This window comes from Ursus americanus, chromosome 10 (genome assembly GCF_024610735.1).
Source record: "Ursus americanus isolate L20-20 chromosome 10, mUrsAme1.1.p, whole genome shotgun sequence".
Classification (NCBI taxonomy): Eukaryota; Metazoa; Chordata; class Mammalia; order Carnivora; family Ursidae; genus Ursus; species Ursus americanus.
In genome coordinates, this window is record NC_142136.1 from 32,798,588 (window position 1) to 33,375,303 (window position 576,716).

At 37.9% G+C, this 576,716-nt stretch overlaps 5 protein-coding genes and 1 non-coding gene across 14 annotated transcripts; 3 read left to right on the plus strand and 3 right to left on the minus strand.

Moving 5' to 3' along the window:
- The first annotated feature begins 6,155 nt into the window (after nucleotides 1–6,155).
- On the plus strand, nucleotides 6,156–6,449 carry LOC148109346 (signal recognition particle RNA). The gene has a single exon (XR_015725997.1).
- Nucleotides 6,450–52,260: 45,811 nt separating this feature from the next.
- Nucleotides 52,261–70,111, minus strand: KLF5 (KLF transcription factor 5). Its single transcript, XM_045811021.2, has 4 exons — nucleotides 69,528–70,111; nucleotides 66,341–67,217; nucleotides 65,252–65,311; nucleotides 52,261–54,048 (listed from the first exon to the last, which is right to left on the minus strand). The coding sequence occupies exons 1-4, from the start codon at nucleotides 69,786–69,788 to the stop codon at nucleotides 53,870–53,872; spliced, it is 1,377 nt and encodes a 458-aa protein (XP_045666977.1). The 5' UTR covers nucleotides 69,789–70,111; the 3' UTR covers nucleotides 52,261–53,869.
- Nucleotides 70,112–102,837: 32,726 nt separating this feature from the next.
- On the minus strand, nucleotides 102,838–300,696 carry PIBF1 (progesterone immunomodulatory binding factor 1). Of its 5 annotated transcripts, none has more exons than XM_045810903.2 (18): nucleotides 300,482–300,695; nucleotides 299,159–299,449; nucleotides 290,934–291,034; nucleotides 288,246–288,444; nucleotides 285,795–285,914; nucleotides 261,075–261,208; nucleotides 255,582–255,690; nucleotides 255,136–255,317; nucleotides 253,892–254,017; nucleotides 239,064–239,162; nucleotides 188,806–188,971; nucleotides 182,528–182,678; nucleotides 175,926–176,016; nucleotides 164,753–164,855; nucleotides 137,170–137,300; nucleotides 129,804–129,888; nucleotides 112,150–112,323; nucleotides 102,838–103,087 (listed from the first exon to the last, which is right to left on the minus strand). In XM_045810903.2, exons 2-18 carry the CDS (start codon nucleotides 299,408–299,410, stop codon nucleotides 103,037–103,039), a joined length of 2,274 nt encoding a protein of 757 aa, XP_045666859.1. In that variant the 5' UTR covers nucleotides 299,411–299,449; nucleotides 300,482–300,695; the 3' UTR covers nucleotides 102,838–103,036. The 5 variants fall into 5 exon arrangements, 3 of the variants coding, with proteins under 3 accessions (XP_045666859.1, XP_087721224.1, XP_045666860.1); XM_087865098.1 differs by lacking the exon at nucleotides 102,838–103,087 and adding an exon at nucleotides 104,927–108,800 and having other exon boundaries at nucleotides 300,482–300,696; XR_015725925.1 differs by lacking the exons at nucleotides 102,838–103,087; nucleotides 129,804–129,888 and adding an exon at nucleotides 156,950–157,035 and having other exon boundaries at nucleotides 112,227–112,323; nucleotides 300,482–300,696.
- Nucleotides 300,697–300,917: 221 nt separating this feature from the next.
- DIS3 (DIS3 exosome endoribonuclease and 3'-5' exoribonuclease) lies at nucleotides 300,918–330,755 on the plus strand. 4 transcript variants are annotated; one of them, XM_087865101.1, is made up of 21 exons: nucleotides 300,918–301,239; nucleotides 301,501–301,568; nucleotides 303,737–303,930; nucleotides 304,465–304,538; nucleotides 311,110–311,277; nucleotides 312,053–312,217; nucleotides 313,353–313,466; nucleotides 313,597–313,734; nucleotides 314,277–314,423; nucleotides 314,954–315,070; nucleotides 315,328–315,429; nucleotides 316,595–316,659; nucleotides 316,747–316,831; nucleotides 318,886–319,013; nucleotides 321,658–321,744; nucleotides 323,549–323,705; nucleotides 325,009–325,223; nucleotides 325,336–325,504; nucleotides 325,637–325,795; nucleotides 326,478–326,600; nucleotides 327,373–330,755. In XM_087865101.1, exons 1-21 carry the CDS (start codon nucleotides 301,012–301,014, stop codon nucleotides 327,454–327,456), a joined length of 2,787 nt encoding a protein of 928 aa, XP_087721227.1. In that variant the 5' UTR covers nucleotides 300,918–301,011; the 3' UTR covers nucleotides 327,457–330,755. The 4 variants fall into 4 exon arrangements, with proteins under 4 accessions (XP_087721227.1, XP_045666862.1, XP_087721225.1 ...); XM_045810906.2 differs by lacking the exon at nucleotides 301,501–301,568 and adding an exon at nucleotides 301,843–302,000 and having other exon boundaries at nucleotides 300,919–301,239; XM_087865100.1 differs by lacking the exon at nucleotides 300,918–301,239 and adding an exon at nucleotides 301,843–302,000 and having other exon boundaries at nucleotides 301,505–301,568.
- Nucleotides 330,386–356,315, minus strand: BORA (BORA aurora kinase A activator). 2 transcript variants are annotated; one of them, XM_087865102.1, is made up of 13 exons: nucleotides 356,190–356,315; nucleotides 355,113–355,280; nucleotides 353,311–353,417; nucleotides 350,327–350,372; nucleotides 347,386–347,467; nucleotides 342,844–342,909; nucleotides 341,887–341,943; nucleotides 341,234–341,460; nucleotides 340,548–340,680; nucleotides 338,347–338,570; nucleotides 337,960–337,997; nucleotides 331,817–331,933; nucleotides 330,386–330,732 (listed from the first exon to the last, which is right to left on the minus strand). In XM_087865102.1, exons 2-13 carry the CDS (start codon nucleotides 355,263–355,265, stop codon nucleotides 330,720–330,722), a joined length of 1,263 nt encoding a protein of 420 aa, XP_087721228.1. In that variant the 5' UTR covers nucleotides 355,266–355,280; nucleotides 356,190–356,315; the 3' UTR covers nucleotides 330,386–330,719. The 2 variants fall into 2 exon arrangements, with proteins under 2 accessions (XP_087721228.1, XP_045666865.2); XM_045810909.2 differs by having other exon boundaries at nucleotides 337,960–338,570.
- Nucleotides 356,316–356,522: 207 nt separating this feature from the next.
- On the plus strand, nucleotides 356,523–384,822 carry MZT1 (mitotic spindle organizing protein 1). The gene is made up of 3 exons (XM_045810911.2): nucleotides 356,523–356,679; nucleotides 366,511–366,656; nucleotides 380,431–384,822. Exons 1-3 carry the CDS (start codon nucleotides 356,604–356,606, stop codon nucleotides 380,452–380,454), a joined length of 246 nt encoding a protein of 81 aa, XP_045666867.1. The 5' UTR covers nucleotides 356,523–356,603; the 3' UTR covers nucleotides 380,455–384,822.
- The last annotated feature ends 191,894 nt before the right edge of the window (nucleotides 384,823–576,716 follow it).

Here is a 576,716-nt window from a genome sequence, read left to right on the forward strand (position 1 = left end):
AGGTGGTACTTGAGATAATATGGGGGGAAGAAAACCCCTCAACATAACTTAGGTTCAGTCTATGTAGAAAAAGTAAATATAGAAGCAGAGCTGATGAATTGGAACAATGTAGGGAACCGGACTGGATCATTCGAACTCCTAAAGCTGCTTTTTTTTTTTTTTTTCCCTCAACAGTGGTCGGTTTTATTTTGTTTTGTTTTGTTTTTGCTTGGATTATCTGGACAATTACCTCAACTCTCCCTTTCGCTCTGGTTCTACAGCCATAGCACTCTAAGTGTTCTATTTTTATCACGTTCGAATAAGGACTGAACACAATGGAGCTCATTGAAATGAGCCTCACTGAAGGATTAAGCCAGTTGAAAGGATATGTTTCCTGCACATCCTATGTTTTCCATGATGCAGAAAAATGAGCAGCTCCCTGCCCTTGGTCTGCCCTCTCCATTAACAAGACTTTCCTCCTCAGAGGCAAGGGTAAAGCAGAGAGCCACATTTGGGAAAATATTTATGTTGATAAGGGCGAAATGTCTGGAAAGTGCACCTAATTGACCTAAGTCATACACGAGTCCTTAACTCTGGAAGTTCCCTGGAAGGCTGAACAGGGTTTCCCCTGCGTCGTGGACTTGCCTAAGCAAAGCTGAAATCCAGTGACTCCCTGTCATTCTCGGGGTCAGCTCCAAGACTGCAGCCAGGAGCTCTGAGTTGAAATCACTTGCGCCATAACCTCTGATACCAATGGGATTCGGTAGCTGGGAACAGCTGGATGCTTTGGAAGGCAGTTTTCTTTCTTAGCTCTCTTCAGGTCTGGTGACCTTGGCCTTAGGTTTTCCTCTCCATTTAAAAACCACTCTTCCTTTTCAGTGAGCTGGAGACAAACACCATAGGCGCTTCTTGAAATATTACTTTGCAGAAAGGCAGCATTTTTCTATTTACAGAAAGAGAAGGGGGGCAAAAAAAGGACCGAACAGCTTCCAGCTGCTGTTGAGGAAGAGGGCAAGATGCAGAATGGGGACATCCCTTCTCCAGGCCCTCCTCCCTGGGCCTGGACCCCTCCTCAGCCAGCTCCGTGGAGCTCAGAAATTCCACTTGAAGAGCACGCTCCATACCCTTCTCACTCCCATGGTAGGAATGGGGACTGAGGTGAGGTCCACACAAATCCTTTTAGGACCTTGGAATCCCTATTACCAGAGAGGTGAAGACACGGAGGCAATTTAGACTGACTGGCCTCCCCGCTTAAGGACTTTGCAGCACTGCTTATGTATCCAGTGGCCACTCCAGAATGGCTTCAGGCTGGCAGTGTGGTTGGGAGGGCTGGCACAGGACTTGTCTTAAAGCTGAGTTTTTATAGTAATCATCCTGTTTTTATTTAGGTTGAATTTTAAAATCAATGAAACTAGCAAAGAGTTCTAAAGATGCTTTTATTTAAAATTCAAGTAGAGTTGAGGCTACATCGATAGTCCATAGTGTTGGAGGCACCTGGGTGGCTCAGTCCATTAAGCATCTGTCTTCAGCTCAAGTCATGGTCCCAGGGCCCTGGGATGGAGCCCACACCTGGCTCCCTGCCCAGCAGGGAGTTTGCTTCTCCCTCTCCCTCTGCCCTTCCCCCACCTCACTTGTGCTCTCTCTCTCTCTCTCTCTCAAATAAATAAATAAAATCTTAAAAAAAAAAAAAGTCCATAATGCTAACTAAGGTCCAGGTTAAAACCTCCCAAGCTACAGGTTTTATCTCAAAAGAGAACTTCAAGAAAAATCCTTATGAAACGGTGCCCAGAATCCATTTAAAGATGTATAAACCTCAGGGAAACAAATGGTCTGGGAAGGAATCAGCTTACTTATGACAGCGACAGACTTTACAATAGCTTTCAGAAGGGGCTGACAAGGCAAGCAAAGAAAGAAGTTTCTTAAGTAAATATCAAATCAATTAAAGGAACAGATCCATGGAAATAAATCATTTACAGAAACAGGTCCTACCTGCGGTTTCCAACACAAAATATACTAAATGCTACACCTCCAGTAACTAAATAAAAATGGATTCCGAAGTGATTCAGTCTCCACACGCTGAGTAAGAGGTAACCTGCTAAAGCAAAGCCTGCAAAACAAAGGTTTTCAAGATATAAAAATTCATAAACCTTTCTTATCAGAAAAGAGGGGAATGAATATTGTGGCATTCTTATAGCATGTTTGCTTTAGCATTTGTCCTGTGGTTACTCTGTGCAGAGGTAAGGTCTGGTATGCAGTGGAATTATTCTCCCCCCTCCTTCTGTCACAAGGTCTCCTTAAAGGGCAATTTCTTTCTTTAGTTCTTTAAATGCTTCCAAAAAGATATCTTAAGGTCAAGAAACTCCAACAATGTGCAAATATCTTTCAGGAGTAGTCGGTTTCCCCCTAGTATGCATTACGGGAAATTTTATTGTAGTCAGTCTAAAGCACATTAGTGGGGGGTCATGTTTCTACTTACTTTGGGACGGTAGGAGTCACCGGAAACAGAAGGAAGCAAGGCCTCATGGCACTGGAGCTCTGCACTCCGGTCAGGCCACCATCTTCTAGTCTGGATTCCACATGATGTAGAAATGACGTTTCCCATAATTCATCAGATATATATATATATATATATATATATATATATATATATATATATATATATACACACACACACACACACACACACACACACACATACATGTATATGGGGTCTATCGAAGCCTCCCCTCAAGACTTAAAACTTTTTCAAATTGGCAAAGTCTTAATTATAAGATTTGGAGTAATATAACATTTCTGTGAGATCTTGGTAGCCATGGATTTTTTATGTTCTTTGCCAATTAGTCATTATGAGATGGAGTTTGATAACATTTTTCTCCTCAAACATCCTCTTAGGTAACTGAAATCTGATAAACAGAGTAATACATCTTTATCCAAACAAATTAGGTAAATTCCCCCCAGTAATATCTAGCCAGTTCTGGTACACTCAACAAATATTTATTGGATGTCATCATGTACCCAACACGTCGCAGGGCATTGGCAGGACAACAGTGAATAAAACAGACTCATCCTTCCACAGGGAGAGCGGGAGAGAGTGTCTTTGTAGTCATAGGACAGCTCTGTATCCTGATTGTGGTAGGGTACATGAATTTATACATGGGATAAAATTTCATAGAATTACACACATGTGCACATGCACACACACGTACACATGAGTGTCTGTAACTGGGTGAAACCCCCATGAGGTCTGTAAGTCAACACAATAGTATTGTAGCGATGTCAGCTTCCTGGTGCTGATAACGTACTATAGTTATATAAGATCATATTCTTTGGGGAAGCTGGATGAAGAGCACATAGAACTCTGTATTATCTTTCCAACTTCTTATGATTCTTTTTTTTTTTTTTAAAGATTTTATTTATTTATTTGACACAGAGACAGCCAGTAAGAGAGAGACAAGCAGGGGGAGCGGGAGAGGAAGAAGCAGGCTCCCAGCAGAGGAGCCTGATGTGGGGCTCGATCCCAGGACTCCGGAATCACGCCCTGAGCCGAAGGCAGACGCTTAACGACTGAGCCACCCAGGCGCCCCGCAACTTCTTATGATTGTAAAATTACTTCAAAATAAAATACTTAACTGAAAAAAAAAGACTAGACTTTACATGGAGCTTGCACTCTAGTGGCACAGAGAAGTCACAAGTGGATTAATTAATAATCACAGATTTTTAATGTTTATTTTTTATTGAAATATAATTAACATATAGGGTTATATTAGTTTCAGGTGTACAAATTAATGATTCAAGAATTCCATACATCGCTCAGTGATCATCACAGTAAGTGTACTCTTAACCCCCTTTATCTATTTCACCCATCCCCCCACCCACTTCCCCTCTGGTGACCTCCAGTTTGTTCTCTGTATTTAAGATTCTGGGGGGATTTTGTCTTTTTTCTTTGCTTGTTCATTTGTTTTGTTTTATTTCCACATATGAGTGAAATCATATGGTATTTGTCTTTCTCTGATTTGTTTCACTTAGCACTATACCTGGTCCATTCATGTTGTTGCAAACGGCAAGGTCTCATTCTTTTTTATGGCTGAGTAATATTCCAGTGTGTGCATATGTGTGTGTGTATGTTTACCACATCTTTCTTATCCATTCATCTATTGATGGACACTTGGGTTGCTTCCATATCTTAGCTATTGTCGATAATTCTGCAGTAAACACAAGGATGCATATATCTTTCTGAATTAGTGTTTCACTTTCTTTGGGTAAACACCCAGCAGTGAAATTACTGGATCATAGGGTAATTATATTTTTAATTTTTTGAGGAACCTCTATACTGTTTTCCACAGTGGCTGTACCAATTTACATTCCCACCAACAATGCATGAGTGTTCCTTTTTCTCTACATCCTCACCAACACATTTTATTTCTTATCGTTTTGATTCTAGCCATTTCAATAGATGCGAGGTGATACATTTCCCTAATGATTAGTGATGTTGAGTATTTTTTCATGTATCTGTTGGCCATTTGTATGTCTGTTTTGGAAAAATGTCTATTCAGGTCCTCTGCCAATTTTTAATCAAATTATTTGCTAATTGGGGTTGAGTTGTATAAATTATTTATATATTTTGGATAGTAACCCTTTATCAGATATATCATTTGCAAATATCCTCTCCCATTCAGTAGGTTGCCTTTTCATTTTGTTGATGATTTTCCTTGCTGTACAAAAGCATTTCATTTTGGTGTCAGCCCAATAGTTTGTTTTTGCTTTTGTTTACCTTGCCTTAGGAGACATATCTAGAAAAATGTTTCCATGGTTGATGTCAAAGAAATGACTGCTGATATTTTCTTCTAGGAGTTTTATGGTTTCAGGTGTCACATTTAGGCCTTTAATCCATTTGAGTTGATTTTTGTGTATAATATAAGAAAGTCATCCACTTTCATTCTTTTGCATGTAGCTGTCCAGGTTTCCCAGCTCCATTTGAAGAGACTGTCTTTTCCCCCATTGCACCTTCTTGCCTCCTTTGTTGTTGATTAATTGACTGTATAAGCATGGCTTTATTTCTGGGCTCTCTAATCTGCGTTGATCTCTGTGTCTATTTTTGTATCAGTACCATACTGTTTTGATGACTACAGTTTTGTAGTATAGCTTGAAATCCGGGATTGTGATACCTCCAGCTTTGTTCTTCTTCCTCAAGATTTTTTTATGTGGTGTGAAGAACATTTTTGAATAAGTGCTGGTATATGAAATAATAAAGGAGCCCTCTCTTGGAAAGGGCAATCTGAGAAAAACTCTGAGGGGGTTACATTCAAACTTAGACCATAAAAATGAGAATGAGCCAGCCAGGCTTAGAGAGATGATTAGCAAATACAGTGAAAAGATCCTGGCTAGTGTAAGTCAGGATAACCTTCAACACTGTGACTTTACTACGGCAAAGCCTTGAAGGACAGCCAGATTTCAGTGGGATGACCTTATATTATGGGGGTGTTGTGGTCCTAACAGACAGGAAGGATATAAAAAAGAATGCAAAAAATTCGTAAGTACAATAGTCATTAGATCCAGTAGATGGCAAGTCATTTAAATATCTTAAGAGTCAAAGAAATGCAAAATTCAGTCAAGTGATGAAAGCAGGCGCGGCCCAGCCAGGATTGGAGAAGTGAATGAATAGATGGAATTATTAGGAAAGACATCTCTTGAACCCAGCATTTAGGAACCTGAAACCATCCCAACTACAAATGAATGCAGGGAGGTCCCAGAGTCTCCAAGAATGTAACTGCATTGAAAGGAAAAAAAAAAAAAAAAACCTGAGATATAATCATGTCCACATAGAGTAAGCATCTCCCAGCCTTGGAATCGTTTCCGATTAAGTAAAGAAATGGTTAAGAAAATCAAACCCCAGGGTGCCTGGGTGGCTCAGTCGTTAAGCGTCTGCCTTCAGCTCAGGGCATGATCCCAGAGTCCTAGGATCGAGCCCCACATCGGGCTCCTCCACTGGGAGCCTGCTTCTTCCTCTCCCACTCCCCCTGCCTACGTTCCCTCTCTCACTGGCTGTCTCTCTCTCTGTCAAATAAATAAATAAAAATCTTTAAAAAAAAGAAAAGAAAGAAAGAAAAGAAAAAAAAGAAAAGAAAAGAAAAGAAAATCAAACCCCAGTGAATACTATTCCTACATTTAAAAATCTAGCCGGACATGGCATGTACCTGTAGTCCCAGCTGCCTGGGAGGCTGAGGCAGAAGGATCACTTAAGCCCAGGAGTTCTGGGCAGTGGTACGCTATGCCCTTCAGGCATCCGCACTAAGGTTGCATCAAATAATGACCTACCCAGAGCAGGAACCAACAGATTGCCTAAGGAAGGGTGAACCGGCCCAGGTGGGAAACAGAGCGGGTCAAAACAATCGTGCTGATCAGTGGTGGGACTGTGTCTGTGAACAGCCATTGTACTCCAGCCTGAGCAACATAGCGGGACCCTGTCTCTTTTGGACCTACCTGATTTAGAGAATTCTCTGTCTCCTAAATAAGTAAGCAGCAGAGGTTAAAAAAAAAAAAAATCTGAACATGCTTGGTTATTTTACGTATTCGTGATGTGAAAGAAAATTTGACCTATGAGAATAAACAGTCAACCTTATAAATTTAAAATGTATATAACTGTATGGCAGATTTAGACTTGTTGAGATCTAACTTTATACATAACATTAGAATATTTAAGGTTATCCACATTTGTGTTCAATTAGATTTAGAAGAGTTACTTTAAAACTTAAGAATTTTTTTTATTAAATCATGCAACTGTAGCAGTTACTAGGAAAATCACATATATTAAATTTATAAATGCAATTTCAAATGTTTAAGGGTTTTTATTTTACAAACATTATTTAAATTCCTATAAAGTGATGTTAAAATTTGCTAGACTTTTAAGTAGAATAAGATTTATAAGCTAGGGGCACCTGGGTGGCACAGTGGTTAAGCGCCTGCCTTCGGCTCAGGGCGTGATCCCGGCGTTATGGGATCGAGCCCCACGTTGGGCTCCTCCGCTGTGAGCCTGCTTCTTCCTCTCCCACTCCCCCTGCTTGTGTTCCCTCTCTCGCTGGCTGTCTCTATCTCTGTCAAATAAATAAATAAAATCTTTTAAAAAAAAAAGATTTATAAGCTAAACTTAAAAAGTAGTTTAAAGGTATAGTTGATAAATGTAATATATTGAATATTGATTTTTATATATCTAAAGTAAGTTCTGAATCTTTTCTCTGCATAAAAACCATCCTCAAAAAAACCCAGAAAACCAAAAACTTGTATTTATAGCTTGAGTACCAAGCTACCGAAAAGATTTCCATGGAATGGCAGTCCCTACAAGCCCTGGAAAAAAATTATGACATATAGATAAAGTAGAACAAATGCACTTTTGCCTACGTATTAAAGGAGGTGATTTATCCTGGGGAAATTTATGGAGTTAAATGCTAAATTTGGCATTTAAAGGTGTTATCTTAAAAAAAAAAAATCAAATCAATTAACAAAGAAAAGATCCCCTCAAGATCATCACAATTTCTAAGCACACGCATTAGCTCCTTCCTCTAGATTCCTTAATACTGCATACATATTTTTTACTATATTACTTCTTACATTAAAGTGTAAGTTTTGTTACACATCCATTTTCCCACTTAACCATAAGTTCCTACTAGGTTAGGAATCATTTCCTGTTTATCATTGTATCCCAATGACTATGACCCTGAGCATCTTAAGGTAGTCATGAAGCTGCCATAGATGTCTCTCATGAACCTGGGATTAATTCTAAGACTTTCTTCCCATCAGCCTCTTCAAAAACTCAGACACCAACCCAATTGGATTCATGCCGCAGCTTCCTAGATTCATCCAGCCCTTTTTGGATCTGTGACCTAGTTTCAAATTGTTTGCAATGGCCCTGACCTGGCACTCACTGCCTTAGGACACAGCTTCTGGCATTTTCCCACTGACTCCACCCACCCCAAACACAGAGCAGGACCAAGTCTGTCAATGAAGAGCATCAGACATTCAGAGCTTTGGGAGAGTATCTGAAAATAACAGTGGCCTAATAACTGTTTAAAGACTAAACTCATGTAATAATCATCTAACATTTCCCAAACACCTACAGTGTTCAAGATGCTCTGCTGAGAACAGGGATATTAAAAACTAAGAAGGTGTGGTGCCCACAGTCAAGAAGTTAGTCAACAACATTAGTGCTCTTATAGTTATATTTGAAGTGCATAAGATCAGAAGACAAGAACACAACCCACAATGGAAAGAAAGGGTAATATAGCCTGTGGCCCTATTCAATTTTGGTGGCTAGATCAATAAGGCTTTGTGACTGCTTCAATGTCAGGAAGTAAAAGGGGTCTACCATGACTTAGGGAATAGTGTTTGATGAGGCTCTTGACTGAGACTGGGAATACAGAAGGATGTGCTGGTCGTGGGCTATGGTGATTAACTCACTTTGGGACATGCTGAATTTGAAATGCATAAGGGATAATCAAGTGGAGATGTACAATACACAACTGGATAAGAGAGTCTACCGTTTATAGGAACCCCATGGTCTGGAGCTGTAGATTTGGAAGTCATCAGCAAACACAGCCTTGAAAGTGAATGAATTGTCCCAGGGATGACATGAACAGTAAGAAGAAAAGAAAGCACGAGAGATACTATGGGGACCATCATATTAAAGGGCTGGGCAGAAGAGGAAATCATTAGGGAACCAAGAAGAGAAACCTGAGATTAAAAACAAAACAAGAAAACTAAAACAAAAACCAGGGAACAGAAGTTGTGGTAGACATTGTTGGTTTCCTAACAAGTATCAATTTCCTGCTCTCCTTCACATAATCCACCCCCCCCTCCGCTGGAAGTGCATGGGCCTCTAAGAAGACTAAAGGTCTCAGTTCCAAGCATTGAGCTAACTAGTCTAAAGATAATCTTACCTACCCCCTTCAGTGGGGACTATGAGGAACAAGTAACCCGATGAGATTCAAAAAATTCTGATGAAATCGGTGAAGTTGGTCAAAAGATATGAGCTTCCAGTTATAAGATAAGTAGGTACAGGGGACGTAATGTAGATGGTGATTGTAGTTAACCATACTGTACTGTATATTTGAAAGCTGCTAAGAAAGTAGATGTTAAAAGTTCTCAATGACTCTTAACCCTGAAGAACACACTGATGGTTACCAGAAGGGAAGTGGGTGGGAGGATGGGTGAAACAGGTGATGTTAAGGAGTCCACTTGTGATGGGCACTGGGTGATGTATGGAAGTCTTGAATCACTAAATTGTACACCTGAAACTAATACTACATAGTATGTTAACTAACTGGAATTTAAATAAAAACTTATAAATAAATAAATAAATAAATAAATAAATAAATGTTCTCATCACAAGAAAAAATTATAACTGAGTGAGGGACATTAACTAAACTTACTGTGTTAATCGTCTCGACACATCTACATATATCAAGTCATGTTGTACACAAACTTATACAATATCATAACGTCAATTATTTTAATAAAATTGGAAAAATATTTTTTAAAAAAGAAAGTTTAATGGTACTCCAGAGAAATTCTTCATTATTCTCTTAGGAGAACTTCAAGAAGCAAGGCTTTCCCTTCCTCCAGATGGCATCCTCAGTCACTATGAACCCAGACTTGAGGCAGCCCTCGCTCCCCACCAGTCTGAGAAGAAAACCAACGGAAAGAAGAGAACCCAGCCAGAAGAACAGCAGAGATCTGGAGCTGGAGCCGACCCTGATACCTGCTCTACCTCTAGACTTCCGTTTATGTGAACTTCCTGTGAATTTCTTTATTGCTTAAACCAATTTGGGTTGAGTTTTCCGCTACTTTCTTCTGAAGCAGCCCTAACAGACAGATATAGAAACCAAAGGAAGGCAGGACCTTCAGGAGGAAGTGATCGAGAGTCTTGAGGGTCCCTGGAAGCCAGGTGAAGTAGGGCCCGAAATGCCTGCAAGAGCCTGGTAACCAGAAGGCCCTGAAGGGAGCAGTGTCCGTGGGGGCAACGGAGCCGGCGCAGAGCCCAGACTGCAGAGGGTGGAGAGCAGAATGGGAAGTGGGCACTTAGAGCGACAAAGCAAAGATTCCTCCGCAGTGAAGTTTGTGATGTGAAGAGAAAGTTGCAATGAGAAGCCACTACTATAGTGTTAAGGAAGGTTTTGAGTTGTTTATTTCGAAGATAAGAGCTAATTAGTGAATGAATCAACAGGTGGATCTCCAGGTTTCCTGCCATTACCACGTTCTCCCCTCCCCAGAGTTCACAGGGAATCTCAGCGGAAAGAGGAATTCAATAGCTCAGTAACTCTAATAGCTTCTCATTCTGCACGCAGCCGCAAACCTTCAGAAAAGGCAAAAGTAGTACCTCGGGTTTCACATTCCAGCTTTCTCATTCAATAGACAAGACCAAAAATATAGAGTGAATCTACTAAAGCAATTCATTAGAAGTAACAAAAAAAGGAAGCACTTGAGAAAATGTGCACAAGAAAGTTCACCGCAACTTTTTTTGTAACTGAAATACTGGGGGGAGAACATGAATGATTTATTACTAGAGAGATGGTAAAACCCCAAAAAGGTGCACTGGGGGGTATTCTATTGACTATTGACTCTGCAGCATTAAAAAGCAATGAGCTGGATCTCTACGTACTGATATGAAAAAATGCAGGTGAAAGCACTAAATTACGGAACAACATATGTGATACAATTCGACATATAAAATTCAAAACAGATAGAATTGTTTATACTTATGCAGAGAATAAAGGTCAAGGAGAATATACAACAAAATCTTATCAGTGGTTACTTCGGGGAAGGAAGTGAGATATGGTGTTCAGGGTAGGGAGGGGCACTTTAGGAAAGGGGAATTTCATATATATTGTATACTTTTACGTAAGTTGAATTTTTACAAGGGTAATTTTTTTTCTTGCATGATAAATGATAAAATAAGTACTTGGAGAAGAGTGTGGCATTTGAAAGGCAGGAACTAAATCTGTACCAACGAGCATATCACATTTCTCCCTTAAACAGGGAAAAGGAAAGACCACAACATTGATCATTTTTAATGTCTTTATCTCACATTATTAATGCCAAATGGATAAGGTTTTGGATGCTTTTGGGGGGAAAGCATTTTTAAATTAATTAGTTGTTGGATGTATGTAAAACCATTGGCATCAAGTTAAGTTTATCCGTAAGTAACTCCATACTTACCATCTGGTTAAATCTGGCATTGCTCATCGTCAAATTGTAAGATTGCTCAAATAAAACTGGCTGCTGTTTCAGGAAGACTCCTGTGTGAGTACATTTGCAAGTGTAAAATGTACACGGGGAGGCTGACGGGAGAGGCTGACTGGGGAGGCTGACGGGAGAGGCCAAAAGGCTCACCTCCGTCCTGAAACAAATCTCATCAGTAGGCCAAGCAGCTCAGCTCAATTCTCTGACTTGGTTCCTCGCCCAGGAAGTAAGAGAAGGGTAAGCCGCACGAATGGGAGTACCACTCTCTGTGATTTCTTATTCAAAAGTCGTCTGAAGAGATGGTTTCAATAAGCAAAAAACCATCAAACATCTAGAGAAGTGAGACCCTGAGAAGCCGATGCTTAGATAAAGAATTTGCATATGCTCTAAATAAACACACAACCATTTTATAAATATATTGTCGAAAACTTCCTATTTCTTTGTAACTATAGCTACTACTTCAAATCATATTAATGTAATTAAATATATATGTAATTAAATATATATGTAATTAAATTAATCAACAATGCCCTTTACTCAAGCTCTCAGTGGTTTACCAACCAACCAACCCTTGTTCATTGATTAGTTATCAGTTTCTAATCACAACAGCCACATATTCTTTCCACATAGTTACTTTAACAAGATGTCAGACGTCACTTCCTCAGCCTCACAGAAAGAAAACTCCCCCAGTGCTTGAGACAGATAATTCAAGAAATGCCCAAATGTGAATATATGTCTAAATCCCTTTGAGTCTGGAACAGAGCAACAAATTTGGAAACATTTTTTAATCACTGAGAAAAAGAAAAAAAAAATGGCCAAAAGAGTAAAAAAAAAAAAACTAGGCAAGACTACTTCACCTATGGTCAAGTCAGTCCTGTGAATGATAGCTTAGTCAAAATACGACATAAAGCCTGGGTGCCTGGGTGGCTCAGCCGGTTAAGCATCTGTCTTTGCCTCAAGTCATGATCCCGGGGTCCTGGAATGGAGCCCTGCATTCAGCTCTCTGCTCAGTGGGGAACCTGTTTCTCCCTCTCCCTGTGCCCCCCACCTCATGTTCTCTTGCACTCTCTCTCAAATAAATAAATAAAATCTTAAAAAAAAAATAAGGCATAAAGTCCAGAATATATGAATCAAATAATTTTAGTATATAATAATCTACATTGTACAAAAGAATATAAAGGAAGATTTTCAGTGGAAACATATATACCTAGTCAACAATTAAACATGTATTAAGCGTGGGGCGCCTGGGTGGCTCAGTCGGTTAAGTGGCTGCCTTTGGCTCAGGTCATGATCTCAGGGTTCTGGGATCAAGCCCCACGTGGGGCTCCCTGCTCAGCAGGGGAGTCTGCTTCTCCCTCTCCTCCCTGCTTGTGCTCTCACTATCTCTCTCTCTCTCTCAAATAAATAAATAAAATATTTTTAAAAACCCAAAAACATGTATTAAGCATATACCACATCTAAAACTGGTCATACAGCAATAAGCAAAACAGATAAGACCTCTGTCCTGCAGGAGCTTCCAAATTTCGAAATTGACAAATATTATCCAAGAGAATTAAGTCTCCTGTCTTAATACCAAACAGCTTTTATTTTCTATTTTTAGAGTTACTTCTACAAAGAAATAAGTCAAATTTTTGTTTTATTTTTATTAGAAACTAAATGGAAGAGTATATGTTGGTTTCATTTGAAACAGTTCCCCTAAATAAATTCCTTATATACATTTCCAAAGTTCTGTAAGATGTAAGCGAACAGTTCTGACAGCACTACAGTGTCGATTTAAAGGAAAATATAGAATACGCTTATTCCATAAGAACAGACAGAACCAAACTTATTTATTTATTTATTATTTACTTACTTATTTATTTTAAGTACACTCTACACCCAATGTGGGGCTTGAATTCACAACCCTGAGATCAGGAGTAGCCCCCAAAATCAATTTTTTAAATACAAAATTCACATGATAATCCTGTTTAATCTATAAAAGTTCTTTATAAAATGTTTCTGTGATTTTTGCACTGTTGCTATTACAAACTGGATGGCATTTATATCAATTTCTTTATTACTTTGGAAGTATATTTCTTATATTTATTCACTTACCATTGAAATTTAAATTCTTCTCAATTTTTAATACTAGAGAATTCTTTCTTCTTACAGCAGTTACTGCAGTACAAAATGCCATCACTGATTATCAACACTTTAAATTTTAGCTCCATAAAACCAAATTTTGTGAAAGGACTATAGGGAGAAAGGCAATGCCATAGTCTCTCCGCAAACCATGTATCTGGTGGATTTTGCTTTAAAATATTCTAATAATGCTGAATATTAACTATAGGTTGTAATTTGATATTCACAAGTTTGTAACAATTGGCATAACAGTCAGAAACTGTCTCCAAAGAAACCAACCAATGGTCCAAGAACAGGAACAAAAAAACATGGGCTGAAATTAATGCTAAGATACTTTCTTTGAAATACTTCCAAAGATTAGCATGAAAAGGTGACCCAAGAAAAGGCAGATGGACAGGGAATCTACTCCTTACTTAAGGGATGAAAAATCTGATGGCTAGAGGGGCAAAGGAGTCTCCTGACCAGGGACACGTAATTTGTTGGGTACATGATGGGACAAGAGCTCAGTTCTCTGTATTTCTAGCACCTGCCACACCAGGATGTGGGGAAAAGGTAAAAAATAGAGAGGAGCTCAATCCCCCCCGCCACACACACACTCTACTTCCTTCTCTATCTCTCCCTCCAAATCTTCCATGATTCTTCCTCATTATCCAGAATGCATGCTTTTCCCACTACGTGTACCTGAAGTGACTATTTTTCATTTATTCGCTTTCCAATATCAATGAGTTTAGCCAGGACGTATTTACCTAAATCTCTGTTTGATGTTCTTTCTTAAATGATGAACCTAAGAACTGCTTCTTAATGTAGAGGTACAAAGTAACATTAATTCTTAAATGTACCCTAGTGATTTAGGTTGAGCTGATTAAATTCCATATAAGTTCTAAGCTTTAAAAAAAAAAAAAGCTACAGCTAAGCAGTGTTGTTAAAACAATAAAATGACTTTAGATAAAGCAGGGACCATAGTAATGATTTCTAAACATTTTCTGAGCATTTTCCAGTACAATATTTAACTAATTTCTTCTCAGCATTTTTTTCCATTTGTTAAAATTCAGGCATGGGTTGGGTCCTAAAAAAAAACAGAAAAGGAAAAATGGGCCTTATAAAATAGAATCACAATTTCAATTTGGAACACTGAAACAAATGTTCTGTGAGTGTGACTTTGCCCCTTCAACGCAGGGCTCCTTTTGATGTCATGGGAGAGTTCAGTAGGGAGGGATGGAGAAGTGAGGAAGAAAAGCAGAAAAGATGGACAGTGACTAGAAAGGGGCATCAAATTTCAAAACTGGGATGCTGAATTGTTCTTACAGCCCTCAAATTAAATTCTGAAATGTAAGAGCCTGCTGATTCCAAGCACACTTGAAAGGAAAGAGGCTAGGTCCCCAGACCCCTGAAGGCTTTCATTGATAATCAGGAGAAAGGTTTTAAGGCGACCAAACCAAGAAATCTTGAAATGTTGAATCATGTGATTTAAAAAAAAAAAAAAAAGTAAGAAGCTACTTTCTACATAAACAACACTCCAGGAAAACAATAAAAATTAGGAAGACCAAACACTGTGATGGTCCAATTTTGGAAAAAGTGAAAAGTGGCTTTTTTCATAATAAATTTTTGGACTTCAAAGCAGTTTTATTTTCAGCTGTGACTGTATATAATACTAAATACTAGCGTTTCCTCCTCTGTCAATAAAAAATAGAAACTTATGTTCTTGGCTTTCTTCTTCTAATTGCTAAGCTTTTAGGAACTCATACAATCCATTGCAGGTTGATCCAAAAACTAATGTCATGGGGCAAATGTGACATAGGAGTTCCAAGACCAAAGACAGGCCCAGACTCAGACCTACCGGTCTTTCTTTCCTGGTTCCTCTTGGCGCCACAAGACAGCCTAGCGGGGTAGAGGGGAATTTTGCTTTCAAACCGTGCCTTCCAGGCAGAACCATGGCCTGTTGTAAGGGTTGCCTTATCTTCATTGCACCTCTTACCCTTCCCAGATGGCTGAATCTGCTGGAGCTAAAGGTTCATAAAACCCGAAGACTCATAGTAGAAACATCATTTGCAAGCTGGGAGTCAGGCTAGACACTGAGGGAACACTAACTATAGGAAATGTGTAAAAAGGATTCAGGTGGTGCATTCAATCCACAGGCAACTAGACCCAATGCCAAGAGTTTCCAAAGCAATAAGAATTCAAAAGCATTAACTGGCGTTCCATATTGATAAGAAGCCATGATAATGACTGCATAGTAAGTGGTTGAGGGAGAAAGAGAATGAGTGATTAAATCACACTAAACCATTTGAGGCTGTCTTAAATGACAGGATAAGTAACAGGACAAGTATTTCTAGGTCCTAGCTGTACAGCCTAGTCCTATAGGAAAGTTACAGCAAACCAGGCCAGCAGAGTATTTCCATCTTGTCTAATTTAGCTAGTATAGCCTTCCATCTTGTCTCCACATAGAAAGAAAGAAAGAAAGAAAGAAAGAAAGAAAGAAAGAAAGAAAGAAGAGAAAAGAAAGGAAAAGAAAGAAAGGAAAAGGAAAAAGAAAAGAAAAGAAAAGAATAGAAAAGAAAAGAAAAGAAAAAGAGGGGTTACAAGCAAAAACAAAGTAATGCATATACCAATCACTTTTCTATCTTGAAGAAGAAGGAAAAAGCCAGCTTGTATACATAGATCCATTCCAGCACCTGTTCAATGCTTTCTCATGTAATATGTCATAAAAATAAACACATCAAACAATAATTCGAATATCCAAAGGTGACCTGAGGAGCTACAGTTTAACCCTACACCCTTCAGAATTGATCTGGCACTCTGCACTGATCTTTTATTTAAAAAACAAAACAAAACAAAATACCTAATTCTACGTCTTTATCTAAATGGGTTTCATAGAGTCAAAGTAGCTAGACTTTTTTTTTAACTTTTTTTTTTTTTTTTTTAAGAATCAGGGGATTCTGGATCTTTTGGGAGATTTTTAGAAGTCTGTATTATAAATTAACTTTTTAAGGGCTGCCAAATATATCATTACAGGCATGACTCAAAGGTGTTCTGTTGTCTAATAGAAATAGAAAATACTCGAACTCTTGAAATTGCAAATGATGTTAGAGTCTCTATTTTGAAAGAGAGGAAAAGGCACTGGTAATACCCCAGAACAACCACAAACAGTAAGTGCATCTTCAGGGCCAGTCACTGTCCTACGTGCTTTACATACCTTATCACATTTGATCTTTACAATAACCTGTAGGGCAGGCATCTACTCTTCAGGTGAGGAAACAGGAGCTTATGAAGATTAAGTATCTTGTGCAAGTCATTCCCATTAGTAAGTGGACTGAACTTAAGTCTATGTGACTCCAAAGGCTAGACGTATATTCTTAGCCACTATTCTCTACTTCCTCATACCATCAGGTGCAACAGCAACAACAACAACAACAAAAAACCTCACATTCACTTGGGGGTACACCTTCAGAAATTCATGTTCTCATAGAATCATGGAAACTCACAGTGGTCACCCCCCCACACACACCATATTTTAAGTCCCTCAACATCCCCAAAATTATTTGTGTTAACTATCTAGGCTCAGATCCCTGTTGGGTTCTTTAGTAGAAGAGGAAAAGAAAAAGGAGAAAAGAGTTTTGGATTATCATGGAATATCTCTCTGATATTCCCTTCATCTGCATACTTATTTGGAAAGCGGGGGAGGGGAACAAGCATAACTAAGTCAGAGTCCCAGGTAGTAATGTAAAACTAGCTCTCTCTTTAGCTATAAATAAATCAGCTCTAAGACAAATAGGAGCCTCATATTAATTGAATTATGCCCTTATAGTTGTTCCCAGACACAGAGAAAGAATAATGGTGCTTATGAGCCTCAGACTAGAGGAAATATTGGAAATTGGTCAATAAAATAGTGATGTTTATCTCATTTGCATACAGAGACTTTGAGATTATACATCAAAATTTATGAGCCCAGATTACTCAACCTTGGGAAGGCAAGCAAGTCAACCTCAAGTGGGAAATAAAATCCCATAAATTGTGTATCGTGAACTATATTTTTCAAGGACTCTAGGGACAACAGTCAGAAGCTTAAAGGAAAAAACAAATTAGGGAGGGTTTGTAGTTAAAGATGGTGGACTAAACAGACACGTTTATCTACTCTCTCTCCTGAAACTCCCTAAAACTACAGTAAAGAGACTTTCATTAAAAGCACCATTCCCAGGGGCAATGGGAGAAGGGACACGAGGGCAAAACACTTCTTAAAATTTAAAATAGAGGGTTGGAAAGTAGAAGGACAAATGCTGCTAAAATAAAGTAAGGAGTCCAAGAAAGCCGAATCCTAAAATCAGCAGCTGAGGGAGTCTAACAGCAACCCAATTTGCTTCCCATAGTTTCTTCCAATCCTTAAAAATTGGCAGAACCAAGTACCTCTGGAAGCAGGGGCAAAAATATGAGCAAAACAGGATGGGAGAAAAGCCTGTTTCAAAGAAATCAGACCCCCACCCCTACTCCTCTCCTGGCTCACCCTCTGACTAAGGAATCGCTTCTCTTTGCCCTCCCCCTTCCCAGCAGAACCAGTGGAAGTCTCTCCTCTGGAGAGGGGGGAGCACAGGCTCTGTGGATGGGGCATCACACGCCGTTGAGAGCAAGGGCATCATAGTAAAAGCAAAGTGATTAAGTGATCTCCATGCCAAGGAGGAAAACATCACATACTGAATGTTGAGACCTCACAGTCCTTTTTTCCAACAGGACTCCCAGAACCAGCAGCCAGGATTATAGTCCCTCTTCCCTGTTACTTAAGATACAGTCTGTGGATTGTTGCAACAGTTAAGAAATGCGGAATCTCAGTCCCACCCCAGTACTACTGAATCAGAATCTGCATTTCAACCAGAACTCAGGTGACTAGCATATACACTGAAGTTTGAGCAGCATGGCTCTCACGGGAGATTGGTCTTTTCACTGCAAAAACCCTCAAGGAAAAACTAGAAGATTCAGACCCCAAAATGACCCAGCCAGACCACCCTATCATGAAGCCTTCGGTCAAAAAGCCTACCTATATACTCAGCATTTCCAATCAGCTTTTTAGTGCCCAATGTTAAATATGATCACCAAGGATGTGAGGAAAATCTCTACTGTGAGACAGAAGAAACAAATAATCAAGCAACTTGGAAAAAACAGAGACCCTACTAAAAAAAAGTTAAAAAAAAAAAAAAAAAGCTGTTCTCAGTATCCTCAGAGAGACAGGAAAATATACCATAACCATAAAACAAGAATAGGACAACTTTTTTAAAAAAAGCAGACAAAGAACAAAAAGGAAGTTTAGAGAAATCAAGAATATAACAGCAAAAGAGAAAAACTCAAGTAGAGTTAGAAAATAAAGTTGAAAAAAAAAAAATCTCCCAGGAAGTAGGGCAAAAGACAAAGAGATGAAAAATGGAAAATGTTTTAAAATTAGACAAGTAGAACATCAATACAGATTGTACCACATCCAAATAATAAGCATTCCAGAAAGAGAGAAAAAAACAAATGGAGAGGAAGAAATCAAACAGTATTTCAATAACATTCCCAAAGAAATGAGTTTCCAGATGGGAAAGTCCAATTGAGTGCCTAACACAATAGATAAAAATAGAGCTATACCAAGATATGTCCTCATAAAATTTAAGGAAACTGGTATAAAGAGAAGATTCTAAAAGCTTCGAGAGAAAAAATATATACAGTGAGTGAGTCAAGAAACAAAACACTTCCAGATTTGTCAACCTCCAAGATTAGAATTAGAAAACAATTGAACAATGCCTTCAAAGTCTGAGGGAAATTATTTCCAACTTGGAATTATTCACTTAGCCAAAATATAAACTGTGCGGGCACTTAAAGACATGCTTATAAAGTTTACCTCCTATGCCCTCTTACTAGGAAGCTATTGGAAGAGCTGCTTTACAATAACAAAGGAGAAAACCAAGGAAGAAGAAGACATGAGATCCAAAAATTAGTGGAACCAATTCAAGACAGAGGTAAAGAGGGTCCCAGAATGATAGTGAAAGAGAAGCTCAAGATGGCCAGTGTGTACCTGGGATAAAAGGCTCAGTTAAGATTAGAGGTCAAGAAGCTTTTAAGAGGGGTGTGTCCAAGATGAAACTGATAGAACACCTGAGGGGCTTGGATATATGCAGAGGGGAATTTAGAAATGATTAAAGGCAAGGGGGGGGGAACACTAAAGAACAGGACAATTATGTACTTCATTGAAATTTTCAAAATGGTTCAAGAACAGAAGAACAATCATAGAATACTGCATAGCTCACGTGTAAGTAATAAGCACATAAATATAATGTCATAATCTTGCAAATAGTTATAAATCTTCTAAATGCTGAAGATTAATCTAAACAAAATTATGACATATCTCTATAGGGCAGATGCAGGGGATGGTGTGTACATTTGAGAATGGGGGGTAAACAAGAGCTAAATTCTCACCTTCCACAGCAGGAAGTAAATAGACAATACCTTAACTGAAAAATCAAGATATAACACTATACGCAGTTCCTTAGAGATATAGTTACAAACGTCAAGGGTAACCTTTGTTAAGGATGCTTCTAGAGAGCTGGAAAATGGAGGATGGAGGGCAGTGGCAGGCGGACAACAGTTGATTCTCATAAACAAGCCTTACAGGACTACTTAAGTCTTTAAACTATGTGTTTTAATAACTGATAAAAATAAAAATTAAATTTTAAACATTAGACAATATTAGGGTGGATTCTCATCTTCAATACAAGGAAAAGTAAACGAAAGCCTTATGGCCTAAGAAGGGGGGAAAAAATCTCAGAAAGTGTCAGAAAGTTAGCAAATAAAGGGAAGAAAAAATTAACTTGAAGAATGCGATCTTCAAAGATGGTGGAGTAATCCTCTCCTCAGATATCATCCAAAACCAACAAAAAGGACAAGAGGCAATAAAAACTTCCCCATCAGTGAAACTAGGACATATCTGTAGCCCCCAAACAGTAAAACGTGAAGACAAAGTAGAGAGAGAGGCAGGAACTAGTTTGGCCCTGTGGGGGAAGGTCAGACTTAATGTGCAGAGGGGATAGGACCAGAAGGCAGATACTTTGGCCCTCCGGCTCCTGTGTTGGAAGCATCAGTCACTAAGGATGGTGAGAGGGGGGAGGTGTTGAGAATAGAGGACTTGCCCGAAAGTCTGCACAAAGAGCATTTGGACCCCAGATCCCTACCCTACCCTCTGAGCTCTATCCTTCCCCAGGCTCAAAAGAAGCAAGAACTTCATTTCCTGGAGCCACTGAACCAGGCTAGGGATGTGTGATCTTTAGGTAGTAGGTGTGGTATAGGGGAGGGATGAGGGGTTGAATGGAAAATTGGGGCATTAAGAAAAACGTCATACAGAGGTCTGTGATCTCAGCCCAGCTCCCAGGAAATCTGCAAACCCCCCATGAAAACCTCTGTTTTCATGGAAGAGGAACACCCAGGAACAGTAGGCACCGTGAGCACCCTTTGTATGGACTCCAGGAGCTCAAATGACAAACATCCCAGTGGCAACCATGATGCCCCCAAGACCAGAGACCCATGCCCCAATTTTTATACTGTATACACTAGCTACTGGTGTCCCCACCCCCAAAAATGACACACTGTACCTCCTGACAAGTAGGTGGGACTCCTGAATCAGATTTCATTTTATTTAGAAAAAATAAAAAGATGTATTATTTCTTGCATCTAAGCATCACGGTAGTCACACTTGTCTTTTTCAAGCTATTTCTTCTGCCACAAATGCCCTCCAGCCTTGCCTTCCTGGTGAAATCCTCATTCCAAGAGCAGCCAGAAGGTCACCCTCTTTCTCTAGTTTTCCCTTATTCTTTTTCACATGGCAGAATTCACATGGCACTCTTGCATTTTCATTCCCATAGCTCTTTACACTTACTTCCAAGACATTACTTTGTTCCCTTGTCATTGCCTTAGATGTATAGATCTTGTCTAGATTTTAAACTCTCTCATGGGAAACTCAATGTCTTATTTGTCCTTGAGACACCAATATCTCCAATCTTTTGAATCTAGTCTATGATAAGAATCAGCTATTCCCATCAAAGGACTACTCACCGTCACCTTCCAGGAACTCCATAAACATCTAAGGAGGTGCTTATGTGTTGGGGGGGGGGGGCGGGAAAGCATAGTAAACTCTGTGTATGAACATAACACTAAACATACTTATAATAAGTATAAACACAATTATTCTGCGTAATAAAAATCGGAAAACTTTCTTTACGCTATTAAATAAATAAGACCCTAGAGAGAAAATGCAGAGAAAATTAGAGGGGTGGGTGGCAATGGTCTAGGGAGAAGTCGAAAAACCCTGTAAGTATAATAACCACACTTTCTGAATTAAATACTGATTTTACAAGTATGAGAGTGAAAGTGGACTCTTCTGGCATATTTGAGATACATGGTTTCCTAATTCTTTGAAATCTTAATGGGAATTTAGAGAGAGAGAGATCACGACCCATGAAGAAGAAAGACTAGTAGCTGTGCCTGGGAAATCTTGAGGAAGTTGAAAAGTAGAATGATGATTTGAGAAATCTAAGAAAACTGGAATTTGAAGAGAGGTATTAAAATTATTTTTAGTTAAAAATATTTATTGTAATTTGGAAAATATAAAAAAGTGCAAAGATAATAAACTATCTGTAATCACCAATAAAATAAAATAAAATAAAATAAAATAAAATAAAATAAAATAAGACTAGAAATATATCCACCATGAGCTTCACTTCTATGCTCGAGGGGAAAAAAATCACTACCCAATCAATTTAGTAAACACTAAAAAAAGTCAGTACTGAATAATAATCAGAATTGTTCTTAACAACTAATCCTGTCTGGATCATCTAGCTTCCACATCAGAGTGACAGTTCTGGAAGCATAAGAGGAAGGGGGGGGGCCTTTACAAAGCCCTTATCAATATCTTAGAAAGTATAGGTACATGACTATAACCATATGCTGGTTGTCAAAAAAGACTAGAAAGGCACAGAAGAAGTGATCTGTAGGTCTCTTTCTTGGGTCTGCCCTCGAGGCCTTATTATAAGTAATAGAAACTGTACTGTGTCCGTGTAAATTGCTGTGTAAATTGCTAAAGAACAGAATCCACAAGGCAAGGACAGGACATTATGGAAAAAAAAAAGAATACCCATATTTGAAAATAATATAAATGAAATACTAGAAACAAAAATACATTTGCTGGGATAAATTCAAGTGAGTAAACAATACTTCCTTGAGCACTTTTTTGTGGGTAGAGCCCCATGCTAGGATCCAGTAAAAAGTACAGTTTATAGAACCTGGCTGCATTCAGCTTTCTAAAGAGTCTTTTACAGAGTCTTCCAATCTGGACCCTTCACTAGAGTTCCTTCTCAAATAATCATTTTTTTTTTAATGGCATTGAATGGTACTATGTGACAGGTACTGAGCTTGTGGGGTTGGGTAATAAAAATGAAGGATATGGGCACCTGGCTGGCTCAGTCAGTAGAGCATGCAACTCTTAATCTTGGGGTCATGAGTTCAAGTCCCACATTGGATGTAGAGATTACTTAAGGAAATTTTTTTTTTTAAATGAAGGACATTCTCTACCCTTAAGGAACTTACTATCTATTAAGAGAATGATTTCTGTGAGAAGTATACAGGAGTAGAAAATAGTCTAATTCTAGAAGATGTAGTTGTAACAGCTACCATGTACCCATTCCTATGCAAAGTGCCCCCCTCATCCCATCTCAAATTCTCACAAGAACCTTATAAGACTGGTATTATCTCCCCTGTTTAACAAGAAGAAAACAGGCCCCTAGAAAGTTACAGTAACTTTCCCAAAGTCAAGCAAGTAGCGGATTTCAGAGCTATGATTCCAACCAAGTCCTCTGACCCCCGCACCACCTCCTTTTTGCCATACTTGGCTGCATTTTTCAAAATGCTTTCCGAGCACAAAGGAAGGAGGAATGGCCTGGCCCTGTCAAAGTCTCCATCGTTCCCTTAATTTAATCTCGTAGTTGACCATTCCATAATAGGACAATATCCACTCAAAGTACAGTGTTTTGGCTGAGAAGTCAGTGAATTACAAGACATGGTTCCAAATTGCAAGAGGCTTCTATTTTAGATAGAATAGTAAGGGGGGGGGACTAAACAATGTACAAATATTATAGATATGCAAGTAATGTATATGTATAATATATTAAAAGTGATAGCTAAAAGAAGAACCATGAGGCCTCAAATAGTCCAAGAAAGTATGGAGGAAAGAAAAAAGGGTTGAGGACAACTGGGCCGCGAAGAAGAGCAAAAGGAATCGAAGAAAAGGAAGGGCATCGCAGGAGAGTCGCCTCAAAGGATTGCAAAACTCAATCCATGAGTTCCCAGTAAGAATGGCAGTTTTTCAGGGGTGCCTGGGTGGCTCAGTAGTTAAGCATCTGCCTTCGGCTCAGGGCGTGATCCCAGCATTCTGGGATCAAGCCCTGCATCAGGCTCCTCTGCTTGGAGCCTGCGTCTTCCTCTCCCACTCCCCCTGCTTGTGTTCCCTCTCTCGCTGGCTGTCTCTCTCTCTCTCAAATGAATAAATAAAATCTTTAAAAAAAAAATGGCAGTTTTTCAGTCCTGGCTCTTCTACTTACCAACTATTTGAAAGGTGTTATTAACCTCTGAACCTCAATGCCTGATTCACAGGATTTTGTCAGAAGTAAATGAGATAATTTTTGTGACAGGCTCAATGCCCTGCACATCTCCAGGAGTCACCAAATGTCAGACTTAACCCATGTATATTACTGCATCTAAAGCTGAGAAAACCGAGGGAAGTGTAATTATAGCCTTCTAGTATATGAAGGGTTTTGAAAGAAAAGGTAACAATTTTCCACGCTCACCGAAGAGTTACAAAAAATAAATAAATAAATCCAAACTGATATGTGGCCGGATTTGATGATAACAGTATTGGAGGTTGGAATACATTTCAGAGAGTTGGGCCCGCGTGCTGGGGTAGATGGCGGGGGGGGGGGGGGTGTCACAGGAAACAGGGAAAGAGAGACTGTTAACTCTTCAGACACATTTTAGCAAAGGCCTCCAGGAGGGAGGGGATAGACTCCCCATACTAAGATGATAGGACTTTGTGACTATATAAGCTGGTATTCGCCAATTAAAACTTCCTCCTCTGTGGCCCTTTTTATCCAATAATGATTTCGTGCTTTACTTGGGCTGCCAAATGTATCCAAAATGTAATAATCGGTGAGTAGATTCATAAATCAAATTGCAAGCTTCAGAAATAATGGCTAGTGCTCTGATCATTTGTAGTAGAATTTTAAAGCCAGCCCACGTTGAAGGTTTCTTGGGGTTTTAGCGTCAGCTACGGTTTTGTTCTAACCTTTTCCCCTTTCAACACCTCAGAAGTGAGCCGTAAGAACCCTCTTTTCCAAGAAACTTCTTATCTGATTAGAATTATTCATTCCCAGTTTCATCTTGAGTCAAAGTCAAAGTTTATAATCCTGGGCCTCCAGGATGTCAACCAAATCCACTGCTCCCTGCAATCGAAGTCTCTCAAATCTTTTCCCACCCCCAAACCTACGAACCTCTCTCCAATCCCACATCAAGAGCATCAGCTGCTAGCCTTAGCACTTGGAGAGGCTTTGAAGTGGAGACGGGTTGAGCTAGCAGAGTCTGAGCGGCTGAGGGAAGGGGGCACCCAGCATCCGGTACAGTGGGCACTGACCTTGCAGGCTCTAGGTTCTCTCTGTAACTAATTTGCCTGTGACCTAAGCCTTCGCACTTTGAATTCCCAGGTCCCTAAACGTCATCTGGAGTCCTGATAGCAGTTTCCTGGGTCTGCCTCCCTTCTCTCTTCCTGCTTTTCTTTACCCCAATCCTAACCCGTGGCTTTCTCTTACTGACTGGAACGTCTCCCCTCTCCTAGCCTCCCAGATTCCCAACGCTGGAGCTTACCGTGGCCATGAGGGCAGATTCCAAGCCAGAACTTTCCAAGTGTTTCCCGCACAACACCAAACTGGGGACGTGCTCCTCACACTCAGTTCTCCTGCAGATTCACAATGTGCTATAAGTGACACAGCTGAGGCTCCAAAGACACCCTAGGAATGAATGTTTTAATTTTATTTAATGAATGTTTTAACTTTATTCAACCCAGCATTTTGCTATAGAATGGATGGCTCTTCTCCCATCAAAATGTCTATAGCTCCCATCTTGATCCTGGAAAGGATTCATACTGGGCTCACACCTGGGCTCTACCACATTCCATCCCTGTGACTGTGGGCCAGTTCCTCATGCCCCTTAGCCGTGGTTGCATATCAGGAAACTGAGGCTACAATGAGTTAATACTAGCATCACCTTGGATTGTTGTGAGAAGACACACTCCCGGTGCATGTTAAGCTCTCATTAAAAGCTCTATTTTTAACAAAATCTATGTCCACCACAATCCTTCCAGATAATGCTCCACCCCTCTGGATTGCTGTATCCAATTCCAGCCAGCCTCCCAGCTTTAGGTTTCTTTCCTGCTCCAGTGATCCCTACATGCCATTGCCAAAGAATCATTCCAAATACTCCTTTTATCAGGTCCCCAGGTTTCTGAAGACTTTTTTTTTTCCAAGTGACTTAAATTAAGTCCAAACTCTGCCTGCCTATGAAAGTTCCCCATCCCCTGGGAGCTTCCTCCTTTCTGCTTGCCCCAAGGCTCCCCCCCCCACGCCCACCCCATTCCCTGGCAGAGCGTTCCCCATGTGCCCCGTCTCCCAACAGAGGCACACACAGTCCATCCACACACTACACAGATCGCTTCTCTGATATTGGTCCCGTGGGAGACACACCCCTTTATATCTACCTCTTGGCTAAACCTTCCCCGAACTATGCTGGTTCATATTGATCACTCCCTTCTCTCCTACTTCCTGTGATCTGTTCCACACAATTTAGCCTTTAATACATGCTGTCTTCCACGGTCCACTAATTGTTTCCTGTATCTCAGTTTCATCTTCTCAAATAGTTGTAAACAACTTGAGGGCAGGGACCACACTGTACACTTTTCTCCGTAATAACTCCAGACATGCACTTGAGTTAGGCACTTAATTCATCTTTGTCAGTTAACCCGAAAGTTGGGCTAACCAGACTGCCAGGGAGAGATCACAGAACTCGTCCATAATTGGGGTACGCAACCTGAAAGACCTGCAGGTAACCCACACTTGTTACATTTACGTTTTTGCTGAAACTGATCTCCCTGCCATCTAAATATTCCCATGCTTTACCTCATTCTCAACAAATAGATTTGGGAGTTGCAAACATTGATAGTCCAAATTCCAAATCCCCTGGGGCTTATTTATAAATAGTGATGAGGGAAAAGGAGTCAGACTGGGCTCTCCTTTGGGAGCTGTCTTGGGAAGTTTATGCAAATGACGCAAGAGGTTGGTGGGAGACTTAATTACTCTCTAGTGAAAACCCAGACTGCTTGTTACCATCTGTTTCTTCAAGGAGAGCCAGCCGCCACACAGTAACCCTCTGTAAAGTTACAATCCCAGTGGTAAAGTACTTTGGGATCCTCGGATGAAAGGAAGCCTACAGGTCCAAGACACTATTATTATTGTCATAAATAATGGTGCTTTGTGTTTTATCAAAGGAGCTCAGAATGGTTTGCAAACATTAACTAATTAATCCTCAAAAAAAAAAAAAAACCCACCTCTGTGAAGTAGGTAGAAGGGAGATATTATTATCCCCATTATGTATGGAGGGAGACAGAGAGACACACATGCATTCACTGACCCACCCGCAGTCACATGTCAGAGTCAGAAACAGAACCCAAGTCTCCTGACGCCCACTTTGAACAGACCACACTGCTTCTTGTGAGGTGTAAAAAAAAGTCTGATTTATACGACATAAAAATAAACCTTGAGAAAGTAAATGGCATCTAACCTTTCAATAACTGTCATGTAATAAAACAGCAGACGTGGGAAAAATAACATCTTGAAGGAAAGATGTGTGGGTAGAACAGTTTAATAAATACAATGCTTTAATCAAAACTTTCCAAAAGGAACCAGTGACTCTTGAAGGAATCTGATATTTAATCATTGCTGTTCTAATGGTTTAAAACAAAGAGGTATAATCCACCAAGTTTTAAACAGAAACTAGTCTAACAAGTTCTATCTTTATTTTTGAATTCTATTTCCTTCTTTTTCAGTGTTCTCAAGAACATTTTCAGCGTTGATCCATGTGATGCAAATGTCACATGGAGGATAGAAATATTACTCTTCAGATACCTCACATTCTTCCCGATTCAAAGTCGTAGTTGAATATTAATGTAATTCAGAAAACTGACAAGGAACTGTGTCTCCAAGGAAACGAGTGGAGGAGGGGAGGAAGACGTGAGCCTGTGATTTGTTTAATCATTAGACACTCTGCAGTTCTGTCACTCTCCACATCATCCGTGAATATGACAATAGATGAAGTGCTCCCAGGGCCCGCAGCAGGGACCCCACCAAAGAGCCAGCGGTTCCTGACCACACAACGCCAGGCAGATTCCATTTTCAGGAACACCGTGCCATCGATCTTCATATTCCTTTGGTAATTTTGTATATCAAAACTGCCCTGCCTAGCATTTCCTTGGTATCTGCCTTCACAACACTGGTAGGGTCATCCAAACAATTCTATTTAAAAAAAAAAAAGTCACCATCGGAAATTGAGGTCCTATGAACAGCCCTGACAAGCCATCAGACACCTTTTTGAAGTTGAGGCATTCCAGCACAGAATTTTCTAGCAGCACCACTCGGCTTCCATTCAAGAAGACACGTTCAGTCTTTTGTTTTGACTTGCCCGCTGGGTCCATATTTGGGCCTTATCACCTTCACGTACCACCACAATACCTGTGTCCTCAGGAAGGGAGAATGAGACGAAATGACAGCCACTCTGATTGCTAGGCCCGCAAACCAAAGACTACATTCAAGACGAGGACCTACGAACTTCAACCCTGTCGCGGGTAATTTGCCTCATTCTATTGTGCTTATGGTTCCACTGAGAAAAAGAAGCAAAACAATACTTTTACCAACACAAAAATGTTAGGCGTCTGTGAGCCTTATTTTAAGGACCCGAAAGCCTTTACAAGATGGAGGCCCTTGTGCAATACCTAAACAGCACAGAAGGAGTAACAATTTCTAAGAAGAAGAAAAGAGTCCACATGATTAGTACCAACAGCTACTTCATCATCTTCGGCAGCTTGACAATCTTGCTCATAGCATACTTTTTCCAGCCAAGACTAGGAAGACGATTAATTTCAGAACAGTTTTCAACCTACCAAAACTTTCTACGTGAAATCTAGAAAAGGGGACCGAAAGACTCTACTGCTTAAGAGACTTCGATTCAAAGAAACGACAACATTCCACTCTGAAAAATAAAATTTCTGTTACTAAGGGCTTATCTGCGCTAATTCCCCCTCTTTACAGATTAAAAAAAAAAAAAAAAGTAACCGATCAGGATTTAAGCATTTCTTCAAACCAAGCAACCTGTTGAACAACTTCTTAATGTGCCTATCAATCATCTGGCGATAAGAAGAGTTTGCATTCATAATAGCGAGTTGCTAAAATAAATATGAGTTACTATAACTAATTCAATCAACAATGGGACCTCAGAGGGCAGCAAAGAAATAATCAAACAATAAGTATGAATAGGTTGTAATTTTTCTGATTAACAAATGTTCTCCTTGTCATATGATGTTAAGAGCTGCTTAAAGCGCTCAGGTAAATTTAGAATGTATGTATTTACATTGGAGGGTCTGTGGGCACTCTCCCAATCAAAAACTCATGAGCCTATAAGTTTTGCAAACATCAAGTTTTGCTTTCAAAAAACATTCTCCTATGTGGCATTTGTTTTTAACAGGTCTAGGACTACAATTCATAGAATCCAACAGAAATCAAATAAGATCCCATCTCACTATTTAAATACATTCCTACTAGACCAGTCAAGAAGATCTTATAAACTGGTTGAAGTATTGAAACTTGTTAATTCCCATCTTCTCTTCCTGACTAGACTTCTTTCTATTCTTTACCATGGAGGGAAAGGGAGAGATGTGGATCCTAAGCCAGCCATTCATGCAGCCCCACCCAAGAACCAATGGCAGTTGGAGAGCTCAGGGTAAGAGCCAAAAGCTGAGCATACCCCAGTCTCATCACGCATCTACAATCTGACCAAAATGTCACATCTAGGTTTCTATTGCTTCCGATTCCTCTCCTCTGTGCTTACCTTCTCAACCATTTCGTTTGTCCCAGAGAAGGATGGCAGCAGCAACAAATAGAGTTCAGGTACCAAACAGAGTCGTTAGACTAAAACTTAAGTTGGGGTGGGGGGATGCAGTGGCCTTTCAATGAAAGCCAATGATGGGGAAGGCAAAACAGAGATGTAAACTAAAAGTATCAGTCATGAATCTGGTGAGAATAAATCTTTCTTTAGTTTAGATGCAGAAATCCGTTGCTATCCCAGATTCTAAAGTTTTTAAACATTGGCCTATATTTTGGCTTCGTTGGTTTGGCCTTTCTTTTAGCTTGGTTCATTTGGTGTTTATTTTGGCCATAATGATTTACCCTGAATTATTTTTTTTAAGATTTTATTTATTTGATAGAAAGAGAGAGAGTACAAGTAGGCAGAGGGAGAGGGAGAACAATACTCCCTGCTGAGCAGAGAGCCCAGGACCTTGGGGTCATGACCGGAGCCCAAGGCAGGCACTTAACCAACTGAGTCACCCAGGCACCCCTAATTTACTCTGAATTTTGAGGGCTGAATAAAAGAAAGAAGAAATGAATGGATTGGACAAGTGATTGAGTTCCTGTATTGGTGACTGAGGCAGCCATCACGGGTTCCTGCGGAGAAATTCAGAGGGACAGAGAACTTCATCTCCTAGGCCCAGAAGCTCATTCCAAGCATCCAAGAGTAGTGGGGATTAAGGTCTCAGAAACACAGAGAACTGAAAAATTTGTCATGTGCATTTATAAAGGAAGCAACTGACACAAAATGACTGTTAAATGCCTCACTGTGAAAGCATAAATGTCATTAGGCGTCAGATTCTTCTCTGGAAACTAGATTTTAATAGGTTTTTGATTGTCACTTTTCTTCTTGTTTTTTCATTACTCACGCCTTGGAGGGATTCACTTTCAAAAGGATTTGCTTAAACTTCCCCCTCAAAATCCAATTTGCAAATACACCTGCAATTGCATTTTCAATATGTACAGTCACAGGTGCTATCTTTCGCATGCTAACAAGCCTGCCCATGGCAACCGGGCCACACTTTAGAGTCCAGGTGACTGATTGCTGCAACAGGGAAGTATGTGGGAGAATTGAGGCCATTACGGTGAATGTCCCCTTGGAGTGGATTCTCAGTTACAGACAGGCTCCCCTATAATCTAAGTGTGGGGCCTCCTATAATCCGAATGAGCACGCTGAATTTGATCTCAATTTTATCGGAAGAACTGTGTCCAGAAAATGCAAATATTTTCCTGATATGTACTAAGGGGGAAAAAAAAGTATGTGTTGAAATGGCTATGGACTTACTCTTTCCTATAACAGATCAAAATTATAAACTCTGAGTCTATGCATAGTCAAGGTTTTTCACAGTCAGTGATTATTTTTTGAATGCCTAGGATATGCCTGTCTTGAATCAGGAGTGAAAAGAAATAAAAAGGAAGCACTGACTTCAGTGGAAAGGGCTGAATTATAAGATATCTAATAATAACTAAATCTGTGTAGCACAGATTCAACCTCGCTGTTAGAAATGAAAAGCTTGATAAAGTAACTTAGGATTCACTGCCATAAGATATCTTAAATAATCTTTCGGTGGGGGGGAAAACAGGACCATCTTTCAAATGTTATTTGAAGCTATTTATTATTTAAATTTTATTTGAAGTTGGCATTCGCTAACTAAATTACAGTAGAGAGTAATTTTAATCATTGGGTGTCATTCAGACTAAATGTACCACCGATTATGCCAATTTGATTATTAATTTTCAATTAATCTAACAATTATAACAGTAGATTGTAACAGCATAACATCTTTCCTGGGATCCTTGAAATTTCCCACAGCACTTCTGATTCACATGGTTCTTCATTAAAAGGTTGAGCTGTGTTTCCCCCTTGCTAATCGGTAAAATAATACACCGAATGCTTATCTCCCACTGTGCAGGTTAAACGATGCTGCCTGATATTTCCTAACTGCATTATTCCATGTTTGAAATCATGTTTTTTTCTTTCTCATACTCCAATTCATTCTTTCCTCCTTTCCCTGAACCTCCCTGCCCTGAGACCAGTCTCGGTATCACCTTCAATCTGTTTCTTAATTTTTTGCTTCTATCCAATCTACCCCTCAAACATCTTAAAAGCTACATTCACACAGTTGCCATTTTACATCACACCAAGAAAATACCTTTGGTCCTTTGCATTCAGCAACAGCTTTGCAATGCCAGGGCAGGGTGGAGGAGGGGGATGGAAGCAAAGCGTATTCATTGGCCACATCCCCTTAGGGAGAAATGTGCCTTTAAAGAAAAGAAACACACGAGAAAGTTGTTGTTTAAAAAAAAGAGAGAGAGAGAGAGAGTGGGAAAGAGATAATTGGGCTGTAGTATTTTAGCATATCCTTACATTTCTCTAAGTATCTGCCTCTATTGTGAGACTTATCACCTCTATTGTCCTGTGTATTTGTCTGTCCACTCAATGGAGAGCGCTTTGAGGGCAGGAACTGTGGCTAGTATCAGATCAGGCTCCAAGGAGATGACTCATACATGTTTGGTGAAGGAGTGAATGAATTCCTTTGTGTGTGAGTGCGCTGAAAGACTGCTTCTACCCATACTTCTGTCCCCCTCCCTCTGTGCTCCATATACAGTCCTGTCTCCCTTCATTTTCTCCTGTGCAATGCTCCAGATCTAGCCAACACCCCCCTTCAGCCTTCAGTCTCGGACTCCCTGATCTCTCCGCAAGCAACGCTGGCGGCAGGAAGCCTCAGGTAAAGCTTGACTTGGGCTGCTCCCCACAATTATGTGCATTGCTAATCTTGATGTCATTGCCTGTCCCTTGGGTATCTAAGGTTGTCTTAAAAATTTGCATGTCCCACTAAATGACCTTTAAGATTCCTAACATTTCTAGATTTGTGTAAGATAAAAGAATTCAGGTCTGTTAGTTTTTATGGAAATTCCTGCTTTTAATACAGATGTAGTAACAAGTCCCAGGGCCTCCAGACTCCATCTCCGTGTTAACCATGAAAAGCAGGAAAGAAAATGTCGAATGTAAATATAAAATTTAAAAATGCATAGATAACTCTCAAAAGCAGAGTCAGACTCAGACTAAGCAAAGCCTATGGTCTCTCCTCTCCTCCCCCAGTTTCCGCCGAATTATGAACATATCCTTCTCCCTCACCCCTTCGCTTACCCTGGAAGACATTTATGCCAAGTGTTCTGACTACCTGTGTGGATGTCAGAATCACCTGGACACGTATTAAATTTTGATCCCTGGGCTTCCTCCTGTCCTCCTCAAGCCCCACCCATCCTAAATTCTGAGACAGTGAAGCTGGAATGGCCCCAGGAATGTAGATGTTTAACTCGTTCTGATGATGACACCTGGCCAGATCTACGAACCAAGGACCTAGGGCGAGATTCACTACAAAAGCCAAGACTTTTTCAGGAATTTCACAACCTGCCAGGAAGCAGGTTTCAAGCACCTGATTTAACTCTTGACTCCTAAAGTCAGTGGTTTTCAGTAGCGTAGTCAGAAAAGAGTGGAGGAAGATGGGGGTTGACCTCAGCTGGGAAAATCTAATGGGCTTTTTTGTCATTGTTTTAAAGAATATACAGTATGGTTGAGTGAGACAAAGAGGCCAACACAGACTGGAGAAATGGTACTATCGAAGTGTAAGCATCAGAAAGAAAGGTTTTGTTTGTCTGAATGGAGAGGACAAGAGAGAACATGGGAGCAATTACAGCAGAGCCATTAAACTGAACAAAACAACACCGAAAGGCATTTTTTCAACAAATGTATATTGAGCACCCAACTGCCAAGCTCTGTTCAAATTTCTGTGGGTGCCATGGGCTCAAAGTTCCTGTCTTGAAGGAGCGTAATTCAGTGAAATCCTCTCCTATCAGCCACAAGGACTCGAGACACATCAATGCTAACCTCATTTTATAGATGATTATGAGGAAAGGAGCACCTAGGAATTTCTTATTTAAACTTGGGGATATTTTTTATTTTTTATTGTTTTTAAGTTTTATTTTATTTATTTTAAAGATTGTATTTATTTGAGAGAGAGCATACAGAGGGAGAGTGAGAGGGGGTGCCCGATGTGGGACTCGATCCTAGGACCCTGAGATCCTGACCTGGGCTGAAGGCAGATATTTAACTGACTGAGCCACCCAGGGGTCCCTTGGGGATAGTTTTTTAAAAGTTTGATAAATGGAAAGCTCACTTAATTTCCCAATAACATTTTCCTTATCAAAAAGGTAAAGTAGGGGCACCTGGCTGGCTCAGCCAGTAGAGTATGAGACTCTTGATCTCAGGGTTGTAAGTTCAAGCCCCAAGTTGGGTGTAGAGATTACTTAAAAATAAAATCTTTAAAAAAAGGGGGGGGTGAAATGTTTTTCTAACACTACCCCATTTCAGGTCTTCATTATCTTTTTCCCATGTTTTTATTATAGCCTCCCAGTCTTCCTGACTTTGGCCTTTCTTATAGGCTTTACATACTAATCTAAGATTAATGGCTCTTGTTCAAAAATGTTCCCTGGTTCCCCAATGCAGAACAAAATAAAACAAATTAAAAAAAAAACTGAATTACTTCAATTTGCCTGAATTACTCAAAGATAGAGCCCTAAAATTCCTTGCTAATACACTCCCAGTATTCAGTCATGCATTCATTCATTCATTTATTCAAGGAGTATTTACTGGACTCTGGCTGTATATTCAGACTTGAGAATGCAGAAGAGAAAATAAAACACAACTTTTGGCCTGGAAAAGGTAAAAAGTGGAAGAACATATAAGTAACATAATCCCAATAATAAAATAATCACTTTATGATCACCTACCCAATGTAGTGGGTGCTTAAAATGATGGGCCAAGTCTGCTGGGGGTGGAGATGGAGGATGTCTGGGAAGACTTCAAGGAAAGAAATTTAAGAGCTGAAACCAAAGAATGAAGGTAGAATTTTCCAGGTGTCCAAGAAAGGGCAAGGGAAAACAGCATGTGTGAAGAAAGGACAGCATCAGAAAACACGGCAGCGTCTCCCAACTACCAGTTGGGAGTTTAGTATTGCAGGACATGACATGCAAGAGGGAAAATATAAGGGGGTGTGACAGGCAGTAGGTTGGAGGCACATTATGAAGGCTCTGAAATTTAGATATTTATCACGTTGATGATGGGGAGACATTGAAGAACTCTGTGCGGTTGAGCAACATGATGAGATTTAGAAAGATCATCTCTCTCCTAGTAATGTAGACAGTATATGGAAGACCGGGTCCTCAGAAGAATGAGACAGAGGACATGTCAGAGGGAGAACAAAGGGGCAATAGTTCCAGCGAGAGCTGATTAGGGTTTCCTTCATAATTCTAGTCAAACCAAACTCCCTCTTGTTCCTCATTTAAAAACCACAATTTCCTGTTGTATGGTTTTGTTCTTATATTCAGGAATGTTCCCACCCACCTCAACCCTGCCAATTCCACACGTGCAAATTCAGCCCAAATTATATCTCTCCTATGGGTTTACCCTAAAATCCCGAAGGGAAAAATCTCTTCCTACTCTAATCCCTCTAACAGTTTATCAATATCTCTCCTAAAGCACACAGCACTTTTTCCTTGTAGTATTCAACCTGATGGGTGTGCAGTACCTCTTCTATGACCATAAACCCACAGAAGAAAGGAGCAGAACTTAGGCATCAGCCAGGTCTTACATAAATTTCACATCCATGACTACATAGCTGACTTATGGTACTTTGCTTAACCCCAAGAAGTTTCAGGTTCCTCATCTATAAAATAGAATAAGTAAGCCCTATTTTGCAAGGTCTTTTTGAAGAATAAACAAAATAATAAATATAAGGCACCTAGCATAGAAGCTGACCCACACAAGGTGCTCAGTAAATGGTAGCTATTAATACTACTGATACATTAATCATTTCTTTGATATTGAATCCGTGACTGATCTTGGACTGCCACATCATCTTACGCAATGCTTAGTTCAAAGCCAGAATTCAATATATATTTGATGAACAAATAACAATAGGTGACATTTTTAGGCCCTCAGTAAGTGCTAGGCACTCTTCTAAGGGCTTTATGTCTATTATCTCTTTGAATCTTCATAATAACCTTATAAGGCAAGTACTATTATTATCTCCAGTTTACAACCTGTAAGGTGTTGCTTAACTTCTTCAGTGCCTAGCAGCTAACCAAGGGGGAGAATGACTCACAATTCACAAAGAGGTGTTTTCTGGAAAGGCCAACCTGTTGGCAAGGTTAGACTATGGTCAATGTCATGCAATCTGAACCCCTAGAGAGAAGAATCCATGTTTTTCTACAAATAACATGTCATCTTACTTGAAGTTTGCTTGAAGAATCTTCTGTGGAGTTACCAAAGAACTACTCTTTTTAAAAAAGTAAACGCAACTTGCAAATTTAGCCTCGAAATTCTTGACAGCTTTTAACACTTTAGCATCTGTAATTCTTCCCAGCTTTAGCTAGTGAATTTAGGAAACTGATCCAAAGGGACAGGTCCCAAGATAGAGGGGACATTTCAAAGAATATCTTGGGCAGAAAGCATGTGTAGTAAATCTTTACATACCGAGATTTAGAGAAAAGTAGGGTCTAGTAAAGCACTGAGACACTGAGTGTCCAACGTTGCTGGGTTAGAAGAGGTAGAAAGGGCCCAAACCAGACGCCCCTGCTTCAGGTAACACATAATATCACCTTTTTTTTCATACCGTCCAATATCTGATTTACTTTCAGAATCTAGAAGCATATTATCTAGATTAGTTCTGATTTGGGACAATTTGGCAATGCCTAGAGACATTTTTGTTTGTCACAACTGGGAAAATGATACTTGAATCTAGTGTCTAGAGGCCAGGGATGCAGCTAAACATCCTATACAGGACAGCTCCCCACAACAAAGACCTGTCTTGCCTAAAATGTCAATATAGTCAGGGCACCTGGCTGGCTCAGTCGGTAGACCACACGACTCCTGATCTCAAGGTTGTGAGTTCAAGCCCCATATTGGGCATGGGGCCTACTTAAAATAAATTTTTAAAAATAAAAAATCAATAAAATGTCAGTAGTGTTAAGGTAGAGAAACCCTGATGTAGGTAAAGGTGGCTGGTTAATTCCAGGAAGAATTAACTCACATACTCTACTGTTCCAGTTGCCTGGGGAGAGTATGAGCACAAGTTTATACACGATTCCATTCCCTTAAAATGCACAAGTTCAGGACAAGTTACTAAGAGACTGTTCATCCACACTGTTATACAGATCTGCTTACAAATAGCTATTACTTAACGCCACTCAGGTTGCACATTCTCAGGGTCCTTCAGGAAGTCTACTCACTTTCATACTATACCAGTGCTGAATGGGTTCAAAATACAGTCCTTCTGAATGAGTGGTTAGCCTTTCATTGAGGTGGGTGTTAGGGGCTAAATTATGTCTGTCCAAATTCATATATTGAAGTCCTAACTCCCACTACCTCAAAATTGTGACTGTATTTGGAGGTAGGGTTCTTTAAAGAAATAATTACGGTTAAACAAGATCATTAGGGTGACCCCTAATCCAGTAGGATTGTTGTTCTTTTTTTTTTTTTTAAGATTTTATTTATTATTTGAGAGAGAGAGAGAGAGCATGCGCACAAGCAGGGGGGAGGGGCAGAGAGAGAAGGAGAAACAGACTCCCCACTGAGCAGGGAGGCTAAGGCGGGGCTCCATGCCAGGACCCCAGGATCATGAGCTGAGCCAAAGGCAGATGCTTAACTGACTGAGCCACCCAGGTGTCCCCTGACTGTTGTTTTTTTAAGGAGAGATTAGGGTGCAGACACATGCACACAGAGAAGACCATGTGACACTCGAAGAAGGAAGGCATCAGAAGAACTCGACCTTGCTAACACCTTAGCCTCGACTTGCAGCCTCCAGAACTATGAGACAATACATTGTTGTTGCTTGGGCCACCCAGTTAATGTCACTTTATTACGGCAGCCCTAACAAGCGAATACAGTGGCTTATTCTATGGTCATCCTCAACCAGATAAACCAAGTCAGAGTGTTTTCAGGCATTCTTAATTTCTAAACTCCTGCTTTAAGCAGGGGAATTCTCTACACTCTTAAAACTTGAGACAGGTTCTCGATGTTCCCTCTTCAGTAAAAAACAGCTGTCCTGTCTGTTCCCTCATCTGTGGTTGGTGGTAAGACTTCACAACACCAGGTACTTCCTGAATTATTTTGTTCTTATTTTTTCATTCTGGAACTTGCCTTTCTTCTAGCTGTGGTAAGCTATCTAGGACCAATTATAACTTCCAAAATTCATCATCAAAATTAAAAAGTTCTACTCTTTGGAAGGCATGTTAGAAGAATGAAGAGAAGAGGCACTGATTGGGAGAAGAATTTGCCAAGCGTATATCTGATAAATCTGACTTGTATCTAGACTATATTAAGAAATCTTAAGAAGAAACTTAACACAATTCTTTAAGTGGACAAAGCTTTAAACAGACACTTCACCAAAGATATACTGATGATAGCAAAGGAACATGAAAAGATGCTCAACATCATTGATCATTAGGTAAATGCAAATTAAAAGCACAATGAGATGCCATTTCACATCTAATAGAATAGGAAAAATTAAAAAGACTGACCGAACAAGAGTTGGCAAGGATGTGGAGTAACTGAAATTCTCATTCACTGCCCGTGGGGATATAAAATGATATAACCCCTTTGGAAAATAGTTTAGCAGTTTCTTAAAAAGTTCAAGATGCATTTAGCATATGATCAAGCCATTACACACCTAGGTATTTACCCAGGAGAAAAGAAAGCTTATGTCAATGCACAGATTTCTACGCAAAAGTTCCTAGCAGCTTTATTTATTTATCGTCAGCGAAACCCAGAACCAACCAAATGTCTCTCAACAGGTAAATGGATAAAGAAACTGTGGTCTCTCCAGACAATGGGATACTTACTACTGACCAATAAAAGGAATGAAATCTGGATACATGCAGTGTGAATAAATCTCAAAGTATTTGTATAATATATACTTCAAACAATTAAAAGAAACTAGACAACAAGAGTACATACTGTATGATTTCATTTATATAAAACTCTTAAAATTGCAAAAATTATAGTGACAGAAAGCAGATCTGTGGTTGCCTGGGAGATGGGGGAAAGGCAGAGGGGGAGAAGGAAATTATAAGGGGGTAATGAGGAGACTTTTAAGGTTGATGTATATGTTCATTATCTTGATGGTGGAGATGGTTTTATAGGTATACATATATACATCAAAACTTATCAGATTGTGTGCTTTAAATATGTGCAGTTTATTGTATGTTAATTCTACCTCAATAAAGCTGCTTAAAAAATCAATCACAGCAAAAGCAAGATCTAGGTGGGACTTCTCTATTGACTGGCCCAGCCAGAGAGTTCTGGAATCCTCCTTGAAGCCTAGGCCTTCTTGTGGAAAGTGGGAGGTTGCTGGCCTTAATCTCAAAAAATAAACTGATAAATTATTTAAGCTTTCCGTTCACGACTCTCTATGAAGAGAAACATTTATTTAGTGTTCATCGTAAAGTATAAAACAATGTAATCAAAGTGTAGTCCATGTAACTATCACTGGCCTGTGACATCAATACAAATATTGAAAATAAACAGAAGTGTATATAATAATTTCACAGAGGAATTTTATATCTATCACATCTAACAATAAAAAGATGTGGGCTGGTACTTTGTCTATCTTTATCTCATTTTTCTATTACTTCTAAAATATTTCCTTGAAAATCGTTTTTCTGTTAATATTTCACTTTTCTTATTTGTATCATATGTTTCAGAAATCTCAGTCCACAACAGTTGGGAAATTCTGAAAACTGGTCCTTCCTTCATCACAGATGATTTGACAAGCATTGGTCTGAAGTCCATCTCCTCTTGCCCACTTCTGCACATTCTCAAGCCCAAAATAGACGCATGTGAAGAAAAAGGTTAAAAACATTTTTGTGGAACTGTTAATTACATTGTGAAAAAAGTTGAATGACATGGAAAAATTATCCTGACATATGTAGAAAACAAAGCAGATTACAGAAGACAATATAGAGTATAACCTTGAATTTGCAAAATGGACTAACGAATGGCAGAATATGGAGGGTGGTTATCTCTAGCATAGAGTACCAGGTTAGTATCTGAAGAATAAATCGTGGAGCAATTCTTTCCTTTTTTTCAGCTTTACTCTATTTTCCACAATGGACATGTAATTTTTTTTTTAAGATTTTATTTATTTATTTATTTGACAGAGAGATAGAGAGAGCCAGAGAGTACAAGCAGAGGGAATGGCAGAGGCAGAGGGAGAAGCAGACTCCCCACTGAGCAGGGAGCCCGATGCAGGGCTCGATCCCAGGACTCTGGAATCATGACCTGAGCCGAAGGCAGATGCCTAACCATCTGAGCCACCCAGGCACCCCTGGACATGTAATATTTTGTAATATAAAAATTTAACACATAGTATTACCTTTTGGGGAAAAGTTTATTGTAAGGGAGATTTAAGACCATGTTTTGTTTTGGTGTTTGCCTTCATGGTTCCATTCAGTTTAGATTGATGGATAATAATTAACTTTTGTATAAACGAAAGGAATAATACTTGTTTAAAATAATACTTGTTTAAAAAATAATGATAAAAATAAAATAATACTTGTTTAAAAATAATGATAAAAATAAAATAATACTTGTTTAGAAATCAAATTTAAGTTGTTTTAACCCAACAGAATATTTTCATATTTTTTACAAATAAAATATCTGAAAAATTTTGCAACTGAACTTCTCCTTCAGGATCATAAATGGTGTTCAATGTACACAGGCAAATTCTAAATAATTAAGTAGTATGAATAATGAAAACACTACAGAGAGGGTCTATACTTACGAGTGACAATGCTATCAGTCAAATTTCCATAATAACTAACATTTTACTGTGGGCTGTGTGCAAATGATTTGAACATAACATTTATGTCTGAAATAAAACTCTTCAATTGTTTCTTTCTGCCAAAAAAAAAAAAAAAAAGGCTGGAGAAAGAAACCATCTAATTTTAATGTAACACTAAATCCAAAGGCAGTACAGCTGTTTGGTTTTGGTTGTTTGGCTCAGCTGTTTTATTCTGAGAAAAGCACAGCTGCCTTTTGATGTTGTCTGTTATTCAAGACTGTTCTTTAGGGGAGTTAAATGTATGAGAGCTCATAGAGCACTGGTGGGTTCAGTTTCCGCTCTTGCTACAGTGCCATTTCTTGGTTCTTTACGTTTCAACATTGGCTAATGCAAGTTCCTTCCCTTGTACCCTGCCTTTCCCTCCAAAATTCTGCTCCCAAGAGCAGCACTGTTGGTGGAAGGATAAATTAGTACTTTTTTTTTTTTGGAAGGATAATTTTTAAGAACCTACTCAGACATAAAATGACCTATCAAGATGATACGAAGAAATTATTAATTTTTGAGGTATGAAAAAGGTGTTATGGTTCTGTTTATTTAAAGAGGAATAATCTCTAAGTCATGCATACTGAAGTAGTCGCAAATGAAATTATATGATGTCTGAGGTTTGCTTTAAGATAATCAAAGGGGATTATTCCCTCCAGGGGAGAGAAGACAGGGAAAAAGGTAGGAGTATAAATAAATCAAAGTTGGCTGGGAATTGATACTTGTGAAAGCTACATAAAAGGTTAAGTAAGTGTTCATTATACTGTTCTCTCTAGTTTCACATTTGTTTTCAAGTTTCCATAATCAAAAGATTTTTAAAATGGCCAGTTAAAACAACATAAATGCTTATATCACGTGACCCCTCAGTTCTCCATCTAAAGATCTGTCCTACAGAAACACTCATCCACATGTACACATTTAGGTAGAAAGATGTCTCCTATGACATTGTTTGGCATAACCAATAATTGGAAACCATTTTCTATTTTTATGACCTCCTCCCCAAACTTAGAGTTAGTTAATATAAAGGTAATGTAAAAAAAAAAAAAAATGTTAGAAGATACTGCTTATAAGGATTCTGAATGACATTCTGAGGAGTAAATCCCACGCTGAATGGAAGTCTGGCAGTTCATTGAGTGAGAGCTGCCCAACACAACGCCAAGCCCCTAAAAGGGGAGTAAATCATCTACTGGGAAATCTTATGGAAAACCATGCCAACAATCCTGATGACTCAGAACAAGAGAGTGCTGACAAACACAGGGTGATGTCACCATTTCCTGCCTCAGGAAGGCTCTTGGAGGGGGAGGAGAGGCCTGTGGCAGGTAGACAAGATCAAAGGCCTGGGAACATCCCCCACTTTCCCTTTATTCTTGCTTCCCTTTTAGGTATAATCTCAAGGAATGTGCTTGTCATTCTGTTCCTACAGTGACTTGTATTATTTGGCTTGGATGAAGTTTTTTCAAGTCAGTGGACAAAGCATTCCCTTGAAGCCCATAGAGCACTGGGTTCTGCTCCTATACATGGCAGCTCTGATCCTCCACTGCTCTTCCACAGCAGTCAGGAGCTGCACTTCCCTTGCGGAGCAGATGAATCCACTTATCAGAGCTCACCTGCCGCTCTTGCAGGCCCAGGCATGCCCCCTGGAATGGACTCTTCCCCCAAAGGGAGACTGGGAAGCTGTCTAGATGAGCTGAAAGTCACCTCCATGTCTAGTTTCCCTAATTCCTTGACTCTGATGGCTGCTCTATACTTAGTGTGAGTCTCCTGACTCTGAGACGAGTACGCTATTGTGGGAAGAGTCAAGGAGTTGCAATCAGAACACCCAGCTCTGCTATGATTCCATGAGGAAAAACAGGTCAGTTACCCTTCGTGGGCATTAATATAAATATAAATTAAATATAAAATTGGCATTATAATAATAAGCACATTACAGGATTACCGTAAGGTAGGTAATGTGTGTTAAAGGACTTAGGACAGTATCCTGGCACACAGTACATGTTGATTATGTCTGACAAATTGCCTGGTTTTCAACACACTCTGGTTGTGACCACTAAATTTATAATATTGTGTCTAATCACCTGAGCCCAGATTCATTTTGACCACCACTCTCCAAAAATTGGCCCCTTTCTGTCTCAACAAATCTCAGTTCCCTTGGTCAGTGCTATTGTGTTATCTTTTTTTCTTTTTTTTTAGGGGGGGGGAGGGGCAGAGGGAGAGGAAGAGAGGATCTTAAGCAGGCTCTACGTTCCGCACGGAGACCGACGTGGGGCTCCAATTCAAAACCCTGAGATTATGACCTGAGCTGAAATCAAGAGCCGATCACTTAACCGACTGAGCCACCCAGGCGGCCCCTACTGTGTTATCTTGGATCCACTGTTGCCAATAGTCATGGTAGGATGGCTACACCTCATAGAGTACTTATAGAAATGTAGTTATGGAAATAAAACTGTTGATTTTTCAAAAAGAAAGACAATGTCACTTCCCTTTGTGTTAGCCCTCTGTCCAGAGAAACCTGAGACAAACATGCTGAGTCCCAACTGTTCCAGCTCTTCTTTGGTTCAACCCTTACTGGTGTCAATAAGGGAATAAGCCCCTTACCAAGGTCTAGTTTTCACTGGGCCAAGATCGGATGGTTAACAACAACTAAATCCAAAATTTACCCCCAGAATAATGGGTAGATCTTTGCTTTACATCTGTGTAATTAAAGGGCTATTTCTGGGGCGCCTGGGTGGCTCAGTAGTTAAGTGTCTGCCTTTGGCTCAGGGCGTGATCCAGGCGTTCTGGGATCGAGCCCCACATCAGGCTCCTCTGCTCGGAGCCTGCTTCTCCCTCTCCCACTCCCCCTGCTTGTGTTCTCTCTCTCAATGGCTGTCTCTGTGTCAGATAAATAAATAAAATCTTCAAAAATAAATAAATAAATAAATAAATAAATAAATAAATAAATAAATAAATAAATGGCTGTTTTTTTTCTAAAAATAAGGAGTAAACAGCTCCAAAAATGAACTTACTTTTTTAACTCTTAAAAAAGTCTGCAGTTTGTTAGTCCATTAACATTTTGGGTTTTAGGCCCACCATTTTACTATTTGTTTTCTGTGTGTCCCCACTTGATTTTGTTGTTGTTGTTGTTGCTCTCTTCTTACTTTCCTGCATTCTTTTAATTTTTTTAATGTAATTCAATTTTTTAAAAGATTTATTTATTTTAGAGACAGAGAGAGAGAGAGTGCGCGTGTGTGAACAAGGGGAGGGGTGGGGGGGAGGTGGAGAGAGAATCCCCAGCAGACACCCTGCTGAGTGTGGAGGCCTAGGTGGGGCTCAATCCCAGGACCCTGAGATCATGACCTGAACCAAAACGAAGAGCCAGGCACTCAACCAACTGAGCCATCCGCACCCCTTCTGTCTCCTTTTTAATTATTTAAAAAGAAAATTTTAGAATTCTATTTTATTTATCTATGGCTTTTTGGCTATATCTTCTGGTATTTTCTTACTGGTTATTCTAGGGATTACAATATATGTCTTTAACTTTTCATGGTCTAGTTACTATTATACTACTTCATGTAAAATGCCGAAATTTTGTAACCGTATGAGCCCATTTACCATGTAAATGTGGTATATATTTTTGCTTTTTGCTATATTTGTCAAACGTATCACATCTATGCTATAAGCCCCACAAGACAGTGTGATCATTTTTGCTTTAAGCACTTATAAAATTTAAATAAATTAGCAGGAAAAAATAACATTTATAAAATATCTCTAATTTTCTCAAAGGAAAATATTCTTAGTAAATTGCCTAGAAGATCTAAGCACTTTATACCTAACATATCATAGTATTCGATTCTTTCTTATTATCCCCAATTATCGAACTTTATTTTTAATTTTTAGTCTTTTAGACAGAGCTTATCTGATGCCATTACAGGATTATAAGCTGTTTGGAAAAAAATAAAACAAAACAAAAAAACATTAAACAAAATCTCCTCCATTTGTTTCACTTTGGCCAAAACATTAGCATTGCCAGTATTTTACAACAATCACATTGTCAAGGCAAGAAACTTCACACATCTTTCAACAAATAAATAGCTCACATTCTAATAGGTAAGCCTTAAGGGGGAACATCTTTGAAGTTCTATGGCCCTTTCAATTTTATAATAATCTGCTCATTTGGTGGATATTTTTACAATGGCCAAAACAGCATTCAAGACATCCAAAGTGTCTCTCCAAGGATGCTACAGTTGTACACATGGCCAATCAAAGCTTCCGTTTATTCTTGTGTAGAATTTATGAGGTATCGTGGGGAATCAGGCTGGGGAACTAGTATCTTCCACTAGTGTAATTTGGCACTGCAGTCCTCTAAAATCTCTGGTTCTCCACCACCTCCTGTGAGCCCCAGGAAAGGTAGAACAGGGAGAGTTGCAGTCGCACCCCACCATTCACCCAAGGGAGTCTGTGTGTGAGTCCGTTCAGACCCTAGAAGCAATTATAATTCCAAGAAGCCCCAGTAACTTTTCCAACAAAAGTTCCATTTGCAAAGCCTTTTGTGTTAGACAGAAAACAGAATAAAAGGTGATTTTTTTCCCTACAATCAAGCACGCTTTTCCTTAAAAGTGAAATTCCATACCCCGTAGCCACATAGAAAGTTAGCCGTATTTATTTTCATGCTTCCATTTAGATGTTTCTGCAGGTAGATATAAAACAAGATACTCATCTAATCACAGTGGTATGGTGGCAATTAATCATTGATTATTTTCAGAGTTGTGACTTCTTAGGTAAAATTTTCTATGTAAACACACAGCGTATTATTCTCTTTGCTCATTTTAGGGTCAAAGAGGAATAAGTATCACCTCATAATTTTGTGTGTGTGTGTGTCTGTCAAGCACCTAAGTAACTGATGGACTTAACATGGTAAGTTCATTTACATCCAAAAGATTTCAAAGGCGGCCTTAAGCCCTATTATGTAGATCCCACTATACCCATTATTCAGTAGAGCAATATTGTCAAATACTACAATTTATAATGTTCAAACTTTAAAATGCTCTTACACTGATGCTAGACATTTCCTACTCTAACAGAACAATAGCTCTTTAGTAATTTCTGGTGAGAATTCATGACCAGTGTTTATATTTTTAACTCAGACTTAGATCGCCCTAATTTTTTTAGTCTAACATATTTGAGACTTCTTCTATACTTAGAAGTATTTTTACAGATTCCTTTATTTAGTCAATACACACTTAATAAGCATTTACCATATGCCAATCCTAGTGTGGAAAATTCAGAATCGTTGGGAAAAATCATTCTTCCCTGTGCCTTTTTTTTTTCCAAGATAGCATCTTCCTTTTCATCTCTGCGCTGTATAAACGTTAGACCCCAGTATTAGTGCCTCGATGCAGACTGCTTTGACCCATTTTGCGTAATACAGAACCTTCAAATATTACTATATTTAAGTCCTTCTAAACTACACTTCTTCAGTTTTCTTTGGCATTGTATGCTGAACTTCATGTTAGAAACTGAGCCTCCTTTCATAAAAAATACCGAAGGTGGGCTTGATGCTAGGGGACATACAGTTAGTCAACCAAAATTATCCAGCAGTTTCTAAAGGAACCATGGGGTACGTATTTAATTCTTTCTTAGAAGCTCATTGTCCTCCTTTCCCTCCTCTTTCTCCTCTGCTCCTGTTTATTTTGATCAAAATTATGCACAAATATTGCCCTAAACGTTCAATACTTCTACACGTTTTTTTAATGAAAAAGCAATAATCCCACCTTCCTTCCTTCCACCATTCCCCCATCCCTAGAGGCACCCACATTCAACCATTTAACCGATCTGCAATGTTTACTTCCCCATCTCTACATAACATGTGTGCACTGCAATCTCCTTAGTCATACAACTTTTTGTTTTACGTGGAGTTAATGATTGTGTGTGTGCGGTAAATTTTTGTTTGGTTGCCTATACACAGATGTCTAATTAAAATCCCAGATCTCCACCAGTTCTTCCACAAACGTCTTCTGTAAAAGAGACAGATTGTAACTACTTTAGGCTTTGTGGCTCACATACGGTTTCTGCTGCGTATTTTTTTCTTAACCCTTTAAAAATGTAAAAACCCCTTTGTAGCTCACAGGCAGGAGAAAAACAATCAGGCCTGAGGTTGGATTTGGACTTCAAGCTGTAGTTTGCCACCCCATGGCCTAAATCTCCTTGAAAGGCATTCAGATGTATCAGATATTCTATTTAGTTACATATTTTTGGCGAAGATTCTTCAGAGACTTTTTCACTTCTAATCTGGGTGGTTGCCCTCTATGCCTAGTATACAGCTGGGATCCTTTGCTCCCCTCTCCTCTGTGCAGGATCCCATTCCCATTACCCTGTGTCTCTCTTTCTTGGTTTACTCCCTCGTTTTGGTGAAGTAAAGACTTTTTGAGTAATAAAAAGTAAAATTTTTGAGAACTTACATATCAAAAAAAAGTCTTTTTTTTTTAAGATTTATTTATTTTAGAGACAGAAGGCACGAGCAGGAGGGGCAGAAGGCAAGGGAGAGAGTAGTTCAAGCAGACTCTGTGCTGAGTATGGAGCCCAATGGGGGGCTCAATCTCACAACCCTGAGATCATGACCTGAGCCGAAACCAAGAGTTGGATGCTTAACTGACTGTGCCACCCAGTTGCCCCCAAATAATGTCGTATTCTTTCCTCACACTTGATTGCTAGTGTGGCTGGGTATAAAATCCTAGACTAAAAATAATTTCTGGGGGCACCTGGCTGGCTCAGTCAGTGGAGCATGCAGCTCTTGATCTCAGGGTTGTGAGTTCAAGCCCCATGTTGGGTGCAGAGATGACTTAAAAAAAAATCTTAAAAAAAAATTTTTATCTTCAGAATTCTAAAGGCATTTTTCCGCTGCTTTCCAGAATCCAGTGTCACTGATACAAAGTCTGAAGCAATTCAGTTTCCTTTATATATGACTTTTTTCCCTCTCTCTGTGAGTTTTAGGAACTCCTTTTGGTCCCAGGATTTGAAGCTTCATACTGAGGTGGCTCTATTTACACAGGTGTGAGGGCATCTCAAAAACCTTTCATTCTTGAAATTCACATCTTTTGAGTCTAAGGAATTTTCTTGAATGATTTTCTTAATTTCTATTCCTATCTCCATTTTTTCTATTCTTTCTGGAACTTCTGTTTAGATAATAAGCCTCTTAGATTTGAACTCTAATTTACTGGTCTTCTTTTACATCTATCTGTTCAAATTTGACTCTCTCTTTTCTGCTCTCATATGTTCCATTTTAATTTTTTGTCCTCTGCATGTTACTTAGAACATCCCATTTCATAGTTCTAATATCTTCTATCTCTGAAGCTATTAACACTAGCTCTTTTTAATACTTCATCCACCTTACACTGAGTCTTTTTTCTCCAAGTTGCTCTTCTCTGTTTTATCTCTATCTTTCCTATTAGATGGTTTCCTCAGATACCTGGTAATTCTTGGTTGTCTGTTAATATTTAATGGTGAGGGACCAAAGATTGGAAGCTCTGAGCATGTGTGTGAAGCTAATCATCTGTGGGTTTCTTTGAGTGATCTGACCGAGTCATTTTATTGGAGAACTTGGGATTTTCAGTATATTTCGATCTTTCTTCCTGGGCTGGTCCATTCTGAAGACTGGATACTGCCTGGAGGATAAAGGCCCTGTCTCCAGCATCCTGGGAACCAAATGGGGAAGAAAAGACGAACAGGTTCCAGCAACCAATATGCACATTCATTCAATTCTCCCTTTTTCTGTTTGGCATTCCTGCCCTCAGCTCGGCCTGTTGTCTACTAATTTAGAGACTCTGTCTTTACTTTCTCTAGTGAATAAGCACATTAACCTCCATTCTTCTGTTGGGGTGGAGACTAACTGGTTATTCCCAATTCACAGTGTATGTTAGAGTGGAGGTGTAGGGGGAGAGACCAAGGAATTAATGGCTTCTTAGACAAATTTTTAACACTTGTATTTTAGCTTCATTTCCAGGAGTACTCAATGCTATAAATTCCTAAGATCTTTTGGGATTTTTATGGGGGTTAGAATTGGGTTAGTTTCTAGCTTTCTTCACTACTTTAAGATTAAGCTTTTTGTGACGCCTAGGTGGCACAGTTGGTTAGGCATCTGACTCGGTTTCAGCTCAGGTCATGATCTCAGGGATGTGAGATCCAGCCCTGGGCTCCTCGTGCTCAGCAACGAATCTGCTTAAGATGCTCTCTCCCTCTGCCCACTGCCCTAAAACAAGTAAATAAATCTTTAAAAAAAAAAATTAGCTTTTTCAGTTCTGCTCAGCTTGTTACCTCTTCCATCCAGCTCTTCACAGCTCCCATAGGTTTGTTAGTGTTTCTATTTTCCTGTTCTTCTCATAAATTTTGCCTTGGAGGAAAAAGGCCCTTTGTTTTAGTGGGGTTTTAAGAGGCTGCAAAATGAGATGTAATCTACCATTTTTACTCAAAGTCTATATGAACTTCTTAGTTCCCTATTCAATTCTTTACATATATTATCATTAAAATATCATCAGTGGGCAAATAGCATTAAGCTTTTACTTTCAATTCAAGAATATTACCATTTCCATGACCTCAAATGCTTTCCTGAGGTGATATACACTTAGAGGAATAGATAAAGATCGCTGGTTTACAAAAATATAACTCTTCCTATCACAGATAGCTCTTGTGTGATTTATTATTATTCAACAGTCACTGTTAAAATGAGTATCACACAATCACCAGGTTTTGTCACCTATTAACTCTGGTATGAATTTTTAAAAAATTAAATTTAAAAGTCTCCTATTGATTAGTTTCACACTGCAGTGAAGACTATAACCAAAGAAGGAATTTGGTCAACTTCAAAGTAGAGACCAGACTTAGTAATGGAGAATAAAGCCCCTCTTTGTTATGTTATGGCCCATGAGTTAATCCAAAGAGCCCTGGTGGGCTTAGCTGAAGATAGGAAAAGGAATCTAGCTAGATTTTGAAGAACATTTTTATGTAGGCAGGCCAGGTCATGCTTATCTAAGGATTCTCTAATTGGATGCCATGAAGTGATGCACTTTACACAAACCACAACACAGGAATGAAATGACAAAATGAAGCAAAACCAAACAAGCTAACTTGGGATTAGGGGTGGGGAGAATAAAAACTAACAGAAGACAGTTAAAACTCAGACCATTACTAACTTGAAATTAAATTACATGATTGCATTCTGGCCAATCAGAACCTGATGCATTACTCAATTTTGGTCTAGTCGGGGTAGCTTGTTTACCAAAAGACTGGTCAGAATATGTTTGAAACCAGACATTCACGTAATGGACATGCTGATGAGCAGCAATTAAAATTACTTGCAGCTTTGAAAAGTGTGTTAAACATAGTTGTCCACAGTAATTCTCCCTTGAAAACTCACTAATAATGTTAAAAATTTCACAAGGCATGACCTGTTTGCTCACACTACAATCACAGTTTTAGTCACACACCTTATTAAAAATCCAACACCAACACTGTATCAATAGTACAACATGAAGAGGAAATTTGGCGAGTATTAGATTGATTCAATTATTCTGGGCTTAAGACAACTCATACAGTACCATAAAGTATTTTTTGACATCTGATTTATCAATCAATAAAAGCAAGAAGACAAGCAAGAAGACAAAGGCAATCTAAGAAGTGGTATTTCTTCCATGGATTTGACGAGGAAGAAAAACGTATGATAGAAGTCGGAAAATAATTCGAATGCTCAAGTATCATAATGTTTCCAAATAAAAAAACAAGTTCCAGTAAGTGTGGCTAAGAAAGACCGAGGGTCTGCACTGAGCTTTGGCAGGCAAGGACTTGGAACAGGTAGCTGGCCTGAGAAGAGAAAGGGCAGCCTACAAAAGGGGAAAAAAAAAGTTGAGAGGGAAAGAGAACTGGAAACAGCCATCCTCTTTGTTAGGAACCTAAATACAATTAAGTGCTGGGAGCCAAAGCAAGACTGTTTCTACTGACAAAACGTCTGCATTCATACAATTATCAATTACAAGTCAATACTGATACAGCTCTGATTTGTCACGAGACACAGGGAGTTGTCTTTGCGTTAAGAAGCCTGCAGCCTTACTATCTCAATTTCTAGAAATAATTTAAGCCAAAGAAATGGTTTTCCCTCATGAAAAAAGGAGCAGCTCTGGCTAGAGAATGAATTGCGCAGTGTTCTTGAGCTAGGTATACTTGAATGACAGGGAAAAATGAGTCAGATGATTGAGAGGCTGAATAAACTGATGCCAAATTATGTAAGTACAATTTTCACTTTAGCTCCTACATCAGGGATTTTCCCATTTATTGAACGTATGTAATAGTGACACAGATTCTTTCCTTCACTTTTCTAAAAATGTTTTATTCCAGTTTTATAGAGTTAATGCAAAGGTAATACAGAATTCCCGTAAACCCCACCACCAGGTTCCCCCATTAACATCTTCCATTAGGACACATTTTGTCATAATGAAACAATGTTGATACATTAACTAAATTCTATACTTTATACAGATTTCCTCAGTTTTTCCCTAATGTCCTTTGTCTGTTCCAGAATCCAGTTGACATTATACTTAGTAGGGTCTCCTCAGGCTTCTTTTGGTTGTGATGGTTTCTCACATTTTCTTGGTTTTCAAGACCTTGACAGTTTTGAGCATTGGTATTTTGTAGAATGTCCCTCAATTGTGCTTTGTCAGGACTGGACTGGGGTTAGTGTTTCTAGGAGGAAGACGGCGGAGGCAAAGTACATCAAATCAAGGACATGTACAATCAACATGACTTGCCACTGTCGATGTGGACCTTGACCACCTGGCTGAGGCTGTTGGGTGGGGTTGGGTGGGTTTCTGCACCGTAGTTCCCTCCCCTCCCCTCTTGGCCATTATGCCTTCTGTGCAACACACACATTTAATTTAAAGTGGGGAGTTAGATTCTACCTCTCAGGGCAAAGCGTCTGCAAATGCTGTTTGGAATTCTGCAGATTTGTCTCCTTTCTCTTATTTATTCAATCAGTTATTTCAGTATGGAATCATGGCAATTTTATACTCATTCCTACTTTTTATTGTTGCTCTGACATACCTCTATCATTGCGGGATTTGAATGACTTACTTTCTGGAGCTGTCAGACACTCCAGGCTTATTTTGTCTATTTCCTAACCCAGTCCTAGGATCAGCCATTTTTCTAAGGAGCCCCATCCTTTTTATTGGAAAATGGTATTAAAAACCAAGCCCTAGCTGTGCTTGTTGCTACTGGATTAAATAAACTTTGTGATCTCTCTTCTAAAAAAGGGGAAGAAAAAAAAAAAGGTTAAAAGCCCAATTCATTTTATTGACCTCGGACAAAAAAACTAGCATATGCAGGGATCTGGGTGGCTCAGTGGAGTGTCTCCATTCTGCCTTCCCTTCAGGTCCGGGCTTCCTGCTCAGTGGGGAGTCTGGTTCTCCCTCTCCCCCACCCCCTTGCTCCTTCCCTCCCTTGTCAAATAAAATCTTAAAAAAAGAAAAAAGTTAAGAAAAAACAAACCTAGCATATGCAAGTTACCTCTACAGTTTTCAGCTAATGATCTTGAAAGGTTAATGCAGTGGTGTCTGCGTAGTGACCAAGAAAAAAAAAAATCAGCGTTCATGAACTATATTTATCTCCCTTTATACTTGTAATCATATTTCTAAAACAAACCCTTTTTTTTGTTTTAAACAAAGGTAGCTTTGGTTCAGTGTGGGAATTGTTTTTTTTTAATTAACTGCCCCGATAACACAGACCCTTTTAAATAGTTTTGGGAATGGAATTTGCTGTTTTTGCTATTGTAGGTAAGAAGGCAGGCAAAACATGACTCTTTTAGGCACTTTTTATTTTCCAAAAAAAATTGTCGTTAATATATAAACATCTCATTCTCTCAAAAAATTCTACAACTATACAGCTGTTTGCTCCATTATTTGCATAGGAAATGACCACAATACAAAAATAAGAGGGGAAAAGAAGCAAAACAGCAACCAAGTTATGCTTTGTATGTAGGCATGTTTCCACGTATAAACATTTTGAACCCTTACAAAATATTTACACCGTTTGTCATCTATTTACACATTTTAAGAGCAACTTTTCTAACAAACAAAACTATAATTTATCAAGTTATGAAAATTTTCTAAAAAAACTTACTATATTACCACAAAATAAATAAAGATAAACAATATTTTAAAAACAAAATTAAATTTTCATTTTCAATTAAGACCCCTTTTGGCATTTTGCTTATTTATTCTGCCCTTTGGTTAACAGCATCAGCATCACATTACTATTATATTGCATATATATAGCACTTGCTTCCTTATGCTTTCAACATGTCATTTTTAATTAAAGGCAGACACTGAGTCAGTATTAACAATGATTAACTAAACTGCACTGTAATTTAGGTAAAATTACTGTGTCTCACTGTGTATTACATGCAAAATCCATATAAATTGTCATTTAACCAACAGTACTGCACGAGCAAACATTTCGGTGTGCGGAAACTGCATCATAAATTCAACATTGCCATGTGAGAGCTACAAGTCGTCCTTTAATGATACTGCTTAGCTTACTATTAGAGGTTTAAATTTTACGTATGGTATCTTTAAGCTCTTGAGTTCACAATTCATATAAAACATCTTTCATACTTAAAATAAACAATCCTATTTTCATCAGTGCATGGAATCTGCTTTTTAAGTTCATTTGAATGATGATTTCTTCCTCCTAAAGAAATGAATTTGGTGAGGTTTGAAGAGGTATTTCACCACAAATTCTAACTGTAAGTGTATTCATGGTTATTTTCAAACAGAATTATTTACGATTTTCCCCCAAAAGAATCTTAGAAAACTTGTAATAAACCTATAAAGCTGATTTGCATATTTACAAAATTCTGAATAGCAAATATAGGCAACTCATATAAAAACAAAAAAAACCACGTTTGTTCAATGGCTATTTGTGAACTGCCAAGTACACTGCGCACCTCTAAGGAATTATCTAATATTGGAAACAAAAAAACTACTCGATGTCAAGTAAAATCTTGACATACAATCCAGCCTTCTTCCTGTGCCTGCCAACTGACTTGTTTACTAAACACTGTCACGTTAAATGATGGTGCTTAGGTGAAAACACTGCAAACACACCCTGCACCCCCACCCCCCTACCCACACTGAGATGTGGCTGCCTGTCAGGAGATGAAATCTGCTTGAGTAAAGCCATATACATTACAGCAAGCATTCCAGATTCTTAAAAGGACCAAACACTTTGGTATTCATACAATGTATTCCCTGTTTTCTCAAATATACAAAATATACATTTCCAGTTTGTTTTTTGCTTTTTTGTTTTTTATATATATATAGGTTAAGTTTGTAGTTTAAAACTTTGCCAAAGGACTGCAGAAGGTCAGTGTGAGCTGCATCGGCACGGCGGGCCTCAGCGGGGCGCTCAGTTCTGGTGCCTCTTCATGTGCAGGGCCAGGTGGTCAGAGCGGGAGAAGCTGCGGTTGCACACCCCGCACTGGAACGGCTTGGCCCCGGTGTGCTTGCGGTAGTGGCGGGTCAGCTCGTCCGAGCGCGCGAACCTCCAGTCACAGCCCTCCCAGGTGCACTTGTACGGCTTCTCACCTGTGACAACGGACCAAGAGGAGGTGAAGTGGCCTGCTTGCAAGACAAACGTCGCTGACACTGCCTGAGAAGGAATGTCTTTTAGAAAAATCATGATCCAAGAGAAGGAGGTTCATAAATTCCATTAGGACCTAGAGTTCCTCAAGGAATCTAGTGAAGAGTCACCGTTTCCTAGAGTAGTCAACCCAATGACAGAAAGAAGTAGTACCCGGAGTACTTCTCAAGAGCGGGAAAACGGCGACCGCGAACGCGCAAGAATGGATGCTTCTTTGTAGGTACTGTTCCCGAATACATACACCATGAAATGACGACATGAGCTCGGGGGACTGTATCACTGCTGTGGGAATACAACTTCTACACCAACAAGCCCAAGTTAGACCAGTACGGGACTAAGGGCTGTAAGACCGCAGAGGCAGAAAAAATTCTGAGCCTGCTCAAATCACCGATAGGACGAACTCAATGTACCACATTGATCTTTTACTTCAAATTGGGTCCCGACTGTTTCTAGATTAGCCAGACTAACCTTCACACAAACTAGCTCGTTTGAACACAGGGCCTCCAAATGGATTAAGGGGCACTCACCCTTCGAAATTCACTCCAGCACACACACATTCACACCTTCCCATTTTTCAGTCAGATTAAAGCAAAACAAAGCTAGAAAAATATTAGTTTAATGGTGTTGAAGCTTTATGCATTTGATATTTAATAAATTCCTCAACCAGATCAGAAAGTCTGTCACCAGTAACCTCATTTTGGTGAAGATCAAGAAACAGCCGTAGTACTTCCAACATTTGCTGAGATAGACATGTATCTGCCACGTGTCTATTACCTGCCAGGCACTGTCCTGAGCATTTGGGACACAATGGTCAACAAAACAAAAATGCCCGGCCCCATGGAGCCTAGACTTACACGCATCATTACCTGGAGCTTAGACTTACACGCATCATACCTATCTTAAAAGTCTCTCATCATTCAAACTCCCTATTCTTTCACAGCACTTTTTGTATTTGTATTTGTATTATTCTTAATGTTGTCTGAAGTTTGCTAGTTGCTACTCTTTCAAATCCGCTTAATACTGATAATGCAATCTTAACTCCCAGTTTAAGAATTAATTAACCCTATTTGAGATCAGGTACTCCCCTAACTAAATCCCAAAACCTGAGGATGTTTCACTGAGCATGAACTAGTAAGTTCCTTATTTATGGTTCATTATGTTAGAATTTCCTATAATTTGTTAGTTTGAAAGTTTGTGAGATAAATTTGCTCCCTGCAGTACTACTGTTGGCTTATAGCTGCTTAATTTTATATGGATACCTTTTCAACTCTGAATAGTCATTCCTTAAAACATATTTTCTTGTAGAAGACAAGACCCTCCGAGTCCCTTTGAACACTCTACTTAGTACCACAATGAAACCCAACAACCTTTCTGTCTGATGTAGCAATATCATATTCAGGAAGTTTTAAGATACTCAACGGAGTCCAAATTTTAAAAGCCATTGCCCACGTCAACCGAGATTTCTACAGCTTACAGTTAATTTTTGCCGTCCTGGTAACTACTCTGACTCTTAAACAAAATCCCGTTAAGGACAAAGAAGAAATGGCCAGAATAGCCCTTTGAAAGTTGTACCTATTATCTCCTAGGAGATTTTTCTTTCAACTTTTATGGTATGCATCTCCAACCCTCTTTTCCTCTTTTCTCTCCTCTGGCTCTGAACCAAGACAGAAATACTTATTTAATTTCCATTTTAAAAATATATTGTCTCAATTCCTGAAGTTTTCTCTCATTATAAATTCTAAGAATTTAAGCTAACACACTCAAAACGTTTTAAGTAACATAATAAACCTTTTCTCTCAATTTATGTTCACATATATTTAGTACTAGGAGTAAATCTAGCTCTCTTGTAAATGTAAATCAAAGAGAAAAAAATTAACTTTTGCACAAGCGTTTTTGTTCCTCATGAAAAATAAATCGCAAAAACAAACATGTTGGTTAAATACTTCACTGTCAATTAATGGAAAGAGAAAGTTATTTCTGATGTCTGAGGCAAGGAAAAAAATTCCTCAAGTGCTCCAATTTTAAAAGAAATCATTCTAGTCTTTTGCATTTAATAATTAAATAGCAAGAGAACTGAATTTTCAGAGTTTACTTAAGAAACAAGGGACACTAGGCTCTTTTTGTTCACTATTTTTATTGGCTATGAAGCAATAAACTGCACCAATATTTTTAAAAGTTTACTTTACTGATTGGTTGAAAAACGGTAGCCATTAAAGTTCCTAAAACATTTGGGGTTTTGCTCTCAATTTATGCACATCTACAGATTATTCAGCCAAGAATACTACCCAGTGTCTAGGATGTTAGTTACGGGGCCAAGTCTTTACTATAAAAGCAAGGACAACTATTCCCCACGTGGGGCAGTTTCTATGGGATTTGTTCAAGTGTCAACACTGCTCAAGTAAAACATCATAGAGGAAGCTGGTACCCAATTTCTGGCCAAATAGTAGATTCGGGGCCTTTCTTCCTCAGCCAGAAACACTATGCACAGTACTTCTGGGAAACCAAACTGACTTCCTTTAAGTTATTTCAACAGGATAGAGCTTTCAAAAGTTTAATTGGATTTTTACAGAATCTCTTTCCAATACCACCAATTTAAAATATTTAGTTAAGCTCTTTCAACATCAACTGTATTTTTAAGTTCTCATGCTGTTAATGTGAAACTTTCCAAAGGCAAAAAGAAAAAAAGTGACAAGTTTGAACAGCATGGAAAACAAGCTTCAACTTTATCTCAAAAAAAGTATGTATTTAGTTATTCTCTTTAAAATTAACTAGGAGTATTTTGCTAGGAATCCCTTATCTTTTTAAAAATTGTTCAAGTTAAACATACATACTATCAGTACTGATAAAGCCAATTAATGTATTTCATAAAAATGTGAAGCAAAAGCATTACCAGTAAAAGGAGGGAGCAGACACAAACATTCACTGAGTACAAACTCCGGAACCAGGTATTTCTCATTATTTCACTTAATCTTTACAGTAACTCTGTGAGTTAGAAGTAGAACAATGAGCTCCAGATTAAGAATCTGGGCCTGCCACTTTTCCTTAGTGTCCTACTTAAGTCCTCCATTAGCAAACACTCGTTCACGTTATAGAACAATTTAAGGAACACATATTGTTCAAATTTATAGATTCTAAAGCCACTTGAGAAGGTCAGTTATGGAGTAGCTTAATGGAGAGCAGGCCTTAAACTGCAGACAGTGGGAAGCACAGGGCATACCTCCCGAGGCAGCCTTCAGTGGAGACCCACCTTTCAGGACCGGTGGGGTCCAGAAAACTGTTCTGACAACACCCAGATTATCACCTAATGATCTTTTCCCTTTACCCCCAGGCTAAAGGAATTTCAAGGGGTTAGCAGAACATGTTTACAACGTATTTGAAATCTTCAGCAACGGACTAAAAAATTCTTTTTTTTTTTCCCCTCTGATAAATAGGTGAAGAATGACTTCTGAACCTACCACAACAGAATGGGAGGTTTCTCTGCTCTGCTGAACATATTCAATAGACTCATACCAAGGCCTTTCCCTACAATGTTTCACATAGATTCTTCTAACCAAAGAAAAATATCACAGATGGAAATATTTCTCAGAACAGTTATTTTAGGTAACTTTTTAAAGGTTTATTACAGCAAATTTATTACAGCATCTGATGTCCTGCCTGATAACTAAAAGGTAATTCAAACAATTATATCTAACAGACTAAAAACTATCAGAATTAAAACCAATGTTTAGTAAACAAGTGTAATCTGAACTAAATGACTTGAAAAACACAATTTTCTCCTTTAAAAAAAAAGCCTTAGTCACTGGCCTCAAAGAACTTAAAATCCATTTCCCATTCTGAGAAAACAAAACAATGCAGAGACTTAAAGTGGAATAAATTATTTCAATAGTTGGTACTTAATCTTTTTTCTTAGAATTTCAGTCCTTGAAGCTCAATCAGCTCTTATTTCAGAAGGAAAATGTTTTTTATGTAATTTAATAGTAAGTATACTTTTTTCCATCATTAGAGACTTAGGGAATTTAATCTGAAACAGTCTATATATATATTCTAATAAAAGGCAAAAAATAGGAAACAATCACAAGATTAAAGAAATTCATGGGGAAATATTAAATATCTAAAAAAAAAAGCTAAGGTAGGATGATTTGGGCTCATTAATTCATATTTTTATGTATCTATGCCAGTAATTTTCCACTTAAAATTATCTTTTTATCAAAGCTCATGTTATTATTAAAGCACATGTCCTGTACTTGGAACAGAAAGGTACACAGTTCATTTCAAAGATTAGTACTATTTGTATTTGCAAAATGCTAGTAGTATTTACTAGATACAGTATCCTGTCAATAATGCACCCTCTTTCAGGAAACTGATTAATTAAAAGGATATATTAAAATTAAGAAATTCCTTCTTTCTCCCTGCCAGTTTGAGGTCAGATCCTATGCTTATCCATTTCATTGAAATTTGCTTCACCTTAACACTTCCAGAAAACCTCTAACAGTTCAGGAGAGATCATTCCGCTTCTCTGTATCCCCAGCACCACTTACATTGGTTCTGAACGACTGGTTTGCACTTGCACATATATTGCCATAAGAGCATTCAAACAGCTGTGTTTTGCCTCCTTAACTAGCTTTGGAAGTTCCTCAAGGACAGAGACTAGACTATCTTCTATTCCAGCTGCAAAGCCACTCTTCCGCATAATGCATCTTTGGAACATCGTATGTTTGGCCCAAGTCTGATTAATTCTGGTATTTTCATTAATGAAAAGAAGGGAAGGTATGAGAGACAGGAAAGCATCTGCTGGAGTCTACCAGATCGTCTACTTTTTCCCCCACTTGCAGCAGGCCTTTGCCTGGTTCTATTCTGCCTAGGACCACTGAGAATAAGCTCACTGAATGTGTGTCTAATTAGGTGAGAACCATGCTTTTAGGACATGTTCAGAATCCACTTAGCACGGAATCCATTTATTATCCACCATATAAAGTTGTACAGGATAAACAAACTATGTAAACAAGTTTTCCTTTACAGAATTGGACTAGAATTGATGAAAACTGGAGAGTTCTAAAGCACCTACTGCTGATCTAAAACAGCGAAGGGACTTCTGGGGCCAAAGAATAGTGAGTGACCTGACAGATCCCACGGGGGACAGGTGAGGACAAGCAGTCAGGGTTTACATCTGCAGTCTCCTCCCAGAGTGAATCTCTAGGCTCCTAAGTTTCTGCCAGTTCTCCCAAGGGTTCCCAAAATACCAATTCTTGAGTCCTCTGACAAAAAGATGACACTCAGATCCACTCTCTTACGTAAGAGCCTAAACGGATTTTTTAAAAAACTGGTCAATGAAAAGATTTTACCTTTCCTTTTTTAACCAAAATAGAAAATTCTGTATTTTAACTTTTCTAACACTGAATGAGTACTAGGTATTCTTCCTCTAACTTGCACTTACTGTGGTTACCTTGACAAGATTTCTCCCAACTCTTAATTAAAAGGTTTGTATTTATAAAGTAGTCAAAAAGAAACATTCTTCTGCCTATTTTTTACTGAAAGTTACCTAAGGTGCACTTCTACAACAGTTAATTCCCCCTAATCAGAGTTAAAGATCCTTGAATATAAATAATACAGGCTGACAGAATAGGAATACTGCTACAGATATACTTTAGTATTACTAAAGTAGGACATTACTTTGTTTCTAATCTTCCACCGGAAAAAATGTAGGTCATCAAGTAAACAGCTACTACATTCTATAGAACTAAAAATACCTGAAGTAAAAATCTTAGGTGATTAAATTATTACATTAAAAAAAAAAAGGCCCATTACATTCTCACTACCTTTACAACTGGTTATTTCTATATGAACTTCAGCAATTCCATTTAATCTGCTTATGAACTACCTTCTCCCACTAGTCTGTAAGAACAAAAGGGAAGGAAAAATATTCTCTTTGGATTCTCCACAAGATCAGCCAATATGTTTACTTAATCAAATTATACTTTTTTTTTAAGATTTTATTTATTTATTTGACAGAGAGAGACAGCCAGCGAGAGAGGGAACACAAGGAGGGGAGTGAGAGAGGAAGAAGTAGGCTCCTAGCAGAGGAGCCTGATGTGGGGCTCGATCCCAGAACACCGGGATCACGCCCTGAGCCGAAGGCAGACGCTTAATGACTGTGCCACCCAGGCGCCCCTCAAATTATACTTCTTAACCTTCGATAAGCTTTATCATCTCAAAACAATGTTTAATCAATTTCCTATGTTAATGTTTTTCAGATGAAAGAACAAGTCCTAGAAGCAAAGTTTAATTTTCCCAGTGAGTCATTAAAAAAATTGTTTCTAAGCTTTCACACTCATGAATACCTTTCCAGGGGTCTGAACTAGCAAGTCTCTTAAGCCACTACTTTTCTTATGTAAGCTTGAAATTGTCAATAGAGAGTAAATTTCAAAGATGCAAATAAAAATAATTTAAGAATTTTAACTAATAGTATCTGAAATTATTAAGCGAAACGTGATACTTTTTCCTGTGTATTTTCAAATAAAACTCAAAAAATCCACTGGATACTAAGTAATTTTATCTTGCACAATTTTTCCACCACTACCAGTAACACAGATTACCAAGTTACACACCAATGTACTGACCTCTAGATCCAAACTACACGATCTCCATTAAGGACATGTATCTACCGACCTACCTATCTACAGAGAGGAGGAGACTTACACTGCTTTAAGCTCTAAATAATTTTCCAAGGAAGTGAAACTGTGTGTGTGTGTGTGTGTACATATACATATATTTATTTTAAAGACTTCCCTTCCCTTCCACAATTCCACAAAAAAAGGGAGTAAACTCATGTTCTGAACATTTTGAATGTTTCTTCTAGGGGCAAAGTACCATCAATGAAAATCTCGATTGTCAACATTGTCAGTATTTTTAGATGCAAAGTATAGACTTTCAAGTGTAGAACAAAGAACTAGGTAGAAAATTATACAAACGGAGTTTAGTACCTAAACTGAAACTAAAATCATCTCAGAGATTATACATTTTGAAGTATACATAATAACATCTAAATATAAATGTCATTAGGAAATAATGTGTTCTACATAAGCAAGTAAGAGAAATGTGGGAATTTACCCCCTTAAAACTAGGCTTGGCCTAAAAATCTTTCCAAAACTAACTGCGGAATTTTTTTCTTAATTAAACAAAGCATCCCAAACAGCTCACTGTAAAATGCAGCCCTAACACTACAGTGCTTCCCTGAATCCATTTTGTGTTTCTATGTTATTGTAGGTTTCCATCTTCTTTTGTGGGGGTGCTTCCAATTGTCCTTTCCTTGTCAACCCTTGCAAGTATTTCTGCGATTTAGTGCCCGTTAACAGCCTATGCATACAGTCTCCGTCTAAGGGATACTTGAGCCAAGTCTGTGCGCTGCTCAAAGACTTTCTCTGTACAATTGCTCATTTTCTGCCCTGTTCCAGGTAGCTGAGACTGATAAATGATCTAAAAATGTTTCCATACCCTAATTTCCCAACCACTTTCGGGTATTCTTCAGGGTTAAGTACATATCCCACACATGTGACTAAAACCACTAAGATTTTAAACACCTGTACTAAGTTCACTAGTTTTCAGAACCTTTTCTTTGGAAAATACTTTTTACTAAACCATAAATACCATTTTCAAAGAAATTTCCACACTCAAAGTAAAAGCAATTATTTCATAGGCACACCAAGAAATCAGTAGCAGTAATAAGAAAAATTTTCAATTTCTTACGAATTTTTCTTTGTATATACAGCCTTAATTTTTTTCTTCCTATTGCATTTTACCTTTTTTGGCCTCAAGCCTGGGCTTAGAATGACTTTAAATCTTCAATATGAAATTAAAGACAAGACAGCAGAAGTATATGAGCAGAAACAACTATCCTGCTGGTTGCAGATTATTCTACTAGATTACCAATCAGTTTAACTATCATGTTGATTTGTTAAGGGCAAAATGGTATGTGAATCTTTTCCTTAGAAGGTGCTCAGGAGCAACTTTAATATGATGGCAATGAGTATAGTCCCTTATATACATCAAAAGACATACACAAATTTCAGTAAATGTTTGCATTTACATGCTTTTAGAAGTACAATATACCAGTTGACACTGTTGCCTAGAAGCAGCCATAATTATTTCTAACCAGAGGCATTATGTATATATACACATTACAAATAACATAAACACCCACACACCCTAAGGGGTACCTCTACAGACCTGTATATTATCCTATGTATATATAGACAAGTTTGTAAGTGAAATATAACCATTTCCTAAAATACAGGAAAAGTACATTTCAGGTATTTTGTGTGATCATACGAAGACAGAACTCTGTACTACTTGTTTATTCTTTATGAATAAAGAAATCAAGTGTATAAACTTAGAAAAATGCTTAGAAGAATGCTATGGGACTTCTGGTTCAAGCAACTGGTTATCTTCTACTTTCATCCTAAGTTTTTTGAAAAAGGTCTTGTTTTGGAAAGACCATTCCCTTCTGTTCAATTTGCAAGTCAAGAAGCACTTACTGTCTAAAAATCCAGAATAAGCAATTAAATAGAATTCAGATGTAGTTTGTTTTAATTGCTTAAATCGTTTCTAAAACATAAGGTAACTTGACATTTTAAAGCAATTGCAATTATATTCCATGGAAATGCTAGGGTGGCTTTTCACATTCTGCTTGCAAAATGGCGATCACTTAAAAAGTAATTTTTTTTTAATCAAATACAAGATCTATCCCATATAGATTTTTAAAAATCTCCTAGTAAATTGTCCAGGGTGGGGGTGGGATGGAGGGCACAGCAGGAGACATGTATACAAAACAAAACAGCTATTAAATAAGAGAAGTTATTTAGAAATACCTGGGCCTTAAAGGGAAAAAGGGGGGGGGGACAAAAACAAGGATTTTCTGGCTTCAGATACATTGATTAGGACAACAAAAAACAGGCAGGGGAGGATGCAATGAGAGCGCACAGGTAATTTTAAAAGACATTGTCTAGAAACTAGAAATGAGGAGAAAACAACCTCAATGCTCTATGATTACCCAAGAACGGGTTTAGCCAGATGAACAAGTCTGCTACAAACCCTCCCCAAGGCATCTGAGACTATCAAACAAAACTTTATTAAACTGGATTACATGGTCTCATTCATTAGATGTCGATAGCCACACATTTATGATCAGGTGAAGAAGTTGATGCATGGGACCCAAACTAGGCCTGGGTCCTCTTTTTAGTTTGATTTTATTAGTACAATCATTGTTAAGACAGCCCGCTATTAAATTTCTTTGCCAGCAGGTCAAGTTCCAGAATCCCAGCTATAAGCATTCAGAGCACTAACCCCCGACAGGGGTTGCAAGGCCATTCAGATCCGCTCTGACTACATCCCTGCAATAAGCAGTTGATTACAGTGTGATATGCAATTGCACTCTTTTATTAGGAGACTTTAACCTCATGAAAAACATGTTCCCTCCTTCCTGTCTCCCATTTCAAGGACTTACAAAGAGGAAAAAACAATCTTTCAAATGTTTTGAATTTATTTCTATTCCCATTAGTCAAAATTCAGGTAAAAACCCATTTTCAATGTTTCCTTCTCTTAAGAGAGTATTTATTCTATAAACGGCTATTTTAGTATTTCTATATGGAAATGTTTTCTTGGCCATCATTTGCATTTTGAAAACTTTAGACTGAGTTTATTATATAATTAATGGTTGTTTATCTATAAATGTAATTTCTACTTTGAGCTGCTTATGCAGGATCTTGCCTTTCATATAATCACTTTGTCTCTATCTAAAAACTTAGGGCCAAAACAACCCATTCATTTCATTGATAAATGCATGAGCTGTCTTTTCTTTAAAAGCAATTTCTTAAGTCCTGGAATCTACCATCGTCACCAATACTATTTAGATTTTAATAAGTAGTGTTTATCACTGAGATATCAAGTAATACTTCCTTACATGCACACAAAACGTCTGCAACCATAGTCCTCAGTGTTCTATCTCAGCATTGACCTTTGTTCAAAGGCTTTTACTTTTTAATGCAGCAGTTAGAGATAACTACTTCATTTATCAAAACTCAATTTCCATAGTAACATCTAGCCTGGGGAGATTCAAGTCCTCACACTAATCCAACAACCCATTCAAAGGAACTGTTGAATACTTTGGTTTCCATAGCAATGATGGAATAAAACATTTTGCTAGGTCATTGCTTTTATTAGCAAACTTATTCTTTGAACTTTAGGTAAGGCTGAATTTACTAAGAGGGGGAAAAAAAAACACAATCGTTTCATGTAAGTTTCTTCCTAAAGGAAGAAAGGGCTAGCCTTTTAAGAAAATCACAAATAGCAACCACCCATATATTTGAAAATATTTTGGGTATTTGGAAGCTTTTTAAAAGCATGTAAGGTAGTTCTGTCCTAAAATGGTTTCTAATATATAGTTTTAAAATTAAAAAGCATTTAAAAGTGAATGTATAGACTTGACGAAAAGTATTTGTAAAATTAAAGTGACTCCACGTAAAGGCACACTCGAAACAAGGATGAAATATAACCTACAATAGAAGTCTGACGTACCTCAAATCTGGGCTGGCACAGGGGGTAGAGTAACTTTTAAACCATGACCCCATCTTTGCCTGATTTTAATAGTCTGCAATTTCTGCCCTACCTTTCATCAACCACAGAAAACATGCTAAAAAGAGATTTTAGGTTAAAGGTAAATTAAAGATAATGCATTAAGCAGTTATGCTTTACATGCTAAATGGAAAAGTTTAGCATTTAATATACCTTACAGAAGCCAACTGATTTGTTATGGAAGAAAAAAAAATGAAGTTACATTTTTTTTCCTTCAAGAAAGGAATAGCAGTGCCATTAAAGTTTTAAAATCCATTAGTAAACATCGTTGTTTACGTTTTTGGGTAATTCATTCTACGTGAGGTGACAGGGCAAGGCCTTGGTAAGGGAACATCAGCCTTCCTGGAACCAGACTTTTTCGTTGAACTGAATTTTGAGCCAAGCCAGTGCTGAAAAGGTAGGCCATTAAAAAATAAAGGTTGACAGAAGAAAGAAGAGATCAAACACGTGTTGGCTTTTAAAAGGATGAATACCACTTACACTATTTACACAACTCAGAGAATTAACAAGAAAATTACATACCAGTATGAGTCCTCAGGTGAGCTTTTAAATGAGACGACTTTGTATAAACTTTTGTGCAGCCTGAAATAAAGGAGAGGAAGAACAGCTTGTCATTTTGGAAATCCTTTTGAAATCTTTACATTTGATGATTCAGTGTTTAAAATCTGGCTTTAAAGAAGAAATCTCTCTTGCTAGGTGAGATATTGGAAGCGTCAGTTTTAAAGAGTGCTCCCCTGTTACCTTATTAAAGGTATAAAGTGATTTACTCTATGTACCACTTTAGCAGAAAAAGGAGATAATCAAGCAAGCTACAAATGGGAAATGTGTGTTTATATTACAGTAGGTGCTTTATACTAGTAACATATACTTCAGTGATTTAAAAACTTCTAATGGCTCTAGAGCTGACAGTGTTAAACCAAAATGACTGCAATTTTCTGTACTACTACATCTGTTTTTTCATTTAGTGTATCATGCTGTATCACGTACCATAGTCAATAAATTACACCCTATATTAATCATAAACTAGCTTATGCCAGCAACTTGTAGATAAAGTCATCACCATCATCAACTTAGATTCTGAGCCACATCTCATTCAAAAATGAGCATATGTTCATATGCTATCAGAACTATCCTTACATCTATTCTGTAGACAGTCTTGTAATCTACCACCATGAGAGCAGCCTACTCATTCCCCACTTCATTACCACACCTTATTTTCCCTACCTTACCTAATCTCTTTTCAGGGCACTTAATTTAGAATTTAAAAACTTCAATTTAGACGTTAAACATCTGGCATAACTCAAAATTCTAATTTTTATTCAGTATTAAAAATAAAGAAGTCCAAAGTAACTTTTTTCCAGAATATTCTAACCCATTTTTTAAATACATAAAACCAGTGATAGACAAACAGTTACATTCCAGGGTACAGTACAGAGACTGAGATATGGAGAACAAAGTAGGTGATTTTTTCATTGTCAAGTACTACTTTCCTATGTAAATTTATAACCCGAAATTAAAAAAGGCACAGCACACACACACACACACACACACACACACACACACACACACTAAATAAAGGTATTGATGCTTCAACCGGGTTATATCACGTACCAGGGTAATCGCAGTAGTGGATGCGTCGTTTCTCCAAATCGGGGTTACTCCTTCTATTGTATCTGACAGGCTGGATGCTTTGTGAATTAACTGGCAGGGTGGCAGGTAAATTTGGATTGTGAATTGCCAGTTTAGAAGCAATTGTAGCAGCATAGGATGGAGGTGGGGTCAAATTCTGGAGCATCTCTGCTTGTCTATCTGGACTTCCCGGCTCTGAGCTTGGTGGTGACGGGGGAAAGTAAGTGGCCTGCTGCTGTGGCAGAAACTGACTTGGCATTGTGTATGTGCAAGGGGGCATGCCCTGGAACTGTTTCATTGCAGTCTGTGGAACAGCAGAGGTGTGTGTGTTAAGGCCTGCCATGGCGGCTGACATAGAAACATTAAGAGTGTCCATTACTGCTGTCTGGTTTGTAGAACTGGGCATATCTAGATCCGGTGTATTCAGTAGCTGGTACAGGTGGCCCTGCTGGGGAGGGACAGAAAGATGAAGATCTGGTGTAGGAAGTTCTTGTTTGATGAAAATATTGTTCACCTCTGGAGCTGCGGTCTGGTGTGAGCTGAATATACTGGTGAACTCAGGGAGGGCCTGTGTCGGGGCCGGAGGAGGGGCGGTCGTTTCACTCTGGTGGCTGAAAATGGTAACAGGTTCTGTCTTGATGTGTGTTACGCACGGTCTCTGGGATTTGTAGAGGCCAGTTCTCAGGTGAGTGATGTCAGGGAGGAAGACGTTCATGTTGATACTGTAAGGTAACCCTTCACTGTCAGTGAAGAACTGGTCTACGACTGAGGCACTGTCTCGTCTATACTTTTTATGCTCTGGAATTATAGAAACTGGAGGAAGCTGAGGTGTCAGATACTTCTCCATTTCACATCTTGTCTAAAAAAGAAGAGATACAAACATGCATAATCCACCCAATTCATCATCTGAGTAAGGACAAACTTACTAAAAATTCCCAACAATACCTGTGCAAAGTACTAGGGCAAACTCCTTCTAGTGTCACTTATGAACATATCAGGTTTGTCAATTGTGGATAACTGGTTTACCAAAAGCCTTATGAAACTCCCTATAACGTGTTTTTGGTAAAATCGCTCCCACAATCAGCCCCGGACAAAAAGTCAAAGAGGCAAATCAAGAAAAAGCAGCAGCACACGGAAAACATTCCTTTCTAATCAATAATAAAGTATACTTTTTAAGAATTCGCATACAAGCACGATCCCCTGCCCCATTACCGTGGAGTTTGCAACCTAAATACGGTATTGTAATATTGCCAAACCACCTCAATTCTGTTCATGCCATATTTATATTAATATAGGTATGTTTAAACAAACAAAACCTAAGCAAACCAACCTTAAAAATAGTATCACAAAGTTCTGTTTTGTTTGCTTGGACAGATATTGTTGAAATATCTAATATAAAACATACTCCTTGGCTATTTCAGTGCCTTTTCTCATTTATAGGTCACTGGACACTTAAATACAACCGTCTTGAGCAAAACATAGTATCCACTGAAAGAACAAAAACAACTTCACTTTCAACATTTGATCTAAATGTTGATTTTAATCAGCAGATTCTGTAATTGGTTAATATGATAATGAAATGTTCCTATTCATATCCCTATCTAAAACAGATCTTTAATTACCTAGGGGAAAATCACTCCCTTGGTAGAGTGGTGCTAAGGAGTCCGTGGGTGGGGAGAGGCTGCTGTATCTCTAGCACAGTCATCAGCAAAACATTTATCATGTCCTCCTCAGTGGGCCAACGCTACATTCCCCCTTACTCTGTAAAAAGCTCAATCATGCCTTATCCTCTTGGTGGCTCTTAAGCAGAAAAATGACAAACCTGAAATAACCAAATCGTTTTCAAGTGAATTTTTTTTTTTAGGACAAAATCCAGCTTGTAGTCTCTCTCAGTCTTTTTACAGCTATCTTCTATTCCAGTACAACATAAACCTAGTATTTAATTTTTAACACTGAAAAGTAAATTTTAAGAGAAAAGAAAAACCCACCCCAATTAAATGGCTCATGGAACTATATTAACCGTGGCACCGAAACTGGTGAATAAGTCGTTTTTTGCTACCACTTAATTTCAAAAGCGTTTCACATCGGACCTCGTTATCATTTGGGTAGATGTAGACAGGGTTTCCCAGATAGACACGATTTAAAAATAAAAATTAACGCTCTAGTCATGCGAATCACATTTCTGACAAATGCCACTACCCTTTCACAGCACGACGAAAACTCGCAGACCACCCGACTAGGAGCTAGGTAGCAAATACTCAATGTACCAAGGGGCTATTAAATGAAGCGTCTCGAAATAAACCGAACTAAACCCTTTCGTGCACTTCGCTCCCGTGGTGGTTAGTGGTTTCTGATTTTAGCTCTTCCAGCTGTTTGCATGTGGGTATGTTTCCAATTTTTTTTTCGTTGGGACAGGCTAAAAGTCCCGGGAAGTTTTTTCTGGGCTATATGACTCCCTGCGTGGGCGAAAGAAACAGGCGGTTGCTCTAATTCGGCTGCCGGGCAAGTGTAAAAGCCAACTGCCAGCTTTCAACGCGGCTCCGGGAGGAAATTTACGCGCACATGAAGAAAACAACACCCCCGGTCTTTTTTGGTCTCTCTTTTTACGGAAAAACAAACGCTCAATACAACCTTGGCTTTCGTAACTCCCGTTTCCCAAAGGCAGCCCCAAGATCGCGTCTTAAAGCAGGCTGAGCCAAGAGATAAGAAACTAGCACCCCGAGGCGCCTCTCGCCGGCACCCCGATTTGCGTTTCCACTTAACCCGAGACGACGTGAGGGAACCTCCAAGGCCAGAGCACTGCGGGGGGTGGGGGTAAGGTGAAAGGCGGAACTTAAGTAAGGTTGGACGTGAGGTAAGAGGTCTCATCCCCCAGAGAAACACTAAAGTGCGTGTGGGCACCCACTTGCCTCTCACCTTTCCCGGACGGACCCCTCTGAGGAGATTAACCTGGGACCCCCCCTTTTCCGGTCCCCCTTTCCTCCCTGCGTACTGCGGGTGCCCAGGCCAGAAGGGCAGGGCGGGGAGGGGCTGCCCACCCAGCTCCGGCTCTCGGAGCGCCCCGACGCACGCCCCAGCCTGGAGCGGCCCCTGTCGCCCGCGCGTCGCAGCGGCGGGACACGCCCGAGCTCCGGGAGGGGGGCGGAGGGAGGGGAGCGGCTCTTCCTACCTGGACCAGCTCCTCAGGGGGCAGCCGTGGGCCCGCGGCGGGCGGCGGCGCCGGCTGCGGCGGCTGCGGGGGCGCGGGCTGCGCCTGCGGGTGATGGTGCGGGTGCTTCAGCTCCTCGCCGGGGAAGAGCGCCGCGTCGCGGGCCGGGTTCGCGGCGCCCAGTACGGGCTTGAGCTGCGCGAACACTGGCTCGTCCTGCGGGGCTGGCGGCTGAGGCACGGGTCCCAGGCGGGCGCTCATAGTCAGCACCCGCGTGGCCATTGGCACTCAGGGGGCGGCTCCGGGCGCGGGACGCGGGTCGGGCGCGCTTCCCACCTCGCCCACGCTGATTTCGGGCCGGCGAGCTCGGCGCGGGGCCGCGGGCGGAGAAGGGGAGGCTCCGGGCGGACCCCCTCAGCCAACAGCAAGCGCGGTTTTCAAAGGCGCGCACGAAAAGCAAAACTCTTCCGCTCCGCCACGCGTAAACGCCAACGTCCTCCGGGCGGCCACTTTCTCCCGCCCCGCCCCACCGCGCTCTCTCACTCGCCGGAGCCCGCTCCCGCCACCGCCGGTCTCCGCGAGCGAGCTGCAAGCGCGCGTACCTGCCCCGCGACTACTGACACTTGACGCCCGCCTCTATTTTACCCAACTCCGGGTGGGCGGGGCCCGCCAACCTGACTGGCAGCGCTGCTGCGAATCCCGAAGCCCTGAGGCCGGCCGGGCCGGAGTGGGCAGCCTATGAGAAGGGAGAAGTTCGCCCAGTCCCCGCCTTCGCCGGGCTGACCCGCCCTCTCGGGCCACGAGCTTTCGCGCGCAGGGCGGCCGCGCAGTTTGTACACAACTTCTCTGACAGATTGGGCTGACGGAGCCGGGGGCGGAGGAAAGGAGAGAAGCGGGTGGAATCTAGGAAGAGAGGGAATTAGGGTGGAGACGTGGAGGGAGATCTCTTCGGACTGTTCTCTGCCAGGATTAGGGAGAAAAAGAGTTTTGCACGTCCTTAGGTGTTGTGCAAGGACCTGATACTCAAAAGCTGAAACCCAGAAGGCAGCTAGGTGGGGGCGCCAAGGTTTTTAGAGACTTATTTCATGAGTGTGTATTTTTAAATATACAAAATGTACTTTTCTTTAGCGGAAAACTAGGGGCGGCGTGATAAACAAATTTAAAAACAGCTCTTGTCTCTGTGTATCTTTAGCAGTGAACGTGTCCATTTAGCAAAGCAAATCCGGAATGTCCTGATTAAAAGGTTTAATGGCAAATTTTTTTAAAGTCCTTGCATAAAAGCTTGTTTTCCCCTACAGTATTTAAATGGTTAGAAGTTGTTTCCACACACATTTCTACCTCGTATCCGTGTATGGAGAGGAGGGGGATGGGCCATATGAATTTTGAAGTTTTTAATATTTACACTTTTGATTGTAGCCGAAGGATGGAATCTAATTTAAGCACTAACGACTGACTAGTTCAAATGTATTACATAGAGATTACATCTTTGACTTGTTTTTGCTAGCATTGTATGTTCAAAAAAATGGAGTTTAATATTTACTAAACAGAAACGTAGCACATTTACCTAACACTATGGCACCTTTTCCTACGAAAAGACAATCAAAGAAGCCACAAACATTTGACGCGCAGCAGCTCTGAAAACTGGGTATCCAAATTTGTACGAAAGTAATAGTCAAATATATTACCATCCATTAACTACATTGTAATGGGAAGGTGAAGTTTTGCCAGCAATCACCTAAGGAAAACACTTCTCTAATCCTTAATATTCTTGTATATGATTTTATCTGGCTTATTGAGAAGCCGGAACAATAAACTGCAATAAAAATGCCTGGTATATTACTACATATGTATATATGTTGACAGCACACTATACTATTAGACAATTTTACATATACAGCAGCCTACTCATCACTTCACAGTAAAACAGCGTAAAAAAAATGAGCTCTTAGAAAAACGTTCACTTCAAAGAGGTGAACCTATTAAAAGTATGGATCTCATTTTGGTGTGTAGATTGAAAAAATAATATACACATGAAATATTAGAGGTATTTATTATTAGAAAACAAAATTATGCTGTAAAATTTTTTCCTTTTCATTTCCTTTTTGTTAATAAATGATTCATCTTTATAGCTGTGATCACTTCTTTCAGAGAATGGTTGACGACTACTTTCATGTTACCAAAGTAGTATTTAATAAGTGTTTCTGCAAATTTTTTTCTAAGCAAACAATCCCATAGTATCCACCTCCACCTTTAAAAAAGCTGTCCTGATTTTCTCTAAGATTGAACCCAAGTATGTAATTACATAACTTAAAAACAGGTTATAGAATTGGTATGGGATTTAATTACTTTTTTAAAAATTGAACTTTGACAGATTTTTAGTTATAATGCTGATAACATGATCAAAACTGAATGTGATATAGATAAGTCTTAACAAAACTTTTATATTCTTTTTAACTTAGGTTTAATAGAAGTTACTATCTGCTTATATTTTAATTTGCCTCTAAGCCCATCTAGACCTTTTCTTTTGTCTTTCTTTTATCAGAGCATCTTGAGTGGCCTGTTATTTCAACCTGTTTTCACTACAATAAAATCCAGTTATTTTACTGGAGATGTTTCTATATTTCACACCATTTTTTAAGATGCTTTCATTTACAAATGTTTTCCCAATAGCCAAACAAAATAAAACCCACCTGTTGGTAAGTTTTTAATAAAATACTTGTATAGTCCTGTTCTTTTTTTTCATATTTCCATTTTTTATAATGAATAAAGGTATGAACCTAGCTATGGTTGGCTCCCAATATATTCACGTGAGAAAAGCTGAATTCAATCGTTTTTTGTTGCTGTGCAAATATAGTAGCATTTATTTAAATTTCATTTCTGACATGAGGATTCATAAAACAGGGCTGCCACTTTTAAGTCATGGTTTCTCTGAAATGCCCAGCTCTGCAATCTCACCGAAAATAACTAGCTTAGCAATGTAAAACAGTACGGTAATTGGAAAGTAATCCTTTTCTGAGACATTGGCCATGCAATTCTGAACATAGAAAGAACATGCTCAACCAAGCCTACTTGCTGTTGCACATGCTACAGCTGCAAGCCTGATTCACCGACTTCGCCAAAAGGGTTAAAACTTGATAAATATTTTTCAAATGTTCCAGGTTCTACATTGGCATGATGCCAGACCTTGTGAATGGACAGATCCTCAATTACTTTGAACTTTCTAGTTCTTTGCATTCCTTCCTGCTTAGTAGTGCTGTACCATTAGGGAAGATAGGAGAAAACAAAAAACAAATGTCAGGTTTCAGAAATCAATTAGTGGCCTGGCAGTGGTATGCTAACTGAACTATGCCAAAACAGAGAATTCTGAGGGAAAGAAATAAAGTTGAGTAGTCAAGTTAGGTAGGAGGGTAAGCGTAGAAGCAATGTGCATGCTTAAGTCCTTAGTCACTGGGCAACACAGATTTAGTCTTAGAATAAACCATAAGTGTCACTATCTTTACGGGAATAAATACGCCTGAATGTGTGGGGGCTGAACAGGCATTCAGTGATTGGGGGGGGGCAGGGAGGAGGCTTAAAGGAGGCAGTGGAAAAAAAAAATGGATAAATAGCTTCTGAATGATGAGATGAGAGAAATATGAAGCTATCACTCGGGCAATGTTCACAGGAAGACACGGCAAAAGAAGTGTCTGTATTCAGTTGTTCGGCCAAAATGTCAGGGAGAGCTTGAAATTAAGACAATTTTAGACAACATTTTATTCACTCTGGAAAATATTCATGGAATATTCCATTTCTGTAAAGTCAGAATCAAATTACCGAGTGATATTGGACTACAGAAAAAGCACAAGAATGAGTAAAAACAATTTTTTGTAAGGGAGTACACTCTTCTCTAGGGTAAGATTATTCCATTTAAAGTGACTTTCTTGGTATTAACTGATTGCCTACCTAGTGTTAGAATTTGTATCAACAGAAACATAAAAAACATAATTATTGTCCTCTAAAACATTTCACGTTTAATCGTTTATTTTTTTCATTAATGGCAACTGCCTTAAGCCACACTTCAAATTAAAAAAAAATTCATTGAGAAAACACGATAAATAGAAGCTTCAATTGAGATTAGTCAAAATTCAAACCATTTTGACTCAAAGGTTAACAGCCATGAGAAAAGATTTCATCCCTTTTTGTTGAAAAAATATGTAATTTAAATAGGACTAATATCCCTCTTTTTTTATAAATTAAAATGCTGCCTTAAGAAAAATGTTAATACTCTATTTTTGTACTATTTCCCACCCCAGTTCTTAAGAAATTAAATTTTATATTAAGTTTGGATTTAAATGTGTTCTTCATAAAATATCTCATAAAACTCTCGATGTGCACTTATTCCTAAATGTGCTGTAATTTATCTAACCTATTTTTAAGACTCTAGCAATAGACCAGAAAAACCCAGAATTTTACCTTTTGTGGGGGACTGGGATAGCCTTTTCCACCTTGTTAGTGTAATAAGCAGACAAAAATGACATAAATATAAATGCCTTGAACCAAGTTAGAGGCCAGGCATACTGTAGCTTCAACTGTATAGTGTTTGAATTCTGACTCTAAACGTGATAGGAAAGGTCAGAGAAAAATCCTGAACTGAAGCAGTTATACCAAACAATCTTTTAGAACACTAAGGAAGCCACATCACCAGGCCACATCGTCATCACAATGAGCGGTGTTTTGAGCCAATTGCTGTTCAAGTGATGACAAAAGCACTAATGGTCCTAGGGTGTCGGGTGTGCACAAAGAATGCTCAACTGAACTGCACAGGGGTCACAAGGGAAGACCCTTTGGGAAGGTTAATTTGTAAATGAAACATGTAACAGCAGTGCTAACACCAATGCTGGCCCTTCATGCCTTAGCTTCTATCCACTGGTGATGGTTGTGAAAACTCATGTAACTTTTGAGGAGGACAATTTGACAATAAGTATGAAGAAGGCTAATAATAGAGATAACCTTGGGGCTCTTGGCTGGTTCAGTCAGTAGAGCATGTGACTTGATCTCGGGATCGTGAGTTCAAGCCCCACACTGGGCATAGAAGTTACTTTTAAAAAAATACAAAATAAAAAGATTTATAAAATGGAAATAACCTTTAACAAGATGGATAATTCCCCCTCTAGGAAACACACACACACACACACATATATATATAATCACATAAAATTGGAAATATCCAAAGTGACCAACAGAATAGTGCAACAATATAGCTATACAATGGCTATTGTTCTGTCATCAGAAATCACATTATTAAAAAATATTTAGTCACATGAGAGAGTACCCATGATATATCAAGTAAAAAAATTAAGAGGTTTTATAAACACACACACATAAAGACAAAAAGAAAATACAAAACGCATTTTTGGTGGCTACCATGGGATGGTCAAAGGTTTGGTAGTTTTTCATTGTTTTTCAATATTTTCTAAATTTTCCACAATTTCCACATGTTCCATTCATAATCAGAATGTTTTTTTTTTTTAAGATTTTATTTATTTATTTGACAGAGAGAGAACGAGAGAGCACAAGCAGGGGGAGCAGCAGAGGGAGAAGCAGACTCCCCACTGAGTGGGGAGCCTGATGCAGGGCTCGATCCCAGGACCCCAGGATCACGACCTGAGCCAAAGACAGACGCTTAACTGACTGAGCCACCCAGGCGCCCCAGAATAAATGTTTTCAATAAGATGGTAAGTAAATGTTGCCTTTACACAGTGAAGTGTTCACTGGGACTGCAGGTAATGACCAAATGATCTTCCATCTGAGGGACACCTGCCAGGCTCCGTCGGTAGAGCACCTGACTCTTGATCTTAGAATTGTGAGTTCAAGCTCCACGTTGGGTATAGAGATCACTTCAAAATTTTTTAAAAAATCTTTAAAAAACTGATTTTCCATTTGAAAGCAGTAAGTAAGGCCACAACTTGCAACCACCCTGTGCTGGGAAGATACGTAAACTTTAACCAAACTGCTAGATTTTCAAGATTCACTGCAGAATAAAGAAACTGAAGAGATTACAAAGTTTGAAGTTGGAAAGAGACAACCTGGGGAATGTTTGAGATATAAATATAAATATGTTTTATTTCCTAAGTGATCGGTAAAGACTTCTTCTACAATTTTTTTTACTCAGTTATTTTGGGTATCTCATTTTATTTTCTTGCTTTGTTTTCCTCTATTAAAGCTTATTTACAGTGTTTTGACAAAATGTATAGACTTTTAAAGCTAGATAAAATTTATAGGCATCTTTAAAGAGCTGTTTGTGTTGTTTGGTTTTTAAAATTCTACAATATTCATAGAGGAGATAGAGAATGAAATAGTTTCTCATGAGATGTTCATACTACCTTCTGCCTTGTTCTCCTTCCTGGCACCCAAAGTTGTTCAAAGGTAATTCCCAAGGGGCTCCTTCGTGGGTCAGTTGGTTAAGCGTTCAATTCCTGATTTCCTCTCAGGTGGTGATCTCAGCGTCCTGGGATCGGGCCCCACAGCGTCCGGCTCTATGCCCAGTGGAGAGTCAGCTGGAGATTCTCTCCCCCTCCCTCTGCCCGCCCACCCTGATTGCACGTGCACACACTCTCCTTCTTTCTCTCTCTCAAATAAATAAATAAATCTTAAAAAATGAAAAAGTAATTCCCAAACTTGCTTACTGGGAATTGAAAATTAATGCTGGGGGAGGGTGGTGTTGGCTGGGGTAGAGTGGCGTTGGTGGTCTAAGAACTTGATTTTTTTAAAAAGATTTTTATTTATTTATTTGAGAGAGAGACAAAGCTCAAGCAGGGGAGGGCCAGAGGGAGAAGTAGGCTCCCCGCTGAGCAGGGAGCCCAACACAGGGCTCAATCCCAGGACCCTGGGATCATGGCCTCAATCGAAGGCCAGCACTTACCTGACTGAGCCACCCAGGCGCCCGTAGGGACTTGATATGTAAAACATTTTCTATGAACTAGTCAACAGAGAGCTGATTTCTGAATTAAGGGCCCCCCTTGTCTCCCCACCTCCTGATCATGATATCAACCCACACGTAAAACACACACACACACACACACACACACACACACACACACACACACACACCAGTCCTTATTCTAAATCATCCTGCACATTGGTGCCTGCGAACATTTATCGAACACACTCCACGCGCTGTAGGCCCTGAATCTATAAAGACAAATTAGATGCTGTCCCTGCTCTCAGCATCATCTGAAAAGTAATCCCCCTCCTCAAATGTTTCATTGCTTCCCTGAGTCGGTAGATTGAAGTCAAAACTCTTCTGAGTGGGACTTTGAGCTGGACCCCAGCTGACCTTCCCAACCTGGAATCCCACTATGCCCCCCGCCTCTTCTCCCAGGAAACTGAGGCTCTGACCATCCATGGGGCTTATTTGTCATTTCCCAAATATTGCTGCTGTTCCCTCCAACTTTGACCAAAAAAACCATATTATCCCAAGCCCAACTAAAAACCCACCTCTCTTCCAATGTTCCTCCGTGTATCCCAGTAAGAATTACCCTCTCTTGGGGCACCTGGCTGGCTCAGTCAGTGGAGCATGTGACTCTTGATCTCGGGGTTGCGAGTTTGAGCCCTACATTGAGATTACTTAAAATTACTTAAAATTAAAATCTTAACCAAGAAAAAAAAAAAAAAAAGGAAGTACCCTCTTTTGGTGTTTTCCCCTTCCCGTTAGCTTTGTTTCTCCAGTAAAGCATTTCTTACTATCTGCCTTGCTTCCACCTCCACCAACAATGTATGCTTCTGCAGGGCCTAAATGGTCTTGTCTTTGAGTTCCTTATGATGTCTCCTAGCACAGTGTCCCATACTAAACAGGCAACTGATGTTTGGTGAACTCAATTTTATTCATTATATACATAAAAGGTTAAATTAAGAATAAAAGTTTGATAGAATGCCTTCTAAAAATGTAGAAGAAATAAGAGAAACATCACCATTTACAACATTTACAGCCAATATCATATTAATTGATTCAAGCAAGAATTAATGAAAGCTAAAATAATTGCGTGAAATTCTGATAAGCAATGAGATACTTACATGGTCATAAAGTATTTCCCCATAGATGAGGTATTAATTACCATGGGAAAAATGGTAACTTACCAATAGAAAAACTTGACAGATACTACCTTAAGCAAATGATCAAAATTAACATTATGAGGGGTTTCTGGCTACTCGGACAGTAGAGCATGAGACTCTTAATATCACTGTAGGGAGTTCAAGACCCACACTGGGGGGTAGATTTTACCTAAAAAAAATAAATAAATAACGTCATCATTAGTGGGACAAACTGACTTCATGTCCTCCCTGATGTGATGAACTGAGAAGGGTGAAACATTACTTATCTTGTATTCCTATCAAAAATTCATACCCTGAATCCAACCAGGAGGAAAGGTCAGACAAATTCAGATGCAGGAACTTTGTACAAACCCACCGTACTGTACTCCTCAAAAATGTAAATATCATGAAGGATCAAAGAGAGGCTCAGCAAGAGTTTCTTTTTAAAAATACGTATAATCCTGTTTGATCCAGAAGTGGTGGGGGCCACTGCGATAGGGAACATTATTGGGGTAATTAGCAAAAATTGAGTATGGACTGTAAGTTAGCAAAATTTCGATGTGGACTGTAAATAAAACTTTCATACACTTTGAAATTCCATGTTTAGAATTGATTCCTCAAAATCACTTAAATGTGCACAAAGACTTACCAGAATGTTTATTGCAGCACTGTTCGTAATGAATATTATTGGGGAAATTTGAGTACGGACAATGGTACATTCTAAACTGTATAATGTAACTCTGTATAAGAGAATGTCTTTACAGCTCCCGGCTGGCTCAGTCAGTGGAGCATGCGACCCCTGATCTCGGGGTTGTAAGTACGAGCCCCATGTCGGGTGTAGAGATTACATAAAAATAAAAGCTTTAAAAAAGAAAGAGAATATCCTTGTTCTTAGAACATGCATCCTAAATATTTATGGATAAAAGGTAATGATGTTTGCAACTAACAGTTGAATTAATCAAGGCCACCCGTAAAAATGTGTGTGTGTGTGTGTGTGTAGCGAGAGAGAGAGAGAGAGAGAGAGAGAGAGAGAGAGAGAGAGAGAGAAATAGAGAGCAGATGTGGCAAAATGGTGGTTGGTGAATCTGGGTAAAAGGTATACGGCAATTATTTGTTTCTTTTTGCAACGTTTTATTTAAGTTTGAAAGGATTTTGAAATTAAAAGAAAAAAATAAAAGTTTGGGAACTATTTGATTTACTTCAAGAGATAAGATCCTACTTTCTGGGACTGGTTTCCACAGACTTGTATTTGTAGCAGTCTTAGAGTTAAATCCAAGAGAACCCATCACAAACCCACAAAGTAACTCCATCTTAGCTAAAATATGTCCCTTCCCTCAGCCTTCATTGACCTAACATTTCTCTGTCACGACGCCTCTGATGTCCTGGGTACCGTCACCATCACTGCACTTATCAAATTTGCTTTTATTATATTCCATGTTGCATTCATATTTGTTTCCCCAGCCTGGTCTCTGCCAAGTAGAGCAGTAAAAGAAAATGTATGACTGAATGAGGAACACACACACTGAGCATCGAGTGAAGGTATGAATGAAACAAGAATGACCTTGAATTAATAATGGTTGAAGCAATGAAATATCAATCTTCTTTTAATGTTGTTTAGATTTGGTTTTGCCTTTTCATTTTGAAAAACAAACAAATAAACCAAAAAACTGCTGTAAAGTCCAGGTTCCTCTTTCATGGGCCCATGTTACATCCCAACGAGCACTGTGATTGTGTTTGAGAGGGCAGAGCTCAGTAGCATGAAATAAAGACCTATCCCAGGGAGTTAGCTGGACTTCAGCGATGTGTCTTTCCAATTTGAAAACTATTAGATTCTTCCTTGCGCCACCAGAGAATTTTGAGAAAATCAGGTCCTACTATTGTTCACAACTTTATATTTGAGGTTTTAAAACTTAGACATTAAGAGCAGGTGTAGCCTAATGACAAAGTGTAACAAAAGACCAATTACACAAAGAAAATGAAGAAACGCATAGGCAAATTACCCATAGTGTGTATGTATGGGGGGTAGAGGGCAAATTCAATATTTCCTTCTAAAAAATTTTTTTAAAGCAACCAACAAATATTTGCTAGATTCCTACTATGTGCTAAACATGGGAAGTTATGGCAAAAGCAAGGTCCTTCAGTGGAATACCTTCCCAATAGCTTCCCACCCGGTTGAACTTAAAATAGATGCACACCCAAAATAAATTCATCATGTGCAAATGAATGGTAAACGAGGAAAAAAGAGATCACCATGGAAATTGATTCTTGGATTGACCGTAAAAGAAAAGGCAAGATTCTACAAAACGTAGCGAGAAGGAAAGGGGAGGGAATTCCAGGCAAGAATTGGCATGGCACTTAGGGTCTAAATCACAAACTATAGACCAGTGAGAGCAGTGGGCACATGGATTGATCAAATCCAGTTTCTACATGTAATTATGTAATACTATCTAGAAGAATGTCTAACACAATGAAGAGTTTCATGAAGCAATGTGACCATAATATTAAAAGACAGGTGACCCCTCAACTTCCAACCACCCAAAATGGTAAGTGACTATCTCGGGAGAAAATATTCTCAACAAAGGATTAATATCCACTGTCATAAAAGAGATCTTGAAAAATCTATAACGCAAAGAGAGCCCAAAAGAAAATTAGGAAGCACAGTAAATAGGCAATTCACAAAAGAAGATATACAAGCGGCTGACAAACAAGAAAAGAGTCTCAACCTCACTCCTATGGAGAAATGTAAATCAAAACAGCAATGGAATACCATTTTGCTCAACTGAGGTACAAAAATGAAAAAGATTCAGTGAGACTGGGGGGAAATTGGAAGTCTTAGAATGTTAGTAAAAAGATAACTTTGTATGATTTTGTAAAATGTTAATCTGTACAGAGGCAATCTGGAGCGTCTATCAAAAGGTACAATTTTCATATGCTTTGAAATCCACTTTTAGGAATTCATTCCTCAAAATCCCTTAAATGCACAAAGATAGATAGACATATCAGAATGTTTACTGAAGCACTATTTGTAATGTTGAAAAATTGGCAACCATCTAAATATTCAACAATAGGTCACATAATGATCAAGTAAATGGTTAAGTCAGTTCTAGTATATCCACATTATGGACTCCTATCCAGAATTTTAACTAACCAAGTAACTATATCCGTAGTGACATGAAAAGATTTCTAAAGGCATGACAATTTTTGAAAATGTCACTGGTTAATGCTATTTCATGGTGCCATTTACATAAATAATTTATATGACATATACATTGTCTAAAATGGCTAACATGGGGCACCTGGGTGGCTCAGTTGGTTAAGCATCAGACACTTGATCTCAGCTCAGGTCTTGGTCTCAGGGTCGTGAGTTCAAGCCTGGTGCTCAGCTCCGTACAGAGCACGAAGCCTATTTAAAAATAAAAATAAATAAATAAATAAATAAATAAATAAATAAATAAAATAAGATAAAATAAAATAAAATAAAATAAAATAAAATAAAATAAAATAAAATGGCTAACACAAAATTACCAATAGTTTTCCTCTAGGGAGAGGCAACAGATTGGGGGTTATGGATGGCAGGAAGGGAGGGAGGCTGCTACCTGCGTCCTGATGGTAATTAAGACATCAGTACTACCATTCTTAAGCATTGACAATTCCATGCATAAAGTAGCCTACCTTCATGAATGTCCTAATACTAGGGATATAAACCCGGATTCTTGGAATTTATTGGTCTGAAAAGAACCAAAAGATTTATCTATCCTAAAAAAAAACAAAAACAAAAACAACTTTTGGGTGCCTGTGTGGCTCAGTCTGTTAAGTGTCTACCTTTGGCTCGGGTTGTGATCCCAGGGTCCTTGGATGAAGTCCTGCATCTGGCTCCCTGCTCCGTGGGGAGTCTGCCCCTCCTCCCACTTGTTCTCTCACTCTCTCAAATAAATAAATAAATAAAATCTTAAAAAAAAAAACCTTTCAATTTAGAAGAAATGAAAAATCTATTCTTAAATAAAGATTTATTGAGTGACACGAACTGTGCTAATGAGCACTGGGAATCTGAAGGGGACCAAAAGCGTTATTAAATGTTAACCATAAAATACTATAAAAACCCAGAAGATAAAGTATTACCTGTGCCAGCTAGTCAAGGAAGGCTTCCTGGAGGAAGAGACCTATGAGAAGGGCCCTGAAGAATTTGAACACAGTTTTTTGAACTCAGGAATCTTCCACTGCATGACCTCAGGCTTCTATGATAGGAACATAGAAAGTAAGAAGTAATTAAAAAATAATATCATATTTCTAAAGGGGAGTCATTTTAAGAGGCTTTGTGTCTACACATTAAAAATATATATATATTTGAGGCGCACCTGGCTGGCTCAGTGGGAAGAGCATGCGACTCTTGTGAGTTCAAGCCCTGCGTTGGGTGTAGAAATTACTTTAAAAAAAATCTTAAAAAAATATATATGTCTGAAACCACCGTTTCTCAATATACTGTACGTATACTGCAAGATACAATGCTACTGGAAGTAGCTCCTGAAAAGACATCAGCAGAATCATCAGTGTGATGCTTGCTAGAGTCTTTGGCTAAGTCAGTTTAGGAGATCTAATCCTTTCAGTTTTCCTGCTTAATTACTTTAGGTTGATAATATCCCTGGAAAATCTCTCTCTCTCTCTCATTACAGATATTTGTTTATGTGTAATCACGTTTGCCCCCACAAAGCATCCTGTTATACTTTTCCTTGTTTATTTGGTGAACCGGTTAAATATGTTTAATCGTATGCCTCTAGTAATAGGTCATCACTGGAACTACTGGGTGACTTTTTGGGTAATTTATGAAAGGCAAATGGGGAATCACTGATGCAGGTGCCATGTCGGCCCTGCGACATTCGATCTACACAGGCCGTCCTGACACGTTTGCAGCACATACGCTGCTCGCATGCGGGACTAAGCCGCAGCCCCGTGCGTTTAGTTAAGGAGGCAAGCCACTTCGCAGGAGTTCGTGTTTTGCAAAGAAAAAGCCGTAATACATTTTTATGACAGCTTGGTAAATCTCTTAAAGAAAAGGGAGAGGTTTATGGCAGAAATAGTGATAAAGCTTTAATGACATGTGTGTGGTTAACTCTGTTTCAACCATACAAGTTAACTTCTACCCATATTTATGGGCTCGATTGCATAATATATGAAGTTTGCAGGAAGTACCAGGAAGATAAGGTTACATAGACAAGTTATTTAAGTTTGAGAGCAAACCACAGCTCCTGCTGGGAAACTAGTTTATAGACAATTTTGTAACACAAGTGAATACGTCATTCATTTTCTTTTAATTTTTTTCTTATCTTATAGTTAACAGTAGGCGATTAATCATTGTTTGAACGGGCAGCATCGTGAGTTAACCAAAGAATGCAGCTTCAGGGATTGATTAGCTGAAAAGTTAGCAAATTATATTATAAAAATGAAGATAAACATTTGATGATATTCAAACCACCCCAAGCAAAGGGATGATTTGCACTTATCATCATGTCCTACTAGACAATGGGCTCCTTCATCAGCTGCATTCAGTAATGAGACTCATGTCTACGGACGAATGTGACTTGATCAATAGACCTTGCATTTGCCACAAGAAATGACCTTTCGTGCTTAATGTATAACTGATTATTGTTCTTCCTCTATGCTAGCAGACATTTTACAGTACAGAAATACACTGTGCACGCTCAAACACTAAAACCCTAAACCATGTCAGCTGCGGCGAGGATCGCTCCCTCGGGTGATTATGTTTGGGGTTGGACAAGGCTAGTGAGACATCGACGCTGTGCTCACCTAGCGATTCAGTCCTTGCTGAATGCAAAACTTTTGCCATACTATCTAGACACTTAAAAAAATAAAGGATATTCTTTGTACATATCAGGGGGGAACTTCTAATGGTGACAACAGAGGTGTTGAATGATAATGTGTGTAGGAGAGAAAGTACTCCATTCTAATAAAAGCGAATTACCCTAAAATCTTTGTTGTGGAAAATTAAAACTAATGACCTGTTCGTGTTGTAACGCCGAATGGCCTGTAACCTAATTTCCCATTGTGAGATGCAGTTTATTTTCAAACGTAAATAACTTGTCCATTTAATAATTTGCTTTTCCCCATTACTGCGAGAGAGCCATTTACCACAGCCACCTTCCTATTCCATTAATTGTCAACAACAATTCGAAGGAGTTCATTATTTTCCCTCGGATAATTTTAATAGATTCAACGATTTCAGAAGAAGTGTTCCTATATCTGAGGGCTCTACTTTGAAATAAACGTAAATAAAACGTGCCCCTTATTAAGTTTGAAAGGGCCTCTTACCTGTTTTTCCTTGACCTTGTAGAGGTTTTCAGCGACAACTGAATTAACTAGGGCAAGGGAGGCTCTTTGAGGGGGGCCAGTCACACTCTATTGTGTGGGATGGCACCTAGCAAAGCATTTAGATTAGGCTGTGGAGGGAACAAAGCTCGGTCTACGCTCCCCAGCTTCGGGTAAACAAGATTATTGTTCCCCATCCCTGCTGCTTGGAATGAATGCAATGCTGCAAAGCTAATGGCTGCCATAATTAGGAAACACACACACACACACACACACACACACACACACACACACAACTCGGAATGTGCTAATTCAGTATGGCTTAGACCTCAAAGATATTTCCCCTCGTATACAGGTGTGATTGGCTCTAGTCATAGTTTTTAAGTGATAAGTTTAAATGTTATCGCCATCCCGAAGACGACCCTCCCCGTTGGAAGTAGCACTGGCAGCAGGTATAAGGGCTTCACTGTCACGAGCATTCTAGTCAGGGGAGGAGAAAATCTCATTTTGGGATTTAATACGATCTTAAGATCACAAGTACGATCAGAGGGAAGGTGCTCTTCTTAGACCAGGCCTTGCTGGGCACACGGGCTTTGCCTCACCCCGTTTCATAAAACATGCAATTTTCAAACCACCTCCACGTACGGGGATGTCACTGTGCTGTTGAGAAACCGTTCCTCCTGTCTAACCAAATCGCCCGGTCTGCGCTGCAGCAATCCCACTTCCTCACCTCTTCGGCAACTTCTACCATTCTGGAGTAACATGTCCTTTCTGCCAACAACAACAAAATTAAAATGGAACAACTTAAAACAGAAGTATTCCCTTCTCTCCGGACTGCACTCATATACTGTGATGGGATTCTTTAGTTGGTTTCAAATGAAAGTGAAACATTTTAGGAATCAAGCATTAAGGGGTGGATTCCCACGGGGTGCGTCTAAACGTAAACACTGGAGGAAACAGACTTCCGAGCCGCCAGCAGAATTATGGTTAACAGGTTAGCAAGTACAGCTCAGTGAAGCCTTTACCTTTTGTTCCGTGCTTTGCAGGAAAAATAGGACATTTTAAAGATTTAAATCTTGCTCTTCAATAAGATAACTATTTTGACCGATGTGAACATTAATCAAAACACTAATAATTATAGCTTTTTGCGGCTTGGCCTAAAATAATCTTCCTACTATAATTAGATTTGAAGGGGAACTAGAAAAGACCGTCAGTAAAATGCTGTCACAAATTCCCTCCAAAACTGCTTGCCTGTAATTAAGGTGCATTTGCAGATCTGATACTCTTTAAAAGAAGCATTAGCATTACAAAGACCAATTATTCATGGTCAAACAAAGGAGATTCAGATTCTCTGATCAAAGCAGTAATCTCTTTTACAATTGTTATTTTTGAAGTATCTTCAAACAGAACAAACACACATCGACTATGTAAACAGGGATGGCTGTGGGCTAATCTGCTGTTTCCAGGAACCCATGGCTTTCCCACAAGGCTCAAACTTAGTAGGGTATACCCCGCTTTCCATTCCAAGCCCCAACCTGACCATGCTGAGGAACAGTAACTTTTTATAAGGGAAAAATTCCAAATACCGTTTTGAGGATTGAAACTGTCATAATGTCAAGGTCATCCGACATTTTTAATGTCGCCTTGTTTATTTTTCCAAGTTGCTTGCTTTGAGCACGTCAACAAGCTGTTAAATGATCAAAGGCAGAGAAACAAAGACAAGGAGTGCGGGAGTACTGACTTTGGTGTGAGAAAACCTGAATGTGAGTTTGGCCTCTTCTCTTGCTGTACGGCATTACGGCATTGAGCGAATTTCCGTAACAACTCCAGACCTCTCTCTGTAAATGGAAAATAAGGATCCCAGCACAACCCTCACCTTGGTGGTTCTGAAGGCCAAATGATCCCTCAGGCAGGAGGAAGCTTTCGGTAAACCTTAAAGCACTTCCCAAAGATGAGGAATGTTCGCTGAAAAAAGAATATGTGTTTTGAAGCCTCGTTGTCTCTTTGGATAGACATCCTTGGAGGCCCAAAGAGTAAAAATTTAAAAAGACAAACACAAAACAAAAAAAAAACCCTAACACTTATTACAGTTTAAGCCAAATGTGCTTCCTGAAACTCTAGCTCTGTGGTTCAGGAGAGTTAAAGGGAGTTCTTTTCTAAAGGCTCCTCAGAACCCTTTGAATCTCTAGAGAATCGCAGGAGTATGAGACGTATGTCAAACATTTGACAGAACTGCTTTATCCTCAGGCTGTTGGAGGGATGAGTGTTCCTTTGAAAACACTTTGAGAATTGTTGCCTTCTGGTGTGCTGATTTAGTTGGGTAGGGAGCGCTCAAGCAAATCTACTTTTTCGTCTATACCATTTGGTACAAATGAACAGTTAGTGGCAGCAGAGTGTCCTAAAATAAATCACAGCAGAAGGAGTTTGCGACAATCTGCCACTTTGAGACGGCATAGCTAGCAGATCCCCCGTTTATAACCTGAGCGACTTTAGGTAAGTTTGAAAATCTCTCCAAGTCTTATTATTTTCATCTGTAAGACAGAGATAATATTTACTGCATTAAGTTGTGGCCCAAATCAAATAAATCCCCTTAAGAAATCATAAATGGTAGGTTTAACGTTCTCTTTCTTTTTTCGGAAATGTCTCGGTTAAAAGAGTGGCCTTCTGGAGGTTACACAGCAACTCAGTGATATTGTTAGAAAGGGACCAGAATTCGGGATACTACTATCGTTTGGATTCACCTCTATCGAAAATCTAGAACCGTTTATTAAAGAGAAATTTATAAGAAAAGAAGGAATAGTCACCAGGGACCAATATTATTTCAACATAAACAAGCTGGGCCAAACTAAGAAGAGCGTTTTCTCTTTCCCCGTGGTGCTGTTAGATTCATAGCCCGGCGGGGGGGGGGGGGGTGCCGGAGGCAGGATAAAACAGGATCTCCAGTTGTTCCTGTGGATAAGATGGCTATAGGTAAAGTAGCCCACGATCCAGCAAGATTTATTTATAGCTATTTGAAAAAACTATACCGAGAGTGACTTATTTCAACCTAGAAGGAAATGCTAGCATTTATCACAGGGCTCTTTCTTGAACAACATTTGAATCAATGACTCGGAGGAAAACATGGAAGTCACACACGATCTCAGTTGGGAGGAAAAGCCTATATGACGGATGGCAAAATCAGGCGTCATAAAGATTCCGATAGGCTTGAATGATGAGTAGAAATTAAAAACGATACTTAATACAGAAAGACTTTACTTATGTTCTGAAATTTCAATTTGGGACTAAATCCCAGCTCTCTCATTTACATAAATCCTGTCCTTTGAATCTGTTTCCTCATCTCAAAAATGCAGATAATAACTACCTCATGAGTTGGGAGAATTACAGAACACAAAGGGCCCACTTAAGGAGGTGTCCAGGGCCGACCCTGACACGTGTGGTTGGTCGGGTCAACAAGTGCTATCACCACTAGTAGTATCAATCATGAGACGACTACTACTAGTAAGAATAAAAAAGTTTACGCAGGAAAAGGTTTAGGGGTTTTAACTGACTACAGGTTCAATAACAGTGAATACTTTGAAGAGGATGACAATTATTTAGGTGAGTTCTAAATAGTTCTAGCACCCCATTTTTAGAGACCCATGGGTAAATGAGAATGCATCTATGTAAACGTGGCCAGATGATAAAGAGTTGAGAAATCAAATCACATGGAAAGCAAATGACTTTGCGACACGCCTTGGGTAAATTCCTTAAAACAAAAGCAAAAACAAACACTTTATCAAAGTATGATTGGTGTACAAAAAGCATATACTTAATACATATAATTTGATGAATTTGGAGGGTAAGTTCCTCTTAAGTTCCTCACTTCCTTTAATCCTGTCTGTAACTCATTAGGTCCATATAATTATCCCAGTTTTTACTTTACTTTATTTTTTTAAATTAAACGTATTACTTCAATTTAAAGATGAGGAACTAAGGCTCAGGGAGGTTAAGTGATCACACATCTAGGAAGTGGTGCTAGAATAAAAAGCTAGAATATGAAGATAGAAAATGTTCATAAAATGTCCAAGGAACAAATTAAAGCAAACGGGTAGGATCAAAATAGTACTTAATTGAAGGACAGTCTACAAAATAACTGACAGGTACTCTTCGAAAACATCAGTGTCGTAAAACACAAAGAATGATTGAAGAACTATTCCAGATTAAAGGAGATTTAAGAGATAGGACAAGTGAATGCAATGAATAATCAAAGATTTTCTTGGCATAAAGGCCAGGATTGGGACAATTGGCGAGATCTGAATAAGGTCTTTAGATTAGATAATTGTATTGTATCAATGTTAATTTCCTGATTTTGATCATTGTCCTGTGCTTATGTGAAAGAATGTTCTTGTTCTTAGGCGATGTTTATTGAAACATTTAGCAGGGAAAGGAAATCATATCTTCAAAGTATTCTCAAAGGTTCAGAACAACAACACCCCCACCAACCAAAAGAGGTGGGGGGAGGATGAAGCAAACGTGATGAAATGTTAACATTTGGAGAATCTGGGTAAGGGGTAAGTGAGAATTATTTGTATTATTCTTGCAACTTCCCTGTAAACTCAAAAAGTTTCAAAATTAAAAAATAGGTAGGGCAATGAAAAAAATAATAAATGTAAGAGGAAATATTCCATAGACAATTGGTAAAGTGGGACCAAAAGTAGAAGACTCCAAGTATTTATACAGGCTACAGACAGAATTTGAAAGTCATATGTGATAACAGTTGATTCATTCCTTTCACCCATTTTCTCAGAAAAATACTTTGCATCATTTAGAATGTTTAAAAAAAATATAGTTGTACTATTAGATTTTACCAACACCTCTTTTTCCCAAAATGATGAAGACTTTTCAAATAAATTATTTTAAAATTTTATTTAGTTACTTTTTTATTTCATCATTATTATTATTAAAGATTTTATTTATTTGAGAGAGAGCACAAGTGCAGGGATGGGCTGAAGGAAAAGGAGAAGCAGACTCCCCACTGAGCAGGGAGTCCCATGTGGGGCTCGATCCTAGGACCCTGGGACCACGACCTGAGCCTAAGGCAGATGCTTAACTGACTGAGCCACCCAGGCGCCCCTATTTTATTATTTTTTTAAAGTAGTCTCCATGCCCAGTGTAGGGCTTGAACTCACAACCCTGAGATCATGAGTTGCATGCTCTACCGACTGAGCCACGCAGGCCCCCCTGATGAAATAAATTTAGTCTTCACTGACTTGGGAGAAACAAGTTCTACACAATTTGAACAGGGACCAGAAAGGTATCTCAGGAGGAGAGAGGATGAAAAAGGGCATTTCACACTATATCACGATATGAGTATACAGATCTCCTTAAAAAATAAAAAAATCTGGGGCGCCTGGCTGGGTCAGTCGGTAGAGGATGTGACTCTTGATCTCAGAGTCATGAGTTCAAGCCCCACGCTGGGCAGAGAGCTTCCTTAAAATAAATAAAATACATACATACATAAATCTTTAATGTTGTGGAGGTGTGAGGGGCTCAATGAATAGCTTCTTTCTTCCTAGGCAGGGTCTGAACAAATAGGTTAGGAAAACAAAAGTGGTGGGTACAGATTTAAAATATCATCTTTCTTACTCATAAATGCTATCTTGGAGGAAGTCGTTTAATGTGAAGGCCAAGTGAGCCTTTGTTTGTCTCTGGTGTTCTGCATTTCCTCCTCTGCGCTTTTCCTGGACCCTCACGTGCCCACCCACGGACCTCAATATAAAGTAAAGAGTACAAGTATACTGGTGTTAGCTTGGCAGGGAGAAACACCTCTTCTTTTGAGATCAGGGCAAAGAGAAGATGTAAAGATAAGGGGATGAATAATGACCTGGTTTTTCTGGGTAACACGGGAGAAAGGGTATCTAATTGGTTAACACATTTTTTTCTGCCACAGACTGTTTTCCCCCAAATTCGTATGTTGAAACCTAATTCCCCATGTGCCGTATTTAGAGGTGGGGCTTTAGGGAGGTAACTAGGTCATGAGGGTCAAGCTCACATTAATATGGTTAGTGCCCTTATAAAAGAGACACCAGAGAGCTCCCTAACCCCTTCTGCAGGAGAGGACCCAGCAACAGCACACAGCTACCCATGAACCAAGAAGCGGGACTCCACCGGACGTCGAATTTGCTGGCGCCTTGATCTTGGACTTCCTAGCCGCCAGAAGGGAGGAATACATTTCTGGTATTTATAAGCCGCTGTGCATGGTATTTTGTTAGAGAAGCCCAAATGGACTAAGGCATTTTTCCAAACAAAATGCAGTATGAAGACAAAAAATCAGAAAGCAAATGCCATGTTCCTTCTTTCCTTCCTTTCTTCCTACCATTCAACACAATGTGCAGGGGCAATTTTTCTGTGTTAGGTGCTGGGGATACTGCAGGGTCAGGTAAGATGGTCTGCTTTCAGGGTATGTATATTCTATTTAGGTGGGGCATGCTATGAACAAATAAAAAAAATAAAAAAGAACTTCAGATATTTCCCTAACTAAAGTAAAACAGAGATGGAATGTAGAGCGGCAGGTGTGTATGCGACGAGGAAGGGACTGAACTCCAAGCTTCAAAAAGAGGAATTTAAGGAATTATATGTCTACCTATTGAGTAAGTTTAAAAAAACCCTTGTATTTAAAAATTAAATGCAAGATATTGATGAGATCAAAGAAAATCATATCAACATCTGTAGAGTTCTGCCAAAACCACTTACTCCTGATTCTATAAAACCAAAACAAATCAGGATCAGTTTTTTTTTTTAAATACTCAATTCACCTGTTTGCATGAGTATTTGCTAGAATAATCACGTGCTAAATTTTATTTCACCTTTAGTGAAACAACAGGTACACAAGGAAACTGTGAGTGAAGATCCCACACAGAGATGTGGAGTATTTGGCCATACGATTTTTTAAAGATTTGATTCATTTATTTGTCAGAGAGAGAGCACAAGCAGGGGTAGCAGCAGGCAGAGGGGGAAGCAGGCTCCCCACTGAGCAAGGAGCCCAATGCCTGACGTGATCCCAGGACCCTCGAATCATGACCTGAGTGAGTTGAAGGCAGACGCTTAACCAACTGAGCCCCACCCAGGTGTCCCATATTTGGCCATATAATTTATTTTGATCAATGCATACACCTTAATCAAACTGGATGAAAACTGGACCTGTTAATTCTACCATTAATTAAAATACATGCATATTTGGGGCACCTGGCTGGCTTAGTCGGCAGAGTATGTGACTCTTGATCTTGAGGGGTTGTGAGTTCAAGCCCCCCCTTGGGTAGAGAGATTACTTAAAGTCTTTTTTTTTTTTTTTTAAGATTTTATTTATTTATTTGACAGAGGGAGACAGCCAGCGAGAGAGGGAACACAAGCAGGGGGAGTGGGAGAGGAAGAAGTAGGCTACCAGTGGAGGAGCCTGATGTGGGGCTCGATCCCAGAACGCTGGGATCACACCCTGAGCCGAAGGCAGACGCTTAATGACTGAGCCACCCAGGCGCCCCAATACTTAAAGTCTTAAAAAAAAAAAAAGAAATACACACATATATGTGGGCATTCAGTGGCTCACGAGTAAAGACATGGCTGTTTTCCCTGCCTGTCCACAGAGCCATCGATAAAATCGTCCTCTATGCGGTATTCACGTGTAAGGTGTTGTTCCAAGCTCCGAGGATACCAGCAGTAAATATGCCACCCTAAAGATTTTTGCCCTCCTTGGTTTGCTCTAATGGAGATAGTGTCTTATCCTTTAGTCACCAAAGGTAATAGCAATGAGATAAATATTTTCGTTATTTGTTGTAGGTCTTTACGGTCATAGCTTTGTTCTAGCTCCAGGTGAAAGCTTTTTGGGGAAAAGTGCTTTTTAAAATTTATAAAACGCTAGAAGGAAGAACGTAAAAGTGGAGGTAACAGTTTACGGAGCAGACAGTACGTTCCTGGAACTGTACTAGTAACCAGTAATGATAATGATCCAATCACACCAATAATAGTAAATCAAGATGATCATACCAGAAATAAATGGAAGGAACTGGGAGTAAGAGAGGCAGAAGATTTATGACTCTGAGTGCAGTATTGCAGATAAGTGAGGAGAGTAATGAGAGAGAAGTCATCAGTAGCGTAGAACGCCTAAACACGTTTTAGAGCCCAATTTTTAATGTTCGTGACATTGCTGTGATGTAACATGAACAGCTTGCTAACTGTCTAAGGAATTACGAATGCTATAAACTTTGAAGGTTTAGGGGCTAGGTATTTAATTTTAGATTCTCAACAAGTGTTTTAATTGTTCTATAGTTATTCAACAGAGGATAGAGCATGATTACATATAGAAAATATATATTCGATAAATACCAGATACAAAGTAACAGATCAAAGAAGATACAAAAATAGACTCATTCTCATTCAGGTACCAATTTATTGACTAAAGGAAATAAAAAAGAAAGCTTTTTAAAGAAAAAGAAAGGCAAAAAAAAAAAAAAGGCAAGATGAAGGAGGGGGGAAGGAAGGGAAGAGAGGAGAAAACTTAGTAAGTACGTGGCCACGGAGAATTTCATAGTACCTTCCCGAGAATGATGTCAATGGTAATATATATGGGTATAAATAAATCCCGTTACTTTGAAGACAGTGTTTATAAGATGATTAAAATGACTTATATTTCGTTTTAGTTTTTTTAAAGATTTTTTTAGTTTATTATTTATTTTTGCAGGAGAGAGTGAAAAGAGAGAACCCTGTGAGCACGAGCCTGGCGGGGGGGGGGGGGGGGGGGGAGGGGCTCGGGGGGCGGGTACAGAGGGAGAAGCGGACTTCCCCAAGAGCAGGGAGCCCGATATGGGATTCGATTGGAGGACTCTGGGATCATGACCTCTGCCAAGGCAGATGCATTTCCATTATATTTAAATGATATAGGTAAGATATGAGGTACACTCTTCTTTTTTTTTTTTTTTTTAAAGTAGGCCCCACACCAAGAGTGGAGCCCACTGGGGGCTTGAACTCACAATTCTGAGATGGAGACCTGAGCTGAGATCAAGATCCCGTTGCTTAACCACCTGAGCCATCTAGGCACCCAACACGAGCCCACGGTGTGCATCTCTGCTCCGTGCCACTGTCCTGGTTTGATGCTGGCCCCGGTGAGAATATTTATTTCATCCCACTGTGAAGTCTGGGTCTTACCAGACTCCGGTCTTCCCGCCCCCACCCCCGCCCCAAGCCTCTTAGTAAACATGCACTAGCACACCATTCAATACTGTGACGGGCACTTAAAAAATAAGAGGGTAAATTGCTGTTGCGTTTTTTTTTTTACAATTAAAAAAAAAGTGTCAAAGACTTGGCCGAGGTTTTACCACTCAACATGCTAAGTATAGGGTGATAAAGTAAAATTATAGTGTCTAATAAATAGTATAATAGTAATAGTATAATACAAGTTTTTACAAATATTTAGAAGTCATGACAAACAGTCCTCCCACCATCGCTGGCTTTACATGGAAGAAAACTGTAATGATAAATGAACTCAAGGGTGTTCAACGCATTTCCCTAAAATGGCAAAGCTGATATTCAAGTTTTTTGATCAACTTCTAACACTTCTTCTCATTGTTGGGAGTTCCTGTATTGACTATTGGTGTTTTTTTTCCCCCCAAGGTTTTATTTATCTGACAGAGAGTGAGAGAGCACAAGTAGGGGGAGCGGCAGAGGGAGTGGAAGAGGGAAAAGCAGGCCCCCGCTGAGCAGGGAGCCCCAAGTAGGGCTCGATCCCAGGACCCTGAAATCATGACCTGAGCTAAAGGCAGACCCTCCACCCACTGAGCCACCAAGGTGACCTTGTTTTGATTATTTGAAGGACAAATTGCAATTAATTTTTTTCTCTGCTCTTTCTCCATTTAGCCACACGAGAGGGCATTTCAGAAGATTAAAAACAGCATCTATACATCTATACTTTTACTCTTTTTCTGTGCTTGAAACGACTTGTTACTAACTTTTATGAAGCTGTCAGCAATAAGGAGCACAGCTGCTCCGTGCTGTGGAATTGGACGGTTTAACATGTTCAGAGCTTAAAACTTTTCCCCCTAGTAAGCGATACATAAGCATTTCCATTATTAGAAGAAAAGAAACATTTTATATTGTACCTGGGTTAAGAGGACAGTCATTTTTATTCTATTCCATCTCATTCCATTTAGGACAATAAGTTAGATTCTAAACTGCTTACTACAGGTTTGGAGCCTCTTTCAACAGTCACAGAATTAAATGTCTTAAGTAGTGTTAAGTGTTTGAATTGGAAAGTGCTCAACTATAAAATAAGAAAAATAAAAAGTAAAGTGCAAAAGCCAAAATAATGTATCGACATTTGTTTAAAAGAAATTTATGAAGATTTTTCTAAACTACAGATATTCTCCTTCCATATAAAGGAAGCACGACATACTTCTAGTACAAGAACTAAAAGAACTGGCTAAATTTAGTAATACTTCTGAGATGCGTAGAGTGGGGGTAATAAAATATGTACTTTTATCCATCAACTTAGAAGCACTTACCTTAATAATGTTATACCAACATAGCAGTCTTTTAAATTTAAATGTGTTTTTATTTATTATTCAGGTATAATCGACATACAACATTAGTTTCAGGTGTCCACCACAGCGATGAGACACTTGTACACCTGACTCAGTGTTCACCACCTGTCACCATACAATGTTATTACGATAGTATCGACTATATTTCCTTTGCTGTACTTTTCATCTTCATGACTTACTTATTTCATGAACAGAAGTTTATACCTCTTAATCCCCTTCATCTATTTTGCCCATCCCTCAACCTACCTCCTTTCTGGCAACTACCAGTTTGTTCTCTGTATTTAAAAGTCCGTTTTTTTGTTTGTTCACTTCTTTTGCTTTTTACATTCCACATATAAGAGCCATCATATAGTATTTGCCTTCCTCCGACTTATTTCACTTAGCATCATACCCTATAGGTCCATCCATGTTGCTGCAAATAGCAAGCTTTCATTCTTTTTTATGGCTGAGTAATAGTCCCTTATATATACAAATGCCACATGTTTACCCATTAATTTATCAATGGACATTTGGTTTGCTTCCGTATCTTGGCTATTGTAAATAAGTCTGCAATAACCATAGGGGTGTGTATGTACATGTTTTTGAATCAGAATTCTTTTTGGTGGGGGGGAACCCTGTAGTGGAGTTACTGAATCAAATGGTATTTCTATTTTTAATTAATTAATTCTTTGGTATTTCTAGTTTTGATTTTTTGAGGGCTCTCCATACTGTTTTCCACAGTGGTTGCACCAATTTATATTCCCACCAACAGTGCATGAGGGTTCCCTCTTCTCCACAACCTTCCCAACACTTGTTATTTCTTGTTTTGTTTTGTTTTTTTTTGGATGATAGCCATTCTGACAGGTGTGAGGTAATATCTCTCATTGTGGTTTTGATTTGCATTTTCCTGATGATTAATGATGTTGAGCATCTTTTCATGTGTTTGTTGGCCATCTTATGTCTTTTTTTGAAAAATGTCTATTCAGGTCCTCTGCCTAATTTTTAACTGGATTATTTGTTTTTTTTGTGTGTGTTGAGTTGTAAAAGTTCTTCTTCTTCTTCTTTTTTAAGGTAGATTCTATGTCCACCTGGAGCCCATCTCGGGGCTTCAGCTCACAACCCTGAGATCAAGACCTGAACTGAGATCAAGAGTTGGACGCTTAGGGGCGCCTGGGTGGCACAGCGGTTAAGCGTCTGCCTTCGGCTCAGGGAGTGATCCCGGCGTTATGGGATCGAGCCCCACATCAGGCTCCTCCGCTATGAGCCTGCTTCTTCCTCTCCCACTCCCCCTGCTTGTGTTCCCTCTCTCGCTGGCTGTCTCTATCTCTGTCAAATAAATAAATAAAAATCTTCAAAAAAAAATATTAAAAAAAAAAAAAAAAGAGTTGGACGCTTAATTGACTGAGCCACCCAGGCGCCCTGAGTTGTGTAAGTTGTTTATAAAAGAACTGGATATTAACCCCTTACATGGTAGTCTTTAAAGTTAAGATAATTCTCAGGGGTAACTGGGTGGCTCAGTTGGTTAAGCATTCAACTCTTCCATCTCGGCTCAGGTCTTGATCTCAGGGTCATGAGTTCAAGTCCCACGATGGGCTTCATGTTGTGTGAGAAGCCTACTTAAAAAAAAAAAAGTTTAGATAATTCTGGGAACTTGCCTATGGTTCACCATAGTTTTCTAGTCCTAAATTGCAATTTATCTGCTATTCCAGAATAAACTCATTTTGCTGAGGGGAAAAAAGAAAAGGAAGAAAGAAAAGATAATTTTGAACGTCTAGCCTGTAAAGACAACAAGTGAAATACATTTGGCAACTGTTGCAAAAAAATTTTAAAATTATGATGAATATAGTCACTAATTTAAAAATTTGCCAATGATGTATAATTTTATGATTAAAATTGTCATGATTGCATTAAATGAAAAATAAAATTTATTGCATGGAGCACTGGGTGTTATATGCAAACAATGAATCATGGAGCACTACATCAAAACCTAATGATGTACTGTATGGTGACTAACATAATAAAAAATTTAAAAAAATTATTCTCTATCTCTTATGAAATCAATATTTAACACGGGTTTACTAAAAAACAAGGCTCATCTATCTGGTCATTTAAAAATTTTATTGAAACATGGCACTGTGCTCTTAGCTTATACCTCAATTGCATTTTGTTCTGTTTTTCAAGTTCATGACTTACAAATACCTTATATAAACTATAAAAAATTTTTAAAGATTTTATATATTTATTTGTCAGAGAGAGAGCACAAGCAGGGGGAGGAGCAGGCAGAAGGAGAAGCAGGCTTCCTGCTGAGCAGGGAGCCCGATGCGGGACTTGATCCCAGGACCCTGGGATCATGACCTGAGCTGAAGGCAGACATTTAACTGACTGAGCCACCCAGCATCCCTGGATTAAATTTTAAATAAAAAATTGCAGGGTTAAAAAAAGAAAAAAAGATTATTGTTTTGTGGAGAATGGTTTGGAGAGAGGCATGAATAGATTTATGGAGATCAATTAGAAGACTGTTGACGTAATTTAGGGAAGAGGACATGAGGGCTTGAACTAAGATGGTGACAGAAATTCACATACAGGAAATGAAATACAAAATATAAAATCAAAGAAGTTGAAATCTTCACAAAATCTTAAGTTAGATTGTATATATCAGAACTCATGATTTCCCCCCTCCATTTAAGAACATTTATTTCATAGCTCTGTCCATCGAAAAAGCCTGCAAATAAGAAAGGCCTAGAAACATTGGACATTTCCAAAGCCCAGAATGTTTAACATTCTGGGTTTAGTCAATTTCTTCTTCATGGTGTCATTCAGCTTGATCTATTTCTTGTTTTGCCTGTGCACTGACGTTAAACCTGAAGACTTGATTTAATTCAGGCTACATTTTTTTCTCCAGGGTGGTGTTTTCTACTTCACATTACATCCCATTAAGAGGCACATAATTTCTGCTCACCCCACTTTTAGTGATGCTCAGTTTCATTAGAAAATTTAGGGCGTGACTGGCTGGCTCAGTTGGTGGAGAATGCAACTCTTGATCTCAGGGTTGTGAGTTTGAGCCCCACATTGGGTGTGGAGCCTACTTAAAAAAGAAAGAAAGAAAATTTAGGTGGTTATGGCCTGATATGGAACACTCTATTATCCTTGTATCTCACTGCCTTAGCATTCATTGGTGATTGATGCCTGAGCCATTTATTTCATCAGGGGTTACTAAGCCATGATTTCCTAATTGTTTTTCTTTCTACTAAAATTAAAAAAAAATTATTTCTGTATTTTTTTTAGAGAGAGAGCAAGCTCACACACGGGGATGGAGGGGGCGGAGGGAGAGGAAAGAGGGAAACCCAAGCAAGCTCCACGCTTAGCTCAGTGCAGAGTTGGTGTGGGGCTTGATCCCATCATGATGAGATCATGACCTGAGCCAAAACCAAGAAACCAAGAGTCAGAAGCTTAATTGAATGCTTAACCAACTGAGCCACCCAGGTGCCCATCTTTGTTCTTTTTACACATCTTTATTAAGGTACTACTGACATATAGTAAACTGCACATCTAAAAAATGTACAATTTGATAAACATTGACACATGTAAACACCCATGAAACCATTACCACTATCAAACAGTGAACATATCTGTCTCCTCCTTTGCACCCATCACTGTTTATCCTGCCCTTTTGTATATTTGGAAATTTTCATAATCAAAATTTTTTTAAAAAGGGGAAATACTTATGAGGCAGATCAACAAGGTTTGGTGAGCGAATGCTTGGGAATTAATGAGAGAAGGGTCTAGAATGATTCCTAGGTTCGTGATAGGAGTCCCTGAGTAGGTGCTGGTACCATTTATTGAAATTGAGGGACTGTAGAAGAAACTTGAATTCAGTTTTGTACAGGTCAGGTTTGAGGTCACAATGGGACGTCCAAGTAGAGATGTCAAGTAAGCAGGTGTTCAAGTAAAAGGAACAGTTTGGCCTAGAGGTAAAAATTTGGGAATATTGGCATATAGTAACTAAAGCCAGGGCATAGAAATGATCAAGACATTAAGCACAGAATAGGAAAAAGACTGAAGGGGACAAAGAAACTCTGAAAAATTGTCATGTTTTATGATGAGCTAGAAGAGGAGGAGGGAGGAAAATGATGAGTATACAGCATAGCGGAAGCCGAGGAGGCACAGGGAGAGAAGGCTCCATCTGCGCCGATCCCAGGGCCACATTCTATAGTTTTACTTTTTGCTCAGAATACGTGACTTATACACCAGTAAGTGGGGGCATACTCTTGAAAGATGTCCCCTTCAATACATTAATAAGATTAAGTTTCTGAGCCTGCAGAGCTGAGGCCTGGACTATGGACTCCAAATCAACCAAAGTAAATGCTATCTGGTGAGGACTCCTGTTGCTAACTGGCTGGCTTGGTCGGGTGACCTCCAAACCTCAGGAAATCTTTCTTCAAAGCATTTACAGTACTTATTACTTTCCAAAATAAGTAAGATTAAACTATATTTTTTTTCCTCCTGCCCCCCTCTTTTTCTTTTTGCATATTCTTAGCCTCTCGAGATTTTAGAGGAAAAGGGCATCGGGCTCATTAATAGCTTCAACCTTCTCTAAGTGTGGGAATCTTGCTTTAAACTTTCTGATGGGTGATTATCTAACCACTGTTGGTGCAAGATAGTGAATTTGGAGTACTCTGGGTCACTGTCATAGTTCTTTTTAGAAATTCTTATATCAAGTTTGATAAGAATAAAGCCTCTCCTCTGGTGTTTGAGACATCATAGAGTTCTTTTTCAAAGCCCTTTGAGAAAAGGATGAGGACAAACAATTCAAAGTTTGAATGCCTTATACATTTTAGATTTTTCATGCTTGTTGAATGAATGCGTGGATTAATTAACGCATAGAGCATTTAGCTGCTTCTGAAAAGTTGACTATATACTATTAACTTAGTAAGAACTGTTAAAAGAACATGGAATTCTTTCGTGTCAGAATCCTTTATCACTGCAACATTATTATCTTTAGGAATTGATCTTATATCCATGAATTTTTCTTGAATGAAAATCCAACTATGCTAAGGCCTATATATTTTTTTCCCCAAAGAAAGCTGATAAATCAAAATATTTTCTCCTCCTTTCCATCTCCCTGGGGTGGGGGTGGGGACACAAGCTGTAGAGTATACTGGAAAGAGCATGGCCATTAGAATTAGACAGTCTTGGTTCAGATCCACTTCTACTATTTATTATGTGTCTGATCTTGGGCCATTAAGTTACTCTGAGTCTCAGTTTCTTCATTTTAAAAATGAAGATAATGCTTAGCTGGCAAAGTTACTGTGAAGATTAAGTAAATTAAGGAGTAGAAAGCATGTAACGCAGCAACTGGCTGATAGAATGAGCTTGATAGTGGTAGCTATTACTCTTACATTTGGACATTTCATAAAACATTAAGCAAGAAAAAAAAGAATTTTATGTTAATTTTGTTTTTATTTATTTTTTAATAAGAAAATGCCAAAGCCAGGAAAGGATATGATAAACTTAGAAAGCAAAGCGATTCACAATAGCCAAGAGGTGGAAGCAACCCAGATGTCCAACAAGAGATGAATGAATAAGCAAAATGTGGTATATACATACAATGGAATATTATTCAGCCTTAAATAAGATGGAAAATTTGACATATGCTACAACATGGATGAGCCTTGAGGAAATAATGCTAAGTGTAATAAGCCAGTCACCAAAAGACAACACTATATGATTCCACTTATATGAAATCTAAAGTAGTCAAATTCATAGAAATGGAAAGAAGTATTTCCAGGAAGGGGAAAAAGAGGAAAAGAGAAGCTGTTTAATGAGTATAGTTTCAGATTTGAAAGATGAAAAAGTCTGGAGATTTGCTGCACAACTATGGAAATATACTCAATACTACTGAACTGCACACTTAAAAATGGGTAAGATAGTAAATTTTATGTTTTGTGTTTTTTACCATAATAAAAAAAAGGAAGTGGTAAGGAGAAAGAAAGTGAAAAAGTAAAGGTATGGAAATTTGGAGAAAAGGCAAGGGTTGCAGCGACATTAAGAAATGAGCTATAATAGATTCCATGATACTAAAAAAAAAAAATCTCTAATTTCTAAGACATTAATAAAAGAAAAATTTATATCACCGGGTCTCATCCATGCCCAAATTCATCAAATAAACATTTACTGCTTCAGTTGAAGGCACAGTGCTAGATACTAAGGACCAAAAAAAGCATAAGAAACAATTCTTGCCTTCAAGGAAATGGACAAGTATAAACAGTTACTATAAAATACGGTAAACAGGGGCTCCTGGGTGGCACAGCGGTTAAGCGTCTGCCTTCGGCTCAGGGCATGATCCTGGCATTCTGGGATCGAGCCCCACATCAGGCTCCTCCACTATGAGCCTGCTTCTTCCTCTCCCACTCCCCCTGCTTGTGTTCCCTCTCTCGCTGGCTGTCTCTAGCTCTGTCGAATAAATAAATAAAATCTTAAAAAAAAAATATGGTAAACAGAACTAAAGAGATATAAAGTACAGAGAACTTCATACAGATTATTGTGGTAGAACAGATAAGACTTTCTGGAGGGAGTGGCATCTGAATTAGAAATCCACAAAGGTCTTCAAGAAGCTTTCATATCACAATCTGTCAGGAGATTAAGGGACGGGTGAAACGGGCAATGGGGATTAAGAGGTCCAGTTATAGAATAAATAAGCCCTGGGATGTAATGTACAACTAGGGAGTATAGTCGGTAATATTGTATTAACTTCATATGGGGACAGAGGGTAATCAGACCTATTGTGGTGGTCATTTCATAACGTATAAAAAGATCAACTCACTATGTTGTACATCTGAAACTAATACATTATGGTATGTCAAATATAATCCAATAAAAAAAAACAAAACAATCTAACTCTGAGATTTATTAATAGATATTATGGTAAGAAATGATAGTAGGAAATTTTTTTTTTTTTGATAGTAGGAAATTTTTAAAAAGAAATTACATCTAGAAATGAAAGGAAGGAAAGAGGGATGAAAATTAAGGATTTGGAGGAAGACTTCCTCAATTTCTTCATCACTGTTGTTTCTATTTCTTAAATGAGCTCGTGATTTTCCTACTTCTGTGCCCTTGTCCACACCTTTACTTTAACCTGGATAATCAATCAGTATTCTTTTATATTAAAATATCATATAATAAAGGATGGACAACACTAAATCATAAAACGCTTTTACATTAATAATTAGAGTTGAAAATAAAATGAGACATTTTCTTCTATCATTTTAGAAGGAAACAAATTATGTCTACAACTTAACTTAGTTTTAATGAATTATACAAGTATTCTGGATTTAAAATGCATGCCTAAGAAAGGTCATATTCACAAACTTTATTGCAGAAAGTCATATGTTAGAAAATGTTTAGCTAAATGAAACAAGGAGGGGGAATGGGATTTTAGGGTCTTCAGGCCAATGATAGATTTACAAGTATATATTACTATCAAAGGCTTTTCCTGTTCTCTCACTCAACTAATAGTTCTGTACTATTGTGATTTTCAAAGAACACACTGAACAGATAGTATTCTTGTTTCATATCTACAAGGATAATCATTGATATCACTGGTGTTCATTAGGACGTAGGGAGTGATTTTGCTACCCCAGGGGACAGGAGACATTTCTGGTTATCACAACTGGGGGGGGGGGGTGCTACTGTCATCTAGTGGTGGAGGCAGAGATGCTGGTAAACATCCCACAGTGCAAAGGGCTGCCCCCCACTCCCCTCAAACAAAGAATTACCACTACTATGTTCAGTAGTGGTTGAGAAAATCCTCATATATAAAAATATATTTCTTTTTCTTTTCTTTATTTCCCTCCTTCCCCCCTCTTCTTTAAGTTTTCTCTCTTGAATGAGAAATAGAACGTATTTTATGTCAAGAAAAAGAGAAAATGGTACTCTTTTTTCCCTCATTGACTAGAAATTTGGTCATCCTGTATCTGAATCAGCACTGTTTTGACCAATTTAACGAGAGATTTACACCAAATTTTTACTTGACCAATGAAAAAACAGATTTTCTACTAGATTTTATTGATTAATGGTCACCTGAAATATAAGGAAAAACAGCCCAAAGAAATAATCAGCAATTATATCCACCTATATAAATGATATCTGACCACCATTACTGGGCATTTGTAGTGTCTTCTAGTAGATTTCACAAATGATTCTGATTAAAAAAAAAAGTACGGTGTTTTGGTATTGCTGTTATGACATTTAAACCTAGTATTTATATAGTTAGAAAATATACTCACCAATATGACAGTATTTAGCCAAATATTTATAAGCCATGTACTTTAAAAATGCATTGAGAATCACGAAAGCTCTAAAATTTAAATCATAAGAGTATATATTTATTTTGTAACAAAACAGATAAAACCAAATACAAAGCATACTATTGTTTGCATGTCATACATTTTGATTATTATGCTGAAATATGTTAATTTAAAATAAACTTTAGTCGTTTAAAAAAATGCCAAGTACATGATTATGACTAACTTTTTGTTCATCAGAGAAAGAACTTCGGGAGTAAATAATGATACAGCAAATCCGTCCAGAACACTAGGTCTTCATCTTTTGTTTCTTAGACCACTCAGGTGCTTCTTTTTTGGTCTGTTTAAAGAAAAAAACAAGAAAAAAAGAAAACCACAAAAATCAAGTAAAATGCTTATAAGGACATAAGAGAGGCAGCTCAGAGAACTAAGAACCTATATACTATTTGGGCTTTGTATGTAAAATTACAGTAAGTAATTTCTTTTTTTTTTTTTCTTTTTTTTTTTTTTAAAGATTTTATTTATTTATGTGACAGAGAGACAGCCAGCGAGAGAGAGAACAGAGCAGGCGAGTGAGAGAGGAAGAAGCAGGCTCCCAGCAGAGGAGCCCGATGTGGGACTCGATCCCAGAACGCCGGGATCACGCCCTGAGCCGAAGGCAGACGCTTTAACGACTGCACTACCCAGGCGCCCCAGTAATTGCTTTTCTTAATTCAGAAGGACACTTAAGGGCAAAGGTTCTGTCTTTTGTCAGAAATAATCCCCCACCTGGTAGGTCTGTGTTTTCTGGCTCAAAGCCTGTATTTAACATGTTGTACACAGGTAAGTATGTATGAATTGATTTTATTTTCAAAGAGAATTATAAAAAAACTGGAGGACATGGATCTTTTCACTTGTCTTATCTGTCTGTATATGGTTAGTTATTCACGCAGTGGATATTTACTAAAGAATTACTATAGACCGAAATCACTGTACTTTGAGCTTCTGAATCGCTAAGGCTTTGCTGGAGTACTTCTTAGCTCTACTGCTCAATCATTTCAATCTAAAGAGAGCCTTGCTGTATGGAGTAGTAACAAAAAACCAGGGGAGGTAGACTGTTCCAGAAGAAAGCGCTCAGAACTCCTTACATAAGGCACTGCTTCCGATCAAAACGTCCTGTTTTATACAATAAATTACGATAAATTAAACATGAGGTTTACTTCTTTCCCACTGAGATCTGCTTCAAACTAGGAAGGACTGTATTCCTAAATATATATACGTATGTGTAGGCATATTTATCTTTTTTACATTGTTTTATATTCTATAGTTGATGTACAAATTGTTGGAAGTGACCTCAATGATCAGCTCCTCCTGGCCTTGTTCGTGCTTTGGCTTCAGCTACCACTAACTAAGCTGGTAGACTCTCCTCCACTCCCGTCTATACACTAGGGCTCTAACCTGAGCTACAGATACTTTCACAGGAGGCTCTCCATGGATGACTGAAATTCAGTATGGCACAATGAACTCTCCCAATCCTCCAGAGTCTCTGTCTTGGTGAATAGTGTCATACTTAGTCATCTAAACCAGAAATATCTGATTCTTTGTCATCCTAGATTTCTCCTTTTCACTTATGACATCCATTCTAAACAGTCTAAAATTTAGCTTTTATTGAAGTATCTTTTTAACTCATTCTGTTCCTATCTTGACCCCACTGGGCCCTTCTTTTCTGGCTTGAGTCCTGCAAGACCTTCCTAATTCTGATCTGGCTCTCTCTTCAATTAATCATCCATAATTCTTCCAAGCTTATCTTTCTAAAATGCAAATCTGTATTAAAACACTTCAGTATTTCCTTCTTAAAAAGAAAGTTCAAAGTCCTTAGTATTAAAGGTAAAAGAGAGGCTCCTGGCTGGCTCAGTCTGTAGACTGTAACTTTTGACCTCAGGGTTTTGAGTTCAAGCCTCACACTGGGCATGGAGCCCACTTAAAAAAAAAAAAAAAGATGGGGCACCTGGGTGGCTCAGTTGGTTAAGCTTCTGCCTTTGGCTCAGGTCGTGATCCCAGGGTCCTGGGATGGAGTCCCACTTCAGGCTCCCTGCTCAGTGGGGAGTCTGCTTCTCCCTCTATCCTTACCCCCTGCTCATGATCTCTCTCTCTCTAGTAAATAAATAAAATCTTAAAAAAAAGAATAAAATGCACAATATTAAAAAAAAAAAGGTTGAAGAAGCTTCCATGGCAAAATCAGGAAATCAACGGAAAGGCCAGGTGCTACTGCTAAGAGAATTGAAAAGGGGCAGAGGCTGGGGCTCCTGGCTAGCGTAGATGGTGGAGCATACAGCTCTTGGTCTTGGGGTTGAGTTCGAGCCCCACCTTGGGTGTAGAGATGACTTAAAAAAAAAAAAAGTGGTGGGGTGCCTAGGTGGCTCAGTTGGTTGAGTGTCTATCTGACTCTTGGTTTCAGCTGAGGTCATGATCTTGGGGTCATGGGATGGAGCCCAGACTGGGGCTCTGTGCTCAGCAAGGAGTCTGCTTGGGATTCTCTTTCTTTCTCTTCCTCTGCCCCACCCCCACTGTGTGTGTGTGTGTGTGTGTGTGTGTGTGTGTTGTGTGTGTGCATGCGTGCACGTGCTCTCTCTCTCTCTAATGGATGAATAAATCTTTAAAAAAAAAAAGTGGCAGAGGCTAACTAAATCCAAAAGAAACCAAAGTACAAATCAGAATGCTATTAATTGGTAGTAAGACATATAACTGTCATTTGGCCTGGAATGCCTGCTAGTTTTACCAGCACTCTTTCTTTTCTTTCTTTCCCTTTTTTTAAACAGTCACAGACCATAAGAAGTCACAGTAAAACTGAAAAATTGTGTGGATCTCATATATACAGATGGAGAGGTTTTGGGTGACTGGAAAAGGTGAGCCAGCTAAATAAAAGTCTAAGGTTTGCACATTCTCAAAAGAATATCTATGCCAGTGTTTTTGAAACTGTAGGTCTCTTCAATTATATCTCAATAAAACTGGAAGGGGGGAAAAAAAGAAACTGTAGGGTCCTACCATGGGTAAGAAAATCAATTTAATCGGTAAAGACCAGAATGGAGAAAAAAAAAGTCAACGGACTAGAAGAGAATAGAAAACGTCAGAGTACCTGCCATAGCTGGGCTAAGTTCTGTTTTGAGAAAGCGTGTGACCAGCACTAGGTCACAATGTGAACTCTTTTTTTTACCTGTGGCTCCTGGGCAAAAAAATCTGAAAGTAGCTTCTACAGACCAAGCTACATACACTCAAGCTTACAGCCAAGGGTAGAGAATTTGTACATCTGTGTTTTCTCAATCAACTGATACAAAAAATATTACTGCTCTGTGTACATGGGAAGAAGATAAATAAGACTTTCGATATTAAAAAGGAATCTTAAGATCCAAAAAGACACTAGAAGAATCTCAGTGGCAGACAATTCTTCCTGACTCCTTTTATCTGTGTTTGGATCACTGCAGACCATCTCCTCCTCCCTCCCCTCCCCACCAATACATTCTTTTATCGGGTGTGTTAATGAAGTAGATTTGCCACAGTCAAGTGTACCTCTTTCTAGAGATTAGCTGCTTTTCCACTGCATAAATGGACTTTTGAGATATTTGATCTCTTATAGATTCCATTACATGAAACCTTTTCTATAGGTATATATGGCATATAGCTTTAATTTTTATGTGCTGGTTCAGGTGAATTGTATTTGTGATTTTATAAAGAAACATTACAAATTAGTGAAAACTTTGGATTATCAGTTGAGTGCTAATAAACCCTCAAGTAAACTGTACGCCAGATTTAGGGAAGAGCTCAGAGGGCTGTGGTAGAAACAAATGACAGGATTAACTGGAAACCTACCAGGACTAATCTACCATGTTACAATGTGATTCTGGAGATAAATAACTGATAAGATAGGTCCCTTTGTGTCACGGAGAAGCAGTCAACTAAAACATTAATATATTACTTGGGGATTCTAACACATTGAGAAAGTATGTTAAAATGAGAATGAATGATGATAATGCAGACATCATAAACCTGGTGGATTATTCCTGGAGCCTAGAAAAAGAGCTAGAAATTAAGAACCTATTTGTGTTCAACCACCAGAAAAGTGCCACTTTTCTAAAGAAAAGAAAGACACCGTCTAGTAGATACAACTTTGTTTTCCGAAAAAGATATAAGCTGGGAATCACAGAAATAAATATTTAAAGAGTGTTCACAGGCAGGGCCCAACCTAAGCGAGTCCAGGACAGCTGACCTGGCTTTCCTACCAACTAAATGAGAGACGGTCCCATATCATTCGACCTTCACTGCCCTACTTCCATGCTCACAAAGAAATTCCTCTTTCTAAATTAGCGTACTAGCTAAAGTACATCAGGAAGAAGTTGCAATTAGAATTCAGGATGCTAGAAACTGAAGTTATTTTTTTGAAATGTAAATGTACATGGCTACATATCTTGAGGTCTGAGCATACTTTGGTGAGATAAATCTAGATTCATCATCAAAAAAAGTGAGCCCAGAGCTTGGATACAAAGGTCACAAGAAAGTGTTAGAGGTGTGAGGAGCTGTTGATCCCCTCAGCCTCCAGAGATGGCTGGCAGCCCCTTCAATCTACCAGCAAAGTTCCTTTAACCTGGCGTGACACGCAAATATGTGGTTATGTCTTGAAAAAGGCTGGGAGGCGCAGAGTTAGCCCCCCACCCTGTAGAAATGCTACCCAGCACGGCATCCTGTGTCACTTGTCTCAAAACATTCAGTTGCGTTCATTATGTTACCGTATTATAAATAACCGCTAAATTCATTTGTGATGCGTAATGAGAAAAACTGTTTTTATAACCTACCTACTTAGAAAAAATAATTTTTAAATTGTGGCAAAATACACACAAGATTTGCCACCATCATCATTTTTAAGCGTACAGGTCGGTGGCATTAAGTATATTGACATTGTTGCACGGTCGTCATCACCGTCCGTCCACAGCATGCTTTTCCCCGTGTGTAACTGAAACTCTGTCCCCATTAAATGGTAACTTCCCACGCCCCCAGTTCCTAGCAGCCACTGTTCCATTTTCTGCTTCTATGAATCTGACTACTCTAGGTATATCCTATCTACTTTTATTTCCCCTTTTGTCCTAAGGAAAGTGTTAATGGGTCAGGAAGTGACTGAAGTCAGGATAAGAATGTAGTAAGAAAATAATGAAGTCCTGGGATGCCTGGGTGGCTCATTGGTTAAGCATCTGCCTTCGGCTCAGGTCATGATCCCAGGGTCCTGGGATGGAGCCCCGTGTCCGGCTCCCTGCTCAGTGGGGAGCCTGCTTCTCCCTCTGCCTACCGCTCCCCCTGCTTGTGCTCTCTCTCTCTCTCTCTTTCTGTGTCAAATAAATATATAAAATGTTAAAAAAAAAAGGAATAAAGTCTAGATATAACAAATACATATTAGACATCCTATTACTGAATAATGGAAAGAAGCACAAATTAGAAAATAATTTGTGAATATTGCACTTCTTCTGCCTTTGGAATTTCTCTCTAACCCTCATTACCACCTGTCAAAATCTAAGACATTCTTCAAGGCCCAAACCTCAAATACTTTCTTTCTGCAGGAGTACATCAAGGTCACCACATCTATCCTTTCTTTAAATTTTCATAGTATTTAGCACTTTCTTTATTTTACTTTAAAGTAGTCCACCCAACTTCGTCTGTATCGAAATGATCAAATAGTCTATAATGTTTAGCAAGGGTTCCTGCATGTAGTCAGCACAAACTTGTTGAACTAAATTGTACTTATTTGAACATTTTTTGTCTTCCAGATGACCACATGTAGCCTTCTAAATCACTTCTACGGCGAGAGTCATGTGGTCATAGAGCCATTTATGTATAAATTACATAAACTTAATTTACTCGTCCAACAGATGCTAGCCATTGAGATAACCAATCTAAGTTAAGGTCTGAACCCTACCGCAAACTCACGGTAATCTGGAAACTTCATACACAATGTACTGGTGCTACAATTCTTACGATGTTCACTGCCCACCCTGGAGCTGGAGGCTCTTCATTGTTTCAATGATGACAATCTGCTTGGAGAAAAGACGTTAGCAGGATTGCTAACATCTGCATTTTTATTGAGAAAATAGTGACAATGATATGAATCCTGAGTACAAATGCCGGTTTGGAAAAGGATGGTAGCAGAATACTAGCAAAAGTTAGTCCCATGCTGCTTTGCAAGGAAAAAGGAAAGTTGCTCCAAAGAGGATTAGAACGGCTCCGGTTTTTTTAGGAGAGACGTAAGGCTAGAGAACAGGCTAGCACAGCTAACATCTACCTTGAGAGAGAAAGTAGATGATTAGGGGGAACGAACTGGGTGTTTATGAATGAGAGGGACCGAGATGGTGCTGCCCGTCGTAGAAGGAGCACTAACCATAGTCTGGGCACTAACCACAGCCTTGGGAGTTGCTGCTGTCACTCTCCCCGTCCTTTTAGTGTAACACTCAAGTTGCCCACCCAGTAGACTTTTAACAGCTAAGAAGATAAGTAAACCAGGAAGGCACATAACCGTTTTTTTTTTTTTAAAGTCCTCAATTAGCAAATATTTATTGAGTATCAGCTTTGTTCATGAGCTGCTCAAGGCAATGGAAACACAGCTCCTATCCTTACAGCACTTACATGCCCCGGCTCAATCTAGTCTGTGTTGGTGCGTTCAATGCCTGAAAAACAACTCTGCCCTGTGATTTCAGTGGCCAGAACTAGAGAAAGGTGTCTATCAAATGCACCTTTTGGGGTCCTCTTCATATATAAATATCATGCGGGCACTACAAAAGGCTCATACGAATATAAAAGCACACAAAGACAAACGTCTCAAGCTCTTCCTCTTCATTCTCTTCTATACCACAGCTCTACCTCTACCCTATTGCCCCATTGACAGTAATTTTGTTTTCCTCATCTTCTCAATGAATATATGAACACACATCCATCCACCTATCCAGCATTAAATTTGATAACAGGGAAAAATATCAATAGCAAATAATTTCAGCCAAAGGATCTGGAAGCAAATTAGAAATGTTTCCATTTTAGTTATAAAACTGTAAGATTATGAAATAATTAGATCTTATTTTCAAATACTTGCATTATAAACTCCTTATTAACAAGATCAGATGAGACGTAAGAAAAATGTTGCTATGGAAAATTGAAAATATTCAAAATAGTAACTATAAAAATTATAATGCCTGAAAAGAATAGTAGCATGTTAGTATAAAAGATGTCCAGACCTCATTTCATATGATCTCCCCCTCATTTTACAGAAAAGAACCAGCTCAGAGTGTTTAAATGACTCCCTGCAGGTTATCCAGTCAAGTCACATGAACAATTTTGCATTAGCACATAGTCTGGATTTGACCGGTTTCCAGTGTTAGCTCTCCGTTTTCGTTAGGGTATAGCTGAGCTCATCTCTCTCTCTCTTTTTTTTAAAAGTAGGCTCCACACCCAACATGGGGCTTGAACTCATGGCCCTGAGATTAAGAGCTGTATGCTCTACTGACTGAGCCAGCCAGGCGCTCCTGAGCTCATACCTTTGAAAAAATTTCCCTTATTATAAAAGAAATTAAGTTTATTATAGGAAAAAACCCCAGAAAACACACATAAGCAAAAATGACATAAAAATCCACCCAATTAATACTTTATATTTTGAATCTTCTTAATTTTATTCTCACTGCATAACCTTCCTTTGAGGTACTGGAGAAATTTTACTGTCAATTATATACTGGTTGCAGTCAGTGTATCTGAATCAGGTTACCAGCCATTTAGAAATGCAGGAGGTCAGGGTCAAAAGGAATAGTTCACTGCTTGGAACAGAGAAGGGTCAGAACAGCAGATCAGAGGGTGTGACAGGCTTTACCTATTTGGCTGTATCTTGTGGTTTTCATCTGACTTTACTTATCCCATCCACAACTATGTATTCAGTTTGCTCTCTTCTGATAGACTATAATATAACAGACATCTCATATTGTCTGCCATCATCTTAGCCCAGTTTCTGAGCCATGGTCCTTTGGAATAAATAACTTATTTGGTACCATGCGATTCCTGCTCACTAGTAAGAGCGGCCATTCAGTAGCCTGGCTAATAACCTTAACAAGTCTTGCCACAAAGGCATATCACCCAACAAAAATAAGCTGCACCAATCAGATTCTTGTTTTTGGAAAATACACAGAGAACTAGGTTATAAGAGAGTAGATGTGGGAAGGAAGTATGTCTCAAGACAAGGGGCCAAGAGCAAGTTAATGAGGAAGTGGAAACTATGAGTAAGCAGAAACTGGGAGAGAAACAAAGAGAAGCTGGTGTACCACCAGAAGAAAAGATCCCAGGACACAGCTGCGGAAATCCGGAAATCCGTATAGCTGCCTTGTTTCCTGGCTGGTCAATCTAGGCTTCCTGTTTTCTCTCTCTTGTCAGCTCAGTCTCCATTACCCCCACATGGATCCTTACAGTAATGATCCCTTATTCCATCTAAACTGTAACTCTCTGTCATTTTTTTGAAAAAGGATGTTGAACCATGTAATCACCAAGCAATCTCTCATATCACATTGATCTTGAGCGGCATTATCTGAATGTATAATGAAGCAGCTTAGATCAGAAGCTCCCATACTTGACTGATTATTATAATCATCTTGGAAGTTTTAAAAAACAAAGATTCTGGGGACTCACTAAATCAGAATATCGTAGAGAAAATCTGTCTGGTTTTGAGTCTCTGCTCAGATGGTAAAAAACCATGTTTCTTCTGGGAAATTAAAGCAAGGATGGGAAACCATGTTCAAGTGTAATATTTAATAATGTTACTATTTGATTCTGTTGCCTTTTTATTTTTATTCTTATTTGTTAAAATATCATTTTCAGCATTTGCTCTTTTAATCCAAATTTTTCTAATTTTTTGTTTTTTGAATGATTTCTGTACACGTACATTTCTACCTAAAAATGCATTTCAGTTTATGTTAATATGATTGGTTTTGTCCTTTATGAAGAACCTCTTAAAGCAAAATATACTAATTAGAAATAAGAGGGGGAAGGAGATATTTTGCATGTCTTTTGGGGGAAGGAGATATTTTGCATGTCTTTTTATTCCTAGGTAAATTAAAAAATTATACAAAATGTCCCTCTGATTCCCCTACAACAAGTCCTGAGGATTGGAGGAGGTAAATGCTAGATTAAGGCTCATTTCTGGGCAAGTCCAGTATGTTAACTACAACCCAACTATCAGTTGTAAGGTAGGTAATACATACATTCAGAAAAGGAATTAATATAGGTTTCTCAAGGCCTCTTAATAAAACTGAAAATTAGTTTAAACCAATATGAATAAGAGTAAGAAACTTAAGTAAAATATATTTATGAAAATCAGAGATATTAAAATTCTAAGTCAATTTTGGTTGTACTTACAAAGAGTGTTGGTTTGGGTATAAATATATTGTCTTCATGTTCTCTAGGCACATTTAAAGTCTTTGATTTATGATTCTCTGTCATACTTTTTGCATCTGTTTTAGTAAGAAGAAACTGGTCCTCAGAATGCTTACTACGCATATTGGTGACAATCTGTTTCATTGCTGCCAATTCCTGTTGATACACGAAAAAACAGAAGATAATGGCAAGTATGATTTTAGCAAGCAGACTAAAAATGATTGATGTTAAGACATTTATTTTTATTCTTGAAGTAGAAGGAACATTTGAAGCAATCACTCTATGAATGGGGAAAGCTGTGAAACTAACGTGTCAATGTACAGTGATGCGCGTAATTATCGATTCATGTCATTAGTATTTTTAGGATGGTAAGTGGTAGATATATCATGCCATGCTCTAGTGGGTCCCTGATTTTTTCTGCACATTGGAATCACCTGTGGCACTTCAAAAACTACTGATGTCTGCGTCCCACCCACAGAGACTGTGAGTAATAAGGCTGGGAGATGGCCTTGGCTTTGGAATTTTCTAAAGATCTCCAAGTGATTCCAACGGACAAACCCGGGAACCACTGGCAGAGCTACTTTCTGCCGAAGCTTTTCTACTCCTGTTGCTTGAGTAGATTTAGGCACTTTTTTCTCTTCTACCCCTTCAATTATTCCATTTCTTTTTGAAATCTTGTAAGAAGATGGTAGGGAAAAAGAGTCCAAAACTTTTTTTCTTGCCTACTAATCACCAGTTCAAACCTTAAGTTTAATGCAATTTCAGGATTTCTTTAATCACGGCATCCCCTAATCGTTTGCAAATGAAAACTGGAGTTGGCTTTAGCAGTTGCTGATGAACTAAGAATTAATTATGCTGAACTTGTTAAAGAGCTCAGATCACAATTTTCAGTCACTCCCTCTTCTACTTTGTCTTTTATTTCTCCCCACAGTCAAACCTTTCCCATCTCACACTAATTAGTGGATATTTATGATTAATTACTAAATTCATTCAATCAAATACAAACATATGGAGAGAGGACACACTGAACTCTCCTTTACCTTATTATCTGTAGACTAGTGGGGGGCTATGTTGGAAGTCATTTTTTTCCTATGATTTTATTTCCTTTTCATGCCAAGACACCAAAGTTATGGTGACAGGAGAGATGTTCTGCTCCCTTCTACTAATCTGTTTATAGACATCAGCTCTGGGTCAGAGCAAGTTCCTACAGGCCTTTTTTTTTTTTTTTCCTGGCTGTCATTAGTTCTATTTAGAAACATCTAGCTTGAGTGGGTATTTTAAAACAGAGCTGTTGAGTTCAAGCCACTGAGCATTAATAAATCTTAAGGCCAACAGAGGAGCTGGAAGAAATGGTGCCAGAATCCCTTTTCTCCTTTCTGAAGTTCTGGGGTTGGCCTGGCGGATGCACATGAGAATGAGTACACCTTCAGACACCGCCTGTCTGGTATTTGAGCCTTCTGAGGGATCTTTTTGCTTTCAAGATTATGTGATTTCACTTATATGCTCTCCATAGTGAAGTACATGATCACTGATTTGATGCGAAACATGTCAGGTATTACGGGAGATTTTAGCTTCTGTTCTACTTACCATTGTAAGTAGAAGGGAAAGGGGAGGTGATGGTCTCCGGCCTATCCAAAGAAAACTTTCAATCTGAAAGAACCTACGTTTACTTGCCAGAACTTTTATATCTTGGCATGAAGATAAGATAATGGGAAAAAATAACCTTTAACACAATCTACTACTAATCTACAGACTAATAAAGTAAAGGGGATCATATTTGCTGGGGAAGGGGACAGGCGCGGCAATGATGATGAGGAGGAGGGAGAACAGGAAGGAGTTTCAGGTGCACTAGGCAGAGGGCTTGGGCTCCTAAGCGCCCGGGAGGAGGCTGTCAGTTTGTTTCTATTTGCCTTCCTTTTGCTGCTGGTAGAGGAACAGTTAAAGGAAACAGCTCATTCCTGATGCTGGTCAGGAGACAGAAGGGAAATTCATAGGTCTCTGCTTCACCCAGACTAGGATCACCTCGATTTAGGGTGTTGTCACAGTCTACGTTCATTCTTCTGGCTGCATTAGACAATGTTAGCATGGTTTCTGAAATGCAGGTAAAGAACACGGTACAAGCAACACAGTTCTATAAAATTCCTATTAAAAAAATACAGCTACAATGGATACCAAAAGAATGTGTAGAAAAATTTTGTTCAGTTTTATTATGTTTGGTCACATAAATGATCCATCCCTTTTATATCAATGGTATATTTGGGGAAAGAAAATTCCACTTTAACATCAGATAGTATCCACAATATGTACTGAATACACAGAAAGCCAAGCACATGTACTAGAAATATTTTAGCATTAGGTTAGAAGTAAAGACACATCTATTCCTGACTCTGTTATTCACTATGTAAACTTAGGCAATCTACTCTGGTTCAATGGGCTTCAGTTTCCCAATTGATAAAATGTATGCTTGTGTTACCTTTTTGGATATTTGCCAGTCTCATAAGTGAGTATGTTTATTTTGCATTTCTTCTATTGTGAAGTTGAGCAGCTTTTCATATATTTAAGGGTATTTGATATTTTTGTCCCATTTTTCTCCTGGGTGGTCATTTTCTTACACATTTCAGGGAGCCCCTTATATGTTAGAGATTTTAGCCCTTTGTAATATGAGTGGCAGTCCCTCCCCCCCCATTTATCTTTTATCTATGTTTATGCTTTTTTTTTTTTTGGCAATGCCGAACTTTCTGATTCTGATATAGCTGAATACGTCAATCTCTCATTTTACAGCCTTCTCTGTGTTTTCTTCTTCCATTTTCCTCAAGTTACTTTTATGCTTTTCTCTTCCTTTTCAAACGTTTAGACCTCTGATCTGTTTGAAGTTTATTCTGGCTTATGGTGAAGGGTGTGGATTCGACATCTTTCCCCCATAGCTGTTCTGTGATAACATTATGTACTCACCCATTTCAGATGCTTATCTTTATCATACACTAAACTTCCATAAGTAGATGATTTATTCCTGGACTTTTAAACTCTATTTCAATAGCTGTCAGTTCATGCACCCATGTCACACTGTCATAATGTTTAATGATTTGGATATGTTTTTGGCTCTATTCTTAGAGACGGGGGTGGACATATGTCAAATTAAAAGAAAAACTTAGAAGAACTGACTTTTATGATACTGAGTCTTCCTATCCATGACAATATTTTAATAGATTTTTCACCTACATTTTTGGCATAAATTGTCATGCCCTTATTGGTATTATTATTACCAATAAATGGTTGTAATTATGTGATCTCAACTCTCAGATTGACAAAGCAAAAATAAATAAACCAATATAACATACACGAGCTAGAAAATTTACTTGTCACTGCAAAACAGAATTCTTTGGTAAGATGAAGTCACCTTGAGATCTTCTGGTTTGTTCTTGATCTGGTTTGGTTCTCACCATGTTCTTGTCTGTCTCCTGGTTCCATCTCCTATATAAGATTCTGCTTTTATTGTTTAGACTTGACTTTTGCATTTCATTTCCCTAGCTTCTGATTCTGCTTTTCTCTTAACTGTCCTTTTCTGATTGGTTAGTAGGGTTATTTGTACTAGTGTTTAATGACTTACAAATACTGTTCACTGCAGAGCAGAGAGTGTGATTAGATGCACAGGAAAGGAACCTCTGATGTTCAAAGGAGAATGTTTCAAGTATCATGTTCAATTGAATTCTTTTTCTTACATTGCTTCTTGCTCAAAATCATGCCATTTATTTGGGTTCCTATTTGTACTCTTCCTTTTTTTTTTTTTTTTTAAAGATTTTATTTATTTATTTGACACAGAGACAGCCAGTGAGAGAGACAGCCAGTGAGAGAGAGACAAGCAGGGGGAGTGGGAGAGGAAGAAGCAGGCTCCCAGCAGAGGAGCCTGATACGGGGCTCGATCCCAGAACGCCGGGATCATGCCCTGAGCCGAAGGCAGACGCTTAAGGACTGCGCCACCCAGGCGCCCCCCCTATTTGTACTCTTTTCTATAGAGATTTCCCTCCTCCTTAGAGTTCCTGCCTTTTATTTTTTCTCATTGATGGAAACAATATATGCCTTTTCCCATATTACCTAAGATTATCTAGCTTCTTAATCATGCTATTTATTAGCTGGGTTCAATTTTGTAGATTGCTTTTAAGACTGATGAACAGTTATTATTCTGAAATTTCTTTTTATTGCTTTATTTCTTTATTATTTATCTTGGCAAGCTCCATTATTTCTGGGAGGGTATTGTGGAAGAAAGTATTGTGTTTTCCTTCAGGACTTTGATGGTATTACTTCGTTGTTTCCTAAAGTCAAATTTCTGAGAACGATGAGGCCAAGCTGATTCTTATTTCTTTGTAGATATTTTCTCTCTTCCTATGAACTTCTACATTGTTTAGGTTTTCTCTGCTAGTTTCCATCTTTTTACAAGTTTTAGGAGAGTTCGTTGGCTTTTCCTCACATCCTTTTCCTGGCATTTTTACTTACTGATGATAATTTCATGATCTTTATTTTAGCAATTTTTGAAAATAATATATCACCAATGTTTTTTTGTTCACTGTTTCTTATTTTATGGAAATAGTGCTTTATCAAATCTTTCTGAAAAAAAAGAATTATAATACCTTAAGTTCTTTTCTGCTATGGAATTTTGTTTTTGTTTTCTTTGGAGAATGGGGTCACAGTTTCTCTGTTTATTGTGATTTTTTTCCCTTTTGTGCTAATTATTAATTTTCTTCCAATTTCTGACAGTCTTTGGTGTGTGTTCCAAATTCTGAACAAAGAACCAGATTAAAAGTTTTCTTTCTGTTTTTCGTTTCATTCAAGTGAACGAAACAACTGAGTACTCTCTCTGAATATTTGGACGAGAAAATCTACTTAGTAGGCTTCACTCTAGGGTCCTCATGAAGAAAGCAGGATCTTTTCTTCAAAAGGACAAAATGTAGACTGCCCTGATCTGGAGCCCTTTATTTGGCTGTTTTAGTCTATTCTTGGCAAATGCCCCATTAATTTCTCAAAATATTTTTTAAAATCCCCATTTTTAAAAATTATACAAGCATTTACTTGTTCATTAGAAAATTCAAATACTGTAAAAGTGACATGCCCCAATCCTCTTTCCCTTTAACCACTAGTTTTTAAAATACTATTCTATATACATAGTCTGATTTATAATAACAGTCATTAATTCTGACACTTATATGCTGATTTTCAAAAGCTAATAGTATATATGTTATAATCCAGTATGTCAAATACATAAAAAAATTACAGTAACTTCAAGAATGAATGAACCATTCATTAAAATTAACAACTCTAGAATTGCGTCTGGTTATACAATTGAGACTTAGGATAAAACTGAAATAAAATGAAATAATAAAAGCCACATTGCGCTAAAATAATTACTATTCAAAATGGAAGAATTAAGGGCAAGGACATTCTTATGAAACTTCCAGATGATGATGATGATGATGATGATGATGATGATAAGGACGAAGAGGAGGAGGAGGAAGAAGAGGATGACTGTTATTGCATAAATAATCTCTATAAAAGAGATAAACTGCTCTCTTGAATCCAAAACCACGTATCTTGGCCATTTAATATAAACTATTTGCGTAGAGTGGTGGTATATTAAAACAGCTCAACTACAGAGCAGCTGCTTAGCAGGACTGCATAGCTGATGCCAATAAATTGCTGAAAGTTGTGAACTCTGCAAAGATGTTGGCAAGGGGACACATAGATGGCATTTCTTGATGAAAATAGCTCTGACGAGTATAATGCGAAGTATGTGCTCCACTGGAGGTCAAATGTGTTTTTGCACAGGAATAACAACATATCACGGCTAACAAGTCAGATAGTTCAGTGCATCTTTCCTACCTGAGGTAAACACAAGGTAAAAACCAACCTTGTTTTAAACCAAGTATATGCATATTTTGGATATTTAAACTTCATCTGAAAGGGTTTTTAAAAAACATTTTATTACGGAAACTTTCCAATATACAAAGATTATATGAAGCTCTCAGTTCTACGGCCCAGCTGTAACAATGATCAACATTTTGCCAATATTGTTTTTTAAAACCGTTTTAGTGAGATATAATTCACAACCATACAGTCACCCACTTCAACTGTATAATTCAATGGCTTTTAGTATATTCGTGGATATGTGCACATTACCATTGTCAATTTTAAAACTTTTTTATTACCTCACAAAGAAACCTGGATTCCTTTAGGAATTACTCCTCGATCCCACCTTCCTCTCAACTTCCCAGCTCTAAGCAACCACGAATCTACTTTCTGCCTCCATAGATTTCCCTGTTCTAGACATCTCATATGAATGGAATCATAATATATGTAGTCTTTTGTTACTGGCTTCTTTCACTTAGCATAATGTTTTCAAGGTTCATCCATGTTATAACATATATCACTACCTCATTTCTTTTTATGGCCAAATAATACTCTACTGTACGGCTATACCATATTTTGTTTATCCATTCATCAGCTGATGGACATTTGGGCTGTTTCCACTTCTCAGCTGTTGTGAATGATGCTGCTGTAAACATTCAGGCACAAGTTTTTGGGTGGAGATGTTTCATTTCTCCTGGGTGTATACCTAGGAGTAGACTGCTGGGTCATATGGTAACTCTGTGTGTAGTTGTTCGAGGAACTGCCAGACTGTTCTGTCAACAGTGTTTTATCTATTTTCTTACCAGTTTTTCTGAAATATTTCAAAACAGATTTTAGACTTTCAGATCATTTCACTTACAAACACTTTAATAGAAATTTTTAATACCTAATTTTTGAGGAAGTTAAAATATAACTTGAATGTCAATGCCACTACACGCTAAACAATGGACAATGCAGATTTTATATGGCAGAACTGTGAGAGAATAGTATCAGTATCTCAACTGCAAACTCCTATCTTCCAGTTCCTCCCTCAGTCTTCCCGTCTAAATACTTACTCCCGTTTGTAGGCTAGCCTTTCCCCTGGGTTGTCCCTTTGCCTCAAGGGGAGAATACAAAGTTTTTAGGTGCGGAGAGAGGAAGAGTGAGGACAAGAGCTAACAGTCACTGAGTATCTACTATGTGCTAGGCTTCGTGCTATGTATTTTATATAATAACCTCTTCCAGGGGTGCCTGGGTGGTGCAGTCGTTGGGTGTCTGACTCTTGGTTTCAGGGTCATGAGATTAAGCCCCATGTCGGAGTCCACTGTTCAAGACTGTCTCTCCCTCTGCCGCCCCCTCTCCCACCCCCGGCACTCTCTCTCTCAAATAAATAAATCTTAAAAAAAATAATTTAATCCTCTTCCAAATACCAAGAGGTAAATATTACTTCAATTTTGAAGATAAAGAAAAAAGCTTAGAAGGTTTTAAGAAATTCAGCCAAGTTCATTTCACTAATAAGTGAAACCAGTTTTCAAATATAGGTCTTTCTGGGTTCAAAGCTGTCATTATTTGTAAAATAGTGCATCTATCTTCTATCAAAGGCTTTGATACACACACACAATTTCAGGTTTGGAAGGGATCTTCAAGTTATTTAACCTGGCCTCTATACAAAACAAAACAAAACAACAGCAATAACAACAAAAAAACAAAGCAAAACAAAACAAATAAAACGTGTCTCCTTATAATTTCTACTCTTAGGTTTTAATTCTAGCCTTTGGAGACATGTATAACAAGTCTATTACTGCCTCTTTCACATGCTTTCTTTGAATGTCTTACAGCTCTCTAAAACATTTCTTCTGTAAACACCCCCAGTTCATTCATCCCTTTTATGACTAAAAAGGATTATTGAATTCTTTTATCATCCTGATTGCTTTCCTCAGATTATCTTCTACTATTGGAAAGTTTTGCACCTAGAACAGAAGAAAGAAAGAAGTCTTGGCCAGAGCAGAGCAGAATAAGGCCTAGCTACTCCTTACTCTAATACATTTAAGATGACATTCACATTTTTGGAACCATACCTTATCTATGCTTGAAAGCTCAGCGAGAACTCAAGTATATACATGAATGAGAGACAACTGTGCTGTCTTTGCCTAAGGGACATAACTAAGCACCTGGTACATTCTTTCCTGAACTTGGATATAATCTTAAGGTCATGCTCAACAGTGATCCAGGTAGAGGAAGCTAGTATTAACACAATAAGGTAGGCCCCTGGGTCGAAATCACTGCTGTGGTTGACAGAACAGAAGTACGGGCCCTTTGATTCTGTTCTGCTTGGCACGTCATGTCCTTTACGTCGTCTGATCGCTGGACAGTGTATCTTGGACTTCCGACTGCTCTGCTTCCGGTACTCATGCTCTCTTGGTGCCCCGCTCTCCCTCTGTTCACAGTATTCGTCTAGTTGCTGTCTAGTTTCTGGCCTTTACTATCTCAGTATAATCTGATAGGTTTTGATGCACATTAGCTGATTCCCATGAACGACATCAGACTCTCAACACTGTGCTCTACTTTGAGGACTGGTTTCCAGAGTGCTGCTCACTCCAGTGCCGTATTTCCAGCCTTCTCGCAGTGTTAGCTCCTGATACGTGATCAGTGACTTCAGTTTCTATCAAAATACTGCCAATATGGTACCTGACAGGATTATGATCATAATTACCTCATATTGTTAGCAATCTGTCCTGGCTGCCACACATTTCCAGAGACTTATTTTATAGCTTTGCAGTTTTGTGTGTCTCCTCATGTTCCAGAATTGTTTGGTTTGTTATAAACCACTACAATTCTAAAAGAATCATAAAAACACAGGGAGAGAAATGATAGCAAGAGGTCTTTACTTGTTCCTTACTGATTAAAAAAATAAGGGTAAGAGAAATGTACTTACTATTTAAAAGAAAATATGCCAAACTTCTAAAATACAGTGGGAAAAAAATACATATTTCATTCTATAATACAAATTCAAAAAACTAGATAATAACAGGCCTATATGATACCTAAGAGATGTGAAAATGTGATGTGAAAAAAGTTAAAAGGGCATATGTATACAGATAAAATATTTTTATGATGAGATATTATATTGCTTCACATAAGAGTTTTACTTGCAAGGTACAACAAAGATATTTGTAATTTTAAAGATGTTGATGAAAAAAGATTAAAGAAGCCAAAATACTTATGAAAATCAAAATAATTTAACCTAGTTCTACTAAGTTCTGTACAAGTCCACATATACATAGAGGTCCACAGAGTACAATCTAAGAGAAATTCATGTGTCTTTTATGCAACTCAAAATCGAGGAGAATTAACATTCCACGAGATGGACAACTGAGATTTAGCTGCTCCTTCTGTGGAATGGGTATGAGACCATCATAGGTTTCTGTGAGGCTTGAAAAAATGAGTATTAAAAAATTCCAAAGTCATATATAAATATTAAACATTCTTCACTGAAAATTCTAGAAGGCACAAGCATGGAGGAATAATTTAAAACTTTTCCTTTCTTTGATTCCTTAGTTCCTAGATATACTTGGTTGAAAGCAATCTGTAACTGATTTGTAAGTATGTTAGCATAACATAATTGATCTGAAAATGTTTTGAACATTTTGGAAGAAAGAAGCTATAAAAACTCAAGATATTATTATTACTGATATATAATGGTTTGGTTCTGGCATACTTTTATTTCTTATTTAAAAATTTTTTTAAAAAAGATTTTATTTATTTGAGAGAATAAGAGAGAGAGAGCACAAGCGTGGGGGGGGTGGGGGGGAGAGAAGCAGAGGGAAAGGGAGAGGCAGACTCCTGCTGCGCAGGGAGCCCAACACGGGGCTCTATCCCAGGACCCTGGGATCATGACCTGAGCCAAAGGCAGACGCTTAACCCACTGCGCCACCCGGGTGCCCCTGGTCCTGGCATAGTTTTAAAGTATATGTAAATTCGATATTAGAAATGAGTTATTTTTTACAATATTTTACTCCCTGAATTTCCTTGGACCTGAATTCACATACCCTTATATGGAAAAAAAGAAGCATTCTAAAACTTTCTAAAGAAAATATGACTTCCCTTCTATGTGTGTATCATTACAATAATTGTCTTTCTTTAAAATACTCACTTTAAGGGGCGCCTGGGTGGCACAGTCGGCTAAGCACCCAACTCTTGGTTTTGGCTCAGGTCATGATTTCAGGGTTGTGATCTTAGGGCCCCAATCCCAGGGTCATGAGATCGAGGCCTGTGTTGGGCTCATGCTCAGAGCAGAGTGTCCTTGGTCTTCTCTCTCCCTCTGCCCTCTGCAATGCCCCCCCTGCCCCGGCACCAACCACATGAGCGGGCACTCTCCTGCTCAAATAAGTAAATAAATCTTAAAAATTCACTTAAACTCACTAAATCAAAACAAATTTTAACTGGAAGAGCATCACTAAGATGAGAAACGTATGAATCTGAGAAATAATTACATCTTCATCTAAAGAAAAATTAACTTATGCGTTCAGTATTTTTTTTTAGTTATGCTGATGTAAAATTTAACTACATAGGTATATAAGAAAAACATGTAAAAGGTTTCCTTAAGAAAATGTCAAAATAGTTAAGTATGAACCAAAAGGAATGACACACATATAGAAATATGTAATTTGTTTGAACCCTTTATGAAGTGGATTGCCTAAGGGGCACTTGTGGTGCTGAAATGTCCCTGAAACTTTCCGAGAAATCACAAAGAACATACGAGTTAGAATCCGGGAACGTAAACATACCATAAAAGAATGATAATTATACTGTGACTTCACTTTTAGAAAACCTGGCTAACTGCAGGTTTGTTTTCTTTTTGTTAAGTGATACACACTGCAGTAAGAGGTAAGTATTCTGGGCTAATGGAAGTCCAACATTCAGGCAAGAATGGGGCTTTGCATATTCTAGGAACCTTAGTAAGGCGTGGTTAGTTAATTCTGGTTACATACTAACTGCAATGCCCCGTAGACCCTGAAAGAAGCACCAAATAAAAGGACAGAAGAATCTCAGGTCTTAGAAATAGATCTCTCCCACAAATACGTATCATTTTTGAGAGGCTTGATACCCACAGAGGGTGCTTGTGGGTACAGGTACCATGTCCAGGGTTTTACGAGTAGCTTTATTCTAGACAAACTTTACAGATATGACTTCCTAGTGGCTACTTTTAGATAATTCTCTGAAACTGTTCTTGGGTATAGGAGAGCTTCTTCAGTTAAAATGGTATCAGTTGTCAGAGTGTATTTTCCTATCTGAGGGAAGGGGATGAGGATATATTAAATGTTGGTTTCTAAAGTTTTCTATTTGACTATTCTGTTTGATAGTTTCAAGTGCAATTACAATTGAAGACTGTAAAGGACCATAACAAATGTTCAACTGAGTACTTATTACATGCTAAATATTGTGCTAAAGGCTAATATATTAGGACAAATGAGGCACTTTATATGCATAATTATAATATATAGTGATGTGAACATTAATAGAAATATTTTTTTTAATTATTAGAAAGAAGAAAAAAGGGATAAATTTTTCTTTGTTGAACTTTGAAAGAACTTCAAAGAATACATAACATTTGAATTGACTCTTGACACAGAAGGAAAAGAGAAAAAGGAACCACATTCATTGAGTTATGTGCCTGTTACACGCCGGGAATGTTACTACAGTATTTAATTCTCATATAGTCCTGCAAGGTTGACATTACCTTTACACAAGAAGAAATGGAGTGTAGAGGGCTTAAATTACTGTCACAAGAATCCACAGCTTTTAAGTAGCAGAGCTGTGATAGGAACTCATCTTGTCTGACTTCGGCTTTTTCCATAGTATTTTAAAATGTAGGTTACATAAAGAATGTAAAGGTAATTCCAACCTTACAATTTAACAAGAGATCTGCACACATATATACGCATATATACTAGAAGGCAGAATGTAATTCTGGACCAATCCAGCTGTCCATCTTCTCCATGTTTAGACCCAGCATGCTGAACGCTACTCGAGAAAAATTGTGCAGAATGGTACTACTATAAACACATGGTGTTTCAACTTGGCAATTATTTCCATAACACATATTGCTCATTTACTGTGTAGCTATTTCAAAATTCAATCTTCCTCAAAATTTTGACGCTAGCAAATCTCCTGCCATTAGAGCACAGCCACTGGATGGGAACTGCCTAAATTCTTACCACCAAACCTATAAATTTATTTTTATCTTTACATAATCTTTATTTCTATGTTAAAATGGAAAAGGTGCTCCTCCTCTCTAAAGTTAAATCCCATCACTTGTGCTCTGGATCTCCTCTTTCCCCAACATTTTGCTCAATTGATTATCTTCTCTTCTTTGTACCTACAATGTCTCTCTCTATCTGGTTCCTTCCCATCACCATTTAAACTGGATACTCTCTAGCTGTGGGAGGTAAAAGCCCTTGACCTCATACCCCTGCCCCCCATCATCCTATATTCTCTGATTTAAATACCTTTAGGGTTGTCTACCCTACCACCATTTTTCAACTTCTGCTCATTCATCAATTCACTGCAGTCTGCTTTATGGCTCCACTGAAATGGATGTACCATCTTGTTAAATTCAGTTGACGCTTTCTTTTTTATCTTTGTTTGACTTGGCCCCTTGATAGCCCATTGTCACTGGTCAGATTCTACTCTTTTTCTGATGTTCCTGACATTTTTCTGGTTACCCTGCCTTCTAATTTGTGTAAACACTTTTTCCTCTGCCCACCCCTTAAGTGTTGGTACTCTTCAAGATTCTAGCCTAGGCCTTTTTCTGCTCTCATTCTATGTAGTTTATTCACCAGTTCACTTAATCCCTTCCATATAAAGCACCATCTTTACTGAATATATCCACTTAAATATTTTCTTGAGCTTTTCTTTTCCATATCTATTTCTCCCATGTACTCTGTGTCACCACCATAAACCCAGGATACAAGCCAAAACCTTGGGCATCAATTCTCATACCTCCTCTCTTCAAAATTCCCTGGATCTAATCACCAAGCCCCATGATTTTGCTTTCTTTCTTTCTTTGAGAATGAGAGAGAGAGAGAGAGAGCACATGCCTGAGAAAGAGAGAGCCTGCACAGATGCAGAGGAAGAAGCAGGCTCCCCACTGAGCAGAAAGCCTGATGCGGGGCTCGATCCCAGGACCCTGAGATCATGACCTGAACTGAAGGCAGATGCTTAACTGAATGAGCCACTCAGGAGCCCCTGATTCTGCTTTCTAAAAATTAGTCCATTCTTGTTGGACACCATCATCACCAGTCTGCTTCAAGACACCACCATAACTCACTGAAATAATGGAATAGCTTCCTAATCGGGGCTCTAACTGCTACCCTTAATATAGCTACAAAAGAAATCACAAAACGGTTTTTACATCAGCTTCTTAAAATTATGCACAGTATTCTAGTAGACATTTGGCTGATTAAAGATGCTTTTCCTACTCTTGAAAACTTATATTCTGAGGGCACATGATGAAATATATACACAGAAAAGCAGAATGAGAATTTCCAAATCAGCAAATCTTATTTCAAAAAGTAAAGATAAGTGGATAAAAAGGAATGAAAAATGAAAGCCACTTAAGACTCCTGAGAGGTATACTCAACAAGAAAGAAGACATTCTACGGATTTACATTTCTTATACTAAAAACTGAATATTGAACTTGAAGCCCTGCTACTGTTCTCCAAGAGTGAGATCCTAGCAGTTGCTCTTTGCCTTTACCTCCTTTTTACCTCATTACTTAAGATTTATATTATTTTATATTTTTATACCTAAGAGGTCTTAGCATAAGTGAAAACATTTAAGGGTAAAAAAGATTACAACCCGCTTAAAGGAAACCGAAAAAGTTATGTGGAGGGATCAAAAGTGAAAGAGGAAAAAAGAGATTATAGCACCTGGATAAGATATTCAGCTCTGAGTTTTTTGGCAACTAAGACAAAAAGGAAATACATTAAATTACATAGTTTTCACTTTCTGACAAAAAGAAAGAATATAACTTCATCTACAGAGGCAAAAACTTTCCTGGAACTAATGCAAGCAATAACTCATCGTGGGATTTTTGTCTAAATGGGACTAAGAAAAAGATCATAAACTTTTGTTTCAGAAAAAAAAAAGTATTGCTTCTGGTTTTGATAGTAAGTGTGTAATCATGGTTGAGTTCCTTAACTCTTATCAGCCTCAGTTTCATCTGTAAAAGTTGGGACAATGAGATTTAACTCTGTGATATTTAACTTAGCTACTTTTAAAGTGAATAATTTTGATCTAACACTAATATAGAAAATAAAATCCTTTATGGCCATGCCCCAATGTCCTAGAATTGTCAACCTAGAATTATCTCATCTGTTTTCTTTTTTTCATTAAACACCTACTTGATAACTATGTAAATGAGTGGATGATCTCATTTCATGTTACATGACCAGCTAAAGTCTTACCGGAACTAAATGACACTGCTTAAAAAGTTAGAGGTAGAGGTGTCCAGTGCAAAAAAGACAATGAAAAATTTAAAATGTGCATTTGATCACATGTGGATTTAAATTCAGAAAATTTAGCTGATTAAAGCAGTGACTCATATTAGACAGTTTTCCCAGGGTCCTGCCTAGTGTGGGGCAAGCTCTCACGTGCACTATGCATGACTCTGAGAATGGGCATCTCCTACATTTTGCGCCCTAGGTGCTTTGCTTGCCTCAGCTTAGTCTCAGCCCTGATTTTCACTTACAAAAAATTATATTTATCAGAGGTATTTCTTATCCAACTGTAATTTATTGACTATTTTAAGCACTTGACTCTCAGAGCCAATAAAATGAATAAATCAGTCCTGCAGACTCTGTTTCTTTTTTTTTCTTTTTTTTGAAGATTTTATTTGAGAGAGAGAGAGAGAGAAAGAGAGAGCACGAGCAGGGGGAGGGGCAGAGGGAGAGGGAGCAGACTCCCCGCTGAGTGCAGAGCCCAAAGCAGGGCTCAGTCCCAGAACCCTGAGAACATGACCTGAGCCAAAGTCAGATGCTTAACGGACCGAGCCACTCAGGCGCCCTAACTCTCTGTTTCATCAGGTAAATACTGAAGTGAATAGTCAAGCATTGCTCTGCGTCACCTACCATTCTTGTTCCGTATAAGCAATTTATTTTGCTTCTGTATTTGCACGCTCTATACAAGTTGGCATTAAACTGTTTCTTGGAAAACATGAAAAATTTGTATCATTGTTTTATTAAACATTAATTTCTATTTTACTTTGAAAAGAAAAAAGCTTCTTTTCTTTAGATGTATGGCATTAAGAAAAATCTCAATGTTGGATTATTAAAATATAATGGTCAAAATGAAGATACTATCAAATGCATGAAAATTAAGTGATAATTAGATATGCATCCATGCAAATTTCCTTGATGCCATGCTGTAGTTTCATCTTGCTAGTACTTAATTTCTATGTTTAAACATATTTCCTTCTAAACTCACATAATTCTCAACCCACTAAGTAGAACTTTAGTTTTTATTTGGACTCATGAATAATGTGATTCCAAGCATCATGTACAAAATACATAAAGTTGCTCATATATTTTTTAGAGTCTAGCATAATCTTCTAAAAACAAATGAGAATTGCCCTTCCAAAAAAATACTTATTATGCAGCTTTATGAAAAAAAGTTGGTATGCTTGAATGGACATCTGCAGTTACTATTTCTTTCTTTCTTTCTTTCCTTTTTTTTTTTTGAGAGAGAGTGCATGTGAGTGTGCATGCAAGTGGAGGCGGGGGGGGGGGGGGGAGGAGAGGCAGAGGGAGAGAGGGAATCTTAAGTAGGCTCCACACTCAGCACAGAGCCCAAGGCAGGGCTAGATCTCATGACCCTGAGATCATGACCTGAGTAGAAATCAAGAGTCAGACACTTAACTGACTGAGTCACCCAGGTGCCCCTGTAGTTACTATTTCTTATTCAATTTTTAAAATATTTGTGAAAATCCACATAGTGAATGAATCAGGCTTCCACAGTGAAGAAACAATTATTTGAGGGCAGAATCTTAGGACACACATGGTAGCAGATAAGGCCTCAAAGTCAGAGAAAAAGAATAAATATCTTCAGAGAAACTCTTCCTAATCTATATAACCTATTGTTAGATCTAGTTATCTACGCAAAGGTCATCTCTGAAATCTAGTCCAGGGATACCTTCTTATTGCTTTTGCCCCTCTTATAAAATACACCATTTCTAAGACAGAGACAACCCTGCAAGCCCCTTGACACCACTTCTAGGATATGTACCTTTGCACTGCTTCCAGTAATATTCCCCATTTCATCTCTCTCAATAAGATCCTTCCAATAATTTCTTTCCAAATACCCGATATATCTTTCCCAGACTAGGAAACAATGTCTTCAGCACACACATAAACCAATGATCTGTTTTGAGCATTTCTTTCTCTGTTAGGATAACAAAATGGTAAAAACATGGCCAAGACAAGGCGCTGATAGTTCAGTGGAAAAATGCACTGGATTAAAAGACTAGGCTTCACAATACCAACTGCTGGCGAGGATGCAGGGCAAATGGAGCACTCATTCATTGCTGATGGGAATGCAAAAGGTACAGTCACTTTGGGAAATAGTCTGGCAGTTTCTTATAAAGTGAAACATACACTCTCCATAGGACCCAGAAATCCTGCTCCTGGGGTATTTACCAAGAGAAAAGGAAACTTACATTTACACCAAAACACATATACAATCATTTATAGCAGCTTTATTATTTATAGAGGCCCCCAAATGGAAACAACTCAAATGTCCATCAACTGGTGAATGGATTAACAAACTCTGGTACATCCATACAACAGAATATTCCTCAGCAACAAAAAGGAATAAATGACTAATATTTGCAACAACATGTGTGAATCTTTTTTATGGTAAGTGAAAAAGGAGTCTGAAAAGACCAGTAATTTCATTTATATAACATTCTGGGAAAAAATAATATGTTTTGTTGGAAAAGGCAAAACTATAGGGATAGAAAACAGATCAGTGGTTGCTAGGACTGGAGCTGGGGAAAAGGGTCAATATAAAAGGGGCATGAAGAAAAATTTTCTGAAGTGATGAAACTATATACTGACTACGGTGATGGTTACAAATTGGGTGTGTAGGTAAAAAATCATAGAAATGTATGCTGAACAGGGCATGAATTTTACTGTAAGTATATTGTATTTCAATAAGTCTGCCTCAAAAAATAAGAAAAATGGGGTTTTCTCTTAGTTACTAACTGGCTTTACACAAGCCACTTGAAACTCATTTCTCCTTTTATAAAATGAGGAATTTTATATTAGCTCTAAAAGATTTTTGAGAGGAACAACAACAAAAAATGCTTTGTGGACTCTAGGTATACAAAGAGTATACGGGCAATACAATGATGAATAAGACAGAAATTCGCTAAAGAAATTTACTGTCTAGTGAGATAAAGAGGTAAAACAAATCATTTTTAAATGATGTGGAAATTCAATGACAGAGATTGAACAAGGCGATAAGGGGTCAACAAGAAGGTGCATTCCAGGAATAAGAATTAACCCAAAGAGTAAAGTAAAAATTAACTCATAAAGAATAATAAAGTATATCACACATTCAATATAAAGGACCAGATCACAGTGAGACGCAAGCATGAGAAGTCATTAATGCACAAAGACAACTGGGACCCAGTAATCTTAATGCAACATGGACACTGAAAAAGCTTCAAATAAAAATTATGACAAAATGGAAAAAGTACCTCACGATGATTTAGAAGTTGCTCTAAATCTAATGCCATTTGATTCTTCATCTGTAGTAAAGCTGACTTTTCTTTATTTAAATTGCTGAAAAAAAAAAAAACCCACCAAAATGTAAAAAGTCATCATGTTGGTAAAATTTCACTAATAAAGAGTAAATAGCAAAAGGCTAAAGACAAATCTGACAAATCTCTTTGAATTAAAGAGAAATTAAATTTATAGTCCATAACGATATCAGACCAGGCACTGTAATGTTTGATTTAACCAATAGCTAACTATTTTCTAAGAAGACTTTTTCTTTTAGTAATCACTCGACAGTGCCAATGAGGTGTACTGAGAATCCTTTCCTGCCTAGTAGGGGCACAGAAATTAGTGTTTTCAAGATGACTATGAACTCCTGAAGTGTAAAAAAGATGAAGGGGCTTCATATAAAATATAAAAAGTATGTTTGGGCAAAATATTAAAACTCAAGACACAGGCAGTCAAGTTAAAACATTTATCCTTAAAACTAAAAGTAGCATTTTATAATTTACCACGTACTAAATTACCAGGTATATAATTAAGTTAGATAAATGACTCAGATATTCAGTCTGTGATAAACTTCAGAAAACAGTTTTTGCCTCCAAATTCTTAGTTCAGTCTTTCATTTCTAAGTCTGCATTGTGAATTTGCCTTTGACAGGACCTATTTTCTGACAGGAAAGGGTGAGAAGCCTAAATAGAAGAACATTAAGATTTTAAGAGATAAATATTTAAGGCCTTTTTTGTATTGTCTGAGTTTTATTACTCATCATATAAAAATTAATTAGAACCATTAAATGAAAGACTCTTTGAAAGCCACTGGAATGAATCTACTCAGCACCACATCAAGAATTAAGAAAAGCAACAATCAATTAAAACAACATAATTCCATAAATATCAAAACAAAATCTGTGAAGGTAAAATTAGTGAGGACTGTTTTGCTGCATAGGTAAGATGCTGTAAATTATCCTTTAAGAAAATGGAAAGCCACCAATTTTTAAAATATCGGGCAGAAGTTTTTTTAATATTCAAGGAATAGTAGTAGGTATTCTGAAAGAACTGGTAACTCCAAGGACTTATGAGGAAAAAAACTCACATTCTCCTTTTTCCTAGTAACTGAACTTCCCAAGGAAGCACCATAGTTTGTCCTCTGAGAGAAAGACAAGATGCAATTCTGACTCTGTTTCCAACTGTGCCACTGACTCAGGTGTGGAGTATAAAGCACCACACACACCACCCTACCAAGCCATGGTAAGTCTGTAAAAGTGGAAAACAATACTCATGTATGTCAAAGGGATATATGAATTACCTAATGAATGATGAAATAAAGAGTCGAACACATAAAACACAACATAAATGCCATATGGTATTACTAATTTAGATGAAGAACAGGTATCACAGAAAAATAGTAATTAAATGCCATAGAGGTTAGCAGCTCAGCAGAAAAACAGATTGACTTTCAGAATCAGGCATCAGAGAGCCTACTGAGCCTTGGAGTTGAAAAGAACTCAATGATATAAAGTAACCGAGTGCCAGATTCTGCCAGAGTCCTCCAAAGCATGGTAAAGATCAAAAGTTTTGTAACTGTAGAATTTGAATCTATCGTTAGCTAGAATCACCTTGAAGATGAAATATTTTTTAAAATTAAAATAAACATCCAGCAACCCAGGAATAGGATTTTCTGAGGAACAGAAATGTGTTAATGTTCATATGCATGTATACATGTTAATTATACATGTTACGTACACATACCATGTAAACGCACACACACTCACAGGCAGTACACACAGACACGCACACACACACACTTTCAAATACCAACAGGCCCTTAAATGAAATGTATGCAATAGGAATGGAATGTTGATGTAATAAAGGATTTTGACTGGATAATTCGTTAGAAATGCTTTATATGTAGTGTTTAATTTTTTCCAGGATAAAGGAAACATTCCATATTTAAATAGCAAAAATAACTGTATAATATAGAATAAAAGGTGGGTGGATAAACTGGTTCGCAGAGCAACTCTGTTCTATCTGCAAGACGCGGGTTTATCACAAACAGTACAGACTCCTCAGCCTTCTCTTTAATATGCTCTGAAGCCACAAGGGAGACCACCTTCAACACGTGGGTCTCTAAAGCTGCATATGATGATTATTATACTCCGTGTTCTTCCAGTGTATGTAATTACTCAATCGAAGTTTAGTCTCCATAAGACACATTTCATAACAGTGGAAATTTACCTTTAAAAATACAAAGCTTCCATGCGTGACTCATAAAGCAACTACAAAACAAATCTCCTTATAAGCACATCTATCGTGAAGGGTATATTACACCCATAACTGTTCAATTCACGGTTAATTATTACTCAGAAATTCATGTTTATGGCTCTGTGTCACCTGCTATATGAAAACATACTCCTGATACACTGTTCTTTAACTTCCTGGATCAATATACCCTGGCTTAGCCTCACAAGGCTAAGTAGTTTTTTCTTCTTAAACTACTAGTTAAGAATAAACTGAGAACTGGCAATGCGGAAAAGAAATTTATGCTAATTATTCTCTTTCCGTGCTTCCTTCACTTTTGGGCCATAGATCAAACTATATAACTCACACTGTCTCTTGTGACTTGGTAGAGGAGAGTTTAACAGTACTACTTTTAGAATGGATTATTACTTTAATGATAGGGGAACTTAAAGTAGTTAATAGTGATATCTCAAATGCCAGCTTTTAATGTGTTTATAATGATTTCATTTTGGTACATATTTACTCTAACCTTTCTAGACATTGAATATAAATAACTAAATTTGCAAGTTGGGGTTTGGTATAGTGGTATTGTTTTATTTTCTAAGAAAATGGTAACATTATTCAGTTCCTTAAAGAGCTCTTATTGTATAAGCTAGAGACATATTTTAAAAAGTAATCATGTAACTGAAACCATAAAACTCCTAAAATAAAACACAGGCAATAAACTCTTGGACATTGGTCTTAGCGATTATTTTTTTGGATCTGTCTCCTCAGGTAAGGGCAGCAAAACCAGCATAAATAATTGGGACTATATCAAATTAAAAGCTTTGAAATAGCAAAGGAAACCATCAACAAAACAAAAAGGCAACCTATAGATAGATGAATGGATAAAGAAGATGTAGTGTGTATACACACACACACACACACACACACACATATACAGACAGAGGAATATTAGTCTGCTATAAAAAAGAATAAAATCTTGCCATTTGCAATAACATGGAGGGAACTAGACGGTATTATACTAAATGAAATAAGATAGAGAAGGACATATACTGCAGGATTTCACTTACATGTGGAATCTACAAAACAAAACAAACGAACCAACAAACAAAACAGAAAGACTCATAAATAGAGAACTGGTGGTTGCCAGAGGGGAGGGGGCAGGGGTTTGGACAAAATAGGTGAAGGTGATTAAGTGATACCAACTTTCAGCTATAAAATAAATAAGTCATGGGGATGAAAAGTACAGTCAATAATACGGTAATAAGTTTGTATGGTGACAGATGGTAACCACACTGTGGTGAGCATTTCGTAACGTATATAAATGTTTAATCCCTATGTTGTACACCTAAAATTAATAAAATATGGTATGTCAACTATACTTCAATTTAAGAAGTAATCAATTCATGTAAATATTCCCTATAATTAAAATCAACACCTAGCAAAAAGGAATAGGCCTTTTTAAGGCATAATCACTTAGTAATTGTTTTGAATGGGTCATTTGATGTTTAAATTTCAAATTAATGAAGGACAAAAGAAAGTAATATTTCTGAGTTTCTCCCATGTGCCAGAAGCTTTATATATGTTATTTCATTTAATTTTCACATCTAACCCTTGATGTTCACACCAATATCTGTATTTTACAGGCACATTTACCATGACAAAAGAAACCAGGCTGTTATGTATTCAAAGCCCAGGATATTCCTCTACATTTGAAATGTCATTGGCTCCGATTAAGAGTGATGGTAGACAGACTGCTGGATCTTACTTGTCCACTGGGCTGTTTTTTATGGTATTTCATTCATGTCATGAGGGTACATTTAACAGCATCTCAAAGGCCATAATTAAACTACTGAAAGCACCTTAATTTTTCACGTTAGAAGGTAGTGGCTTCAATTAAGGACAAGGTTTCATATCCTGTGAAATACTAGTTCAGAATCTATTAAAATATTTATACAGTAAATTTATGAAGCATAGACAGCTTTAAAGGACTCAGATTTTAGCACAAAAATATTTTTATAGTTAATTTCATAATTGACATAGTTTTTATGATAACTGCTGCTGTTATTAAGGGAATCCTAATTTTTGTCAAAAGTCAAAATACTTTGAGAAATGTTATTTCTCACTTTTAAAATAATTTTCAACATAAAAATTTGTTTCCTGTAAGATAAATACTAATAATAGCAAACATTTATACAGCATTCATAATGTGTAGGCACAATGCTATATATATTACAAAGATTATATTGTTTAATCCTCAGAATAACTATATGAATTAGGTGCTGCGAGTACTAGAGTACCACTCTCATTTCACAGATGAGAAAACTGGCTGTACTGTCCAATAACATAGCCATTAAGTGGCCACAATTGACAATTAAAATTAAAATTAATTTAATTAAAATTAAAAATTAAGTTCTTCATATGGGTAGTGGCTACCATACTGGACAGTGCAAATATGGAGTATTTTTACCATTACAGAAAGTTCTATTGGACAATGGAGGCTTAAAGAGTTTAACTGACTGGTTCCAACTCAAAACTAAGTACTGAGCTAGATTTAGACCCATGCAACCTATCCATAGAGCCTGTACTCCCTTTTAAGATCTGTTTTTTAAAAATAACTTTATTTGGAATATTTCAAAAGGAGAAAGAAAATATAACAAACCCACAAGTATCTGTCACCTAGCTTCAACAATTATCATTCATTAATGCTCCACTTTCAACCACTCTTCTATACTTTTTTTTTTTACTTCTCTTCCTCAATTATATCAGTTAATGAAAAATCATCCCTTATGCAGAATAGAACATAGGGAGGCAGTATAACATAATGGTTAAGAGTACAGAATTAGAAAGCAGACAGACCTGGATTCAAATTTTGACCCTACCACAAAACTGTATGTTCTTAGATAACAAGTTAATTAATTTCTCTAGGGCTGCACTTGTTCATCTTAATAGTTTCCTCCTGTAGCTATTATTTTTCTTTATATTAAATATTTTCAGCTCTTAATTCTTAGTAAAAGAAATATTCAAATAAATTTATTTGAAGGTAACTGTGAAAGGTAATTTTTCCACAGGCCTTTATGTTCCTGCCCCAAGACTAAAAAGGTAAAAGGAGATTCTATACAAAATTTCAAATATAATATAGGAAGAAACATATAATGTAGGAAGAAAAGTTCTATTTAGGGCTCTCCCTTCAATTTCCTTAAGATAAACCAAATGCCCAGTGAGTGATAAAACAATTTCTATGGCCCCCAATAGCTATTTACAGAACTACTTAATTGATTCACTGAATTATTTTAATTAATAATTTTTAAATTTGGTTTATTATTAAATAAATTGAATTAATGTGGGTTATATATATTTTAAGTATAATTTTTAACTTTAAAATTAATCCAGAAATAAATTTAATATTGACATTTTAAAACATAAATGTGATTTAAAATTATTTTATCATATCATCTGAAATTAAAGATCAGGAGTAAAATTTTGAACCAATTATTTTGGTGGGGTAGAAACAAGAGAAAGTAATTATTCTGATTCATCAAAAAGAACACCCACCCATACTTTAGAGTTAATTACCACTAGTTGTATACTTTTGGCTATATACCTTAGGAAATCTGAATTTAATAACTATATTCTCCTTATTGTTTTCCAATTCCTTAATTTAACAACTTCTATTCAATCTAATTCTCTGCTTCTACATTTATGAATTGGTTAATAATTTATTTAAATTATTCTTAACAATCTTAAAATCCAATAATAACTAAGCCAACTAATCAACCATCCATGAGTTAAAACATCTTTCTGTACAACATCATTCTTTTACTTCAACTTTAAAAGACTAAAATGATTATATAGATGAAAAGGTAAAGAATTTGAATGATTATTAAGTGGAGCAAGTCTTTTGGGTAAGGTGTCATGTAAGAAAACAATTTCAACTTAAGGAAGTGAAAGGGATTTATTTACATTTAGGTAATTCATGGGTTACTTCATGTAGAGACTCAGGAAGAAAGCCTAAAAAATTGCTTGGCAAAGTCAAGAGAATCCAAGCAAATGTGGATATTTTATCTGTTTAAAAAGTCATTTTTGGGGGGGGGGGTGGCTGGGTGGCCTAGTTGGTTAGGTATCCAACTCTTGGTTTTGGCTCAGATCATGATCTTGGGGTTCCCGTTCAATGTGGAGTCTGCTTGAGACTCTTTTCCCCTCTCTATCTGCTCTTCCCCCCCGCTTGCTCTCTCTCTCTCTAAAATAAATAAATAAATCTTAAAAAAATCAATATCTCTGTAGAGAGGGCCCAGGAATTTATACTTCTTACAAAGTTCTCTAAATGATTTTGATATATTTTGCTCTGTACCTCCCCCTACCTAACGCTCTCTCTAAAATAAATCTTTAAAAAAAAAGTCATTTTGGGGGTGCCTGGATGGCTCAGTAGATTAAGTGTCTGACTCTTTTTTTTTTTTAAAGATTTTATTTATTTAGTTGACAGAGAGAGAGAGAGAGACAGCCAGCGAGAGAGGGAACACAAGCAGGGGGAGTGGGAGAGGAAGAAGCAGGCTCATAGCAGAGGAGCCTGATGTGGGGCTTGATCCCATAACGCCGGGATCACGCCCTGAGCCGAAGGCAGACGTTTAACAACTGTGCCACCCAGGCGCCCCTAAGTGTCTGACTCTTAAACTCAGCTCCCGTCTTGATCTCAGGGTTGTGAGTTTGAGCCCCACGTTAGTCTCCATATTGGTGTGGAACCTACTTTAAAAAAAGTCATTTTGACTCACAAATGGCATCTGGTCATATTCTTCTTCTCCCTTCAGTCAAGCCCCAACCAATTAAAGAATTCTAGGGAACCAAGGACAGAATATCTGCTTATGTCCGAGGTTGGTGGAGTGCTTTGTTAATAAGCATAGCATTGTTATTTCCAGGCTAAGACTTCTGATCAAAAGGTGGAATGTGAACACCTAATGTGATGTGACCTAGTTTCTCTAAGATAAATACATTTAAGGCCATGTTCACTATCTAAATTTTTTTCTTCACAATTTACAAACTTAATTCATGGATAGCAGTATTATGTTTATACTTAATTATTCAAATGAAAGATTTATAGATAATTTACCTGACATCTTTCTCAAGTTGTGTAATACACTCCTTCAGCGAATCAATCTTAGAATCTCTCTGACGCACGGATTCAATGAGGTATCTGTAAGGTTGCTGAGTCTGGTTTAACAGAGAATTGGCCCTGTTAAGCTAAAGAAAAACAAGATTCATGAAAATCTAAAAAATTTTACAAGAAACTAAAGTTATTCAAAATGCTGTAGCACAGACAGAAGACACCAAAACTCCCTTACATGAATTACTCAGAAAAGTTTTTCCTACGTAACTTGGAAGGTTTTAAAAACTATTAATCAATATAACTATTCTTTATAATAATAATTCATAAATAGAACAATTTTAAATAAAATATGAATTGTTGCCAATTTTAGGGATGGGCCACCTAAATGTTTTGCCATTTACTGATTTGAAAAGAAATATAACAAAAAATTTATCTTCTTTAAATAAATATCCTTTAGCTAAAATAAAAATCTTTTATTTGAGCTTTATTTCTATTCAAAATAACATAATGATATTACGATTTAGCATTTTTCTCATGTCTTCATATTTCCTTCCATCTTTATTTGTAAAACTGATGAACTGTAGCTAAATCATTATGTATAATAAAGTTTTAAAAAATTATAGTTAAAATATAAAATTTACCATTTTAACCATTTTATAGTGTATAACTCAGTGGCATTAAGTACATTCACAACGTTGCGTAACCATCACCAGTATCTTTTTCTGGAATATTTTTATCAATCCCAAATGGAAGCATCCATTAAGCAAAAACATTCCCTGCAACACCCCAGCTACTGGAAACCTCTATTCTACTATCTGTCTCTAAGAATTTGCCTACCCTAGATATATAAGGGGAATCATATATTTGTCATCTTGTGTCTGCTTACTTCATTAATGTAATGTTTTCAAGGTTCATCCACGTTGTACCATGTATCAGAACTCCATTCCTTTCTATGGCTAAATAATATTCCATTGGGTGTTTATTCACCTGTTGATGAACATTTGGGTTGTTTTTACTTTTTGGCTACTGTAACTAATGTTGCTACAAATAGTGGTATATAAATAAATATTTGTTTGAGTTCCCACTTTCAATTCCTTTGGGTATCTACCTAGAAGTGCAGTGAAACTACAAGGTCATATGGTAATTATATATTTAGCTTTCTAGAAAATTAAACACTTTTTTTCTATATTTAACTTTTTGAGGAACTGGCAACTGTTTTCCACAGAGGCTGCATCATTTAACATTCCTATTAACAATGTACTTGGTCCTAATTTCTCCACATTCTCACTAACACTGTTATTTCATGTGCCTATCGGCCGTTGTATATCTTCTTTGGAGAAATATCTATCTATTCAAGTCTTTCACCTGTATTTTAATTAGTTTGTCTGCTTTTTTGTTGTTGAGTTGTAGTAGTTCTTTTACGTTCTGGATATTAAACCCTTCTTAGACATATGATTTGCAATTATTTTCTCTCATCCTGTGGGTTCTCTTTTTACTCTCTTGATTATGTCTTTTGATCACAAAAGTTTTTAATTTTCATGAAGTCTAACTTCCCTGATTTTTCTTTTGTTGACTATACTTTCGGTGGAATTTTTTTTCTTTTAAAGATCTTATTCATTTATTTGAGAGAGAGAACACAAGTGGGGGAGAAGGGCAGAGGGAGAGGGAGAAGCAGACTCCTTGCTGAGCAGGGAGCCTGACGTGGGACTGGATCCCAGGGCCCTGGGATCATGACCTGAGCCGAAGGCAGACACTCAACCAACTGATCCATCCAGGCACCCCTTTTGGTGTCATTTTTAAGAAACAATTCCCAAACCCAGGATCACGAAGATTTTCTCCTGTGTTTTCTTCTATGAGTTTTATATTCTTAGCTCTGAAATTTAGGTCTTTGATCCACTTGGTATTAATTTTTGTATATTGTGTAAGGTATGAGTTCAATTTCAATGTCTTATATGTAGATATCCTGTTTTACCATTTGTTGAAAAGACTGTCTTTTCTTCATTGAATGGTCTTGGCAATCTTGTCAAAAAACCATTGACCATACATATGTAGGTTTATTTCTAGACCGTATTCTATTCCATTAGTCTTATCTATCTATTCTTATGCTAGTACAACACTGTTTTGACTACTATAGCTTTGTGGTGATTTTAGAATCTGGAAGTGTGAGTTCTCCAACTTTGTTTTTCCTTCTCAGGATTGTTTTAGGCAGTCAGGGTCCCTTGAAATTGTATATGAATTTTTGGATGGGTTTTTAATTTTTGCAAAAAATGCTGTTGGGATGTTGACAGGGATTGCATGGAATCTGTAAATTGTTTTGGGCAGTATCGCCTTAACAATATTAAGTCTTCTAATCCATGATCATGGGATGTCTTTCCATTTATTAGGTCTTTTTCAATTTCTTCAGCAATGTTTTGTAGTTTTCAGTGTACAAATCTTTCTTCTGTTTGACTAAATTTATTTCTAAGCATTTTATTCTTTTTGATGTTATTGAAGTGGAATTGTTTTCTTAATTTCTTTTTGGATTGCTCATTGCTAGTATACTATGTACAATTTTATATTATGCCATTTCACTTTACCTTATATAATTACTTTCCCAAGCTCTCAGAGTATCTTAATATATGATTTTAATGGTTACAAAACTGTCTAGGAAGCCAATGTACCATAATTACTTTGCTTATAGTAATAAACATTTAGGATGCTATCCATTTTTGACTAGTATAATATTGCAACAGATTTCAAAATTATTAGTTTTTCTTTAATGTTTTCTTTGTGAAATTTTTTTCAGACAGAAGTCACACTAAGATTAAGGACTATGTAATGCTCTTGATATATAAGACCAAAATTCTTTCCTTAATGATTTTATTAATTTTTTGAAGATTTTATTTATTTATTTGACACAGAGAGAAAGCACAAGCAGGGGGAGCGGGAGAGGGAGAAGCAGGCTCCCTGCTGAGCATGAGCCTGATGCAGGGCTCAATCCCAGGACCCTGGGATCATGACCTGAGGCTTAGGCAGATGCTTAACCGACTGAGCCACCCAGTTTCCCTCCTTAAGGATTTTATTAACTTCTGTACCCAACCAACAAGTTTTTTTGTTTATTGTGTTTGCTCTTTTCCTAAGCAAATATAAAGTGTAGGTCAGTTTAGGACTAAACACAGCATTGTCGGTATCAGCAAGCCCACACTTGGGTCCTAATGAGTTCTCAGAAAAAGTATTCTAAAGTTGGATATGCAAAAACTGAACAATCGCTACAAAAATGGTGGATACCAATTGTAAGACTGAGGGAGTAGGGAAGGGAGTATTTTATTACACAGAACAAAAACACTACAAAATTCCTACTTTATGATCTTAAAATGTTCTTTGACAATAAAATTCTAGCCTTTATATGTTTAAATATTTTTTCTTCTTTCCTTCATAGTCCCTAACAAGTTTAATGGAGGCTAAGTTCTGGGACAAGAAATGATTTATATATTTTTTTCAATTTCTTAGTTTTTCTCAAAACTGTAATTTTTTGGTTTTCTACTCACATAAAAGAAATGAGTGATTAGCAGCCTAGAAGCTGAAGGTGTAGAGAACAGTAGGAAGGGTATAGTGGAAGGCAGGAAGAACCAAAGGCAGAAACAATCACTGTTAAAATGATCAGCCATGAGATCGAGGTGGGTGAGGAGGAAAGAGAATCCAAAAGGTGGTTGACCAACTAGCTGTTAGAGAATATCTGCTTGCAGATTGAGGACTACTTTGTAAAAGTTATTTAAATGATTCAACTAAATTACATTAGAAAATTTCCTTTTGGTTACATTAGCCCAGGAAAAAAATTCCTCAAAGAAAAGGAAATGAACAGTGAAAGAAAAGAAGACTTCATCTTTTGGACATGATTCATTACAGTAAAAGCAAAGCCATAAAGAAAAAAAATACCATGAATATTTTCTATAGTTTGGGTTTTAGAGTCCTCTTTCCTTGCTTCGGTAATCATTCTTTTAAATCTATTACAATGTCACTGGAATCTTATTACTTACTCTACTAAGTTACTTTATGAACATTCAAATATGCAGCTGGACAAAAATAAAACTAAGTTCTACTTACCTGTATAACCAGTTTCACTAGTCAATTAAATCAAACAATTGCTTTGACTTTGTTTTCACGGAACTGACCTTAACTGAATAAACTGAACTGACAAGTTGCTTTGTGTTTCAAAGTGCAGAATAGTCAGGGGTGGGGGTGGTGGTTGGGGTGCAACATCAAGGAAGCACTGAGGGCATTTATAAATTGTAGTTAGCTGTAGTCTAGAATGAGCTATGCTTGAAACTTATCAGATCTAAATTCAGCTGCATAAAAAGTGTAACAGCACTCATTAGTCTTAATTATTTTAGTTCCATTTTTTTCCTCACAGCAATTACATATGTTAGGTTTCAGTATTATAAACAAAATTAGGGGCCCCCAAAGCCTTACTTTCAAAAGGTATCTCTAATATACAACTACAAACTCCTCCCTCTCTGGATAATAAGAACTACTACAGTGCTGTCAGTTTTACGAACATATTTCTTTATAAACTTATAAGACTTTAAATCTCGAAGTTTAATTTCTTAGGGAAAATACATGTCTGTCAATGAAAAGTGATACTAATACCCATTTTTGAAATAACTGTAATTTGACAAAATTTAATTCCTTCAATATGGTCTAAAAAAGTCTTTCTGTAACTATAATACTTAGTATTTAAAAAGTTACACAATCACTCACTTTGCCTATTGTTAGTAATCTTTTCCTTATAGGAAAGCCTTAGTAATTAGTGACTCAAGAATCATATACGTAATAAATGACTCAGGAGTAAACCCATGACACAACATCTTACAGAATTGTTATACCACCTTTGTTTCAATAAATTGTACATATGATTCAGAGCAACGCAACACCTGATTAAAACATAATTACATATTTTGATTCAAATTTTAACTTACTCTTGGATGATAATCTGAAATGATATATTTTCTCTTAAAATTAAAAAAATATATAAAGGTGACCATATTTTGTTGTGATTTTCCTAAATGTGGGATTTTTTTCTTGTGGAGTTTATTTTTAAAGAAACTCCTAGAAATGGAGCTCTTTTTTGCCCGAGACAAAATGTATTTTTTTGAATAGAATTTAACACTGAATTAGTTTCTGTGAATAAACTATATACAAGTGATACTTACTGGTACTGGTGGTAGTTTTTGAACAAAATTCCACATATTCTTATCTGATCTTTTTGGTTGTGCCACGGAATGTAAAATGCCTATTTGAGGTCCAACATGGAGCAACACTTTGGTACTAATTCTCTGTGTTCTTAATCTATAGGAGTAGTTCTCAAATCTAGTTAAATCATCAGATCACTGGGGAAAATATTAAAAAACAGTGATTTCTGGGCCCCACCCCAGTCCCAATGAATCAAAATGTTTCAGGGCTAGTCTTAGATTCTGATGATCAGTCAAATTTGGAAAGCACAGCTCTTGTGATCTTGGACTTGCTGCAGGCCACTCCATCCAACTATTTTACAGACTTCACACTACACTTCAATCATCTTATATCCTGAATTTACCATCCTTCCCATTAAAACCACTTTCTTATCCTGTGTCTCACACTGTGAATAATATCATCATCTTTTAACAGGAGAGATATTTAACTGATACAATTCAACCAATTAAGATGCCAGCTTTGCACTGGAGCAGGTTCCTGGAGAAATTCTGTGGTCCCAGGTACTACTACTTTGTTGGTGGATGGTGAGGAGATCCAGGGGATTTCAGGAGAGGCACCAGGACAGACAGGAATGATATGCAGGGGCTTAGGACAACAGCTGTGTACAGTGTTCTTGCAAATATTTTGTTTAATTTTTTAGATTTTATTTATTTATTTGAGAGAGAGAGTGAGCATGTGCTCAGGCAAGTGGGGGGGGGCAGATGGGTTGGGAAAGGGACAAGCAGACTCTGCTCTGAGTGTGGAACCTGATGCAGGGCTTGATTGTAGGACCCCAAGATCATGACCTGAGCTGAAACCAAGAGCTGGACACTCAACCAACTAAGCCACCCAGGCACCCCCAAATATTTTCTTGTTTTAATAACCAAAAGCAAGTGCATGCTAGTTGACTATCAGCCCTGCTCTGATTCTGAGATTATCTAAGTATGGTAATAGGAGATGTTAACAAGATAAAAGGAGAAAAAAATAGATAATAAGATGAAATTCTTGAGTAGGATATTAAATATTTCAGAGTAATCAGCATGGATGTGATGGACTATCTCCTCATAAGCCAGAGTGCACAGGACTATATATTTTTTTTTCAAAGTGTGGCCATGCGTCACTTTTATTAGAGTCAAAAGACGAGCTAGTTAAAAATGCAGATTTATGGGTTTCATTCCAGACCTACTTAATCACAATCTCTGAGGGCAGGATCTAGAAACCTACATATTAAACAAGAATCTTTGGTGATTCTTATAGTCACTACCATTTGAGAATCACTAGTGATGCGTAAGAACAGAGCAAAGCAGTAAACACGTGAGGGGCACCTACAAGGCAGGGCTGTAAGATGAAGACATCTGAGGGAGAATGGTGTCATCAAGCAAAGAGAAAAGAGGATTTCTAGATTATCTATAAAATCTATAATGTCATGCCATAGGTCAGGAGACTGAGAAGAGAATACCGACAATTACGAAGTCATTGGTGATCACTGAGGAAGGGCATAGCTGAAAAAATGATCAAGGAGGACAGCAGAAGGAATTAGGTACAAAGAGAAGGGTCAACTTTGGAAAGTTACCTATGTCCACCCACACACAGACACACCCACACACAGTCTTGCTCATTTTTTTTGAAGAGGGACCAACAGGGGGGAAAAAGAGTAAGCGAAGGTACTAAAAAATCCTTAGGTGAAAGAGACTCCAGGAAAAGAAATTTAGATGACCTAATTATAATAACGAAGCTACAGATAATGTCAGAGGATGGAACTGTTGGTTTTGAGGAGTGGAAGTGATCTGCAATGGGGATAATGGGAAACAGGACAGATGCAGAAAAATAACAACATTGGGCAGCAGGAATGAGGGCCTGGATGATGTTCAACGACATGAATTTGTAATGTTTTCAAGCAGCAGAAGTAACAGGTTTCCACAAGAAACTTTCAGCACACTACCACAAAACCAAAGCATTTTCACTCCTTCTCTCCTTCCTTCCATTAAGTATTTATAGGGTAACTATCCGATTGTAAGGTGATATGCAAAAGGTAGGGAATGTCAAGAAAAGCCTGATGGATGAATTTAGTGACAAAGCAATCGGGGTGCTCGTGAAAGTAGTGCTCAGATGGTTGGTAAGGCTGGGTAGGAAGAAAAGTGAAGCCAAGAGGGGCTTGACAGATTGGAAAATACGTAGAGTTTATGAACGTGGAACACACAATGAGTGCAAATAAAGCACAGATTTAGTGGGAATGAAAGGACGGGGAGAGCTGGAAGGACAGGAGATTAGAGTCAGAGAATGGAATTTTCAAGTTCAAGTGTTTTAAATTTCTTGCCCCTGCGAAATTCATTTTAATGTGGTTCAACTGCATAACAATCCTGACAGCCATGGGGAGGGTGTTGCTGTGTGAGTTGTAATAGCTCTTAAATAAAAAAATGTAGTCATTCATGAGTTATCAAGGCAAACCAGTAAGGTAAAAAGTTTAAACAATTTGTTTGATACAATTTATAGATAAATCACTGTTTTCCCTTACTTCAGTGGTGGCCGGCATTTGGTACATGTGCGCGCGCGCACACACACACACACACACACACACACACTCACACGAGCTATTATGTGAACCCATAAAATGCAGGCTTACAGAATAAATTCTAGTATATTGTCCTGAATCCATGTAATTGAGTTTTTTCCAGAATAAACCATAACAAAGTCTTCTTGGCTGAAGCACTTGGCAAGGTTAGACACGGAGCTGTTAGAAAAATAAAAGTGAATGTTTGTCCATAAAACAAATTGGTCATTCATATGGTAGATAAATGTATATATTTATCATTAAAATAAAAAGGTTAACCTTCATATGGTTCCACACCAGAACCTCAAAAAATAGAAGAGAGAATGGCAATAATCAGCCTCTTCACATGAGGTCTTCTTCCTGAAACTTTACCATGGATCAACAGTTTAACTATCCCTCATGTCCAGTCACATTAAATCTTGAGCACCCACAAAATATATGAGAACACTAACTTCCCACAGAGAAAATGAAGTACCCCCAATTCTTTGACATTACAAAAGAGCAAGTTGTTACCTACGTCAAAAAGTTAACTTCTCACTAGACCAAGTTACTTTCCAGGGGGTATTTTCCTGCTACCAACAAAACCAGTTGCCAAATTGTACAAGTGACAAAAGGTGGCCACAGTTACCTTCACAGAAAAGGAGCCCCTGACATCTTCTCTTTCCTTTTCCTTTTCATCTATCTTTTCTCCGTGGTATTCAGATTTCATTCTCTTTCTCATCTTGTTTTTTAAGACTCTGTTACAGCAGTTTTAGTTCACAGCAAAATTCATTGGAAACACAGGAAGTTCCCATGTACTCCCTGCTCCCCCATTCCGCAACCTCCCCCAGCATCAGCGTTTGTGACAACTGATGAACCTACACTGACACCCTGTTGTCACCCAGAGGCTAGAGTTTACGTGAGGGTTTACCCTTGGTGCTGTACATTCTACGGGTTTGGACAAATGGATAAGGACATGTGTCCACAGTTACAATATCATAAGCAAAAGTTTACCCTAAAAGTCCCCTTGCTCTATCTATTCATCCCTCCCTCCCTCCTAACCCCTGCAACTACTGATCTTCCTACTGTCTCCGTAGTTTGGCCTTTTCCAGAATATCATATAGCTAGAATCATACGGTATGTAGTCTTTTCAGATTGTCGTTACCTGTTTTCAAAAACTATTTTTTCACCTTCTGCTTTGCTTTTCTGTTTTTTCTCTACCAAATGTTATAGAACATACTTTTATTTATTTATTTATTTATTTATTTATTTATTTATTTATTTATTTATTTATTTCAGAGAGAGGGAGAAAGAGAGAACAAGCAGGAGGGTCAGAGGGAGAGATAGAATCCCAAAACGACTCCGTGCTGAGCGCAGAGCCTGACACAGGGCTCGATCTCACAACCCTGAGATCATGACCTGAGCCAAATGCTTGACTGACCTCGCCACTCAGGCGCCCCAAACATACTCTGTTTTAAAAACTAAAAGTAATCCCCTCGTTTGCTTGGAAAATATTTCAATGAAAATTATTTTATTTGAGACTTAATAAATAATTTACAACTGAGAACACTGAGGCACAGAGAGGTTAAACAACTTATCCAAGTTTACACAGCAAGTAATTACCAGAAATGACATTTTAACCCAGTGAGTCTGGCTCCAGAATCATGTGCTTAATAAATAGCCAATATTCATTACTGCTTCTCAGTAGCAGAAAAGAAGGCAACAATACGTAAGGGTAGCACAAAACGTGAAGAGCCAAGAATTCCTCTTCCCTACTACCTCAAAATAAAGAATGTGCACTAAAGGCATGGGTGTGTATTATAATACACAAACACTAAAGAAACGTGACCGGTTATCCAAACAGAAAAATGCTTTAGCTCTCCTTCCACATTAAAGCTATCTAATTGTAGCTACCGAGGTGCCATGCTCCTGTGGGACTTCCGGGTTCTATGCCCCTTTCCTTGCTGCTCTGGTCGCTTTCAGAGGAGACGTAAGATGTCGGTGGTCACTCTGTGCCTTCTGTGGGCCCATCTGGCTGGGAATTACAGGCAGTGCTCACTGGTTGTTATCCTCTGCCCTGCTTTACTTCTTTCATAAAACTTAGGAGCCTGGGTGGCTCAGTCTGTTAATCAACCGCCTCTTGATTTTAGCTCAAGTTGTGATCTCAGGGCCATGAGATCGAGCTCTACGTTGGGCTCCTCACTCAGCACAGAATCTGCTTAAGATTCTCTCTCTCTCCCCTCCCCTTGCCCCTCCCCCTGCTTGTGGACGCTCACTCAAATAAATAAATAAATAAAATCTTAAAAAAAAAAAGGAATCACTATAGAATTAGAGGGTTTTTTTTTTTTTTGGTGAAGATGAGGCCTAAACACTTCCTATAGATAAAGAAGAAAACAGTAGGGTTCTCAGACTCTTAGTCATGTATACGTATTACAAATAATTTGCAGGATCAGAGTTACAGACTAAAATTATGCAAATCTGTAAATGGTACTAATTCCAAACAATGGGAGAAACCACACTAAATTTGTTCAGAATTGTTCAGTGGAACAGAAAAGAGGCAGGACAAAAATACGTGAAGATAATAACATTTGCTTCAGCAGCACACTGTGTTAATTCAAAATGATATAGAGGTTAGATTAGTTTTGCTCCTATATATGGTAGACACATACAAGTGGGAAGCATTATAGGTTTTCACATGATAGTCACACCAGAGGACCCTGTATTTCTTGAACAGGCTTCACCTTTTTTCTCTTCTTAGTTTCTATGCTGATTTCTCAAGAAGGCTTCCATAAGGAGAAGAAAATGTGTTACCTATTACCTATTTGTCCAGATGAGTGTTTTCACACTGTGGGTTGCAAGCAGTATTAAAAAAACGAAAAGAAAAGAAACAGAACAGAATGCCAACCAACAGAATATGTTACATGTAATAAGGGTATTCATTCCTGTGAAAATTATTTCAAATACACACACGTATATATCTACACACATACACACAAATACACACACACATTATATACTGGGTTGCTATATAAGGTATACCTCTTACTACAGGTAATGGTAAAAAAAAAAAAGTATAAAAGCTATTTGTCCAGGTGATAGTTAACATTTTTAATTATAGAGGACAAAATTTACATTCAAAGCAGTCCAAATCCAAATCAGTCTCAGGTCAACTTTGTGGCAAGTTTTCTGTGGGCTTCATCACCTGCTAAAAATTTCAGATCTGAAAGGAGGAGGTGTCACGCATTACAGCATTCAGTACGTTAATTAAGCCAACGGCATATCCATCAAAAACTTAAGAGCAGACTGAGCAGAATTTGCATCTGAGTCATTTTTCTCCTTTGATTCTTCTCTGATAAACATGCCAATCTGATGGAAGCCCACTCAGACAAAAGAGCTTCTTTCAGGCCTCAGAAAGCCTGGGAAGTTGGTAAGCTAAGGGATCTCACACTCTTAGGATCCCAGTGAGCCCTAGCAACACTCCTATAGTTTCATAAAGTAGTATGAGCGGTATTAAGTAAACACTCAAAATTGCTAGCAATTATTAATATCATTTATTCATATAATAATTTTGATTTTAATGAAATATTTACTCAAAAATTTTGAGACTATATTATCATTGCTATTAAATAATGTTTATCTTCATTATCTTATTGCATATTATTGCTTACCTTTTGCTTTTCTATAGTCAACAAATTAGTTGAATTTTACCAGTAATTCATGTTCCCTAATTTAAATGTAACAATTCTGGTTAATTTGAAGTTTTTATTAGTCTTAAAATATCCAGTTTTCTATACTTTTCCTAAAGTGCTTAGTTTGTATGCAATTAAGTATACTTCTACATTTGAAAAGAGCAGGTGAGTAGTCTCCAGAATTGCAGTTTTACTATCATGTACCTCTTCCTAAAAATCACGTAAATTGTCATTGCAAAATCCTACTACATTGTGTTAAAATTCATTTGGATAGTTCATTCTGAATATTTCCACATAAGCGAAATAAGCATTATTTGTTCCAATTCTAAAGCTACTATTTCTTGAAAATGCCAAGTTTATTAATAAAAATACTTACCGATACTATTGCCATTAGCAGAAAAATAAATGAAATGTAGGACCAAAAAAACCCATCTGCATTTACTGAGTGATTAGTGTCTGCCAGTTAGTATGGTAAGTGCTTATCTTAGATGAAGTTATCTCTAATTCTTGAGGCAAACATGTATAAAATATTATTACTCCCACTTCACAAGTTGAAAAATTGAGGCCTACAGAGGGTAAAGAACTTGCCTGAAGTCATACAAGCCAGTTTGCCTAACTTGAAAATCCAGTTTCATGTCCCAACGGTTAATGAATATAGTAACATATGATTAAGTGCTACACACATGGGGGTCCTAGGTGGCTCAGTCATTAAGTGTCTGCCTTCGGCTCAGGTCGTGATCCCAGGGTCCTGGCATCGAGACCCGCATCGGGCTCCCTGCTCGGTGGGAAGCCTGCTTCTCCCTCTCCCACTCCCCCTGCTTGTGTTCCCTTTCTCGCTGTCAAATAAATAAATAAAATCTTAAAAAAAAAAAGTGCTACACACATGTATTCTTACCTTTATTATCTCCTTTTACTACTCAACTTTGTTCTTAGTTTTTCCCTTAACACTAAAATAAAATCAAACAAAAGAAACAACTCAAGTGTTTTCAATAAAGGAAACATGATTACATGTAACTAGATTACATGTAACCAGTTACATGTAACTAGAATATTTTTTTCATGGTGTTGGGGGTGGAGCTGGTATATATCCTACTCTGGTTCCACATGTGACATAAAACATATGATTGAGTCTCTTGACAGAAAGAAACTAAAGCTTTCTAATTAGCAGGTCTTGGTTGGGACTTCTGATCTGTTTCAGGTTCATTCTAGTATCCCCCACTTCTCATATACTTTGACCTATCAAAAACAGAAGTTATTCCTTCAACAAACATCTATTTACTATGTACTAGAAACAGGCACTGTGCTAAGCAGTGGGGATATATAGACCAATAAAAAATAATCCTTCCTCTTAAGAAGCATCTAGACAGCTATGTCAACAACATCTCTATCTATCTAAATATATCTTAGTATATATGGTATCATGGGGAAACACAAGTCATTTTTGCCTGGGGTTCAAAAAAGGCTTAATAGAGTAGATGACACTTGATATTAAAAAGACAAATACCTGTGATGCAAACATGGGCACACTGGGCAAAAAGATCGGAGTGCGCAGAAGCACAGAGGCATGAAATTGCATAGCGTGCATGGAGAATCCAAGTAATGCACAAGAAGTTACGTCCGTGGGGAGAAGCACAAGTAGTTGTATACGGTAGGAGCACGGCCGTGTGTGCGCATGCGCTTGTGCCCACGTGTGTGTGGTATACCATAAGATGGAACTGCATATGTAGGCAGGGGTAGGATAACAGAAGGTCTTGCATATTATTATTCTTAGCAAACAGACAAGTCTAACTGTGGGAGAAACAAAAACAGGTATGTATTTAGAAAGAGTATTTTGGCAACAAGGTGGAGAACTAAACAGAATCGATGCCAATCAGCTGATTCCTAATTTAATTCACATGATAGATAAGAGGTTGCACCAAGTCAGTACCACTAAAGCAGGAGACAGAGTGGAGATGTTCAGAAGATGGTATGAAGACAGTAGGGAAGACCTGGTACTTGCTGAACACTCCTTTTGCACTCTTGGAATTCTGATGATAGACATGCTTACTGTTTACCACATAAATCGTGAGCTTACTCAAGAAAGGCTACAGTGAAAAGCTACTGTAGCTGGTAGCTGAAGCCATGGAACAAGACGAAGTAAGAAGCAGTGAGAACAGTGCCAAGACAGATGTCTGGGGCATGTCCACATTGAAACAACAATCACAAACAAGTCAACAATGGAGACTGAGAAGTAGGGGGGTAACAGAGAGGTGGAGCAGGAGCAAAAGACACACTACTTGGTGTAGGAGGGGCTCCAAGTGAGGACCTGGGAAGAGGGGAGGTAGAAGATGAGGATGAGAAGTAGGTTAGGATCAAACTGGCCTTCCCTGCCATGCTAAAGAATACAGACATTGTCTGCTAGGCAGCGGACCTTTTAAAATGAAATCATGATCCACAGTATGGAGGACAGTTTGGGCTAGAAGAAAGAATTGTGATGGACTGATAACCTTTACTTGCCAAATTTCAAAAATATCAGGCAGTGTAGTACCTTATGTGTTTATGTTCTAAGCCTTGTATTTTTAATGGTGAAATAAAAGCACTGTTCTTTTTTTTTTTTTTAAAGATTTTATTTATTTATTCGACAGAGATACAGCCAGCGAGAGAGGGAACACAAGCAGGGGGAGTGGGAGAGGAAGAAGCAGGCTCCCAGCGGAGGAGCCTGATGCAGGGCTCCATCCCAGAATGCTGGGATCACGCCCTGAGCCGAAGGCAGATGCTTAACGACTGCACTACCCAGGCGCCCCAGCACTGTTCTTTATTAAAAGAATTTAAGTATCAACAAACCTTGAGGAAAACATTTTGGGAGGCAAAGGGACCCTGTAAATCATACTATTTTTCATTTTTTCTATGAAAATGGATGCATCTTACAATCGCTGCTGATGAAGTTTGCACATGTAAATTTGACCTTAAGCTGTTTATATTTTGATTTCAGTTGAATTCTGAGTATGGCTAATCTGCCATAGGTTGAGTTTAATTGCCATTTAAAACATCTCCAAAAAGATTCCAATGGGATTTGGCACATTCAGCATGGTTTGTGTTAGACGCATAGAAATTGAGTTATGCAATAAATGACAAAAATCATTGCCTAAGGTCTAAAAGAATGTGTGCTTAAAACTAAAAAATTTCAAGTGAGAAAAAAGCGCTGTATCATAGTTTAATTGGAAGCATCTCCTACTCTTCTACTCCTTGGTGGTACATAAAATAGTGGATTTTTTTTTTCACATCAATGAAGGCTTAGAAATATGGAAAGAAAGATTGGCTTTGAAGTTTAAAGAGATTTAATTTACTTCTTTTAGGGGTGTGACTGGCAAGTGAGTTTCTCTTTAAAATACCGAGATTGAGGGGCGCCTGGGTGGCACAGCGGTTGAGCGTCTGCCTTCGGCTCAAGGCGTGATCCCGGCGTTCTGGGACCAAGCCCCACATCAGGCTCCTCTGCTAGAAGCCTGCTTCTTCCTCTCCCACTCCCCCTGCTTGTGTTCCCTCTCTCGCTGGCTGTCTCTATCTCTGTCGAATAAATAAATAAAATTAAAAAAAAAAATACCGAGATTGGAAAAAAAACAAAAACAAAAACAAAAAACCCCGAGATGGAGTTGCAGGAATTGTAGGCTACAGACTCCTTCCAAGAGACTGGATACATTGAGGGTGCTGACAGAACACTCCCAGCAGTTGCTCAGGGGGTCAGATAACCCAAAGGACAAAGGCACATGTTTTACTCATCTAGATGCTTCTACTATGTTTGTAGAAATCATGTATCCCAATATCACTGGTATACAGTACAACATACTGGCAAGTATTTCAAAGACTCCATCAAGCAGAAAGTCCTGCCACTTTTTTTCCTTGCCTGTGCATATTAGACACCCTTCCTGTTTGCTTTTCTCAGTCCTAAAACTTTCAAATGCATGTTATGCTTATAGAGGCTTCTGAATTTTTCCTATAGCAAATCCTTTCTCTGATATTCTGGAATACTTCCATATTCTTTTAAATACTTGCTCTTGATAATGAAATGGAAGGAAGGAGATGAGGAAGAAAGGGAGGGACGAAGGGGATAGCACATGCACATACTAAGTAATTTAAACTACAGAGAGGGAACATACACCGAAAAGATCTCTTTCTTCCATCTAGAACTTCAGTGCCCCCTCCACAATGATAATCATCAACAATGAATGATTCTTTTGGTTTTTTATTATTCCAGATATCTCTATGCATACTTTAAGGCCTACATATAGATCTATGTCTGGGTATCCATGTATGTATATGTCTATATTTCCTTGGCAGCAAAATTGAGGGTACAACAAATATTGCTGAAATGTAATCTCTGTTTATAGATATATTTTAAAAAGTAGAATTTTGCCTCTTATTTCTATTTTTATAAATCTACTTAAGTTTGGTGGAGTGGCTAGGTCAATGATCTATCTAATGAACCAACATTTACTTTCTACCTATCATGAGTCAAATACTGTGTTGATCATCAAATCTATGCCTTAAAAAAAAAATCTCATGTGAGTTGGAACAAATTCAAGCAATTCAAAAATGCATAAGGCAAAAATTAGTCCTTCTGTTCTTCCCCACTCCCAATCTCAGAGGTAAGCACTGTTTGCTGTTACAAAGATAAATATGGATGGTCCTGGGAACTCATTTTCTATTCTACTAGAACAAGCTAATAGAGATTATAACCTCCAAAGGCTCCCGTTCCCAGATGACTTAGGCAACTAGATGTTCCTTAACCTTCTCTTCAGACGCATACAGTGTTTTGGTGTGGAGTCCCTCTATCAGATCCCTTTCTGTGGCACACCCAGAGCACCTGTGCCAGGCCTAAGCACACTTTTCTGTGGAAAGAGAACTTGGGGATGGTATATACTCTGTTAATTCTTTGCCTGTAAATTTACTCCAAATGTTTTTCTATTCATATGACAAATACTAGTGGCATTTGTGTGCCCTTGGCATGACAGTTGTATATTATGTAAACTTTTTTCTCTATGCTTAGAAACACAATCCCACCCCCTAGAAAGACACACACACACACACACACACACACACATATACACTCCCATGGCCAAAATAGAGAAATACAATATAAATTATCCTGCAATTTTCCTTTTTAGAAAAAATTTATCCACATAGTTTGGATGTCTTTTAGGGTTAGTACACAGAATTCTACTTTATTCTATCCATGCATCCTATAGCCTCTTTCAAATCTGGCAATCTAAAGTTTTGCAACATATTACCTGGATTCTGCTAAATGCCTCCTAGGTAGAGAATTTCAAGTAACTAAAACCCTGCCATATGGTCACTTGAGATTGTGCATATCCCATTTTCTAGATAAATTTTCTAAAATTAAGTTCTAACAGATAAATCTCTAAGTGAGCTACTAGAAGACAAGGCCTTTGTGAACAAGGCTGTACACATTAAAGGGGCAAGAGCATGCCTCTTTTGTTCATCAGTGGTTGAAGATAGTAGGAGTCTGATAAATATTTACTGAATGGCTAGAAAGAGAAAGAGCAAACACCAAGATTCAAGGTAGCTACGGCACAGCAATTCTGGTGGTAACACGGTATGCTTTATGACACAGCCTACATTTTCTACCCCGCATCAACACTCCTTTTCTTCCCCTTTTTCTTTTTTAAAATTGAGATATAATTGACATACAATATTACATCAGCTTTAGGTATACAACGTAATGTTTTGACACTTGTATACATTTTGAAATGATCATCACAGTAAGTCTAGTTACCAACTGTTACCATAAAAAGTCAAAAAAATTTTTTTCTTCTGTGATGAAAATTTTCAAGACTCACTGTCCTGGCAACCTTCAAATACGCACGACAATACCACTGACTATAGTCACCATGTTGCACACCACATCCCCATGACCTATTCATTTTGTAACTCGGAGTCTACCCCCTGACCTCCTTCACCCATTTTACCCATCCCCATCCCCCTTCTGCTGCCAACCAACACTCTTTTCCATACCCGTGTGTTTTGTTTGTTCATTTGTTTTGTTTTTTTAGATTCCACATATAAGTGAGATCATATGGTATTTGTCTTTCTCTGCCTGATTTATTTCACTTAGCATTATACCCTCTAGCTCCATCCATGTTGTTGCAAATGGCAAGACTGCATCTTTTTTATGGCTGAGTCATATTCCATTGTATACATACCACATCTTCTTTATCCATTTATCCACTGATCAACACTTAGGTTGTTTCTATATCTGGGCTATCATAAGTAATGCTACAGTGAATATTGCACCCCTTTTTGGATTAGTGTTTTCATTTTCTTTGAATAAATACCCTGAAGTGGAATTGCTGGATCATATGGAAGTTCTATTATTATTTTGAATAAACTCCATACTGTTTTCCATAGTGGCTGGACCAATTTACCAACAGTGAATGAGGGTTTCCTTTTTTCTACACCCTGCCAAACTTGTTATTTCTTGTCTTTCTGATTCCAGCCATTCTGACAGGTGTGAGGTGGTATCTCATTGTGGTTTTGATTTGCATTTCCCTGATGATTATTGACGTTGAGCATCTCTTGGTGTGCCTGTAGGCCAGCTGTAAGTCTTCTTTGGAAAAATGTTTATTCAGATCCTCTGCCCAATTTTTAAATTGGGTTTTTAATTTTTTTCCTAGTGTTGAGCTGTAGGAATTCTTTATATATTTTGGATATCAACCTCTTATTGGATATATGATTTCCAAATATTTTCTCTCCCGTGGTTGCCCTTCCATTTTGCTAATGGTTTCCTTTGCTGTGCAGAAACTTTTGGTTTGTAGTCCCACTTGTTTATTTATGCTTTTGGAGTCAGATCCCAAAAAACATCACCAAGACTGGTATCAAGATGCTTACTGCCTATGTCTGAACACTCCATTCTTAATCCATTGGTGGTTTCTTGAGAATTAGATGGCATATAAACACATATAAAAAAGAAAGCCAATAATTTTATTCTCTTTTATACTGAACCAACTAATGAAACCACGGTCTGAAGACGCTGTACATCAAACAATGAAGAACAGTGAAGCCTGAGACACAGGAAACAAAGTGAGCCCAACCCTACAGCTGCCCTCATTCACTGTATGGGAAGAGTTTTCAGGCAATAGTTCAGGAAGGGGGAATCAAAGCAGAGCCTGCCAAACTCCCTGAGTTAAGGATCTGCAGAAGTAGAAACCAAGTTGGCTATAGTTATTATGGCAGAGTACTGAAGAAAAGAGCTACACAGAGACAAAACTCTGAAAATTTACAGACGTTTCCCCTTGAGTATGCACACGGGCACTGAATAGTGTATGTGTGTAAAGAAATTACCAGAGACTGAGATAGAACCACTGAAAGTATTAGAAAGAACAATCTCTGAAGATCACATGGGCCAGGAATTTACCTATTGCCACCAGCCAAAGTAGAAAACTTAATAGTTCATAGGACATGGGGTAGAATATTCAAAAGGCTTCGGTTTCAGTAGTGGAGGGAAAAAGTAACCTTAGGATGAAACCTTCTTTGCTTATAAAAGCTAAAAGCAGTACTTGAAAGAACCAAACCTTTCCCCAGAAATGTAACCATGTCTGAGAAGAAAGCTAACAAAAACTTACAGTAATTAAAAAATATTTAGCAGTAAGGTAAAATTCACATCTGGTGTCCAATAAAAAATTAGTAAGCATGTGAAAACAAAGGACAATATGATACATAAGGAGATAGATCAATTTAATTGAAACCAATCAAAAAGTGGCACAATAATAAAATTAGTAGTAAGAATGTCAAAATAGCTATTGAAACTGTATTTCATATGCTCAAGAAAATAAAGTTTGAAAAGGTTAAGTAGACCTGGAAGATACAAAGGAGACCTCAAATTGAACTAGAAATGATAACTACAATATCTGAGATGTAAACCTTACTAGAGTGGATTATCAGCAGATAATACACCGGAGAAGAAAAGATTAGTGGACTTGAAGACTTACTAAGAGAAATTATTCAAAAGCAAAGGCAGAAGAAGACTGAAAACAATGAAAAGAAGAACATTTGTTCTGTTGTAGGGTAACGTCAAGCAGTATAATACATGTCTAATGGAGTCTCCAAAGGAAAGAGAGGGTAGGACAGAAACATACATGAAGACATTAAGGCTGAAAAATTTCCAAATCTGATGATCTTACATATGTAAGAGGTTTGACAAAACCCAAGCACGGTAAACATGAAGAAAACCACAATAAGCCACATCACAAATTGCTTAAAGCTAGTAAAAAAAAAAAAAAAAAGAAAAGAAAAGAAAAAAGGAAAGAAAATCTTAAAAAGGAAAGAAAATCTTAAAAGCTTCTAGAGAAATAAAACACATTACCTAGAGAGGCACAAAGATAAAGATGACAGCATATTCTTGGCAGAACAATGCAAACTAGAAGAGAGTGGAGCAACATCTTTCAAGTACTGAAAAAGAGAGAGGAAAAAAGAGTCAACCTTTAAATTTCTACCCTGGGGGAAATTCTCTTTGTAAAACAAACATGAACTCAGCAATCCCCCCCCCCCCCCAGGTGTTCACTCCACAGAACTGAAAGAGGTAGTTAAACATAATGTTGTACTTGAATATTCATAGCAGCACTATTCAAAACAATCAAAAGGTGGAAATAACCCAAATGTCCATCAACAGATGAACGGATAAATGAGGTAGGATGCATCTGTACAATGGAATATTATTTGGTCATAAAAAGGAATGAAGTACTGATAGATGGTATAACAGGAATGAATCTTGAAAACATGATGCTAAGTGAAAGCAGCCAGATACAAAAGGTCACATATTGCATGATTCCATTTATATGAACAGGCAAATTCACAGAGACAGAAAGCACACAGTGATTGGCAGGGATTGGGGGGGCGGGGGAGAATGGGGAATGACTGCTTAATGGGTAGAGTTTCCTTCTGGGTAATGAAAACGTTCTATAACTAGATAGTGGTGACAGCAGTACAATATTGTAAACACACCAAAAACCACTGAATTGTACAAGTTGTGAATTTTATGTTATGTGAATTTTCTGTCATAAGAGAGTGAACCCTTAAATGTGTGCTTCCAGTTTTTTTTTTGGCCTTAGTAACATAACTGTCAGTAATATATTTTACATTCTTAAATTTAAAACATATCTTAAATTCTGTTAAGAACTGTAAGAAATGTAAAAGCAAAAGCTAAAAAGAGGTGAAATAACTTTTTGCAAAATACAGAAGCAGAAAGATGTCATCACCTGCAGACCTATTCTATAGCACTTAAAGAAGTGCATCCACCAGAAACCGTATGATACCAGATGGAGATTTAGACCTAGACAAAGGAATTAAGAATACCACGCATGGTAACTATTTGGTTAAATACAGTATCTTTTCCTCATATAATTGTATCTCTTTAAAAATTTGTCAATTGCTGGGGTACCTGGGAGGCTCAATCTGTTAAATGTCCAACTCTTGATTTCAGCTCAAGTCATGATCTCGGGGTCATGAGACTGAGCCCCGCAGAGCTCTCCATGCTCAGGAGGGAGTCTGCTTAAGATTCTCTCTCCCTTTCCTTCTGTCCCTCCCCACTGTGTGTGCTCTCTCTCCCTCTTTAAAAATAAATAAATCTTTAAAAAATTGGCAATTGCCTAAATAAAAATAATAGCAATGTAGTGTGGGGTTTCTACATGTATAAGTAAAATATATGACAAAAGGAGCACAAAAGGCTAAGAGGGAACAAATGGAAGTATACCATTTTAAGGCTTTTTACTATATACAAAGTAGCAGAACCTCACATGAAACAAGATAGTGATGTTAAAGATGTATACTATAGTCTAAAGAAACTACCGTAAAAACACAGAGTTAAAGCTAATAAACCAATAGTGAGATAACATAAAATTATAAAACATATTCCGCTAATCCAAAAAAAGTCAGGAAAAAAAAGAAGGGAAAAAAGAAGAGATGGGACAAATAAAAAACAAATATCAAGATGACAGACTTAACAATAAACACACTAAATGTAAGTGTTCTGAAAACTCCAGGGGCGCGTGGGTGGCTCAGTCGGTTAAGCATCTGCCTTCAGCTCAGGTCATGATACCAGTGTTCTAGAACTGAGTCCTGTGTTGGACTCCCTGCTCAGCGGGGAGCCTGTTTCTCCCTCTCCCTCTGCTGCTCCTCGCCCTGCTTTTGCTCTCTCACTCTCACTCTCTCTCAAATAAATAAATAAGTAAATAAATAAAATCTCTTTAAAAATGTTCTAAAAACTCCAATTAAAGTCCTATTTTGTTAGACGGGATAAAAAGTAAGATAAAACTATATATGATGCCTATAAAACAATTATAAAGACATAAAGAAGTTAAAAGTAGAAGGATGGAAAAACATGACTATATTAAGACTAGTCAAAAGATGTGAAACTTTTACACCAAAGAATAAAAAATGAGTAAGAGAAATTAAAGATCCAAATAAATGCCAGGATGAGGTGGATTAATGAGCCATAATATTCAATGTTATTAAGATTTCAATTTTCTGGTGCACCTCGGTTAGCTCAGTTGGTTAAGCATCAGACTCCATTTCTGCTCAGGTCATGATCTCAGGGTCCTGGGATCAGGCCAAGTCAGGCTCCTTGCTCAGTGTGGAGTCTGTTTGTCGCTCTCCCTCTTCTCCTCCCCTGCTCTCACACTCTAAATAAATAAATATTTTAAAAAGCTATTTTATCTATCTATCTATCTATCTATCTATCTATCTATCTATCTATCTATCTATATCATCTATCTATCCAGGAGAGAAAGAGAAAGGGCATGTAAGTGAGCTGGGGGACAGAAAGAGGGAGACAGAATCTTTAAGCAGACTCCCCGCTGAGTGCAGAGCCTGATGTGGGGCTTGATCCCATGACCCATGAGTTCATGACCTGAGCCAAAATCAAAATTCATATATTTAACCAACTGAGCCATCTGGGTCCCCCTAAACCTTAAAAAAAAAAAAAAAATTGATCTTTTAAAAAAAAAATTTCAATTTTTCCCTCTTGATCTATAGATTCAATGCAATCCCAATCAAAATCACAGCAGCTTTTTTTTTTTTTTTTAAGATTATTTATTCATTTGACAGAGAGACAGTCAGTGAGAGAGGGAACACAGCAGGGGGAGTGGGAGAGGAAGAAGCAAGCTCCTAGTGGAGGAGCCTGATGTGGGGCTCGATCCCAGAACTCTGGGATCACGCCCTGAGCAGAAGGCAGACGCTTAACGACTGTGCCACCCAGGCGCCCCCACAGCAGCTTTTTAAAAAAAAAATTTTTTTTGTAGAAATGATTACAGAATTCATACAGATGCAAAGGACACAAAATAGCCAAATTTGAAAATGAGTAGAGTTGGAGGACCAACAGTATCTAATTTCAAGACATTATAAAGTTTCAGTAATCAAGAGAGTGTAGTATTGGCATAAACAAATTAGATAACTGGAAAGAGAGAGTCCAGAAACAGACTCACACATTTATGGTTGATTTTCAACAAGGTCTTTTCAACAAACGATGTGAGAATAATTTGATTTCAATACGCAAATAAATGAATTTCAATCAATACCTTGCACACAATACACAAATTAAAAATGGATTACAGACTTGAAACTATAAAACATCAAGACAAAAACCCTGTGACTCTGGGTCAGGCAAAGAATTTTAGATACAACACTAAACATGAAACCCATAGAAGAACAAACTGATAAAGTGGATTTGATAAAAACTGCTCTTCAAACACTGCTAAAAGATGGAGAAACAAGCTACAGAGTGGGAGAAAATACTTGCAAATCATATATCTGATAAGGGACTTGTATCTAGAATATCTAAATAATACTCAAAACTCAATTATAGGAGAACAATGTGAGAAAATTGGCAAAAATTTTGAAGACACTTCCCCCAGTAAGAAGAGCAGAGGGCAAAGAAGTACACGAAAAGATGCTCAATAGCATTAGTCATTGGGAATTGCAAATTAAAACCATAATGAGAGACCACTGTATACCCATTAGACTGGCTAAAATTAAAAACATTGGCTGTACCAAGTTTTCACAAGGTGGTAGAAGAACTAGAACTTTCATACACTGCTGGTGGAAATGCAAAATGGCACAGACATTCAGAAAAGTTAGGCAGTTTTCCAAATGTTAAGTAGACACCTAACCATATGCATATGATCCACCTACTCCACTCCCAGGTATTTACCCAAAAGAAACAAAAAGCATCTGTTCATAAAAGGACTGTACATGGATATTCAGATCAGCTCGACTTGTAACAGGCAAAAACTGCACACTACCCAAATGTCCATCAACGGGTGAATGAATGAACAACAGTGGTATATCCATAAATGGAATGTGCCTCAACAATGAAAAGGAAATAACTATGGATGAAACTTGAAATAATTATGCAGAGTGAAAGAAGTCAGATAAAAAATGAGTGTGTATATATATATTGCATGATTCCATTTATGTAGAATGTAAAACATGGCCAATCTATGGTGACAGAATGCAAATCAGTGGTTGCTTGAGGACTATGATGGGATAGGAAAGGTTGGGAGAGATTCCAAAGGGGCAAAAGGAAACTTTTGGGGTGAAGTATATGTCATTATCTTCATTTTGGTGATGATTTCATAGGTATACAATATGTGCCAAAAGTTATCATACTGTACACTTTAAATATGTGCAGCTTACTGTATGTCAATTATACTTTAATAAAGCTACTATAAAAGGAATATTTCTTTTTTGAATATTTTTTAGCATTTTCATTTTGGCACTTCATGTATATTTAATTTCAGATACATTCTCAATAATATATATAACTCAATGGTTATAACTTCAGTTATTTGTTTCACCTGCATATTATTCTTAAAACTCCAAGCTAGTTTATTTTTTATTTCTTAAAGATATTTATTTATTTATTTATTTATTTATTTATTTATTTATTTATTTAGAGTGCATGAGCGGGGGGCGGGGGTACAGAGGGAGAAGGAGAGAGAATCTGAAGTAGACTCTATACTGAGCACTTGGGGCTTGATCTCACCACCCTGAGATAATGACCTGAGCCGAAATCAAGAGTTGGATGCTTAACTGACTGAGCCATCCGGGAGGCCCTCAAAACTCCAAGCTAGTTTAAACAAACTACTTAAAGACTGTAGATACTGAGAGAATTTCTTTCTCTATTTTTTTCACCATGTATCATGAATAGTCAGCTTTTAAAGAAACATTCTAATACTGTCATCTTTCAGCTAGTTTATATAATCATTTTCAATTTAAGCAACACAATTTTTGTTAGGTAGAAAACAGTTAAATCCATAGAATATTTCAAATTATTAATACTTTATTTTTAATCTTAAGGGAAAGGTTATATACTATTATAGCCACAAAAATTTTAATATAAGGTTACTGATTCTTTCTCCCAATGTCTTATGAAAAATTTTCAAACATACACAAAAGTACAGAACTGAATAATAAACCCGTATGTAACCTTTAGCCAGCTTCAAACATGATCAATATTTTGAAATTTTTCTTTTATCTACGAGCCCTTCCCCCAGTTTTTATGGGCTATTTAAAAGCAAATTTGAGGCATTGTACCAGTTCATGTCACATATATTTCAGTATTTATTTATTTATTCTTAAAGATTTTATTTATTTATTTGATACAGAAAGTAAGAGCGTGCGTGAGCAGGGGGAGGGGCAGAGAAGCAGGCTCCCTGCTGAGCAGGGAGCCCAATGCAGGGCTCCTCCAGGGACTGAAGGATCATGACCTGAGCTGAAGGCAGACCCTTAACCAACTGAGCCACCCAGGTGCCCCTATATTTTAGTTTTTAAATCTTTTTCTCAATGTAAGCCAAAAGCTTATTTTAAAATTGTTTCATAAAAAGCTAAAAAGTTACTTATACTTCATTATAAGAAGTATATAATTTAATTTCTTACATTTCACCCGTACAATTTGTATGTGGCTGTGTGCCATTTAGAAACTATTTCAAAGCAAAAGAAATTCCTATTTCAGTTAACTGATGTTTTTAGGAAGGTGGTTTTATTTTTTTTTTAAGTAATATGACACACATACACACACATATCCAACACAAGTATGCATGTAGTTTAGTTTTTTTAGAAATACTTTTGATAGGTCATTCTGAAGTTAAAAGAAACATGAGGGATCTATAAAATATCAGCAATCTAATGTTTCTTTAACTTCACATTTGTTTCTTTAATCATTTATTTATTTATCCTTCCATGGTGTGCTGGAGCTGGCTTCCCGCAGTTTGTGGTGGCAAACTGGTAAATTTTTAGGAATTTTGTGAGCCGGATGTTAAACACAACCATTATTAAAAATAATTTAAATGTACAATAAAATCAATTTTATTTAAAAAAGAGAATATTCAAACTCACTGATTTTTAATTATTTTACTATTAGCTATGCTCTTGAGTTTATCCATGTCTACTGTATCTGTGTGGTGGAAACTATGTAAGGTGTATTACTGCGCATCTTTACTCTGTGTTCAGTAACATGATGTTGGCAGTTCAGAGTTAGTCACGGGGGGGATATTTATCCCACAGACACAAGCAAATCCTACCAATCAGAGCTGTCTCTCACGCTCCTGCCTGGAGGGTTGGTGGTGAACACCCACCAGCACCACACTGCTTCCATCCTGAGCGTAACTACATGTCGGGCACTGGAGTGATATGAAATATTTCTGATCTTTTGGAATTTGAGCATAAAAATCCTCATGTCACATTATTAAAAGTACTTTAATGGAGGGCACTATAAAGGTAAATAGGAAGGGGCTCTTCAGAAAACAAAGAATACATGATATATATTAATAATTTTTAATACATGTCTTTAAAAATCCCTTTATTATAAGATCCAAGTTTTAAAATATTAACATAAAACAAGTTGTTATGCAAGGCGCCTGGGTGGCTCAGTTGGCTGAGCGTCTGCCTTTGGCTCAGGTCATGATCCTGCAGGGCCAGGATGGAGTCCCACATTGGGATCCCTGCTTGGCAGGGAATCTGCTTCTCCCTCTGACACTCCCCCCTCTCGTGCTCTCTCTCTCTGTCTCTCAAATAAATAAATAAAATCTAAAAAAAAAAAAGCTGTTTTGCTGAAACTCAGGAAATAAAAGGAATCCTAATGAGTTGGCATCTTTGGTTTTAATCATTTTATTACTTGAATTTCAGAAGTGCAGAAAAATGTAATTAAATGTTAATAAAAGAATTAAAAACACCATGTAAAATATATATGTTTTTTAAATGATGTAATATAAGGCTGAAGAAAATAAGAAATATGAACCTGATTTTTATTTTTTTTTTAAAGATTTTTATTTCTTTGACAGAGAAAGAGAGACAGCCAGCAAGAGAGGGAACACAGGCAGGGGGAGTGGGAGAGGAAGAAGCAGGCTCCCAGCGGAGGAGCCTGATGTGGGGCTCGATCCCAGGACTCTGGGATCACGCCCTGAGCCGAAGGCAGATGCTTAACGACTGAGCCACCTAGGCGCCCCTATGACTCTGATTTTTAAAAGATAATTTGGGAACTATCATGCACCAAATAATATGAGAGCTTGAGAATACCAAGTTAAGTATGTTTAATAGAAAAGCAATTTTTCATCAAAAAAGTCAAAAAGCAAACTTATTTTAAAAATGAGGTTTTAAACAAATGGTTACCAGAGGGGAGGTGGGTAGGAGGATGGGTGAAATAAGTGATGGGCATTAAGAGTACACTTACCATGATGAGCAGTGAGTAATATACGAAATTATTGTATCACTATATTGTACACCTAAAACTAATATAACACTGTATGTTAACAATGCTGGAATTAAAATAAAATTTTTTAAAAAATGAGGTTTTATTTAAAAACTCAAAATGCCACCTGAAATTGCCAAACTTGTTTTGTCAGTTGATATTCTCAGAAATCAAAGCTTTGCCTGTCTAGTCTGCATTTATATTTAGTCTGGGCATTTAATCTCTTTTTTTGATCTTAGTTTTGCCATACACTATGAGTCGTTTTATAAAGCTTTAACATTAAGTTAGTTTCGTAAGTTGTAAAATCATTTTGTACTAGCAAACAGCTTATTTTAAAACCGTTCAGAAAATATACAAAGGAGTGACAAAGAATTAAAATGAACACTGTGATTCTTTATATGTGTTTCTTTTGTTTAAGTTATTTACCTCTTGTGAAAGCTGTGTTACTTGCTCCTTTTGATGTTCCAGGTCTTTTAAAACCAATGAGTTTTGTTTTTCTAACTGAAGCACTCTTCTTGCCAAGTGGACACTAGGTGAGTGAAATAAGAAAATTAATGCTTAAAAAAGATGAATGCTTTCTAAAATATTAACAATGTGTTTGTATGCCTGAAAACTGACTTACCGTTTCCTAGTAATACTTAAATATTTACAGAAAAAATATGGAGTCAAATATTTTCAGGTGGTAACAGTGGAAGACCAATATCCCAACAGCTCAGAATTCTGAAAGTAACATTAAAATCTCCATAATAATATAACTGTGATATATTGATTACTGCAGTAATGGTTTCTAGCCCTTGCTATAAAAGTATGAGAGTTACATTATACTTGTTTGAAAAGACCACAAGATAGCAATTTACAGCTTTTCTCCACTTTTATAAAAATTTCCCATTTACAAACAAATCAGGCAATTAGTTGAAACAATAATAAGCCTGCACTTTGAAAAGCTTCAGTGTTTACCTCAGACAACAAAATGCATTTTATAATACAAAAAACAACTGAACAGATTTTCTATTGAAAGTAGAGATGGAAAAGATGCATGAAAAGTGGGCAATGTCTATGGTAAAGGCATATTCCGTACTAAAAGATCACCCTTTGACCATCACATGATGATCACAACTTGTACTGAGTGTAACCTTCAGTATTTAACATCACATTAAATGTGAAATGCCCCAATTCCACTTTTAAGACACAATAAAAAAAGGTTCAACTATAAAATCATTTCTCCTACCTACTAGGGAAAAAAACATGGTATAATTCTTTAAAGAACTGCTAATAATGTTGGGAAGACATGTTTTTCCACAGACCTTCTCTGTGACTCCAAAAAACTAAAAATTTCCTATTTATATTTTCATGTTTGAAGGAGTTAATTACTGAATTGCAAAATCTGTGGAATCTGAGAAGACGAGATGTTACATAATGACATGCAGCAAAATATTTTCACTTTAAATAAAATTATTTTATTTATTTACGGAACAGGAACAATTCCATTATATTTTAAATATTTCCTAACATTGGATAAAGGAATGCAGACAAAACTCTGAAAATAATGCTAAACATCATCCTACACAACCATTTCTAAGAACTTGTTATCCCAAATGAAAAAGAGGAGTTCTGGTAAAAGTTTATATAGTGAATTGTGCAGCTTGTTTACATATGCTCATATCTAAGTTTCGACTGGCATAAGATTTTGCCTTAATAATCAGTTGCAGTTAGAGGTGGAAAAGACATAGTCCTTATTTTTTGAAATTGTTTTTTATAAAAAACAGCTTTAATGATATAGAATTTTATTGCTATGTAATTTATATACCACAAAGTCCACCCATTTGAAGTGTCCAAATAAGTGGTTTTTAGTATGTTTAGAATTATGTAACTAATACTCTAATTTTAGAATATTTTCATTACAAAAAAAAATCCTTCCCCATTAACATTGTTCCCCATCCTACTGCCCAGCTGTAGGGAACCACTTACCTACTTTCTTCTTCTAGAGATTTTTATATTTATAGTTATGGCTACCCCATTTTCTCTCTCTCAATCTAAAATATGCTAAGTTCTCTCAAATTTGACCCTAAAATAAGATCTCTACAAATAAGTCTTAACACTAATTTTATTTTATGTTTACAGTTTTAATCTGTTAGATTTATTATGTTTGCAAATATCAGTATTTCATATCATTAACTGTTTTTTATGAAGTTAATATAAAATCCTTTAAGTTATCTTCATTCATATTTTCATTTTTTTTCTCATCCTTCATATACGTTAGAATAAGTCTCTTCATCTTTCTGTCTTTCACAGAACTCAGCACGAGGGTCCTTCGTACATGGTAACTTCTCAGGAATGTATGTTGAAGGTACAGACCGTGAGGTGTAATGCTCAGTATGGAACAATGAACACAATCAAACGCTATTACACAGAAAACAGTTGCGGATGATACGAAATGGAAGAAAAGGGATGCAAGAAAATAATAAGATGCAAAGGTCACCCATTACCAACATTTTGAGGAAGATAATGACTTGAAGACAACATGTTTAAAAAAAGTAAGTAGCTCATTTGGTTTGGGTGATTTTGTTTTGTTTGGAAACTGCATAATGCTCTTATGCAGATATGGTGTGATATCACTTATCAACGCAAAATAGCATATGACATAAAGTAGTGAATTCAAGAAATTCTTGGTATGCTGGTGCTTATGTCCTAATACCAGGGCTACCTCCTTCTACCAAGAATTGCCCTGATTTTAGTTGAGGATTCTAAGGGAGGAAAATCAACTCTAAATAGAAGGAAGTTATCTTATGATACCTTGAAGTGCTTTAATGTGTTTTACGGTGTTGTAATTACTAGCATATAGAGCCATTTTATTGAGAAAAACTTTGAAGGAACTGATGCTTACAGAAATGACTGTGACTTTTACTGTGAATGTTGACCTCATTTATGATACATAATGCTTATAATGTAGAAGAAATTGTCATATAATTGGTCTCCAAGTGAAGCACTGATCACATTTAAAACATTTACTTTTACTCCTAAAGTCATTATAAAGACAGTAGAACACATCTCTTCATAGACATTTCAAAAATGGTATTAAGATTCTCAGGTTGCCCTAAATGACCCATTTAGCCCATGGATTATAGATGTTACAGAAGGAAAAAAAAAAAAAAGGAAAAAAGGAAGAAGAAAAAGAATAAAAAATATTGAGAAATCTAGAACACACAGGAAAAACAGGACATATAACTTTCATCATAATCATACTTGCAATTAAACAAAAATGATTATAATATTAGCTTTTTTATCTTCATCATAATTATCAATGACTTTGGAAAAGCAGGTTGAATTAGAAGAAACATTAATTCATTCATTAAGACATTCAAGAACATGCTCTTTTAACAAAATTTATAAAAAGCCTGTAATCTATATGGGCACTGGGAATACACAGTTTCTACCTGGAGGACCTACTAGTCTGCTGAGGAAGATGGGCAAATAAATTACCATAGTGTGCTAAATGCTAAGAAGGGGCACACTGAGGGCTGAAAACTAGTACTGACTCATCTGGTGAGGAAGCAGAGAAACAGCATTCCAGGCAGAGGGAAAAGCATAATAGGTAAAGGATGATGTGTGGGGGTGTGGTATGGATTGATAAAACACATGGCACGTGGTGAGAGCTGAAGCTAGAGAGACAAAGGCAGGGATATATGATGAAAAGTCTTAAATGTTAAGCTGAGTTTGGATTTTATCCGTAAATTGGTTAGGCATGACATGATCAGATTTGTACTTGAGAGAGTTCTCTGTCAACACTGTGGAGAAGGAAGAAGACTTGAGCCAATTATAAAGTTAAGATCACAGTCTAGACTGGTGGTCTCCAAAAGCAATTATGTGCAAAATAATCCATTGAAGTGTGGGAAATTTTACTTACATTTATTTTAATATTAAGTGTCTTTAAAGTTTTATTATTTTTTTAAAGATTTTATTTATTTATTTGACAGAGACAGAGAGGGGGGGGAGAAAGAGAGTAAGCACAAGCAGGCTCTCCGCCGAGCAGGGAGCCCAATGTGGGGCTTGATCCCAGACCCTAGGATTGTGTCCTGAGCCAAAGGCAGACACTTAACTGACTGAGCCACCTAGGAGACCCAAGTGTCTTTAAAATTTTAATTTTCTATGTAGGTTTTATATTTTAATGTATATAATATGTTATTCATATGATAGTACATGTATGCAATTGATAAATAAATACATGTACATGTACTGGTAGGTGAATGTTCAATTTTTTTCCCCAATCAGGAGTCATATCAAAAAGTCTAGAGACCAATGGTCTGGGCCACTTTTGTCCAACAGAAACATAATGCAAGCCCCATATGTAATTTAAAAATTTTTAGGAGCCACATTAAAAATATTACAAAACTCTTACCTCACATGATATCAAAAATTAACTCAAAATGGATCAGACTTAAATGTAAAAACTAGGATATTAACTCTTAGAAGAAAACACAGGAGTAAATCTTCCTGACCTTGGATTTGGCAAAGGATTCTCAGATATGGCACCAAAAGCACAAGCAACAAATGAAAAATTAGATAAACTGCACTGCATCAAAATTAAACTATTTTGTGCTTCAAAAGACACCCTCAAGAAAGCAAAAAAAAAAAAAAAAAAAAAAAAAAAAACCACATGAAACAGAAGAGAACATTCCAAAATATGTATCTGATAAGGGACTTGTATCCAGAAAATATAAAGAACTCTTTTTTTTTTTAAGATTTTATTTATTTATTTATTTGAGAGAGAACGAGAGAGCACAAGCAGGGGTAGGGGAGAGGAAGAGGGAGTGGGAGAAGCAGGCTCCTTGCTGAGCAGGAAGCCTGATGTGGGACCACCCTAGGACCCTGGGATCATAACCTGAGCTCAAGGCAAATGCTTAATTGACTGAGCCACCCAGGTGCCCCTAAAGAACTCTTATAACTCAATAATAAAAAGACAATCCAATTACATCATTCATAACAGTGCCTTATGCTGTAGAAAGTTCTAAATAATTACATAAATATATCTTTGCACTCCTTGTACTGCCATGTCCTCAGAAAGCATAATGATAGGGTCAACACATGTGTATTACAGACTTTCAGACATTCCTCTTGAAAGGTTGGTACAAATTTATTTTTATTTTTTTTAAAGATTTTATTTATTTATTTAACAGAGATAGAGACAGCCAGCGAGAGAGGGAACAGAAGCAGGGGAGTGGGAGAGGAAGAAGCAGGCTCCCAGTAGAGGAGCCTGATGTGGGGCTCGAACCCAGAACGCCGGGATCACGCCCTGAGCCGGAGGCAGACGCTTAACTGCTGTGCCGCCACCCAGGCGCCCCAAGGTTGGTACAAATTTAAATTCTCATGAACTAGAATAAAAAGTTCTCCAAGGAGTAGGATTTTTAATTATTTTGTTCTCGAATGTAGTCAAAGTACGTTGAATAATAGCTGGTACAAAGGAGGTGGTCGGTAATAAACTGTTGAATGACTGAACTTTATATAAGGCTTCCTGTTTCTTCATACCCTAGCTCACAATGGGCATAATCAATCTTCAAAAGTTTTGCTAATAACCTTTTATAAACAATAGAATCTTTAAATTTCTTCGTTTATGAGGTTAAACATCTTTTCATATGTCTGTCAGACATTTGTATTTCTTATTTAATGAAGTGATGTTTATGTCCTTTTCTCATCCACTTCAAATCTTACCTACATGATTAATTCTACTCTAAATTATTTAAAAATATCAAGGCCTTCTGTAATCTCAACTGAACCAACCTTATTTTCCATTAATGTCTACTCTACTTAATGTCCCATAAACATGTTTTGTATTTTCCTTCCACTATACCTCTGTTGGTCCCCCCAGTCTGAGGAAGGCAGGTTATTTCCTTGCTTGACAGATTCAACTTTTTTTTTTTTTTTTTTTGAAGTAGGCTCCATGTCCAGCATGGAGCCCAACGTGGGGTTCAAACTCAGGACCCTGAGATCAAGACCTGAGCTGAGATCAAGAGTCAGACGCCTAACTGAGCCACTCAGGTGAACCAGACCTAACTTTTTTTTAAAGTCTCCCTTCAAGTTTCACTTCCTCTATTTCTGACCATGCTAGTCTTCACTGATCTCTACTGCGCTGATCGACATAGCCTAGCACACATTATGGCATTAAATTATATATTTTTCGATGTTTCTCGATATTCTTTCATATGTGTTAATCTTTTCTTTCCCAACAGATGCAACTTACGTGAAGACACGGTCTTACCCCCTGTGGTGTGTGCTAAACAGAGTAGACACTTAATAAATCGTTCTTGATTGATTTTGTTGTAAGTGAATTTTGTTCAGATGAACACACTGGTAGAAGCCATATTCTTAGGTTGCAGAGTTTCAATATTAAAGCAGGACTAATGCTCAGCATCTAAGCACTGAACTTGTGACAGAAATGTGCATAAACTTAGTAAAAGAAAACAAATACTACAGATACCAATTCATCTCTTTTATACTTCAACCTCCTATATCTTCGAATATGGCATATTGTTGTGGCGCGTGATTTGGTGTAATAAGTGGATTCTGTGTAGAAATCTGGAGTGTTAAAAATGGGAAGAAATTCACTTTAACTGAAATTCAAAGAAAAACAAATGAAGAATTTCTCATCTATATAGCTGAGTTTATGTCTCTTTAAGCACAATGCACACAGAATGAAAACAAGTACGTCCAAGTTCTTTAAAAAGAGTAACTATGGATACAGTCAGGAAAAATGACTCCTGCTAAAAGTTATTATTTTTTTCGTACAGAATGTACTAAATTCAAGAAAGCATTGCTTTTACAGGCTGTTGCGACGCTAACATAGGTACAACTTAACCATACTTCTTTGTCATTATATTCATTGCCATGTGACTTTTACCTGCACCAAGATTAAGTTCAACATCAACTAGAAACTACTACTACAGGAGTACAGTTTTGTATCTAAATATTAAACAAAAACTTCACCTGTTACCTGGTAAAATTTTCCCAACAGGGTTATCTCTTAGCTCCCTCATCACTTCTTTTTTTTTTTTTTTTTAAAGATTTTATTTATTTATTCAACAGAGATAGAGACAGCCAGCGAGAGAGGGAACACAAGCAGGGGGAGTGGGAGAGGAAGAAGCAGGCTCATAGCAGAGGAGCCTGATATGGGGCTCGATCCCATAAGGCCGGGATCACGCCCTGAGCCGAAGGCAGATGCTTAACCGCTGTGCCACCCAGTCGCGCCCCCCCCATCACTTCTTGACTCCAAATAAAAGTTACTCTCTTAGATCTGTCAATGGCAGCAGCACTGCTGCTTATTACATATAATTTCATAATAGCATAGCCCTGCCAATGTGAACATGGGAGATCTTCATCTATATCTGAGAGGTCAAAGCACCATGGAGGACTGATGTTCTGTCCCAATTCCTTCAATCTTGGTATGATTTTCTTAGTATTATCAAAACTCCAAATAAGTAAGTGTATTTATTTAGTGACTTGCTAATTAGTTACTTGTCTGAAATAACATTTGGCTTTTTGATCTTTTTCAATTTTAGCAGGTCAGAGGTCTGTCTCTATTAGTAGGGCATAAAAAATAAATTGCTCAAAAAAAGGGCACTAGTGCCAGAATGATTCTAGCTTCAGAACTCTTCAGGTTGGTGCCTGTACTTATTGCTCTGTTGGTAATTCTTGAGAACCAAATAGTGGTCTCATGCTGATTACCTACAGTCATATGAAACTCCCTAGTTTATTCTACAGGTTTATACTTTCGAGTTGACCATGAATAGAACATCAGTAACTTTTTAAAGGACTATTCCTAAAACTAACCCAAATGAAATCAGTACAACTTTCCCCAAGGACACACTCATCCACATGAGAATAAAGAGAGAAAACCAAATTTCCATTATGTACCAAAGTTTGCCAGAGGGGGAAAAAAGTTTCCTTTGCTTTAATTTTTTCCTTTATTATAAAGCTGAGTCTACTGTGAGAGTTTCAACTTAAAGCTCTTTCTAAAACTAGATGGAAACTAAAACAAAAGGTCTATAGCATGCAGTAAATCTTGCAATTTGAAAGGTTTAAGAACCTTCAGAAAAGGCTATCCATTCAGATCTGCCAAAGCAAACAGAGAAGCACACACTGAGACCACGTTCCTGCCTGGGTGTTACCCATTTAAGTTGCAGGTTAAAGAGCATAACCAAAACATGTAACCAGAAAATCTTGTTTGCTATTTTCAAAACAATCATGACCGAAACAAAAACATTACTTCAGATTTTCAAGTTTAGTCAAGTCAAGAAGAGCCCATTTCATTTTAATTTACTTTCATTGTATAAGCCCTTTTAACCAACCGCAACTTTGTCCCAGAAAGAGTTTGATGTGATATTTCGTTATTGTCGATTATCTTCACTGAAACTTCAAAATATGAGTAAGCTGATTTGAGAATTATGTGTTTAAGAGACATTTTTGGGAGTTATTTTTCAAACTACAAAAATTAATTTTGCTACTTTTTTTTTTTTTTAACAGGAAATTGGCATTACAGTATATGTCTTAAAACTAACATCAAAAAAAGTGAATCTCAAAACTGGTTTCATGTCCAGGGGAGTGTCTCGACTAATTAAGAAGTCTCATTAAAATTCTCAAACAAAGCTGTTTAAAGTGAAAACTTAAATTGTGCCTAAAGTTTTTGGAGTATTAGCCTTTCCTCTAAAATCGACTGTGCGATTTACTCTAAGAAACACTAATCAGTCTAACAAACTAACCTTTCCTGAATAACCCACTATATGCCAGGCACTGTGTGATGAACTCTGCATCCATTTTCTCACTTAAATTTCATAATATACCTTCAGTAGCAACAGGCAACCGGTGAAAATTGTCAGTGACTACTGAATTTCTTAACAACATGAAACTCAAAAACCAAAGGCCTAAAAATTAAAGTTTTGGATAACCATTAAAAATTATCTTTTTGAAGACTATTCAGTGATACAAGAAAATGTTCAAGATGGAATTATAAGATAAAAAATTAAACTTTCACATTACATACAATAATAGCCTAAATATGCAAGAAAATATACGTGTCTATATAAAGTTTGAATGGTTATCTTTGGATGGTAGGATTACCAGCAATTTTCTAAAATAAGTGTATTATTTTTATAATCAGAAATTTACTCCAATTAAGCGTTACTCTAACGTACCTAAATCTGGTTGTTGAATGTATGAGATTTTACATCAAACATAGTATGAATGGAATGTATCGTGTAGCAGTTGAAAATAAGTTCCTTTGAAATTTTAATATATTTTGGTATAGACTAATGTATAATGAAAACTTTATTATGCAAACATTTCATTTGCGGTTCTGATTGAGTTGTTTTATAATATACCTTCAGTTTCCATTGCTTTAATTTTAAATGTGAAGAATTAAATACAGATTCTCTTAAAAGCTACATTGCTTTCATCTTAAATAAGTTAAACTTAAACAGAGCATGAAGCCATTGACTTCTTTACAAATATCTACTAAAAAATGAAATATAGACTTTGCAAACTTTGGAAATGTGTCAGACCCTAAAAGAGGGACCCTCTTTGCCACTGGTCAATTTTGTGCATACAGTAGGCACTCAATAGAATATGTTGAATGAATGGGCGAAGGAATGCATAAATGTCCTCTTTGGGTATATAGACTTACTTTCCCTTCACTTAGTTTAGATGACCTGAGAAGCACTTCCTCAAAATAACCCTCTGGTTCACCATGAGACGAATGCCTGGCACCAGCTGGTAGGAGATATTAATAGTATGCACATTAGGCACTTGTTCAAGGCACATAGATAGCTCAGTGATAAAATCTTTAGAAATATTTGGATAGTTAAGATTATTCAGAATATGAATCAGTTGTGGTTCCTTAAATCTTCACTCTAATTATTAAGAAATCAACATCTGTTTTTGGAAATTCTTTTAAAAAAGTAAGGTAACAGCAATAATTGCTTTCAATTTTAGAGGAACTCAGCATTTAGGGCTAAAGAAAAAAGCTTACAACAGCAAAATTCTTCTTTTTCCCTCCTTGTGACAAAGATTCTTTTGAAGGATTCATATGCTAAAAAAAGAAGAGAATTGACCTTTTCCTTCAAATTTCAATTTTCAGTATTTACCAATCACTTACCACTGACAAAGAAGTCTCTTACCCATAAAAGTACATTTCTATTCCTCCATAGGCAATTTAATGCTCCAAAAAAGTGATATGCTGATAATTACAAAATAGCCGAGGTCACCCTTAGTGACCTGTGGAGGGAGTGGGCAGAGAATGGTAATGGGACGGGGCTATACATGATGTTTCAAATAATACAGACTTCAGAAATACATGCATCTTCATCAGACAGAATTAACCATTTCAGCTACAAAATGACACTTGACAGTCACCTATCCTTGATCTAAAAATTTTCCAGATATTTTCTTTAACCAGTAAGGGACAACAAATTCAAAGCATCCATTTGTTTTGTTATAAAATGACCTATATCTTACATCACGGCCTTAAAGACATTATATTCTCTGAGCCATCACTACAAAAGTACTAGAATTCGGATGAAGTGTTTTTCTTACTTAGTGTGTAATGTCTCTAAATGTTTAAATCGACTCATAAAAATAGAAGATAAGCAGCTTTGAATCCTCAAATACTCTGATAAAGAGACAATTCTACTAGGTATCTCACATCATGTTACATTAAGGAATAAACAAGAATTAAGATACAGTTGCTGACCTTGAGGAACCTTCCATATGGCTGGGGAAATGACATGGGAAACAAGAGCTAATGAGATAAGAGAGATGCTCTATTGTGTGGTATGGAGAAAACAGACGTTCAAAGGCATAAAGATGTACTGCCCTCATTTTGGGCAGAGAAGCAAATGAGGCTGGAGGGGTGGGGCCATGTGGAGGGGTCTGGAAGTCTGGCAGAAATATTTAGATTTGATAGAGTAGCAAATGGGACAGTGAGATGTTTCTGCACAGAAGGATGAATTAAAGTTAGAGAAAGGAGTTAGGTAAAAAAATCAGCTAGGTCAACTAGAAAACTGATTAATATAGATACAATTTTTCTCTTAGCGTACTTTAAGTAATATCTCACAAAATCATGAGTGGATCTCCCCCAAATTTTCTGGGCTACACAGTCTTTTACACTTTCAATCATAATACACATTTTATCAATCTCTTTCTCTCCCTGTCTCCCTCTTTCTTTTGCTCAAATATATGCCAAGGAATGTACACAGCTGAATAAAAAATGAGAGAAAAAGGAAGCATGATTAATTAATTTTAACCTGAAAACTGCTGGTACAAATTCATTTGTAACTCACTTGAAATTAATGTGAAAATAAAATTAAAATGGTGTCATTACCACTGAATCTAATTCTAGGAAAATTCTAATGTACACTTATATTTTACTGACCATTAAACTCACTTAAAAATACATGAAATGCAGGATTATAACTTACTGTGCTTTATTTTGTGAGCAATTTAATATTTATGCATACTAAGAATAAAGTAACTTTACTTTGCACATTATCAAAAAGCATAATGTAATTACATTTAGCTTGAGTAGATAAGTAAAACAAATATATATTGATTTTACCTTTGCTTTAGTCGTCTTTTGGCCGTTGTGGGAACATTAGCACCATAGCCATAGGCAAAAAGAACCCTTTCAGCCTCATCTTCATTTTCAACTGAAAAATATTAAAGTGTATGATGTAAAATCAGTTTTTTTCCCCTTAAAAAGCACGGCAGACGTGAAAATAAAAGAGGTCATACTAATGAATCAGGGAGCATAAGAACATTAAAAAGGACTAATGCATAATCTCAAACAGTCCATTTGTAAGTCCATATTTCTTAAAGTACATGGTCACTTAAATTCATTCCATTTATTTTTAAAAGGTGCAGGGCTTGCATCATATGACATGTTAAAGTTTCTTGTTATAAAGCATAATAATACAGATGTGTTATTCTGAATGATTCTTTTTTTTTTTTTTAAAGATTTTATTTATTTATTTGACAGAGAGAGAGACAGCCAGAGAGAGAGGGAACACAAGCAGGGGGAGTGGAAGAGGAAGAAGCAGGCTCCCAGTGGAAGAGCCTGATGTGGGGCTCGATCCCATAACGCCAGGATCACGCCCTGAGCCGAAGGCAGACGCTTAACGACTGAGCCACCCAGGCGCCCCATTATTCTGAATGATTCTAAGGCTTTTTACGTGGAATGTATGTTATGTAATTATAAATAAGTAATGATAACATCAATCTCACTACTTCTCTTCTTGATAAAAGAAATGACTATTTTTAATTAGGAAAGATGTGCATTATTTTATCAGAACAACTTTATCCTAACTTGCAATAATGAAACTGTGCACTTAAGTAGGCTACTCTGTGAAAAAAATGTACAGTACTAAGAATGTATTGACGGCCTTTTTTTTTTTTAAATTAGAAAAAAGCTCAGTGAGACCAATTCTAAATTCTGCCACTGTCACACCACTCTTTTTCAGAAGGAATTTTAACTGACAGGTTAGCATTTCATTGTTAATTGTTAAAAAGCTTAAAGGCCATGGCAATTTTACTGTAAGTTAGGATTAAAAAAATAATTAAAGCCCATAAAAACTAAAGGTTTACTAGCTCAAATTAAAGCAGTCAATGACATGTAACAATTTTTATAACATTATTCAACAACAACCATTATTTTAACATTAAAAAGAAACCTTCCAGAAGTGTTTCAGATTTAAAACAAAGCCACACAGTTCATCTTAGTAAGTGAATCTATTTGCAGGCCCATTACTGTAATATGCATACATTTGTTGACCAATCCTTTTATGGGTATAAGCAGAATTTTAAATACATTTTTCCTGTTTTCCCTCAATTTTACCCCTATTTTTCATGGTGAACCAGGGTTAGTTTTCAGAGGTAGAATTATTAGTTGGCTGGTAAATGTGGAAGCAAGAGATGACATACGCCACTGCCAATACTGTTATCAGCTGTCATGGCTCCAGATCCAAGATGAAGTCTCCAATTTAGCTGTATCAGAATGGCAGGAGGGCTTTATTAGAGCTTTATTAGAGGGCTTTATTTAGATACCTATCTGACTCTTGTCTCTAAATTCAGAAGGAAGAAGTTAAATGTAGTTAACATCTCAAAAACTCGTCAGATATTAATGGACACCTTAAATTTAAGTTTAATACCTAATGGATTAATAACTCATGGTATAACTATTCTAGTAGTGATTTAAGTACAGAAACAACGTACTGTACACCACATGGTAAATGGTACCAAAGAGATTTGTGTCTGATGTGTCTTAGAAGTACAGAGCACCAAGCACCTCTATCTGAATGCTACCATTTTTCTTAAGCTAGAAGCATTAGGAGGAGAATGTGTGAGGAGACTAACATTCATAGAGAAGGCACAGGAGGGCCTGTGCATGTGTAAAGGCACAGAGCTGTGAAGTTTTAGTAACTGTGAGATAAGTGGTTGGGGTTAGCTTAGAGAACAATGGTAGTAGAAAGGTAGGCTCAGTTCCAACTATGACTGCAACTAAAGTCTTACTTGCTAGGGCAAGGAATTTGGATTTTCTTTCACGGTCAACAAGAAACTAATAGAAAGGTGACATGACCAAAAGATCTTTGCTGTTGATGCTGATATTATAGAAAAATAATTTCTAATAATGGGGAAAAGGATGGCCTATATGAGCACAGAGAACTCCTCACAAGTTATAGTAATAATCCAGTTAAGACATGATCCCTAAGAGCAAAGGGAGGATGAAGAGAAGACTTAGATTCTAGACAAATGAATAGGTGTGGAGGTGAGATAAGGCATTAGATAGAATGAGGGAGAAATCAAGGCTGACAAAAGGTGGATAGTAATTAGACTTTAACCTTACTAACATCAAGAATACAAGAAAATTAGTTAAGTTTCATAGAAGAAAAAATGTAAGAAATGTTACCCATTTAATGACTGCAGGAACTCTTTACAGATCTATGCAATCATTAGCCTACATACAGTAAATGAAATTGTGGAAAGCGGATAAGATTATCCAGAGAAAGGGTGAGTAAGAACTGAAGAGTTGTTGAGGAGGAAAACCCATGGTGAACAATTAGATAGAATAAGCTAGAAGGAGAGACAACAAAATCGATGGAGAAGAAACAAAGGCAGGTGACTTTCGAGAAGAAAGAGAAGCATCTCAAGAAATGTGACAAATGCCTTGCAGAGGTTACAAGTAGGATGAGATGGACAGCAGGTTCCAGAATCTGGTTTTCTTTTTATATTGGGATTTATTTAGCTTCTGGGCAATACTCTCTCTCTCTTTCTTTCTTTTAGTAGGCTCCATGAGCCCAATGTGGGACTTGAACTCACAACCCCGAGATCAAGACCTGAGCTGAGATAAAGAGTCCAACACTTAACCAACTGAGCCACCCAGGAACCCCACAATACATCTAACAAATGTATGAGATCTTTGAAAACTAAACTCCTCAAATATCCAAATAATACACACTTATTTAATTATAAAGAGCAATTCAAGTATAAATAGGCTATGTCATTTGCCACAATTATACCCTAATAAATGAAGTCTAGCCATCTTCATCAGCTGAAATTTGCTATATTAGATGGTGATCCTTTGAAAACTGTACACAATGTAGTATTAAAAAAGAATGTTTTGTACTACATCTTTAAAATTTTTGTTACTAAGTATTCTTTAAGGGTAGGATTTCCATTGTGAAAGGATAGAGACGAACCTAGTTTCTTGATCTTCCAAGTATAAATATATTTTATTCTAAGATGATTTTATCATTAGCCATCAGGGAAATTCAAATCAAAACCACATTGAGATACCACCTTACACCAGCTAGAATGGCAAAAATGGACAAGGCGGGAAACAACAACCTGTTGGAGAGGATGTAGGAAAGGGGATCCCTCTTACACTGCTGGTGGGAATGCAAGTTGGGACATCCACTTTGGAAAACAGTGTGAAGGTCCCTTAAAAAGTTAAAAATTGAGCTACCCTATGATCCAGCCATTGCACTACTGGGTATTTACCCCAAAGATACAGACGTAGTGAAGAGAAGGGCCATACGCACCCCAATGTTCATAGCAGCATTGTCCATAATAGCTAAATTGTGGAAGGAGCCGAGATGCCCTTCAACAGATGACTGGATTAAGAAGATGTGGTCCATATATACAATGGAATATTACTCAGCTATCAGAAAGAACGATTACACAACATTTGCAGCAACATGGATGGGACTGGAGATTACGCTAAGTGAAATAAGTCAAGCAGAGAAAGACAATTATCATATGGTTTCACTCATTTATGGAACATAAGAAATAGGAAGATTGGTAGGAGAAGGAAGGGAAGAAAGAAGGGGGGGTAAACAGAAGGGGGAATGAACCATGAGAGACTGTGGACTCTGGGAAACAAGCTGAGGGCTTCAGAGGGGAGAGGGGTGGGGGATTGGGATAGGCCGGTGATGGGTATTAAGGAGGGCACACATTGCATGGTGCACTGGGTGTGATATGCAAGTTATGAATCATGGAGCATTGCATCAAGAACTGGGGATGTACTGTATGGTGACTAATATAACAAAATAAATATTATTTAAAAAAAATAAGATGATTTTAAGATGGTTTAAACAATAGCAAAGCAAAAATTTATTTCTGTATTTTTTCTAAAGATTTTATTAAGAGGGATGCCTGGGTGGCTCAGTCAGTTAAGTGTCTGACTCTTGATTTTGGCTCAGGTCATGATCTCAGGGTAGTGAGACTGAGCCCTGCATCCAGCTCTGTGCTGGGCATACAGTCTGCTTAGATTCTCTCTCTCCCTCTCCCTCTGCCAGCACCCCCCTCCCACCCGGCCTGGGTGTGTGTGCTCTCTATCTTGCTCTCTCTCAAAAAAAAGATTTTATTAAGAAAATATTTACACATATGGAAAAGCTGAAAGATGTTTACAGTGTACACCCATATAGCTCAACATCTGGATTCTAAGTTAAATGTTGCATTATACGTAATTTATCACACACCTATCACTATATCCATTTATGAATCTTACATTTCTGATGTATTTCCAAATAAGTTGTAGACATCTGTCCATTACTCTCAACAGTTCAACATGTAAATTATCAACTATAGTTCAATATTTGTTCTTTTTTTAAAACTTTTTTTAAAACTACAAAAAGTTCTTTTTTTAAAACAAATTAAATTTACATATGGTAAGAGGTACAGATCTTAAGTCTACCACTCATTGAATTCTGAGAAATATACACATATGTGTAACACAAACCCTATTAAGATACAGAATTCCAAACTGTGGAAAGTTCCCTCGTATCTCTTTTCCCGGGTAATTTTTGGTGATAACCATCCTTAGAGGCAACCACTGCTCTGCATTTTTTCACTATAGATTAGTTTCTCCTCCTCTAGAATTTTATATAAATTTAGTCATATAACGTTTCTTAGACTAAGCATGAAGTTTTTCAGATTCATCCACGTTGTTGAAGAATCAGTAGTTTGTTTCTTTTTATTGAGGAGTAGTATTCTACAGTATAAAACGTATTACGGTTTGATGAGCCATTTTCCTGTGATAATCACCTGGGCTGTTGCCAGTTTTTGACTAACATGAATACAGCTCCTAAGAATATCCAGGTAGAATTCTTTTTGTGTGCATGTGTTTTCTTTTCTTTTGGGCAAAATACATAGGAATGGAATTGCCGTACTATTGGATAGGCTGTTTGGTTCTATAACAAATTGCAGTTGTTCTATATTCTCACTAACATTGCTATAACCAGTCTTTCTAATTTCAGTCATTTTGGTAGGTGTGTACTAGTATTAAATGTGGGCCTTTTAATAGGCCCTTGCATTTTCATTAAATGGAATATTAAAAGTATTTTAATACTTTTTAATGTATTATTTTAATGTAATATTTTAATGTAACTGCATTACAATGTTTTATATAAGTTATAAAAATAGAAATCTTGCCTTGTACCCTCCCTTAAAGGGAAAGCATTTAATATTTCATCAGTGGTATGATATTAGCAGTAGGTTCTTTGTAGATACCCTTTATCAGATTGAGGAAGTTCTGTTCTACTCCTGATTTGTTTAGACAGAGGGACATATGCAAAATTACGCAGATAAGAAGGAGTATGGCACTTTCAAAATAAGATGATATGATAGGGAACGGCAAGGCATGAACGATAAAGGACAGTCTAATGAAAAGAGTCATGCTAAGGAATCTGACTTTATGCTGTCTTAAGAAGATGACAAAGAGGCATTAAAGCAGGTGTATGGTACAATCAAATCTGTATTTATAAAGATTCCTCTGATTCCAGTGAAGACACTGAAGACAAATTTGGAAACTTGCAGTTATCAGATATTGACCTTAGAACTGGAAAAAAGATAATGGTAAGAATTAAATAAAAGTTTTCCTTAAATGGGCCTACAAATATAACATAGCCTTTACAAGAAAATGTGCGCAAAACAGATCCGAATCCAATTTCAACTTCAACTGAAGTTTAAACCCACTTTATAAGAATGTCCCTGATATTTCTGACTTTTGAACAAAAATGATGTGCTATAGCAAACATCTCAGTCAATGGTGAAATGTTAATTTAAAATATTCCCTTAACACCAAGGATAACAGTGGAAGATAGCATAATAAGAGGAAACAGAAGAAGTAGAAATTGAAGGTCCAGGATTATAACCAGATGTATTCTGGAATTCTTGTTTCTTATGACTCATTCAAAGCGTCACCTCCCCTCTTACGTATTGTGTTCCTCACCTCCAAGGTGGAATTAACTTATGACCTCTTGTGTATTTCCACTGAGAAATGCCTATTTCTTGCTAATAGCACATATCTTGCTACTTTAATTATCTTTAATATGTTTGTTTCTTCCAGTGGTCTAGGTGAGGAAGTCTTATCAACAAGAACTATCACATGAACTCCACAGTCCCAGACCCTGGTACATGTAAACATTTAATTGTTCGATGAGGAACTGAATAAATGAAAAGATAAAGTCTATCATAGTTAACCTATTTTTTAAGTGCCAACGACTAAAATTAAGATTAACTAATTTTTAAAATATAAGATACATATTTTTTGAAAGTCACCAATTGGATTTTAAAGAAATATACCAAAGCGGTTTTAGAAATGATACCAGGTTCCTTGTGTTGCCAGAAAAAAGAGCTGTGTGTGTGAGGTAGTGGGCGACTTACTTTCTGCAGTTTGCATTATTATTTCATCGAGCTCTTTTTCCAATCTCTCATAAATGTCTAGCCTTGCCTGATGCTCAGAGTTCTGTGATTGAAGTTCAGTAATGCGTTTTTCAGAAGACACTTGGAGACTATAAAATTCTTTAGTTAAAACCTAATAGTGGAAGAAACAAATTGCAAAGGCAGAATTAAATAAGGTTAACAGTTAAGACAAATAGGTGACACAAAAAATACTTTTACATTTTTTTCCCTCTTCCTAATGATTTTAATATGAGGGGAAAGTAGCTTGATTGAGATGACTGAGGACATGAGATACATTTATTTCTAAGATAAATAATTCATTTGTCTGTAACAAAATTATGAAGCACGTTACTGTATGAACGGAATAAACAACAAATTGAAGACTTGGAAATAGTTATAGGAGTAAGATTAGCATTTGCCTGTTAGAACTAAGAAGATGCAAGAGTGTTATACTTACCAGAAGGTCATTTATTTGGCATTTGTAGCTTTTGGAGAAAGGCTTGCAGTGCAGGCTTACAAAGCTGTGTGTAAAAATGATATACTCATCCTTCAGTTTTCCATCAGAGCTTATTTCATCTATGCTTACCATGGTTTTAATGAGATTCTGGTTTCTTGAACAATCATAAATTCAAAGCAACAAGTCAAAATGATGAAAATGAAGTGCCACTTGGGGCAGTAACAGAAAATGCCTTTGTACAGAAAGGAAGGATTTAAAAAATTATAAAAAAGAGATACGGAAACTGGAGCTATTTTGTCTAAGAACAAAAAATCCTACATTCTTCAATGGTGATATGTTGAAGGAATCACCATGATGATAATGAATTCACTAAAAAAAAAGGAGACATTACTAGTGACAAAGGAAATGTTTTAATGCCTCAATTAAATTCCAATTATCTAGAAAGTTTACTAGCTAGAACTGACTGAATTATGCAGCGGTACTACACTTACTTCCCAATACAGCACAAGCAATGTGGTATTTCCTTAGAAGCAACAGAATATCATGGTTAAGAATATGAGTTTGTAGCCAGAAAGATCTGTATTTCAGTGCTGGCGTTGACCCTTATTAGTTGTGGATCATACGCAATTATTCTTTCCAGGCCTACCTCAAAACATTGTTGGAAGGATTACATAAGATGATAAATTTGCAGTGTTTAGCAGAGTGCCTAGAATACAGTAAGTCTGAAAAGCAGTATTACCACTGAAAGAATTACGAGAATGTTATATTAAATGGCTCATAGAAATAGAGATCCACTTGCTTAATTACTCTGAATTCTCTATAATGAAACAATTTTTAACACAACTTATATTCTCTCGTGACATTAAGTTCACCTTAACAAACTATGTGATTGTGTGCTTTCCGTGATGTGGAAAAAGCAGAAGATGCAGATTTACTTCCAGTTTTTTACAAACAAATTACAATTTAATTTCCCTTAACCTATTCTATCTTATTTTCCTTCAATTATTTCCATCAAAACTTCCCCCCAAAATAAATCAAACATTATCCCCCACCTTCCAAATTTATTCTTTTGGAGGATAAAGGAAGAGTAACATGGGAATAATGATGATTATGATGATGATTATTATAATGATGATGGGATGATTTTAGTGTCCCTTTTGGAACAGAAAAAGAAAATTCATCTTTTAGTATTATTTCTTCTTTATTCTTGCCAGCTGGGAATATGTTTTCTAGAGACTTATTAATTCATTATAACTAAATTGTTAGTCAGTGAAATAATGTAGAGCTTTCATAGAATTTATTATATTGAGATGTAATTCATTAAGACTTCGGTGGTTGATGACACTAATTCCATGGTCGAAAGAGAGGATCAGTAAGAACAGTGCTAACTGACCGTTCTCATAGCACAACTGATACAAATGAAAATTTGTACTCCACCTCCCTCAATAAAACCACCACACAATGAAAAACTGCAGAAGTGGACATCTAAAAAGATCAATAATCAAAATGCTCAAGATGGGATATTTTGTAAATTATTATTTTAATAAGAGATTTTAAAAGTAGTATTAAATTGAGAGATACAATTTAAAATTCTCTCTTCATAACACAGAGGAGGGATTGCCAGAAACACCTAACACCTCTGTACTATATGGTGGAGAATTCCCTTTTACTATGGTTTTGTCTGAGTGGTTGTTATAAATACATTTATCACTGTTTCTGAAAAGCCAAAGAAGAACTTGATTACTGGACTTATGAAAGGCTATTATTTGAAAGATTCTTTAGGAAAAACTAATACATGAACATTTGAGTTTGAACATGAATGCATAAAATAGATCAGCTGCTTTTAGAAATCCATTAGACATCAAGCTTTCACAGTGGGTATTTCCTTCCTTTAAATAATAGAATAATACAAAATTATATAAAATTATATATATATAATTACATATAAAATGGATGATAATACAAAACTATAGGTCAATAATTGCTTTAAAAAGAGATAAAAATATAAAAAAATATAAAGCCAGTGTTTTGGGAGCCTTTGCCAATTGATAGTTAGAATACAATAAATTGTCTCCAAGCTATAAATCAATGAGAATATTGGGTAAAAGCCACAGAAAAGTATATAAATACAACAATCTTTATCTTTCGCAAATTTCTCTCTAAATTCTTGTAAAGAATTGTCTTAGAAATACCTTCCAGTATTTCAGAAATATGGATTTGAGCAATAGTACTATAGTAACATTCATGAAACCATTCATTCACTCATTATCTCTTGAGCATCCACCATGAGCAAAGCACATGTTAGATATTGGTGACACAATGATAAATGAATAGTCCCTGTCCCATCAAGGCTCCCAGTTTAACGGAGAAGAAAATGTAAAGAAATTCCCCTAAAGCCTCAGTTTTATCTACCAGTTTTCAGAATCATAATTTTTTTTTTTTTTTACAAAGGTGTTTCTCCATAACCTTTACACAAAAAAACACAATAATTGCTAGTCACCTGCATTCACTGACATGGGAGAGTGGTTTTCACACTGCCAGTTGTAACATAAGAGGTCATGAAATCAATATGGATTGCAACCAGCTAAAAATAATAAAATAGAATGGTTCAGAAAAACATTAGCACCATGTACTATTTAGTGACATGTTTGTTTCAGAAATACAGAGTGAGAGGAAGTGCTTCCCTGTCTTCCTATATGTACCTCCCATCCCCCCTCCATCAGCCCCAAGCAAATCCTTAAGCACAGTCATCCAATCTGGAAACAACAAACAACAACAACAACAACAACAACAACAACAAAAAAGGAAAGGCATTTTGCTAGGAATTATGAAACTTAAACCATGGAAAATATAACTTGCAAAAGAATAATTCTAAATTAGAGCTGATCAAATACAGTCTAATCGAAAAGGTGTGGGAGAATCCACTGTTGGCAGATTATATGACTGCAGTAGGTTCCCGAAGAAGGTATTTGAAAAAGTTTTAAATGCCGAACATTGGTTTGCTTTAGAAGTATACACTATCTACAGTTTTTGCTTCTGTTTCTTTAAATATATATGTATTTAATTTTGTTTTTATATTTTTCCCTAAGGCTTTATTTTCTGTGAGAACCTTTATCTTGTCAATCTTAGTTTTACCTATCAGAGTACTTTTCAGAAATGTAATCTCTGAGAGATTATTGTAATGAAAACTTACATCATCAGCTAATTAATCACGCTAATGACATCATTACAATTTTTTAAATGAGCATTTCCCAAAAATCTAAAATATTCAGGAACATGACTACATGTAATCATAAAATACACGAATATAGCAAAAAATATAGTTCATAATAGAGTGAAAATTAATTATCAACTATTTAAATAAACTAATTCCAATTTTTACTATAATAAATAATGCCATGATATATTCCATTAATATAAACCTTTACAAGCATCTCTTATTATTTCTTCAGGTAAAATTCTTTTAAAATTATTAGATCAATTTTTTGCCAATATTTTATTTATTTATTTATTTAAGACAGAGACAGCACACAAGCGGGGTGAAGGGCAGAGGGAGAAGCAGACTCCCCACTAAGAGGGGAGCCCGATGTGGGGCTCAAACCCAGGACTCTGGGATCATGATCTGAGCTTAAGGCAGACGCTTAACTGACTGAGCCAACCCAGGCGCCCCTATTGGATCAATTTTTTAAGGACTTTAACGTAAGTCACTATATTGTCCTCCAGATGAGATGTTCCATTTTCTGACTGCATGAGATCTCCCTTTTAAGGGTACTCTTGCCAGCAGTTTGAAAACAACAAGCAGACCTATGTAAAAGCAGAAAAGAGTTTAAATTTACGTTTCTGTAATTATTAGGGAGAATACATATTTTTGTTTATTCCTTGGCAATTTGTATGTCTTTCCTTGGAAACAGTTCTTTTCTTCTTTCCACCTATTCTCTAGAAGAGGAAGGTATGTCCTTTTGGTAAGACATCTTTTAAAAGTAAGGAGACAAGCCCTTTCTCCTACATAACACGAATATTATTTTTCAGTCTTCATTTTGCCCTTTAAAAGTATTCAGACTTATTATTTATTTATTTATTTATTTATTTATTTATTTATTTATTTATTTATTTATTTTTAAAAGATTTTATTTATTTATTCGACAGAGAGAGAGGCAGCCAGTGAGAGAGGGAACACAGGCAGGGGGAGTGGGAGAGGAAGAAGCAGGCTCCCAGTGGAGGAGCCTGATGTGGGGCTCGATCCCAGGATGCTGGGACCACACCCTGAGCCGAAGGCAGACGCCCAACGACTGAGCCACCCAGGCGCCCCCAGACTTATTTTTTAAACACAGAAGCATTAAAGGTTTTTTTTTTTTTAAATATTTCCTATATGATTTCTTTGCCTGCTTGTAATCAACAGATCAACAGAATCCCCAAACTGACATAATATAAAATTTCATCTGTATTTATTTTTAATAGTTTCATAGTTCTGTATTTACATTTAGCTAGGAACCACTGGAGTTTCACTTTGATATGCAGTGTGAAGTATATAAGTAACTATTTTCTCTAAATACTCTAATGATTATCACAGCACCTTTTGTTGTCCAATCCACCTTCCCCCTAATTTGTATTATAACCTTTACAATGAATACATTCTTGAATTCATGTGATTATGGGTCTTGACTTCGTACTTGATACCACTTATGGATGTTTTTTGAGTGGGCTTTAATTATTCTTGCCTCAGAATGAATTTTAAAATGTGATACATATTTCTTCTCATTCTTTTTAGCAATCTTCTTCAAAAACTGATTATTCTTGGGGCACCTGGGTGGCTCAGTGGGTTGAGCGTCCAACTCTTGGCTTCGGCTCAGGTCATGATCTCAGTGTTGAAAGACTCACACCCATGCTCAGTGGGGAGTCTGCTTGAAGATTCTCCCCCTTTGCCCCTCCCACCATTCACATACACTCACTCTCTCTCTAAAATAAATAAGTAAATCTTAAAAATTGATTATTCCTTGTTTTTCCTTCTAGTTATACTGTAGTATTACTTTGTTCAGTTAAAAAAGAGCATGCTAGCATTTGAATAAAAATATATAATATCACTTGATAAAAATAGGAAAACATGTAGTATTGCATATTACCTTCCAGAAAGATGGTATTTCTTATATATTAGTGAAGTTGTATGCTTTTCTTGATATAGGCTCTGCACAATTCCTACTAAAAATATTCCAAGTAATTACATATTTTTAGTTGCCATTGTGAATGAGATCTTTCTCTTTCTTTCTTTTTATTTTCTAACAATTCCAGTCCTTTTTGTAACAAAAATATATGTATCGTGTGTGTGTGTGTGCGTGCATGTACACATGCAGGGCAGTGCTAGGTCCCACAGGTAAAATAAAGCTCAATAGGATATTGATCTTATACTTATTAAGCTTATATGCTATGCTGATTTTATTATATTTTTTAAATTATTTTTTTAAATTAAACTCTATGCCCAAAGTGGTGCTCTAGCTCCTGACCCTGAATCAAGAGTTGCATGTTCTACTGACTGAGCCAGCCAGGAGCCCTATATGACGCTAATTTTTAAGATTTTATTTTTTTATGAAAGAGAGAGAGAGGGGGAGGCAGGGAGGGAGGGTGTGTGAACAGGGGTGGGGAGCAAAGGGGGATGAAGAAGGCGGGGAAATACTCTCAAGCAGACTCCATGCTGAGCATGGAGCCCAACGTGGAGCTCAATCTCACCACCCTGAGCCGAATCCAAGTAACCTGAGCCACCCAAGCACCCCTGTTATACTAATTTTAAAAGACAAGTTTGTATATGTACCTCTAATTTTTTCTGATATTTTTCACATTCCAATTGACACTGTGTGAGATTTCTTGCAGTTTCCTCTTGGATAAGTTGAACACGCTCACTTTCAAAAGATTTTAATTTACTTTGATGGAGATATTCTGTTACTTTGCTTTCTGTACTAAGTTGCAGTTCTCTGTACCTGAAAGAAGCAGAAGGGTTATGAGACTCTATGTAAGAAATCTCAATGATTTATATAAACATAAACATTACTTCTACTTTTTCTACATCCTCATATTATTATGTAGTGAATAACTTATATTTATACAGCAAAGCTTTTGTAAATAATTTAGATAGGCATATGTATGGAAATATGCTAAGTCTGGAGAACAACACATGCCAACTAAACTACCTCTATTACTCCCTCATTTTTATTCCTTCCATCCCCAAATAATTATTGCCTATTATTATTATTTTGTAAGATGTTTAAAATAAAAAATAGAGCAAGTTTCAGTTATATTGCTTAAAATGATTTAATTTCTATACATTTCAAAGGCCTTCTTAAATCTACAGCAAAACTGATTCCAAGCTTGCTGTTTCTTTCTAAATATTGTCAGATGGAGGATGGCAGGAAATATGCACATTGGACTGCAAATTCTTAGGACTTTTGTAAAATAAATTTTTAAGATAGTAAATATATATATTTGGATATTACAAGAAAACATAATGCACAAATTACCGAGATAAATATATAATAAGTAGTATACTACAACACAGATAAGGAACATTTTCTTCATTTCATAGGTCTAACTAGAAATAAAAGTCTTCCCATATATAAATCACCACCTATTATAAATTTGAAAATGCTTCAGGATGATTATGTTCTAGAGAGGAAAACGCAGACACATAATACTGTTTTAGGGAGCTATTATGAACCCAATATAACCCTAGATTATGTTATTAAAATTCATTTATTCAAATATTTATTCAACTAGTCACTATGCTAGGTAAATGTATATATAACGGTAGACAAAATGGTTTCCCTCCTCTTAAACAAGTTAGTTTTCTGGGGAAGATAGGCAAATAAACATGAAAATTCAACTGAGTACGGCAAGTGCTTCAATAGGGTAATCCCTAGGTTCAATGGGAACATAGAGGAAGGAGACAACATTTGGTTTGTACGGATGTGTGTGTGTGTGTGTGGTGGGGAGTGTGTAAGGAAGTTTGGGGTAGGAAGTGTTGTAAAGAGAAGAAACAAGAGTATGTGTACAGCAGGGAAGCAGAGAGCAGTCTGTTTTATTCAGGATATCTCACGTAATCCTTACAACAACTCAATTAGGTAGGGATTTTGCAGATGAAGAACCAAAGGCTCAGAGATACCAGAGAATTTCTTTGACAGGAAGAAGGTGCTAGTAAATTTCAGGCTGGGTCTCAAATCCAGCTATATTTGACTGTATAGCAATGATCTTTCCCTGACTACGTGATATTCTTTACTGACATTTCTGAGGTCAGATAAGCTTTTTAAAAGTCATTTCACTATGTGACAATAACAATAACATTCAAAAGTATAATCAGAGAAGATATGCATTAGGTATTTGCTCTTGGCTACTTCACTCTTGACATTTTTTGCCTTTGATAAAAACATTTCACACTCAGATTGGTAGAAGTTCAATGTATATTGGTACATGTGATTAAATATATAGCAAGGCTTTCAGGTAAATGCCAGTTTGTGTGTTTAACTTTTTGGAAAGTCCTGCCAGTAATTACATATATATATATTTTCTATATATTTCTCTCTCTCTATATATATATAATTTATATATATATGTATATATCTTTCTATATATATAATTTCTATATATATAAAACTTTTAAAAATTATATTTAAAAAATATCTTTTTATACAGATAAGCAAGCAATGACAATATTTTTTATTGGACATATATACACTGTAAAATTAACCCTTATAAGTATACAATTCACTCTTTATAGTTTTTGGTATATTCACAAAGTTGTGTGTCACCACAATCTAATTACAAAATGTTTCTATCACCCCAAATAAGAAACCCATGTTCATTTAGCAATCACTCTTCATTCTCCACCCCCCAACTCCCTACCCACCCCCACCCCCCCCGCCCCAGCCTTGGCAACCACTACTCTACTTTCTTACTTTATGGATTTGCTGACTCTGGACATTTTCATATAAATGGAATCACATAATATGTGGCTTTTTGATGTTTTCAAGGTTCATCCATGTTGTACCATGAATTAGTACTCCATTCCTTTTTATGGATAATTTGTTTATCCATTCATCGGCTGATGGACATATGGGTCGTTTCCATCTTTTTGGCTACTATGAATATGCTACTATTAGCATTTGTGTAGAAGTTTTTGTGTAAACATGTTTTTGTTTCTCTTGGTTATATACCTAGGAAAAGAACTGCTAAGTCAAATGGTCACTCTATTTTTTAACTTTTGAGGAACCACCAAACTGCTTTCCAATGTGGCTGGACTATTTTACATTCCCACCAGCAGTTATAAGGGTGCCGATTTCTCCACATCTTTATCAACACTTACTATTGTCTGTTTTTCTTTTATTACAGCCATTCTCATGGGTGTGAAGTGACAAAAAAAATTCCTTTATTCAAACACTTATTAATTCAACATTTTACTGACATGAAAGTGTCCCTGGGGTAGGTTTCATAGATAGAAATGTATAAAACGTGTGAAATCAATATCTATTTTGTATGCTAAACTAGGGAACACAATAGATGCATTAGCAAAATAAATTCTAGATAAGTCATTTAGAATGTGCTATTGATCTTTAAAATTGCTCTGAAAAGATTAAACTGCGAAGTTTGCCTTCTTATGGATTCAAGACACTGTGGGTAATCAGTGCCGGCTCCAAATAGGAAATTACAGCCTCAGCTTTTAGCTCCACCTGTTCTTCTGCATTACACAGCACTTGAAAGTTACTTTTGGCACTATTACTCTTCCCTATATTGAGAAGTTAAATAACAACAGTTATCTCCTAGACATATGAGAACACTAAGTTTAATAAATTGACACTTCCATAAGTCAAATGATAATTCTAAAGGACTAATCTATTCCTGCGTTGTTTATACAATGAAAGAATCTGCATCCAGTCATGATGCCTGTAGAATAACTCTGAATTTGTTAAACTGAGCTGTGACGATGCTGAAGAAACATCAGAGCTGCAAAAGCAGTTCCAGCATGAGGACCGGATGATGAGAAGAGTGAGCCCCGTAGTCTCAGGTAATTCCTGCTTGCTTGTTTCGCTAACAATAACCTGTCACTCTTACTTTGTTGACTCTGACTTCTCATCTTATCCTCAGAATGTGAACATCTTATGAACGAAGTCATGATTATTCACATTAACAACTTTATGTTTGACCTTCTAATTCAGCATAGTAACCCGAAGAGGTCAAATTTCCTATGAAGTTCAGAGTGTAATCAGAATCTCCAGGGGTGCCCGGGTGGCTCAGTCGTTAAGCGTCTGCCTTTGGCTCAGGGTGTGATCCCAGGGTCCTGGGATCGAGCCCTGCATCAGGCTCTGCTGGGAGCCTGCTTCTTCCTCTCCCACACCCCCTGCTTGTGTCCCCTCTCTCACTGGCTGTCTCTCTCTCTGTCAAATAAATAAATAAATAAATAAATAAATAAATAAATAAATAAATAAAATCTTAAAAAAAAAAAAAGAAAGAAAAAAAAGAATCTCCGACTACCCTCACAATGACCTCATCCCAGGCCCCAATTTAGCTAGCTTATGCTACACTTGCAACTGGGTTTTTAGTTTTCATAAGATTCACATAGTACTTTAAAAATAGCAATATAAAGTCTTAGAATTGTTTATTCTTAAGGAATACACTACAACAGATTTTTAAGCGGGAGATATAAGGAGACAGGTTAAAAGGTGAAAACCACCTATTAAATAGGGAGCTACAGACATGTTGACCCATAAGAAATGCTCTCAGGCTATGGGGAAGTAACTCCAAGTAGCACAGTCTATTCTGCAATGCTGAGAAATAACTGCAGGAGAAAGAGCAACATGGCATTCAACTCTCAGATATGGTAGAACTCATTTCAACAAAAGCACTGTATAAAATATTAAATAACAACAGGTTTTAAAAAAAAGATTTATTTATTTTAGAGAGCCAGAGAGAGCATGAGTGGAGGGGGAGAGAGAATCTCAAGCAGATTCCTCGCTGAGCATCGAGCTGGAAGCCGGGCTCGATGTCATGACCCTGAGATCACGACCTGAGCTGAAACCAAGAGTCGGACACTTAACCGACTGCACCACCCAGGTGCCCCAATAACAACAGGTTTTTATAACAATATTTACATAAGCAGTCTTTACATATACACTATGGTGAAAGTTTTGCTCATGACACTCTGATTATTAAGTCAAGAAATGTATATGGTTTATTCCTAACTCTATCAACAAGGTTATCATTGGGTAAAAAGGGGAAGGACCTATATAATTATTAACCTTTTATTTAATCTCAGTTTTTTTTATTCCAACAAGAAACAACAACTGATCTTTGAATTGTGTCCACAAAATATTCATGGTTATCCCAATATTAAAATTGGATATTTAGATAAGTGAACCCAGTTATCTAATCTCATTTGGTAGAAAGCCATTCTAAGGTAAAATACCCCAAATGGATTATATTCAGTAATGAAGTTCCTGTAATCACCAGGACCAGGAAGTGGTCCTTCCATTAAGGAATTTGAAGAGCTGGTCCGATCTGGAAGGAAGGCAATGCAGCAGTGGAGGCAAGGCATTTGTCTGTGTGCCAGAGGGCAGCTGTGTGCAGACAGAGCACAGGAAGTAAAACCTGCACAAGGAAGATTGGCAAAAGAAGCTAAGCAGAGTAACAGGATTTCCAGTGACTGGCAAGGGTTCAGGGAAGGATTTTTAGTAGTCAGGCATTAGGTAGATTAACTGAGAGAAAGGATTGAAAGGTATTCTGGGTCAATACAGAGAAAATACTGTAGGACTCAGAAATATACAAAACAGACAGTCACGGCTGACCACTACATTCTTCGTGTGAGGAGGATAAATCTAATTCTAAATTTCAAAATCAATGCGGCAGAGGGTGCTGATAAACTTGCCACATGTAGAACGAGCGCTCTGAAACCGAGATGCACCTGAGTCTCCAGACAGGACGCCTTTGGTGGATTTTGTTGTGGGAAATTGGAGTTGACAAGGGCTGACATCGCTAATCAACTGAGAATCAATCTTACATATACGTGGGCTACCAATCCCATTTAACTTTGCTGTCTCTGACTCCTCTTCCTCATTCTTTTGTTGTTGTTGTTGTTGAAAGATTTATCTATTCATGAGAGAGAGAGAGAGAAAGAGACCCCATCATACTCCTCACTGAGCTCAACGCCCAAAGCTGGATGGGGTGGGGGGAGGGAGGGGGGGAGGAGGGGCACCAATCTCACGACCCCAAGATCACCACCTGAGCCGAAACCAAGAGTTGGTCACTCAACCGACTGGGCCGCCCCCCTTTATTCCTTATTCTTTTAATGAGGCCTCACTGAGCTGATGTTCCTTTTCAAATTATTCATTTTGGTGGAGCTAATAACTAATCCACACCTTAACTAATCTTTGTGCCTGCTATTTCTAATTCCCAGGGGATAAGACTCTTTTTCATTCTTTTTACAGATAATTTTGGTTGTGTTTCTAGACCTATACCACATGTATTTCTAAACTTGTATCACATGTTCAAAATGCCTCTGGATAAATTACTAAATAATTAACCAACCCCTAAGATTCACTTACTCCAACTAAGAATTGAGAAAAAAATCTCTTGTTCGTTTGGATTTTCTGCTTCTGTGGCTGAGAAAAAGCTAATTGTCTCAGGTTTAAGAAACAAAACCACTGAATTTTTAATTATGTCTAAAGCTTTTTTCCCTGGTTCTCAACAGTACATATTTATCTGTATACTTATATCTATAGATCTATATCTAACAGTACATTAACTAGTATTCTACCAACTACATATTTAAAGCATACTGATTGTGAGGCACAAGAAGAAACAATACTTTTTACAAAAGTATATTTTTAATTTCTTCTTTTAAAATTACTATTTTCTATAGGGCTAACTTTCCATTAACCCAAATATTTCATTCATCAACATCTAATTCATTTAAAAATACTTACTGCACACCTGTGTTAGGTATTACTTATTAGATACTGGTGAAACACAAATAGCATCCCTACTCTTCAAGGAACTCACATTCTAATGGTGGGAGATAAACAAATGTAAGGTGATAATGCTTGTAAATTCTAATAATAATAACGCAGAGTTAGGGAATAGAGGATGACAGAAACAGTGGTGGTGCTATTTTAAAGACGTTGGGCAGGGAAGGCATTTCTCTGTTAAGGTGATATTTGAATAAAGACAAGTATATGAGAGTTTACTAAAACTTGTATTTTAGAACTAAACTAACTGATTAGTAAGAAAATACTCGTGGGCCATGTGTCATATTTAAGATTTATATAATATAGACACTTTCTGTTTAAAGAGAGATACAATATCAAACATAGGAAGGCAAAATAAGTCCTTCACACTTATTTGAAATTTGGTAACTTAAACGAATAGTTAAAATTATGTGTCAAAACTATACTAATGGATTTACTAGAGAGTGTAATCTACGTGAACTGCAACTAAAAGAAAGAGGACTGAATTTTCAACGAATGCACTGGTGCTATCAGGATGAGTACAACTATTTTACAGGACTGAGAAATAGATACTTATTTGAACAAATAATTCTGTTATTATTTAAAAAATAATTTTGAGGGACGCCTGGTGGCTCAGTTGGTTAAGTGTCTGATTCTTGGTTTTGGCTCAGGTCATAATCTCACGGGTCCTGAGATCGATTCTTGTGACAGGTCAGACTCTGCGCTCAGTGGGGGGTCTGCTTGAAGATTCTCTCCCTCTGCTCCTCCTCCCACTTGTGCGCACTCTCTCCCTCTCAAATAAATCAATCAATAAATCTTTAAAAATAAATAGAAATAAAAAAAATAATTTTGATTCATTTTTATACTGAGGTAATTAATAAGCCACATAAGAATTTTCTTTTCACCATTTACAACTGGTGTATCTTTTTAAAAAAGTCTTTTTAATGTTTGTACTGATTAAATGATAATAGAAGAAAAATATCATTCATAAGCTCATAATGATAACTGCTGTTTATATCTTTTTTTTTTTAAAAGATTTTATTTATTTATTTTGACAGAGAGAGAGAGACAGCCAGCCAGAGAGGGAACACAAGCAGAGGGAATTGGAGAGGAAGAAGCAGGCTCCCAGGGGAGCAGGGAGCCCGAAGCGGGGCTCGATCCCAGGACCCTGGGATCACGCCCTGAGCCGAAGGCAGACGCTTAACCAACTGAGCCACCCAGGCGCCCCCACTGTTTATATCTTTATATATTTCCTTCTTGTCTTCTCTGCACAAGTAAACATTTTCAAATTTATTTTCAATTCTTTAAGAAATTTATCAAATCCATTCTTAGGGTAAAAATTTCAAATATTACAAATAAAGACTAAAGATCTCTTCATCACCATTCTCAACTTCATTTCTCCTTTTAGAGATAAACACTGTTACCAATATTCTGTGTATTTTTCTAGATTTTTTAAAAACAATGTGCAATGTACTGGTCTCCTTTTTCTTTTTTAAAAAAATGGCATCATGTCACAAATACTCTGCAAACTCTTTTTTTCACTTATGAATATGTTTTGGGATCTTTTCCTGTCTGTATCTCATTCCTTTCATTTGCTACACAGGAGATCACAATGCAAACAGAATTATTTAATTATTTTCAATCTATTTATTTAATTCTAAGCTGATGAATATTCAGATTATTTCCAATTTTTTATTACATATGGTGCTTCCCGAACCATCCCAAATAATGCCTCCCATGCACAAGTGAATGTTTCTCTAAGACAGATATCATGAAATAGAATTGTTGAGTCAAAAGATTTTAAATTTTAGTAGATTCTGCCCAATTTTCCTCCCAAATAGCAATACAAATTTAAAATATTACCAGAAGTATATGAAATATGGTTTCTCTACATCCTCACCAATCTTTGGTATTATATATAAAATGTTTACTATGCACATTATATATGCAAACCATACCTTCATATAGAATTTGCTATCCTTGTTTTTGCTGATATAACTTAAAAAGCTTTTACACTATTAAACCCCTTTCGTAAGTATTATTGTTGGCCCTGTAATTTTCCACTAAGTATTTCTCTACTGTTAGACATTTAGCCTCTCCTCAATTTCTTAACCTCATTTTTCACACCAAATAGTAGCACCCAGTTTATTCACCCACACAATGCAATGGGTCTTACTGTGAATAAAGTCTGAATTTCTGAACCAAAATATATCTTTGAAGGAATAAGGCCTTTACAATTGAGGGCTGCTCCAAGGACTGCTATGAAGCAACCCTACTGAGCACTGCCAGGACGGTAGGGAGACGTGTTCAAGCCCCAAATGTGCCTGCTTTAGGGGAGGATATTTTCATTTGGATTCATAAATTCTGATGCATTTCTTTAAAAAATATAAACTTGACTCATTACTTACATACATACACAGACATATATTTTGGATATATCTAAAATCATATAAGGATATTTATATTTACATAAAAAGAAAAAAGAAAAGAAAAAGTGTAAATCTTAAAAAAAATGGTATCACTATAGTTAAAGGTATTTGGGAAGAGGGAAGCTGGAGAAAAAGGTTAGTTGTTTTTATGTTACATGATTTGACTTAAAAGTAATTTTCCTAAAGGCAACTCCAAGTCTTTGAAATAGGCAAATTAAAAAATGAAACATTACTTTCGATATAAATAATTCTGGCTCAAATATATTTTATTTTTCACATTAAAGTGTTATTAGCCACGTAAGGGATGAAGTACCTATCATCAATGCCTAGTACAGTAAGTCTTGGTTGGTTAGTTTTTTAATATCCAGAAAATGTTTGAAAGATCTCTGATTCCAAGAATAGCACTGGTGTTCTACCATACCCAATCCAAATTTCTAATGGGTACTTCAAAAAAGCAAAAACAAAACAAAAGCAAGAGCAAAACAAAAGTAAAAATACCCAACCTCCCCTAAACCCCTGAAGCAGACAAAAAAACAAACAAAAACCCCAAACAGAACAATTTATATTAGAGTATATATCTGAAATCACTTTCTTTTCACTGATATTAAAATAGAAAATGTTAGAGATTTTATTTTTTTGCATTATTGTTACCTGTTGTTCTGCCAAATGTTTTCTCTCGTTTTTATCATCTTGATATTACTATATTTTAAAATATATACCCTGATATTGAATGAAAACTATTTTTAATGAAAATTAGGAAAGCAATCACTTAAGTTCAAAAATATGAATATAAAATTACAGAGAACCAGAGTTCTGATCTTTTCCTTTCAGTTGTGAAATTTTCTGAATTGAAGAGAATCCAGAGAAAGAAGAGTTACAAAAACGACCATCAATATTGCAACAATGGTTACTACCGGACAAGAGAAAGGAATTTAAAAGGTACTGGGGTATTTCTCCAAATGTTTCTGCCATTTCAATTTCTTCAACAAGTTCACTTCTCAGCTGTAAGACTACATCTGTCATTTTTGGCTTACAGACTAATTCTTAAATGAATGTGAGAAATCTTTTTTTGCTGGGTTAAAAACGCTGAGTATGTTTAACAACTGCACCATGGATTTATAAGAATTTCAAGCATCCATTTAGAGTCATTCAATGCATCTATCATATCATGATCAAATAAAATATGTAATGTCCTTAATAAATAATATGTAGCAATATTTGGCCATCTTATAAAGGCAAAAAATAGGTGCTGCAGGTATGTGAGGATAAAAGTACTTAAGTGAAATAAATGAGAGGAATGTTGCCTTAAAATAAATCAAAGCATGCATGAGATAAAATTAGAATGAAATATTTTATAATAGTGTTTGAATGGATGGCTATTTTCCCTTATGTGGCAACGTGACAACAAACACTTAAAATTCAGCTTGAATCATCCTCTGATCCAAGAGTATTTATTATATCAGCGCTTTACAGCACTCAAACTATTTCCTGCTGCCTTTAATACATATTGCAGAGTGGTGGGATACATTTTAAAAAAAATCAGAATATATAAAACTGAATCTAAAATAGTCATAAGATGTCTGTATTTTCATCTTGATTTTGCTGTGAACCTAAAAACTGCTCTTAGAAAAAAAAAGTCACAAGAAAAAGCACTTTTAGAGGATGTTTTTATTGAGTAATGTCAAGTATGAACAGTAGTGGGATGGAGGCTAATCATAGTTTTGTCTTATTTTTCCATAATATATAGCTCAAAGAAAGGAAATCAATTTACTACATTTAACACACGAAGTACTGAATAAGACAAAAAGGGATGTAAAAGGTATTTCTTTAGACCAACTTCCTATTAGCAGGCAAATGCTAGAAATCGCAACACAGAACTGTTCTGAGAATGGGCTACAGAATTCCATGAGGACTCTAGGATCCCGAATAGGGATCTAGAAACCAGAATCCTAGGTCTTCAAACCCAGATTGCTGGTAATAGAGCTGGACCATTAGCAAGAATTCTTTCTTTTCTAAGGCTGAGGATGACCCCTAAACTTAATTTTATCTAGCCCAACCAGGGATAACCATTAGAACCCCTTGTGCAACTTCTAAGAACTCTAGATGTCATGGCTCCACCTCAGACCTACTGAATCAAAATTCCTGAGGACAAACTTGGGGATGTTGAGTTCTGAGTGATTAAACGGGCTAATATAAGTAAAATGCTCAAACAGTGCCTTGTACAATTAAAAAAAATAGAAGCTACTGGAGTGCTAGGATGTTGTTTAATGTATCTTTGGATTCTTAGGATCTATATATCCCCTGGTATATCATAAGCTTTTTTTTTTTTTTTTAAGATTGTATTTGTCAGAGAGCGAGCAAGCGAGTGAGAGCACACAAACAGGGGGAGCAGCAGGCAGAGGGAGAAACAGGCTCCCCAAAGAGCAAGGAGTCTGATGTGCGACTCGATTCCAGGACCCTGGGATCATGACCTGAGCGGAAGGCAGACGCTTAACCGACCGAGCCACTCAGGCGTCCCTATTATAAGCTTTTAATGAATATTTACTGAATTAAAGAATGGAGTCCTATTAACCATTTTTAGATGTCATAAAATTTAAATTATTAAAGAGGTTCAAGCCAGGGTAAAAAACACGAAAGTATCATAAATTAATTTGATGAGGGGCAGTCTTTTCTGAAGTATGACAAAACCAGTGAATTAACATGATTACTTGCAGGATTAGGTGTCAGCGTAAGATGAAAACAAATTATAGGGAATGAAGAAAAAAGAAACCAAAATGATTATAGGATAGGTACGGCTGAGCTACAAAAAAGATTAAAGTTTCTAAAAATGTAGTTTGGTTAATGACTAAGGTGTAGAAGGAGACATGACAACATCTAAAAACATTTTAAATACAGAAATGCAAAAGAGGAAGCGAAGTTAGTGTGATATGATGGTGTGAAATACCTAAGCTCTGTAATGAGTTAAAGTAGTTGCAAAATGTACACACAATTTTAGGAATGTAAGTGCAGTCCACTAGCCTACCCACAAGAATGTAATGAAGTCTATCACAAGGGCACATAAATAAAACAGAAGTGAAGGAGAAAAACATAAGACAGTAATAAGAACTAAATCACTTTGTTAGGTGTACTTCCCCGTCTTTCAATTAGTAAATAACTGCTTACCAGTTTTTCTGTAAACCACTACCTTGGGGTTTTCAAACAAGCAGATATAAAATGTAATACTGTGCCAGTTTACAGTTAACACATCATGTTATAATGAGATTTTTATTTTCTACAGCTATTTATCAAATGAGAAAGCTTATAAAATGCCAGAAAATGTCTATATCCCAGGTATCTATTTAACAATCTGTTTGGCTATAAATAGGTCAAAATAAAAATGAAATAATAAAGTGCCCAATATAATCAAAGAAAATAAATATTACCTGAATGAAAAAAATAAACATTTTAAGAACCTCCGATTATTATTTTGAAAAAATGCCTTTTCTTCTTAGGTATTTTCTTAGCCCTCACTCTTCTCTCTACACTTTCCCTATGTTTCCCCACCCCAGAAAGCATTAGTCCTTCTCTCCAGGTGGGTACAAAGTTGGTGCTTTTATTATTGCCCTGCCTCCTCTTCCTCTTCTCTCACTTGCTTTTGTAACCAAGACCCAAAGAAGTGGTTGTGAGAGGCTTGTGATCAAACGTCAGAGATGAACCCTAGAGGCATTTACGAAGACAGATGTGAACTGGCATGACTTGTCAGCATGTGTAGAGACCAACACAAAGGAGAAGAGCCTAACATTTTGGTGCCTTTGGTTTATATTTGCTTTCCATGTGTATTTACTTTCTTTCACTTAACCATCTCCAAAACTCAACACAGAATTTAGTATTCTGCTCTTTTTTGAGATCAACTAAGACTCAGAAACATTAATGACGTGCCCCAGTAAGGAGCAGTGCTGGAATCTACGTCCAAGACTGCCTCAAATTTCTGGGCTCGTAGACTGCAACATACTGTATCCATGAGAGAAAAACACATTTTTTAAAAAGTTAAAGTAAAGCATGTGCCAAAAACACACATGCAACGTTCAGCAACACACCGCTGGCAGGTAAATGTGGACAGAGACAACTTAAGGGAGAAAGAGATTACAGACAAAGAACATGACTGAAAGGTGAACAAAGAAGAAAACTGGTTGGGGTTCGCCACAAAAGGAATAAAACACACAAAGGCTCTCCATGGGCAGAGGAAAACCTGTGCTTGAGGTCAGAGGTTTAAGGAGGGTCGAAGGTCACGAACGGTGTTATGGTTGTCACAGAAGGAAGTCGAGAGACGTTATTACCCTTGGCTTTGGCTCTGTGTCTTACAGATACTTAGAGTTGGGAGTGAACAGAAGATAAGGCCTAAAATTATCCATAAGACAAAAAGGGTGTCACTTTTTTGAGTTCTTATAAAATCTCTCTGAGTATTCTCCATGACTTTATCTTGAAATACAGAATACTATTTAGGGAAGACAAACTGGCTTGCCAAAACCATAATCAGTGCACATTTTGAATGCTGATACTGTTCATTTGAAGGAGTGTATAAACATGAAAACAAAGACATTTAACACAGATTTAATAAATATTTCAAGGATGTAGCTTCACAACTACACTGGAAACAGGTTTAAAGGTTACTTTAAAAAGATATCCAAATCAATCATATTTTGAAGATCACAAAAATGCCAAAAGAGAAAAAAAATTTTCCCCCAATCATTTGAATGGATACTTGTAACTAAAGAGAAAAATCCACTGACAGTATTCTCAAGGATTCAGACAGTGAAAAAATTAAAAAAGCAGGAAAGGTGATGTGTTTTTGAAAACTGTGTAGGTAGGATAATTCAGAAAGTGCCTCAGGTGATCTTGAAGGTTCATGTAATGAGACTGAAGAGTATTTGTTTAGGTAATGTAATTTAAAATGTTTACGTATAACTGTATTAAGCAAGGATTCTAAAGCCAGATGTGTGGGTTCAAATTCTACACCTGCCCCTTACTACTTGTCTGTCTCAGTTTCCATACCTATAACATGAGAATAGTAACAATCTCATCCTATGAAGATTAAATGAATATAGTAAGATACTTAAACCTGCTGGTATAGTAAGTACTATGTTAGTGGTTGCTGAATAAAATTAAATATTCAAGATTGCCAAATCTTAAAAAAAAAAAAAAAAAAAAAAAGCCTGTTGTGGGAAAAACGATAGGTGACCTAACATGCTCTCCTGGCCAAGCAGTTCCATTTTTCAGTCTGGCCATGAGGTCCCATCATGTTTCATATGTTTTCCTATGAACAGTGACGTGTTCTAATTGTATAAAATATGAACATTTTGGAAGCACAGAGTTTTGTTTGTCTTCCAGTCAGTGGAATGTTAACAACTTAACCTTACAGAGAAATAGAACTATGTCTTCAAAGTCAAATAACTTCCCATTTACTTGGCCAAAGAGATAAATGAGAAACATCACTGCTGATATCCAGGAAGGACGCTACAAATGGTGACCTACCTACTCAGGCTTGTGAACAGTTGCAGAGAAACAGATGGATAACTGGTTAGTGACCACTGCTACTTAATCCAAGCTGTTGAAAAGCTGGCATAAATGCTTTAGATAAATGGGTCAGTAAACTTTTTCTGTAAAGGGCCAGAGAGTAAAAATTTTAGGCTTTGCAGGCCATATGGTCTCTGTTGGAACAACGCACCTGAGCAGCTGTTGGCACAAAAGCAGGCATGTATAATATGTAAACCAATGGGTGTAGCTGTATTCCAATAAAACTTTATTCGGGGACACTAACATTTGGATTTAATATAATTTTCATGTGCTTTGACATATTATTCTTCTTTTGATTTTTTCCCTAATAATTAAAAAAATATAAAAACCATTCTTAGCTTGCAGGTTGCAGAAAAACAGATGGCAGGCTGGATTTGGTCTGCCTCTGGACTGAATTGTCAACTTAGGATCTGAATTAAAAGAAGCTGTAGAACATTAGTGACAGCATGCTGACCAAAGCCATGACCTGGCTCTTACTGCTGCTTAGAATAAACTTATTCAAATCTATTGAATAAACTTATTCAAAACTTATTCAAATCTTATTCAATCTTTTATTAAGGCTCTCAGATCATTCAGGGCCCCCTTCGTTTTCAGTTGATGACTTTCTCTTTACTAAGATCAGTATCTGTCCAGCAAAGACTTTTTCTGGTTCCCTCGTCTCTACCTCAAAAGTTCATTTTACCCTAATTTTCTTTCTTTTCCAACATTCCTAACTGATAACGGTCCTTCTCTGGTTCAGGGATCACAGTTTTCCATTTAACCTCTCGACACGGAAACACTTTAACTTCCTCAGTGATCACTTCTTGGTTACTTACATTTTCAAACTCTTCCTTTCAAAGTGCCTCTCTTCTGCTCACAAGCAAGCTTAGTGCTCCTGTGTCCTGAAGAAGGGAAAAAACTCACCTTTCACCTAACTCTGTCATCCCCTTAAGCTAATGATTCCTTCCCCTTTCCCATTTGTTTACAGCTGCTGCTTCCCTACCTTCACAACTTAACCTCTTATAAGCTAGTTTCCACTTCCAAATGTCATCTGAAAATAGAAATCTTAAATTGTCAATGACTTTTTGGCCTGGCCCTCTCATCGCCGCCATAAAAGTAGAAAAACAGATTTGAGTATTGGCACAACCATCCACTAGCTATTCCTCTCCCTGCCCCCAATTAAAAGCTTTCTTGGGATATGAGGTACACGTGTAAAATTCACTACTTTTAGGTGTGCAGGTCTATGAATTTTGACAAATGTCTACAGTCATGTAACCATAACCACCATCATGATACACAGCATTTCCATCATCCCCCCAAATTTTCTGTGCTGCTTTGAAGTCAATTCTGTCATCCTACCTCTGGCTCCTAGCAACCTCTGATCCGCTTTGTCGCTAGTTTTGCCTTTTCTAGAACGTCACATAAATGGAATCAAACAGTATGTAGTCTTTTATGTCTGCCTTCATTCATTTAACAAAGCGCTTTTTAAAAGACTATCCATGTTGTTGCACGTAGGCGTAGTTTGTTCTTTATTGCTGAGTAGTAGTCCACGGTGCTAGTACACAGAAATACAATTGCTAGTATACAGAAATACAACTGGCTTCTTTCATAACGACCCTATAGCCTGCAATCTTGCTGAAGTCACTTATCGGTTTTAGTAGTATGTTTGCAGATTCCAGCTAAGATACTTTAAGAAAACAACCCCCTTCAGCCTTAATTTCCTCACTTAAAAAAATAGCATCTGTGAAAAATAAAATTGAGAACAGAATAAGATTACTCAAAGGAAAAAAAAAACCCTTCAAAATATTTAGCACAGTATTGACCCACATCAAATATTCAGTACTTATTATTCCTTCCCAAATCTCAGAGTTCTTACTGTAAGTTTAAGCAATGTTGACATATCCCGAATCTTTCTCTTAGGCCTGATCTTCCACCAGGCTTGAGATCCTTATTTGCATTTATCAACTATATTTTTATATGTGAATGGTGCTTTAAAATTCCAGTCCTAAATCAAAATCATAACCTTCATTCACCCATGAATCACTTCTGCTTTCTGAAGAAATGATTCTTCTTTTGAGTTGTCATCTCAACTACTCAGTAAATTCTGTAGGAATCACGAATAACTCTCCAAAGACACACTCAAATCTAGTCAGTTATCAAATCTTGTAATAACCACAATAGCTAATATTAAATGCTTATGTGACAAACAACAATTATATTAGTTACTATTATTATCTTAATTTTATACAGGACGAAACTGAGGCATAGAGGCTAAAAAACCTTCCCAAAGCCAAGCACCTAGTAACAAAAGAGCCAATATCATAACCTAGGCAATCTACTTCCAGGAAAAGTAATTTTTTTGAAAAAATATTTTATTTATTTGACACAGAGAGAGAGAGGGCATGAGCACAAGCAGGCAGAGTGGCAGGCAGAGGGAGAGGGAAAAGCAGGCTTCGCACTGAGCAGGGAGCCCCATGTGGGCTCGATTCCAGGACCCTGGGATCATGATCTGAGCTGAAGGCAGATGCTCAACTGACTGGGCCACCCAGGCATCCCCAGGAAAAGTAATCTTAAACTATGTTGCCTCTAATGCATGTAGACTGTAGATTCCCCTGGTTTGTGAGGATAGTGGGATTGAGTGCTATTAGATGATACTTAGGGAAATCCACATGATGTCTAATGCCTCATTGAAATAAGCATCCCTCACCAAGATGTTCCCGAAAAGACAGGTAGAAAGGGGTCAGTAGCAAATGGGAAATATGATTATGTTAATAGCTGGGCTTATAGTGAAAGCCCCAATTCAGAGGTCTCTGGTAGACAGAGATGGAGGATGTGATAGGTTTAAGAGAGCCTGTTAAGCCCCAATCCCATCTTAATACCGGCTGGCTCCTGGAGACTACATTAGAGTATACATATTGCAGAAGACTGAAAAGAGGTGCAAGTGAGCTCCAACCTTCTGTTTCGTTCCAGTCACAGAAAGGTGTACTCATGATTGTGACTTTTCAGTTAGAGACTACCCAACTAGAAAACATGGCCCACACTATGTCTTGGAATATGGCCCAAACATACCAGACATTTCTTTTCTTTGGGAGGGGATGAGTGAGTGGAGAGATGGCAGAAAAAGATCCATCACTCATCATCCCAATGTTGTGTTTCTAAAACCAAATCTCCCATCTATTCCTTATGCCATCATACTAATCGAGGCCACTGTTATTTACCTCTCATCTAGACATCAGGAACTCCTATTCAGGGTATCTCATATTACCCTGAATCTATATCGTATTTACTACCAAGTTAACTCTCTGTGATTTTTGACATGATTTTTATCATGTCACCTCTTATTTCTCACTGGAATAAATATAAGTTCTTTTTTCCTGACATTCCAGGCCTACCAAAATATGAAACCACACCTCCATACTTGTATACTCCAAATCAGCTGACTGAATTATCTGCTTTTTCCTGACAATCCTTTAATTTTTTTCCCTCCTATATTTAGGTTTATGAAGTTTTTGGAATGCCCTTCTCTCAGATCTGTGTATCAAATGGGTGAAACAGATAAAGGGAATTAAGAATACACTTATCGTGATGAGCACTAGTAATATACAGATATGTTGAGTCATTCTATTGCACACCTGAAATGAAACACTGTATGTTAATTATACTTCAACTTAAAAAAATAATTAAAATTCATATCTCAAATGCTTGTATCATATACCACCTACTCTAAAAGGTCACTCCTGATACTCCCTTAACATAGATAGAGATATTCATAGACCAGTATGCACACTGCAAGATATATACCATTCTGCTTTAAAATACAAATATGTATACATGTCTATTCTTTCAGCTCTTTGGAAACAGAAATCGTGTTTTTATTTTTTGTATTCTACAAAAGTGTCATGCACAAAGTTTCAAAGAATATTGAGTTGAATAACTTCTAGCTCACGATAGGGAAAATTCAAAGTTATTTTAGTTCCTGTTACTCTTATCATAGTCCACCCTCCATCAAGGAGAAATCTGAACACAATACATATTTTTCTCTATAATCTCTGAAACTATGAGGAGAGATAGGTTTCTCTGTTGCCTTTTGATGTATTTAATGAAGTGCAGAATTCATAATGTTGGCTCTCATTTATAATAAAAGGAAATAAGGCAAGCAATGTTAAACATTTGGAGTTCACAGGAAGGAAACCTTAGGTTCATCCACACATTAATGAATTAAGGAAAGCAGGGAACGGTTCATAGAATTGAGCTATAGAGTCAATTCCGACAGGGAAGTCAGTAATGACAATTGATTTCTGTTAGGTTCAGTTATAAGATGATAAAGGAAAATGAGCTTATCTGTATGGAATTTTACTTTATGTACAATTATGTAGGTACAAATCTATATTCAGATGGTATCTGTAGTTAAAAATTTGTAAGTGTTTATAAAATTAAATCATAATTTTTAAAAATAAAATTCAGAAGGGTGCCTGGCTGGCTCAGTTGGTGGAGCATGTGACCCTTGATCTTGAGGTTGTGAGTTTGAGCCCCATACTGGGTGTAAAGTTTACTTAAAAATAAGATCTTAAAAAAATAAAATCATAAAAACAAAAAAGTTAGGTCTATCTTTTTCATAGTCCTACCCAAATGAAACTCAAGAAGTACTATATATGCTATTCTTTTTATTGAAAGTTCATGAAAAGTTTGAGCCACTTAACACTGCTCTAGCGCTATCATTAAAGAAATATGTATGGCTTAAGAAGCCATAAACTTTAGCTATACCTTGGTATAAATTATAATTTGTGAAAATTTGTCTAGAATTTGTAGGATAAATACATAAGCCTGCAGAAAAGCAATCAGAGCTTACCAATTTCTTATAAGTGGAATGCTTAGGGGGGTCTACTGATAGTGATGGGAAGGGGACGTTTCTATAATGAAGAGAGGCATTATTGGCTATACTGAATACCAAGTGGAAGAATACAGCAGCTAGAGATATGGAAAACTGGCTAACGAATTATTTTCCTTCAGAAGCATTGTTAATACTTTTCATTTTCAAAAATTAGACATCCGTGCTTTAGTTAAAGAATCTAATTTATTTTGCATATGCTATAACTTTGGGCTAACAAAATCTCTGTTTACTATATACGAATGATTGAATTTCACAACACATATTTCTCATTTAAACATCTGTTGACTTATTTCTGGATCAAATGCACAGTTTAACCAATGGCAAAAGGTGACAAATGAATAAGAATAGACATGTTTGTGGCACAAGCATACAGAACATTCCGTTCTCATAAACCATACCTTGATTTTCCTGTAAACTACTTTAAAAAATTGTTTCAAAGCTAACATTTCATTGTCATTTACAGGTACATGAATTCTTTTACAGGTTTACATATGAACAGCCTATCTGACTAGAATGTTCTGGGTATGCTCTTGCCTGGAGGCAGGGAGATGTACTCTTTTGGTCATTTTCCATCACCCAACAAAAAGAATTTTAGAAATGACAGGCATCATTACATTTGGAGTACCTATGAATAATCTAGCCATAGAAATTCACATTTGGGGTCCCAGTGAATTAAAATAAAACATTTGAGTTTTAATAATAGATATGTGTATGTCAGTTAAGTTTTGCTGTTTAAAGATGCACTAATTTATTTCTTACTTTTTACAGATACATAGACTTTTCACTTTAAAAAAGAAAAAATGGGTGTGTGTGTGGCTCAGTCAGTTAAGCATCCAACCCTTGGTTTCCGCTAAGGTCACGATCTCAGCGTGGTAAGACTGAGCCCTGGGGCTCGGGCTCCCACTCAGCATAGAGTCCCCTGAGATTCTCTCCCTCTCCCTCCTCCTCTGCCCATCCCCTTGCACTAGGATGGAGCATGCTCTTTCTCTCTTTCTCTCAAATAAATAAATTTTAAAAAAGAGAAAAAATATTGCCTTTAAGAAAAACACATCCATTTAAAAATACATGGATACATATATTTTAAACTTACAAAAAATATAAAGGAAATCTCAACAATAAAAATTGCTAATAATTAAAATAAATAATAAGTTGAAGAAAGGGCCCTCTTTCTTTAGAGAGCTACATTTGTAACAGTGAAGGTTATCCATTTGAAATAGTTTTACCAAGTCTGGTCAGAGCCTGCTCCTAACCCTCTATCTTTACGATGATGAAAGAGAACATAGATATATCTTACTTTAAAAATCGACCAGCTGCATGATGATAATAAATCATAGTTAACATTTACTGAGAATTTAAAATTATATACGAAATTTCATTTAATTCTATACAGCAAGGAATTATATAATGTATTGGTTATGTTTCTTCTTTCTTTTACAGTAACAAACTTTGACAGCTAAAAGGAATTGAGAATATCTTCACATCTAGTAATAATGATTTCTACATTATTATAAGAAACTAAATGATCACATATCTGGCACATACCATAGAAATACACAGGTTACACACAAACATTTATTAAAACCAGAAAGGGCTAAAAGTTTGCTGAATGAAAAAAGTTGAACAAAAATAAAATATGAAATAGCCATTACTGAAGCATTCAAGGTCTTATTTAATGAATCTCAAATACAGTAAAACAAAATTTAATTGCTACATAAAAAAGCAATTAAATAGTCTAAACGAAGTTAATATCGCTTACCTTAGAGCTATATTTTTATACCGTGTCTTAAAAATGTCCATCTCTGTTTCTTTAACTCTTAATGTCGCTGCCATGATATTCTTAAAAAATCTTACTAAAAATCATGTCGGATGACTTTTCATTTATAATATATGTCATATATCATATGATACAGAGTCTAGAATCTCTAAGGAGCTATTTGTTCAAGAGCTGGTAATTTGCTTAATGTCACATTAGAAAGTTAAAATAGCAATCCAACTTTATAGAATTTTAACAACTTCTAAAATTAGCTGACACCTTATAAAATTCTGGTTGGAAAATGTAAAAATAAAATGTTACTCCTATTGAAGAACCTGAATAAATACTAACTCAATGACTTAAATAAAGGCAATTTTTTTTTTTTTAATGTAGTGGTTTGAATGGTAGCCCCTCCCCAAGATACATGTCTATGTAGTAGTCTCTAGAACCTGTGAATATTATGTTATTTGGAGAAAGGAGCTTTGCAGATGTGATTAAGTTAAGCGTCTTGAGAGGAAGACCCTGGATTAGCTGGATGGGCCCTAAATGCAATCACGTGCATGCATATGAGCCCTACAGAGGAGAAGGTAAAGTGAAGACAGAGGCAGAGATGGGAGTGGTGTGGCCACAAGCCAAGGAAGCCAAAGAAGCCAAGGAACTCCTGGAGCCCCCGGAAGATGGAAGAAGGAACAGATCGTTCCTAGAGTTTCTGGAGGGCATATGGCCCTGCAGACACCACCGGAGGATGTTATATAACCTCTTTGGATTTGTTTCCTTATTTGCAAAATGAGCTGAATGTTTTCAATAATCTCAAAGTTTTTCCCAACTCTAAACTTTTGGGAACTTTCTAAGTGTTAAAAATAAAAAGGCACAGTATAAAAATCATAATAGAAATAAAGAATATTAAAAAAGTAACAATGGACAGGTTGGTTAACTGAAATCTGTCAGAAGATTCATAGGATTGCACAAATTTGTAAATGGTAATTATTCAATACTTATCAAGAGCTGGCAGTACGTAAAATTCTCCATAAAGTCATTAGCTTTTAGAAATAGTTGTATAGCTCGAGATATGGTTCCAGAAATGTGCCAAGCTCCATGTATTATAATAGAAACAAAACCTGAATGATTTTTAGAAAATAAACAACACCTATTATGTGGGCATTAGAAAAGTTAACATGTATAAAACACTTAAATAGTGCTAGGCATAGTAAGAGATCAATAAATATTAACTTAACTGTCTGTGATAAATGTTATATCTTTTCTTCTTTTAAGTATCTTCTATCCATAAAAAGGATCTCATAACTACAACTTTTTAAGGTAACGTTAAAAGAGTTTATGTAGTAATGAAATTTTTAAAAGCTTAACTATCTGACTTTTGTTCAGTGGTAACCCATTTTTTTTTTTGCTCCTCTAAAACACACTTCCAATCAATCCTGTTTCCTTTTTACTGAAAGAACTTTTCATGATGACTGCAATACTGAAGTATAATTTAGAAGCAGTCTCTAAAACTGGAAGTAACGTTCATCTAAATATGCCTGCCAAGTTTAAAAATGTATTAGGAGTTAAATTGAAACATGTTGAAAATGACTCATTGTGGACCAGAATATACACTGTAGGAAATAAGAGCTCATTTACAAGTGGGAGAAATACACTCACACTTCATCTGTGGTAATTCTCTGGACTTTCCTTCCAGTAAACATCATATTTTAAAATAATCGTGGAAAATATCTTACTTTTAACTGAAGTTTTTATGAGTTGATTTAGTTAGCTGGCATTCCAATTTTTATACATATCTTTTTTTGGACGTGGATATATTTACCAAATGTAAATCTATGAAAATTTCCCCCAAAGCAACAGAGCAGCAGCCTATAAAAAAAAAAGCTGTATAAACACACACACACACACACACACACACACACACACACCCTCTCTCTCCCTCTCTCTCTCTGGTTCAATTCACATGCTTAATGACCAACTATGACTCTAGACTTCTAAGAAAGCATCCTAAAAATTGTGTAAACATATAATAATGTGCTTTCCTTCATTTATAAACATGATGTTATTGATAAGTCACCAGGAGGGCATGTACTTGAGTTTTTTTGTAGTAGCACTTACATATTTGTACCAATTCTATCTACTCTCTCCACTTTTTACACATATATGAGGCAGCTGGCTAGACTTAAAAAAGGCCATGGAACTCACCCGCCACTGTACCAAAGGTCTATAAGATGAATGAACCTGAAATCTTGGTCTTACTACCAACATTCTCTTTAAGCTAGTTAATGAGACACACACTTACATATATCTTTGATCATTAACTTTAATGTGCCCTTAAGATGGATTCAATGAAAAAGTGCTTATGAATAGCAGTTTAAATTTTCTGAGCTTTGTTTCCTTATTTTATCAATTAGTTACTGATTACTACAGAAAATAATTCATTGTAGTATCTGTTCAGCACGCTTTTACCTAGGAATTTTATCTAGAAACTACCCCTACACACCATGGTTTTAAAACATGACCATCACCTCTGGCAACAATAGAGCAGTCGGGGCATGAACATGTAACCCAAATTGGGAAACACTTTCTCTTTGGGAAATTCAATACATAAAGGCTCTTGAGCCTATCTTCATTGTGTACACATTGTCATTAAAGATTTATTCTCAAGATGCTGAATTCTTATTTTAAAACAATTTTTATTAAAATTATTGGAGAACAGTTTTAGATTCTGTGTTATTTTTCCCTTTTTATCTTTAAATATCCTTAATCACTTATTGATGTGATTTTGCATTTCTTTTCTTATACAATAGTGTTTATTACATTTATAATTATTGTCAGAAAACATACATTCAGTCTTCTGCCATCCTACTAATTTGTGTTTTTTGTTTTTTGCTCCTCTGTTTGCTTTGTCAACTATCTTTTGTTATAGGGTCTGTGTTTTCTTGCTGTCATAGGAATGTACGTTCTATTGAAATGGAGACCCCTTTGTCTTGCAAAATGTCACAAAAATGCGGTTACAAAATCTTCAATTTTAGAAGTTCTCCATTAACTTAACATTTCAGAACTCTTTTGAATTCTTTTAAAGCCAAATTCCTCTTTAGAACATAGGTCAGAGTTTCCTAGACTATGATTTTATGCAAAATTAGCTAACTTAGTATTCCCCTGTTAATCACTGGGAATGGGAGGAGGGCTATCAAAATAGGGTATGTGACAGGTACAAGGTACTCAATTTATTACTTTTATTAACTAAATGAAGATGTGTTTAAAATGTAAAATTTGTAAAGAATTACCCACTGGGCTCAATGTGAAATCTAGGTTTAACCAATCTGATTTAACCAATAACTGGTTACAAAATAAGTAAAAAGCCTGAAAGCATTTAATCAGTAATGTTCCTCTAGGTTGATCTACTGATCAACATTCTTTGAAACTGATATTCAAACTGCTTTCAATTAATCTTTTATTTACAGTGTTATTATTTTCACATTTCTCCATGCGTCTACAGAGATATTCTTAATCTTGATCAAATGTTTTGCTGAAATTGGAACACCTTCTATCGCTGACATTTTCCTCTAAAGGTTCTAGTAAATACCTCAAGAAAGAAATAAAAGTAGTTTGTCAAGACTTTAACAGTTAACTAATGGTGGCTTTTGGTTTTCAACATCTCCTTTTCTAAATGCTCACTATCTTTTCAATTATTTTAGAATGTTTATGGTGAATTGTACCCGTTTATTGGTGTACAGTTTCTGAAATCTTTCCTCCTCAGCCATTCAGAGAATAAGGACATTTGCTTATTTCCAGACTTCTGGTACTCAGTCTGATAACAATATTTGAACAAGATAACCAACACTTCCTCAAGTTCTTTCAAACCTTAGGGTACTAAAGCATTAGTCTCTGAGAAAACGTTAATATCTTTTGAGATTTCTGGTTAAGGCACCAAGAAGGGCACAATGATAAATGGTAATAACTAACATTTCTTTAATATTTACAGTTTACAAAGTGTTTTCAGAGGCTATCACAGAGTGGTGTTCCCCAAACATGTATTTGAGGAAAGGATACATCAGAATCATTTAGGGAACTTCATGGGACATAGAAATTCTTGGGCCTTCTCTACAGAGATGTTTATTTTATTTATTTATTACTTTTTTAAAGATTTATTTATTTATTTATTAGACAGAGACAGCCAGCAAGAGAGGGAACATAGGCAGGGGGGGTGGGAGAGGAAGAAGCAGGCTCCCAGCAGAGGAGCCTGATGTGGGGCTTGATCCCAGGACTCCGGGATCACGCCCTGAGCCGAAGGTAGACGCTTAACGACTGAGCCACCCAGGTGCCCCGAGATGTTTATTTTTATTTTTTATTTTTTTAAAGATTTATTTGAGAGAGAGAGAAAGCACACAAGAGCAAGTGGGTATAAGAGGGGCAGTGGGAGGGAATCTTAAGCAGACTCCAAGCCCGGCACAGAGGTCAAAGTGGGGCTCAATCTCGTGACCCTGTGATCACGACCTGAGCCAAAACCAAGAGGCAGACACTTAACTGACTACACCACCCAGGTGCCCCTGCAGAGATATTTATTTACTAAGAGTAGAGGGAGGCAAAGGAATACGTCTTCCAGAAAAAAAAAGAAATTCTGTAGGTGACTGAAATTCATCTATATTTGGGAACCACTGATGTAGTAAAATGCGGAAGAGCACTGGGCACTCTGTTCAGCATTCAAATTGCGTTCACATTGGAAAATTGTAAGTCAAAATGAATACAGAAAACTCTAATCAATTGCAGTTGATAGACATTTATTCAAAACTGCTTATCAAAGATACTGAGTAGAGGCTTTTCTAGAGAAGCAAGGACGGAGAAGAAAAAAAAAATCTCTGACCTCAAAAAAACCCAATACTTCACAGGGAGAGATTCGTAAATAAACTCACAATTATAATATAATGGGTAGAAAACAGAGAGAAGAAGAGACTTCAGTATTTCTGAAAGTTGCTCAGAAGATGAGATCACTGAGTTCAGTCCTACCAAATGAATGGGTATCTACCTAGTAGATGAATGGTAAGACACATGAACTAGGGAAGAGAAAAGGCCATTCCTAGCAAAGAACACATACACGGGGTTCAGAAAGGAAGCACCATACACTTACAAAACTACAAGAGATCAATTTTTCTTACGTATATGGAGGACACTAAGAAAAAGATCTGAGTCTGGGAAGATAGGCAAGGTGTCTGTGAATAACTTTAAATGCTAAGCTGTGCAGTCTAGATGGCACCCTGCTGAATGACAGGAACAGAGTTCTCAGTTTTAGAACAACTACTCTGGAAGAGTGAGTGATGAAACAAAGAGGACTAAATTGAAAGCAGAGAGATAGTTCTGAGACTATCATAAACAGTGCAGGTAGAGAAAATACAGACTGGACTAAAGTGGTGGCACCTGGGATTAAGAGGAAGGAAATGATTAGATATATTTAGAAATGGAAAATAATAGGGGTGCCTGGGTGGTGCAGTTGGTTGCACATTGGACTCTTGGTCTCAGCTAAGGTCATGATCTCAGGATCATGGGACTGAGCCCTGTATTGAGGTCTGTGCTCAGTGCGGAGTATGCTTTAGACTCTCTCTCCCTCTCCCTCTGCCCCTCCTCACTGTGCGCTCTCTCTAAGAAATAAATAAACAAATCTTAAAAAAAAAAAGAAATGGAAAATAATATGACATTTGCTTATCGTAAGTGTGAGAGAGGCCTTTCTTGATTATTGTATCATGGTATACCCTGCCTAGGCCATTATTCTTCCTTGCAATACCTAGTTCATAGCAATCATGAAAGCATAATTATAATATAATAATTAATATCTAACTGCTTGTTTACTTTCTGTCTTCCTCAACTGACTCTCAGCAGGGGCTATCTCTAGTTTAATTTACTAATATATACCAGCATCTATCACAGTGACTGGCATATGGTAGTTATCAATAAATATTAATAATTATTAGCTGAATAAATGGGAGTGGGGTGAGGTGAGGGGAAAAAAAGTAGTTGTGAATCACCAGCTTTCTTGTTCAAGTGCCTGGGCAAATGATGATGTTAGTCAGAATGCAAAATTATGGGAGGAAGAACAGGTCTGGGCAAGAGGATTAACTGAGTGGGGAGAGATGGAGCAACCAATTAGGAGTTTACTGTACACAATTTCAACATGACAACAGTCAAGAAGTAATGAGAAGCTGATCCAGTATGGTGGCAACAAGAGTGAAGAGGATTTTAGAGATACAACAGGGAGCAGAATGCAGTAGGGGCAGAATGACAAGCGATTACTCCTAGGAGCAAGGGAAAAGGATTACTATTCTGAAGGCACAAACAGAAATGGCTTTAAAATGGTGATGCAATCATAGAAGTGAAGTCAGCTAAAGCAAATTTTTGTTTTGGGAGGAATGAATGTGGAAGGGAGCTGAGTCTGTTTCAAAAATACTGAGTTTAAAGTTCCAGAAAGACATTCAGACAAAAATGTCAACAGGTAGCTGGAAATCAGACACAAAAAAGGTATGGTTTGAGCTGAAAAACACTGGTGGTCATTTCCTAAGCTGAGTAGAAGATGAGATCTCAAAAAGAAGATATATATGGTTGACCCTTGAACAATGTTGAGGTTTGGGGTGCTCATTCCCCGTATCATTGAAAATCTGTGTGTAATTTCTGAAGCTCCAAAACCATACTACAAATAGCCTACTGTTGACTGGAAACCTTACTGATCACATGAACAGTGGACATATTCCGTACGTTATATGCATTGTATAGTACATTCTTAGAATAAAGCCAGAGGAAAGCAAATGTCATTAAGAAAATCATTAAGGAAGAGAAAATACACTTAAAGTACTGTACTGTATTTACTGAAAAAAATCTGCACATAAGTGGACCTGTGTAGTTCAAACTTGTGCTGTTCAAGGGTCATCCGTGTGTGTGTTTATATATATAAAATTAAAAGAAAGAGGACCAAATGTCATGAAAACAAAATAGAAAAAAAAAAAACCAACTAAACCCTGGAGCCTGTTTCAGATTAAAGGAGACTGAAAAGACATAACTAAAAGTAATGCGTGAATATGAATTGGATCTCGTGCCAGAAAAAAAAACTGTTATAAAGAGGTATTACTGGGACAACTGACAAAAAATGGATAAAAGTATTGCTATCAATGTTGTGCTGCATTTGATAAGTGTACTGTGGTTACATAAGAGAATATTCTTATTCCTAGGAAATACACTGTGAAGAAGCAAAAGTATACAATACATTCAATCTATTAAACCACTCAGAAAAAAAATTATGTGTCTGTGTGCGTGTGTGTGTGTATGGGTAGGAGGAAAGAGAGAGAATAAGAAAGATAAGTAAATGTAGCAAAATATTAAAAAGCGGTGAATCTGGATAAAAGAAATGCAGATGACCGTAGAACAACACAGAGGTCAGGGGTACCTACTTTCTGTGCAGCTGAAAATCTGCATGTATGTTTGACTCCCCCAAAACTTAACTACTAATAGCCTATTATTACTGGAAGCCTTACTGATAACAAACTGTTGATTACCACATTATTTTGCATGTTGTATGTATCATATGCTGTATTCCTACTATAAAGTAAGCTAGACAAAAGAACATGTCATTAAAAACTTCATAAGGAAGAGAAAATACATTCATTGTACTGTACTGTATTTATCGGAAAACATCAGCATGTAAGTTGACTCATGCAGTTCAAATAACAATGTTCAAGGGTCAACTGTGTAGGAGTTCTTTGTACCATTCGTGTAGCTTCTGTGCATGTATGAAATTTGAAAGAAGCAGCTAGAAAAGAATATGAACCAAGATAGAATGTGAGAGCACAGTGTTGATTTTATAAGATACAAAGGGAATGATGCTCTGAAAGTGACAATCATTCAATTACTCAGGATTGAGAAGAGGTTTATGTTGGCAGGTATGGAAAGAGCACTTCTCTATAGCAATTCTTCCATTTGCACAGCAAAATATGCTGATAATTCTAGTCCATTACTATATAAAGATGTTCTGTCCCACAAAATTTCAGATAACAACATTGGCATTCATCATTCATTCTCCTGATAAAGAGTAGATATCCTTTTTGACCACAGAAGCACCCAGTTCTTAAGAAAAAAGACTGACAGAAAACAATATCAAATTGCTCAATGTGTGTGTGTTTTGACTTGCTGCATGAAAATATTCAAGATATGTTCTTTTGAGGTGAGGAACTGGCATACCACTTTAGAACCAGTACCTTTTAAACTCAATTATAAGCAATAAATTATCCATGAATAGCTAAAGGAATGATTCCCTAGGTCACTGGTCCTGGTGGGAGAAGGAATGTCAGATCAGATCAATATCTAATAAAAAGGAAGACAGAGGAGAGGTGGCATAAAATAAAATTCACACATTGTGATGTGAATATGAAATTTTCTTATCAGTTCCTTTCAGAGCCTTTAGTCTAGACTAAAAAGGAATAGATATTTTACATCTCAACAATAAATTTCTTAATGCTTTCATAACACTGTATTACCCCTAATTCCAAAGCCTTTACTGGAAAAAAAATCAGAATTACTTAAGATGTAATGAGTCCCGCTTGAGATGTAATCCCATGCAAGTGGACGAATATATGTCAGATAGAATAGCAGCTTAGAAGCAAATAGAAAATTTTAGAACAACACAGGGCTAGACTATTCCAATATAAACAAATATTTTAGAACAGTTAACCATAACTGAAAAAATACCATTAAAATTAATTCTGGGGGTGCCTGGGTGGCACAACGGTTAAGCGTCTGCCTTCGGCTCAGGGCGTGATCCCGGCATTATGGGATCGAGCCCCACATCAGGTTCCTCCGCTATGAGCCTGCTTCTTCCTCTCCCACTCCCCCTGCTTGTGTTCCCTCTCTCGCTGGCTGTCTCTATCTCTGTCGAATAAATAAATAAAATCTTTAAAAAAAAATTAATTCTGGATTGCAAGCTTTCCATTTAGATTCATATACAGACCTCTCGTGTAGGCTCCTAAAGTTAACAGTGTATTCAACTTGTTCGTTCCACTGTTCACATTGAGTTTTAAAATTTCCCCATTTTGGTAGAAAGAATCTCCAGAGTGTGTGCAGATTCAAAAGCAACAAAACATAAGATGATAATTATTTATGTATATGAAAGATGGATATTTGTTACTTATTGAACTGGAGAACTTGAATTGCTAGACACATAGGTCTTTCATATGCCTGACAAAAGTACATTTTTTTTGTAGAAAATTGAAGTCTTTGAGTAAAACCCCTTCTTTCATTCATGTCTGAAAGTGGCATACTACTTCCTTACATTTTTCTTTATAATAACACACGGCATTTAACCATTAAAGGAGGAATTCGATAAAGAAAAACTTTTAACATAAATGAAGTTGAGGTTAATTACACCTGACTAGAAAATTGTGTATAGGCATGTTTGAAGCTTTACATAATTTAGCATGACTCAGGGAAATCACAATCCATGTAAAGACTGTACCATGTTTATTCCAATTTTTGATACAAAGGAAGTCAGAATCACATATTTGAGTATTAAAAACTCAACCTCTGAAAAATAAAATAAAAAAAATTTTCCTTGGGTTTCACTATATACAAAAAATATATATGATACTCTCACAATGTATATGAGTTCAAATACTCCTAGGCAATTTGCACTCAAAAGAATTTTTGAGGATATAAAATATATATATAGCCCTTTTTCAAATAATAGTCCTAAACACTAGGTTTTTATTTTGAAAAAACAGGAACTGCAGAGATTTTAAAAATAATACTCTCCAAAATGCCTTGGGTTCACCATTTCTTTTGTAAGGTAACAAAATGAGCACATTAACTCTTTTGAGCTGTTATCACAGATAATTTCAGAATCCAAAGGGTCTTCAAACTCATCAAGATACCCACTTGATGCTTCAATACTTATGAGCATAGTCCTGCTGAATACTTGGCCAGCTGATGCCTAAACACTTTTTTTTTTTTTTTGATGCCTAAATACTCTGATGGAGAACATATTAGATGCCAAGGAATTCTGAAAAGTCCTATTAGAAAGTTTATTTTTACTCCTTTTTATAACGTTTATCCAGTGGTCCCAGTTCTACTACGTTAGGTCTAACCAGGTAAGAAAATCAGATAGTTCATATGAGAACCTTTCAAACACTTGTAGACAGTTATAGCACTAAAAGAACTTTTAAAAATTTTCCACCATTTTGGTCATTTTCTTCTTAAGCCCTTGGGTTTAAAGGTTGGGTGCCCAGTACCCAGCATGATTTTATAGATAAGGTAATCACAGACCACATTTCAGATACAGGCATACCTTGGAGATATGGTGGGTTCAGTTCCAGACTGCTGCAATAATGTATCATAATAAAGCAAGCCAAGTGAAATTTTTGGCTTCCCAGTGCATATAAAAGTTATGTTTATACTATACTGTAGCCTACAAAGTGTATAATAGCATTATTTCTAAAAAACAGAATGTACGTACCTTAATTAAAAAATACTTTATTGCTAAAAAAATGCTAACCATCATCTGAGCTTTCACTGAGTGGTAATCTTTTGCTTGTGGAAGATCTTTCTTCAAAGGTGATGGCTGCTGACTGAGCAGGCTGGTGGTTGCTGAAGATTGGGGTGGCTGTGGCAATCTCTTAAAATAAGACAAGTTTGCTGCATTGATTGACTCTGCCTTTCATGAAGGATTTCTCTGTAGTACGTGATGCTGTTTGATACCATTTCACCCAAAGTAGAACTTCTTTCAAAATCGGAGTCAACCCTCTCAAATCCCACCACTGCTTTATCAAGTTGATATAAAATTCTAAAATTTTTGTTAATTGTTTACAATCTTCACAGTATCTTCAGCAGGAGTAGAGTCCGTCTGAAGAAACCACTTCTTTGATGAGCCACAAAAACTGTGAAAGTTTTACCATGAGATGGCAGCAATTCAGTCACATCATCAGGCTCTGCTTCTATTTCTAGTTCTCTTGGTATTTCACCACTGAAATGACTTCCTCCACTGAAGTCTTGAACACCTCTAAGTCAACCATGACAGTTGTAATCAACTTCTTCCAAACTTGTGTGAATGTTGATATTTTGACCTCTTCCCAAGAATGATGAATGTTTCTAATGGCATCTAGAAGGGTGACTCCTTTCCAGGTTTTCAGTTTACCTCACCCAGATCCAACAGAAGAACCATATTGGCTGCTATAAGCTTGACAAAATGTATTTCTTAAAAAAGAAGACTTGCAAGTCAAAATGACTCCTTGATCCATGGGCTGCAGAATGGATCTTGTGTTAGCAGGCATGAAAACAGCATCGATCTCATTGTGCATCTCCATTAAAGCTCTTGGGTGGCCAGGTGCACTGTCAATGAACAATAATATTTTGAAAGCAATCTTTTTTTCTGAGCAGTAGGTTTCAAGAGTGGGGTTAAAATATTCAGTGAACTATGTTGTAAACAGATGTGCTATTATCCAGGCTTTGTTGTTCCATTTATAGAGCACAGGCAGAGTAGACTTAGCTTAATTCTTTAGGGTGTTAGGATTTTTGGAATGGTAAATGAGCAATGGCTTCAACCTAAAATCGCCAGCTGCATTAGCTCCTAACAAGACAGTTAGACTATCCTTTGAAACTCTGAAGCCAGACATTGACTTCTCTTCTCTAGCTATGAAAGTCCCAGATGGCATCTTCTTCCAATATAAGGCTATATCATCTACATCAAAAATCTGTTGTTTAGTGTAACCACTTTCATTAACGATCTTAGCCAGATCTTCTGGATAACTTGTAGCTTCTACATCAGCACTTACTGCTTCATCTTGCACTTGTCATGGAGAGAGCTTCTTTCTTTACACCTCATAAACCAACCTCTACTAGCTTCAAACTTTTCTTTTGCAGGTTCCTCATCTCTTCTAGCCTTTGGAGAATTGAAGAGAGTTTGGGCCTTGCTGTGGATCAGGCTTTGGCTTAAGGAAAATGTTATGGCTGGTTTGATCTTCTATACAGACCACTCAAACTCTCCCCATAAAAGCAGTAAGACTATTTGCTTTCTTACCATTTGTGTGTTCACCGGAGTAGTATTTTTAATTTCCTTCAAGAACTTTTCCTTAGCACTCACAATTTAGCTGTTTGGTGCAAGAGGCCCAACTTTTAACCCATCTCAGCCTTAGATATTCCTTCCTCACTAAGCTTACTCATTTCTAGCTTTTGATTTAAATTGAGAAACATATGACTCTCTTTCTTTCACTGGAATACTTGGAGGCCATCATAGGGTTACCAACTAGCCTAATTCCTATTGTTGTATCTCAAGGAATAGAAAAGCCCAAGGACAAGAGACAAGGGACTGGCTGGTCAGAGGAGTCTGAACACACATGACATTTATCAGTTAAGTTTGCTGTCCTATAAGGGTGCAGTTCGTGGTGCCCCAAAACAATGACAATAGTAACATCAAAGATCCCTGATCACAGATACCATGAAAAATACAATAATAATGAAAAAATTTGAAACATTCCAAGAATTACCAAATTGTGACACAGAGACACAAAGTGAACAAATGCTGTTGAAAAGATGGTGTTGATAGAAACCTCCAGTTTGGGGGAAAAAAACAATATTTGTGAAGTGCAATAAAGTAAAGTTCAATAAAAGGAGGAATGTCTGTATAACTTCCATTAGTGTAGGATAATATCTCCATATTGAAATCTTCAAAGTCATTTTCACATTTCAATTTGAAGTCTATACTAAAAGCACATGTTTTCTTCTACATGATCGTATATTTATTCATTAATTTTCATTCAGCTCATTAATTCTGCCTGAAAAATCTACTGGGATCCTCATTCTGTAATACAATTTACAAGGAACACATTCACAAATTTGAATATTTAGAAGTACAAAAGATTATAAAAAATCTATTTCCAACATCTGTCCACCAGACACCTAATTTCCTGTTCCACAAGCAGTTAAGTGTTTCTATATACATAGGAAATATATACAAACATGTATTCTACTGTTTTGTTCGTAATTTAAATACAAACGATTGCCTTTTATTTATAGATAAATGTGTGTGTATATGTATATATGTGTGCATGCATATATACAAATATATGTGATAAATAGCCTGGGTGAAAAAAGTTGGTGTATATGTATGTTGGTGCTGTCATATATATACATACGGTTCTGCACCTTGCTTTCTTCCACCTAATAACATATCTTGAAGATTTTTCCTCATCAGGATATAAAGTACTTCATTCCTTTTGTATAGCTACATATTGTATTCTACATACTATAAGTTATTTAACCACTGCCTAAATGTCAATGGACATTTGTGGTGTTTTCAGCTTTTGTAATTGTAACACTCTGCTATGAAGAATAAGTTGGAGGAGTCTAAGAAGACAGAGGAGTAGGAGACCTTAGTTTTGTCTGGTCCCAGGAAGTCAGCTAGATAGCTATTAAATCATTCTGAACACCTGCAAACTCAACCAGAGATCTAAGAAAAGAATAGCTGAAACTCTATAAATGGAAAAGTGACCACTTTCTACAAGGAGGTGTGGAGAAGTGAATCTGAGGTGATACATGGGAAGATAAACCATGGAAGGAGGGAGCCCCTGTCAGCTGACTACAGGAAAGTGATAACAGCAGCAGAGCACAAAATCAGAACTCTTAGAAGTCTGCTCTGGTGAGGGCCTTCCCTGCCTGAAAGGCACTCAGGTGGCGAAGCGGGGTGGAATCCTAGGTGGGACAGGGTAGTCTCAAGATCCCTGGGGTTCAGGAAGGGCTGGGGTGCCTGAGTGCAGCAGAGCTCCCAGACATTGGAGCGGGAAAGCTGATTGCAATCAGTGAGCCCAGGAGTGGACTTTCAGCTCAGTGTTGCCATAAACCACAAACTGTGGCATGATCGGGTGACCACTCTCTGAGCAGGGGCCCAGCAAATGGCAGAACCAACACGGGGAGGAGTGGCCAGGTGCATGCTGCAGGAGTCTGCAGGTTTTGGAGACTCGAAATGGGGTTTCATGGATGAAACAGAAATGCTCAGTCATAGACTGGGTGAACAAGGAGCGTGGACCAGAGAGACAAGAGTGATTGACTGCTTTTCCCTGAGGGTGCACTGAGGAGTGTGGGGTGTGACCTTTCAGCTCCAGGGCTACAGATTGGGAGGCTGCCATTTTTATTCTCATCCTCAAAAGTGGGGCTGAAAGCCTTCAGGGAACGAAAGCCACATAGAGCAATCCAGAGCAGACTACTTAGCCTGGCCCCCTGGTAAGGGCAGTGCAATTTCGCCTGGGGAAAAAGACACCTGAGAATCAGCATGACTGACTCCCTGCTCCCCTAGAAGATCAACAACAACATCCAATTAAGATCAAGTTTACTGATCACACAGAACTGCAAAATTCCAGTGCTAGGGGAAAATAATATATAGAATACAATCCTTTAATATTTCAATTTTAATTTTTTTCTCTTTCTCTTTTCAACCGATTTCTTATTTTATCAAATCTTTTTTAAAAGTATTTTTTTATTTTTATTTTTACAGCTACATTCTATCCTTTCATTGTATTTAATTTTATTTTTGTACATATATAAAAGTTTTTTTTTCTTTACAATTTTGGGATGCAGTTTCCTCTAACAGAACAAATATGCCTAGGATATAGTGGACTGCTCTGTTCTCTTCACCTGTCTAATCATATTCTCTCTTTTATTCTTCTTTTTTTAGTAAAGTCTTTTTTAATTTTCATCTTTATAGTTGCATTCTATCCTTTCAATGTATTTAATTTTATTTTTGTATATATGTTTTTCTTTCTTTACAATTTTGTATGCAGTTTCTTCTAACAAACAGACCAAAATACACCTGGGATATAGTGTATTGCTCTGTTCTCTTCACCTGTCTGTTTATACTCCTTCTTTACTTTTTTTTCTCTTTTAATTTTCATTTTTACAGTTACATTCTATACTTTCACTGTATTTCATTTTATTTTTGTACCTATGTAAGTTTTTCTTTCTTTACAATTTTGGGATCCAGTTTTCTAACAAACAGACCAAAATACACACACAATCTAGTGCATTGCTCTGTTCTGTTCACCTGTCCGATTATATTATTTTTTTAATTTCTTTTTTCTGGTTTCAGGTCTCTTCTGACTTGTTTCGTGTGTATTTTTCTGAGGTCATTGTTGGCATTTTAGTATTTTGTTCTTTTGTTCACCTATTCTTCTTTGGACAGAATGAGAAGATGGAAAAACTCACCTCAAAAAAGAGAACAAGAGGCAGTACTGACTGCCATGGACTTAATCAGTATGGGCATAAGTATCAGAACTAGAGTTAAGAATAACAATTATAAAGATACTAGCTGGGCTTGAAAAAAGCATAGAAGACACTAGAGTATCCCTTTCTGGAGAAATAAAAGAACTAAAATCCAATGAAGCTAAAATAAAAAAGGCTATTAATGACGTGCAATCAAAAAAGGAGGCTCTAACTGCTAGGATAAATGAGGTAGACAAGAAAATTAGTGACATAGAAGACAAAATGATAGAGAATAAAGAAGCTGAAAAAAAGAGAGATAACTACTGAATCAGGAGGGGAAAAATTCAAGAGGTAAGTGATATTACAAAGCAAAGCAATATTAGAATAACTGGGATCCCAGAAGAACAGGAGAGAGAGAGAGAGAGAGGGAAGCAAAAGGTATATTGGAGCAAATTATAGTGGAGAACTTCCCTAATCTGGGGAAGGACACACGTATTCAACCTCAAAAGGCACAGAGAACGCACCTCAAAATCAATAAAAATAGGTCAACACCTCGACATATAATAGTGAAACTTGCAAATCTCAGAGACAAAGAAAAAATCTTGAAAGCAGCTTGGGACAAGAGGTCCTTAACCTACAAGGGCAGAAACATTAGACTGGCAACAGACATATCCAGAGACCCGGCAGACCAGAAGAGAGAGGCATGATATATTCAGGGTACTAAATGAGAAAAATATGCAGCCAGGAATGCTTTATCCAGCAAGGATGTCATTTTAAATAGAAGGAGAGATTTAAAAAACTTCCAGGACAAATAGAAACTAAAAGAATTTGTGATCATTAAACCAGCCCTGCAAGAAATATTAAAGGGCCCTCTAAAGGAAAAGAGAGCCCAAAAGTAACAGACCAGAAAGGAACAGAGACAATATGCAGAAACAGTGACTTTACAGGTAATATCATAGCCCTAAATTCATATCTTTCAGTAGTTACTCTGAATGTAAATGGGCTAAATGTCCCCAATCAAAAAACAAGGGTAACAGACTGGATAAAAAAGCAAGATCTATTGATATGCTGGCTGCAAGAGACTCATTTTAGATACAAAGACACCTCCAGATTTAAAGTGAGGAGGTGGAAAACCACTTATCATGCTAATGCACATAAAAAAAAAAAGCTAGGGTGTCAATCCGTACATCAGACCAATTCAATTTTAAACCAAAGACTATAATAAGAGATGAAGAAGGACACTATATCATAATTAAAGGGTCTATCCAACAAGAAGATCTAACAATTGTAAATATTTATGACCCTAACATGGGAGCAGCCAATTATATAAGCCAATTAATAGCAAAATTAAAGAAACACCTCGATAATAATACAATAATAGTAGGGGACTTTAACACCTCACTCACTGCAATGGACAGATTATCTAAGCAGAAGATCAACAAGGAAGTAAGGGCTCTGAATGACACACTAGACCAGATGGACTTCACAGATATATTCAGAGCATTCCATCCTAAAGCAACAAGAATACACATTCTTCTTGAGTACACATGGAACATTCTCCAGAATGGATCACATACTGGGTCCCAAATCAGGTCTCAACTGGTACCAAAAGACTGGGATCATTCCCTGCATATTTTCAGACCACAATGCTTTGAAACTGGAACTCAATCACAAGAGGAAATTTGGAAAGAACTCAAATTCATGAAGGCTAAAGAATATCCTACTAAAGAATGAATGGGTCAGCCAGGAAACTAAAGAATTACAAAATTCATGGAAACAAATGAAAATGAAAACACAACTGTTCAAAACCTTTGGGATGCAGCAAAGGTGGTCCTAAGAGGGAAACTTATACCAATACAAGCCTTTCTCAGGAAACAAGAAAGATCTCAAATACATAACCTAACCCCACACCTAAAAGAGATGGAGAAAGAACAGCAGGAAATAAAGCCTAAATCCAGCAGGAAAAGAGAAATAACAAAGATGAGAGCAGAAATCAATGAAATAGAAACCAAAAGAACAGTAGAACAGACCAATGAAACTAGGAGTTGGCTCTTTGAAAGAATTAATAAGACTGATAAAACCCTGGCCAGACTTATCAAAAAGAAAAGAGAAGGATCCAAATAAATCATGAATGAAACAGAAGAGATCACAACCAACACTGAAGAAATACAAACAATTGTAAGAACATATTATGAGCAACTATATGCCAACAAATTAGGCAATCTGGAAGAAATGGATGCATTCCTAGAGACATAATAAACTACCAAAACTGAAACAGGAAGAAATAAGAAACCTGAACAGACCCATAACCACCAAGGGAATTGAAGCAGTAATGAAAAATCTCCCAACAAACAAAAGTCCAGGGCCAGATGGCCTCCCAGGGGAATTCTACCAAACATTTAAAGAAGAATTAATACCTATTCTTCTGAAGCTGTTTAAAAAAATAGAAATGGAAGGAAAATTTTAAACTCTTTCCATGAGGCCTGCATTACCTTGATCCCGAAACCAAAGACTTCACTGAAAAGGAGAATTACAGACCAATATCCCTGATGAACATGGATGCAAAAATTCTCACCAAAATACTAGCCAATAGGATCCAACAGTACATTAAAAGGATTATTCACCACGACCAAGTGGGATTTATTCCTAGCCTGCAAGGGTGGTTCAAAATCCATAAATCAATCAATGTGATACACTACATTAATAAAAGAACGGACAAGAACCATATGATTCTCTCAATAGATGCAGAAAAAGCATCTGACAAAATAGAGCATCCCTTCTTGATTAAAACTCTTCACACAGTAGGAATAGAGGGAACATGCCTCAACATCCTAAAAGCCATATGTGAAAAGCCCACAGCGAATATCTTCTCAATGTGGGAAGACTAAGAGCTTTTCCCCTAAGGTCAGGAACACGGCAGGGATGTCCACTATCATCACTGTTGTTCAACATAGTACTAGAAGTCCTAGTTCTACTTCTTCCAGGAATCAGACAAGTAAAAGAAATAAAAGGCATATGAATTGGCAAAGAAGTCAAACTCTCACTCTTTGCACATGACATGATACTCTATGTGGAAAACCCCAAAGACTCCACCCCAAAATTGCTAGAAGTCAGACAAGATATAAAACCAATGCACAGAAATCAGTTGCATTTCTATACACTAACAATGAGACAGAAGAAAGAGAAATTAAGGAGTCGATCCCATTTACAACTGCACCCAAAACCATAAGATACTTAGTAATAAACCTAACCAAACAGGCAATCTGTATTCAGAAAACTATAGAACACTCATGAAAGAAATTGAGGAAGACACAAAGAAATGGAAAACCATCCCATGCTCATGGATTGGAAGAACAAATATTGTTAAAGTGTCTATGCTACCTAGAGCAATCTATACATTCAATGTAATCCTTATAAAAATACCATCAACTTTTTTCACAGGGCTGTAACAAATAATCGTAAAATTTGTATGGAACCAGAAAAGACCCTGAATAGCCAAAGGAATGTTAAAAAAGAAAACCAAAGCTGGTGGCATCACAATTCTGGACTTCAAACTCTATAACAAAGTTGAAATTATCAAGACAGTATGGTACTGGCACAAAAGCAGACACATAGATCAATGGAACAGAATAGAGAACTCAGAAATGGACCCTCAAGTCTATGGTCAACTAATCTTCAACAAAGCAGGAAAAAATAACCAATGGAAAAAAAGTCTCTTCAATAAACGGTGTTGGGAAAATTGAACAGCCACATGAAGAAGAATGAAACTGGACGATTTCCTTACACCATACACAAAAATAGACTCAAAATGGATGAAAGACCTAAATCCTAGAGAACACAGGCAGCAACTTCTGTGAGCTCAGCTGCAGCAACTTCTTGCTAGAAAAGTCTCTAAAGGCAGGGAAAACAAAGGCAAAAATGAATTACTGGGATTTCATCAAGATAAAAAGCTTTTGCACAGCAAAGGAAACAGCTTACAAAACCAAAAGACAAGTGACAGAATGGGATAAGATATTTGCAAATGACATATCAGAGAAAGGGCCTGTATCCAAAATCTATAAACAGCTTAGCAACTCAGCACCTAAAGAGCAAATAATCCAGTCAAGAAATGGGTAGAAAACATGAACAGGCACTTCTCCAAAGAAGACATACAAATGGCCAATAGACACATGAAAGAATGCTCAACATCACTAGCCATCAGGGAAATACAAATCAAAACCACAACGAGATACCACCTCACACCAGTAAGAATGGCTAAAATTAACAAGTCAGGAAATGACAGATGTTGGTGAGGATGCAGAGAAAGGCGAACCCCATTACACTGTTGGTGGGAATGCAAACTGGTGCAACCACTCTGGAAAACAGTATGGAAGTTCCTCAAAAAGTTGAAAATAGAGCTACATTATGACCCAGCAATTGCACTACTAGGTATTTACCCAAAGAATATAAATGTAGTGATCCGAAGGGGCACATGCACTCCAATGTTTATAGCAGCAATGTCCACAATAGCCAAACTATGGAAAGAGCCCAGATGTTTATCGACAGATGAATGGATAAAGGTGTATACACACACACACACACACACACACACACACACACACACAATGGAATACTACTTAGCCATAAAAAAATGAAATCTTGTCAATTTGCCACAATGTGGATGGAACTAGAGTGTATAATGCTAAGCGAAATAAGTCAATCAGAGAAAAACAATTATCAGATGATCTCACTCGTATCTGGAATTTAAAAATAAAACAGAGGCTCATAGAGGAAAAGAGGGAAAAATTAAACAAGATGAAACCAGAGAGGGAAAACCGTAAGAGACTCTTAATCACAGGAAACAAACAGGGCTGCTGGAGGGGAGGTGGGGGGGGGTGGATGGAGTAACGAGGTGATGGACATTAAGAAGGGCATGTGATGTAATGAGTACTGGGTATTATACAAGACTGATGAATCACTGAACTCTACATCTGAAACTAATACTACAGTATATGTTAATTAATTGAATTTAAATTAAAAAAAAAGAAAACGTTGGTACATATGTAATTTTGTAGCCAGCAAGTATATTTTCAGGATAATGTACTAGAAGTGAAACTCCTGGATCCAGACCAATGTGCATTTGTATTTTTGATTGGTGTTATTAAATAATTCTTCTTAGGGGTTGTATCACCTTAAAATCCCACTCACAGGGGCAACTCGGTGGCTTGGTTGGTTAAGCGTCTGCATTTGGCTCAGATCATGATCTCAGAGTCCTGGGATTGAGTGCCATGTGAGGCTCTCTGCCCAGTGGGGAGTCTGCTTCTCCCTCTCCCTCTCTGTGTCTCACTCCTTCTGGCTCTGTCTCATTCTCTCCTAAACAAACAAATAAAATCTTTTAAAAAAAGAATCCAGCTAACAATGTATAAGATTGCCAGTTTTTCCATATCCACACACAGTGTATTATCAACATTTCTGTTTTTTCAGAAAAATCAGTATAGTTTTAATGTGAATCTAATTATCACTTATTATTGACTTAAAAGAGGGTCTTCTTATAGGGAAATTAGTTACATGACTGTGATAGGAGAGGCAAATACTTTTCCTAGATTGCATTTCTTTTGACTTTCTTTATGGTAGTAATGTCACATCAACATTTTTCATTTGTATGTAGTCACATTTATCAATTCTTAACTTTTACAACTTTTGAGTTTCAAAAGACTTCTTCAATCCAAGGTTATGAAAATATTCTCCCTATAGTTTCTCTACTACTTTAATTATTTTCATTTAAATTTCTCATCTACTTGGAATTTATCCTGTTAAAATGTGAGAAATGGGTCCAAAGTTTCTTTTTCACCTAGCTGGTTACCACAGTGATTAGATAAAATTTGTAGGTCCTTATTCAGAAACTCATTAATTTAATTTTTCCACATAAACCACAGATTTAATATGTCTGGTTAAAAAAAATCTTGCTATAAGATGAATCAAGTCTGAAGATCTAATGTATAATGTGGTGACTATAGTTGCTAACGCTATATTGTATAATTGAAATTTGCTAAGAGAGTAAAACTTAAATGTTCTCACCAAAAGAAAAAAAAATGGTAACATGTGAGCTGAGAAATGTGTTATTTAACTTGATGGGGGGGGGGAAATCTTTCCATAATGCATACCTTTAACAAACCATCAATTTGTATAATTTCAATATCTTAACAGTTTTATTTGTCAACTATACTTCAATAAAGCTGGAAAAAAAATCTATGAAGATTCAGGAACCTATCACATCAGTAACCCAATGTCTGACAAATGCCAGGGCATCTCCAAAGTAAGATATTATTGCATCTTGCATATCCTCCATAAAGAAAGAAGGCAACAACACCTCATTCCAGTAATGGGTACCTAAGACATATTCCTGGTTCTCACCACTTATGGGGGTTGGATAGACAACGAAAGTAGTCCTGGAAGTCACCGCTAGTAAGAAATGGCTAGCAATAATTTTACTATAAATAGAAATGACTGTAAAGCATTTAATCCAAATGCATCCCTAATTCACTTCCCCTTATCAAGATCCCAAAAGGCCTGTGCTTACTCTAACACCAACCAACAGAAGAGGAAGTTAGAGTCTAGACTTAAAAACAAAACAAAACAAAAACTTGCTCATATTTCTATTTGGATCCCATTAAATGTATAGTTTAACTTAAGGAAACTGCCATTTTCATGAAAAAAAAAATTAGTTCTCTATCTACACCATAACAACAAATGTACTTTGGGTAGATGAAAGGTATAATGTGAAAAATACAACTATAAAAATTCACATGGGAAAATGAAGATACAAGAACAGGCAGGTACAAGAACAGCCAAAACAATTCTGAAAAAGAATCTTAGTCATTTTGTCAAGTTTCACTAAAAAGTCTTTTGAAATTTTTGACATGAATTATACTGAATTTATAGATTAATTAAGTAAGAATTAAACTGTAGGGACATCAAGAATCCTATTTTTTTTACTTCATCCAGCAGCATTATAACCCTTTGCAGGGGGGATTTTGTCCAGCTGCTGCTGCACAACAGATAGATGCACACAGCTCACATATGAGAAGCCCCATGAGCACCTGGCTTGGTGAGTAGGGGGGACTGCAGTTCTGGGCCCCAGGGGACATCTATACAAAGTCACTCCCTGAAGACAAGGAGAGGTAGCCAATTAGCCTAACAGATAGAAACAAACACAAAAAATCAGGCAAAATGAGGAGACAGGAGAACATAATTCCAAATGAAAAAACAAGACAAAAACTCAGAAAAAAACCTTAATGAAACAGAGATAAAGAGTCCAATGTAATGGTCATAAAGATGATCACCAAACTTGGGAGAAGAATGGATGAACACAGGGTGAACTTTAGCAAAGAGAAAACATAAGAATATACCAACCAGAGCTGGTATATATAAAAACAATGAGAAAACATGAAAAAAATGACAATGAGTGCCTACCTACTAACAGTTGCTTTAAATGTAAATGGACCTAGTTTTCCAATGAAAAATACAAGATTAATCAACAGCAGATTAGATGATACAGAAAAACAGACTAGTATTGCAAATCACCCCATCAGAGGAAAAAAAATTTTTTAAAAATGAGAAAAGTTAAAGGGACCTCTGGGACAAAATCAAGTGTACTAACGTTTGCATTATAGGGTCCCAGAAGGAGAAAAGAGAGAGAAAGGTGTAGAAAGCTTATTTGAAGAAATAATGTCTGAAAAAGCTTATTTGAAGAAATAACGTCTGAAAACTTTTCTAACCTGAGGAAGGAAACAAATACTGAAGTCCATAAAGCACAGAGAGTCCAAAACAAGATGAACCCAAAGAGATCCACACCAAGACACATTATAATTAAAATGTCAAAAATTAAATAAGGAGATAATCTTAAAAGAAGCAAGAGAAAAACAACTAGTTACATACAAGGGAACCTCATAAGACTATCAGCTGATTTTTCAGCAGAAACTCTGCAGGCCAGAAGAGAGTGGCATGATATACTCAAAGTGTTGGAAGGAAAAAACTTAAAACGAAGAATACTCCACCAAGATTATCATTCAGAACTGAAGGAAAGATAAAGAGTTTTCCACATAAACAAAGCTAAAGGAGTTCCCCACCACTTAACCAGCCTTATAAGAAATGTTGAAGATGCAGACTTCTTTTTTTTTTTTTTAAAGATTTTATTTATTTATTTGACAGAGATAGAGACAGCCAGCGAGAGAGGGAACACAAGCAGGGGGAGTGGGAGAGGAAGAAGCAGGCTCATAGCGGAGGAGCCTGATGTGGGGCTCGATCCCATAATGCCGGGATCACGCTCTGAGCCGAAGGCAGATGCTTAACCGCTGTGCCACCCAGGCCCCCAAGATGCAGACTTCTTTAAGCAAGAAAAGGCCATAACTAGAAATAAGAAAATGTATGAAAAAAAAAATCTCATTAATAAAGGTAATTATAAAGATAGTAGATTAACCAGGTATAAAGCTAAGTATGAAGGTTAAGAAGAAGAAATAAAATCAAGTTTAACTACAATAATTAGTTGAAGAATATACAAAATAAAAAGATGTAAAATATGTTATCAAAATATAAAACATGGTAGAGGGCAGAGTAAAAATGTGCTTTTAGAATGCATTTGGACTTAAGTGGCCACTGACTTAAAATAGACTGTTATAAATATATGTAGAGAGAGAGAGAGAGATGGTAACCACAAATCAAAACCTATAATAGATACAAGAAAAATAAAGTGAAAGGAATAAAACATAACACCAAACAAAGGTATCACACCATAAAGGAAAAAGAGCAAGAAAAGAAGAAAGAAATGGAGCAGAACTAGAAAAACAACCAGAAAACAATGAACAAAAAACGGCAGTAAGTGCATACCTACTAACAACTGCTTTAAATGTAAATGGACCTAGTTCTCGAATCAAAAGGCACAGGTGGCTAATGGAAACAAAACAAAACAAAAAACCAAAAAAACCAAGACCCATCTATATGCTGCCTATATGAGACTCACTTCAAATCTAAAGATACATACACAAGACTGAAAGTGAAGGGACAGAAAAAGATATTTCATACAAATGGAAACAAAACCTGGAGTAGCAATACTTATATGAGACAAAATAGACTTTAAAACAAACTGTAACAAAAGACAAAGAAGAGAATCACACAAGGATATAAGAGTCAATCTACAAGGGGATATAACATTTGTAAATACTTCTGCACCCTATAAAGGAGGCACCTAATATATAAATATTAACAGACATAAACAATGTTCCAAAACCTCCAGGATACAGCAAAAGCAGTTCAAAGAGGGAAGTTCATATCAATATAGGCTTACCTCAAGAAACAACAAAAATTTCAAATAAACAATCTAACTTTATACTTAAATGAACTAGAATAGTAAGACTAAAACAAAGCCCAAAGTTCAAGAAGGAAGTAAATAATAAAGAAACAGAAAATCTTAATAGACCAATTACTAGTAATGAAACTGAATTAGTAAAAAAAAAGAAACTTCTAACAAAAGTCCAGGGCCAGATGGTTCCTTAGGGAAATTCTACCAAACATTTAAAAGAATTAATACCTATCCTCAAATTATTCCAGGAAGCTGAAGAGGAAGGATGTTCCCAAACTCATATTATGAGGTCAGCATTAATCTGATACCAAAACCAGACAAAGACACCACAGAAGAAGAAAACTACAGGTCAATATCCCTGATGAACACAGATGCAAAAATCCTCAAAAAGTATTAGCAAACTAAATTCAACAACACATTAAAAGGATCATACACCATGAGCAAGGATTTATTCCAGGGATACAAAGATGGTTCAACATCCATAAATCAATCAACATGATATACTACATCAATAAAATGAAGAATAAAAATCATATGATCTTGATAGATTCAGGAAAAGCATTCAACAAAATTCAACATCCAGTTATGATAAAAACTCTCAACAGAGTATAGAGGTAATGTACCTCAATATAATAAAGGCCATATATGACAAACCCACGGTACTAGAAGTCCTAGCTACAGCAATTAGACTAAAAAAGAAATAAAAGGCATCCATACTGGAAAGGAAGAAGTAAAACTGTCACTATTTGCAGATGATGTGATATTATATATAGGAAACCCTAAAGACTCCACCAAACTATTAGAACTAATAAATGAATTCAGTAATCCTGCAAGATACAACATTAATATACACAAATTTGTTGCATTTCTGTATAATAATAACAAACTATCAGAGGAAGAAATTAAGGGGCACCTGGGTGGCTCAGCAGTTAAGTGTCTACCTTTGGCTCAGGTCATGATCCCAGGGTCCTGGGATCGAGCCCTGCATCAGGCTTCCTAGCGGGAAGCCTGCTTCTCCCTCTCACACTCTCCTTGCGTGTGTTACCTCTCTTGCTGTCTCTCTCTGTCAAATAAATATATAAAATCTTAAAAAAAAAAAGAAATTAAGAAGACTATCTATCTACAATTGCATCAAAAAGAATAAAATATCTAGGAATAAATTTAACCAAGGGGTTAAAGACCTGTACTCTGAAAACTGTAACACATTGATGAAAGAAACTGAAAACAAATAAGTGGTGGAAAGATATACAATGTTCATGAATTGGAAGAATTAATGCTGGTAAAATGTCCATATTACTTAAAGCAATCTACAAATTCAATGCAATCCCTATCAAAATATCAAGGGCATTTTTCACAGAACTAGAACAAATAATACTAAAATTTGTATGGAACAGCAAAAGACCTTGAATACCCAAAGCAATCTTGAGAAAGAAGAACAAAGCTGGAATTATCACAACCATGTTTCAAACTATACCATAAACCTAAAGTAATCAAACAGTATTGTATTGGCACAAAAATAGACATAAGTCAATGGATCAGACTAGAGAGCCCAAAAATAAACCCACGCTTATATGGTCAATTAATCTATGACAAAGAAAGCAAGGATATATAATGGGGGAAAAAAGTCTCTCTTAGTAAATGGTATTGAGAAAACTGGAATGCCACATACAAAAGAATGAAACTGGAGTGCTTTCTTACACCATACACAAAAATGAAACAGATTAAAGACCTAAATGTAAGACCTAAAACCATACCTCCTAGAAGAAAACACAGGCAGTATGTTCTTTGACATTGATCTTAGCGCTATTATTTTGGATCTGTCCCCTCAGACAAGGACAACAGGAGCAAAAATAAACAAAGTGGACTCCATCAAACTAAAAAGTGTATACACAGCAAAGAAAATTATCAACAAAACAAAAAGGCAACATACTGAATGGGAGGAGATATTTGCAGATAATATATGCAATTAGAGGTTAATACCTATACATAAAAAGACCTCATACAACTCAATGTTAAGGAAACAATCTGATTAAATAATGGGCAGAGGACCTGAACAGACATTTTTCCAAAGACATACAGATGGCCAATAGGCACATGAAAAAATGTTCAACACTAATCATCAGGGAAATGCAAATCAAAACTACAAACAGGTATCACCTAACAGCTATTAGAACGGCTATTATTGAAAAGACAAGAAATAACAAATGTTGGTGAGGATGTAGAGAAAAGGGAACTCTTGTGCACTGCTGGTGTAAATGTAAACTGATATAGCAACTACGGAAAACAGTTTGGAGGTTCCTTTAAAGAGTTAAAAATAGAATGACCATATGATCCAACAATTCCACTTCTGGTTATTTATCCATAGAAAACAAAAGCACTAATTTGAAAAGATACAAGCATTCTATGCTCATCACAGCATCATTTACAACAGCTAAAATATCAAAGCAACCCAAGTGTCCATAGACAGATGAATGGATAAAGAAGATGTGGTATGTATGTGTGTGTGTACACATATGTAGGTATGTGTGTACACACACACACACACACACACACACCAGAATATTAGTTCTAAAGAAGAATGAAGTCTTGCTATTTACAACAACATGGACAGACCTAGAGCATATTATGGTAAGTGAAATAAATCAGAGAAAAACAAATACATTATGATTTCACTTACATGTGGAATCTAAGAAGCAAAACAAATGAACATACAAAAAGCAGAAACAGACTCAAATACACTGATGGTTGCCAGAGCAGAGGGAGGGTAGAGGGATGGAGGAAATAGGTGAGGGGGATTAAGAGGTACAACCTTATAGTTATTAAACAAATAATACATGCAGATGTAATGTACAGCATAAGGAATCTAGCCAATAACATTTTAAAAACTTTACATGGTGACAGATGGTAACTAGACTTACCGTAGTGATCATTTTGTAATGTGTATAAATACTGAATCACTATGTTGTACACCTGAAACTAATATAATATTGTGCATCAATTAAACCTTGATGAAAAAAACTAGCTGTTCCCGTTTATTCAAAATTCTAGTGGAAAACGATTTCGAAAGATCAACTTTTAAATAGCAAAAGTTCAGTTAGTAAACTGAACTAATTTAACATTTTATAAGAATAACAAACATTTCTATCTTACTACTTATGTGCAAGACACTGTTCTACATGCTTTACAAACAGTAAATGATTGAATTCTCAATAATTCAAAAGATCCCGTTAAGTACTAAAGCCTCCCATGGCCTTTCGGATAAATACCAGTTACTAGTATATGGACAAGTAAGATAAGAAGGATTTTAGAGTCCCAGAGTTTAGGACATAACAGAAGTGAGTATAAACATAAAACAGCCAATTTTAAGGTCAGATTTATTATTCTCTTTTCTCCAAATTCACAAAAACATACCAAAGCTAGTAAGTTTTGAAATTCTGCCTGAATATAATAGTTCTTCTGGTTTACAAGCTAAAATCTTGCACTTTCTTTTAAAGTTTGCTGGTTTGTCCATAAATATTATTCTAGAGCCTTTCCTAAATGCATCGCATTAAAAAACAACATCAACGGAAAGCCAATTATAAATGTTTTGTGTACACCATATAGTTTTATAAATGGAAAGGTTATACACAGTAAGATTTTACGGTACGTTATCACAGCACTCCAATAAAAATAGGTGATTTGTAAATTTATTTTATATTAAAATGTTTGGACTTAGATATACTTTCACATTACTGAAGAGATTTCTCTAATATTTTTATTAATGTATCAAGTTTATAAAGTTGATGTGAATTCAGAAGTATAACAATCTGAGCCATTTCTAAAAGATTTCGATAATAGATTACTTATATGAAGACTTACCTCAATTTTTAGTGTTAGGTATTGCTTAAGTCACAAATGAATCTGCAAGTCTTCATTTAATAATTAAAAGCTCCACTGAGTTATTTTCAAAGTTTATCAGTATGCGAAAGGTATATGGGAACTTGATGTACTAGTTTAGCAACTTTTCTGTCTGAAATTATTTTCAAAATGAAAGTTAAAAAAAAAGATAACGATTCTGTTTACTCTATATGTAGTCAAACCACTGAAAATCTCGGGCGTTCAATAGTATTTACCTTAATACTCATCAGTGATTTTCCTATTAGTTAGGCTACTAAAAATAAATATACTTTTCCATTGATAAATTCAAGACAAATCATTTTCTCTCTTCTCCTTCCTCCAACACACATGAACCAGAACATATAGATTTTTAAGAAATGAACTGGAGAGCACATAATGGTATTTACACTTTGGACTCAAGTTCAGTAGGTTCTTTTAAAGTAGAACTCCTTCTACTTTTTGATTAGCAGTTCTACTCCTAGAGAAAATTTATCCAAGATAAATAAAAAACATGTACCCAAAAAAGACTTTATAAAAAAGTTCATAGCAGCTTCATTCATGATAAGCTTCAAAATGGAAAGAACCGAAATGACCAGTGACAGGTGAATGCATAAGCAAACTGTGGTATATTCATACCCAGCAACACTAAGGAAAGAACTGCCGATACAACAACAAAATGGATGAAAATATAATGTGGAGTGAAAGAAGCTAGACACAAAAGAGTACATACTGTACAATTTCACTTATTTTCAATCCAGTACGAGCAAAAACTAAGCTATGGTGACAGGAATGAGAAAGTGTTTGCCTCTTGAGGAGCAGTGGTTGAGATGGATAAAAGGCATGTAAGGAAATTCTGTAGGGTGACTGCACTGTGCTATATCTTGTTTTAATATATGCAATAATTACCTATTACAAAAATAATGCATGTAACTGTAGTTCAGTTGAATTAAATATACTTCAATTAAAAATATTTCTTCTAAAAGAAAAAGTTACAGCAACAAAAATTCAAAGAGTTTTTAACATTTCCAGATTTCTAGAATGCTTACCTGTCTAAGAGCTGATCATGTTTTTCTAAAGCAACTTTTTCAGCCATCACTGCTCGGTCCTTTTCGGCCACAGCATTATCCCTCGCTTCTCGGAGATTTCTAAAATTTAAACATATGCTCAGTTATTCCAAATACAAATTATCTATCTTTTAAAGTTTCATAAATGTGTTTGCTTAGAATTGGACTATCTGACAATCTTAAGGACCCACCAGGAGGTTGGTGACCCAAGGTGTATATTATATGAATTTACCTGTCTGGGTGTTTCTATAGCAGCACAGTAATACAGATGCAAACATGGTGTATCTCTAAATGTCACATCATCTTTCTCCATAACTTATCTTCACATGGGCTAAGGTAGGCTCAACTTGTTTAATCCTTACCATAATCTAAAGAAGTAGATTATTACACAGTATCCAGAAGAAAACCGAGGTCTTGAGAAGATAATAAATATTCTCTAAAACATTTTAAATGAAAAGTATAATATAAAGATCACAAGTGTCAAAACGGGAACAAAGTTTGGGATACGAGCAAGTTAAAGTGATGGCCCTTGGGATCTCACTTACAGAGTAATGGAAAAGAAGAGAACTCAAGAACTCAGAGGGCTGACAAGTTAGGACAAAGTAGAAGGGGCAAAGGACATGAAGTCCTGATAAGATGACAAGCAGATAAATATAAGTAGTGTACAAGCAGGATGGAGTACTAGAGGTTGCTATTAAAGGATGGTGATATGGAGGTAGAATAGTACTTTCAGCGACATCATTCATTTTGACACCAAGATCCAGGATGTGACCAGTAAAGTAGCTAAGTGAAGGAGAGATGAGATAAAGGCCAATATTCATATAGGGCTCAAGAAAGTATGAAGCCAGAGTATTAGGTATGTCATCCACTTACAGTACTGATGACAGCAGGAAGTAAAATGGAGAGAAAGATACATTTAGTGATAGTTAAGGGTAATGTCCAAGAGGCAGAAGGTAACAAGAGTGCCACAACAAGACAGGAGCCTTTAAAGATCAAATCCCGTTTGTTTTTTAATCAAAGCGGAAGTCTGGATCAAGAAAAATACCAACGGGAAGCTTCTTTCAGAGAACCACTTAATTTTTAAAAAATCCTCTTCTCTAACATAGTTATAAATAAATGTAGAGTGTTAAAATGATTTTCCTCACCTAATTTCTACAAATCCCTTATGTTGTATTTTCTAACCTGTTTCATAGTGGAGTAAACTGAAGTTCAAGAGCTTAAGTATCTAGTTCAAAGTCACAGCCCATGTTAAAGCCATAATTTGAGCCCAGCTATGTCTGCTGCAGAGCAAATGTTTTTTACATCATATCACCACATCTCCCATAAAGAACTGGATTGGGTATTAGAATTTTGTGCTTATTATTCATGGAGAATGTCAGTGGAAAGTCATGAAAACCCACATCGTTTGAATAAATCTATGTAACAACTATTGGATAGGAATGCTTACTTGCTGTGCCAGTATGAAATGTCATCTTTTACATTGTGATGCTAACCACAAAGCTAAAATTTAAAACATATCAACCAGTGGAGATTCATCAAATGGTTTATGAGGCAGAAATAAAATAATTTAAAGAAACTGTAGTACAGATAACTTATTAAAAAGAAAATAGCTTTTGTATACTATTATCTAAGTGGAAGTGCATTTTAAAATAGATATCACAAAATGTCGTGTCATTATTTTCTGACATCATCCTGATTGCAATGACCTTCCAAAAATATTCTATCATTAAACTAACTGAAACATGAAAATTTAGTTTTATAGATAGAATTAAAATCTTTAAGCATATGAAACGTTTATATATTTTTCATTTGTAGATTATATATTTCAGTCAGTAAATTGTCACAAATTGGTTGCAATTTTCATTTTCTCAAAGATAGCTTCATTATCCTATAAGTTATTTCAACAGCAAAATTCCAAGTAGATTGCAATTACAGTACTATTAATCAACGCTTAGTTAGTAGGTACAGAAGCTTCAGTCCCTAACTATATTTCCTTTCTGGCAATAATGGGCATTAGAAATAAAAGCAAGTCACAGAAGGAAATGAAACCCAGAATAAACTAACAATAGGGCTTGTGAGCGGAGGTATGATTAGAAGGTCCTAGTGCATTCAAGATGCTACACTCTATATCATCCAGCTAACTATAATTAGTGCTATATTAAGGCATAAACAAAATTCCAAGGCCACAAAGAAGAGGAGTTGATTATTTTTAAATGGAGGAAGAGAGATGAGTGAATGAAGGGAAGATATGTAAGTTGGACCTTGAAGGACAAATAAGTAAAGGCAATTCAAAAAAAGAAAACTGAAATGAATCGGAGAAAGTGCTAGAAATTAAGGCTTCCATCAACAGGTCCTCTCACAGATGTCTGCTGGTGGAACCTAATCTCCTTATCAGTTACCATACCTTCCACATCTCCACCCACAACCTGCATACAAGAAGCCGCACAATTCCTTTTAACATAAAGATAGAGATACTTCCTTTAATATTATCAATTGACCTTTAAGGTTTCAAATTAAGTCTGAGATAAACTGAATGTATTCCACTGACAGTAACGGTAATAACAAACATATAAAGTGCTTGCCACGTGCTAGGAACTATTTTAAGCATTTTGCATAATAATTCATTTAATCTTCACAACAACCCCACAGAACAGGTTGCATCATTATCTCCGTTTTACAAAGGAGAAGACCGAAACACAGAGAAGTTAAGTATCTATCTAAGGTCACAGGTAAGTAAGGTATGTGCCCGAACTGTCTGGTTCTGGAGTCCATGCTCCTCATCAAACTATGCTGCCTTTCTTAGATTCCTTTTGTTTCACAGTTTTCTCCTGGAGAAAACTTGTTGCAGTCATCTCGTGGCAGGATTTTTTCCTCCATCAGTGCCTGTGGTTCTTGGTCATGCATGGAGAGGTGGACCCGACAGAGTGGTGGGCAGCAAAGCAAGGTTTATTGAGCGCAAAGTGGTACTACAAAGCTCCCAAGGAGCGAGGCGACCCGAGGGGGTGGCCGTCGGAGTATCTAAGTCTAGGGGTTTTTATGGGCTTGTTGGTGGGCTGTTTTAATCTGATGAACCCTCCCTAAGCCTGTCACCCAATCAGGTTTCTGTCATGTAGGAAAGGGTGGAAGCTCATAGCACAAATGTTAAATCGAAAATAAGCCTTGACGGAATTGTGATTATATTATACGTAAAATTGTTTTTATAGTCCATGCTCCTTCAAACTTAGACTAGTTTGATAAAACACCAGATGGATTATATTCCGGCCACAGATAAAACCCTAACTGCCATATAACTAATAAATTATCCATTTTTAAATGTTAAATGCATTAGAGAATGTAGCAACATACAATTATGAAAGAGCAGGAATTCTAATGTTCTTCAAAAGAACAAACTCGAAAAATTGATAGACTATCCGCAGCATGTACAAGCTAATGAAGCTAATGTTTTAAAAGTCCCAAATTGAACATATAATCGAATATAATTATAATAATAGAGAATGATGTTGGAAGTTGGCCAACTGGTCAGCATTATAACAAATGTTTTAAATATAAAATTAAAATATTTCATCCTTAAAAATGCTTTTAAAAAGCTAACATTTGAGGGGTGCCTGGGTGGCTCAGTCAGTTAAACGCCTGACTCTTGACTTTTGGCTCAGGTCTTGATCTCAGGGTCGTGAGATCGAGCCCTGTGTTGGGCTCTGCACTGAGTCGGCCTGTCCCTCTCCCTCTGCTCCTCCCCCCCGCTCATGCTTTCTCTCTCTCTCTCTCAAATAAATAAAATCTTTAAAAAGTTAACATTTTATTTCAAAACTGTTTTTCATGATTCTTTCATGTTGTTTCCTACAAACTCCATCCCCCATATACACATACTTCTTTCTCCTATCCTCCTGTATTTGTGCATGGGAGGTAGAGAGCAAAGATGCAAAAGTAAAGTGACCCAGTATATATTATAATTCGCATCCAGTAACGTATTTTTCAACTTGAGGCATTTTTATGAGTGACAGAGGGTGTTATTAATAATCATGCTAGAGAAATAGGCATAAACCAGGACTTAAAGGGACAAACAACTGGGAGATAATGTCATTTAAATGATAACATTCAAACAAGAAACTTAAGTTTTATTTCTCTAAATAAAAGGATTTTAATATTGTAATAAAATAGATGTGTTTCATATGCAAACTAATGTATCTGTGCTGAGATGACTTCACGTATATAAAGTTTAGCCAAAAGTATCTTATAACCAAAACCTGAAACCTCAGTACAAAACATAACAATAGATTTCTGTACATGGAATGTATCTTCCTACAACCAGAAGATAAATTTCATGGTACCAATAGCCAAATCTAAATTTATACCTGAAAAGTGGCAAGAAAAATGTTGGAGGAATAAGAAAAACCTTGGGAACCTCTGAAGTTCTAATAGGAACAAATCAGAGTTTGGGAATGTCAAGGGCATGCTTAGCCTGAATAAACATCACTAACAACTCAAAACTTGAAATTTACCAAGAATAAATAGTGAAAAACCATGGTTGTCAGAAGAGCTCAGCAGGCACAACTAAGCAACCCACCCTCCTTCTGCCTCCATGTAAAAATATTTTTGGTTAATAAAAGTGTATACATTTTTCCCAGCTGAACAAAAAGGGACTGAAACAGGCTGTTAATATGACAAGCTTATTTATAAGGAAAGTGTTTGAATTAATCACTTCTACCTCTAGATTATTTCCCTGGACAACACATAAAACTGCTCATTTCCATATCTGATGCCTTTGTTTTTAAGATGCAATAACAAGAAGGGTTGCAAGTGGATTATCTGCTGTTTATAATCAAATAACCAATAATAGTTCCTTTAATTAACACAGTTGTTGAAAATGAATGAATAGGACATAACAAAAAAGGCAAAGTGGAAATTTTATGTAACATAATTTCTTGGGAGAAGCTATGCATTTTCAGAGGAGAAACTTTTTGAGATTACTGTTGACTGAACATACTATTATTTTCCTATCCTTTTATTTAATAGTTGGTGCTCAAGCAGATTATTTTTTTTTCATTTTATAGATGTGAAAACTTTATCCCAGAGTAGATATCTAACCAAACCACATGGTTTAAAACCAGTTATGCATCAAAATGCAAAAACTTATTTAAAATCTATTCACATGTTGAGGTTTAAAAAGTAGCTGACAAAACACAATGTAATATACTTAAAATAAAACTGGGTGAACCTTTTTAAAATTTATTTTTTATATTAATTCAATTAATTAACATATAATGTATTATTGCTTTTAGAGGTATAGGACTGTGATTCATCAGTCTTATATAACACCCAGTGCTCATTACATCACATGCCCTCCTTAATGTCCATCACCCAGTTATCTCATCCCTCCACCCCTCGCCTCCAGCAACTTCAGTTTGAAACTGGGTGAATCTGGTAGATGGTTAACTGAGTGAGTACTCTATTTAATCCATCTCATTATAAATCTTTGTATAGGTTTTCATCTAAACCAACAGTTACCTGATTTCTCAAAAGCAGTTCCAACTAATTTTTTCATTCAACAAATATTTATTGAGCACTTACTATGTACCAGGTACTGGTACCTGGGAATCCAGCACTGAAAAACAGATGAAATCTCTACTTATGTGGAGATTACATTCCAGTATGAAAGAAACCAAAGTATGTTAGTTGGTGCTAAGTGCTCTGGAGAAGAATAAAGCAAAGAAGGGGCTAATGGGCAGCAAGCATGGCAATTTTACGATTTTAAATAGGGTGGTCAGGAAAGACTCAATCAGAAAGCAGGTGATATCTGAAGACATGGAGAGAGTAGGGAAACAAGGCTCTAAGGTATCTAGGAGTAGGGGGTTAAGCAGTGGAAATGATAAATACAAAGGATCTGAGGAGCATGCATACCAGTTAAGGGAACAAGAGGCAGTGTGACCAAATGAGGGGCTAGAACAGTGTAGTAAAATGAGGATGGGACAACTGGGTGCAGATCATGTAGGCATTATGTCATGCCTGTGTAGCCATCACAGGGCATTATAGTCACTTAACCTTGTGCTGAGTTGGATGAAAGCCTTTTCAGTTGAGCAGAGGAATGACTGACAGTAGACCTGTGAGGGCGAGGAAGGAAGTGGGGGCACCACTTAAGAGACTCTTGAAATTCAGACAAGAGATAATGGTAAAAAAAAAAAAAAAAGAGATAATGGTAGCTTGGACCAAGGTGGTGTCTGTGAGATGGTAAGAGAATTCTAAGTTTTGAAGACCCAACCAAAAGCATCTGCTGATGAACAGAATATGGAATGTGAAAAAAAGAGGTTTATGACTTCAAGGTTTTTCGTCTGAGCAAGTAGAATAGAGTTATCTGTAGCTGATCTGGGTTGGACTGAGGGTGGAGCACGGTTGGAGGAACAGAAGTGTGCTTCTGCACATATTAAATATAAGATGCTTACTAGATAACCAAATAGAAATGCCATGAAGGCAGCTGATGAAGGCTGATGACAAGGAGAGGAGGAGGACCAATAAAAGGAGTAGGGGCAGCCAGTAAGAAAGGGGAAAAGTCAAAGTGTAGTATCCTGAAAGTCAGTTACAGATATGCGTTTCCAGGAGTACGCAGTGGTCAGCTGTATTAAATATTGCTGACAGATCAAGTAAGATAGGCACTGAGAACATGACCACTAGATTTTCAGCAACATGAAGATCTCTGGGGGTCTGATAAGAATAGCTTTGTTGGAGTGGTACGGGGAGGCAAAAGCTTAGTAATAGGTTTTAAAAAATGAGGGTAGTGTGTGCTCTCTCTCTCTAGCATAAATAAATCTTAAAAAAAAAAAAAACATACTTCTTTCCCAAATAAGTTACCACCAAAATTACAGTTCTGATAAGAAATCTTTTATCAATTTTCATAGCCTTGACCAATAACACAGGAATCTGAATTGCATTGTAGAATTGGATATATATATATATATATATATATATATATATATATATATATATATATATATATATATTTTAAAAAGATCTTATTTATTTATTTGATAGAGAGACCACAAGCAGGGGAAGCTGCAGAGAGAGAGAGAGAGAGAGAGGCAGAAGCAGGCTCTCCGCTGAGCAGGGAGCCCGATGTAGGGCTTGATCCCAGGACCCTGGGATCATGACCTGCGCCGAAGGCAGATGCTTAACCGACTAAGCCACCCTGGTGCCCCCAGATTCAGATGTATTTAGTTTCATCATTTAAAAAGTCTATAATCATAGGCAAATCACACCCTCTGTGTCTGCTTCCTCATTCGTAAGTCAGAGATACTAATACCTACCACCTCATAAAATGTCCCATTTAATTCTCTCTACAATGTATGTAGAGTGTTGAGTACAACACTTGATGCATAATAGGCACTCAATAAATAGTAGCTATTGTTAGTATGTTATCTAAATATGAAAGTCTACATTAAAAATTATGAAGGTATTCGTTTAGAGAATGGTAATTAGGGTAGTGCTTCCCAAGATTTTTTATTATATAAAAAGAAAAAGACAATATATATAAGAGTATCCTAGATAAACAGAGAAGACTGCTGGAGGGACTTCAGCAGCTTAATGCCCTTCTGGCACCCTAAGGCTAAGGGGAGTGACATCTGGGGTGCCGTAGAGAAAAATTTCTGGTATTAAATGTCATCTTACACAAGTACTTTTAGGCTTGGTCAGAGCTATTATATCTGTAAAAGATCAGGAATTAATAATTATCTTCCTTTCTAAGTCTCGTCTGCAACCTTGGGTTAATGGCCATGCCCGATCACCCATCTCTCTGAGACCAATAAAATAGACAAGCGGGAGTAATTTCTGACATTCATTTCCTGTCCACCATCAGGTCATCCCAATTCTTTCACCTAAATATTATTTAAAATCAGCTTTTATTCTTTCCTTGCAGTTCTCATTTTCACTTAAACTTTGCAATAGTCTCCTAACCAATCTCCCTGCCTCCAGGCCCTCTTCAATTCTAATCCTTTCCACATTGCAACCAGTTACAAAAAAATGAATATATCATGTTACTCTTTTACTGTAAAACTTTCCAAGAATTCCCCACCGACATCAGGGCCTTTTAAAATCTGACCCTGACATGAATGTGACTGTCTCCCTCACCACCCCATAAGCTATACAGTAGTTAAATTTAAGTTCCTGCATGACCTAAGCTCACCTCACCTCATATCTGGAACACCATATACACCTTGAAATAATTAAATATTATTAATTAAGCAGTGAACACATATGGTAATCACCTATAGGTGTAAAGAATATAGCTAATAATAAAATATAGCTAACAATAAAATTTCATTAACAATTATTTGGTAAGTTAATATATTGAAAGAGTTATCTGTAAAGCCATATACTTTCAAAATAATCGAACTGAAAAGATAAAGTTGAATATTCTTAAGTTTTTCCATATAATAACTGAAAAAATTATACAGATACCTAATCAGACATGAGCGAAAAAAGTCTGTTTAAGCACTGAGGACGTATACTATTAAAATGATGAACGGAGCCTCCGTACACTAGTCCATTCATCTATTCTAATGCATTATGTATAGTAAACTAACCTTCATAAATAAACTTAGATCGAAGAGTGTTTAGTATCACTCCAAGATTCTATACAAATTTCAAGTTTATGTCATTAACGTTTCTTCCTGAGTAGTTTGGGAAGATGACAAATACTGATCAAGATGGTTTTTATTGACATGGTGGGAAAATAAAATCATTAAAGCAATAAAAGTGTATTTTTGATCTCCTTTTCCCTACTGCCTTGTCATTTTCAAAAGCATAATAAAATACCTCTAACAAACTCATTCTTCTCCTTTCTACAGTATCACTATGAGAATGGTTCTTTCTGGGTTCACAATAATAAGACTACTGCAGGTAAAAATAATTTTATTTTCTGGCAAAACTTAATCAGCTGAATTTATCTCCTCTTTATTATCTCATAGTATTAATTAGGAACAAATAAGTTAGCATTTTATGTACAAATTTAGATTGAAACAAATGACATTCAGATCCTTGATGTCTAATCGTGTCATTTAAGAAAAATGGTTCGATGCTACAGAGATCAATACTTAATAATTACATATTTTGTAGTAGTGCCTTTTAATGATAAACAATTTCATAATGTTATCAGTTGACTTTTTTTTCACGTTTTATTTATTTAAGTAATCTCTATACCCAATGTGGGGCTCGAACTCACGACCCCAAGATCAAGCACTGCAGTGTACACTCTTCTGACTGAGCCAGCTAGGAACCCCTCAGTTGACTTTTATAGAATCCTCACTTTACTGACACTGACAACAAATTGATAAAAGAAAAAATTTTAAAATACTGCATACAGATAAAAGGTATTAAAAGAACTACCATTTTTACATAGCTTAAAAATTTATAATGTACTTTTCACATCCATGATCTCATTTAGACCTTACAGAACACCTTGTGACATAGTATTATTGGCTCATTTTATAAAAGAGGAACTCAAACTTCAGGGATATTAAGTGATACATTCACTCAGCTAGTTTAGTGGCCGAGGCAGAATTTAAGTTTAGTCTTTTGATCCAAATCTCTTTCATAATATACTCCCTGTTCAGGGTATAATGCTCTTCTTCCAAATATGTAAGATGGTCTGTACATTTCAGTCACAAAATACCCACTAAGCAAGAAATTATTTATATAACAAACCTCACCACTAGAATTAATTTCACTCATTATTTCACACAGCTCCAAATTGGATTTTAAAGCAAATATAAAGTACAGAAGAAGATAAGAAACGTTAATTCACAGACTGAGCAAAAGCATACCTACATGTTATAATCCCAACTACAGTATTTTTGATGTACCCAAATACCCAAGTTCTTTCTTTGCTTATCTGTGCCTTTTCTTAAGTCTTTATCTCTTCCACTCTCTTCCCCTACCTCTCAACCCCTTAACTTCACAAACTACTGGCATGATTACAGGGGCAGATGCCAAGATCAGACAGCAGGAGTTCTATCTTTCTTTTCCACATTGAAGAGGAAAAAATAAAAGGCACTCTCTTAATATCCCTCCAGTGTATAGAAAGCCAACCAAAGGCATAACATATTTCTCTAATATCATCATTTAATTTTCTTCTAAAAATGTTGATTGGGGAGAGGTAAGGAGACTAAGTACAAATATGCAAGTGTAAATACTTCATCTGTGTAACTCATACTGTGAAATTTCAAAAGAAATAATTCATAGTTTATTTTTACTTTGTAAAAGACGAATGAGATATAAGCTCTAAATACAGTTAAATCTTGCCATAATGAAGAAAATGTGATTCAAAAAGTTTCAGCCACATAGAATAAATACAGTGTTGGATGACTGTGAGGTTAATAAAATGACAAAGGTGAGCCTATGCAACTAGCTGGCTTAGGGGTCTCTGCAATTCAAATCCCGTTTGGATCTGGGCTGCAGTTTAGCACCACCTGGTGGCACCTGCCCACTCTAGTTTCAATATCCATGTCATTGTGCAAATAGGGGCAGGCTGAGGCTGCCAGGGCAGCAGCCCCAGTCCCAGGAATGCCCTGGTTAGGTGGTATCCATTTTGATATACACATGGAGTCAGAATATTACTGGGGAAAAGGAAATCTGCCTTCAGTTCACCTGCTTCCAGAAATGGTTCTGTCAGCTGTTTCCCAACTGACCTGTATCAAGCTTCCTACAGAATAAGAGCTAATTTGTCTAATATTATCATGCATTTTAAAGGATTTTTTTTTTAAAGAACAAAAGCTAAAAAATCGGGATAATACCAAAGTTTATGTAGTTATGTGGACTATTTGGAAGTAATTATGCATGTTATCACTGAAATAATCCCATGAATTTTAAGGTTATTAAGTCAGTCAATAAAAGCCTATAAAATCCCTAACAGAATTGAGCCACAGGACTAAAAGTACTTATTTGTAAAAAAGAAATAATATCCCTTATGCCATAGGTCTATCTTATGTCCAAAATTTCTCTTGAGATTTAGAACCTTATATAGTCAATTTTTCTATTTCCCTATTACACAGAAACTTCAAATAAGGCTAAATTTATCATGTTTTCTTATTAAAGCCTTGTTTTCTTCTAATGTTTTAAAAATCTCATTACCATCCACATTAGCTACTCAATCCAGAAACCTGATGACATACTTAACATCTTCTCACTCCCTAATTCAATCTGAATCCTGCTGGTTCCACCTCCTAGACAGGTTTCCAATCTGGCCCACTACTCTCCATCTCTATTGCTACCAATCTAGTTTTATCATTACTTCTCATTCTGATAACAGAAACAACCTCAAAAAGTAGTCTCTCTGTCTATAGCCATATACTCCACTTTTCTAGTCTCTCCACATTGCAGTCTCTCTCTAAAAAAAAAAGAGTACTTTTTTCTTTTTTTTAGAGAGAGAGAGAGAGAATGAGCATGCACACACAGTGTGCGTGTCTGGGGGGGGGGGGGAAGGGCAGATGGAAAGGGAGAGAGAGAATCTCATGCACGCTCCACACCAAGCATGGAGCCCAACGCAGAGCTCGATCTCACAACCCTGAGATCATGACCTGAGCCAAGATCAAGAATCAGCTGTTTAACCAACTGAGCCACTCAGGCACCCCTAGCAGTCTCTTTTTTATATAAAACCAAATCATACAACACATATTCTTAAAATCTTTCAGTTGTTCCTCACTGGTCTTACCTAGACAACGGTCCAAATGCATGATCTGGACCTCTGTTTCCCTCTTATCTCATAGAACTCTCTGCCTCTCAGTCTACACTCTAGCCATACTGAATTATTTTCAGTTTGTTCAGAAAGCTTCATACTGTCTAATCTCCAGGTTTTGTACACGCTGGACATTCATTCCCCCAATTCCCTTCCCTCCCCTAACTCAGTCTTACTCTTAGTCATCATGCAGGTATCAGCATGGGTACTTCTTCTGTCATGAAGTCTTCCCCAATTCTATATGGTCTCATCCTGTGTTTCCTGTCACCTTCTCCATTATCATTATACTTATAATTATTATTTCTCTATTGTCTTTTTTTTTTAAAGATTTTATTTATTTATTCGACAGAGATAGAGACAGCCAGCGAGAGAGGAAACACAAGCAGGGGGAGTGGGAGAGGAAGAAGCAGGCTCATAGCGGAGGAGCCTGATGTGGGGCTCGATCCCAGAACGCTGGGATCACACCCTGAGCCGAAGGCAGAGGCTTAACCACTGTGCCACCCAGGCGCCCCATTTCTCTATTGTCTTTATGTCTACTAGACAATCAACTTTGTGAAGACAGAGGTCACTGCTATATCTATGGCATGTATCTGGCATATGGTGGATCCCAATAAATATTTGCTCAATAAGTGGATATGCTGCTTGGAGAGCTCAAATGAAAAATTTTGAACATTAACCTTAGCATATAGTAGGCTTATTCCTCTTCTTTTGGTCTGCATTTTGAACCTTAAGAACAAATAACCACAAGGTACAGGGTCCTTCTTACCTAATACAGGGTTGGGACTAACCAAAATTTTGAAAAAGATGGAAGAAATTCTTTATAATTTTTTAATCTCTCTGTATGCATGTCTCTCTAATCTCCTAACGTCCTTGCTGTCCTAAGGATGAATTCATAAAAATGGCATACTTCACTTATGACCATGAAGAGCTAAATGCAACAGCATATGAATCTTAAAATCATAAGGCTATATGAAGAATCACACAAAGCCACAAAAGAATATATATAGCATGATCCCATTTTGTGACACTAATATAATATGAAAAACTAAACTATACTTCTGAGGTACACACTTACTGGTAATTTAGATAACAGAAGTATAAGGAAAAGCAAGAAAGTTATTAGCATAAAAATCAAAATAGTAGTTACCTTTACGGAAGGAAGAAGTTAAGCAGGAAGCTCTCAAGGACATTTCTGTGATACTGACACTGACTTCTTGATTTGGATGGTAGTTAAACAGGTATTTAATTTGTAATTACTTATAAATGTACATTTAAATATATACTTTTCTGTCTTCTTTAATTGATTGAAGAAAATAAAGACACAAATAAATGGAAAGAAATTTCATGATCATGCACAGAAGGATTGGTGAAGTGTCCATTTCACCCAAAGCGATCTAGAGATTCAATGAAATCCCTATAAAAATTCCAATGGCATTCTTCACAGAACTAGAACAAAAATCCTAAACGTGTATGGAACCCCAAGATTTCCTGAATAACCACAGCAATCTTGAGAAAGAAGAACAAGACTGAAGGCATCATTTTCAAATTATATTACAAAACAAAAGTAATCAAAACAGTATTGGCACTGGCATAAAAACAGACCCAGATAAATGGAACAGAAGGGAAAGCCCAGAAATAATGGAGTCTTTTCAGTAAATCGTGCTGGGAAAACTGGACAGCCATTTTTGCTTTTGTTGCCTGTGCTTTGGTGTCAGATTAAAAAAATCATCACCAAGACTGGTGTTGAGAACCTTACTGCCTATGTTTTCTTCCAGGAGTTTATGGTTTTAGGTCTTACATTCAAGTCTTTATTTTGAGTTCTTTTTTTATGTATAGTGTTAAGATAGTAGTCCAATTTCATTTTTTTGCATGTGGTTGTCCAGTTATTTAACTGCTCAAAAGTATTTCAGCATTACCATAAAAATCTCAATCTGTTTTATTAAAATAACAATTTAACAGTGATTTAAAAGTTTTCTTGCTGCTTTTCTACCCAAAGTATAATTCTGCACATGTAGTTCTTACATATTTTCCCCAGTAGAGGCCAACTACATAAATAGAGATTTTCTCCCCAGAATTGAGGGGTGGAACTCTCAAATTTTTTGCTACTATACTTCAAATAGAATAACATGTTACAGTGATAATTACAGAATTAAGTCTGATTTAAAGTCCTGCTTGGTGACAAACTTCAAAATATCATATATTCAAATCAGTGCTGATAAACTAGTATGACAAGTCAATTTCAAAATAATTTTCCCACTGAAATATAAACTTTCAAAAGTCATATGAAATATAATGATAGTATATAAAAATAAATGCTATCGAAATAAGTAGCATTTATTTGCCCCTAATACTACCCATCACCAGCTAGGGAATCTAATATATACTAATCTAAAAGTGATTAAAATGCATAAAAATGATCATCTTCAAGATTATCTAATAAAACATCTGTCGGGGCCAGCAGATAAATGAGGCATATGTAATATTTCATATTATCATTCTAGTTTTTAAAAATTTCTTAGAGAAATCATTGGCATGTTATGGGAAGAACTATTGGTATCTCTTATTTCCTTCTATCTCTGTCCTCAATCTAAGCTGCCATAACGGCAAAAGGAAAAGTTACCAGGGTAATGAAGAGATAATGGGAATACCAGAGTGAAGAGGCTTAACTTAAGGTCTCATAAACCTTATTCCTGGCTAGTTACCAAAGATCTTAGAACTTTAATGTTCCATTATATTTTGATTTAGATTTGACAATTCTTTAATGAATTAAAAAAGAGATTGTCATAGAAATACTTTAATTTCAATAAAATATAAGTTTCAAACAAAGAGAAATAAATTTCCTACTTTTTTTTTTTTTTAAAGATTTTATTTATTTATTTGACAGAGAGAGGGAGAGCCAGCGAGAGAGGGAACACAAGCAGGGGGAGTGGGAGAGGAAGAAGCAGGCTCATAGCAGAGGAGCCTGATGTGGGGCTCGATCCTATAACGCCAGGATCACGCCCTGAGCCGAAGGCAGACGCTTAACGACTGAGCCACCCAGGCGCCCCTAAATTTCCTACTTTTACCTACAAATTTCCTTTTTTTTAAATACCTGTTTTCCCGTTCATACATTTCCCGAGAGGCACTTCGAAGTTGATCAATTTCTTGACTGGTTTTCAATCTGATTTGTTCCAATTCATCATGTAGCTTATTTTCATATTCTGTTTTATAATGATCTCTGCAAGGAGTCAAAAGTAATATCCATGAAATTTGCTTTTGTAAAAGAAATGTATTTTTGCCCTTCATGTAAGATTTATTATCTCATGTTGAATATGTTCTATATTCAATGTTATTTGAAAAACACAGCTGTTAGATATATTGCCCAAAAGGCTTAATTACTATATAAAATGTTAATTCATGTTGAATAACCATTAATCTTCAAAAATATTTTACTAGTAGTTTTCAATGCATATGACCAGAGACTTGAAAACTGATGCATATGGAATGCTCTTCATTTAAAAATAATCTGGTGTGGTACATGTTGGGATACAAATACAATTAAAAACAAAACCAAATGCCTCTAATTGACTCCTTATAAAACCTTCCTTCTAAGCACAACAACCATAACCACTGTGATCTCTTAGCAAAGTCACAGAACATCACCTAGGCCATTAGCAGGAGCACAAACTGATGAAAAATACCACAGGCTAGGGAAAAAGTTATGAATGTGCGAAATGTTAAAGAATAAAATTTTAAATTTGTTTTAATTTTTGATGTGCTGATAAAAATAAGTATCTCAAGGATTATAAGGGCTATTAGCATAAAGGAACCCTAATAGCTTATACATCTAGTTGAAGAGAAAAGACAGGATTGAAAGACATGAGTCTGATTCCAGAGCTTATATGCAATGCTCTCCCCTCATTCTTCTCTTATGTTTACACAGTCAGGAAAAAGTCAGCTTGGCTAGGCTCTGCACGATTAGATTTTTTTTCAAAAAGATACTTCTATGGAGATACTTACGCACTTTCTTTAAAAAAAAACACTTATATAGAGATCTTAGTTATAGGGAATTAAAAAGATTATGTCATAAGAAAACACAGTAGTTATAGCATCTATACACTGACCTAAAAGAAATAGGCTTTTCATTATTGGGGGAAAAAACCCACTATGGCTTAAGAAAAAAAGCCAACTAGGATAAGAATATAGTACAAGGAAACAAAATGAACTATTATCTTAATATAGTCCTAGATACCTTAAAAAAAAAATCGTTGTTCTTTCCCAAAGCTAAGAGTTTCCCTCAAAAGAAGCTGGTGTTAATTTATATGTATTTTATGTGAAAAATAATGTAAATCTTGCCTGGATGTTACATATTTTTCATACATCTCTTCTCTAGCCTTTTTGGTTTCTTCAAGTTGAAACTGAAGTCTTTCAAGGCGGTCTTCTTCATGGGCACAGCGAACACTAAGCTCCATGTTTTGGCGATTGAGATAGTCTTTATCTTTTTGCAGTAAAGTAACAGTCTGCTGTAAGGTGGTTACCTACATAGGTGCAGAGACAGACAGTGTCCAAAGCAAATTCCTCTTACTTTTCAAGGTTTACTGTATTATTTTCTTTCACTTGGGCTTTTACTTACCACATAAAAACGGCTAATTTTTACTTTGCAACTTTCCATCCAAACAGAGCTACTGAAGTCCCTTTTTCTGTTAACTACATCAAAAAGGAAAAATGTCCCTCCCACAATCCTGCCTTGGGCTGTGTCCACAATCACTGTAGATAAAATACATGTGACTCTACAAGCTTACCTCTTTTGATAATTCACTTCTTTCTTTAGCTTGCGTTATGTGAGAGGCTTCAAGTATTTCATGTTTTCTCCTTAACTCAATTATTTCCTGTTCAAGTGCATCACGCTCGCTATAAAATTCAAATACACTTGTTTATTTTTACTAAAATAAAATTCAAATACATACATATATTTTATATCCCAGTTTATTTATTTTTCCCATTTTACAATGAACATTGAAAACGATTGACTGTATTTCAGGAAACTGAACAGAGATACCAGCAGCGGGGCTTTAGTGTCATTCAACGAACAATAAAGTACCTGCTTTTCAAATTTAGGAGACTCTCCGTTCAAGACTGTTCAGATATATAAATATACATTTATTATCCTTAAAAAACAAGTATGTAAACTACACTGGCCAGTAAAATACATAATAAAACCTTCTAAGGTACACTCTGGTATCTTTTCACTAATCATCATCAATCTTATCTTGAAGTCAAAACTTTTAAAGAATTTATATATGGCTCTAGGCTTTCAGTTCAGTTAGCGTCAAAAAGCCCTTAACTCATCACTCAGATTGCATAGCAGATACACGAGGAGGCATTCTTGTGACTATTTGATTCACAAATTGTTTATGATTATCCAGGGATTCTAATTTCCATTTCCGGATAAGCTCTTAACCCAAAACAGTAAAACTAAGAATTGGAACAAACCTACAACAGGTATCTTACAAAGTGAGCAGAAAAATAGACTTACTAACTCTAAATCTATCCTGTCCAGTCAGAATCAGTTTCTTTGTACTTTCTGTCATCTACCTACCTGGTGTTTCCATGCTGATGGCTGTTAAGAATAGTTTTTCTTTTAGTTAGATTTTCAATAACTGGTTTAGAAAAATATTTTTCTTCTGGTTAACAAAGTTATGTTTATTGAAGAAAAGTGAGCAAAGCACAAATTATAAAATAACAATCACCCATAAACCCACTAACTAAAGATAACGGACAGTATCAATATTTTGGTACATATTACTTTAAATGTTTTGTGTGTTTACACGCAAATGTTTGTATTCTCACATGGTAATGATCATGCTCCTTTTGCTATGATTTTTCTTACGTAAAAAAAAAAAAGTATGAAGCATGATATAGCAAAACATCCAAGATCTTGCTATCCACAGCTGACAAGAGTTAACACTGATCTATATTTGCATTAAAGTCTTGTTTTGCTTTTTAAAAAGATAAGACACTACAGGTAAACTTAGTTGCCTACATTTTCCTCAACGTTCCTATATCATCACCTAGATATAATGATAAATTTAGTGTTTCCATATCGTTTTTTCTTAAATACTTTACTCAACAAGTGTTAACATTTTATCATATTTACTTTGTAATATTTACTAAATAATACTTTGTCATATTTATTCTCTCCCTCTCTGTTGTTCATATAGGTGAATGAACACACACACACATACACACACACACACAGACACATACACACTCACATGCAATTTTTCCCCTTAACTATTTGAGAGATATATGCAGACATTAAGTCCCTTTATCCCTAAATAATTTGGTGTGAATTTTCTAAGATTAAAGATATTCTCTTATATAATCACAGTATTATTAGCCCTAATACAGTATCTAATATATAATCCATTTTCCAATTCTGTCAATTGTCCCAATTGGCATTTTTCCCTCCTTGTATAGGATCCAATATATTATCATGCACTGCATTTGGATGTCATGTATCTTTAGTCTTCTGTAACTCTGAGCAGTTCCTTAGTTAACGTTGTAAAAGACACAGAAAGGATATTTGCAGGGGGGGAAAAAGGCTTTTTGTACAGCACTGGCAAATTGTTTTATGGAATGTCATTCAATTTTCGTTTGTCTCATGTTTCCCTATAATTGGATTCAGGTTAAGCATTTGGGGGAGAGATACTACGCAAGTGATAATGTGTCCTTAGTACATCACATAAAGAGTACGTAAAGTCTCAGTACTCAAAGAGGCACATAATGTCACTTATCTCCCGTGAGTAGTGAAAACAACCCGGATCACCTGGTTAAGGTGGTATCTGCCAAAAAACTCAAACACAAAATTACCTTTTTGCCCTCCACAATTAATAAGTCACCTATGGGAAACATACTTTGAGATTGTAAAAATATGTTCTTCCCTAATATCCTTTTACCCAATGGTTTTAGCTTCCACTGATAATTCTGAATCAAATAATATTATAAGGTTACAAAAGGGTAACTGTAACATGTATATATATATATTTATTGGTTGGCATTCTACTGTAAAAATCCTCTTTATTATTAGCATGCACTTAGGGTTCTTATTCTAGTCAATAGATAATAACTCATTATTGTTAATATTCATTTTGATACTCAAGTTGTACCATATTTGGACAGTTGAAGCCCCTTCAACTAGATACTATGGCACTGAATTGGAACTAGAGGTATCAGTATGATCTTATCCCTAGCGTGTTAAGCCATCTTCCCCATTCCCTCTCCATTACCGCTCTTTACTGAAAGGGCCTAGAAACGATGACCAATGTATCAATGACCAGCATCCAAATATTAATTTCTTTTTTTTTTTAAAGATTTTATTTATTTATTCGACAGGATAGAGACAGCCAGCTAGAGAGGGAACACAAGCAGGGGGAGTGGGAGAGGAAGAAGCAGGCTCATAGCGGAGGAGCCTGATGTGGGGCTCGATCCCATAACGCCGGGATCACGCCCTGAGCCGAAGGCAGACGCTTAACCGCTGTGCCACCCAGGCGCCCCCAAATATTAATTTCTAAATAGTGGGGCGCCTGGGTGGCTCAGTTGTTAAGCATCTGCCTTTGGCTCAGGGCGTGATCCCAGGATCCTGGGATCGAGCCCCACCTCAGGCTCCCTGCTGGGAGCCTGCTTCTTCCTCTCCCACCCCCCTACTTGTGTTCCTTCTCTCATTGGCTATCTCTCTCTCTGTCAAATAAATAAATAAAATCTTCTAAAAAATAATAATAATTTCTAAATAGTATGCCTCACTAAAAGGAACCAGGACTCATTAGAGAAGGGGCTAAGGCAATGAAATTAGAAAATAAACCTGAGAAAATTACGTTATGCCAGAAAGTAATGAACTGCTTAAAAAAAAAAAAAAGATGGACACATCTTTTTAAAATAAAAAATTTTATTATTTAAAAATTATTTTTAATTATTTTATTATTTAAAATAAAAAAAATTATTATTTTATTTTATGGACATGCTTTCTAAAATATAATGTGTCTGACTTATCCATATAGATACATTCAGATCTAATTTAATGGTTTTAACTGCCACATTGAATTACACAGTAGAAATAAATTATAACTGATTTCCCATTCTGCTGTTGAAAAGCATCTAAACTCTTTCTAATAATGATATGATTAACATCCATGTACCTGCTTCCTTTTTGCACATTTATAAGAATTTATAAAAGTGATTGCCCCCCGTTTATCTTACATATTTATAACCAGAACATTTCTTTTATCTATTTATTCTATTGAGTGAACCAAAGGGTTCAGTTTGAGCTCCTCTTGCTTGTTTTGTTTTTCTGTTCTATACCTAGCACATAAAGATGTTTATCATTTTTGACTAAGGCTGTTTTTCCTTCCTAGGTTTTCATTATAGAAAATAAAACATACATATAAATAGACATAATATAATGAACGCCCTGCTCTCATCACCCAGCTTCAATAATTACCAACTCATGACACATCTTGGCTCATTTATCCTTCATTCACGGCCATGCTGATTATTCTGATGATTAGGCTTTTTAGTTTTCTCTTTTCACCTTTTAGCTATTACTGCTAGAGATTTATAGTGGTAGAGAGGACATGAAAACACCAACTCAAAATATTATCTAACCATCACAGTCTACTTACTTTTGAAATGATTCTTTTGAAATCTAGCTTTATTTAAGAGTCACGGATTTCGAGCTCCAATAATTACCATATTTTGACATTAATATACATAATAACATATACTGCACGTCAGTCATGCTGGGAGCAGGAGTACCAATCTGCACCTTAGAATTTACTTAGGTTGTTAAATAATTTTTAAAGTCCATTCATTTAATAAATATTCATTAAGTGACTATTATATTTCAAGAATTATTTTAGGTGCAGGTAGAGGCAGCAGCAAACAATTAGAATAATGTACCTATAAATACTTCCATAAATATTCCTTTATTTGATCGTCTTTGTTTTTATAGTACATTTATTGGTATTAGCGCCCTTTCATGGATGACAAAATTTTGGCTTAGAATAGTAAGAGATGTACCCAGGGACATAGAACTAAGTAGCGCCTCATTAATGTATGAAATACAGACAAGTACATTCCAGTAAAAGGAAAATTCTTTGCAATAGCTACTTAGTAGCACTGGGAAACATTCTCAAAGTATTATTTTTTGAAAGTGTGTACGCCCTTTGTCAGGAAGGAATAGCTAAAAAAAACTTTAGACAAAACAAGTATTTAAATTGATTTCATAAAACAAAAATAATCATTAAGTGAGATTTAAAAAATATTTACACTCATGGGAGTTTACTGGGTCTCTATCTTCTAAGATATTGTATTTTAAAAGACAGCAGCAACTTCCAAATAAAATAAAAGCCGATATAAAAATACAATCTAAATCCAACAAACTGCCAAAACCACATGCTTTTTGTGCAATGCAGATTAAGGTATATGTCAAGAGAATGAAAAGACAAGCCATAGACTGGGAGAAAATATTTGCTAAAGACATATCTGATAAGGACTGTTATCCAAAACATACAAAGAATTTTAGAACTCAACAGTAAGAAAACAAATAACCCAATTAAAAAATGGGCCAAAGACCTTAACAGATACCTCACCAAAGAAGATACACAGATTGCGAATAAGCACTTGAAAAGATGTTCCACATTATGTCATCAGAAAAACGCAAATTGAAACAACAGTGAGATACCCCTACACACCTATGGGTGTGGCCAAAATCCAGAATGCCAAATACTAGCAAAGACATAAAACAACAGGAATTCTCATTCACTACTGGTAAAAATGCAAAATGGTACAGACACTTTGGGACAGAAAGTTTGGTGGTTTCCTACAAAACTAAAAATACTCTTACCATACAATTGTGCTCCTTGGTATTTACCAAAGGAGCCAAAAACTTATGTCCAAACAAAAACCTGCACATGGATGTTTACAGCAGCTTTACACAGAATGTCCAAAACTTGAAAGCAACCAAGATGTCCTTCATCAGATGAATGAATACATGAATGATGGTACATCCAGACAATGAAATATTATTCAGCAGCAAAAAGAAATGAACTATCAAGCCATGAAAAGACACAGAGAAAACGTACATCACTAAGTGAAAGAAGCCAATTTTAAAAGGTCCCATATTGTATGACTCCAACTATATGACATTCTGGAAAAGTCAAAACTATAGACAGTAAGAATTCAGGCGACTTTGATGCATGTAAAAAAGGAGAACTACAGTAGCCATCTTAACAGCTTACCTTTTGACTCTACCATAGTTTTCTAGACGGTAGTCCCCTTGCTGAATTAACTGTTTTGTGTCTGCTAATTCTAAGGCCAAACGTTGACATCTAATTTGAAGCTCAGAGTAATTTCTTCGATCTTCCTCATAACTCTAAAATCAAAATAATAATAAAACATTTCAAGCTAAACATAGTTGACCAAATTTTTTACTGAGTTCTTCTGTTACGTTGTGAATATCCTTGTAATTAAAAAAAAACCCAAAACTTCAATTCTTCTGTGTAGTAATTTTCCCTACTCGAAGACAGATGATCTTAAAGTACCAGTAGTTTTGTTAAGCTCATTTGTTTAAAACTTGAGCTCTGTTTTTCATAGAAAAAATAGGGCAACTGTGCTTTGGTTACCAGAATGATACACAAAATGACTACCAACATTAAATAGCTTTTTTGCTTGCGTTAACTATTAGATGCTAAAGACACAGAGACGAACAAAAAACACAGCCCCTCTTCTTGAGCAGTTCACAACTTAGAGATGAAGGACCACCTGATTATCAAATATCCACAGTGAAAAATAGTTACTGAAGAGATTAATCATGCAGTATCAGTTATGGTATTCAGCAAGAAAAGGAACTTTGTGGCACTTGGAACATATTTCTCCATTGATCTTCCTTCTACTCACCAGACCAGTAGAAAGGAATTATGGAGATATAGGGGAAGGGTAGAAGGGAAAACTGTCAAAAACCGCAACCTGGCCTGGCTTACCACAAACCTCATTTCTCACCATTTCTCATCTTCACATACACCCTGCAACCCTAATGAAGACCTAAAGTTCCTGAACACACCATACTTCCTCTAGCTTGTTCTCACTGCCTGAACAGCTGCGTATTATCTGAATATTTGCTTACCATCAGATTAGTTTTCTATATACCTCACCAGAACGTAAACATCTTAAGGGCAGGGACTTTGTCTTATTCACCACTGGATCTCCATCACTTTACACAGTATTTCGTATATATAGGAAGAGTCAAATAAATGCTTTTGTATAAATTAAGGAGTAAATAAATATGGAAATGGGGAGGAAAAACAGGACACAGGGACAGACTTCCTCCTTATTTCTGCCTTTTGAACTCATCAGATCTTGCAAGCAACTGTCAACTTCACCCTCAGAACCTGTCATGTTAAATACATCCTGTTCTAAGTCATTCTTTCTTTAGTAGCAGACCAGGTAAGTGTGGCCACATTCATTCCACAAATACTGACTGAATTACTGCTGTGTGACTGGTCCTAGATTAGACAGTGTAAATACAAAGATGAGTAAGATACTGATTTTGTCCTTTTTAAACTATTAAACATAACTTTGAAATGTTAGCTCCCAAATTGCTATCCAAGGGCTCTTTGAAAAATGCAATTATGGAAAAACTATGTGTGTGTGTGTGTGTGTGTGTGTGTGTGTGTGTGTGTGTGGTGTGTTTTGTTTTGGTATAATATTATGTTCTCCTACTGAGAAGGCCCTCATAAGACTGCAATGCTACTACAGTATTTATTACAGGATCCTAACAGGACACTCTCTCATCTCCCCAAAGGATCATCACATACATCATTTCAGGCCGAAGTCCCAGAAGACACTTGGGTTCCCCTGAAGGATGCTTTACCCTTCTAAATACTACTAACCACTTAGCAGTTTTGGAACAGTGCATAGTGTTATAGTCAGGAAGGCAAGCTCCAGAAGTCAACTGTCTAGAACTGAATTATCTGCAGTAAGACTTTGAGCAGGTTTACCTCTCAGTATTCAGTGTTCTCATCTACCTCACAGCGTGCTGATTATATTAAGTAATACATGTAAAGTGCTTATAAAAATGCCTAAGACATAGTAAATAATCATTAACTATAAATTAGTATCATAATGCTTCTTCTTTACTTTGGCTTCTTGAGAGATTAGAGCCAAACTGATAGCTCACCTTTAATAACTGTGCAAAGACCAAGACAGAATCCTGAGGAATATAAATATTTAAAAGGTGGCCACAGGACAAAGAGCATAAGGCACCTGAGGGAGTACTCACAGAAACAAAGGGTAAGCTGGGGGTGTGTGTCAGAAACAACTGTAGAAGAGAGTGCTTTGGGGAGACTTAGTAGTAGTCAGTGGTACTGAGCACTCCTGAGAAAAAACCCAGTAAACAAACCCAGTAAGTATTCAGGGATAGGGACAGAAAAAGACTGCCACAGACTGAAGCAAATATAGCCGAATACGCACTAAATATGTCTTTGTTTTGTGCTATTTTATATGCATTCTCTCACTTAATACTTACTGTTATGACTGGGTATAAATATTACCCACATTTGTACAGATGAGGAAACTGAGGCTTAGCAACGACAGACGTCTCAAAGCTCATAAAGAGTAGCATAAGGACTCCAACAGAACTTTGTCAAGCATCAAACCTCGGGCAACCCTCTCTTTAGTTAAAATATAAAAGTGAGAAAGTACAGTAGCTAGAAAGAAAATAGGGATAAATGAAGGTTTTAAAACATAGGACACGCTTGAAAATGTTCAAATATTAGCGGGGAAGAACAAATAGCAAAAAAAGGATGGACACGGGAGAAAACAGGTATATTTAGGAGGGTGAAGCCCCAAAAAGGCCACAAGGAATAGGATCCAGAGCTCGAACGTGGAGATTAGTCCTGGATCACCAGACATGCTCATTGTGGCAGGCTTCTTTCCAGCTGATAATTAAAAACTTAAACTTGATGTCTTTAGATAGCTCTTATCACTTTGTTATAAGCCACAGAATTATTCCTTACCCTACTGCTTCATATATTTACATTATCCACTTGGTTTCTAAAGGCATGTGGTTTTTCCACTCCTTGAAAGCAAGACTCCTCCTGCTATAAACAGTAAGAACAAACAAATAAAACAGAGTGAGTGCAGATGTAAATAAGTTTGTATGTTTCGTGGCAAGAACATTGTGGGGGTTCTCATCTGAGGATTTCCAATTTCTCTGTGAAATGAAATACCAAGTTATCTTCTGAGAGTGGAAGGCTGGAGATATGAGGACAGTGGTGAATGTCCAAAAAAAACTGTGTAAAAAATGAGAAGACTAGAAAAAACAGAATTACAGCATAACTATGCGGGCCCATTTGAGGCTGGTAACAATAAACTTGTGTACTTGTTACTGCCTATGTGACTTTTTTTTTTTTTTTTAATTCAGTAGTGCTCAGTTGGAAAATGCAGAGTTAAGATTTTGTCAGGTGGGTTTGACAAAAAGAGAGTTGGGAAGAATTAAGAGAACCTTGGCAAGAGAAAGGTTTAAGACTGATAACATGATGAAGAGGCAAAAAAATCAATTTAGGAAGGGATTGGTAAAGAAATTATATGAATTGGAAATTCTGTTGAAGATAAACTGGAAGCAGAGGATTAAGAAACATGAAATAGGGGAAGTCGTATGTTCAGTGATCAACCTGAATTGATAACTTCAGAAGTAATGAGTTCTAGGCGACAAGCAACAGAATCTGGGCCATGACACTGAGTGCTAAAGTAGAAAAAAAAGTCAATCACTAAAGATGAGAAAAATCAATAAAATGCCAAGGAAACGTTATGGATAAATCACAGAAGTAACCCAGGCAGGAGCAAGGATCCCACTAAAAAAGGAAGAATATCCTCAATGGTCTGCGGATGAAGAAGGTTATGAGGTGTGGTGTTCAGATGACACGAGTGCCCAAAGAAGCAGGGGTTTCTGTGAGAGTGGAAGTGACAAGGTCTAAAATTCTAAAGATCTAGAGAAGACATCAGCAACTAGCCCTGAAATATATGGAGCATAGCCTCCTGCTCCAGACAGCAATTCCATGGGTGCTATAGAAATTGTCTTTAAATATAAACACCAGATGACCAAGTATAAGCAGAAATTCAGTATAGGAATGTATATAGTCTAACAACACTTTCTTCAGAAATTTTCAACTGAAAATCTTCCCCTTAACTAAAATTAATACTTTATATTTTGAAAAAATATGCTTTACTTACTATTAACAACTAAAATAGATTAAGGTAGAGGACTGAAATATAGGAAAAGTAGCATCTGCTTTCAAAATGAATGAAACCCCATGACTTTGTAGAACTACTGTGAAGGCTAAAGAGAACAGAAAAGATTACTTTGTATCATCCCTATACATCCTTCCCTGTTTTGAACTCAAGATCAGCTTATTTCGGAAGACTCAAGCCCCAAATCTGAGTCTGATGTTTGTGTTATATTTTGTCATAGCACCTGGTTCTGTCAGAAAACGTCTCACATGTGCTTTGAGCAGCCATTACTTGACTCCTACACCATAAGAAAAAAATTTAAGGAGGTTTTCTATAATCCTAGTACCTAGCTAGTACTCTGCCTATTACATGAAGGTTTACAATTAATGTCTGTGGAAAAGACGGAGCAAAAGAGGACATTAAATTGACTAAAATAAAAGAAGTAAACTTAACCTTTTCAAACATAAAGAAAGGGACACAGAAAATTTCCAGTCACCAGCCCTAACAGAAAATTTCTACATTAACAGTAAACAGGTTAATGGCAAGTCTCAATTTTCTTTTATAATAAAGAAAAAAATTACATGGGGGAAAATAAGGACACTCCAAGTCACTGAGAAGATTTCAACTGTTAGCCCGTTTTCTACATACGTAGAATGGACATGACTGACTGCCAGTGTTAATGTTGTCTTTTCCGTCTCCTAAATTATTCATATGAGAAAATAATAGAAGATCTCCAGTCTGATAAAAGTAAATCTGCTATTGTAATTGCATGTATTCTCGTCTTGCCTATAACCCTTGTCTTTTCCCATATACCCACCTAAGACCTGGAGTTCCTTGAAGACCTGCTTTATCTCTGTATACCCAGTAACCCTTACATAGTGGTTGTACTGGAAATGTTTGCAAAAGGAACTACTGTTGAAATATGAGCAGACTATGCAGCACTACCATTTAAAATAACTAGCTCCAGATATAGGAAAAGTGACTTTAAAAATTAAGTATTTCATACATTATCAGTTTTCCAACTGAAATTAAAGAATACTATCGTAAGTCTGTAAATAAAATATGTCATCATGAAACAATGATATCTTTGCAACATACATGCAGAATTTTCTCCAAGACATTGAGGAAGAAAGCATAAAAGGGGCTTTTTATTCTTGCTTTGGGTGATAGGTGTGTTCACTTTGTGAAAATTCAGTTAAGGGTTCTTTATGTATGCTACATATTTTTAAAAAGTGAAACAAGAGGCTTAAACCAGGACAATGTTAACTGGGGAGAAGTTCTGCAGGGATGCTTGTAATAGGAATGGGAAGGGAGAGAAGTGATAATCACATCAAAGTGGAAAGAGAGCAGAATGAAGTGGGTAGTGAAGAGACACTCACTTTTTTACTCTATTATTTCTCTACAGTTTGACATAAGAAACTGAAAATTTTATACTATACACTGTTATTAACTATTAGAACTTTCATATTTATAATGAGATGTCCTTTTCCTCCTAGCTTCTTGTTTCCAAACATAGCAGCTAAACATTTTAGATTTATAGAATTTCAGAGATTAAAGATACCCTGGAGATAATCTAGTACAATCTTCTTATTTTTAAGATAAGAACCATAAAGCCTAGAGGGTTTAGATGATGTGTCCAAGATTCCAGGGCTAGCAGAGATAGAACCAGAACCTAGGTTCTCCAATTCATACACAGTTCATGCTTTTCTTAATTTCAAGTTCCTGTTTTTTGAAGAATCAATTATGTGGAAACTATAAAACCATTGTTGGAAGTTAATAATATTATTTACTGTTCAAATCCAGGGTGTTAAAAGCATTTTAATGACAAATTTTATGGGTTCAAATATGGCACATACATAAATCCCAGTTAATTTTGGACTCCTCTCCTTGAAAACAATTAGTACAGCTATTCCTTAAATACATAATAAGAAAAACAATTTGAGAAAATAACATTGAATCTAAATGTTTTCTACAAAAAGTTAAGAAGTATTCAAAGATGCAATTAAATAGGCATATTTTAAACAGTCAGCAGCTGTGTAAACCAAAAGGCAATTACTTTAGGTATAATGAATTTCTAAGCATCATTTAAATCTTTTGTCTCTCACACCATGTAAACTGAGAAGAGAGTGGTAACCTATGTGTCAAAATAAATCTTTAATAAATGAGGTGATCGCCTGCCTGTGGGGAGATAGGGCAGCTAAGGAAATTGGAGAGGTGATATAGTGACATTTACCTTCGGTCAATGGTTCAAATCAGAAGCCGTTTACATTGGATAGCACTTTAGTGAACAAGAAAAAATGGCATGGTTAACTATTCTGGGAAACTGAGAATTCACTCCTCAGAATTCTCACAAGTTCCACATTATCTATAATCTAGTCCAATCAACTAAATACAGAAAAGAATAAGAAACCTAATGAACCTTTGATTGCTAGAGACTGGCGTTTAAGTAATAACAGAGTCTGTTCTGCTGCCAAAGACTACACTTTGTTGTTGTTAAGATCCTCAAGAAATATTATTTAAGGGGCACCTGGGTGGCTCAGTCGGTTAAGCATCTGCCTTCAGCTCAGGTCATGATCTCAGGATCCTGGGATTGAGCCCCACATCAGGCTCCCTGCTCAGTAGGGGGATGCTTCTCCCTCTCTCTCTATCCCTCTCCCCCCTCGTGTTTTCTCTTGCTAGTTCTGCTCTCTCTCTCAAATAAATAAATAAATACATAATATTAAAAAAAAGAAATATAATTTAAAATTTTTTTTCCTTCTTCTAAAGTCTTAAAAAAAAGACAAAACTGAAGTATTCTAAGTCTACTGTTGGTTAAAAAGAAAACAAGAAAATTTAATTTTTTGTATTACATGATAATTTTCAATAATACCTATTTCAGTTAATGTGAATTCAAACATAAAAGTTTAACCTTTTCTAAAAGGAAAAATGAAAAAAATTAGAGGAATGAAAAAAAATTTAGAAGAATGAAGAAAGGTAACTTTCATTAAGTGTGATGGATATTAGAGAACCCAGAAATGGACCCACAACTATATGGTCAACTAATCTTCAACAAAGCAGGAAAGAATATCCAACGGAAAAGAGATAGTCTCTTCAACAAATGGTGTTGGAAAAAGTGGACAGCCACATGCAGAAGAATGAAACTAGACCACTTTCTTATACCATACACAAAAATAAATTCAAAATGGATTAAAGACCTAAATGTGAGACAGGAATCCATCAAAATCCTAGAGGAGAGCACAAGCAAGAACCTCTTTGACCTTGGCCACAGCAATTTCTTACTAGACACATCTCCAGAGGCAAGGGAAACAAAAACAAAAACAAACTATTGGGACTTCATCAAGATAAAAAGTTTCTGCACAGCAAAGGAAACAATCAACAAAACAAAAAGGCAACTGAAGGAATGGGAGAAGATATCTGCAAATGATGTACCAGATAAAGGGCTAGTATACAAAATAATAATAATAATAATAATAATAAATCCAGTCAAGAAATGGGCAGAAGACACAAACAGACATTTCTCCAAAGAAGACACACAAATGGCCAACAGACATATGAAAAAATGCTCAACATCATTCAACATCAGGGAAATACAAATCAAAACCACAATGAGATACCACTTCACACCAATCAGAATGGCTAAAATTAACAAGTCAGGAAACAACAGATGTTGGTGAGGATGCAGAGAAAGCAGAACCCTCTTACACTGCTGGTGGGAATGCAAACTGGTGCAGCCACTCTGGAAAACAGTATGGAGGTTCCCCAAAAAGTTAAAAATAGAACTACCCTATGACCCAGCAATGGCACTGCTAGGTATTTATCCAAAAGATACAAAAATAATGATTTGAAGGGGCACATGCACCCCAGTGTTTATAGCAGCAATGTCCACGAGAATCAAAATATGGAAAGAGCCCAGATGTTCATCAATGGATGAATGGAAAAAGAAGATGTAGTGTGTATATATATATATATATATATATATATATATATATATATATATATATATATAACGAAATATTAGTCATGGAAAAGAACAAAATATTGCCATTTGCAATGACGTGGATGGTACTAGAGTGTATTATGCTAAGTGAAATAAGTCAGTCAGAGAAAGACAAATACCATATGATTTCACTCATGTGTGGAATTTAAGCAACAAACCATGACCACAGAGGGGAAGGGAAGGAAAAATAAAATAAGATAAAAACAGAGAGAGAGAGAGAGAGAGAGGCATACCATAAGAGACTCTTAACTACGGGGAACAAACTGAGAGTGGCCGGAGGGGAGGTAGGTGGGGGGATGGAGTAACTGGGTGACTGGCATTAAGGAGGGCACTTGATGTAATGAGCACTGGCTGTTATAGGCAACTGATGAATAATTAAATCCTACCCCTGAAACTAATAATATGCCATATGCTAACTAACTGAATTTAAATAAAATCTAAAAAAAAAAAAAGTGTGGTGGACATTAGATTGGGATAAAGAGACATGGGTTCAAATCTATCTCTGCTCTGAACCGTAGTAGCAAGTCAGTTTCTCTGAATCTTAACTGCTGCGTCTGCAAAGTGAGTACACTAACTCATTCAATGGCTCATGTATTTTTATGTGCCTACTACTGTAGTACATCTTATATTACTATTATTCATAACTACCTCATGGGTCGAGCAGAACCCTCCACTGCTGAACAATATGTTGTGCTGGGAAGCAATTTTTACAGCTTACATTTTATTTAGCAAACTACTGAAACAAATTTGAAATATTGGTCTTTCTGTAGGTATTGACCCAAATACAATTGAACCAAATAAATTTAAATCCAAACATTTTAAATGAGACCAAGTATCTTTAAAATCTCACTTATTATTCGAAGAATTTAAGTTCATCAGTGTAAGAAAATATGGCTCCCCATGCCTTCAAGTGATTTAGATAGGCATTAAAAGTATGAACAAATGTGGAAGAAGGATAAAAGATTAAAGTTGATTCACCCAATTTATAGTCAGGTTCAAACAACTGTTTCAGCTCTCCAAGCAAATGAGGAAGTGTGGTGAACAACAAGTGACTTAATGGCAAAAGAATGTCATTTTGTTTTACTGGTAAATTATTCTAATTTGATAGTATTTAAAATATTTTTATGCTTTAAACACACATAAGCACAACTGCATATAAATAAAAGATACATATGTGTATGTCTGTATATGAATACATACTGGAATTACCATACACAGACAGGTTTAAGAGCAGGATTTTTTACAATTTTTGATCTCTTTCCTCCCTCTTTGAAACATCCCATGTAACTCATATTAAGTAATACATATCTTTATTCTTCTCCATATGAATTGATATACTCATGTACACACACAAACGGAAGAAGGGGCTGTTGATCATTCTTTTTCCTGATCAAAAAAGAAAAAAGACTCAGGGCGCCAGGGTGGCTCAGCTGGTTAAGCAACAGACTTTTGGTTTCTGCTCAGATAATGATCTCAGGGATGAGATCGAGCCCCATGTCAGGCTCTGTGCTCAGCTCAGAGTCTGCTTGAGATTCTCTCCCTCTCCTTCCCATCTGCCCCTCCCCCACCACATGCATGTGAACACATGCGCGCACACACACACATACACACACACACTCTCTCTCTCTCTCAAAAAGAAAGTCGTGTTGAATATTTTTGTATCTAGTTTTACTCATTTAGCAATTTACCTTGTGGAAATCCTAAATTAACTGACATTCTCCAATTCATTCTATAAATGCCTGCAAAATATTCCATGGTGTAGCTTGTACCATGGTTTATGCAACTATTTCCCTCCTGTTGTACTGAAAGGAATTTACTTTGTTTCCAGTCCATCCTTTCCCCTTTCAGAGCCTGTTACCAGAAACAGTGCTGCTATAAACCTTGTACAAATATCCGTATGTACAAGTATTTTACTCGACAGGACAGAGTCTCAGTACTGAGGCTGCTGTGTTGAAGGATGCTTACTTTCCATTTTAAATGATGCTGCTAGATTTCTTTCTTTCTTTTTTTAATTTTATTTATTTATATTGAGAGAGCACAAGCAGAAGGGAGGGGCAGAGGGAGAGGGAGAGGGAGAAGCAGACTCCCTGCTGAGTACAGAGCTTGACTCGGGCTCAATCGTAGGACCCTGAGATCATGATCTGAGCCCAGTGAAGTCAGACACTTAACTGAGACACCAAGGCGCCCTACTAGATTTCTTTCCGAAAGGCTGCAGCAGTTCATTTATCTACCAGCAATGTGTATCTTTTTCCTTAGAAAATCTCTCCTTATTAAATCTTTTCCATTTTTGTCAACCTGAGCTCTCACTGTTACTTTAACTGTATTTCCCCAAATGCTAGCTGGTTTGAGCATCTGGCTATTTGGATTTATATTTTTTGTGAAATGCCTGTTTATAGTCCTTGCCCATGTTTGTTTGGGGTTGTCTTTTTCCTGTTAACTTGTAAGAGCTTCAAATAGTGCTCGTATTAACTTCTGATCATCTGCACTCCAGTTTTTCCCCCAAATGCATACTTCATATATTGAACTTTGCCTGTGACTTTTTTTTTTTGTCTTTTTCTTTTAAAGCTTGTTTCCCTATCTTGGCTGAGATTATCCCAACCTCTAGGACAGCTCTGTCCTATTCAATAGAGCTTCTCTGCAATGATGAAAATGTTCTATGTCTCTACTGTCCAATATGGTAGTCACTAATCACCTGCAACTGTTGAAAAGGAACTGAATTTTCATTAACTTAAATTGAAATAGCCACATGTGACTGTGACTACTATTCTGGACAAGTCACTTCCAGAGCTTAGCTACTCACAGTTCAGTCCATGAACTGGCACAGGCCAAGGGGCACTAGCAACATCTGGGAACGAGCTAACCGTGAACAGTCTTAGGGCTTATACCAGAACTACTGTGTCATTTCACTTTAACAAGATCCCCAGGTCATTTGTACTCACATTAAAGTTTGAGAAGCACTGTTAATCATCATGTAAATTAGGGATTATTAAAACTTTTTTGTGCCATGGACCCCACTGGCAATCTGGTGATGCCTGTGAACCCTTTCTGAGACTAATATTTCTAAAAGGAAAAAATTAAATATACAGAATTATGAATGAAACAAATTATACTGAAATAAAACTACCAAAGTATTTTAAAGACTTATGTATGTCCTTCTTTACTAATGCAAGATAAGCTCAGTGAGGGGCCTAATAACTACAGTAAGGTTGAAGAACTGGTGAGCGCAACTCTAATGTTGACAAGACAGTCACAGGAAATGGCAGTTTTACTGTGGTGTTTGCCTACATCTGTTACTGAAGAAAGTGCTAAATTGTATTTAGAAGTGAAAATAATTTTTTTCCCGTACCACCTAGAGGTATGTTGACCCTAAGAATGTTTTACTGTTCAAGCAATGGTCTAGATTTTCCTCTAAAAATTTTAATCCAATGCAATTGGTATTTATGTACGGTATAAAATGTGAGGACAAACTTTTTTTCTTTAGAGGAATAGCCAGGTGTGCTAGGACTCCTACACTAAATAACTCTTCTTTTTCAACTGAATTGAACTACCACTATTGTGGTATATAATTAGATCTAGTTCTACATTCTGTTATATTGATGTTTGTTTCTATGCCAATAACACATTTAGTTGATATATTAATTTTGAAGTATATAGTGGGATTTTGGTTGGACCAGTACCTCAACTTTCCCCACCTCACATCTTTTTTTTTTTTATCTCCACATTTCCCTTGGCAATTCTGAGACATTTATTTTTTCATACAGACTACAATAATTCATCCAATCCCAATCCTTGTATGAAACTTCTCTTCACCAAAAAAAAAAAAAAACAAAAACCAGAAAAGTAATGGGATCTAAAATATAACTGCATTTGATTAATACATTAATATACAGAAAATTGTTAGTTTTTTTGTCTCCCTCCTAAAATATGGTGCTTCCAAGTTCAACACTAAGATTTTTTAGTTTTCTTCACAGAAGTCCATTACCTTCCTTATGAATAAAATACTTTTCTCCCATGTCCCTCTATAGCAATTAGTGAGCAGTTACTTCTCTAACCCTAGAGAAATGCTACTGATTATGTATTTGTCTTGTATTTAGTCATAATATCAAATTTCTGCATTAATTTTAGCTGTTTTTCAAACATAACAGAAAAAATTTAAAAATCTTTCAAATTTTTGTATGGACACTTTCTTTCTTCTTAGTGTATCTGCTAAGACCCTCCAAGACCATGTTACTGAATAATGAGCAACCCAGTCTATGTCTGGTTTCTTATTTTAACAGAAAAAGGTCTTATCGTTTTCCCATTTAGGATAAATTTTATTGGTTAACATTTTGTTTGTAATTATTTAAATGTCTTTAATAAGAAGAGTTGCCAAATTTTATTTTATCATCTTTTACTATCTACTGATACAATCATACAGTTTCTCTCCTTCAACTTGCTGATATACTGGATTATTCTTTCTATTCTAGAATATACTTTAATCATAAAGTATTATTCTTTCGCTATAATGCTACAATTCATTTTTGAACATTTTAGTTAGAATTTTTGCATGTGTAGTAATAAATAAAAACTGACCTATAGATTTGTTTGGCTTTGCTTTTCCACTATCTTTCTCACAACTTTCCATCTTTTTCAACAGCTTGGTGTAGTTTAATTAACTGTAATCAGCTCTCCTTGTGGAAATCAGCTATGAACCCATCTGGGTAATCTATCTGTGAACCTAATAACTTCATCAGTAGTACATCTTTATTCACTTTATAATACCCTATGGTTATTATTCTATTCAAGCTCTCCACTTCTGCCAATTTTAGTCATCTATACTTTGTTGGGACATTTCACTTTTCTTTCAGTTTTCAAGCTTGTTACCACAGAGTTATATTTCCTTAACAATAATTCCATACTCCTTATTGTTTCTTTTCCTGCTTTCTTAAAATAACTACTACATGTTTTTATTTTTCATCTTTCTCTTTAGTAAAGGCATTTTAAGGCTATAGATTTTCCTCTGGCATAGATCCAAATGTCTCAAGGATTTTGATACAAAATATTCTCATTTTTATTGCTTTCCTGTTTATTTTTATTTTCTCTTTTATCTAAAAGATATATTTATTAATTTTTCAGTAAGTAAGTTTATTTCCCTCACCTTTTAATTATCTCTAGTTTTACTAAATTATAATAAAAATTAACTATAAAATCTGTACTTAAAAATTTATTATGGGGCATCTGGGTGGCTCAGTCGGTTAAGCATCTGACTCTTGATTTCTGCTCAGGTCATGATCTCAAGCTCTCAGGTCATGAGATCAAGCCCCACATCAGACTCTGCACTGAGCATGGAGCCTGCTTAAGAGCCTCTCTCTCTCCCTCTCCCTCTGCCAGCCCCACGCCCCCTGCGTGCCCCCCCCAAAGAAAAAAAAATTACTATTGTACTATGTGGTCAAGTTTAGACATGATTGTTTTGGAAACCTCCCATTGACATATAAAAATATTCTCTGGTTAAAGAACGTTAAACTTTGCATATGGCGACTAAATCAAAATTATTCACTGAATTAATTCTAGTCCTTACTTACTTAATCTATTAAATCCACTCAGTTCTGAAGGAATTAGATTATAAACTCTTCCAGCATCATTACAATTTCATTAAGTTCTTGTTCTTCTAAAAATTTTTTTTACAATTACTGTTGTTTGATATGTAGAAGTTGGTGACTATATCCGGATATCTCTCATGAATAATATGATGATATACCATCCTGACCACTGGGTTCAGAATTGTATCTCAAACACATGAAGCTGCCACACTAGAATCCTAGGCCATTTATTAAAATTGAGATTCTTAGTTCTGTCTTGGACCAAAAGAACCTATGGAGGTTATCCATAAATCTACATTTTAAGAAGTGCTTATTTACTTTAAATTTAATATAAAGAGACAAAATTATTATTGTTTACTAATGAATTTGTTAGATACTCTAGGATAATTATAGCTGATGAATATAATCATAAACACGTACCTAAAAGATGAATTTAAAACTCACCAGGTAGGATAAAAAAGAAACTTCAGAAAACAGTTTATATCCCTGACATATAAAAACCTGAATAACAAATATGTGTCATACCTCATTTTCATACAGTTAAAATCAACCGGATTACTCACATATGAATACCTAAGATGAGCCTCAAGGTAATCTTGCAGAATTTTTCTCAACAAAAGTAACTATGTTTCTGAACAAGGAAGTTATCTTAAACAAAACACTCTTCTTGCTTCCTAGTTACCAAAGTTCTCATAAGAAAAAAAGATTTCACCATTTCCTCATGAAACTTTATAGCTTCATTAAGGGCAAACTCATCAATGCCCTACATAGTACTGTTAACATTGTTTTTCTTTTGAAATGAAAGAAACATAATGATATAATTCTACGATAGCAAAAAGCTGCACGCAGTTTAGCTACATACATTAGACCAAAATTCTGACCTGCTATAAAGAGATTTCATAAGTAGAATATAAAAGGACAGTATATATGAAAACACTAAGTACTATACATAAGCTTATGCTCATAATATAGTTCAAAATATGCTAAAATTGGACTAATTATTGACACATAAACAAACTCTAAACTTGGAGAAGATAAGGCCTATTTTCCAATGTTAGTATCTACATATTGTTTCCAAATTTAGCTGTAGATGTGGGAAAAAATTATGAAAAAAGATCTCAGAAATCCACTAAAACTGGCACATCAGAAGAGACTTCTTTTTTAAAGATCAAAAATCACTTTCTACTAAATTTCTAAAATAGTTTTCACATCGTATCTGCCATGAATCAGATTATGTAAATAAAAACAGAGTTAAATGCATCCTTATGGGGCTTTAACATCTCTGAATATTTTTGTTAGGTATAATTATGAAATCAGTGTAATAATTGAGATACCCTTGACCTGAAGAATACAGGTTATGCCAGAGAAGTTTTTTATAATTCTTTCTTCCAGTTATAAAACTGAATCTTATTAGGAAAAATAGTATTTGATTGGTTTTAGGCAGTGGATATGAAGTAAGGAATATAAATGAAAATAAGGTAACAACGTTAACACTTTGGCCTTTAGGTCAAAAAGGACAAGATTTTCTGAGTAGACCAAAACTGGTTAAAGAACTAGATGGATATATGCTGCCACCAAGTGGTGAAAAAAAAAATTAAGATCCTTTCGGAAAATACTAACTCAATCTAGGAAAGTCTTACTCAAGTAGAAAATGTCTTCTGAGCTGTCAGTCTCAAACTCCGAGACATAACTAACAAATATCTTAGTATCTCTTAGTAAACCACAATGGAATTGTCATTATTGCTGTCATTTTTGAAACACCTATATTTGTTGGCTGCCATTTCCTTTTTTAAGTTTCTATTAGTTCACTACTTGTTCTATGACATAGTACTTTCTTGTATTTGTCTTGAATTTATACTCTTGCCAACTCGATCTTCATCTGTATCGTAATTTTATAAACTTCAATCACATCTTTTCCTAGCTGTTGGTGTTTATTCGACACATCCTAGTTTTTATATATCTTCAGAGCGTAAACTCAGCTCCCTGATTACCCGATTTTAGTTTCTAAGCTCCAAACGCTATGGCTTCATCAGGAATTCAATAATTATTACTAAGTAAGAAGTACAAACAACCAAAGTTACAGTGTTCAAAACTGCACATTTTGGGGCTCCTGGGTGGCTCAGATGGTTGAGTGTCTGCCTTTGGCTCGGGTCATGATCTCCAGGTCCTGGGATTGAGCCCCATGTCAGGGTCCCAGCTCAGCTGAGAGTCTGCTTCTCCCTCTCCCTCTGCCTCTTCCCCTGCTTGTGCTCTGTCTCTCTCTCTCTCAAATGAATAAATAAAATCTTAAAAAACAACTGTACATTTTGTCCAAGGTCCAGTAATATGTTTTATTTTGCTTCTAATATTTTTCTTAATATTTTAATAATGCCTGACATGTCACCATCCATGTCAGCACGAAGCCAAATAAGTTGGAAAAAAAGAGTCTCCCATGGAGCTAAGACCCTTTTTAAAAGAAGTAAGGGGATCTCAAAGTCAAATATTCTATATGCATAGACTAGGTTTTCTCTTTCTTCACTTATGCTTAAAATAAAATTGTAAGGTGGCTCTGCTTCTGGTAATGGCTCTGTAAGTTCCCATCTGTCCAATTCTACTGAAAAACAACTATAAATTCTGGACAAAATATAAAACAACTACTTGAAGGTGCATGAAAGTGACCCAAGTCAGGCAGATTCTGGAGGGGAGTCCATCTGCTGCACAAGGAAGAAGGGAGCAGCACTGGATGAGTCTCCCGATCTTATCTGATTTTTTTTTTTTATGCCTTTTAGCTTGAGGGTAGGCCTACTCTGTGCCAAGTTGGATGTAAAAAGGTGCAACAGAAAATCCTTCGTTTTTTTAGCTTGAAGAACCAGAAGACAGAGTTTGGGCCAACTCAGATGTTCTAATGAAAGAAGAGAATTCCAGACGACCAAAGAAGGGAACCTTGAATTCTATGGATAATCTCTGCCAAATCTCTGGCTGACCTCTAAACAACATATGTGTAGGAGAGCCCCAAGAAGCCATATACTAATGCCAAAAAACTGAACTGAAATTTGCGATGCTGCCCAAGAGACAGAATATGCACTTTGAGTACAATCAAGTTAATTTCCTGCTAAAGCAAAAACAATGGCACTGTCTAGAGGAACATAAAACTAGTCTCTGCAACATAACAGTCACAATGTTATGATCTAAGTTTACTCAATGTTTTAAATAAACAACTTAAAATTATTTGACTTCTGAAAAAAACAGGAAAACGTGACCCATTTTTAAAAGACAACTAACAGAGGTCAACTATGAGGTGACCCAGATTTTGGAATTAGCAACAAGGCTTTAAAGCAGTGATTTAACTATTCTCAATGGTGTAAAGAAAAATAAGCTCACAATGAATACACAAATAGCAGAGAAATAAAAACTGCAATAAACTGAAAGGAAATCTAGAAGTGAAAAATTCCACTTTTACTTTTTAAAATTAATTTATTTGAGAAAGAGAGCACATGTGCACATAGAAGTTGGGGGGAGGGTAGAGGGAGAGAGAATCCCAAGCGGACTCCCCCCAGAGCCCAACTAGGGGCTCAATCTCATGACCCTGAAATCACGACCTGAGCCGAAATCAAGAGTCTGACACTTAAATGCCTGAGCCACCCAGGCACCTTGAAAAATTCCACTTTTAAACATTTACCAAAGAGAAAAGGAAACATGCCCACACAAAAGCCCATATTCAAAGTATGTAGCAGCTTTATTTATAATGTCTCCAAGGTGGAAATAACTCAAATGCCTATCAACTGGTTAATGAATATATCCATACAGTGAAATATTACTCAGCAACAAAAAGGAACAAACTATTGATACATGGAAAAAACGGTTTGGCAATTTCTCATAAAACTAAGCATAACTGGTGATTGGATGGATAGATATGTGATTAGGACAAGTATAATAAAATGTTAATGGCAAAATTAGATGACGGATACACTGGTGTTCACTGTAAAATTCTTTGAAGTTATCTATGCTTGAAAAGTTTTATAATAAAATAGAAATACATTATATTCTCTAGGGCTGGTAACGAATTTTGAATGTGCTAATTTTGGGAATATAAGCTAAGAGGTTATAAAAAAGGAAACACATAGGTTATAATCAGTCCTCTTATCTTCTGAGATCATCCTCCGATTTGTCTTAATAGTTTTACTAAGAAAAATTTCACTGTCTTCAAACTTGAGATTCTCCTCTGGGCGTCCTTTCTAATATAACACGTTTTTTCTTTTCTTTGTTTAAGGAGTAAGGTTTTTTTTTTTTTTTTTTTTTTTTTTTTAAGATTTTATTTATTTATTTATTTTAGAGAGAGAGAATTTCAAACAAACTCTGTGCTGAGTGCGGAGCCCAAGGTGGTGCCTGACCCCATAACCCTGAGATCATGACCTGAGCCGAAATCAAGAGTCTGAAACTCAAGAGACTGAACCACCTACGCTAATATGATGTTTTAAAAGGTTAAGTACTGAGAGGCACTTGGGTGGCAGAGTTGGTTAACCATTCAACTCTGAGTTTTGGTTCAGGTCATGATCTCAGGGTCATGAGACTGAACCCCACGCCAGGCTCTGTGCTCAGTGAGGGAGTTTGCTTGGGATTCTTTTCCCTTCCTTCTCCCTCCCTCTCTGCCTCCCCCCCTTGCATGAGCACTCTCTCTCTAAAATAAATACATAAATAAAATCTTGAAATGTTAAGTATTGAATAAGATTGGACTCAATAGTTATCTCTGGACAATACTTCTATTTTCATTTTCAAAAAGGTTCTTTTATTCCTACTTTCTGGCTTTCATCTTTCAAACACTGAAGAGAAAGCAATTCTCCAAGAGCTCATGATAATAATTCTTAAGAAGTCTGTCAAAATTTTTAAAACTAAAATTTAGAAGTCTGTGAGTGGCTTTCTGGAAGTCTACATATTCCATTCCCCATTTCCTCTTTATACACATGTACAGTTATCACTCAAGTTAAATACTGTAATAGTTTGCTTGCTTATATTCATTTATAAAATTTTTGTTTTGACCTTCTCCTATAGGCTTACACTTGCATAAGTATTCAGTATCCTAATCTTCATGCATTCTACAAGCTCAGTAAGAACAGAAGTGCGGTTGATCAGTTTGTAGTTATCGAGATCCTTAGTTTCTAAGGACAAGGAGACTATTTACCATCTCTCAAGCAATTAAACCTACTCTAACTTCTCTATTTGGATAGTAAGATTACACATTTGCTGCACTGTGAAATGCATCCTTGAGGTCCTTTAAAATTCTTGGGTGAATACCACCTAGAAAGGTTTTTTTTCAAAGTTACATTTTATTCCTCTTTAAAATTACATAGCATTGTGTATAAGACCCATGTTACCTCCCTTAAAATATCCAATCCTAAATATATATATAATATATAAAGACTAAGATGTTTGCTGAATTACTATATGAACATATCATTCAAATAGTATAAAAGACCTGAATCATGACTTACTGAAAACCAGGCACTTCATAGTGATTGCAGTCGTTAACACCATGACCTTGTCCCAAGGCTTACTGTGGCATTGTATCTTACTGCTTATTGAATGAAGTAACACTTCCTTTCTTTTGTCAAATTTAGGAGAGCTTAGAATCAATGGACACTATCTTTCACTGGATAAATTTTCAACATGTCCACTAAAAAACAAAATATTTATTCCCCTCAGGAAGGAATCCAAGTTTTTTCTCACAATAGTCCAAAAGAATATTTAGATTTTTGGATTGAGACCTAAATTAATGATGCCATTAGGAAAGTTAAAAAAAAAAATCGCTACTCTATTTTTTGAGTTTCTCACTGCCTGCCTCTGGTCATCAACAATAAATACTCTACATGTACCACACACAATGAAGAAAGAAATATGAAATGCCACTGGGTAAAAAGCACCAAAATGAGAACATTTCAAGTAACAGAACCAAAAACAGAAATCTACACTGAAAAACAATTTCATTTAGTGCTTTAAATATACTAGGTGCACGTGAATACTTAAAAAAGTCCTAGAGACAATGACTCTCACTGATAACAAGTGAACTCTAGTAACCTGGCAACCTCTATTACCTCTTCAACCCACCTTCTCATTCAATAATTTTTTCGATCAACTTCCTTTTTATAAACCTTCCTTTGATGATCATAATGTTCTATACCTTCTTATATGTGGTTACATCACACTCTTCTGTTGTTTTTTAAACTGAGTCCTGCCTTTTAGTGAAAAGATCATATAAAATTAAACTCAAGCCATCAAGAGATAAATGATCTCACTTACTGATTAAATTATTATTATTTTAAAAGCCATTATGTGCGATATGAAGATAAAGTTCTTTAAAACTCACCGGGAGTAATTAAGTCAACAAACACCTCTGTGTTCTAATACTTTCCCTCAAATATGTAATTACAGAAGCCTATATTACTGGCTATGCCCCAAACACAGGTGACTCTTTTTATCATATGGATCACACTGATGTGGTAAGCCTTGAACAAGTATACCCTGGTAGCCAACAGCACAGTTTACACTGCTGGTTAGCAATTAGATGAATGTCTCTCTACTGTTCTTGACAATGAAAAAATTTCTGTGGTTTATAATGTAATTTTATGTATATTAGTTGTGATTTCTCTCACCTTAAAAACAAAACAAACCCTGGGGTTTGACTCCTATTTTTCTTTCATTTTCTCCATCTAATTCACCAGGAAATCCTAATGGCTCTACTTTTAAGACATATCCAGGATCCAACCAGTTCATAGCACTTACACTGCCATCACCCTGATCTGAAGCAATATCACCTCTCATCTAGATTACTACAACAGTCTCATAACAAGTTCCTCTGCTTCCATCCTTATAGCTCTATAACTTATTCCAGCAAAAAAAAAAAAAAAACCAAAAACAAAAAAACAAAAACAAAAACACTTTCTGGGACATTAACAAAGTTCTTTAACACTCTTTGAGGGTCTATTATGTACCAGCCAGAATAATCCTTTTACAATACATCAGATCATGTCACATCTCTTCCCAAAATCTTACAATACTTCCTTCACTTAGGATTAAAATCAAAGTCCTTACGGTGACTTCAACAAACCTATTACCTTTCTGATCTTACCTAACTATTCTCTCCCTTCAATCATTCCGGTCATACCGGCTTTCTCATTGCTTCACAAACATCAAGACACCCTCTTGCCTTTGCATTGACTGTTCCCTCTGCCTGGAAGTTCTTCCTTGAGAACTTTGTTGTCTCCCTAACCTCCAAATCTTTGTAAACCTCTAACCTCCTCAGTGAGGCCTACTGGCTAATCCTATACAATTCTGAATATGATTTCTTCCCTGCTCTCCATACGGCACTGATACTTTTTCTTTTATCCTTCACAGTTATCACCTTCTTCCTCTACGATTTGCTTATTTATAATGTTTACTATTTGTTTCCCCGTACTTTTTTTTTTAAGATTTATTTGTTCTAGAGAGAGAGAAAGAGTGTGTGTGCACGAGTGTGGGGGAGGGACAGAGGGAGAGGGAATCCTCAAGCAGACTCTCCGCTGAGTGTGGAGCCCAACTCAGGGCTCAATCCCAGGACCCTGTGATCATGGCCTGAGCCAAAATCCAGAGTCGGACACCTAAATGACTGAGCTACCCAAGTGCCTCTCCTTGTACTCTTTTAAAAATATAAACTCCATGAGGCCAGAGATCATTGTTTTGTTTGCTGTAGTATCCCAAGCACCTAGAACAATGGCTGCCATATAACAGATGTACAACAAATATTTACTGAATGAATTTCATTCTCATAATAATGACCATATGGAAGGAAGGTGTTATATATTCTCATCCTGTTTTGTAGATGGAGAAGTTGTAAGCCTAGGGGCAGAGAGAGTAAAGTTTTTTATCCAATATCATTATGCCATTGCCAAGATGCAGAGATAAAACTTGAACTAGTATCTGTGAATTTTCCAAATACTAGAGTAGTAAATAACAAACCATTTCAAAAAATAAATCCCCCCACACAAAAATCCTCACAGTACACAGTTAAGCAAAATTTCTTTTAATATTAAATACTATATTGTTCACTATATCCTTATAAGAAAGTCTTTTAATTTAAAAATATTCAGTTGATTTCTCCTAGTGTTGGGCAAGTTGACCTGTATTAGCCCTTGACAGACCAGAGGAATCAAACTTTATGGGTGACTTTAATATAAAAGTAATTCTATTCTGTCTAAATCATATTCTCTGAATTTCTATGACCTTTTATTAAGCAGATAACACACTGCTTAATTTCTTTTTTCCTGATTATTATTCAATTCTCTGTTTATATTATTATTAAATTTATGAAAAGGTTTAAGTCAGAGAATTACATTTTCAGCTGACAGGTGATAAACCTTTAAGAAACAAACTTGCACATGGAAGGATTCTGTGATGATTAATTTCTTTTTTTCTCAAGATTTATTTATTTGAGAGAGAGAGAGACAGAGAGAGAGTGCACACATGCAGGTGAGCTGGGGGAGGGACAGATGGAGAGGGGAAGGGAGAGCAGCAGATTCTCTGCTGAGCACGGAGCCCAAGGTGGGCCTCAATCTCACGACCCTGAGATCATGACCTGAACCAAAATCAAGTGTCAGATGCTTAACCAAAACTGAGCCAGCCACCCAGGTGCCCCTGTGCTGGTTAACTTCATGTGTCAATTGGCTAGGCCACAATACTCAAATATTTGGTCAAATACTATTTTATTTTTATTTTGGTCAAACATTATTTTAGATCTTTCTCTGTAAAGGTATTTTTTAGACGAGATTAACATTTTTTAAAAAAGATTTTATTTATTTATTTGAAAGAGAGAGAGAGAGAGAGCACAATCAGTGGGGAGGGGCAGAGGGAGAGGGAGAAGCAGACTCCCCACTGAGCAGGGAGCCCAACATGGGGCTCAATTCCAGCACCCTGGAATCATGACCAGAATGGAAGGCAGATGCTTAACTAACTGAGCCACACAGGCACTCCGGAGATTAACATTTAATACAAAAAGGAGGGGGGGCAAACCATAAGACACAATTATTAATGATAGAAAATAAACTGAGGGCTGCTGGAGGGGAGATGGGTGGGGAATGGGCATTAAGGAGGGAACCTGTGATGAGCACTGGGTGTTATATGTAAGTGCTGAATCACTAAATTCTACTCCTGAAACCAGTATTACAGTACATGTTAACTAACCAGAAATAAAACCCTGAAACAAATGAAAAAACAAGTAACATTAAATCAGTAGTCTTTGAGTAAAGCCAATTACCCTCAATAATGTGAGGGTCACATCTAATCAGCTGAAAGCCATAACAGACCAAAGACTGTCCTCTGAGCAAGAAGAATTCTGTCAGCAGACTGTCTTTGTACTTCAATGGCCACTCTCCCCTGAATCTCCAGCCTGCCAGCCTACCCCATCAGATTTTGGACTCATCAAGCCTCTACAATCATGTGAGCCAATTCCTTAAAACAAATCTCAATCAAGCTCTCTCTCTCTCTCTCCAGATATCCTATTGGTTCTATTTCTCTGAAGAATCCTAAAACAGGTTTACAAACAAAACTGCTTCTTTGTTCAAGAGTTATTAGTTCATTAAAAACACTCAGGAACCCAATGAGTCAAACCAGTATTAATTATCTATGTTTTCCTATCAATAAAATACTAAAAGTGTTATAAGCAAGGTTGAAACAAAAAACAAGAATCTGGGATACAATGCCATTACTGACCCTTGAGAGTGGAGAGATTTGCTTTACCGCACAGTAAAACCGTTATCACATACTAATGATAATTCTAGAGTTGCAAAAGTTTTTTTCTCTTTGGCCCAAGGAATCTTTTGTTCAAGAAAACCAGTCTTAGAGTCCCGAACTGTTAAAGTCATTAAAAAAGAGGGAGTTTGATATAAACAAGGTTAGAAAACTTTTCCAGCCCTCCTAAAAAATAAGATGTCCTTGAGGGAAGCTGAGGTACTATGAGGTGCTACAGAACCATGTCTGAAAACTCATTTAATCGCCTCGTCCCCAATTAACCCAATGAACCCTGTGCTGCCACGACTACCACCATCCTGGGCATTTTGCAGAAAGAGATTAAATGATTTGGCCAACGCTACAAAATTAGCTACTAACCATGCTGAGGCTTTCTAACTTTGTCCTTTATTTTTTTTGCAAATTTTATAAAAATTAAAAGCTACCTTTCTAAAATATGCAAAACACTTTACCTGCACAATGTGGCAGGTTAGCAGAAGAAACAAAAACCCACAACAGAACCTTGTAGTAGGATTCATCTGCCTCTCTGGCATCACTCCTGCTGACTTCATCACTCCTATGAGGAGAGGAAGGAAGATGAGCCCTTATTTACCTGTAATATTGGTTCTGTATTAATGACCCAAATAGATTTTGTCCAGCACTAACAGAGCAGCAAATTAGGGCACTGAAATGTAAATTAAATTATAATTATTTATTTCTGGATAGTAGATCTTTGGTAAAAGCTGCCCTTGAAATAGGACATAAAAATATTTATATGCAACTTTGCTAAAAATGACATTTTTACTTTGAAACAGAAACACAAGCAATTCAATGAAATGAATGGACAAACGGGATTATTTCCTCCATTTGACAGAGCAGGAGATGTTAAATGAGTTATTCAATATCATACAGAAAAATGAGAATGTCAAGACATCATCTAAGATTCTGAGTCTAATCTGTTAAGAGTTTGAACTCTAGAAGGCCAGACACTCCCTCTTTTGAGTTTAGTGCTGCCAGCACGTGGCACAGCAACAAGCTCATCACTGGGGCTGATGCTTACATCCGCGCTCGTGCCCCAAACAAACATTAGGAGAACTAATGTACTTCATGAAGAGGCAAAATGATAAATGGATAGCAGCTCCCTTTCCTATCCCAAACAAGGCTACTCTGTAATGAAGAACCAAGAATGAGTTACAACAAAATGTTCAACCATGGATAACTGGCCAATATCACAGCCTCACCCTGTCGATCTTTAAGATGACTATTTCCAATTTAACCCTCGCACTGCCTGAATAATTGTGTAGTCAGCATCCCCCAGTCCCATTTTTCTATCATTGACTTTTATATTCCTGCTCACAAATCTTGAGGAACCCCCAGAAAAAAACACGGAGCTTCTTCCCACCAGCGATCAGAATCATACAAACCTCTGTCAGTTGTTTCAGCTGGGCTTTGTTTTCACTTAGTTCTTCTGATAGGTCATTCTTTTTCACTTGCAGTTCAGAGATTTCCTTTCTTAATGGATTCACTAGTTCATAGAACCGAATCTTTAAAAGCAAAAATCAAATTAAAAAGCAGTTTTAGAATACAAGTTACAATTAAAATTTACTAATTTATAGTACCCTCAATTATGAGTAATAAAAATATGAAGGTAAGAAAAGGAAAGCGTTGTTTTGCATTATACGCCTGTATAGTCAAATTTTGCTTGTACAGTTATTAACTGACCCTGACCACTAACACTTTATTAAGGCTTAATGTTCAATTAAGTTTCCTCAAGGCCCAGATTATCGATAATTCTCCAGCCTGACACAGTCTCTTTCTTCCCCTCTATCTATACTCCATTTACTACTTACTCCCCATTTCCCACTACTGCTCATTCCACCCCATCTGCTTGTAATTTCCTGAGCACATTAAGTGCTTGAGTTTTGCTCCTTTTTCCTCTGACAGAAGAATTCTTCCCACTCACAGCTCATGCTTTCACTCCCTTCAGGTCTCTGATCAATGTCACCCTATCGGTAAAGCCCTAATTCCTCTCATCTGATTTAAAATAGCACTCCCACTTGAGGGCAGTTCCTAGTCTCACTCCTGCTCTTTTCTCCACAGCATTTATGACAAACATTCTGCATATTACTTTTAAAATTACTGTCTGTGTTGCTCCACCCGAATGTAAGCTCACGAAGGCAGGAATTTTTGCCTGGTTTATACATTGCTCTATCTCTTTTGCCTGAACACGTGATAAGCCTACACCCTAAGCTCTTGGTGAAGCTCTACTGGTACCACTGCCGAGTCAGGGAAAATCAGGATGAATCAGGAGGGATCTTTCATATCACTACTTCCACTCTTCTTACTCATAATTCTCTCAGAGGAATCTGTCTGCCCTAATCTAGTAAAGTGTTCCATCTGACAAATTCCTATAAAATTGAGAAGCCATGAACAAATCAGGAGAGGGTAATTACGCCTATTTATTATATGGGCATGTAATCTGCAATTCCTTAATATGTTGCTGAATTGAGAGAGTACCACGTCTGGTACGAGGCTAGTCCTCAACACAGTGAATTTGTGTATGACTAACTAGTGTGGATAGTACCGTCTGTGAAAACAAGATAACAAAGAACATTAACAAACCAGAGAACAAAAATATGTATAACTGCCACTTGTGGGATACTTGATACCTACTATGGATAAAGTCACCACGACAGCACATGAGAGATTTGATTAGTCTTGGACAGTACACTTCAGACAGAAAAAATATATTTGAGCTATTTAAATAAAAAAATAGGCAAAAAGAAACACTTTGTTTTATAAGAGATCAGTAATCCAGAAACCTTACGCAAATGAAAACCAAGAGTAGCAACCACCACTCCTGCAAAAATAACAGATATATTTACTATATGTTTACTATGTTCTAAGCACTATGCTAAGCATTTCACATACATATTCACTTAATTTTCAAGATTACCTCAATAGAAAGGCAATATTACTATTATCAATCCTTTTACATATGAAAAAGTTCAAGCCTCTAAGGGCGAAATGACATCTATACATCACAAACCAGCAGTTCTGAAAGTGTGGTTTGGGAACCCCTGGTAACCACCCTGTCACTCTGAGACCCTTTCAGGAAATTCCTAAGATAAAACTATTTTCCTAATAATACTAAGATTTTTTTGCCTGTTTTACTCTCATTCTCTTATGTCTGTTCAGTGGTGTTTGCCAGTGGCTACCTGATGTGTGATGAGATCATCGCCTTCAAGGCTAATGAAATATGTGCTTATGTATTCCTGCGTTTTAAAAATGTCTCAGTGTTAATTTACCAATATGGCAAATACTAATAGATCTAGCCCATATAAACAAAAGCGCCTTGGGGTCCTCAGTAATTTTCCAAACGTAAAGGGATGCTGACATCAAAAAATTTGAGACTAAGGCCATAGATGAATCCTGTGTGTAGATTTGTACAACCAACACCGCAACAGATCCTGAACTAGACCACAAAGATCTCCTTCATCCTACCCCTTTATGATCACACCAACTCCTTTCTCCTCTACCATCCCTACCCCCTGGCAACCACTTATCTGTTATCTCTGTAATTTTTCATTTTGAAAACATTGTAAATCACCAGTTTATGATAAAATGATTCATTTCTACGGACTATGTAACCATTAACTTCATAGCCCTATTTTTTGCTCAACTTTGGAGATCAATGGTCAAGACCCTTTAAAATTTGGTGATTTGAACACCATTCACCATTTCCAGATGAGGGCCATAAAATGATAAAATAATTTATTAATTGGGTACTTGGAAGGTTATGGCTATTACATGATTAACAAAATCTAATCTGAAAATATATGCAGTTTTTTTTTTAAATGATGCAACACACTTACAGATACATATTCAGGAATGGAAAGCTGATCTTCAGGAAAACCTTTTAGTTTCATATACTGTTCTTCTGTCAACTCAAAGTCACGCAGGTTTCGACGAATATCTCCTGCCTTCTCTCTCAGCTGAGTATTTGTCTCTTCTAGTTGTTTCTGTCTCAATAAAATAGTTTCCATTTCTTGTTTCATTAGTTCTTGGTATTTTCTACATTAGGAAAGAATTTATGGCAAGCTTAAAAAAATCTTTGAGATTTAATTTTCTCACAGTTACCTTTTATAGTAACATAAAAACAGGAAATGAGAAGCTCTCTAGTGTTTTTGGCTCCAGTTAAATGCTTATTTAAGCAGTTAAACACAAAATGACAATTCTATACTCATTACTAAATGTGCAGCCACATAAATTGTTAAATAGAAAACTGATATCTTAAAGAATAATTTTTAAAACTCAAATTATAAAATTATACATTTCCTCTGCTTAAGATATAAGTTTTATACATTTGTTTTGGACCCTACTCATCAAAATAATTTTCATTTCTATCTATCTTTAAGGAAGAATTGCTTGAAGATGGCAACGCTCGACCACTGTAAAGTATTCATTCAACCAATGAGGTGATGAAAGGAGTAATCTGTACATAATCATTCTCAAAAAATACATGGAGCATTAGTTTTCTATTCGAAGATTTTTGAGTAGGAAGGGACAACTGATTCTTTCCCCTTCCTTCTGTATCATACCCATCAACATACAAACATGCTGTTACTTCTCCTATCTTAAAAAAAAACAGTGACCCTATTTCACTGTCCCCTTTGTTTGCTCCTCCATAGAGCAAAATTTAAAAGTTTTCTATACTCACCATCTGATGTCCTTTCTCTTAAACCCATGCGAATTAGGTTTTTATCCTTCCTACTGAAATCTTAAGGTTGCCAATGACATCTAGATTGCTAATGATCAATTCTCAGTTCTTTTCATCTGTGACCCAATCATTACTTGACACAACTGATCTCCTTCCTTTAACACACTTTCTTCACCTGGCTTCCAAGTCACTCTGCTCTTGACATTTTTCTCCCATCTTTCCAGTGGTGTTTTCTCAGTCTCCTTTTCTGGTTTGTCTTAATGTTAGGAGTACTTGGCCCACTTCTCTCTCTGTATTTACTACCTTGGGGAATTCATCCAGTCTTAGGACTTAAATATGTACTGTCTATATCCTAATGACTCTCAGATTTATATCTCTAGACCAAACTCTTCCAATACCTACACATGGATTTCTAATAAGACAACTCTAACTGAACATGTCCCAAACTGAACTCTAGCTCTTTACTCACAAACCTCTTCCACTGTGCTTTCCCTATCTTAGTTGACAGCAACTCCACCCTTTCATTTACTCGAACCAAAAATTTGCCACAATCCTTGATTCCTTTTTTCCTTTTGAACCCCACATGCAACTCATTAGGACATCAGCTCAACCTTCAAAATATATTCAAAATCCAACAATCACTTTTTACTACCAAGAGCATTATTGCAATGGCCTATCAACTGCCCTCTTAGCATCATTTAATCTGAAAATGCTTCCAAGAATTGGAGTAGAAGCAGCCCAACCACTGAATGCAGTGGTTCAAAAGTACTGTCCCTAGACCAGAGGCATAAGCATCACCTGAGAACTTGGTAGGAATACAGATTCTCAGCGCTCACCCCAAATCAGAATATCAGAGGGTGGGACCCAACAATCCTTTTTAACAAGACCTCCAGATGGTTCTGATACATACTAAAGTTTCAGAACCAATGATCTAATGTTATAGTGCTTGGTAACTGGTCAGATAATTTTTTTAAGTATCAATTAAATAGTAAAATCTGACAAAGAGAAAAGATGAGCACTTTACTTCTAATTAACTATGGAAAGAAGCAGTCACTTGCCAAATTTTCTACATAGGGTTCAGATTTTTTAAATACAAAGGTATGCTTTATTTTTGTGTGAATCATTATTCATGATTGCCAAGTTCAGTTTCTTCACCTTAAAAGACACTTGGGAAGAAATCTGAGAGGATGTTTTTTATGGACTTGATTTTTGCTCCCAACTTTTAAATCTGTCTTGCTTTCACTTAATTTGATGACGATTTTTTTTCTAACCACTCACTTTCAATAAATTGTTTCCAAGAATTCGTTATAGTTTTCATAGAAGCAGCACATCTTTTTTCCACTCATATTTCATTGTTTAAATAATTTTTAATTATGTAAGTATAGTAAGGACAACTGTCATAGGTATATTTGAGAGTAAACACAATGGACTCTTTGTGTCTAAGTACACAACTGAGCTGGGAGAAAGAATGCAGGCAAAATAGAAGATAGTTTAAATCTGCAGAGTTAGATGGGCCATGAGAATTAGTTTTTTTTTACAAATCAAATGAAGAAAGGTTAATCCAGACAATAGGTTAAGTGGTGGTGAGTTTAGAGAATTTCCATTGTCATTTACGGATCACTTACACCAGCAATGTTTGTTGAATGAATGCTGATTTTGACATTTTTTTATTTTGTGTATTGTATCAAGTAACCTACTTTTTTTGTTGGTTTGGATGTAAAAATTATTACCATCGCTGACTTAAAATTGCTCTATTTTAGCTTACAACTGCATGCATAAACAGGTAATGAAACTACTTTTAATGGCTAAATAGGTATGACTGTTTTTTTAAAAACTTTCTTACCTGGCATCCTTTTGTTGAAAAGTCAATTGATTGTCTAATCTCAATGTCAGTAGCTGCTTCTGGTGAAGAGCATCATTAAGTTTCTCCTCCAATTCTTCAATCTTAATAAAGAGAAAGAGGTAAGTTATATGGTCAACTTTCAAATTTACCACTACAAAACGTCTGAAAAATACAAAATGTTAAAAAAAAAAAGCACTTAAAAGAAACAGGCTAAAAAAGGGATAGGGGTTCCTCTGCAATGGTTATATTAACAAATTGCAGTCTGTTCCTACAAATGCTTGAAACTGCTGCCACATACATGGGTTTTTCGCCAGGCTGTCATTAAGACTACTTTTCCCCCTCAACCCACTGTCACTGAGAAGGCCGTGAACAACTGGGATTTTATTTTGGTGCCTCGCCCAGGTAATTATTTCCTTGCTAGACTCTGCATGTGCCCTCTTGATCGATGTATCTCCAAATAAATACTTCGTGAGTGATGTCACAAATGTCCAAAAGAAAACTAGCCCTCAGAGCGTCCGTTCTTTGCATCTCCCTAGTCTCCAACGCAAAAAACACCTAAGCCACAGCTGATGTCTACCTCTCCCTCACAGCTTATTCGGATCAGACACCATTTTGTTGCTGTTCTTCTTGTTAAGTTCACTTCATAAACAGCTGTCAAAACTGCTCCATCCTCTTTGATGTCCACTGACAAGGCTTCAGTTAGACCCCTATCACCTCTCACTGGGAGTGCTTCCTTGGGTCCAGTTTTGTCAACCGCCAAATTTATCTTCCTTTTAAAAAATATTATCAAAAATTTATTTCCCCAGTTTTAAGTCCTTCAGAGGACCTTCACTGCTTTCTTCAAACTTCATGGCATGATGTCCCAGTACTTCTTGATCTGGCCCTTGCCAGCTCCGTCCTTCTCTGGTCACTAGCGAAAGGACACTCTGTATCCTTAAGTGCTTGCCATTCTTCAAATATGCTGTCGTCTCTCTAAGCCTCTATGGACTTGGCTTTTGCTCTTAGTCTAATTAAAAAATTCGTTTCTCTTTTTTTCCTTTCAACCCAGGTAATTCTTATTCGTCTTTTAAAATAGATCAATTTAACAGCCAATCTTTAATACATTCAAGTGGATTCCTCTTGCATCAACACATTCCCCATCTCTACTGCATCATCTCTATCATTAAGCAAACTACTTCTATCATCCACTAAAAAGAACAACAAACAATACTCTCTTGATCACACCACTCCCTTTGCTAATGTACCATTTCTCTGCTCACCATTACGTCAAAACTTCTATATTTGTTCCATAATATTCCAGTGCAAGTATTCTGGATCACCTCTTTTAATATTCAGTCCACTGGTAATTTCAGCGTATTTATCTTACTTGACAGCATGATTTGACACAGCAGATGACTCTATCCTATTTTGGATTCCATGTTTTTCCTCATTGGTTTTCCTCCTAATCCATGGGCCACCTGTGGGCTCCTCAGGCTCCTTTGCTAGATTCTCTTCCTCTACCCTATTTCTAAATGTTGGACTCCACTTCACGTGGTTTGGGGCCCTCTGCTCTCACCAGGTACTGCCATCTAATCCCATAGCTTTAGGTGCCATGTATATTCTGATGTATATTATACACACACACCACACACACACACACACACACACACACACACACAGCCATGGACTGGCCCCTAAACTCTAACTGACAATTCTGCTTTGGGGTCTAACAGGAATCTAAAGTTTAACATGTCCAAACAGACCTTATATCTTACCTCCCAGATCAGTCTTCTCCCAGTCTTCCATTTCTCAATAAATGGCTCCAGTAGAAGCAGCCAAAAACTTAAGTCTTACATAAGGCAATAACCCAATTAACTGTCTTCTGCTTCTACCTTATCTGTCCTCGGTCTATTACTTCAGTGCCATTTTAAATACAAAAATCAGGATGTGTAACTCTAATTGCCTAAAATCTGCCAGTGGCTTCTCTGATGACACAATCTAAAGCAAGGGCTAATAAACAATGGCAACGGGCCAAATCAAGCCCATGTCCTGTTTCTGAACAGCCCATGAGCTAACAGATTTTGCACTTGTAAAGGGTTAAAAAAACCAACAAAGAATATGTGACAGACCACATATGGCCTGCAAAGCATAAAATATTTACTGTCTGGGTCTTTACAGAAAAAATTTGCTGACTCCTTATCTAAAGTAAAAAACTCCCATTGCTAAGTGATGCTGTGTCACATGACCTTGAAGATCTCCCAGTTGTTTTTTGATCATTTGTCTCACTTGAATGTGATCTACATAAAAAAGGGACCCTGCCATATTCAGTTATATTCCCAGCAACATGACTCAATAAATGTCTTAAATCAACAAAAGACAACCACATTCCTCATAATCATTACTTTGCAAATTAAGAATACTGTTACCACAAGGACAGAAACTTCTACTCTTTCCAGGGTTACGACTTTCACAATTTTAACTGACTTCTAACTTTGGTTCCTTAACTCGGAGATAATCAAGCTGGGAAGATGCACCCCTTCATTTATTGCCCAAGTAATAAGGAACCCATAGACCTCAAGTGAAAGATAAAAAGACTTTCTGGCACTCAAAAACTGACAGGCATGAAGACTGAAGAGGAAAGGAATGAAGAAGTAAATTAAGGAAGGAGATTTAGGCAACGATGGGCAGGGATAAAAATGGAAAGCTAACGATTCTCTAGAATCAGGACGTTTGGCCTAAGCTGTTACCGTTTTAAGTTCTCTCAGTGAGCAAGAGGGAAGTGGGACTCAATGCTTTTGAGCTCCCTTGGAAAAATGTGTTCTTGTTTTTAGATATGGAGAAATCAAGTCAACGTGAATCAAGACCTTCATAGTAAAAAGCTGTAACATTAGTAATAAACTGTGACAACCATAAAAATTGTATTGCCACCATACTGGTGTGGAAAAGACAAAAGAAGTTAGATTACATAGATTCACAGACTTCCTAACTTAAAAAGACTGTGATGAGTAGAAAAAAACCTGCTACTTGTCTCCCAACACCAAGTCTTCTCTTCTTTCTAACGTAACTCTGATTTTTATTAGTGACAATAATGTATCCAGTTAAATATTTACATTTCCCAGCTTCCCACTCCTTGCAGCTAGGGTGGTCATGCTATATAGTTCTAGTTTATTGAGGTCACTGGCTTGAGCTTCTGGGAAAGCTCTTTAAAAGGGAATGAGTCCTGGGGCTTCTGGGTGGCTCAGCTGGTTAAGCGTCTGACTCTTGGTTTCTGCTCAGGTCCTGATCTCACGATAGTGAGATCTACCCTGGCGTGGAGCTCTGTGCTTAGCCAGTAGTCTGTTTCAGATTCTCTCTCCCTCTCCTTCCCCCTCTGGCCCTCCCCCTGGTAGCATGCACTCTCTCCTTCAGATACATAAAAAATTAAATAAAATCTTTAAAAAAATAAAAATAAATAAAAGGGAATGAGTCCTTTGGCATGTGCCCCATATTCCTCCTCATCTCTGCCTGTGACATGGATACAATACTGGAGGTAGATCAGCCATCTGTGACTTTGAGATAAAAGCACATGCTTAAAACAGCTGTGCAGAAGGTTAAAAGGAGCCTGGGTTCCTAACAATATCAAGGAGTAACCACCCCAAATCTAAATGACCTACTTTTAGATTCCTGTTAAACCAGAGAGACAAAATCCTTCTGTGTTACAGGCAGCCACACGTTCTAAGCCTCTGGTACTAGCAGCTGAACTTCATCCCCAGAACACTGCACGGCTGGTTCAACCTCTTTCCACAGCAAAAATACCTATATTATGACACTTGACCATTCAGGACTACTTGAATGCTTCCAATGACAGGAAGCTCAGCAACTTAAATCAGGTCATTTAAATGTTAATAGCAAGAACAGGTTTACAGTCAGCAAAAACCCACTTTTCCTGTGACTTTTATTATCTATAGTCTAGTGAGGGAAATTTATTTTTAATAATGCCAGATGTAGAATATATATACAATGGAATATTACTCAGCCATCAAAAAATGAAATCTTGCCATTTGCAATGACATGGATGGAACTAGAGAGTATTATGTTAAGCAAAATAAGTTAATCATAGAAAGACAATTGCCATATGATTTCGCTCATATGTGGAATTTAAGAAACAAAACGGGATTATAGGGGAAGGGAGGGAAAAATAAAATAAAACTGAAATAGAGAGTGAAGCAAACCATAAGAGACTCTTAACTACAGGAAACAAACTGAGGGCTGCTGGAGGGGCAGTGGGTGGGGGAATTGGGTAATTGGATGATGGGCATTAAGGAGGGCACTTGATGTAATGAGCACTGATATAAGACTGATCAATCACTTGGCACTTGATGTAATGAGCACTGATACAAGACTGATCAATCACTAAACTCCCCCTCTGAAGCTAATAAAAAAATAATGCTAGAAAATAATATTTTCATCTTTGTACCCCCAATGCTCAATGTACTGGTAAGCTCTGGAGAATGTCTAAAAATTCTGTTCTTTCATTGATCCCAGACTCTCACTTTTTCACATTCTACATCTCTGAAATTGGAATGCGTCTTACAATCTATAGCACATAACAGCTTAACTTGGCAGTTTTTTTTTTTTAAAGATTTTATTTATTCATTCGACAGAGATAGAGACAGCCAGCGAGAGAGGGAACACAAGCAGGGGGAGTGGGAGAGGAAGAAGCAGGCTCATAGCGGAGAAGCCTGATGTGGGGCTCGATCCCGTAACACCGGGATCACGCCCTGAGCCGAAGGCAGACGCTTAACCGCTGTGCCACCCAGGCGCCCCTTAACCTGGCAGTTTTTAATCTCAGTGATACAAGTAATGGTCCACTTCACAATCAAACTGCCTTGGATTTGATGAATTATGGAAGACTAATTCTTCTACTGTATAATATTTCTCCATATATTTGACAGCAAACATCTTACACCAAAGGGGTCTCTAAGCAAAACAAGCCTAGTGCTCGTGAACCAAAAACCATGGGAATGTAATGTAGGCAGCTATTCTGGAGAGTAATTTGACAGAACACTCAGTTGAATTAAGTATGCATATACCCCGTGAGCCAGAAATTCTATTCCTGAGCATACATGTCAAAGAAGATGTCCATGCAGGTCCAGAAGAGAGATGTCTACGGAAGGCCTACACTACATGTGGTGGCAAAGAGCTGGGAGCAATCTAGGTGCCTATCTCTGCGGTAGTGAATGGACAGACTGGGAGACACACAAACTGAGAATTACGTAGGAGTTAGAAGCAGAAGACTAGACATACACAGTAACATTAATGATTTTAAAAACAGCCTTGAGTTGGGGGAAAAAAAACTATAAAAAAGATGAACTTTAAAACAAAACATGCAATTTACATTTATGTAAAGGAAAAAAATAAGAAAAATATCCACTTTCAAGAACAAACGTAAAAAGAAAAATTAAAATAGTTAATAGAGGAGAGCCTGGGTGGCTCAGTCAGTTAAGCGTCTGCCTTTGGCTCAGGTCCTGATGCTGGGGTCCTGCCACCTCGTTGGGCTCCCTGCTCAGCAGGGAGTGTGCTTCTCCCTCTCCCTCTGTACCCCAACCACGCTCGTGCCCCCTCTCTCTTCCCTCTTTCTCAAATAAATAAATAAAATCTTAAAAGAAATAGTTGATAGAGGGAGGAAGGGAAACGAGCTATGGGAATAAAAAAAATAAATATACAAAACAAAAAGTGGCGGTGGCAAGGATCAATGATGATTAGGTGTCATAAACTCAGGAATATGGTTAATTCAGTCTTTTACATTTGTGGTCCCACTAGAAAAACAAAACAATAAAAAACTGTACTAAGCACCATGTGGTATAATAATATAGTGCTGAGTAAGTATAGCTGCTATTAATATTTATTTTACACCAGGCATCTATGAGCTTATGTGCATTGATTAACCTAATCTTCCCAACCACTCCACAAAGTAAATACTATCATTATTCTTATTTTACAGAAAATAAGGGAATAAAAAAGTTAAGGGATATGCCCAACTATCGGGCTGGAGTTCAAACCCAAACTGTGTGTACCTAGAACTGTAGCTCTGATCTGTTGCACTCCAGAGCCCCTCATGAATAAGCCACCGTTTCCAAAATATAAATCTCACACTTCGAAAAGGAGAGAAGCCATTTATAGCCAAGCACAATGCAAGCTGAAAACAGTAAAAGTGGCCTAACAAAATGTAAGTTGATGTGATATGTAGTTAGCACTTAATAAAATGTTTCTTGATTGAGTGGGTGGGTTCGTGAATAGGAGATTACCTCGGCCTTCCTCAATGGGCTGCACTTATGGAGATTTTGAGGGGCAGAGACACATGAGCCAGCAGCATTGTGGGAACCCACTTGAGGAGTAACAGCAATATGAGTAAAGAAATAGAGACTGGAAACCACTGGATACACTGACAAAATACCAAGTGGCCTAGTCTAGACCAAGTCACCTATGTAGGTGACCATACAGACAACCTAAGAAAGCATGAGGAGCTTCCCTTGGGTAGAGAATGGGCTTTAGATCTCTTGGTTTGAATCCTACCTGGCTCCATCCCTCCCATTTAAATGGCCTTGGTAAGCTATTAACCACTTGTGATTCTGTTTTACCAAGAGCAAAATGGGGTTCAGTCCTTCATTTAAGATCGCTGAGCACTTACAATGTGCCAGGAACTATTCTGAGTGCTGGAGATATAAGAAGCGTAACCACAAAGAAACCCTCGTGAACCTCACAGTCTGTTAAGAGAAACAAATACCAAAACAAAGTCAGGTAATCCTATGAACACATATATAAGGCACAGAGAATAAAGGGGGTGAAAAATGAAGATATTATTTAAGTAGACAACAGCAATGAGAACTAATATTGTGTGCTTACTAAATGTCAGGACTAGTCTAACTTATTCTATTGATTCATTCAATGTTAAGGGGCAGGGGAGATCCCCCTAAAAGCACTTATACCTCACAGAGTTGTTGTGAGGTTTAAATGAGGTAACACATGAAAAGCTCATAGAACACTGTCTGGCACAATATAAGCACTCAATAAATATTAGCCATTAATATTCCTAGTAACTGTACCTAAATTATTTCTTTACCTCATTAAGACCTTGGACACTTAGGACTTAGGACATGTCATTTTCCTAGAGACATAGTCAACGATTTTTTTTCTAGCGGCAAAATACTTAAGTATATTGCTATGATTGGCAAGAGTTAAAATAGGAGACTGACTTAACAAGAGAGAAGGTATAACTGAAACGACAAAATGGGGGGGGGGTTGGAAGAAGTGAGATCAAGAGCAAAAGTGGAGAATTTACTATTGGAAAGAAAAAAATTTCTCAGAGACAGAAGTAGTAAGAGTTAAGAAGTGTCTCCTATCTCTCTCTCTCTCTTTCTTTTTAAGATTTATTTATTTATTTGCCAGAGAGAGAGAGCACAAGCAGGGGAAGCAGCAGGCAGAGGGAAAGGGAGAAGCAAGCTCCTGGCTGAGCAGGGAAGGACCCCGGGATCATGACCTGAGCCGAAGGGAGACATTTAACCGCTTAACCGACTGAGCCACCCAGGTGCCCCTTGTCTCCTGTCTTTCTGAAATCACTATAAATCTCTTAGAATTAGTGACAACTTTACCAGATCTTACATAAAATATTCCATAATTATAACCACATAAGGCAAAAAAAACAAAAAACAAAAAACCCAAGGACTAGGACATCCTTTCTATTTGGCAAATACCACTTGTTAAATATTATGGTAACTGAATTTACACTTTGTACTATGACACAGTAACTATCAGAGATACCAAAGAAACTGAATCTCCAGGGCAGAGGACTATACAGACTCAATAATATAATTATGATATCCATTCTCCCTATCAAACTAGTCACGTTAGGGTTAATTCCCAATGAAGCAGAAAACATCTTGGCTGGAAAAAAAAAAACACCTAAAAAGATATACCTCACACATGCCAGATTTTAAAAATTGAGCCTACAGAAGCAATTCATCTCTGCCCAACTTCAAATCATCCCCTTTCAGGATTTTTATTTAATACACAGAAGCATAATTCACTCCCCCTCACCTTCCAAAAAGTTTTTTTTTTTAACTATGCAAGAAAATATAATTTTCTTTTTGAAATGATAAATGTATCATTTCAAGTTTGGATTACATATATATAATTTTAATTCTTATGTATCTGCAGTTTGAAGACAATAAAGCATAAAAGTAACAAAAATTACACCTAATTCTTACCTTCATAAGATAATCCACTTTCAAGTTGTCTATCATCATATTTTTCTGGGATAGCTCTATTTTCAGTAACTGAATATTATGAAGTAGTTCTTTACGTTCGATTAGTTGCTGGGTGATTTTGATTTTACCATCTCGCTCTTCTGATGACGAAATATCATCTGTAGGAACTGTTGTTTCTAAACTAATATCTTCAGATTCCAGAGAGCTAGAGATGTTCACTTTTTTTGATGCCCTGGCAATTTTTCGAGACATTTTTTTTTATGGCTCAGTTTTCTTCTCCAATTCAATTTTCTGTGGGTTAAAAACACTAAATGTATTAAAACATTCTCTATGGAAAGCGTAAGTATATTAAAAAGATACTAATGAATGCCTAAGCAGTTATTAGGCAATCTGGAGGACCCCTCATCTAGGACAGATTAGTAAATTATTGCTCAAATCAAACATATTAAATCAAGGTCATTAAATCCTACTATGAATTTGCCCCTGATGAATAAAAAGCCCAGTTCCTGGGGACAGCCATCTTACTTGTAGGAAACAAAGAAATGTTCCACGGTAAAGGATAAAAGCCCTAGTCAGTAGTATCCAGGAACGCTACTAATAAAAGCAGCACGTGTTCAAGATTACAGAAATCACTTCTGAGTTGATCACAAAAAGGTTATGTCTATTGACAATCTTGAAGGATTTGATAGCAACAAGAGAAAAGCATGCAAAAATTAAGGTTGGTACAGAGGTGTCGAAAATGCACAATAGCATAAGATAGTGGTAGTCCCGCTGGGGCCAAGCCTTTGTGATTCTGAGTAGGACTCGCCCTATCCCTCATACACAAACACAACTTTAATACGACTGCAAGAGCCTTGAATGTCAAAATGTGTTCGAAATGTATTCTACAGGCAATGAGACATCACTGAAGGTTTTTAAAAAAGGGAAACAGTGAGATAAAAACATTCTAATAGACTTCCAGGTAAAATGAAAACAAGAAGGTAGAAAAGATAAACTCAAGTATTCTAAATCGAACTTCTTACCCTTTCACAAGAATTTTAGCAATTCTCGTTTTAATACTACATGACATAATAAATTATTTACGGTATTGCAGATTTCAGCTTTTCTAACCTAAATGATTAGAAAGGTGTGTGGAGGGGAAACGGCATCCCTCTCAAAGGGAAAAGGGTAAAGAAAGGTGAAATCAGAGTGGCAACATCTGGATTACAAAGGATCGGGGGCCGGGACAGCCCACACGTGCGGAGTGAAGAAAAAAAGCCAAACTGGACAGTGTGGAAGGATTCCCTGCCCCGCGTGGGAAAGGAAGGGATCGCCGCTAACTACCTCGAAAGATTCAACTACTCCACGTCTATGGCTGGACCAGCCACCACCGCCGCCTCTTCAAGAAGCTGAAAGCGTCCCCAAACAGAAGCTCAGGTTGCAGCTCCTCAACAAGGGATTTCAGATCGGGGACCGTTAGGACCCGTAACCAAGACAACCACTTCCGCGCCCGTAGGAGAACGGAGGAAGCGGCCGCGAGCAGGCTCCCGCGCCGCCGGAACTCAGCCTGGATCCACCCCAACGCAAGGAGCCATGCATGCTGGGAGCTGTAGTCCAGAGGCGAGCCCCACCCAAGTCCTGGATGGAAATAGCTCCGGGCTCCGCCCATCCTCTTCGTTTTCGCCCAATCCTCGTAGCCCTCAGAGAGCCAACGAACGCCAGCCTCGACGTTTTCCCGCGAGAGCTATTTATTAATACCCAGGAGCGGGAAGGCGTGAACTTCGGGGTAAAGTATAGTTGTGCCGCAGGGCTTCTACTTGGCACTTTACACCGGAAGAGCGCGGCGAGGGTCGGGAATCCGCGCTGCAACCAGGATGCTCAAGTCCAAGACTTTCTTAAAAAAGACGCGGGCGGGCGGCGTGATGAAGATCGTGCGCGAGCATTACCTGCGGGACGACATCGGCTGCGGCGCGCCCGGGTGCGCGGCGTGCGACGGTGCGCACGAGGGGCCAGTCCTAGAGCCGCAGCCCCTGGATCCGGCGAGTAGCCTGTGCCCCCGGCCGCACTACTTGCTTCCTGACACCAACGTGCTGTTGCACCAGGTGCGTTGGCGGACGGGCAGTTCGTGGTCCTCTTGGCACTACCAGAAGGGGGTGTGACAGAATAGGGAAACTGAGGCCCATGGAGCAGAGTCTTGGACGTACTTAGGGAGAGGCAAACCCCATCTCGGGACCCTTGCCTCCTGTCTCCCAGGCCAAGTTTCTTTTGTTTTTTTTGTTTTTGTTTTTGTTTTTGTTTTGAGTTCTTGGAGTCATAAGAATTTTAGATTAATTCTCTAACTCCTGGTGTCTCTTCTGCCTTAGATTTTAAGTGTCTGGAGGCCGGGGACCTGGGCTTCTGTGGCCTCCAGCCTGCGACTCCCAGGCAGCTTGTAAGTGCCTACAGATGAAAACTATGTGGGCCAACGTATTTCATTATTACTGGACTTAATTCTACGAAGTTTTATAATTAGTTTGTTTATATGTACTCTTCTCTAATAGATCTCAAGGGTTTTCTGTAGCAAAATAGCTCCTTAGTTTAATGTATACGTGGTGTTTTTGTTTTTTTAAAAAATCGACAGGGTTTTATGGTTGGCAGAAACAATTTATTAGTGAACATAGGAAAATTTAAGTTTTCTTTCCTTATTATTATTATTCCTTTTTAAGATCGATGTTCTTGAGGACCCTGCCATCAGGAATGTGATTGTACTACAAACTGTTCTGCAAGAAGTGAGAAATCGGAGTGCTCCGGTATATAAGCGAATCAGAGATGTGACTAATAACCAGGAGAAGCATTTCTACACGTTTACTAATGAGCACCATAGGTAGGGGGAAAATTATGTTAATTACCAGAAAACCATAGAATTAGCTAAATTTGGGGAAAGGTTCCTGGCAGTGATTGTGACATTGCCAGAAGATGCGGGGTAAGTTTCATACTTAGGGGAGGATTATTTGGTGGTTGCACAGTTGTACAGAAATAATCCTCCGTGTGCCTGAGGTACAGAGGCACTGATTAGATCAAACCTAGAACCAAGGTGTCCAGACTCCTAGGCTACTGTGGGTACTTTTGTTTCTAAAATATTTTCATTTAATTGGTTTCAGCAGGAGATGAGCAATAAAATCTTGGAAGGTGAGATTTCCCTAGGTTCCTGGAATACCGTATTATTTGATAACCAATGTAAATTGATAAAATGTAAGAATTTATGAAAGAGAGGTTTAAAAATATAAAGCAGAATCATTATTAACAGGCTTTTACAAGTTTAATACTTTTTAACTGATCACATTGAAGAAGATAGGTTGAGAAATAGAATTCTTTGTTGTGTTTCAGATTGACAGCCTTTGAACATAATGTGTGGTCTTAGAAAATATGTTGCTGTTTCTTACGTTACATAAATTGTTTGTGTTGAGTTCTAGTATACTTTCATTACATGAAATTAGGACTTCTCAGCTTTGGTACTATTGACACTTTGGACTGAATAATTGTTTGTTGTGGGCAGGCTGTCTTATATACATCATAAGATGTTAGGCAGTGTCTCGTGCTTCTACTTGCTGCATGCCCAAGCAACCTCATCTTCCCCCATCCAGTGAGTTGTAACAACCCAAAATGTCTGCAGACATTGTCAGATGTTCCTGGGCAACAGATCACCCCAGCGGATTAGACAGTAGAACTCTGGTAATGAAAGCTCATCGGAATATGCATATTTAAAAATATTTAATTTTTCAATTTTCTCCTTATTTCTGTAGCCCAAATTTAAATATTATTCTTATAAAAATCATTGGTAAAGCACTCACTTGTTATCTTATTCTTAGCTTCTTGAAATTCAGAAACAGAAACTTGCTTTTCAGTGCAGAAAGACCAAGTTTTTGTGGAACATTATCATCAGATTCTTAATGAGAGGTTAGCAGTTTTTCTGCCTCAGTGCAGTGAATAGAGCTTAGCAATACTGGCATTGAAGGACACTTGGGCAAATCTCACCCAAGATTGTATTGCTCAAGTCATGCTAAAACCAACTCAAAATTTAATGATAGTGTCTGACTGATAAGCTTAAAGCATTAGCAGGGGCTTTTAATGGTGAGGAATGAAGCTGTTCTAACAACTATTAATAAGCATAAGATTCTAAACTTGAACCTCTTAAGCGCTAATAAAAGTTTTTATACTGAATTTTGTTATTTTACTTAAATTTGACTTTGAAAAATAGATTTGAGAAAGTAAGTGTGCTGACATATTAGGAGCTTTAGAGTGGATAGACTATGAAGGAATATGTCGTCATTATTTGTATGTGGTCGTTCAGTCTCTAGATAAGTTCTGCCATTTATTGAGTGTTTACCACTGGTGATTTACATGTATCGTGTATTTAATGACTATAGAATCATATCATTAATCATCATCCTGTTTGTAGCTTTTGGGAATTACCGTTAATCTACAGTTCAAATAAAATCTTATTATCAAACCTGCGAAATTTTATTATAGTTTAGTGGTTATTAAGCGTTTATGTTCCAAGACTTTTTATATATTCTTATTTCTATTGATGTTTATTTATTACTTTTTTTTTATATTTAGAGAAACTTATGTTGAACAAGAACAGGGAGAAAATGCTAATGACAGGAATGATAGAGCCATTCGAGTAGCAGCAAAATGGTACAATGAACATTTGAAGAAAATGTCAGCAGAAAATCATCTACAAGTTATCTTCATAACAAATGACAAGAAAAACAAAGAAAAAGCCATAGAAGAAGGAATACCTGCTTTCACTTGTAAGTCTAACTGTAGAAGCTGTTAATTTTTATATGCATTTGCAAATAGGAACTACCATTAGGCCCTTGGTCAGATGTTCACTTGAACATTTAATACTTTCATAATCCTATATAACTCCATCTGATGTTTGCATTTTTAAATTTCTCAGCATTTCTCAGCCAAGTAAGTTGTTCCCAGTGGCTGTTAATTTCCCCATCACTCTTCGAAACTGGCTTAGCAATAAAAACTCAGAGGGGCGCCTGGGTGACTCAGTCAGTTAAGTGTCTGCCTTTGGCTCAGCTCATGATCCTCAGGGTCCCAGCCCCACATCGGGTTCTTTGCTCAGCGGGGGCCTGCTTCTCCCTCTGCCTTCTGCTCCCCCTGCTTGTGCTTGATCTCTCTCTCTCTCTCTTCAAATAAATAAAATCTTAAAAAAAAAAAACTCATAGATATGCTTGACCTAATACTTCTGCTTTGACGTGACCATATCAACAGATACGGTTTAAAAAAAAAAAAAAGAAAACATTTTATCAAGAACAAAACTTATTTTTCAGGTGAAGAGTATGTAAAGAGCCTAACTGCTAACCCGGAACTCATAGATCGTCTTGCTTGTTTGTCTGAAGAAGGGGTATGTTTGAGTTTGTTTTATTTTGTTTTTGAAAAGTGAAAATATTAAAATGACCACTTTGGGATATTAAGTTTATAGTTAATCAAACTTAAAAATTGGAGTATTGGTAAGCTGGAATTGAACAGGAGTTGTGTTATAAACAACAAGAGCGGCTGTAATAGGCTTATCAAAATGCCATTCCTAGAAGACTTGACTTTCTAAGGTAGCACTGTTCCCTGATAAACCCTCAACAACCTGAGTTGGGCCTGTCACATGGTGGCACCATTTGTTTGGTGAATGAATAAAGGAATCCGTGGCTGGTTTGTGAATAAGGTGTAAGTATTTGACAAAAAAAGACATGGTGGGCATTGCAGACAGCATAAAACTGTAGCATAATCCTGAAGGAAGAAGGGAGGGAGTCATAATAGGTAGAACAGGAAGGGTAGGGGCCAGCCAACGAAGATCTAGAATTTATTCTGTAGGTCAGTGATTTTTAAACAATATTATTCTAAAGGGCTGCTATGAAGAGAAGGTAGCAGATAGGATTCTGGCCTCCCTACCTTATAATGACAGGCTTAAAGAAATTAAGGGTGTGTGAGAGTGGGCGTTGGAGGAAGGGGGGAGAATGATCAGAAAAGTTTATTTGAAAGACCGCTCTAATTCCAATTTGTGAGCTGATGTATTGTATCAAGGGCAAAGTTAGAGGCAGGAGGAGTAAAGGGATCCCTGCAGTAGTGGAGATGAGAGGGCATGCTGAGTCAGTCAACCTCATGGGCACTCACTTCCTAACATGTGAAGTGTATTTAACAATAATGACGTCATAGCATTGTTACGAGGGTCAAATGAAATAATAACAGTAGTATTAATAAAATTCTTATCTCAGTGCCTGGCACGTAGCTATGGTAAATGAAAATGGCAGCTGTTGTTATTATAGAAACAGGTTTTACGTGGTAGAACACTAGACACATGTCCAGTCTTTACAGCATTTTCTTCGTCCCTGCTTATCTTCAATCAACTAAAAGGAAGTGGGAAAATAAGAGGTGGGCTTGATTTTTGGAGTAGAGATTTAGGGACTGCCCTAATAGGTAGCTGGTAGTTGCATCTGGCTGCTTCGATTTAATTCAGATTAAAAATTCAGTTTCTTAGTTGCGTTATTCACCTTTCAAGTGCTCAAGAGCTGCTTGTGCCCCGTGGCTACCATATTGGAGACCACAGAAACAATATTCCCATCATCACAAAGTTGTTTTGGATAGCTCTGGTTTAGAAGGGGAAAGAAGAAGAAATGTAACATTGGTAATACATAATATTTGATTGAGGACTGTGGTAGGGTAAGTGTAGGACGTGGCGAAATTACAGCCGGTGCTGTTGCAGTACAACATGTGCGTTCTTCAGATTCACGTGTCCTGCAAAATCACGTAGTAAAAGCAACAGAGCTAATGGGAAAATGTGGTTGGGGCACACTCAGAAGCTTCGTGAAGTGGTGGGAATAGGGTCATCTCAATTTGGGTGAAAAGTTGTTACAGAGGGTGAAGATGGTGTGGCTCATAAAACACACGGTAGTCTGCGGTAACAGATGTTTGAGAGGTCACTGTGTTTTGTAGATTCCTGCAGTTTTCTGCTCTCCCCCGGTATTTTTTAATACGGCGGTTGCATTGGAACCAATTCATGTTTTCAAAACAAGCATTATGGGAGGACTGACTGTACTTAGCACCTAACCCAGATTTGGGATGTCAAGGCAGAGATGTGAAGGATGTTAACTAAGCAAATTTGCTTCAAGATAGGGATATTTTAGCTGAATTATGTGAGGGAGTTAACCATCATAATAACTAGGCGAAGAGCATTTTACACAGAGGAATCAGCAAGTAAAGGCTCTGAAATTAGAATAAGTTGGCAAGATCACGAAACAGCTGGAAGAGTGCCTGGGATGGAGTAAGCAAGGGAGAAAACGTTACAAAGGAAGTCAGAAATATAGGCAGGGACCAGATCGTGTAGGATGTAATGAGTCATGGTGAAAAAATTGGATTTTAGTTCATGAGTGCTGGACAGATGTTGAGTGGGAGAATAATAAGATCCATGTGGCTGCTCTAAGAGAATAGATTAGAAGCAGGGTCCTCCGGTTAGGAGGATATTTTAAAATTCCATGGGAGACAAGACAGAAAATTGGACCAGGGTAGGAGCTGTTAAGGTAGCGGGAAGTAGTAAGATATTGGGTATATGTTGTACATTGATGTTTTAGGGCTTGGCGATAGATTGGATGGGGCTATGAGGAATATGGATGACCTTAGGTGTTTTGCCTGAGTAACCGTATGAGTAGTACAGCTTCATTTACACAGGATGAAGGTGGGGAGCAGAATTGAGTGGAAAATCAAAAGTATGATTTTATACATGTAAGGTTGAGGTAACCGTTCGAGCTCTCAGTGGCTTTATGTTACGAGCAGTTGGATATGCAAATCTGTAGCTCATGAGGGAGTTTAGGACTAGAGATATAGATATACTAGGGATATAAATTTGGATCTCATCAACATATAGGTGGTGTGTAAAGCCGTGAGACCAAGTGAGAACATGTGAGGAAGTTATTGGCAGACATTTTTTTAAAAACAGGTTTATTGAGGTATAATTCACATACCATACAACCCACCTATTTAAAATGTATAATTTTTTGTATAGTCACAGGATTATGCAGTCATCACCACAATCTAATTTTAGTACATTTTCTTCCCTTCCAAAAAAAATCTATATCCATTACCATTCAATCCCAGTCTTTCCCTGAAAAGCCCTTGCTTTATCCCCAAGCAACTGCTGATCATTTTATCTTTCTAAACTTGCCTATTCTGCACATTTCATATAAATGTGATAATGTAATATGTGGTCTTTTTTGGCTGCTTTTGTTTCTCTTTGGTACAATCTTAGCTATGTGTGAGAGGACTTGCTCCGTCATACGGTAGTTTTATATTTAACTTTTTGAGGAACTGCCAAACTATTTCCCAAAGTGTGCACAGCAGTTTACATTCCACCCAGCAATGTATGAGGACCCCAGTTCCTCACTGATATATGAGGGTTCCAATTTCCTCATCTATACGTGTTGTCGGTCTTTTTCGTTGTAACCAATTTAATGAGTGTCAGGTGATATGTTAATGTGGTTTTGATTTGATTTGCGTTTCCCTAATGACTAATGGTGTTGAGCATTTTTTCATGAGCTTATTGGCCATCTATATATTATATGTAATAGATGTGTATTTTAACTTACGCGTATGTGTGCATATGTCTATTCAAATCCTTTGACTGGTTTTTAGTTGGGTTGTCTTTTTGTTATTGAGTTATAAGAGTTCTTTCTATATTCTGGATACAAGTTCCTTTTTTTTTTTTTTAGCATACTCTTTTTTTTTTTTTTTTTTAAAGATTTTACTTATTTGTCACAGAGAGAGAGAGCACAAGCAGGGGGAGTGGCAGGCAGAGCAGGCAGAGGGAGAAGCAGGCTCCCTGCTGAGCAATGAGCCTGGTGTGTGGGGTCCTGGGATCAAGCCCTGTACCGAAGGCAGTTGCTTAGCCAACTGAGCCACCCAGGTGTCCCTGGATACAAGTTACTTATCAGATAAATGATTTGCAAATATTTTCTCCCAGCCAGACTTTTTTTTGTAAGGAATCAGATTGTAAATTTTTTTTTTTAGCTCTACAGGCCATATGGTCTCTATTACAAGTACTCATCTCTGGGGCGCCTAGGTGGCTCAGTCGGTTAAGTGTCTGCCTTCGGCTCAGGTCATGATCCCAGGGTCCTGGGATTAAGCCCCACATCTGGATCTCTGCTCAGTAGGAAGTCTGCTTCCCCCTCTCTCTCTCTGCCTGCTGCTCCCCCTGCTTGTGCTCTCTCTCTCTCTGACAAGTATAAATAAATAAAATCTTTTAAGAAAGTACTCATCTCTACTATTGTAGCTGAAAACAACCATCAACAACAGATAAGTAAATGAGCATGGATGTGTTCCAGTAAAACTTAATTTACCAAATACAGGCAGCAGGTTGGACTTGGTGCATGGAGCTTAGTTTGCCTAGCCTTGATCTAGGGAAATGAATATAGATAGAAAAGAGAAGAGGTCTAAGGGCTCAGCCCATGGTTATCCAGTAGAAGTCAGAAACATGAGGGGAACCAGCAAATGAAATACAAAAGGAAACACAGGTGTGAAGTTTTTGGAAGCCAAGTACAGAAAATGTTTCAAGAAGGGAGGGGTGATCATCCATGTCAAATGTTGCTCAGTCAAAGTAATGAGAACTGATGATTGGATTTAGCATTATGACATTTGCAGGAGGTGGGAACTATCCAGAGTAGTTTTGATAGTCGGGAGGCAGAAGTCTGAATAGAAGAGGTGAAAAAATGGGAAGAGAAAAATTACGGTATGGTAACACTTCCAGTGCTGCAGTGGGAAAGGAGAGAAAAGAGGTGGTTGTTAGAGAAGGAGGGATCAAGAGGTTTTGTTGTTTTAGGTGGGAGGAAATGACACGAGAGTAAACGTAGGTAAAGAAAAGGGCCTATAACCAAGTCTTGGGACACTCCAACATACAGAGATCAGGAAAAGGAGAATGGGCAGAGGAACCTAAGGAGGAGTTACCAGTGAAGTAGGACAGAAACCCGAGGAGTGATGATTTGGATGTGAAAATGTCTCAGGGAAGGAAAGGTCATTTAAAAAAGTCTAGGGAGGGGCGCCTGGGTGGCACAGCGGTTAAGCGTCTGCCTTCGGCTCAGGGCGTGATCCCAGCATTACGGGATCGAGCCCCACATCAGGCTCCTCTGCTATGAGCCTGCTTCTTCCTCTCCCACTCCCCCTGCTTGTGTTCCCTCTCTCGCTGGCTGTCTCTATCTCTGTCAAATAAATAAATAAAATCTTAAAAAAAAAAAAAAAATCTCGGGAAGGCAGAGAATGGAGCACTGAAGTTGCCGAGATAATACATCATTAGTGACTTCAACAACAGTGACTTTTGTTGACTGACAAAGAAACTTACAGTAGATTCCTGAGAGAGTGCGGGTGAACACAGCAATTACAGGCAATATTTTTGTGGCATATTGGTGTGAAGCAGAAGAGAGGATCAGGCCAGGAGACCCAAAATAATTAACTAACTATATTTATTTATTTTAATAGGTCATGCTGTTGCAGATTTATATGATGGTACGAATGTTGTAGTAAGGGGAGGTGGGAGATTTGGCTCTAGAGAGAGGAGTTCGTTACAGGACAAAGTTCTTGAATGGAGGAGAGGAGATGGTAAGTAGGTAGTGCCCAACTGAAAGAACAGAAACATTCTATTCATTGTTGCAAGAGAGAAGGCTGACGTTTTGATACAGATGCAGGCAGGTGGGCAGATTCGGTGGCAGGAAGATGAAGTAGGTCTCTAGTGGCTGCTTTTGATTCTCAGTATGGAGATTGCGGTCACTATCTGAGAAGTGAGGCAGGGAGAGGGAAATGGGAGAGTTAAGGAAAAAAAGGGTAAAGTAATCTCCCTGGAAGGTAGAAGATTGTGGGAAATGAATAAGGCAATTAAAGGAGCCAAGCAGTAAGGATTTTGGATGCTGAGGTCTCTAAGCATCCTCACAGGTGTTGTGGTAGACCTAAAGCAGTCCCTATCCTCCTTCTTATATTCTGAACTATGTAATATATCCAAAATAAAAACAGCTTTTCTTGTACTTTCAGTAGCCGTATTCTTTTAATGGAATTGAAGCTTCAGAATACCCTTTACTAACCGACCCACTCACCTGACCTCCTTAACTACAGACATTCATTCTGGGAGGCCTGGGGTGCGAAGAGGTGGTGTGCAGAGTTCATTAGTGATGTATCTGTGGCCAAATGCTGAAATGTAATGAAATTGAAATATTTGTGTAAGTTGTCCTAAGAATAGAAAGCATTTTTTCTTACTGTGCCAAATTCACAAATTCATAGGGTTGTATATACCATAATGTGGATGGTTTTTAAAAAATTTTTAATATAAATTCAGTTTAGTTAACATATACTGTATTGTTACTTTCAGAGGTAGAATTTAGTGATTCATCAGTTGCATATAGCACCCAGTGCTCATTAGTTCAAGTGTCCCCCTTAATTGTTGTCACCTAATTACTCCATCCCCCACCCACCACCCCTCCAGCAACCTCCAGTTTGTTTCCTATAGTCAAGAGTCTCTGTGGTTTGTCTCTCTCTGTTTTTATCTTATTTTTCCTTCCCTTCCTCTATGTTCATCTGTTTTGTTTCTTAAATTCCACATGAGTGAAGTCATACAGTATTTGTCTTTTGGGTTTTTGGGGTTTTTTTTAAGATTTATTTATTTGAGAGAGAGCGAGTGGGAGGAGGGGCAGAGGGAGAGGGAAAGAGAGAATCTCAAGCAGACTCCCCGCTGAGTGCAGAGCCCAATGTGAAGCTCGATCCCAGCACCCTGAGATCATGACCTGAGCCGAAATCAAGAGTTGGACAGGTAACTGACTGAGTCACCCAGGTGTCCTGTGGATGGTTTTTTGTTTTTTGTTTTTTAACTATCTGATAGTGATAATAATAGTTGTCTGTTGAGTGTACGGAAGATTTACATACTAACTAAATCTTGTGGTTTGCTCATTTCACAGAATGAAATAGAAAGTGGAAGAATAATATTTTCAGAGCATCTTCCTTTAAGTAAGCTACAACAAGGCATAAAATCTGGTACATACGTTCAAGGAACATTTAGAGCAAGCAGGGAAAATTACTTAGAAGCTACAGTATGGGTTCATGGAGACACTGAAGAAGATAAAGAGGCAAGTGCTGTATACATAAATTCCATATACAGTAAAATGCTTTCTGTTTATGATTTTCTTTCATAAGTGTTTAAAATTTTTTAGGAGAATTTAAACTTACTCTGCCCGTCTAGTTTATCAGCTTAAAGGCAGTTATGTGAGAGGCCATAGATAAAAGAATTAATCGCTTTCTTAGAGAGCTGCTTATGGAAGAAAAGCACTTTTTATTTACCCCACTTTTAAGAGTAAAAAAATCTAATCAAACAATTAGAAAATGAATAGGATGCCTCTATTTTCTGTATTATGGCTAGTTATGGAAAATGCTATTTACATAATATGTAAGTGCTCCAGAGGGCTTCACACACTTTAAAGCAAATAGGAATCATTTTTGGCTGCTCACTGTTTGCCAGATACTCTAACTGCTTTCAATACTGCATTTCATTTACTCTTCAACTGTGGCTATGAAAGCAGGTACTCTTTTTTCATTCTACCCAATCAGGACCCTGAGATTTAGAGAGATTAAGAAGTTTTCCCAATGTCTTTTGGTGCTAATGTAAGAGTTATGGTGAAGCCATGAATACAACTCGTATTTTCTGACATGTTTTCTCTGCTCGATATTGAGAAATTAAGAGGATGGGGTCAAGGGGCACTATAGAAGAAGAAAAAATATAAGGGAGAAATAGAGATATATAGAAACACCCAGGAAGGAAACATCTTTCTTTCTATTAGGTAACCTTCCCATTATTACATTGCCATTAAAAATATCTGAACACCTGCCATTTGCTCTTTTACACAGATAATCTTACAGGGACTTAAAAATTTAAACCGAGCTGTTCATGAAGATATCGTGGCTGTAGAACTTCTCCCCAAGAATCAGTGGGTGGCACCATCTTCTGTAGTTTTACACGATGAAGGTCAAAATGAAGATGATGTGGAAAAAGAAGAGGAGAGAGAACGCATTGTATGGAACCAAACAGGTTTATTTTTTGTCTGTGTAGCTTTGTAGAATTCATTAGTATTTAGCTTTAGAGAAAATAAAAAAAATTTCATTGCTTTCAGATTTACTGAATAAGATTATAGTTGTGTGGGTTTTATTACATTTCATACACATAGTTGATCATTTTCCCTCTTAAATATTTAAGTAGTTTTTTAAATTATTACCTTATTTTGCTCAATAAATAGGTTTAAATATAAAAAGACTGTAACTTGAGTATGAAACCTGAATTCTGTTGTTCAGGTACATGAATCTGTCTGAATTAGGTTTGTCTAAATTAGTGAGGTTTACGTAAATACAAATTGGAAATTTTCTGCGTTGTTTTTACGTAATGTTAAAATTCCATCAGCATAATGGATATACTTTGGGGCCTTACATAAGGGTCAGTTCTCTGTTACCATATTTATTATGAAGAGAATGCTTTCAGTTGTTTATGATCTAAAGTCTACCTGCTATGATCCATTTATTTCTATATTCTAGGATTATAAGAATAACACAAATAGTTGGAATTCAGACATTAGTAGTTCTCCTTTTTATAAGAATTCTGTTCAGTGCTCTGGAGTCTTACTGTAGTATTATACTTGCAGAGTCGAGGCCATAGGAGAGTGTTGAAATGAAATACCATGAAGTCCTTCAGCTATTTCTAATAAATACTCTTTATTTGGGTTTTTATTTTGGATAAGGAAGAACTTTTAAAGATACAAGTTTTTTTTTAATGAATTAATAAATGCCACATGGCTCTTTTGTGCAAACTACTACTAAAATCCTAATCTACTAATTCCCAGACGTGTGTGTGACTGTAAATCCTCATATTAAAACTGAACAGTTGAGTTCTGACATTTATTCAGTTATATTTATATTTTTTCTTTGCTTTTTGATTATCTGTTTTTGTAGCGTATTATTATTATGGAACTATTTCCATGGCTTGGTTTGGCATATTCTGACGTAGAATTTTGAAAGCATCAAGATTCTCTAACTGTGTCATAATTACTGCCCAGAAGTATTAGTATCCATATTCATATTCTGATTTTAAAGAGAAATTATCTCATTGTACTTAGAGGAAAAATAACTGAAGATTTTTCTTTTTCTTTTTAAATCTTAGCTTAAGACTGCTGCAAATGAAAAAATGTTAAAGCCCACAGGTAGAGTTGTAGGAATAATAAAAAGAAATTGGAGACCATATTGTGGCATGCTTTCCAAGTCTGATATTAAAGAGGTGAGTAAAGAGCGTGTTGCTGTGTAATTAAAAAATGATACCCATTAAATAGAACTTAGAGCCCTCCCAGTGCCCCCAACCTCAGATTTTTGTGTCTGTGTGTAAAATCTTCTGTCCTAATTTTCTTTAGTCAAGAAGACATCTCTTTACCCCTGCTGATAGGAGAATCCCTAGAATTCGAATAGAAACCAGACAGGCTTCTGCATTAGAAGGACGGAGGATTATTGTTGCTATTGATGGTTGGCCCAGAAATTCCAGATATCCAAACGTAAGCTTGAATGATTTATTTTGTTTTAGAATATTAAGAATTGGGTATAAGATTGCTTCTCTTAGTGAAAATAGAATCTGCTATTGTAATAAAACTCATACTGAAATATAGGACTATTTCACAAACTTACCTGGTAAGTAGTACATCTTATTTGAAAATTAATCTTATGAAATTCCAGTGCAAATAATTTGATTATTTTTACTATAAGTTTCCTAACAGGTAACTTTTGATAGTGGTTACAGATATAGTGTTTGAAACCTAAGTAGATTCTAATGATTCTGAAGCTACTGTATTTGGAGTAACATTTTACACTTTAAAGGTCATAGGAAATAGACAACACTTTGCTGTGTAAGAACTGGGCCCTCAGGAAGTCTCCATCATAAATCACTTGAGCTTTATGGACTCATTTTTAAGAAGTAGTGTTGGAAACACTTAGAAATACCGAAGTGATATGTAAATGTTCAAGAATTTAATGTCATAATAACATATACCAAACAAAAAACTGTAAAATTCACTTTTCTAATAATACCTTTTGGCTTTAGGGACACTTTGTAAAAAACTTAGGAGACGTTGGTGATAAAGAGACTGAAACAGAAGTTTTGTTGCTTGAGCATGACGTTCCCCATCAGCCTTTTTCACAGGCTGTTCTTAGCTTTCTACCAAAGATGCCCTGGAGCATTACTGAAAAGGTAAATTGTGAAAAGAACGTAGTCACTTTATAAGTTACTATATCTGAGCTGATTTGGTTTCTGTATGTGTTTTTAAATATATAGAAACGGGGTACTTGGGTGGCTCAGTTAGTTAAGCATCTGACTCTTGATCTCAGCTCAGGTCTTAATCTCAGGGTTCTGAGTTCAAGACCCACATTGGGCTCCACGTTGGGCTCCACATTGGGCTTGGAGCCTACAAGTAATTAATCAAATCAGCAGAAACCATAGTCCCCTCCCCTGCATTTAAGTTAGGTACAGAATTCTTAGGTATTACAAAAATCATTTGGTTTACTGAAAGATACATTTTTCTGGGGAACCAACACTAGCTTACGTCAAATTATTCAAAGGTGAAGAAACACAAGTTACAAATCAACGTGTGGTTATTATTAACAAATAAAACAAAGTTCCTTTTAAAATATATAGAGAGAAATTGTTGATTTCATAAGAGCTGTGTTTCATTTCTACTACAGAATAGTTTTTTTATTTCTTAACCATGTGGCATTTTCTAGGATATGAAAGACCGAGAAGACCTGAGACATCTGTGTGTGTGTAGTGTGGACCCTCCAGGATGTACTGATATAGATGACGCTCTGCATTGTAGAGACCTGGGAAATGGGAATTTGGAGGTATTCTTGTTGCAGTGACATTCTTACCAAATATGTCGTTCTGTGTTTGAGTTTATTTTCTTTTGACCCATTATAGAATTTGTGAATTATTCATGCCTAGTCAGTTGCAGGTACAGAGACTAATGGGCATGTGACAAAATCGAAATGGTAAATATGGCCGTCCTTTTACAGTTTTGCTTAGTGTCTTCTCATTAGAACTCCATAGTACATTTACCCAGTTAAGCATGTTGACATCCTTTTATTTTTATCTTTTTCAGGTTGGTGTTCATATTGCAGATGTTAGCCATTTTATTAGGCCAGGAAATGCTTTGGATCAAGAGTCAGCCAGACGGGGAACAACTGTGTATCTTTGTGAAAAGGTAAATGTGTTAAATTTAAAATGGAATTTTGAAACATGCTTGTAACTTTTTCATCATCTGTTTTATTTATTTATTTATTTATGCTTTATGTTTTTTTTTTTATGTTATGTTATTCACCATAAATGGTACAGTACATCATTAGTTTTTGATTTTGTGTTTCATGATTCATTGTTTGCATATAACACCCAGTGCTCCATGCAATATGTGCCCTCCTTAATACCCATCACCGGCCTAGCCCATCCTCCCCCCCCCTCCCCGAAACCCTCAGTTTGTTTCCCGAAGTCCATAGTCTCTATGGTTTGTCTCCCCCTCTGATTCCCCCCCTTTATTTTTCCTTTCCTTCGAGGTGTTTCCTGAGAAAGGTGTTTCCAGCCTCAGTATTTAGTGAAATATGAGGAATAACTATTATGTTAGTTTGTAAAAACCATGGGCACTTTTGAATTCTTGAACAGTCTGGAATAGTACATGAATGAGCTAAAAGACATACATAGAAGAAGGTGGCCATAAACCAGTGAAAATAATGCAACGTGTTTGGTTATTGAGTGACCCAAATAACAAGTAGATTTGGTTGATATAAATCGTTGTGTAGCATTTAACTTACTAGCTCTGGGTAACTAGTGTATTTTCTGTTGCTTCAAAAGTTTAGTCTGAGTCTATTTTGTCATAATTTACCATTTCTTCTTTTTAAAGTAAACTTCCATAAACTTACAGAGGAAAGTTGTGACAATAGAAGGGAAAGTTAAATTTAGTCTATTATGAATTCATTGTCAAAGTTCTTCCATGTAGCTTTTTTCTGTAAAAATTTTGTGGCTCTTTTTTGGTATGTCTAAAACAGCATGCAGTTTGTGTTAGGCATGGGAGAAAGATACAGTCACAGAGCTGTTAAGGCTTGAGCAGAGATTGCAGACTTGGAGGACAGCTCGGTGGCCGTGGGGAGGACTTAGGCTTAGATCCACTGACATGAAGTCCGGCTTCCTCTCGTTGTGTTCTGTTTGTAACAGTTGTGTGGAAATACTTTTCTAGAAATAGACTTATTTCTTACTTTCTCAGCTCTATTCACAAAGACCTTTTCCCCCTTGTTAAAGTAATGCTATCGAGAATGAAATGTCAAATAACTTTATGGATATAATTAAGTAATCTGCCATTCTATTTTTTTCTCTTCCAGAGGATTGACATGGTCCCAGAGTTGCTTAGCTCTAATTTGTGTTCCTTAAGATGTAACGTTGACAGGTATTTATGTATGTTTTCTCATAAGAACATAGTATTTACTATTTTAACAGATTCGCATTAACAAACACTGTCTACTTCCCCCCATAGGTTGGCATTTTCTTGTATTTGGGAAATGAATCACAATGCCGAAATCTTAAAAGTGAGGTTTACCAAAAGTGCCATTAATTCAAAGGTTAGTTTCATGGTTAATATTAAATGTTTAAAATCTTTGGAACTTTTAACCATGTTACTAGATGGTTTTGCAAAAGGTTTACTAAATTAAATTTTTCCCCAATGTTATAGCAAGATCTAGTTTTTTCCAGTTATCTGTTTAATTTTTGATGCGGTTGCCTTGTATTCAGAAGCTCACAAAGTCTGGATACTTGAGAAGACTAGATAGATGGCTTTTTGCCCTAATTCAGGAACACTACTATTTGAAATTGTTACACTGTGTAACTGGTCAGTATTTTCAAAGTTGGCATGTATACCATCTTGCGATACAATTTTCAGAGAAAGGATGTCATAAATTATTCTTGGATTTCAGCAGAACTAGCCTGAGGTCTTAGGTCAGACAGAATGGAGCCAGGCTGCCGTTCCCATCCTTCTCTTTTTTGGAACTCTCCTCGGATTCCCTTATGTCCTCACTTTGCCCTTGGTCTTTCTCCGAGGTTTGCCATCATCTAGTTGCTTTCAGCAGTTCTGGATGAACTAGTGGTTGGAAAAGAAAGCAGTGTTGGACTTACAGATAGTGATATATAGTGGTGTACAAACGATTTAAGCCTTCCTCGATTTGTATTTTTAATAAGGGTGAGTTTATTTTTCTTCCAGACTTGGTCAGTGTAACAAAGTTATATGAAAAAAAATTCAGTGTACATGCAACAGAAAATGTTTTTGAAGGGGAACTCTTAGTCCCTAGTAGATAACTTGGCTCTCCTAAGAATCTGACCTGACCTCCTGTATCATCTAACCGTCTTATGCTATTCCTGATTTTTACTTGCAAAGCTACTTTTTTAGCTACTGCGTTGTTTTTTTGTTTTTGTTTTTTTTTAGATTTATTTATTTATTTTAGAGTGTGCAAGGGGGAGGGTAGAGGGAGAGGGAGAGAGAGTCTCAAGCAGACTCAGTGCTGAGCACGGAGCCATACGTGGGATCAAACCCGGAGATCATGACCTGAGCGGAAACCTGACACTTAACCAGCTTTACCACCTAGGCACTCCTATTTTTTTTTTTTTTTAATAAGCTAAAAAATGGTCATTTTCCATGAGGTGTGAAGTAGGAACAGAAGCACTATTTGTATATTTGGATTATAATTGGAAATCACTTGAGATCTTTTTTTACTGTGATTGGTCTCATTTTTAGATACTCAATTTGGGATATTTCATAGGTTTTTCTGTAAAACATGATGTCTGGACTGTTACAGTGTTCTTATTTATTTGTCATTGAGTAAGGAAGTAGTGATCATCTGGAGAGGTTTTCACTTACAGTCATTGTCAGAGAATAATATAGCTTTCCTTTTTACTTTATTTTAGTGTTACCCAAGTATTTGTTAACTATGAAAGTAAAGTTTAAGCAATTTATTTACCAACATATACTGCCATTTTGTTTTGTTTTAAAAGATTCGATTATTTTTAGATGGGGAGCATGAGTGGAGGGAGAGAAGGAGAGGGAGGCGGAGAGAGAGAATCCCAAGCAGACGCCCTGCTGAGTACAGAGCCGGATCCCATGGCCCTGAGATCATGATCTGAGCACAAACCAAGAGTTAGATGTGCAACAGACTGGGCCATCCAGGCGCCCCCATTTTGTTTTGTTTTAACTTAAGTTTGCTTATGTTGTGTAATGCATCAGATACAAATTAATGAACCAAAAACCATAGGTCTGCAATATAAATATTATAGTTAAGAATCTCTTTTATTATTGATTTTAGGTTTTCTGAAATCATAGATTATATGTAGTGCAAACACGAAAATACAGTAACCTGGTGGTTTTTTTTTTACATTTTAAAAAAATTTAAAGTTTTTTTTAGATAGAGCAAGAGAGGGGGCAGGGAGGGACAAAGAGAGAGGGAAATAGAGAATCTTAGGCAGGCTCCATGCCTAGCATGGAACCCCATGCAGGGCTTGAACTCACAACCCTGAGATAATGACCTGAGCCGAAATCAAGAGTGGACCACTTAACTGACTGAGCCACCCAGGTGCCCTATAAACCAGTTTTTGTAAGAATTATATTAACATATGGTTTTCCTTTTAGGCTTCCCTTACGTATGCTGAAGCTCAGATGAGAATTGATTCTGCAGCCATGAAGGATGATATTACCACTAGTCTCCGTGGACTAAATAAACTAGCTAAAATTTTGAAAAAAAGAAGAATCGAAAAAGGGTATATTTCAAAAATATTTATTGAGAAGTGTCTTAACTTATATATCATAGTAGTAAGAGAACCTGTGAACTCTTGAAAGTGTTTTATCGTGGACAATGACATTATTTAATGAGCTGAATAGAAAGTCAGGTAGAGACATTCTTTTTCTTCCAGCTCCGTCTTTGTAATATGCTAAGGAGTTAAAGATCTTAGAGAAAATTTCGAGGGAGGCAAGAGCTCCTTAAGACTTTTCTATGGATTGTTTCTAATTTCAGTTAGAAATGAGTTTCCATATTGAACATTGGTTTCCAGATATTTAAATAAATGTAGATGAACAATTTATTGCACTTGAGAGTTTGAAGCGATTTTAGAGATTGTTTAATCCAACACCTTCATTTTTTAAATGATTCAGTTATATAGAAGAGGTCTTCCTGAAGATCTGAAAGCTAGTAGCAGATATGTGTCTTTCAGCTATGACATCATGGGATTTGCCTAACTGCAATAGTATAAGATAAGAAGAAGGATCCAGGTCCCCAAACTTGTTGAAGTAAAGTAGTTGAAAGAAATTTGATTTTTAAAAGACATTAGCAACTGTCAGAGTGAAGCAAGTACATGAACCTTTCAGATGTTGGTCTTGGGTTCCCATGCCCATCCAGGATAGGGTCACAAGTGGTTACTAAAAGTGCTTTTGGTGGGGAGTACAAACTCTAGATCTGTGCTGTTTCCTAAGATGTACCTATTTAAAATTCATTAAAATTAAAGAAAATTAAGAATTCACTTCCTGAGTCACACTAGCCACATTTGAAATGCTCAGTAGCCACTTATGGCTAGTGACTACCATATCAGACAGTGTAGATAGAGAACATTGCCATTGCTGCAGAAAGTTCCATCGGACAGCATTCTTCCAGGTAGTTACGCTGAGCCATCTTTATTTCTACTCACAGGTCAATTTTCTGACTAATATTCAATGTGATCCTAAATATAAAATTTGCATCTGTGTAAGGATAATTTGAATGTGTTAATCCCAAAGAAACTAGAGGACACAAAACAACACATTTTTCAGCAAGTGTTTGTTCATCAGCCATATGCAAGACATCAGAAGAAAGTTTGTGTGAAGATAATGTTTAGAAAGTTTGTTTTAAAAGCAAAATGAATAAAATGCAGTTTGAAACATATTCATTTTGGTAGTTTTAAAGTAGGAGAAATTTGCATTAGTAACTAGCTTCTGATTAGTATAGGAAAGATAATTTTTAACTTCAAAAATTGTATGTACTTTTAATTTTGTAACTAGACAATCATCTGGTAAAAACAGATCATTGAGTCTTCTCAGCCTTAGGCAAGAATTGAGAAAACAGTAAAAAAATTGGTATTTTTTTACCTTCTTAAAGGATATGTTCTGTTTTATATTTATTTTATGTCTTTCTTAAAGGGTAAATGTTATGTCATGGATAGACATAACATTTTAAGTGTTTTATGATAAAAAAATGATCAAAACGTGATTAATATACCTTGCTTTTTAGGTCAGATGTATTGATAAACAGACTAAATCTAGTGTTAAGATCTTGTTGTAAAGACTGCATGGCAAGAAAGGAATATTTGTCAAGATTCTCTGTCTAGTCTTCCTTTGGTAGTTCTTCTAATAAAGCTGAAGAATTGAGGGGACAAGTGAAGAATTAGCTTGTACCGCCTCATCTTTTTTTTCTCCGCTTCCCCCCCTTCTCCATGATTGTTTGGGGATACCCCACTTCATTAAAATTCTTTAAGTTGGTTTGAAGATAATCTATCAAAATAGCATCAAGGTGTGAAGAAACATAAGACTCTGGTTGGAATTTACTTTTCACAGGAGAACTTGGGAACTCATGGGCGAACCATTCCTGTAAAGCACTTAGTCTAGTATGTTATCGGACATGTAGCACGCCATATCAATACCCGTCTGTGCGTACATGTCAGCATAGTAGTTTGTCAGTCTCTATGTTGGCTCAGCGAATATGGACGTACTTTTGAACTGTGGATCTTCTGATGGTACTTATCTATGTGTGGCAGCTTCCTTTTTGCTCCTCTCTCCATCATCCCTCACCCCAATACATTGTTTTCTGTGATACATAAAATACTGCCAGATACCTTCTTTACTTTTATAAAAAAAGTGATTACAAACCCATGTAACTCAGTAAAAGCTCAGTTTTGGTACAGAACATACTCAAATTCTCAGAAGCCCAAGGACTCATATTTTGTTGTGTTACTGTTATCCTCTCTCTCTCCCCCCTTTTTTTTTTTTTTTTTGAAGATTTTATTTATTTATTAGAGCACGAGCAGAGGGAGAGGCAGAAGGAGAAGCAGCAGCACACTCCCCACTGAACAGGGAGCCTGACCCAGGGCTTGATCCCAGGACCCTGAGATCTTGACCTGAGCCGAAGGCAGATGCTTAACCGGCTGAGCCACCCGGGCGCCCCTGTTGTCCTCTCTTTTTAAATGCATTTTAGATCTGTAAGATGTGAAAGCTGTCAATGAGAAAAGAACATAAACCTTAGCAGATGGTCTTAAAGGCTTCAGAAGAAAAACTATTACTCACTTGCTATGATCATTTTCTATTTTAAAAGCATCACTTCCAGAATTATATCTGTTATTGGCTCACTTTACTAAATTTACATCTTTAATTTTTATTTAGGGCTTTGACTCTTTCTTCTCCCGAAGTTCGATTCCACATGGACAGTGAAACTCACGATCCTATCGATCTGCAGACCAAGGAACTTAGGTATGTCCATTTTTGCTGGGCAGTAGACAGGATTTTTATTTTAAATGTAGTATCTAGTGTATATATGAATAAACAAAACATATTTGTACCCCAAATACCTATTTCTAGTAGGGTTATGGTTTCTGTAGATCTTTTTGATTTAGGATATATAGAGAGAAGTAAATGCTTTTGCTTTTTAGTTTTTCTCATAAAAAAATCTGAGATATGTATTAGAAGAATTTTCAATTCGAATTGGTCTTAATATGTGGTGTATTAGAACTTGCCTACTAATAGTTTGTGGTAAGTAAGAGATTGCCTGGTTAATTTCTCAAGTATTTAACGTAGAAAAGCATAGTGTACAAATACATAGAAGACCTTGTGCTTTAAAGCCATACTGCCTAGGTTTGGATCCCGTTTCCAGTAACTCCAGACAAGTGATTTGACCTTTTTACGCGTCAGTTTGTTTGGTGGTAAAATAGGGCTGATAATGGAACCTACCTCACTGGGTGTTGTGAGGAGTGCTCAGATGTTATTATTGTTACCATTGTATTGATTGGGTTGAGATTTAGGAAGCAAGACTATTTTTGGTTACATCAGGCCTCTTTTCCATGCCTTTTATAAGGTAATTCAGAAATGAATGTGCATTTACACTTTTCTAGTGGATGACCAAGGATTAAAAATGAGAATATACTCAAGTTTCCTAGTTAGGACCAGTGTGTCCTTTATAATATTAGAGCTAAAATTAAAAAAATACTTTTAGGAGAACTTTTGTACAAATAAAACTAATGTTAATGTGAATGGTGAGCCTGATAGGAAGAAGTTTTTTGAGGAAAACGTCGAGTCTAACTTTGCCGAAGTAGAACATCACCACTTCTTACCAAGAAGACAACACATTTCTAAGAGATTGTCTCTAGTCTTAAACGTATGCTTGGAAGTCTTCCCAATATTTAAAAAATTAATATACTTTAGGAATCTAGTCAAGTTTATAAGATGTTAAAAATGGAAACATGAATGAAAGATTAATATGATGCCTGTTGAGTGACTTGGAAAAAAGAAAGCACAATGTACACAAATATAAATCATTTACTAACCTAAGTTTTAAATAGACATAGACTATAGAGAATGAAGAACAGTATCAAATTGGTTACGAGTTTTGAAGTCAGTTATGTGGGCTTGGGTCTTGTTACTACTAACTCCGACTTTGAGCAAGAGAATAATGTTACACATCCTTAGTTTTCTCATCTGCAAAACAGGACTAACATATGTCTCTGTCTATAGGGATACAGATAGATGAACATTTCACAACATAGCGCAATGCCAGGCCAATAAGAAATACCCAGAATAGCTATTGCAAATATGATTTCTTCATTTTGATGATTTATTGGTGAAAATTTTAATTTTTTAAGCCCAAATTTGTATGACCTAAATAGCTTTTAATTCTTATTAGTAAACTTTATTTTTATGGATTTATAGTTAAATAAAAATCTCTTTAGACTTAGTAAAGGAAGGTGAAAATGCTTATGGTTTAGATTTTATATATTTATTAGAATTAGTAAAGCTTCTTTTATTTAAATGCAATTTAAAAGTCTCTCGCATGAGACTTACTCATGCAGTAGATGCGTAGTAAGAGATTGTCAGCCTAGCAGCTGAGAAATGAGAGAGTCTTAAGTTACGAAAAATATGCATGTACACACACACATACATTGAATGTTTACATAGGAAATACTTCTGTTGTCTCGTTGGTGGAAAAGGTAGCCTGGGAATAAATGTGACACGTAAAAGTCTCAGATTCTTTTTCCTTGTTTAATGATTTCTCCATTGGCAGGGAAACAAATTCCATGGTGGAAGAATTTATGTTACTGGCCAATATCTCTGTTGCAAAAAAAATTCATGAAGAATTCTCAGAACATGCCTTACTTCGAAAACACCCAGCGCCGCCTCCATCAAATTATGAAATTCTTGTTAAGGCAGCTAAATCCAAGGTAAGGTCACATAGTTTGCAAAATCATCTGTATTTGAGTTGTGATCTGTCCATTGTACTTAAATAATCTATATTTGCATCGCATGAAAGTTTTGTTGCTTTTTGATGCAGAAATATACTAGTAGTACTTGTGATTAAGAAAAAAGTCATCTAACTTGGATACAGTCATCTCTTCCCACATTGAAACCATTTGCTGAAAAAAATCCTTTAATGTCTTTAAAGAGGACCCTATGCTACAGCCAGAAGTTCCATACCAAGTTATTTGCAGTATCTTGAACATACGAAGCTCTTCCATGTCTTTTTGACTGTATACGTGTTCTTTATACCTGTATTATTTCATGCCTCCTCTGAACTGCCTCAGTGCCTAACTTCAGAGACTTAGAAATAATTGTTTTTCCTCTTATCTTCAACTCAGTTAAGCCCTCTTTATATCACATCCCTAAGAAAGAAGTCCATTTATTGCATACATTGGGGAAAAGGAAAAATAGGAAGGGTACCATGTCCTCCCCCTCACGTAGGTATAATTACCCTTACCCTTGTGGAGACTGTGGTGCGCATTGGTTTTCTTTGGATCACTTGTTCAATTCCCATTTCTCCTGTCCAGAAGAGAGCTGGAAGTAGTGTTGGGTCTCAGTATTCTAAAAGAATGATGTTGGTTTCTCATTTTTCAGATTTTTATGGTGGGCCTACTACCCCTAGAATCAACTTCTCCTCTGCTCTGAGGCTTACAGAATCACCTTCTCCTTTGCTCTAAGGCTTACAGTGTAAATGGGGGAATTTTCTCCTACTATCTTATTTCTTCCTAAGACCTGGGTAGAGGAAGGAGGATCTAAGTATGGCTGCCTCATCTCCCAAAGTAGAACACAGCAGTTAGTTTGATGTATCAGCATATTGAACTGTAGTGACCAGTACAGTTTTATTTAGCCTCTGGCCTTTACTTCTACCTTGAATGGAAGGAAAAGAAATATCTGCAGAGGAAATCCACACATGCCGGAAAGAATCCAGATCTGCTTTGATTTTTTTCCCTACCCCAACAAAGAATAGGCTAGCACAAATTGGACTTTGAGAGCCATGCTACAGCTACCACCATCTTTCCCCTTTACAACTTCTTCAGAATGTTGATACTTCAGTACCTTTTATAAGCTATTTTTAGTTCTCATAGGCTAAGGACGAAAGATGTAGACACTTATTATCTGATCAAAAACACCACATTTGTTCAGTTTGGTTTGTTGTATTTTGAAGACATGATGGTACTGATTTTAAAATGTTTACTAGGGTGCTCTTTCCCTCTTCTTTACTTTCAGAATTTGGAAATTAAAACTGACACAGCCAAGTCCTTGGCTGACTCTTTGGACCGGGCGGATTCTCCAACTTTCCCCTATCTCAACACTCTCCTAAGGATCTTAGCCACTCGCTGTATGATGCAGGCTGTGTACTTCTGCTCTGGAATGGATAATGATTTTCATCACTATGGCTTAGCATCGCCGATATACACACATTTCACTTCACCCATCAGAAGGTATTTTTTCTTTATAAAATTATAGGAGATCAAAAATAGTTCAATTTGAATTGTAAAAAGATATTTTAATGCTTAACCTAGCATGATTCTTATTTCTCCTTCATGTGTCCAGATATGCAGACATCATCGTCCATCGGTTGCTGGCTGTGGCTATTGGGGCTGACTGTACTTACCCAGAGTTGACAGACAAACACAAGCTTGCAGATTTATGTAAAAATCTCAATTTCCGGCACAAAATGGCTCAGTATGCCCAGCGTGCATCAGTGGCTTTTCATACCCAGGTATTTGTCTTCTGTCAGTAATGTTAGGGGAGACGAAGTTTTGTTCACTTTCAATTTAATTTCAAAATACTTTTTGTTCATTTCAAAAATATTTTAAGACATTCCTTAATAAGGCTATATGTTATTTTACAGTTGTTTTTCAAAAGCAAAGGAATAGTAAGTGAAGAAGCCTATATTCTATTTGTAAGAAAGAATGCTATTGTGGTGTTAATTCCAAAGTATGGTTTAGAAGGTACAGTCTTTTTTGAAGAAAAGGACAAACCAAAGCCAAGGCTTATTTATGATGATGAGGTACAGTATTTCCAGTGTTTTTATTTTGGGGTTTCTGGAGGGGGTACTTTTTCTTTGATGGTACCTAGAAAGGATAAAATTATTTTTTGTGTCCTACAGAACTTAATTGCACAGACTGATAAGCTTATTTTATTCATAATTTCTCACTTCAGAATATCTTCCCACATATAGATATTGTCCTTGATTTGTTTTACACCATGTAGTTTCCCCCTCTAAGGAAAACTTGAGTTATGCTTTGAGCAGTTGGAGAGATGCATTGAAGGAATAAATGGCTGCTTATAGCTCAGACAGAGGAAGGTGTTAAACCGTTTTACAGTGTTTGTTGTCTGACACACTCTCCACTTCCCTGACTTTAATAGAATACGAAATAGCAGACTTTGCCCACAGTACCTTTTTCTCTAGTAGACCAACAATTTGCTAATTAATGGGGTGAGAATCCTGAGATTAATAAACGTATATATTGGGACCATCTTACTGAAAGGGGGAAGTATACACATAACTAGGTCATATATATGTGAAGCAACTAGGGAAATGGTTTTTGTTATATTGCACACCTAGATGCTTATTAAATATGGAAATAATTCTTTAAATTTAAACTTTTAAATTAATGTGAATGATAAAGAACTAGAACAAACCTCAAGATAAGATAGCAGTTTAAAATCGCAAAATGTGTTTTGTTCAGATACCTTCCCTTAAGATAGAGGATACAGTGTTCCATATATTTGACAAAGTTAAAGTGAAAATCATGCTCGACTCATCTAACCTTCAGCATCAGAAAATCCGAATGTCCCTGGTAGAACCAGAGGTAAGACCAAACTTCACTGTCCATGTCGTGATGCTGTGAAAGGTACATATTGTGTGAAAGAGAAGGATATAATCATAAATCATTTCTGTTCAAGAACAGAGAAGTCTTCTAAGTAGTGTGGGAGCCAGATATTTGTCTAGCAAATTCAGTTTTCTCACTAATTTCCCTAGGCTGTGGGATCCCAGACATTTGGGATTCTTTGGAAAAGATCCTCAGTACCAAAGGCAGAGAGCTGTCTGAGATCTCTTGCCTGGTCCCTTTTCACTTTTATGAGTCTTGAAGTCTGCACTTTGAAAGATTAAGATAAAGTATGTTTCACCAATAAAGTATGTTTCACCCTAAGATATTAGTTCTTAACCTTGTTTTGCCCCAGCACACCTGAGGCCCCGATGCCGTCACAGTGGCTCAGCTGGGGTAAACTGCACATGTTCTAGTTAAACCACATTTTCCAAATGACATGCCTCCCATCCATCTAGACTTTGTCTGTCTTTTACATTTTTGAACCACTATTTGTGTGTGAAATATGTATACTTTGTGTGGAAGACCTTTACTAATAACCTCCTTTCCCCTACTCTCCCCTGACAACTGTTTTTTTTTTTTTAAGATTTTATTTATTTGATGGAGAGAGACAGCCAGCGAGAGAGGGAACACAGGCATCCCTTGACAACTTTTTAAACTTGGAAGTGTCAGTAGGGAAGGGGAAGATAAGAATGAGATTTATTGCTTATTTTATGGTTTTACTCACCTTATTTTTCCATTTGCATTACTGTAGATACCTGGAGTAAGCATTGCTGCTGATACTCCGAACATGGACATTGATGAACCAGAGAGAAAGAAGAAGAAACGTGAGAAATAACTACGGTCAACAAAAAAACTTCAAAGACTGGTTTCCTTAACAAAACAAAACAAAAACAGAAACAAAAAACCTTGAGAGAATACTTTTAAACCTAGGAAGTGTGTGTAACAGTTTGTTACTTTTAAATACATTGTAATGGTTTTAAAAATTTGCATTTTTATTGCACTGTTTGTTGACTCTGTCTCATCCTGCTACTTCATTTCTAGATTGAACTATTTATGCATAAAAATTCAATTGAATATCCATCATTTAAATAGTGACAAGATAGCAACCTCAGGGATCTGTAAAGACCATTTAAATGGAGCATTCATTCATCTGCTCACTAAAGAACAGATTAATTTTATGTAAGTAATTTGATTATTTAATATTGATAGAAAAAAACTAGCATTTTCCTATGGAGGAAAATAGAACATTTTTAGAAGTCAGGAACAATCTGTCCTTTCTAAACCTTGAAAGCTGTCCCATGTTTAGTATGGTAGTTTTTAGATTTCAAGACAATGATATCAAGATTTGTCAAGGAATTCAGTCCTTTGCCATCTTTAATTTACCTAATTTATATGAAGTGTTCTCTTACTGTTAAAAGCTTCCTGCATTTTTATTAGTGGTCCTTGAACAGCTGTGTTTGGGAATTGAATGTTGTAGGAAGGCAAGAAGAAGGATGTTTGAAGCTGACTAGAATGAGTTTCTTTTAATACCAGATAATAAGTATGATCATCATCCTTGACCTTTAGCTCACGTGTCCCCCAAAATGAGGCATTAGGGCTCAAAGAGCAAATGGAGATGGCACTTTAAACGTCTGCATCATGTTATTTATAAAAAGTAGGTCATGAATGGCTTTTAAACTGTGTATGTATCAGGTTCCATAGGGAAGGGGGGATTGTGTAAGGACATATTAAAGGGAACAGATTGAAGCGAATATGATGATTTGGTGTGCCTTGTTCATCCCAGAGATTAGTAATTATTAAGTGTTTTTTAAGAATATTTTGAGATAGTTACCTCAAAACATTTTACTTTGCTTATTCAATTTCTAAAGTACTTACAATGTACCAGGCTCATCACGGAGTCAGGTAAACTCTCTCTGCCTTGAAGGAGCTTACAATCCAGTGAGAAAGGACCAGCAAATAAATCAACAGGTCGACTAAGCGGGAATAATGACCATGTGTACAGTCATTTGGGCCCTCAGTGATTGTTAAGTGATTGTTCCAGTTTCCTACTACTGAGGAAAAGATCCATATGTTGAGGCAGAACTTGTTCCAGTTGAACGACAATAACTTTGAGTGGTCTTGGGACCAAGTAATGAGCTAACACGCAAGAGCAAGTGTCAGCAAGCCTTTTCTGTGAAGGACCAGCCACGTTCGACTCTGCTAGCCGTTCAGTCTCGGTTACAGCTGTAGTACTCAACTCTCCTTGTATGGAGTGAAAGCAGACACAGACGGGATGTCAGCAAGCATGGCTGTGTTCCCACAAAAATTTAAATTTCATAACTTTGATGTGTCACAAAACCCGTTTGATTTCCACCTCCCCACCATTTAAAAATCCTTTTCTGACAGTCCATAGTTTACTTGCAACAGAAGGAAAGGGAGGCCTCTTGGTTAAACAAGGCAATGGCTAACCTATCTTTCCATGTTTGTTTTCTTGGGTCTGTTTTATGAGGAGGCCTAATTCAGGCACTAGTCCTTTTTGGGTAGGTCAAGATGACCAGAATCTTCACTTTCACCCAAAGCCTCATCTTCAGTAATCTAAAATGCTTTCTAATGTCAGTTTTTATGCTAAGCAGCGTACACGGAATATTACACTCAGAAAGCCCTGTTGGGTAAGACTATCTCCATCCACCCCCACCCATTTAATAGATGAGAAGATTAAGGTTTTATGGCCCAGATCAAGTAGTGACAGGTTGGATTTGAATCCAAACTATAATCACTACTTGTTTTTTTGACTTGTGCTAATGAAAAGACATAGCCAAGGGAGCTCCTCCCTTTAGGAACTAGAATTCCTCTTACAGCACAGTATTATTTAAGTTTATATTGATCCGAAAGCCTGTGTGATTAAGGATTCAACTTCGTAATGGAGTGTCTTTAGCAGTGGACCTAGTGACTGACAGCTTTAATGGTTGGTGTGCTGGGGAAGAGGGTGAGTCGGATACACAGGAAGAAAAAGTCTTTACAGATTAGCAATTAAGTTACAAGGTGCAAAAAGGGAAGAAAATGACACAATGACAGTATGTTATTTCCTGGGGCTGTATATGAATTATTGCTCCCTTTTGAATGAGATAATTTTTAAAAGGTGGTTTGTAAATATGAACATGCATTCTCCAGAGGTAAAGAATATTTCCAAAAAATTTATCACTTCTACTCCCAACATGAACATAAGATTTTAAAAAATTAGTTTTGTGTCTGCGCAACCAAAACTTTATAGGCCTAAATTTAGCTCTACAGACACTCCACCGTCGCCCAGTCCCCACTGTTTTTCTCCCAGGTTCTTATTCCTCTCGCCGCCAAATTTGAGCAGGAAAGATGTCTGTACCCTAGGGGTGGGGATACATCCTAGGCGTCCCATGCTTACCCCACTAATAATATGTAATACTAAGATGCTGTTAGTACTACTTTTGTAGTATTTACATTTTTTTTTTAAGTAGTAACTAGAACAGTTATCATTAGAACTGAGAGTTTGTACACAGAAATGAATCAAGAATGAAAAATTCTGGAAACCTTAATCTCTTCCTACCTCTTTAAGGTTGTTTTCTATCTAAGATTTATTTCTTTCACAAAGGTTATAAATGTAAATTCATCTGTATAGTCACCTATTTTTATGTAAAATAAAATAGTACCCTCACAATTCCACATGTTCTTAAAACTACACTAAATTCAGTGCAGTTGGTAAGGTTTACTAATAAGTAGTTCACTGACCCTGTGGGATAGGAGCAAAGTCCTCGTTCTCAAATTTTTTATTGTTAAACACATCAAGGTAAGTACAAAAATATTTATTAATAAAAAATACAGTTGTACTTCAATGAATTGAAAGTTCCAGGAGTTTTTCTGTTGTTCTCATGTCACTAAATTAAGCCTTTGATTTTTCACATTAAGGAGGGGGGAAGGCTTATAAGCATGTTAGTTGAAGCAACTTTTTCTCAATCACGATCACATTATCGATCCTCTGCATAAAAATTATGTGAGGAGCCACTGAGTGATGGTCTTTGGTTCTTGAGAGGTATTCTACGGACTGCTGCCTTGAGGAAGATTCTGTTTTCTTTCAACACCTCTGTGTTACACGGTCTTCCTGTGGGGGGAAAAAAAAGAAAATATCTTATTTGCTGCTTGAATAGGACCATTCAAGGATGCAACTACCATGTTTTAAAAACCTGACTGCAGATTTTCTTATGAATTCTAAAGGCACAGTGAAGAGAGGGTTTTCTATAAATCAATATTCGGCATCAAAAAGTCCTCTTCCTGTACCCTAATGCTTGCCTGCTTTTAAATGAACAACTACAGTCCCCACCTCAACAAAATGGAGGAGAGGGAAATTAAGGTGACCTCCATATTATATCCTAATATTCACTTGGAGAGAGTTATGTTCAGTTGCACACTTGCTGGTGTTTATTATGTTTATGCATAAATTGGCACATAAAAATCAAAGATTCTCCTGATCAGAGCCTAAAATTATGATGGGTTTTCCTCAAATATGCATACATAGTTATAACCATCCTACCTGGGAGGTACAGTAGATGTCCTAGTCAAAAGTATACGCTTTGTACAAATACTTAGTAGGTAAGGTATGTTATTCATAGTCTTGAAAGGCTTTTGGATTTTAAGAAAAGAGCCCTTACCTTTGAGTTCTTATTTTGATGTGTGGTCTCTCAGTTGTATCATTTTCCTAATAATCAAAATTGTTCTTTATATTTAACTTTGAAACAATGTTAGAGGTAAAAACACTTGTCTTGGCACCCATTATTCCTAGTCCCCTTTAGTTTTAAGGAAAGGAGTTCAGCTTCCTATTCCACAGTAGGACTAGCTCTCCCTCTCCAACCTCTTAACCTCTCCCATAGCCAAAGAGTTATTTGGGAAAATGAAGTGTTTTGATTTGAAAACCTGCTGTTAAATAAACTGAAAATAGGTTGAGGCATAAACAGATGAAAATAAACAAAATTTTAAGTAAAATGGGTGGAAAAAATACTGGAAAACACCATTTATTTTCATTTTAAAGATTTTATTTTTAAGTAATCTTTACACCCAAGATGGGGCTCGAACTCAACCCTGAGATCCAGTCACCTGCGCCACTGAGCCAGGCAGGTGGCCCTCAAAAAAGTCATATTTAATAAATATTTATAACATTAACCATATCAAGCTTTCTGTTTTTCCCATACCTTTGTGTTAAAAACTTGGGATTTATTCTCAACTTCCAAAGTTTGTGCATCACTATCTGTTCCAACCGTATCCGTAATATTGCTTCCACAATTCTGGGTGTTATAGCCACTATCCATCTGACAGGAAAAAGGGAAAAAACACCAAGGATAACATTGCAGATTTATTCACTTATCCACAAAATTTGACGAACTTTTATGTTTAAGTAAAATTTAAAATATTTATATAAAATGTACTTCTAAAATCATATATTCATATAAAATTTACAACTTATATAATTATAAATAAATATACAATATTTGAATCACTATATACTACCATTTAATATTGAGCATAATGAAATTTAAAAAATAGAAATATAAAAGGTAGTTCTATATAGAACTGGTTGTTCTTCAAAGCAGTCACTGTACTACACCATTCCTTTTGATAAAATACATCTTGGGGTTTCCTTTAGAATCTGTGAACAAGCCACTATGAACTTGCTTTCCTGTTACTCTGTGATCACACCCAGTAGGTAAAAGGGTTACAATCAACTTCACCTTCCAATTCAAGCTTTACCAAGCTTGTCTCTGAATAGCTTGGTTTTATCTTTAAATAGGATTTACCTAAAAGGCATGCTATTTTTGAGAGTATTCAAGATAATTCACATTTTTTAAAGGTCGGTTATATTATACTCACACCCACTGTTGAAATACAAACCTTAGTTTCATAATACCACATATATAATGGCTCTAGATGTTAGTTCAACTTTTTATTTTAATTGTAGCATTCTAGGACGTACTGTTGCGGCCCCAAGTGAAAAAGGGATTCTGGCAAACTTCAGTTTTGGTATATATATGATAAATACTGAGTGCCTAAAAAAGTGCCAGGGCCGGTATTGGCACTCTACATAATACCATCCTTACTCGGTCCTTACAACAGTCCTATAAACTTCACAGATGAGGAAGCTGAGGTTCAGAAAAATGGACTTTCACAATGTCCAACAGAATGAGATGATGAAGAGCCGAGGCTCCCACACCTCTGTCCACCACACACATTGCATCTACCTGCACAGTGTTGAGCACCAAATAACGCCAAGCCCCGGGAGGGATTTACCCTGTACTTAAACTCCTGTAAATTAGGATCAGAGGGAAGGAAAAGACTGTGTACTTCTGTCTCGATCATGAACATTAGAATAGGCTAGAAAGTGCATTCTACCATCATCTTAAGAAAAATGTTTCCAGTTTTCAGGGAAGAATGCATAGGGGTTCACTACTGGGAATCATGTTCTATTTGAACGAAACCCTTGTGACATGTAAAAAAAGAATCTTCCGTTATGTTCCAGGGGGAAACACCTGGCTCTGTTACCATTCGACAGCTATTTGATCAAAAATGTAATTATCAGATTGCTCCCAGAGAATCTGCCAATTACCTTTCCTTTTATTACCACTGCCAGACAACTGGTTTACACAACTCAATACTAATGCGTAACTGAATATATCAAGGGAAAAGTTAATATAGTAGGGCGTACGACAGGCACAGGAGGAGAAGGTTCTTCTCCTTAGGAAGAGAAGAATCAATGGATGGCCCCATTAGACGGCAGCAGGCCGCACTGGCCCTCGTCTAGACCACTACTAACGGTGATGCCTACCACAAACCAACCAGACAATACACATCATCTCGTAACTCCCACAGGTGTCAAAATAGGCATTAGAACATTTTACAGCTGAGGATGAGGTGCTAAAAAAGATTAAAAAGTCATGCTCTGCTCACTGTGAAGTGGTCCTTGCCTTAAGATCCACAGCCTGTAAACGACAGAACTCTAATTCAAATTCAGTTCTGAATGCAATGTAGATCTTCCAGTTGGACTAGGCTGCCTATAAATGGTGTTTCTACTGCCAACCATTCTCCACACTGTTACTGTATTTTTCTCCCACATAAATCAGATGTGGTCTTTCAAAAACATTCCAGGTTCAGGTTCACAACTGACAAGCACTGTGGCTTACGGTGCATTCCCGGCAATCAGGCCTCAGCACTTTCGTCCTTCCCTCACCACCCTCATCTTCCTCTTCCTCTGTCCCTCTTGCTTGCTACTTGTCACAGAAGTCTCTGTCGCCCATTACCTAAGGGAGTGTTTAGGCACTGTAAGTATACTCACATGAACTCAACTCACAATAATCAAACTATTAGCTAACAATCCTCTTATTAGCCCCATTTTTAATAAGAGGGAACAAACTCAAAGAAGCTCTCACTTCCTGAAACTGATAAAACTAACTGAGCTAGGAAATGAACTGAAATCTGCCGTTTTGCTTTCCCAAGCCCAAGCTCCTGAAAGCCATGCTAGCCCCCAGCCACAAATATATGCACTGCGTCCATCCCAGCAACCCCCTCCCGTCCCTTGTGCTAATCCTACCAGACAGAGCTCTAGATTCTATCCCATCTCGCACACCTCAGTTCCTTCACGTATAAAATTCATCACTATTTTACAGATTATATTTATTGCATCTGCTGTAAGGCATCGTGAGGACTGGATTCTAACAGTAAAATACTTGGCCTGGTCTCTGGTACTTAAAAAGGATACATAATTGATACCTATTATTAATAATTATCCTGTCCAATATCTAGTTTTCTTTGTTCTTTGTACTCTTCTCCCTCTCAACTTAAATATGCTAGTCTCTCCCATCTAAAGTAAAAACAAAGTTAAAAAAGAAACTACCAAAAGATCTTGGACTTCAACGGTCTTCTCTAGCTATGATAACCCTCCCCTTTACAACCAAGTTCTTCAAAGAGTTATCTACCCATAATTTTTCACTACTTCATCTCCTTTACCCTCCTTCCATTCACTTTCACCACCCCACCTTGAGGCTGTTCCGTCATCAAATTACTTCCGTTCTTAACTCAACAGCCACTTTTCAAGCCCTATAGCCCTTACTTTCGGAGCACTAACCAGTCTTTCCTTAAGATGTTCCATGATACTATGCTTTCCTGGTGTCCCTCTCTCCCCTCTGGCTGGTCCTTCTCAGTCTCCTTTGGGGGCTCTGCTTCCTTTACCAAACCCTCGGCTTTTCCTCAGGGTTCCAAACACTGACTGGCTCACCGTTCTCACTTTATACAGTCCTTCTGGTTGAACTTACCTATACATTCATTCTGTTTTCATTCCACAAATATTTAACAAGTAGCTATTTCACGTAAGCTCTGGGATAAACAAAAACATACATGATTGCTCTATAAATGTTCTGATTGGAAAGAATGCAAAGTGTACATGGAATTATGAAAGCATATAACGAGATCTGGCTTGGCTACTGGGATCAGGGAGGGCTCCTTTGAGGATGTGATCATTAAGCTGTGAACTAAAAAACGAATAGGAGTTAACTAGGTAAAGTGGGAGAGAAAGGAATTCGAAGCAGTGTGTGGAAAGGCTCTTTTGACGAGAAGGAAGATGGTTATTTAACACCTGGAAAGCTAATGTGACTGAAACAAAGGGAATGGAGGGAGACAAAATGAAGCTGACGAGTAAGGCAAAGGTCAGACCATTGGATGCTCTGCCAGCCACGCTACAAGATTTTTAAATTAATACCAAAAGCAAAAACAACCCCCCCCAAAAAACCTTAGAAGTTAACGCAACAAAAACAAGAGTAAAAAATACAGTGGAAAGATTTTTAAAAATTGGAGAATTAAAAGGAAATTCCAGAAAGAAAAGTGAAAGCGAGAGAGGAGAAATCTAAAATATTATTCAAAAAAAGATCCAAGAAGTGAAGGGCATGAGTTTACAGATCATGAGGCTCTGCTGAGTGCCCAGTACTATGGATGAAAACATACCCACACCAAAGGGTCACTGAAATTTCCAAACGAACGCCGTAGACAAAGAGAAGATCCTATACGCGTCCAGGGGTGGGTAAAAAGAGATCATATACAAAAGATTAAGCATTAAAATGGTTTCAGATCTCTCACCAGCAATAATGAAGTAGAATCAATGAAACAATGCCTCCAAAGTCTGAAGGACAATTATTTCCAAACTCTCATGTGAGAGAATAAAGAATACATGACCAGACATGCAGTATCTGAAGAATGTACTCCTCTTCACAAAGCTACCAGAAAATGTGTTCCAGTAAAGTAAGAGTTGTAAACCAGGAAAGAGAAGAATGGAATGCAGAAAACAGGAGACAGAATTCCCCGTCTGATGAAGGGATATTCTGGGACGACAGCTTGAACCACACATGGAAGCCAACCAGTCCACAATAAAGTAAGTCAAAAGGCCCTGGCAAAATATGGCTGTCTTCAAGTGGTTAGAAGCTGCCCTCGTGGGGCGCCTGGGTGGCACAGCGGTTGGGCGTCTGCCTTCGGCTCAGGGCGTGATCCCGGCGTTACGGGATCGAGTCCCACATCAGGCTCCTCCGCTGTGAGCCTGCTTCTTCCTCTCCCACTCCCCCTGCTTGTGTTCCCTCTCTCGCTGGCTGTCTCTATCTCTGTCAAATAAATAAATAAAATCTTTAAAAAAAAAAAAAAAAAAAAAAGAAGCTGCCCTCGTGGTAGGAAAATAACAATGTCTGAAGTTTTTAAACTATAAAATGCTCTGCCAAAGGTAAATATTACTATGATATGGCTCAAAGGGTCAAACTGAAACTGACTGGTAGATATCACAGACAGAACCATATTTTAGCTCAATATAAGAAAGAGGCTTGTAATGATAAGAGAAGCCCCAAAATGGATTAGAATACCCCTGCAGGCACTCAAGCATAGAGTGGATGACAATTTAGAGTGATATAGGCTTCCAATGGGTAGCTGAATTAGATAGATAGATAGAAGTGTATTTCAATGAAAGCATTTTGATTCTTCTATAAATGCTCTGAAAAAAAAAAAAAAAAAAAGGAAACGGGAGAAGAAAAGAAGTTAACAATACCTTGAAGGCTAAGTTTGATTCTAAGTGCTTTTTCACTTAGGAACCAAATTTAGAAGCTAACACATATAAAAGTGATTTCTAGTGTACTTTTTCTGAGCAATGATCCTAGAAGTCAGGAGAGCCAATACAGACATAAAAACATAAGCAGATGATTATATTTAATTTGGGGTCATTTAGAATCCCTCCGTGAGTTCTAATTTTAGCATGCCAAAACGGACAGCACTAAAACATTATGGGGTGGTGGGAGAATTAAATGAATGACTACATATCAAGTGGTTGGAAAAGCACCTGGCGCATCGAAACAATGTGTACGTGTTAGCTATTACCATGAGTCAGTACAAACTCGGATTCGAGCCCTACTGCCAGGATTCAAATCTTGGCACCACAACTTGCTACCAATGGAGGTAATTTACTTAACCTCTCTGACCCTCAGTTTCCTCATCTGTGAAATGTGGAATAATAGTCTACCTATTTCACAACAGCCCTGTGAAGATTCAATAAATTAACACATGTAAAGCACTCAGAATAATGCCTGGAAAATGGTAAGAGCTACGTAAGCACTGGGTGTTGTTACTATAAAATGGCAGGTAAGAATTGCCTTTCTGACTATTTTCAAGTTCTTTCAAAATTCTCAGCTCAAAGACTATGGCAATTAATGGAACAAATATCCTTCTGAAAGCTAAGTGCTGGTTCTGAAGTTTGTCCAATGAATCATGTTTTCCTTGTGTCAGATACTACATGGGTGATTACATGAAAAATGTTTTTCATTTTTAAAAAGCTTACGAAAAGCATACATGTAAAACTGCTCTAAACTCTATGTTTTTTTCTCCCCAAATCATATCAAGGAAAAACAAAAACTACTAAAATTTTAGAAGACAAAGACTATATACCAGGAACTGAATTTCTCTGGTGCTAGGTCCACATGAGAGAGAGAGGAATCCTGAGAAGTTGCCTGACCCTAGCACTCTATAAAAACACAGCAGCTTGATTTCTTTTCTGCTCTCATCTTTCCCTACTGCAAATAAGTACCAGTGAATGTGAATATTAAATATGCACCAACAGTCCCAATTAAAAGAAACTAACCCTCTTAGTATCACCATGTATTGATATTTTAAAAAAATATTATATATACCTATATATAAGTATATATATAAAGTTATAGAATACTACAGTCCTCACATTTAACCCATTTTTTTTTAGTATAATCTCAGAAAAAGACAGAATAAGGGAGAAATTAAAGGACTGTAGAATATTCAAATATCTTACCTGAATGTTACTGCTTTCACAAGGAATGACACTGCTTTCTGCAAGAGGTGACATGCATATGTGAGAGTTTTCAATACTGAAGGCAATCCCACTCACAAAATCAGCCATGGGCAAACTCCCATTATCAACCGGCTCCTTAATCCAAGTGTTCTCGTCTGCTACTTCTACAGGGTCAACCATATCCACAGTGTTGTTCTCCTTCTCACTTTCAACATCCTGCAACAGTGCTAATTCTTTCTCAGAAGTACTGGACCGATTCTGTGTAATAGACATGGCAGTCACTACTAAATGCGTGCCATGTGCTGAAGTGTCACTATTCCCCTGCCGCAGGTGTACTCCGCCCGTGTCCATGGCTGGTGACGAGGCATCTGTGGAAGGAAGATTCACCTGATCTTCATCTTCACTGTGAGCCTCCAGAGCGAAAGGTATCCGAATCAGGGAGGTCCGATACTGAGTACCGCCTGTACACATCTCCAGTCTCATAGGAGACCAATTCTTAATTGGTGAGCAGCCATCTATATAAGGACTTCTGATACATGGATTAGTAATTCCATTAGAATTTGTTGTTCCAGACGAATTATCAGGAGAATGCAAAGTAAACTTCCTTTGTTCTAAAAGATTGGAAGGGAAAAATTACATCATAAAAGCATGCAAATGGAAAAGACATTACTAAATGTTTTAATGACAGAAAAATTGGATTTCTAGAACATTATACTGTTTACTGAAGTGAAATTTTGGTGTTAAAAACAACAGCACAAATGAATGTGTCTCAGTAAGTAGGATGGGACTCTTCAAGAAGAATACCTCTGGTACTTCCTTTTAATTAGACAAAATAATTAACTCCCTGAGAATCATTTCTTCATAGACATATTGGTCCTATAGTAATAGTGTTCATATATGAAGAAGATAACTGGACAAATCAGCTGAGAGCTACAAGTTAATAGCTATACCTGGTAAATGAAGCAGGGAAAAACCTTGCAAAATACTATAAGCAATGTTACAAGGCAAGCAAAAAAATGTAAAATAATATTTGTAATAACAAAGAGCTTAACAATGATAATCAAAATGATAAAAGTGCTTAAAAATATAATGCTTTTTATAACTTCATTGGCTTAAGAAAAACAGAAGTTTAAAAAAATGGTCAAGAGCCCATAAACAATCCTCCCAACAGCAAATAAACACATAAAGTGGTCAGCCACACAAATACAAAATACGGAAGTTAACGCAATAAAGAAGCATTTGTTTAACAAAAACCGTGAAGTATGAACTAAGAACCCCACCCCAAAATAATGGGCCAACAAATACTGAGAAAACGTTCAGCACCCTTATAATCAAAGAGACAAAAATTAAAGCAGTAAGAGACATTTTTGTAATATAACAAACTGAGAAACATCACAAAGAATGGTAATACCAGTGTTTCTAAATGGGAGAAACTGACTTTCTTACATACTATTGATGAAAATTTCAATTGGTACAACCTTTTATAAAAGAAAATTTGACAAAATTCATAAAGATCCTTAAAAACATTCACCCTCCTTTGACCAAATAATTCCACTTCTGAGAATTTAACCTAAAATATGTACAATACAATGTATACACAAAAATAATTATTTTGATAAAAACATTAGAAACAATTTAAACGTTCACCAATGGTTGAAACCAAACGATACATCCATGATCAATGATTCAAAATCATTGTTTCATACGATAATAAACGATTTGAATAACCTATGAAAATATTTGTGATACAACAGTTTGTGAAAAAAGCAGACCACAGAACTACGGTGTGTGTCTATCTTCATACAAAAGTACATACGTATTTATACAAAAGTACATATACATACATAAACACTAACTAAAGTAGTTTTCAGGTTTCCAGTTTTATTTATTATGAATACCTTTTTATTATAGTTTTTTCAAAAGGAGTTATAATTTTTTTCAGAGAAACTAACATATTGCAAAGTAAAATAAATATGTAAATTCCCACACACTATATTTACCTTAAAGGTCTTACTCAAACAAACATCTTTTTTTTTTTTAAAGATTTTTTATTTATTTATTTGACAGAGAGAGACAGGCAGCGAGAGAGGGAACACAAGCAGGGGGAGTGGGAGAGGAAGAAGCAGGCTCATAGCAGAGGAGCCCGATGTGGGACTCGATCCCAGAACGCCAGGATCACGCCCTGAGCCGAAGGCAGACACCTAACGACTGCGCTACCCAGGCGCCCCTCAAACAAACATCTTTACAAAATATGAACATCTGATTACCAAAGTTTGAACCTACAGGTCAGAAGGCACACAGAAACCAACCTAGCTCTAAAATTGCCATCTTTCTTTGATTCCCTTTATAAGAATGCTTGATACAGATAACGCGAATCAGATGACCGGTGTTTAATACTAGCATAGAACTTTGTCGAGAATCCAGGTTTTGAAGGTCAATTGTTCCTTTTGTAAAAAAGCCAGTTTTTAAATTTGAGATTAGTGGTCATTTAGAGCTCTATAGTCAGAACAAGCTAAAAAAGAACCTCTTTAATAACAAGTGTTGGTAAATACAAAAATTGAAATTAGGTATTTTCTTATGAGACATACCCGAGAGTGGAGTCTTTCCTATTTGAAATGCAATTGGTGAGAAAGTGGGTGAAGAAAGAGGTGAAGGGCTGGTTATACTTCCCAAGCTGTACTTTTTTGCACTGCCCTGAATAGGGCTGGAAGAAAACTGCCCCTGTGATAAAAACAAATAAAATTATACAGCTCTCTTTCTCAATTTGTTATACCATATGCTATTTATTTCCATCTTCAAAACACGTTTACAAAGTAGGTCATATAAACTTTGGTCATTCACCAAAAGGCAAGGCATCTTGTAACAAGAGCAATTAAGAAGACTGTTAGAAAAATTCTGAAATAGAGTATGTTAGTCAAGATAAAATTTAAATGTAGTGTTTAAGCAAACCAGTCAATTTCTTATGCGCAGTTGTTTACGAACAACTTTAAGTTACTCCATTAATGTCAATCCAGTTGTGGTATACTGAAAACCTTACACAGTTCGGTAAACAACTTACACCGAAATTCCTTGAGACTCATGATTAATCTGTCATGCTGTATACCTCTAAATACAAAAATGGAATCTAACCAAAACATTCCTGACTAGTGACAAAATGTGAGCTCGTCTAATCCTCACGAAATATAAAACCCAAAGGCGACCATTCCTTGAGTACAAAATGTGCATCGAGGTCCGTCTACAGCAAACTATAGCACGCTTTTAGTACGCTTCTTACCGAACTTGGTGTCTGCACAGGGCTCCTACACCGTACAGGAGATAAATCTATCGAATAAAAAACCTCAAGTGAGGCTTGAGCACCACTGCAAGGACTTCTGGGAGAAGCTGGAGGTAAGGAGTCAGAAATACTTCCATTGCCATCTAAAAACAGCTTTCTTCTGAGGGATGAAGAACTGAGGTTTCCAGGAGACTGATCTGAAAATTCATCAGCTCTAAAATAGTCACCTATATTTAATATTAACAGAATTAAAGGCAAAGGTAGTCATTTTGAAGAGCAATTATGCTTCAGTTACATGGTTTAAAAAAAAAAAAAACAGCATGTACCATATATTTGAATTTTTATTCAAAAAAGAGGGCAAAGTTTAATTGCGTATGTGATGTTTGAAATCTGAAATTATTCCTTCTTTTTCGAGTACTTCTTTATTAGTCGAAGGTAAAACCAATAAGATGTGCTGATGAATAGTTTATGTCTACAGCAAAATTTATTATGACAAAAAGGCTAATCAGGCCAAGTAAAAGAAAAAGAAATTTTAGGACCATTTCCCTCGTTCTTTAGAAAGAGACATTGCTACCTATTTCCATTTACAAAAAGCCATCAAAACAAAACCTTCTATCTAAGTTATTAAAGGTTTAAACAAATACAGTACTTACCTAATACATTTTCTAAATTAAAATCCACAGGAAGAGACAGCAGTGTCTGACAAGCAGCTGGAAGCAAGCAGATAAATAAATGCAAACATGGATAAATCGATGCAAGCATATTCCATGCAATTTAGCATGTGCTTCCCAATCAACCATCTCCCCATGATGTTCCAGCCAAATTGAATTATTTCATTTATGCGTTCTATTAAAAACATGCCACCTTTCTATAAACAGTTTCCCACACCTTCCAGCTCTGATAGAAACCTGTTAACTATATGAGTTAACTTCTGGTTGTACGGCTGGCACTGGAATCAGAAAGGAAGCCAGCCTATTCAGCTGATCCCTGAACAACATGGAATTAAACTGCATGGGTTTACTTAAATGTGCATGTTTTTCAATAAATACAGTACAGTACTATGAATGTAGTTTCTCTTCCTGCGGATTTTCTTAACGTTTTCTTCGAACTTACTTTATTGTTAAGAATACACTACATAGTACATGTAACACACAAAATAGGTGTTAATTGACTATGCTATTAATAAGGCCTCCAGTCAACACTAGGCTATTAGTAGTTAAATTTTGCAGGAGTAAAAAGGTATACACGGATTTTTGAGTGCACATGGGGTTGGTACCCCTAGCCCCCATGTTGTTCTAGGGTCAACTGTATTTGGGGATAGCTTTCCTAATTATTCAAAAATTTTCAGAAAAATGCTTTCCAAAACCAGAAATCGACTCACATGCTTCAAACAAGGAAACAACACACACACCCCCACACTCACACTATTGCTATTTCTAAAACATGGAGGGATATATCTATTCTAATTGTTTTGAAAAATTAGCTCTCTTATAGCTCATTCATAATTAAACAATTTCGATTCCAGAGTAGTGTTATCACAAAAACTGAATTTAGAATCAAATGTAGCTTAATGCGGAACATTCTTCATTTTAGATTATATTAATACTCACCATTGCTTTTCTCAGAATGGATGGTCAGTTTTCTTCCAGTTGGAGATTCACTAGTTATGTTAATACCTATAAAACATTTTAAGTGTCAAATCTTGCATTCTATAGTCTCCATTTATTTTAAGGGTGACCTTATTCAGAGTAAAAAAAATTAAGTGAAAACTTTTACTTTATAACACTTTTAAAATAAATATCTGCATATATAATAATTGACATGTTTCTGTTAGTTTTTTTTTTAATTTTGAAGGAGCACAAAGATAAGACTTGAAGGATTACCATGGCAAACAGAGGCACCAAGTAACAGTTTTTAAGGAAAGTATGGTTACTCTGTATTGGTCAACCTTAAAAGACTGAGGATGCATGTTAGTCAACCTCAAAGTCCTCAAACAGATCCTCTGTTGCTTACTGATTTTGCAAAATGGGTTATATAAATTGAGTTAAAATGCCAGATCATTTCAACAAAACCTAAAATTTGATAAAACTATGTTCAGTTTCTTTTCGTAACAGGAATCAAAAGTAGGCCCACGAATATTTTTTTAATAGAAAATTAATGACTACTAAGTTTAAAAAAACAAACACAATAGCAAAAATGACTAATATAAATAAAATAAAAGGAAGGAAAAGGCAAGGAGACAAAAAACAAACAAAAATTCCAGAAAGCTTAAAGAACATTACAGAATAAAGACTAGTAACCTAATAAACTTAAATAAATAAATAAATAAATAAATAAATAAATGGGTGAATGGGTAAGTAGGGGTGGATGGGTAAACAAAGTCTCCTAGTAAATATTGTCAGAATGAGTAAAAAATAGAAAAAAAAATAGAAAGAAAATTCTACATTTGAATGCTTTCTTTGCTGTAAGCAGTGTGAACCTTCTATAAAGCAAAAGTAATCAAGGCACTCTGCTGCAGAAAACCCCATAATGTCCTTGGTCTTCAGGCTAGAGTCCAAACACCTTAGCATCGTAGAAAGGCCTTCAAAACCTTGTCTGTCTCTAGCACAGTTGTCCTCCACCTAAACACTATTTATTTGAGTACCTTAAAAAACCAGGTTCTCTCTCACATTTAGGTATTTCTTATACTATTCTTTCCTCCCTCATTTGCTAAGTCTGGCTAATTAAGTCTCAGCTTAAATCACCTTCTACCAGCATGCCTTCCCTGACCTCCTCAGATCAGAAAGACACAACTGCAGCATTATTACGCTTTTCAAGTCTATTGCGAATGTTTCCTTAGTTGTTTCTCCCTAGAAGGACTTCTTTTTTTTTTTTTTTTAAGATTTTATTTATTCGACAGAGAGAGAGACAGCCAGCAAGAGAGGGAACACAAGCAGGGGGAGTGGGAGAGGAAGAAGCAGGCTCATAGCGGAGGAGCCTGATCTAGGGCTCGATCCCATAACGCCGGGATCACGCCCTGAGCCGAAGGCAGACGCTTAACCGCTGTGCCACCCAGGCGCCCCCCTAGAAGGACTTCTTAAATAAGCTTAAAACACAATCAAATGAGAAAAAAAACTGATGGATTTGTTTACATCAAAATAAGAATTTCTTTGCAACCAAAGACATCAAGGACAAGAAAAGCATACATATGACAGAATGGGAGATGGCATATGAAATGTTTAGAACCAATATAACTTTGTTACACAAGGTGTCTTAGAAGAAAAAAAAAGACAGCAACTCCAATAAAAATATGACCAATAAATTATAAATAGGTATTTTACAAGAAATTTCAAAGACCATTAGTATATGAAGAAATGGAAATTTTGACAATCATTTAGACTATCAAACAACCCACTAGGAATAGCAAACATTTTTTATCAGATAAAGGGCTAGTATTCAAAATCTATAAAGAACTTATCAAACTCAACACCCAAAGAACAAATAACCCAGTCAAGAAATGGGCAGAAGACATGAACAGACATTTCTCCAAAGAAGACATACAAATGGCGAAGAGATACATGAAAAAATGCTCAACATCACTCAGCATCAGGGAAATACAAATCAAAACCACAATGAGATACCACCTCACACCAGTCAGAATGGCTAAAATAAACAAGTCAGGAAACAACAGATGTTGGTGAGGATGCGGAGAAAAGGGAACCCTCTTACACTGCTCGTGGGAATGCAAGCTGGGGCAGCCACTCTGGAAAACAATATGGAGGTTCCTCAATAAGTTAAAAATAGAGCTACCCTATAACCCAGCAATTGCACTACTAGGTATTTCTACCCCAAAGATACAAACATAGTGATCTGAAGGAGCACCTGCACCCCAATGTTCATAGCAGCAATATGCACAATAGCCAAACTATGGTAAGAGCCCAGATGTCCATCAAGAGATGAATGGATAAAGAAGTGTGGTACATATATATACAACGGAATATTAGCCATCAAAAAAATGAAATCTTGCCATTTGCAACAATGTGGATGGAACCAGAGGGTATTATGCTAAGTGATATAAGAGAAAGAGAATTATCATATGATTTCACTCATATGTGGAATTTAAGAACCAAAACAGAGGAGCATAGAGGAAGGGAGGGAAAAATAAAGACAAAATCAGAGAAGGAGACAATCCAAAAGGGACTCTTAATCATAAGAAACAAACTGAAGATTGCTTGAGGGGAGAGGGGTTAGGGGATGGGGTAACTGGGCGATGTAACGAACACTGGGTGTTACATAGAACAGATGAATTACTGAACTCTACCTGATACTAACAATACTCTATATGTTAATTGAATGTAAATAAAATATAATTAAATTTTTTTAAAAAAGGAAAGGCAAACATTTGAAAGCTGGATAATACCAAGTGCTGGCAGGGATGTGGGGATATAGGAGTCCTAGGCACTGTTGGTGGTCATGTAGACTGTGCAGCAGTAATTCTGGAGAGCAGGGGCCCACTGCAGAGTCAAAACAGGTAAACACATAGCCCATAGCTAGGAATTCTCAGCCTAAGTATATATTCCAAAGAAATTCTCACTCAAGTCCATAAATAAAAACACACAAGGATATTCACTGAAGCACCTTGCTGCACAAGTATTAATAATAGTAAAAGTTAGCAGTATAAGCCAGTGTGAATAAACAAAACCATTTTGACCTCTGACCCACCAGTAAAAAGACCACATAAGAAGGTTGATTCACCTGTTCAAATATCAACATGAAAGGAGTTGGGGGGAAAAAACTAGTGTCTATGAAAATGTCACCCTGGATAGAAATTTGGTAGAAATTTTAGAGCTGGGAGGGACAACTAGTTCACCTCCTTTATTTTACAAATAAAAAGCTGAGGTCTAAAGAGGCTGAATAATTTGACTAAGATCACCCGTATAGGTTTATAGTAGCAGGAGGTCTCCAGCTCAGGCCTCCACCTGCTATCACATGCTACCTTCAGTTTGTCGTGGCTGAGGATACAGACTCCAACTGAGAATGTCTAGCTGTGATTCCAGGTTCTACCGCTTTTATCCTCACTGTAATCCCGAACAAGTGCTCTAACCTTTCTAAAACTAGGTTTTCTCATCAAATGATGCCAGTAATAGTACCTCCCTCAGGTGAGCTGTTGTAAGGAATTACTGAAAGCACTTAGCACTGTCGGGCACATGGAAAGTGCTCAATCCATTTTAACTATTACTGGGTTTTTTATAAAGAATGGAACAGTCTTTCTTATACTGAGGCATAATTAATGTATGCTACAGAGAAGAGTGGGCAATTTCACTGAAATGAGCCTATATATACAAGTAATACTTGTACCCTGCTCACAACTCCAAGGACAGTGAGAGCAAATAAGAGATAACCATTTCCTAAGAGATAACCATTTCCCAGAGGCAGAAAAATAAAAGATTACTGGTTTGTCCTTCAATCCTTATTAATTTTGCATATAATTAGTTATATTATACTGCCCTAGAGGTCAAGTGTCCATACTTCCTCTACCTTTATAAGAAATCAGCAAATTAGCAAAAAGCAAAGCAATTTAAGAATTTCATTTCAAATATTAACCTTGAAAATTAGGCAGAAATCACTAACAACTCAGTTCTTGATTCAATACCAACTATTTTTGCATCAGTGGATTCTTTATAACAATCATAGCCAATATTCACAATGGTCATGAAGAAAAAGTTAAACTCAGAACACAACGGCCAAAAGTAAGAATTCAGTACATTTTAGTCACATTTTCAACTGTAACCTCTAAACAGTTTTTTTGTCATTGACACACAATGTTACATTAGTTTTACGCATACAACATAGTGATGTGCCAACTCTATACAACTCTGTATGTTATGCTCTGTTCACAAGCGTAGCTACCATCTGCCACAATATAGCGCTATTGCTGTATCACTGACTATTCTCTACGCTGTGTCTTTTTACTCTCATGACTTGTTCATTCCTTACTTGGAAGCCTGACTCTTAAAAGGTGAAATCGTCTGGTATCCAGAAATCTAATGTGTATCAAGCTCCTTACCAAAGCAGTTAAGCTGACACTTCATTATGTATTGCTTTACATTCACTGAGCTTTAGGAGTCCATGATTTTTATAATTTTTATTCACATGATTTTTAGTACACTCACATTTACTGGAATGATACTCTGAAAGCTGTTTCCCTTCATGATCAGTCCAAGGAGAGGGTACAATGACATCTTTTGTGAAAAACTAGAAAAATTAAAGTCATACAATTAGGCATAATTTCCCCCCCAAATACAAACAATACCTATGTTATTTTCAAATAATCATCAAATGTGTTACATACAGACTTTATAGTTACATTTAAAAATTTTAATACTTAATAGCACAAATGACCAAAGGTAAAAATAAAAGGAATGTAAAGTATATATAAAGAGAAATCTTCAATCGCTTAAATTTAAAACTTGCAAATTAATCTAAGGGCATTAATCATAGAGAAATATTTTTAATTCCACCAATTTTTTTTGGGGGGGGTGCAGATGACAAAAGGGAGGATGAAGAGAGAAGAAATAAATGGAAACAGATGTATACAAGTAAGCTAGTATGAATGGCGTGCTGGAAAGGGCTTATCCTGGCTCTCAAGATCTAATTATTAAATTTTCAGGAATTTTGTACATCAGTTGTTAAAGCCAATGTTAAAAACTTGTAAACTTACAATATATAAAACATAAAGGTAACAAAAGCCCCAACTCATTATTTGCTAATTATTTTACACTTCCCAGTATCCATGCTCTTGAGATTCATCGTGTCTTTTGCATCAGTAGGGTGGCACCCCCACACACACTGCTGTACCCCTGCACTTCTTTTACCGTTCAGTAAAGTCACAGCAGTAACTTGAAACTGGCCATGGCTGGAGTTCTTACATTAGACATAGCAGCAATCACTACAAATCAAACTCTTCCCGCAAGCAGAGGGCCAGCTGTTAAACATTTACCAGTACACCACTGGCCAGTATACTCAAATGAAGGTAAGAGCATTTGGATACAGGTCTTTCCTTTTTTCATTCCAGATATAAAACGAAGTCTTATACAGTATTTTTCCCTTCCCTTTCTCTGTTTTGGAAAGCATTCAAAACATTTTTTTTTCTTTCTTTCTTTTTTTTAAGATTTTTCTTTTCTTAAGTAATCTCTATATCCAATGTGGGGCTCAAACTCACAATTCCGAGATGAAGAGTTGTATGCTGTAATGACTTAACCAGCCAGGCATCCCCAAAACATTTTCTTTATATTTTGCTATACATATGGTAAAGAACAATTTCCTCAACATGAGGAAAGATGTAAAAAAAAAAAAAAAAAAAAAAAAAGAGGTGGAGGGGGCAGAGATTACTGTATGTACAATTTTTTTTAAAGTGATAAGAATAATACAAATTAAGAAGCTGAATTGCAGACATGAGAAAACAGCAAGTATGGCCAGGAGTAAAAACTGCTATAACCTTTTGGGAGGGCAGCATGGCAAAATCTACCAAAACTGAAAACACAAAGCCTCTGACTTAGCAAGTATATTGCAATTACACAAAGATATATATACAAGCGTGTTCAACGAACCGTTATTTGTGATAGAAAAACACCAAACACAACCTAAATATCTCAGTAGGGGCTGAGTTAGGTTATGACACATTCATACAAAGGAATACTATGCTATCACTAAAAATCAGTATGTGCTAATAATAAAAAATCTAAGAAGCATTATTAAGCAAAAAAGAAAGATGCAAAACAATATGAGAATGATGATCCTATTTGTTAGAGGTCATTTGCTGTTATATACATAAAATTAATCTGAAAGTATAAATGTCACATAGTTACTTCTAGGAAGTAAGATGGGGAACAAGAAGCTCTTCATTTTCATTTTATAATTTTTCTTGAAGTCTAAATTTTTTGTTTGACTATCTGCATGTATTTATTCTTTCAAAAATTTATACATTTGAAAATATTTGTGATACATTAACTTGTTTCTGATAGACGGACCCTAATTTTCACTCTGACTTCATTTTCTTAAATTTTCTGCTGAATTTCCCTTTAAAGTTGGGGATTCTAAAGGGAAAGCATATTTTCTAAAATGTTGGGAAATGGGAACCAGTCTGAGAATATTGAACTGTGGTGGAATCAAATGACTGGATCAGAATGAAAATTCGGAAGTTACTACATAAAGAAGTAGATAAGGTTTGGGAGGAGGAAAGCACATGGCAACGGTTCTGGAAGAAATATGCTGTATGTGAAACACAAGGAGACGATACCGACACTAGAAAAATAAGTGCAGGAGGGGCCAGAGCATCATTGATCTTCCACACACCATAGCTGAAGTCTTCTGGGGAGCAGAAGAGCCAGATATAGCTAAGGAATAGAGGTGGGGAGAGGGGGCTAGCGAGGGAAAAAAGAAAAACATATGTTGCCCTGACATAAAGACTTTCTGGGAGATAACTGGTTAGATAACCCTGGCTTGCACTCTAAGAGGAGGTCATTAAGCAAAGGAGCAAAAAGTGAAAAATCTAGTTTATTATTTTTATTTTAAAGAAACCCTACACTTGTAATATACTTTATTCTATGTTTTAGTAAGGTATTTTATTTCATGAAATATATTCTATGTCTTAAAAAATTCAAAGCATTAACAACAAAAGATAAAACCATTGCCAATGCCAATCTAGATTTTCAAGGTCAGGAAAAATTCAACTTTCTCTACATAAACTCCAAGTTGAAACAGAAGTTTGTGCTCATCAGTATGCTGAAGGCACGAGGAAGACAAACTGGCTAGGCCCTGAGAATGAAAAGATAAATGAAGTACAATATCGGCCAAAAACAGAATGCAGTCTGGGGGAGAGAAGCACTAAAGCCATCATCACAGTACCGTAAGAGCACTGTGACAGGCGCTGGCACAGCTGAACAAGAGGGCTCTTACGGGAGCACAGAGGGGCACCAGACACAGCTGGGGACAGGCCAGGCTGGTGGCAATCTGGAACAGGAAAGGGTTTGAAGGAAGTCATCCTAAAAGATGTGACATGCACGCAGAATTGATGCTTAACTGGCTTTATGATCAGTAACAGTTTTAAGTTACCTCTTCAATGGCTTTTTGTCTTTTGTCTTCCACATCTTTATCTATTCTATACAGAGATAAAGAAGAAACATAACCATGCCATTACTTCAGCTGATTGAACATTTAAAATAATAATAAGCTTTCAAAGACATAATTTCCTTCTGTTGAAAACTGGCAAATGTTAGCCTCATTTTAAAAGAAAAACTGGTATCTTATCACATTTAGTAAATGACAGTACTTAGGTATTTGGCATTGTGCTGTTAGGCTTACCTCCCTCTTTCCCATTCAGTTTGAATGGAGTAGTATTTTCTGTTAAAGGGCTTACATTGATAGAATTTTTAAATTACTATTAACAACATAAAGTAATTTGAATAAACTTTGTCCTTTAACCATCATAAATTAAGAAGCATTTCATTCCACAGAAATCTAAAAACTGTCCAGATTCTCTTTCTTCAATTATAGCAAGCTTATCATAGGTTTAATTTTAGAATCAACTCTTACTCTGAAATAGAAGAAAAGAAACTATCATCCTTACAGTTCTGAATAAAGAAGCAAAAATATTATGAAATAAAGACAATACAGAATTCTGTCCAAATGATTTCCTTCACTTTGATACAATATGCACTTACAGCAACACAAATTTATCAGCTACAAGATTTAACATACAATGTCGGGTCTCAAGCACAAGGCATAGACTTGCCAAGGACTAAGCAGCTAGCCTTGGAGGACCGCTTCAATCTGTCCCAAGGAAGACTTTTTGCTTTCTGTTAATGACTTTGTAAAACACTTCTTCGTACAACAATTTAAATGATCATCTCTCAAAATTTTTCATGTATATATTTGTGGCTTTAACAAACCTTATGTACGAATGTATGTCTCACAAATTAAAATCAAGTGAATTTTTCAAGTAAGGGAACGATGAGAAAATAGACTACAAGACTACAAATGATAATCCACATACCTCAGCCATTTTGGGGACAAATAACTCAGTTCCCTTTATCTTATCATGTACATAAGCCAGGTCAAAGTGACAGTGCATAATAATAACAGCAGATAGTATTTAGCAAGCTCTGATTTAATATCACCTCATTCAGAAACATTTTCTGCTTCATCAGAGGGACTTTAAGAACCTGAAATATTCAGGCGATTGCTAGAAGTAGTAAAAATCAGGTTAGGCAAATATTGTAGAACCTGATCATGAAAGGTTCCCAGAAGTCATACAGGACAGAGTATCCTGCCCATTATATCACAGAACACCAGCATGATGCAGAGAGGTTACAGGAATATTCTGAATGGACCTGAGTAGGGGAGGGCCTTTTCAGGATTGTTCCCCTTCCATATGCACAGGCTCATTTGTTTATAGCCATCTGCCTCACAGTTATCATTTTTATGTGCAGCAGTATGAAAGGGTAGGAAGTACTGAAATTGGGGACTCGGATTAGATGGGAAGAGACACTGTTTCTAAGAATGAATCAGCATGTTTTGTTGAGAATGTACTCAATATCCATCGTAGAAGCCATAATCATTTACTGAATTACATTAGTAAATTAAATTAAAATTAGGGTCTTTCCCACTCTTTTCCCCTCTTTTGTATTACAAATCTACCTACTGACATACACCAAGATTCTTTTCATAAACCTACTTAGAGAATACATCATTTATTAATAAGTATGGAAATGTTATGCCACAACTTTGGTTAATTGTATCGTTGGCTCTGGATATCAGAAATAATAGTCTATGTTTCTTCAGTATTCCTCAAGGTGCTCAATAAATACCTCTTAACTGAAGATGACAGTTGTCCATGGTTGAATGTACCAAGAGGCAAATAATAAAGCCCACAGTTTGTGTGAAACAAACAAAAAAAAACAAAACAGTGTAATTTGTCACTCATTTGCTTTTAGATATTCTTTTCACCTTCTCTTCAAAGGTATTATTTATATTTAAGTTAAAATCTTTTTATGCTCTCTCCCCATCCTATACCCTTTCTACAACACTTCTGGGTAGACATTAATTGTGAGTGAATGGTCACCAAGGTACTAAGCAGAAAGGAAGAGGTTAAAAATCCAGACAAATATTTGCAAAAGTGTCTCAACGTGTACATTTTTGTGTGACTGAATTCTAAAGTTAAAGGGAACAATTATCCATTATTTTGGACTGACAACACATGTACCTTGGGACTGAAAATTAAAAGCTGGTCACACCAGTATTCAATTGGTTCAAATATTTAAAACATCCGACTATAAAACTGACATCAACAAGAATCCCCCAAACTATTAACAAACACTGTTATTTATAATTATAGAAGACAGTAATATGTAATCAAAAGCTAGGTCTGTTCCCCTGAAGAAGTGCATGTGTTCACGACATCAGACATCACCAAGCAGCACAGCACACCAGGGTGAGGCAAACTAGTGCCTGGAAACCTACATAACGCATCAAAAAGTTAAGGCTGCTCTGATTACTAGATTTACTTTAATACAATGCAATTTAGATCCCCTAAGGGTCTTAGATCAAAGCTGGATAATGCCTAGAAAAGGTCTCTCTGTTGCGAACGGATACCCTTTCATTCAATGTGTTTTGGGATTTTAGGCTTCCCCAAACACAGATGGCAATGAAAGAGCATTTTGCTTTACCCCACACCACCAAAAAATAAAACAATACAAAAATTCAATGGGAGAAGCCACAATCAATAGAGAGGTACAAATTTCAAAATGTTCTTCCTTCTACCAAGGGCTGGAAAGCACAGCTGTCCCATAAGTAACAAAGGAAAGTTATCTCTTAAAAAAAAAAAAGATTCCTACTAAGGTTTAGAACTGTTAGCAAGGGAATCTTCTTTCTGGATATAGTTCTTTGAACTCACTCTTCATTTAGATACAATAAATCTGTATTAGAATTTTTCCTCCCCGATATCTTTACCTATAAATATATTCAACCTTTGGAATTTCCTGTCTCTCTTCACTTAAGAATATGTTATTATACTTAGATACAAAAAAAGGAAAACTTACCGAGAATGACTTAAGTATAAAGCTTGACGATGAATGTCTTCTGGGTCTATTTCTACAGGATTTATTACAGCTAGTTGATCAATAGACCATCTAAATTTCCCTGGAGTCTTAACAAAAGAAAGTGAACCTATGAGTAAAAGCAAACTAAAATAGTTCATCAAAATTCTAACCAATATCAGTTTTGAAAATAATGTGAATGGTTATAACGCAAAAGCATTTCAACACTTGTATTTTAAAATTTGGCTTTACCACTAAATTAAATGGCAAATGGTAATCGAATCACACTAAACCAACTGACTAGATCGTACTTTAAAATATCTAAATCCTCCAACTGGGTGATTTTTAAAATTGCATAATAATGGAAAAAAATCAGTAGAGTAATAAAGGTATAAAAATTCCACAATTAATACTCATCAGTGACACAACATACCCAAGTAAAGGTAAAAATTTCTTATTAGAGTTATCAAAGGTCTTTACTTTCACGAAGTATGAACTGAAATGAAATGAAGTCTCAACTACAGAAGTGCCTGCAAAAGCTCATAAAATAGTTGATCCTTAAAATAATTATGAATGGTAATCACCGCTGTTCCTCTGCATTCAACTATCCAACGGAACCAAAAACTTACCCAAATCCTAATCTGTAATTCTGAATGCATTTTTGACAAAATCAGGCTTAAAAATTCAACATCTCACATGTTCTGGCTTTGAGGATAAGTTGCAGCTAATCTATTATTTATTCTAGATTAACACATAACTAAAATTTAATACAGTTCAATCAAAAATCATGAGGCCAGACTTACGACTCAATATAAACTGCATAACTGTAAAACTCTACTTGCTTTTAGTTTTAGCGGATGTGAAGTATAGCATTAACAGCAACGCACTTTGCAGTTTTTCTAGGTAATTTATTAGTTTAAACGATCATACTTCAAAAACAACTCCACTGTAGCAAATAACAGTAAAAATAAGCTAAAGCAATAAAGTCTTCCCTAATCTCCAAAAGAGCATTTTCCCTTCCATATCACCCTTAATCACCTTAACCACTAATAGTTCATATACTGTTTTGAAGTTGCTAGATTAGTTATGTCTGTTCCTTTATAGTAGACGTTGGTTTCTTTTTATACAATCTGCAAGCTAAAAATGGTTGGAAAAATTAAAAAATTATTATTTCATGACATTAGAAAATTACATGAAATTCAAATGTCCATAAAGAAAGCATTATTGAAACACAGCCATGTTTCATTGTTTACATATATTGCCTATGGCTGCTTTTGTGATACAAGGCAGAGGTGACTAGTTCTAACAGCAACAAGATAACCTGCAAATCTGAAATATTTACCATCTGGTCCTTGACAGAAAAAGTTTGCTGATTCCTACATTAGAATACAAGTTCCTTGAGAGTTTGTGTCTAATGACCCTGACTTCTCTATGCCTAGTACTTTATCTAACACAGCAGCATTCAAATAAGTTTGCTGCATAAATAAAAATTATTAGATGACAGAGCTTCTCGAATATAGCATTACTAAATATATCATCAATCATAGTACCTAGTTACACCCAGTTGCAGGAAGCCAACATATTATCCACTGAAAGAAAAAAAAGAGAAATGTTAACTAAAAAAAAAAAAAAAAAAAAAACCAAAAACTACCTAATTTTAGCCCAATCACTAGAGTATAGTGAACATTACAACTAAAAAAGCACATTACAGATATATGTGCTCCAGGATAAATTTCTCCCTTAACTTCTAAAGAAAGATGCTTATTTTTAAAATAATTTGTATATACTAGTCAAGAATAACTTACTGGTAATTTCGTTGATTTAAAAACAGAAGGACTGGAGAGAGTTTGTTCATGGAGATTAGAATAATCACCAGGACTTTCGAAAGGATTCAAAACTGGGATCCTTCCTGGAGTTTCCGGTGTTATTTGCATTCTTGATTCTTTGACATCTCCCATAGCATAGAGAGAAAACTAAAAAGAAATAAGTATGAACAATAAAACCACAAAGGTCCACATTCATTTTGACAACTGAAATGAATTCAACAAACATATTTTGCAAAAAGAACTAAAAATCTAACGCTCTTGGGTCTTTTTTTTTTTTTTAATAGTTTACAAAGAGGCACACATACATTTTCTAAAGTGATCCTCGAAATAACCTTGAAAGCTATAGAGGTACGATATTAGTGATAGCTGAAGATTTAGGCTCAGAGAAGTTAAGTGGCACATAAGTAGCAGTCAACCGCACATGAATGAGTTCAGGTCCGCTTTCGAGGCAACTAAATGTTACAGCAGACACAAAACTCTTTTTAACTAAAAGACTCCTACCTCTAGTTTCTTTATTCATTATTTTAAGTCTCTAACACTCTGAACACCCTTCGGATATTCCAGCAATTGCCTATTAAACCACAGTTGCTAAACAGCAATTATCTGTAGCAAGCAAATACGAGACGAGGAAGCTTGTGCACGGGTGTCTTTCTTCCACATTAGTCCCCCTCAAAAAAAGTATGACTAATTAGGGCTAGGAAATTAACCGCCTCCTTTGGTTGCCTCCCCTCAAACACCCTTTTAGCTAAGAAGCCCAGGGTAGAAGGCGAGACTGCATTACTTCCAGTCAAAGGGGGATACGACTAGGGAGAAAGAATCTACTTCTTGGAAGGCTGAAGCAGCTGGCTTCCTTCGGTGAAGAGCAGAGTGGACAGTCACGCCAGTGTCACTCCCAACCCTACGCGATCACTGCTTGGCGCCCCCCCCCCCTTCCGCACCTATTCTCCCGCTGCTCCCATTCACCCCGGGGACAGCGGGCAGGTGGGTCGGGAGAAAGGAAAAGTGAGCTTTCCAATTCAAGATAGGAGGAAAGGCCAGGGACTACAAAGAACGTACCTAGTGGTGTGTATAAAAAGGAAGCCCCCCCAATAGGCGACTCCAGGGCTCCCGGGGGCCCAGGCCAGCTCCCACGACGGGCATAGACTCTTTAACTCCCCGCTTCCGCGCTGTCTTAGGCCAACCAGGGCACGGGCCCTGTAGGGAGCTGGCCAATCGCGTCGTACCGCTGTCCGCGAACCAACCAATCGCATCGAGGCCGCGTAGTAAATTCGAATGGCAACTCCTCGCTTCGCATTCCGCGCAGAGTAACGAGGCTCCAAATTTAAATCAACGCAGCCTCACGCTGGCGACGAGCGCGAGGGGCGGAGCCTGCCCGGCGTGAGCGGGAGACGCGTGGTGTGATTGCCCAGGAGAAAGGAAGGCACTCCAGTTCCGGGTCAGGCCCTTCTCCCGCCTCCCTCGGCCTCCGCCATGGCGAGCAGCAGCGGTGCCGGGGCGGCGGCGGCAGCGGCGGCGAATCTGAACGCGGTGAGGGAGACTATGGACGGTGAGTGCCCGTTTCTCCCACTTTACCTTGTTTCCGTTTCCCGCAGCCAGGGCTATCAGGCGGCGGTAAGCCAAGAAGGACTTTAGGTCCATTTCAGAGGGCATCTTTGAGGGTCCTCCCAAGGGACCCGCCAGGGCCGTAGTGCTGACGATCCCATCCTTTGAGAGTTGTCTCCGCTCTTGCGTAGTTTGTCGCGCGCACGACGTTGCAGCCCCCACGTCAGCCCGGCGCGCGCCTCGTGCCTCCCGCACCGGACCCGCGCGGCTCCCGCTCCCCTCGCCACGCCCCTCGGCTGTGGCAGGGGCCTGGCGTCCTTTCGCGTGGGGCCGGCTTCCGGCGCCGCTGCCACCCCACGTACCGCCTGCCGCGCGGCGCCGGGTGCAGAGCGCACTTTCCCCTCGTCCGGAGCAGGAACAGCCTTCAAGACTGTAAGCCTCGTGCGGACAGCGGCCTTGTGTGCTTGGTCACCGCTATGTCCTTTGTCTCTGGCCCTTCATTAGGCTCTTTTTAAATAAGCGGCGAGTGAGCAGGTCGCCCCGTCTTCAGAATTGCTCCATTTCATCTTGGAGCAGATGACGCTGGTGTCTGAGGCTGTAGGTGTAGTTACCTGTTTTTGCGCCCCGAGGCACGCGGGCGTCACGCCTGCGGACACGTGCTGGAAGACGAAGTGTCTTGGAGTTATCCTGTCTCTACTCTTTAATGCCGGTTCTGCCACTTCATAGTCCTGGGGGTGAGTTTAGACAAGCTACTTAAACATCTTTGACCTTTGTCTTTCTTTTCTGTAAAATGAGGTCACTTCCTCCTAAGGTTATTGTGAATATTTAAGGTAAAGGCATATCGAAGGTGATGAATCAAAAGATAGTTATTATTACTTTTGTGTTATATTACGTGTACATTCCACTTGCAGACTCCTTTGTCCCCATTTTATTCACATCCACTTATGTATGTTTGATGGATGTTAAATATTGCTTTTTTTGCATTTTCCAGGGTATATTGACATTAGTCTCCATCTCTATTGAAACATAACTGCAATTCTCACTCTGTAGTGTCGGCCTCCCCGCTGTGTCTCCTTGTCTACTTCACTGTAGGCTCCACTTAGTGATTCAGCCACTCCTTATAGGGGCTTCTAATAAGACTTGGCTTTTTCTGCAAGGGTTGCTGTTTTCTTTTTCAAAGACCTGCGTGTATTATTAGAACATTTGCATCTCATTTTTTATTTACCACGTATCTATTTTGCTGTTTCTCTGAAAAATAGACTTTTATTCTTTAAAGATTTTATTTACTTTAGGGATGGGGGAGGGGAGGAGCCGAGGGAGAGGGAGAGGGACCAGCGGACTCTGCCCTTACAGGGCGGGGCTCCGTCCCACCACCCTAAGATATGACCCGAGCGGAAATTAGGAGTTGGACACTCAACTGAGTGCCCAGGCGCCCATGTTTTTATTCTTAACACCATATTCGGCCTATTTCTTATTCCTTCTTGATGTACCACATTACAGGTTTCCCCGGGCTATCTGAAAGCAGAACATTCCCATGAACCCTTTCCTAAAGCTGAGATGGTGTATAGTGAAGAAGCAGTTAGTATTGATTTATATGGAAAATTTTTTGAGTGTTCCCAGACCCCAAAATTAACCTTTCTTAGGCTTTTCTGATGCCTTAGGACACATCTTGTTAACAGATGCACAAAACAAATAGAGATAAAGCACAGATGCTCCCAGACACAGTTCAAAGCTCTGGCAGCTTGATGGTGAAATGTTGAGTGTAGTTCCCCGGGGAAGGAGCTTGGCAGTGACACTCTAAATGCTGGGGTTGTGCGCTGTAATGGCTTGCTGCAAACAAACACTGAACGCTGTTTTCATTTTTGCCTTTTTTCATAAAAGCGAAAACTCGGATTTTTTTTGGTTAGCAAAAATAGCTACTAATGTAGGTCTTCTGTAAAAGCAGAGTGGACTGAGAAACTTTCAAAAAGTGGGTAAAGGTTGTATTGACTTACACCTTTGCATGGAAGCCAGTGGCGGTTTTTTTTTGTTTTTTTTTTTTAACAGAATGGAGAGATACGTATGAGGCCTCTCTTCTGTCAGTTTATGTTAGGTATACTTAGGTTCTTTATTTATATGGGCATAGAATCCCTTTTGGATGGAAAACTTCCATTTTATCTCTGGTGGTACTATTGATGTACAAATGAGAACTGATTATATTGGTTGCATCAAGATTTTTACTGAGAGAAGGGTGTGTAAAATGAAGATTGTTGAGTGTAAGAACATGAAAAAGTGAAAAAATAACATTTTAAAAAAAAATTCAATATGCGTGACTTGGAGAACACTGCTCCTCTACACAGTTTGCCCACAAACCTCAAGATAGGAAGGCCCCAGGTTGGCAGTGAATTACCATTTGTTAAATGTGGTATCTAGGGACTATCATGCCCATTAGAATTCTGAGCTTGCAGAAAATCCCTGCTATCTTGCCATAATTGGATTCCAAAACAGTCACGTAAAATCGAAGTTGACTTACTGCAAAGTTAATGGAAAACATTTTCCATATTGTCTATAAGTAAGGCACAAAGGTAAACACAGAAACACACTGTAAGTAATTGACCATACACTGAACTAGAAAAATCCTACATGTTGTCATTCTATTTTATTTATTTTTTAAAGATTTTATTTATTAGGGAGCACATGCGTGGCTGCGCACGAGGGGGCTGGTGCATAGAGGGAGAGGCAGACTACCCCATGAGCACGGAGCTCTTCTCTAGCTGGATCTCAGAACCCTGAGATCATGACCTGAGCCTAAGTCTGATGCTTAACTGACTGGGCCACCCAGGCACTCCCATGGTATCATTTTATAGTCCCACCTTCATTCCCAGAAATAAGACTTTAACTTGCCCAAGGGGCTAGACTGAACTACCCAAATAACATTATTATTATTTGAAACTTAATTAATGTGGGGTTTCACTGTATTTAAACCTAGCCCTGAGAGTCAAAAGTTTGAGTCTGACTAGGCCCTTTTAAAGATCTAGTATATTCTCATCTTCTTACTACTTCCCTCCCATTAGTCAGCTAACAGTATAATTTAATCTTTTTTTTTTTTAAGATTTTACTTATTTATTTCAGAGAGAGAGTGAGCAAGTGAGCACAAGCATAAGTTGGGTGAGGGGCAAAGAGAGAAGCAGGCTCCCGCTGAGCAGGGAGCCCGATCAGGGCTCGATCCTGGGATCATGACCTGAGCCAAAGGCAGACACTTAACCAACTGAGCCACCCAGGTGCCCCAGTAATTTAATCTTTTAATGGATCTGAATGATTTCAGGGTTGTAGAACTCAGCTATAAACATTTTTATTTTTGTTGTGAAATGAAAGCATTTAGATAATGATACTTCAAAAGCAGGTAGACTTGTAATTTATCTGTGTGGCTCACTCTGAAAGGAACTTGACTGATCCTGGCCTGATTTAGTTGAAGCTCTTATATCAGTCTCCTACTCTCGTTTTTAGATCCTCAACATTCTCTTCCAGATTCCTTCTTTAAAATGTCAGTCTTTTCTACTACCTCTCTCTCTGTCCTCCAGTATACTCACTTGCCTCTTTTGCTTTCCAACGTTTTGAGATTTCAGTTATTGTCTAGATAGCTTCATACTTTGTTATTTTTGTGTATTTTTAAATTTTCCTTATGCCTCCAATTACTGCTAGTAAATATGTTCTTTATAATTGTGATAAAAATGAACCTCTTCCTTACCAGAGGGTTTCAGTGTAGTGCTACTTTATTATATATCAGGTGGTAAGCTAGAAGAAGGAGTTAAGAGAGTTCACAGGGTACAAGGTAGTGTCAGTGAAACAAATATATGGTCCCTAGGCTATCACTCTAGTTACCCACGAGAGAAAGCAACTTGGAATCATTCTTGCTTTCTTTTACCTCCCCTACCTTCAGTTCTTCACTAAGCCCTTTCAGTTCTTCCTTTGTCTCAGATTTGACCACTTGTCTTTATCTCTCCTGTTCCTGCCATCTGCTCATTTATCCCCAAGATGGCAGTAACTTAACTGGACTCCCTCTCCACGGGTGTTCTGTGTCTTTCCAAGATCCATTCCCTATTATCCAGCCAGAGTCTTAAAAATGAAAATCTGATGGTCATACTCTCGTTTTTATGTTTTTTAATAGCTTCCCAAAGTTCTGAAATCTTCAATAGAGCCTTAGTGGGTGTTCATGTCTGTCTTTTCTCATATTTTACACCTATGCTCCCCCTGTAATTATACTGCTTTCACATGAAGAACCTTTCAGATCTATGAAGGGTTCTTTACCAAGTTCTCTTTAGTGCAGGAACTTTTTCACAAGCTGTTTTTTTTTTTCACTCACTCTCTTAGCACTTCTTCCTACCTCTGCATTAGTTAGGTTGATCTTTCTTCACCCTTGAAGTGTAAGCTTGTCACTTCTTCAGACAAGTCTTTCCTAAACACGATCTTTCACAACTATGTAAGATGCCTTTATAATTTGTTTTGGAGGTATGCTTTTCTTGTCCCTCTTTCCCTTTTAACTAGGACCAGTTATTACTTTAATATCTATCTCTTGTAGACTGTAATTCCATGAGGATTGGGACCATATCTATCTTTTCACAACTATATTTCCAGCAGTGGCGTAGTAGGCACAGAATACACCTAAGTACCAGTAGGCACTACAGAAATACTTATTATAGACGAGTTCTGAAGTTAGGAGGTAAAGATCAACATAAAGTTTACAGGAAAGCTTAAAGGAAAGAAATACTAGTCCTGAGATGGACCTGAAGGAGAGCATGGAGTTACATGGAGAGAAAAGGCAGAGGAGAAAAGCATGAACTGAGGCATGAAGTCAGGAATAAGCAGAGCATTGATAGATAGAGGTCTACCATGAAAAGAAAACTGGAGAGGAGAATTTTTAGCAACAAATACTGGTGATGATGATGGTAATGTTGGAGAGTTGGATGGAGTAGGTCAGAAAGTACATGTTTTTGTTTTCTGCTGCTGCATAACAAACCATCCCAAACTTATTGGCATAAACCAATTACTTGTTTCTCACAGTCCTGGGTGTTGGCCAGACTTACCTGGGTAATTCTCATTGAGAGTCTCTAATGCATTGCAGTTAGTGCTGAATCTAGAGTAATCCCAAAGCTTCCTTGCTCACATATCTTCTAGTTGACACTGCCTGTTCGCTGGGCCTGCAGCAGGGGCTGTTGTCTGGAACATGTGGCACACTTGGTGGCTGGGTTTTAAGGGAGAGTGCCTCAAGAGAGAGCCAGGAGGAAGCTGTATTTCCTTCCTAAGTTTATCATCAGAAGTCATGTAGTGTCACTATTGGGAGATGCAGCCTGTGAGCCCTGAGCATACCTGTACATTCTTGCTCAGTAGCCCAAGAAGGCAAGTCCCTGACTGCTCTTTCTTCCTGCTGTTTCTCAGGGGTGTATTACAGTGAACAGCATGAGGGATGAGGTAATCTCTACTTCCAGATAAAAAGCAAGTTTGCTAACTGCTTACTATAAAAGTAGGGATTTCCCAAGTTCACTGTTCATCAGCTCTGAATATAATCTGTCAGTAAACGTGTTCTTTCACTATGTCAAAGGCAAAAAGCTACCTGGTTATTTCGGTGTTTGATGAAAAGGTATTCATAAGACTCAGCACTTTTTCCCTAATTTTAAAGTCTTAGCAAAAGAAAACAGTACATTGTTAACACACCAAAGGATAGCTATATGAAATTACCATCATCCTAAACGTTAGTTTTAAAAGCATTCCAAATGTTTGGAAACACTTCCTTTCACTGAATTTTTTTTTTTAACCACTGATATGAAAGTTCAAGCAAATAATGCAGGGTAAGAAAAGGAAAAAACTGTTAGGAAGGACACGAAACGATTATTTGTAGGTAAAATGATTATCTAATTAGAAAACAGGAGGATTAACTGAAAAACTTCAGTGGAATTTGTTAAGGTGGCTGGCTACAAAATAAGTAATATCCTAGAATACCTGCACTAATCACCTAGAATATACCAAAGCAAGGTAGAATGCATTTATGAAGACAAAACTAAAAAGTAAAGAAATTGGTGATTCACTGCCAAAATTGATAATGATTGCACACTTGGTTAAAACTTTCTGCTCCAAGCATATAAAAATGACAGGAAATCATACTAAAATGCAATTATCAGCACAGCCATGTTCAAAAACAAGAAAGGAAAATCTCCTGGTTAGAGAGAGGTTTTCCCCAAAGAGGAGCAGATGGGAACCATAGCAGGAGACTGGGAATGGAACCTGACGAAGCATGCTGCCCTGCCTGAGTGAAGCTGGGGGCCAGAAATGTGCCATCTGCCACGGCCAGGGATTGGGAAGTACCATTCATATGTCCTCTGGGTCTGGAGCCAGTATGCTTCCACAAGGTCTGGTCCAGAGGGCTGAGGCCACTGTGAGACTGCCCATCCAAGAATGCTTCACCAGGTCAGGACATCAAGAAAAATCTCCCATTGAAGATAAGCTTCCAGTCAGAAATCACTAAATACCTAGGGTAGATGAAAAATGTAAACAACTCATATGAAAATTGAAAAAAGAGAAGGTAGTAATAACAGCTCTTTTTTTGAGCACTGGTTTCCAATGGACACAGCATTCTGTGTGTGTCTTGTAAGCCTCACAATGATCCTGTAAAGTAAGTACTATTACCCCTAATTCACAGAGTGATGAAATAAAGGCACAGAAAGGTTACCTTGCCTACTAAGTAATGAAGGTGAAATTTGAACTCAGGTACCTTGGCTGTAGAGAGCAGACCCTTAACCACTGTCTTTCGCTGCTTGCTTATACTTGAAGAAACAGAAAACACAAATCTCAAAAATGGCCAAAGATAAGAATATAGCTTCAGATAGGTAAAGGCAGAAACAACAGCCACAAAATACATGGTTATAAAAAAGCATTTAACTATGAAATAAAGACAAGCAATTAATGGGGGGGAATTAGAAATCTTAAAATAGAGTTATTGAAATAAATTCAGCAGATAACGTAAACTACAGCCTGCATACAACTGAAGAGCAGTATTGGTATGTTAGCATACCAAGCCTGAAGGAATGAGACAGAAAGGGCTGTCAGCCTTCCAGCCAAAATGGAGTAATAAAAACTGGATTTGCCCTCCTACCTGAGGGGCGGGGGGGCCCAAAACCCAGACAGAACAATGATTTTCAAGACACTGGACATCAGGTAGTAAAGGACGGTGATCCCAGAGACAGTAAATGAAGAGAGCCTAATAGCTGCCTGTTCTTAGTACCTTCAGAGAGTTTCCAGACTGCAATGCAGTTGGGGGCTGGTGTGAACCCAGGTAGAACCCAGTGGTCCCCCCCCCCCCAAGATAGCAGAAGGAGTTTAGAGTCCAGGGAGACCAAAGCAGGTAGAGTTTGTAGGTCAGAATACCTGAGAGGAAAGAGCTTACAGAGAGAGACCAGTAGGAGGGTCCCTCTCAAGTATTCAGCAGAGTATTGATTACCACCTGTGTGTGAGGAAGGTACCCACAAAGCTAGGAAGGGCATCCAAAAGAATTGGAACAGTACACCGTGCTCACAGAAGGCTGAGAATAGTGCTTATATCTACCAGCCAGAATAGAAAACTTCGTAATTCATGAGGCATTTAGTAGAGCGCTCATGAGGGTCTTGCCTCAGTGATGAGGAGCAGTTAGCTGTACGCCAGACAGGGCTCTGATCCTGACTATAGAAATCTTAAAGGACTCAAGAGGATCAAACTTTTCAGATAACCGCATCTCATTGCAAAGCCCAAGAATATGTATAAGAATATTTTAAAAAAGAATATGTATAGAAATATGAAAATAGCAACCAACTAGGTGAAATTTACAATGTCAAGAATCTAATAAAAAATTATTAAGTATGCAAAGCTGAAAATACAACCCATGATAGAAAAATTCAGTCAGTTGAAACAGACCTAAAACTGACACAGATGTTAGAATTAGCAAGACAAGGACATTAACTGTACTCCATGTGTTCAAAAAGTTAAGGCACAAAAGACATTTTTCAAAAAAACCTTGAAATTCTAGAGATGAAAGTGAATGTCTGATATGAAAAGGTGGGAAGGACCCATCTCATGAACATCATGAGTACTATGTTAGGTTTTTGAAGGAGTTAGACTTCATGTATCCCTCAGTATTGTTAACTTGTCCATTCATCCCAAAATAATGTAGTTTTTATGCAATTCAAGTCATAATCCAAATTTGGAATTGATCAAGATTTTTTTTAGAGAAGGAAAGAGGCAGGGGGAGGGGCAGAAGGAGAAGGAGAAAGAAAATCTTTTTTTTTTTTTTAAAGATTTTATTTATTTATTCGACAGAGATAGAGACAGCCAGCGAGAGAGGGAACACAAGCAGGGGGAGTGGGAGAGGAAGAAGCAGGCTCACAGCAGAAGAGCCTGACGTGGGGCTCAATCCCATAACACCAGGATCACTCCCTGAGCCGAAGGCAGACGCCCAACCGCTGTGCCACCCAGGCGCCCCAGGAGAAAGAAAATCTTAAGAAGGCTCCACCCCCAGGGAGGAAATGTGGGGTCCACCCCCAGGGAGGAAATGTGGGGCTCGATCTCACAACTCTGAGATCATAACCCGAACTGAAATCAAGAGTCTGATGCATAACCAGCTGAGCCACCCAGGCACCCCTCGATCAAGATTTTTAATTTCACTGAAAGAATAAAAGACCTTATGAAAAGGGATGATAACAGAGAATCTTTAACCTTCTACATGTTGATAAAAGTTAGTAATTAAAATTGTGGTTCTGACATAGGATAGAGATGCAACAAATCCATAGGTAAATGGGAATTTACTACATGATAAAGGTGGCTTCTTAATTGAGTAGTAGAAGGAGGGATTACTCAATAAATGGTATTGAGGAAATGGGCTTATTTCAGGGAGGTAAAGTTAGATCCTATCTTCTAGCCAAACTCCAGGGAGTTAAATATTTAAATGTTTATAGGCAGGCAGGAAATAAACTTTGAAGTGGTGGAAGGGAATAGTGGTAGATAATTATGTAATCTTTGCATGGGGAATAACTTTCTAAGTAAAATGCCAAGGGAAAATAATACAGAAAGCCATAGATAACATGTTGACCATTGACTTTAACAAATTCTAAACATGCTCTGGGGATCAACCACCATAAAACAAAATTTAATGAAGCCAGTGTATTTATATTCTGTGCTTCTCTTTGCTAGTGTTTTTTACGTCAATTACTTTTATAAACTACAGTAAAATGAAGTACTATAAAAAAATGAAGTTAAAAAATAAGCTTTCATTTTTTACTATTAGATTTCAATGGACATGATTAATCTGTCAAATCGTAGAAGTTTCTAAGTACTTTTAAAGCCTTAAATATGTATATTACTGAGCAATTCCACTTTTAGAAATTTATCCTAATGAAATAAAATGAAGTTAGGATATACGGATGCTTATCATAGGATTATTTCAGTGAAGAAAACATGAGGCCCATTTAGCTCTTAAAATAGTACAGTAGTTATGTAATGTATGGTGTTTCATAGAATGGGATGTTATAAGACTAAATTACATTGTAAAAGCATACTAAAAATGGGGAGATGTTCAGAATAATCCTGATGATGATGCATATATTTAAGATATTAAAATGAGTGGTAGAATATAATTCAAAGTACAAAAAGCAGTTATGTGGAGGGAGAGTGTAAGTATATTTCTGGTGCTAGGCTAAGTAAGAACAAGACAAAATCTAGGGATGCTGTGCTAGTTCTTTGGTGCTGTGCAGTATTATGTGAACTCAAAACAAAGTGTTGCATACACATTTTTTAATGTAATTTTTTTTTGAAGTTTCCTCTATGTCTTTTTCAGTTCTGCTGGAAATTTCAAGAATTTTGAATACTGGCTTAGATATGGAAACTCTGTCTATTTGTGTACGGCTTTGTGAGCAAGGAATTAACCCAGAAGCTTTATCGTCGGTTATTAAGGAACTTCGCAAGGCCACTGAAGCACTAAAGGTTAGAGATTTTTATGTTAGTTCATTCTAAAGAAAGATCCTTTTGTTTAGAAAATGGTTAATGAATTTAGGTGAAAGATCCTACTTAAATATGATTAAACTAGCTTTTGTCACCATCAGAAATTCTGGAAACCAGGATCTTAGTAGCGTGTGTTCAGTTACAAAAATTGCTACTATCATGGACCACATTGTCTCTTCACAGAAGTCTCTGGGTGTGTTTAGAATTTTCCTTGTGTTGTGAGTAAAATTGTGTCTGTGCCCAAAAAAGATATGTTCAAGGCCAGTACCTGTGTATGTGACCTTATTTGGAAATTGTGTATCAGCAAGTATAATCAAGTTAAGATAAGATCATAATGGATTAATGACTCATGTCCTTATAAGACAAGGGGCATTTGGACAGACATACACCAAGAGAGCACCATGTCCAGACACAGACACTGCCGTGTGACAGTGGAGCCAGAGATTGCGGTGGTGGCCAAGGATCGTTGGCAGCCATCAGAAACTATGAAGAGGCAAGGATCTTCTGCTAGAGCCTTCTGACTTCTTGATTTTGGACTTCCAGTCTTTAGAACTGTGAGAAAATAAATTTCTGTTGTTTCAAGTCACCCAGTTTATTGTACGTGGTAATGGCAGCCCTGGAAAGCTAATACAGATTTCACTATTAGAAAGTGGGGTGCTATTGTAACAAATACCTACAAGTCAGGGAGTGGCTTTGGAATTGGGTGATGGGTAGAAGTTGGAAAATTTTACACACTTAATAGAAAGGGCCCAGATTTCTTGAAGAAAGTATTGGTAGAACTATGGACATTAAAGGCAATTCTGGTAAAGGGCTCAGAAAGGAGAGAGCAGTAGAGAAAGCTTTAACTGTCTCAGAGAATACATACATGATGATGAGCAGAATGTTGCTGGAAATGACGTTAAAGGGGCTTCTGGTGAGATCTCATAAGGAGCATATTATTGAACACTGGAGGGAAGGTTGTCCTCGCTATAAAGTGACAGCACGTGGCTGAATCATGTTTTACTCTTGGAAGAAAAATAAAACTTGTAATTGATGAACTTCGATATTAGCTGAGGAAATTCCCTAGCAGAGTGTGGAAAGTGCAGGAGCAAAATTTCCCTTGCTACTTAAAATAAAATGTAAGAGGAATGAAAGATCGAGGAAGGAACTGGTACGTGAAAAGGAAGCAGCACTTGATTTGGAAAATTCTCAGCCTTACCGAGAGAGCATGCTCTGGAGAGAAAGCCCAGAGTGGCTCTGGTGAGGCCATTGGGAAGACTGGGTTTCTGTACTTCTGGGAAGAAAATTGTGACCATGTGTTTTTCCTTCAAGAAAAGGAAAGAATGACACACAGTAGCTCAAGAGGAAGGGACTGCTGAGGCCAAATGGCTGCACTGCCACTGTGGGCCCAGAGGACCACCTTTTTTCAAATACAAACTTGCCACTTTTTAGTTGCTCACATTGGGAGCAGGAAAGGTATATTCCCTCTCTTACTTGCATGCAGTGATTTAAAATCTTGGGTGATTTTATTTCCATGTTTATATAACAGTAACTCACCACAGATACTGATATTCAAGTTAGTTCCTCTGAAAACTTGTCCAAGGGCAAAGTGACTTTTCTCTAGCTTTTTTTTTCTTTGAGAAAACAAAACTATATAATACATGTAATTTACCCGTCTCAAATTAAGTCATTCTCTAGTAAGTTCCAGTGATTTGGGTTGTTTTTGAGATTTTTAAAACTTTAAACACAAAAAGTTAAAAGAACATATTTACAGAGCAAAAATTTATCATAAAGAGAATATCTGTACAGTTTGCATTGCTAGAGCCCTACAGAGCTCCCTTGAGCTCCCCAACACTATATCACTAACCTCTCCAGTAACTACTGTCTTGATTTTTATGGTAGAAGCTTTCTTATTTTTAATAGTTTTACTGACTAAACATGGGTCTTTAAACACTGCGGTTTAATTTTATAAGATTTTTGAATGTGATATAAACCGGAATCTTACAGCACAGTCTTTACTGGGTTCTTTAACATTATGTTCGAGAGGGTGTTTTTTTATTTTTTTGAGTATAGTTGACACACGAGTGTTATATCAGGTGTACTACTTAGTGACTTGACAGGTTTATACATTTTTTTAAAGATTTTTATTTATTTATTTGAGGGAGAGTGTGCCAGTGAGAGGAGGGGCAGAGGGAGAAACAGGCTCCCCACTGAGTAGGGAGCCTGACATAGGGCTAAGTCCCAGGACCCCAAGATCATGACCTGAGCCAAAGACAGCCGCTTAACGGACTGAGCCGTTAGGTTTATACGTTATGCTGTCTGTTCACTACAACGTAGCTGCCGTCTGTCCCATGACATCACTATTAAAATATTATTGACTGTGTTCCTTATGCTGTGACTTTTATTCCTGTGACTTACTTACTGATTCCGTAACTGGAAGCCTATCTCTCCCTCTCCCCTTCGCCCATTTTGTCCATCCCCCTCTCCCCTCCCCTCCCCTCTGCAGCCATCAGTTTTTTCTCTTTTTATAGTCTGATTCTACTTGATTCTACTTACAAGTAGAATCGTGAGGTTCGTTTATTTATTTATTTTTTTTAAAGAGTTCATTTATTTGAGAGAGAGCAGGAGTGCGGGCAAGTGCACACAGGAGCAGGGGGAGAGACAGAGGAAGAGGGAGAGAGAGAATGTCAGACAGATTCTGCGCATGGAACCCAGGCACCCCGGAGGCTCGTTTATGTTGTGGGTAATACAGTCCTTTTCACTAAAATAATCATGCTTCGTTGCACAAATATACACTATTCAGTTCTCCTTTCTACTGTGAATGGATCTTCAGTTGCTTCCAGTGTGGGGCTATTAGGAATACGCTGCTAGGAAGGAGCATAGTTGTGCGCATCTCGTGATGCCTATGTGCATGTGTTTCTGTTGGGTGTGTATCTACAAGTAAAGGTGCTTGTTTTTAGGTTATGTTTATCTTCAACTAGAATAGATAATGCCAAACTTTTCTAAAGTAGCTGTGTTTCTATGTCCACGAGCAGCATATGAGTTTCCCTTCCTTGCCCCATATCTTTGCCAATATTTATTGTGTTTTTAATTTTAGTCATTTTGGTGGTTGTGTATGGGTTTCTTATGTGGTTTTATTTGCATTTCTCCTAGTACCAATGAAGTTGAATGTGTTTTTATATGTTTTTTTGGCCATTTTCTTTGCGAGATACCTTTTCAAGTAGTTTGCCCATTTTTTTTTCTGGGTTGTCTATTTTTCTTTTTGTATTGGTAGTCTTAAATATTCTGAATGTGAACCCTTTGCTAAATGTGTGTGTATGTTACTAATTTCTTTTAGTCAGATTTTTAAATCTTTATAAAAACTATTTAGACTTTGTTACTTTTTAAACTCACAACTATGCTTGCATATGACAGAAAGAAAAATAACTAAATAATATAATGAGAATAACTAATGTTTATGAGTACTTCCCTTTTACCAGACTCTGTGCACTAAGGCTTTCCTTGTGTTATTTCCTTTATGGTCACAGCAGTGATGTGTACTGCTACCGCTATTAGTAGCTTACTGCTAAGGAAACTGAAGCTTATGGCGGCCCGCTTCTCCTAAGGACTTAACTGAGAAGTAGTTGAGCTGAGATTTGAACTTGGACTCTGGATTCTGAGTTGTTAACTACTAACTTTTCACCTACAATAAGTTCTAAAAAATATCTGAGCCTGCTTTTTGAGAAAGGGTGAAATGTGATTAGAGGTGAGTTAATGGACTGTAGCATGGGAACATTCCCTGGTTTAGTATTCTCTCATAACCCTGCTGTTAAAAATAAAATGCAGTATCATAGTCTTTGATCAGTAAATTTATGAAATTCCAGTGGAAGAGAATTTATTTAATAAACATCTTCCACAACTGCATGAATTTTTATTGTTTATGTTGGAATTTGACAGAATAGGGAGGCAGAAGACCATGAAGTTTTCATATTGTAATGCAGTTTGAGTGCCATAAAGGAACCACACACAAATAACCTAGTCGATGGGGTACAAGAGAAACTTACAGAAGTGTTTTGGGATAGCTCTTCCTTAGACAAAATAAACCCAAGGTATTAGGATAGGAGATTCAGAATTACCTACTTAGCATAGCTTTTTTAGCTTTGAACATGCTGACTATTCCATAGTGAGAATAGTGGACCATAATGAGACATAGGAGGCAAAATCAATAATTAAGGCAAACAAAATCAGAAAGCATTGCCCTTTGAATGGAAGGTCAGTCTCTCTCTCTCTCTCTCTCTCTCTCTCTCACACACACACACACACACACACACACAAACACAAAGCCCCTTAAAACACATTTTCCATAAACAACAACCAGTATGCCAGTTTCTTTTTTTTTTTTTTTTTAAATGATTTTTTATTATATTATGTTAGTCACGATACAGTACATCCCCGGTTTCCGATGTAAGGCTCGATGATTCATTAGTTGTGTATAACACCCAGTGCACCATGCAATACGTGCCCTCCTTACTACCCATCACCGGTCTGTCCCATTCCCCCACCCCCCTCCCCTCTGAAGTCCTCAGTTTGTTTCTCATAGTCCATAGTCTCTCATGTTTCATTCCCCCTTCTGATTACCCCCCCTTTCTTTATCCCTTTCTTCCCCTACCGATCATCCTAGTTCTTATGTTCCATAGATGAGAGAAATCATATGATAGTTGTCTTTCTCTGCTTGACTTATTTCACTTAGCATTATCTCCTCCAGTGCTGTCCATGTTGTAGCAAATGTTGAGAACTCGTTCTTTCTGATAGCTGAGTAATATTCCATTGTATATATGGACCACAACTTCTTAATCCAGTCATCTGTTGAAGGGCATCTCAGCTCCTTCCACAATGTAGCTATTGTGGACATTGCTGCTATGAACATTGGGGTGCATATGGCCCTTCTCTTCACTACGTCTGTATCTTTGGGGTAAATACCCAGTAGTGCAATGGCTGGATCATAGGGTAGCTCAATTTTTAACTTTTTAAGGGACCTCCACACTGTTTTCCAGAGTGGCTGTACCAACTTGCATTCCCACCAACAATGTAGGAGGGATCCCCTTTCTCCACATCCTCTCCAACAATTGTTGTTTCTTGCCTTGTCTATTTTTGCCATTCTAACTGGCGTAAGGTGGTATCTCAGTGTGGTTTTGATTTGAATTTCCTTGATGGCTAATGATTTTGAACATTTTTTCATGTGTCTGTTAGCCATTTGTATGTCTTCATTGGAAAAGTGTCTGTTCATATCTTCTGCCCATTTTTTGATTTGTTTATTTGTTTCTCGTGTATTGAGTTTGAGAAGTTCTTTGTAGATCTTGGATACCAGTCCTTTATCTGTAGTGTCATTTGCAAATATATTCTCCCATTCCGTGGGCTGCCTCTTAGTTTTTCTGACTGTTTCCTTGGATGTGCAGAAACTTTTAATCTTGATGAAGTCCCATAAGTTCATTTTATCTTTTGTTTCTCTTGCCTTTGGGGATGTGTCATGAAAAAGGTTGCTGTGGCCGATGTCGTAGAGGTTGTTGCCTGTGTTCTCCTCTAGAATTTTGATGGATTCCTGTCTCACATCGAGGTCTTTCATCCATTTGGAGTTTATTTTTGTGTATGGTGTGAGATAGTGGTCAAGTTTCATTCTCTTGCATGTAGCTGTCCAATTTTCCCAGCACCATTTATTGAAGAGACTGTCTTTTTCCCACCGGATGTTTTTTCCTGCTTTATCAAATATTAGTTGCCCAAAGAGCCGAGGGTCCATTTCTGGGGTCTCTATTCTGTTCCATTGGTCTATGTGTCTGTTTTTGTGCCAGTACCATGCTGTCTTTGTGATCACAGCTTTGTAGTACAGCTCGAAATCCGGCATTGTGATGCCCCCAGCTTTGTTTTTCCTTTTCAACAGTTCCTTGGAGATTCGGGGCCTTTTCTGTTTCCATACAAATTTAAGGACTGTTTGTTCCAGTTCTTTGAAAAATGTCCTTGGTATTTTGATCGGGATAGCATTGAAAGTGTAGATTGCTCTGGGTAGCATGGACATTTTAACTATGTTAATTCTTCCGATCCATGAGCATGGAATATCTTTCCATCTTTTTATGTCTTCCTCAATGTCTTTTAAGAGTGATTTATAGTTTCTAGAATATAGGTCCTTTACGTCTCTGGTTAAGTTAATTCCAAGGTAACGTATGGTTTTTGGTGCTATTGTAAATGGGATGGATTCCCTAATTTCTCTTTCTTCGTTCGCGTTATTCGTGTATAGAAATGCAACTGATTTCTGAGCATTTATTTTGTATCCTGCCACGTTACTGAATTGCTCTATAACTTCTAATAGTTTGGGAGTGGCTTCTTTTGGGTTTTCCATATAGAGTATCATGTCATCTGCAAAGAGAGACATTTTGACTTCTTCTTTGCCAATTTGAATACCTTTGATCCCTTTTTGTCGTCTGATTGCTGTTGCAAGGACTTCTAGTACTATGTTGAATAATAGTGGCGAGAGTGGGCATCCTTGTCGAGTTCCTGATCTTAAGGGAAAGGCTTCCAGCTTTTCCCCATTGAGAATAATATTTGCAGTAGGCTTTTCATAGATGGCTTTTATGAGATTGAGAAATGTACCTTCTATTCCTACACTCTGAAGGGTTTTAATCAGGAAAGGATGCTGTATTTTGTCAAATGCTTTTTCGGCATCGATTGAGAGGATCATATGGTTCCTGAGTCTTTTCTTGTTGATATGATGTATCACGCTGATTGATTTGCGAATATTGAACCACGCTTGCATCCCAGGTATGAATCCCACTTGATCGTGATGGATAATCCTTTTAATGTACTGTTGGATTCTATTAGCAAGTATCTTGTTGAGGATTTTGGCATCCATATTCATTAGGGAAATCGGTCTGTAATTCTCCTTTTTGATGGGGTCTTTGCCTGGTTTGGGGATCAAGGTAATATTGGCCTCATAGAATGAGTTTGGTAGCTTTCCTTCTGTTTCTATTTTTTGAAATAGCTTTAGGAGAATAGGTATTATTTCTTCTTTGAATATTTGGTAGAATTCCCCAGGAAAACCGTCCGGGCCTGGAGTTTTGTTATTTGGAAGGTTGTTTATCACTGACTCAATTTCTTCATAATTAATTGGCCTGTTTAAGGAATCAATTTCTTCCGGTTTCAATCTTGGTAGTTTATAGGTTTCCAGGAAGGATTCCATCTCTTCCAGATTGCTTAGTTTATTGGCATATAGCTGTTGATAAAAATTTCTAATAATCCTTCCAATTTCAATGGTGCTCGTCGTGACCTCTCCTTTTTCATTCATAATTTTAATAATCTGGGTCCTTTCTCTTTTCTTTTGGATAAGTCTTGCCAGTGGTCTGTCAATTTTATTGATTCTCTCAAAGAACCAGCTTCTAGTCCTGTTGATCTGCTCTACTGTACTTCTGGTTTCTGCTTGATTGATTTCAGCTCTAATTTTGGTCAACTGCTTCCTCGTGCGTGGATTAGGCCTGTCCCTCTGTTGCTGTTCCAGCTTCTTGAGGTGAGAATATAGAAACTGCATTTTAGATTTTTCTATTCTTTTGAGTGAGGCTTGGATGGCTATGTATTTCCCCCTTAGGACTGCCTTTGCAGGATCCCATAGGTTTTGGACTGTTGTATTTTCATTCTCATTGGTCTCCATAAATTGTTTAATTTGATTTTTGATTTCCTGGTTTATCGAGTCATTCCTGAGCAGGATAGTTCTTAGTCTCCAAGTGTTTGAGTTTCTTCCAAATTTTTCCTTGTGGTTGAGTTCCAATTTCAGAGCGTTGTGGTCTGAGAATATGCAGGGGATAATTTCAATCTTTTGGTATCGGTTGAGACCTATTTTGTGTCCCAGAACATGGTCTATTCTTGAGAATGTTCCATGGGCATTAGAATAGAATGAGTATTCTTTGGTTCTGGGGTGTAGTGTTCTATATATATCTATGAGGTCCAACTCGTCGAGTATGGCATTCAAAGCCTTTGATTCTTTGCTTAGTTTTTGCCAGGGTGTTCTGTCTATTTCTGATAGTGGAGTGTTGAGGTCCCCTACTATTAATGTATTTTTATTTATATGTCTCTTTATTCTGGTTAAGAGTTGGCTTGTGTATCTTGCTGCTCCCCTGTTGGGGGCATATATATTTATAATTGTCATATCCACTTGTTGAATACTTCCCTTAAGAATAATATAGTGCCCTTCTGCGTCTCTAACTATAGTCTGTAGTTTAAAATCCAATTTATCTGATATGAGAATTGCTACCCCAGCTTTCTTTTGAGGTCCATTTGCGTGAAAGATGGTACTCCATCCCCTTACTCTCAGTCTGAATGCATCTTTGGGTTTGAAATGAGTCTCTTGTAGACAGCAAATGGATGGGTCATTTCTTTTTATCCAATCTGCAACCCTGTGGCGTTTTATGGGATGGTTCAAACCATTTACATTAAGACTGATTACTGAGAGATATGATTTTAATGTTGCCATGTTGCCAGTAAAGTCTTTGTTTGTATTGGCTGTGACTTTCTGTTCTGTATCACTCTTGGGGCCTTTTTACTTTTATAGAACCCCCCGTAATATCTCCTGTAGGGCTGGTTTCGTGGTTACAAAATTGGTTAGTGACTGGCGATTCTGAAATGTCTTTATTTCTCCATCAATTCTGAATGACAGCCTTGCTGGATAAAGGATCCTTGGCTGCATGTTTTTCTCTGAAAGAGCTTTAAATATGCTCCCCCAACCCTTTCTCTCATTCCAGGTCTGTGTAGACAGGTCTGACGTAATTCTGATGCTTTTGCCTTGGTACGTGAGAAATTTCTTTGCCCTGGCCGCTTTCAATACTGTATCCTTGCATCTAATATTTGCGAAATGCACTATGACGTGACGTGGCGTAGGTTTGTCATGGTTGAGCTTGGGAGGGGTCCTCTCTGCCTCTTGGACACGAATGTTTGTTTCCCTTGCTAGATTAGGGAAGTTTTCAGCTACAATTTGTTCAAATATCTCTTCTAGACCTCTGTTTTTCTCCACCCCCTCGGGGATGCCGATGATTCTAACATTGGATCGTTTCATTGAGTCAGTAATCTCCCGTAACCTACATTCGTGGGCGTGGATTTTTTTAAGACCATCTTCTGTTTTCATTTTTTCCTCTATTAACCCATCCTCCAATTCACTAACCCGTTCCTCTGCTTCTGCGACCCTGGCCGTCAGAGCCTCTAGTTTTGCCTGCATTTGGCTCATAGAATTTTTAATTTCTGTCAGATTCGCTCTCATTTCCGCCCTTAGGGATTCTATATTCTCAGTAACCTTTTCGTTAATAGTTTTTTCAATTCTACTCATCATTTTGACCATCGTTACTCTGAATTCCATTTCTGATAATTTGGTTACATCCATATCCATTATTTCTGTGGCAGAGGCCACAGAATCACTGTCTTTTCTTTGCTGGGGGGGGGCTTCTCCTTCTTGTCATTCTGATGAAGAGAGGTTGCGGGGTTTCCAGAGCCCAAATTATTGACTGGGTCCCAGGCCGTGCCCCTTGTTTTATAGGGATCTTAGGGATGTGGGCTTCTTCTTTAAAGATTTTATTTATTTATTTATGTGGCAGCCAACCAGCGAGAGAGGGAACAGAAGCAGGGGAGTGGGAGAGGAAGAAGCAGGCTCCCAGCGGAGGAGCCCGATGAGGGACTCCTTTCCGGAACGCCGGGATCACGCCCTAAGCCGGAGACAGGCGCTCAATGACTGCGCCACCCAGGCACCCGGGTTGTGGGCTTCTTGATTTTTCAGCCTGCCTTCTGTGTTCTGGGGGAGGGGCCTGCCGCGCCGATACTCAGGCAGCCCTGTTTGGGTAGAGTCTCCGTGTCCCCTGCGAGGGGGGATGGGGAGGGGCACTCCCTGAGCCGGTATTTCCAGGCTTTTGTTCTGTGGCGGCTTTCCCTGGCGGTTTGCTGTGCCTCTTCTGAGAGTCAGAGCAGCAGCGGCCAAATTTCAGCCTCTGTCACAGAACAGAGGGATTGCGGCCCGTTCTCTACTAATGTTCTGGCCACTTTAACTCTGTTTCTGTTGGTGCTGCTCAACCCTGCAGCGTCCGGGATGTGCGCCCCACACCCGGCGTCCCAGCCCTCACTTCCAGGGCCGGCGCGTCTCTGTCCTTTGTGTTTCTAATGCCGCCAGCCGCCCCGCGCCCGCTCCCGGATCTCCCGGTCTCAGTCTGGATCCTGTGAGCGCACCGGGATTCCGGGGTTCCGCGAGATGCCTGGTGGCGCGCGCACCCGGCTCACGGTCTCAGTCTGCTGTTTTGCGGGTGCCGACCGCGAGCCCCGCCCGCTCTCCCGTGCAAGTGGCTACCGCTTCCCGGCGCCCGAACACGGCGGCTCCCTCCCCCTTCCGTTTATTTTCCGATATCTGTGCACGGTTTCATGGCTCCCCGCTTCGTACCTCAATACTCAGCGCTGGAGATGTTCATTTGTAGAGATCCAGATGCGTCTTCCTGCGTCTCAGGCTGGTTCCGTGGTTGTTTAGGCTGGTCTGGTACCTATCCAGCTCGACTCGGAGGACCGGCTGAAAACGGTGTCTCCTACTCCTCCGCCATCTTAACCAATGTCCAGTATGCCAGTTTCTCATTAAAACTAGGTGGGGAAGAGAATCCTGAAAAGTGTCTAGCAAAGAAGAAAATGTTAATTAGAACTTTATTCTTTAAAGGAATGTTTGAAATCTGTATATAATTTTTATTAAAAAATGCTCATAATTTCAAAATATTTAAATACCAAAATACAAAGAAGGAAACAAATCATTCACAACCACCCAAGAGATAGTCAGCAATATTTGGTGAACACCATTCTAGATAGTATCATGCTAATTTAAAAATAAAAATATTACATTTAACTTTATGGATTAAAGAATATTTCACACGTTCTTCTCTTTAGATTATAAAATCTACTTTCTCTCTCTTACCTGCTACTGTTGGGTTGGGATTGGGAGCTGGTTAGCTCTGATCTGCACTGTGAGCCATACCTGGCTTTCCTAAAGAATCTTTCACACGTTGCTTCTCTTTAGATTATAAAATCTACTTTCTCTCTCTTACCTGCTACTGTTGGGTTGGGATTGGGAGCTGGTTAGCTCTGAGCTGCACTGTGAGCCATACCTGGCTTTCCTTGGCCACCCCTTACAGACTTTTAAAGCATATGGTGGTTTTTTCCTTTTGGGTGGTTGCTGCTAATTAATTTCTCTTATTTTTTGTCTGTTTCTTTTGGAACTAATAATAGAGTAAGGAAAAACTGTTCCTGTTGTGTTCTCCTGCCTTTACTAGAAATCCTAGTGATTAGAATTTCATTGTATGGTAGTTACCTCTATTTTAGAATGTGTAAAATATAAATCAAGGACATCCTGAAATGTTGCAAAGAGCTATTGGCCTAAAACATCCAGTTCTTCCTTTTGTTCTTCAGTTAACTATGTAGAAAATTGCAACAATTTTTCATTAATTGTTTTGTCTTTCTCGCAGATTTGTATATTGATATTGTTTAGATCATTTATCGTAAAAGTAGCTGGCTGTGTGTCACACCGTTAGGTCAGTTTCTTAGCATCAGTGGATGTGTCGCATTGTGTGTATCTCCCACAGCATAAGTAGGACTGTTAATTAAGGTGCAGTTTTAAAAAAATAGACCTTATTTTTATGAATGATTTATCAAATACTGAACTTTAGTATTGCCTCCTCAGGGCTAATATTTATGTATAAGCAATCATTTACATACTGTGATTTCAGAAATTCTGGACAAAACCTACTTCCTGTATCTTCTACCTCAGTGCCAAGGTGCCTTGAATTGGACTATTATTGATGCACTTTGCACTAAGAAGCCTTGCCCTTTCTCTTGCAGCTGTCCTGTATGTATGTCCTATGTATGTAGAAAGGTTTTGTACAGCATGAGGACATTGGGGCTGTAGAATTTGAGGTTGGGAGGGAAATAAGAGATTCAACAAGGAATATACTGACACAGGAAAGCAAAGTGTGGGAGACAAGACTGTTAAAGTTGGCTTTTCTCAGGGCCAATGCTTATGAAATTTTGGAGTCTCTAACGGTCTTCTGGTAACTGGGTTCTTTAGGATGCCGTTGCTGTCCTTTCAAACAGAATAGTGCTATATTCATAACAGGAATGCTGTACAAGGTTGATGACTTGCTTGTTAGGTGAAAATACTTGTTTCATTGTTTCTTGGAGGAGAACCTCTAAAATTAGTATGAAGGTGGAATGGGACCAGACAAATTAAATTGCATTAGAGTTAAGGTACTTTAATTTTTAAAAAATTCTAAAATTGTTTATATTGTTTCAAGGCTTCTTTGAAGTAAATGATACTGAGAATGGGGTTAGGAAGAAGACAGTGCCTAAAGGTATGCAGCTAAAGCTAATATAAGAACCTTATTTAAGGGTAGAAAGAAATAAGAAACCTTTTAGAACAAGGGAGATTTTTTTCAAACTACTTTCTAATCCTTGTGAATAATAAACCCAAAGAAGCAAAAGGCTGATTAGAATAGCCAACTGTATGGACAAACAAGGTAGGTTCTGCTGATTGCAAAGAGAATGTTTCAGATTGAGTTAACTACAATTTTCCCAGCATGTTAAGGGATTTTCATGAAAGACCTCTGAACTTAGACTAAACTTAAAAGCAAGTTTTAATTAAGAAGTTGAAACATGGGGCACCTGGGTGGCTCAGTCAGTTAAGTGTCGGCCTTTGGCTCGGGTAATGATCTCAGGGTCCTGGGATCAAGCCCCGTGTCGGGCTCCCTCCTCTGGGGAAGCCTACTTCTCCCTCTCCCTCAGTTCCTCCCCCTGCTTGTGCTCTCTCTCTGTCTTTCGCTCTGCACTCTCTCTCTCAAATAAATAAATAAAATCTTGAAAAAAAAAAAGTTGAAATGTAAATGAATTAAAAGTTTACTGTGTATTTCTAAAATTAAACTTATTTAAAATCATCATATTCATATTTGGCATTAGGAAATTACTTGTTTAAATCCTCATTTTTTAGAAATATGTATCAAGGGGCGCCTGAGCAGCTCAGTCAGTTAAGCATCTGACTCTTGATTTCGTCTCAGGTCATGATCTCAGTGTTGTGAGATTGAGCCTCCATCGGTCTCCACACTAAGCTAACTAAACTAAGCAGGGAGCCTACTTCTCTCCCCCTTTCCCTCACTGAGCACATGTGTGCGCACTCGCTCTCTTTCTCTGTAAAATAAATAAATAAATCTTTAAAAAAGAAAAAGAAATGTCTCAGATCATTTACTGATGACTCATATGGTGTCTGGAAATTTCTGCGGAATAATCAGGGAAAGTATAATAGTTGGTGGTATATAGGTGAAGCAGGATTAGCCATGTGTTCATTATTCCCGTTTGCCCTTTTTTTCTCTGCTTTCTAACAGAAGGTCATTTTCATTCTTAATCCCCTTTTCTTGTTATAATGAAACATGCAGGAACCAATAAAGACTGGATAAGGTGGATACAGTGTGTGGATAAGGTCCGCTTGGGTCAGTTTTTCAAATAGCAGTATATTTTTACGTTAACTGTATTATTTAAGAAGATATAACAATTTTCCACTGTTAGCCTAGCAGTGAGTTCAAAAGGTAGTTCTAATGTACTGCAAAAAATGAAAACCCCACTGCGTTGTCCTGATAAAAGTGGTTTGGTATATGTGGAGGAGGAATTGTTTGTTAATGATAGTGCAGTATTGACAAACATATCTCCATGGTGTCTCTTTTTTCGTGGTTTTATTATAATGAAACTTACTTTCTTGTTCTAGGCTGCTGAAAATACGACAAGCTGACTTTCTGGAGAAATTCTGATGAGATATGTCAAGCTCTTCAAGAGGATTTGAAGATTGCATTGTAGTCAGGAATGTACGATGAAATTACTGCATGCAGCAGTGTAGAAACATTTTCCTTTTTAAAAGAATTATAAAACCATAGCTTTATAAATCAGTGGAAAATGGCTTACAGAGAGAACTATCAGATGTGTTTACATCACATCGTACTTTTTTTTAACAGCTCTAATGCATTGGCATTGCTGTGTTCATATTTATGTATTCTTTATTTATAGCTCTGATAGCTTTAATTTTCTAAGCAGTCTGTCTGTCAGATGTGCACATCTGCTGTGCCTGGTTGAAGTATAGTGGAACCCATCAGAAGTAATGTAATAGTTATGACTTGTTGACATTTCCATTATAAAATTTAATTTTGAATTGTTTATGCAAAATAAGCGTGGATTTGTGTTGTATTGGGCTAAAAGTTGACAGAATCTCAGCCACCATTTGTGAATTTTGATTTAGATTTACGACGTATATCAGAATCTTTTTTTATGAGCACAGAAATCATTTGTTTTAACCTGCTCTTCTTTAACAAAGAATATTTAGTTTTTTAAACATAAAAGTTTTTCTGGTAGTTAACAGTATCAACCAGATCCATTTTTGTATTGATTGAAAAATAAAACTTAGAAACTTAGATTTTAAAAGTGATGATAGTGCTTAGTATTGTCATTTGAATCATTTAAATTTAATAAAAATGTTAATTGACAGTATTTTTCTTTCTAAGTTTTATACCCTATAAATGACGGCCTAAAAAATAATGCTTAATGAAATATTTCCAATATGCAAAATTCTTTAATTTTATTATGTAAAAATAGTTTGAGTGGTTACCTAATATATCTTGAGTGGTTATCTAATAAATCACTAAATAGGAAGTATGTGTCAACAAATACGATATTTCTGAAGGAGTAAAGATTTTCAGTCATTAAACAAAAACTAAATAATCAAGTGTTCTGTATCAGGAATTATAAATATTCCTTTCCAAGGTCACTTTGTGTGTCATTATTTTTTCCCTGAAAGTTTTAACTAATCAAAGTGATGATTCAAAGTGAATTTGAGAAAATGTAGGATAGTGTTAATTCTGTTCCTGTAGCAAAATCTCAATGGAATATTTTCCCAAGAGTGATAGGATTTTAATCCGGTTTTATTTTAGATTTTATTAGCTTCCATTGAAATGATAGCATTTACTCTTTAGCAGCAGTTTTGTTCTTCAGACAAAGTAAGACTTAGTAATTAAGTGACAGCCTTCTGTTGCTAGTCTTGATTATTTTGACTTTGTAAGCACCTGGCATCTTTACCAAGGGCACTGGAAGGTGTATTATTGGCAGACTCAGTTGGGAGACGATAATGACTTGTGGTGAGTCATTTATTTGATAGTAAACCCTGCAAGTCCTGCATGTTGTTACCCATAAAATCATAAAGACAACATTTTTGTTGTCTCCAAAACTGGTATATACTCTTAGGCCACAAGAGTTAATAGTTTTATTTATGATTTTGTAGATTAAGTTATTTATGTATGATACAAAATAGGAAAATATATTGAGAAGGCGTTATGTTTACAGAGAACTTCTTTAAGTGTTAAACTTAAGTGTAAACATATATTTTTAATGCATATTTCAGTACTATTTAACAAAATCAAAACAAATTGTAATGATACAATTGGCAGTGTTATGCATGTTATCAGTGACAAAAATAAAACCATTTTGGTGGTATTGGCATGTACTTTTGATGTAATATATTCTTTGTGAACACAACTTGTGTTTCTGTAGGTATTCTATAAATACTTAAATACTTAGAATGAAGATTATTTAGAGGCTATATAATTTACAATGTAAAATTAGGCTTCAGGTGTGAAATGCAATACTTTTCTCCCCATGGTGAAAGGAGATAGCTATATTAACGTTGCCCCAGGCTTGAAAACAAAGTTGGCATTTCAAATATGTGTGAGATTATGTTTTTCTTTACATAGTGGGAGATTACAAAATACTTAAAAGGTTTCTAATAACTGAATCAAGTATCGGTTTTTAAACATATTTAAGTTAATTAAACCTAAAAATTCAGTTCCTCACACTAGCCACATTTTTATTGTAAAATATACACAACATAAAATTTACCGTTTTAACCATTTTTAAGTTGTACAGATCAGTAACAACATCCACGCTGTTGTGCTGCCATCACTATATTTAGAACTTTTTCATCATCCAAACAAATTACCCATTAAGCAGTGACTCCCCACTCTCTTCCTTCAGCCCATTTTTCTAGGTAAACATTTTTTTACTTTTTGTTTCTATGAATTTGACTATTCTAGGTACCTCATATAAGTAGAATCATACAGTTATTTGTTCTTTAGTGTCTCTTTTTTCACTTAACATTATGTCTTCAGGATTCATCCATATTATAACATGTATCAGAATTTCATTCCTTTTTGAAGTTGAATAATATTCCATAGCATGTATTTACCACGTTTTGTTTATCTGTTCACCCAGTGACTATTTGGGTGTTTCTGTCTTTTGGCTATTGTGAATAATGTTGATTTTAATATTGGTGTATAAATATCTGTTCAAGTGCCTGCTTTTGATGCCTTTTGGTATGTACCCAGAAATGGAATTGCAGTTCTCACAGTCTCACCTGAGAAAAGCACAGGAGCCAGGAGACCCAGTGCTGAGTAGCTGGGCCCTGGAGTCTGGCTTCCTGTTCTGGCTCAACGATTGGGGGCAAGTTACTACTGAGAGCCAGTGTCTTCTGAAAAATGGGGAAATTCATCCCTACTTCACAGACTGTGTGTGGAAGATACTTTGGTCAGAACCTGAAACACATTAAATGCTGATTTTTGCATACACATTCCATTGGGTCGAGAGTGAAGGGCTATTTAAGAATTATGCATAAAACTAGGATGGTAGAGCCAACTAAGTGCCCATGAACAAATAGTCTGATTTCTAGGCAAACTTTGCACTTGGACCCTTTTATCTCATGTGATCTCTTAAGAGTTTCATTTACTGATGAAGCTACTTTGACACCTTTCCCAGAGATAGAGCCAAAATCTCTTAAGACATCATAAATGACAGTTTGGCTCTCTCTCTTTTTTTAAAGGTTTTATTTATTTAAGGGAGCGAGACAGAGCACAAACGGTGGGGAGGGGTAGAGGGAGAAACAGATCCCCCGCTGAGTAGAGAGCCCAATGTGGGGCTTGATCCCAGGACCCTGGGATCAGGCATGACCTGAGCACTCAGGCACCCAGTTTGGCTCTCTTTGTTAGGAAACTGTTAAGGGGCTGATTCTCTTTTCCCAAAATCCATATGTGGAAGCCCTAACTCCAGTACTTTGGAATGTGACTATATTTGGAGAGCCTTTAAAGAGGTGATTAAATTAAAATGAGTCCTTTCGGGTGAGTCCTAATCCAAACTGACTGCTATCTGTATAAGGAAATTAGGACACTCAGACCTGAGGGATACACAAGTGAGGAGGAAAGACTGAAGAAGGAGCAGAGGGCAGCCATCTGCAAGCCAAGGATAGAGGCCTCAGAAGAAAACAAACCTCCAAAAACCTTGATCTTGGACTTCTGACCTCCAGAACTGTGAGAAAATAAATACGTTGATTAAGCCAACCAGTCTGTGGTACTTTGTTACAGCAACTATAGCAAACTAATATATAAGAATAAATATAAAGTGCTTATAGACAAAACATTATAGTTAGCACTTGGCTTAGTAACGCCTCTAGACTAATTTGGAAGGATGAAATAGGCTGGAGGGTTTTTTTGTTTTTTAAAGAACTTGATGGGCTGCCTTAACTCCTCATTGGTAAAGAGGTTCTGTGTCAGTCCTACTCAGAACTGAGCTGAAAATAACCCTGAGATCAGGCAGATACTTGGGAAGCCAAAAATCTGAAAGAATAATGATTTTGGTTGGTGATCGTTCTGAAATGATGTATTTCTTATTTTTGAGGTACATGGACCTGTACCTCTAGAGACTGACCCATTGAAGGTTGCCATTTAAATTAGAAATCTTTGGGAAAATCATCTTATGTGGCAGAATGTGTATCTCATTAGCATGGAAACCCATATAAAGTAATAGAAATTGGTTGAATCATTTATATGCAAGCAACTTGAAGAGTCAGAAATGAATTGTATCACTGAGAAATCAAAATGGTAGCCTACTGTGGATTAGGACCTCACAGAAGGAAATGGATTAATACAAAAGTGCTTCGATACTCACCAATGGCAAGAGTGCTTATACATAAATTCCATAAAATTAACAGTTGGATTCTTTAATATAAAAACAAACTGGATTAATTTTTCCAATGACTTTAATCATGAGTCAATAAAACATTTGTAAATGTGAACACAATTGTTTCTGTGCCTATTTTTAAAACGGGCTTCAGTTACTTTTACACAAATTACTGTCACAAGAGGGAATCCTTGAGAGAATTAACGAATAAAGGGGAGAAAGGATTTGCAAGTGAGGGCTGAAAAGAAGGCAGGCAGTCTAGAAAAAGTAAACCTTGTTTGCACATTTTCATTGGTGAACAAATTAGTTGGTATTCTGTCTTGAGTAGGCTTGGTAGTATCAAATAAACCCATTTTAGTTGTTTGTGGATTCTCCAGAAAGTCGTGAGTCCTTCCATCAGCACCTCCACCTTGTTGAGATCAGGTCTACATGGTTTTTCTCATGAGGATGTCTCACTGTATGGAATCTTACAAATTCTCTAGGGAATTTTAATGAAGTTCCTAACAATTCTACAAGGAGAAGGAGAAAACTAACAATACAGTGTTAGAAAAGAAACCAATGCATTGTGTAGGGGCAGGAAGGAAATCAGTAGGTTTTTCTGGCTGAAATGGAAAATTCTATTTAAGGAAGAGTAGGAGAGGGTTTGGAAAGGCAGGCTGAAGCCAGATTATGAACATCCCTGAGCAAGTTTGACTTTTATTCCATAGATGGCAAAGAAAGGAAGAGACATGGTTAAACTGTGTTCTGGGCCTTGCTTTGCAAGTGAATTAAGTGCAGGATGGATTGGAGCAGGGAGAAAAGAGCAACAGAGACTAGGAGGCCACCAGAGTAACCGAAACTCAAGTGCTCAAGTCAGGGTAGATTCGAGAGACGTTACAAAAGAAAAACATGGGATTTAATGGCAAGTTATGGGGAAAAGAGAGAAGAAAAGTTCTTAACCTGGGCACCAAAGATTAAGTATCAGTAAATGGGAATCAAAAAGGGAATCTAGGGGTGCCTGAGTAGCTCGGTTAAGTGTCCAACTCCTTGATTTTAGCTCAGGTCTGGATCCCAAAGTCGTGAGTTCAAACCCCATATTGGGCTGGGTATGGAGCCAACTTAAAAAAAAAGAAAATCTAGCTTTACTGGAAAAGTGAGTTTTATTTTAGAAATACTGTATTGAACATATATATTAAATCTCACCCTTGCCTACCCTCCCAATTCCCTTACCAACTCCATTTTTTTTCCTCACGGCAGTTACACTCTAATACAATTTACCTCTATTTATTGACTATTGTCTATCTCCCTCTACCTGAAAAATCTGCACAAGGCAGGGATAGTTTTTGGTTTTGTTCATTAATATGTCTCAAGGATCTTGAACAGTGCCTGGCACATAATAAGTGCTCAATAGATTTATGTTAGCTGAGTGCATGGGCAGAGTTGGCGTCCAAGAGAATTTCTACCATGTAGTTGAAAATAACATACTGAAAACTTCCTATGTGTAAAGCACCAATCAAGATACTGGTTTTGGTGCTTTACACGTATCATGTTCCTTACAGCTACCATGGGGGATAGATAGCTTCATCCCATTGCAGATAAGGAAACTAAGGCACAGAGTGGTAAAGAAATAGATTAATCAGGAAAGTGCTAGAGCCAGGATTCAAACCTAGGTAAACTGGCTGTAGAGCCCACGCACCATAGTGCCTCTCGCTGTACATCACCATCTCATGGGGTGAAGGGGCAAAATGGGAGAAGGGACCAAAAGAGCTTGGGAATCAGATGCCCAAAGGTAGTAGTTGACACTTTAGAAGTAGATTGTGAAAGCATAATAAAAGACTAATGATAGATGCTTACCTTGATCAGGATTGCCACATTCTTTTCCTAACCATGCTGGGCTGGTGAATTTTTGTGGCATCTCTGCAGATCTATGTAATAATTAGGATAAAATAAATAGCAGATTAAAGCCATTCATTTTCCAAAAGTACTGTACTTGGGGAACCCAGTGCTAACAAAAAAATAGATCTTATTTTATGAAAATCAGTGTTGGGCTCATATATACCAGAAAATGGTACTATCTGACAGCCCTAAATAGGAGCCAAGGAAGTGTATCTGTTAACAAATAACACCGTGTCCATTACAAAAGAGAAGAATACTGGGGTATCTTGTGGGTCTCCCGTAGCTGAATGGAAATACAGGCATATTATATCAAAAACAGTCCACATTATCACCCCTAGCTACTAAAAGCAATAAATTGCCAGTTACACACTTGGTGAGTTACATCAAAAGACTTTAAAAAGATTGTTCTGACAAATTGAGGGTTGATGGAGGGAGGTGAGTGGGGGATGGGATAAATGGGTGATGGGTGTTTAAGGAGGGCACTTGCTACGATGAGCACTAGGTGTTATATGCATGTAAGTGATAAATCACCAAATTAAAAAAAAAGATTGTTCTAATAATTATGCTTTCAAGAAGTAATGCTGGAAAACTGTTTCATTTGTTAAATTTTTTAGGCTACTTGCTCTCCCACAAATGGCCTTTTTATTAATGGCCTTTTTATTTGTTTATTAACACCTACACTTTATACTGACTGGTTTGCTGACTGCTATGCGTGGAAATATCTAAACAAACTAAGTAATTTCATGAAAACAATGACTGCTCTGGAAGGAAGCAGAATTTCTAGTTTCTTTGATTCTTATTTGTATTTACTAGTCAAGATATCTGATGCCCCACCAGGAAAAACAAGGAGAACAACAAAGGAAATTGACCTGCTGGTAGGAAGATCATGGCATATTTCAAGAGGTAGACGATCATGTTTCAGCAATTCAGGAAACTTGTAGGTCAAGGACACTTAACTGCTCTCTCTAGGTGTCCATTTCTTCAATTGTATCATGCGAGTTTCGGTCTAAAAATCTCCAGATTTGTGCCCCCAAAGTCTGCATTTCCTGTAACATCTTCATGATTTTTACCACATGTATATGCCACTGAACCATTATTTATAAATCCTTTTCTTTAAATATACTTACTTAAAATTCAAATACACTTATTTTCAAAATAAAAATCTCCATGGCTACTAGCATGGAAACAGCATCATTTGCCATAGCTAGAAATTATTTATAAAAATAATTACAATGAAAAATAAACATGGGCTTGCAACTTTGCTAAATATTGTCTTTAAAATCTGTGATTCTGAGATCTGCTCTATCTTTCATAGATAAGATGAACAAGTGTTAGCAACATAGAACTGAGTTACCAGAAGGTTTACAAGAACTTTGAAAAGAAATTGACTTCCTAACTATGGAAGGTATTTATTGCTTTTTGAATGTACTATCCCATGAACCACCCCCTCTGGTACCCATCTTACACTTTGGAAAACCACTATCCTAGAACATCCCCAAGATTACTTTTTGCTCCACTATCCATATAGTTTAATAGAAAGCTTAGGCTTTAGGGTCAGGCAGGCTTGATTCGTGTGCCCTCTCCAAATCTCCGTTTTCTTATCTGTAGGATAAAGATAGGATATAGCTCACAGTGTTATGAAGATTAAGTGGAGATATGCAAAATCCATAGCATACCACCTGGCACACAGTAGGAGCTCCATAAGTGTTAATCTTCACTTCATATTCTGTATTAATTGGACTTACCTAACCACTTAGCTTCCGGAATGGCCCAATGATTCTGAAAAGACTTCAATTCGAAATGCACTTTGTTCTCACCAACGAAATCAGACCTCATGCCTCCATAAATTCTTATTTTTATATACTCTTTTTTGAGACAAAATGTATTTAAATATAAGCATATACCGTTTTTATGTTGACCTTAGGAGAACAAAAGAGCCAGTTATTTTATCAGCAAAAAGAGTTTTTGGCAATAACAGGAATTGTAATTCAGGACAAGCAAACTATGGTGAACCAGAGGCAAGTCTGGAGAATAGGAGAGAGGAGTTTGCATTTATTTATTTATGGGGGAAAGAAAAGTTGGGAGGGACTGTTGTGGCTTCTCCTTGGTTGAAGTTGGCAGTCTCCCTGGCTACACTGTTGCCGGGCAAGGAGAAATTCTTCCCTGTTTGGGAATGCAAGGTATGCTTCCTAAGGCAAGCGGTAGTGTGGGAAAGCTCCCCCTTTGGGACTTCCTGACTCCATTTTCAATTATGTTTTTTTTTCTCTCTCTTTTTTAAGATTTTATTTCTAAGTAATCTCTACATGCAAAGTGGGGCTCAGACTCACAAGCCTGGGATCAAGAGCCTAACGCTCTACCGACTGAGCCAGCTAGGGACCCGTTAAATGATGTTTTCTTTCTTTATTTTCACATTTACACAGGGAGGAAAACCAAGACATCCTACCAATAAGAGCACAAGATTAATATGTGGCTAAATTTTAGTGTAAAGACTTGCATAGCTAATTAGTGAAATGACCCCACGGGGATGAGGATGTAGTGGGAGAAGAAGCAGGATTATGAATAATTTTAAAATCTCTCTTTTCAACATAAAAAGAGCTCGTTGTTCCACTTGCTTCTGATAAACCCAGTGGAAATATCAGGGATCTTTGCTCCTGCCGAGCACTGAGAACCCTCGGTAATCCGCGCCAACAGCTGGCTGAAGGAAACCTTCCTGGGAAGTCCGCTGGCAGAGGTGGTGGGGAGGAGGGGAGCGGGAGCTCGCTGAGGTTTGATTCCCGCCCCGCAGGTACACCGTCCCGGCTCCCGCCGGGCTTCCCCCAATAGACACAGAAGCGACTTGATCGGTTGGGGCCACGTTCAGAGAGGAAGAGACAGAAAAGCCGTTTGAGTGGAGCACAGACAAAAGCGCGTTGATTTCACAAAAATGACACTCTATGTACCGCGCTGTGCTCACGCTGAAGCTGCGGCACAGGGACCTCGGGGGCCCTGCGGTCTCGGGAAAAACGGGCGTGGGCCTGACCTTTCGGGGCGGCAGCCACTAGCTTGACTGATGGATTGTTAGGACTCCCGCACTGTCGCTTTCATCAGTTCAGAGAGGTTTGAGAACCTATGTGGGGATTTAGCAGTAAATCTGGTTAACAAGGGAGCCCCTAAGGAAAACAACGTGTGGCGTGGCGGAGAGAAGATGTTTCTCCCCTGGGGTTTCTCCCGTCTTTTCTTCTCTCACTGGCAGCAGTTTGTGCCGTCTTTCTTGTTTCTCTCACTCAGGTCGCAACAAAGGAATCCATAGTAAGATGTTACTAATAATGTGTCCCCCTCTCTCTGGGGAAAGGCAGGACCTAGAAGTATGATTGAACCTGAAGGAATGTAGCCAGCGAGGCAGCACGGGGCAGCAGGGGAGGGCGTGAGGTGGGCAGCAGGAGCGTTTGGAAGGTCCTTTGAAGTGCTTGATGGTGGGACCCAACGTTCCCCTCCGCCGTCTGCTATAAGGCCAACTCTTAGCGTTGGCTAAGGCCCGCCTCATGACCCCAGAGTAATGAACACTGAAGATGGAGCGCTGCTCCCTTTGTCCCTGCTTTCGTACCTTGTCCTCAGCTTCTCATTTCAAGTGTAATTCACTTCTCTTCCCGGTTAGCCCCCAACACTAAGCTCTCAAAGAGCATAAGCAATTTTCACACTGCAGCCCAGCAGGTAGATTCTAAACAAGTGAATGGAATCCAGTCTGCACTGCCCTGGAAACAAGCTAGGAACGAAGTACTATCACCTCTGGTACCCAAACCAACTGGAGATGTCCTTTCATGCGCTAATCGAATGCATCCAACACACTCCACATAGTGGTTGAATTATCAGTTATCAATTATCCCAGAGGGAGAGACTATCTCCACATAGTGGTTGAATCCCCAAAGTAGGGATGGTTGTTATAACTCTTTTATCTATCAAAAAATCATTTTTATTTATTTATTTGACAGAAAGAGGGAGAGCACAAGCAGGGGGAGCCGTGGGCAGAGGGAGAGAGAGGAGCAGACTCCCTGCTGAGCAGGGAGCCGATGCAGGACTCAATCTCAGGACCCTGAGATCGTGACCCAAGCTGAAGGCAGATGCTTAACCCACTGAGCCACCCAGGTGCCCCTCACAAATTATTTTATTACTATCAAATATTCGATGCATATAGTCTATAACAAATAATTGTGTATCCTCTCGACAGATAAAGACATTTTAACAACTTCCTTCTCTCCTAATCAAGGTCTAATTTAGGATTGTTCAATGAATCAATAATCTTATCATCTCTAAATTGAATACGTTATTCACAGTCTCCCTCAGATCCTTATACTTTTCTCCACCTATATATAGATAAATGTTGACACCAGCTCATGAAAAATCAATCCCTTGTCCCTTGGGGGCCCTCTCACTCTCAAGAAAATCCCTGTTCTTGATCGCTGAGTTCTAGCATCTATCACTGTACACAGAGTGCAGTGAATGCTCAATACGTATTTACCAAATGAATGACTGAACAATCGTACATTGGTGACAATAACGTCCACATGGAATCTTTCCGCTGCAGTTATTAGTATTCTTTTTCCAAAAAGATCCTGAAAAAGCCTGTTGTTGAATGGTGTATGCCATCACCAAACTTTGTCTTTTCATTGCTCTTATTTTAGGCTTATGCTCTTTCTATGTCTCAATAATTAATTTCCTGGCTTCATGGTCAGGTGGAATTACCATAAAATTTTGGAGGTGTACCTTCTACAAGCTTGTTTGGTGGAAGCAAGATAATTCTACTCTCCTCTATTTCCTCCTCAAAGCAGACGATAAGGTTCAAGAGAGCAGGCATGGTCTCTAGCCTGGCACGTGGAACACAGTAGATGCTCGATAAAAAGTTTGTGAATGGAATGATTAAATGTTTCCATTTACCCTTTTCTTAATGTCAGGGCAGACTACAGAGTCACGTGCTATACATTCTGGGGGAAATAGAAAAGAACTAACAGTTTGGTACCTTCTGTGTGTCGGTCACCAGGCTGGATGCCAAATATAGATCACTTCATGTAATTTTTACAGCAACCTTGTGAAGAAGGTATTCCAATTTTATAGATAAAGACACTGAGGCCCAAAGGGATCTGTCATGAAATAAATATGTGCACATGTAATTCTTCTTTCTCCTAGAATCTCTATTCTCTTCCTATTGCTTAATCAAATCACACACAACCTTCAAGTACTTCAAGACTGTTGGAAGTACATTCTCCATGGGTGTCTTGTGTGTCTGTCCTTCTTCTGAGTAAAGGCATTGATGGCTTTTGGTCTGGGCTACAAAGGATGTTTGTATAGCACACAGCCTTCAACAGAGAGATAGTATCTCCCTCTGGGAGAGGACAGATTTGTGTTCTGACCAGATTAACAAGGATAATGTCTCTTTCCAGGGCAAAGCTTGGACAGGTTTGCTAACAGCCCTTTTAGAAGATTGGGGTTTCCTTACCTCGGGGTTCCTCAGCTGTGATACAAACCCAGAGAGTGTGCCGTGCCCCTCGGGGCTGCTCTGTGTCAGCCGTACAGGATTTGCAGGACCCGTTCATCAGGGAGAACACAAAGTTTCCTACGGCCTGCTATGTTGTGAGGAAGAAAGTCCGTTGTCTCTGACCTAGGAATTTTGTGTCCTCTTCAAGTACCTCTGAAAATGTACTAGACTAACTTTCAGCTTGCAAATAGGGTGAAACTTTAGCCTTTTCACAGTTCTTGACAAAGACTTCTTCCTTTGGGAAGCCTTTTCTAACTATTCCAGCTTCTAGTAATATCTCTAAGACACATTTGGCAGGAAACCCAACCTGCTGAGTAACGTATTTATGAACATTTTTATTACCTCACACTTGATTATTCTCTCCTAGAGGACAGAAACAGTCATTTATGCCTCTTGATAAGTATTTAGCATTTTTCTTGGACATAGAAATGGGCTCTTGTTTCATTAATTGTAATTCATTAAAATGTATTGAATGTCTATTAAGTGTAGGACATTATGGTCAGAATGTTTAGGTAATTATTTCCCTAACTGGTGCATAAGCACCTTGAATGTGGACATAATATCTAATAGTTCTTTATCCATTATAATTCTTTCTGTCCCTCATTCTCATTCAACAAATATTTATTGAATGTCTGCTATTGCAGGTGGTATAAGTTAGTTGCTGAGCAGACAAATGAATAAGAGAAGTCTATCTACAATGAACTCATGGAAACACATACAAGAAGGAAGCCCAGGGACAGAAAAAAAGCATAGGGGCGCCTGGGTGGCACAGCGGTTAAGCGTCTGCCTTCGGCTCAGGGCGTGATCCCGGCATTCTGGGATCGAGCCCCACATCAGGCTTCTCTGCTATGAGCCTGCTTCTTCCTCTCCCACTCCCCCTGCTTGTGTTCCCTCTCTCGCTGGCTGTCTCTATCTCTGTCAAATAAATAAATAAAATCTTTAAAAAAAAAGAAAAAAGGAAAAAAAAGCATAGATCATTATGGGAACATGGAAAAGGGCCACTCAGCAGGACTTTCATTTTCTGGTGGTGGCAGTTTGCTTTTCCCCTTCTTGGTATTTTCAGCAGCATATAGTGCTCAGTAGAAACTGAAATAAAGTGGGTTCACCCCCTCTCCCCACACACACTGTAGAGCCTCCTTCAGTGCTCATGGCCCATCAGTGAAGAGTCTGGGTCAAGGTTCCGGGCTGCACGCTCCTCTGGCATGGGTGTACCATGAGAGGCCCCCAGAGAAGGACCCTCCATTGATGCGTCCCCACGTGCTGAAACAAAGTGTCTATGTGGAACTGATAATTCAAACTAGAAATCTTGATCAAATCCCTGAGCTGAAACTTGGGCAGATCCTCCAAAATAGCCCATCTAAGATTGGCTGGTCTGGATTCAAAAGGATTGCCAGCAGGCTCAGGCTCCAGTTCCACCTGTTTAAAAAGATATATGCAACAAGTGTGCTTAAGTAAATGAACCTCTATTTAATAGCTGGGATATTACTAGGGACTGGAAAGATGAACAAGGCATGTTCCCCATCCTCAAGATGTTCTTCATCAAGTGAGACAGACACAGAGAACCATCACCTAAAACCGTGTAGGAGAGCATAAGCTTTGACTAGCAACCAGGGGTTACTATCCACAAGCTGGGGGAATTTACTCTGCTGGGGACGAAGGGAATGTCTTGCAAGGGATGGCTTTTGAGTTGGTTTGTAAAGGGTGAAAAGAATTTCCACAAGCAGGAAACAGAGAGTAAGACAGCCCAGGAAAAAGCTCAAGCAAAGACACATTCTTTACAAATAAATAAACAAATGAACTAACTAATTAATAAAAGGAGAGTTCAGGGAATGGTTTGTAGACCAGCGACTGGAATGTAGGACGTGCACAAAACTGAAGGTCAGGAAGGGAGTTCGGTTCCGCGTCTTCCGCAAGTATTTATAAGCACCTGCTGGGGCGAATATAGGATGCTTAAAAAGAGATAAAGACCTAGCTCACAAGCTAATGAGGAGATCGTTTAATCTAAAATAGTAAATGTCAACAAAGCACTAAACAGGGGGGATCTTGAATGTCACCCTAAGTCACTCGGGCGTTATTCCTTAGGAAGAGAATTCAGGGAATGATTTTATCTGACCTGGGAGGAGGAGGTTAAGTCTCGGCAACTGTGTGAAGGAAGGTTCAGAGCGGCGAGAGATGGGGTCAGGGAGAACAGTATGGAAGCGTGTGTAATCATCCAGGGGAAAACCAGGAAGGGTCTATACCAGATGAAGATGAAAAGAGAGCAAAGATAGAAGACTCATGAGGACAGAATCCACGGAACTTAACTTTCCAGTCCCCATGTTTATGACGATGAGTCCAAGCTTTCTATTCTGGGAGATAGAGCGGATGATGCTGGTAATAATAGAGAAGACTCATCAGATAAAATATCCAGAACTGATAAGATCTCAAAGGTTAACTAACCGATCTCCATCATATCTTTTTTCATTTAGCTTTTTACTTGGTCATAATTTTAGACGTGGTGTCATTTATTTTTTAAGCAGTAGAAATAAACACCTAGGACTTTTTAGGAGACACGTCTTACCAGGGTTTTTCAAGCTTCAGGACCATTAGTGGATCATGAAGTCAATTTAAAATGTTATAAAATAATACCCAAAAAATAAGATAGAATAAAGCAAAACAGAACAGAAAATCCAGTGATCACATAGAAAGGTTATTACTTCGTGGAACTTTGGCTTCTGTTTTATGTACACAGACTAGGTTGCAATGTCAAGTACATGTCTTAGCGTGAGTTGCAGTTTAAAAGGTTTGAAAGCCGCTGATCTAGACAGTGTCCCACAAGTCATCTCTCTCAACCCTCTTTCCTCCAGTTTACAGAATTTGAGTATTGGCATATAGGGGCTTGAGGCATTTTTTGTCCCTTCGACAATGAATGACAACCCAATTATGTAACACAATGGTGCTAGTATTTTGTTTGGAGCCAATGGCCTCCACCATTTTTATAGAGAGTCAGAGCACCGTCTCCATTATTGACTGTAGCCCCTTTGGCATCATGGGGAATACCCAGGATTACCTACATCTGGTCCACCTGCAGATCAAATCAGAAACAGGGAGAGAATACATTATTTTGTTTTCTTTTCTTGAGATTTCATATAAGCCTTTGCTAAGTATTTTAAGACAATAGAATTAAAAATGTAAATTGTGAATCCTCATAGATTTCATTTTTCCACTAGATGGCAGAAAAAGCACTTGTAATGGACATTACATTGTCATCCACTTAAATCAGTTCTGCAGACTTTTTTAATAAGGGGAGGTATATTTCATTTCAGTTTGAACAGTAGAATATGATTATAAGACATTTGATTATTTTTAAACTAATTTAATCATATTAAGCTTAAAATTAAAGAGAAACTTTAGTTTGTGTTTATGTATGTACATATGTGCCCACATGACTCAATTAAGACATACATGATGGAATTTTATTGGTCTTGGAATACTGCCATGCTCTCTTTTAATACAAATTTTAAAATAACAGATAGTATTTAGAAACAATTTTAAATTAATACAGAAACATTTTTTCATGCTCCACCTGGGTATAATTAGGTGTACAGTTGATATATACTTAATTGTGATATATTGCAAATAATGATAATATAAGTAAAAAGATTGATGATACATCCATGGTTATGAACCCAAAATACATTTTTTATAAAGAGAATAAAAACTATGTGAGCTAAGGAAATATAATACAACAGTTAAACACGGTACGTCCTTTTCTTTCTGTGTTAATAATTCTAATACGACTTTTTTTTTTTTAACCCTGAATTGATGTGTCAGGTGGCCATTTATCAACAATAAGTCTTTGGGGGCATTTGTAATTAGAACACTTTACTCTGTACTTGCGAAGCGTTTCACAGACCTTGCTCTGGTACATCTACCATCGAAGACAAAATTATTTCGTGGATCTTCAAAAAGCAAAATGGTTAATAGGTGAGTTATACCAAAGAGAATGTTTTAGGAAACACAGACAATTTGATAAAGTACTATCAAACTATTGAATAAAGCCCAGTTCAAAGAGGCTAAGTATTTTGCCCCGATTTCAGTCACGACTTTTGCTACTATTTGTCTTACAACTGGCCTTGGGAAAGAGGAGAAAAAAGAAAGGCTGGAAAAGAGGAGGTGATGAAAAGATCAAGTCCAATCGTTCATGCAGCTCACGGACTTCTGCCAAAGGCATGTTCTGGGTCAGGCCCTGCGTGGGAATAAGGATGTGGCTTCTTCAATCAAAATGAGAGCAAAGGAGAACGAGTAGGGGAGATGGTAGGGGGGCCAACAGGAAGAAGCACAAGAATGGCTGAGATGATGTAATAGTTGCCATGGCGGCATTACCTCGGCTCTCGCCTCTCCCAGCTTTGCTGACCACCTCTTCCTCAACAAAACAAAAACAAAAGGGAAACCCAGGAGCATGCTGGCAATGCCCACAGTCCCCAGGAACCTAGAGAGGGGCCTCTGGTGGTAAGGGAGAGGTGGAGGTGGGAACCATGGTGGGCCCTAGGCAGCATGTTTCCATGCAAAGTAAGTTATAACCAGTCCCAGAATCTCGAGCTGAGAAAACCCTGAGCTGTGCTGTGCTGTGCTGTGCTGTGGGTAGCACATGTCTGATCTTGTTTGAGTCAAGGGGGGATTAATGACTTTTCGGGAATAGGCAATTCACATGGCGCTGTGGACACCTTTCCAAGACAATGGCGTATCAGAGTAAATGATCTGCCCTGCTATATTGAGCAGAAGGCTGTTTTTATGTCCGTATCTTCGTAAAGGCAACTATGGGTTAAAAGCAAATAAAATAAATTTTAAAATAAAAAGGAATATGATTTGGAGTATTTTTTTTTTTAAGTCGAGGAACCTTACATTAGATTTGCAAGAGGCTTCCCTTACAAAACCAAACTGTAGAAAGTCCCACTGGCCCTAGTCCAGGCGCCTTAGGTCCTGCTGCCTGCTAAATGTGGGGGGCCTAGTCAGTCGCTTTACACTTCTGGGCCCCATTTCTTAAATCACATATCACGGAGAGGGAGCTAGACTCCCAGCTCTAACGTTTTCCACATGAGAAGAATAGAAATTTAACAGCTCGCTGTTTAATTGAAATGAACTGAAAAGAACTTCAAGTCCAAGGTCCCAATATCAACCTCCTACCCCAACTTTTTAGGTCTTTAGCTCCCCTTATGCTCTCCAATTAAAGAAATAGGAATTTGAGCTCTCTCTCTGTACTGTCTCTTGTATTCCGCCCTTCCCAATGGTGCACTGCAAACGTCTTTATAAATCTACAACCTGAGCTATAGAGTAATTGCTTTAGGCTGTATGAATGGCTCTCTTTTGCCCACCCAGATGAGGAGACTCTGCCCCCCAAATCGTTGAGTGTTTTCTTGTTTTCCTGCTTAAACCAGGAGGAAGGCATAGCGAGAGCCCTCGGAGCACACAACCCCGTAGATCTCCCCTCAGCACATCTCTAATGGGCTCAGCACAGTGACAGCTGTGACGAATACCACGGCAATTTCCCAGATAAGATTGTATCCGAGTAGGGGCTACATTTCCTTCAGAGTCGCAGAGGCCATTATTATTCTTTGGAGAGGAATTCTGAGGAGGAAATAGCTGATTTAAATGCCTGCTGTCAGTTGCCAAAGAAATTGTTACAAAATACTGCTATAATGATGTGGAAAACTGCCCATCGCTTCGGATCCCACGTTTTCTGTGCTCCCTCCATTCATCACTCAAGATTTCCCTTTCAGCCAACCAGGTACATCAACACCCGTGTGCTCTAAAGCCTCCCAACTTGGAGTCTCAGGTTGGGGTTCTTTGGCATTTCACATTATGGTTGCTCCATCATTTCTTGTGACCTCTTAAGCTCTCAAGAGGTCATCTAGAAAACTGTGTGTAGCCTAGAAATACCAACCCAGCTGGTCTGGGTACTAAATTTCATTCATTCAACCAGTACTTACTGAGTGCGCATTAGTTTTCCACACAGGAGAAGGCAGCATAGAGTCGTTGTCTCACGTAGGGTTTCTGGAGTTGAAAGGCCTAAATCCTAGCCCTAGCTCCATCAGGATTCCTAGTAGTGTGACCTTGTTGTGTGATAGTTGGACAAGTTACCTTAGTTTCTACGTCTGCATAATGGATCAATAAGTCTAATTTTAGTACCCTCCACAAGGGTAGAAATGAGGATTACATGAATTAATGTTCATAAGGTGCTAAAAATAATAATAGCTCATAATAAGTGTTCATTAATATGTTCATTACACCTATAAAGAAGATAACATTATTACCATTAAGGAACTTACAGTCTAAGGTCTAAGAGGAGACACGTACAAGAATAACATAAAACAAGATAGACTGCACCCTGGAGTGACCCACAAACTTGAGCCAAAAAAAAAAAATCTTGAAGCAGAAAAGGAAAAGTAAAGGTTGACAATATTTTTTTTTTTTAAAGTAGGCTCCATGCCCTGCATGGAGCCCCCCATGGAACTTGAACTCATGATCCTGAGATTAAAACCCCAGCTGGGATCAAAAGTCAGTCGCTTAACCAACTGAGCCACCCAGGCACCCTGACAAATTTGACAATATAAACGTTTCAAACTTCCAAACACACACGAAATACCCTAAAAATCCATAGGCAATGAAACAGAGGAAAAAATTCTTACCGTGCCTTTGGTTGACAAGGGGTTAATATTCCACTTCTAGGACAATTAGGAGGAGGATGTGTACAGGTGAAAGCTTACCAGAGGAATTTCGGAGCTTGAGAGGAGGATGTTGATTGCAAGCTAAACTGCTTGAGTTAAATTTGATTAAAAAGAAAGAGTCACTAAAGTTTTCTAGCAACAGAATTGTTCCTAAGGAAGATTAATCTGGTGGCAGCATGTTGGGTTGCTGGGAGAGCAAAGACAAGTTTGGATACTGAAAATAGCAGGTGGAAGGTAGTGTCAGCCTCCCCTCGGAGGCTGGGAGAGCGTGGTCCTGAATGTTCACAATGACTGAGGTTTCCTGAGGTTTGGGAGCTCACATAATTGGAAAAATTGTGGTTAGTAAGGTTAAGGAAGATGGGTGTCGAAACAGGTGTGATGGGAAGCCAATGGGTTTGTTTCTGAAGCTGTGTTTAAGTGTGAGGCATAGCTTTACAATTAGAGAAAGAGGTTAACAATTGCTTGGAAATGCAAAATTTGACCCTGAACAAAAATGTAAACTGACAAATATAGAATTGGGATTCATCCCAATGGAAGTTGAGGCCAGGGACGTAGATAAAGTCACTGTTGAAGGAGATAATCAAGAGGATGTGACTGCCAATTGACCCTCGAATTGACCCCAGGCAATCAGAAGCTCTTCACCCCCTCCCCATCCTTGGAATGTAAACTCTGCTGACCAGTCCCACGGTGGGAGCTATTTCAAGGACGTGGCCTGGAGAGAGTAAGGTGATATGGAGACCATCTGGACTGATTACATGATTGAACCCATTTACGGCCTCCATATAAACTTTTAAGATTCTGTTGGGCAGGTACAGTGATCTTCTGGACTTGAGGCCACCCAAGACAAGCCTCATATGTAAGTTCCCTTGCTAAGGAAACCTGCCACTTACCAATCTGGGGTGGTCTTCCTCTTTCTTTCCTTTTTCCTCTCCCACTCTCTGTGTATGGGGCCAGTTTTTGAAACGACAGTCACAGAGTATTTCCCCTGAGTGAGGGTGAAGGCCTGAGGACCACAGCAAGAAAGGGCTTGTCGAAAATACAGATGCCCAGCCCCCATTCACACTTACTTAATCAGCATTTGGGGACAGCATTAAGAACTCTATATTTTTAACGAGTTGTCAACAGTTTTCTTATAAACATCAAAGTTTGAGACCCTATGCCTCAGAGGGTGAAGGATGATGAGAAAAACTGAAGATGGTTAAAAGGTAGCAAGTAAATCTGGGTGGTAGGGTTAAGGAAAGAGGAAGTCATGAGAAGTGGGTATCAAATCTTCAACTGGAACAAAGAAGAAATGGGAAGAGGCTATTGGTTTGTATAATTGGAAATAATTGAAGACTTTCCTTCTCCCCTAGGGTGAGTTATTTCCACTATGGCAGTCATTAAACTAAGTATCAAAAAAAAAAAAAAAACCCACAAAAAAACCAAAACCCCAATCCTTAGAATCAGATGTTCAAACTATTTCATCACAAAGGGGATAAACTGAGATTTCAAAAATAATGTTACATATTCATTCACATCGAGAGCCCAAAGACACCATGAAGACCACTGCTAATGACTCTGGTTCGATGTCAGCTTGCCAAGCAGGATCTCTGGCCAGGATCTCCACTCAGCTCGAGATCCAGCGGTCTGAAGAATGTGAAGAGAGAAAGTGAGGAGGGAATGCCCAAGGGCAGCTGGTCAGTGCAAACACCTGATTTTGTTGTAACCCGGGCATTACCATATTTTGCTACACAGTGGCTCCAATAAACTTGAGAATGAAGCCTCTGCTGTGAGCAACCCCTGGCAGTGCTCTGTGCTCTAGATGCCCCCCCCCCACCTCCTCACGGGACACCGGAAATGCTGGTCATGTCATGTGACACCTCACACACAGACAGGAGGCTGCCGCTGTCGATCCACACAGGAAATACTGGGAAGAAAGGTGGGGGCAGAGAGAAAGTGCCGGTAATTGGAGACATCAATTTCTTAAAACTGGACACTAGGAGAAAGGAGTAAGAGAAAATGTTGACTTGTGGCTGTAACGGAATTAAGAATATGACTTACGTTTAAGAGTAAGTGGGACCTAGTTATGCTTGAGAAAGAAGAGGAGCCAATGGAAAGGGGAGAGGAGAAACGGAAGGAAGGGAAGGGATGGCTGATAGAGCGAAGTCACAGGAGAGGTAGAATGGGCTGGCCTTCAAAAAGAGAAGGCACACTTTCTTCTTGTTTCAGAAGAAGGAAAACGTGTTGAGATGGACAAAAGAAAATTCGAAGGCACTCAAGGTGAGGTCCTTGAGACTCTGAGTAAATTGGTAAAGGGTTTAGCGACGGGTCTGTGAGGGCACTGGATGGTGGAGTAAGTCACTAAAGGCATTCTTGCCAAGGTGGAGAATTAGCACTCACTTTCTTGTCTTCTCTTTCTTTCAGGTGGCCTTGGTATTGTCAACCTGTCTGTCCTCCCTAGAAATCTGCAGCCACAGGCTGGACCACGGGTGTCTAAGGACAGTAATCTTCAGGTTACAACGAAATCAGTGTGCACTGACCAGCTGCCCTTGGGCATTCCCTCCTCACGTTGTCTCTTCACATTCTTCGGACCGCTGGATCTCGAGCTGAGTAGAGATCCGGACCAGAGATCCTGCTTGGCAAGCTGGCATCGAACCAGAGTCATCAGCAGTGGTCTTCAGGGTCTCTTGGGCTCTCGATGTGAATGGATAGGTAACATTATTTTTTGAAATCTCAACTTACCCCCTTTGTGAAGAAATAGTTTGAAGGTCTGATTCTAAGGGTTGTTTTTTTTTTTTTTTTTGGATATTTAGTTTAATGACTGCCATAGTTGAAATAATTCACAAAGATACTATCCCATCATTGCGGTAATGAGCAGTAATTAAAAATCATGATATCCAGTTTTAAATTCCATTCAAACATGATGCAGAGGTTTTTCTTGAAATTTAGCAAGACATTTCCACCTTTTCTGCTATTATTGCACCGCTTTTGCAAACACGGGTCTCACTGAGCTAAAATCAAGGTACTGGCAGAGTTGTATTCCTTCTGGAAGCTCTAGGAGAGAATCTGTTTCTCTGCCTTTCCAAGCTTCTAGGGGCCACGTGTATTCCTAGGCTTGTGGCCTCGTCCTCTCTTCAGTGGGCATCCCTCCAGTCTCCTCTTCTGTCACCACATCATCTTTTCTGATTCTGGTTCCTCCCGTGTCCCTCTTATAAGCAATTATGATTATACTGCCCCCCCCCCAATTATCCAATTATGTTGGATAATTCAGGACCAACTTCCCATCTCAAGATTTTTAACTTGTTTACCTTTGCAAAGCGCTTTTAATCATGTAAGGTAACATAATGACAGTTTCTAGGGATAAAGCTGTTGATGTCTTTTGGGGAACTACCATTTTGTCTACACAGTGGCTCAAGTAAACTTGAGAATGAAGCCTCTGCTAGGAGGGGCCCGTGTCAGAGCTCTGTGCTCCAGATCCCCCACCCACCTCCTCACAGGACACCTTAAATGCTGGTCATGTCGTGTGACACCTCACACGTAGACTGAGGATGCTATTACTGTCAATCCACGCATGAAATACTGGTGAAAATAATTTTTTTTGGATTAAAATAAATATTACAGAGTTCTATTTTTAGTTTCCCTACACCATTTAATTGTCTAGAGCCTCTTCAGGAATACAGCTATTCTACTTTGGTGATCAGTGAGTGTCGTGGTTGATTTTAGGTGTCATTTTGGCTACGTTATGGTTACCCAGTTATTTGGTCAAATACCAATCTAGATGTTTCTGTAAAGGTATTCTTTAGATGTGACTAATATTTAATCAGTTGACTTTGAGTAAGACAGATTACCCCCCACAACGCAAGTGGGTTCTATCCAATCCGTTGACGGCCTTAGGAGAAAAGATTGAAGTCCCCCAAAGAGGAAAGAATTCCTGCTCCAGGCTGCCTTGGGACTCAAGACTCCAACATCAACTTCTGTCAGAATTTCCAGTCTGTTAGCCTGCCCTGAGGATTTCAGATTTCCCAAGCCCCACAATTGTGTGAGCCAATTCCTTAAAATAAATCTCTCTCTGTCTCTCCATATATATAGGTGGTGTGTGGCCTCTTCCAAATATGTACACACACACACACACACACACACACACACACACACACGCGCGCACAATATCTGTTGTTTCTCCGGAGAACTCTGATTAATACGGCGAGTTAAAGAAGCACTTTCAACCTGTGGCAGGGTATGATTTGAGGCATTATAATAAATCCCAGGTTCAAGGATGATATTAATACATTTAGAATCCCAAAGTAAAATAAAATCTAGGCTCACTTATAATTGCTCTAACGTGGTTCTGCCTTTTATCAAGTGAATCTGAAATATAGATTCAGCAGGAAGTATTGCTAGAGAGGCCTCATTTCTGGCAAAATACCTAAAGTATCACAGGTATTGGGAGTGGAGTAGGTCTAGGGGTTTTTCTAATTTATCACTCTTAATGATCTTACTGGATTTAAGTATTATAAACCAGTTGATATCAATGTTATAAATACCATTTTTCCTTTCATACAGCTGCTTTATAACAATTAGTTAATTAAAACTTAAAAGCTTTGATATTAAGAAAAGAGAACCCATGGCTCACTGGCTTTTGGAATTGAATTCGACATTCACAGTAACATCGCATTGTTTCAAGGAAGAAAGCAAGAAGAATGACTTTTGAAATCATGGGAGGAGTACGAACAGGTCTAATATAATTGCTTGGCTTGGAATTTTGCCAAAAGACAAGTGCTAATAATTTTTGCCATAAAAAATGCCAAGGATGCTCTTTAATGAAAATCACTATTGTGAATTTCTGGGTCTCCATCTCATCTGAAAGTGATATTGCTATCAAAAAGAGACTACTTATATTTGAGCAGCGGTTAAATATTGACTCATAAGTGGTTTTCTGGATCTTCGCAACCAGCGGAAATATGGGCAAAAGTATTCTCTAATCCTTTAAAATGAAAGATGAGAAAAATATAGTGAAACAGACACTTCGGGATTGTTCTAGAGCACGTCGCTTTCTTTGGGCCACCACATATATTGTTTCTAGAGGTAAGATTCGGGACAGGAGGGAGAAGAAGGAAGTGTAGATATAGGGACTGAGTGTAAGGAGGAAGAGGGCTTTCATTATTTCACGTATTTCATTAAGTGGCCCAGTCTGAAAGGCAGCATCCTTCTGGAGCAGGTCTTCTCATGGCAGATGACCAGAATACAAACAGCAAGCCAAACCAATGAAGCACATTTCAGACCTTTGCTCACAGTATGTGGACCCAGGAAGTTGTATGCCCAAGTCCAATATCAAGAATGCAAGGCAGTCTATTCTGCACAGAATGGGAAGGGGAGAGGGTATTTGCCGATCAATAATCTATACATCCTACCTGTACTTGAGTAAATGGCTTAATCTCAACCAGTTTCAACGTTCCCGTGTCTTGTCCAGAGATGATAATAATAGTAGCTACCTTTAAGATTATTGGGAAGAAGACACAGTCTCTAAAGGAAATAGTGCCGCTTTTAGAATGTAGAGCTTTCAGCAAATATTAGCGCTTATTACTACTTTCCCTTGCATGCATGTAAGGGTACAAGAAAACGGAAGAAGCAAGATAACGGGGACTAGAGAAGAAATTTGGGCTTGACATCAAAGGTAGTAAGATTAATTTAAATTCTAAATTCATAAAAATGGTACAGGAGGAGGGATGGTTTATTTTAAATGGTCAATTCACAGTTATGGTCACCAATGTTATTATTAGTTGTTGCTCCTTTGCTCCTACTGTTATGCTTTGCTGAGAGCTGTATGCACATCACACCATATAAAAAGAGAAAATGTAGCCAGAATCTGATAGCTTGCTTATTAGGCAATTGGGCAAAAATGATAAAGCGATATCCTTGAAGAAAAATACATAACATGGGCAAATGTCAATAATTAAAAGCATGAACCATAGTGAATATGTTTAAGTATTAAGTAATTTCTAGAAAGCATCTGTAGTTTGCAGAAATCCTACATTCTGAATATTTTTTAAATCTTTGAGAGAAGCTTTGGCCAGTTTCACTGAATCGTGTTTCCCTATAAAATTTTATTTTATTATTATTTTTTAAATTTATTTATTTATTTATTTGAGAGAGTGAAAGCAAGAGAGAGCACAGAGGAAGAGGGAGAAGCAGATTCTCCACTTAGCGGAGAGCCCAGTGCGGGGCTCGATCCCAGGACCCTGAGATCATGATCTGAGCCTAAAGCAGGTACTTAACTGACTGAACCACACAGGCACCCCCCCCTTATAAAATTTTAAAAGGAAGACCAGAGACTCTCCATTTAGGATTCTAACCTAAGTCACATTACTGTGGAGCTGAATCGGCTGTTTCTTTCAGACTGAGTTAGATCACACCACAGCTGACGTAGCTGATCCCTGCACCTTCATACTGATTTCACTCCACTTTGGCCAATGTGATTGCTATATGTAGATACAGCCTTAGTCTTGACATTTCATCTCCCGATTCTCCAACAGAGCTTCCTTCCATCTGATAAACCCGAGTTTAAAAGCTAAGAATTCTTTAGTTCTATTGAGGTAAGAAATTATCTCTTTGACCGGCATTTAACTTCTCAGCTCTGATCTCCATAACTGGAATATAGTGGTATTTGCTTCTCTTTAATTCTGAGATGAACTACTTTCCTTAACATACTGAATCACCTAAAGCTATTTTAGCAGCAATAAGGACAGTAACTTGTGTATTTCCACAGGCAGAGCTCACAGATGGCCCACCTAGCAGGTGAGAGAGGACTTCCCCAGAGCGCCCAGCTCGCTTTCTGTAATTAGGCTCTCTCCTTCCTAATTCCCAATTCACACTTACCTAGTGTGTGTCAGTAAAGGACGGATCTGCCCTCTGTAGAAGTGAGCTTTAACTGAGTGGCCACTGTCGGAGTTTTTATTCCTGCATTTGATCAATACCTGTTCATCTGCCTGGTTCTATGCTCGCATTCCTTAAAGACACAGGAGGCAGGGGTTACTGTAACTGGATGTCAGCTTTTTCCCCGTTAGGGATTTTGCTCCGACACTTCTGATTTCTTGCTCCTGTCAACTTGCTTGGATAGCATGGAAACCACCGTGCTCTCTTCACCTCTCCTCTTTACAGCCTGGCCCACAACTAGCTCTCAGCAGCCAGCTTCTTGTGGTTTTTACACTGGACCTTATATTAGCTCCAGTTTATTCTACAAGGACAAAGGATACGGTTCACTCAATTCCAAGTCAAAACAAGACAAAGAACATGAAAGAACTGAAAAATCATCTTTCCACCTCCCTGAAATTCCGCTGTTGTTCATTCACTCATTTCAGCAGTCGATGAGTAGTTCCTACCTGAAAGTCACCGCGTATGGCACTGCAGATGCGCAGATGAGTAAGGCACTTCCTCTACTCTCAAGGAGCTCACAAATGAATAAAAGCCAACAAACCAACCAGTCCAATACAGTGCACAACTGTTATAATGGACATAAACACATACCTAGTTTGGCAGGAGCTGGAAACTTGTTTTCTGGAACCAGGGATTTCTAAATAAGACCTGAAGCCCGAAGGGTGCCTGGGTGGCTCAGCCATTAAGCGTCTGCCTTTGGCTTAGGTCATGATCCCAGGGTCCTGGGATTAAGCCCCGCATCGGGCTCCCTGCTCGGCGGGAAGCCTGCTTCTCCCTCTCCCACTCCCCCTGCTTGTGTTCCCTCTCTCGCTGTCTCTCTCTGTCAAATAAAGAAATAAAATCTTAAAAAAAAAAAAAAAAAAGACCTGAAGCCCGAGTCGGCCATACACATAAAGATTTGGTTTGAAAAAAGAATCCAGGCAGAAGAAACAGCATGTGCAAAAGCCCAGAGGCTTTTTCGTTTCCCTGCTGCATCGTATGTCCTGGTCTCTTGCGGCTTCTTCCTGACATGGTCAGAGAGAAACGGAGAAGGCAGAAGTGTGGTCTTCAGGCACAATGCCCAGGACAACATCTACTCGCAGTCTCAAGCGGCAGGGCGCCAGACCCAGAAGCTCCTAGCCTCTCCCTCCTTTTCCTTCCATTCATGATACTGTTTCAAGACTCCTTGTCCTCGGAGAAAACACGGTCCTGTACTCATGCAGATCCACCTTATAACCAGGATGGAAAACAGTCTTGGTTGGGTCTTTTGGCCTCTACTTTTCTCATCTTAAAGACTGGCACACAGCTGAGTAAATTACATCTAAAAATCGTTGACTATGCTGCCATTCTTGCAACCTGGAATCTTTCCTTGCACCTGACATCCTTGAGCCTTCTTCAAGCATCAGAAAGGAGAGTGCTCTCACATCCTTTATTGGAGCTAGGTAGCCCCTCACAGCCTCCTGCTACATCTTTTCCATAACCTCTTGGTGTTCCCTGATGTGGCTGGTGACATTCACAGTTCCTACCATACTTTGTAACTTGCTCCCCAGAACTCTGAGGGGCTCAGTGCAGGGGTTGGGAGTACCATGCAATCTCAACTACATTGTGGATGAAAGGGACATGTGTGGGCTTCTTTGGATTCCTGTCCACCACTGGCAATCCTCTTTCTTTGAGGCAATGCATTCCAATTCTCAAACTTTTGGAAACCTGCCCTGTCCTTAAGTTAAATCTGCTTACATTAAACTTCCTTATAAGTTAGATGTAAAGAATAACTGCGCTGATAATGTCTGTCAACTGTTGAGGGACTTCAACATGCAAGGTGTTATTCTAAGAGTTTAGTGGGTGTTAAATCATTTAATCCTTACGAAAATCTTATGAGGATATATACCATTATTATAATCGCTCCCATGTTATGAATGAGAAAACCGACAAAGAGAGGTAAAATAATTTGCCTAAGGTAAATGACTGGGCTGGGATTTGAACCCAGGCAATCTGGATCAGAATCTATGCTTGCAAACACCACACTGAACCTCCTCTCCAGAGAAGCCATTACAGACAATTTTAGAGAATAGTATCTTGATAAAATATTATATTGATAAAAACACCAAGTAAAAAGAAAAACCTCCAGGAGACACAGGGAAGATTAAATATGAAATGTTTCTAAATTCCCAGAAAGATGAAACCTTCTGTTTGTGTGTTATTACAGCCCTAATAATAATCACTAATAATACTGTACGTTTCTTGTTGTAGTTAAAATGATTAAAAAGTCTCTCCTGAATTGATTTATGCATTTATATCACTCATTACTTACTAGATATTCATTCATCTCAATTTGCCCTGGAGTAATGGAAACTGCTTACTAAAAATATTATCAATCTAACTATTTGGGAATTACACAAAATATTGGCATAAGATATATATCAATTGGTGGAGAATTTTTAAAAATCCTGTATAAGTATACAAGACGCGTTGCCCATCACTTGCTTTTTGGTTTTTTTGAAGCCCACTATGGTATATGTTAGGGTGCTTGTTCCTTCCTCTGTAAAATAGGACTAATAGTGACGACCGTTGTGAGTGTTCCGTGGCGTCAGTGTGAGCATTGACGTGGTTTATAAACTGTAAAGCATTATGAGATGCTGGCTTCTTTTGCTCAAAAGCTTGAAAACTAGACTTCGTTTTTGATATTTGAAAATTATCCTCTCCCTCCCGCTCAATTGAAATGAAAATACGTTCATAATTTTCAATATTTGACAATATCTAAAACTTTCGCATTCTTCAATTTCCTTGCAGAGGTAAGCAAAAGAGACATGCTTAAGTTACTCCAGGTTTTAGGCTTTTGTTGTGAAGACACGGGGCAGAGGAGGATAGACAGCCCTATCAGAAGCCAGCAGTGGCTGTTGTCATCAGCGGCTGCCCTGGTGACTCCATGACTCATCTACCTAGTGCCTGTTCCCTGGCCAGGGACTTCATCTTGCTTCTTCCTCTGGGGTTCTCCATTCTCAGGCGGAGAACTCTGTGTTTCACTTCTGCGGCAACTATTAACCACGTGACTGGCTCTCTTCGCCATCTCCTGGCTTCTTATGCATCGTGGGTACTGTCTCAGTCTTCTGCTTTCTGCCTTTTCCCTGCGTTTTTCTGCACTTCCCAGCTCTCAAAACTGGGCATGGGCTAAGAGGTGAGCTGGGCGGGCAGCCGCCTGGGGCACCGAACTTTAAGCGTTACTATTACAGCTCTGGGATCAATCATAGGTGTGGGGCCAGTTAATTCAGCTTTTCACAAGACATTTCTTTTTTTATTATTTTTGAAAGATTTTATTTATTTATTTGAGAGAGAGAGCTCGAGCATGAGTGGGGGTGGGGGGGAGGGTAGAGGGGGAGAGAGAGAGAGAGAAAGAATGTCAAGCAGACTCCCCGCTTAGGAGGAGCCCAATATGGAGCAAGGCCCCCGAGATGGTGACCTGAGCCAAAGGTGGAGGCTTAATTGACTGAGCCACCCAGGTGCCCCCGGCGGGAGATTTCTTGCATACCTAGTGAAATGTTTGGCTCTGATCTGTCTGAAGAAGATACTGGCACACCCCTGGAAACTAAAACAACAACAACAACATTCCTCTCCAGTGCTGACACTTCTTGAAAGATAGTCACACTTCGTTTTGCATAGTATATACCTGCTCATTGGAGTGACTGTAAAGACGCAGTAGGAAAAGGGAGGTGGCTGTACCAGTCTCCGAGGCTGATTTTTACACCATTGGTTGATCCCACCAATCCCACTTTATTTTTTTTTAAATATTTTTTATTTATTTATTCAACAGAGATAGAGACAGCCAGTGAGAGAGGGAACACAAGCAGGGGGAGTGGGAGAGGAAGAAGCAGGCTCATAGCGGAAGAGCCTGATGTGGGGCTCGATCCCAGAACGCCGGGATCACGCCCTGAGCCGAAGGCAGCCGCTTAACCGCTGTGCCACCCAGGCGCCCCCCACCAATCCCACTTTAACCCAGACCATTACTGGTAAAGCAACGTTCTGTGACTTTCCTAATCCCTCAGAATTCCTTTTGGAGATTGCTTTACCCATTTAAGCTTGCATTGATTTTAAATTTATGTATGTATGTATGTATGTATTTATTTATTTATTTTTATTAAAATATAGTTGGCACACCATGTTGCATCAGTTTTATATGTACAATACATTGATTCAGCAAGTGGATGTGTTAAGCTCACTACAAGTATAGCTACCATCTGTCACTCCGCACGCTGTTATAACACCCTAGACCATATTCTCTATGTTTCCTATGCTTCTACCTTTCATCCCTGTGACCTATTCATTCCATTAACAGGACGTCTGTATATCTCCCGCTCCCCTTCACCCGTTTCCTCCCCATCCCCCCTTCCCTATGGCAACCATTCGTTTGTTCTCTATATTTATGGGTCTGTTTCTGGTTTTTGTTTGCTTATTCGTTTGCTTTTTAGATTCTACGAATAAGTGAAATCGTTTGCTAAGCTTGCACTATTGTTAAGCCTAGGGAAGATCAAGAAAAGAAGAGAAAGAAAAAGGTTTTACACGTTCATTCTTTCCAGGATCTCAGGACTCCAAATTTAAAAAGAGGACTTACAAGATTTAATTGCAATGTTTAGTTACCGACAAAAATGGTCTCAATGCCAAGAACTGCTTGTGTCAAAATAATCTGAATACCTCTGTTTGACAGAGAGACGGTTATGAAAAGTTTTGTAACAAAAAATTACAAAATTAAGGTTAAAAAGATCAAATTTATAGCTAGATATATATTTATGTGTTGATTTATGTATTACCAGGGCCCCTGTATGCTAATTAGCAACAGATTCTTGTTCATTTTTTTAACTTGGAATATAATTTTATATTTTAAATTATTGTAGCAGGTCATGGTTGTTGCTATGATTCTAAAGAAATTTGCTTGTAGTTATAACGTGTTCAGCAAAGTTCTGTGGGACAAATATATATTTTCCTGTCCGTTGCCACTGAACACAGTTACAATAAAGATATTATGAAATATGGCCTACTTAATGAGGACACAATTGGAATGCATTTCCTAGAAATGCACAGCTTTGGAAAGTAAGTATCCCTTACATTGGGTATAATTTGGTATTTCCTTGAAAACGCAGGCCATTGCTTCTACCAGTGCTGTTTTCGCGTCCTTGTGTATGCTTCAATCATCTGCTCTTTCTCTTTCCTCATTGTGAGAAGTTGCTATTTCCAACATCTGAAATCATTAGTTTCATTAGATAATCACAAATTTCACTCCTTTACAAAACCATTACATGCTTATGGAAGAAAAAGTAGAAATCAAGCAAAAGCAAAAATGAGTCACATGGAAAATTACTGTCACCCTTAAAAGTAATCTTTGCAAACTTTTTTTCATATTTGTAAATCCCTATATGGATTCACGTGTGTTTATGTGTAGCCATTCACATATACACGTACAAGCCTTTCTTTTTTATGAAAAGAAAGATTTTACTTTGTACTGTGCTTTTCCCCCTTAAATATCTGATCGGTATACTACTAGCTTTATTTGGTTATCTGTGTCTCTAATTTTTTTTTTTTTAAGTGCACGTGTACTTGTTTACCACCCACTTTAGCTGCCCTAAACCCATAATTTTGATCATGCTGTATATACTGTTCTGTAACCTGCTTCCCCCTTGTTCCCCATTAAGTAATAGGCTTTGGAGATGTTTTTTATCTGTTTCTTGACTCTTTTAATGATTACCTATCATTTCATTACAGTTTGTATTGTGATTTTTTTCACCAATGAAACTGCAATGGACATCTGACTCTATCTTATCAAACACTTTTAGAGGTTCAATTACTAAAAATAGACTGCTAGGTCACAGAACAGTCATATTTTTAAAGATTTGTAACCATATTTATTTCTTCTGAAATGTGTTTATTCTTGTTTTAATTGTCTTTTGTATAACTTACAAATATTTCTCCCAGATTTTAGTTTTGTAATTTATCTTCTAAGTTTGTTGAGGATGTCTTTTGCCAAACAAAAGTTTTATGTTGTTGTTTTTTTTTAAAGATTTTATTTTATTTATTTGACAGAGAGACAGCCAGCGAGAGAGGGAACACAAGCAGGGGGAGTGGGAAAGGAAGAAGCAGACTCATAGCGGAGGAGCCTGATGTGGGGCTCGATCCCAGAACGCCAGGATCACGCCCTGAGCCGAAGGCAGACGCTTAACACTGAGCCACCCAGGCGCCCCAAAAGTTTTATGTTTTTATGTAGTAAAATAAGCCATTCTTTCTCTTTTTTTGGCTTCTGGATTTTGTGTTAGTGTATTTTCTTATACAGATTATCCCTGACTTATGATGGTTTGACTTATGATTTTTTGACTTTACGATGGTTTGAAAACGATACACATTCAGTAGAAATCAAACTTCAAATTTGGATCTTTTTTCGGGCTAGCGATACATGGTACGATCCTTTCATGTTTTGTGTGTGTGTGTGTGTGTGTGTGTGTGTGTGTGTGTGTGTGTGCGTTTAAGATTTTATTTATCTACTTGAGAGAGAGAGAGCTGGGAAGGGCAGAGGAAGAGGGAGAGAATCTCAAGCAGACTCCGTACTGAGTGTGGAGCCCGACTTTGGGCTCCAGCTCATGATCCTGAGATCATGACCTGAGCTGAAACCGATCTGGCGCTTAACCAACCAAGTCACCAGGCGCCCCGATCCTTGCTTGTGATGCTGGGCAGGGGCAGCAGCCACGTGACCATGAGGGTGAACAACTGATATGCTTACAACCATTTTGTTTCTCACTTTCAGTACAGTATTCAATAAGTTACATGAGATAGTCAACACTTTGTTAGAAAATAGGTTTTCTGTTGGATGATTTGCCCAACTGTAGGTTAATGTAAGTGTTCTGAACACGTTCAATGTAGGCTTAGCTAAGCTATGATGTTTGGTAGGTTAGGTGTTATCAACTGCATTTTCGACTTATGATATTTTCAACCTGCAATGGGTTTATCCAGAGGTAAACCTGTTGTAAGTTGAGGAAGATCTATAATTTGAAAATTTAATCTGTGGTTATAGATCCTGTCTGATTTTTAACATTGAATTTGTTTTTTCTTTTTCCCCTTTTTTCCTTGAATACACTTGCCAAAGTATTATCTATTTTCTTGATCTTTTCCAAGTATTAACTTTTGAGTGAAGTTATCAATTCCAAAGTTTTGTTTTCATTTGTTAATTTCAAAATTTATGTTTATTAATTCCTTTTTGCACTTTTTGACATTTTTCCTTTTCCTCTAACTTCTTTGGTTGAGAGCTCATTTAATTTACATTCATTTTAAAAAAATTTCTTGGATGATATAAACACCCAGGAGTATGGTTTTTTTTGTGAAAAATCTGCTTTGAAGATACCTCATGAGTTTTGACCCATGATGGTCTCATTAATTTCTTTTTTGAAACAGTATTTACTTGGGGAGTCTTTTAGAATTTCTTTCTTATTGAGGGTTTAAACAAAATAAATTTTGTTATTCATTTCTAATTTTCTTATATTTTTACAAGGTAATATATATTAAAATTTTTCTGCTTTTATGACTTCACAGAGATTAACTTCACTGTCTAATTCACAAATAATTTTTGTAAAGTGTACAGAGAAATGGAAAAGTTTATTTTTTATGCTATAAATATTGATATTTATATAATAACTGTTATTACATTATTTGTTTTTTAGGATTGTAGAAGACTTTGAATGCATAGGAAATGAAAGAATATCTGTGATAAATATAAACATTCTGTACAATAGAAAAATGCCCCAAATAACTTCTTCTTAATTATATTTTAATCAAAAATGCATACTCTGAAAATAGTTTATTAAATGAAACTCTGAAGTTCACAATTATACAGATTTCAGGACTCCGAAATATATGAAGTTAAGAATTTTTATGTTGTCTCCATAAATTTCTAAATGAGAATGTTTCTAACTTAATTCAGAAAATATCCCACGTAACTAAGTCAGAATTCATCTTTTGTTATATCTGTACACAATCCTGATTGTCCTCTATTGGTTTCATTAGACCTCACTACAGTCGGCACACCTGAATATTTAGTGGGTTAAAGAAAGAAGTTCATTTATAAAGCATGTATAGTGATGTAGTTATTCCCAGTGAAGTATTCTAAGAGGACAGGTTGACTTTGTTTTTGTTTTTTTCTATGATTTTTTTTCCATCACTAAATATCTCGAGTGGAATTGGATTCGAAGTGTTTTGTACTTAAAAATGTTAGTGGATGTCACCGAGCAGTGAATTTCTGTGAAAAGCTACCACCTTTCATGATGAATGAAAATGAAAAACTTAATTGTGAAAATACATTATTAAGAACCAGCATTTATTTCAAAATGGTCATTATTTTGTAGTCCTGGAAATTATATAAATCAAAATTGAAGTAAAAATAGAAACATAAATTTACAAGAGCTACTGTCATCTGAATACTTATCTTCTATTACTGCACTGACACGCTGAAGTTTCTTCAATGTTTCTAAATAACTGACTGAGAGTCTTAAATAAAAAGAAAACCACCAATCTAGAAAATAATTTAAAACTAGGACTATGTAGATTTTGTAATGGAAACAGCACTAAAATTCAATTTGCTTTTTCTGGACTTTTTCCCAGTTTTATTTTGTTTGAGAGGAAATAACATTTTTCTTAATACTAACAAAGCCATTCTTTTTTTTTTTTTTACTAACAAAGATAATTATAAATAAATGTCAGAACAATTTGTTGATGTAAAAATCTCATTAGATAGGAAACATGTGGATTCTTATAAAGCTTACTTTGTATTTCAGATACATTTAGATTCTTAAAACTTGTTCGCCAATGAACTTCTTCAGAGAGTTCGTATATCATAATATTTCAACTTACACAGATCATTTTCATTTAGTTCTATTGTATTAAAGTTTTATTTCAAAATTTTAATTTGTTTCTTGAAGTGGAAAAACAAAAGCCCTTATGTTTGTCTCTCCAAATAAAAAGAATGCTTGTAAATTATGGAAACATCTTAATCTCCTGGGTTTTTCTTCTTTAAATATCTCATTTGGAACTAATAAGAGAAAAATTAGAAATTAAAACAAATTAAAAAACCTTGTTTGTACAAAGAAACAGAACAAAAGTAAAAATCCCCCAAACTACCTCATCATCCAGTCAGTGTTCCAAGTCAAGCGAAATATGTTATGTGAAAAAGAATGTGGGGGAAATGTGCCTAAAAACTGAACAAAATGATACAGAAAAAGTTTAAAGATGAAGTAAAGTGGAAACTGCTCTTAACTGTTGGTTTTGTGTCTGAATGTTGGAAATAAGGAGTTATGTAACTATGTTTTTCTAGCCCTCTCTCCCTTCCTCTGATCTTTGAAGTGTGTCACTCTTTCATTTTGCCATTCAACAGTCTGACATGCAAAAGCTTTGTTCAGACAGTTTAATTTAATCACTGCCACTGGTTCAACAAGATGATAAAATCCCCTATGCTGTACAACAGCCAACATCCAGCTCACTGTTATCTGATACTGTTTGAAGCTTCTCTCATGAATGCATGCTGATAACACAAGAACTCCAAGCATGTCATAAACAATATATTAATGCCCCAGTTGGAATTCCATTAGAATAAGTATATGAAGTTTAGGCCATTCAAGTGGGCCAATGTAATAAAATGTAATTTGGACTAATCTTCCCAAAGAATGTCCTGTGTTTGAAGCTGAAGGTCTCCTATCACATGCAAAAGTAATTGCTTGTTGACTGCACTGCAGACTTTTGAATCATGGCCTTTGTGCTTCGAGCACCTTCCAGGTGTCTCAGCTAGAAGACAGTCTGTCTCTTTGTTTGAATGGAAAGACATCTAAACTATAAATAATAAAACAAGCAGTGAGTATTTTAATGAATATTACTCATCCAGATTGGAATTTGTGGAAATCTGAGACAGGAGTAGTTTAAAGTCAAAACACAACAGAACACTTAGTCTTTGAAGTGTTCGTTTCAATGATCATGTCTTTAAATTTCACTAATTTAAAAGGTATGATCATACTGCAGGTATTTATGGATAAAATATAGAAAACACAAAACTCTTGGAGGAAAGATGAAATTATAGTTTTGCAATTTAATAAAGTATCCATGAAATGTTTTTTCTTCTTTTAGTATTAGAAATATGATGCATGAAATGATTGTTGATCCGATTAAATTAAATACTATTTATTCCAGAAACTATTGAAAGAACCAGAACACTGCGCAGTAAGTTACAATATTGAAGTGCATATGCAGTTCTACTCTTCCTGGCACTGTTCTAAATGTTTTACTTGTTCCAGCTCTTTAAGCCCTGCAACAACTCTTTTTTTTTTTTTTTGGTAGGTGAGATAAAGAGAGGCTGAATAATTTGCTCAAGATCCTAGAGCTATTGGAAGTCTGTCTCAGAGTCTGTGCTCTAAACAGTCATGTCTCTATCACATTCAGGAAGGGCCATGTTTATGACAACATAAAAAAACCTATTTTAAAATTTTATTTTGGTGAACATTAAAAGTTGGAGATGGTTGATCCGCACTACTGCAAGAATGATCTAATATGCAAATATAATCACATTAATTCCATGTGTAAATCTTATCAGTGGTTCCCCACTTGTCAGCACTCTTTAGCAGGGCATGGAGGTACTTTCTACAACTCAAATTTTGCCTTCTGCATTTATGACCCATGTCTCTAATGTTCTAGTGACACTGATCATTTGCAGTCAAAAGGAATGTTTTTTTTTCTCATTTCAATGGGCTTTTCATTCATTAGAAGAAAAAAAGTAAACATTTAGGATGCACTAGGCACTGTATCTAGGTATACATCCGTGAAGAGAACAAAGATCTGTACCGTCGTGGAGCTTACTTTCTAGTGCAGAAAGACCAACTAACAACCAGCATCTGCCAGAAGTAAATTATAGTATGTTAGAAGGTGATAAATACCATGGGGGAAAAGGTTAGAGCTAAGCAAGGGGAACTGAGAATATGAGGCGGTAGTCTGGGGAGAAGGGAGAGATGCACTTTCATCCAGAGTGTTTGGATAGGTGACATTTGAGTAAGATCTGAAAAAGGTATAGGAATTAACCATATGGAGATTTGGAAGAAGAGTTCCAGCAGAGGAAACAGATGGTGCAAAGACTCTGATATGAAATTTGCCTCTCTTGTTCTAGTAATAACAAAAAGATGAGTGTGGTTAAGGAGCAGTGAATAGGGTGAAGGGTCTCTGGGGAATGGATAGAGGGCAATCAAGGGTCTACATTGTGGAGGCCTTCTAGACCGTTGTACAACTTAGCTTTTATGCTGAGTGAATGGGAGGCCATTGAAAGGGAGCTACCATGACCTGATTGACATTGTAAAACACTGATGCGGGACACTGTGTTGAGAAGAACTGCAGAGGGGAGCAAAATCAGAAGCAGCATGACTAGGTAGGAAGAAGTGTATTGCAGGTGAGAGATAATGTTAGCTTAGAACAGCGTAGGTGGTGAAAAGTCAACAGATTGTGGATAGATTTTGAAGGTAGAGACAACAGCACTCCCGATGGGCTGGATAAAGGTATGAGCGAAAGAGGAGTCAAGAATGCCTCTTAAGTTTTCTGTTCTGAGTCGCTGGAAAGATGGAGTTGCTGGTGATATGGAGGGAGCAGCTGGTGGAGCAGATTTGGGGGAAAGAATGGGAGTTTGGTTCTGAGTGAGTTGACGTTGCACATTCTGAAACACTCTTTCTAATTTTTGTTATCTGGCAAACTTCTATTTGTCTTTTAAGAATCATGTCAGGCTTTCCTTGATCATCGCCCCCTTTCCTGAGTAGGGTCATCTGTTCTCTTCTGGACCCCGTAGCATTCCCTGTAAACCTCCTGATATACTTGATGGACATTACCTTTCCTCTACACCGTCATGTTTTAGCTCTATATCCCCAGGAGCCAGCACTTAGTAAGTGGCTTAATAAGTATTCATAGAATAAATGAAAAAATGAAGTCACCATATGTCCAAATAATGATCTTAATAATTTATGAAAATCAGGAAATTGTAAAGACAGCCAGGGCTTTGATTTAAGTGAAGAAAGCTGCATGTGGTCCTTGCTCTTTTCCTAAGACTTCCCAGATAGTTGACTGATTGCAAGGTCATTCTTACAGTTTTGTGGGTCCACAAGAGATTCTACCAATGTTTAAAATAAGGAAGGCACTCATCGTAAGAAGACAACTCATAGTTTTCCCACATACCACCTGTCACTTCCTGTTATGGGTTGAGTTATGTTCCCCCAAATAGGAATGTGGAAGTCCTACCCTCCCACTACCTCAGAAAGTGACCTTATTTAGAAACAGGATCCTTACCGAGGTAATCAAGTTCAAATGAGGTCATTGGGGTGAGTCTTATTCAATTTAGCAGGTGTCCTTATACAAAAAGAAACTGTGGACCCAGAAGACATCACACAGAGGGCAGATGATGTGAAGAGATACAAGACAGCCAGATGGCTGGAGGAATGCCTCCCAAGCCCAGGAATGCCAGGGATTACTGGTAAATGCCAGAAGACAGAAGAGGCAAGGAAGGATTCCCTTGGAGCTATCAGAGAGAGTGTGGCCCTGCCGACACCTTAATTTTGGACCTCTGGCCTCCAGAATTGTGAGACAAGAAATTCTGTTGTTTTAAGCTATTGAGATTTTGATATGCTGCTAGGACAGACCTAAGAAACTACTACACCTCTTCTTCACATTTTCCCAGTGGCAGATAAATTATCACAGGACCATACACTTTTGTTCTACAGTGAAGCAATATAGCATATGTTTTGGAACGTGTACTCTAGTCTCTCACTTTTCGAGTTCAAATCCTGACTCTAGGACTTACTAGCTGTGTGACCTTAAGAAATTTCCTTAACCCCTCTGAGACTCAATTTCCTCTGTTGTGAAACAGAAATAATGATGTTATGTACTTTAAGGCATTATTGTAAGACTTAAGTGGAAGAGTGCATATTAAGCATTTGAAGTATGCTTGGTATATAGTTCACAGAGAATGAAGATTAGTCTGCTAAAGTTTCCAGATGCACAGAGAAGAACTGCAAAATCCACTATATAGTATATATGTGGGACCAGTATTGGGGGTGCCCCATTCACAAAAAAAGTTTGAAAGTAAGATGTTGGGAACTCAGGTTCCATTAACAAACTGGATTCAGTAGTTTATGATAAAAAGATTTTTTACTTATTTGTATTTTCCTATCCCTAGAAGATTCCTGTAGAACAAAAGGGGGCTACACAATTTTTTAAAAATGACTTTATTAAGGTATGGTCAACATGTAAAAATTAAATATATTTTAAGTGTATTACTTGAAGTTTTGATCCATGAAACCACCACCACAATCAAGAGGCTGAATATGTCAATCGTGCCCCAACATTTCCTCATCCCTCTTTGTAACCCCTCTCACGCCGGCTCTCCCAAACTCCCACTGCCCCGCTTTGGCCCAGGCAATCACTGCTCTCTGCCTTCTGTCCCCACACGTTAGTTTGCATTTTCTAGAATTTTATATAAATGGAATCGCACAGCATGTGCTCCTTTTGTCTGGCTGCTTTTACTCAGTACAATTATCTTGAGATTCATCTATGTTGTCGCATGTATCATATATATATATAAATACATATATTTATATTTGTTGTTGATTAGGGTTCCATTGTGCGGATAGATTTCCATTTGTTGAGGGGCACTTGGATTTTTTTTTTTTTAAAGATTTTATTTATTTATTTGACAGAGATAGAGACAGCCGGTGAGACAGGGAACATAAGCAGGGGGAGTGGGAGAGGAAGAAGCAGGCTCCCAGCAGAGGAGCCTGACGTGGGGCTCGATCCCAGAACGCCGGGATCACGCCCTGAGCGGAAGGCAGACGCTTAACGACTGCGCCACCCAGGCGCCCCAACTTGGGTTGTTTTGAGTTTTGACTCTTACAAATAACACTACTACAAACAGTCATGTACAGATTTTTTATGGACATGTTTTTCATTTCTCTTGAGTCAATAGCTAGGCGTGGAATGGCTGGATCACATGGCAAGTGTCTATTTAAGAAACTGCCAAAGGGCTGTGCCATCTTACATTCCCATCAAAAGCGTATAAAAGTTCCAGTTGCTCCACATTCTTGTCAAAGCGTGGTATGGGTGGTTTGTAGTTTTAGCCATTCTAATATGTATGTATGTATTAGAATTTAGGCAGTCTCATAGCTATGTTTCTCGTTGTGGTTTTCGTTTACATTTCCCTAATAACTAATAATCTTTGGCACCATTTCACGTGCGTGTTTGGAATTAGTATATTTCGGGTGAAGTGTCTGTTCAAATCTTTTGCTTACTTAAAAATTGGGTTGTTTTCTTCTCTTTAATTTATTTACTTTTTAAAGTTTTTAACTGAAGTATGGTTGACATATCTTGTGTTAGTTTCAGGCATGCAATATAGCGATTCAGTAATTATATGCATTATGAAATGCTCACCGTGGTAACTGCAGTTACCCTCTGTCGCCATACAAAGGTATTACAATATTATCGACCATGTTTCCTATGCTGTGTTTTTCGTTCCCATGACTTACTTATTTTATAGCTGGAAGTTTGTACCTCTTAATCCCCTTTTTCGCCCACTCCTCCTATCCCCTTTACCTCTGGCAACCATCCATTTCTTCTCTGTATTTATGAATCTGTTTCTCTTTGTAGTGAATGGCAAGATTTCATTCTTTTTTATGGCTGAGTAATACCTTATTGTGTGTGTGTGTGTGTGTGTGTGTGTATATATATATATATATCTCACAACTTCTTTATCCATTTATCTGTTGATGAACACTTAGGTTGCTTCTATATCTTGGCTGGTGTAAATAATGCTGCGATTAGCAGAGGGGCATATATATTTTTTCAAATTGGTGTTTTTGTTTTTAGATAAATACCTAGAAGTGGAATTACTGAGTCGTATGGTGTATTTTTGTTTTTAATTTTTTGAGGACTCATTACTGAACCCAAGCTCGGCTGCCTGTCACTCAAGAAGCAATACTCAAGAGATGAGTTTGATTGGAAAGGAGTTTGAGCTTTATTCAGGAGGCTGACAACCTGGGAGGAAAGTGAACTCTTCTCCAAAGGGCAACTCTGGGGTTTCTGCCTGGACCAGGGGTTTTGAAAAGGGTTTAATCAGTTAAGGGAATGCAGTGGTCTGTGACATTTCTTGTTTAAGTAGAGGCTTCATGACGCCAGCTACAGAGTTATCTAGGTGCTCAGAGGTTGTGCGAGAAGTTCTAGCTTCTTGGTATGGGGCGGATGTCAGGGGGTGGGGGGCGGGGGGGAAGCTGTGCAGGAGGGTCTGGTTCCTTAGTACCCGGGGGTTATGTAAGAGCGTTCTGTTCTTTCTGCAAAGGAGGGCAAGGTCTACAGATGTGCAAAGGGAGGTCAGTAAAATCATTTGTGCGACCTTAAAAAAGAAAAACATTTCGCTGAAAAACCCTGCTGGGCTAATCAGAAAGTCGAGGTTGCCTCAGATGGCCTTCCTGGCCTCTGTGGCCTGGGAATGTTCCGGTCCTTCATTCCCCGAGGCCAGTGGTCTGCAAATCTCAAAGAAAATAAATTAGTTCTGTTACAGATCAAGGGCCTTAGGTCAGCCAGCAAGTTTACGCTTAAGACTGGCTGAGTGCTGTTAGAGAACCTCCATACTGTTTTCCCCAGTGGCTGTCAGCGTACTTTCTCGCCAGGTGTGCACGAGGGTGCGTCTTCTCCACATCCTCGCCAGCACTTGTTATTTCTTGTCTTTTTGATACCAGCCATTCTGACTGGCGTGAGGTGATATCTCATTGTGTTTTGATTTACATTTTCCTGGTGATTGAACATCTTGCATGTGTCTGTTGGCCAACTGTATGTCTTCTTTAGAAAAAATGTCTGTTCAGGTCCTCTCCCATTTTTAAATGGATTATATGTGGCTTTTGGTGTTGAGTTGTATGAGTTATTTATATATTTTGGATATTAACCCCTTATCAGAGATATCGTTTGCAAATATCTTCTCCCATTCATGAGGATGCCTTTTTGTCTTGATGGTTTCCTTTGTTGTGCAAAATTGGGTTGTTTTTTTATTACTGCTTTAAGAATTTTTTATATATTCTAGATTAAAGTCCTTTATCAAATATATGCTTTGCAAATATTTTCATCAGCTCTATGATTTGTTTTTTTCCTTCTCTTAACAGTGTCTTTCAAAGAGCAGAAGATTTTAATTCTGATGAAATCAAATTTATCCATTTTTTCTTTTATAAATCATGCTTTTCATGTCATATCTAAGAAATATTTGTGACCTAACCCAAGGTCACATAGATTTTTTTCCCTACATTTTCTTTTTGAAATATTATAGATTTGGTGTTCACACTTAGGTCTATGATTCATTTTGAGTAACATTTTTTATATAATGATGAATAACTAATTTACTATTTTGTATTTTCCTCTTTGTCTGTGAGACCCAGTAAAGCAAGAAAGGGTGGGATCTTCATTTTATATTTATTTATTTATTTGCTTATTTAGACAGAAAGAGAGGGAAAGAGAGAGAGAGAGTGGGGAGGAGCAGAGGGAAAGGGAAAGAGAATCCCAAGCAGGCTCCACACTCAGCACAGAGCCCAATGCAGGGCTCTATCTCATGACCATGAGATCACGACCTGAGTCAAAATCAAGAGTCTGATGCTTATCACAACTGATGTACTGTATGTTGGCCAACTGACCATTATAAAAAAAAGATAAAAAAATAAAGGCAAATGGCAAAGAAAAAAAAAGTTGGATGCTTAACCTACTGAGCCACCCAGGTGCCCCTTTCCTTTTATTTTTAAGTCCTATGGTTACATAGGTGAGCCAATTTTAACTATTTTTTTCAACTGCTGTTCTTTCACCCAAGTGACTATTCTGTGTAATGTTTCAGTTCTGTTTATAATACAACCAAACTCAAATTGTGCTCAAACAGTATTTTCTCCAGAGAAAGCATGCCTTAGAGGAATTCTCATTGACCAAGGCACTTCTGGGCACTAAATTTTTGGGCTTAAGTGGTGCCTTAACTGTTACTGTAATGTTCCTGCAACGCCCTAAGTGGTAGGGCCTTGGAAGAGTTTAGGTGCCTTTCCAAAGTTTGAATGCTGACTGGGAATAGTCAGGGAGAATTGGGCTCAGATTTGTTTCCTCAAAGTACATTGTATCTTCTCCATCAAGTTAGTGACTGCGAATTTCATTGGTGTGCTGAGCATACCTGTCTTTAATTCACTGCATTCTCATAGTGGGTGAATGGCAAATTGGGTTAGATGGAAAACTAACTCACTCTGTGTATTTCCTTGAGTCTAAGACTTCACTTGGCTATCTCACTGTTCAGTTATTCTTTGCCCTTTCTACTGTCCCTTGAGCATAAGAAAAGAGCTTTAGTGTTACTAATTTCAGCAATGTTGAGTAAACAGAATTAGTGTTACATATAAAGTCATTAGAATGGCACTGTTTTGCATAATTTTAGCTTCCTTGGACTTTATTGACAAGACTATTACTTTGTTATACTACCTAATATATGTGGCTTCCATCTTCTGAAATTAATAACATATCAGCAGCTATAAAAATACTTTTCAGGAAAGGATTCCAGAGATTGTTTCACTTTCTCTCTTAGGAAAGTGACCCCCCCCCCAAAATCAATCACAATTGCTTTATAAATATGCCTACTATGCACCAATTTCTCGCTTCCTCTTTTAACAAAATTTATCCATCCATTAAGTCATAGACAAGTAAACAAAAATGAATTGTCATTTGCGTTATTTTATTAGTGTCATATGAGATTATGGCATATCATTGACTTCTCCAAGAATATTTTACTCGAGGAGGCACAGTTTAACATGCACAAATCAAGATCAATATTGGATATGCATTAATTTTTCCAAAAATGCTGCAAGGCAATTTTTCTCTACAAATCCTTTGTTGATATTTATAGTTCTATAAAAAATTATCATTGTGGCCACATGATAGTTCAGCTAAGCTTTAATTATAAGAAATGGATTGATATTTGCTTTGCTACTTTGCATCCCAGATTTATTTACTGACCACTTCATTTATTTGCTCATGCTTTCCCAAAATAACTCTGGAAAGTTTGAAGCATTTTTGCCGACTCAATTTATGTTTTAATATAATCATTTTTTTTTCCCATTAAAAGTCCTTAGTAGTTTAGGGGTTGTTACTTTTTTACCTTCAGTGGACATGTGAGTTTCACTGACATACTCTGAAGTCTGGGCAATTGTGCGAAATGAACAGTCACTGCTAGCTCTTAGGGTATTTAAATCATTGCAGAGGATTGTACTTGAAATATAAATATCTTAATATTCCCAAATCATATTTTAGGTTTCATGAGTCTATGCAACCCAATGTTCAATTAGTTAATTAGTTTCTATGTCATAGATCAAATGCTCTCATGACAGATGATCATAATATTGTTTTTGCTGTTGTTAATGATGAAAATATAAGAACATGTTTAAGTCAAGCCAATGTAGCATATACACCTTTTAAAATTCCTTTGTGTGTCTCATCTAGCTCAAGTAAGACTTTTCTCTTTTAAAGAGGCCCACTCTCATCTTGACCTCAAATATGTTCTTTAATTCTGCTTGGATGACAACATATTTTTTAAAAATCTCTTTTCTCTTTGATTCAATTTCTCAAAGTTTCGGTATCGTATTTAAAGGCCTTCATATTGTTAATTATAAACACATTCTTTTTTTAAATTGAGGTATAACTGACATACAACATTATATTAGTTTCTGGTGTACAACATATTGATTTGACATTTGTTCATATATATATTCCAAAATGACCACCACAATAAGTCTAGTTAGTTCTATCACTACACATAGTTAAAATTTTTTTTCTTATGATGAGAACTTTTAAGATCTATTCTCTCAACAACATTCAGATCTGCAATACAGTATTAGTAATTTTGTCACCATGCTGTACATTATAGCACCCTGACTTATTTATTTGATAACTGGAAGTTTGTAATTTTGGCCCCCTTCACCCATTTCACCCAACCCCTGTCTCTGACAACCACCAATCTGTTCTCTGTATCTATGAACTTGGTTTAACACATTCCTTCCCTAATTAGATACTAAATTTCCTAAGGGCAGAAACCACTTTTTATTCTAATTAAAAAAGAACACAATGTATTGATGTATGAATGACATACAAAAAACTCCAGGTATTTGATGTACGCAACTTGATGAATTTAGAGATAAGTACATAGCTGTGAAACTATCACCACAATCAATGCCATAGATATATGCAACATCTCTAAAAGTCTCTTCTTACTTTTTAATTTATTTTTATAGTAAAAATGTTTAAAATATCTACCCTCTAAGCAAATGTTTTAAGTATATAATACACTATTATTAATGATAAGTCTATAATGTACTGTTGATCTTTAGGACTTATTCACCTTCCATAACTGAAACTTTTACCTTTCAACCAACACTTACCCATTCCCCCCTGCCCCCCAAGTCCTTGGTAACCACCATTCTACTCTCCGCTTTGATGAGTTTGTCTCATTTAGATGGGATCTAAAGTGGGATCATATAGTATTTGTCCTTCTATGTCTGGCTTGTTTCACTTAGTGTAACGTCCTCCAGAATTACTTATGTTGTTGCAGATAATAGGATTTCCTTCTTTTTCAAGACTGAGTAATACTCCATTATGTGTAATGGCGTACCATGGTTTCTTTATCCATTTATCCACTGATGGTCATAGGTTGCTTCCATGTCTTGGTTATTGTGAAGAATGTTGCAATAAACATGGGAATGCTTAAGTTACATCTCTTCAAGATCTTGATTTCAATTCCTTTGGATATATACCCAGAAATGGGATTGGTGGATCATGTGGTGGTTCTATTTTTAATTTTTTGAGGAAACTCCATACTGATTTTTGTACTAGCTACACCAATTTACATTTCCACTAGTAGTGTATAAGGGTTCCCTTTTCTCCACAAACTCACCAACACTTGTTATCTTTTCTTTCTTTCTTTTTTTTTTGGGGGGGGGGATAATAGCTACCTGAACAGGTGTGAGGTAGTATCTCACTCCCATTTGTCTATTTTTGCTTTTGATGCCTATGCTTTTCCATAAATAATTGCCAAGGCCAATGTCAAATTAAGAAAATTTTTTTCTTTCTCTTTTCTTCTAGGAGTTTTACTGTTTATGTCATTATTCCATTTGGAATTGATTTTTGCACAAGGGTCCATCTTATTCTTTTGCATGTGGATACCCAGATTTTCCAACACCATTTATTGAAGAGACTATCCTTTCCCCAATGTGTATTATTGGCACTCTTGTCAAAAATCAGTTGACCATCTATATGAGGGTTTATTTCTGGCTCCATTGGTTTAAATGTCTGCTTTTATGCCAGTACCACATTGCTTTGATTACTGTAGCTTTGTAATATATTTTGAAGTCAGGAAGTATGATGTTTTCAACTTTGTTCTTGCTCAAAATTTCTTTGGCTATTCAGAATCTTTTGTCATTCCATATAAATTTTAAGATTTTTTTTTTCTATTTCTAAAAACAGCCCATTGGGATTTTGATAGAGATTTCACTGAACCTGTGGATTGTGTTGGGTAGTTAAGGCATTTTGACAATGTGATTTTTTCCAATTCGTGAGCATGGGATGTCTTTCCACTTATTCGTGTCTTTTTAAATTTCTTTCATTACTGTTTTGTAGTTTTCCTCATTTGGACATTTGTTCAAATCTCATGGTTTCAAACAACTCCATCTTTCAGCACTCTGAAATGCATATGTCCCAGTGCCAACTCTTCTGAGCTCTAGTCCTGCCCATTAGGTATCCCCACTGGACAGTCTCTGTCCCACAGAATGTAGCATGTCCAGACGTGAAAGTCATCCTACCCTTTGAGCTTTATTTTGCTACTGTGTTTTCTATTTTGAATAAAACCATCAGTAGTCCCAAGACCAAGAAGAGTTTAAACTCTGCATGTTTTCTCACAACATGCAATTTGTTATGAGTCTTAATAGCTTCTATTTCATACTGTCTTCTGAATTTGTCCTTTTCACCCAATTCCTTTTAAGTCCCGATTATCCATCAGTTTGATTGCCACAGCCTCACAATTTCTAATCTCTAGCTTCTCTCTTCTTCCTTCTATTTGGCATATTTGCAAGAAAATATCTTTCTGAAACCTTCATTGATTTCTCAGTTCCTAAAGAATTCCATTCAACTCCTTAGCTCTTATTCAAGGCCCTATAAATGGGTCTCAAAGAACATCTTTTCTGGCTTTGCAGTCCTCCTCTTCACACATTCTCCATTCATCAGCCTGTCTGAACGGCTCTGTTTCTACCCTTTTTGTCCTTGGCCAGATTTGCATTTTCCTTATTGGAACTTGTTGAAATCTCCTCCTACTTCAAATTCCAACTCAAATTCTACTTGTTTCACTAAGTAGAAATACTCTCTCCCTCTTTTAGTTCTTTTTAGCGATTATCTGTATGTTTTATATGGCATGCACATTCTTCTGTCTTGCATTCTATTTATTTATTTTCCCTGCTGGACTATAAGGCCTTTGAAGACAAGATTAGAGGCTGTACTTGTGTATGTGATCTGTGACTAGCCATAATTTTAAGTGATCAACAAAATTGATTATGAGGTCTTAGGTCTCCTGAACCTCTTATATAAACTCTGTTAGGTCCATCAGTTAGTGCAAGTCTTCAGCAATATGAATATTGAAGCAGGAGTAAAAATGAAAGCACTTTACAAATCTACCTTTTCACACCCAGACTGGAGGAGGGGGTAATTTGTTAAGTATATTACATTTTGCCAAAACATTATGGGGATAGGCAGTTAAGATCAAAGGCAATGTGTGAGACCCTCTTGTTACCCCATAATACTCTCATAGCCCAAATACAGGTTACTTTCATTCTTCTCATTCTTATTAGTTTGTTTGGAAGTAGAGGTATCAATATGTAAAACATCATCTCCTTTAAAATACTCTAATACAAGATGAAAGAAGTCTTCATGTCCTGTTTCCACTAGCTGTGCGACCTGAAATAAGTGATTTAATCTCAGAGGGCCTCAGTTTCCTCATTTGTCAAAGAAGCATAATAAGAACACATAACCTCAAAGAGTTGGTGTGAGGAGTACATGAGCTATTTCATGTAAAACATGAAAATAGAGATTGTTATACATAATGATCGCCGCATACCTTTCAGCCATTATTATTGTGCTATTATTATTTGTCAGGTGATTTTCAAACCCTTTAGGAAACTACAAAAGAAAAAGGAAAGGTTGGAAGTGTCAGACTTTAAGATTATGTTTTCAGTCTTGAAATTTAAGTTTTGAAATAAAAAGTTTAGGAGAAAATATCACTTTAAGTCTCACTTTGGAGCTTTAATTTTCTGTAATATATATCTGCTCATACATATATGAGAGAAATAAATAATGAATTAAGAAATATAATATGAATGGGATCGCATAACTCACAAATTGAATCTTTCATTAGGAAGTTATTAAGAAGGGACAAAATGTCCTTCATTCAAAAATAAAAAATTAATAATTTGGGGGACCACATTTTTAATAGTGATAAAATGTGAATAACAAGAGCTACATCATTCATTCATTCTCTCAGAAGCATTTGCTGAGCACTTACTGTGCGCCGGACACTTAGCCAGGTGCTGTGGGTAGAGATGAAGAGTCATGTTGATCCTAAAGCAGCCCTGCAAGAATGAAAGAGAGAGAGAGAGAGAGAGAGAGAGACTGGGAGAGAGTCTAGCCAACAGTTAGGGCACAGGGTGGTCCGTGTGACAGTAGAAACTTGCAGGAAGCAGTGAGGGAGGCGTTCACCATGGGGATCTGAGAAAAGAGGGTCCCAGGGCTGGCACGTGACCAACAAGCAGGGGTGAACTGGGTAAATAAAATGAAGAAGGGTCTTTCAACATAAGGGAATAGTAGGCTAAGCATGTGTTTACCTCATAGATAGAGGCCATTTGGTGTGTGGTAGGAAAAGGTAGGAAAAGATGTTAGAGGTTACGTCAGTGTGTGGGACCAAGGCACTTCACTTGAATGGGGATCAAGGAGCACAGTGGGTAAGTGTACAAATCTAGAATCCAAATGTCCAACTGTGGTAGGTTCTTATGCTGCTGGTTCTATCACTTACTAACTGTGTAAAAATTTGGGCTTACTACTTAGGCCAAGCCTTAGTTTCCTCATTTGTAAAAGAGACATAATGATAATTGCTACCTCATAGGCCTTTGGTGGAAATTGAGTAAAACCATCTATGTAGAAAGTGCTTAAGTGCCTGACAAAAAGGCAGTTCTCAATAAATATTAGTTATTGTTATTATTAGAGCAGATAAATTTGCAGAGCTTGAGCAAAAGATGTGATTAGTTCTGCCAGATTTGTGCCAGGAAGTGCTTCATCATAGCCGTTTGCCAAAGCTGAGAAAGGGAAGGGGAGATGCGCCATCAGGTCAGAGGGGACAAAAGGACAGTAAGAAACCAGGTGCAAAAAGTTTGGGGTGTTCAAAGAAAGGTGCCAAGTTTTCTGTGGTGAGCACAAAGGGAGGTGTTGTAGGGAACAAGATGGAAAGGAAAGCAGTGGAATGCTTTCAGGCAGGTGGGTGGCCACGTCAGTTTCGAGCTTTAGGAAGACAACTGAGCTGACATTTGGGAGGATTGATGTGTAGGGTAGTGGAGGGCAGGAGAAATCTGAAGGGCAGGGAGCCAAGTTAGGTTACTATAATAGTTTTAGTTTGAGACAGGGCCTTGCTAACCAGGGACTGTGGGGAGGATATTTTTATTCATCTTTTTGGACACTACTTAAACGTTTTCTGCTCTGAGAAGCCTCAGTCAATTCATGAGAAGTATGATCTCTTCTTTTGAGTCACTGCTGTTTCAACTTCTGTTACTGCACTCAATCTCATTGTGTTCAAACAATTTTTTTTCTATTTCATCCACGAAAATGTTAGCTTCAATCTTATTTATCATTGTGGTCTTGGTACTTAGAACATAGTCAAGGGGCGCCTGGGTGGCACAGCGGTTAAGCGTCTGCCTTCGGCTCAGGGCGTGATCCTGGCGTTATGGGATCAAGCCCCACATCAGGCTCCTCCGCTATGAGCCTGCTTCTTCCTCTCCCACTCCCCCTGCTTGTGTTCCCTCTCTCGCTGGCTGTCTCTCTCTCTCTGTCGAATAAATAAATGAAATCTAAAAAAAAAAAAAAAAAAGAACGTAGTCGAATTTAGTAGAACAGCAACAGAACTTAGAACAGTAGTAGAGAAGCGAAATAAATGTGTGGGTTGATTGGATGTGGTGAGGGGATAAGATGGAGAAATTGAGAATCACTCTGAGTTATCTAGCTTGTAAGACAAAGTACCGTCAAGATAGGCTAGGCTTTGCTGCAGTAACAAATCTTGAAATGTTAGTGACACAACACAACAAGGTTTATTTCTTCTTCTGGCAAAGTGTGAAGCAAGTCAGGTTGATGCTTCGGGGCAGGTTCTCTCCATGCGGTGACCCAGGGATCCAGGGTTCTTCTATTTTGTGTCTCCGCCATCTCAACTGTGGCTTTTATGACCACCGCTCATGAGGAATGGCAGCTTGGAGATCGCACACCTGCTCCTATTACTTCCAAGTGGAAGGAATTCATGTCTCTTCTATCCATCATGCTCATAATTTTCAAATCCAGTCAAACAGCAAGCAGGATATATATATATATAAAATTGTCATAAAAAAAGAAATGTATGTAATACCTACTGAAAGATTAAAATATGATTTTTTAGAAAATATCACCTCTTTTGGAATAGTTTGTTTTTCAAAACGTTAGACTTATTTTCACATCCTTAGGTTACTCTTTCTCCTTTCTAAATTGGCAACATGTGATGGTTCTAAAAATGCTTTTGATATTGACAAAAGTTCAAAAGGCTTTTTCTCCCCCCGGCTTGTTTAGATTTCTATCAATATATCTCAGAAGCTTCTCTCCCTTTGGAATATTTCTCGTGTCTTCTTGAGTGTCAGACAGGATTTTTGCTTGTTAGCTCTTGACTTTAAAGGACTAAGTATTTTGAATACTTTATTGTTCATCTCTAGAGTAATAGATAGGTAAGTAATATTCGAAGATCAGATAGTATAGAAATCATTTGGCAATTTAGTAAAAGTTTATTAATTTAGAATACATGAGAGAAAAGCAAATCTGTCTTATTGAATAGTCTTAACACAGAATATTCTAGCTGAAATGCAGTTTTAATATCTTATGGACACAGTATATATAATAAACCAAACTACAAATGGATTATAATGAATCATGGAAGTCAAAGAAAAAAAATCACAGTTTGCAATATGTCTTTAATGCAGTATGTAGTAATGTACCAAAAATATGTCTTTCTATAATTTCTCAAGTAAATTATTGTAAAATTTGTGAGACTTTGGTTTAAAATACGTACTGCTACAATGTAGAAAAAAAATTATTTTAGGGGCACCTGGTGGGCTCTGTTGGTAGAGTGTGTGACTCTTTATCTAGGGGTTGTGATTTCAAGCTCTGCATTGGGCATAGAGCTTACTAAAAAAAAGAAAAATTATTTTATAATTTTTGTTAAATTAAAATCACATGCTTCATATTAGAACTATTACAGATTACAAGGAAGTAGACATTTTTACTATATTTGATCATTCTTTAAGTTACATTCAGGATATTAAGTTATGTCTCATTCTGAGAAATCTGATGTCTCATTCCTTTCATATTAAAATAATTTTGAAATAAGAAAGATTTTTTATTAAGACAAACAGATGAATAATGAACATCTCATATGAGACAGATATTTTATTTCAACCTTTGGAGTATGATGATGATTCCTACTGCAGCTAAAGTACGTGTGAAATAGTTATTCAACACCATAATTTTTTCATTCTCTTGTATAAATTCTAGCATTTTCCAAATGTGATTTTTACAGTACAATATCAACAGATGGAAATTGGCAGTTGATCTGATTCTTTTAGGAAATTAGCCAATAAGAACAGTGTCCACACATAGAAAATCACGTGTAATGTTGCAGCACTTCTCAAGATAACTTAAACTGAGCTTATTATTCTGAAGTCTAATCTGGATTACCCAAATTTCTTTCTTATATTGATCCTATTCATCGCATGGTGCTCTCTTCTCCTTTTAATAAAACTCCCCCTGTAGCTTTTGAAACATGTTCAGTTTTAGACAACCCCCGAATACTAAGCTGAATCATAAGAAATGGGAGGTTTAAGTGGTTTTTTAGCTCTTAAAAATGGGAACTTTATATGGTTGAATTCAAATGCTAGTGATTAACAAAAAAATTAGTGAGTTTGTCTTTTGTGTTGGGTTCAGGTCGGCACCTTGGCTCAAAATTCCCAAAAGGTAGAGCCAAAGTGAATTTCTATCCATTATTCTAATGGGACAGACAGCAATATTGGCTCTGAAGTTCACCAAGACAACACTGCAATTATAGCAGTAAATGGTGTACAACATTAAAGAAACAAGGACTAAGGCATGGTCATCCTTCACACTTCATACTTGCTAATAGTAGTCTGGGTGCCCTCCCCAACATTAATACTGAATTTAGGTAGGAGGGAATCTGTCAAGCAGGCTCACTCCTCTGCTGCGTGCTGGCGAGCGAGTGTTCATCAGTAGTGGGCGGGGTGCGTCCTGGAGCGAACCTCTCCCGGCCAGTCGGAACTCATCTAGAAAGGGAGCCCAGGCGGTTCCAGCCTGATTCCTTTTAATGTCACAGTTCATTTGCAGAACCATAACTGGAATCAAGAATTAAAAAGCCTTGTATAAAAGTCAGTAACATTAAACCTTTAAGACTCATGTTTCATGTGTCATAAAAAGTCTATGAAAGGATTTTATATTCTGTACAGTGTTTTAGCACTTTCAATCACTTTTTTTCAACATAACTTTTGTGAACACTTTTATAGCCTCTAAATGAAAAACTAAACTATGTGTCATTCAAAAAAAAAAAAACGTTTTATGGATCACAGATTTTAATAAAAGTTCTGCACCATAACAAGCGCCTGATAAACCTTTATTAAAATTCATTAAAAATATTGAAAAATATTTTAACAGAAATTAGACCTCACATTTTAGTAAACATGGCAAATCACTCTTCAAGGAGTCTACTTATTTGTTGATCACATATGTGGGTTCTTCAGCGGTGAAATGAAGAATGTAAGGAGTAAATAACCTGCTATTCGCCATTAGGAAAAATTTCTTTGTATGTTGTGGGAATCATCCTCCTAGCTTCTTGTCTGCAAAAATCTTCAATAATTATGATCAGATGAGTTTACTATATGCAAATCAAAAAAAAAAAATGGAAAAATTCCTTATAATATGTTTTATATAATCTGGTCTCTCCTTGTATTATAACCACATCAGGGCATTGTCCTTTTGAAGTTCTAAGAGACCAGAGAGCAGATAGGACTAAACTGTTCAGATACTTGTAGGAATTCACGCTTTTAAATACAATTTCTTTATATCATTTTTAAATTAACTTTATAATGGTTGCATAATATTTCACACAGTTCTATAGCTGTTGCTTCCATTTCATCTTGTAAATGATACTGCAATAAAAATACTCATACCCATGTGTTTTTCTTATATTTTATGTTTTCCTTAGGATATTGCCACGAATAATATTACTGGGTCAAATTGTGTGAACTTTTTTTAATCTCATAAAACACATTGTCAAATTACTTTTCAGGAGGGTTTGGTAGATTAAATTGGCTACCAGTTTAAAGATATTTTGGCCAAGATTAGAGATTGTCGCTTAAATAGTTGCTAATGTGATATGTGAAAAACCATACAGTTTCTTTTTTTCACTTTTTGACATACAAAAAGTTACACACATTTAATGTATACATTGATGAGTTTGGAGAGAAGTAGATACCCATTATCATAATCTATGCCACAAACTTATTCATCACCTCCAATAGTTTCCCCCCGTTTTCTTCCTTATTATTATTTTTTTTGTGATGATATATAATTTTATTGTCTTTGTAGGATCATGTATATTTAAAAGCTCTGCTACATCGATAAATTGGTGTGCATAATTTTATTTACCCGTATACCTATTTGGACATATATAGATATGTAAAATACTCAACAATCTCAAAATCATACAAATACATGCATACGTCTTAAATACTATCCACACACACGTAGATATACAGATTACGTAAGTAGGTATGGACACGCACATACAAAGGAAAACATCGCAGTTTTGGGAGGATCTGTTGTTATTATTTTGGAGTGTCAAAGTTTTCAGGGTGTGTGTGTGTGTGTTTGTAGTTTTGGAGACTTCTGAGTGGTGGTAGTTATCTATTTTGGCCCCTCAAAATAATCATGGCTTTCCACCGCAGCGCCCCCAGCGGAGTCGTCAAGCGCCCTCCCTGCGCTTGTACGTAGTTAGTCGTCTGTAGTGCATCCCTATTGGATGAGGCCCATCATTTCAAGCAAAAGCATGTCTGTTAAACACTCCCAGGGCTCAAATTGTACCCAAGCTTCTTTTCTCTATGCACGCTGCTCTTGAACAGCTATGCTGAAATTTCGGTTTCGAATTTGAAGTCTTGAACCACGTTGGCCAGGCAGGAATGGCTTTCGGAAACTCTGTATTAGGCTGGCTTGAGGGGACGATGTGTAACGGAAGCAGGGGCGCCTCTCCATCTCACGATAGTTAAGGATTGCTGCAGCTGTGATTTCACTTAGCAGATGGCAGTTGGAACATCCTATTTTTTTTTACATGTTGGGTAAGATTTCTTAGTTTGTACAGGATTAAAGATTTTCCTTAGCTCATATATTCATAATTTCATTGGTTTTTTATGCATCTAGTTTATACTCATAGCTTTCTCAATGTTCTTTTTTTTTTTTTTTTTTTTTTTTTTGAGAGAGAGAGAGCATGAGTGAGCAGGGAGGGGAGGGGGCGGTTAGAGGAAGAGGGAGAGAGAGACACGGGGTCTCTATCTCACAACCCTGAGATCATGACCTGAGCTGAAACCAAAAGTCAGTTGCTTAACTGAGTCAGGCAGGTGCTCCTCTTTCAATGTTTTTTGATATATTCTTATAACACCTCTTAATACCAATGCGGTGTGTAGCAAGAGAAGAAAAAGACCTGGAAAAGAGGCAATCTAGGGTGATTCACCTCGTTTCCTTGTTTACAAAAATGTAATAACCTTTGGGTGGATTATTTGTAGAGAAAGCATTCAAGGTTCCCAATGATTTCAGGTGGCATAAGCCTAACCTATCTCTGCGTTATGTTCTAAGTTTCAGTGTTAATGTCTGTTGTCTTGACAGCAGCCATAATTTATGCTTTTAATTATACTTTTTCCAGCTGTAAACTCATATTGTTTCTTTACAGTAATGAAGTCACTATGCAGCAATGTCATTGTCATAAAGTGATGGGACATAATGAGAACATGATTGGAAAAAGATCATGGGCAGAGAATGATAGCATATTTAAAGGTGAATGGGGAAAATTCTGTAACTAAGTAAAAACAATGTAAGAAGATGTGAAGATAAAATGTATATATGATTAAAACCTTAAAAATACTATATATTATTTCTGTACACTATAGTGTTTGCTTTTTGGTTTTCTGGAAATCATTGCATCAAAAGAGCGGGATCAATTTTCAACCAAGCCCAAGCCTTCAGCTACCAAACAGATGACGGCTCCATCTCATTTCTAAAAACCTCCAGGAAGGGAGACTGTGTGATCTTTCTTGGTAAACTGGTTACAAACGTATTTGTAACAAAAATCTCTCTTAAGCCCAAAGTACTATGTTGCATTTTCTTTCACTCAGTTTTCTTCTTTTTAAAAAATTACTTAGCATCTCTGCTGATTTTTTTCTCCCAAATACCTTCCCAGTCTGCCACCTCCTTTCTATTGTTCTGCTTTTTCAAAATTCTTTCCATTTTGTTCTTCACACTACTATGAGAGAAATCTCTTTATTTTATTTTTTTATTTTTATAAAATGGGGGTGGGGGGAGGGACAGAGGGTGAGAGAATCTTAAGCAGGCTACTTGCCCAGCACTGAGCCCCACATGGGGCTTGATCTCATGACCCTGAGATCACGACCTGAGCTGAAATCAAGAGACAGATGCTTAACCAACGGAGCACCCAGGCGCCTGAGAGAGGTCTCTTTAAAATGTAACACATAACATTTATTCCTTTGCTTAAGATTTCCGGAAGTTTTACCTTGCCTTTAGATAAAATTTAAACATCTCAATATGGCACAGAGGTCCTTCACAATCTGGCTGCTACATGCTTAAGATTTTGTTTTCTAGAAAATAAATTTTTGTTCTTCTTATTTTTCTTTATATAAATAATAACAGGTGACGTGTGCTGACCACTAACTATGTGGCAGGCATTCTGCTAAGAAATTTTATATCTTCTGGGACTTTTCTATGGTATTACATGTTGTTATTAATCTCCAAAATGAAAGGAAATGGAGTTGTCTTTTTTTTTCCTCTTAGCCATGTACCTTGTCTGCCTACCGTCTGTCAAGCAACAGGGGTAAGATAGTGAATAACAGAAATGGAATTCCTGCTCTCATGAGGCTGACATTCTGCTTTTGTTCTCAACCAAACATGTTTGGTAATTATCAGTCTGCAAATGAACAGGGGACTTTTTTCTGGGGGAAGGATGCACAGTAAGGAAGATGGATTTGAGGGAAGGTACGGGGGGGTAATGGGTGGAGAGAGGTGGAAAGAAGAGTCACATGGCTCAATGATTCAGTCTGAACAAGACTCGTCTGTGAAGGTCTGTGAACTCAGAGAAGCTGTGAGGTCCACCTTATCTCGACATATATTTCATGCTCAAATTACACAGATTATATGCAGTTGCCCAAACTCCAAAGATCTCTTGGGCCTCCTTGCCTCTCTCTGTGTCACACTATTAATGTCCATCAAAACTCGCGTCACAGGGCATGTCACCAGTTTCTTCAGCCTATTGTACTAATGGGTTAAGAGCAGCATGAATTTGTCCCTAAGTCCGGAGAAGCCCAGGCGCCGGGCACAGGCTCACCGAAGATTCTCTAGGTATGTCTGACATCTGCTTACATGCAGGGACCTCCCATCTGGCCTCACCCATGTCTGTTGCTCAAACACTCCTTTGATACTCATTTGAGGCCCTCCCACCACCAATGAAGAGGCAGAGTATGGTTCCCTGGACCTCCTCATGCTGTAAACCCTAAAGGTCTAGAAGTGGTAGAGAGGTCCTTGGAGCTTTTGCCAGCTGAATGCTGAAGCTGGGCTACCCAACCCCACTCTCATCACACGGCCTCCTCCTCATCAAAGCAGCATGCCAAACCCTGAAGGTCACAGAGCGCCTTACGGAGACAAGTCTCTGCTTTTGCCAGCAGCACAGGGAGGATATTAGGCTCTTTTCTGCCCTTTCCAACACTTCTCCCACCCCAAATCCCCCCTTGACTGTGCTTCCCCTCCCCTCCAAGTTGAACCCTTGTGCCAATTTCCTAAGCTGCTTGTCCACCCATTGACCACCCACGCTCACGTGGGGCCAAATCCCTGTTTAGAGTCCAGGCGTGAGCCCATCTACAACTGTGCCTTTTCTATTGGCTTGTCTGCTTCTCTTAGTAGATTATAAACAACTTAATGGAAGAAAGTATATACTGGTCTCCAGAATCTCCCCAGCTTACTCTCGCTGTGTCCCTTAGTCCTCTCCTCATTCTTTCCTTTCCCTTCTTCTCATTCATTTACTCAGGTTTTATAGTTAATTTTAGGTGTCCACCTGGCTAGGCCGTGATGCCCACATATTTGGTCAAACACCAGTCTAGATGTCGATGTCTAGACTAACATTAATTCAGTAGACTGAGTAAAGCAGATTACTCTCCACAATGTGGGTGGGCCTCATCCAATCAGTTGAAGACCTTAAGAGAAAATGAATGAGATCTCCCAAGAAAGAGGAATTTGACTTCCAGACTGCCTTCAGAGTCAATCTCGCAGCATCAGCTCTTCCCTGCTGGCCTGCCCTGTAGAATCCAGACTTGCCTGTCCCCACAATTATCACCACAATTATGTGATCCAGTTTTTAAAAACAAATCTTTCTACACACACACACACACACACACACACACACACACACACTTTCTTCTGTTCTGGGGAATCTGGACTAATGCACAGATTCCTTCCCATGGCCCACCTTTTTAATATCGTCTGGACTATAAAACTTAACCTCCCACATCTCTCCATTCCTTCTCTCCCACATTTCTTTCCCTTTCCAGCCTCTGCAACAGTTTTGGACTTCAAATATTAACTTGAGAGAACTAGTTTTTACCATGGACAAAGTACATTTTCCTTGTAAGGAGGCATTACAAGAATTAAGTAGTCACAAAGAGGCAGCATAACATAGGACTTGGAGTACAAACCCCGCACTCTAGGCTGCTGGGATTTGACTCCTGACTCCAAGGAACAAACATGTGACCTGGGGTGAGTTATTTAACCCTTTTGTTGTTTAGTTTCCTCATCTGTGAGGCTAAGATTAATTCCTGTCTCATAGAATTACCATGAGGACTGGGGGTTAATAGTTGCAAAACACTCAGAGCAGGGCCTGAGCTGTAATAAGTGTGAGCAACAAATGTTTGGGACATAAATAGTCATTTTATAGCCCCCATTATAAGCTCTTTAACTATGGCTCAGGACTAAACTGGATTCGATAAGAACCACTCGTCATTTTATAGTATATTCCCAGAACAACAGAAAAGAACAAAATTATTTATTTACCTTTTCCTCTCTCTATAACCATCCTATATTTTTATCTGCACAGAAAATAGAAAATGCCATGAGACATAGGAGGAAATTAAAACATCTGTCACTGAACTCTCGTAGATCAAGGATAAGCAAATCTTTGCTGTTAAGGATGAGATATTAAGTATTTTAGGTTTATAGGCTGTATAGTCTCTGTTTAGGTTTGTAGATCCTATAGGCAACAGGCCCAAGTCTGTTGTCATATTGCAAAAGCAACCACACAAATGTGCATGGCTGTGTTCCAGCAAAATTTTACAAAAACAACCTTTGGTCAGATTTGGCAGCCCGGGCCATAGTTTACTGCCCCTGCTCTCTAACTATTGCCGACACATTAATAAATTTCTTTTTCTATCTTTTTTCTATGTGCACCTATGTCTAATTCATTGTAAATACAAGTTGTAATCCTGCCTCTCACCGAATATTTCTACTATAAATAGAAATGATGAATAACTTTGATCGTATATTTGATTTTGATTTCTGCTAATTCCCTGGGATAGCTGAAGAGTACCAATGTGAGTTCTCTCAGAGAACACTCAGAAGGGGAGAGGCAGGTGGAGTGCTCATGGGGGTGTCATAGTGGGCTGAGCTCCCCCCACTCAGGGGGCATGCAAGGGACCAGCTCTGTCCTGCTGCCTGCTCCAGCGCCACAGCCCAGCCACCTGTCAGCACTGAGGACAGCTCCCCGGGCTGGGTCCTCTGGGTGTGGGGTCCCTGCGTCACTGGCTGAGATGGGTGTGGGTTGCCTACTGCAGGATATTCAGGCAGTAGTTCTGCCATACGGTCACCACAGCAAAGAGCATGCTGGGAGTTGGGCTTTCTGTCACCACAGCAGAGAGCACGCTAGGAGTTGGGCTTTCTGTCACCCCAGCAAAGAGCATGCTGGGCGTGGGGCTTTCCCCCACCCTCATGACTGGGAGTAAACCAATCTGACGACATGGAGCTTGGTCTAGGTAGGATTCTGAGATCAACCATGCTGGGCTCTTCCTTCAATAACCTTAACTTCTTTCTCTTCTTTGCTCAAACACCACCTTCTCCATGAAGCTGTCCTTAACTGTTCTATTTAAAATAACCACACACCTTTGCTCTCCTCCCTGCAAATCAAAATAATTTTTCCATCGCTCTTATGGACATCTGACATGCTGGCTATTTAATCATTTGCTTGCTTATTGTCTATCTCATTCCACCAAAACATCAGTTCCATGAAAGCAGGGATTTTTTTTTTGGGGGCTGTCTGTTCGCTGTTAGGCACAAACTAAGCACTCATAAACATTTGTTGAGTGAAAGAACGAATGGATCATGTTGCCAAATTCTTTACCAGACTCCTGCTTTCTAGAATAATTTTACAGAAAACTACAGAAATGTACACTTCCCTCAGAGTATGGGCATGTTCTTACTATGCCTTCGTGAGTAATATGTGCTATGGTCTCAAACATTTTTGGGGGGTGGATGTACTTGAAATTGTATTTCAATTACTATACACTTCTTTTCCTTAAATTGTTTCTTTCTGTTCGTTGCCCATTTTGAACAAATTTATTTCAGCATTGACAGGTTCACTTTAGATCTCCCCACGCCCCTTGGTTTGTCTAATGAGCTCTACTCTGCATTTGTTGGAAGCAAGAACACAGGTGTTCAGCTGCTGTGGGGGGCAGAGTTCATTCTCCCCAGCTTTGAAAGTCCATTTTGGATCTGGCTATAAAGGTTATGAATATTTTGTTTAACTTTATGTATATGTATTAAAAGGGTGGGACTTGGGCAATTTTCCAGAACTTTCAAATACGAAAACTATACTGGTTTCAATTTTTTTACTCATGGGGTGCCTCTTAACGATCTGGACAAAACTTCCACTTCGCTTTGTGCCTATTGACTGGTGCCGTACGTATGTGCTGACAGAACCATTACCGAATATGCTGGTTGTTTAAGCGACTACATATTCTCTAAGCATATTCAAGTTACAACACAAATACCGTTTAAACTGATAAATCCATTCAATTATTTCTCAATTACAGTCTCAATCCCTACCCAAAGATTCATTGTCAAACCAAGAGGTGTATAGAAAATAACCACTTATGATGTATATTTTAAGGGCACATCTTCAATAGCATCGCAAAACTTATCAGGGACCCATCTGGATTCACACCAGAAACTCTAAAGGTGACTATTTCTGCTTCTAAGTTCATTTTACTGTATCTTAAGTTAATAAAATACACTCTTGCAGAATAGGGACACTGGGTGGATGGGAATGAAAGCGGGTATTTATGTAGGGTTGCATCTTTTTTAATCCCCAAAGTCTACTTTATTTGCAGGCAAATCTTTCTTCCTTCCCTTGCTAACAGACATGCTCCTATGATAGAGACTTGTAATTGAAACTTGCAAATAGCATTATAAAAAAAATAAATGTTTTTATCTTAATAGTAACTATCATATTTCTATACTGCAGACACTATACATTTTTATAATAGCTCACTCTCTCATCCGTGCTTAAATTTCCATGCCTGTTGAATTTTTCCTTAAACATAATCAAATAAGGCTCTTTGCCTATAAATTATACATTATCCTGCAACTAATTAAAATGATTTTATCATATATCCTAGAATGTTAGTTGTTTCTTTCTTATTCTTTTTACATATCAGAAGATGCTTTCAGTCAAGCACTAGTGTGTTTTTCTTTGTTTAACCACAAAATATGCATTTGGAAAGCTATTTCTAACCTGAGCATTATTTTTAAAGTGACTTGTACACATGCCAGTTTTTCTGCATGTTTTGACAAATGACACATTTCCTTTGGTGCTTCCTTGTGGGTAACAGTGTGTGAGGATGTGGTGTTGGAAAAATTTATTACAGTTATTTTGTAGTTGATATTAAAGAATGTGATGTATTATACCAGGTGTCTGACCTTTAAAGATCTTAGGACCTAATTCATTACAACATAAAATTTACATATTATTCAACTTTGCTGCAGATCTTTTATGAACAAGTCATGGTGCGTATGTATATCAGGACGGAGGGGAAAAAGTCAAAGCTCATGCAAGGAGTTGAGGTCTGAACCCCAGGCTCGAATCTCTTTGTGGTGTTTCTGTGGATTTAAATGAGAGCGAGGAAGCCATCTAATGGACTAAATTAAATCAAGAAGGAAAGAGCATGGAGTACGAAGTGGAAATTTTGTGAATTAGTGAAGCACATCTTTTTATATTCTTAACCTAGTCTGCCCTAGTCTGAGTTGCAGTGACAATAGCATGTAAGAGACTGAAGAAAGACAGCCCTAGGAAAGTGTCCTTAAGTAGTAAAGTCTGTGATACAGCCAACAAAATGATACTTGCATGATTATTTTTCTTTTTTTTTTTTTTGAAGATTTTATTTATTTGACAGAGATAGAGACAGCCAGCGAGAGAGGGAACACAAGCAAGGGGAGTGGGAGAGAAAGAAGCAGGCTCATAGCAGAAGAGCCTGATGTGGGGCTCGATCCCAGATCGCCGGGATCACGCCCTGAGCCGAAGGCAGACACTTAACCACTGTGCCACCCAGGCGCCCCTGCATGATTATTTTTCATGTCTGATTTAAAAATACAGATGAGAAGTGAAAAATAATTGTTATGAAATGCCTCTCAAAGAAAATAAACTTATTTAAAGTAGTGTATTTCTAACAGTTTTAAAAAGAACAAAAATTTGTTGCACATTGTAGCAAATTGGGAATGCACATTAAAAGATTATGGGTTATTAGAAGTCAAATAAAGCTATTCTAATCCTTTTGAAAGTATTCATTATTTCCTCTTCAATAACTGCTGGAATATCCTCTTGCTCATAATTTACTTTCAACTTATTTGAGTTTTGGATCAAATAAATATCCATTAAATCAGAAAGTCCCACTTTTAAAAAATGCATGTGTCTACATGATGGCAATAGGAATATTCGTCTGTAAGGTCCTGGTCCACTATGGTTTCATGTCACTCAAGGATTCACGAAACAACTGATAGTATTATCTTTCCCTGGGGACACAATATTATGCCAGAAAAACAAGTCTAAATCCCCCTTTTTTAATAGAGACTATAAAATAATTTGAGTTAATGCAGATGGGTTATTAATATCAATATAATCCAAACACTATTTAAAGATTCAGTTTGCTATCAAAGATAATGTTTCCTTATTCTGCAGTTTAATTAGCAAGGAGGAAGCATTTTATCTGAAATACTGATATTCTAAATTAGTTTGCTGGAAGGTATAGAAATACGCTTGAAGTTTTTTTTTGAATTTTGCTAATTTTTAATAAATGTGTGGAGGCAATTGAAACAGGACGAAATTTAAAAAGCCATAATTATCGCAAGGGTGAGTTGCTTCTAGCAAATGCAAACCAATCGCTCAGACGGATGGCATGCTAAGAGGAAATGCTGTGTGTTCGCAGTAGAGGGCGCTGTCTTCTAGGTCTACCACAAGCTGAAATAGAAGGTCACTCAGTCTATTGATAAATCACACTGCCGTGATTCCTAACTGACAGCTCAAACTAACATCAAGCTGGATGAGGGAGAACAAAAGGCCATCAAGCAGCCATTTTCTTGACACTTTTATTCAATCACCAGCAGATTGCTTACGACAGCAATAGCAGCTGTTTTGTCTTCATCTTTCCACATTTGATAAAAGGTGTCAACTCAAATTTTTGTAAATAATTCACTTACCCCTACTGCACACACCAGCACTGTTCAGCATATGTATTTTGTGTGAGCAGATCACTGAGGCAGGTCAGAGCTCAATGACATCAGCTGAAGGTCATCTGTGATCTAAAAAGGAGCCTCGGTAAAGCTATACCGTCCCTCAAGGTCAGAGATAAGAACTACGCAGAGATATTTGTGATGGGAACAAAAGGTTAAACAATACGGAGAAAAAGTATGAAAATGCTTCCTTTAATATAGGAGTGCTGTTCTTTGTTTAAGAAACCTTATTCATAGCTCCTTGGTCAATTATCAATGTAGGGTGTTTGTAAACCCACCTAAGAGATTAAACATCTAAATTGTTCTTTCAAAAGTTTGAAAAAAAATATTATTTGTAGCATGCTATTCATCATGGCTGTATAGCAGCCAGAGCTGCAATCTGTTTCTATGTTCTTTTTAAAAGAATCATAAAAAGAGTGTCAAAAATTAATACAGTTAGATAGAATTTCATTTATCTAGTTCATTTAAAATTCTACCCTGAAATGCATTTAGGCTTGAGAGCTGAGAAAAAAATATAGAAAGAAGGTGTTTTATATCATAAGAGCTTCATTTGCTTTAAGGGCTTAGAGAAACTAATAGAGAAATCCTTGAATTATTGCAATAAGATACTCTATCTGGTGTTGGCAGGAGCTAAAAGTGCTGAGATTAAAAATGATACATCCTTCAATGCTGGGTTGTTTTTTCAGTTACATTACTCACAAAATAAATCTAAACAACAAATAGTCACTATTTGGTTTCTATTTTCTAATAGGAAAAGTCCATGTGCTTTTGAGATCCTGTCTTAGCTCCAACCGCGGGGGATTTATTACCTGGAATTGATGTGCATGGAGATCAAAGAGCAGCTCCCTTACATTTTCTCCTATTCTTCCTACCTCAGAAACGGGGGGAGGCAACAAGTCCTGCAGTTGTATTGCAATATGTGTGCAAGAATGCCATGAGCTTGGGTAAATACTGCCACAGCCATGCAGGGCATTAAGAACATTTTAAAAACCCAAACAGGGGATCCAATTTCTGGTTGAAAGTTGATTGCCCCAGGAAGAATGAGTATTTTCACAATTTGAACATTAATGAAATAGGGGACAAACTAGGTTTTGGAATAATGTTTTAATCTTCCAAATTTTAAAGCACAATATTGCCTTTTTACATTTTCTCTCTACACCTTCTTCCACTTAGCACAGGTCATTTTATATTGTAACTTGTCTTCTTACGGACAGTTCTGATCTTCTCAACTAAATCGTAGGATCGCAAGGGCAAGAACCATCTCTTAATAACTGTATAACATTGCGTCTTTAATATTTTTATAAAGCATATAAAGCACTGGCCTATCTTATTTGATCTTCATGATCTCATGAGGTGGTCAGGTTAGAGATGATCTCCTTGTTGTAGATGAGGAAACTCAGTTCCAGAAATGCACAAGGTAAGCTCTATGCATATGCTAACAGAGGCAGCCCTTGACTCTCGCCTTACAGTGCTCTTTCCCATAACCTGAGCATGGACAGAGAAACAAAGGGCCTAGCCAGGGGTCTTAGATGGAGCACAGTGCCGGCACCCAGCAGACATTCAGTGCACTGTTAAGTAAGTAAATGATAACCATATGTGTTAGCCCAGAGATATGTACAAGGCATTCAAAAGTGTTTGCTATTTTTATTGGTAGCAATGATTTGGGCAGTAGATCAGTTCCAGGGTAAATACCTTTTGTGAGCAAGAAAACTGAACTAGAAGACTGTAATGTCTTTGGTCTGGAGGAGCTTCGTTTTAGGCAGAAACCAGATGTGTTTTCACGATGAAGAGTTCATTTCCGGTAAAATGGGGATAATAATCACAGCTTTACTATCTCATCAGATCGCCGTGGGGTCAAAAGAGACACTACATGCGAGAGCGTTTTGCAAGCTGTTAATTGCCTTATAGGGGAACTTCCTTACGGTGAAGGCAGTGCCAGATGACTGCCAGGTGAGGGCGATACTGAGTCCAGAGGGGAAAGATGACTATTCCTAGAGGAGCAAGGGAAGATTTGAAAGCAATGATGGAAAAAGGCGTTCTAACAGGGAGATGTAAGCCCAAAGCCAGAGATAAGAACGAGACACATTAAAGGAGAATGAATAGCCTCATTGGTACGTTTATAGACAGGAGCAAAAGGACTTCTTTATGTTTGGAAAGATAGGTTAGGGTGTATTTGAGGAAGCTTTGTAGTCTGGGAACCAGGTGAGGGAGTCTGATCTCAAACGGACACGTGGTTTCTTGTGACAATGGCGATGACTTTCCACGGCGCGAATTGCGTATGAGAAAATCAGAGAAGATTTTAAGGGAGTTAACTCAGTTCCCCAAGAGAAAATTAACTTCCCTGAGCACAAGCGAACGCGAAACGACTAGGGGAGAAAAGGTTCTCCAGATACTGTTCAATAATACACCCTATCGGGTGTATGCTGTAGGTCTCACATGATTCTAAGTAAATTATTTACATTAACTCAATCTTCACCACCGGGGAAACTGTTACCATTTAACAGGTGAGATAACTGAGCTCTAGAGAGGTCAGGTAACTTACCCCAGCTCCTGTCACCAGGAAAATGGCAAGCGCGAGTCAATCTCCGGCAGTCCCCCAGCAGCCCCACCGTGGTCCAGGTGCATTGGTAAATCCGAAGCACGTCCAAAGCAGTGACATCGGGTGTTTTCATTTTGTGAAAATTTACGCTTTATGTACTTTTTTGGGCGTGTATGCCACAGTTCAATAATGAGTTAAGTTAGTGATACACTTAAAAAAAAAGTCAGTGTTCTGTGTACGCCTAGAAGGAAAGATTGGAAAGATAGACGCAAACGGTTAACCTGATTGTCTCTGGTTATGAGGAACAGGAATAATTGAAATTTTCTTCATTCGATTTATCTCTACTTTCTAGATTTTTGACAACTATCCCATAAAACGTTTGAAATAAGAAATATTGTTTTAAGCAAATAAGGAAATTTTCTAGTGAGGAAGGAGTGCAACTAACATTGACTTAATGACTGCGTAGTATTTTTTATTTACCTAATTCTCAAAATAGCCACTTGAAGAGTTTTCCTACCATTTGTTGCCATTTAAGCATATAATGAATTTCAGAGTGGTGAATCACAGGCCCACGTCACACACAGCACTCAGCACAGAATTAAAAGAGACAGGATTTGAATCTAGGACTGATTCCCAAACCCCAGGAAAAAATAAAGGAGAGAATTCAGGGGTAAAGAAAAATTCTAGAATGTAAATTTTAAATTGGCAAGTAAGGCAGGAGTCAGAAGCAATCATCCTGAAAAATTTCCAAATAGGAAGCAAAAAATAAGATTTTCTTTCATGTGAAGATCAGTATAGTTTGAAGCTTAATCTGTAGGTTACAGATTCTTTAATATAACTTATTAGGAAGAGGTTATATCTCGATTTTTTGACTCATCACTGATGTCCTCCCCAAAGAAAGATGAATAAATCGATGTCTTGTGCATGGTCCTGGGAAGTCTGGTTCAAATATATTACTTAACTCTGTATAAAATTTTTAAATTTGTTTTGCTTTTATTTATTCATTCATTCATTCATTTATTGTTTATTGCTTCATCTAGTATCCCCACAATATTTCCCCCCCCTTTTCCCCTAACAATGATGCCCCCCCCCTTTTTTTGACATTTTACAGTAACCATATTGGACATGAAGCAATTTGTGTAACTACCAAATTTGGAAGAATTAAAATGACCAAAAGCAGTTAAAGACTTTAAGTGTCTTCTGCAGAATTGAGCAGAGAAGTTTAGATGGGGACAGTGGATTCTGGTGAATACAAGAAGAGTGAGGTGTTAAGTACTTCGGTGTTAAAATAGACAAAACTATTAACCATTGGCACATGACTTAATGGCCAAGTGACTTAACTTGTTCCTCTGTGAACCAAGTGTGGAATGGCATAAAGAAACGTCTACTGGACAATGCATACTCTATATTGGACTCGAGGTGCTTTGGCTAAATAAATGATGTCTTTATTAGTTTGGGTTGGGACAAAGGGATGCAGTTGGCTGCAAAAAAATGTTTTAAAGTTTCATCCTGTTTTTTCTCCCACAGTTTTTCTCTGCTACCCATGTGGCTATTTCACAGTTTGTTGCTGAGTTCTTAGGGGCTTGTGAAGCTGGCTTTTAATAAAAACAATAATAAACACTGATATTTTTCTTTTAGTAGAAAAGGGCACAAAAGGAAAAAACATGTTTCTTAAATAGTAACCTCCGTGGTATTTTTCCTTGTTGGAAAACAAATGGTTCTGCTGATGTGGGCATTGCCTTTTCTATCTATTTATATATGTACACCAGTATTTGTTGTTTTCTTCCTGGTATCTCTGAAATTACTGATTCTTTGAAAACAGGGCAAATTCAGGAAAATACAATCAATAAGGTTGACGTTAACTTCTAGAAAAATCCAGAGTTCTAGTACGGTTAAACAAATGGATTTTGAGTAATCTAAAGAGGGATAGGTTTTGGTGATTCTTAGAAATCAACAGGACTGTCGAAGAGTTAGTGATGTCAAACAAATGTTGTTTTAGCAAAATGTAAGATATGTTCAAATATCTCAAGATATTTAAATGTTCCCTTCCTAATGAGGCTCTGTTGGTCACCCTATTTGAAATTGCCACTTTTCCTAACATTTCGTATTCTCCACTTCTGCTTCATCGTTCTCCGCAGCACTTACTGTCCTCAGACACATTATCTGATTAATTTGTGTGATCCTCTAGAATGGAACCTCCATGAGGAAAGGCTCTTTCCCTTCTCCCATCCCATTCTCTTAACTAGCGTATCCTCAGCACCTAGAACAGTCCATGGTACATACAAGGTGCTGAAAGAAGGCATGTCTTTGTGAAGATATTAAAATACAATGTGAATGATAATACTATTATTTGGATTGAGCCATCGGAACCGATGTCTGATGAGAACCTCAAGGAAGGTCTCAGGTGTATTGAGTATCTTAGAGCTCTGACTATTCTCATCAGAGTCTATTGAAAACATAAAGGCCAGAGTTAGGAAATTTTTGATGAACCTAAGGTAGGAGGCATAGCCATATAATGACAAAACCAACTTTAACTTGATTTTGAGGGGCTAAAATGATGACTCAAGCAAGAAAGATAGGCATAATAGAAAAAAAATAGAATCTTATTTATTTTAACTGGAAGAGCTGTACAGCAAGTGAATAATTTATATAACTTACTCCGACCTGAGTTTTTTTGTCTTCTGTATTAGATGGACCTAACTAGACTTTAAGTCTCTTGTAGGTACTGAGATTACCTGATCTTCTGAAGCTAAGGGACCAAGCAGCCAAATTAGCAGGCAATGTGGATGTCTCGGCAGGTAAAGAGTGGAGGGGAAAGGGGCAGACGTGGCAGTTATGGGAGCTGAATGGACAGGGGCCTTATGGGCAGCACTTAGGGGAGGCCGCGGCCAGGGGTGGTTGAAGGGATGGTTTTGGCTGAGCAAGCTGAGATGGGGCCGCAGGAGGAGGAAGCAGAGGAGGAAGAGGAAGGGGAGGGCGAAGGAGATGTTTCTTGTTCTACTTAATGCTCTTGAGATGGTTCCTCCCCTCCTGGTCATTTCTGCAAAACACTCATTATCTGTTGGGAATAAAGCAAAACAAAACAGAACCCCCCAATCGCGAATAAAGGTAGGAATGGACTCCACAAATTGGAACAATCGCTGTCAGGAAAGTCTGGTGCTACGGCTTTAAAATATAGGTCAGAAAACACATTCACCAAGAGAGCTGGCATTTCTGTGTATGATAGAGAATCCCCGCTGGGGGAGCACCCTCAGATTTTATCACGGTAGCCAGTGTATGTATAGGTCGTGCAGAGCAGCCGTTCTTAAACTTGAGTGGGCGCTCGAGTCACCTGAAGGACTTGTTAGCACAGAATGGGGCCCCACTTCCAGATCTAGGAGGCCTGGGATAGGACCCAAGGATGAGCATTTCTAACGAGTTCTCTGTTGATACTGATGCTGCCGGTCCGGGGACCCCACTAGAGACCCTTGTTTAGGCTGTGCTCTGCTAGGGCGCCTGGCCATGGGAGTGAGTGGGGGAGGAAACCCATGGGCTGCCTTGGCTGGAGGTCACACAAAGGAGAACCTGCAATCCCGCTTTGAGGGTTTCAGAGTCTGCTGTGTTTGAGTACGGAAAACGATGCCGAACTCATTGATAACACCCCGACCTCTTTTCAACTGGGAGAAAGGGGCTCAATGAGGAAAAGCATAGGCTTTGGTCAAAATTCTCTTTGGAAACTCTGCTACCATTTCTCAGTGAAGAGAAAGGGAGGAGTAGTGTTGGTGCTCAAATCGAGACTTAGATTCTAGACCCTGCGTTGACTCTAACCAGTTGTATGGTGGTAGACAAATCACTTAATTTCTTGGATTCTGTCTTCTCATCTGTAAAATGAGCATGTCAGACTAGATGATGTTTAAGATTTCTTCCTGCTCGCAACTTCGTTTCGTCTGATGCTAAGCCAGAGGTGGGATTGATATCACAATGGCACATTGACCGGTTTACCTTCGTGGTAATCGAATTGCTTTGGAGAGTTTTTCTTGCTTGGTGAAGGAAGGTCGTAGTGACCCAAATTTTCTCTGAATTTATATGCAAGGTTTCTAAGTACTAACACAGTATTCAATGATATTCTACCTTTTTCCTTTCTTTTCTTCCCCCTCTGATGTTCATGATTCTTTGACCACATTTAAATAGTTTGTTTTTAGTTCAGAGTAGAAAATCTGTCCTTTTTTGAAGACTGTAAAACAAATGAGCCCCATTCGTTGCTACTCACAGTGCCACCGCCTGCTCTTGTTGTTTATGTGTTTTGCCACCAGATAGCAGAATTACTCTTGTTATAGTCTTCTTATGACTTAGTTGGGTTTACTTTTTGGAAACTCTTTAAGAGAGAAATGTGGGAAGGAAGTCCTCCTTACCTTGTTATCTGAGAATAATTGGTACTGGAGGAAAAGGCTTCTTCAAGTGAATCCACTTAAAAATGCTGGCCCAAATGTGATCAGGTAAAAATGGCTCAGGAATAAATAAAAATTAAAAAAAATCTAAGTCTTGATTTGAGTGCCAACACTACTCCTCCCTTTCTCTTCACTGAGAAATGGTAGCAGAGTTTCCAAAGAGAATTTTGACCAAAGAATCATAACCAATAAAATTAAAAATTAGAAAAAGGGACGCCTGGGTGGCTCCGTTGGTTAAGTGTCTGCCTTTGGCTCAGGTCATGATCCCAGGGTCCTGGGATCGAGTCCTGAGTCAGGCTCCCTACTTAGCGGGGAGCCCGTTTCTCCTTCTGCCTGCAGCTCCCCCTGCGTGTGCTCTCTCTTTCTCTCTGACAAATAAATAAATAAAATCTTAAAAAAAAAGAATTATAAAAATATGTTCAGCTGCTCATATTTTTAATCAAATTTAGATTTTCTTTTCAACTATATACCAAGAAACGTATCAAGTATTTTTCTTTTTCTTTTGGGCAGAATCCAGCTTGTGTTCTGCTCGTCCAGCTCTGTCTCCTGGAAGAGGAGTTGCTGTCTTGGCTTATTTGCAGAGAATGATCATAAAAGAAATAATTTTTTTAGAGTTATTTAAAGACTATCAGTTTCTGTAAGGGGATCCTTTAATTCTCTGATACTTGAATCGATCTCTTTGGAAACACTTAACTGTGTCATCACACTTGTTGATATTTCTCTCCTTTGTTGACTGGCTTGCCTCTGTTTTGGTGCTGGCTTTGCCTGACCTGCAGTCTTAGGACAGCACTTTCTTTGACTTCATGGAATCCTGGATCTTTTGCAAAATTTGCAATTTCAGTTTGTTGTTGATAAAAGCACATTAACCCGAAATATGGGGAAATGCAGTGTTAAGGAAAAAAGCACTGTTTTTCTAGGAAAAGCTTTATTCATGTTGCATTTAAACAATCAGCCTAAAATCAGTGTGTGTGTGTGTGTGTGTGTAGTCAAAGAAAACATACAGACTTTCAACATAGCTATGTTTCATAGTTGAAAAGTGTTTTCAAGGGGTGCCTGGGTGGCTCAGTCGTTTAAGCATCTGCCTTTCGCTCAGGTCGCGATCCCAGGGTCTCGGGATTGAGCCCCGTGTCAGGCTCCCTGCTCAGCAGCGAGTCTGCTTGTGCTTCTTCCTCTGCTCCTCCCCCTGCTCATGCTCTCTCTCTCTCTCTCTCAAATAAATAAATAAATAAAATATTAAAATAAAAGTGTTTTCAAATTTGGGGTTGTTGCCATTTATCGAAAGCATACAAAAAGCCTGTAAGTAGTGAGTTTTGTTATAAATATAATATAAAAGAAGCCACCGCAAAACTCAGTGGCTTAAAGCAACAGTCATTCATTCTCATGGATTTGCATGTTGTCTGGGGATTAGCTGATACAGAGTGAGTTTGGCTAGGGTAGGAGGGATTTTTGAACGAGGATTAGTTTTGTAAGAGGTCAGTTCATTAGGGAATTTCTTGTGGCATGATGTATTTTCTTTCTATGAAACAAACCTCAACACTGTTTGGGTTCTAATCCTGGTTCTGCCCCATGCTAACTGTGTTATCTTGGACAATTTACTTAACCTTTATTTGTTAAGTGGGGATAACAATTAACACCACTGGTTTCTGTGAGGACTGAGTGAGATAACTAACCTAGCACATATGGAGTCATCACTAAACTTTAGCTTTCCTTGTTCTTGAGAGGTAAAGTACTTCTGACTGTGATTAAAAGGCCAATAAGTTGGGCAGAGGGGGAGGAGAAAATATGTGGAGTTGGGGTAAGAGGTAGGGTTTGAATTCATCTCTAGCTTTCTGATGATACAAATCAAGGAAGCCGGTTGGACCAGGATTTTACTTTATTTAACAAATACACAGTGCCATTTACCGTGTCAGACTCCTTCCAGGAGCTCAACAAATATTAACTCACTTAGAGCTCATATCAACTCCAGGAGACAAATAGAATTATTATGTCCCTTTTATAGACGAGAATATCCAGACCCAGAGAGGTTGTGTAACTTCCCCAACATCACACAGCTAGTAAAGGGCAGAGCTGGGATTCAAATGCATGGGAATATGGCTGTGGAGTCTGTGGTTTTAAGGCTGGTGGTGCTTTTTCTGTTCCGGGGAGCAATGCAAAGGAGGCCAGGCTGAGGTGAGATATAGTCCTGAATATCGATAATTTCATTTATATGCCATGTTTTGAGGATTTGACTTTATTGTTTCCTTCTGACCCAGAAGGTTTGAAGCAGAACTCTCTTGAGTGTCCGTTTTGTCTTGTGTTCTCTAAGGAGCTCTTTCCCGATGGAGAGAGGTCCCACGAGCGCTAACTGCAGGCTGCTGGAGAATCACCTGATGGAGATGTGAAGCCTTCCTGGGCTTGCCCGTGTCTCATTCTCCTTCATAAGAGGGAGAGAAGCAGGATCACCCCATCAGGCTGTTTCTGCTCCTCAGTACTAGGATTTTCGTTGCTAACTTAAAGGATGTGGGATGAGTGAGGACAACCTGGGATTTTGCATCTAGCGCTACCCTGTGCGAAGATCAACAGGCCGTGCCAATAAATCTTCCGCACTAAAAATATACCCACACAGGGCAAAGGATGATGTTGGTAAATCTAACTGAACTGAATTTCACTTTTGTGCCTTTTGTGGGGGGATAGTTCAGGCACGAGGAGAGTGCAGTTCTGAGACACTATCCTGTGGGTCAGCGTTACAAGTAATTGCCCATTTTAGCTCTAAGGTTATGACTTATAATAAACTTAGCTGAAGCTCTGAAATGCTCAGTCACATAAAACTGCGATCGTCATGGGCAGGCTGGTCAGCATGCGCGGCGACGCTCAGTATTTGGAATTCGGTATTTTTATTTGGTTTTGTTTGTATCTCAGCTCAAGCAGCTCTCTGATCCAACAAAGGATAAGGTGATTTTATTAAAAATTTAACATGGATCTCATAGCAATATTTACTTTAATGTGGTAAATCAAGAAATTCTTCCTTTTCTGAATGAGATATGTTGGTAAGATAAACTCAATGCTCTAAGATAAATATTAACTTTATAATGAAAACTAGAGAATGCCTTGTCTGGTACATTGTAGCTGTATTTCTCTAAGGAGATGGAAGCCATCCATGCTTTCTTGCTCTACCCCATGCGAGAGGTAATGGTTTAGATTTTAATCCTTAATTATCTGTCCTAACACCCTTTATAGTGACATCTCATTGTGTGTTCTTCAACTTCTAATTTTAAAAATATTGAATATGTTTGCTCATGCAAAAGACTAGCTGATTCGAGAATTACGAAAAGTACAAGCCGGCACTTTTACACGCACTAGTCCACGGAGGAAATGTTCACTTTCGTCGGCAAAATTCATTAGCGAGAAGGAGATTTTGCAAGTCTCGAAGTTAAAAACAACAACAACAACAACAACAACCAGTTCCAGGGGCTCTGGTGAATGCAACCTAAAATCCAATTAGAAAATGTCTGAGTAGAGTTCAAAGGACACCTGTGATAGTTTTGATAAGGTTACTGCCCTGGGAAGAACTGAGATATACTACTTTCGCCCCGGTGCTTGTCCATGTGTGGGTAGCTTCACGCGGTGGCCCCCGTCATGAATCCTGTAAGTGACCTATTAATAACGGCAATATGAATGAAATGTGCTGCCTAGAAAATGAGGTTGCCTGGCTCTCATAAAATACCATTTTCTCTTCATAATTTACGGGATGTGTTGTCCAAGGAGATGAAGTATTTCATGTTGGTCAGTTTGGGCTCTGCCTAGGTCTAATACCATGTGGAATATTTTTAATGGTTGACTGATAAAACATTGTTTCCTGCAACTCAGCCCTTTTCTGATTACAAACATCAAGGCTACAAACACAATTTCTTACTCGGTTCGTCTCCCAAGTAGTTGCAAATACCATCAGAGACCTAAGTAAAGCAACCAAGCAACATTTTTTGCCGTGTGTTATTTAACCTGTGAAAAATTCAGAATTAAAGGTGTGGTCCTTGCTTTCAAGAGGCTGATAGTCTTGGAAGCAAAAGGTTAATTCCCTGTCACATTATTTTCACTAACCAGTTTCATCAGTTCTCTCATCTTCAATCATACTCGGAGATAAATAAGTTTCTAATCTTCCCTCAAGGCTCCCGCGTGTTGGTGGCTGGCGGAGTCCATGCAGTGGGAAGGCTGGAGGTGAGGTGTTTAATTATTTGGAGCTCATCCGCTGTGCACAATAGAAGAGAGAAATTTTCCATCTTTTTAAAAAAATTATTTCTATATTATCAAGAACATGTGATGCTCATGTTATATCCGTTCTTTGAGATTCGCAAGGTGCATTACAGAAGTCATACAGTCACGCTTATAAATAGTCTATGTGAAAGAATGTTGCAAAAATCCATTTGACATCCTCCGTGTGCTTGGCCTTGGTCACCTTCGGCGCCCACCAGATCCTCCCTGTCCAAGCTAGCTGCTGCTTCTTCGGCAGCCGGGCAAATATTGGCAAATCTCTCTCTCTCTCTCTCTTTTTTTTTTTTTGCTTTTCAATCCCAAGCCTGTTAGAGTTATGATGAGAGCGGTTGGGGTCTCAGTCAGAGGACACAGGAGAGCACATGATGTGCTCTCTTATATCTGTGCTGGATTTTAGGTGGCCGCAGGAAGTGAAGAGATTTGGGCTCACAGGTAAGGGCACAGAATGGTGGTTGGCAAGGTTGGGACGGGGCTGGGCATGCTCACCTGGTGATGTGGGGAATCATCATCCTGCACGTCATCTCTTATTGTGGTTTATGTCTGTCCTTCTGTCTTCACTATCACACCCTGAGCTCTCCTCGGGAAAAACCTAGGGGTCATTTTGTAGGTCAAACAATGGCCCGACATCAGCAATTTCAGAAGGTTCCAATGGAATATAACATGCCGCTTGAACTGGACACAGGATGAATTCCCCCCCCCCCATCGCTACCTACCCCTCTCCAGCAGTGTGACCTTGGACAAGTCTTGTCATATTGATTAGCCGGTTTTCCATGTAAAGTGGGGCAAAGCATACCCTTCCTCATAGGGCTGCTGGGAATATGAAATATGAATAAATAACGCATAAGTGTTTGTGCGGGTAATAAATACGCTTTAAGGGGTGCCTATGGCATTTCTTATTTATTGCTTAGATTTCTGGGTCTAGCACCATCCATGCCTGCACTAGTCACTCAATAATGTTTGTAGAATAAAAACCAGCCAAGTTGAAGCCTACGTTATGGTAAATGCCCAACAAATACTGCACAAGCGAGTGGTTCTTGTCCCAGATCACATGGTCCCCAGAGAACCACCGGGGAGCTGCTCATCTCAGAGTTAGCTCTGCGAAGTCTAGCCTGCGGGAGCTCTACTTCAAACAGGGATTCTCATGAAAAGCAAATCAAAAGTGAATTTGAAGGAGAGGCAAAATACATTGTTTCTTATTAGGACTGCTGTTTGATTTTCATTAGGCATCCTGCCTGATTCTTATTAGGACTGCCCCGATTTCTTTTAGGTCCTGGTCATTGAGGGTCAGTGCTCATGTGCTGTATAATGATGTCATTATTTGACTTTATTACATACATGATGTAGGCAATGATTCAGGGTTTATTCCAGAAAATAATCCTAAGCACCTAATGCTGATTGGTTTAATGATACAAAAACTAATTTGGAAAGAATGGAAGGTTTCCTGGGGCACAGCTGATGATGTGAGTGTGAAACGGCTTCATTTCCCACATTTAGAGAATGGAAACAACATGCAATTACGTGTTCTTCCATGAGGTGTTTTCTTTGAAATGGTAGAACCTGGAAGCTGTCCATATGAGAAAGGTGGAAACATTTAAGCAACTGTGCCAAGGTCAGTTTTCCTTTTTTATTTCCTTTATTATTGTTATATTTATTCTTGGCTATAAACATATGCTTTCTCTATTTTTTTTTCTTTCTTTTAATATGAAAACCTAATGGGGAGACTGATGAGATTGGCCAAGTCTGTGAAATTAAAATGAACTTTGTAATTTTGTTTATCAGCTTGGGGTCAATGACACAGAAATTCTGTAAGTTATAAATGTAAATATGAACATGAATTCCATGTGCTGAATTCATTCATGCAGAAGGGGGGCCCATTCCACTCCTTGCCATCACCCACCTCCTACCAGTTAACAATTAGCTAGTTAAATAAGCCACGTTGGGGTGCTTTGTGTCTGTTTTCCTCGGCACCCTGTGGTGCTTATCCAAGCTCTTTAAGAGAGATTTGTGCTTGGATCGGATCCTTAAGATGCATTAAGAAGGTGAGAGACTGGCCATTTCTTCCTTGTAGTGCTTTTCCTTAGGATGGGTTGGAATAGGAGCACACACGGAGTGACCCGGTCACTCACTCCTGGACATCATTTCAAGTACCACTTTCACTGACTTGAGCTTTTAACCTGGTCTTCATTCGGTGAGTCAATTCCCCACTCTCTCCATCATTCTGATTTTCGGAATCACTCTTATCTCACAATGCCTGATTTCTACCCACTCACTCACCGACTGCTCGTAGTTAGGTATTCTTGACTGTCTTTCTGGGTGTGGTTTAATAAACAGGAAAAAGACTAACCCTTTTTTTTTTTTTTAAGATTTTATTTACTTATTCGACAGAGATAGAGACAGCCAGCGAGAGAGGGAACACAAGCAGGGGGAGTGGGAGAGGAAGAAGCAGGCTCATAGCAGAGGAGCCTGATGTGGGACTCGATCCCATAACGCCAGGATCACGCCCTGAGCCGAAGGCAGACGCTTAACCACTGTGCCACCCAGGCGCCCCAAAGACTAACACTTTTGACACTTAATCTCATTAGTTCCTTGCTCTTATCAGTTCTTCCATTCCCACCCTGCCCCCCAAGGAAATTTCCCTCATCAAGCTTATTTTTATACCTGAGAGGGGAGGTGGTAAATATGACAGTTGAACCTAAGGACGTGAGTTGTTTCTTCTCTTCACTTCTTTTGCTCCTCTGACGAGGCGCGATCTGCCTCTTTTCTCTCATACCCTTTACCAGATGCCACAGTGGCTTATTCCCCAAACTTGACCAATTCCCTTCTCGCTGGTTTTTCAGCTTGGCGTTGTCTCTATTTGTGTTTGTCAAAAATCCGTTTTGCCCCGTGTCTGTGTCTGTTCTTAAGTGCCATAGGACAGAAAGCCAGAGGGCCCAGTGAGCCCAACAGAGAGAAAGGAGAACAGAGCCAGGAAGGCCGAGGTCAAGCCCTGACCTCATTGATTCACCGGATGCCCTTGGGCCAGACCGGACCGCTTATGGCCCATGTTCATCACACGTGCAACGAGGGGCTCAAAATGGAGCATCCGGGGTCATTTCTGTTGGAGAGTGATCATGTCCTCATCTGTAAAATGGCTACCTGCCTTATAGAGACTTCGGATTAGATCAGATTTCATGTACGTGTTTCACACGGGGTCTGTCATCGCGGAGGAGCTCACTAACTCGGTGGTAGCAGGCCCTGCGATGGAGCTGATGGCATCCGATCCCCCGTCTAGCCCCTGTGCTCAACTAAAGTTCTTTGCTTCTATGGGACAGAGTGAGGGGAGGGGACAGTGGGGCTGGGTGGGGAGAAGAGGTCTCAAGAAGGTCCCTGACAGGGTGGGCCCTGGGTCTCAGTATCCTTCTAGCGCAGTCACCTGGGATCAGACTGACGAAACAATTCCAACTGAGCAGCGGAGTCCGAGGATCACCGCCGCTTGTCCTGGGAGCTCCGGCCGGCCAGAGTCCGGAGAGTCAGCGCGTAGGACAAAGTGGGCCGCTCCTCGCCGACGGCAGCGAGCCGCCGCTGAAACAGGATGGGTTCGCGTTATGCAGCCAAACCTCGAATTACCCAGCTGGCTTTGCAGACCCATCCCAGTCGCTTGGCTCGTCTAGCAATGACGTGACCCTGCATTTTGCAAATTTCAAGTTTTTAGACCCCATTTATCATATTAGGGTTATTTCTGGGTGAAATATATCTACTAATATATTTTGTATTAGTTTCTTTCTTGTTGTCATGCCTCGTGTCTTAGATTTAGAATCATTTAATAGCGTTTTGGTTCCAAGTAATCGAAGTCTGTCTCAAACTGGCTTAAGCCTCAGAGGATTTGTTAGGTTAGATATTTGAAAAGTCCAGCCTAGCTGCATCCCAGGGACTCAAAAAAAATTAGTTAGGGCTAGGTCTTTTTCTCTTGTCCTCTGCCATACCCCTTGTCTAAACTTCTCTCGTTTGTTGATTAAAGTCTCAGACTAACTGTCGTGGCCTAGTAATTCTAGGCCTTCACTCAACTAGCTTCAAATCTGGCAGATACAGAATTTTCTCTGATAATTGTGTCTCCCTGTACTGCCTAGGCTCACGTGACTCCCCCCACCACCCTATCAGTTCATCCAAGGGGAGGGAGTATATTGATTGTTCAATCCAGTCACTGCCCCACTCCTGGTTTGAGGTCACCCCGACCTGAAGCAAATGGGCAAAGGTAGGGACTGGCTGGTATTCCAAAAGGAAAGAGGATTCTTCTACCACAGTCCTCTGCAGAAGGGGGAGTGAATGCTCGACAGGCAAAAAGAACAGATGTTCATCACAAATCTCTTACTGGAATTTGGAGCGTCACAAAAGAAAAAAAAAATGCTTTCAATTGTTCACTTGAATCTTTAGCATAAATCCCGGTTTCTAGGTGGAATACCCTGCAGATGCTAGCCTTGAAAGTGGTCATTATAAACATGGAAACCTGCTTATGGTATAATAAGTAGCAAAGCATAGAAAACCAGTCTTATGTTGACAGAGGTCACAGTTACATAGGTAAAGTCTGGAAGGGAAGTTTAAAATGAAAATAGTTAATTTAGATTAGAATGTTTATGGCTACTTTTTTCTTTAAAAATACCTTTAGTTTGTTTACATGACTTTTGGTTAAAGAAAGGAGAAAGCTCCATGAATGAATGAGAGTGGACCTCATTAGATAGGAATGTGGGGTGTGTGTGTGTGTGTGTGTGTGTGTGTGTGTGTGTGTGTGGTTCTTCTTGACATCATGACAACTGCCTTCGGCATATTAGTAGTAGTTTTGAGAAAGATTCCCGTGTCCTTCATACCATCGTGCCTGGGTCAAATGTTCCACTTTCTCTTTTACTGAAGGCTGGCCCTGCATTTCACTGATTTTATACATTACCAAGATAACACACTTTTATTCAATCTTACTAGGTATTAATCCTTCACGTTTTCTAACCTTGATATCCCTCACTTTGATTTCCGTTTTCTCCCATGACATAGAATTAAATTAGCCAATCGCTTCCCTCTACCCTTGCTTCAAGGTTGCACTACTCTGAGTGAGTCCCGTGTTAGGGGCAGTTGGGGGTCGGCAACACGGGCTCAGAATGGTACCCCAGCAACACCCCCAGGTTCCTGGGATCTTTACACTTTTCCATTCTGCCATCTTCCACTTAAGAGTTATCCTCGAAGGCCGGCATAGTATTTTTTGTTCTTTTGGCAATTAATTTTTATTTAGGGTAGCTAAAGGGGTCATTACTTATTTTAAAGAAAAAAGAAGACAACTGATTTTATGAGTAAGCCATATTTAAGAACTAAATTGCTAGGATATATATATATATATATATATATATATATATATAATTCATATTTATATTTATATTCAAGCTATGTTTGTGAGGTAGTCTATGTCATTTTCTTTCTGTTCTCCCTTTTTTGGAGGGAAGAGACCTAAAGAGACCTAAAGTTTGTCATTATTTGCTGTCTCTATGTTATCATCTTCACGTTGAATCTTAGTCTATATTCTTTATCCACAGTTACTCTCATGAATTCCTCTCTACCCTCATATATCCTCAAAGTGGATCTCTGCGTGTATAGACGTGACAGTGGCACTTGGGTAGTTTTTCAGAAACTGGGCTCCACCACTTCCCCAGGTGTCTAACCATGGCCTAATTGCTATCACTCTGAGTCTTAGTTTTCTCAGCAATAAAAGGGGGATGGTCATGTCTACTTTTCACGGTTGTTGAGGGTGGTTGAATGAAAAATATTAGCCCAATCACAGGGAATTGCCTGTGTCTGACTGATAAATTTAAACAGTAGTTTCATGTGGCTCAACCGAATGCTTGTAAGGTCTAATCACAGAGCCATAGGTGGTGGCTCCATGAGTAGTATTTGGTATAGTGATAGGGGGAGGGGTTCATATAGTTTCGGAAAATAAGATGTCTGCTTGGCCGTGGCAATACACAAAGCCTCTCTATAATTCAAATCAAGTTAAATAGGACAGTTCATCCTGGCTCTAGGCCAGACCGAGGCAATATTCGGCGGCAAGGAGCTCTTAGCAGCTTAGCAACTTAGAAGGCGCAGGGGGAGCCTTGTCTTGGATGAAAGACGTCCAAGCCTTCAGTCTTGGGGGAAAAGCTTGAGCGGTAGATGGGGGCCTCTTCTGAGCTATGCCTCATCATCCCTGAATCTATAGCGTTCTCCCAAACTCTCTCCCCCAGCAATATCAAGGTCAAAGGTATTTTAGGGGTCATTTATGTGCATTTGTGCATGGAAGGAATCATGGGTGTGTTGGGAACTTGTGTGGTTCTTGCTCTGCACAGATTCTTTTGACTGGATTAACACAGAGGTAGTGAATGAGATGCAATTAGTGACTCTGTTCAGGGAGGAAAATTGTGCTTACAGTTAACTATTTGCAGACAGAAAACTGACACCTCTTGAATGTTAGAACATCGGCATCAACTTGGAAGGGAGTTGGTCGTCGTGAGATGAAGACGGGAACTGTGCCAGATAAAAAAGGGAGGGCAGGACGTGGGAAAAGAGCACCGGATCCAAACATAGAGATGCAACCCGAGCGTCTGTGCTTCCGTAGCTCCCCAGTCTCGAGGTTGGTCATTAACATCAAACCCACACTGCAGTCATGCTTGAGTAGCTTGTAATTATATACACCTTTAAAATGAACTGTTAGGTAAGCTCTTTGTGGGTTTTTGTTCCAAATGACTTTATAGCTTTTTTTCTCAAGGTTCTGTTTTGAAAGAGGTTTATACAGATAAACTCAGCCCACATTCGCGGTTCATATCCAGGTGTGTGCTCGATCTGGACTCCTCCGGCTCTTCAAAGGACTTCTCAATTCATTGATTAATGTCAGTGATCAGAGGCTGAAGTCAAGAGTTCTAACAATGATTGAGTGAAACCGTATAAACAATCATTAATAACAAGTTGATGGTCTAGTTGCAGGGGTGTGTTGGGGCAACGACTTAGGCACCCAGGAGGAAAAGGGATGGGTGTTGGACATGGTTAAGGAACAGAGGTGATGGAAACTGAGAGTCCCTTTCCTTGCCACCTCTCTTTATTCACAAAGCCTTGTCAAGAAAAGACTTTGAAAATCGAAGAGGAGCCCAGAGAAAAATATCCTCTTCTCCCTACCCTTAACCTTTGATCTGTTTGGTAAAGAGCTTTTTCACCAATACCTCATTTGACCCATATAACAACTTAAAAATGTAAACTGAATAAAAATCATTAATTTCATGTGACAGATGAATAACTAAGCCTTGAGAAAATTTAGTGATTTGCCTCGTTTGGGCTTAGATTGTAACTTGGGTCTTCCATCTCCCAGTATGTTTCTGTTTTCACTAAAGCATTTTATTCATTGTGCATTATTTGACATTGAACTACTCTTTTTGTTACTTTGTGCTATTAATGTCTATTAAAAGGAAAATTGGAATCTGGGCAGTGGAGCAGTATAGGATTAGAAATCAAACAATATATGTCTAATTAATTCAATGAATACTTGATTAATATTTGGCAGTTGCATTTTCATTACAATATAATTAATTAGAATTTCTAGATAAACAACTTCACGCAATCGCTGTGAGAATTAAATGTGATAATGTATGTGAAAGTGTCTACCACAGTGACTGGCAGTTAGAAGGGACTCAATTAGTTGAATTTGAATCTTATCAAGACTAATTTTCATGAGGATTTCTTTGAGGTAAAACTTTACTTTATGGTAGAGCACTGAAAATGGAGAAATACCACTTAATGCTATCATTAGTTAACAATTAACTTCCGAAAAGTGAGCCCCAGGATTTCACTTTGGAATTTATATCTGTATACCTCACATCATCTCAAAATCAGCATCTCCAAATTGTCACTTCTTTTTCTCCCACATAATTTTTTCCCTCTCAATCCTTCCTTTTGCTAGTGGTCAACCAGGTTCAAAGTCATGACTCCCTTCATCCTTTCAAATGGCAGTCACCAAATTCTTTCACAATTTTCTCTGAAATATTCTATTTTGTCTTTTTTCTTCTCCATTTCTACTACTATTAGTTCACGCAGGCTTATGTCCACTCGTAGGTAGATTGCTATCCCTGAAATGGTCTTCATCTCCTTGATCTTGTTCACATTGAAAACCTTTCTTGGACTAGTTTTCCGAAAATCCCATTTTTGTTATGTTAATCCTGTGATTAAGAAATTTCCAGGCTTCCTGATACCTCATGTACCAAGTCTAACATCCTCTTGATTTTCAATTACCTTTATAATGTATCTTCTTCTAATTTTTCTAAACACATCTTAAGTCTCACTTCATCCAGAAGCATGAAAATCCAAGCCTACATTTGGTTCCTTTTTTTCTTTTTCTTTCAGGTTTAGTGTTTCCTTAAACACTGTTCTGTATTATTTAAGAATTGCCCCTCCAAACTTTATTGAGGTATAATTGACAGATAAAAGTTGTATATAGTAAAAGTGTATAATTTGATATTTTGATATACATATACATTGTAAACTGATCAATCAAGCTAATTAACATTTCCATCAATTCACGTAGTTGCCATTTTCTTTTTTTGTGTGTTGAGAACACTTAAGATCTACTCTCATAGTAAATTTGAAGTATAAAATACAGTTTGTTAACTATAGTCACATTAATCTACAGAATTTATTCATCTTGCATAATGGAAAGTTTGCACCTTTTGACCAACATCTCCTCATTTCCCTATCTCTCCACCCCTGGCAACCACCATTCGACACTCTGCTTCTATGAATTTGACTACTTTAGATTTCACATTTTTGTGAGATCATACAGTATCTGTCTTTCTGTGTCTGCCTTATTTTACTTAGCAAAATGTCCTCCAAGTTTATCCATGCTGTCACAAATGGCAGGATTTCCTTCTTTTTTCATGGCTGAATAAAATTCCATTGTATGTATATACCACATCTTCTTTACCCATCCATCTGTTGACAGACATTTAGGTTGTTTCCGTGTCTTGGCTATTGAGAATAATGCTTCCATAAACATGGGAGTGCAGATAGCTCTTCAAGATACTGAATCCATTTCTTTTGAACATACACCTAGAAGTAGGATTCCTAGACCATAAAGTAGTTCTATTTTTAATTTTTTGAGGAACCTCTATACCGTTTTCCATAATGGTTGTACAAATTTACATTACCACCAACAGTATAAAAAGGTATGCATCCTCCACATTTTCTCCACATCCTTATCAACACCTGTTCTTTGTCTTTTTGATATTAGACATAAGCATTGCTTCTTTTACTTGTTTGCTTTTCCATCTCAATTGAGTCCTTATGTTATACTTTTGTGTACCTAACATAATGTAAACCAGTCCTAAGAATATAGTAGGAACTCGATAGATATTTATTGAATTAAATTTAATTGAACCGGACTTTACTAATGGGATTTTATTTTGGGGGTTTATAGTAGACTTACACAGAGCTGTCACCAGGTGGCAGTAAACATGGAAAAACTGCCTAATACCTGACTTGCTCAATTAAAGAAAAAATGTTCTTTACATAATTTGTACATAATTTTAAATTATGATATTATACAGTTTTTTAACCTGTCCAGTTCTTTTTTAATCGAAGTACATTCTAAATGATGTGAATGCATTAGCAATTTTGTTAATTGTTATGGTTGGGAAAGGTATTATATAATCTTTTGAAAATTAGAGATACCCCAAGGGCATGATCTTAAATAAATGTATTTTGGGTTTAAATGAAAAAAGAATGCCAATTTTTGTTGATATTTTAAAAGGGGGAGTGTGCCCCAAATCGTCAAAACTTCTGTGAAATTGGGTGTCAAGTAAGTTTTGTTATAAGCTATGTAGAAACCATACCATGGTGGGATTTTTGGCGAAATTTCTGTCATTGGTCCTTTCAATGAATATTTATTTAAATCCCAATGGAAATCATTGCTCATCTGAAAGGGAGTTAACAATCCTTAATAGCCTCTTCTGATTTGATTGATGTTTTTGTCACTTTCCTTGAAGTAAATAGGTTTCATTAGCATACCAAATATGCTATCTGTCCTTTTACCTCCACAGGCACTTAACTGACCACTCACTTAAGATTTAAATATCCCACCTAGGGTTTTGTTGTCAGTTCAGGGTCAATCTTTACAGGAAGAAAAGGAAAGAGCTTTAACTACTTAGCTGGTGAGTAGTTTCAAAATGGAGGAAAAATAGTTTTCTTCATAATAAGGTTTACTCCTCTTGGACTGCTTATTTATTCTGCCTTCAAAGTGTCTACAATCCTGAAATAGCTAAGATCATTGAAATCAGTGTGTATTGAGCAAAAAATTAAAAAATAATATTTGGGATGATTAGAAGCGGTTAAAATGTTCAACAAAGAATCTGGAATCAAAGAGATGAAGATAATTTTTGAAACTAAGGCATGGCATAGAGAAATCAGTAAGTCTGAGTAAAGGACCCATTCATACATACTTTTCCAGCATGTAATTGAATTCCAGGGAGACATAGGTGGGGTTGTGGTTACTTTTTCAGGCCACTGAAGTTCGTAGTGAATTAAACGGTATGGAGTGGCCTACAAGATATCATCTTGAGACAAACCCAGTTCTGCCAAGGCACTTGGGTACCACCAGATGTGTTCAGGGCCCATAAGAAACCAGAAGTGTTTTACAACCTCGATTTAACATATTTCATTCTTTCCCCCAACACTTAGTTTTTTGATCAGATGGCATGGAGAATCTGAGTATCTTTTCTTTTTTTTTTAAAGATTTTATTTATTTATTTGACAGAGAGACAGCGAGAGAGGGAACACAAGCAGGGGGAGTGGGAGAAGAAGAAGCAGGCTCCCAGTAGAGCAGGGAGCCCGATGCGGGGCTCGATTCCAGGACCCTGGGATCATGACCTGAGCGAACGGCTGAGCCACCCAGGCGCCCTGAGAATCTGAGTATCTTTGCAATGGTCACAGATGTGTGATCCCAGGTATTGATACAGTGCTCAGGAAGAGGCTGTGGATGGGTGTGAGAAAAGGTCAGGGGAAGTTCAGATGGGCCCAATAAAGCATTGGTGGAAGAGAGAGATTTTTGATGGATCTGACACTTTTGGGTGTGGAGAAACAAGGGTAAGTTCATTTATTTGAGCAATTATTTACAAAAAATATTCCTTAATAGCGTAAAACTCAAAATGCCTCAAAGCAATGCATAATTTTTTAATTACATAGAAACAGAACAGTTTGTGGCACAAATAACTCTGTGCTTCAGGTTGGAAGGCTTTCACTCCCAGTTCTGATGCCTTAATAAGGTAGACAATTCCTTTTTTTCTTTTTTTTTAAAGATTTTATTTACTTATTTGTCAGAGAGAGAGCATAAGCAGAGGGAGTGGCAGAGGCAGAGGGAGAAGCAGGCTCCCCACTGAGCAAGGAGCCTGATGTGGGACTCGATCCCAGGACCCTGGGATCATGACCTGAGCCAAAGGCGGATGCTTAACCACCTGAGCCACCCAGGCGTCCCTAATATAGACAATTTCTGAGTTAGTTTCCTTTTTTAGAGAAAAAAGAAAACCCAAAAGCTGTGAGGACAGTTCAGTTCAGTAACTTCATAAATCATAAATTACCAATCAAATAAAGACTGCTGTTGAAATAAGTTTCTAGGCCCAAGATGGAGTTGCTCCTGCCTGGGATGTGGGGTCAGCAAACAGAAATTTAGATCACTCTCCTGTCCCTGTAAATGCTCCATCTGACCAGAAAAGCAGCATATCCAGTCAATCAATCTGCCATCGTCAAGCCAGCTCTAGTCTCTATACTTATTTCCGTATTCCTTTTCACCACAAACAAGGTTGACTATGTGGGGCCCCAGCCAATCAGATAGCTTCTATTTTTCTCATTCCTGCTCTTTATTCCTTATCCTGTAAAAGTTCCCTGTTTTCCACCCCATGTCACGGTTCTCTGAATGGAGACTGCCTGCCTCAACAAGTGGTAAATAAAGTTTGTTTGTATCATCTAAATTGCCCTCATTAATCATTTTTAATACTACCATTTAAAAAATTATTTATTTTGAAATAATAAATAACTTCAGATTGCATGAAAGTTGCATAAATTAGTACAAAGAATTTTCATGTACCTTTCACTCTGATTCCCCAAATGCTAACATTTTACTACATTTGCTTAATCATTGTCTCTCTTCTCTGTCTCTGTTTCTCTCTGTCTGTCTCTCTGGATACTTTTTCCTCAACCATTTGAGAATAAGTTATAGGTACAATGCCTCTATTCCCCTAAATACTTCATAATGTATTTCCTAAAACTAAGAACATTATCTTACATAATCTCAGTACACAATAAGGAAATTAACAGGTAATATGGTACTATTATCCCATTTATGGGGTTTATTCAAATTTCACCAATTGCTTTCTGATATCTGAGATTTACTACTATCAGACAGCCAACAACTTAGAAATGTACATTGGAACACATTTGATTCCTAGAAGTCAGAGAAAATGGAAAGGAAAAATAATGAAGAAAACAAGTGTAGTGGTTTTATTCTGAATAAATCCAACTTTTTTTTAAAATTCCTTTCAAAAACACTGTCTCCAGCTTTGCATAGATTGCCACCAATGGGGAAGTGATCATGAATTATTAACTAATTCGTACTTCATGAATTCAGTGAATGTTTATTGAATAACTAGTCCAGGCCAGATACTCTGCTAAGTGTTAGAAAAACTAAAATATGGTTTTTGCCTGAAAGGAGCTCAGAATCTAATTAGGAAGATACTGTTTTCAATATGGATGAATAATTGTGATTCAGGGGATCATGAAGGGGAGAGAAGAAAAGGCAAAAAGAAATCTCTCCATCGCATGATTTTAGATGCAAAAGAAAGAATATAACTTCATGAGTTGTGTTGTTGACTCACAGTTGGGAAATGGGTGAAGGATTTTTTGTTTCCTTGGCAGAAGGAACACATACTTTTGAAGTCTATAAATCCAGAAATCATGTATTAGCTCACTTTCTATTTCTCTATTATTGAGAATTATTGAATCAACAGATTCAGATTTTTAAAAAATTGGATAAATATTATTTAAAAAGATCACAATAAACAACTTAATAGACATAGAAAGCAAATCTTTAAACAAAATTTCACAGTTCCCTTTTGTTGTTGAAACTAAGATAATCATCTCTTCTAATTAACTTTCTTAGTCCATATATTAATTTAGGTAGAGGGTAACATAAAAGGAGAAACATGCAAAATAATTTTTGACAATTATATTCATTTCCGCTAGTGATACCTACTTTGGGAAATAAAATATTCCAAAATAATCAGTTTTTACAAAGAACAAGCAAGAAACATGATACTGAAATGAAAATTGAAGTAAAAACAAAACCAAATTCAACTCACATACTTTACTAATGGTGATGTGGATTATGGTAGATTAATTATAATAGTAGACAAGTGATGTATGAAAATGGACAACTGTTCTTTATCAGATTTGAGGGAATTATGATTATCTTCCAGGTATGAAGTATATTTGTGCCTGGCTAAGTATCCAGGGGGTGCTGGTATACAGCAAGTCACATACACACGGACAGAATAATAAATAAATAGAAAGGAGATATCCGGATACGAGGTAAGCCTGGAATACAGTATTAGACTTTAGGTGCCTCAGAACCAATAATTTGAAGAAAAATTGGAGCTGGGCCAGGAGAAAGCAATTGCAATGATTAAGAGAAGGAAGGGATTAATTTATAAGAAAAGATTTAAGTAGACAAAGATATAGCTAGGCAGGTAATGACTACAGGGTATGTTATAAGATTCTACAAATATTTGAAAGTTAAAAAGGTGGGAGTAGAATTATTTAAAATGATACAAAAGAGTAAGTTACCAGGAGTAATTTAGTAAGAAGAGCTCTTTGACATTGAAAATCATTAGTTTTTGGAAAATTCTAATAGAAAAAGTAATCTATTCTTTTTGAAGATTTGAAACTAGATAGAAAATGATTCTCGATTGTGGGTAGTTGTTTTCTGGCAAGTGGAAAAACTGATCAAGTCATTTGACCCTGCATCCTTTTCTATGAACAGAAAAGTCAAAGATATTAAATCTAAGATTGGTTAATACAGTGTCTGGTGTCTAGCAATTGCTCTAAAGTTCATGTTAGTCACTAGGGCCTCAATTACATTTGTAGATTGTACTATGTAATTAAACTCTGTATTATATGCTTATTTTCTTTTATTTCAGGGGGTTAATAATTGTCTTAGAGCTTCATATTTTCATCCCAAACAGAGCCTGGCAGTGTTTGACACCCATTATGACCTCAACACATACTTACATTAAGTAGAAAGCTGCATCTACTTTGCAAGCAGGGTTTTTATGTTTGAATCGATTCCAGAAAAAAACCTGAGGAGCTTACTTGTTCCACTTCTGATCTGGAAGATTTGTTCACACGTGTCAGTATATCTTTCCACCGCCCCATGTTCTACAGATTGGTTGCTGCCTAAAAAGCTCTATCCCCGCCATCCCAGCTTCTCAGTTTCTATTTCTGCTCTTTTCCTTTAGATCTGTTTCATTTCCCAGGTGACTGATGCAAGAGCTAGCCCTCATTCTAACTTCATTGTTTTCCTTTATCCATTCTCCCTACACCTTGCTGCCAGAGACATCTTTCTAACCTGAATCTGATGGTTCATTTTGTTGGCTCAAAACTCAAAATTACTCAATGGATCACAATGACCAACAGGATAAAGTTTAAACCTATTTGTTCACATCCTTCCAGGATCTCACTTCAATTTATTCTTTCAGCCCCATCTCCAGTTACTTCCTGTGCTTCGGATCCCACTGAGACCGCGCAGCCCTTCTCCCGCTCACTTCTGCTCATGCTGTTCTTTCTGCCTGAATCCTTCTCATTGGCCATAGTGGCGCTCAGATGTCTTTACTTTCTTTACGGATCTTCTCTTAATGCTTTTTATGAAATTAATTACTCAACTTTCTGGAGTTCGGGTAGCATTTATGTCACCTATATGGCTCAAGTTCATTTTGAGTCTCCTTTGGCCATGACAGCACGTTTCTTTGAGGACAAAATCTCGATCTTACTCACCACATACATTCCTGAACATATGGCCTTGTGTATAGTTAAGTCCTCAACAGATTTTTATGGAATGAATGAAAAGACAGAATACTCATCATCTTCATGTGGAATAAATCCCAGAAACTACCAACGTGAAAAAGCAGATATGTTTTTCCAACTATATTGGAATTTTTCCTGGACTCTCTAATAGCACAAGTTATAATACATAGTTTTTTGTTTTTGTTTTGTTTTTTTTTAAGGTTTTCTTAGGTAGTTTCCAGATTTGACTTAACTCAAGCAACATGGAGATACAACATTCGACTACACATTTCATCTTCCACTGTACTCTGACTCCTCAGCAGTTTGCTTTTTTTTTTTTTAAACAGTGAAAGCGAGCCTTAGAGTGGGGGGAGGGGCAGAAGGAGAGAGAGAGAGAATCTTTAGCAGACTCCACGCTCAGCTTGGAGCCCGCCTCATGGCTGGATCTCAAGCCCCTGAGGTCATGATCTGAGCCGCAATCAAGAGTCAGATGCTTAACCTACTGAGCCACCCAGGCGCCCCAGCAGTTTGCTTTTCTTTTCAGCCACTCCCACCACCAAACATATTACATATTATAATTATTTAATTAATTATGGATTACTTTCTATCTTCTCCCTCTGGAGTGTAAGCAGCATGAAAGCAGTGCTTTGCTTTTGTTCATTGCTTTACCCCCATCGCTTTCAACAATGCTTGACACAGCGAGTGTTCAATAAATGTTTGTTGCAAAAATATGTAAACTTGTGCTGTGTTAATAGAAGAGCTACTTTTTTGTTCGTGTCAATTTTGGGACTACTAGATTTGGCATTGTATGAAACACAAAGCATAAGAGCAGTAATTCAAATCATTCAGAAAATTCTCACTGATTATTCAGAATTTAAACATTTATTTAGGAAATGATGGACCATTGTCCATGAGTGTTAATAGCGGTTATTAGTGGCAGTCTTGCAGCACAGAAAAACATCTTATAAAACATCTTATAAAGAAAAACATCTTGCAGGGCCTTATACTCACTATGGAAAATGGTATAAACGTGAACTACAGCTTAGCCTCCCAATGAATTGTCTGACTTTGGGGCTAATGATGAGTCTGATCTGATCTAATTTTTGGCACATCGTTGCACGTCATTTGTTTTTCATCATCTTTGTTCTTTTCGGGGATTGTCATTGAAAAAGCTGAGCCAGTTCCTTTTTGAACTGGAATGTCCTGCCAAACTGTGGTAGAATTTCTAAAAGGCTTTACATGTTTTAAGAGCAGAGCATGTGCAACTTAAGGAGGAAAAGTCAAATGCATACCTGCCTTAAATTGTGTAAGCCCGTGATTGTGCCTTTGATCTTAGATTGGTTTACTGAATACAGTGCCACTTGGAGCCTCTACTGGGTTCCGCCCACCAGTGCACATACGGATTTTGTTAAAGGACCCTGACAGTGAATATAGTCTATTAGCTCTTTTTAAAAAAAATTAAGTCAACACTTTTTCTGCCTTTTCTCTCTCTTTTTAAGACCTGAACATCTAAGGATATGATTATAAACTAATTTTGCATTGCATTTGTAGAGAAGTGAAATAAAAATGAGATAGAACTGCTAGTTAATATATAGAAGTGAGCAGTCACGTATTTTGAATTTTAAAATATTCCCCGAGATTGAAGAGTGTTATTGTTTGTCCTCGTAATATCAGGAGAAAGTACTGCATTTTCTTTAAGGAGATCGCTTGATTTTTTGCTGTGCTACCACCACCTGTGTGTGAGTGTATGTGCATATTGTTCTTTTTAAAAAATCATTTATTGATAATTTGGGGCTTCTCTATACTAAAGTTTCTCCAAGTAAAAGACTGTATTTTCTCAGGATGTGCAGAATTTATATACTTACCAAAACTTTAGGGTTAGAGCCAGTCATAGTAAATGCCTAATTGAGGAGGAGAGTTTTATTTATTTATCTATTTTTTAAAGAACGAAGCATGGATTTTTACCATTTTATGGATTTTCTCAATTAAAAAAATACCCAGTGCATGATGCACACTTCTCAGGAAATACTAGATTATACCATGGTTCTCAGCAGGCTAACTTATAGATAAATTGGCCAAAAGTTCGGACAAATTTGAGATATATTATTAAGAGGAGATAGGAGAGGATTTTGGACTAAAAAAAGCACAAGTTCTGCACCTAGTTTTGCCACAGGGGTTTCTATGATCTTGGCAAGTCACTAGCTCCATTTGTCTTAGTGTTCCCATCTGTAAAATTGTGGTCATTACACCTGACACTTCCTTTCTTAAAAGGGGATGTTATGAGGATGAATAAGGTAATGCGTTGTGGTAAAATGCTTTGAGCTCCTTAGAAAAAAGGTGCTACATAAATACAGAGTATTATCTCACATGAAAAATAGCTGCAATGCTTTAAATATAGCTACTAAGAGGCACAATCAACTCCTAATCTATTTTTTTCTCAATGTGGAAAATTCCTTACATTAAAAGAAATGATGTTCATATATTGATTGGCAAATACATCATCACCGCTCTCTATTACTGTGTCACTAATACACTTTTAAAACTTAAATAGGTATCAAACACACTATCAATCCTTCCTGTTCCTTATGCTGGAAACTTCAGATTCATCTTCTCTTCCTTTCTCTCTTTGCCCCCTAAATCCTTGCAGCTCTTTCTTGGTAACTTTTATTACCTCTCTTCTCTTTCTCTTTATGTCCCTAGACACCCCTACTGAGGGACAGTGCCTGAGAGACCAGATTCAGGAGCCAAAGTGCTTGGTTGGGTTCAGATTTCAGTTTCTTTATATGAATTGCAAACTTGGCCATAAAATTTAACCACACTCTGCCTCAATCTCTTCATCTTTAAAAGTGGTGTAGTAATATCTATCTAGACAGGTTGTAGGGAGAAATAAGTAAGTTAATACATGTTAAGCTACTTATAATTATGCTCGGCACATACTAAGCTCTCAGCAAACTTTACTTATTTTTATTACATGGGCAAGTGCAATAATCTTAAGTCATTCATTCTTCTTCCGACTTACTGAGGCACTTCATCTTCCAATAGACAGCCTTTACAACACTATCCAACTTTCTTTTTTAAGTAATTCTTTTTCTTGGAATAAAATCCTCCCTCCTAAAGCCCAAACGATCATCTTTAAGTTCCTAATCATGAGCTTAAGATTAAACCTCTAACGTTCCTCATGAGCCACTGCATACGTCCAAACTATCTGACCTCACTGTCAATAACACTCAGGCGGGCATGCTCTTCAATCGGGTAATCTCCCTGTCATTCCTCACCACGTAGTCTCAGCTCCCACCCTGAGCTCCTCCATTTCTCTTTAAAAATATGTGCCCATCCTTTCCCTGCTTCAAACCTCTGTCTCTCTGTGGAGCCTATTGCAATGATTCTCCTTTTCTTCTGATCCGTCTAATCACTTGAAGAATAATAACACATCGGCACATTGTGGCGATCACTAATGTATAACTGAACTTGATTATGTAGTTGGTGTGTTTACGTTTGTAGGTACAGTATAACTTTATATTGTTTTCTGAATCAGGGTGCGGCATTATCCACACCAAAGAGAGGAGTCTGGAGACCTTTCCTCCCTTGCCATGGGTACTGTAAATTAAGCTGCAGTGGGTATTCTATGTATAGAGTTCTCTGACAAGCTTCTGAAATTATCCTTTGTTGATTTAGCAGTTCCATAGCAGACAGGTCCTCTGACTTCCTGTTTAGTCTCTTAGGTCCCAAATTTTAAATGAACTGCTTACTACGGCAAGTTTCGAGCCAAGCGGATATCATATGTAAATACATTGTTTTAGGGAGCCTTAGAGAAAAGTTCTAAGCAAACAGTAATAACTACCCATAGAATCATAGAAGCTCAGGGATAGAAAGGTCCTAAAATGTCATCTATTTTTCAAGACCAGGAAATCACAGTTGCCCCTGTTTCTATTAACTTAATAAGAGAGAATTCTGGAGAATGATGTGATATTTCAATGTCTCCACAAAACGGTAATTTTAAATATCACTCATTTCTTCTTTAAATATATTGCATCGTATAATCGCAGCAAAACTTAGAATCAGTAAAATTTCTGACTCGTGCGTAAGAGTGGGGCACATGGTGCCAAATGCTGAATTTGAAGTTAACTCTATTTTACAACATCTGCTCTTCTGTCTCAATTCTTCCCCTGGTAACTTTAGTAAAATCTATTCTATTTATTAATGCTCTGTGCACGTGTGCATGCGTGTGCGCGTGTGCGCGCGTGTGCGCGCGTGCGTGTGTAGAACAGGATGGCAGGGGACGGAGGTTCAGATCATAGTAAAAACTGTGCAGAAAAGAAACAATGTCTATAGAAGCAGGTGTCTGAGAGGCAATGTTCTGAGCATAAGACTGAAAATTTGCTTCCCCAGAATATACAGAAATCTCTTAGATATTTTCAGACTTCAAGATGGCCAGGTTTTGGAATTTGAGCCCACTGATCTGGCTGTCAAGGGATAGACCAACCCCACCTTATAACTGGGTTAGACATAGATCATTATAAGTAAATATGGATAATTTTCATTTAGTACATTTAAAAGTATCGCTATTTAGAGCCACAGACTGTCTTCAACAGAATAACATGGAATTTTGTTAAACTACTAGGCTCCTGGCCAGACTTTACCAAAAGAATCCCCAGGGTTGAGTGCAGAGTTTCTTACCCATATTAAAGTTTAAGAACCACGGCCTTCGAAGCATATCTCCTATTTTGTGTGTATTTCCCCTTTAGACTATAGGTATCTTGAGAGCCGTAATATTTTATATTTTTGCAAAATTTATGGGATTTCTATTTAATTTGTAAGTCCCTTGGCAATCATCCCATCACAAATGCTCAATAAATATTGTTAAAATGGAATGGAATTACAACAAATGTATTTGCCATTTTATACACTTCCAGAAAATCCCACAAGATGTCAGAAAGAATGTAACTGTATAAAAATGCCTGTTCTCTTTTGAGGTTCCTGAGCACCGATACATTAGGCGACGGTTGCACTCGGACTTGAATTGATGAAGTCGTTAGGATTTAAGAGGAATACAGTATCCTTCCACATCTCCAGGTTTTCAGCCATTGTAAGCTTTCTGACCCTAGGGAATGACCTTTGCCCCAGGCACAGCAGTAAGATTTTAAGAAGAGTGAGACGCCACAGAGCTTCACGTCCAATAATCTTCATGGTGGCCGGTGGCTCCCTCCACTCCAGACCCATATGTCCAGATGCTTTCTCCTTCACTTGATGTCTAACAAGCACCTCAGACTCAGCCTTCCTTGGTGCTCAGATCAAAGTCCTCGAACTCGTTCTCAACTCCTGTCTCTCTTTTGGACGTCATCTTCTCCCTGAGCAAATATTTTGGCACTACCATCAGAAAGTGTGGGTAGAGGGGCTCTTGGGTGACGCAATTGGTTAAGCCTCTGATTCTTGGTTTCGGCTCAGGTCAGATCTCAGGGTCGTGAGATCAAGCCCCCCATGGGGTTCCCACTTAGCTTGGAGTCTGCTGGAGAGTCTCTCTTCCTCTTCCTTTGCCCCTCCCACTTGCGTGCTCTCTCTCTCTTTAAAAGAAATAAATCTTAAAAAAATATTTTAAAAAATCCAGCCTCTTTTTAATTCCTTCACTTCATTTCTGGTCCAAGTCCCCATCATCTTTGGCCAAGATTCTGTTAGCCTCCTAACTGATCTCTCCACTTTCATACGTGTGTCCTTCAGCCTGCTCTCAACGCAGCAACCACAGTGAAAACATTGACCAGATGATGTCATTACTTGGCTCAAACTTCCTAAGACTTCCCATTTCACTCAGAGCAAAAGTCGAAGTCCTTACAACAAAAACCAATTTTATTTCAGCAACATAGTTTAATTCTATTAGAGGAAAGCAAATGTTGAATCTAGACAACCAATATTTGTTAAGCCTGTTTAAGTGAGCTCTTACTATATGCATTTTAAAAAGAATTATTTGCTATATACAAGCTTTCATTGCACTCTGTTAATATTTATCAAATACAATATTTATTTATTAGTATTTATTTATCAAGCAGGGACTCAGTACTGGTCCAAGCACTGTGAATATCCAAGAGGCTGTGACAGACATGATTTATTGCAGGCCTATGGAAAATCTGGGTAGAATTGGCACAGTCAACCATTGTAATTGCAGAAAGATCTTTATTTCATTTAGTATTTATTGCTTATTGCTGAGATTGCCATCTTTGGTGATTTTTTTCTTTAGAAAGAAAAGATTATTTTTTTCTCTTTTAGTATAGCTTTAGATATTTCTCTTTTCCATAATGTGGTACCTTTTGAACCTGTTACAATTTTAATGGTAGATACTGTGTAGATAAGATTAGGAAAAGAGTTGAAATTTAGACAATGTCTTCATAATTTTTATATCACTTTGTGATTATTCCTCACCCCATACACCGAGGAGAACCCGAATCCTGAAATGAAAAGAAAACCTGCCAGTTTCAACAGATTATTTGCAACCAAATAGAAAAAGTCTGTTTTATTTATCTAAAAAATTAACTTCTCTGTCAGTTGAGTTAGTGTTAAAAAGATAAAAACCCAAATTTCTGTCTTATAAAATTCATAGCCTCCTTGAAAATTATTAATTATAATGTTGGCATACGTGTCTATTATAATATGCAATAATGTAAAATAACAGGTGACCAGTAACCAAAATACTGGCTTCCACGAATCTTTGCAAACATCACCACCCTTTGTTTAATGATGAGAAAATTCTGAATTTCCTAAATTAGACAGTGCTTTAAAAAAAAAAAAAAAAAAAAAAGAGAACCCAGAGCCATGGGAAGTAAAAACTTTTACTTTTTTTTTTTTTTAGATCCAGAACTCTCTCCGGGGCCTGCTAGCTTAGAGAAAATGTTTCACTAGCGTATGCCTTTCAATAACCAGAAGTACTGCAGCCAGCCAGTTAGGCTCTGCTGTGTTAGTGCTACAGCTGTGCGGCCATATTTTTTAGTATGCTATTTTCTTTTCAAGGGAAAAATTGGAAAGTGGTACTTAGACTAAAATATAATCCTATCAATTTTACATAAAATATTGATAAGAAATAAAAATTTAGCATCTCTGGTGTGAATTCACTAGACTGCACAAAATACAAATATATAGATTAAGGAAAGTTAACATAATCCTTTTATGGGAACTAAAATCAATTACATGTCAGCTTTGTAGTATTATAAATGTATTTAGTCAGCATAGAATTTTTCCAGCAGTTTCCTGCAGATTGAAATTGACTTACCAGATGTTAAATATTAAATAGAACTAATCAAAGCATGGTTCAAGAGACTTTAAAAACAATGATCAAAGGGAGCTATTTATTACCTGATTCATGTTACTGTTGAAATATTGGGCCTGTGATATTATATTTAAGCTCAGTGTTTTCAAGATCCCATTTTCTAGCTTTACACGAACAATAATTAATGTTAATAAATTAACTCATAAACTATGTAATTGGATCATTGTGCATAATCATGGTTGGAAACTTGACCAAGAGATTTACAGCTCAATTTACAGAAATAAAACTTTAGTTGGATATTTAGTACATGTATAACTTTTAGTAATAACCTGAATATTGAAAAATACTAGGATTTGTTTGGTCCACGTCCACACACGCACACACAAATAAAAACAAAAAAGAAGATAGTAGCAGATTCAGCTCTGAAAGCTCTTAGAACAATCATTTGGTCAGACTTTTTACTTTCAGAAAAGTAATTATCTAATTAAAAAAAATTGAGAGAGGAGATTTCCAGAAAAAGACATTTCATAACCTCTTACAAGTTCATTCCATTATTTTTCCATGGTGCCAACATTTTTTTGCCTATATCCAACAAGAACTTTTCATAAGATCTTATCTGAGCCCATTTTCTCTTGATACATATTTGGGAAGACAGAGTTGATAGATGTCTCAGAACTTCATGTTATTAATTTTATTATTATCACCATTTTTATAGAAATCTTTTATATAATTTAAGAAAACATCTCTTGAAGTTTAAAGGTTCCAATAAACAATTAAATTCACAACTATTCACATACCAATACATACTTTTTACCAATATATAAAGATTTTTTTGTTGTTATTTTATGTTGGAGGAAAAAAAGGGAAATGAGGTCATACTAGTAAAGCTGTTTAAAATGTTCTGCTTTATTCTTACATTTCTGTGCTTCTACTAAGTTGTTTTTGAACCAATTTTCAGTTGATTTTTGCTTGTTTTGATTAATTATATTCTGTTAGAAATAACTTTAAAGCTACGGTATAACAAATTTTCCAAGAAAAAAGAAAAAAAGTCTGTTTTGATATAGATGGTATTGATTATTCTACAGAAATGAAGATTTACTATAAGACATGCTGATTTCTGTGCCTTGAGCACGTAAGTTTTGTTATAGTCTTAATAACAAATCAGGAATAATTTATTAATTGGTGAAAGGAGTGTATATTAAAAAACCCAGCCATACACGTGTTTGTCTTTAAGTTTCATTCATACGCTGTCGGATGGCTTTCTTTAGCTGATTCGGGACCTACCTTCTCCAACAAGTCTCCTCCCAGACTGGTCATATCCCACTCTTGGGGCTCCCTTAAATTTTTTGTGTTGGTAACTTGGGATGTGTGATTATACATCAGCTTTTGTTCTCTGGTTGTTTCATTTACGTTAGCTTCCAGTCAGTATAAACGTTGCTGAACAAAGAATTTCCAAATGCCTTGACATCATGATGGGATACGACTTTGTACGCAGGCATAAATGCCTGAGCACGGCATTCTGGGATCCTGTATAATTTCTTTTGTGCTATTTGGTGTTCTACTCTCAACTGTTTGCAGTTCTCAGGCTGGGTTATGCCTTCTTGGGCCACCTTGCCTTTATCATGCTGTTCTTTTCTTAGAACACTCTTGTCTTGCTTCTTTACTTGTTGGACACACTCTCATCCTTTAAAAAGTGTCACCTTCCCTTGGAAGTTGCCTTTGGTCTGGATGGGATCTCTTTCCTGGGTGCTCCCGGGTCACTTCTCACCGTGCACTGCTCAAACTGTTGTATTTTTCTGTATCTGCAACTTAGTGCCTCTGTAAAAATAAGAATTCAATACATTTTGGGCTACCTTCAAGAAGTCCCTTAACCTCTTTTATGTGTCAGTTTTCATATCTATAAAACAGAGATGATAATAGATCAAATGAGATAATAGTCTGCTTGACCCAGTGTCTGACATGTGATAAGAATTGCAAAATGTTAGCTATTGATGGTTCTTGCATGAATTAAGTGATCTAAACTTCTCGGGAGCTTCGTTTGTTTTCATTTCATTTTCCCCTCTTGGTGTAGGATTTCACAGCTCAGCACCTGCTGGGAGGAGGACTTACTTCTGCATGAGGGAAATGCACCTCTCCAGGTTTTGAACTTTCTCATTTGAACATTCCAGGAAAGCTTAGTTTTGAAATAAATTTGGATCATAATTCCACTCGTATGTATCCGTCCAAAATATTTCCAGTTTTTGTTAGCATTTCATAATGCATTTCTCTATCCTTCTTAATGTTTAATCCATTTTTGATGTTTTTGAACCCATCAATTAACCAATCCGTCTTTATTATTGATCACTCTCACAGGTGCCACAATATTATGGTGAATACACAAACATAAGAGAGATACAGACTAACTGGGGTGATAGTACTACATATGTACAGAATCAGCAAATAAGCAATATTTTCCTGTGTTAATTGTGTGATTTACTATAGCATTTTCGAGCAGGAGAGAAGAAATGTATAAATAAAAACTGAAATAATTATGAATGATTACATGAAGGAAATGACATGTTAGCTGGATATTAAGAGACGTGAAAAGATACAGCAAGGAGTGGAAAATGCAATATAGACAAAGGGAGTAATAAGGTAAAAAAGCAAAGGTACAGAAAGAGGATAATTAGAGGATAAAAATTATCTTTGGTTCATAGATGTGCGTGAATGACACAAAGACTGCTTAATATCACAATCTAAAATGATAAGAGAATGTGTTTATAAAAGGGAATGTTGGCCTCTAAAGAAAGATTGTTAAAGTAGAAATCATTGCTTAAATAAAGCAACATACCATTTTTAACCTTGAGTATTTGTAAGTTTTGCTTCCATAATACTGGGTATAAGGGGCACCTGGGTGGCTCAGTTAGTTAAGTGTCTGCCTTTGGCTCAGGTCATGATCCCAGGGTCCTGGAATTGAGCCCCTCGCCTCCCCCAATGCTCTGAACTCAACCTGGAGCCTGCTTCTCCCTCTTCCTCTGCCCCTCCCCTGCTCATGATCTCTCTATCTCTCTCTCAAATAAATAAATATATATAAATAAATAAAGTCTTAAAAAAATACTGGGTACAAAATGGTTAAATCCCTCAAGCAACTAGAGCAGGGGCTGAGGACAGAGTGTGGGGTGGTGGGAAGGTATTTTGTATTAGAATATTTCATGCTGTCTGCATTTCTCCCCATTGTGGGGTATCCAGACTTTTTTTTTTTGCTTTGCAGTTGGGAATTTAATTAGAATTTCTGCTAAAAGGATATTAAAACTGCCTTCTTTGCTTAGGGAGGCATTAAGGTGAAGAATGCAGGAAGTATGGCTAGGGACACCAAGGTTCAGATAGGCTCTAGAAAGCAGAGGTGATGAGTAGAAGGAATTCAGCAAAGCCTGTTTGAGGAATTTGTTCATTTAGAACCTGAACATTGAGGGGCGCCTGGGTGGCACGGTGGTTAAGCGTCTGCCTTCAGCTCAGGGCGTGATCCCGGCGTTATGGTATCGAGCCCCACATCAGGCTCCTCCGCTATGAGCCTGCTTCTTCCTCTCCCACTCCCCCTGCTTGTGGTCCCTCTCTCGCTGGCTGTCTCTATCTCTGTCGAATAAATAAATAAAATCTTTAAAAAAAATAAAAAAATAAAACCTGAACATTGAGAAAGGAAACAAAGACTAAGGGCTAAGTGTTCTGACACTATGATGACATGAATTTGCAAGTGACATGTTGGGGACAGAAACAACCTGGACACCAAGACCATCAGTAGAACTAGAATAACACAAGATAAATAAATCAAAGGAAGAAGAAGAAGAAGAAGAAGAAGAAGAAGAAGAAGAAGAAGAAGAAGAAGAAGAAGAAGAAGAAGGAAGAGAAGAAGAAGAAGAAAAAAGGTGTGTCTAGGTGACGCAGTAGATTAAGCATCTGACTCTTGGTTTCAGCTCAGGTCATGATCTCCCCGTCATGAGATCCAGCCCCATGACAGGCTCCGCACTCAGCGTGTGGAGTCTGCTTGGGTTTCTCTCTCCCGCTCCTTTGTGTCTCCCTCCCATCCCATTCTCTCTTCTCCCCCTTCTCTCTCTCTCAAATAAATAAATCTTAAAAAATAAAATAAAATAACACAACATGACAAATCCAGATCCGACCTAAAGCAGGGTTATTTTATTTTCCATTTTGGGCTAAGAGATTTACCAGGTCTTTAGTGGCGAGAAATGATAAGTACAATTAGAACCTCACTTTTCAATATTTATAGTTTTGTGCATATAATTAAGCTTTAATTAACTGTATGATAATGTATATATGATTCTCATGTTAAAAGGTTTTTACCATTCTCAACAAATCCTTTTTGTCTTCATGAAATTGCCTCAAATTGGGAAAAAATGATTTGAACTCTGCATTGGATTTATTTTTCAAATTTTAGACTTTATTTCATGAATAATGCAAGAAAGATTTTTCTTTTTTTTGAGAATGGTAATGATACTCAATGAATATTTTCTCTTTGTCATAATTAAGATTCTCTTGCCCAGAGCAGGGAAAACTGGGTAGATGATACCACGTGGAGAACTTTACGTTCGAGAGGCTTTTTTTTCTCACTGGGTGTGCTACGAATTACAGAAGGAATCTAGGTTTCCTGAGTGGCAGTTTTCTATACAGTAGAGTTTGTGTGCTTAACGGATTAACTGCTTTTTATGTTATTCTTTCTCCCAGGATTCGGGAAAGAAAATGACATAATAGATTTTTTTCCCCTAGGACCACAGTCAACCTCCTTAGTCAAACCCAGTTGCTCCTTGGGAGGTAAAGAGCGAACTAACCTATGTTTCTACAAGTTACAAAATCATTTACATTTATTACCCATGCACAGTGAGGCCCCAAAGCCTCAGAGCTATGATTCTCCAAATCACTGCATTCTAAGCTTGACTGATTGGTTTAAAAGCTTGTGAGAGATTTATAATGATTCACTGTGTAAGCCAATGATTTTATATTTAAGGCAGGAGACTGCGTATAAATGACAGAAAACTTGAGATTCTCCTTGGACTCAGCAGGTGACCAACTGTTTTCATAGGTTTAGATAAAAACAGCATTTGCTTTGCACTGTTTGAACTCAAAATGTGTAAAGTGCACACACAGTAAAATGTATACAAGCATAATAATATTAGCATCCTATTTAGCTAATTATAATTCTAGCATCCCCTACCTGGGATTACTTGGCTATATCAATATCTGTGTGTATTTACCACAGGAACTTAAAAAGTTCTGTTGCTTCTTGAGAATAAACTTTAATTCTTCCCTAAATTCCAGATTCGTTATTAAAACGGTAGATATTGCTGTGCTTTACCTTTGGAACAATTACTTGGCTTAGTTCGCTGCGGTGTTTGATGACAACATATAGTAACAGTACCTTTTAAGGTACAGTAAGTACCTTTTACTGTTTAAAACTTTATACAAATAAATGGCCATTATTTAAATATGGTATTTGTATAGATGGGAGAAATAGGATTAATGGGGTACCCACGTAAAAAATATTAAACTTTATATGATGTGTTGCTTTGTTTGATCAGTGAAGGAAATTTGAAATTTGTGAGGAAGACCAAATATTTTAATTAGGAAGTTATTAAGAGTATAAAGTTATTATGGGTAGTTAAAGGAGAGGACCACAGAAATATCTATTCTATCAGCACTCTTAGAGTCTCTCTCAACCAGTTCGTTTATTTCCCGCGGGGAATACTAAAGGCGCCAATTGGATGGAGCATGACAGCGCATAGAGGGTGCACTCTCCAGTGTCTTTATTAGAAGGAAATTAAGTCGCACCATCATTCTAGTTTGCTTCATTACCCATAATTCAAAGCACCCTGTTCTCTGTCCATCTTCACAGCGAGGTCCCTCCAGCTGGTCTCCCGGCCCCTTGCCCCTTTCGTCCTCCCACCATCCTTTTTGCCTGATACACAGGCAGCTTCTTCTGGCTGCCTGTCTCTCCTGCCTATTCACGTCGGGCCGCATTGGTCTTCCACACCCCCCGGGGCGGCTCTGTCTTATTTTAAATAATGCTCGGCATTATCCCACAAATAGCATAGTATTTAAGAGCACAACCCTTACACTCAGACCCAGCTTCTAATCCCCGTTCCTTCACATGCTAGCTGTATGACTCTGGACAGGTTATTTAACGGCTCTGAGCCTCAGTTTCCTTGTTTGTAAAGGCAAAAATAAGATCTATCTGAAAAGATTTGTGATGAAGGCTACCTAGGCTAATTTATGGAAAGCGCTAAGCACCATACTTGGCATGTAGTAAGGGCTAAGGAAGTCATTACTAATATAATAATATTACTGTTATTATTATTAAGCTTGTTCCAATAAACTTAGTTATTATTAGATTAAAATTAGATGATTATGATTATTAGATTAGACTGCACTCAATTTCTTACCCTAATTGAGTAACCTCTTTGCATTCCAAAGTAATTTCCCTGACATCTCTTTGTTTAGGGACCACTCTTTCTCTCAAATTTCTGTAGTCCCTGTTTCTGGAAGTTCTTATTCTCCACTTATTTAGTTCATTTATCTCCATATTGTGTCCATGGATATCATGAAGGACTTGCTAAAGTTCAAATATACCATGCTGACAGACTTCACTAACCTACTAATACATCTTATTCAAGAAAGAAATGAGGCAAGTCCTTCTTGGTGACCTCACATTGTCCTCTAAGGGTTCTGAAACACCCGTTCGGTCCCCCTGAGGTCTTGCTGTGTTGAGAGCTGTCTGTTTTCTATGTCACGTCCAGCAACTCTAGTGACAAGCTCTGGGCTTGGTGTATAGTAGGTGCTCAATAAATGTTAATGGGCTTGCTGAATAAATAAAATTGGCCCCAGGTTCAGGATTCTTCAACAGGTGGTGAACCTTGCATCTCCCTGTCCCAGCAGAGTCCTTGCTCCACGAGGGCTGAAATGGAGTGAGTCAGCTGCTAGGAAATGTCTCATTTCCTATTCACAAAGAATATTCTTTAGAGTGTGCTCTGTTTGAGGAGAAGGCCTGTGCTTCCACCCCGGTGTTCGGTGGGTGTACCATCCTCCTGAGGGTGGGTCAAGGGTAAACGTCATTTTGTCCACGGACCCTGCCTCTGGGATTTCTGTCCTCTGGATTCTTCTCTCACGGCTCTGCTGATCTGTTCTCTCCCCCACTTTTTAATGCATGTAACATAAAGTTGACCCTTTTAAACATTTGAAAGTATACAATCAAGGTACTTCATGGCATTAAGCACATTCGCTGTGTTGTGCAACCATCAACACCATCTATCTCCAGACCTTCTCGTCATCCCAAACAGAATTCTGTACCCATTTAAGCATTCCCTATTCTCCCCTCACCCCCAATCCTGCAGCCTCTAGTCTCTGTGAGTTTTTCTATTCTAGATACCTCATGTAAGTGAAATAATACAATATTTGTCCACAAATGCATCTGGCTTATTTCGGTTAACATAATGTCTGCAGTGTTCATCCGTGTTGTAGTATGTGCCAGAATTTCCTTCCTTTCTAAGGCTAAGTAATATTCCGTTGTGTGTGTATGCTACGTTTGGTTTATCCATTCATCTATCGATGGACATTTGTCATTTTCGCTTTTTGGCTATTGTGAATAATGTTGCTATGAACATTGGTGTACAAATACGTTTTCAAAACCCCGCTTTCAGTTCTTTCGGGTACATACCTGGTAGCCGAATTGCTGGATCATATGGGAACTGTGTGTTTTACATTCCTGCCAGCAGTGCAGAAGGGTTCCAGGTTCTCTACATCCTCTCCAATATTGTTCTGTTCTGTTTTCCGTTCTTCTTCTTCCTCCTCTTCTTCCCCCTCCCCTTCCCCATTCCTCCTCCTCCTTCTTCTTTTGAATGATAGCCTTCCTAATGGGTGTGAGGTGGTAGCTCCTTGTGGTTTTGATTTTTCACTTTCCTAATGATTACTCGTGTTGAGGATATTTCATGTGCTTATTGGCCACTAGTACATCTTTTTGGATGATCTGTTGTTACAGCCACTGGCATCGTCCTAGTCAGATTCAGTGGTTGTCTCTTAGCTGCTAGGCCTCTTGATATCTGTTGCTATTTATTTGTGCATCAGTACTTTTTTCTCAATTTAGTATCACCTCAGTACTTTGACCCTCCAGGTAACCATACCTTCCTCACCAAAGACGTTTTGTCCTCTTTTGCCTGTGTCTTTTCTTTTTCATCTTTACTAGATAGATGTGAGTGACCAAAACTCAGGGTCTTATGGTTCCCCTCCTGGTACTTTCTTACTCACTGTATATTTGAAGACCATCTTTTAGAACTCTCAAGTTCTGAACAAATGCCTTCAGCTGCCCCTCCTTCCTCTGTCCTTGGGTATCTGGCTGCTACTTCCAGCTCAGCATATATGCTCCTCATATTGTTATCCTCGTCTCCCCAACGCTCTCCCAGCTCCTGTCACTGTGTAGGTTTTTATCCTCCCTTTATCTTTGGTTTGGGCTTTGTTTCCTCCATCTTCGTTCTCTGTATTCAACTTGTCATCAGCTCTGGTTTATCCTTCCTTCATAGTTTTCAACTTTATCCTGAGGAGATGCAAACTAAGACATTCCCATGATTGGTGGACACACTTTCTATTTACTGGGTAATTCCTTTGTGAAAGGATTGATTAAACTGTTTATATCTGAAGTGAAAAGTGCTATTGTGTTGTTCAGCACAATGCCACGCACACGGGGCATTCAATAAATATTTGCTGAGTGCTTTGAGTTCCCTTTGACTATTGAACCTTAGCATACAAGTCTGTGGTAATTTATGGTTACATTTCATCTTAACATATATTAGGCTTGGGGGGGGGAAGGGTGGGTTTCAGAAAAATATGAAGAATGTACAATGAACTTTTCCTGAGATGTGCCACATACTAATGCCTTAAAAATGCAAATTACATTCTGTGCTTTTTAAATGTTATATTTAAAAGGTTTTTAAAATTTAAAATGTGTCTAGTAGTGCTTACATTTGGTATCAAATCTAAGTGATTAATAATTCCGTGTTCTCGGAATTCTTGATTTGTTTCCTGTGTCAGAGATTTGAGACTATTAAGAGGCGATTAGGGAGGGTATCCTTGAAGTCTCCTTCACACCAAGAATCTCCCTTTTTTTTTGGTTCACTTCACTTAATGTGGGAGTTGCTTGTGATATTTTCTACATTTCACCTTCCGAGGTTATGGGCCCTATTCATATGCCATATCTCCCTCTCAGATGAGTAAGTATGACTTTCATGAATTTTTCTTCACTTGTAGAATTTAATTTACATGAATAATTAGGAAAGAACCAAGCGAAATTTCCCTCTCCCTAGGCAAACAATCTTGTTAAGAAAATCAACTGCAAACTTTTCCTTTAATATTTTTTTTCTTTGCATCTTGAAATTTATTGCTTGCTACAAAGAAGCAAAATAAAAAGAAATATAGGGTACTACAACATACTGCTCTTTTGCATATTGATATCTGAATAATTACCTTAGGGCATATTGAGTTATAATACGACACACTATTCTCTCAGGACATTATCTTAAAATATTTTACTTATTTAGCATACAGTTCAATATTTTAGAATTATGTAAAGAGTATAGTTGTTAACCGACATGGAGTGTGCTGGCAGAAACACAAAATGAGAAGGACCTAACAGGCAAAGGAGGTTGTTCTTAGCACGTTACGGTGTTTAAATACTGTGGTAATACAGCTGGTCAATTATAGCAGCCGACCTAGTAGAAGAGAGGAAGGCTGTAATTCTGTACAGATAGGTAATATGTGCATATTTTCCCCTTAAAGTGTATTTCACATGGAATCCTGTTTGATATTCATACCTGTGATCTTGTCTAAGTCCCATAAGCATACAGTCAGCGGTCAGTATTCTTTTGTGGTATAAAAAGGCCTCAAGTAGACGCCAAAAGAGTAGTGCCTGAAACGAAGAACTACAAATGCTCATAATATAAGTCAATGGCCAGCCGAGGAATTGAACACAACAAAACCCAGGTGTGAATGCAGGCTGATGCAAGCTAGGTTATTATTGTTGTAATGAGACCCGGTTACCTGCTTCTTAGAATGTGCTCCAAGGTCTGGTTGGGATGTGTCTTAGTCCACCGGGGCTGCTATAACACAAGATACAGCCTGGGTGTCCTGTAAACAACAGAAGTTTATTTCTCGCGGTCCTGGAGGCTTAGAAGTGCAAGATCAAGGCGCTACAGCATGGTCACCTCCTCGAGAAGTCTCTCCTTCTGGTTCATAGCCGGTGCCTTCTCCCTGGATCCTCACATGGTGGAAGGATCTAAGGACCTCTCTGGAGCCATTTTCATAAGACATTAATCCTGTTGATGAACTTCCACTCTCATGACTTAAGCACTTCACAAAGTTCCCCATCTACTAATACCATCACATCGGGAGTTAGGATTTCCACATATGGATTTTGGGGGACACAAACATTCAGGCCCTGTGTGTTTCCTAACAACCTTAAGACAAAAGGAAAGCCCATGAATGCCAGAAATACTGTGGCAAGATGAGCACAGTGAGGCTTTGAGTTTTGCCATTCTACTGGCTGTGTGACTCTGTAACCAAGTCATTTAAATTCCCTAACTCTCAGTTTCCTCACCTATAAAATTAACTGTGTGAATTAAATGAGATCAGGTAAGGAAAGTGTTTTATTTTCCGGTGTCATTACTATTGTTCTTGTTTTGTAATAAGACCAGACCTTACATTCCTAGAAGAAAATCACTCCCAGTAGACTATTAATGGCAACCGCCAAAATAAAAGCATGCATTCCACACAAGAGGGTAAAATGAAGGGAAACAAAAGCAAAAATGAACTACTGGGACTACATACAAATAAAAGCTTCTGCACAGCAAAGGAAACAATCAACAAAACTAAAAGGAAACCTGCTGAATAGGAGAAGATATTTGCAAATGATATACCTGATAAAGGGTTAGTATCCAAAATACATAAAGAATTGATACAATTCAACACGCAAAAAACAAATGATCCAATTAAAGATGGGCAGAAGACATGAAAAGACATTTCCACAAAGAAGTCATACAGATGGCCAGCAGACGCATGAAAAGATGCCCATCATCACTTATTCTCAGGGAAATGCATAGCAAAACCACCGTGAGATATCACCTCACACAAGCCAGAATGGCTACAATCAAAAACACAGGAAAAAACAAGTGTTGGCAAGGATGTGGGAAAAGACAGAACCCTCATGCATCAACGGTGGGAATGCAAACTGGTACAGCTGCTGTGGAAAATAGTATGGAAGTTCTTAAAAAGTTAAAAATAGAACTATTCTACAATTCAGTAATTGTGCTACTGGGTATTTACTCAAAGAACACAAAAACACTAACTCGAAAGGATATACGCCCCCCTATTTTGTTGCAACATTATTTACAATAATCAAATTACGGAAGCAGCTCAATGTCCATTTATAAATGAATGGATAAAGAAGACGTGGTAGATATATACGATGGAATACTATTCACCATAAAAAAAGAATGAAATCTTGCCATTTGCAACAACGTGGATGAAGCCTGGGAGTCCAATGCTAAGTGAAATAAGTCAGTTAGAGAAAGATAAATACTAAATGACTTCACTCATATGTGGAATTTAAGAAACAAAACAAATGAGCAAGGGATAAAAGAAAAAGAGAGAGAGAGAGAAAGACAAACCAAGAAACAGACTCTTAACTCTAGAGAACACACTGATGGTTACCAGAGGGAGGGGGTGGGGGATGGGTGACAGAGGTGATGGGGATTAAGGAGGGCACTTGTCCTGATGAGCACTGAGTGACGATGTATAGGATTGTTGAATCACTATATTGTACACCTGAAACTAACATAACACTGTATGATAGCTATAGCAGAGTTTTTAAAAATGTAATAATATTTTGAAAAAGGATAAAATGAAAAGAAACCTGTATTTTATGTCTGAGGTCATGAAGTGTGTTTGCTTTTAAAACTGTTTTTGAAACAGTTTTTTTGAAAACTTTCTTAAGTGTATGAGAAATTAAAGATGATTATACATATTTATAAAGTAATTTTCACTGGGAGGCCATTTCGTGACCAAGGATGTATTTTATTCACCCTATTAGGAAATGGGTTGATTTCTAGACTTGATGCACTGAAATAGTTAGTTCTCATTTTCTGCTCTTTGAGAAGGAATAGCACTATTACCCTTATTTTATAGATGGAAAAACCAACATGCAGATTATACAATGTGATTGACATTACATTCCAGACTTAGTGGCAAAACAAAAATAGAGTTGAGCTACTTTTTCCCCTCGCTCTCACAAGCTTTGCTCCTTTTCATGTCGCTGCTATAGAAAAAATCAGGCAGTTTGTCCCAATGGGAACTAAGTGATGGGTTTGTAGCATTTCTTGTGCCAACTGACCAAAACCTGAATTGACTTCCACTACATTATCGAATCATTTTTATGAAATGGGTCTATTGGACTTTTTCACCTATGACTGCTTCAGCCAGGGCCTTCTCCATTGCAGCGGCGAGATGGCAAAAGGAAATGTAAGTTGTCATGTTTAAAAATCAATTGAAATAACATTTCAACCTTCAGTTGCAGCAAATGAAACGAAATCCTGGTGATATCAGTGATAGTGATGTGGGTCTCTGCTTTTCTCATCAATTAAATGCATGATTCTTAAGGCCTGCCAAGTTTCTATTTTGCTATCTGGATGTCCCCTTCCTCTGACCTTTCCTTTCTTTTCCATACCTAATTCTTATGCACCTGCTTCTTTCATGGCTTAGTTCCTCTTGTCACAGAGGAAATGTATCCCAAATTAATTTATACTTAGGTTACTTAAATATTTTCACACTAACAGGAGACCAAGGAATGCTGGACCCAAAGAAATAAATCCCTAATGGTGTGGGGCACTATTCAGGCGCCACAGTTCCTGGGTGGGAAGAACGCTTTCCTGGCACAGTCTTTAGCCACACCTGTATCATATCCACTTTCTTTCTCTCTCAGCCTGTTTCTGCTTCTCCCTTTTTCTGGGTAGGTATGTCTAGCTGTGATTCTGCAGGAATTCTAATTTGGCAAATGTGGACGATGTAATGAGAAATGAGAACTGGTTGGCTACTGTTTTAGATGGGTCACTGAAGTGCTAAGTTGGACAGAGTAGGGGGTGATGAAATCTGTCTGTGGATAGATGGAGAAGGCTTGATGGGTGATAGAAACGGGTTGAAGGCCATGGGGAGGCATGAAATGGGTGATGTGTGTGGGGGTTGCTCAAGGTCTGATGGGGTGGTATGTGGGGAGAGAGATGGTCATTCACTGATTGGAACCAGATTGTGGAGGGCTTAGAATGCTGGGCCAAGGAGTTTGGACTTGGGTCTGCAGGCAACGAGCCTCTGCAGAATTTCTCCCTCTGTGTCTCCAGAGCCACGGGACTTCCTCACGGGAGCTCTGCACTGCCCCAAAACTATGGGAAAGCATAGTAGCTGGAATTAGAACGCTTGCATTCCAAACCTCTTAAGGGTCTTGTAGGATCTTGGGCAGATCCCTGAGACACAAAATCGGTGACCTAGTTCTTCTGCTTAAAAAAACAGAGTTGCGTGTTGGAGTTCAAGCTGGCATGGTCCTGTTAAACAGAGTGTGACAGGCACGCTAGGTCTGGGCTTGGAATGAATCCTTTTCACTAGGGTGAGCCCCAAGGAGAGCACCGGTGCTAGAGGAAGCTCTTCGGTGGGAAGACCAGGTTAATCTAGAAGATATGGCAATAGGTACAAGCCCAAATGTCATCTCCTCTGAAAAACAATCTCGAAGTCCGTTATTTGCAGCCACCTCTTGTCTTCCGAACCTTGTTCTGTATGCCTTTGTTATGGTAGTCATTGTCTCAGGCTGGTAGTCAATATATGAATATCATATGTTTAAAATGTCCTTTTGGTTGGAAGTAATGATAACCACAGTGGGGAGTGTGAGGGAAAAAGCTACCATTTTAAGGCTACTGGGATGTGAAGAGAAGAGAATCAAGGACCTCAAGAGGGGGAAATGAACCTAAGCTCAGGCAGGGACTCGAAGAAAGTAATAAAAAGTCATCGGAAGTCCAGGCCTCTTTTTCCGTGTCAGATTCATTCCTCTTTCTCTACAGACCCATGTCTCTGCTTCCGTCCCCATTGAGACTTGCGGCAGCTCAGAATTTACACGAGCTGCAGTTCTAATCACCTGCGGAGGCTCACTGGCTGGCACGGAATCTGGTGCAAGTTCTCCGGACAAGCGTGTCTGGTGGTTCGATCTTATCTCAGTTGGCTGTCCCTGAGCAGTGCCCTGTGTCTGGGGGAATGGAGCCACACGATCTGTGTCCAGCTGTCCGGAGCCGCTCTGCGAGTGAGAACAGTCTCAGGGGAGGGCAAGCCAGGGCCTGGGCTGGACAGACATTCGGAAGGGTTTTCACTCCATCGATTTTGTGCACTTTCAAGGCTAGAGACGGTGTTTCATTGATGTTTTTGTCACTAGCACTTTGCATACTATTTTATATACACCTAATAAGCATCGATACATTTGTGTTGAATAAATAAGTCATTCCCGGCGAAGATCGGAAGTCTCTCTAACAGTAAGGAATACTTGAAGAGTTCTATATTTTAAAGAATTTTTTCATCATCAACTCATTCGAACTTTTCAATGATCTTGGGAGTGATTAGATTTACAATCCGTTTTTGAGAGGAGGAAACCGAGACTCTAGACCATGAACTCGTAAGGGGCAGTGAGGAATGGAGCAAGGCTGACGAATACTGGAGTCTGGAGAACCAGTTAGAAGGACACTAACATAGTTCAACTGACAGACTAAGATGGGTTTGACGAAGATGAGGGAAATGTGCACGGGTTCTGATTTGTTTGGAACCCTTGGCGTGTGCACACACATGGCTGTGTGTGTCGCAACAATAGCAGGAATACGTACTGGGTGCTTCATATGGACCGGACCCTGCACTAACCCCCTGCACACCTTTCTCCCTTTCATCTACACGACACACTCCGAGGCTGGTGCTTTTGTTATTCTCATTGTACAGACCAGGAAGCTGAGGCTCAGAGAGGTTAAGTGACTTAATCGGTGTCACACAGCTACTAACTGGCATGGCCAGAATTTAAAGTAGATTGATGACCTCCTTCTTTTACTCATCAGAACCCAACATGCATGGATTTAGTCTCTGTTCACGACAAATCGGTCGTATTTTGACCATCCATTAATGAAAACAGAGCCTCTCCCATGGAGGCAGTCAGTTACCTAAATGATTGCAGCTATCCTTGAGCAATGTTTTTGTTTTCTTTAGTTTGCTTTCGTCAGAGGTGATGGGAACAATAGAACTTTCTGGGTGATTCACTGAACTTTGAATTTCATTTATGGAATGCTAACTCACAGTGATAAAATAAATAACGAGGTATATGTTGTGAGTTTTAGACACAATTTTGGAACAAAAGAGTTTTAAAATCACAGCCTTCTTTGCATACTTTGAATAATCATTTACAATCAATTTGTAAAGTCTTAAAAAAATACACAAAACATTGATTTAGAGGTGAATACTAATATTATTTATCAACTGACTACTGATTATCTTTTGATGAAGAAGAAAAGATTAAATCGCTATCTCATAATGATAATTAAATAAAGGAGCTTCTGTGGACTAAAGGTAGGAAAGTTTACAATAAAATGCAAATATATAGAAGGCATTTTGACCATTTTGCCCAGGAAATAAGACAATAACTATGAAGTGGAGCACACATATAAACAATGATGAAATAATCATTTGTTTGCCCTGATCACTTGTTTGCTTTTAGTAATTTTTAAAAGATTTATGAGTCTCTATCTTTGTACTTCAGTGACAAGTAGATTCATTATGATCATTAGTTTCCTGTGGTGTTGTTCTATCAGGTATATTTTCATCAGGACTGCTGGTGAAATTATCAACCATAATAGTAAGATTAGAATAAACAAGAGATTCTTTCCTTATATAATCAATTCAAATTTTCATTTCATTAATGTGTAAGATGGCAATGCCACTAAACTGCTATTTAGACTATTACCAGTCAGTGTTAATAATCTTAATTTATCAACATTTATTTTAACCTTTGCGATAAAGCCTTGCAAATAAAGATGATCATTATTAATTTTTAGGTAAAGACAAAACTAATACTTTGTGCCTGAGTTATTCTATCAGTCTGTTCTTAGTAAAAGGTGAAGTTCTTGAAATTCCTTTTCTCTCTGTGTGTCTTGCACCAAAGTCCAACCAGTGTATACGTATATTTATATATGTACATAACTTTGTAATAAAATTCTGATAGGGCACTTGGGTGGCTCAGTCGGTTAAGCGTCTGCCTTCGGCTCAGGTCATGATCCCAGGGTTTTGGGATCGAGCCTTGCATTGGGCTCCCTGCCTGGTGGAGAGTCTGCTTCTCCCTCTACGCCTCCCCCCTGCTTGTGTTCTGTCTATCCCTCTCATGCTCTCTCACTCGCTCTCTCTCTCAAATAAATGAATAAAATCTTAAAAAAAAATTCTGATGAAGTGCTCTGCTGTATAAGGAAGTAGAATTTTGGAAGGAACCTGGGCTTTGGATGTAGAAGACCTAAGTTTGAATACTGGCTCTGCCCATTACAAGTCAAATATTTGGCTAACTTCACCTCTCTCAGTCACTTTCCTCATCTGTGCAATGGGATAATAACATTTGTCTTGTAGGCGCTCAAAAAATGACAACACTTATGCTTACCATTTAAACGCAATAGCTAAAGGGAATGTGTACTGTATTTTTTTTTTTTTTGAGGTCAAATAGACAGTTTATTTCTCTTTTTTGCAGGATTAGTACACCACTGCCATCCTGCCACCCTGGTTCATCACAAGCCGTTAAAAGAAGAAAATTGAAATGTTAAGTTTTTGATGCCATAATATTAAGTCTCCATTTCAGTTTACGCTCAGCTATGAAAAATTGGAGGTCAATTGTCATACAATATTTTCTTTAGTCCCTTGTTAGGATGCGCCTTATTACCTTAACACATTATCAACTGTGTTATGGAGAAATAAATGAATACATAAGGGTGTGGGTGGCAGAGTCTTAATGTAGGTACTGGGCCCATCTGGTGAAGTGTTTCATCCAAACCTTCCTTGGAAGCCATTAAGCTCCATGGGGAGAGGGGCTTTCTAGCCAAAATGATTAATTAGTGTCCTGTGAAGCCTAAAGCTGTTTTGCTGTTTCTCTGGGCTTCCTCCCACAATTTTGTCTTCTGATTGGTCAGTGGTTCTAGTGTGTCTTATTTTATGATAGTTAAGTAATCATGTTTATGAGATATGTGTAATAGGTAAAAACTCTAAACGTCTTTATAAGGAAGGTCTCTTTTGTGGGTCCTGGCTCCCTGTGCCTCTTTTTGGTCAGACGAAGTGTTTTGTTGTTGTTGTGTTGTTCTTTGTTCATTTGTTTGTTTTTTTTTTTAAAGATTTACCTATTTATTTCAGAGAGAGAGAGAAAGAGAGTAGGAGGAGGGGCAGAGGAGAGGAAGAGTAGCAACCTCAAGCAAACTTTCTGCTGAGCAGGGAACCCAATGTAGGCCTCGATCCCAGGACCCTGAGATCATGACCTGAGCCAAAATCAAGACCTGGCTGCTTAACTGATTGAGCCACTCAGTCACCCCTGGACAGGATGAAGTCTACAGTCATCCTGCAGCCTGACGTTGAAATGTCTGTAAGCCGGGAAATCAGGCATAATAGTAGAGACAAAAGATAATGTTGATTTCTAATCATATTTTTTACCCTTCACAACTATTTTAAATGTAAATATATGTTGAAGGCATTCAAAAGATATTTGAAAGTGTTCATTCATTAAAAAAAAAATGTATTGAACATCTCCTATATGCTAGACCCCAGGCTGGGCCCTGTAAATGATATTGATTTTGGTCTCAAATACAATAAAACCACATAATTATGTAATAATATACTAATGATAAAACTAATACACAATAAGGTATAGAGTTTTATATGTCATAAGAGAGAAGCAGCTAAAGAGCTCTGGGAGTTCATGGACAAAGTACCACACACCGTGCCGGGGGGGTCAACCATGCTAGGGGGGATAGTCAATAAATTTTAGTTTCTTTCCCTTCCTTTTGCTAGTGAGAAGGATTACTTTGTATGCGTTATTGCTGCATGGCTGTGCACGTGTATTATAGATACGTAAAGGAGCAATGAAATATTTATTAAAAAGTGGTCTACTGGATCTGGATTTTAGAAGATGGTGAGTAGAAGACATTCTAGGCCAAGGACAGAGCACATATGAAGAAATAGAGGCAGGAGATTGCATGAGGGGAAATCCGCTTGTTTGCTTTCTTGGAGCACAGCGTTTGTGGTGGGAGCTGTGAGGAATAAGTTCAGAGGGAAGTTTAAGGATTGTGGGAGTGTTAAGGGGAGTGCTCCCCGGATCACCTTACAACGGTAGCTATTCTGGCAATATTCGTAAGTTTGTATGACTGAGAGAAGCTTATGCATTAAGGGCTTATGCATTAAAAAAAGGTTGGTTTCCAATTTTTGTTTGCCAAAAATCCAGGGTACCGTATATCTGGTGAAAACCAATAAAACATTTAACAATCTTGATGTCAACGTCACTGGGCAATTTCTTCTGAGACCAGGATGCTGACCATTGTTATCAGTCAGGATAAGTTATGTTTTGCTGCAGTGGCAAACCTTCAGTCTCCATAACCTAATTCACTGTAGTTTCTTTCTCACTTACACCAAGTGTGTTGTCCTGCAAGAGCTGGCCTAACCTTCCAGATTGCTTTGACGCTATGACTTTTCCCTATTTAAATATTCTTCCACGGCTTCCATAGCAAGGAACGAGCAGGCTGGACAATGAAACACTGATAATTAACTGTCTCCATGTGGACACATATCACTAGTCACTTCCACCTAAATTGGGTTGGCCAAAGCAAATCATTTGGTCCTGCCTGTCTTTCTTTCATGTTGTTTATTTCTGGAAGGTGCAGACTTCATTTTGTTTATATTTTTACCCCAATGCCTAGCAAATGGTAAGCATTTGATACATGCTTTTCTTTTCTTTTTTCTCATTTTATTACATAAATATTTCATAATGAATGTGAGTATTAAAATAACACAAAGGTGAATAAAATGGAAAGTACTGAAAATACTCTTCAAACTGTTTCAAGAATAAGTGAATGTAAGATCAGTTTTGAACTCTTTAGGAAAACACGTAAGATCTTTTACTGTCTGGCCCCAACTTATCTTTTCAGTCCATTTTTCAGCATTCACTCACATGGATTATTTTCTATTAACTATATTTTCAAATGTGTACTTTCACACTACTGGGTTCTTTGCTGTTTTCTTTCCTTTTTTATTGTAGTAAAATGCACACAACATGAAATTGATTATCTCAACCATTTTTAAATGTGCAGCTTGCTATTTTCTTTGCCTGGAATTTTCATTCACTTTTTCTATACTTGTCAAACTTCCTTTGGGAAGAGTTTAAAACTTTTTCTTTTTTTCTTTTTTTTTTTTTTAGGTTTTATTTATTTAAGTAATCTCTATACCCAACGTGGGGCTCAAACTCATGACCCTGAGACCAAGAGTTGCGCCTCTTCTGACTGAGCCAACCAGGCACCTCTTAAACTCTTCTTGACAGTCCTTTCCCCTCCATACTCTCGTAACACTTCATATAGAACTATCTTATCTGTTGCAGTTCTTATCCCATGGGCTCCTCAAAGACAGGGAGGGTCTCATTCATCTTAAATTCCCAGTACCCATCCCAGGGATTGGTGCAGAGGAAGTGCTCCATCAACTGACCACCCCTCCCTTGTGTCTTCAGTATTTCTCTCCCTGTTTACCTCTTCCCATCAGCCCATATACACACTCAATACTTGTCTGTTCTGCAAAAAGTTCTCCCTTGATTTTCTAGACGGTTTTGGCTCTTTCCTCTGCCTTTACCCCAAAGTTTTGAAAGAATTGCCCACATTTGCTGTCCCGACTTCCTCATTTCTTATTCAAACTTTGACATCCTGCTACCTGATTTATGCTCTTAAGCCTCACAGAAATGATCTAGAAGATTTCACAAATAATCTAAATCTTGAATCCAACTGTAATGTTTCTGTTCTTATTTTAAATGACCCATCCAATATATTTAAAAAAATTGAATTAAAGGAATATTTGTGCATGGTACGATAGTTCTCTACCTTATTCCTTTCTTTCCAGCTCAATTCCTTTTTTCAAAAGGAGACTGACTTCAAATTTTTCAACAATTTCTTCTAGTGATAACTTCTGTATCTAAAAATAATATGCATAAATTCCTATTTCTTGTTGCATAATTTAGAAATATAATCAGCAAAATTTCTCTAGGACACCTGTATATTTAGCCCTTCTACTTTTCAGTTCTTCTCCTATTTCTCTCATAGTAGTTATATTTTTACTCTTGTTTATGTTATTTTTTGGTTCTTTGATTGTTACTTTTGTAACTTTAAGAAATATACTTTTATGTGTTGTTCCATCCACAATAGTTATTTCTTACTCCTACTTTGTTATATATCAATATTTTCTTACTTTCCTTTCTACTTGCCAATTTTTGACACATATATTTTTAGTTTTTCTATTTTTAGTTTTTCTATGTCACATTGTGTGCAATGGACATTTTCTTTTCTTTATTTTTTAATTTTAATTCAATTAATTAACATATAATGTATTATTTGTTTCAGGGGCACAGGTCTGTTATTCATCAGTTTTATATAATACCCAGTGCTCATTACAACACATACTCTCCCCAATGGCAATGGGCATTTTCAAGTCTGACTCCTTGTACACATATGTGAGAATTTCTTGCAGATATCTATCTACATCTATCTATCTATCTATCTATCTATCTATCTATCAATTCTAGGTCTTTTCTTTTTTTTGTATGAACATCTTCAACTTTAGCTGATATTGTTCTCCAAAGTGGGTAAACCATTTTTCACTTCCAACAGCAGAATATGAGAATTCTCATTCCTTCATATCCTTACCTTGCTATGAATTTTTGCCAAAATGATGGGTTTATAATAAAATCTCATTATATCAATTAAATTTCTATTATTCCCAAATTTGTAGGCAGCCTTTGTCCAGGTTTTCTCCTTTCGCATTCTCTTAGACCTTGTATTTTTATATCTTAAAAAATTCTTTTACTGTCATTTTTGTAGTGGTTTGTGAAGAAATTGAAATTGACATTACTGTGTTAAATCTATCATGTTTTACTGGAAATATTCGTGGTTAGTTTTACTTCATTGTGATGTCAGTTCTCTAGATGCACAGGGTTCTGTTTACCAGGACTACTTGTCCATGACATAATCTCATCCACTTCATGCTTATCCTGGATCTACTATGATCTAAAAATTGAGAGTTTTCCATGAGTATGCTTTGCTCTGCTGCTGTCTCCTTCTTTATAACACAAAGGATTAGATTTGATATTTTTTTCTAATATTTTGCAGGTCAACAGATCCATTAATCTTTTTTTTTTTTTAAGATTTTATTTATTTATTCGACAGAGACAGAGACAGCCAGCGAGAGAGGGAACACAAGCAGGGGGAGTGGGAGAGGAAGAAGCAGGCTCATAGAGGAGGAGCCTGATGTGGGGCTCGATCCCATAACGCTGGGATCACGCCCTGAGCTGAAGGCAGACGCTTAACTGCTGTGCCACCCAGGTGCCCTCAGATCCATGAATCTTTAATTCTCTCTGAGATTTAGGGGGAGCAAAATCAAAAACATAAGCTATCCTTACTTTGACAAAGTTCACTAATAATCACTAATGACCTCCATATTCAATGACTTTTTCTTAGTTTTTATAATTTCTGTCCTCTTCACAGCATTTGATAGTATTTGCTATTTTATCTTTAAAATTTTCTCATCTCTTATCTTCTCTGTGACATGGTAAACCTGGACAAACAACATACCGATTCATTCATTTATTCACTTACGTATCAAGCGTCCTCTACATGCAAAGACAGCATCTTGATTTAGATGAGACAATATTTTGTCCCTCTGATAGCTCAGTATCCTTTCTGTTCGCCGATTTGTTGAATTATACAGAGGTAGAGCAAAACCTTTTTTCTGGGTCATACATATGATTTCTATATAGATTTCAGGATTGGTATTTAAAGTCATTTCCTTAATTTTTTTTTTTTTTGGGCTAATAAATCCCTTTACTGTGTAAGCCAGATAGAGTTGAGTTGGGTTTCTGTTACTTGTCAAGGAAAGCATCCTAACAGTAATCCACATAAAAAAACTGTAAGTAAAATGCCTTTAGAGCACACATTGGAACGTATGGAAAAGAGTAGGAGAAGTTCTGAAGCCAAGACCAGGTACAGCAGAAGCACTTTTGGAGGCAGTATGGCATAATGGCTTCGAGAAGAAGGCAGCTGAGCATAATTCGTGTTCTGCCATCAGTACTGGCTGTGGTCTAGGGAGTCCAAGTGACGACTCTTGTCTTGGTTCCTTATCCAAAACCACGTCACTCTTCCTGAGCTCCAAGACCTTGGAAAGGTACCGACAGAGCTTGGCATTAGCCTCTCCTTCCGACCAGGGGGCTGCTATGGCCACGCTCACAGCTTCCGCCGTCACGTCAGCTTTCTTGGGCATCTCAGCGCCGAAGGGGAGCCGGGCAGAGGTTCGGGCCCCGCGTCTGGACACAAGCCTAAAGTCATTTCCTTAATTTTCAAACCCTTGATGCTTATCAAATTCTGGGATTTAGGCAAAGGTCCAGTGTGAGGGAAACACTGCTGGCAAGTTACAACACAAGAAGAAATAACAACTAAATGTAATGTGCCGAGTTTGTAAAAACAAACAGGCAAAAACAGAATAAATAGATAAGGAGAAACCTGAGTTTATGTGAAATCAGGAAAAATGAACAAATACGAACTGCTTGCAAGTGTACCTAATATTTAGAGAACTTGACTGAGTTAAATAACAGCTTATTATTATAATGGCTTACTATTACTAGTAATAGCTAAACTCAGCTTTGGTTCTTTTGGAGTGGGGAGTTGGGTAGTAAGAAAAGAGAACAGTTAGGGTATAGAGAACAAGTTATTTGCACAGTAGAAGAATCTTATGGACAGTACTCCAAACGGAGCAGAAGACATTTGCCCTTTAGATGCACAGGGAAACTGTGATTGTCCCGGGTGTCATTCCATGACCGTGTGAATTCCCATTGGTATTACAAGGAATAGCATTTACGAGGAAAATGGAGTTGATAAACGGCATGAAATTGAGACAAAAAAATCTGCACTTTAAAGACTGAACCTAGAGCAATTGACAATCGAGAGACTGAGAGCTGTCATGTTGTTGTGACAGACAAAATGGACTATGGTCAGTCCGTGGACTTGGAACAATGTGATTAAAAAACAGGCAAGGTCACTGAAGAAGATTCGTACTGACATTTCCCAATGCCTCCTGGAAGTCCGGGAGAACTTTCTGGTCTTATATTCCCCTGCTATGCTCTTACGCTTCATTGCTCTAGCCAAACTGGGCAGTGAAACTTGGAGCTTTACTATTGATGTGATGTTCTGAAAATTTCAGATCCTTCTTTCGGTTAAATTTACTACCATCTTAGTGTCTTCATATTCTTAGAAAATTGGGGTAAACTTAAAAGTAATTGTAGTTTCGTGTCTCTGTCATTTTCTGGGTGATAATTTGTCTTTGTTTGCTAACTCTTCCTCTTGGATTTCAAGAATTAGTTACTTATTCATTATTATCATTGACATTTCCTGTGCTTTCATTTGTTTCTTTACCACTGACTGTTTCCTCAATTTCATTATTATCAAACAGCCCTTCTGTGATAGACTGCTGTTCCCCATCTTCATATTGATTAATTTCATTTTCACATGCATCATTCTGATTTCCAACATCTTCAGAGCAGTCTTCGGAAGATGAGTCATTTGCAAAGACAGATTTTCATTAGTGGAGTCATCCTCAGAGTCAGAATGTGATGGTCTGTTCGCAGGAATATTGTTTGCTTCTCTGTGTCTTTCATTATCTCTTGGAAGGGATGTGCCTGATGTACTTGCTTAGTCATTATCCAAGTAATTAAAATCAAATGTACTTATTTTGTAGATTAAACAAGAACATTCTTTATTATGATTGTTTGCAATTGAAGCTTCAGGGACACTTTAGGCTAGATATTACATTAAATATTATTTTCCATTTAAATTAAAACATTTAATCAGAAATTCTGAAAAGCAAGATATGTAAGCTAATGCCTCATATGTGAAATTCATGAAGATGCAGCTCCACTGTAATATTCTTTTGTGAAGTTGATATGCAACAAATAAAAAGTTAAAGAGATTATCAGCACTGATGATAGATTCCAGTCCTTGGCATTGTTACTGTTCTCTGTGTGTGAGTGTGTGTGCGCGTGTGTGCGCTGGGATTCTTTAAATTTTTAAAGGATACTTTTCCCCACTGGAAAGGGGGAGAAGTAAGGACATTTTGGATAATTAATTCATTAAAGTTCCCTATGTAAAAATGTGCTATCTGATAACTAAATTCATATGTTAGGTATCAGTTAGTATTAGAAGGAAACAAGAGAAATCAGCCTTGTGTACTCCAGAGCTATGAAGTCTATGAAGTCGACAGTGTGTGTCTGCCTTCTTGTCTCAGGTGATCAGGGGAGTTGGTGGCTGGGCACTCTGGAGATCATACAAAAATATATTTTAGGAGCAAGGAAAGTTTAGGGGGTCTGTTACAGAAAGCCAAAGGGCCCATAGATAACATGAGGAAAGACTTGTCCTTATTTAAAGTAGGTTGGCAAAGATTGTTATCTGAAGAATTTAAGAGCCAGATGAAGTAAGATGGTGAATTTGTATATGGGCGTCCTACTGAGCTGTTCTCCTGCCACTGCCTTTGAGGCAATGGACCCCCTTGGCTGGACATACTGAAGGCAGGGCTACTAAGGATTCTGGCTTTTTGAGGTGAATCAGAACAAGACAGGACAAAGAGGGAGCTGAGAAAGTGTGCGATTTCACTGGAATCAGCACAAAACACAAACACTATAGAGGTGTGCCCACTCCACTGTAACGTGAAAGGGTTTTGCCAGGAACCTTTCAGGTCTGCTAATTGCAAGGCAGGAAGGTAGTGTTGTTTCAGAGGAATCGCTGAGAGGTACCACCGTGTGGAGTTGAGACAACTTGAAGCGAGCCCAAATTTGAGCCTAGTGAGGAGATGGGCAAACCCTGATTCTCAGCCTTCAGCCCCATGAGACCAGAAGCCCAACAGGCCTGGCAGCTGTGAGGAGGGGAGTTTCAGCCAGCGTTTGCAAAAGCACTGTTAGAGGAGGGTACTGTAGATGTGTGAGAAACGTGCCCAGCACAGGTGTGGCAAACCGAGTGTCTTAGCTCAAGCTGCTACAACTCAAATCCCACAGACTCAGTGGCTTAAACAACAAACATTCACTTCTCATGGATCTGAAGGCTAGAATTCCAAGATAAGGGCGACAGCACAATCAACTTCTGGTGAGGGCTCTCTTCCTGGCTGGTAGACAGCCACCTTCTCACTGCATCCTCACATAGCAGAGAGAGAGAGAGAGAGACAGAGAGAAAGCTCTCTCTGTTTCTTCTTATAAGGGCACTAATCCCATCATGAGGGCTCCACTCTCATGACCCAATTACTTCCTAAAGGCTCCAGCTCCGAATACCATCATATTAGGGATTATGGTTTCAACATAGGAATTTTGAGGGGACGCAAACATTCAGTCTATCATAGCACCTGGTAATGTGTCTTCTGACTGCCAGTTTTGGAAGGATTTGTTTAACGGAGAAGAGTTTCTGTAGCCTCCCCAAAAGGAAACATATATGCTTTTTACTATCCTGGGGCAGATAAACACTGGGGATGATATTTCTAGAGCCTGACTTGGTCATACTGTGTCTGAAAAGTTGGGCCTAGCTATCATGCCATGGGTGAGGTGAGGTCCCGACACTGCCCAGATCTGGTGCTAACTCAAGTACAGGAAACCAATGCGACTTATTTCACTTAGCATAATACCCTCCAGTTTCATCCACTTCGATGTGAAACAAGCAAACAAACAAAAAAGAAAACCAATGTGAACTTGAAACTGACAGGGCTTTGGGGGCCCTATTTGCTCCTGATGACTCATTTCTGATTTATCTGTTGGCTTTGTGTCTATTTGGTAGAATATTTTAGGATTTCATTTGCCTTTTTTAAACGAATTTATTTTTCAGTTACTTTCCTTTTGTGCTATTCACTAGATTTATTCCTTCAGTCCTTGTGTGTGTGTGTGTGTGTGTGTGTGTGTGTGTGTATATACATTCAGGCAGCATAATATATATTTCAAAATATGTAAAAAATTCTTTTGGAACTATTCCATCTTATAGTTTTTAAGATAACCTCTTCAAACTTCAATTCTCCTGTGCATAATAATTTCATGCCTATCACCCAGCTCAGGCCATGTATGAGTTCACTTGGAGTTATTTACTTTAATAGTAGATAAAAGCAAAACAAGTATTTTTTGCTGTTACATTGAGGATGATACCCTTTCTCTTCTCTAAGCAAGTTAAATTTATTAGAATAATTTACGAGTGACCATTGTAGGAACATGGGTTTCTCTTGCTTCTATGGTTAATGGTGATTCCATTGTTCATTAATGAGAGAAACGACTCACAAAAGTCAGTATCCAGGTTCTGCATAGAGACCGTTAAGATAAATGGGTCAAGTCCGGAAATATCCCAAAGATTGCTCTGAATATAACCCAGACAGTCACTTAAGAAAAGTGTTAGCTGATTTGTTTCAAATTATAATAATTTGGGCATATAAGAAGGGAAATGCAGGGACTAGTGGAAAAATTAAAATCAGCCACAGCTACAGATATTATCTCCTTACCCCTGTTCTCAGTCATTTTACGATAAAATTTAGAACATACATGCTGGTAAAATATTATCTCCTTATTTTTAAAAATTACACAGAACTGATAGTAAAGCACTAGTTTTATCACCCATCCCTCCTCACCATCTATTAAAGGCTGTGTTCTTTGTTCCAAGGTCTTGTTGAAATAAAACAGAATGAAATTAGTGACCTTCATACCGACTTCCCTAACCAGCTTCTGGCAACGGACCCAGCCATCAGTCTGTCAATAGCTTGGGCAGTTTCGGGTTTCATTTGCAAAAAAAGAAAAAGAAAAAGAAAAAGAAAAAAGAAAAAGATTCTAGTTCCTTTCCATAAACATCATATTTCAGTTGTTTCTTTAAAAAAGCGCTGATTACAATTACACATGTTACATACTAATAAAGACCTACTTTGTGGGTAGGCTTTCAGCAGAAGTAGGGCTCGATTGGAAGTGTTTTATTTGAGGCATATGGAGAAAGCTGCCATAGTGAAGCAAAATATTTATAATTCTTCCCTGTTTGGTTTCGATTTGTCAATCTTTTCTCTTCTTTACATAAAACAACATCTTGCGTACAAACTGTTTGGAAGTTGAAGTAGTGACATTCCAAATGTCGTCAGAGAAAGGACATTATAGCTAAACCTAGAAGAAAAAAGTCGGTAAGGAAGAAAAATGCTGTCAGCTCAGATGTGGATGTATGGGAAGAGCTTCAAGGCATTAAAAGATGAAGAATTGTAGTTCTTGCACAGAGAACATAGGGCCATTCACACACAATGTGATCTGTACCTTTTAATCTTGTCCTAAATTTAAGCCAGTTCGTTCGGTACCTTATTTCCTCCTCCTTGCTGTTCCCATCTTTTCATTACGTTCCTTGAAAAAAGAATTCCTGTCCTCATGTTTCTCCTTGTTTCCTATATTTATTTTTTCTGTCGGATTCAACAGTAGAACATTGAAACGTTTGTCCCTTTTAAAGAGAAACTCAGTTGTTTCTGCAGAGCACTTGTCAGAAATTCGTGCCTTGGCATCCCATGGAAGTCTTCCCCAGAATCAGAAGCTATTTCGTTTCAGCTGTCCCAACAAATCGTGCCTACTTTCCAATGGTGGATTTTCTATTAGTGAATTCCTCAGGGTAGGACACATTTCCTCAAAGTCAGATTTCCTGAAGTCACAAACATTTTATTATTTCCTTTAATCTTTCATGACTTTGCATTGCAACCCCTGTAATATTTATTATCCCTGGATCCTAGATGTTTTCTCATTGTGAACTTAAAGTTGCTTATCATCCAGGCTCATTTCCTTGTGTTTGGTCCAGAATGGTCTCCTATTGCCATGGTTCTCTGCCCTCTCAGGGGTTAGAATTTTAGTCCTAAGGAGAAATGCATCTCCAGGATTATTTCTAATATGTCATATATATATTTGTATAACACTTGGAGGGATTCTTGAGTTGTAATATGTTTCATGTAAAGAAAATTCTGTGTCTGAGCCTGTCTACCATGGTAGGAAGGAGAGTGCCATATGTATTTTTCAAAAGCCAGGGACTACACTGTCTGAGAGAGTTTCTTCTGTATCGTAGGCAAACTACTGTAGTTACTGTTTGGAAAGCAGGGCGAAGATAGAAGAAGATCGTTTTTATTTATTTTCTAGGCTTCTACGGTCTGTCTGCTGTGTACACTGATCTAATTTTTTCCAGTCTTCTCTCGAAGTTGGAAATGTCTTTGCCATTTAAAATACCCTACCAAGAGAAAGGGTCATCGCAAGATGCTTTTGGTACTTTCAAAAATATCTGTCCACACATTCTACCACCTGTTAGCCCCTGGAGGCAAGGATAGTCTTAGTCTATTTAGACTAGTCTATGTAGAAATACCCTCCCAGAATTCCGCCCCGTTCCAGACAAAGCAACGCTGAAAGCCATGAGACCAAATCTTACTGAGGCACAGCAGTGAGAACGAACTTCTGGCTTTGGACCTTGAGAGTCCTGGGTGCAGATGGTATAGCTCGAGCTTGGTGCATTCAGGCAACTTGCTGAACTTTGTCGAGCTTCACTTTATTCATGCAATAGATGGGATAATAACACCCATGGTGAAGATTCCTTAGACTATAATGTACAGAAACTCGCAGCAGACTTCAGGGAATGGTCGGTAGTGATAGTAATAATATCGTTGTTTTTTATTTAAAGTCTTATTAGATGGTGCCCTTTGGGATTCACAGGCTTGGAGTGTTACAGAAAAACCACGTCCTGCCTCTTATCTCGCAGTTTCTTTTTATGGCATCCGCATCACTGAGCGAGAATGGAAACCACAGTGTTTTCTGCCCCCTTTATTGAGAATACGATGCTGACTGTCGAGGTTTACTCTATGGTAACTTTAAAGTGACTTGAAATCTCAAAGATTCATAGACTGCCTGAGGATCTTGCACAGCAAATTGAATTGGCCTTAGGAACTCTGACCTATTTCTTGAACAAATCTCCATAGGACTAAGGTCACGTGATAGAGTTGACTGATGATGCTTTTTGGAGCGGGTGCTATTTGGGTTCCAGTCCTGGTACTGCCCCTTAGACGCTGTGCTGTCTTAAGCAGTTGGCTTTATCTCCCCAGAGCTTCCCTTTCCTTATCTGCAAAATGGTGCTAGTCCTATTCCCCGTCTAGGGGGCCATTGCGTGGAACTGTGTGTGGGTAGCACCCAGAGGAGGTTGCTGGGTTCGTAAGCACAAATGGCCTCAAAACAGAGTGAAAAAACCTTGGGTTTGAGTTTTAACCTTAATTTTGCCACCACCTCAGCAGGTGACTAGGACAGATTACTGAACCCTGCTCTCTAAATGGATGTGCTGGAATGAAGCCTTTCCAAGGGCATCACCATTTGGGGGGAAGCATATCACAGATGTAGAGGAGTGAAGTGAAATTCCGGACTGTTTTTTCACAAATTGTCTTTTGGTGCCCCTTTCAGAGAAAGAGGCAAGAGTTGGAAGTGTGATACTTTCTACTGCTTCGTTGTTCTTTTGTCCTTTTGGTGGGTGAGGAATGTGGGGCAGTTGCTGGGTCCATATTTGAGCTCCGGGGGAGGGGGGTAAGGTAGAGGGAAGGGCTTAGTCACAATTTCTTCCTCCTAAAGTTTTTTTTTCCAAAACCAGGAATAGTTCTAACTTGAAAGAAATATTCCTGACTGCGGCAGGCCGACGTGCATTCTGAGAGTTAAGTGGGGTGAGTCTCAGGGTCTCTGAAAACATAACTCCACAGGCAGGCAGCAGACAGAGACAGGCTTTCAGGAGTTTGCACCCCCAGCTGGGATTTAACCCCAAATTGTGTTTTTAAATGATCTGCAAGAAAAGAAAGGTTACGTATGTTTCACAAAAGCAACTTGACGCTTTTCTCTCTTTTGGAATGTTTGTTGTGTTGAACTCGCTGTCCCCTTTCCAGACCAAGAAGTGCGTTTCCAGATTCATCGGCGGCACATGAATTGTCCGGGGAGTTTGCGTCTCATAGGCTGTATGGAGTAAAGAGCAGATAAGAAAGGCCTAATGGCGGCGGCTGCCTCATCCGGGGCCATGACACATTGATCTGCATAAGAATGCGCTCCTTACTTCTGAGGCGTCCTAAAGACAAATAAAGAAAATCCGCTCGGTTGAATGACAAAGGCAGTAGCATTGCCCCCTGAAGGCTTGCGCTGGACCTCGCGGGCCTGCAGGCTGTGACAGGGACCGCTAAATGGCAGGCAGGGGTGCACTTCTGCTGTCACGGCTGCGACAATCGTCACTGTCAAAACAGAGCACATTCATTATTCAGGTACAAAACTATAATTAAGCACATTGGCCAAGAAAGGGGGAGGGGAATTGGACGGTTCAGGGAGTTGGAAGTAGGATAAAGAGCAGTTCTCCTCTAGGTCACTAGTTCAAACTTCGCCCATATTGGTAATGACTGACAGTCATTAATATATGATGGCTGTTTGATGGCCTATATGAGTAGGTGCCCATATCAGAAAAGTCACCATTGTAATTGGCATTAATTGGCACTTCTGTTGGCAGCGTCAGCTGAGAGGCTGAAGATTGAATGGGCTATAGCGAGTGAATTATCCTCTCATCCTGAGAAGTGGGCCTCCCAGGGCAGAGATGAAGCACGGGCGCAGGGCACTGTGGGTAAGCTGCCGCTGTCCCAGCCACTCGGGCTCTGCAAACAGAGGACATCAGTTTGCAGTGCTCTCTCTTTGGCACCTTGCTTGACGAGCACTGAATCTACTTAAAATCCAGCCTCACGAAAATGAACGATGGGCCCATGAAAAGCGAAAGGGGCCAAGTGTGAGATAATGAGGGGGTCCCTCCAGGGCATCATCGGTCTCCTGGTTTGTTTCCTGTTAAACCACACTTGGTCAGAGAGCTAAGCAGCTTTCTCTGTGATCTGTAGCAGTGACTGATTGTAACTTGTGTGTGTGTGTGTGTGTTTAAACCAAAACCCTACTCTTTTTGGAAATGAAAAAGCAAAAGGCTCTCTTAATGGCCTGCAGTAAAACACTGTTGAACAAGCCACCATGTTGACTTTTTATAGTTGAAAATTAAAGGTCCACTGTAATCATTTTTTGCTCTTCATTGATTTAAGGACCCAGTCGAATTATAATTTAGACTCAACTTTTCATCTCTGCATAGATTCATGATTTGTAAGCTGTTTCTGGCAACTATCTCTGTAATACCAATGAAATTTCTTTTTATTCATCTCACTTTTTGGCTCAATTCCCTCATAATTAGCTTCTAGGTCAAAGTAACAAGTATTTAAGACTAAATTTCTGTGGATATCAACTCCTAAAGGACATTTCACGGCAGTGGTACCAGCCCCAATTTCCTTCACATTCTTCATTTATCTCCTGTTTATGCTGAAGGAAGGTATTTGGACGACGTGTTTTCTGAAAATGAAACATCACAAAGAAGCTTACTTATTTGTACTTTGAACAGCTTTTGTTTTCAGGTTTCGAAAAGGCAGATTGCCAAAAGTACAGTTAACAGAAAAGCAAAATAGAAGAATGTTTAAAGAAGAGCAAAAAGTGTAATGATTTTGTTTAGGTTATTATTTAAATTAAAGAAAAGCTGTTTGTGTGGTTTAAAATATCTGCAAAATCAGAGCAGTTTTTCTTTCAAAAGAAAAAGTGATGTCTTAAAATTCTTGTATTTTTATTAGAATAAATTCTACACAATTTAATTTTTGAGGTGGTTTGGACTTATAAATGAAAACATCTAATTTTCTCCATATTTTCTTTTCTTTAAGTTTTCTCCTGCAAAACCTAGTCATTTTGTGGCTTTTTAACTTTCCAAAATAAATGCGGAAGTTTTCCTATAGGTGGCGCTCTTGCACACATCTTGTTTTCAGAACCGTCCCTCTATATAGAATGAGTTTGGCAGGCAAGTTTAATGGAAGCGGCTTAATAGTATACATTATATATCATAAATTCTACTTAATGATTCTGCCCAGATAAAGAGCCATGAGCCCATTCTTCAATGATTGATATGCTTGTTTCATCCAAATTACCACCATTTGGTATATTATGACTTTTATTAGCAATCCAAGAATTTTAACAAGTAGATCATGGCTCACCCACATTAAAGTGAGAGAGAAATTTGGACCTTTCCGTTTTCTCCCCAACTGCAGAGATGGCACCATTTATGTTTCCCATTTTCAGAATAAAAATTTCAAGACATGATTAAAGGAAGGTGGACAGTGTACTGAAAGAGTAAGTTCACTCTCTTGGAAGGAAGGGAACGGATAAGGGTTCTCACGCTGACCCGAAGGAAGGGAGTGCTTACCATCGAAATGTTGCCCAATGATACCATGGAATTTTAATTTCTGATAGAGGTGGATTGGATTAAGAAAGATGAGATCGTGGGGCTCTGCCTGCGTGCCTGAGAGAGGGGACAAGAAGAAAAAGAGAAAAGTAAGGAGAGGAGGGAGTGGAAAGGGGAACAAGACTCTTTTTTCGCAAGGAGTGAGTGGATTGCGCTTTCGCTGGGATGGAAGACTCCTTCCTTGAGGTTACAGCGCTTCTCTGGAACTACTGGGATGCTGGTCTTCTTCCCAGAGGGACCTTGTAATCAGATTCACATCTAGTTTCCGGGGATGATATTTTGCTAATTGGTTAAATCTGTGCTGTGGTTTAGCCACACGCAAATATCCCACTTACGAAGTATCTCAAAGAAGATGTTTCGGAAAATACATCATTCCCATTCTGTAAATCTTTTCAAGCTATTTTGGAAAATTTTGGGATAAATTAATTCTCTCTGATCCATACATATATCACCTTAGTACACTAAGAACGTACAAAAACCTCTTTCTGTTTGACGTTTCATAGAAAGATCTCCTTGATTTTTTTCCTAAAGCCTTTACATAACAAGTTAAAAATAACCTTCCTTGATGATTTAGTGGCATGAACTGAGATTAGAACTTCAAAGACAGTTGCACACAAGACGCACTTATTGTTCTTGCGGTCCCTTTAAATATTCTAAAATGTCATGTTAAAAATGTCATTGCCATTTATTTACCTCTTCTTGTTCTATATTGGTTTGTATGGAATGAAAATTCTTTCTTGTGCCATTTTTAAGACCTTCACATTTCCACTTAGAATAACAACTTATATTTACATGAAACCAAACTTTCTGTGTACAGAGGGAAAGGTCATAGCTCACCGATCATAATTCTGTAATTTTTTAAGAAGCAAAGTTAGCAGTTTGATGTTGAATCCTGAGCACAGCAGAAAATGCTCATTTACTAATCAATGAGATCTATCTAATACATCGGATTATTCTTAAATAGTTTTCTTCTTAAATGCGTGAATAGATGAACATCTTGTAGCCCTCCTGATATCCAGTTTATAAAAACAAACTAGAAATGATATATAGGCTCTGAAAAAAATTCATTATCTACATTTTTCCCTTAATGTCAGTACTTAACAATAATGCAGTTAACATTGGCAATTCAGTGAGATGGTCTCCACACTAGCTAGGAAAGTTGGTTCATCAAGCAAACCTTGATCAAACACCTATGGGTCGGGCCCCAAATCTTCAGAGGTAGGTGTTACCACCCCCATCTCACAGATGGAAAGCTGAGACACAGAGAGCTCCAATAACCAAGGCAAGGTCCCCTAGCTAAGGAGCAGCCCTTTCAGGATTGGATGGCTCCCATCTGGCCAGCATAGACACGCTCACCCCCACATATGTGGCTTCTTGGGTGCAGCCTAGAATTTCACTGGGCTCCCAGCGAATTTCTCTGTTTTCTAAACAAATGGCCATAGTAGATTTTTCACTAGGACTCAAGGCTTGGAGCTAAAGAGAAACAAAGGGAGTTTCGAGTGATTATGAAATAAGAAAGGGGAATTATGGATTTTGCATATAAGACAAATTCTGGAAATAAGACAAGGACTTTGGAATCCCACCTTTATATTCATGTGGGATTTTATACACTTCTGAGGGGTTTTACCTGCATTTTCTCACTTGCGGGAGGCCGTGAACCCACTTTAAGAAGTGGAAGGGAGTCAAGGTAAGGCAGGGAAGTGTGAACCAGATACATTATTTTTTGCTTTGTACAGAGACAGAAATTAAGAGATATCCAGTAGGAGTTCAGACTAGGGAAAATGCCCTATTCTTCCTCAATATTGTTACATCATTTGCCTTGAGTGCTTAAGAATTCTCAGAACACCAGATACACGGAGAGTTGAAATCAGAACATACAGTTGGGAGCTCTTGTCTCTGGGTCTCTTGATTTCGGCACTTTTTGCAGGCAGAAGTGCTGGCTGTGTTTGCTCCGGACTGTCTTTCCAGGCATGTGTATGCAGTGAACAGCCCTGGAAGCTAGAGCTGTTTTTTTCCCTCGGGAGGAAAGAGCAGACGTGCTTGCTGTCCATTCCAACAAACCATTCTGGGTTCCTCAGCTCAGGGCTTCTGTCTTCTCTGCCACCTACTGGGCACACACGTCACCTAGCCCTCTGGGCATCACCCTGTGGGAACTAGGGCTGGGGAAACCAAAGCAAAAATAATGGTATCATCTGTCTGTGGCTACAGCTGATATAGTAAGAACATCCTTTCTCTCTGGGCTAGGAGTATTGTGTCTTCTGCCAGTTCCCATGACACCGTGGCGGGCCAACTTGTTAGCTTGGGAATGGGGTAAACCCTTCAGCCCTTTACAGTTCTTGATAAGTACATACTGTTATTGAAAGCTATCTAGATTATTCCTCGGATGATCATCTCATTTCACTGATATGTATAATCAAACGATAGCTATAATTTCTATATATTTATATAGATTATACAGTTTATTCTCTGAAAATTTTTCATGGCAAATTTAATTATTTCTACCTTGGACTAATCTTCTTACTTTTTCTATGCATGTTCTTTAGTACTCTCTTACTTTAGCAGATTCATATTTCGATATTCGTATCAGAAAAGAGAAACTATGCGTGGGGATACGTTAAGAACTGAGAGAAACCACCTGGAATATTATATGGGCCACAATTCGGAAATCATTGTTTTAAACCATTACATCTCTGTAAGATGATCAAACTACATTTTTCCCCCATGAGCACAGAATATTTTATTCATCAGAGACCTTCCATTTAGTTTAGTAGCAAAGTGGTTTAACAGAGTTCTTGATTAGTATCAGGACACCTAACTTCTCATCTTTACTTGGTCAAGAATGCTGTGTCAGCAAAATGTCTCATTGTCTCCTTTTTTAAAAAAAATGGGGATAATAAACCTTGCCACCTGCCTGCCTCACAGCAATATTGAGAATACTAATGAGAGTCTCTTGAGAGATTTTGAAACCTGCAGAAGGAATATACTATATAAATACGCAGCACCAAATCATACCATTTTAGAACTGAAGAGCTCATAGAAAGCACTCCGGCTAATCCCCTCATTTTATAGGTGCCAAAGGCAGGGCCAGAAGGGTTCAGTGGCGAGTCTAAGGTCATATAATTGATTAGTGACTAACAAAGTACAAGACGCTCACTCACCCAGTTTTCCTTTTCAAAAGAGTTGCCTACTGGCAAGAAAGATGGATAATCTCAGATATTTCTGGATATATAGGGATGGTATTCCCTTAGTGGCTTGGCATATGGCAGGGTGCTCCCCAGAGGCGAGCCAATTTGGTAATTGCAGTTTATCAAGGATTTTACTTGCATCAAATGCATATTTGGCTCTTGGCAGTTGTACCGACTCCCCCTGGGCGAACGGAATTCCTGAAGATGCCCTTGGAATAGCTGGTGCATCAGGTAAGTGTGGAAGGAGTTGATGTACTCCTTCAAACGACTGGGATAATACCGCTGGCTCAACATGAAGCGTATTCATGCAAGTATGTTGCCATAGCCAGACTCCATATTTTTTCTTCAGTAGTTTAGTTGGTGCGATTGGATTTCTCCAACCGCTTTGAATGTTTGCTAGTGTACACTTGCCAAGGAGTGTCAGCACCTTCCCTGGGCTCTGTAGTGCCAATGACAGCCGAGAGCTGTCAGAGAGCCAAGACTCACTAGAAACTGTTTACCCTTATCCAGGTACAAACACTGGGGCCAGAACGTGCATCACTTATCGTGTTGATGCTCTTAATTAGGTACTGATGAAATGTTGTGGCTGGAAACTTCCTTTTTCTATGGTACAGAAGACTAGCAGCGGGGCGCCTGGGTGGCACAGCAGTTGATCATCTGCCTTCAGCTCAGGGCGTGATCCCGGCGTTACGGGATCGAGTCCCACATCAGGCTCTTCCGCTATGAGCCTGCTTCTTCCTCTCCCACTCCCCCCGCTTGTGTTCCCTCTCTCGCTGGCTGTCTCTCTCTGTCGAATAAATAAATAAAATCTTTAAAAAAAAAAAAAAAAAAAGAAGACTAGCAGGAAGCAAATGCATGACGCCTAACACCAGGAATTTTTAGGTGTCTTACGCTCTAAAGGGATCCTTATCCAATGTGTAGGATAGGCAGTTTGCAGTAAGTTTGTTAACATACCATTTGGAAATACGTCCTTATTCTTACTTTTTTCCATTTAGGTTACCAGAATTTCAATCTTTGTTTATCTTTTAATTCAGGAAATTTTGAAAAAGATCATAGATTTGTTGAGACTGGCCAAAACCATGTTCTGAAACATAACACATGTGTTTTTACTGAATATACAACAGACACTAGAGGAAATACTGTGGGTTCTGATATCAATTTCTAGTCCCTCTACTATAAAGAACAGATAGAACCCTTAACCCTTAGCTGGCATGGCAAGGGGATGAGTCTCTGTTCTGGTCCAGCCTGGAGTCCCTTCGCAGAGCCCAACATGGGTCTTGCCTCATACCATCCACCGCAGCTCACCAATTCCTGCTGCATTTGCAGGAAGTTCCCTTTAAAATTGCACTTTTTTCCAGTTGCTCTGAAAGTCTTAGCTGCCGGACCCATTAGCTCCTGGGCTTTCTCAGTAATGCTGCCAGGCTGTCTCCGCAACTTGAGTGTCTCTGTCCTCTTTCTCGTGTTCTCCCTCTCTCGCGCTTAGCAATGTACTTGGTGTGAGAAAAACCATTTTAATACACTTTGGTAAGAAGACCAATGGACCACTCTCTCCCCGCTTCCACTCCTGATTCCCTTGGATAGTGCCATGGCATTTCTAGTGAGACACCATTAATCATCTCCTGCAACCTAGAGCTCAAAACCATTATGTGTTTCCTCACTTGGGTTCCAGTATCAGAAAGATACATATGTACTGCTTATTTAAGGGGACACATAGGCAATAGTCTTCAGCTTCTAAGGTCTTCTTGCCTTATTTGGATGAAATAAGAAACATAATAGTGATATTATAATAATGATAACAACTCACATTTATTGAACACTTAAATAGGGTGCTAAGAGTGTTTTAAATGGTAACTCATTTAATCCTCAAAATATACAGAATAGATATTCATCTGTCTAAGTTCTTACCATACTGTCTTCCTGGCATCAAGAGGGGGACAAATATACAAAGCAATTATTTTAGGCTAAATGTGATCATTCTATTGTGCATCCTGCATTATAATAGAGGCTATTCACGAAGTGTTCTGTGTTGAAATTATACATCAGTTAGTGATAACTGCCACAGAGACCCCTGTACTCTAAGGAAGCTTATCTCGGGTAGGAGACAGGAAATCTTTTTCCAGGACTTCTTCAGAGACTGAAGAAATACCTTTTTAAGGTGTCAGGAATCAATGTGTGGTTTGTTGGCATGATGAATTAAGACTATACCTAGACATCTTGTGACTGAATAGGTTTATGTCGCTGTATACTTGTTAAAACAGAATTCATGTTCTGTTTGCTTATTTGCAAGAACTGAGAAAACGGCATTTTTTTTTAAAAGAATCTTAGGTATACAGTTTTTGTGGGGTCAAGGATCCATCCTCTACTGAGATAGCTGAGGCACTATTAAACAACGTTTTAGGCAATGGTATTAAGTTAAAAGCCTTCTTTCAAATGAAAAAAATGCTATAAAAATGATACCAGTTTGTGGTTTGACTTTCAACATCATGCATGTTCAAAAAATCCTACAGAAAATGTAAATTTTACATGGTCAAACAGATACTTTCATTGCCCTTATGATTTCCATTTGTCGTGACATGTTTAAAAGACTTCTCCTGTTTTAAAATTGTATTACAGCTCATCATGTTTTTTTTTTCTGAAAGTTTAATAGGTTTCTTCTAGAAATTCAAATATTTGATTCATCTGGAATTTGTTATAGTGTAAGGACTGAGGTCATTATCGAGCTTTAATATATATATATAAAAGCTCAATATATATATATAATTGTCATTATTTGTTAATATATATATTTAAATATATATATTTATATATTTAAATATATATATATTTATATATATAATATATATATATTTAACAAACAATGACAATTTGCCCTGGTACTATTTATTGAATAGTTCAGATTTGATTTAAAATGATACCTTACCATATCAGAAATCACTTATGTATTTCCTGGAATATGCATTCTGTTTCATTGATCTCATCACGTACTTCTCTGCTACTACCATGTTGTTTTAATTTCGATAGCTATGTAATATATTACAGTAACTTTTAATGCACCATCCTTCTCCTCTTCCTCCTTCTTGTTCTTCTCCTCCTCCCAGTGTCCTCCTACTTCTTTCCAGAATTCTTCCGATTATTCTTAATAGTCTTGCATACTTATTAGTTAGAAAACATTCAGAAACATTAAAAAAAATCCTCTAGGATCTTAAATGGGATTGTACTAAATATACGAATTCATTTAGGGAGAACTACCTTGATTACAACATTAAATCTTTATATCTAAGGCAAGGTTTATCTTTCCATTTATTCAAATGTTGTCTCGGTCCTTTAGTGGAGTTTTATAGTTTTCTTATTATAGGACCTACATATTTCCTTATCTATGTTTCTGGAACTAAAAACATTTAAGATATATATGAATATACAACATGTTAAATGTTTAAATTGCTTACGAATGGGCATCTTATTTTTTAGAAATTTTTTTATTTCTTAAAAAATGTTTTTTCATTGGCTAGAAGGATTGCCAGAGGGAGAAGATACCCATGTTCCATAAAATGATTACATTAGAACGTTGTAAGTGTTCACATTGATGGACAGGGTAAAATTTGCTAATATGTATTAGTGAATACAATATGGCAATGAAAACGATGATATAGGTCCACATTTACAGAGAGAAAAAGGATGACCACAGCATATTGTTGAGGGAAAGACACATTAAGGAATGCCATTTGGCATGATGTAATTAATGTAACACCATATGTACATAATTCATGTGTGTATATAGGTTTGGAGAGAGGTCTAACATGATATTTTCCAAAGTATTAACAGAGATTATTTCTGAGTGGCAGGTTTTTGGATGAATTTTATCTTCTTTTGTACATTAGCTAATTTTTCAATAGCATTCACCATTTAACCGAAACAGTAATGCAGTCAACTACAAATAGAAAACATGAGAAATTTTATAAGGATTAGAAAGAAACACATAAAATTCATGCTTAGCATCTTTTTTTCCCCCTCCAAAGACAATCTACGTATTTGGTATATAAATATGGGTAGCCTTGAAAAGAGTTTAAAATTTAATTTGGTCTACTGAAATCTACTCAGCCTGCAAGATTGTTAGTAATTCTGTTGACTTAAGCTGCACCAATCACGTGGATAATGACACCCATAGAAACTTCTTCACATCTGAAGGACAGGATGACTTGCACTAGGTTTCCATTGCGGACAAACTCCATGGCTGTCCATCCCTGAGTTATTAATAATACGCTGCTTCCCTCAAACTCAAAACTAAATCATCTAATACTATATTAGTTATTTAAAAAAACATTCCATATGAAAACTTTAAAGTTGTGGGTATTTCAATAAAATGTTTTTTAAATGAAAGAGATAAGTTTGATGGAAAATTATTTTTTTACTTTCATATTTTTAATAAATTAAATATGGTACACCTGACCACTAAAACAAGGAATTAAGTTGAACTAAGTCTCACACCGTGCATTTAATATAATATTTGTAGTTTATAATAATTGTGTGAATTGATAGGAGAGTTAGTTATAAAACTGCTAAAATCCCTCACGGACATCGTGCTCGTCATTACCCTCATTACCTCCAGAACATTTCTTATTACATTCTCGCTTCGTGCGAAACCTGTGCTCTATGTCCGCAGTCTCATTACCGACTACTTGTGAAGGAGGGGGCTGCTGTTAAAACATGCAGAGATGGTGATTGTGAGGCTCAGAGATGCGAAGGATGCCGTCAGGGTCACACTGGTAAGGGAGAAGCTGGGATCTGACCAGGTCCAACTGCCTCCAAAGTTCAAACTCCAAAGCACTACGATCCCAGTGGCAGTTCCCCAGGGTCTAATTCCCAAGGAGCCTGTCCTTTTTTCCGCTTTTGCTACCTCTCATGTATTATGTAGTTTCCTGTTCAAACTATCTCCGAGAAAGGAGGGACTCAAAATCCATCTACGCTGGACTCAGACCTTGCAGACCTATTTCAAAGTAGGTATTCTGTAGTTGTAAGCATTTGACTCATCAAACGTGAAAGTGGAGTTTAGACGTTGTGCCGTAGCTTCGTATTATAGGGAAGGTAATCAAGGCCCAGACGAGTGAAGCCTCTTGTCCAAATTCATAGTTTGTTTCACTGACAAGAAGTTATCCAATATTTCCTTTGTGCCAGGCATGGCTTTATGTGCTTTGTAAGTTTTAATTTAATCCTGATGCTAACTCTATGAGGTAAGTGCACTTATAATCATCCTCATTTAACATTGAGGAAACGTCATGAAGTTGGGTGACAGGGCCACTGTCACCCAGCTAGCAAGTGGTAGAGTCAGGATTAGAACACGCGATGCTGGTGAAGCCTTCGTCCTTGTCATTCTGCCATGTCGCCTGGAGAGGGGATCCAGGACCCTTGGTTTTCGTCCCATTTTTCTCTCAACCGCGTTGGCCAATTACTTCAATTTGTGAATAAGAACAAAGTTCTCTGGAATCTGGCATTGAAAAATTATTAAGTTTCTTCCTCTTTTTTCCCCCCAAGTTTTATTTATTTATTTGTTTGTTTGTTTATTTATTTATCACTTCCTCCCACCTGCCTCCCCTCCAGCAAACATGAGTTTGTTCTCTGTATTTAAGAGTTTCTTTGTGTGTCTCTTTTTATTTTAAAATTATTTTATTCTATAGATTTTTTATTATTTATAATTTTGTTTAAAAATTCTTAGTTTTGCACATTTTAGAAAAATGAACTTAATGAATACTGTGAAAAAATAACTAAATGAGTCTAAATGAAGGGCTGTGTATATTTTTAAAACAATACTCCAAAGCTGTGTTTACTGTCATATGGGACTTTCTTACTGATGATGGCTTTTTCGCCCGATACCTGCTGATCTTCCATAATGCTAATACACACCCCGTGTTGACACTTGCTAGACTGTCTTTGCAAGCATAAATATTAGACATACTGAAATTTGATTTTGGCTCATCTTTTACTTTGAATAAAGAGATCTAAAAATCAATCCTTACAGCTGCCTTTCATTTTCTATGAATAGAGGTCAAATATATCAGGGCAAGGGTAGTATTAAAAGTAATCTATGATGTCAAGGTAAATGTATTAGGTAAGCAGTTTTTAAGATCCTGAGTTTTATAGGATACACAAACCTTGTATATTTTGTTTATTTTTCATCATCTCTTACACAGACCTATATGAAATTAGCATTAGTTCCTCCAAGAGCAATTTCATGTGTCTTGTAAATGGGGGCATTAGGGAAAAAGAGCTTGTAGTACTGAGATCTGAGTTCAAGTTTAATACTTACTAACTGTGCAACTTTGGGCAAATTACTTTTTTCCACAAGCCTTAGTTTCCTCATCTGTACAGTGGGAATCTAATTCTTCTTTTTTTTTTTTTAAAGAGACAATGGGCTGGGGGAGAGGGGCAGAGGGAGATGGAGAGAGAAAATCTTAAGCAGGCTCCATTCCAAGCACGGAGCCTGTGTGGGGCTCTATCTCACAACCCTGAGATCGATCATGCCCTGAGCTGAAATCAAGTCGGTCGCTTAACCAACTGTGCCACCCAGGTGCCCTGGGAATCTTCTTCTTAATTCAGGGAGTTGTGAGAATTGAATAGGACAATACATTTAGTCTATTTTGTTAATAGAAAATGCAATTTATTTTCAGAATGTCAACAAATGCCAACAATTTTCCTGCCCGATTCCACCGCATGAAACGGTGAGGCAGAATTTACTTGGTTGGGTTCTAATCTGTGTTCTGTTACTCCAGTCATTGTGCAAGCTGGGACAGAAATGTCCAGGACTCAGATTTTTGTTCAATCAAAGGGTTGAAGTAGGAGAACTTTAAGGTTCTTACCAGGTCAGCAGTTCGATGGTCATGATGTTCTGTCATACACGTGGTCTAGTTATCTGAGCACATGCTGGGATCACAAGACTTAGAGTGAAAACGATCATATCTGACACTGATTCGGTATCAGGATGAAAAACCACATACCTTTGGGGCGCCTGGGTGGCACAGCGGTTAAGCGTCTGCCTTCGGCTCAGGGCGTGATCCCGGTGTTCTGGGATCGAGCCTCACATCAGGCTCCTCCGCTATGAGCCTGCTTCTTCCTCTCCCACTCCCCCTGCTTGTGTTCCCTCTCTCGCTGGCTGTCTCTATCTCTGTCAAATAAATAAATATAATCTTAAAAAAAAAAAAGGAAAAAAGAAAAGCCACATACCTTTATAAGCTCAGTTTTCCCCTTTTAAAAATGAGAATTGACATCACTATGCAAAGACTCTCTTTCAAATCCAGAATTTACAACCTGGTTTTAAAGCAAGAGAATCATTTAATAAATAAAATTATAGTGGACCCCAATGTGTAAAATAAATGTATCAAATATACAAAATATGTAAACATGCTGATTCTTTCCTAAAAATAAAGACCTAGCAATTGAACTGTCTTCCTCTCGAAACCCACCCTTCTCTATTCCTTATTACCTAGTTGCTTAAGACCAACTACCTGTGAATGATCGTGGACTCTCATTCATACTCAATCTGATATGCCATTGATCACCAAGATAATTTTACTTCCGAAATAATTCTTGATTCCTTTTTTCTCTGTCCACCTCCGTTGCTACTCTGCTTCAGCAGCCGTCTTGCTCGGACTGTTATAATAATCGTCAGGCTGGTCTTCCTACTGATTGTTGTTCTGCAGCCAAGCGATGTTTTCTGATCTGCAAACACAAATACACGCATTTTTCCTCTGGCTTACCCTCCACAGGTACTCTAGAGCTCTCTGATAAAACACAAGGGCTCTGAGAAACACAGTTTAAAAAGACCTGGGGTCACGGTCATCCGCATCCTTTCCACTTGACCTTCATTGAGTCCTCAGGTGAGAAGGAACATCAGACATCCATCCCAGGACAAATTTCTCCCATCGAAGCAGTCCAGGTTATCTCATTTCTTACTTTAGATAAACTCGAGTTTTGTCAGTGTTCCCCTACTCTTTTGAAACTGCAGTCGAAGTTTACGGGAGCTTTTTGTTGCCAGCCATGTATTAACTTGTGTCGTAGTGTGCGATTGTGGTCCATTGAACCCATGTAATTATTTCGGCTTTCCAGTAGCTTTACAAAAATACATTTAATATCTTGCCAGGGCAAATTCCCATGCAGTTTTCTTTCTAAAAGTGTTCTTGTTTAGATGGGCACATTATTCTTTAGATAAACTTTAGATTCATTTTGTCAAAAAACCCTATTGAAGTTTTCATTGGAAAAATCTTGACTTTGTAGATTAAGAAAGAATTGACATTTATGCAGTATTAAATCATCTCCACAACTTGCCCTGCTTCTTTATTTTCTTTGCTCAAAAACAGTTGGTATTTTTCTGCATGTAGCTCTATGTACTTTGTGCTTAATTTATTCCTTGATATTTTATATATTCTGATGCAACTGTGAGTTACATTTCTAGTTGACTACTGCTGATATTTATGAAATACACTGTTTTTAGTGTATTCCATGATCTGATCATCTGTAGAACACTATTATTAGTTCAAATACACATGGGTCCTTGATTTTATATCAAAGGCTTGTTGATTAAAACATTTTCCTTCTTTTTCAGGATCCATCAAACTGTTGGACAGTGAAATAAATTTTATTTTTCAGAGTTTCTTCACTCTTAGTTTATTTTCCCAGTCAGAATCCATGCCTATTTGATCATAACTATATTTTCCTTGAACTTTCTGAATGTAGGACTTAACATTTAGCTCTCTTAATTTTCTTTTTCTTTGAATCTAGTGTACTCAGAGGATATATTTGATGCCTCTTTCATAGAAGAAAAATGCCAAATTCCATGATTGTTACTATAACAGTGAATTTGATCTTTTCCTCTTGATGTTTATCAGACTCCCAATGGATGTGACTTATATAACATATCTAAGCTTCTAAAAGTTTTTGTGGGATATTCCTTTAATATCTGTTTTCCTTTACCAGAAAGGTACTTATTTTCACGCAAAATGAGCTGAACTTTATCATTTGTATATATCCAGCTAAATAATTTCTTCTTTAAATAATAATAATAATAATTATTATTATTATTATTTAGAGAGAGAGTGATAGAGCATGAGTGGGGGGTGAAGAGCAGAGGGAAAGGGAGAGAGAGAGTTTCAAACAGGTCCATGCCCAGCCCAGAGCCCAACATGGGCACCAATCCCATGACCCTGCGATCATGAGCTGAAATCAAAAGCCAGATGCCCAACTGACTGGGCCACCCAGGTGCCCCTAAATCGTTTCTATAAATAGTGTAATCTCAGTGATTCAGTATGGTCAGGAAATGAGCTATTTGGGTAAGTAAATTTTCTGAGGACATTATCTTTTCAAAGGTCAGAACTTTACATTTATTTTAGATTGATATCTTTCCAAAATATATGCAATACTATATATGACATTTATTTTCCAACCATTGTGGCTAACTTGTTTAAAAACACTGTGTTGGAGGAATTTAACCATTAAATGTAAAAGAGAATGGTAGAGAAAGGATGTTGGAAGTAAATCTATTGAGGCTCTTAAAACATTTTTACACTAGAACTGGGTATTTAAACAGTGAGTGAATATACTTGCTAAACCAGTAGAGAGCTATTAAATTAAAAGAATATTGATGATGTTTTAGAAAATGTTAAATAACAAAGGGTAATTTGTAGTAATTATTACTTACTATCTTTTTTTTACTGCTGTATCTTCCTTCTTTCAAAGAGAAGGTTAAATAATAATTTTATTTTGTTGCAGATAATATGCATTCTAGGTGGTGGCACTTATTTTTCTAACTAGTTGTTATGGGCTGAATTGTGTCCGTCTCCCCCCACCAAAGTCCTAACCCCCAGTATCTCGGATAGGGTCTTTATAGGTAATAAACCTAAAAAGAGGTCATTTGAGTAGGCTCTAACCCAATATGACTGGAGTCTTTATAAAAAGGGAAAAATGTGGAGGCAGACAGACAGACACACACATATGCACACAGAGGGAGAATGCCACATAAACAGTAAGGCAGAGATCAGAGTGACACACCTATAAGCCAACAAATGCCGATGACTGCCAACAAACCACAGAAGAAGAGAGAGGCACATGGAACAGAATCTTCTTCACAGTCCTCAGACGGAACCAACAGCTTGATCTCGGACTTACAGTTTCCAGAACTTTGAAATAATAAATTTCTGTTGTTTAAGCCACTCAGTTTGTGGCACTTTGCTAGGAGACCTCATGAATTAATATACTGGTGTTCCATCAACATTTAATGCCTTGCCTATTTTATGAAGAGGATAACTAATTTCTGCCTTTTAGGTCCCTTCTTCTATAACTCACCATTGATTTCAGAGACATAGAACAGGTTGGCTCTTGAAGATGAAAGAGGTCAGAATAGTTGTAGGTATGTCTCTGTCTACCCCTCAAATATCTGAGACCATCCACCCATCCATCCATCCAGTATTTATTGGGTGCTACCATGTGCCAGGCTCTGTGCTAGGCTCGGGGGATACAGTAAGTGAAGCAGACGTTGACTTTGCTGTTGTGAAACTGGCATTCCGGCTGGTATATACATTGTTTACAAAATTTGCACAGATTATGTTAGTGTAGTTTATGAAAACTGCAAAAAGGACATGATTCCATCTACACACCCTCCTTCTTCACTGATACAGCAACTAGACTGCAATGGTAATGCCTAAGTCTACTTTCTCTCATTACAGTTGATTTTTCTTAAGGCATTTGCTCGCAAAATCCTTTATTTACTATTCTGTCATCGACTCTTCCATCATCTTCTCTTTTAATATCCATAAGAATGTAGTCTATAGTTTACTCCTGAGGAAATGGATGTTGATTCCAGAAAAAGGACAATCCAGATGAACTCTCGTATAATAGGGAACTCTCCATTTGTTCACCAAGCAAATATATTTTAGCATTTTCTGATTGATGGTAGTAGCTATGGTGAAAATACCCATGTGAGTGGGCACATGGAACACAGACATGGCCGAGTACTGAGTCTGGCAGGGGTGCTTAAACATAGTTTCTGGAAAAAGAACACCCTACCTTCAGTCTGCCTTCAGGTTGTTTGTTTCTTTCTCATAAAAAGACGGAGTGAGGCATATGCAGTTGCAAGACCTCTTGGGCAGCTGCCCTTCTACAAATTTAATTAATGAATCAAAGGTGAGTTCTGTCTCTCCCAGGTGTTTTCTTGCCCTCCAAATCACCTCCCTCACTGCTCTCATCATTGTGCTCTGCCTCACCAGCAGTAAACAAAACATCAGGCATTCCTGCATGCCAACGGCATTCATCAGTGAGTTTCCTCACCCTCTTCTCTTTGGGTTGAACAAGGTGTGCTTGTGGAGAGCAAGGGGAGATGTCTTCTCTCTCCACTGAGCTGGCTCAGTCAATTTTTCCTGGATTTGCCTGGTGATAGATACAGAATCAGAATTCGCGGGAGGAGTCCTGGGAACTTTTGTTTTTAATTAAAAAACACCAGGTGATTTCTATAATCAAGCACATTTGGAGAGCTCCATACTATGGCATGGAGGTAAGTCAGTTTCGAGGTAAGTCAGTTTCGAGGTAAGTCAGTACCTCAGTTGACTTATCTTGCTCCATACAGGCTTAAATTTTCTAAACATTAAAAACAAAACAGGCTAAAAACAGAGAAAGTCAGAATGTGATACAAGAGAAAAATCTAGAGATTCTGAGTTTTAGTTTCTGTTTGCTAGTATTCTGGACAAATTCCTTAGATTTGAGGGGTCTTCTCTGTAAAATGAAGAGGTTGAAATAGATTCATTCATTTGTTCATTTATTTATTCATTTATCAAATACATGCCAAGATCTTACTGTGGTAGGTATTGTCCAGTTCCTGGGAAAATAGAAGAGAATGAGTCACTCATTGATTGACTTTAAAGCTGGCCAATTTCTCAGCGCACTGAATGTCTATCCAACATTATCACCCCCTGACATCCAGTACGTGGTGGAAGAGTATTATTGACACCAAATTATTATTATAGTGCCCTTTCTTCCTCCCAAAGGAACCTTGTAATTCCAGCCATGCTCTGGCTGTTAAATAAAATTCTGTAATTTTTTTCTCCTGAAAGGAACGTTTCCCTAAAAGAGGTATGATCCACGTTATCCTAAAGACCTCTGTGGAATTATCCTAACTCCAAGCAGTTTCTACCTGGTTTTTGGGATAGAATGAGTTGGGAACTTCACAATAATTCTATTGTGAAGCCAAGATGGATAAGTTTATTTATGCTTATTCTGAAATCAAATCATAAGGGGAGGCTTGCAAATACCTTGGTCGAGGGTCCTCCATTTTTCAGGTGAGGCGCCAAAGCACCCACAAAGCAATGAGTACCTGGTCTTAGTCTGAGTCATTGGCAGGGCTGAAGCTAGGATAGGCGCTAACTTTACCTCACTCACTTCACCATTCGCTTCCCCTTCAACATGATTTCCTACGGAATCTCATCACAAGTTTGGACCATTTTGTCTTCAAGATTAGGTCTGCATCAAGATCACACACAGGGCGGTGTTCTCCATGTCTGACTCTTCCCGGATCTCTTCTGAGGTTGTAATGCAGACTTTTTGAGTTATCTAGCTAATTTTAGAGAGTTCTAGAAGTTCAAGACCCTAGATTTTCAACAAATAAATTCCTTAAGGACTGAAAAGTCATTGAGATGAGAGAACAACACTTTTCCTGTAGCTTTTCCCAAACTGTCATTGGATCTGGATTTATTGCTATTTTGTGGGAAACTTTAAATTCATAACTCCACTGAGTTATGAAGAGCAGTGGTTTTAGGTGTCTCACTCCCACAGAGCATCGTCTTTAGGGTCAAGAGGATAATTTAAAATTGGAATGGAGATCTGATAGGAGGGGTCAGAATCCATTTTGAGGGCTAATTGTCCTTTGTTGGAGTGCCGGCTTATTCTTAGGCCTTTAAGCCATATGATGTTACTTCATTTGCTAAAGACCAAGAAAAGAAAATCTTGAGAAGAATAAAATGTTGCAAATGAATATGAGTAGGAAAATAACCACCTTTTCTATTGTTTTAACAAAAGACAATCCACCATCTGAAATAAGGAGGAAAAAATGTTGCCAAAAGCTGACAGGCTTGATCGAGGTCTCCTGGATGTGAGATCCTGAATCAGAGCGCTGGGAGGAGACAGAAAGCCCCCAGGGCTCTGGGGTTCCGAGCTGGGGCAGAAGGCAAGCCCGTTGCAGCCCTGCCATCCTTCCGCATGGCACCTGCCATCGAACCAACGATATTAGGGGAGAAAAAGCATTCTTCTGATACATGTCATTTTGGGAAATCACTTAACTTCCCTGATTCTTATTTTATTGCCTACGAACAGGAGATAACAGCACATAGAGCACGCATGGCTGTGAGGATCGAATGGAAAACTCTAGGAGAATGGTCTTGGGCAAGCCTGGCACCCAGTAGGTGGTCAAATACTATTTCCTGGATCTACGGCCATGTACAATAGAATCTGTAAGGGCATATATCTTAAACATAGAATATAAGGTCTGAATTTACAGGTTATTTAGACTTAAGATGTGTCTTGTTAGGACCAAAGAAATATTGTCGAAAATATGTTGGGTCCATCTCTGACGATATGGGAGTATATCACCGGAGGCTTGGCAGGCTTGGATTAGAGGTACTCAGAGGCTAGCCCATGGAATGATTTGAGGTTCCCACCTGTAGAAATGAAAATGCATAAATGTCGTAACTCTTCCTGTGTGTACTGGGCAGGCAACTCCTGTTCCATACCTCACTCTGCCACCTGCTATCTGATGTGTTGTCACCTCCTCAATTATCTAATCCTTTGCTTTGATTCATTCCCTTACAGTGTGTTTGCCCTCTTGTAAAAGCTACCTGTCGGGCACAGGGTTGGTTATAGACCTCATATCAGATTTCGAGCACTGCAAGATTTGATTCCTCCCTTCTCCTCAGTATTTTATGATGATTTGACATTGGTGAAAAAACAGGCAGCCGTCGTTTTATTACAGATGTTACCACACTGCAATCGCTCTCTGAGGTTAACACAGCAAACAATTGTCCTTTTGTCTCGGCAGGGCTTCCATCTTTGATAGATGTTTTTGGTGCCTAAGATCACGAAAAATTAGGAAAAATCGCAAGAGAGGGCTAGTTATTGTTTTTTTTAATACTTTTCCTTGTCTTTTTCCTGTGTTGTATCTGTAAACCGTGCATCTAGGTGGTAAATCTATGAAAGTAAATAATTGGATATGAAAGCAAGAAGTTGGAGTGACTATTTTGTTCCGGTATCTGTCAAACTGAGAATTTTCTACCTTTATGGTTCTTGCTAACTGATGCTTGTATCCTATTTGTATATGCTCTGATCCCTTCATCTATTATAGCAATAGTCATTAGTTATATTTTAGTCAGATTTGGTCTGAATTCTAATTTGTCTGTATTCTTCATTGTTCTTACTACATACACATTGAGAATAAATATCCTCTATCGAGAACGTTTCTGTCAATGCAGATGGCAAATAATATTTATTGAATACCTACTATTTGCCAGGTGCCTTATAGAAAGTATTTTGATTAATCTTTATGGCAACCTTCTAGTTATTATTTTTATTTCACAGCTGAGGCAACAGTGGCTCACAGAAGCGGCAGACCGGAAGTTGAACTCAGCTCTGTCCAACTATAGCCCGTGCTCTTTGCAACACATCACGTGACTCTCTGATGTCAAGCCAGGCGTGGGGCTCAAGTTGAATGTGCACAGGAGGGAAGCTGCCCCCATGTGCCCCATGTGCCCCCTTCCTGTTAAGGTGATTTTGGCAAAAGTCTGTTTTCTCACTTTTGTATATTGAATATTGGAGAATATGTCACCGAGGAGGTAATCTCTAGATTGTATGTATTTTTAAGAGAACTTTATGTCCAGAGTGAGACCTTGGCATATGTAGTGATTGGTACACAGAAAGCGTGGGGATTCCTAGTATTTGTAGAGATTGGAAGGGATGTGGATACCGGTTGGCCGTGGTTGGCCTGCAAAGGAGAGGGCAAGAGCTGAGGGTCCCTTCTTACATGTCTTTCACATCTTCAGGAAAGCATTGTGCTGGCTTGGACTTACGAAACAGTGAAGGAAGCAATAAGCACCTTACACTGTGTCAAGAACAACCAGTAAAACGAGATTGGCTAGGGATTATTCTAGACCTGGTTTCCAAGCTTAGCTCTTCAATGTGAAGGCTGTCTAATCTTGGGAATGTTCCCTGCCGTCTCTGAATCTCCGTTTCATTACCCGTAGAAGTGGGTTGATGATACTTTGCAGGACTGTTATAAGGCTTCATTGAGATATCACAACTTCAAAATCCACAGTGGAGACCTCGCACATAGTAACTGCTCTATCAGGGTTAGGCCCCTTCCTTCATCTCCTATCAGCCTCATTTCAGTCTGGAATGATAACAAAATGGTTTTATGAAGTTTTTGAAACTGTTAGAGTAGTCCTGTTGCTATTTATATGAGATGAGTTTTTAAAAATGTTTTAATCCATACATAATGTTATATGTTGATTATATATCAATTGAAAAAGAAGAAATGCTTTAATCCACTTTTAGTTCAAGATTTACTTGTACAAGATCCTTTATTTATTATTATCTCTACTTATTTTATTATTCCTGATTCTCTTTTGTCCAGGTAACCATTCAAACAAGTGCTTAATGATATCATTATACAGCCAGCCACAATGTTAGGGAGAAGGCACCCACAAGATGCTTCTCTGTCTTCAAGGTACTTGTATTCTAATGGGGAAAAATTGAACACATGACAAACATTTAAGAACAAGTAACTGTTAAATGGTAATATTTATTATAACTGTAAAAGAAGTTGAGAGAAGTTTTAGAGTCAAGGATAGGAGCTGGGCTTGAGAGAAGGAAAACCTTTGGACAGGGAAGGGAAGATGAAGGCATTTGTGGGGTGGGGTGGGGTGGGGACAGGATTAGATTGATCAGTGATTGGAGGTAAGAATGAGCGTTGAGTGTAGGAGGACATGGAAGACATTTTCTACCCTGGATCTTGGGGCAGGGGTGGAGGGCAATGGGGACTGAATATCAAGTTGGATCCCTGAGGACGAATGAATTCAGTGCTTGCAGAGTCTCATCATTATAACTTCTCTCTTCTTCTTGCCTCTTAATTATGTAAGATCTGAGGCATCTGTGGACTGACCTGGATCCAGACAAACCTTAAACGAATTATTTATTTTCTGTTTCTCGATTTCCTATAAAATTGGTACAATAGTATCTCTCTCATCAGGTTTCTCTGAGGCTTAAATAAGTGAATGCATATAGGGCCCTCAGAACCTTTCACAGAAGACATTAACGTATGCTGGATATTACTCTTTAAACAAAGGAGGGATTACTGGATGTGCGTGTGCATGTGTGTATGTATGTGCATAAAGCTCTCTATTTGGCCAAGGAGAAATGCTGAAAGACGGGGGCACCTGGATGGCTTAGTCGGTTAAGTGGCCAACTCTTGGTTTCAGCTCATGATCTCAGGGCTGTGGGATCAAGCCGAATGTTAGGCTCCATGCTCAGTGGGGAGTCTGCTTGAGATTCTCTCTCCCTCTGCCCCTCCCCTTGAGTGTGCGCACACATGCTCTCTCTCTCTTTGTCTCTCTCTCTCCAAAATAAATAAATAAATCTTTTAAAAAGAAGAAAGGCCAATGAGAGAAAGTGGATAGTTACCCCAAGCTTCTTTTTAAATAAAGATTTTTGTTTATTTATTTGAAAGAGAGAGAGAGAGAGCACACACACAGGCAGGGGGAACGGGGGGGAAGGGAGAAGCAGATTCCCTGCTCAGCAGGGAGCCCGAGGCAGGGCTCCATTCCAGGACCCTGAGATCATGACCTTAGTGGAAGGCAGACACTTAATCGACTGAGCCACCCAGGTGCCCTACCCCAAGTGTTTGTGGTGACACCAAATTCTCATGAGATTGCTCATTTTGGTAATATTTCTATAACTTAGTCTCTGGAACTTAAAGGGTATCCTGAAATGAAAGACAAATTTCTATGGGGATAGGAAAACAGCTTATTTTCGATTTTAAATTTGGATTTTTGGATTTTTTTTGGAGGGGGGCTGATTTTTGGATTCTTGAGCAAAGAAAAAATACCCTAGTAACAGAGAAAAACTTATACATGAGAAAATCTCATCTACAAAGTAAAACAATTGTCCCCCACAGGACTGAACCCACAGCCTTGTCTTTACGGAAACTATGCTTTACTTCACTGGTTTCCAAACCTTTTAGATCATGCACTGTAATCAATAAAATTATTATTAATGTTTGAATCACACACACACACACACACACACACACACACACACACACACACTTATTAGATTTTTGTAGTAGTGTACTATCTCCCGTCATCCTAATTGGAACACGTTGTGTAACTCCTCAATGTGTGTTGTTTTACAGACCACCTCTCTGACTAATAGATCAATTAATCTAGGTGAGGCATGCTCTTTCTTCACTTTTTGTGTCTTCCCTTTAAGATTATGTGGTAGCCTATTGACAGTGCTATAAGTAGGTAGATACAATGATGCGAGCTGTCCCACAGCGAGTCAAATGTAATGCTTCTGACTTTAGGAGGGAGGTCTGGACTGGAGACTGATGGGGAATGGTGATGGGGGTGGTGATAGCCCTGAGAATGGTGACTCACTCCAAAGGAAGGTATGTACAGTGAATAGAGAACTTTCAGGAACTCAACCTTTAAAGGTAGGTGAAGAAACAAGAGTCCACAAAAAAGCCTGAGAGATAGGACAAGGTATACAAGTAAATTTGAGTGTGTATCAAGTCGAGGAAATAAAGAGCTTTTAAAATGAGGGCATACACAAAAGTTTTAAATGCAAGAGTGGTCCAGTGAGTTAAGGATGGAAAAGGATGCTTTACTTTGACATCTGGGAGGTCACTTATCTTTTAAGTGGGGGCAAGCATGTCAGTGGAGTGGTAAGCTGAGAAGGAAGGGGGAGGGCAAAACATAGCTAGTCTTTCAAGGAATTTGCAAGAGATGAGGAGGTGGGAAAAGAGTCAGGAAGTCAGAAGATCCTCCCTCTATCTATGTATCTATCTATGTATCTATGTATCTATTATCTATCTATCTATCTATCTATCTATCTATCTATCTATCTATCTATCATCTGTCATCTATCTATAATCTATCTACCCATCCACAGGAAAGGGTGACTCTGTGTGTTTACTTTATTATTTGCTCTGTCTGGATAGATTCACCTTCCTGGTAAGATGTGGCAGGATTCAGCCTGATGTCTTCTCCTGCGTAGGTGTTAGTAACAACTTCAACTGAGTACCTACTACACTTTGTGACTACATACGTGCAGATTTGTTCTAGCACTTACCACGCTGCTAGTTATTTTTGTGTCTGTCTCTCTGGATAGATTTGAGCTATTTAAATGAAGACACCATGTTTCTTCTTCTTTAAATCCGCCGTCCCTACTGTGGTGCCCAGCATGTATGAATTGCTCAGACGTACTCCTTGAATGTGCGAATGAACTAAAAAAGGCACACAGTCAGGCAAGGAGTCCTGTGGGAAGGTCTTGTGGGGCGGTGAGTCTGGCAGCAGCCCTGCAGATCTACAGGATGGGGTCAGGGTGAGGCTGGGGGTGGTGGAGCCCACTTGAGGGGCTGAGATGACCTAGTTAGAAGGGCTTTGTGCCCTTACGCAGGGACAAAGAAGGAGCTGTCCTAAGAAACACTTTAAAGGGAGACCTGCCAAAGTTTGGATAAAAAAAGAAGGAAGAATTAAAGATAATAACAGAGGTCTAATCTTTAAAACAAGAATAATGAGGAAAGCAAAATCTGGATCATGGTGGTTGGAGGAAGGGAAAGGGCACAGTAATGGGAGAGGAGTTTGAGTTTCGGTTCGTTGGGTGGTCTCCTGAGAAGTCTTTTATTTCTATCTCCATGTCTTGTTCTTGGATCTTTCCCAGAAGCATGCAGTCTCCTCTCTCTCTCTCTCTTTTTGTATGTGTGTCAGGCGGCCACCTCTTCTTTAGTCATTTTCTGAAAGAAAAAAAAAACCACCACATTTCTTCCATAAAGACTTTCATCAGCGATCCTCCACTTACATCACAAACATGTCAGAACAAAGCGAAACTTCCAGCTACCAAGATTTAACAAGCGCAGCACAAATGTGACCGAAATTAGAACATCTGCCTTTGGAATACTTAGTGTTTTCGAAGAAGGTCTCATCTGTTGGTCAGAAATGATGAATTATGTGGAATGTCAAATGTATCCCTCTTCATTTATATATTTATTTTTAACCAAACGTCCACATCTGGGTCGTTACCATCCCTCAGTGGCAGAAGGTGAATTCTTCCTTCTAGGTTCGATTAACTTCACTTTTTTTTTAAATCAGCACTTCAGTTTATAGAAATATTTTGAGAAGGGTTAGAAACGACTCTGAGGCCTCTGTTAATCTGAAGAATAAAAAAGCTGGAAAGAAGGCTTTCAGAGGATGGCAGCGGCTGATTTTTTGGAAGGAAGGGTGAACGATTATTCAGCGTGCCTCACCATCCATTTCCTGAACCGATCCTCTGAAGGCCACCTTCACTTCTTTTTTCTCTTTCCTTGCTACGCCTATAAAACCAGTCATCCCCTCAGCAATGAGCATGTAAAATGACTTCTTTTGTAGAACAAACCCTTTGTGTGTAAATAATTTGTGAGCCCCCTCCGCCCTCCAAAGCATTGTGTTGGAAAAAAAATCCAACATAAATTGATTGTATAGATAGCCTGATTGTAAAGCAAGATTAATATGAAAACACAAGCAGTCTGCAATAAAACCGACTAACTTAAATCATTCACATTTGTGTACAAGCATTCATATTTAGCAACAGTCCCAAGGCTGAGATTAAAGCTGTTTGGTAGGTTACTTCAAGGCCTTTTTATTGCTAAATCTTATTATGTCTCTAAAATGTAGAAATTAATCACCTGTCATCAAAGCTGCAGTGGATTATTGACTTCTAAATGTCTCTACAAATTGATTCATGACAGAATGAAACAGGAGACTGAACTAGCATTGAAATTCTTTTGCATGTGATAAAAAAGGTCTATTAAAAGCATTTCAACAAATGCTGTCTATTAGGTAATCATCACAAAGTACTTTCCTATCAAAATGAGGTGCTTCTGGAATAGTTTTGATGAGATACTTTTTTTTTTTTTTTTGCCTACATTGATATGGTAACATGAAATTATTCTGAAACCCCAGGAAGCTGATTTGGAAATCCATTTAATTTTTATATTACAGAATACACAACTTATTTCTTAGTATTAACACAATATAAAGATGGTTAGAAAAAACCCACTCCATTTGTGTGTGTGTGCTGTGTGTGTGCTGTGTGTGTCTGTGTGTTTGCGGATGTGCATGTGTGTCAAACAGACGCTAAAGATTATTCGGGTTAGGAATTTGGGGGGAACATTTACGATCTACAAGAGGGGGATTACAATAATATTTGCTATAGGATCCCTTCCATTATCTCATTAAATTCTTTTGACTGTGTCCTGCTTCCTCATCCCTATTAGTTTAAATTGGTGGTGCTTAAAGCAAGTCAGTTTTGCTCTCCATGGGACATTAGGCAATGTTTGGAGACATTTTTGTTTGTCACAACTGGAATGTTTTGGGGGAGGGGTGCTCCTGGCATGCAGTGGATGGAGGCCAAGCATTCTGTTAAATGTTCTGCAATGCACAGAACAGCCCCCACGACACTTACCCAGCCCTAAATGTAAATCGTGCCAAAGTTGAGAAACTTCAGTTTAAAATAAGAAGGTTTAGGGGCACCTGTGTGGCTTAGTCGGTTGGTTAACCTTCTGACTCTTGATTTCGGCTCAGGTCCTGATCTCAGGGTCATGGGATCGAGCCCTGCATTGTCTGTGCACTCAGTGCAGAGTCTGCTTGAGATTCTCTCTCTCCCTCTGCAACCCCCCCCCCGCCACGCGTGTGTGCATGTGCCCTCTCTCTCTCTCTAAAATAAATAAATGAATCTTAAAAAATAAAAGGTTTCAAGAAACCATTCCTTGAATGGGGTCTAGGAGAGGTTTTAAGTAGAATCCACATTTCTCTTTAGTAAAATTTGCCTCCTGACCGTTGTCCACTAAACAAACTGAGGGCCTCAGAGGGGAGGGGGGTGGGGGAATGGGATAGACCGGTGATGGGTAGTAAGGAGGGCACGTATTGCATGGTGCACTAGGTGTTATACGCAACTAATGAGTCATCGAACTTTATATCGGAAACCGGGGATGTACTGTATGGTGACTAACATAATATAATAAAAAATCATTAAAAAAAATAAAAAATAAAATGTAAACATCTCTTGCATCGGTTAGAGGTAGCACGATTGACATGTGAGAAACCTGCCAAGGGACACACAGGGATGTGCTTCTCCCAAGGCACGCCACAGAGTCCCCAGACCGCCGCGACCAGGCAGGAGCGGCTGCTTGCGTCCTAGATACTGTCTCTTCTCTTCACCTGAAAAGAATGGAGAAGAAAAGGTTCCCAAAGTCACACACAACTCCTGGTTCTATCCTGACTTCCGCTTCGGATTTCAGGAAGAGGGGATTGCATTTCTTCTTTAGGATATCAGGAAATCAAAATATCCTTATTAGGAAATAAAACGAATGCCAGGGGTTATTCAGAAAAGTCAGTTTTGCAGAGTTAGAGCTGTCCCAAAGTGAAAGCGCTGCCTTGGGGCCAGGCGTGTCCTGTCTCCAATTGTGCAGCTGCACGCGACTGGAGTGAACGCGCTGCAGACGGGATACGTGCTTTCAAGAGGATGTTGCATCGGTTCCCGGGGAAGGCGCCCCATCCGTGTGAGATTCTGTGGAGGTGTGACCTACGCCTGCACAGGTGCTGTAGAAGAACCAAGTCGCTGAGCCTATAAACCCTTAGCAAACCCTTCCTGGATGCCAGGAAGTGTATTTTCAACTCTCGTTGGACAAAGAGGTGGGATCCTGGATAATACTAGAAACCCCGCCCAGCCTCTTCTCACAGGAGGAAGTCATGCTGCTCCTGTCCATAAGTGCTCTCCCCACATGAAGGGCTTCCTGTCACCTTGGAGACCCGGGAGCTCCTCCTTACTATCAGCTTTATTGTTGATGCAAGCACGCATGAACATTTGGGGAATTCCTTACCTAAGGATACCCAGCAGCATTCATGGGGAACTCCCGCCTCTCGCTTCTAGCTGAATGTCTAGTACAATGTGCGAAATGATGAAGAGATGTAATGAAATTAACACTGATTCTACGGAAGATTCAAATACAAGCAATTAATTGTTAGGCAACTGAGGCAAAAGATTTGAAATGGAACTTATAGAGATTACCCTGCTCTATAAAGAGGGATTCAGACCTTGAGCCTGATTTCTCTAAGAGCCCGGGGTAAGCCTCGATGCAGTCGTAACAGCCTGCGGGAGATATTTACCTGCACTGTTGTTCTAAGGACAGCGAGCACTTATCATTGCTTCATGCATAATTACTCTATGACGGTCCTCTTCGAGTTTTCTGAGAGGTCTCTCTGGAGACGTTCTTGGGAAAGTGGTGGCAGTAACCTTGAACTCTCAGCCCCTTATAGTCTGCTTGCCACCAACCATTTCAGGGTTGTTTTCTCTGTGTGTTTATGCCATGGAGCTTTCTCTAGTTCTAGTTTTTCTTGCAAAACTCTGCGATTGTTTCTGGCACTCACATAACATTTACAGGGAACTAGTTAAAATTTAACTGATACTTGGGGAAAACTCTTGTTAGCAAAGATTGTTTATGCGAAACTACATCTCATAAAGAATCTCCAGTCTTTTTGAAGACAGAGAACTTAAAAGTCAGCTTTTGGGCTGAATTTATATATCTTTGTCTCTCTTTCAGTTGATCTTGGCAACACCTCACATATAACCCAAGACCAAAATAAAGTTACATTCGGAAGGCAGTCACGATTCAGTGATCTTATCCTGCAGAACGCCTTCTCTTGGCGTTTACATCATATAATTTGGTAAGCGGTTTACACGTTTTCTCCTGTGATTTTCAAGGGGCTTTTATGACCTGCCAAGTGGACAAATGTCAACAGGCTTTAAGGATTGATTTACCAGGATTTCTGTCTCTTGTGAACAGATTACTGTAGCTCAGAATAAAACACATGTAAACAAGCCCAGCAATCTTTGAGGAAAATGCAGTTCCCACCGGACGGGGCGGCTTGATCAGGGATCCTAGTGGAGTTGCTTCTGTCACTATTCAGTCTTGGAGGAGTAGCAGCTTTCCCTTTCACACAACCGCCTTGGAAAGGTGCCCTGAGTCTGCTCTGCCTGTGTGCATCCAGAGAATTGGAGCGGCAAGGTGTCAGCACCCAGGAACCTGATGGCCCGCACCCTGCAGGTCTCCCTAAGAACTCCTGTTCTGCTTTCTCCTGAGACTCACCCAATAGGCCTGACCCTCAGGACCTTGAACCTGCCCACGTCACCAGAGGTGATGCCCTCCTGCGGGCAAGAAGACTCAGTACAGGGCAGCAGAAATGGAGTTTTCAACTATAAGTGGGAACTGAGTTGGGATTTCCAATGTATTGTTCTTTGTAAAAGAAAATGTGATGTCATATCATGGTGCTTATGTCTTTCAATTACCATGCTTGAAAGTCTTTGAGCCTTTCTTCTGATCTTTTTTTTTTTTTTTAACCTTATCCATGATGAAGATTGAAAGGAAGACAAGGAGAAAGACAAGTTCCCTGGTTTCTCCAGCCTTGTTCTGCCATGTTCCTCACCACTGGTCATAGGAGGTAGGACCACGTTCTCCGTGGCCTCCGAGGACCACGACTATGTTGCGGGGACTGATGGGGAGAAACTGGAGAAGCAATTTGTGGGGACTCTGCTAGAACTAACACTTGGGTAGTTTTTAGCATCTCCACAGGTCCCCAGAACGAGGGAACGACTAGGAAAGCCTAATTAGCTTCTTCCTTGCCATCTTGGCTCTGTGTCCCGAATCAAGAGAGGCCGAGAAAGCCACAGTCCTCAAGGGTGAGTTGAACGCAAATCTCCCTAAAATTTCCATTTGCTTCAGATTTGCATACAATATTTATATCTCCCACTTATTGGCATTTTAATCTTAAGGAAATGGCTTAATGTCTATTTGAAAGGGGGAGACTAATACTAAAATCTATCCCATAAGCTTATTGTAGAAATGAATTAAGAAACCTACATAAAAAGCCTTGCACAGTACTGGCACACAGGACACACTCAAAACCCTTAACCTCGCTTCCCATTCCAGCGAACCCGAGGCATCGGTCCCTGCCTGTGTGGGCCACCGGCAACGCGCATTGGCTCTTTTACATTCGAAGCCCGCTGGACTGGCCCCAGACATGTGACATGGGCTGATTGGATTGAATTGGAACTTTCAGTTCTGCCTTGAATTGGTTCCCCTGTGTAGACAGTCTGTGTGATATCAGCCCTCTAGTTCAGGGAGAAAGAGGCTGTTTGGGCATGGGTATTATTTTCTTAAATGCAGAATAAAACAGGATCAGCAGGATGTTTCAGTGAAATATCTCGTTTGAACTTTCCTATTCATTTGCTCTTTTATGCATTCGCAGCTAGGGGTTTCCAGCTGATCCATTTGATTGCTCTCATGTACCGAATGGAGAGACAGGAAAGAGGGGATTCCTGTAGATTCTTAACTTGTTAACAAAGGCTGCTATGACTGTGGCAAGCCCCAGAGCTGACAGCCAGTTTCAGTCCTTTGTAGGGGTTAAAAGAGGGAGACAAGGCAGGGAAAGAGGAGTAGGAAGTTTTAATAGAGATACTGAATCTAAAAAGCACCAGGGCGTAGAGAAGGGCCAGGAGGAGGGAAGCCGTGAGTCCTGGAAACGCCACCAGCAGGACTCTGGACTTGGAACCCCTCAGCTCGGTCTTGCTTTAGATTCCCGTGGAGCAGATATTCTGTGACTCGGCTGCCTCCCTCGTGACCGGAGTCCCAGACCAAGCCTCAGGACACCTAGGGGCTGGGCTCAGGACCCCCATGGGGTCCTGCGTGAGCACATCTCACAGCTTTCCTGTGACTGTTTATTTTTTTAATTTGTTAAAGTCACTTCTCCCAGAGTCATAAACAGGATTGCTTCAAGGTTCCGTGGCAAAAAGAGATCCTATAAATAAGGTGCTATTAAATAATGGTATTAATTAATGGTATTAAATAAATGGTATTAAATAAATGGTAGCTATTAAATAAATGGTAGCACCGTCGGTTATTTGTATTCAAAATCTATAACGTGAAGATTCTTATCTAATTGGGGCGCATTCTGGGCCTGGGATAAGGGGAGGGAGGGGGGAGGGGATGGAAATGAGCAAGTGTGGAAGCCAACCCTCCAGTACTTTTAACTTAAAAATAGGCAGTGAAGTCGGCTGGGTTATCGCTGTCGTGTGTTCGATCTAAAAGGTTTGTGTAAGGTAGACGTAGCAGAATATTCCGGCCACATGCAGCTCGGCCGCAGAGCTAAGAAGAGGGAACTCTGGTCTCTCTCTGCTCCTTAGCCTCTCCGCTCCCCCTGTGCAGCAGCACAGAGCTACTTACCAGGGCTTTGTTTCCAGGTATGAAAGGCTTTCACCCGGGGTGGCGGTGGCTTATGGGTTGTTGACGGATTGAACCGATGCTGGCGGAAATCACCAGTGGCCTCTGGTTCTTTTTGCGGCTGTTGTGAACCTGCTTAAGATACCTGATGTCTGCTTTTCTCTTTACTTACCCTGAAGCCATTTCTTAACAGCAAATCTCCCCATCCGCAAACCAGAGTCTTTGACAAGTGTGGATAACTGGGAAAGGTAAACCAACAATAAAATGAGTTAGTTCTCAAAATGCATTTTTCCCCCCGGTATACCCCTAGGACTTCGAGTCGGCAATCTCTAGGCTGTTTTATAGTTTGGTTTAATTTATCTAACTAATGACATGAAAGATGTAAAATTGGTGAAACTATAGTGTTTGGCTTGCTTAAATTAAGTTTATGAGTTTTGCTTAAGCCTGCCAAACAAGTTAAATATTTCATGGCTTTCACAGGCTACAGTTCTAATATTTATAACTCTTGTGTACAGATTTCAAAAAATTATAATTACAACTCCCAGGATCCCAGATATAGCAGATGTTCAATATTTTCTACAATGTTGGCAGAAATGCTTCTCATGCTCTTTTTGATCCCCAACCCATGTATTGTATCTGTTGGAACAAGCTGTTGATAAGAAAGTCTACTGTCATTCTTTCATTTTAACGACCTTGGAAAAAACTCTAATGTGAAACAGGAAGAGAGATGGAAAAGGTGATTTCTACTCTCCTAAAAATGTATTACTGCATGGAAATAATGTTTTACTTACAGGAGAATGACATAGAAGTGCATTTTGCCATGAGCCGCATTTCGCTTACTTTATGACCACAATATTTTTCTGTATAGTTTCCATCTTTCTTTAATTAAAAATGCAAATTCCCTTTTTGGCTGTGACTGACTTTCCTTGACCTCTTTAGCAAAATATCTTCCTCATTTGCCCTCCGGAAAATTTTGAAAACCCTCTATCAGTCACTTTTTAAGATTGTGAAGGTCTCTGTAAAATGGAATTGTGTTATGAGCCCTGGTCACCATTAATTCTGGTACACAAATGTATTAATCCTTTTTTTTTTTTTTTTTTGGTGTTACAGACAGAGAGAAATTAATGGGCACAGGAGAAATTAATTTGGTGTTTGGAAGTTTCTGGCCTATGGGTTCTAGAATACCTTTTGGCAGGATGCAGGTTTGAAAGGCTCTGAAATATTCAACTTCCTCTACTTCCCAATTGGCCTAAGGCCTGCCTTGGATACAAGGAAGCCATGCTAATTCTACAATGGAATAGAACTGATTCTATCCCTCACTCAGCTTATGCACACAATTAATAGAAAGAGAGACAGACCAAATGCGATTTATATTTTAGTTGATTTTGTTAGCATATATTTTTAAGTATTGAAAGACTTCAAAACTTAACACTCTTCGTAACATTATTTGTACACATAATCTATGAAATGTATTCTAAAATATAAAACATTTCTCGAACCTCGAAACCTCAAATGCAGATTCATGTATGTTTCTTCCCAAGGCACAGGTGACTTCTCTGTTTCCATCCTCAGAATGAAACTTTAAAAGTCCTCTGTGATGCAATGAGATACGACTTCCAGAGGAGCTTCTAGCCTGAGGAGATGCCGGAGGACTGTGGCCGAGAGAGGCGTTACTGCTGGAAATGGATGTTGAGCAGACGCACTTTCAAGAAACCAGCAGTTATCAAATGCACCCAAATGATACTATGACAATCAGGAGCCTGAGCCGGTTTTCAGGAGGCCCTCAGGTAGGGAACAAATGTCTTCTGAATGGCGGGACGCAATCCTGTCATAGCCGGGCCATCCGGGCCCCTGGAGGCTCCTCATGACATCTTTGTGGCGCACACATGGGAACATCGGAGGTGGAGGTCTGAGCTGAACTTCAAGCGCGCAGGCTGCCTGGGCTCCGTCAGCTTCCCCCCCCACCTCCTCCCACTCTCCAAGGGGGCCGCTCCTTCCTCCCTGAACCTCTTTAAGTGACGTTCAAGGGACGATGTGAAGAAGTGTTGGCTCTGGGTCTGTGTTGCTTTGGGGATGGGAAAGAAACTCTTGCTAGATGCTGTGAGCTTTCCTCAGGGTGGCCCTGAGGAATGCTCCAGGCCAGCTGAGGACATGTGTTAATGCCAGGCCTGGAGGGGGTGCATTGGAAGCCCCAACGACGTTACATGAGGGATTTTAGGGAGTTCATCGATGAAACAGGGAAACTGATCATTCTGCAGAGTTCTAGCATTCCGATGAGCACACACGGTGCCAGGCAACTCGCAGATGCTCAACACTTGGTTCCCAGAATTCTCTTCTCCACAGAGGTCAGGGACCATGAGATACATTTGGAGTGACGTTTGGAAGATGCGAGTGAAACTGCAGCCATATTTCTTGGAGTTGGAAAATCTGTACAGGGCACGTGGTGCCACTGCAGCAAGTGGATGTTGTCACCGATCTGTTGGCTCACTGGTTGGCGTGGGGTGGCATCTGGGCCTGCTGGATCTCCTCCTTCAGCTTCTCACACCCTTGGGCCAGGTGTGCGTTTAGCTCCCTGATGAAGAACATCAGCTTCATCTGTAGAACACCGTCATCGTCAGAGCTGGGGTCTCAGAAGGGGTGAGGCACCTCAGAAGGGGTGAGGCACCTCAGAGGGGGTGAGGCACTCAGAGGGGGTGAGGCAGGTTCTGGTCCACCTTTGCAGATTCTAATGATCCTTGCGGTTCCATCTTGTCCTTGTTTCACCTCTGCATGGCTGTGACTGCCTGCCCTGCTGACTTCAGGCTTCTGTACCAAACACAAAAGCCACAGGCTTCACGTACTGTTTAACCAGCTCCCACAATTGAGCAGAGCCAAAGCCCTAGTATAAATCCCTTCGTATGTATGTATTTCCTGGTGGTTCTGCTTCTCTTTTTGAACTCTGACTCATATATTTGTCAAAATGCTTAACATCGTCCTCTGCCTACAGCAGACATCTTATTCATTTCACTCCATTCACAGGTATTTGTTGAGAGTTAACTCTGCTGGACGCTTGGGATACAGAAATGAACAAAGCAGGATCTGGGCCCACATTGCACACAATCTGGTGAAAGAGAGTAAAGCTTCTATATTAATGTGATTAGCTCCTGGCAACTCTGCTCTTGTGGACTTCGTTGCAAAGAGATTGGATTGGATAATTCTCCTGAGCTGGTGGAGGAGCTTGGGCATTGAAATCTGGCCATGAGTTGGTTTCAACATCGAGGAGATTCTGAGTGGTCACGATGATTTCCCAGGTATTAATAATGCTAACACGTTACATGTCTAAAGCGCTCACACTTCAAAATCTCTTTCCAATGCATTATCTCATTGAACCTCAAAGACATTATGAGGAAAGAAAGGCAGGTATTACCATACTATTTTATAGATAAACTGGGGTCTGGAGCAGGATTTGAATCCCAAATTTCTGACTCTTAGGAGAAAGCTCTTTCCGTGATGGGTACAGATTTTCTCCTTGACAATCCCAAATTAGGATCTTGTTTAGTAAAATGAAAAGCCCAGAGGCTCTGAGGACTTATGGATTGTCCTATAAAATGTGAGGTTCTCTGTAGGACCACATACATGCCATACTTTCAGTTTCGAGTAATGCCTAGAGCCAAGTCCGGGGCCTGGAGAGATCAGTGTTTAAATCCTTAAATGTATTTCTCTTGGATACCACCTAGAATTCATAAATAATAGCCCATTTCTCAAAACCCAGCACCCTACGTTCCCATTAGGCATGCCTTATGCGTGCTTTCCATAACAAAATCCACTTAATAGCCCACAGAGATTTGTCACATTGGATTTATCTTGCTGCCAGCTTCCAGAAATGTGTAAATGCTACTATCTCTCTTTTTCCTTTTTGGATTAAATCTGATTCACTTTCTCAAAGTTGAAATAATTTATAAAACGTTTTTAGGCTAGGCAACCTGAAGCAAAGATCACTGCTGTTGGAGAGAAAGAAGAAAAAGAGACATCCTTAGGGGAACATTAAGGGCCCCCTCTTACCTTCTAATACACAGTATGCGTTATCACGCATTTTGGAAAAATCAGCGTTAGGCATGTGCTTGCAAGTTTTAGTAGGTGATTGTTCAAATTATGTACCACTTTGCTCCAACTGCTCCGGGAACAAACCAGCACCCTGAGTTGTAGAATTGATTTGCAAACTCGCAACGCCTGAGATGATCTGCCTGTAGTGTTCTCTCACTTAAATTTAGCATGACGTATTACCTCAGAAATCTCGGGTTCTTAAAAAATATCCAAAGACAATCGAATGCTTATCGAATGCCTACACGATGGTGATCGGCGGTCAGAGCCAGCGTTATGGGTGGGTGTCAAAGAGGCAGACACGATATGAAACATTTCATGATTCTTCATAGGATACGTTTGTCATTGTCTCCAAAATGCCTTGTTTAATGTTAACTCTTTTCCTTTCTATTTTCTTTCCCTAAAATTATTTTAAAGGTTGCTCAACATATCAAAAATGTTAGAGAATGTCTCGGAAGTCACTAGAACGTTATGTAAAATCACAAAGGGTGATAGTAAGGTTACTGTTTTCCTATAGGGCGAAAATGAATTTCCCATTGTGTTTACGTAGCATCCAAGAATATACATTTTCTTCTGTGCTGTAGTGAAGTTACTATGCTCCTGTATATAAGTGAAAAGTCCACGTCACCTCAAACAAACAAAAAACAAGAGCGAGAGTGTTGACACATCGGGAAATGCTATAAATGCTCTGATCTTAATCCTCAATCCGTATTCTTACTGCGAGTGGTTTATCTCTACCCACCGGATGAGAAAAAGCCGCAAACTACTCATTGCTTTCTTAAAACTACTGCTTGACTGTTGGAGTATCTTTGAGAAACAATGTCTTTGGAAACGCAGGACCCCTTCGATGCAGACTTCTGTCGCAGCTGAGTCGTCCGTGGTACAGGTAAGAGCCACCCCCGGATGGTGCTGTTGGCAAGGCGACCCTGGCGGCTGGCACAAGGGCAAACGCAGGGGGGCCCTTGGGTCTCAGGCCACCGCCAGCCTTACTGATACCATATGCAGGTTTCAGGTGGCGTCCTGGCTTTTATCTTTCTTCCAGGAGAAATTATTTTCCAGATCTGTAAAGGCCAAGAACAAGTTGAGGATTAAAGTGGCAAACACAGGAAAAAGCATTCGCTTTCCGGTGGTACTTAAAAACAGCCACCCCCGGCAAATGCTTGCTTTTGTAAGATCACTTTTCAGCTTTTCCCTCCCACAATGAGTGCTGAGTACCAGGGAGTCGGAGCGGGAGGCTTACTCCTCACTGGATGGCCTTTTACAACTTTTTGAATTTTGTATCATCTGCATGGGTTACCGCGTCAAAAAAAACTTACTGTAACGTTTGAAAGGAAGGTTTACAATGGGATGATTCTAAAATAGTTTTAAAATAGATTTAAAGGTTTAAAACAGGATGAGTCAGCTTTAGAGCAGTGTGTTAATGTATTTCTTTTCATCAACACTAGGCGACTTCTATTACGTCAATTCAATTTAATTTAATAAACAACTACTATGTGCCAAGCTCTGGGCGAGGCCGGGTGGGGTTTACAAAGCACCTGCCTTCAAAAAAGCTCAACATCCTAGCCCGCGCTAATAGAAGCAGAAGTGAACAGAACCAGAGTTCAAAACCTCTTTTTGCTTGGACAAGGCTCTCATCCAGCTTCTCCATTTTGTACGTCACTAGCAAGACGCAGCTCTGTTCTTTGTAGAACAAAGCGGTTTACAGACTGGGGAGAAGCTTACACGCCGCGGTTACAAGTGGCCTGAGTTCTGCTCCCCCACCCCAACCACACAATAAGCAGAGTGTCTGCTATTTGCAGGCCCAGCAGCTGATGATGGCAAGTGTGCAGGGCTCCTGCCCTCAAGCTGTTACCATCTAGCTGCGGTGTAGATGACTCAGTTCTAAACTTCCCTGTCTTCAGATGCCTGAGAAAAGGCACTTGGGCTACTGTATTAAAAAAAAAAAAAAAGTAGCCTAGGAGATTTTGTTCGTTGGGGCAACACAAATTCAACAACTTTTAACATTCCTACATGCTTCCTGGAGGACTCCCTGGGGGAGACACCAAGGCATCATTCTTGGTTTAATGCATAAATAGGAATATTTCAAATCTGTATGGTATCTTTTAGATAAACCGTCCCTTGATGCGGGGATAAATACATAGAACACACATCGGATAACCGAGCTGCTAGTTCTACACAGAGCTCAGTTGGAAGGGTCACACCTTTTTCCGCAGGTCGGTGGTGGATGATGCAATGCGATTTGTTAATAAAGGCAAGCCTGAAAGGAGATAGCAAAAAGATTTCCATCACTTGCAATGAAGAAACATGCATTCTTTAAGTCCTAAAAACCTAAGAGAAATCTGAATGCAGCAGCAAACTAGCATCAAGAAAAAAAAAAGACAGAAATGTTTTATTAGTAAAGGCAGCACTATCGGAAGAAAGCAATCTCTTACAAGGGAGACAGTGCTTTGAGTTCTGATTTATTTGTGTGAGAAAGATACTATCTTTTCTCTTTTTAAAGTTGATAAGAAGGAAGACAGACTTTAAGGCTGAAAAATAATTCTGTCCAAAACATCTCCTAGGTTCTAATGGTTTACTTATTCATTTTTCATTGTGTCTTCACCTTTAAGAAAGAAATCACATATGAAAACTTAAAAAGTCCATATGTTTTTATGTTTACATTGTTAACATAATACATATATTATTGCCATAATAGTTGTGCGGCGTAGTTCTGAAAATCAGAATATTTTCTCATTGATTTCACTGTAAAACTGATCATTGAAATGGTATCTGCTGGCTTGCTTAGTTGTGGACTAAAATAAAGTCGTAATTCTAAGTCTCCAGCAAGGTTAGGCCTTATATGGCAGAATAGACAAATTGAATCTTCAAAGATTTAATCTTCATTGCCTTTTTCTTTTGGTAGCTCTTCTTTTCCAAAAGCTAATATAAGGCTTTTGGAGCTTGAATTGTTTTATGTTGTATATTTGTCTTTGTTTTTATAAATTTAATAGTCTGTAAGTTCATCGTCCAACACTAAACCACTACAGAGTAGAGATGAAATCTGATTTGAACCATTCAGCTTTGTATTGCCGGTGATGTTATCAGAGGAGCTACAAGAAGAATTTCTCTAAATGGTCGTATAAATCTCACAAATGTGAATCTGGAGCTCCGATTTGTATTCCACGTAATGGGAAAGCCTTCTTTGAATGAAGGGGTTGTTGTGATGCTGGGTTGATATTAGATCATTGACACTTAACCCACTGACTCTTTAGCCTAAAGGAATTCCCTAATGGAAATGCACTTGGCGTTCGCAGCTTGCTTTGCTTCTGACCAAAATTCATATCACCACCAAGTTCACAGATAGGAAACAAGCACCTCCGTGGGAAGTACAAGGAAAGTCTCCTTGGGATGATAGGAAAAAGAACAAGGAAGGACCGAGGAGATCATCCTCTAAGGAAACCAATTCATGTTAACAGTGGAAAGATACTATAGCCTTGTTCGCCTAGGCCTTCCGGTTCCGTGGGCCACCCAGCAGTCTGGCACCTGCGGCAGAGAGTCAGCCCCTGGCCTGATGAGAATTGCTGCTTCCCAGTGGTGTATGTTGTCAGTTTCACAAACAGGACATCTTGGGGGGAAACGCCAATGCCAAGAACATGGGTTTTTTTTTTTTTTAAGATTTTTATTTTATTTATTTGACATAGGGAGAGACAGCCAGCGAAAGAGGGAATACAGGCAGGGGGAGTGGGAGAGGAAGAAGGAGGCTTCCAGTGGAGGAACCTGATGTGGGTCTTGATCGGGATCACGCCCTGAGCCGAAGGCAGACGCTTAACGACTGAGCCACCCAGGCGCCCCAAGAACCTGGGTTTTTGTTGTTTAGACTGGGAGGCTCTTCTTAAAGCACCCTCTGGCAGATGTGCACACTTTTTAAATTGGATCCATTACCTTCAAAGATGCTCCAGAGCAGAGCTTCTCAAACTTTAATGGCATACACATCACCTGGGGATCTTGTGAAATGCCAGGTCTGCTTTAGCAGGATGGGCCAGCGTTGCCAGCAAAGTCTCAGTAGGTCTCCAGGACAGGGTGATGCTGGCCCTGCTGGTATGTGGACCACGGACTCACAAGGCTTGACTGGAAGTTCGCAGGTGTGACTCCCATAGCAGGTGCATCAGAATTCCCTGGTTAGGGACGCCTGGGTGGCTCGGTTAGGCATCTGCCTCGGCTCAAGTCGTGATCCTAGGGTCCTGGGACTGAGTCCTGCTTCGGTCTCCCTGCTTAGCGGGGAGCCTGCTTCTCCCTCTGCCTGCCGCTGCTCCTGCTTGTGTGCACACTCGATCTCCCTCTCTCTCTCACTTTCTCACAAATAAATAAAAATCTTAAACAAAAAGAAAAAAGAATTCCCTGGTTATCTGTTAGAAATACAAACTCTCCTCCTTTACCCCCAATCTACTGACTCAGAAACTTGAAGGGTGGCGCTCAGCTGTCAGTGTTTTGACAAACTCTTGCAAGAGACCCAGATGCGCCCTCAGGTTTGAGAACCAATGTTCTCCACCAATGGTTTTGAACCAGAACGATAATCTGGGGTCTTAAAAAATACCGACCTGGGTTCTCACTCCAAGTTAGGAAGCTAAGGCGACATTATTACTGTGGTCTCCATCTTGCAAATGGGGAAAAGCAGGGCAGGCAAAGTACTTGTCCAAGTGTGCACAGTTAACGAGTCGGGGTGCTGGGACTGAAATCCAAGACTTTTTATCCCAGAAGTCCTGTTGTTTCTGCTCCCCTACCCTGTGTGCTGAGGGCATTTACAGGATGGAATCCCAAAGTGGAGACTGCTGTCATTTGTACTGTTCTGCCTACAGTCTGGGCTGAAAAGCCAATCAATCTAACTTCTTTCAAACGAACTCTATTCTATGAGGTCCTTCACATCACTTGGCATTTCTCCCAATCAGTCACCAAGTATACACTTAATTTCTTTTTAAAAGCCACCTGGTTTTGTTTTTTTGTTCCTGCGTATGCCTTTTTGTTAAGTGGGTGAGGGATGTGTAATCTATCTCATGCATAATTTGTTTAAGACAAGTCATTAAAAATGCACTAAAGTTTAATATGCTGTATATGTTCCTGCTAGAATTCTTTTTCCCCATGTAAATGATTTTGAAAGTTTTAAAAATAGTTTTTCAGGTTTTATTGCATGCCATTGTTTGCCATGCCTCGTTTTAAAGCTCTAAAATTAACATTTCTTTCCTATCAATTTTATCTTCTGTTTGCCTCTTATTGATTTTTTTTTTTTTTTTACCCTCTGCGTGTCTAATGGAAACAGAGCTAATGGGTCTTTGCTTTGTTTATTCCCTTGCTTATGCAGCAATGTTGTTTTGATGCGGTCAGCATAGCTCTAGGAATAGGGCGCTGAGTGGCAGCAAAAGGGAGCTCACCAGCACACTCCATTTTATTTGCGGAGACTCTCAAAGAATCCGCTCTGTTGTCCTCTTCTTCTTCTACTGCCTCTGTTCCTTTTTGTTTGTCTCATTTCGTTGGGTTCTGGTGAGGCGCCCTCATTTTCCTTCAAGGATATCCTTGTGAGTGATAATCACAAAAGATATATAACCTCCCGGAGTGGCTGGGAAGATCAAACCAAGTGGGCCCTGTGAGCAGCTTCACCCTGATTCATGAGGCAATCACGACTTCTTACTAATCTGCCACCACCAGCACTGGCTCTTTAAGCAGGGAGAATCCTTGAGGGGGGGTGGTGGCGGCGGGGTGCTGTTTGCTGTATTTTATCTACCGACCCACGGAGAACATGGAAGAAGTACACCTTTCATTTATTCCTTAATACACATAAGCCGTATTTATTGAGGATTCTTTGCTAGGGGTGGGAAACGCAGAGTTTAAAAACGTGAACATTGCGAAAATCCATCACACCGATGATTGTGTCTTTTGTCAAATTTCAATTATCTGCGATAATAAGCATCAAGCATAGAATTAGAGCCAAGTAGATATGCAGAGTCAAAGACAAAAAGGAGTGGACCTTCCCCTGACAAATGAGCGATGTTATCATTTGTTACTGAGTTCAACTACCTAGTCTAATATGGATGGATTAAACCTTAAGATAATCACTAAGTTTCACACAGAATGCCATGGTTTCTGTCTCTTTGCCCTCCAAATCTCTCACTAGACTCACCAGCATAGCAAAGCAGCAGATCTAGCCTCTGATGCAAATATTAATGAGCAGTGAAATGGCCCAAAGGCAGGAAAGAGGGAGAAGAGAGGGGCCTTGATAACCATAAATGGATAATTATTCTCTAGGTAACTAAAAGCTGACGCCGCGAGAGGGATACAACTCAAAATACTGATAAAATGACAAAAAACATTTCTTGTGGAATTCTTTTCTGAACTTTGCAGACATTTCACTTGTGGAGTTCTCTTTGAACATTCCAGAAATGATCAGTATGAGGCCCTTTTATCAAGTGATTTGCAACTCCCGAGCATCGGCTTACTGTTCTTCTCGGGAGCCTGGGCAGTAGGGGCGCATGAGGCCCAGGGCAGGGGTGAGAACTTGAGCTCCGTCTCTTTCCCTGATTTGTTGGGAGGCTTAAAACAAGTCACCTTATCACCAGCTCTCTATTTTCTTATCTGTTTAGGCAGGATGATGTTGGCTGCTCACCCAGCAAATATATTTAAAAGATTCATGGAAGAGTGCTCGCATAGTAACTTTGAACATTTTATGTCAAAGTGATACACCATTCTTATTATACCATTAAAATAATAGAGAAATATTGAACTCACTTTTATTTAAATGCAGAGCACCACCATCCTAAGGGCTGTATTTAAAAGACCTAAGCATTTGGTTTCAATATTTGCTAGAGGTTAGGAACAGGGATGGTTAAGTGTAGCTTCTGGCCCATATTTTCTCTCAGACGTCTATTGCACACACCACACATCTTTCAGATTTTCTCCAAATCAGTTGACTGGACTCTGAAGATGTTTCTTTTACTCTCTTTCCTCCATCCAACCCAGCACCTTTGTTCCTGGCTGTTCACACCTGAGAATTGGGAGGGTCTTCCTAAGCCCATCAACTGTCTCTGTCCCCTGGTGGCTACTCTTTTGGTAATTTCAGTGATCAATGACAGGTGAGGATAAGTTACCTTAATTTGGCCCCCCCAAGGTCTGTAAGGAGTTAACTAAATACAAGAGATAAAAGACTAAGAAAAAATAGATTAAATGGTTGTGATCATGGATGACTAATATTGTTTATTAGGGCTAAAAAAATAATTCAACTGTGCCAGTGGCTTTTCAAGATTCCTCAAATATGAAAATACATAACCGTGCATTGTACTGCAAGTTAGTAAATAAAAATTGGGGACTTAGAGCATAAGCAGCATTGACTGGGCCCTGGATAAGATGCAAAATGGCTAGGAGGCATTATCATCAGGAAGATTACAGTCTCACGGAATAGATGAAAGTACCTGAAATTTAGAAATGTACCGATCTCTTCAGTAATTAAAATGTCAACTAAAAACCATGGCAAAAGGAGATTTAAAGTAAAAAAATATATAATGTGTAAGTCCTTGTTAATTAATGCTTACCTTCTCCTATTTAAAGTATTTTTTAAGCTTGATTTCTTCCAAATGTGGTATAAACCTCACTAATTATATGTACATACTGAGTACCAGACCATATTAAGTTAGCACTAAGGTGTAGCTAGCTCCGAAAGAGAAGGGGACAAGTATTTAAAAGTTCTTCATAATTTGAAAGAGCCTTTTAGGTCAGGAAATGAGGACTATAACATCTGGTTAAAACTAAAAGAGAATTTTAACTAATTGTTCAAGCTGGACAATAGCCAAAACCCTGGAGTTAGCACACCTGGAGAATATCCATATAATGTTTCTAGAGAAATATATTCTGGTAAGGAAGCAAATAATGGAACTTGAAAGACTAATGAGGGGAATGGAGAAATTTTAGGAAACAAATTTATGGAATGATGTTGTATAATCATGTTTGAAGCTTTAGAAGACAACCAGGGTTACACGCAGAACAAAAGAAAAAAGAAACACTGTGGAATCTGTTGTTTAAAAAAAGAAGTCTTCAAAGTTCTGTTTACACAAACAGACCAAGAAGGTTTGCTACTGCCGTTTTCTTCACATACGACATATAGTTGCCATGTAGTGAGGTAGACTTAGGGTTATCTTTCATTTCAATTTTGATAAATATTTCAGTTCCCCTAAAAACCAAAGAGAGTGCATTACGTTTGAGGGAGTCACAGTTAGTGAAGACAAAAGAGAAACAGGAGAAATTTCAAGTTTTAGATTACAAGTAAGAAAAATGAAAATCCTTAGAAAATGTGTTGAGTAACCCTTTGGCGCGCTCCTGTTGCTCAGCCAACCGCCCTCCCCACGCCCTCAAAAAAGTCAAAGTATTTAAAAATAAGCCACTGGGTGATTGATTTAATAAATTCTAATGTCCTTGGCACAATGGCTGCACAAATGGATTTCATATTCTTGTATGGTATTAATAGGTCCAATGTTGTGAAGGGTGTGGATCCTGACCTTGTCGATGAGACCGTCTCTGGTTCTTTGGCTCTGTCCTCACCAGTATATACCATGATCTGCTCAGACTGAATGCTTTGGCTTCACACTGCAAATTTGGAGACAGAACCAAAATTTTTGTTTATAGTTGTGAATTGGAAAGGAAGACTGACATTAGGGGCAGTAAACCAAAGACCACAGTTGCCACCACTGAAATCACAGTGTTAATGAAGGGAAGTATGACACGGCTCTAATTATAGATACTAACTTGCCCATCTGTATAAGATGCCCAAGCAGGAGAGCTATTGAGCCAATACAGATCGGGTATGAAAATTTGGATTTCTAGGTATAAATTAAAAAGCAATGTCTGATGGGTTTAAAAGATCAAAGAGTCAAGTAATTCTAGGTACTAGATTTAATTAGTTTAATTTCAACTAAAACATTGAAATAAATATGGAGGGGGAAAATTACTAATCAACCTCTAGATAATAATAGCAGAATGATGAGCACTAAGTATTTTAAAAAGAATAAATAATGATAAGAAAATCTGATTACTTTCTTGATAGGATTCTGGAAGATTAAGTCAATGATATTGCTATATTATACTTTGTTTTTGGTTTTACAGATCATGAAATTATATTTGCAAATTTCATGCAAATTTACTAAGAGATTAATATTGTCATGTTCTATAGACTTAGGACAAAGAAAATCCTGCTGAGACCATTGGTTCAAAAACGTATAAAGAGATTCCAAGGTCATGGATTCTGTGTCTAGAAGAGCTGGGTAGTTTCATTTTCTTTTTATAGCCACATTTCTCACCCTTTTTTGGATTGGATATGTCCTGTAAATGCTTGTGGTTGATCCCAAGAATGGGCCAGAAAAGTCAGAACACCGAACAACAAAAGTTTATGTGGTATCATCATTATATCATTCATTCTTTCAATGAGTACTCTTTTGAACACTTACCGTATTGCCCAGGCACTGTTTGAAGTACGTGGGTTATATTACTGAACAAAACAAATGAAATCCTTTCCCTAGTGGAGTTTACATTATGGTGGCTGGAGGCAAACAATAAACATGATAAATATGCAAATTACATAGTATGTTAGAAGGTGATTTGTGTTATAGAAAAAAGAAAAATTAGAGCAGAGTAAGTGTATTGAGTTTGTGGTGAAGGAGTACAGTTTTAAATAGAGTGGTCAGGGGAGGTCTAATTGGGAAGATGACATTTGAACAGACTTGAACACCATCAGTGAGTCAGCCACATCGGGCAGAAAAGTGTACCAGGTGGAGGGAACAGACAACACGGAAATCCCAAGGAGGGAATGTGGAACTGGGGAACTCAGTAGCAAATAAGGTCAGAGAGTTAACAGTGGACCCAAACATATTAAGTCCTTTTGGCCTTTGTAAGCACTTTAGCTTTTAATCTGAGTGACGGGGGTGTCATCCGACAGATTCGCATAGAGGAATGAAACGATCTGACTTAGGATTTGAAAGGATCATTCCGGCAGATGTTGAAAATAGACTGTAAGTGGACAAGGATAGAAGCAGCATGACCTATTAGGAGGCTCTTACTATTATACAGGGTTAACTGCATAGACTATAATTATTGTAGGGATTGCAGCCTTCAATTTTATAGCCTAAATTCCAGGAATACAAATATTTTTATTTCAGTTATATATTTAAGATGAAATTATTTCCAAGAGTCATTTATTGAAATAATATTTGATCCTCAAATTTTCAAGAACATAAATCAAATACATAATTTAATTAGCGTAATGATTTATGTGTGCAATATTTTACAGCATTCTATACGCTTTCACAGGCAAGGACTTATTTCAACCCTTGTAAAGACCCTGTGAGACTGGAGAGCTGATGATCAGCATCTCATCCAAGGCAAAGACAGTTCATTCAACTAGTTAGTGGCAGAACCAGGATGGGAATGCAGGCGTCTGACTCCAAGCCCAAAGCTCGTTCCGCTCTATCACTCTGTCCAGACAAGTCTTTGGAATTTGTTATAATAGGACATGACCTACATTAAAATTACTGTTAATGACCTACAACTGAAGGAAATTTTCAGAAAGTATTAAATTGGAGGGGAAGGGGTAGTGCACAGGCAATTAATGGAAAATAAATAATAAAAATCAATCCTGATAAGTCTGGTACTTTATTTCCTGACCTCTTACTTTCACCTAAAAGTCACGTATTCAAATACTACCAGAAATTGGAGCGCACTCAAGGTCAAAACTTATGGTGGTGTGGCTACTAGCCAAAGCTAACTTTCTGTCAAAAGTATCTTTAAATGAGGCTAAGCTGAAGGTGCCTTCTAGGTCAAATATAAAGGTATTTCAAAAACCTTGGGTCAAACACACTTCTTAAAAAATTAAATGATGTGAGATTTGTCAAAATTTAGTAAGGTCTGTGAAACTCCATTTAAGAAGTTAAACTACCATAGACCAGCATGATGCTTGCCAGTCTTTTAAGCTTTAAAACTCTTTTTCCAAATCAGGTTGAAAAAACAGTCAGATTGTTACTTTAAATTTCACTGCCAATGGCTTCTCTCTCCCTATCCTCGTTGCATCTCAAAAATTGGGCAACCCTTCTTATATTTGCCGAATATAAGATATTTCTTGATATATGATTTCAAACTTTCTAACAAATTTGACCTCGAGTAAGGGTTTTGAACTTTGCCCTACATCTCTGGGATTCTACCACCATCATGTACCACCAATCAATCTTAGAAGCTGCACTTCTTCGGTTGACCAGTAGGCTCACTTTGTTGGGCTCAGCTATGAGTCCAGAGAATTCAATTTCTTTGTGTTTCCTTTGGTTGAGAGGGGAAAGCAGTGTGAAGAACAAAGTTAAGAAAGTTGGGGTGCAGAATCTTTCCTTAAATAAAGTGGCCTAATATAACTAGATTGGGTGTAAAATAACTTTTATTGAGCTCCTACAGTGTGTCAGGCACTGGGTTGGATGCTTTCGCATTCATTATTTTGTTTATTTCCACTCAGTCCTGCGAGGGAGATGTAAAATGTATTTGTTTTTTATTGGTACAGACATTGAGTCTCAGAGAGTGTAAGTAACTTCTCTGAGAAAGAAGATGTCAACCAAAGGTTGTTTGACTCCAAATCTCACACAGTTATTTGTTTTTGTTTTTGTTTTTTGGCCAGACTGACTCTCAAAATTAATCTAACCCCAGATCTTACACACAATCTTCTGAGCCCCACCGCTTGCAAATCTTTCACACTGAATAGAGATGTGAAGGGCTTCAGGTGTCTGGAGATGCCATGTTCACACATATTGTGGCTACAGATTAAATTCATTCAGTCATTGGGAAAATATTCATGGACTTGAGGACAACTCAGTCCATAAAAACTGTAGTAAAAATTAAAGTTAATTAGCTGAGATAATATACATATTAGGACCAAATATTAGTCAATGACATCTACCCTATTAAGTGTTCTTTGTAAAAATCAAAAACTCCACTTGGCATCAAGAATGATGACAGAGCTAAAAGTCAGAATCCAATTTTGGAGAGCCTCTTTTTTCAATTTTTGGTTTGGTTAAATATAATTACAAAAATGCAATATTATCAAAACCAGAATAAAGTCATAAGAGAAAGTAAAAAGATTATGATGTATTCATCCAAGGAAAATATTGATGATTTCTGAAAGGAATGCTGACAGACTATAGGTGAAATCTGATTAGAAAATTAATGTCAGATATATTAGCCAAAGATGATCTCTCCATATTGACTTAAATCATATCGCTCACAAGAGGGACCCCTCCTAAGTCTCGGTATTCTTTCAGCTAAACTGACCTAGATTCAGAGCAATAATACTCCATTTTCCTCTTCATTGTCCTCAGGAAGATACCCTGGAACCCCTTTGTCTTTCCTTCCCTAAAGTCCAAAAGTTTCCTCCCTCAAGATCATTATGCTTTCTTCAAATTAAAAAGAAAATGACTTAATTTTTTCCCCAGTGACAAAAATCATACCATAACATGTGTCATTGACATTGCTTTAGAGATACACGATCAGTTCTTGAGATGTGGCTGGCTGTCAGTAAGAGTCTGCCTTGCGGAAGTTACACAAAGTGTATTTATAACGTAAAAAAACTATAACGTAAAACCTTCCCAACTTTATTTGTTTCTACTTGTTTAATATTTGAACTTAATTTCATGGTGGAAGAACATTGCACTTACCCACACACTGTCAGATGGAGGCAATCTTTTCCAGGTTTGTGAGTTAAAATTTGGAAGAATAAGGAGAAAAAAATTAAAATGTGACCAAACAATAATGTTCCTCTCTCCCTCCTTCATTTTCCTTTCCTCTCTTCTTTTTCTTCCCCTTCAGCGTGCTCTCCTTTGTTCTACCCATTAACCTCCTAGGCAATAACCTGAATAGGTACAACAGCATCAACACATATGACCCCTTAGTGCCATAGTGTAAAAAGATATCAACACTGATAAATACATGTGTTGTGATCCGCACGGATATGTCCGCATTCTCTGTAACAACTGGGTATTGTTTCGTGAGATATATGCACTGCTCATGAATTTAAATAAAGATTTTTTTAACTAAATACAAGTTAGTGTTTATGATTGTTCTTTCTACTTCTTTCCTTAATCCAAAGGATTATTATCTTTTGTTATTCAGTTAATCAAAATGTTCTGGGAATCAGTTTCTTTATATGTGAAATGTTGGAGTTGGACAGATAAGGTCTAAAGTTGTCTTCTGTTCTAAAATACTGTGACAAGAAAATATCTTATGAGACATCAGGTTTGGTTGTCTATACATGTTGCTTTTTTTTTTTTTTTAAGATTTTATTTATTTATTTGACAGAGACAGAGAAAGCCAGCGAGAGAGGGAACACAAGCAGGGGGAGTGGGAGAGGAAGAAGCAGACTCACAGCAGAGGAGCCCGATGCAGGGCTCGATGCGGGGCTCGATGCGGGGCTCGATGCGGGGCTCGATCCCACAACGCCAGGATCACACTCTGAGCCAAAGGCAGACGCTTAACCACTGTGCCACCCAGGGGCCCCTGCTTTTTTTTTTTTTTTTTTTTTTTTTTGGCATGGTGACTCCATCTTTTCACTCACAAAAGAATTTCCTTTACTGCCAGTCTTAAGGTTTTCAATTTCTGTTTCCTCAGGGATGACAAGGCATAAAATCTCTCAACTTTAGGTCTTCCAGATTTCACTGAAGATCTACAAAGTGCCTAATTCTTTCAGTTTTATTGATGGATCATAATGAGCTTAAATTTACTGTTAGAGACTCAGTGCCACCATGTCCCTCCACCGAAGACCGCTCACAGAGAGGTGTGAATTTGACTTAAACGATTGGGCAACTTTATCCAATATTAGATTTAGGATGGCTTTGGGCCATCTTGCATTCACCTGATGGGAAATAAAATAGGGAAACAGGCTTACCACAGTAGAGAAGGCTACCTCAAAAGAGATTTAAGAGACATAGTTATGTTTTCCTTCTGTACTATGTTTATGAATTCTTTTAAACTTCTAGGCAAATAACATACAGCCTGGATAATAAAACCTAACCTTGCCTGTTTCAAAAACATCAAGATCCTTTACAGAGTTTTAGATTCAGCAAAACAAAAAAGACATTTCAGTAAGCATTGGTCTCTTAATTGTTAAGCAGAGATACCCACGGAAAATTTTTTTCACTTAGAGGAAGTCATCAAAATTCGCTTAGCAGGACCCCTTTAAAATCTAAGAAGACTTGTGAGTTCATTTTCCCAATACAAATGAAATATTTTCACTTAAAAGCTGAAACACAGTATTTTTCCAAGAAATTAATTCTATACTTAGAAAGTTCCACTGAAAACAAACTATGGTTTTAATAAGGGTCTGAAATTCAATGACATGCGAATGTTCCCATATTAGAGTACAGCTTACATTCATTAGGTGTGTGAGTGAATTTCCTGTTTAATTTTAGGTTAATGAAATAAATACTTTAATATAACTCTCTATTTTTTTCTAATCCTAATATTTTATGAATGAACAGGGCAACCATCCAAGTTCTGGGCTTAGTTTCTGCCTCTCACACAGGGTCAGGAGGCTGGAAGGACTTAACAGGCTATCTCTCCCCCTCGAGGACAAAGGAAGTTGTAGGAAATCTTTTGAGAATAACAGAAGTGCAATGAAGAATTCTTGCAAGACAATGGCAGCATTTTTTCCAGTGAAGGGGGATTTCACCAGAAAACCCCAGAGGAGGCTGCCAGGTCTTTTGGGGGGACTTGAGAATTAGTGGCCTCACTAAACTTCGAGGGCAAAGCAAATGATACCTTTACGGTTTCCAACAGCTCTGAGAACTCCACTCTGACATTTCATTTTACCTTGGCAAACAACTGCAATGAAAAATAGCCCAGACACATTCTAGGATATGCCCTTATGCATGATATTTTGTATCAGATATATCAGTCACATTGCAAAGGACTTAGATCAACTTAAAAAAATAAAACCCAATAGAATGATTACAGCCTCTGCCTAGAATGACAAGTATTATCAACAAAAATTAATCAGGCGCATCTTTTAGTGAACTCAATTAATAATGTGCAACAACAGGGTCTCTTTTCTTAAGATGAAAATTAATTAGTGGAGGGAAGGTCACTTGGAGATGCTGACATCACTCATCAGAATGCTCTGGCAGCTCTAATTATTTGTCTTCCAGGCTTGGGTGATCAGAAATTATTGCAATACCTGAGCAACATTTTGAAAAAGCTTTGTGCATGGCTCTTTTAATTAGACCTGGTATTTGATTAATGCAGTGGAAGCGTTTAGATCAGCCTCTTATCATTGAGTGACTTAGAAGTTTTAGGGAATTATACTGTGTGAGACAGGGTCACTGAAGGGGTTTTGAATCTATATATTTTTATTATTAAAAGAGTTATAATGTTAAATTAGATTGAGGCTTCTCTTATAAGCACTCCGTTCATTGCCAAGCAGCATAATGTATGGGCTAGAATTTTATTAATTCATCTTTCAAGCATTTTTTGCCTCTCAACTAAAATAATCATGCTTGGAGTTTTAGAATTGAACAAGTTAATTTGAAAATCTTTAAGGACTCCATGTAGGACAACATCTCAAAAGATGAATATAATCATTATGTCAAAATTCAACGTTAAAAAATGCAATTAGGCTTTTTTATGTACAGACATTGCAAGCTCATAATGTGAATAGAGAGACAAATTATCTTGGAAAACTAGACCAGAGAAAAGACAGTGCAATTGACAATGTTGATAAAATGTATTTATTTCATAAGCTGAATAATCGCATGCTCAATTTTTTGAGGATTAAAAAAATTAGCTGTGATAAAATATCTATATTAAATATGCAATAGTTCATGTATATATTTTTTGTTTTTCATGGAATTTACATGCTATTCATGCCAGCAGTGCCTTTTTAGCTGACGTTCAGATACTATATTAAATGTCAGCTAGGGTTTAGCTATAGGTTTCTTCAAAGATCATGGGGTGAAGTGGGCCTAGGGTGAATTCCTTAATAACTTTTTTATCTGCAGTGGGGCATGTTCAAATCTTTAAAACGGTGATCTAGAAAACACATGTAACGTTGTACCTGACTTTTGGTGGTTGAGGGGCCATTTACCTGCAATTTTTTCTTTTAGCCTGGGTTTGGTGGAGTGGGGGGCAGGTAGGGCTCAGCGGTGTTGACGCATCTGCAGGGACCCTGTGCGGGAGTCACAGACAGAGCGGCAACCTCAGCCTGGAGCTCCCGGCCCAAGACAGTGGAGGTGAAGCACACCCTTCTCCTTTCTTCCTCTCCTAACCCAGGGGAGGCACTCCTGTGCCAGAGACAGTCCAAACGGGAAAATGTGTTTTCAGGACTCTCAGAACAATAGAAAGTGATACTTCATACTATGAAAGGAAGCCACCCCAACATTCTGTGTCTCATATATGCCCCTCTGTATTTATTTATTGCATATCTCTGGATGTTTGTGATTCCTATGGATGCCTAGGATGGCAATAGAAAACCTAGGGCAGAGAAAAGACTATCTAGAAAGCAAAACTCCCTCCACCCACCATCTCATTGAGCCCCAAATGCCAAAAGTCCTTCTGGCTGGAGGAAAGAATTATAAAGAAGTAAATGTTTGCAAGAGTCTGGCTGAACTTGCTGAACAAAGAAGGAGTAAGTAGCTAATAGACCTCAGATTTAGGCCTTACTGTTTTGCTGCCCTTTAGTCACTCAACTACTAGCATGGGTGTATATACACATGCAACTCTTTTCAAGTATATGGCTTATTTTATATACGATTGTTAACCGGATTAGAGAAGTAGCGTGGGGTAGTCAAAGGAATTTGATTTCAGATCCAAGAAATGTGGGATGAAATCTTGACCCTACCATTTAATATCTGTGTGCTCGTGGGTGAGTTCCTCCATCTTTCTGGGCCTCAGCACCTTCCCCTATAAATGCAGAAAACAGCACTAATCTCACGGACGACTGGGAAGATTAAATGAGATAGTGCTTACTATAGCGATCAAAATATTGCAGAAGCTCAGGGAATGTTAATTCCCATTCGTAACTTTAGGCGCCAATATTTTAGTCATCTTTCAGCTCACTGGTTTGCATTATTTTCAGTTTTATAGATCAACCTTAAAACTAGATGGGCTATACTTTCAAGACAATAAATAGATTCTAAACTCAACAACTTGTTGATATTTATTTATCCTAAATATATAGCTTATCTAGTCCCAATGATCTATACTGAAATTGTCTGGGATAGAGCTACGATGCAGATATTAATGAAAAATAAAGTAACTTGTCCTACACTCACTGGTAAAACATTTTGGATACTTATTTCTACTGATGAATTATGCATGCAAAGGCCGAATGGGGCACCCTGATTTATTTTCCCTCTTTTATGCCTTGATTTTCAGGCTGTGTGCAAAGCAGTGTATATTTTTTTTCTGTCCTGCACTCCCACTGACTATATTATGCTCATGGGGCTCTTCAAGTGGAGGAGACACGCAGCTATGCTCACGGATGGCAGGTCGGCCTATAAAGCCAAGGTAGTGAGCAGGCATTTGGGAGAAAAGATTTTAAAATTAGTGTCAGATGTGGAACTGTTACCTCTGAAGTCGAACATCTCCACTCAGATGTCAATTCCATTCACATCCTACTTCTCCAAATCCCACCATTGAAGAAATCTATGCACAAAAATCTTAAAAACCTAAAATTATGGCCATCTAGTAGACATGGAAAATAATGAACCTGTGTAACTTTTAAAATTTAACACACATTTACGGAGCACTTATGATGTGCCAGGCTCAATTCTAGGCCATTGTAAGTAGTAACTTACAGAAAGAAAACCGGAAATGGAGAAGAGTGTGTCAGTTTCCAAAGGCAACGGAAAACAATAAATAAGAAAACAAAAAGCCTTAAAAACATGTATTTGCCTCATGTATTCATTGGTAGCATGCCTCCGAAAGATAAGAAACACCTCACCATTAGCCACCGCCCCCTTATCAGATTTTCTGCTCTGGTACCACAATCTGCAGTGAAACTGGCAGCACATAGTGCTGTTGGATGCTCGTGTCTGGATTCATAGGGCGCCGGATACACGGGGGACTGTGTCAGGCGTCCCTCCTCTCTGGTTCCCATTCACTCCCAGAGCTGCAGACCCAGGCAGGAGAAGCCAGGTCACAGGATTAGGCGTCTGGAGAAGTGGCTTCTAGCCCTGCTGCTGCCACAAATCCACAAAGAACTCTTTAAGGACACATCTAGCTCTGTGGTACTAGGGATGTGTCCCAGATAGACTGGGAGTTTACCAACAGCAGCTACTGTATCTAATTCGAGTTCGTAGCTCTGGTAACAAAGGAAGGAAGGGTAGGTGATAAAATTTTTCACACACATTCAAGTTTCCTCCTTCCTTTTCTCACCCTGCTGACTTGATGTAGAACCAGCTTCGTCTTCCAAGGGCAGATAATTCCCTGCCTTATGACAACAGACTCATTTTATTGTTAGAGAAATTAATACAAAGAGATCATCAGCCTATGATTCTATGACTAACACCCCGTTTAAATATGGGGATTGAAACTTTTCCAACATTCTGTTAAGTAAGTATCCTAACATATGACCTCTGTTTCTTAAAAGTGGTGAACATATTTTGTTAGCGACGTTATAGTCCTTTCATTGTAGAAATCCTTCTGATACTTGCTAACTGTATGAAAACATATATGGTACTCTTGTAACTGTGGCAACTGACTGGCTCCTAAGAGTATGACCTGAAAGTTCTAAGTACTGTTAAAGGTAGAAAAGTTTGAAAAGTTTTTGTCTTGACGAAAAATGTCCTACTGTACTTACAGATGAGTAGCCCTGTCTTCCATTCCCTCCCTAGTCACGTCAACGGCAATGAGGAAGAACGATTCCCTTGGGATTATTTACCTAACAGACCTACATTTACCCACCTAACTTGCCTGCTAAAGTTTTAAATACATTATTTAAAGTTGGATAGACTTGAGGTGTTTTCAGATTTGAAGTAAAATATCGTACTTTTGAGAAGATTCTATTATCAGTTGCCTGCTGGAATTTGTATTAATTTATAGCATTTGAAGCAACTTATAATAAACAAGCCCTTTACTTCTTAGCATCGTACATCTTATCGTCTACATGATCTGATGAATAACTGGCTAAATTAGCACAACCTTCCTCTCATTGAGACACCGGGTGTTATTGGCAGTAGTATATATCATTTCTTAACAAATTCCTCTGTGTTTTTCTTAAGCCTGTTAGTTTGAGTCTATTCAATCAATAAAAAAGGTTCATAAGAAAAATATTGCTAGTAAATTCTTATTCTTTCTCAGGACACATCATAGTTTAACCTGTCAGAAATATTTCCACGTATACACAATAAAACCCTTCTGTTTGATAAATATAAGGATGCCGAAGTTGTCATTGTCAAATGCATCACCTGAAGCTATATAGCTAATGATACGCATTTGATCAACTTGCCAACTGTTTTCTATCTGAGAAACAAAGGAAACTACACATGTATATTAAAACTGATTAGCATTGTACCCTAAAGCAATTAAATAAATATTAGAAGAAACTCCCACAGCCCTTTGTTTTGCTATAAGGGGCTCAGCTGTGCTCCTTCTAACCCTAACTACATCACTTCAAATTACCAGTAAATTAACAGAGGAACACTTTCAACCTCAGAGCAGATTTGATCCAAATAGTCTTTAAATGCCATTTCTGTTCCTATTAACCTAAAGATCGGCATAGCAGATATTTTCGCGAGGCTGCCCAGCAGTCCAGGGCATTAACGGGGAAGTTGTGACAGCACTTTTCATGATGATTTATGATTCCGTGTTTAACTTGATTACGCCAATGCTGACTCTGAATACTATTTCAATTAGTGCACAGAAGGTCACATCACAAATATTCCTCTATAATCTATTCCTATTAACACTAATACACAGAGTAACCAAATCTTTTCACCCTTGTTGATTCACATCATCCACAGCCCTAACTGCAGGCTTGTTTACCAGTTTACTGCTTTGGACACTTCCGAAATGGTAATTTCACTCCTTTGAGTATCATTAATGGCTGTACTATGACATGGGGAATAAAGCATCTCTCTGCCGGCGTTTGTACATTAATAATTATCAAAGTCTCAGATTTATTAAACAGGAGGTATGCTTTCTAAAATGCCTGTCTAAAACATTATTTCATGACCAATTACGAAATAAATATACAAAAGATTTTTTAGGGAAATGAAGCTGGCTTCCGCCTAAAATCAATTTTAGCAACAACTTTCTCTCATTATCGCTCCCTTAACGACTTCAGGGAACTGCTCCTATATATGTGTAACCCAATCATAATCTGGTTTCCTTTTCTTCTTCTTTTTCTTTCTTTTTCTTTTTTTCTTCTTCTTCTTCTTCTTTTTTTTTTTTTTTTTGACTAATTTCTACATCTAATCATTGGAGAAAACAGAGAATATTGGGTCATCAGGTCTTTCTTCTCTACCTGCAAACTGCTTATTAAACAGTCCCTGTGGTGCAAAATTAAGACTACAAAGAGGAGTGGAGTTTTACGGAAAAAAAAAAAAAAAAGTTTTCAATTTGTCCAAAGGTTAAAGTGAAACCAACTGCTAGAGACAAAATCCACACGTCATTTAAACAATTAGTGAGGAATGTTCAAAGACTACGTTCAAAGTGCACACAATTTGTATTTTAAGTTGTATGTGGATGGGATCTAGACTTCAAGTTAATTAACAATAAACCAAGAGGGCTGCGTCGCAGACGTTTAACTATGCGCGGAGAGGCTGGCGTCCAGCGGGGACCGTGGTGGGAAGTGCGAGTGGGAAGCTGGAATGTCACCGTGCTCAGTGGGTCCCCAATAAATGCCTTATTAACAATGATGATGTCAGCCTTGCAAAATATTAAAGGGGCCTTGTCTCTGTGGCTTGATTTTTTTCTTAGTTTTAGAGACCTGAACAAAATCTTTTATAACAAGATATTTACAGAAGGAAAAAAAAAAAGCAAAAATAATAAGAGTATTGTTTCACAAGCCACTGTTGACCACTCCTTGGCAGTCTTGCTTCGAGGGCTTCTCCAGCAAGCAAAAATCATATTCATATTCCTCTCACAGCTGATTTTACTGATCTTCCATGAAATAGTGGATACAAGCTTAGTGCCTATTGGAGTAAGAAACAGTGTTCCTTTTTTGGTGGGAGAGATTGAATTTGCAAGCGTGATTAGGGCACTTTTTAAAAGTCAAAATAGTCAATAGAATTTATAAAAATATCTATTGACACGGCCTTATTTCTTTTCAGTGTTTTTGTTCAATCGCTCCATAGGCCACTTGGGCAACTCTAGACAAGTAGCCAATACCGATTATGTATGAATCCATGCCTTTGCCCGCCACACCAGTACACCTGCTTCTCTTTAGAGTTCCTTTCTGGCCATCCACTCTTCTGCTAGCCTTGATTCCTAGTCATCTCTCAGACTCTTGTTCCAAATTTTATCTCCCACGAATCCTTGCTAGACTATTAACTGACAAAAGAGATAGTACCCAATACTGAATCAACACGCAACTCCATCCAGAGATTGGCAAAGGGAATGTTGGAGAAACAAAACTACAGTGGCAAAGTGATGTGTGGCGGGGTTACCATCTGTGGACCATGGGGATGCTAAATAGATGTTTTCTGGAACACAGCAGAGAAGAAGGTATCTCTTTCATGTGTAAAGTTATGGGTTTGGTCTTTCTGCTCATTGGGGTGCTAGAGAACACGGGCTCTGGCCCCCCTATAGGAGCTGTGTGGGCTGGAAAGATCAGTCCCTGTCTCTGAGATGTGCCCTTCTGGTCTCATATACAGAGGAGCCTGAAGCTGAAGGGAAATTTGACTCCCAGCTCATAAATTTCCAATGGTCTGTTGTTTTCATGTTACAAAGCAACCTCCAAAACCAGAGAAGCTGGGAAGAAATCATCCCTTTTGATAATACACGTGAATGTATCATGTACAGTGCCTGACCATAGCGGGTACTCAAGGAAAATGAGATTTCTTCCTTCCTCTCTGTCATTTCCTACTCTCCCTCTCTCACCCCCGCCCCCTGCCTTGGACTTGACGTTCAAAGGTGAATTGGCCAGAAGATGGAAGTCCGTTATCCTGGATGTGGGCCCTGTATACCCTACCCCTGACCCCAACCACAACTGATGTCAAAAGAGTTGGAACAAACGGCTATTTGAGAAGATTTTCACATAAATAAAGGATTAACTTTCCATTCCAATGCTAGAATCCTGATTGAAAATTTATTTAGTAGAGGGAAAATCCAGAAGGGGGGAGAGTGGGGATAGAGTTTCATGCCAGGATAGCAAAGGGAGAGAGAGAATCATCTAATTTCTCTTAGTTGCCTGAAGACACACTTAAGGGGGCTTCAATATGGACTGACAAAGATGAATGAATCTCCTTATTGTTGCATTAATAGGATAGTTAGAGTTCAGCATCAGTGAACATTTATTCTTATAATAAAAGCTTTCTTTAGTTTTCCATATAAATGTACTTCTTTGTATAATAGTGTCTGTGTAGTAATCATAAGTGATGCTTAGCCTACATGTCTGAGTGATTAGGGAATAGTTGTAAATTTTCATATGCATATATCTATATGTCCATGTGGATGTAGCCTTCCTTCCTTTTACAGGTGGTCCATAAAAGGGTTGTAATAGAAAAGATCCACTTCACGTGAAAGGTTGAGCTGTTACGTCTAGATTGAGAACGATCACAGAGATTAGCCCCTTGCCCTGAGTAATTTATAAAAAGCAAATGAGGGACCGGTGGCCATGAAAATAAATATAATTAACCCACTTAGAAAAACCTTCACCCTTGTTACGGATAGTTTCTGCTTGATCAGGCTGACTCGAGTAACACACAAATAAATTAAGAAAAAGATTCCAAGATTTTAAAGTTTCTCTCTAATTTCTTCATGAATAATTGGACTGTGGAAGAATAGGCCCATTTTTCAAACTCTGAATAAGCACCTCATGTATATGAGTCAGTTCATAATTTTTGCACAGATGTCACACTCCACGGGATATAAAAACAAACTAAAGATAGCTGGCCATATAATGTGTAGATATATCATTGTTACAGATGCTCAGTAGAGCTTTGTGCATTTTTTTTCCCAAAACAAATCTCGAATCTACATATTTTGAAGATATAAATTTCTCATTTGTTATTCTTGGACATGCTCTTTATTTTTTTTTTTAAGTGAATTTTTAAAAAGTTGCAGGCCCACCAAGCTGGCATGAAACTGACACGGCTGGAAAAGCGTCCCGTTCCTACACAAAGAAGATAAAACAAAGACAGTGTGTTTTTCTGACACCGCCTAGAGATCCTGCTTCGTGAAAACGAACAGCGTCCTCTCCAATTAATTCTGGCTTTTGGCTCAGTCATTTGGGGTCCTGGACCCTGACAAAGAGCCGCAAATATTCCTGACACGTGTAATTTACTGCACACCTTTTAGGGCCCGGAACACACACTAGCGCATCCCTTAGAACTGGGGGAAGAGGGGAAATCTTTCCTAGAAGGTTCCTCCAGTCTGTGCCCACCAGTGATTCATTTGAGCGGAACCGCGCTGTCAGCGGGCTGAGGAAACTGTGTGACTGTTGCCCCCTCTGTTTCTACAACCCCCTGAACAGAGAGTTGAATAAGGCGAGGGTGGCCGTCTGGGGCTGCTGGGGACAGCTGCTTTGTGAAAGGGAGAATGTCAAATATCGATGCTAATGCTTTCTTCAGCCAACACCCTCCGAAGGAAATGCCCAAGTAGAGGGGTCATTTTGGTGCAGAATATTGTTCTTCTTGTGGGGGCATGTTGGTGGTCCGAGTTTGAATCCTGACTCTGTTGTATCTCTGTGCGGGGCCTTCGTTGAGCTATTTAACTTGCAAAGTCTTGGTTTTCGCATCTGTAAAATCGAACGATAATACTACTTAGATTTAAGTTACTGTGAGGATATTTTTTCTTTCTTTCTTTCTTTCTTTCTTTCTTTCTTTCTTTCTTTCTTTCTTTCTTTCTTTCTTTCTTTCTTCCATCCTTCCTTTCTCTCTCTCTCCTCCTTCTTTTTTTTTTTTTACTGCGAGGATTAAATAAAATGATGTGTGAAAAGTGCCTGGCACATAGATCTTAATCTTTGTATTTATCGTTGCCCTCCTATGCATTACACGAAAGGAATCAGTGTGAAAGATTCTGCCATCCTCCTCTGTGGTTGGCTGGCTGGAAGGTTCTCAATATGTGTGATAGTTGAGGGACTTAGCTCTGATCTCTGAGAATGTTCTTTCCTGTCACGGTAGCCTGAGGGATAAGAAAAGGGCACATTGATGCAGTAGTAAAGTCTGTCGTGAGCAATTTTCCTCCTCATCCTTTGCTACCCTCTTCTAACGTTTCCTTTCTCTTTTCCTCTTTTGGGTAAAACTATCAAGTGGCTACATTTGCAGTATAAACGGACCGCGAAAACTACATACCTACATTAGGGAGGAAGCCCTGGTAAGATAGTGACAATGATCGATGCTGCATGCGGGCAGGGGGCAGAAGAGGACCATCTGAAGACAGACCAAGAAGATTGAAACTGTTCTCGAGCCTGGCAAAGGTAAAAGCTTCCTCTAAAAGTAGGATGGACAGAGATGTGAATTCAGATAACACCTGAGGTGGAAGGGGTGGGGCACGGGGTGGGAGGAGCTGCATCTCAGTTAACCCTCCACATTCTGGCAGTATGACCCTGGACAGGTCACTTATCCCTCGTGATGTTTAATCTTCTCATGTACACGACCGTAATAGCCACCTCACACATTTGTTGTGAGCATCTGAGAAATGATTTTGTTCTGCATGGAAATCTTTGAAGGTTATGACCACCACCCACATGCCACTTATCAGTAATAATAATTTAACAATGTACATTAAAGATCTCCAAAACTGTGGAAGAATGGTAAGGTGATGATGGACAAGAATGACAGTGTCCTTTGAGGCTTGAAACAATGTAAATATCGAAGCAGCCAACTAAGTAACAATTTGGGTTTAGAACCATTATTCTACAGGGTCTGTAGGAAAGACAAGAAACAATAAAGGGAAGACCTATTTCAAATGGAGGGAAGTAAACCCGGGGAGCTCATTCTTCCAGGGGTGACATAGTTAGAAGAAAATACTTAGTAAATTTCTTGGCAAGAACAATGATTATCATGACAACAATAACGATATCGTTACGGCAATAACAGTAGCCAACATCTTCAGAATCTCATTTGCTTACTAAACTAAAGTAGAATTTTGTGGAATGACTCCACTATTGAAATGAAAAATTAACACTTTAGTTATGAAAGAATCTTTGCAAGCCGTCTTGATGATATCAATGTTGGTGGAGTCAGGAGGGGCAGGGAGAACTCCAGAACGAACACTTTCAGAACGGAATTCTATCTTCTGGACAATTAAAGTTTGCAAGTTAAATCCAGACGAGGGAGAGGGAGTGAGGAGGGTAGGAGAAAGAGCCAGCATGGAAGGGAGGGAGAGGCTGATATTTCTTAGACACCTACTGTGTGCCAGTACACAGAGTACATTATGTGTGCGTGTATGTTGTGAGGGTTAAAGAAAGATTTCTTAGGTCTTTGGTGTCCAGTTTGCAACATGAAAGTAACAGAAATTGAAGACAAAGAGGGGCGCCTGGGTGGCTCTGTTGGTTAAGCGTCCAACTCTTGATTTTGGCTCAGGTCATGATCTCAGGGTCGTGAGATCAAGCCCCATATTGAGCCCTGTGTTAGGCTCCATGCTGGGTGTGGAGCTTGCTTAAGATCCTCTCTCTCCCTCTCTAAAAAAAAAAAAAAAAAAGAAAAGAAATTGAAGACAAGTAGAACAAACATTTCCCAATACAAGTCCGAAGCTACTTCTGTAATTTCAAATATTGGGCTGGCGAGACTAGAAATCCAACCCATTATGGTAAATCATTTGTACTTTCTTCCCATTCTGCAATTCTCACAGAAGTTAATGAGTAAATTCACCTCTTTACCATCTTTGTTCGGGAGCATGCTTTCTCTGATGTGTAGAGTTCTAGTTTATTATGTTATAGATGATAGATCTGGAGGAACATCACGAAACATGGATGTGTTAAAACGAATCATCATGTATTCGAGCACAAAAGGCACTTCTATCCTATTTCTTTCTTTCTCCTCTCCTCTTTTTCTTTTCCTTCCTTCTTCCCTTCCTTTCTTTCTCTTTCCTTCCGCCCTCTCTCCCTTCCTTTTCCCTTTCTTTTTCTCTTCTTTTTCCTTTCCTTCCTTTGAGTTCTTTCTCCATTCACAGCAATTACAAACTAGATAAAGCGCTTTCCCTGTCATTGCCTTCACTGTGTTTGTCACGCTTCCCACAAAACTCAATCTTTTGTAGCTAGTCATTATTTCTTCTTATTATACTATAAATATACTTTCCTAATCAGATTCAATTCAAGGATACTGAAACTGCGTTGGCAGAAACAGAATTATAAATGTGATGTCCACATTGATGGTTTCCTGTGCAGCCTCCTTCCTCTGGTACAGCACCTGGAAAGACGCATACACAGAATGACTGCAGGGGGATCTCATTTTTGGGGTGAAGTTCATTTCTAGTAACCATACCACTTACAAGATACAGATCTTATTTAAATTAAAAATTCCCCAAAATGAACTATTTCCCCCAAACAAGTTTTGTCCACTATACTCCTGATAGGCTCATTAGTTAGACATATTTTTCTCTTAATATTACACATTTCTTGGAAAATAGGAATTAAGCTTAAGAGTTAATCTTAAACCTTGAGTTTGGGAAAACAACTCTAGATTTCTTTTGCCTAAACTGGCTCTACCCTCATTGAACACTTCCTATAAAAAGTGACAATGCTTACGGTGTCGACAGCTAGAGAGCCTCTCGGGGCTGCACCAGGCTGCAATAAATGAAAAGCCCTTTTCAGACTGAATTTTAGTTGTGTATTGTTATTTGTCTTAGAATCCATTTATTAGTCCAGAGATAATGTGACAGTTGACTCTTACAGTAACACAGTACTCATTAGCTAGCTTGACAGGGAGGTGCCAACATCGGCTGGGGATTGTATTTTATTAATCTTCATGGCTCATTTGGAAGCCTAGCTGGCTATCTTGTAATGTGCCCTCGTGCTGACTGGGACAGGGATGTGTAACCATCCTTACGACTGAAGAATATCAACTTGCATGATAGGATCTTTCCCTTTCCTTGACCTGAAATGCAGAAATCTAGGGAAGCCTGAGGGAATGCCTCAGTATCCAGGCATTTGCTTCCTAGGAATGTGTAACATTCCTTCTAGATGCTAAGAACCATTTGAATGTAGAACTGCTCGGTGCTTCGTTGGCATATATGTTAAAATCGGAGACTAGATTTAGTTTTAAGTTTAAGATGAGTGTAGAAATTCCTTGAAATAGTATAGTTTGCCATCATAGCTTTGATACCTTGATTCATTTTTGTGTGGTAATAAAAAATCATCTTTGGTGCTGATCTGATATATTTTTTTTCCTGCTTACTGAATTTGCATATATCGTGCTCTTTGGGTCTGAAAAATCTTGGTTGGATTTGAACAACCTAAACTAAACCTAGCTTCCAATGCTCTTATTCTGCTGACTTTTTGTTTTGAGCTGGATTTTTGTTTTGAATGTATTTATTTGGGACTTTATTGAGTCCTTTCCCAATCACACAGAAATTGCTTAGAAGGTAGTTGCTTATTTTTTTAAAAAATGATTTTGATAATAAATACTTTGCAAGAAAGTTGAAGAATCTCCAAGTCATCACACTTTTGATGACTTTCTGAGCAAATAAGCTATTATTTGATTTCCAAACCTCTACATATAGTATCCTGACTATATTTCTAAAAGAGTTTTCACTTCTTTCTTACCAATTCAAACATGTTTTACTTCATATTAACTGAAAATAGATTTGATTTGGATGTTTTCTTTGGCACTACACTAATAAGGCTAATCAAGATGAGATTCCAAGCCTTAAAAAAAAATGAAATCAACATGTGGTTTAATTCTCACTACTAATACTACCCTGAAAGACTGTTAAGCTTCTGATAGAAAACAATAAAAAACAAGGAAATTCACTGTTAAAACGGCAACATACCATATGTCCTTTAATACCTAATTACAACAGGGGCACAATAAGAAAGTCATTAAACCTGCACCCTATTGTGCATAGGTATCAGAGGACATATGGTGCATTTCAACCATTAGTATGAATTTGATTGCATCTGTGATTTTCTGTTACAACTTTGACTGTATTTTCCAGAAGAAAATGTTGGTAGACATATTGGTCATTGAGAAGAATTGCCAACAATGAGAAACGGGACCATTTTTACCCCTCCAGAGGTAGGTGATTATAAATTGCATAAAGGCCTACTAATAACCTTGTTTTCTCTTCTGACTTTCAATGCCTTTTGGTGCACTATTTCCCCCACTGAAAATTTCTCATTAAAGCAAATTATTTTTACTTGCCAGATAAGGAAATTTGACCCTAGTCCTTGTAAAATGTGCATTTCTCACTAAATATTCCCCAAAATATTATAAATGTATGTAACTATATGCCAAAAATTATAGATGATGAAAGGGAGTACTATGTCTGTGCTTTTTCTTCTCTCTCTTATAGAGATGGAATTAATATTCACTATCGGTAATATTTTCTCTAGCGCTTGGCTTGTGTCTACACAAGCCAATATGTATATCTATAGATATATCTATATATATGAGAGAGAGAAATATAGACGCACACATCTTTAAGGCAAATATAAGGCATGAAGGATGTAGAAAGAAGGTACCAGTTCTCACCCTTAATCTTTGTATCTCTCATCCTCAACTTACAGCAGCCTAGTCATACAAGTGCCTGACACCCTTAAAAGCATGATAAATATAACATGATTTAAATTCGATTCATAGGATTTCTTGGGTTTCATTCATTCATTCACTCCTATATTTATTGATCACTTGTTATTGGCTATGAGCTATTTTAAGTGCTTGGACTACAGCAATGTAACAAACAGGCAAGCAGCCCTCACTAACCATAAATTCTAGTGGAGAGAAACAGTGAGACAAATATAAACGTAGTTTTTCAGATGATGATAAATGCTACGAAGAAAAACAAAGCGGGGCAGGGGAGTGTAGCAGGGGGCGTGGGGAGAGGTTTTGTTGCTTCTCTGCTGTGAGCCATACGGCGGTTGGAATGCCTGGGGCGAGGGACTAGTTGGGAGGCCTGGGCTTCATATGACCAATGTCAACAAGAACAGAGGGCAGAGACTCATCCCGATGATCTCAGGCAGATAAGCAGGGAGGTGGTGGGTGTTGGGGGAAAAGTATAGGTCTTGCCATGGGCCCCTGGAGGTCTGGGTCCCCTCTCCTCCCCGCTCCTGGGAGAGGGTGAGCTTACCTGGAGCTCCTGGGGCACCTGGGCTCTCACTCCTCCCCCTGGAGTTGTCGGGGCTGAGCCAGGCTTGGGAACTCTTCTGTCTAGAACATGGTATTTAACTCTCTTACTGCCCCAAAACTAGATTAGAGTCTTAACAAAAGATGACAAAAATCCTGAGGATATTTACTACTGTTCAGATTTGTTTTTAAGTATATTTTTCCTATAGCTGGTAAATCATCATTTACTTAGAAAGCTTGAAAAAACCCTAAAAGTGAAGTTTCATGTTCCATAAAATTTTAGTAATTAAGAATGCTATCATGTGTTAAAAATTTGTCTTAGAACACTGCAATGGATTGTTTTGACTGTAAATATATTTTTTAAACATTTTATTTATTTATCTGACAGAGAGAGACACAGCAAGAGAGGAAACACAAGCAGGGGGAGCAGCAGAAGGAGAGGGAGAAGCAGGCTTCCCGCTGAGCAGGGAGCCTGATGCGGGGCTCGATCCCAGGACTCCAAGATCATGACCTGAGCTGAAGGCAGATGCTTAATGACTGAGCCACCCAGGCACCCCAAGAACACTGCAATAGATTGTTTAGACTGTAAATATTACATATTGTCTTTGCCATAAAATGGTATTTTTATCACTAGTTACACATGTCTGCTTAATTGGAACACATGCTTTTTTTCAAAGGAGTTCTACCAGTTTAAGGAAATTTATCCATGAAGCTTGCTGCATGTTAGGGACTAGAATGAGATTAGAGTCTGGTCCTAAATTCAGAATAACTAGAATTTAACTCTTTGATTTTAGGAGATGACTACAATAACTGGTATGCAAAGAAGTGAATATAGTGAATGCAAGACTCAAAGATGCGGGTTTCACTGTTAGGCATTTAACAGGAAGTCTTGTCAACCTAAGTTTATGTACTTCCTATAGAACTTTTCAAGCTTAGAATTTTTAGAAGAGGACAGAGAGGTAGAGGGGAGCCTTTCTTAAAAACTGATGTTAGTGGGTAAAAAAGAGAGGATTATACAATGGTAAAGGGTCACTATTCATCCTAATGGATGTGTAACACAGTAGCCTAATTAGTGACATTTAAATATCGTTTCATTTTTCTTGATCCTCATCTCACCAAAAGCATTAAAGGCCAACTCATTGGGACATAATTACAAGTTTAAGATATATGAAGTCAAATACCCATCTGTTCACTAAAATAGAGTTAAATTACTATTTTAAATTTTTTAAGGGACTGACTCTAAACAAACATTAAAAGGGGTGCCTTTTACTAAATTTTTGGTGTGATTATAAACTGAGAAGTTTTCTAGTGTGTATCACTGGACATAGGTCTTTATTTTTCACATTTGTTTAAACCCGAGTAGATTTCCAAAACTGGCCATTACATCTGGGGCCATCACGCCAAGATGTTAATGAGTCTGGTGATAATGGACTGAAGTTCTTTTTCTCAGGTTTAAGCATTTCCATGAGCCGAGTAGAACTTAATAAATTAAGAGTTGAGATTTAACATTTGCAACTGAATTGGAGGGCCTGACCCAGCCATTTTTTCCCTCTGCACTCATTTTCTATCTATAGCATTGTGAATATAATTTTTGCTGCCTACTTCCCAAGGCAGTAGTCAATTGGCTGTGGATAGCATTCAGTGAACTAGGATGAAAATACAAAAATATTGTTAACATAATTAACATAACTGAGACCTTACGTTTACTCTACCTTGCAGTGGTCACTTAACCACTCATGGTGATTCCCTAGCATCTTATGGACATAGTCCTATGCCACGTAAGTTATGATAGATTATCTATCTGTCTCTGTTCTATAGCTGCCTCCTATTATAAATACTGCCCCCCTCCCAACTTGACTGTGAGGGCCCCAGTGACGGGAACTGTGGTAGCTGCATCTGGCTCCTAATAGGTGCTCAATAAATGTCTGTGACTCATAAGAGTGAGGAGAGTAAATACTCAGTCGATGCTGGTATGATGGATCTGTTTGACAGGATAATTATTCACTAAGAAATTAAATTTTAATCTGTTTTCCCCTGTCTTTTATGCCAAGAAATTCATCAGAACTTTTGTTCCCCTATCTTCAGGCTATTATTTTGCAGGGCAAAAAGTGGAATTTGCTTGAAGATATTGCCAAACTGCTTCTCCTGCATCCGACTCATATTACCACTGTTCTTGGAGGACTTTATGGCAGACTTCACCAGAGGGCACAAGAGGAGAGAAAACTGCTTGGAGATAGAGGGGGGAATGTGACTGCATCTGGGTTAGGAAGTAGGTCGTCAAGGCTAAGAAGAAATATATTGTACCCTTGAGGCCTTCTAGGAGATGTAGGACTTGGCAGGAAGGCTCATGATGCTCTCCAAGGGCTGGGCTTCTGCTAGGGTCCCAGGCTCTGTAAGAATTCCTGTGCTCTGGCAGCCAAGTGCAAATCCCTCCCACTCCCCAGTGGGGAACATTCAGGTGGAGATAGTAACGAAGAGCGACCAAGGGTCTTGAAGACCAGAAGACATCTCTCCAATGACTCTGCTTGCTGAAGATCTCTGGGATCCTCAGAACAAGTGAGTGATGAAGAAGGCCCTGGAGTAAAACAAAGAAAGTGCTATTTATTTATTTATTTATTTAAATTATGATATGTTTTTTAAGGTTTATCTAAAATATGGCACCAGGACTGGAGCTGCACAGACCATGTAATATAGAAAAAATAGGCGCTATGGAAATGGGATCAAAAAAGACATTCCCATAGGGAGATGTTGGGACCTAAGTCCAGATCCCTTCCAGACTTTCTCAATGTTTTTCCTGAAGTATATTCCACAAGTTTTCTTTAGGGCATTCTTTGGTTGCCACAAGCTGATCCTAATCACCATTTGAAGCTGTATTTCCAGTTATATTCTTCCCACATTTGGCCACATTGAAATTTGGGTATTCTCCAACATCTTCCCATGTAGGCTAGGATCTTTGAGTGACCACTCTGGGATTGTGTGGCTTTGAGGGCTTTTGTATCTTGATGACATTGTGGTAAATCTGAATCAAGTGTCTTGACTACACAGATGTGAAGCAGAAGGGTAATAGTCTTTATTTTTGAAGTTATTAGTGATTCTGAAAAACTTAGTACCATTCATGTAAAATTTAGGCCTTCGACGGAGTGGTTAGCAATAGGAGGAAGCAATGGGAGGAAGTGGGGACAAACAGAATAGTAGGCTGGCCTGCCATGCACTGCTTGACGAGCCCCTTTCTTCTGGTTTCTTACTCACACGTGCTCATACTCAGGTATGAACTCTTCCAAAGGAGACAGCCCTGAAGCCCCAACAAGAGAAAAAACAACAGCAGAGCCTCTCTGGACAGAGATGATGAAAATGCCCTATGCTTCTATGGTCCCCCGGGCATGTGATAGCCACCGCCCCAACTGGACATAGCACATCAGGGAAGGACCTCTCAACAGTCAGTGTCTCCAGTGACTTTTGTGACCTCTTCTATCTGAGAAGAGGGCATTTTATTTTATAAAAAGATTTATTTATTTATTTGAGAGAGAACACATGAGCCGGGGGTGGGTGGGGGGAAGGGCAGGAAGGGAGGGAGAGAGAGTCCTGAGTAGACTCTGCTTTGAGCTCAGAGCCTGACATGGGGCTCAATCCCATGACCCTGAGATCATCACCTGAGCTGAAATCAAGAGTCAGATTCTTAACCAACTGAGCCACCCAGGTGCCCCAAGAAAAGGGAATCTCTGCCCACACCCTAAGTTTTTCAATATAAATACTGGAACAAGACACACTGTGTTTCCTGATGCACAGAAAGAAGTCTTGAAGTGGCTGTTCTATTTTTCTATTTCTGTCCTTAGTGGATTGAGGTCTCAGCATGAATTTAGAGAGATTGGACCCTATACTTCTTTGTGACTTTAAAGTCCATGTAGCTTGTTGTTTTATCAAAAACATGGGTCTATTTAAATTAGGTATTTGATTTCACTGCAACCCTTCTCAGATGTTTTTTCTTAAACATGCATTATTCAGCATGAGTAGGAAATAAATTCTACATCATCTATGGGTGTAGCCCTTGAATAACATTTGCTTAGGTCAAGGAACTACTTTTACAAATTATACTTAACTCCCCATGCAGACTGTAAAAAATTCAGTTTCAGTGTACCTTATGAACTTACTATTGTTGCTATGCTTGTTAGAACTAAGTTTTTAAAACCATAATTTAATACGGGGTGAATCAGGTCACTACGCAGACACGCTTATCAATGATGCAGAGGCAGCTGAAAGATAAAACATAAAATCGGAAATTTATTTTGCAGATGTACTGGTATGTTACTCTTCAATTTTGAAGGGAATGGAGGGGGAGACCAGTTGGGGTCCAGAAACGTGCATTTGTTTCTTGACACCACAGAACGGCCATGTAACCGTGCCCTCTTAGCCTGTAAGCTCTCTTAGCCTCAGTTTCCTTTTCTGACAACTAAAAAATGAAGACTAAGTGAATTCCAGGTGTAGAGTTTATCGCCATCCATATTGCTAACCAATGTATTTTTGTGAGGCCCAAATGTTATTCTAAGGGAAAGTTCTAACTAACAGTTTGATATGGCATAGATGAACTGTAGTTGGAATTTTAATTCGATTTCATTTTGAATGTTAAATTTTATTTCCTTGGAAGAAAAAGCATAACTGTTGAAGGCCATGGACTTTTATCAAATGCAAGAGATGAGCGAGGCATGCCATCACCACTGTTTCTCTTCTGCATTCATAATCTGTCCTGGTCATGAAAGATAGGTTATAAAGCAATTTCATTTATGAATGGTAAGATGAATATATAACATCAAAGATAATAAAACCATATAAAAGTTTGCAATTATTTATGAGATCTTTGAGTGGAGCAAACTTGACACTGAAAGAGTTTAAGGTGGTTTAAGGTGTTGCTGGTCACTTTCATTCTTAGGGTCATTTAAATATTATGCTAATGAAAAGAAAATGGAATCAAGCATTATTCTGTTAATGAACTTAAAAGTAGACCCTGGTAGAAATATATGATAAATAAATACAATGTCAAGTTAGAAAAAATGTTGTAGTTTCATGTTGTTGGTTTGCAAATTGAATTTTTACA

Bases quoted from the DNA above. Each gene is read 5' to 3' on its own strand.
- KLF5 (XM_045811021.2), bottom strand. From the start codon at position 69,788: ATGGCCACGCGGGTGCTGACTATGAGCGCCCGCCTGGGACCCGTGCCT. The intron at 67,218-69,527 runs GTAGGAAGAGCC...CTTCTTTTTTAG, and splicing joins CCCCTGAGGAGCTGGTCCAG to ACAAGATGTGAAATGGAGAA. The intron at 65,312-66,340 runs GTACGTGATATA...CCTTTATTTCAG, and splicing joins CCACTACTGCGATTACCCTG to GCTGCACAAAAGTTTATACA.
- PIBF1 (XM_045810903.2), bottom strand. From the start codon at position 299,410: ATGTCTCGAAAAATTGCCAGGGCATCAAAAAAAGTGAACATCTCTAGC. The intron at 291,035-299,158 runs GTAAGAATTAGG...CTCTTTATTAAG, and splicing joins AAGTGGATTATCTTATGAAG to ATTGAAGAATTGGAGGAGAA. The intron at 103,088-112,149 runs GTAAGTACAACC...TTCTTTAAACAG, and splicing joins TACCCAAACCAACACTCTTT to ACCAAAAAAGAAGCACCTGA.
- DIS3 (XM_045810906.2), top strand. From the start codon at position 301,012: ATGCTCAAGTCCAAGACTTTCTTAAAAAAGACGCGGGCGGGCGGCGTG. The intron at 312,218-313,352 runs GTATGGAACCAA...TTTAAATCTTAG, and splicing joins AAGAGGAGAGAGAACGCATT to CTTAAGACTGCTGCAAATGA. The intron at 315,430-316,594 runs GTAAATGTGTTA...TTTCTCTTCCAG, and splicing joins CTGTGTATCTTTGTGAAAAG to AGGATTGACATGGTCCCAGA.
- BORA (XM_045810909.2), bottom strand. From the start codon at position 355,265: ATGGGAGATGTCAAAGAATCAAGAATGCAAATAACACCGGAAACTCCA. The intron at 331,934-337,959 runs GTAAGATATTTG...TTTTCCTGTCAG, and splicing joins GTGAAAGCAGTAACATTCAG to ATGGATAGTGGCTATAACAC. The intron at 330,733-331,816 runs GTATGGGAAAAA...TTCCCCCCACAG, and splicing joins CCCAAGTTTTTAACACAAAG to GAAGACCGTGTAACACAGAG.
- MZT1 (XM_045810911.2), top strand. From the start codon at position 356,604: ATGGCGAGCAGCAGCGGTGCCGGGGCGGCGGCGGCAGCGGCGGCGAAT. The intron at 356,680-366,510 runs GTGAGTGCCCGT...TGTCTTTTTCAG, and splicing joins GGTGAGGGAGACTATGGACG to TTCTGCTGGAAATTTCAAGA. The intron at 366,657-380,430 runs GTTAGAGATTTT...TTCTTGTTCTAG, and splicing joins AGGCCACTGAAGCACTAAAG to GCTGCTGAAAATACGACAAG.